Here is a 576,716-nt window from a genome sequence, read left to right as displayed (position 1 = left end):
ATGATACTAGTATTTCTGTAAACCACTGATGATCATTATCTGAGAGAAGTGGAATTAGGAGAGAAGTGGAATTAGGGGAGAAGAGACATCAACAGTAATTATTATACCCCTTTTGTAAAGTTTAAAGATTACTATGAGTTACTTATTTCATAAGGTTTAAATCTCAAAACATAAACCTTTAAAATCTAAATTCTCATTTTTGCAGGTTATAAGGTTGAAATCACCCATGATACCTAAAAGCTATTGCTAACAAATATTTCAATCCTTTTATATACTTTTTTCTCTATGTTAAACTCGAATCTTTTTTTTCAGATATTCAAGATTTTGTCACTTGAAATTTTCAAACTCTTAATAGTTATGTGTATAGTTACAAAAGAACTAGCAAGGTGTAAGTGTCTCCATGATATTTCAAACTAAATTGAAGAACGTGTGGCAGAGAAGGCAAAAAAAGAAAAACTTGCAAAATAAAATGTATATTATCATCTCCAAACATGATTCAAAAATTAAAATTGCTTTTAAAAGATCTGAAATGCACACCACCATTAGTATCACCAATTTCTCATTTAATCACCCCATTTTCAATAACATATTCTAAGTCAGTGTGCAAGACAATGGCTTTTTAGCTTCCATCTCTTTTATGTTTTCTTCATAACTGTTAGAATTACCATTTCTGCTCTTTATGACACTTTGATTCAAATATAGTTCCAAGTTATAGGACAATATTTACAAATGACCTGGAAACAATGACTATTCTTCACATTCTAAAATAATAAGAAAATCATGTGGATTTTCTACTGGATTAATTACTTCTACTTTTGCCATAAAAATAATTCTGCACCCATGAATAATTTCCAAAATGGAAACTTATCCTGTTCTAAGGAAATGGGAACCCACTCCAGTATTCTTGTCTGGAGAGTCCCATGGACGGAGGAGCCTGGTGGGCTACAGTCCACGGCGTCGCAAAGAGTCGGACATGACTGAGCGACTTCACTTACCTTTTCCTTTCCTACTAAAGTTTGAGAAACGGTAAAGAAAGATGAGAATCCTGCAATGGATTTTGATGCACACAAGCAATGGGGATGGAAGCATCCTGAAGACAAGCATTTGACTTTTTTTCCCAATGTTTCCTACTTCAGGCCCAAATCCAGTCACCAATGCAACATATCTTATAAGCACATGTCTTTGCTTTAAAAGAGTAATTCTGACCCACCTTCTTACCGTCCTACATGAAAGAGTCTCCACGCTACTGTTTTCTGCAACACAAGGAAGGCTCAGAGTAAGGGAAGACAACACAGAGTGAGGGAGCGAGTGGTTTATAAACCAGGAAAATATTTAACTCACTCATGGGACTTCCTTACTTCTACTCATTTTCAGAGATTACATCTGCCCGAAAACTGTTTTTCCATTCTCCAAAGAAAGTAACCTCTGGACAGGTAACTATTTGAAAAATTTTCAATTTCAAGACCTTTCTGACAGACAGGGAACAGGCAAGTAGCCTCCCTTATTCAGACTGAGGCAGGAACTTCCCGGGAACGTGACCAAGGGCCTCTTGAGCAGCATGAAGAGGCAGAGGACTGAACCACAGGGAAGAGGCCACAACAGGAAGAGCCAGTCGCGGGTCTGATACCACACTCATCATGGGGAACCAACACCGTCATTCTTTCTTGTGCATATTTATTAGTATTCTAAAAATGAGAACAATAAAGCTCTAGTCTCCACTCTTAGCTCAAATGGTTATATTAAAGAAGCTTATTAATTTGAAAATTACATAGCGAGCTCTATTAGATCTCCTTAGCTACTTCCTTTCCATGAGTCTACAAGCATGGAGCTAAGTGTATATAATTAATATGCACTCAGGGGACTGGAAATCAGTGAAATTAGCAGCATCAATCTCTGTGTTCTATAGGGCAGTGATTACCATCTGAATCTGACAATTTCATTATGAGGCAGGTATTATAATAATCTCCATTTTACAGAGGAAGAAAGAGGATTAGAAAGTTAAACTGACACATACACAGTCACACAACTGGTAAATTTTGCAGCCATCATATCACACCCAATCTGCTTATTTTAATATACTGGCTACACTGCCATCCGACATTGGGAAAAACTCTGACTCAGGCTGCAGCAGATGTATTTACTCTTTCTCACTCCAGTGTTTTTGCCTGGAGAATCCCAGGGACGGGGGAGCCTGGTGGGCTGCCGTCTACGGGGTCGCACAGAGTCGGATACGACTGACGCGACTTAGCAGCAGCAGCAGCAGCATTGATTGTTTATTGATTTTTGAAAAAAAATATTAATATTCTAAAACCTGCAAGAAAGAAAGAGGGAAGAAAGGAAGAAAGAAAAGAAGAAAGGAAGCAGGTCTCCATTCTTCCAATTATTTTGTCATTGAATTTGGTTTTCTTCAAAATACATTTTAAGGCTATGATTTAGTGAGTACACATATTTAAACTATAAAATCAGATGCCTATGTGTAATTTTCATTATCAAACTTTATTTTGTAGATACTATTATTATTTCAAAGTTGTCAGAAAGGATAGAAAATTTTATACATGCTAAGTAATATGGTTATCATTGCTTTACCTTACAAGATGAGAGTTAGAAGTTAGACTTGAATTCTGTCTTTCGATTTCAGAAACCATGCTCTTACCAATTCCATTCTACTTCTTTCCTGAAGAAGGCCAAGATTTTCAGCAGTGCATTACCACGTTTACCAATTTTCTTTCTTTTCAGAACTGGATTTCTCTGTTTCAGTAAAACAGTGTGCACACCTGTTTTGCATAGCAATGCCCAGTGAATTTTTAAACTTTTTTTTCCAGCAATTACAGTATAAATTTTTCAAGGACATGGATTACAACTTAATCTTCTTTATATTCTCAATACCCAAGAGACAGCCACATAGTAGATGTTAAACTACAACTTTTTTTTTCTAAGAGAAGTTTCCCCAGAGCTGGGCCAAAGTAGTCATCCAACTAGTTGGTCTAAGGAGGACAGAGGGAGCGCATTCCAGGCAGAGTCTTGAGTCCTTCTGTTTGATGCCAGCAGCTGAATTTCTAAAACTTGGCCAAGATCTTACCTCTGATTAATTCCAGTTCAGCAGCTTAGCAAGAGGGTTCCATCACTAGAGTGGACGCAACAGACAGGAGCAGCACAGTGATGGGGCATCGGAAACCTGTCCTCCTCAAGTGGGAGGTTCACGGAAGCTCAGCTCAACTCTCTTGAATGAGCACAACCTTTCCTGGTGAGCAATGCCCAGCAAAACTTCAAATGTACCCAGCACTTATATTTCCAGGAATTTTTCCATAGATACATATGCACAAACAGAGGTAAAGGCATAAGAATGCTCACCGGAGCAATATTCGTAGGGATGAAAAAAAAAATGGGAAAAAATCGAAATGACCCAAACAAGGAAACTTAAGAAAGAGAATACTAAGCAACTATTTTTTAAAATGTGGTGGTGTGTGCTTTTATGTTTTTCTATCATTAAAAGTGAAAATAGTAAGTTAAAATCAAATAGGCACATATGCAAAAAAAAATAAATAAAGTAAAAGAAGTTCCTCCACAAATTTAGAGCAGCTTAGAAGAACTCACCTAAATTTGCTTTCTCATCTGGAAATGAATATAATAATAATTCCATTTATCCTATAAATTGCAGAGAGCTACAGTGAAGACCAAACAGCTATGAAAGTGTTTTGAAAAGATAAAAGTTATACCTAAATGTAAAGTTACCAAATATATAAGCTCTCTGAAGGCAATGATATCCATGTTATTCTCCTCCACTAATCTGAGCACACTCTTCCATTCACTGTAAAAGGCTGAGATACAGGAAAGAAGGATATATTGGGATCACTTATGACAAACTAATCAAAGCATTTATTTCCTCATTTAAACCCCCAATAATGACACCTACATGATGAGGAAACAGCCTTATTCCACAAACAGAAAATAAAACATGTTTTGTGTCACAAAGCTGAGAATCAGATTCAAACCCTGGTTCTAAAGCTTGTATTCTCTTGTCTGCTTTTCATTTAAATAGATACAATTTGATTAATTAGGTGAAATAAACCATGAGAAATCTAAAATGTGCAGTTAGACAATGTGTGGACGTATCCTAATTATGTGCTGCAAGATTCACTGGGGATGAAAGAGCTCCAAATTATTGAACATCTTCATGGAAGTGGCATGTGACAAAAGAAAAGATGTGATACTGCTCGAGTTTCAGCATCTCGGCTTTTGAAAACCATTCTCCTCTTTCAACACATTAAACATATCCTTAAGTGACTTATGTGGTTTGCTTCGTTGGTTTCTCCTTTGTCACCAGGTGTCTTGCCCAGGTGTACAAGAAACAGAAGATTCCAGCAAGAAACTTGAAATGCATTTTTCTCTGTCCTCAACAAGTGTTTATCAAAGCCATCCAAAGACCCCAATACAGAAAGTGATAAAGTCCGCTAATTACAATGCACTTAGATGCACCAAACACAGTCTTTTATGCCTATTCTCTATTTTCAAAATAGTCCTATAACATATGACTCCTTTTTACAAAGGCGGAAACAGAGACTTAGACCACGTTAAACTTGTCCGGTGTCACACATCTAACAGTAAGATCAGAATTTCATTCCAAGTTCAGATTCGACTAATGCTACTTTGTGTCTTATGATACCATGGCTGCAAACTACAAAGAATCAATGTCTTTTATTTTGTACACAAAACACTTGCACATTTATCATTAAGATGATTATTTTGACTTGCCTGTGTTCTGAGAGACAAAGGAAAAAACTGAAACTCTGTAACACCTTGATACTTCCTCTGAATTCTTGCCTCTGTTCCTAAAATTTCCTCTCCATGTGAAAATTAGTAATAACATTGCAGACTAGTAAAAACTACAAAAGAAAAAAAAGAAAAGAAAAAACTGATAAAACAAATAAAGCTATAAATAGTAAAGTGCTTGGGAATCATAAAGTTCAATATCTCCATTTCATACAGAAACTAAACACAAGATTGAAATTTTTCAGTCCCTCCCAAACACAGGATAAGACATAAATAAATTGAAAACTCATATCCTAAATTGAACTGTGTCTTTCAAGAAAAACTAGCAAACACACACTTCCTGTCACCCCAGGAGATCGGCACTTCCAGAACTTTCTTTGCTAAATTCTTGTGAGGAAGAGAGACTTTTTTATTTTAAAGAGAAGTCCCTCTCCCACTTGAGAATTGTAGGAGCAACTGCTGTGGTAGCTGGATTATTGAAAACAGACAATCCCTTAAAATCTGCAATTCCCAACAAATAACTTACATGAAGCCTTTAAAGAGTATCTTTAAAATAGTCCAAACGAGTACCACTAAAATGTAGATGACAATATTTCCCAGTATGTTGATTAAACTGATTCCCCTTTCCTGATCATCCTTATCCTTCAAATTGAAATTGCTCATTATGTACTGCATTTCAGTCCCAAACTGTGCTTTAATGATTTTTTGCATAATTAACTTTAATGACAAAACTTATATACTGCTCGAGAAGTATCATTAATTTTGTTAAATATTCTTGTAAGACATGATAACACATTTTAATGTATACCTAGGATTGTTAAAACTACTATCTAGATGTTAAAGAAGGACAATAAGTCACCACCAGAATACAAACAAAAAGACAAATTTTTCTGTGTTCTGCAAATAAATCCTATTAGTTGATGTGTTCCTACAATGTCTCAAGAATCCCATGTAGGAGATAAAGTTTATTATAAGTCTCATAAATTCAAACTCCAGTAGTATATTCCTTCCATATTACATATTTTCAGCTACAGTGTTTTGGTTTACCTCACGATTAACAAGAACGACCTTTTCCTTTTTTATCAGCCCTGAACAATAAAGTGCCTGAAAGTGGTGTTTTTGCCTATAAAAGATCCAGAATGCTTCTTTTCTTTCTTGTCTCCCTCTGGAAGTAGTTAACAGTACCTAGCCAATTGTGTCCATCAGAAGTACTATTATGATGAGAATTCATTGTTTTATAATAGCTCAGTGGTAGTGTAGAAGCCTGACTGCAGACATGCAAACTAAGCAGACACCAGGTAAAGAGGAAGCTTAAACAAAGAGAGAATGAAAAGAAAAAAATTTCCAGTTCCAAATTCCTACTCCTTTGCCTACTACACCAAGTTACTCTGCCTCTCAGAGATTTCCCTGTTTGTCCATGGCACCATCACCGCACTTAAAGAAATCTTGCAATTTCAATCTACAATGAAGAAAAATATTTTTTGCCCCTTTGGAAAAAAACAATTATTTCAAAATGCTCAACCTATCTTTTTATTCTTGCATAAGTAATAAAAAATATATAATCACATGGCTGACATAGTCTTACTGCAGTGGACCAAATACTAATGCAAGGGAAATTGTAAAATGAATACTAATCCTGAAAGAGAATAGTATTTTAATGCAAAACCTTAGTATCAGCTGCAAAAGTTTTAAGGGCTGAGAAAACCTTTTCTTAAATTATGTAACATGAGTTTCAGTCAATTTTATGCTGAAGTTAGACATGATTGATTAAGGCCATATTCTACTACAGGGATGAAGAATTAGGTAATATTTATTCTGTTTTCATAATAAGCATAGATATACTCAGATTATATAGATATATTTCTATCGTTTCCATCAGTATCACCGGTATTTATAAAGATTAGACTAAAAATATTTGCATTGAATGCACATTCTGAGGTTCACTGAAATTCAGAGTGTAAGAATTACAGTAGCATAAAGTAAGTGAATACCACAGTGTTTATAGTTTGAAATTAATATTACACAAAGGGTAAATAGCTCAGTAGAAATATGATGCCCTATTCAAGGTGTTATAGACACACTAGAATGCAGGCATTTCTCAATTCAGTTCAGTATGTGCTCATATTATAAATATTAGAATAAGAATCAGGAAAAAAATGTAGGTGTTAACATACTTAAAACTCTAAAGTAGAATTCTGTATGACAATCTAAATAAACAGTAAAACTAACAGGTATGTGTCATTTTTTGAGAAATGTTGAGATGAAAACTAAAACACTCTAAGCAACTCTGTCCTCATAGATCCCCTTCCTATAACGAACCCCCGACTCCCACACCTATTTATTCTATTCGGTTGAAGATTCTTATAACTCTCGAGACTCTACATTTCAAAACTGTCTTTAACCTTTAAGCCACAGATTAGTAGTAAGCATTTTGGATAATTTTTGAAATATTGTGTTAATACATAAAGAAGAAAACTACAATTACAAATTGGGTTTCATTTTTGCTGAAGCAAATTATCAATAGACTAAAAAATAGGACAAAGCTAAATTACTGGAAAACAAGTGGTAATGATAAACTGCCCATACAGAAATGGAAAAAAAAAAAAAGGCATACATATAAAAGAATCACACCCAATAGCGGAAATATTAGAGCAATTGGTTCATTAAAAAACTGTGTCTATAAATGTGTCGTTGTCTAATATCTCTAAAAGAAAAAATATTTTTGCAATTTTGTGCTTTGTAAAAATTTTACTATGGTTACCAAAGAGAAAGGGGTGGGAAAGGCTAAATCGGAAGATTGAGACTGACATATAAATACTACCATATATAAAATCTAAAGTGAATAACAACCTATTGAATAGCACAGGGAACTATACTCAATACTGTGTAATGACCTATATGGGTAAAGAATCTGAAAAAGAATAGATATACACTGAATCACTCTGCATACACACCTGAAACTAACACAACATTGTAAATCAAATATACTCCAATAAAATTAATTTAAAATTAAATATTGAAGCTTTAATTTTTTAATTAAAAATGAAAGAATTAACAGAAAATCATGGCATATAATATCCTGGGGGCGGGGGGTAGGGGGAGACTAAGATAATTTTGTGGCTATTCAAGGAATGTGTACAGTCATGTTCTGCGAAAAATTCAAACAAAAATGGATGACCGACACTCCCACAGCCCTCAGAATACTGAGAACAGAGTCCTGTAGGCAAACCACTTCAACACGGCTTCTGCATCATCCCAATATTTATTCCAGCAAAGCATTTTAACACAAAGCAATGTAGTTGTAGGGAAAAAGATAATAACTTTGAACATATCCAACTTGTAGATGAAAATGAAAATGCATCACACCTCTATCTGAATAAGACTTGAGGCAGATAGCAAAGAAATTGTTTCTTATAAAATCCAAATGTAGAGTAATAGCAATATTCTGAATTTAATAAATAGAATTCTATACCAAGAAATTCTGCTATATGAAGTCTGTTTAATAGATTAAAAATCATGACGCACACAAAGCCGACAGTGGCATGACCCTGACTTTAAGAAAGGCATGTTTTCATTCTCCATGTTAATTTTAAATGTTTCTATAAATTATATAATCAAAAATGACAAAATACTTTGAATAGTAACCCAAAAGAATAGGTTTTAGACTACTAACAAATACCACTGTAAGAAGCAGATTCATTTTTCTCCAAAATTAGTGAAATCTTTTTTGAAAAATATTTTATTGCTAGAAAAATTTTAAATTATGGGTGATTTTGAGATTTGAGAAAGAAATTGTGGGTAGATTTTAATTCAACAATGATTTTTCCTATCCTATGGAAGAGGCATAGTCATTTAAGGCATTTGGCAATGAGTTATTCAGATCGTTAGAGAAAATCTCAGAAATTCTGAATATAAATTGCTATAATAAAAAAAATCTGGTATTTCAATTTTGTCTGGGGAATCTTCAGTAGAAATCAATTAAAGAAGAAAGGAAATACATTTACCTGCTGGCCACTAGCATCCCAATAAAATGTTTAAATCTACTATTAATACAAGATTTTAGCTCTATGTAATATATCCTCTGCTTACCTAAAAAAATAAAAAAAACATTTCAATTTAAGTTTACTTCTTGTAGTAGCACTTGCTCTGCAGATTAAGCACTTTCGCTGACTTTTTAAAAAGGAAAAGAACAGAGGAAGAAGAAAGGGAACAAAAGACACACACACTCTGAAAAAATCAACCATACAGCAACACCTGATAGAATAACCAGGAAACAACTGGTGTTCTACTGCCTTCCCTAAAATGGTCAGGGCTCCAGGAAGTTTGAAAGGTGGTTTTGGGAAGATATTCCAAGAAGATACAGGCTCTGGCATGAATCAGCCTTCTACTGTCTTAATGTCAAGGTGCAACGACCCCTTCACTATAAAGACTTGATATGAAAGGGAAAAGCCCCAGACTTCTCAAATCAGTAGGTGGAAGTGGGCAAGACCTCAAAAAGCAATAGCATAAGAGTAAATTCTGATTACTATTAAGTTCCTATAGTTTCATATACTCATTTTTATTTAAATATTCAGTTTCTCATATCCTAAACCAAGTATTTCAACCAATGCCATTTTTTTAAATTTCTGTTGAGTATAATGCCTGATTTTCCTAAAATTCTCTTGTGATACATGCAGTATAAAAGCTTAACTACAAAAAAATCCAACAACAAATTAATTATTCTTACATTTAAAGAGCTATTTTATTCTTTGTAACCTCCAATTGATTATAATCAAAGATTTACCCTCAGGTTATAAGGTCCTGTGTTCTGGTACACTACAAATTCTTATGATTGCTTAAGAGCATCCAAGTTGATTCTGGTTGTATGAAAATTTTTGCATACATTAAAACAGGTAACTCTAGGCTTTGGTAATTATCTTGACAGAATGATAGAACATGATAGCCCACCCAAACTATAGCTGCTGACAATCCATAATTATAATATAAGTATACACACACATACAGACAAACTCACGCAAAGTGTAACAAAGGTTTAGCAAGCATCAGTGTAATGAACGCAGATACACATCTCAATAATTCATGACTAAAATGCAATGATAAGAAATACTCCTCAAAATAATACCTGAAGGACTTACTGTATAGTACAGGGAACTATAACCAATATTTTATAATAACCTATAAGGGAAAATAATCTGGAAAAGGATACATACATATATTTATCTGAATTACTTTACTGTACATATGAAACTCTGGAGGAAGACATGGAACCCCACTCCTGTATTCTCACCTGGAGAATCCCATGGACAGAGGAGCTTGGCAGGCTACAGTCCATGGGGTCGCAAGGAGTCAGACAAAAGAGAAGCGACTTAGCATGCATGCATGCACATATAAAACTAACACAACATTGTAAATTAATTATACTTCAATAAAATAAATATACTTCAATAAAATAAATAGATTACACCTGAAGAATCAAGGTTAAAAAGCCAAAAAATATACTTTTAGAATTCTTTCTTCCAAGAGTATTATAATCAATGCTATTCCTGAATTTCTTTATGAATCAAATTCACAAAAATATATAAGATAATCTATTTTAAAAATAAAATAAAAAATCAAAGGCACTCTTTTTAAAAGGCATTAGGAGTTACTTTTCAAATACCTCATTTTAAATGAATTTTTCTAAAACAGATGCCACTTATATAATTTTTTTCAATTTCTCTAAATAAATGTGTTTACAATGTTTCAATGGGCATTCAGTGTGCGCAACAGTTTTATGAAAGAACTATGTTTTCTCCAACATCTCCATCTACTGGCTTAGAGAAAAAGCATATTTTTACCTGCTATTTCTTTAAATTTAATATTTTTAATTTATTTTTTATGAAATTGAAATATCAAAATATTAAATTATTTTTAAATAGATTAATAGCTATTTGTCAGTCATTCATTAAAAAAAAATAGGAACAATTTTGAAGAAGACATTTAATCATTTTAATTCCAAAGCCCTATGTGATCAAATATGTTCATAGCTCTTTTAGACAATTTTATTTTAACCAAGTTTTAATAATGAGCACAACATTAAGTTTATCAAAACTTTTTGGAATGTAAAAATGTTTATTATTTCCTAAAACCTGTTGATTTTGTTAACCTATATACAATATGTGCATACACATGTCAATATCACATTTATTATTTTCATAAAAATGTTGTTACTGTAATAAATTGTTTTTGTAGAAAAACGATTAGAATATCATCACATCCTCAGACCAAACTGCTTAGACAAGACCCAGTGGCAATGTACAGGAAAGGCCTCCAGGCCCATAAGGATTTGAAAACTATTGGAAAGAGAATTAAGGGGAAAGGTTAGGGAAAAATGAATTACTATAGGAATAGCATTCATTTATTCTCTGATGACTAGACGGTACTCAAAAAACACTGACGCTGAAGCGGGAGGTGAGAAGAAGGAAAGGAGTGAGGGAGGAAGGAATTCTTGAGGCCCATCACTGATTTAACTGTTGAACATCGGATGCTAAGTTATTTATTTTTCTGGTTTCATGGACTTTCTCATGTTGAAGTCTTAAGTTGGAGCAGGCTTGAGGGGGAAGAAAAATAAAACCTTAGTAGGCTCTCTAGCTAAGAAGAAAGAAGGGAAAAAGGAAATGGGGAGGGAGGCAGAAAGAGGAGAAGGCAAAAAACTGAAAATCTGTCTTTATTTCCTCAGGTACCATGGAAACAAATGGGAACAAGTAGGTCCTTGAATTATCCCACTGTGACTGTGAAAGAGGGCGTGGGAGGGAGTTCAGAGCCAGCACAGCATTTACTGGGTTCAGAATGTAATGACTTCATTTCGTTTGCAAAACTTTAACCCATTCAGTGGGTCCTGCCATGTCAGTCTCAGCATCCCCAAAGCAGCCCCTCCATCTCAGGGATACAATCAAATTAGCAAACTAAAGTCTTTGCTATTTTGCAATTATATTATTAAGATTCACAATTTTACTTTCTTAATACATTAAATTTATATATTACACAGGGTTAAATTTACCCTATGGGATTTTTATGTTTTAACTCAAGGGAAGGGCAAGCTATTTTATGAACTCTGACTGACGATACATATTTTAGTGGTAGAATTATGAAGTAGAATTCCTTAAATTTCTGTCGGAAATGGGAGAAAGTCAGGTTGACTTCCGCTACCTACATGTTTGACACTGCTGCTTCCACTTCATAAAGGAAAGAATCAAGGATTCCCCTGACTGAGGAGCCAAGGAAACAAAGGCTAAGCATTGGAGAAAAAGCCTTGAGCAGGATTTAAGTGATCAAGACTCATCTTTAATAAATTTGGTATCAGAGATTTCCACTCATTTCTGAACTGCTCACTTTGTGAATGCAGTTTATATGTAAGCATCTCTCCCTCTGAAAAAAAATAATTTTACATTCTCTATTACTCTTGGTTTAAAAAAGAAAAAAAAAAAAAAAAGGACACAAACACTCCATTTCATTTTGCAAACTCTGTATTGTAAAATTCCTAAAGGAATGAAGAAATTGAGCCACAAAAATTTTAAGTGCCGAATAGATGAGTTAATGTCAACTCCAGAAAATTCTATTCAATGAGTGATAGAATAGAATTTTTTCTTCTGTAACTAGTTCTATTCAGCAATCTGTAAGATTACTCATAGCACAGGAGTTGCAGAGGCCATGGTTCTGAATTCCCATGCCAGAAACTTGAAAATACATTCAGATCCTCACTGTCATTTATTTTAGTGTCATCGAATAACCCATGCAGGAGCAACTTTGGGACATGGAGACATGCAACCTTTTATTTCAGCTTCATTTTCTGAGAAAAACAAAATATCGATGCACAGTGAAGATTTGATTTTCCCATTTTCTTAGAATTGGGCTTCCCTTGTGGCTCAGCTGGTAAAGAATCCACCTGCAATGCAGGAGACCTTGGTTCGATCCCTGGGTTGGGAAGATCCCTTGGAGAAGGGAAAGGCTACCCACTCCAGTACTCTGGCCTGTAGAATTCCATGGACTGTACAGTCCCATGGGTTCACAAAGAGCCTGACACAACTGAGTGACTTTCACTCCACTCACTTGGATGGTTTAGAATTGTCAAGCAAATTAAATTGTGTTTCTGTTTTTCTAATGAAATCCATCTCTTATTACATGGATGTATCCATTCTGTGGAACTTTATGTATTTATATCTGTGTTTAATATGTGTGTATTTTCTGTCTGCATATCTTATTTCAGTAAAATTTACATTAAATAAATTATTCAAAAATATTGAGACTGAGGACCTAAACTAGTCACTTAACCTTAACTAACCATAATCTTTAGTCTTTACAAGCCCCAACAGAGTCTTTGGAATGAGGAAATACTCGTTTCCTTCAGGGGACCTAACTCCCCTGCTCTCAGCCAGGCCCTGGCATAATTCTCACCAATGAATGAACTTCTACATCATTGACCATTTTCAAAACGCAGAGATATCGATTCTTTTCACCTAGTTTTTAAAACCTAAATCCTCCCAATAATCCTAGTCTTGCCTTAGGTTCATTGCTTTCCGCAGCATTTTCACACTAGTATACAATTACAAACAGTTGGATATTTAGACCAATTGTGTGTCAAACTCACAATTCAGACGGGGAAAAACAACAACAACAACAACTGGAGACCTGGTTATCAATTGAAATGAATAATCTGATCTAATTCTGGTAGATAAATAGGTCAAATTACAAACGCCTTCAAAAATTAAACTACAGCCGGTTTCTTTGTGTATCTACTTGCGAAAATTTTTCAAGATATTCTTACATTCTTTTAGGAAGATTTTTTTAAAACTGAAAATTCACTTCTCAGTCTCTCTTCCTCCCACCTCCTTCCCATCATGCCCAGTTTCTTTTCTCTCTTGGAATCAACATGTGAAAAAATATATATATACAGCACTGAAATCTTCTTAAATCTGCTTTCATAAACAGTTCAATTCTAAGCATCTAACAGCTCCATAATAATGACCCCTGTTCTATCAAAGACAGTTGTTTCATTCCTTCATTCATTGGGTTGATGGCAGTTTCAAAATGGGCCGAGGATGTTTCTGATACTACAATCAAACTAACCACGGAATATACGATTAAAGCTCAACATGGGGACGTGGGATGATAACCAGTTGTTTGTCTAACGTGGGGACACTGCAGTTGGGATTTTTCGGTGGTAATTTTCCGCTCCGTCCTTTACAGGGAAGCCAGAGTGGGAGGTGAGGCATCTGCAAATCCCCCCGCGAAACTGTCAACTCTGAAATAAACACCAAGAGCATCAAGTCAGAAAGGAGTCGCCCCAACCTAGTCGGCAGGGCAGGATAGCAGCTGCCGGCAGAGGGCAGGGGGTCCGGCGGTAGCCGCACCGCCCACGTCCGCGCGGGGGTGGCCGCGCCTGGACCGGGGCCAGCCGGTCTTTCCACTGAACCGTGCGGAGACTTAATTGCTTGAATCCTATTACTTTGAAGCCTGGATGTAGCTTCACGGCGGGTCCCCAAGTGCTGCACGCCGCGCTGGGACTAAAAGGATGGCTGCAAATACTAAAATGGCTGATCGGCTGGCTACTTCTCCAGATTCCAAACTCGGCGCATGCCACCTCTTTCAGTTCCTTTTCCTCCCGCATCCTCTGTGGGAGCCCCGCGACTTGAGAACAAAGCCCCCGGCCCGCGAGAGCCCATGGTGCCCGGCGCACGATCGCCCCCGGACTCAGGTTGCGGCTCCCGGGGCAGCTAGGAAGGACTGCACGGGTTCCCCGGCCTGCGTCAGCCTCGCTGCACCCCTCGGCGGGCCTTATGTAACGACCCCAAACCAGCTGTGGGACCAGTGTGACAACCTGTCCCGTCTCGGGGCAGAATACAGGCTCGCGGGGTTCACACAGTGACCCGGAGCGAGGCCTGCCGATTTCACCCCGGGGCCGGGGGATCTACCGAGCAGCCCGACGGCGCGCCCTGGGGCACCGCGTGTTCCCCGCGCGCCGGGTGCCACCAGGCCAGCAGGGGAGGGGGGCTTCTTTTGAAGACTCCAGCCAAGCCAAGACCCCCCGAACCTAAGGAAGCCGCTTCGATGTCCAACACCCACCCCCCTCCGTGGTGCGCACAGTCTCCCCCGGCTCTCGCTTCCTCTTCAGCCCCCGACTCTCAGCCAGCGGGGTCCCCGAGAACGCAGCCACTTTCTCCCGACGCCGTCACACGCACGCGCGTGTGCAGTCACTACACCCACACACTGACACGCAGAAACACACACACACACACACACACCAGCCCGCTTTCCGCGTGCGGCCCCCAAAAGGGCATGAATATTCATTACTCACAAGCGTTGGTGACTGCGAAGCTGTTGGCTACCTCCAAATTGTCGATGTGGGGTGTCAGTCTGAACTCCGAAGTGGAAAACTGAACCATCCCTACACGAAATGCACTGTATTCCTGATCGGCGCCCCTGGGAAACAGCCCCCCTGCAAGAAACAAACACCAAGCAAGGAGGACAGTGTCAGTGGCCGAGGGGAGGAGAGGAGCCCGCTAGCGGGGGACTGCCCAGGAGTCCCTAGTTCACGTTAATAGGACGAATAAACACATCCCTGGACCTGGGCAACAGGAGAGCGGGGGTGGATATTCAAAGGGTATAGACCAGACACGGAAGGGGTCAAGATGCGAAGGAGCTCGGGGGCCAGGGGGGTGGCCAAAACGTTCTCCCTCCCTAGTGATCACAAGCTGTGCATTCAGACCCCAAGAGACTCTGAACAAACGGGAAAATGTTGTTAAGGCGAAATGAATAAAATTTGGGGGTTCGAAAAGAGAAGACCTTTCCCTCTGTTGTATCAGAGACACAATCTTTTGCCTTTGCTTCATCCTAAGAAAAACATGTATATTCTAGGCAATTTAAATCTGGAATGCAGTCAAGGTATGACATAAGTCTACATGACATGAATTAATTTGTCCACCGTGAACAAAGATTACCACCAAATTATGCACAATTCAAAAGCAGAGCACAAAGGGTACCTACCTATCTGTATGCTGTTAGAAGAGACACCAAAAATCAGTCCCCACAAAACAGGAGAAAGGAGGACAGATATATGCATAATCTTTTGCATTTCCAAGAAAAGTAGAGCATCCACAAAATACCCTTTCTTTTTTATTTTTCCTTTTCCTCCTCTTCCTTCTTTGGCCGTTTTCCTGGGCAAATTAGATCCTCTGCATTTTGAGACAGCAATTTAGCACCAAGCTGCTAAAAACCAGAAGTGGAGGCAGAAGAATCCCTATTTCCAGGTCCTGCGGGTGGCTGCCGCCCTGCGCCCCGCGCCTGCTCCGAAGTCCGGAGGACCGGCTAGATGGTTTCCAGCAGGCTGCCGCTGTGGTCCCAGCGCCTCGGAACACTCAGCACCCTCCCATGCGCTCACACACTCACCCTCGCGCGCTTCTCCCTCTCCCCTCTCTCACACGCGCGCGCGCGCACACACACATACACACACACGGACACACGCGAGTCACAGACCGGCAGGCGGGCCCGGCGCGCGTGCGCGAGGCGCGGGGGGCGGCTGGCGCGCCCCTCCCCCGCCCACCCCGCGCGCCCCGGAGTCTCGCGCGCGCAGGGCTGGGAGCGAGGCTTGGAGCCCGGCCGCCGCTGCCCCCCGGGAGAGACCTCCGGTCTCGCGAGCTGTCGCGCCCACCAGTGATCTGCCTTTCAGCACCGCGGACAGCGCCCCACTCCCTTCCGCGCTACCCTTGCGCCTCCGCTGCCACTGCAGCGGAGATAGATGCTCCAGCCTGGACCAAATGCAGCAGAGCCCACTTCCGGCTGCCGTGCAGAAGCCGAACTGCTAATTGCTGTTGGCGCTGAAGCGTTCTCTCACCAGGCCCTGCTGTCTTAGGATGCAAGCAATGCTAATTTTTATCTTCTATAGCCTGCAAATCCCACCTAGCAATAGACAAAAGCTGCCACCCACCTCACCTGACCCGCAGGAAAGCGAACAAAACACCATGAAGAAGTGCTCCAAAAGTGTGAACTTTAGCTAAATGCGACGTAGCAGGATCCAAGGAAAACCTAAAATTCTATCTTTAAAGGTCAAAACCGCATAGGAGAAGATCAAGGTTGAATCTTTGGAACACTTTGCATGGAAATCCCATTTTTACACTGTGCTCCACCGGGCTGTGACACCAACTTGTCCAGCCTGCTGCGTGCGGGTCCCTCTCGCAATTTTCAAGGCAGACTACCAGCCCCCTCCCATCGTACCCCTTCCCCCTCACACACACAAACACACAGCAAAGACCTGTAGTCTTTACTTAGATCCCCGTCTGTATACAGATCGAAAGCAAGAAGACTCCCTTTGAACTAGTCTTGTAGGAGAAAGAAAAGACGAAGCTAGTCTTGAAAGGCCACTGAGCTGCACAACCTTTCCCGGAGGCTTACTAGAAACCGGATACTCCGTCGCATTTTTGGCCGTGAGTTTTGAAAATAATCAGCGCCCAAAGAAAGTGAAGCAAGCTCTCATCTCTTTGAACCCGCGAACTGGAGACCACTGGAGGAAAAAGATGAGGTTAGGGATTAAAAGTTTGGGGGAAGGGAGTTGGTGGGGAGGATGGAAGCCTGGATTTCCCCTTGGGGATTTACGCACCTCATACTGCCTGCCAAGCCGACGCCTGGGACCTGCTTTGGCAGAAATTCCTCACGGAGTTTATGGCTTTAGTGGTTTAAACAAAGCAATAAAGGATGCTTGAGTACAAGGGACTGTTTCCAGGAGGCTGGAGATTGGAGCCCACATCACAGAAGGAGTAGCCTAGTGATATTTCAGAATGCCAAGAGTTAGTCTACTGTGCGGCTTTCCTGTGCAATTGTCACAGTAATATCACTAGTATAACCTCCTTGTCAACTGTTGCATGTTATACTTCCGCTTAATCACTTCGGACCTCAACTTTTAAAATGAGAAAGATGAGCAAAGTGGACTCTATGACTCTCTAATCACGGAATTCTCGGATTTCAAGTCATAGTCTTTCCCTCTTTTTTATTTTTCTATATGTATTCCTAAGCCAGGAAGTAAAAGAATCCATAATCTATTAATAAGATTTTATACTACAGGTAAAAATACCACTCAATTCTATCACCAAGAATTTATTTTAGTCCATTAATATACACTTCTATGTATATGAGACAGGTGTTGTGAGTCAAAATGCCTTTAAAAAAATTGTAAAGCCTTTTAAAAATTAAGAATGAAAATAGGAAGATGTACATAAATATATATCCACATTTACAGTATAAAGAATAATTAAATGCATCTGATTTATTCAATCACTAGTAATGATGAAAGGCACAAAAATGTTTTGCATTATTCTCTATTTGAACTCTTTATTATACAAAAGATTGAATAACAACTCAGAGCAAAATAGAAAATTTTTCAGCCATCGTTTTTCTTCATTCAGTTTTTCCCGAAAGAAAAACTTAAACTTCGTATCAAGTAACTAGTAACGAAAGGAAAGAGAAAGAGAGAGAGAAGGTTAAGTGTGGAGAATTGGTCATGTTTAAAGAATGGGTCAATGTAAATTAATTTTTTTTAAAGAGGTCACTTCTAAAGCTATTTTTATCGTAATCTATTTCAAAGTCAAGGACAAAGATGAACCCAGAATTGACTGAATTACAATCTATAAAAATAATACAAAATAAGAATTTGCTGAATCATAAAAACATTTTTCTTAGTAAATAATATGTAAGATTTCAAGGAAATATTACTGTTTAGTGACCAACTATAATTCATATATAAAATAAAAATAATTTAGTAGGCATTACTTGTAATTCAACTATTACTTTGTTACTGTCTTTCACAAGGCATGTACTTTCACATCAAATATAGACAGATAAATCTCTTGCAGCATTGGCATTGTTGTGCTTGTATTATCATTAATGAAATTTTTTCAAATTCACTATAGTATTTATCATATAGCATTTTTCAGGCATAGAATACTGTCAGTATGAATGTAATACATTTAAATTGGCTGAAGGAAGTGGTTATGCAAATAAATTAAAAATACTGTAATTTATTTTTAATACTTAGAAACTTCCTGTTTCAAGAATATATCTCATATTGATCAGTAGTAAAATCAAATTTGAAAATTTCAAAACTACTGAGACTAAAATGGAATAGAATAGTGTGCTCAGACACAGTTTGCTATTCTCTGCCCTCTGCTGTTCAATTTTGGTAATTGTCTAAAATGCAAGCATTGTTATGAAACAAGGATAAATAACAGTACAAATGGAAGAAATAAAAATATTAACCATTCTATCATTTGTATGTTTGGTCGCTTTCACTGTTGTTTTTTGTGTATGTTTAAATATAATCTTATCATTAGGCTAGAAATAAATGTTATACATAACATTTTCATTTCTATTTTACTCAGTCTTTTCTTCAGTATAAGAAACAATTATTTTCTTTTGAAATGCTTAGAATTTTATATATGCTTATAAATTCTGTGTAGTTTTAATTTGTGTTCCAAAATGAAAAAGCATTTAAGAAAGTCATTATGGATGAGTTGGGTGGGGTGTGGGGGTAACAACTTTGAAATGATTGGCAGATCAAATTTTAGCTGAATTCCTTATCAAAATTGGATTATAAATGTCAGCACCATGGTCCCCAGCAATGAAGTGACAAGAAGTTTCCTGCCTTCCTATTGATCCTCTGGAACTGGGAAGGCTATCTGAAAGGCTCGGATACAATTCAGCATTAAAAGGAAAGTGGCTCCATGCTCCTTTCAGCAGGAAATAGCAAGGGTAGCAGATCCTACAGAACGAACCTAGGTCCCAAACATGAGACATTATTGACTGAGACAGAAAAATTATAAAACAGAAGGGAAAACATGAGGATTTTAATCACTCAGGATTGGAAGTAGAGATATTCATTCTGGGGAGTTTCAGTTCTTTAATTAAGATAATGAATAATGCTAATAAAAATAGCTATTCAGAATGAGACAGTATTGATTATTCTTTTCTTTGTGACACACTTTTAAATCACTGATTGAATAAGATTAACTACTTGACTCACAACACATATCTGAAGTCAAACCTTTGTGTATTTTTGTAGAACTTAGAATGAAGTCCAAAAATTCAATGAATAAGTGAAGTTTTCATTTTAGTTTGCTTGGGGCTCTGATTATATGGATTTTAATTAACTTTACCCACAAATGATCCTGTAGCAGAAATATTTATTGGAAAAGTGTTTCAATTCATTACTTAATTTAACAAGCTAAATATGACAAGGATATTCTGGATAATGGTTTCCATGATAGCTCAGTTGGTAAAGAATCTGCCTGCAATGCAGAAGACCCTGGTTCAATTCCCGGGTCAGGAAGATCCGCTCTAGAAGGGATAGGCTATCCACTCCAGTATTCTTGGGCTTCCCTGGTGGCTCAGATGGTAAAGAATCCGCCTGCAATGCAGGAGAGCTGGGTTCGATCCCTGGGTTGGGAAGATTCTAGATAATAAACTTGACACAATGGGTAAAAGATGGACAGAAAAGAAGCCTTCCACAGGAAGTTTCCAGACTTCATTCAAGTAGGCAAATGATTAGGGCCTCATTAAACGAGTTTGGAAGTGTTCTTTCCTTTTCGGACTTTTGGAAGTGTTTGAGAAAGACTGGTATTAATTCTTCTTTAAATATTTGGTAGAATTCACCAGAGAAACCCTCTTATCTTGTACTTTTTTTGTTGTAGTTGTTGGAGGTTTTTGTTTACTTATTCAATCTCTTTACTAGTAATTGGCTTGCTCAGACCCTGTATTTCTTCATGATTCAATCTTTATGACCACTATCTTGAACTGTCTATTGAGTAACTTGTGTATCCACATTTCAATAAGATCTGTTTTCTGAGATTTCTCATGTACTTTTGTTTAGAATGTATTAACTCTGTTTCTTCATTTCCCTTGACTCTGTGTGTGGTTCTCTGCACATTAGATAAAATGGCCACCTCTCCCAGTCTTGACAGAGCGGTCTGGGGTAGAAGATAATCCTTGTCAGTCAGACTGGCCTAAGCTCCTGGTTGTCTCAGAAACCTTTGTAATTGTCCAAGCCACCATCTTCACTCTTATTTGTTTCAGTAGTTGAGAACATGTCGGTGGCCCAAATGGGCGAACCATATTCTTTACCTAGAGATGCAGGCTGCTTGGAAAGTGGGTCCTCACTCAGCAGCTGGGGTAGTTAATGGTTAAGCCCCTTCCAGGGGTAAACTTGGAGATGTGTGTTTTTCCTGCACCCTCTGTGTTGGACTGAGGTGTACAGCCACAACAGAATGGAGAGCGGGCTCCTGCAACCATTAAGAACTGCTTCTTTATGAATTCAAGCCTTGTTGGCTATCAGAGCTGGTGATCCTGGGACGCATCCCTTGGGCAGCAGCCATAAAATCTGGGACAACTTAGAGAGGACTGTAGGGAGACAGCAGAAGAGGTGCCCCAAACTTCCCCAGTCTCCAGGGAGGGTTTTGGCCACCTGTATTTGTGTGCTAAGTCAGAAGCCTGATCCTTCGACAGCAACTTTTTTTTTAATTGAAGTGAATGATTTACAATATAATATTGGTTTCTGGTGTGCAGTGTAGTGACTCAATATTTTTATAGATTATGCTCCATTTAAAGTCATTACAAATATTAGCCATATTTTCTGTACTTACATCCTAGGAGACTCAAAGGATCCCTTTCATTTTTGTTGCTTCCTCTGTGCTGAATCCTGAGAGGGACAAGCCACAGTGAGCCTCCTGTGTTGCAACCTTACTTGACCCGAAGAACACTTCATTTAAATGCAGTCCCATCAGGAAAAGCATCAGCATTTAGACACAATGCATTGTTTGCAGGATAGGAAGTGTGAGGCAAGGAGTAATAAGAATACACCAGACCATTGTAAGAAATGCACACCTTATCCTATAGGAAAGCAGAACCATTTGAGAGTTTTAAGGAAAAAGGTGAGTTGTTTTTTCTTTCTTTTTGCTTTTTTTTAAGATCTATTTCTTTTTTATTTTTTAAATTGCTAAAGTATGATAACTCATTTACAGGAGACTTGGAAAATTCATAACAAGGTTACATATAGTTCCACTGCATATTACAATTATTTTCTGAGTAGATAAACTAAGACTTTTAGGTGGAGTTTCAATATCAAACTCCCAAAAATTCATGGAATGAATATGCAGAGAAGTAGAAAGATATAGTAGACCTGAAAAGCACTATGAACCAATTCAACATAATTAAGATTTATACAATTTTAACATAACAGTAGGATACAAATTCTATTCAGGTTCCCATAGATTATAAACTAGGATACTCTGGAACATATCCAGGGACATAAAACAAGGTGTAAAAATATCATGGTCTAAAGATATTGAAATCATACAGAGTCTGTTCTCTTACTATGGAATTATGTTTAAAATCAATATCAAAAGATATTTGAAAATAACTCACATATTTTCAAGTGCAATGTAATATTTACCAAAAGATGTCTAACTCAAAAAAGTTAGAATGAAAAAACACAGAAGGTGATTGCAGAGAAAAAAGTATTTAAAGAAGAATTAATATCAAAGATACATTTAAAAAAATCCCATGGATTTGAAAAATAAATGTCCATTTTTAAATGATAGGTATATCTAAGAAGCCATAGTAAAGAAAATTAGAAAATATTTACAAAGAATAAAAATGAAAAGAGAATTTACCAGAGTTTGTTGTAGGCAACTGAGGCTGCTCAATGCAATTAAATGCAATGTAGAGTCTTGGATGAGATATGAAAAAGAATAATGGACACTAGTATAAAATTTTGTGAAATTTGAACAAGATATGTACTTTAATTAATAATACTGTAGTACATGTTAATTTCTTGTTTTTTTACACCATGTATTACTTTATATTCTCAGAATTGGATTACAAGTTTCAAGTCTCATTCAAATTTTTTTTAAAATCACTAAGATAAATTTTCTAGACTTTTAGCAGTAATACTAGATGCCAAAACAAAGTGGAACTATATCAAATTTCTGAGTGAATATAAATTAGAAATCTAGCATCCTATTCATACTAAGTCAAACAGTGGAATCAAAATGTCACAAAATTTTAGCTAGGCAAAAATTCATAAATTTATAAAAATATATATTATATATATATATGTATACAAAAGCTTTATATTTTGCATGATAAAGGCTTGAGAAAGAACAATAATGAAACTGGAAAACATAAACTAAATGAAATAGCAGCACTGAATATGAAATAGAAAAAATGAAACAAGCTAGATAAAAATAAAAGATCATAATATAATCCAGTTGTTTTTAAACACAGCTGCTCATTGGAAACACATCTGGAGCTTTGCAGAAAAAAAAAGCAATACCAGGAAATTTGTATTTTTCAAAAAATTCCAAGATAAATCTGATATGCATCTGAATTTTAGAAAATGATTACAGATTTTTCTATTAAATGGTAGGTACAGTGATACAGTTCTATTATTTTCTCTTGTTCCCCTTGTTGTTAACTGGATAAGTCATGTCTGACTGTTTGCAGCTCCATAGACTGCAGCACACCAGGCTTCTTTGTCCTTCACTATCTCCCTGAGTTGGCTCAAACTCATGGTCCATTGAGTAGATGATGCCATCCAACCATCTCATCCTCTGTCTTCCCCTTTTCCTCCTAACCTTTTCCAGCATCAGGGTCTTTTCCAATGAGTTGGCTGTTTGCGTCAGGTGGCCAAAATATTGGTGCTTCAGCTTCAGTATCAGTTCTTTGATCTCCTTGCAGTCCATGGGACTCTAAAGTGTCTTCTCCAGCACCACAATTTGAAAGCATCAATTCCTAGGTGCTCAGCCTTCTTTATAGTTCAATTTTCACATCTGTACTTGACTACTGGAAAAACTATGGCTTTGACTAGACGGACCTTTGTCAGCAAAGTAATGTCTCTGCTTTTTATTACACTATCTAGGTTTGTCATAGCTTTTCTTCCAAGGAGAAACCATCTTTTAATTTCATAGCTGCTGTCACCATCTGCAGTGATTTTGGAGCCCAAGAAAATGAAATCTGTCACTGTTGCTACTTTTTCCCTATTTGCCATGAAATGATGGGACCAGATGCCATGATCTTTGTTTTTTGAATGTTGAGTTTTAAGCCAACTTTTTCACTCTCTCCTTTCACTTTCATCATGAGGCTCTTTAGTTCCTCTTCACTTTCTGCCTCTAGTGTGATATAATCTGCATATCTGAGGTTGTTGATATCTCTCCCAGCAATCTTGATTCCAGCTTGTGCTTCATCCAGCTCAGCATTTCATATGATGTACTCTGTATATAAGTTAAATAAGCAGGGTGACAATATACAGCCTTGATGTACTACTTTCCCAATGGTATTAAGTGAATAATAGTTATATAATGACATTAGTAAAAAATGTTTATCAGAAAAAAATTTTATCAGTTTTCACAATCAATAGCCAGTCAAAAAATAAAAGTTAATTACAATTGCAAGCCATAATAGAAACAATTAACCTAACTATGCAAAATAATTACATACAATTTGGGGGGGTTAAGTAGAGTGATGTGGTAAGTGGAAGTGCATATATTCGTATGTTTTCATTCATCCAGCCAATCTGCATCTTTTGGTTGGTGCATTTAATCCCTTTACATTTAAAGTAATTATCAACATGCATGATCCGATTACCATTTTCTTAATTGTTTCCGGTTTATTTTCTGTAGGTCTTTTCCTCCTTTTGTATGTCCTGCCTAGAGAAGTTCCTTCAGCATTTTCTGTAAAGATGGGTTGGTGGCACTGAATTCTCTTAACTTTTGCTCTCCTGGAAAGCTTTGATTTCTCCATCAAGTCTGAACAAGAGTCTTGCTGGGTAGAATATTCTTGGTTATAGGTTCTTCCTATAGGTTCTTCCCTTTCATCACTTCAATTATATCATGTCATTCCCTCTGGCTTGTAGAGTTTCCATTTCCATTTCTCAGTATCCAGCTGAGAAATCCACTGAATACCTGATGGGAGTTCCTTTGTATGTTATTTGCCACTTTTCTCTTGCTGCTTATAATATTTTTTTTTACATCTGTCTTTAATCTTTATCATTTTGATTACTATGTATCTCAGTATGTTCCTCTTTGGGTTTATCCTGCCTGGGACTCTGTACTTCCTAGACTTTGTTGACTATTTCTTTTGCCATGTTAGGGAAGTTTTCAGCTATTATCTCTTCAAATATTTTCTTGGGTTCTTTCTTTCTTTTTCTTCTAGGATTGCTATAGTGCAAGTGTTAGTGTGTTTAATGTTGTCCCAGAGATGTCTTAGGTTGTCTTCACTTTTTTTTCATTCTTTATTCTATATTCTGTTCTGCAGCAATGATTTTCACCATTCTGTTCTCCAAATCAAGTATGTTTTTCTGCCTCAGTTTTTCTGCTATTGATTCCTTTTAGTGTATTGTTCATCTCTGTTTGTTTGTTCTTTAGTTCTTCTAGGTCTTTAGCAAACATTTCTTGCATCTTCTCCATTCTGTTTCTGAGATCTTGGATCATCTTCACTATCATTATTCTGAACTTTTTTTTTTTTCTGGAAGATTGCTTATCTCTACTTCCTTTAGTTATTTTTCTGGGGCTTTATCTTGTTCCCTCATCTGACACAAAACCGTCTGCTTTTTCATTCTGATTAGCTTCCTGTAAAGTGCTTTCCATTCTAGCCACTGCAGGATTTTGGTTCTTCTTGCTTAGTCTCTCTGCCCTCTGGTGGGTGAGGCTAAGAGTCTTATGTAAGTTTCCCGATGGGAGGGACTAGGAAAAACTGTGTCTTGCTCTGGTGGGCAGGGCCATGCTCAGTAAGACTTTAATCCAATTATCTGTTAATGGATGGGGTTTCACTCCCTCCCTGTTAGCTGTTGGGCCTGAGGTGACCCAGTTCTGGGGAATATGGGCTGTATAGTAGGGTTAATGGTGACCTTCAAGAGGACTTATGTCAAAGGGCACCTTCCAGGGCTGCAGCTGCCAGCGCCCCCATCCCAGCAGCAGCCACTGCCTACCCACACCTCCACAGGAGACACTCCAACCCTAAGAAGGTAGGTCTGGTTCAGCTTCCTGTGGAGTCACTGCTCCTTTCCCCTGTGTCTTGGTGCATACAAGATTTTGTTTATGCCCTTCAAGAGTGGAGCCTCTGTTTCCCCCAATGCTGTGGAAGTCCTGTAATTAGATCCTGATGGACTTCAAAGTCAGGTTCCCTGGGGATTTCCAATCCCTTTCCTGGATCCCCAGGGCTGAGAAGCCTGAAATGAGGCTCAGAACCTTCATAACCATTGGAGTACTTTGGTATTATTGTTCTCCAGTTTGTGGGTCACCCGTCCAGCAGATACTGGATCTCATTTTATTGTGTTTGCACCCCTCCTAGCATGTTGTTGTGGCTTCTTCTTTGTCTTTGGGTATGGGGTATACTTTTTTGGTAGATTCCATCATCCTCCTATGGATTGGTTGTTCAACAACTTGTTGCAATTCTGGTGCTCTCAGAGGAGATGAACACATGTCTTTCTACTCTACCATTTTCATCCAGAAGAGCAAGAGGTGAGTTCTTAAGATTTGTATTTTAGATGGAACATTCTGTATCCTGGGTGGAGAATGTGTTTCTGGAGTAACATATTGAATGTAGGGACACCTGGTAAGAGGCTGTATCTCTGGTGGAGGTGATGGGACTCTGGATTAAGAGACTAAGGAACGGTTGGTTTCAGAAAGTATTTAGAATGAATACTTAGTGGAACTCATCAATGAACTTGTATGTGCTAGAGATAATGTTAAGAAGAAACAAATCCTATTACCAGCACAGGAGGCTGAGTGCCCAGGAGAATGCTGCCTTGTCTCAGGATGGGCTGTAGAGAATATTGGAAAGGAGATAAGCGAGCAAGGTGGTGGTCTTGGGTTTATGGGGTCTATGGGACACTCCCACTCAAGCTGGTATGTTAGCTCTTCACACTAACTCTGAGACTCAGGGAAGAGACTGCATCTAGAAGTTAATTTTGAGAATCATCAGCCTTTGGTGTTTCACACGATGGTTACTGCTTTTTTAATAAGGCAGTTAAAGCAAAAGATCCAAAAAAGAGAAGACATATGCATACCTTCAAAATCCTGCTTTCACTTCATGATGATAAATGCACATTCTTTCCATTTAATTGAGGAGGAAACAGACCATTACCTGGAACATACCTCTACTGAACAGTATCCCATTTCAGTCTTTACTTTAAAGTGGGACAAGAATTTAAGAATATTTGTGAAGAAATCTTAATACTAAATCCTTTTCCATTTTTAGGATTTTTTCTAGTATTTTATGATAACCTTACTCACTCTTAACCAAAATAAAATTCTGTGCCTACTTGCATGACTGATTCTTTCCAGAACATTCAACAGAGTTATCAACATTTGTCTTTTCATGTTATTAATTTACAAAGTATTTGAACTAAAGTATACAATCACAATATCAAATTCCAGCTATCAAAAAAAGTTTTCTTTTTTTTTTAAATACATTTTATTCTCTCTCAATGGGTGAAAGCAGAAATTAGAAGGGCAAACTGTTAACCAAAATTATTCAGCAGACCTCCCCTATATTTCTCATTTCATGTAAGAGGGATCAAAAGGAGAAGAAAAGAAGCAAACAAATAGTATAAAACATAGCTACAAAGGTTTCCAAATTTGCATATGGTTAGTGGATTTTAATATGTAATCATAGCCTCTTTCTTCACTCTCTCCGTTTCCACATTACTTTTTAAAAATTAATTTATTTTTTAATTGAAGGATAATTGCTTTACAAAATTGTGTTGGTTTCTGCCAAACATCAGCATGAATCAGTCATTCACATTACTTTTTTTTACTTATTTATTTAATTTTAACTGTGCCGGGTCTTCGCTGCTAAATGGGCTTTCTCTTGTGGCAGGAAGGGACTGCTCCCTAGTTGTGGTTCTTGGGCTGCTCATTTCAGCGGCTTCTGTTGTTGCAGAGCACGGACTCTAGGGCACGAAGGCTTCAGTATTTGTGGCCTGTGGGCCAGCAGTTGTAGTTCCCAGACTCTAGAGCGCAGGTTCAGTAGTTGTGGCACATGGGCTTAATTGCTCCATTGCATGCAGGATCTTCCCAGACCAGGGATCAAACCCATGTCTCCTGCATTGGCAGGCAGATTCTTTACCACTGAGCCACCAGTCAAGCCCTTCACATTACTTTTGTAAGCACTTTTAGCTAGTCAGAAGTCTTTCTTTGATATATGGAACCCAAACTTTCATCCCTCCAGGATGTGAGTCCCTTCTGGTTTTCCCTTTTTGGAACTTCTGGAGTTTTCTTTTGCATATGGTTACTGGACAAGAGAATACAAGAGACACTGCAGTAGACTGTGAATCACTTCTCTATTGTTTATGCGTTTATCCTCTTCCCAGTTCAGGGCACACCATTTCTATTTCAGCATGGTATGCTCTTGTGCATGTGTAGTCTCACAGTTCAGTGGATAAGATAGGATGGGAATATTGGGTTATAGAATCATGTTGCATTCTGTGGACAGAAGCCAAGTAGACACAGTGACTTGTAGACACAGTGCCCAGTGGCAAGTCAGAAACTATTTTTGAAATAGAAAAGAGTTGCAAGCAGCAGGGAACAAGGTCTTACCTCAAACCCCAGGCATCTGTGCTGTGATTCTCTTATTAGAGGTTGCCATAGTCTCTCTACTAGCATCTGTCTGCCTCAGACACTTCAAATACCATCGGATCTTCTAGGTGTCAAGTAACCCGCCCTGCAGCCTGCACCTACTGTTGTAGTTTATTTCTTGGGGCCCAACTGGCAGCCTTATACGTGAATACCAATAAATATGACACAGCAGCAAGCCTACATGTGGTACACATCATCTACAAAACGATGTGTGCACACATGATTTTGTACATGAAAATCCGAGTACACAAAATCCAAGCTGGTCTACCATGCTTTCCTTCCTTCTGTGTGATACATGGCGAAACCAACAACCAACCTCAGATCGATGATGCTTAAAAACTTTACCTGTGAGGCAGACACTCTAACCTCTGAGGGATTTATCTCTCATACTCTGTCACACATGTTTTTGCAAGGCATCTACGTGGCTTACTACTTCTGGCTCATCAGGTCCAGTTTACATAGTGTCATCAATACAATGTACCCCACTTAAAGTTCTGCTGTAGAGATGATCACATCCAGAGCAGTTTCTGTGTCTCTCTTGAGGATGTGGCAAGGATAAAACTCTTATTATTGGCCTAAAGACAATGAAAGGTGTTGGTGTGAGGAAGAATTGGCTGCTTCTTCAGAAGTAACTTTTCATGCATGGATATGCTTCCCAGGTGGGACTAGTGGTAAAGAACCTGCCTTCCAGTGCAGGAGATATGAGACTCTGGTTCAATCCCTGGGTCGGGAAGATCCCCTGGAGGAGGGCATGGCAACCCACTCCAGTATTCTTGCCTGGAGAATCCCATGGACAGAGGAGCCTGGCGGCTACAGTCCATAGGGTTGTAAAGAGTCAGACAAAACTGAAGTGACTTAACAGGCAGGCACACAGCTAGCACATACATACATATGTATTTGCATATAGGTGATGGTGTTTCACTGGTGGCTCAGATGGTGAAGAATCTGCCTGCAATGCAGGAGACCTGTGTTCAGTCCTTGGGTCAAGAAGATCCCCTGGAGAAGAGAATGAATACTCACTCCAGTGTTCTTGCCTGGGAAATCCCATGGAACTAGGAGCCCGGTGGGCTACAATTCACAGTGTTGTAGGAGTCGGACATGACTGAGCAATTTTCACTTTTCCCTTACAGAGTTAAAAGGTTGTTTCTGTTTGCACAGGAATTCTGGGATATTTTGGATTTCTAGGTTCCTAGCCTCACCCAAGTCGATACCAGTGTCTTCATTCAATACATCAGAGTCCCATTATATTAGGGCCCTGTGGCAGAGCCCTTAATTGTCAGTGCACACTGTTTACTTAGGCTTCCCCAAGCCATAAATTTCCTGCTACTATATGAGAGGAGATACTCATTCAAACTTCAAAGAGGCTTTCTGGTTCTCCATGCATCCTGTGAATTGTATGCTCATGGGTTTGAATTTCTCAGTTCCCCTGTGTTTGTCCTCTGGGACCAGAAAAGAAAAAAGCACTGCTGCTGTCATATCCACAAAAAGCCATAGTTACCTGACTTCCCTCCAGCCCCCCTCTGCCCTTTGTCAGTGACAATGCTGATAAAGATGATGTCACCATTTGCCAGAGGTTACCCAAGTCCTACCCACCCACTTTGTAAAAAGCATATCCCTTGCTCCTCAAACGTGTGAGCAACCCAATCCTTGAATTCCATCATGAGGTTCTGTTTCCTAGGGCCATTTGCAACACCAGTTACTCTCTATCTGGGTCTTAGCATAAAATAAATGACATTAACAAAGGAATGTTTCAAGGGTATTTTACTTACAAAGTGCATATGAGCAAAGGAAACCTCAAAATTTAGTAAAAAAAAAAAAAAAAAAAAATCTAGGGTAGTAGCCATAGAGCTCTTGACACCTTTAAGCAGAAGGAGATGAGAAAGGAAACAAGTAATCTGAACCACAAAGGACAGTTCTGAGGAGAAGGCCATCTTGAAAGATGCAGTGATCTTTGACTAAAAGACCCAAGCCACCTGAGGTGAACTGTCAGAAGGAAGCTGGAGGAAGAAATATCTTAACCTCTCTCTGTTTCATTCCTCTAGTCACCTGAGCAAGCTCCCAGTTGGCTAAAGCCAACAGGAAGTAGAGTGAGGAAAGCTATTAATGATTTTTGTCACTCTTAGAGGTGAGCTTCCACAGGATGGAGAAGGGAAGGGAGTGAATTTGAAGAAGAAATGAAGATATAACCAGTACACAAGAGCCATTATTTCTTAAACAGGATTGGCATTCAGTTAAAGGGTAGAATATGAGATAAACTGCTTCATGAGAGCTATCGATGGGGAAGACACTATTTTCATTTTCAGTGGTTTACAAGTAGATGGCTTGTTTGATTGTTCAGCCTGGCAATAGTTCCCAGAGGAAAGGCAGAAAAGGACAACAGCATTAGTCTGGCTCACTTAGGTTCATGATACACTTATTGTACCTTGAGAGAGAACGTAATGGGGAAATGATTTCACAGGAGTCTCTCTGAGCCTCTGTGGTGCAATTAGTGACATACCGGATTAGCCCTTCCCCCGCTCTGCTGGGATTCTGCTATGACGGCCAGAATGAAAAGCCAAGCAGTTCTATGCCAGCTTGGCAGTGTGAGGTCTTTGTCATTACAGACACCTCATAAAGCACGTAGATGCTCTCACAAATAGGACACTAGCATCAGAGGTGAGAAATGTACATTGTAAAATGGTTTCATTATCCATAAGAGATTGATGAAGGACCAGAGTCGGGTACCTGGGCAGGATTTTGTGAGCCCCCTTGAGATGACACCAGAGATTCTCAAAGTACAGTACTTTGTCCCAAAAGTAGGCAAAAGCCAATGAACATTATTGTTAACAAGTACCGATTTTGAATTCATAGTCTGAGGAGACCTGGGGAAACACATTTTATACTGTTGGGGTCAGTTTTTAAGGGATTAGTTACCTTTCCTATGACCAAACTTGAATTATTCTGATCTTCTGAAATTACATTCTTAGATGTAACATTATTGATAGGAATATAATCCTATCTTTGGACATCGAAAGACACAAATTTGCCATTGTTTTCAATATAGACTAATAAGTATAAAAAAATATCCTCTGGTAGTTTTTTTTTTATTTTTTTCTGGAATATAGCAAACATAATTTATAAAAAGCTTTATAAATGGAGCAGTTATCCTAAGGAATTCTAATACAAATAATATTAAAGAATGAACAACATAATTTCAAAAAGATTTCACATGGAAATAGGTTCATCTACACCATTTTTTCTAGATTCTACATATATGTGTTAACATACGATATTTGTTTTTCTGACATTTCACTCTGTATGGTAGTCTCTAGGTCCATCTATGTCTCTGCAAATAGCATTATTTTACTTTTTATGACTGAGTAATATTCCATTTTATATATATATGTATTTGCCACATCTTTTTCATCCATTCCTCTGTCAATAGACATTTAAGTTACCTCTATGTCCTGGCTATTGTAAATAGTGCTGTAATGAACATGGCGGTACTACTCTGTGATGACCCAAGTGGGAAGGAAATTTAAAACAGAGGGGATACAAGTATACATATGTCTAATTTACTTTGCTATACAGCAGAAAATAGCACAACAATGTAAAGTAACAATGCTCTGATAAAAAAAAAAATTTTAAGATATCACATGGAGAATATTAAGTGAATATAATCCTTTGGTGGATTGTACAAATGCCTATAGCTGATCAAGTCAATTTAAATTCTTTATATGCTGAAATTTTTATTTTTATTGCTCAGTTACATGTTAAGCCATTCAATAAATATGATTGGTCATGTATGTTGAGTACCAGAGAAACTGAGGTTAATGTAATAGTTTTTGCCTTCAGAAAGTACCTATTCTAGTGAGAGAAACAAATTGCTGCAATGAAGGAATAAAATGTTATGGGAAGTTACTTTCCCTCAAAAAAGAAGAGGCATGACTCTAATGACAGGGAAGGTAATCCCCCCCACCCCCACCCCACAGAGACCTGTAGAAATGCAAAATAAGAAAGATTTCAATCTCAAAGTCTCGGCCAGTTTTGAACTGCAAAATGTAAGGCTGAGCTGGATTAATGTTTTATTTAACAGAGCATTTTAACAAGTCCTTGGATGTGCAAAAGTGGATCTATAGCTAAGAAGAGGCAGAGAAAACTAGTTTTCTACTTATTTTTTAAAAGGAGTAGAGTTGAATTTCCAGGAGACACCCAGTATAAGTGGCTCAGAAAACAGAGAAGTGAAGAAACACAGCGTAGCAAGAACTGTTGCAGGAAGGGGGACCCCTTCCAGGGCCCGAAGCTGGGCTCTTGTCTAACACTCAAGCATGAATTGTCCAAGGAGACACATGCTGACAAAGCAAGAGATTTTACTGGGAAAGGGCACCCGGGTGGAGAGCAGTAGGTAAGGGAACCCAGGAGAACTGCTCTGCCGCGTGGCTCACAGTCTTGGGTTTTATGGTGATGGGATTAGTTTCCGGGTGGTCTTTGGCCAATCATTCTAATTCAGAGTCTTTCCTGGTGGCGCACGCATCATTCAGCCAAGATGGATGCTAGCAAGAGGGATTCTGGGAAGTGGACGGACAGGCAGTGTCTCCCCTCGACCTTTCCCGAACTCTTCCGGCTGGTAGTGGCTTATTAGTTCTGTATTCCTTATCAGGATCTCCTGCCATAAAACAACTCATGCAAATGGTTACTATGGTGCCTGGCCAGGGTGGGCGGTTTCAATCAGTGTGCTTCCCCTAACAGAACCAGGATCTTACAGAGAAGACGGTCAAAAATCCCTGGGAAAAAGGACATAAAGTACTTACTTAAAAAAATGAATCTAGTGTTCCTAGTTAGCTTGTCCTGCTAAGGTGTAACCTTTGCCCTAATTCCCCATGAAACTTTGCTGGGGCGGGGGCGGGGGGGGCGGTTAAGATTCACTTCTGCATTAACAGAGAGCAGAAAGAAGTCACTGCAAGGGTTCTAGATATTCAGAGCAATAGCTACAGCTCTGTCATACATTTTAGAAAGCTCTGCTTTGAAGCGGGGAAAATACATAACTATTAAAGAATGAAAATATTAATCTATTTTAACAGGGTGGTGCTTAAATTCTTATATCTGAATGAAAGAGGATTGAAGAACAGTTTCTTGTTCTTAAAAAAAAATAATTTGGTTCCTGAAGTTTTATACAAATAGCAACAACAAAAATTTGGCTCCATGTGCCTTAAAAATAAATATATTGACTCATAGAACTATAATACCAGATTTATAATGGGATCTGATTGACCTAATCACTGTCATCTAAGACTTAAGATGAAATCTTCTCTCTCCCTTTTTAAAAATAGATTCCACATATAAGTGATATCATATTTATATTTCTCTGTCTGTATTACTTCACTTCATGTGATAATCTCTAGCTGCATCCATGTTGCTGCAAGTGGCATTTTGTTTTCTGTTGTTGTTTAGTCATGAAATCCTGTCCGACTCTTTGTGACCCCCTGAACTGTAGCAAAACAGTCTTCCTTGTCCTTCATTATCTCCCTGAGTTTGCTCAAGAACAACATTGCATAGGAACCTGGAATGTTAGGTCCATGAATAAAGGTAAATTGGATGAGGTCAAACATGTGATGGCAAGAGTGAACATCGACATTTTAGGAATCGGTGAACTAAAATGGACAGAAATGGGTGAATTTAATTCAGATGACAATTATCTGGCCAAGAATCCCTTAGAAAGAATGGAGTAGCCCTCATAGTCAACAGAAGAGTCCAAAATGCAGTACTTGAATGCAGTCTCAAAAATGACAGAATAATCTTGGTTTGTTTTCAAGGCAAACCATTCAGCATCACAGTAATCCAAGTCTATGCCCCAACCACTAATGCCGAAGAAGATGAAGCTGAACAATTCTGTCTTTTAGTGGCTTTGTAATATTCCACCATCTATGGATAGATAGATATCTACATAGATCTTCTTTATCCATTCCTCTGTCAATGGACATTTAGGTTTCTTCCAAGTCCAGGAAGGGTGCCTTAGGTTGTCCAGTCCCTAAGTCATGTGCAACTCTTTGTGACCCCATGCTCTGTGGCTTACAAGGCTCCTCTGTCCTCCACTATCTCCCAGAGTTTGCTCAAAGTCATGTCCAGTGAGTCATTGATGCTTTCTAACCATCTCATCCTCTGCCACCACTTTCTCCTTCTGCCTGCAATCTTCCCTAGCATCAGGGGCTTTTCCAATGAGTTGGCTCTTTGCATCAAGTGGAAAGTATTGGAGCTTCAGCTTCAGCATCAGTCCATCCAATGAATACTCAGGATTGATTTCCTTTAGGATTGACTGAATTCATCTCCTTGAAGTCCAACGGACTCTCAAGAGTCTTCTCTAGCACCACAATTCAAAAGCATCAATTCTTTGGCATACAGCTTTCTTTATGGTCCAATTCTGAAATCCCTACATGACTATGGGAAAACCATAGCTTTGACTATATGGACCTTTCTCAGCAAAGTTATGTCTCTGCTTTTAAATACGCTGTCTAGGTTAGTCATAGCTTTTCTTCCAAGGAACATGTGTCTTTTAATTTTCATGGCTGCAGTCACAGTCCACAGTAATTTTGGAGCCCAACAAAGTTATGTCTCTGCCTTTAAATACACTGTCTAGGTTAGTCATAGCTTTTCTTCCAAGGAACATGTGTCTTTTAATTTTCATGGCTGCAGTCACAGTCCACAGTAATTTTAGAGCCCAAGAAAGTCAAATATGTTACTGCTTCCAATTTTTTCCCTTCTGTTTGTCATGAAGGAATGGGACCAAATGCCATGATCTTAATTTTTTTAATGCTGAGTTTTAAGCCAGCTTTCTCACTTTACTCTTTCATGCTCATCAAGAAGCTCTTTAGTTTCTCTTCACTTTCTGAAATTAGAGTGGTATCATCTGCATTTCTGAGGCTGTTGATATTTCTCTTGGCAATGTTAATTCCAGCTTGTGATTCATCTAGCCCAGCATTATGCATGATGTACTATACATAGAAGTTAAACAAAGAGGGTGGCAATATTTCAAAATAAGGAGAGTCCTAATTTAGAACCAGTCGTTGTTTCAAGTCCCATTTTAACTATTGCTTCTTGACTCCCGTATACAAGTTTCTCAGGAGACAGAGGTGATCAGGAACTCCCAACTTTTTAAGAATTTTCCACAGTTTGTTGTGATCCACACAGTCAAAAGTTTTAGCATAGTCAATGAAGCAGAAATAGATGTCTTTTTCTAGAATTCCCTTGCTTTCTCCACGATCCAACAAACATTGCCAATTTGATCTCTGGTTCCTCTGCTTTTTTAAATCCCAACTTGTCCATCTGGAAGTCCTTGTTTCACATACTGCTGAAGCCTAGGTTGAAGAATTTTAGGCATAATCTTGTGTGAACTCAGTGCAATTGTATGGTAGTTTGAACATTCTTTGATATTGCCCTTCTTTAGGATTGGAGTAAAACTGACCTTTTCCCATCCTGTGATCACCGCTGAGTTTTCTAAATTTGCTGAAATATTGAGTGCAGTACTTTCACAGCATCATCTTTTAGGATTTTAAGTAGCTCAGCTGGAATTCCATCGACTTCACTATCGTTGCTTCTAGTAATGCTTCTTAATGTCTGGCTCTTGGTAAGCAATCAAGCCACTGTGGTTATCTGGATCGTTAAGGCCTTTTCTTACCACCTCTTCTTAATATCTTCTGCATCTGTTAGGTCCATGCTGTTTCTGTCCTTTATTGTGCCCATCTTGGCATGAAATGTTCTCTCGGTATCACTAATTTTTCTTGAAAAGATCTCTAGTCTTTCCCACTCTATTGTTTTCCTCTTCTTTGCCATGTTCACTTAAGAAGGCATTCTTATCTCTCCTTGGTATTCTCTGGAGCTCTGCATTCTGTTGAGTATATCTTTCCCTTTATCCTTTGCCTTTCACTTCTCTTCTTCGCTCAGCTATTTGCAAAGCCTCCTCAGACAACCACTTTGACTTTTTTCATTTTTTTTTTTCCTTTGCAATGGCTTTGGTCACTGCCTCCTGTACATTGTTATGAACCTCCATCCATAGTTATCCAGGCAGTCTGTCTATCAGATCTCATCCTTTGAATCTATTCTTTGCCTCCACTGTATAATCAGTAAGGGGTTTGCTTTAGGTCATACCTGAATGGCCTAGTTGTTTTCCCTAATTTCTTCAATTTAAGCCTGAATTTTGCAATAAGGAGTTCATGATCTGAGGCACAGTTAGTTCCAGGTCCTGTTTTCACTAACTATGTAGAGTTTCTCCACCTTTAGCTGTGAAGAATATAGTCAATCTGACTTCAGTATTGACCATCTGATGATCTACACAGGTACAGTCATTTGCTGTGTTGTTGGTAAAGGGTATTTTCTATGAGCAATGTGTTCTCTTAACAAAACTATGTTAGCCTTTGCCCTCTTCATTTTTTACTCCAAGGCCAAACTTGCCTGTTTTCCACATATCCCTTAACTTCCTACTTTTTCATTCCAATCCGCTATGATGAAAAGGGCATCTTTTTTTTTTTTTTTTCCTGCTAGTTCTGGAGGTATTATAGGTCTTCATAGGACTGGTCAACTTCAGCCTCTTCAACATCAGTGGTTGGGGCATAGACTTGGATTAATGTGATGTTGAATGGTTTCCCTTGGAAATGAACAAAGATTATTCTGTCTTGTTTGAGATTGCACCCAAGTTCTGCATTTTGGGGACTTCTCAGGTGACTCTGGTAGTAAAGAATCTGCCTTCCAATGCAGGAGACTTAAGAGACATGAGTTCCATCCCTTGTTTGAGAAGATCCCCTGAAGGAAGGCATGACAACCCACTCCAGTATTCTTGCCCGGAAAATCCTATGGACAGAGATCTTGGTAGGCTACAGTCCATAGGATGGGAAAGAGTTGGACACAACTGAAGCGACTTAGCACACACATAGAAACTGCATTTTGGACTCTTGTTGACTATGAGGATACTCCATTTGCTCTAAGGGATTCTTGCCCATAGTAGTAGGTATAATATTCATCTGAATTAAATTCATCCATTCCCATCCATTTTAGTTCACTTTTTCCTAAGATTCACAAGCTGGAATCAAGCTTGCTGGGAGAAATATCAATAACCTCAGATATGCAGATGACACCACCCTTATGGCAGAAAGTGAAGAAGAACTAAAGAGCCTCTTGATGAAAGTGAAAGAGGAGAGTGAAGAAGTTGGCTTAAAGCTCAACATTCAGAAAACTAAGATCATGGCATCTGGTCCCATCACTTCATGGCAAATAGATGGGGAAAGAGCAGAAACAGTGGCTGACTTTATTTTTTTAGGTTCCAAAATCACTGCAGATGGTGATTGCAGCCATGAAATTAAAAGACACTTACTCCTTGGAAGGAAAGTTATGACCAACCTAGACAGCATATTAAAAAGCAGAGACATTACTTTGTCAATAAAGTTCCATCAAGTCAATGCCTGTGTCCCGGAAAGAAGAAATAACAGGGATTGGATTTGGGACTCACCACTAAAGCCAGGAGTTAGTAGGTATGTGGTGTTGTGACCAGGGAGAAGGAGGGAGAAAGGAGTGCAGAGCAGAGAGATCATCCTGTCCACCAGAGAGGATAATCCTAATAAAGGAGAAGTTCTATGACTTTATAGGAGAAACATTCTTTCTCTCATCTTAGAAGCATTTACATTGATTCAATCACTTAAATACTATGTGTTATGATTATAGCCTTCTGTTCATTTCAAAAGCTATTCCTTGAACATTGTATAAATTCTGCTCACACCATAAACTCTGGTGCAACAGCATCATTTGCTACCACAGGACAGCTTGAGAAAAGTTCAAGGCCGCGAAAGTGCTTTGAGGCCCAAATTAACCCTCAACTGCACTAAATACCATCTCTTTTCCCAGCAGTTTTATAACATCATAAATATTTTTGGGTCTAATATCACTAATGAGTTCCATAAAAGAATTTCTAGCTCACAAACATCCTAGTTCAAACTCTCTTTTTGGCCACACTAATTAAGTATTTTATGTGACCGTGCATGGTTGGACAGCTATTTTTAAAAATTAAAGTTAACAAAATTTTATGAAGTCCTGACAGAAAGACAAGACTTTTGTTTTTATTGTCGGTTGGTTTTTGTTTGTTTGCTTCCTCTCTCTAGACATTAAAACAGAGCCACGTCTGAGAGATTTTTGCTGCTCCATATGGACGAATGGAACCGAAAACGTTTTTCTGACGGTGACATTAAAGCAGAATTTCAGTTCAAGTACACTCTATTTCACCTAAGGATCAAAGGTACTCACCAAAATGAGGAAATCAACCACCTGAAGTTGCAAAAGTTAATTTTAAATTCGCACTGTTTATGTAGTTCTTCATTAATTTTGAGAAAGTACTTCAGTCAAATTAGACACAAAAACCTCATTCAGATACCTCATTACCCTTCCTTTTCACTGAAATGTATCACAGAGCGGATGTTAATGACAAGAAGGCTTTTGTTCTCCCTCTTTCAGAAGAATCCTAAAGAATGAGAACTATTTTCTTTCTCTCACCTCTAACCCCCTTTGAAACGTTTTGCTGGGTTTTCAAGTCCTAGAGGCAGAAGGATGCCCTTGTCCTAGGGTCATATTTAATGGGTTTTGAATTAAAGTGTCAGACACTGAAGGATGTAGTTCTGAAGTTACTGGAAAGTTAAGACTGAAAACGTCTCAACCACTAGACAATTTCTCTGTGAAGGATGGAGATGAGTTTCTTGTTTATTTTGGATTTATTTTTCATGAGAGTTGTGAGGAATGGGGTTCTTCACAAGATGTGGGAAAATATGGAAGGGCTTGCGGGCTGGTAGAAGCCCAAAAGGGGTGGCATGTGAGGACCTGCAAAGACAGGTCCATGGCCTTGATGTTGGGCAAAGGTTCTGTGCTCAGGTTCTGGTGGAAAGATAGAGCTGCTCACAGCATCTGAAAGATCATACACCTCAGAAAATGGTTTGATGCCCTGGAGACAGGAATTCTTTCTCATACTTGCCAAGCATTGCTAAGTTCTCCAGTTTACCATCTGAAAGGAAAGGGTCCTTTGAAATAGAAAGTCCTGACAGACTTTAATTTCTCACCACCCAGGGGGAGTGAGGGCATAGATTCAATTAAGTTTAGCAAAATAAGGGCACTACAGACTTTTCTTGTACCTTCTGTTGACTTAAAAAATAAATACACAGCAAGAGAGTTGCATGTTAAGTTTTATTTGGGGCAAAGTGAGAATTGCAGCCTGGGAGACAGCACCTCAGATAACTCTGAGAAACTACTCTAAATAGGCAGGTGGGTACATCAGTATATATGTGATTTTGGTGAAGGGAGAGTACATGCATTCTAGTACGTGTTTTTTTGCAGGAGGTTTCTACTAGCTATGGTGACCCAAGAATGAAAGAGCAGATAAAACTAAGAAGGGTTTTGGAATGCAGGAATGGAAAAACCAGACCCTTATCATCCTTCCAATCCCTATGTTGTAACTATTAATGGAACAATATAACCTGTCTCCCCTCCTACCCCATAGGGAGGAGGTATTTGCCTTACTTTTCCTCCCACCCAGTACACGTGCCTCATCCAATTAGCAAATGACCCACAAGACTCCATCCCACTCCTTATACCCTGAGTGTAAAAGTAGACTAAGGGCCCCCATTCAAGGTCAGTTCTCCCTTGAGCTGGCCCGCTGTTCTAACAGCATCTCCCACTCTAATAAACTTTATTTCCCTCCCATTCTGTCTCATGTCTGGAAATTCTTTTCTAACCCATACCCAGACCACACTAGCCATGAGGAGCAGCTGTCACCATGAAGGATTTTAGTGCTTTTCTAGGTATGAGGAGATACAAGAATTGGGCTCATAAAATTGGCTCCTGAGAATATCTAGCTATCTAAGGACTTATTCCGTCATTTTTCCCTGAGCAACGTGTGCCTCATTTCTGCTCTCCAGAACTGCTCTCTGCATTTCTGCTCTCCTTTAAGGAGTTCAGGTGTTAATGGTCAGCAGCTGCAGTGGCACATGATTTAATCCTTGTAGAGGCAGTGGCAAGTGCCCATGGCAAGTGCCAATTTGTAGTTGACACTTCCTTACAAGTATAAGTGGAAATCACACTCTCTGTTTGTTATTTTAGCCTTTGTTCAGGGCTGCTGTCCAACTGACACCAACCATCAAAATTCTCTTTGAGATGCCATTTCCAAATATTAAAAAAATTTCCTTCTTCAACTTCTAAACAGAAGATAGAAAGAATTACTTAAAATGCTTCAGTAGACATTAAAGCCCCTTTTAAAGCTGAAACAGAATGAGATGAAGACAGAATTTATTGTATTAGGAAGACAACAGCCACAGACTCAGGTAGAGACATCTTTAGAACACTTGCTACCAAGCAGCTTTTAGAGTTAATAAGAGAACAAACAGGTAGGGAACAGTCACCAGAGCACAGAAACTTTGGATCTTCTCAAATAATGTTTTCTGCAAATGCAAATATACACAGAAACTAGCCGAACTACTTGCTTTCCAGTTATGATAAAAGCAAGGCACAGGAAGAAGGCTAAGGTTAAGTAGAATAAAATTTATACGGCTCAAATTTCTCCATAGATAAGCAAGGAAATTTGGGTCTAAAAGAACCACACATATCCATGGCATTCTTTAAATGGTGTTTTTGTATTTACTACTTGTTATATTTGGTGTATAGATTTCAAAGTAGCTTTTAAAATCCAACAGTGTTTCAAAATTATTTTATATTGCCAAAGGAATATGAACAACAAATCTTGGTTATTAACCTTGAAACTGATTAGTGGAGTGATGGGTGGGATGATCTCCAGCCTTTACGCTACAATTTAGAACTAAGATATCATTGTTCAGGTAAACAAAATTGTGTTCACACTAGTATGTATTGTTATCTTTCATATATGAGTAGTATAGCTTTATTTTGTTTACCCTCACAGTGCATAAAAAGGAATAGTGTTGTACACAGGAAGTTCTGAAACAGCTATCTTTATTGAATACTTACTATGTGCCAGATACTGCCTCATTCTATCTTCATTGTAACCCTATTCTGCATAATATTATTTTAAAGGGGAACAGAGTCCTGAAATTTACATCGCCCTGACTTAGTAGTAAATGGCAGACCGAGGATGTAAATATAGATTGTGTCTCATTTCTAAAACCATGTGTGACCCACCATTCTACATTGTAAATGTATACTAAAATCATAGTAGTGCTACCATGCAGTGTCTTTGTTTCACTGCCTTGCTTATTTAACTTATCATAATGCCCTGAAGACTCATCTAGATTGAGGTTAAATAATATTCCACTGTCTAGATATATGCATGCTTCTTCCTACTATTTCAATCATCACTAAATTGTTCACCACATAATTGTTGAAGCCCTCTGTGCCGGGCAATGGGGTGTTGGGTATACAAAGACAAACATGTCAGACATGTTTCTGTTCTTATGAAATTTTTGTTCAATGTTTTCTGATAGACAGTCAAACATTATCAAGTTAATATATTTCAAGTCTACATAAGTAACAGGAAGAAGTAAACAGGCAGCACTGTCTTTTAATGGAGAGTCATCTGAAAAGTCAATTTGAAGCTGTTACCTAAAGAAATAGAAGGAAGAACCACATCTTTCAACACATTTACCAAGTTCAGCTTTGGGGTTCATGTCATTCAAAGGAGCAAGAGGCACACCCCAGGGAAACTGATGATTGCTCCAAGATGCCCCAGTGATCAACAAGAAATTAATGTGCTTACCTAGATGTCCATTGACAGATGAATGGATAAAGAAGCTTTTATCCATTGGTAAAACATATGGATATGTTTTGGATATGTATGGTAACACATATACCATGGAAAATTACTCAGCCATAGAAAGAATGCATTTGAGTCAGTGCTAGTGAGGTGGATGAAGCCAGAGCCTATTATACAGAGTGAAATAAGTTGGAAAGAGAAAAACAGATATTGTCTATTAACGCGTATATATGGAATCTAGAAAGATGGTACTGATGAACCTATTGACAGGGCAGCAATGGAGATGCTGAGAGTCATTGAGGACAGACTTACGGACACGGTGAGGGGGGAGTAGGAAGGAGAAGGTAGGGTGATTGGAGAAAGTAGCAAGGAAACACATTCACTAAGATACGTAAAACAGATAGCCAGTGAGAATTTGCTCTATGACTCAGGGAACTCAAATCAGGGATCTGGGACAACCTAGAGGCATGGCATGGGGTGGGAAGTGAGAGGGAGGCTCAAGAGGCAAGAGACACATGTCTACCTATGGTTGATCCAAGTTGATGTGTGGCAAAAACCAACACTATTGCAATTATCTTAACTAAAAATAAATAAATTAAGAAAAGAATGATACTGTGCTCTTTCTCCCTGACCACATAGTTGCAGAATCCCTTTAAAACTCTTTTGTGAAAACAGAGAAGAAAACATCAGTGTACAGTCACCTGTAAGTAGATTAAGCAGCTCAGAATATGGCATGGATTTAGTTGTATTTGCATTGGAAATTCTCCAGATAGCAGGGCTGGGAGAGTGAGTGGTTAAAGGGACAGATTTGTTATTATGTATTGCTATTGTTTTTTATTGAGGTGAAAAAGTTAAAAACAGTTCAAGGGTTTTTGAAGCTTGTTGGAGAGAATTTCAAAGTGGCATCTGAGTTCAGTAGGGAGGATCCAGGATGTGTACCATGGCTGTGTTAAGAGATAGGAACAGAGGTCAGAGGAGAGCCTGGGGTCAAAGTGCAACCCATTCTCTAAGACAGAAGCCTTAACCAGAAGTGAAACAAGTGTGAAGGAGTCAGGGCAAAATCTCTGAAAGAAAGACATAGCCTGAGGACATGACATAAACTGATTAGAACCAAATAGGTCCAAGATAGTGGGGGAGTCAACAGAACCACAATTGCTTTTGAACTGTGATTTTGGAGAAGACTCTTGAGAGTCCCTTGGGCTGCAAGGAGATCCAACCAGTCCATCCTAAAGGAAATCAGTCCTGAATACTCATTGAAAGGATTGATGCTGAAGCTGAAACTACAATACTTTGGCCACCTGATGCGAAGAACTGACTCAGTGGAAAAGACCCTGACGCTGGGAAAGATTGAAGGTAGGAGGAGAAAGGGATGACAGAGGATGAGATGGTTGGATGGCATCACTGACTCAGTGGACATGAGTTTGAGTAATCTCAGGGAGTTGGTGATGGACCGGGAGGCCTGGCGTGCTGCAGTGCATGGGGCAGCAAAGCGTCAGACACAACTGAACGATTGAACTGAATGGTGGGGGAGTCAACTTCCAGTATACCCTGAGCCTCATTATATGCTCATCTAACACATCAGCTATATGACAAACCCACAGGTGACATGACAGTTCCAAGGCTGACCATAAAAGGTCAAAAAGTGAGCAGTGACCCAATTTCTGGAAATCCTCCCCTTACCAAAATAATTGGAATGATCCTCCCACTCATTAGCTTATGAAATCGCCCAGCCCATGAAACTTAACGATACCACATTTCAAGACTCCCTCTCGTCTTCTGAGTTACCCCACCCTCTGTCTGTGGAGTGTGCTTCTCTCTAAATAGATCCACTTCTTACCTATCACTTCATCTCTGAGTTCTTTCGAGACAAAGCAAGACCCTGAGATTCACCAGGAACAGAAGGTTGGCCAAGAATTGGGTATTAGTCAATATCTCCAGTCAGATTCCCTAGAAGCAGAACCTGAGTCACGGATCCAAATGCAAGTGATGTGTGAAGCTGCCTTCAGGAGAAACCAAGAAGAGAAAGAAGAGCCAGAGCCAGAAGGGAAAAAGCCAAGGAGAGTGCAACTTCCCCTAGGAGCCCCAGGTTCAATCTGACCCCTCAGGGAATCCTTGGGGAGTTGGAAATATAAATCCCATCTCAGAGTGAAGGGTCCAGACTTCTGTCGTGCACACCACCAGTCCTAGGTTCAGGCTGTCCTGACCAGAGAACACATGACCTAGGGTCCCTTTCCACTGACCAGGCCAAGTCCATGTCCATAGCATCCTCTGAAGCAGGTTTAGCCATGGGCTTTCCACATAAAGACACATCTGAACAAAGGATGGACCCTAGAACCAGATCTGAGAGGATCTGGGAAATGTAGAAGGATCTGCAATAGCACTTGTCAAATTCTCAATAAATACAAGTGACCAGGAAAACAACATAGGGCAAAGAGGAAGAGATTGAGAATGAATTGAGCTTCTGGACTAAGATGCCAAGGACATGCCTCCCTGCTCAGGGCTCAAAACATAGTCAATCCCATGGAAGCAGGGATTGTGCAAGAAAGGCCCAGGACTGAATCCCAGAGGCAAGAAAGATGCTGAGTAAGGATACCCAAGGAGATAGGTAAGGTTGTCTGGTATTCCCATCTGTTTAAGAATTTTCCACAGTTTGTTATGATCCATACAGTCAAAGGCTTTAGCATAGTCAATGAGCAGAAGTAGATGTTTTTCTGGAATTCCCTTGATTTTTCTATGATTCAAAGATGTTGGCAATTTGATCTCTGGTTCCTCTGGCTTTTCTAAATCCAGCTTGTACATATTAAAGTTCTCAGTTCCTGTATTGATGAAGCCTAGCTTGAAAGATTTTGAGAATAACCTTGCAAGCATGTGAAATGAGTCAAATTGTACAGTAGTTTGAACTTTCTTTGGCTTTGCCTTCTTTGGGATTGGAATGAAAACTGACCTTTTCCAGTCCTGTGGCCACTGCTGAGTTTTCCAAATTTGCTGACATATTGACATAGCATTTAACACAGCATCATCTTTGACGAATTTAAGTAGCTCAGCTGGAATTCCATCACTTCTACTAACTTTGTTGGTAGTTATGCTTCCTAAGACCCGCTTGACTTTACACTCCAGGATGTCTGGCTCTAGGTGAGTGACCCTCCTGGTTATTCAGGTCAAAGAGATAAAAATCCAGAAAGGCGATAAGCAATCACTACTCTGATAAAGGAAATGGTTAAAGGGTAATTCCCTTTGTCACAATTCTATTCAGCCAGTATGTCAGGCAGGAGCAAAAGTTGAACAATAGATGATTAAGGGTTAAATGGGGGTGAATCTTCTGACTCATTCAATTTACTTGATTTGTTGTCAAAATCATTTTTCTAATCTAAGATATAGTTTATTGCAATATGTTGAGGATAATTCCCAATATGTATATACAGGAATATATATGTGTATGTATATGTATATATATATATATATATATATATAGTTCTCAATATGTATACTCTATATATAGTAGGTCCTCATTTGTTATCTGTTTTAAGGGAATCTGAATTAGAATTGGGCTCTGAGTAGAACTAGCACTAAATAGTTACAGAATGGTGTCTCCAGCAGCTGCCTTAAGCCGCTAGGAACAAGGTGCAAGCCAAACAGACACAGAATAAATCTTTGGGAAAAATTTGAAATAAGCTCCCTAGATGAGACCTCAGAGATTTCAGATCTGAGAACTTCCTAAGACTGCTGTTTATATTAGACTACTTGAAAGGAAAGTGTTGTCTTGTTATTGGGTTAATGGAAACTTCACCCACCACAGTTCAGTTTAGTTCAGTTCAGTTGCTCAGTCATGTCCAACTCTTTGCAACCCCATGGACTGCAGCATGCCAGGCCTCCCTGTCCATCACCAACTCCGTGAGCTTACTCAAACTCATGTCCATTGGGTTGGTGATGCCATCCAACCATCTCATCCTCTGTCGTCCACTTCTCCTCCTGCCTTCAATCTTTCCCACAACAGAAGGGGTTAAATAAATCTAAGGCCAGAAATGCTGATGCTCACTGAGGTGACATCTTAGAAGCATCTTCATTGGAAGAGAACCACACAGCAAAGTTCATTCATAAAATAGAAGTGGGATGAATAGATGTAAGCTATCATACATAGGATGGATAAACAAGGTCTTACTGAATAGCACAGAGAACTCTATTCAATATCCTGTGATAAATCATAATGGAAAAGAATCTGAGAAGAATGTTTATATACATATAACTGAGTCACTCTGTTGTACAGCAGAAATTAATACAACATTGCAAATTAACTATACTCCAATAAAATTTAAAAATAAAAATTAAAAAATAAATAAAATAGAAGTGATGAATTTAAGAATGGCAGGAGGATGGGGGTATTGAGCGGGGCCCCGTACACACAAGAAGGATTGCCTCAAGTTACATTTGTAAACTTTCATTTTTAAATGAAAGTCTATTTACCGAAGAGTAACAAAGAAAATACAGAGTTCCCTATACCTTTCTCCCAGCTTTCTTTCATATGACATAGTAAGTAAACATGGTAAACATATCAAATGCTAGGATATTAACTTTAGTGTTGTATTCGAGTTACAGACTGCCTTCTGTATCCCCAAGATTTTTGTCAATGTCCTTTATCTGTTCCAAGATCTCTCCATGTTGCCTTTAATTCTCATGTCTTCCCAGCTTCCTCCAAACCATGAGTGTTTCATTTTTCTTTTTTTTTTTTAGCTTTAACACTTTCAAAGAGGACTAGTCAAGTCTTCACAGAATGGCCCTCAGTTTGACTTTCTCTCATGTTTTATTATGATGAAGCCAGCAGTCAAGTTAGATTTTAAAATAACCCACATAACATAGTTATACAAAGTTTGTAAGGAACACATCTAAGGCAAAGGAACACCAAAAAGATGGAAAGATCAACAAAGACAAAGTTACATGATAAAACTAACATTAGGCAAAATAACATGTAGAATTAAAGTGGAAAGGTGTGAAATGAGGTTAAAAGGAAAATTCATAGAAAAAAATGCAACCAAATGCAGTAATGCAACACAAAATGTCAGTCTTGAATTCAAATGTGTGCAAATTATATATGTATGTGTGTGTAATATACATAGAGAAAAATATTTATAAAGTCTTAAAATATACAGAGCCAAGTCTAATGGGGTTATGAAAAGAAAATGACAAGTTTTAAACATTTTTTCACAGATTTTTAAAAAATGATTTATTTCTTTCTTTATTTTTGGCTGCACTGGGTTTTCGATGCTACATGTGGGCTTTTCCCTAGTTGTGGTGAGTGGGGGCTGCTTTGTTTGCGGTGCTCAGGCTTCTCATGGCTGTGACTTCTCTTGTGGAGCTAAGGTTCTAGGTGCATGGGTTCAGTAGGTGTGGTTCCCAGGCTTTAGATACAGGCTCAGGAGTTGTGACACACGGTCTTAGTTGCCTTGCAGCATGCGGGATCTTCCCACATCAGGGATTGAAGCTGTGCCCCCTGGATTGGCAGGCAGATTCTTAACCACGAGACCATCAGAGAAGTCATTTTTCACAGACTATATTCACCAATCACATCTACTAAATAAAGATATCAATAATAAGATTGTAGCCAAAAAAAAAAAAAGATACCCCTAATGATAGCCAAACATACTATGAATTGGGATTCTAGAAGTCACATTCCTAAGTAATTTTAGTTACAGAATAAACTAAAAATAAACTTAAAATCTTTTGTAACTCAGCTTCAACAAAAATGCATATAAAATTTTTGGTATGCAGCAGTAACTAAAGAGGAATTTATAGCAGTAAATACATTCAGAAAATATGAATGGTTGGAAAAATAAACTAAGCATTGGACTCAAGAAGTTTAGGAAAGAACAACAAAATAAAGCCAAAGAAAACAGAAGAAAGAAACTGAAGAGAAAAAGAGCAATTAATGAAGTGGAATATGCGTCAAATCAGAGTTGGTCAATAAAAAACTAAACCAATTCTTTCATAAGGCTAGCAAAATTGAAAATGTTTCTGTGATTAAGAAAAGAGAAGTTATGAGTAAATATCACAAAGATAGAAAGTGATATGGATCATATTAGAGTAAAGATGCTCCAAAGCATTATTTCATGGATAATTGTCAGTAATTTAAAAACCAAATATAATGGATGATTTCCTGGAGAAAAATGTGTTATCAAAATTCATCTAAGAAGAAAAGAATCTGCATAGAACAATATGTACTTTTAAAAAATGTACTTAGAATAATAAATGTCTTTCAATTTACCTTCAGTAGCAGAACGCTAGATGTGTTTTATGGGAGTGAAAGCCCCAGGCTTATTTAATTTCTTCCAGTCTAGGAAGAAATAAGAAGGTACATTTTATAAAATGAGTGTAATCTTGAAGCATAAATAGAATATGGATGCTATAAGAAAATTATATTATTGGCCAATGTCACTTAAATACATATAAAACAACTCACATAACTCCTCTTAAAAGACTATACTAAATGTAAAACGAATGTGCTAAAAATAATATGTCACAGACAAAAAAAAAAAAAAAAAACAGTTTATCCCAGCTAGTATTTCAAGTTAGAAAGTCTTTTAACACAGTATGTTACAGTTTATGAGAGAAAAGCAATACAATTGTCTCAGTAGCTGCAAATTGAGACAATGAGTTTATTTAGCACATCATTTTGGGTTCCCAAAGCACTGCAGATGGTGATTGCAGCCATGAAATTAAAGATGCTTGCTCCTTGGAAGAAAAGCTATGACAAACCTAGACAGCATATGAAAAAGCAGAGATATTACTTTGCCGACAAATGTCTGTCTAGGCAAAGCTATGGTTTTACCAGTGGTCATGTATGGATGTGAGAGTCAGACTATAAAGAAAGCTGAGCGCTAAAGAATTGATGTTTTTGAATTGTGGTGTTGGAGAAGACTCTTGAGAGTCCCTTGGACTGCAAGGAGATCTAACCAGTCAATACTAAAGGAGATCAGTCCCGGATATTCATTGGAAGGACTGATGCTGAAGCTGAAACCCCAATATTTTGGCCACTTGATGCAAAGAACTGACTCATTGGAAAAGACCCTGATGCTGAAAAAGATTGAAGGTGGGAGGAGAAGGGGACGATAGAGGTTGAGATGGTTGGATGGCATCACGGACTCGATGGACATGAGTTTGAGTAAGCTACGGGATTTGGTGATGGACAGGGAAGATGGACAGGAAGGCCTGGCGTGCTGCAGTCCATGAGGTTGCAAAGAGTCGGACACCACTGAGCGGCTGAACTGAACTGAGCATATCAGCTTGGTGAAATTTCTACAGGTTAAATTCTGATTACACCACTTGTTGAATTCAGGGTGTGAAATAAGTTTTTTCTTACACTCTTTCCAGAAGTATCAATTGATGCTATTACTGTAGAAAAGTTTTGTTACTAATTATTTTTTTAATTCCACAGAAGGTCTATCTGTAGTTATCTGCCATACAGAGTCATTCTCTGATAAATAATAGAGCACAAAATACAAAAAATGTTTATTTCAGCATTGTTTGAAATTAAAATTTGAAACAATATAATTATGTAATTAAATAAAATATGATACATGCATATGATTAAATAATCTGTGTATCTTTGTGAATAGTTCTCAAAAAACCTAATGTTGTGAGTGATGCATATAGTTAGCATTAATGTAAATTTAAAAACATTAATACTTTTACATTTTTTTCTTTAAAATAGTATTAAATTTGCTTGGAAAAATACAAACAAACTGATAATCATGGTTCTCTCTAGGTGTAAGTGCAGAGAATCAAGATAAAGACTTGGAGGTCATGATGATTTCAAATTTATCTTAAAGGTTTTAAGTGTTTTTTTTTTTTTTAAGACAAAGTATTTATGTATTATTTATCAATAAAAAGAATAAAATAAAACTTCAATCAAATATGCTGGGAAGTTGAGGTGATATAAATCTATGTTGGAATATAAGTAATTATTATATTTCCTTTACCACTTTTCTGACTTTTATGGATTCACACCCCTATCTCTGTGTGTCTCTCTCTCCATCTTTCTCTCTCATACACACAAAATAAAAGCATAAAACAGGGAGATAGTGCAAGTGGGACTGGGTAGTTAAGGAGGTTGGGAGAGGTGAGACAAGGGATGGGGAGTTAGTGTTTAATGGGGATGGCATTTCAGTTTAGGAAGATAAAAATTTGGGGGAATGGATGATGGTAAAAGTTATTCAACAATGTGAATACACTTAGTGCCACTGAACTGCACAGTTAAATATGGTTAAAATAGTATGTTTTATATGACTTTTAGCACTATCAAAAAAAACATTTAAAAAAGAATAGTTTTTACATTCTACAGTGGGTTTTAAAAAGAATCAGAAAAGACTTCATGACATGTGAAAATTACATGGAATTCAAACTTCAGTGTTCATAAAGAAAGTTTTATTGGCACAGAGCCACACCGTTTGTTTAAAAAAAAGAAAGGAATTTTACATAGTGCAATGTTGTAAATATCTGTTATCCCCAAATTCATAGGTTGAAATGATGATACCCCCATGTAATGGTATTTGGAAATTGAGGTTTGAGGAGGTCATTAGGTCATCAGGGTGGAGCTCTCTTGAAGGGGATTAGTGCTATTATACAAATGGACAGAGAGCTGGCCAGCTCTCTTTCTGCCATGTGAGGGTGAAAGAGACAGGAAGACACTCCTCTGTAACCAGGAAGAAGCCATCCCCAAGAACCTGACCACGCTAGCACCCTGATTTTGGGCCACCAGCCTCCATAATCATGAGCAATAATAGATGGCTGTGGTTTAAGCCACCCAGTCTATGGTGATTTGTTAAAGCTCAAGCTCTATGGATATTTCTCTACACATAGCTAGAGAAATAATCTAGGAGAGATTATTAGAGAGCAAGAAAAATGCTAATTCAAGTCCCATATCCCCGGATGGTGAAGGAAAATAAACAGGGGCTACTTGTAACACACAGAGCTTGAGATCTGCTTCATGGTTTGATATCTAACTTAAACAATTCTCTGGACAGCTCTGGTTACGTGCATGCACGGCAGAGATAGAAGCGAAACACAGAAAGCTTCAGGATGTGCGGGTTTTATTTATAATGGCACGGACACGCTAGCAGACACAAAGGAAATAAGATAGATGAGTGGGGTATCAAGATATACATCCCAACAGAATGGGACATTCTGCAAGTATCAAAATGCCCTGGAGGACTTGGTGTATGTGGAAGGAGTTAGATTCACCCTAAAGAGCACGTGTGTCCAAAAGAATAAGACAAAGTGAGTATGGATGCAACTGGACATGTTTCCTGACAGAACATTTTGGCAGGTAGAAAAGAAGAGCTGCTCTTGATGTCTGGAATGATGGGGTAGGGGAACAGACAGTGCATTTTATGAGTTGGGACAGAATGGACCTGAGGTACATACAAGAGTGGGAGTGTGTTTCAGTGTACTGCATATAAATAAATAAGTGGAACAATCTGTTGAGACTAAGTCTTCTGTCTGTGGGCCATCTGGTTCATATCAATTAGCACACATTTTATTTCATCTTTAAGTAGGCATTCCCTTAAAGAGCACCTAATGTAACATTCATGTGAAGTTGTTTCGGATATACATGAAACAGGTACACTGTAGGAGTTCCTAAAGAGCAAAAATGGAGTATCTCTTAGTTGCAAATAAAATACCAATTAATGTATTAAAATACCAATTAATATATATATACTATATATATATATGTGGTTGGCCTGGTGGCTCAGACAGTAAAAAATCTGCTTGCAATACAAGAGACTGAGGTTTGATCCCTGGGTTGGGAAGCTCCCCTGGAGAAGGGTATGACTACTCACTCCAGCATACTTGCCTGGAGAATCCCATGGACAAGGAGCCTGGGGTTACAGTCCACGGGATTGCAAAGAGTTGGACACGACTGAGCAAACAATATTTTTCAACAAATATACATATATAGATATCTACATATATTTGCATAAACCTCTTCACACAAACACACATGTAAATACATACATCCATATATACATACATTCACATGGATGCATGTATATATTTTTAAAAATCTAGTATCTTCTCGGCATTATACTTATGTTTTAAGTATTTAACAAGCTGTCTTCAATAAATGGATAAATACTGTGACCATAATATCAAACATATTACCTTAAGGAGCGTTAAATATGATTTTATTACCTAGAGGTTGGCCTCACACATTTTTAATGTGAATTCTCAATGCAGCACATTACCATTTATATGGAACTGGTTAATTGGATATTTTGATTAATTGAGAATAATCATTGTTCAGTAGTTGGATTACAAATCTTCAAAGAAGGACAATACAACAAAATATTTTAACACAACAATACTATTGAACATAATTTAGTGTTCTCTCTTTGTTTCTGAATTTTGCAAAGATGCAGTTTTCCAGGATGATCATTATGAGTATTAATTATCTTTTATTAGTACCATACATGCATGAGTTAAAAGAGATTATACAATACATGAATCACTTCCATACATGCACGAGTTAATATGAGCTTCATTTGTACAGCCTGTTTAATACATCTTGGAAATTCTTTTTTTTTTAAATTCTGAAATATTCTAATTTATTTATTTTTCTTTTTATAGGATAAATGTAAAATATTACCCTTAACTATGTAGATTCTGAATTTTGGGCATTCCACTGCCTACAACCTAGTTCCTAAATTACGGATCTCCAACTAAATAATCCAAGAACTCCTTAAAATATTCCAAGAACATTTTAATATATATTGATATTTCCTGCTATTGCTATTCTCTTTAAATTGTTTTGTATTCAAAATTGAGCTCAATGATTATGGATGTCAGTGCATATATTAGCTAATATAGGATTTTGCACTAATGAAGAAATTTTGAAAGACTGAAACTTCAATAGAAGTAGTGTAGTGCTAGAAATAGTTTAGTAATAGAAAGAGATAAAAGGAGATAATAATTACCATGATTCACTGCACACTTACTACGCACTGGGAACTCTGCTGAGACTACATGTAATAATACATTATATCCTCATATTAATGTTACTATGTTCTTTTCATTGGGGAAAGTGAGGCTCAGGATGTTAAAAAATTTGCCAACGTTTACTCTAGTGAATGGGACGCTATCTCAGACCACCTGCTTCAAAGTCTTTTGTTGTAATGCACTGCAAAAGATAGAATTGTATGTTGTAGTTGGTAATTTTTAGGTTGTTTTTAACCCCTCTTTGAAAATAGGGTAATTGAGAAGATTCTTTAACAAGGTCTGCAGGGTTGTAAATGACAAACCTATAGCTATAATTCACACACCATTATTTCTTTTAGCCCAGTCTTCTTACTCTCTCTGGCTCCCTCTGTGACTATACACTGGATAGGCTTCTGACATAGCATAGACTCTGGGATTATTTCTATAGGATGTATGTCCCATGTATATTTCTTGGGAAATTTCACAGTTTTATTTGGACATTTAAGTTAATTCCTTGGAAATTTGGAAGCTTCCAAGATGCCAGTGGACTGATAGGAGACTCTAGTGATTTTTGAATGAAAGGGCTTTTGAGTATACAAATGAATAAACCAGAGACAGGCAGCTGTGCTTAGAAAGAGGCTTTATAATAGTCCAAGGCAGAATTTATTAGGTATTCCTGCTAATGAGTTCCATGTTATCTTCTCTCAGTGAGTGAAATATCATCTTCGTAACTGACAAGCCAGCAGATTCTGACTTAGATTTATTGAAAATGCTTAAGTTTGTTAGTAAGCAGCAGAGATGCTGCTGCTCTTGTGTATCAAGTTCATGTCCTCAGAAGGTTTCTAAAAGCTTTATGGAACTAGGCTGTGGTCCTGCAAGAGAAGTAGCCAGAGCGTTTACTATTGTGAAATGCCATGTTCCTTTGGCTACATTTGCAACTCCTATAAACACTTAAAAGCATATCCCTTGAGAACATACAATCAACTCAGCTGAGATTTGCAAAAGCTAAAATCACTTACCTCTTCCTCTTGTTTACCATCTAACAAAATAAGTTTTCTGTTATGTGTCAGCCAAGGCATGGGGCAAGGCAATGCTAATTGACTAATAAAATCCCTATTTGATGAGGTAATTGACTGCATTCTCACTGCATCACAGAGCACTCTGACTCCTGCTTGCCTCACTGTGAATCATATTAACTGAACTGCCATTGCCTCAGGTTACGAATTGAGATTTTTTTTTTTCTTCTGAAAATTGTTTCAAGTTATAGGATGAAGATCAGATGGGAATTTTGGTTAAGAAACAAACACTAGCTAAAGTGTTTTACATCATCAGCTGTGGAAAATTTGCTTTCCTGTTCATTATTTCCTCAGTCACATTAGCTAGGAAATAAAATTCAAATGACACTTTAACTTTTAATGGCAATGTTTCTATACTTTACAGTTCGTACTTTTTCTTTTAGTTAATGTCCCGCTTCAAAATTCTATGATCTGTAGTAAAATGACGTTTATTTGGCTGAAGTAATTTTTAGTTATTTTTCTTTAAGACAAGTTATTTAATTTCAATGATTTTCTTCTCTTATGCTTTTAAATGATATTCATTATGATTTGTATTATAGTGATTTGTGTAATTAACTCTCATACTGTTGACTATCATTAAGGAGTGATTCCATCCTTAAAAGTTTTCTTCATCTTAAGCTAACACAAGACCTTGAATATTTTTACGTATCCAATAAACATTTATGTATTTACAATTTTTTATTTACTATTCTACACTGAGAAGATTAAAAAGACTTGTTTTGGGTATGAGACATGATCATTTCAGTTCAGTCACCGAGTCGGGTCCAACTCTCAGCAACCCATGGACTTGTAGCACACCAAACTTCCCTGTTCATCACCAACTCCTGGGGCTTGCTCAGACTCATGTCCAACAAGTCGGTGATGCCATCCAACTAGCTCATCCTCTGTCGTCCCCTTCTCCTCCTGCCTTCAATCTTTCCCAGAATCAGGGTCTTTTCAAATGAGTCACTCCTTTGCATCAGGTGACCAAAGTATTGGAGCTTCAGCTTCAGCATCAGTCCTTCCAGTGAATATTCGGGATTGATTTCCTTCAGGATTGACTGGTTTGATCTCTCCACGGGCCAAAGGACTCTCAAGATTCTTCTCCAACACCACAGTTCAAAAGCATCAATTCATTTGTGCTCAGCTTTTTTCATGGTCCAACTCTGATATCCATACATGACTACTGGAAAAATCGTAGCTTTGACTAGATGGACATTTGTTGGTAAAGTAATATCTCTGATTTTTAATATGCTAAGTTGGTCATAGCTTTTCTTCCAAGGAGTAAGCATCTCTTTTAATTTCATGGCTGCAGTGACCAAGTGCAGTGATTTTGGAGCCCAAGAAAATAAAAAGTCTCTCACTATTTCCATTGTTTCCCCATCTATTTGCCATGAAGTGATGGGACTGGATGCCATGATCTTAGTTTTTTGCTGTTGAATTTTAAGCCAGCTTTTTTGCTCTCCTCTTTCACTTTCATCAAGAGGCTCTTTAGCTCCTCTTTATTTTCTGCCGTAAGTGTGGTATTATCTGCATATCTGAGGTTGTTGGTATTTCTCCCGGCAATCTTGATTCCAGCTTGTGCTTCATCCTGCCCAGCATTTCGCCTGATGTACTCTGCATATAAGTTAAATAAGCAGGGTGACAATATACAGCCTTGACATACTCCTTTCCCAATTTGGAACCAGTCCATTGTTCCATGTCTGATTCTAACTGTTGCTTTTTAACTTACATACAGGTTTTTCAGAAGGCAGATAATGTGGTCTGGTGTTCCCATCTCTTTAGAATTTTCCACAGTTTGTTGTGATCCACACAGTCAAAGGCTTTAACAAGAAGAAGATGTTTTTCTGAAATTCTCTTGCTTTTTCTATGATTCAACAGAATTTGGCAGTTTGATCTCTGGTTCCTCTGCCTTTTCCAAATCCAGTTTGAACATTTGGAAGTTCTTGGTCCATGTACTTTTGAAGCCTAGCTTGAAGAATTTTTTTTTTTTTAGGGGCATTAAGAGTATTTTATTTATTATTATCACTATATTTTTAAAATTATTCTAGTGTGTGAAATGAATGCATTTGTGTAGTAGTTTGAATATTCTTTGGCATTGCCTTTCTTTGGAATTGGGATGGAAACTGACCTTTTCCAGTCATGTGGCTACTGCTGAGTTTTCCAATTTTGCTGGCATATTGAGTGCAGCACTTTCACAGGATCATCTTTTAGAATTTGAAATAGCTCAGCTAGAATTTCATCACCTCCACTGGCTTTGTTTGTTGTGATGTTTCTTAAGTCCTTACTTGACTTCACATTCCAGGATATCTGGCTCTAGGTGAGTGATCACACCATCATGGTTATCTGGGTAGTGAAGATCTTTTTTGTACAATTCTTCTTTGCACTCTTGCCACCTCTTATTAATATCTTCTGCTTCTGTTAGGTCCATACCATTTCTGTCCTTTATTGTGCCCATCTTTGCATGATATATTCCCTTGGTATCTCTAATTTTCTTGTAGAGATCTCTAGTCTTTCCCTTTCTATTATTTCCCTCTATTTCTTTGCACTGATGGCTGAGGAAGGCTTTCTTATCTCTCCTTGCTATTCTCTGGAACTCTACATTTAGGTGGATATATCTTTCTTTTTCTCCATTGCCTTTAGTTTCTTTTTTTTCTCAGCTATTTGTAAGACCTCCTCAGACAACCATTTTGCCTTTCGTTTTCTTGGATATGATCTTGGTCATTGTCTCCTGTACAATGTCACAAACCTCCATCCATAGTTCTTCAGGCACTCTGTCAGATCTGATCCCTTGAGTCTATCTGTCACTTCTACTGTATAATCGTAAGGGACTTGAGTTAGGTTATATCTGAATGGCCTAATGATTTTCCCTACTTTCTTTGAGTCTAAATTTTGCAATGAGTTCATGATCTGAGCCACAGTCAGTTCCTGATCTTATTTTTGCTGCAATGACTATAATCAACCTGATTTCAGTATTGACCATCTGGTGATGTCCATATGTAAAGTTGTCTCTTGGGTTGTTGGAAGATGGTGTTTGCTATGACCAGTGCCTTCTCTAGGCAAAACTCTGTTAGCCTTTGCCCTGCTTCACTTTGTTGTCCAAGGCCAAACTTGCCTGTTACCCAGGTATCTCTTGAGGAGAAGGGCATGGAAAACTACTCCAGTATTCTTGCCTAGAAAATCCCATGGACAGAGGAGCCTGGCGCACTACAGTCTATGGGGTTGCAAAGAGTCGGACATGGTCGAGAGACTAACACACACACACATACACACACATATCCCTTGACTTCTGGTTTGAGAAATTTAAAAAATATTTACGGGAGTCAAAATGCACTTAATGTTTGGAGTCAGAAATTCCAACTAGAACAGAATTCATGAATTTTCTCATTGCTCTTACTGGGTAAGGATAAAATTTAATAATATGTATATGTGTGTGTAGAGAAAATGCGTATGTGTGTATCAAAATTAAAAATATTAAGTTTATGCATATTACACACACTAACATTATATTCACCTTTGAATAAAGGTATTCAATGAGATACCCATTAATATCAATCACAAGAAAGTCTGTAAAGTATATCTACTCCATTGATATAAAGAACTGGACACTAACCTCTTAAAAGGTTAAGACTAGCTTCATAAAAAAAAGAAAAAAAGCAGAGGGGAGTTAGTGAATGCTAGATCATTGATATGTTGTATAAGCATATGAATTTAATTTGAAAATATAAGTGGCAAATTCTGCTTTTTTATAAAGCAAGGTAATAATATTCTAACAATAAATCCTTATTAAAGGTTATAAAAATTGTTTCAAACTATTTCTCATCTTAGGATTGGTACTTTAAAATTTTATATCCAACTGTATATTGAAACTAAAATTTTCCATTATATGGATGATGATAAATTGAGTGGCTTTTAGAGCAGCTTAATCTTTATACTGCATATGGTAATGGTAAATATTTTAATTTCATTATTTAATAGAGAGGAAACCACATAACTGAAAAATGCTTAATGCTGAATAAAAACATTTCAGTTAAAATAAGTATTTGAAGACACACCATCCAAGAATGACCCACTTAAGAGAAATAATGAGACGTAAAATTAACCACTAACCTGAAAAGAAAGGAACCTGGCTGAACTTAGTATTCCTGTCAATGCTAAGTGTGAAACATAAAAGGTCAGCTTCGGTTTGGTTGGCATTTAAGATGTGAGCGGTATGAAATGGCTACAAAATAAGTTAAACATTTAACAATCTGAATTTTATATGTCAGAGAGTGGATTGTTTACTTGGTTCATTGGGCAACACAAAGCTCTAAAGATACCTGAGCAGAATGCCATGATCTCAGCTTTGTGTTGGGGGGGTGGGGGGTGGGAGGTGGGTGGGTGGGGGTTGTGTAATCTCTAACTTTTCCTTGTTCTAAATTCAAGTGAGGATTTGCTTTCTGGAATTGACTTTCCTGTCTTTTTTTTTTTTTTTTTTTCATGGCTGTCCTGGTTCTTTGCTGCTGTGCCAGCTTAATGCGCTTTCCAAGTGGCACTAGTGGTAAAGAATCTATCTGCCAATATAGGAGAGGCAAGAAATGGGTGTTGGAGTAGGAAATGGCACCCACTCCAGTATACTGGCCTGGAATCTTCCAGGGGCAGAAAAGCCTGGCAGGCTACATACAGCCCATGGGGCCGTGAGTTGGTCATGACTGAGCACACACACCAGAATTTAAAACATAGATATTTTTCAACTCAGTAACTCCTCTTCTGATATCTATCTCGTGGAAATATATGCATATGTGAGCAAAAAGATTTAGTGTAGTGCTATTTTGCATTAGAAAGGATAAACAGAACTTCCCTGATGGTCCAGTGGCTAATAGTCTACATTCCCAAAGCAGGGGTCCCAGGTAAATGACTGATCCCTGGTCCGGGAACTAGATTACAATTGCTGCAACTAAAGATGCCATGTGCCACTAAGATTTGGTGCAGCCAAATAAATAAATATTTTTTTTTGAAAAATAATATTTTTTTAAAGAGAAAGCAAAAACAATAAAAATTTGTGTTTAAAAAGTAGCTAAATTCAGGTACATTCACACTAAAGAATAACAGGAGACCAAATACAGATGTATGCACATCTGATATGACCCCAAATAGAACGATCTCCAATAGATGAAAAATTAATAAACTGAAAAACTGTACCTATGGTAAAATTCCATTTATGTTAAATTGTCCTTTATATTTAAAAAGTAGATAGAAGTTGTAGATGAGTAGAGTAAGGTCTAGATGCTCAAAATACAGTGATGACCTCTGGGAAGAGAGGAGAGTTTGTAGAAAAAAGGTGATAACACCAGCATTAAGTGCTTACTTTAAATACATCTGTTTTTCTAATGCAACAAGATATCTATGTATTACTTATGCAATTAAAAAATAAACATCACAAAGTAAATTCAAAAACAGAGTTATGAAGGAGGGAGCCTTCAGACTGCGGTAACAGTCTGATGAGCATAAAAGGGAAACAAATTGGGTGGTGTTTGCAGAAATGGAGACCAGCTGGTCAGCGTAAGGGAGAGAAGTTTAGAGGTTGGAACTTGACAGCGGGTACCATGTGAGAAAGGAAGGTGGATGGACCTCAGAGGACTGGAATAGTGAGTTTTATTTTATCAGAAACAGAAAATAAGAGAAGCCACTGATTTGTAAGGAGGAGATCATTTTTATTTTGGGAAGATCGAATTTGCAACACTGATATCCAGGTAAATACTGCAAGTTTCCTAGAAAGACATAATACTTAAAGTACACAGATCAGAACTACCCTGGGTTAATTGGCTAAATTCTCAACATAACAGTAGAAAGCAACTGTTAGTGGACACTGATTGTACTGCATTATGATCATTGCGCAATGTTCCATTTGTAGTTATATATACACACTTAATCCTGGGATAGCTATTTATGTATATTTGGATAGTAAAACGGATCTTAGGAGGCTGCAATGTTATATTACAGAAAGAAATTCATTCACATTATTTTCAAGAACTAAATTCTTACAAAATGAGACCTATTTTCCATTGGGTACATATCCCACTTAAAACTGCATGGAAATCAAACTCCCTAATATGAATGAAATTTGCAAGGATAAAGAAAAGAGACTATAGGGAAGTATAATTATTATTAATACAAATTTAAATGGTCTAAGTCTTTTTCAAGACACTTTTTTCCTATCACAGTACCATTAAGATACTACTGCCCTGGGTCCTAGCAGGATGTTAAGTCTACCGATAGGGTGACTTGTGGCGATTTTAAAATGATTCAGATGGCTAAGCTTTTGCAACTAGAGGGTGCTGAAAGACCACAGAGGATTAGATACATCTCATTTTGTAAAGATTTAGTAATCAGTGACTCTTTTACAAATTAAAGTCTTCAATAAAATAGCCTTGAATTATAGGTTGCAGTTTGCATAAACTGTATGTAAACACTCTTTATTATTGAATTAACCATCCAAGATCTCAGCTGCTACAAAATGCTCCACATAATGTAAATATACTTATTTGGCCTCATGTTTATGTTACGTGGATTACTGATAGTCCTAGTATCAGCTATGGAGAAACAAAAAGGTACTTTGGCTCTGATATTACTAGGAAATTCAAGTCTTATAGACCAGAAAGTACTTATTTTCAAGTTGGAACAAGATCAAAGCAAGTATAATTTAAGTAGTCCAGACTTTCAGCAAGAAAGAAAATGCAACTAGAGGTGAGGCCTAATGAAGTAATTATTTACTTAATTGTTAAATGTTTTGTAACAAGTCAAACATTATTCAAATAAGAAAAAAGGAAATGGAAAAAATTAATTTTACTTTAAAATATGCTAGCATCTTAATAAAATAAAGAAGCTAAAATCTTTTAATGATTTTAATTTAATGATAATGGATTTTTCTTCCTAACTCAAGTTACTTCTAGTAATAAGGTATTTTCTTCTTGGTTTCTTAAAAATGGTATGAAATCACAATATTCATTACTATATTCCAATTTAAAATATTTATGACTCTTTTTAAGGCACAATGATTCTGTATACTCTGTATCAACAAAATAAAATCCATGAAAATATATTTAGGTTTTAAAGTGGATTAAATAGAATTTCTTTTATCAGAAATATTTAATCAATATATCTTCTTTCTTATCAGAAACCAGAATTCAGCACGAATGTAGGTAAATCTAGATTTCCCTTTGTTTCAAAAATGCTTACTGGATTTTATGGTCTGGCATTGCCAACACGGGCACACTTTAAAATTAGCTGACTTTACAAATTAGGAATCTTTTTGAACTTTATTTCTCCACAGCCCCCACATAATTATAGCTGATATATTTCTACTTATAAAGTTATACCATATGTAATATAATTTTGCTTTATCTGTAATAATACCATCTAAAATTATACAAGAATAAGATGGCTTTCTCTGAAAGTTACAAGGAAGATTTGAAATGCTACATACATTGGAATGCTGATCTTAACAGGGTTCAGCGTGCATACCATTTTATTATTGGAATTATCAGAAGTGTTTGCAATTTACACTAACTGGAGAGAAACGTTTGGATTTATTTTATGTAGTATGCTTATCCTTCGTTTATTCCTAAAGCAATTATGTTTGCTTTACCTAAGTACATCATGATTAGAGCACAGACGTAACACAATCATGCTGCCATTCCACATGAAGGTGCCATATTTGTGTTACAATCCCATGGCATCCAAAATGCAATACACTGCTATGAAAATGCAAAGATTGTTCACAGATTGGCATTTATGAACGAGGTTGGTCACAATGCAATGGGATTTTACTTCATATGAATGGAAAGGGTTTATCATAAATATATAGACCAGTAGATAACGTTGAAGAATAAGAAGCAGAAAGGAAACAAGGCTCTCGCGTAAAGGTCGATTCTCTTTGCTGCTGTCGGAATAACGGGTTTGGCTGGAGGCGGCTTCTTGTTGTTCTTGGCCTGAGACTTCCCAAGTCCATTGTTGACCTCAATGGGTTTTCCATAGCAGTCATAATTGGACAATTCAAAATCTCTCGGTAAGCTTCCCACGATGCTGAAGTCGTTTGATCTCAGATCAGACTTGGACGTACAAACCTTTTTGCATCTGGTCTCACCAACCTGAAAATAAAAATTAAAGACAGGTTATTGAGAATTTTTCTATTTATAAAGAATCTTCAGAAACATATTTTAAAAAATTTGATGGTTTATTCAGTTGGCTAGTGTCTCATTTAATCCACTAACAGAAATAATAGCCCACTGATTAAACCACGTAATTACCTGAACATTTATGGCTCTAAAATGTTGCCTATATAACAAGGCTTAAGTCATGGGCATCAACTTTCAGGAGGTTGTTTTATGTGAAGGGATCAAGGTGCCTATCATACTTTATCTTAGGTGCTCCCAGGCTTGTGAGAGTTCTCAGCTGAAAGACTGATTAACAATAAAAATCCAACACTGAACTATGACACACGTCATATTAGTAGACTATACAGAATACAAACATCTTCTGGTACTTCTAAACTTTGACTTTCCTAAGGATTCTATTTCCAAATTGAGCAGTTTATAAATGACTGAAGCATGTAACTCTTCAGCGAGACAGACTGTATCTATAAACCACACTCACAAATAACTAAAAATGGTCACAGTGATCATGAACCAAAGGCTGATGAGTGAAAGGCATTCATCACTTGTTGACTAAAGATAAAATAGCTAGAGAATCCAAAGAAATTGTGTACATTTCAACCAGATCATATCCTACAGAGAATATTCAGGTAATCATCACTGAATTTCTAAATTTGACTCAATTTCCTCAATATACAAAATCATTATTTCACATTGAACTCTCTCTGGCCATCAGAAAAGCTCCTGGAAAAGATAGATGTATAGTGCTGACCAATGGTTTAAGGAGTGCCTCCACTGCTTAATCTTCCACTGTTCTTACTTCCCACCTTTGTGATTCATCTTTGGAGTCTTCACTAAAATATTTACTATTTTTACCAAAAAAGGAACTCATGTTACCATAACTCTCAGCATACTAGAGTTACACTAGTTTTTGCCTTATTAGTATAATATGTTGAGTAATTTTTTTGAATTCTATTTACATTTACTAGATTATGCCTGGGTAAAAACGATGCTTAATGTAAGACCTAAAACAAATTATTCGCCAGCAGTCTTCCAGGTACCAGGACACTGTCCTTTATCTGAACAGACACTGAGGCATTTTTTCTGGCAAAGTCAGGGGGCACTGTTTAGAGGTGGATAGCAAAGACAACCAACATACACCGAGTGAAAAAACAAGTGAAAATGTGTTCACACATCATCCTGGCTTTATGCATTTAAGTTATTTCTATATTTTTCAATCTTGAACAAGCACTAGTGATGCTTTTTTAAGCTGGTTTACAAATGTTGGCTTTACCATTATATCATTAGACCACATAGATATTTGTACAGTCCTGTTGGGTAAGAACTTTTGAAAAAGATGTTTAGGTAAATATAATAGTACAAAAGCACATAAAAAGTGGACTTCCCTGGTGGCCCAGTGGTTAAGAATCTGCCTTCCAGTGCAGGGAACATGGGTTCAAGTGCTGGTTGAGGAGCCAAGATCTTGCGTGCTGCCCAGAAACGAAGCCTGTATACCCATAGCTACTGACCACACGCGACTCAAGTAGAGAAGCCCGGCTACCACAGCAGAAGAAGCCATGTGTCTCAGCTAAGACCATGCAACCAAATCAATAAATAATACACAAACAAACAGCATACAAGAAACTGTTAATAAGTAGGAATGGGATTGAGGCTCTGGAAGTTCATCCTTCTTGAATGTCTTATATGTTAAAAAAAAAAAATGGGAATCACCAATATATTAAAATATTTATAAAATGTCTGTTTAGCTCCATCCTGGTTTGATAGGACTTTGAGCTAAAGGGAGCAAACCTGAAAAAAGGGGATTCCTGATCCCCATTTTTTAATGTGTAATTTCAGTCTCCCCAGTGTGAGAGCCCAGTGGGGCTTATAAGGGAATTATGTCTTGATGGAGTCACTACTGTTCCAGAGTCTGATCCAAATCAGTTTTACACAGCACCTAGGAAAATGTCTGGAGAAAATAAGGACTCATCAATATAATGAGACAGAACAAAGCTAGCAACTAGAATCGAAGTAATTTAAATGCAACTTTGGGAAATCATTCATATATATGCATGAATACATATATTTAATATTTACTTCCAGGTCTTCTATTTAAATTCCCCAATTTGAAACCTTAAAGGTCGCTTTCAGCAAGCAGTCCAGCATCACACACACACACACACGTTTCCACTCACACACCTTTCCAGCAAGTATCACAAACAGAAGCCACAATTTGAAGCTCCAGTTTTTCAGTGTTGTTTGAAGGATGTGTAAGCGAACTGTATAAAGACTGAATCACAACCTGCACTGGAACAGAAATGGGGAACAGCCTGTATGTAACAAACCTTTGCGTTATTCTCACTCTCAGAGCAGCCTTCTGTGGGTACTTCAGACGCTTTAGAATCCTCCACTCCAAAAGCACTAACGATGCTTTGGAATCCACATATCAAAACAAAGGAGGACTTAAGCTTCTGACAGAAACTCAGGAAGCATGATTGTTATCAGTTTCTTTTTCTTTAATTTTTCTCAAAGAAAGCTGTACATATTTACTACAGAAATGCATTTACTCTGAGTTGTATTTTATTCATGACTGCACGAATGGTTTCATTATCTGTAAGTAACCAGACAAGTAGCCAAATTTATATGATACTATAATCTAAGTCATACATTTAAACACCTCAAATTTTCTAGTTTTTTAACATAAATTTATTCTTATTAATAGATTCTACCAGCAATGTTAATCATTCTAAACTTGTATTAATATCTATACAGTTTATTAAAAATGTAGACAATGCATGTTATATTTATTCTGAAAGATTGTTTAAATATAGTAAATACCTAAAAGAAGAATAATTACTTCAATGTTAAAGTGATAACATGAAAAAGCACCCCCAAAAGCTTCAGTTTGGTTATACTAAATGTTTAATCATTTAATTTATTAAACCCTCTATAAATGTATTTGGAGATTTTGATATTTGAAATGAGGGGTGTGAGTATGTGTGCGTGTGTTGGTGGAGAGAACCTCTACAATGGAAGTAATTTTCAATGATGTGACAGAATTGAATAAGGAATAAAATTAGGTTCCCTACCACTCATAATTCTTTACCTAATTAACTGGTCTCATCTTCTTTTGCTTATCGAACACTTCATACAAACACAACTTTCTTTAGTTCTTACTCTGCATATCAATATCAAATTGAATGTTTACATAAGAGTATGAAGATAAATACTATTTTGTACTTACAAAATAAATATTATTTAATAAATACTTAAAATAAATATTATTTAATAAATACTATTTAATAAAAATTTACAAAATAAATACTATTTTAAGCATCACAATAACATATGCATAGGGACTAAATGAACTACTTAAAGTAAGACAGTAACCCTACTTAACACATTCTTAAAGGTGATCTTGGTTCTATGATTCTCTAATTTATAATTCCCCCATTGCTCCTCTTATGAACATGTGACTCATTTATTTTCATCATATAAACTTGTCATTTCTGAAAATTACTGGTAGCAAAAATGAGGTATTAATGCTACAATAATGAGACTGTCAAGGATTAAAAAATGATGCACATAAGAACTTCCAAAAGCTTCCAACTGTAGCCTCTAAGATTGTCTTTGTGGTCCTTCCCAGCTTGAATCTACACACATGCAAAAGCAAATCACAGTAAGCAATGTTTTTGTTTTTTTTTAATTTTAGGGAGATGTTGGCTGGAACAAAAAATAAATTCTTTTTCTTTTTTTGTAAACGACAATATTTCTTGGCCAGAAGACTTAGGTGTGATTTCATGGTGATAACAGTATCCTCTACAGATGATAAAGATGCTCAGAAGGGAATAATTCCTACATATTTTGCCATATTTAAATCAATTCTTATTTTAAAATACATACCATTATCATAAAGAAATAGCAATCATATTCATGCTACATGAACTGCAGCTCTGACTCATCTTGTGGATACTAGTGGTGGTTTAGTCACTAAGTCGTGTCTGACTCTTGCGACCCCATGGACTGTAGCCTGCCAAGCTCCTCCGTCCATGGGATTCTCCAGGCAAGAATACTGGAGTGGGTTGCCATTTCCTTCTCTAGAGGATCTTCCTGACTCAGGAATCAAACCTGGGTTTCCTGCATTGCCGGGGGATTCTTTACTGACTGAGCTATGAAGGAAGACTATGAAGGATACTGCTGCTGCTGCTGCTAAGTCACTTCAGTCGTGTCCGACTCTGTGCGACCCCACAGACGGAAGCCCACCAGGCTCCCCCGTCCCTGGGATTCTCCAGGCAAGAACACTGGAGTGGGTTGCCATTTCCTTCTCCAATGCGTGAAAATGAAAAGTGAAAGTGAAGCTGCTCAGTCATGTCCGACTCTTCGAGACCCCATGGACTGCAGCCTACCAGACTCCTCCGTCCATGGGATTCTCCAGGCGAGAGTACTGGAGTGGGTCGCCATTGCCTTCTCCGACACTAGGGGTTGGAAATAGGTTCATGTGAACAGACATAGGTCCTCAACTGTTTTGATTGAATAAAAGTAGAAATATATGAGTGGAACAAATCAATAAACAAAATATTAGGATTTGTGGAGGAAGTACCAGATTTGGGGAAGGGAGAAACCTAAACAATTACATATGCCTGATGGCAAGCGATTTTAAAAATCAGTATCAAAATATTTCTACAATTCAAATTTCACTGTGTTTCCATTAATTACCATTGTTATTCTGTCTAAAAATAAGTGATATATTCCCTGATTGAAGTTACTGAACAAAAACTTATATTTTGAAAAGCAAAATATACTAGAACAAAAGTATTCTGAAACTAAAGCCATAATTATATTTTACATCAGCAAAATCAATAAATTAAAAGGGCAATGGTTTTTAAATTTCCTTTTTCATATTTTCTTTCATGTGTCAATGTATAACAATCTTCTGAATTTGTCAATCTTACACATTTGCTGTAAGTTCGATGTACCTATTAAAGTTGAGTTATTTTTGGACTCATTTTCATTTTGAAGCTTGTCTCAGGATACAAATTTCACATAGGTTCCTGTGCATCTTGGAAATTTCATTTTGTAAGAAATAAGAGTATCTTAAATTGATTTCTAAAAAAAAATAAAATTGATTTCTGGAGATGAAAAGTGAAAGTCGCTCAGTCGTGTCTGACTCTTTGTGACCCATGGACTATATAGTCCATGGAATTCTCCAGGCCAGAATACTGGAGTGGGTAGTCTTTTCTTTCTCCAGGGGAAATTTTCCCAACCCAGGGATCAAACCCAGGTCCTCCGCATTGCAGGTGAATTCTTTACCAGCTGAGCCACCAAGAAAGCCCAAGAATACTGGAGCGGGTAGCCTATCCCTTCTCCAGCAGATCTTCCTGACTGGGGTCGAACTGGAGTCTCCGGCACAGCAGGTGGATTCTTTACCAGCTGAGCTACCAGGAAAACCCTGGAGATGAAAACCTCTGGTCAACTTTTCAACTCTAAAGCACCATTCTATGACTTTAGTATCAAAATGTTCTAGTAGTTTCAGAATCCAGGCATGTATGCTATTACTAGTTGCTAAAAACATAGAGAATAAAAACATAGGAGTTTTAAAATATGTTGATTTATTTAAATGTGTGTTTATTTAAATTATTTAAATATCTTGTTTTATTCATTTGGTAGTTATTTTAAAGCTTGAAAGCCAAATTTAGAATAATTCAGTCTAATATCCTGGATCCTACTTATCTTTTATATCTATGTTCACAGATCATGCTGGCATGTTCTCTATTACTCTGAAAATCTGAGTGTAAAGAATCCATTTCCACCAAGACACTGGTTCATGGAATTAAGACCTAAAATTCTGCTGGCCATGTCAGTAAACAAAGAATGTTGCAGCCATTAACCAATCACATAACAGCCACCACCCCCCTCTCTAGTGAGCCCTGAGGAACTCAGGACGGAAACAGGATGCCCCCCATTTGGCAGTCAGTCCTGCAGCCACCCACAACGATGCACCCCAAGGATGCATCTCATCTCAGGATGAGAAAACACAGGGTCCTGGCCCAGACAGCTGAGGTGCACATCAGAGAAATGACTTCACTGAGCCCAGCCTCTTGCATCTTCCCTTACAGAGAAAAGAGCTAAATTCATTAACTTGAGAAGTCTGGCTTTTAATCTGTTAAAAGACTAACAATAACCTTTTGTTTCAACTACCTAGTCTTTGTTGTAAAGACTTGTGTAGCCTGGCTCCCCTCTTCCTCTTTGGAGCAGTTCTCTCAGCGTTCTCTGAGATGCAGTCTCCCAGGACTGAAGTCCTAAGAATACCCTCCGAATGAAACACAAGTCCCAACTTTTAGTTTGTGCATTTTTCTCCAGTCAGCAGAATATGTTAAGATTCCAAGTTCATGAGGCATGCTCTGTGACTGGGAATTTCTGCAGTTAGTCAGGCCCCAGGACATTTCAGACGATGGAGCTGACTCTGACACTGCTGGAGACCAGACACCTATTCTTTAGCACAGCTTCACTGTGTGAATCCAGATCTCTTGACCAGGGTTCAGGTTAGTGTGTTGGGGGATCAGTGGGTTGGAAACATGAGGAAGTAGGAAAAGACAGGGAGACGTGAATGGAGGGGTTGGCAGAGTCAAAAACTCGAAGAGTAAACATCACCCTGGGGTGTAAGGGCCTCAGGGATCCCTCATTCTGCTAGTGCCCTGGAGAAACACGTGTATGTTTCAGAAGGAAATCCTAAGCTTCTCACAAAGAAATGCCAATTCTTTGATGTGCCAACATGAGCCTTTCATCAGCCATTGGCTCTTTTAGGTACCACTGGGTGGCACTGGTGGTAACAGAGAAGAAAGTAAAATCCTGGGAAGGAGAACCATGATTTCTTTGAGAAGGTGTGTTCCTGATGCATGAAGGCAGTAGGTCTGAACTGGATTAGTAGGTAGGGGGGCTGCAACATGAACAGATGCTTAAGAGCAGCCCACTGATACATCCCTATTTATTCATGAGAAAGCAGGAGGCAAGGTACAGGCACAAGGAGGATGCTGAGGGGCCCCGAAAGAACGTGGGGCCCTTCTGCTCCCAGGAAGGTTGAGGAGGCACCCCCTGGACATTAGAAAAAGCAAACATAAGGCTGTGGAGGTGGAGAAAAGGAAGCAGGTCAACTGGAGACCTTGGGGGCCAAGGAAGGACATGGTGTGGTGAGTTCTTGCATTTCTTTTTCGCTTCAGATGTCCTAGATTAGGAACTGAAAATGCCAATGGGTGCAGACAGAAACAGCCCCAATAACAGCCCCTCCTTCTAGACAGAGGACAAAGGAAGGGGCAGCTTAGGAAGACAGAAACCCTTCACACAATAACCTCTCTATTGGAGCCCACCATCACAGAAACAGCTGTGGCCCCACCCCTATCCACACCAGCAAGGAGCCCAAGCAGGGAGCTGGCCCTCATTCCACCTGGACCAGTAACAAGGCCCTGCTCCCTGGGGAGCAGTTGGTGTTGGAGGGGATGGTGCAGGCAGGGCTGCCTCCCCACCCAGCAGCAAGCACCACGATGCTTCTCCTCTTCCCCTGGGTCATCGTCCTAGGAGGCAGGGCTCTCCCCATGGCAAGGCATACAGAAGCACCCCAGTGTCAGGAGGCCACACCGGGACGAAAAGATGCCCAATGCCACCAGGGAGCAATGGGATCCCTCACTTAACTGAGGGGCCCATCTGGCAGCAAGGAGACGGCAGTCTTCCTTCTCCTGTAAGGACACTCAGAGGAAGGCAGCAACAACAGAAAGTTTACAAAAGATGCAGAGCCTCATCACATAATATGAAATGTCCAGGTTGCAACAAAAAAATCACTCATACAAAGAATTGGAGAAGATATAAAATTGAAAATTGAAAAAATACAATCAGTAGAGATCAACACCAAGGTGAAACCGTATTAGGATTATCCGAGAAAGGTTTTAAAGCATGCATGACAAAAACGCATCAATCAGCAATTATGAACAATGAGAAACAATTAGGAACAAACGAGAAATGGAAAGCCTGAGAAAAGAAGTACAAAATCCCAGCAAAGAAAGAGAGAAAAGGAAGGAAGGACTGGAAAGAAAGAAAGAAAAAGAAAAACCATATGGAAATTTTATAACTGAAAAGCATGTTAAACCAAAATATGAGTATCAGTGGATAGGCTCAACAGGAAGATGAAGGGTGGGGAAAAGAATCCATAAACTAAGGATGTAACAGGAGAAATTACTGGGTCTGAACAAAAGGCAGAGAACTGACTAGAATGAGGAGCAGAGCATTGGTGATGTATGGGCCCATAACAGAGCATCTGATATTTCTGGCATCACAGTCCTGGAAGGACGAGGTAAAGGTACTCAAAGAAATGATCACTGAAAAATTTTCCCATTTGGCAAGAAGCCTAAGCCTGCATCTTTTTATTTTAAACTTTTTTATTTTGTATTGGGGTATAGCCAATTAACGATTTAATAGTTTCAGCTGAACAGGGAAGGGACCCAGCTATATATATGCATGTACTAATTGTCCCTCAAACTTCCCTCCCATCCAGGCCGCCACATAACATTAAGCAGAGTTCCATGTGCTATACAGTAAAGCCTGCATTTTTAACAAGCTGAACAAACCCCAAACAGGATGACCCCTAAGAAAACTATATCAAAATACATAATTAAACTTCTCAACAGTAAAGACAAAAAAAAAAAAAAAAAAAAAAACCTTAAAAGCATCCAGAGAAAAATGACTTTACCTAAAGCAGAAAAACAATGTGAATGAAACAGGGTTCTCAGAAATCATGGAGGCCAGAAGGAAGGAACACAATATTTTTTAGGTGCTGAAAGAAAAGAATCATCAACCAGGAATCCTATTCCCAGTGAAAGCATCCTTTGGGAATGAAGGAAAACCAAGATATTACCAGATGAAGGAAAACTAGAATCTGTCATCAGGAGAGCTATCTAAAATAATGGATAATGAAATTCTCTAAAAGGAAAGAAAATAATAAAAGAACTTTGCAAAATCACAATAAAAGAAAGATCAAAGAAATGAAAAGTATCCACAAATACAAAAAACTTTCCTTCTCCCTTTGAGTTTTCCAAATTATTTTTGATGGCACAGCAAAAATTATAACACTTTCTAATTAGGTTCCAAGGAATATTTTCAATAATTCTGTCATATAGAGAGGAAAATAAAAGGTGTTAAAAGAGGTAACATCACATAAATTGGTAACATAATGACATTAAGAGACTGTGAAAAAGTCATGTATATATATAATGTAACACCTAGAATAATGATCAAGCAAGGTAGTGATACACTTAAAAACAATACAGGAAACTCAAAAAGTCATGCTAGAAACTGCTCAAGCAATCCACATAAAAGAAGGAAAAAAGAAAGATTTTAAAAATATAGAATACACAGGAAATAAAATATAAAATAGACTGAAGCCCTAACATATCAATAAATTCATTAAATTTAAATGATCTAAACATACAAATTAAAACACGATCATGGCAGAGAAGATTCAAAGCCAACCATATGTTGCCCACAAGAAACTCACTTCACATAGGATATAAACATGATGCATGGAAAAGGATGGAAAGAAATATGTTAAAGACATGACTTCTTTAAGGCCATGATAACTCCAGATGAATGGATATTTTATACTCATTCTTCATGAAGAGGAATAAGGTATAAAGAGCTCTAGGGCCTGAGGAACCTCCCTACAAGGTAGCAATGAAGAATTTGCAAACAGACTTGACTGTAGGCTCAGAAAATGAGTTGATTACTTAACAGAAAAACAAACAAACAAAAAAGAGCTGCAGGCAGAACCACCTAAGAACAGTTTACTAGCCTCTGTATCTGAAAGTGTGTCTAACACTCTAGGGCTCAGTGGTGGTGGTGAGCAAATGGACCTGGTCTGGGGCCGGGGTAGGCAGGTAGGCAAGGTTTCCCAGCTGCAGAATGGTCTGGACCTATTAGTCTCTTGTGAAACTTCCCCTGCTAAGTTCCATGGAATTGGTCCCCTGGATAAGGGTCTTCTCAACTTGAGGATATCAAGTAGGCATAATGGGATAAGTGGACAGGTGTCTTTAACCCATGACATTATCTGTGGCTCAAGGACTTATCAGTACCGGAATCTGGAGGCACTGTCCACTGTTCTTAGCCCCATCACCAAGCAACAAGGCAAGGTAATGGTTTTTCAGTTCTTCTCCAGCTACTCACCCTGCACTGCACATATCCCAAACCATGGGCGTAGTTTCCCTATGGGCCAGGCACCCAGTAAAAGAAGTAGCCTGCCTGACATGGGCTTTGTGAAGCCCTCCAACTTGATGAGGAAGAGGTGGGAGACTGAATCAAGAACACAGGCTCCCTATGCCTTCAGTGCTTCCCCCACAGTCCCCTGGCCATTCATGAAGGCTTGTCACATGAGAAACAGTAGGAAGGTCTGGAGTTTGGGCAAGACCTCCAATTTGATAGTGAACATCATACTGAAGGAATTTAAGCATCCTTGAATTCCACGGAAGTCATCCAGCAATTTGATGGTTGATTCGCTAAGCGTTCTATTCTTTTCCAACAAGTAGATTGGGCTTAATTCCTTCTCATCTGTGAGCAAGAAATGAGTGTGAATCAATTCTACCAGCCCTTTACACCCACAGAACGCATTTCACTGGCCGACGTCAGACGTCATCCTTACCTGCAAGGTGCTAATGTGAACAGGTGTGCCTGTGCCATTAACAGTGTTCTTTTTAGCCATGTTTCCCCCTTTCCCATCTGCTTGCTCGGCCTTGGCAATTCTGGCTTTTTCTGCTTCAACTCGCTTGGGGTTATTGAGCATCACCTGGACGACTGCGTACTCCACCAGGGACGCAAAGCCGAAGAGGAGACAAGCGATGAGCCACACATCCAGCGCCTTCACGTAGGACACCTTGGGAAGTTCTGCAGCCAGGGTTGTGCACTCAGAGGCCAAGCTCAGTACCGAGAAGATTCCTGCAGGACAGAGACCAGAATTCAAGATGCTTATTGCTTCTACTGCTGCTGCTGCTGCTGCTTCAGTCGTGTCTGACTCTGTGAGACCCCATAGATGGCAGCCCACCAGGCTCCTTTGTCCCTGGGATTCTCCAGGCGAGAATACTGGAGTGGGTTGCCATTTCCTTCTCCAACGCATGCATGCATGCTAAGTCGCTTCAGTTGTGTCTGACTCTGTGCAACCCCATAGATGGCAGCCCACCAGGCTCCTCTGTCCATGGGATTCTCCAGGCGAGAATACTGGAGTGGGTTGCCATTTCCTTCTCCAAGATGCTTCTTACTCCCATGAAACGTCCTACAATCACTGCTCTTTGATGAAATCTGTCTCCAGTAACTGCAGAAGGAAATGGCAACCCACTCTGGTATTCTTGCCTGGGAAAGTCCATGGATGGAGGAGCCTGGTGGGCTACTGCCCATTCAGGTCACAAGAGCCAGACATGACTTAGAGACTAAACCACCACCACCTCTCCAGTAACCCACTGTCACTCAAGTTCCTTTAAAGCATAAAGAGAAGAAGTACTATGTATATAATTTTTATGAAGGAATTATTTAATGTGGGTGAAGATGCATGTAAACACCTAACATTTTTTTTTTAAATAAATATAAATGTAAACCAAGGTATAAAAACCACCATTTGGATCTTACCTAAATATTAAAGATATCTAAAACTATTCCATAGTATCTCTAAGGAAGCCACAAAGCTCTCTGATTAGAGAAGTTATTTTACTTCTTAGCTTTATTCTAAACATCTATAGAGCTGAGTTTTGCTCCCTGAACTAAGTCAGAACAAGAATAGAACATAATAAAGCAATTTTCTGATAAGGTTCAGAATTTTAAAAAATCTAATAGAAAAGACAAAGCAGAGAACATCCTGGATTATTTCAGGGAAAACAAATGATTCTAGTTTTTTAAGGAAAGAGTAAAATCTTGCTATATGTTTTATTAACCTTTATGGGACGCTAACTAGTTGAGTATCAATTTAAGTCACATAAGTGTAAAATCCCAAAGGAGAATAGCAATAATTCATCTCCCTCTTTCTCTCTCCTCCTGCCACACTTCTAAACTTTCCCTGGCTCTTCCTTCCTTGGTATTTTCAGAAGAGGGGCTGGGAAACATGACTCGTTGGGACCATCATCACCACATACTGGGCTGGAGCCTCAGGTAAGGTCAAGGAAGCCTCACTCTAAGTCAAGCAGGAGCAAGTTTGTCTCAGCTCTGAGAGTGAATTTCAATTATGGGGTTATGTGCACCTTTTTCCTCTTAGATGTGACCACTTCTGAGAGCTAGTGAATATATTACCCTAATGATGAAAGATGTACTTAGCTGTCTTTGCTCTTGCACGGGGAATATAGTAAGTGCTATACTAATAACAATAATCAGCTGAAACATTGAAAAATATATATTCCATCAGTTGCATCATTTCAGAGGCTTCTGAAAGGTGTGGAGACTTTTTATTTTTGTTTGTAAATACTGAAGCACTAAGAGACTCTCCCAGAAAGAGAGAATTTGTGTAAAATATAACTTCTGCATATAGAAACAATATTAAGTATATGCATACACATGTATATAACAATATTATACATATATGTATATATTATATAAATGTATATATTTTTATTATTTTATATTATGTATATATATATATAAAAACATATATATATTTAGGCTTGCTAAACATCTCATTTATGATTATAGTAACTATCCTTCATCTTGATGAAAGCTAATTATAAAATAGCACTATATTTTAAAACTTAACATAGGTTTTAATGTTTTTTAACCTGGAAGTGAAAAGTAGCATAAAAATCCAAGATCTTCTCAATCATTGCCCTAACCTCAGTTAATTATACTTATACTATGGTAAGTCATTTTTCCAAATCATTTTTTTAAATTTTTAATCAAATGTTATGTCAACTTAAGCAAAAAGGGGCTTGAGATAGGCTATACTGACCGTTCTCTGTGTTTTCATAGCATTCCATTCTCATCAATAACACAGAATGTATCACATTGTACCAAATTTAGTAGCATACTTGAACCTTTATCTTGACATATTAGAAACCTTTGAATGAAATGGGAGAATAGTGCCAGATTATAGAAGGTCTTGAAAGTTCTAGTGTGGATCTCTGATTGTATTTGGTAGAGAAATTATATTATCAAAAGAATGTTTCAGTAATGTCCCTCTAGTAGGGATATAGAAATAAACTAAGAAAGAGAAAATAGGAGATGTGGAAACAAAGAATAACAAAATGAAAGACAGGATTGATGTAGAAAGAAGGATTTTGGAGGAAACATTTTTTAAAACTTGGTTACCAATTAAAGAAAGAAGGTAGACTAGACAAACTTCTGGACAGAACGACTGTAGAAACATGAAATACATTATAGGAATAGGAGGCTATAGAAAAGATGTGACTTTGAAAGGAAAATACCTAGTTAGGTCAGATGAGGGTCTAGAAACAAAAAACTGGTAACCACCACTCAGCACCGGCCACCTGGACTTGTTAAAGGACAAACTGGTCAGTATCATTCGGGGAAGTCATGGTGAAAAGGGAAGGGACTCTGAGGCAGGGATGCTCGGGTGTCAGAAAAAGGGGATCAAAGAAGAAGAGAAGAATTAGGAGGAATTGGATATTAACGGACATTTGGGAGGTATTTAAAGTCCCAGGTGTTAAGTTAATAAAAACCATGGTGGCCAATTCCATTAAGATTTGTATCGTTTTGAAGAAGGAGGAATGGAAATGGAGATGAACTGAGGGACATGACCGTGTACCTCGTCTACACGAAATCATATTAACATAGGAAATGTCCATTTGCTCTTTTATCCTAAAATAAGAAATCTGAAAAAATAACATTTTTCTAGACAAATGATTCAGTATTTTCTTAAGACAGCTGTCAGATGGGATTACTTCACTTCTAACTAACCCATAGTGAAATTTTGCCCAAATTTTACTATATTATGAACCAATAAAAAGAAATGTGAAGCCCATCATTCATACAAATGTGGATTTTTATAATTTTAATAATGTGTTCTTAATAAAATATCCCTATTTAATGGAGCACCTCTCTAATAAATTTCAGGACTTCTTGGTTTAATATGTCTAAGGAAAGTGAAGTTGCTCAGTCATGTCCAACTCTTTGCGACCCCATGGATTGTAGCCCTACCAGGCTCCTCCATCCATGGGATTTTCCAGTCAAGAATACTGGAGTGGGTTGCCATTTCCTTCTCCAGGAGACCTTCCTGACCCAGGGACTAAACCTGGGTCTCCTGTATTGTAGGCAGACGCTTTACCGTCTGAGCCACAGGGAAGTTTAAAATATATAGTCCTTCTTTGTCGTTTGTTAATTTTCTCTTCCTAGTGCAAAAACAAATCAAGTCTAGTTCCAAATCAGGGAATATGCCATAAAATTTATATAAATTCTGATAAATCTGTGTATGTCTACACATATTAAATGTTATGGCTGACAAATAATATAAATTAAAGCAATGATAAATTACATAAAGAACTGACCTGGAAAAAAACATTTATAAAGAATTCAGAGTGAAGAGAAAGCTGTTTGCAGCTCATCAGTATAAACGAAAATACTTTATAGTGATAAAATCCTTAAAAGGCCATTATTTATAGTGAACTCTGATTGACTGTTGGATGTCCAGAGAGCTCTCATTCGGCCAATCTCAGAGGAAACATCTGTAGAATGATTCTTTAAAAGCACATATGCTAGGAATGCACTGAATTAAAGAGGAATACCCAAAACTAGAGGACCAAAAAAGGAAAAGAAGAAAAAAAGGGGAAAAAAAAGTGTGAAGAATGGAAAGGAAAAGAAAGGGGGTTCTATCCACAACACACAGAACCAACAGAGAGAGTTTAGGCGAAACTGTACCCAGAAGCTACTATCTAAACCTCAAATCGTTTTTATCCCACAAGGAGATGAATTACAATACTCTCTAAATTCATACATATGTAGTTGTTACTAATAACATGAAAATTCACTTAAAAATATGCTAAATTATTACATCAGCATGTTATCATTTCACATCACTCTAACCAAGGGACAGTTAAAAGCAAAACTACAATTGCTACCACGTGCAAATCCAAAAATACTTTTGAAATGTTTGGAGGAGATTCTTACAATCAAAAAGATCTTGAACCACTACTCCAGACAATAAGAAAAGACTATACGAAGAAAGAAAGGTACTGTACGTGGCCTGCTAGAGATCTGAATTGTGACCTGAGTTACTCATCTTTTACATTTATGATTGAAAATTATTTGTTTTAAAAAATCCTTTTTTAGCAGCAACTAAAGCATTTCATGTACCAGGAAAAGAAAATGTTAAAGCTTACTTAGAGTAAGAAGTATAAGACATTCCTTATTAAAGTATAAGACTTTTATACTTAAAGAAATAACTGAAGACAAAGTCTACCTAAAATTCACAGAGGAAGCTTTGATTTTTGTTAGCAATGAAGAATGTAAATCAAAAAAAAAAAAAAAAACAGGAAGAAAAATAAAACTAGAATACAAAACCAATCTTTTTTTTAAAAAGCAAGATTAATCTAGAGTAAATGATACATGTTTTTCTCCTAAATTTTTAAAAATAATATGAGCCATCCTAGGAAAAGATCGGAAAATTCATTTTGTAATCTTTGGAAACAATGTAGGGAAAAAATAGAGAATGGAAATATACACTGGGTCAACATAGCCATATTGAGAGAATATCCTGAAATTTAATCTAAGTCAGTAACATGATTTCATTTTTCTTTTTGGGTAAAATTATAAATATGTGTGGGTCTAATAACAGAGCTTCAAAATATCTGAAGCATAATTCCATAATTAGGTTGGAGATTTTAACAACACCCTCATCAGTAACTATGACCTAGACAAAAGACAGGAAAGACTTTAAAAGTACTATCAACTAACTTGACCCCATTCATATTTATGAATACTACACCAGCAATGACAAACATGCACTGCAAGTGTGCATGGGATGATGCTAGGAAACATATGCTGGGCTGGGCCATTAAAAAAGGCTCAATAAACATAAAAGTATTGATATCATAAAGTATGTTCCCTGATAAAATTAAAAACAAATCATATTCAAGTACTTATGAAAATCCTAAATATTTGGAAACCAAACTACACATATCTAAAAAATCCATGGGCTCAATAAGAAATCATAATGTAAATAAGAAAAAAAAATTTTACTGAAAGAAGGTTAAAAATATATCAACATTTGTGCACTTCAGCTAATGCAGGGCTTTACAAAGGAAATTTGTAACTTTAAGTATTCAAATTAAAAAATAAGAAAGACGTAAAATTAACTGAGTTTCTACTTCAAGCATCAAAAAAAAGAGCTCAAATAAAATCTATTGGAATCTAAAAAAGAGTAGGTATATGTTTCCGTATGGCTGATTCACTTTGCTGTGCAGCAGACACTAACACAATATTATGAATCAAGTGTGCTCCAATAAAAATTATTACTCCTAACAAATTAATTTAAAAAATAAAAAACTACAAATCTAAACTAAGTGAAAAGAAAGAATAAAGAGCTAAAATCAATGAAAAAGAAATAGAAAAAAATGAATGAAATCAAAGCTGATGTTTTGAAAATACAAAGAAAATGGATAAACCTCTAGCTAGAGCAATAAAAAAAAAAAAAAAAAAAAATCACCAGTTAACAATATCAGGAATATATAGGAATGAATACCTTGCTACAGCTTGACATTAAAAGGAAAAATCAATATGAACATGTTTGTGCTGATAATTTTTCCAACTCATCTATCATCTAGGAATAAATTGGTAAAATTCATCAAATAAAGGGAAGCAACATAAACATTTAAACATACACAGAGAAAGCATCTGGCAAAATTCAACAGTCATGATAAAAACCCTGCCAACTAGGAAAAAGCAGGGAACCTCTTCAACCTGATCAAGAGAGCTACAGAATAGAGAGCCTGTATTATACACAAAAGTGAATACTTCAACTATCGCTACCCAGAGTCAGGAATAAACATCTCTCACAATTCTATTCGACATTGTACTAGAGGCACCACAAGAAGACAGAAAAGTTAAGTGTTTGGGAAGTATGTGACAGAGGAGTATATAAAAACAAGAAAAATGGTACCATTACATTGATAAACACTATTTTAGAAAAGCAAAACATACTTTCCCCATAAAATGCAGAAATCCCATTTCTAAGTGTTTATCCAAGAGTAATGAAAACATATGCCCACACAGAGGCTTGTACACAATTATTTGTAGCATCATCTGTAATACTCCAAAACTGGAAACAACCCGAATCTCCAACAACTGTTTAATGGGAAAGCGCACTGTTGAAGTGGAGCAGGACCCTGCGGCCTGTGTCCCTCATGTCCTCTGTCTGCCTTCTCTCTGTGGAACAACTTAAGCCAAAGAATAACTTCAATCAGAGAAGTGAGAAAATGCAGAAATAAAAGAAAGCAAAGGATATCAAATAATAATAGATTAGTCATTGAAAGTGAAGTTGCTCAGTCGTGTCCGACTCTTTGTGACCCCGTGGAAGGTAGCCTACCAGGCTCTGCCATCCATGGGATTTTCCAGGCAAGAATACTGGAGTGGGCTGCCATATCCTTCTCCAGGGAGATTAGCCATTAAGCATAGACAAAAACCTTTGGCTTCCCTACTGATTCAGTGGTAAAGAATCCTCCTGCAACACAGGAGATTCAGGAGATGCAGGTTCTATCCCTGAGTTGGGAAGATCCCCTGGAGGAGGAAATGGCACCCATTCCAGTACTCTTGCTGGGAAAATCCCATAGAGGAGCATGGTGGGCTATGGTCCATGTGGTCACAAAGAGTCAAAATGACTAAGCATGTGTGCATGCATGCACAAGAATCTTTAGTTCCTTCTGAAAGTTCAGATCAGTCGCTCAGTCATGTCCGACTCTTTGTGACTCCATGAACCACAGCACACCAGGCCTCCCTGTCCATCACCAACTCACGGAGTCCACCAAAACCCAGGTCCGTCGAGTCGATGATGCCATCCAACCATCTCATCCTCTGTCGTCCCTTCCTTCTCCTGCCCCCAATCCCTCCCAGCATCAAAGTCTTTTCCAATGAGTCAGCTCTTCCCATAAGGAGGCCAAAGTATTGGAGTTTCAGCTTCAGCATCAGTCCTTCCAATGAACACCCAGGACTGATCTCCTTTAGGATGGACTGTTTGGATCTCCTTGCAGTCCAAGGGACTCTCAAGAGTCTTCTCCAACACCACACTTCAAAAGCATCAACTCTTTGGCATTCAGCTTTCTTTATTGTCCAACTTTCACATCCATACATGACCACTGGAAAAACCACAGCCTTGACTAGATAGAATTTTGTTGGCAAAGTAATGTCTCTGCTTTTTAATAGGCCATCTAGGTTGGTCATAACTTTCCTTCCAAGGAGTAAGGGTCTTTTAATTTCATGGCTGCAATCACCATCTGCAGTGAATTTTGAGCCCAGAAAAATAAAGTCAGCCACTGTTTCCACTGTTTCCCCATCTATCTGCCATGAATTGATGGGACCAGATGCCATGATCTTAGTTCTCTGAATGTTGAGCTTTAAACCAACTTTTTCACTCTCCTCTTTCATTTTCATCAAGAGACTCTTGAGTTCTTCTTCACTTTCTGCCATAAGGGTGGTGTCATCTGCATATATGAGGTTATTGATATTTTTCCTGGCAAACTTCATTCCAGCTTGTGCTTCCTCCAGCCCAGCATTTCTCATGATGTACTCTGCATATAAGTTAAATAAGCAGGGTGACAATATACAGCCTTGACGTACTCCTTTTCCTATTTGGAACCAGTCTGTAAGTCCATGTCCAGTTCCAACTGTTGCTTCCTGACCTACATACAGGTTTCTCAAGAGGCAGGTCAGGTGGTCTGCTATGCCCATCTCTTTCAGAATTTTCCACAGTTTATTGTGATCCACACAGTCAAAGGCTTTGGCATATTCAATAATGCAGGAATATACATTTTTCTGGAACTCTCTTGCTTTTTTGATGATCCATCAGATGTTGGCAATTTGATCTCTGGTTCCTCTGCCTTTTCTAAAACCAGCTTGAACATCTGGAAGTTCACGGTTCACATATTGCTGAAGCCTGGCTTGGAGAATTTTAAGCATTACTTTACTAGTATGCGAGATGAATGCAATTGTGCAGTAGTTTGAGCATGCTTTGGCATTGCCTTTCTTTGGGATTAGAATGAAAACTGACCTTTTCCAGTCCTGTGGCCACTGCTAAGTTTTCCAAATTTGCTGGCATATTGAGTGCAGCACTTTCACAGCATCATTGTTTAGGATTTGAAACAGCTCAACTGGAATTCCATCACCTCCACTAGCTTTGTTCGTAGTGATGTGTCCTAAGGCCCACTTGACTTCACATTCCAGGATGTCTGGCTCTAGGTGAGTGATCACACCATCGTGATTATCTGGGTCATGAAGATCTTTTTTGTACAGTTCTTCTGTGTATTTTTGCCACCTCTTTTTAATATCTTCTGCTTGTTAGGTCCCTACAATTTCTGTCCTTTATTGAGCATATCTTTGCATGAAATGTTCCCTTGGTATCTCTAATTTTCTTGAAGAGATCTCTAGTCTTTCCCATTCTATTGTTTTCCTCTATTTCTTTGCATTGATCACTGAGGAAGGCTTTCTCATCTCTCCTGGCTATTCTTTGGAACTCTGCATTCAAATGGGTATATCTTTCCTTTTCTCCTTTGCTTTTCGCTTGCCGTCTTTTCACAGCTATTTGTAAGTCCTCCTCAGACAGCCATTTTGCCTTTTTGCATTTCTTTTCCATGGGGATAGTCTTGATTCCTCTCTTGTACTATGTCACGAACCTCCATCCGTAGTTCATCAGGCACTCTATCAGATCTAGTCCCTCAAATCTATTTCTCACTTCCACTGTATAGTCATAAAGGATTTGATTTAGGTCATACTTGAATGGTCAAGTGGTTTTCTCCACTTTCTTCAATTTCAGTCTGAATTTGGCAATAAGTAGTTCATGATCTGAGCCACACTCAGCTCCTGGTCTTGTTTTTGCTGACTATAGAGCTTCTCCATCTTTGGCTGCAAAGAATATAATCAATCTGATTTCAGTGTCGACCATCTGGTGATGTCCATGTGTAGAGTCTTCTCTTGTGTTGTTGGAAGAGGGTGTATGCTATGACCAGTGCATTCTCTTGGAAGAACTCTATTAGCCTTTGCCCTGCTTCATTCTGTCCTCCAAGGCCAAATTTGCCTGTTACTCCAGGTGTTTCTTCACTTCCTACTTTTGCATTCCAGTCCCCTATAATGAAAAGGACATCTTTCTTGGGTGTTAGTTCTAGAAGGTCTTGTAGGTCTTCATAGAACTGTTCAACTTCAGCTTCTTCAGCATTACTGGTCGGGGCATAGACTTGAATTACCGTGATATTGAGTGGTTTGCCTTGGAAATGAACAGAGATCATGCTGTCATTTTTGAGATTGTATCCAAGTACTGTATTTCGGACTCTTTATTGACTATGATGGCTACTCCATTTCTTCTAAGGGATTCCTGCCCACAGTAGTAGATATATTGGTCATCTGAGTTAATTTCACCCATTCCAGTCCATCTTAGTTCACTGATTCATAGAATGTCGATGTTCACTCTTGTCATCTCCTGTTTGAACACTTCCAATTTGCCTTGATTCATGGACCTAACATTCCAGGTTCCTATGCAATATTGCTCTTACAGCATCGAACCCTGCTTCTATCCCTAGTCCCATTCACAACTGGGTGTTGTTTTTGCTTTGGCACCATTCCTTCATTCTTTCTGGAGTTATTTCTCCACTGATCTCCAGTAGCATTTTGGGCACCTACTGACCTGGGGAGTTCATCTTTCTGTGTCCTATCTTTTTGTCTTTTCATACTGTTTATGGGGTTCTTAAGGCAAGAATACTGAAGTGGTTTGCCATTCCCTTCTCCAGTGGACCACAATCTGTCAGACCTCTCCACCATGACCCGTCTGTCTTGGGTGGCCCCATATGGCATGGCTTAGTTTCACTGAGTTAAACAAGGCTGTGGTCCACGTGATCAGATTGGCTAGTTGTCCGTGACTACAGTTTCAGTCTGTCTGTCCCCCGATCCCCTCTCTCAGTGCCCGCTGTCTTACCTGGGTTTCTCTTACCTTGGATGCGGGGTCTCTCTTCACGGCTGCTCCAGCAAAGCGCAGCCGCTGCTCCTTACCTCAGACAAAAGCTATAGATAATATTCTCAGTCAAATCTTGTGGGCCATCATGTAGATACCGAAACTCCCACCAGGTGGAGAAGTTAAGTACATGATTACCAGACTGTAGCCATGACATGTGCACTTAGTAGCTTAGTCGTGTCTGACTCTTTGTGACCCCATGGACTGCAGCCCGCCAGCTCCTCTATCCATAGGATTTTCCAGGCAAGAATACTGGACTGGGTAGCCATTTCCTTCTCCAGGGGAATCTTCCTGACCCAGGTATCAAACCCAGGTCTCCTGCAATGCAGGTGGATTCTTTACCATCTGAGCCAACAGGGAAGCCCAGCCATGACATACGCTGCCAACATATTGACTGATCCCACTTTAAATTTATGATCATTGACCTCAAGAGGTCCAGGATCCTACCAGGCAGTCAGGATGTATTTCCTCTGTTCCTTCACTACTTTCTCTCTCCCTTCAAACCCACAACACTCTCTCCTACCACACCTGCGGCTCATGATCTTTTTTACTATTTTATTAAGAGGTCAAACTCAATGACAAGCCCCACGAACACATTTGTCCACGTTCTCTGTCTGTGCCCACTTGCTCAGCCTTCTCTCCTGACCCTACAGACCAGGGTCAGTCATCTCAATGCACAGGGCAAATGTAACTCACCACCTATTTCTATAAATCAAGTTTAATTGGCATACATCCTCATTTCTTCAGCTACGTATTGTCAAAGGCTGCTTTAGCACTATGACAGAAGATTTGGGGGTCTCAACAGATACCTAACATATTTACTCAAGTCTGTTACAGGAGGAGTTTGCTGACCCCAGGGAAAAATTGACTTTAATCTAGCAAAAGCCAGCCTCGCCCCTCCCTACCACCCATCTTCCCTCACTACTGCTGACCTTCTTCCATTGCTAATTCTTCCTTTCCTACTGATTATTTTCCACCAAAAATAACCATGTGCTGACAGTCTGCCTTAAAAAAAATCAAAACCAAGAAAGCCTCTCGACTCCCATTCCCACCCCTACTATTTACCCATCCTCTTTTACTTTTGGCACCTAACAGTGTCCAACAAGTTGGTCACACTGCCCATCTCCAGAGGGCAGTGCTCTCCCCTTCCTGTGCTCTCCTGAAGTCACTCCCACCAGGCTTTCTCCTTCTCCTCACTCCATGGACACTCTTTTGTCCTGCACGCCAGTGACTCCCCAGGCTGCTAAAGCTAAGGGCAATCTTTAGCCCTGGCCTTGATCTACAGGCACTGACTGGTCACTCTCCTTCCCTGAAAACACATAATTATCCACTTGGCAGGATTCTAGGAAACCACATCACACGGGCTATTCCTCATCTTCTCAATCTCAAGGATTTAGCCCTAAGACTCCGCTACCTCCATTCCACTCACCCCTCTAAATACCATCTAAATCCTGAGAAATCTCAAATTCAGATCTCCAATTTTGTTTTCTCCAAGACACCCTAGACTTGTACAGCCTACTGCCTACCTGCTATTTCCACCTAACAGACATCTCAAACTCAGTGCATCCGGAACCTCCCCACTTTCTCAAAACTACTCTACCTGAAGCTTTACTCACCTCTGTTAACGGCAATTTCATCTCTTAAGTGTATTCTACTTTCTTAAATCCTACATGCAACACATCTACAAATCTCTCTCTGCCACATCCATCATCTAATATTCATAAGTACCTCCACTAACACTCCCTAGCTCACACCAGTGATTTTTTTCAGGCTTCCTACCTGCTTTCCCTGCTTCTATTTTTGCCGCCTTTACTGCCTTTCAGACTATTCTAAACAAAGCAGTAAAGGGAAACAGTTACAATTTCAATCAGATCATAATCAAAAGCCCTCAGGGCCTTCAGATTTCAGTCTGAATAAAAGCCAAAGTCACCAGAATTACTTAAGAAGTGTTCCATAGCCCATCTCTCACCACTGTTAATTTTCTGACCTCATATACTGATTCCCCCTTCTCTCACTGGACTCCTTAGCGTCCTAGGCAGGCTTCTGCCTCAAGGATGCTGCCCTGATTGCTGACCAATCATACTCCCTTCCTAGAAATCCACAGTGGTCCACTCACTCCCCTCCTTCCTGCTCTTCTCAGCATCACGTTCTCATTGAGGCAGTTCTCCACAAGCAGGCTGCTGCCCTCAACTTTCCATCCTGTGTCTCCATCTTACATATTATATGTTGTACTTATTTGGTGTCTGTTTCTTTCCAAGAGAGCATAAATTCAGTAAGGCTGAGTTGGGCTTTTTAAAATGTATTTTATAAACTATTTATTCACTACTTACTCTTTAACCACATCCCCACCATTTTGCATAGTACCTAGCCCATAGTCAGTACTCCATGGTATCTGTTGAATAAACTAGAATGTGTCTAAGTTCTTTGTAAACTGTAAAGTAATGTGTAAATGAGGCACATTATGAACTTATGAATGGGCTTAACACTCTTTTTCTTCCAAACTTCCAAAAGTCCCTACAGTACTTTTCCATCTCTGTTGACATCCAAGAGTATGTTCATAGAGGCTAGATCTGATGGTTAGTTGTTACAACTAGTAGGCACAGAGCTGGAATTCAGACCTGGTTTGATTCTAGAGATTGATATTTAACCATTAACTTCTTTCCAAATAGTGGGTCTGCTGGATGCTAAGTGATAGCTTAAGAATTTTATAATCAGAAGTCCTATAAGAGATGAGGATTTACAGAGAGTTTCCTCCAAAAACAAGTCAGAGATTTGGATGTCTCCAGACCATTCTTGGAAGGCTCATATTTCAATTTATACCACTGCATGAGAGTAAGATAACTCTAATAAACAGAATATTCAGCAATTTAAGGGAAAAGCATGATATTTTTGACAAGCATAAGACTTTAAATCAAGTTTTGAGGTGTTTTAGTCCCAGTACAATACCTACAAAGTTAATTCTACTTTCCTACAGGATTAATCTATCAATTGTATTGTCTTCATTAGAGATATACAATTCTTAGGATGAAATTTCTCACCTTTTTTTTTGCTTATTAAGACATAGATCTGGTCTCTGTGGTTTTTATTAGAGAAAAATCACCAAATTTCTTATCTGAATAAAACTGTCATTTTCATTGGCTCTTTCCTGATTTCCTATTCTTTAATATCTGTATTTCATTTAATTCCTCCAGTAAGTCAGGAGGGAGGCTTGCACAAGGTCTTTTTGATGACAGAAAAAAAATAAAATGCTGAAACTAATCAGGTTGCTGAGAGGTCAGATATTTCACAGACTTACCTATATAAGTTCCATGTGATGTTCAGAAAACACACACACATACACATGAATGAAAAATTTTAAAACTCTCCAAGCAATCAAAATATTGTTACGATGCACTTATTTTGAAGTTTATTCACTTTACCCAGAAGAAAGGCTCTCAATTATTTTCCCAACCAAAGACTATTTAAGCCTTAGTACAGACATAATTTCCAACTTTGGCTAATGGTGTTTCTATGTTACAGAGCATTAAAAATAACAAATAGGCTTGATATATATCTATAGGATCGCCAGATCCTATTCTGTCTAGCTCTCCTGATGGTACGCATACAATAATTAGTGTTCAGGAAAATGATGCCAAGTCATTTTTAAAACGATAAATGTTACTACATATTCCCTGATGAAAAGTATGAGATAGTATATAAAATGATTTAGAAAGATTTCTACCCAAATAGTCATTTGTTTTTAAGCTTGGCACCACTGGGGATTGTAGGCTTCCATTATCCATGAAAATCGCTTATTAATAATTATTTCATGAGCATCAATTTAGGATGGATTAACTGCTTAAAATACCTCAAGGACACAAAAAGAGAAAACTTGGTTTAATTATAGAATGCATAAACACAGAGAAAATCTAGTTCAATGTCAAGGATTGGAGGAAGTCTGGGGAAAAGGTTACAAACAATTCCAAGGCTCACTGTTTCCAAATGATTTAGTATGAATTCAAAATTACGTAGTCACTTCTATAAAGACACAAGCACGCTCCTGACCCCCCAAGAGAGACACTTTACCCAGGGGCACTCTGGCAGCACTGGCATCGGGGTTGATCCAGAAGGAAAGCCAGGAGAGAACCACGATGAGCAGGGTTGGGGCATAGACGCCCATCATGTAGAAGCCCACTTGCCTCCTCAGGGTGAAGATGACCTCCACACACGTGTAGTACCCTGCCAGACACAGACGCAAACAGGGGTGAGGTTCCTGACACATCTGACTGCAAAATCACAGTGTGCACAGAAGTCAGGAGTCATTTCTGCTTGGGGCAATTTCACAAAGTGAACTCCACCAGAGTATTTTGTTCTGTAAATAGACATCATTTATGTGATCTAAGAGGATGGAATGATGGGACCTGTTTCACCCAACCTTTCGCATCTCCATTATGAGACTGAGAAGCAGACATCCAGGCTGCTCTGTGATACCCAGTCTCAGCTTCTAAGTCTTTGTTCAGAGATCTTGCAATGACAAACTTTTTATTATCCTTGGGTACTCCGAGAGCCACTGGGAACAGCAAATCGAAGCAGCGCAAGTCTACAAAGAAACACTCCTGGATTATGCATTGTCAACATAATTTTCAGCCCTGTGAACCACTTCTTATCTGGGAGGATAACTACAGTAGCTCATATGCATATTTATACCTTAACCCTGAAGACAGTGGTAGAGGTAAACATTAGCAAGGATAAGAAATGAATGTCCCCAGTCCGTGAAGATAAAAGGTTACAGACAGCAAACATCTGACATCTCTCCCAAGCCTCCCCTGGCTCCACTCTAGGACCTTGAATGTTCCCTAATTGAGGGAAAGGATTTCACTTTCACAGACATAGACTAAAGCAGACACCGCTTTACAACATCATTCTAGAGCTGCCATGATATCAACTAGTCTCCCAAATTAATCACAAATTATGGGCAGCATCATAATAGCCTTTGCCGACTAGAGAAAGAAAATAAGTGACACAGATATTCTCCTAGCATTGGCACAGAAGAGACACTTCCAGATGTCTGAGATGATTTCTATTAATACTTACTTTAGATAAAAATGTCATTTCCCATTCAACAAAAGGAAGGTTATGTATGAATTTCAAAAAGTTAAAATATTTTCAGCTGTGCTCAGCTTAAACCGTACAAAATTATATTCAAATGTCAAAACAAATGAATAAACAGTGAACAAATAAAATAATTATGGGACAAAAGGCAATATTACTTTTTACTATGCTTTAGTTTAAAAAGTTGTATTTATCTCTTTTTCCTAGTTGGGAAGAAGACATATACTTCAGATGCTACAATAGTTGTCATTTTTATTCGTTAGCAGTATCTAGAGTAGTAATTGCACACAATCCACATCTTAAAAACTGTTGAATAAAAGAATGGCTATTCTTATTCTTTTATCAAATAACTTAGATTAGAAATCTGATTGATTTGATGATTTTAGTCACTAAGTCTTGTTCGACTCTTGCGACCTCATGGACTGTAGCTTGCCAGGCTCCTCTATTCATGGGATTCTCCAGGCAAGAGTACTGGAGAGGGTTGCCATTTCCTTCTCCAAGATTAGAAATCTATCCTATTCCTAATGTGAATTATAATGATGGATATATTGGAGAGATTAGAAAGATATTATGGATAATACATAACAAATATAAAGAGTTGATTTGAACTGAAGTAAATTCTAATTATACCAAATGTTTCCATATTATATAAAAAAAAAAGCAATGTACAGTGTTTGTATTTTTTAAATTTTAATTTCACTGAAATTGAAATTGTTAGCTGCTCAGTTGTGTCTGACTCTTTGTGACCCCATGGACTGTAGCCTGCCAAGCTCCTCTGTCCATGCAATTATCCAGGCAAAAATACTGGAGTGGGTTGCCATTCCCTTTAATTTCATTAAAACTAAGCAATTTGTGAAAATCGTGCACAGGTTCTAAAAAGACATGAAAGGCAAACTGATGGAAACTTACTCTCCCTTTTCAATGCCCATCTCTTATTCCAATTTCCTGCCTGGACAAATAAGAACATAAGCTTCCAACTAACAATCATGTGCAAAACTTCCAGAGTGTCATCTTTTACAAGTCTATTTGTTGTGATCAAAAAGGCCCACAGTGTTTTCCACGAGTGGTTCTGAAGTACCTTGCTTTGTAAGAGCATCACTTGCTCAAGGTAATTTCACATCCACCCAGTGCCTATCAAGTACAGAAGGACACATATATGTTTATTATGTATCTTTAGGAGCCTAGGTTGTCACAAATATCATAACAATTTTCTATAAAGTTGCTTACTTTCAAATGCATTTTGTATCCTATCCCCCCACATTTAGATGACAGCCTAGAAACTTGAGTCCTTCATCTGAAGGCACCCCCTGGGGAACTTCCCAGGACTTGGATGCATTTGGCAGAAAAATACACGCTTGGATATAACACTGATTTGCTCCATAAGTTTTTATCAGAAACATTTCTTGATTTTTTTTTAATCTTTTCATGGTACTGTTACATTTATGAGAGGCAGGTGGGCAGCTAATTATATAAATGTTCATTGGCAAATTCAATTTACTATTTCTTATGAGGCTTTATTTGATTATTATTCACTTGGGCTTCCAATGTAAGTATAGAAATTGGAGTTGGAATTATACTTGCATACCCATATTTTTATCCACCTGTGTAATTTCTACTATTACAAAAACAATAATTTTTAATACAGTTAAAGTCAAATCATGATTTTTGGATAATTTTGTACAAATTAAATAAGATATTGGCCATCCTTTTGTACATGCTGCTCTCTGTCTTATCCACTATTCTATACTGTTAAGCATTCCATGTATTTTGAATGTTCTATTTTTCTATATACATTTCTAAGTATTATCCAAACACTAAAATGCTTCTTATATACATACAATGATTCATATAAATGTTGATAAAGCATGTTTACTGAAATATAGTTTCAATTATTACTCTCTTAGCCATGAGTTTTTGTTATTTTCTGTAAATAATGAGATATAATTGACTCATTTATGATAAACCAAAAAATACCATACACAAAAATCTAGGAAAGATTTACTAGTCATAAATCTTGAGTATTTCCCCAAATACTCTCCATCACAGCACACCCTAGTTGCTTCTTAGAACTAAAAGGAATTATATTTCATTTATTTGCTTGCCAATAGATCTATGAAAGAGGAGGGATCTATCCTCTATTTACTGCTGAATCCCCAGACGAAAACTTTTAAATGCAGAGCTTGAAGGTGAAAAAATGAATAACACCAGAGTTTTCAATGCTTTTACATCATTTTATATTACATAAAATTAGATATAAAATTACTAATTCATTTTCATCTCTAGATGAAGTTTAAAACTTCAATAAAAGATATTTCAAACTTCTCAAAACAATTTAGAGATTATTCATTTTGAAATGTGAAGCATACAATCTGGATATGGGTAACTATTTTCCAAATATAATAACTCACTGAACTCATAACACGCCTGTGAGGTTTAAATTATAGAATTCCTACAAGACACTTAAAACAATGCTTTACAGCAAGAACTCAAAAAGCCATCTACTAAATGTGTTTCTATACAACAATCCTCCCAAAAACACTTCTTTTGGCTTTCAAGTTCATTTTTTCATTTCCTTTGTAAAAATCCCTAAAAACTGTAGTCAGGCTCTTTAATTTGAGTGAGGAGCATAGAGAGGAGAAGGAACACTCTGCCCAGGTCACAGCTGACATTGATTTGTCCTTGACATTCAGTAAGTCATTTACCGTGTGTTTCAGTTATTTTATGTGTTCAATACAGGAGCTGGCTCAGAATGAGCAAAAAGATCATGTCCATATCCGACAATCATTGAAATCTATGATTTCTTCATTGAGTACACTGCTGGTCAAATTTTTAAGAGTGTTCTTTTTTTCCATTAAAAAAAAAAATTGGCAATTCTTTCAGTAGTGTATTTGCTTATTTTGCTTCTTGTCCTAAAATACTATAAACTCTACAAGAGAAGGGACTCTTAATATATAAATGTTATATAATCTGTTAATTTATTTGAAGGTCAGTGAGAGTGGATGCTTAAACTAACTTTATTTCCGAGCTGGCCTGTGTCATGTTTATTACAATGATGCCATATTTATGCAACTGTTCACACTTCTATTCTGGTGTCAAATAGGAATGTTTTAAATCATCTTGTCCTTCCTTCTTTAGTGATGTCACAATGGCAGAATTTTAGCTCAAGCATTTGATCTCTGTGAATTTTCCACGATCACACTATATATTTTTATTTATGCAAAGTCAACATGAATGTTGCAAAAACTTAAACTTTAATTTCATCTATTCATAAATATCTTTGATTTACTTCCTGATACAGACTTAGACCTGCATAGTAATTTACAAGTTAGACTGATTATTAATATGAATGTAATGATCAAAATTCAATCATCTTTTTATTTACATTGCTAAGGGCAATAACACTATATTTAATATCTAAAGTCCTCAATAACCTATAACTATCATAGGAGACACAAAGGTTTAAATACTAATCATGTTATGAAAGTATTGATCAGTGAGTACTGCATTTTCACTTCTGCAAAGCTTGATGTAATTTAATGAATGAGATTAATTTGTTGAGCTTTCATAATTGGCTGTTCCATAACCTAGGCCAAGAATATTATGTAGTGAATATTTACCAATGCCCAATTACCTCATGTGCTTATTATTTCCTGCAGAGCATAAAGATGAATGTTTTTTAAAATCAAGAATATGCAGTCAACCAACATCAAAAAACTGCCCTAATGACAACAGATGACAATAAATGGGTTACATGGTTCACATTCATAACGTCTGGCCCTTTGGAAGGCAGAATTTCTTGGCAACATCTAAGAATATCACTGCCTGGAGAATAAAATATAAAATAAAAAAATAAAAATTGAAAACTCTTTTATTTGTAATTACATAAAGAAAAGCAAAACTATCTACTGAGTTAAAAAATGTTTAACTTTAGTAGATGTAATTTTATGAAAGATTTAAATATATCAGTACGAACCATTCAAACTTATTTTTTAACTATTTTCTCTATTCTGTCCTTAGCATATTACAGTATTGAAATAAATCTTTGGAATAGGACTTAGTTTTCTTTAATTTAAAGGATATTACTTACCAGTGCCTTTATAATATTTTGTGCAGTTACCATATTCAATATCTTCCTTTTTAATATCAAATTGAGGCAAGGCAATTTTTTCTAACTGGACAGGATCCCCCGACTGCCAGATAAATCTTAAGTCATCAGTTGTGTAACCAACTATAAATAAAAATAAACAAAATACTAGCTTGGGATATAACATTAACACTGTTTCAATATTGTAACATCCAAATATTAAACATAGAAATGGTAAAACAGTAGGCCATGCTTACATGAAACTTCTGTTAGAAATGTAAAGAGGTAAAAATCTATGGCCACTAATGCAAGTATTCATACAAAAGTTACAGATAATTGGCTTATAGCAAGGACAAGCTAAAGTAATCAGCATATGGCAAAAGGTTAAAATCCAGGGTGTCAAAAATGGTAGTACATTTGTCTTTGTCAGAATTCTGAACTGTCATCAATAAAATCGTAAGAAATGTGATACTAGCTTCCCAAATGTAGACATTTACAAATCATGCCCATATGCTACCTGGAAATTTTTAGAGAAACTTAAGCACCAAAATAAATTTTCTGGAAGAATTAACTACCAACTTCCCTAAAGAAGTTGCATGGCCTCAGACAAACAATGAAACAGCTCCTCAAAGGGACATCACTCCATCACTAGTGCCTCTGGGAGCCCACACTGTGGGCTTAGGTAACCTGGTTACAGTTCAAGGGCCCATGGGTTTATGGTATGTAATAGCCTACCATTCAACTCTTACATGCCTGTATTTTTAGAAGCCATACTGTAGTGTATACAGCAACAGAAGTGAATATATATACACATTTGAAATCTATACAAGTATATACTGATACACAGACACACATACACAACACATTCACAAAGTACATACATACACTTACATCTGCAAAATCTCAAATTATAGTCAGAAAGCACAAATTTAGGATCCAGCTTCAGTAAATTAAAAATAAATAGCAACAGCAACAAATAACCACTAAATAACTTTAAAGCATATCAAGTACAAACAATACATTTTATAAGGTTATTCTCTGTAGAAATAGGACACAGTATATGGGTATTCAGGCTGAAGTCTCCTTACATTATAGTGTTAGTTTGTCAAGTTTTATTACTTGCTTTTATTTTCACGTGACAAACTTCATAGCAATTTACCATATTTTAGAGCTAATCCTTTTGGTGCAGACATCTAATATATCTTTCAGAAACTGAAAAATACATGATCACAGAAGCAAAGAAAACCCCAAATCCAATTTTGTAAACAATCTTTTTATAGATTCATAGAAAGTGAATGCTTAGTAAAATTTAGTTAATTTTTTTTTCAGGGTTTTCCAAATTTTCTGCTGTGAAAAATGCAGTTTTAACATTAGAAAAGTTATTAGGACAGACATCATTTTCTCCTTTATCTTGCCTATGTTACTAATACAGATGAAGATGGCAATTGGAATAAGTTAGAATTGTACAAACTATACCTAAACAACTCAAGTGAAATAAAAAAAACTAATAAAATGCCAAAACAAAATATCAAAAAGATTATCTATCTTAGTACAAATTATATAGTAAAACATAATTCTAATAAAATATAAAATATATAAAATTTATAATTTCCCTACATAAATTATCCTAATGCCTAAAGTGAACTGAAAGTCACTCAGTCATGTATGACTCTTTGGGACTCCATGGCCTATAGCCTGGCAGGCTCCTGTGTCCATGGAATTCTCCAGGCAAAGAAAACAGGAGTGAGTAGCCATTCCCTTCTCCAGGATATCTTCCAAACCCAGAGATCAAACCCAGGTCTCCCACATTGCAGGTGGATTCTTTACCTTCTGAGCCACCATTCTAATGCCTGAAATGAAGTAAAGTGAAAGCCTCTCAATCGTGTCCAACTCTTTGTGACGCCATGGACTATACAGTCCATGGAATTCTCCAGGCCAGAACCCTGGAGTGGGTAGACTTTCCCTTCTCCAATTCTAAGGCCTATTTGCAATCAAAAGCATTAGTTTCAGCGTTGTTATCTACAATATTAGTAGCGCATATGGTCTCGAAATTTTAAGCATTTTATTCCTATAGTCACTTAGGGTCTCATTTACATACAGCTCTCAAGTTGCATCTTGCAACGCTGTGTATCCATGGGAAACAACGTCAAGTCCAAAGGGCAGGAAAGAGTAATGGATAACCTGAAAGCAGAAGCAGAGATCTCAGAACTCGTTTAACACAGGCCTCGGCGACACACTGACTTTTATTTATTTATTTATTTATTTTTTTAGCAGATTTTTTTTTTTTTTTTTTATTAGTTGGGGGCCAATCACTTCACAACATTTCAGTGGGTTTTGTCATACATTGATATGAATCAGCCACGGATTTACACGTCTTCCCCATCCCGATCCCCGCTCCCACCTCCCTCTCCACCCGATTCCCCCGGGTCCTCCCAGTGCACCAGGCCGGAGCACTGACACATTGACTTTTAAAGAAAAATATAAATCCACAAATATAAGCCATAAAAAGAGTACCTCATGCTGACAAGGACATCTCCATCTCGAAAAATGAAGAGAAGGATGTTTTCCTGGGTGACATCATGAAAATTGGCACTTTTTTCATTTGCAAAAAATAAATCAGGTTTCCACAGACACTTGTACATTGTAGGGTCCACGGTCAGGGCATCCGAGCCCCGGAAGTCACTAGGGAGCTTCAACCTGGGATCGTTCCATTTTTGCCTCAGGAAGATGTTGACTCTATAATCCTGGAAAAAATTATGCGTGCATGTGTGTGTTTGCTGCTATTTTTAAGAACACATTCAGCGCCAGAATAAAAAGGGTTCAAAGATTAGCAGCACAAACATGCTTGCTCTTCTAACATCAACTAGGATCACAATAGCTCGTGTATCTTTTGTGTCTTTCTAATGACTCTACATATATCCTCTTAGCACTTGCAAGTTTAAATGTCATCACAGTACTTGACCATAATTGCTTTACCCTAACACAAACACTAATTATACCAGGGGGTTAGTTGGTATTGTCATAAAAGCATATGAACTGCTAAATATTACCATTATTCTTCCCCCCCAAAGTAGGATAAATTTTAGTTAAAAATAAATAAGAAGCCAAGAGAAAATATTTCACTTGTCTTTTACTCAACAGCAAATTACAAAAATAATTTATATGTATATAAAACTACAAGGGGGGTGGTGGAGGCATGGAGTGGGAGTTTGGGATTAGCAGATGCAAACTATTATATATAGGATGAGTAAACACTAAGAACCTACTTACAGCACATGGGGAACTATATACAATATCTAGTGATAAACCATAACAGAAAAGAATATGAAAAAGAATAGGCATATGTATGACTGAATCACTTTGCTGTACAACAGAAATTAACAGTACAAATCAAGTATATTTCAATAAAAGTAAAATGCTACTGCTGCTAAGTCACTCCAGTCATGTCCGACTCTGTGCGACCCCATAGATGGCAGCCCACCAGGCTCCCCCGTCCCTGGGATTCTCCAGGCAAGAACACTGGAGTGGCTTGCCATTTCCTTCCCCAATGCATGGAAGTGAAAAGTGAAAGTGAAGTCGCTCAGTCGTGTCTGACTCTTAGCGACCCCATGGACTGCAGCCCACCAGGCTCCCCCGTCCCTGGGATTCTCTAGGCAAGAACACTGGAGTGGGCTGCCATTTCCTTCTCCAATGAGTGAAAGTGAAATCGCTCAGTTGTGTCCAACTCTTCATGACCCCATGGGCTGTAGCCCACCAGGCCCCTCCGTCCATGGGATTTTCCAGGCAAGAGTACTGGAGTGGGTTGCCATTTCCTTCTCCAAAAGTAAAATAAATAAAAATAAAACTATACATATAACACTGGATTATATACATATTTGAGAAAGAAAAGAAAAATTATCCTCAATAACTCATACAAGTAAATGATTAGAGAGATATGCAAATAAGATTTGGATTATGCAAAAGAGTAGAAAGTATGTACAAAATTTGTACATGTTATGCTATACTCAACAATAGTAGAAAAAGATTAGGAAATCCACTAAGGAGCTGCTTACCTCAGTTTTTTGCCTTTCTCCAAAGTTTTAATTTTACAACTTTGTAAAAGTTGAGTTATATCAAGACACAGAGTTTCTAAGAATATATGACCCTAGAAACATATTTAACATCTTAATACATTTATTTGCCAGTGAAATGGCATTCTGACACACACTGGGTTGTTAGTATATAAAGTCAAACTCAGCATTGTGGCATCATTCTCAGGTCTTTTGATTTTAATTTTAGATGCTGAACTGAGAATATGCACAAAAATGTCCAAGGTGTAAACCACTTTGGGCTTAAGCATCCTTATTTTCATGTATTCAAAATAGTATCTGTCCCTAGCCTTTTGATATGATCACAGTGAAATAGATCATCAACTTCAAATCAAAATGCAAATATTTAAACAGGAAGAGATAATAGCTTGTCTTTTATTAAATACTAAGATCTAATATTATTATTAGAAGTGAGAAATAGCTCCATCCATCAACAGAAAATTGGATTAAAGATCTACTGAGCATGGCCATGCCCATCAGAACAAGACCCAGCTTCCCCCTCAGTCAGTCTCTCCCATCAGGAAGCTTCCATAAGCCTCTTATCCTTCTCCATCAGAGGACAGACAGACTGAAAACCACAATCTCAGAAAACTAACCAAACTAATCACATAGACCACAGCCTTGTGTAACTCAGTGAAACTATGAGCCATGCCATGTAGGGCCACTCAAGACAGGTCATGGTGGAGAGTTCTGACAAAACGTGGTCCATCAGAGAAGGGAATGGCAGACCACTCAATATTCCTGCCTTGAGAACCCCACGAATAGTATGAAAAGGCAAAAAGACAGGACACTGAAAGATGAACTCCCCGGGTCGGTAGGTGCCCAATATGCTTCTGGATATCAGTGGAGAAATAACTCCAGAAAGAATGAAGAGGTGGAGGCAAATCAAAAACAACACCCAGGTGTGGATGTGACTGGTGATGGAAGCAAGGTCTGATGCTGTAAAGAGCAATATTGCATAGGAACCTGGAATGTTAGGTCCATGAATCAAGGCAAATTGGAAGTGGTCAAACAGGAGATGGCAAGAGTGAATATCGACATTTTAGGAATCAGCGAACTAAAATGGAGTGGATGGGGAGGGAGGCGGGAGGGGGGATCGGGATGGGGAACACATGTAAATCCATGGCTGATTCATGTCAATGTATGGCGAAAACCACTACAATATTGTAAAGTAATTAGCCTCCAACTAATAAAAGTAAATGGAAAAAAAAAAAAAAAAAAAGGACTGGAATGGGAGACAAGGAGCAAGACCATTCCCAAGAAAAAGAGAAGCAAAAAAGCAAAGTGGCTGCCTGAGGAGGCCTTACAAACAGCTGTGAAAAGAAGAGAAGCAAAAAGCAAAGGAGAAAAGGAAAGATAAACTCATTTGAATGCAGTGTTCCAAAGAATAGCAAGGAGAGATAAGAAAGCCTTCCTCAGTGATCAGTGCAAAGAAATAGATGAAAACAATAGAATGGGAAAGACTAGAGATCTCTTCAAGAAAATTAGAGACACCAAGGGAATATTTCATGCAAACATGGGCTCAATAAAGGACAGAAATGGTATGGACCTAACAGAATTAGAAGATATTAAGAAGAGGTGGCAAGAATACATAAAAGAGCTACACAAAAAAGGTCTTCATGACCCAGATAATCACAATGGTGTGATCACTCACCTAGGGCCAGACATCCTGGAATGCGAAGTCAAGTGGGCTTTAGGAAGTATCACTATGAACAAAGCTAGTGGAGGTGATGGAATTCCAATTGAGCTATTTCAAATCCTTAAAGATTATGCTGTGAAAGTGTTGTATTCAATATGCCAGCAGTTGAATTTGGAAATTTGGAAAATTTGGAAAACTCAGCAGTGGCCACAGGACTGGAAAAGGTCAGTTTTCATTCCAATCCCAAAGAAAGGCAATGCCAAAGAATGCTCGAACTACCACACAATTGTACTCATCTCGCATGCTAGTAAAGTAATGCTTAAAATTCTCCAAGCCAGGCTTCAACAGTACGTGAACCGTGAACTCCAGATGTTTAAGCTGGATTTAGAAAAGGCAGAAGAACCAGAGACCAAATTGCCAATATCCATTGGATCATTGAAAAAGCAAGAGAGTTCCAGAAAAACATCTATTTCTTCCTTATTGACTATGCCCAAGTCTTTGACTATGTGGATCAGAACAAACTGGAAAATTCTTCAAGAGATGGGACTATAAGCCCACCTGACCTGACTCCTGGGAAATCTGTATGCAGGTCAAGAAGCAACAGTTAGAACTGGACATGAAACAACAGACTGTTTTCAAATTGGGAAAGGAGTATGGCAAGGCTGTATATTGTCACCCTGCTTATTTAACTCATATGCAGAGTATATCATGAGAAATGCTTGGCTGGATGAAGCACAAGATGGAATCAAGATTGCCGGGAGAAGTATCAATAATCTCTGATACGCAGATGACACCATCTGATAAGGATGGCAGAAAGCAAAGGGGAACTAAATAGTCTCCTGATGAAAGTGAAAGAGTAGAGTGAAACACTTCGCTTAAAACTCAACATTCAAAAAACTAAGATTATGGCATCTGGTCCCATCACTTCATGGCAAATATATAGGGAAATAGTGGAAACAGTGACAGACTATTATTTTGGCTCCAAAATCACTACAGATGGTGACTGCAGCCATGAAATTTAAAGACATTGCTCCTTGGAAGAAAAGTTATGACCAACCTAGACAGCATATTAAAAAGCAGATATCACTTTGCCAACAAAGGCCCACCTAGTCAAAGCTATGGTTTTTCCAGTAGTCATGTATGGTGAGTGTTGGACTATAAAGAAAGCTGAGTGCAGAAGAATTGATGCTTTTGAACTCTGTTCTTGGAGAGGACTCTTAAGAATCCCTTGGACAGCAAGGAGATCCAACCAGTGCATCCTAAATGAAATCAGTCCCAAATATTCATTGGAAGGACTGATGTTGAAGCTGATGCTCCAGTACTTTGGCTACCTGATGTGAAGAACTGACTCATCTGAAAAGACCCTGATGCTGGGAAAGATTGAAGACAGGAGAAGGGGACAAAGGAGGGTGAGCTGGTTGGATGGCATCATCGACTCGATGGACATGAGTTTGAGTAACCTCTGGGAGTTGGTGATGGATAGGGAAGCCCGGCCTGCTTCAGTCTATGGTGTTGCAAAGAGTCGGACACAACTGAGTGACTGAACTGAACTGAATGATCCGTCAAAATGATAGGTATTCCAAAAGTATATACACTAAAAGCTATTTTATTACCTCCTCTAACTGCTGTGGAGGGTTTCCTTGGTGGCTCAGATAGTAAAGAATCTGCCTGCCAATGCAGGAGACACGGTTTGGACTCGTGAGTCAGGAAGATCCCCTGGAGAAGGAAATGGCAATCTACTCCAGTATTCTTGCCTGAGAAATCTCATGGACTGGAATTTCCCATGGAAAATCCCAGAGGAGTCTGGCAGGCTATAGTCCATGGGGTCACAAAAGAGTCAGACACAATTTAGCCACTTAAACAACAACATAACTACTGTGTCTTATCAAATCATCAACAATTGCATCTTTAATCCTCAGTGTTTCAAATATGCATTCGTGGTATTATGATAAAATACCATGTCCTAAACTTATATTTAAGGGTCAGATAACAGTGCCGATGTATCTTTTATAAGCCTGTTATTAGTGCCATGTTATCATACTTCAGTCAGTGATCATGATATAAAAAATTTGAAGATGAATTTCTTAATTAATGTTTCATTTGTTTAATCCATATAAAACTATAATATCATCATACAGGTATTTACTGTGTGCTAGGCATATTTGATCTACCTGCCTTACAAAAGGTCTTTGTATGTGCTTCCTATTACTGGGAAATACAACGTAAGCCTATCGTCATGTTTTCCTTTTTGTCTGGCATTCAGGGAACTAAAAGCTAAGCCCTACAGCCCAGTAGTCCCCAACCTTTTTGGCATCAGGAACTGGTTTCCTAGAAGACAATTTTTCCATGAGTGTGGCGGGGAGTGGGGTGGTTCAGGCATAAGGTGAGCAATGGGGAGTGGCAGATACAGCTTCTCTTGTCCCCCACCAGCTGCTCACCTTCTGCTGTGTGGCCCATTTCCTAACAAGTACTAGTACTGGTCCCCAGCCTGGGGATTTGGGGATTCCTGTTATAGCCAACTGAATTAATGCATAGCTCACTTGCTGGTATGACTATCATTGTATGGCTCCTGAACATTTAGTACTATTTCAATTACTTCATTGTATTTTTGTTATTATTAGATACCACAAATCACCTCTAGAAACAGGGCTGGATAAAAATGAAGTAACTGTTGAGACATTGCCACATACTGACAAGAGTCTTTCAGCATTATTTAGGCGCAGCTCCCATGCAACTTTGCCAGTGTGGCTGCTAAAATCAGGATGCTGGTTCCCTCTTTAATGAGTTAAATGAATCACTGACATGTCTTCACAATAAGCAGTTTTTTCAACCTTTTAAAAATTGTTCTTTGTTCTCAAAAAGTGAAACACAGAATTACCATATGATCCAGCAACTCCACTCTTAGGCACATGCCCCCAAAAATTAAAAGAGGAGACTACAACTGATATTTATACATCCTTTTCCATAGCAGTGTTATTTACAATAGTGAAAAGGTGAAACAACGCAAGTGTCATCAGCAGATGAATGGATAAACCAAGTGTTGTATATACATTTACATCATGGATTATTACTCTGCTATAAAAAGGAAAGAAATTGTGGTACATGTTACGACATGAATGAACCTTGAAAACATTACCCCCTAAAAATCAGGACTAAGAAAGAATTTGCCCAGTATTACTACTTAGAGCAGGAATATAGGGGCAAAGCAAACCCTGGGGAAGAAAAGCATTTAAAGGGCTGGCTAGAAGTCTGGGAAAAGGTAGAAAACCCTGGGAATACGATTTCACCAAACCAGAGTCAAAAGCTTTAAGATGGTCAACAGAGCAAATACTATCAAAGGTCAAATACAATCAAATTGAATACTTTCAGCAAAGGAGGAAGGCATTGACAATTTCAGCAAAAACCCTTGTGGAAGGACAGAGGAGCCTGGCGGGCTACAGTCCATGGAATCGCAGTCAGACTCAGCACCCTCTGAGCGACTAAACACAGCACCACAGAGGGCCGTATAGCAAAAGCAAGATGACAGAGGGTTAAGAGGGGAACAAAGATTCCATCTATAAGATGGAGATAAAATAACACACCCACAACACAGGGTTTTTATAAGGAATAAATGAGAAAACATACATAAAGTACATGAACTTCACTTGACTATATTATGTGCGAAGCAAGCATTTTGTTTTATTGGGACATACTCATTATGTTGCTATTCTTTTATAATGTTGGTAATAGTGGTTAATAGGCTTTTTGCTTCAAAAAAAAAAATCCTGCCTATACTGTAATTCATTGGGTCTGCTCGGTACTGTGCCAACTGACCTACAATTATACTAAACAGTAACCCCTTTCTAGGTCACAAATTTTGAAACTGTGCCTTGAGCATCTACTGAAATGAACTCTTCTTGCTTCCAGCTGCACTGGGATAAGCTCAAAATATTATTAGTGTGGACTCTCTACTATAATCCTCTATCAAATTTTATTTCTTAATAGAACTCCAGAGTTGTTTTAGAATGAGCATCACTGAAAAGCTGGAAATCAGTTACTTCATTGTATTATTCTTGGTCATTACAATTTACTATCTCATTATGAAAGTCCTTCCAAGATGCTATTCTATTAGCTATGTAGCTACATATTATTATAGTGAATACAAGTTGCTGCAAGTTTATATAAGGAGTGTTTAAAATTTTTACAATTTAAATTAATAGCTTTGGATTCACATTCATTAGAAGATAAAAGCTTATTAGTTAGTATGCTTTGGTTCATTTTTTATGAGCATTTCTAAATAATTGCTAGTTATTGGCATTTCAAATGCTCTATGTTAAGATAACTAATTTGGAAACCCATTTATTTTCATTTTCAATTACTCAGTCATTATAATTACAACTCTATCATATTATTTTGCAATGAAGAAATTCCCATCAGAAACAGACTTCTTTTATCACTGGAAAATTACTTAATTGTTTTGAAAGAACTTGGTGACAAATACTATCATTGTTCATCACAAATAGCACACTAACAGTCATGATCTGGAAAATGGATGTTCTCCAAGATTTTCAGTACCAATTAACATCCAAATTAAGCTACTTCTCAAGGCAATAAAAATTTCACAAGAAGACATTAAAACTAGTTTGTTTCATTAATGATATTTTAGTTTTAAGAACTGCTTTATATCTTGTGTTATCGTTAGGATAGCTAGTATGGTTACTTGTAATTTTTACCTAACTCTTACATATGCAATTTTTACTCTTTTGTTTTCTTTATGATAAAAAATGGCATTCATGGAAACAAAGAAGATCAAATCTCATGGTGTCCGGCAGCACTACATTTAAAGTTCTGGCAACAGACCTTGTTTTTCAACCAAGCCTGGTTTGAAAAGGATTTAAATTTAATCCTCAGTGAGGTTAGACATTTCATGCAAGAACTGCAAGCTAACAAAACGTCAGTAAAAATTCTTAGGTTACACTTATTTTCCTCAATATGACATTTTTAAAAGTTTTATTAAATACTATTCTGTAACACCATATGACTATCTAAATTTTTCTAGATCTATGCCAATATTCCACTTTGATTGGGGGTGCCTGCTATGTGGTGCAATGCAGCCACCTTAACTATAACCTCCATAAGTGTTGCAATCTGCCAGATCAGATACACAGAAAGTTCTCAATATATTTCTGTTAAATACAGCAGTGAAGAATTAATTTCCATGACATTTCGAAAGATTAGGAGATTGGTCCAGCATTATTTACACCACTTATTTTATGGTGCAAATTTTCTATATCAGTTGATAGTGACAAATTACAGGAAGGGAAGTAAAACCGGCACATTTCTCATCCTTTCTGATTGTCTAAGACAGGTGACTCTTGCAAAACACTGGGTTAGTAGTGCTTACCTGCCATGCAGCCAAAAATCCACATGTAACTTTATTGTCGGCCCTCTGTATCCACGGATTAAGCCAACCAACCAACCATAGCTCATATAGTACTATAGTACACAGACAGTACTATAGTGAAAATGGTAAAAGCGGACCCATGCAGTTTTTCAAAAGCCAATTGTATAATACCCTGACTTATGATGTCAAATCACCAAAGCTTCTGAACAAAACAGCTAGAAGAAATAGAGTAAGAATGATTTACCTTCATTTTGAGGTAAATCCACTAAAACGTAACTGACAAGGAAAAGAGACAGAAATACAGTATATATTAACTAATAAAAACATAGCTTCTCTTTCTAGTTATGTCTTTTGATGATTCACTTGAGTCAGTGAGACTTTTAGTAATCACTGCACACAAAAAACAACTGGCTATTTTGGCATTTCCATATATGGAAACAGTAATGTACATAATCAGAGAGCCCTCTAGCAGCATTTGGGAGAAAGTCATATATAATCAGATAATTCTCCAAGAGAATTTGGGGAGGAAAAATTTATTAACCAGTGTCCACCAGCATGTGTATCAGTTCCTGAATGCTGCTATAACTATTAGCAATAGTCAGTGGCTTAAAGCAAGACCAATCTTGACCTTGTAGGTCTGGAGTTCAGAACATCAGAATCAGAGTCACTGAGCTGAGGTCCAGGCTGGTTCCCTCTGGAGGTCTGAGCAGCCAGTCTGATCCTTTGCTTTGCCCAGCATGACAAGGCTGCCTGCATCCTTTCACCTGCATCCTCTGCATGTCACCCCCACTGCACTGGTTACATCACATCTCCTATTACTGACTCTAACCTCCTGTCTCCTCCCCTAGGACCCTGGTGATTATACTGGGCCCACTTAATGATCAGGATAATCTGAATTGCAAGACTTTTAATTTAATCACAGATGCAAAGTCTCTCACTGTGTAAAATAACACGGGTTCCAAAGATTAGAATATGTTCCTCTTTAGGGGACAACTATTTAGCCTAGCACAGGGCACAAACACTGAAGATGAATAGCAAGAGAAGAAATTAAATATTTTAAGATTTGAGCATCTAAGATGCAAAGTAGACCAAAAAAACAGGGCAAGCATGTCAATATTATCCTATAATAAATGAAACAATGTTGGAAAGTTAATAACAAAAGCAATAAAATGTACAGAATAGTAAACTAAGATGTTTTAAGAAAAGAAATTTAAATTTACATATAGAAGAAAATATATAAAATAAAATTGTTCTAAAACAACAAAGATAAGCAATTTCCAAGAACCAGAATTAAGCTCTTTTAGCTGATCCCAAATATGACTTTCTTCTTGACAGGTATAACTGTGTTGTTCAGAGCTGAAGCCTACTATTAAAACACATAAAAAGCTCATGCAGCAGAAAGGCATATAAAGTTTGGCAGGATCATGGATTGTAGTGTAACAATAATTCGATATAATTACAAAGCATGTCTACACTGAAGAAAATGGATTGTATAAATAGGCTTTATTTCCATGAAAGGGTTCTCATGTATTTCTGATGAGGCAAAATGTGTACATAGATTGTTATATCATAATACCTAATTTTCTCCCATGAGTGCAACAGTTTACATTTTCTATTATAAAAACCCACAGATTTCAGTCAAAGGTAGGAATTAAATGGAGAAATCAACAAATAGTTTAAGCATAACCATAGAGCAGATGCCACTTTGCCTCCAACAAACCTCTGTTCTCACTGATTTGAGGGTCTTAATTCAGTTGTCACCAGCAGTAGCATATAAACTGATATAATAAATGATTGTTGTAACAACTTCAAAAGAGGAAGATTACATTTATTTGATGATTTGGGTAATGCTGCTATTAATCTCAGTAAATACCACTTACGGCATTAATAATAAGACCTTACAGAAATGGAAGGCAGCAGAATGCAGATGAACACACAGACATGAGAAATGGGAACCAAAAAGCTGAAAACTGAGATGAGAAAACAAGCTGAAGGAGCACATAGTCCTGGAGGTTGGAGAGTTTAAGGAGTATTTATATGGCTGTGATTTTTCTTCTACGCAGTTACAGATTGTGAGACCACTTTCTGTTTAGCCATTGACATTTAGCATCTGAATTAAGACAAACAAGCAGGAAGGAATGTTTTACAAACGGAATTGGTTACAATATCCTTACAGTATAGATGCCCATAGCTTCAACAGATTCTTTGTTAGATAATGAACTTTATACACTGGGGAAAAGGGCTGTCCCCTTCTTTCAAAAGCTGCTCCACCTCTGTCTACAGCTCTTAACGCTGTACCCACCACCAGGCTCTGGAGTTAAAGTAGAAAGACTTGAACTACGGAGGAAAGCTCTGGCCAATATTGAAGCTTCCAAATTTTAGGACTTCCTTTATTTCAGCAGACCGTTGTAGGGAAGTTTCTAAGGGGATATTGATAAACAAAACCTCAACTATACAACAGAGTTACTAACAAACATAAATGGTTCATTTTCTTTAGGATGAGATTCTACTGTAAAATATGACATTAACTTGCAAATGCATCACAATCTTATAGTCACCGTCCCTTTAGGGTTGCAAAGCCAGAAAAAATATTGTTGCTTTATTTCTACAGTTTTTTCACTCATTTTAGGGTATAACATATCAAGTACACAAAAGATTCAAACACAAGCCTCTCTGATATCACAGTGTTCAGCATACTATTTCCATGAACATATATCCTGTATTTAGACAAATCTAAGTCTCTCTACTTTTCCAGCCTCTTGTTCTGGGGAATCTTTTTGCTTACTTACTTTTTTTTTTTTAAGAAATATGCTCCTTGGCTATTACCAGAAAAAGACGAGATCTTTTTTTTTTTTTTTTTAAAAGACGAGATCTAACAGAACTTTGTAAATCAACTATATGACAATAATTTTTTTTAATGACAAGCAATAACAAATTCTGTTTAGAATGTGGAGAGATTGTACACTATTAGTGGGAAATCAAACCAGTAAAAATATGGAAAACAGTATGGAGATTCTTCAAGAAACTAAAAATAGAACTATCATATGATCCAGCAATCCCACCTCTGGGTATATGCCCAAAGGAAACAAGACATCTAGAAGAGATGCTTGTATTTCCATGTTCACTGCAGAATTACTTACAACAGCTAGAGTAGGGAAACAACCGAAGCACCTGTCAATGAACGAATGGATAAGGAAAATGTGGTATACACACACACACACACATACACATACATATAAAGGAGAATATTATTCAGCCTTAAAAAAAGGAAGGAAAACACTATCATTTACAACAACATGAATGACCCTGAAGAGCATCATGTTAAGTAAAATAAACAGAGAGAGAAAGACAAACACTCCATGGTATCACTTATATGTTGAATATTTTTTAAAAAAAGTCAAATCCATAGAAATAGAGAGTTGAAAAGTGATTGCCAATAATTTGCAGTATGAGAAATAGGGAGAGGTTGGTAAAAGGTGTAAACTTCTGGTTATAAGGTTATAAGGTTTGAGGATCTAGGGTGTAACATGGTGACATAGTTGTTAACACTACTGTGTACTTGAAATTTGCTAAGAGAACAGAACTTAAAAGTTCTTATAAAAGAAAAAATATATATACAGGAGATGATGGATGTGTTAATTATCATGATGGGGGAAATCCTTTCACAATGTAGAAGCGTATCAAATCATCACACACTGTAACTTTCTTACAGTTTCACCTGTCAGTTATACCTTAGTAAAGCTGAAAAGTAAATAAGCCCACTCTTGGTGACTGGAAGAAAAAAAAAAGAAAGAAATACCCGCTCAAAATATAACTGCTTTCCACACCTGTGTACCCTCTGAGTTACCCTCCTGAGTCATCGCTATTTCTGATTGGCATTTGTAACAAGTCATGAAGAACAAGTTTTGTCTTAGACACATTTTCCCCCTTAGAAGATATGTAGTGTTATCTCTACATGGATAGTAGTTTGTATCTTTCCTAACTACTACACAACAAGGTATTAAAGAGTTTGTTTTTTGGTAAGAGTGAGCAAATCTATAAAATATCACAGCCCTGAAAGAGACATCTGTAAAAGTCTCTTTTAGAAGTATGAAATAAACATTGCCAAAACCAAAAAATAATAATTACAATAAAGTAGAATATTTAAGTCTATTTGATGAGCATGGTTCCAATTCTGAACCTTTAGGCTATATCTGCACAACACAAAGGGAAAGACAGGTTATTTCATCAAAAGAAATAGCAAATATAAATAATTTGGCTCCTCTGCATAAAGGTCTCTAAATTGACAAAACTAACACTCTACTGCAATAGCATTCTTTACTCTGTTATTTAATTAAGTAAATTCAACATGGGCTTCCCAGGGGGCACTAGTAGAAAGAACCTGCCTACCAATGCAGGAGATGTAAGAGACTCAGGTTCAATCCCTGGGTCAGGAATACCCCCTGAAGAAGGGCATGGACAGAGCAGCCTGGTGGGCTGCCGTCCATGGAGTTGCAAAGAGTTGGACACGACGGAAGCAACTTAGCATGTATACATGTATACATTCAACAGGAGTCTATTTTTCAAGTTTGCTCTGCCAATACTTTTATGGTGAGCTGAGCTCACTTTTTGCTAGGCAAAAGCAGAATTTATTCATTTATTTAATCAATATTAGTTAATAATACGACATTATTTATGGACTCACTCACTGAGGACCTACTGTCTTCTGTATTTTATGGAAAATGAAGCAGCAGCATGCACTGTTTCTGACTTTGAGAGGTTAATACTCCATCAGAAAACAAAATGAAAACACACACAAAGAGCTGAATTACAGTCAAGAAGCGATCAGTTTAACAAACAAACAAATGATAGCAATGAAAGATGTGGATGGAAAAGGGGGCAGAGGGTGAGAGAACGTAGCTCAGAGTAAGAGGCTCCGCTCAGACAAAAGATGGAGGTCAGAGGTCAGAGTGCAGGCTGAAAACGGGTGGAATCTGGTCCCAGCAACTGGTGCTCTGGGTTCACTGCTGTGCAGAGTGAGCAGGAGGACGGGAGAAGATCATATGAGAAACCATGCGCTATTTTATCATAATTCTCAAATATCCTGTAGGAAAGTTCCTACCCCTTTTCTGTTAGCCCTTTATCCCGGGTGTTTTCAGCTTGATATAATCAACGATGGACTGATGGGACCAAAAGAAGCATGCTGTCTGTTAGCTGGAAGGCATTCAGTATTTATTAAAGAATAGATGCATTAATGGTACTTAATGAGCTAGGACATGTGTGTTGCTCTTGTGCAAATGAGAAAAAACAAAAACAAAAAAACAAAAGAAAACAAAAAAAAACCCCTGTATTAGTTGTCCTAAAATGCGGGATAGGATTGGGGATGTTTCTAACAGGATGTAACCCCTCCGTCATGGTGTTTTAGGGGTAGCATACTGGTGCCATGAAAGATAAAACAGGGTACGGGGGAAAGCACAGATACCAAATAGATTTCCTAGAAGTTTCACCTTGAGAAAATTACATGTCTCACTCTTCTTATGGGAAGTGCTTCAACTAGTCATATTTTCAAATGATGAGTGCAACTCCTGTCTCCTCAGTGATACATGCGTGTCTGTACATTGTTTCAGAGCTATCTTGTTCTATAATATACTAGATATACAGTCATTTAGGTTAACTAAAAGTCACTAGAAGTGAATTATGGACTTGATTTTGAAATAACTAATTATCCAAACTACACACACTCTAAAAAAAAATCAAGTATTCAGAGTTAAAGACATGCCTCTATGAAAAATAAATAACATTCTCACTACAATATATTTTACTATGATATTAATTATAATAATATTAATATAAAAATGTGTCATAATTTAAATGTAATGTACAATTTTATAACATACTATGCTGCTCCTAGGAATACAGGAATACATTCTTTTTCTGGTCTGAGATACCCCCTGAAAAGCTGCAATGTGTTCTAATCATTACTATTAGGTTTTTAATACACACGCTATATTATTACTTAAAAAAATATAAATATCTCAAAAAATGATGCCAAAAACAAAACTTTTAAGCCTTCTTCCTCCCACCTGAAGTACCATTTCAGCATGTGGTTTTTCAAAAAGGATATAATATTAATATTTTAAAACATTAATAAGCAAGTGGACTTTGCTGAATGTCTTTGAGAAGCTGAAGGGTAACTGAACCACACGTCACTCAGGGAATCCACAAATCATCCTTCACAGGCTTCTTTGTCCCTAACACCCAACTCATGCTGGTCAGCAGCCCCACCCCAAGCCTCTCTTTTCTGTCCCTTCCTTCTCTTCCTGGGCCTTTCCTTGTTCTTTCTTCATGTAACATAATCTTTTCAGGGAGCTCTGCTGCTCTACTTTAGGAAAATCAAATTTGCTTTTTACAATTCTCTGCTTCACACATCACAAAATTAGTACAAGAGAGAAAACAAAGATTATCCTCAGAAGACTAGAAGAAGAAAAAAAGACTATGAACACAAATATTTTTGAATACTCATACACATAAGCATTTTAGGAAATAATGTTGCACCAGAATATTGACTGCACAAATCCCTTTCTCAGGTGGCATCCAGTTAGTTGTTCAGAGTGAAAATGTTAATTCTCCCAATTCTATAAGTTTCAATGCGGTATAAAGACTAAATGTGAACTGCAAAAATACAAAGGAAGTGAAATCACTAATTGAACAAAACCCTGAAATTTGAATATTTATACTAGGAAAGAGCATGTATTTTTTTCCCTGAGAACCACTCCTTATTTTTCAGTTATAATTTCTTCTAATATTTTCCAGTTAAACTATTCACAACTAAAAATATTAAATGAATTTTAATCTTACCATTGTTGTCTCTTGAATAGATCCAAAGCTGTTGATAAAAATGTTGACTACAACATCAACAGGAATGCCTGTCAATAAAAATTAAGGATATATTTTGGTGGCTGTAAAAACCTTGGTCAGAATCTTCATATTTTTATGGTTTATACTGCTGATTGTTATATTTTTTCCAATCCACACAGATGTATAAACCTATGGTTTCAAGATACATGGTCACAATTGCTATTAACCTATTCTTCTAAATAGGGATCAACACACAAACAAAAATGAGTTATGTTGTTCTTCATAGCGTTATTTATTCAAAAATATTTCTCTCTTAAATTGTAGGGACTCTGGGAAAATACATTTACCTTAAAATTTTTTCAATTGGGCTGATGCATTTACTTTACGATATTGTAACTTATTTTTTTAAAAACATCATTTAAAAATATGATTTATGTTTTTCATTTTACAATCTTTCAAATTTTTACCTAAAATGGCAAGCAGAATACAAAAACAATTACTATGTTTTGATTTTTAATCCATGAAAATGTAAACTTAATCAGACATACAACAGATTCATCATAAAGATTTTTGCCTGACCTGTTGGAAAATAATTTTAGAGTTCATAGAGTGAGAACTAAGGTATAATGTTGCCAATTTCTTTCTTGCTTTCTTTTTTTTTCACTCATTGTGGGTTGCTGCTTGGGCTAACAAAGGGAAAATGTGAATTTAGCCTTTTGGCCACATAACCTCTGACTGATGAAAAACAGGTGTCGAATCAATACATGGTAGACATGTGACAACCCAGACCATGGTGTTGTTGAAAGTAACAGAGTAGGTTCTGGTAATGAACAAAAAACTCTGTTTTTACAACATCGTTGTATAACTTCAGTTGACTAGAAGCAGCTGCAGGCTTTTCTTTTGTTTTTTTTTTTCCTTGTAAAGGAAAAAAAAAAATCAAGCCTCCTAATGTTAATGCGATCTACATTAATACCTGTCCTTAGCCAGCAACAAAGATGGCAGTTTTCCAGAGATATGTTCATATAACTTCCTAACTCATCAAGAGGAAGAAAGAAAGAGGGAAAGTAAGGAAGAAAGAAAGAGGGAAAGTAAGAAAGAAAGAAAGGAGGGAAGGGAGAAAGAAAGGCAGGCAAACATATACAATCTTCCTACAACTTTTACTGCAAGTACAGTTTTGGTTTTTAAATGGTGTGATAGGTGGTAATATTTTATTGGAGTAAAAATATAGTCACGTTTATTCACAAAGTTAACATGTTTTTAAAAACCATATGGCTTCTTTTTTTTTTCAGCCAAAGCAGAGAGGGATTTTTTTTCTAAATCAATGTAAAACACTAACGAAGAGTAAAAAAATAATTTAAATGCCTATCAGAGCTTTCTTTATTCTGAAATGAGTATATGGCTGTTCTCCTACAAAGTAGAACTTTGGTGTCTGAATGAGAGCCAGAGCCTAAATTTAAATTATTAAGGTTAAGAATACAAAGTACTTAGAAAACCCGTCACATGGGTTAGCCAATTAATTCACAATAGAAAACCCATCACACGGGTTAGCCTATTAATTCACAATATCCCTTTTTCTTCTAAACCCTAGAACCATATAAAACTATTACAAGTAATGTTTTGGTTATCTTTAAACATTTTTTGCATTTAATTGCTCAGACATAAGAACATTACAGAACAGTTATTACTGTTTGAATATCCAAAATAAATGATTTCACACAGATAAAATTAGATTTTAAACCACAGAGTGGTGATATTGAAGGGGGGAGGGGAGCCAAACCTTTGAAATTTGGTCTTATCCTGGGATCATAACTGACCAGCAACCTGTTCAAGATATTGCTGGTAGAGTTGGCGGGTACTCGGGCTAGGTCCTCTGCTGACTGTTGCCTATGAGAGAAGAAAAAAACCCTGGTAAGTATTTAGAAACAGCAAGCAACAGGCATGGGTGATTTTCATCAGAGGAAAGACTTTGCTTTTTGAGACAAATACATAGCATGTCATTTCCAAATAGAAGTGAAAAGTAATAGATATTATCAGAAGCCCAAAAGATATGTCATAAAAAACAAAACAGAAAAGTAGTCCAGCACTTAATATTAACAAATGCATAAAACACTGCCCCAAATAATCCATGTTACTTTCTTTTAAATAAAGTTAAGCAGACCTCTTACTTGTCCTGAAGCAATAAGCAATCAAAATCTAGACAAGCACAAAGGAAGGGCAGACAAGGAGTTAAGACAAAAAAAAGAGTTTCTGAATAATATATAATATTAACCTTCTATCTAAGCAAAAAAGTATGTGAAGACTACAAGATGATATGGCCAAAGAGACAGTCCAAGAATTTATAAAATTTATAAAAGTCATCTGACACTTCTAAAATGATACTGTGTAAGAAACACGCAATGAATGCTTTCTGTGGAGTTCATGGTTGTTTAGTTGGTAAGTTGTGTTCGACCCTTTTGTGATCCCATGGACTGCAGCCTGCCAGGCTCCTGTGTCCATGGGATTTTCCAGGCAAGAATCCTGGAGTGGGTTGCCATTTCCTACTCCAGGCGATCTTTAGGACCCAGCGATCAAACCCTAGTCTCTTGCATTTGCAGGCGGATTCTTTACCACTGGTCATCAGGGAAGCCATTAACTCTGGATTGGTAAAAACAGTTCCTTTACTATCAGACCAATTAAATAAAGGAAAGTATAGAGGCCTGAGATACAGCTGCCTTTTTCTTTTATTCAATATATATACATATTTGCTATCAACTATCAAAAAGAGAAAAACTGCCATATTTTTCTATTGTAATTAACTTTGAACAATGAATCTTGACTAAATTGGTAGTTGCTTGGGAGCACTTAAACTCTTCCTTGGAGGTCTATGAAAACTGTTCTTTTGTTTACCATTTGTTTGGGATCTATTAGCACCCATAAAATCTTATCATATAATCATTTTCCCAGTCCAAAAATCAGTTCAGTTCAGTTGCTCAGTCGTGTCCGACTCTTTGCGACCCCATGGATTGCAGCACGCCAGGCTTCCCTGTCCATTGCCAACTCCCGTTTACTCAAACTCATGTCTATTGAGTCGGTGATGCCATCCAACCATCTCATCCTCTATTGTCCCCTTTTCCTGCCTTCAATCTTTCCCAGCATCAGAGTCCTTTCAAATGAGTCAGTACTTTGCATCAGGTGGCCAAAGGACTGGAGTTTCAACTTCAGCATTAATCCTTCCAATGAATATTCAGGACTGATTTCCTGTAGGATGACTGGTTGGATCTCCTTGCAGTCCAAGGGACTCTCAAGAGTCCTCTCCAACACCACAGTCTGAAAATAATATCCATGAAAATCACAAGAAAGATTAAAACTACACTTGAGCATCCAGCATTGTCTATTCTGTATCAATATGATGCACTCCTATGTTCTCAGTCTCCTCAGTCCTGTCTGGCTCTTTTGCAACCCCATGAATTGTAGCCTGCCAGGCTCCTCTGTCCATGGAATTCTCCAAGCAAGAATATTGGAGTGGGTTGCCATGCCCTCCTCCAGGGTATTTCCCTGACCCAAGGATTGAACCTACGTCTCTTGTATTGCAGGCAGATTCTTTACCCTCTGAGCCACCTGGGAAACCCCATCAAGAAGGTAAAAGTATCAATTTCATAAATGACATTAATTTATAAGCAGCAAATAATGTAATACATTTGCTTTGTTTTGAGATCCCAGCTCTGATGTATCAGGCAATTTTGTTCTCTGTTAATTATGCAACTGTGTGCTGATAATATATAACCGCTATAGGTGAAATATGACAGTAACTAGCATTCCAAAAAAAAAAAAAAAATCTAAAAATACCATGAGTTAATACAGACAAACTTTTCAAGTAGCTATCAGAAAGAATCCAAACCATTGGAGAAATAAAGTGAAAACCAATTAGTCAAATCTCCCCAAAGTACAGGAGATTAAGTAGATTTAAGTTCTATCTCTTGACCTTATTGGCTCTCATATGCTACCTAGTTGCAGGTTTTGGGGACTGGTAGTGAGATTTTTCCATTTCATTGCAAGGGAAACTGGAACCTTCTTAGAGCCAACTGTCATCCCTAATCAGAAGATAGAAAACTCCAAAGAAAATGAGGTTATTTCGGAAAATTGGATATTAGGATGAAAATTAGTATCCAAACCCATCTACAGGTTTTCTCATTCAAGGAAGGAAGGTAGAATTGATGGACTGCAAACTACACTTGAATAGGATCAAGTAAGAACTGTTATTATTATCTCTCAATGTAAAATCCTTCAAAAGTCCGTTTCTTCTAAGTAATGGAATGAACCAGACATCATAAAGTCAATTAACAATAATTTATCTTTTTTTTTTTTTTGGCCATGCCATGGGGGATTAGTTCCCCAACCAGGGATCAAATCCGTGCCCCCCACATTGAAAGTGTGGAGTCCTAAATACCAGCCAAGTCTCACAATAATTTTTGTGGTAGAGAACTTTTCAGCCTGACTTTTTTTTTTTTTCCCAGCTGTGAAGGGAGGCAGAATATGACACCCCACAATTTATACCTCTTCAGCATTAAAATTATTGTGAACCAAAAGCACTTGAAGAAAAGCAAACATAGGGACAGGATTTGTCTAAATTCTTCTTATCTGCCTACAGTCAGACACACTGTTATATTTAAAATGGATAACCAACAAGAACCTACAGTATAGCACATGAAACTCTTTTGCGATGCTTTGTGGCAGCCTGGACAGGAAGAGAGTTTGGAGAAGAATGGATACGTGTAGATGCATGGCTGAGTCCCTCCACTGTTCACCTCAAACTATCACAACATAGTTAATCAGCTATACCCCAATACAAAATAAAAAGTTCAAAGAAATTAAAAACACAGAAAGAGTTTCTTCAAAAGGAACCCTCTAGTCTTCAATCCCCTCCCCAGAGGCTTCATCAACTGGGTAAGATGACTCATCACAGGAGAGAACACCACTTGATGCCACACCCAAGAAAACTGAGTCACAAACATCACACCTCTTTCATCTCTTCTTCTCCAGATCAGTCATCTTTTGTAAAAATCATCCACTCTCCCCAGAGGTCCACATTCTCCTCCCCTCCCCCTTCCAAGATGGTACATACATTCTCAAAACTCAACACTCTCTCCCATATTCAATTTTGCTTTTCTCTGATGCTGGCCCATATGCACATAACATTAAAAGTTAATGAATGTGCATAGCTTTTATCGTATTAGCATGACTGTTGTCAGACTACTTCACAGACCCAGCTACTAAGGATGGGGTGGGGAAGAAAAAGAAGCCTTTTCTCCCTTACAGTTGTAAGTCAAGTCACCAAAATTCACCATCTAGCCCTTCCAACTCACCACCAGATTTTATTTTTCTCCCGATTGTCAGCCCCCCTTAGTGGAATATCATAATTCCTACTCATCGTGAACTAATCTACACTATTCTTTAATACTGCCCCTCTAAAATGATGCCTCAATTATACTGGTTTACTCTAATAAACTCAAACTGAAAAATATACTGTTGGGCCAACATCCATTGGATCACAGAGAAAGCAACAGAGCTCCAGAAAAACATTTGCTGCTGCTGCTGCTGCCAAGTCGCTTCAGTCGTGTCCGACTCTGTGCCACCCCATAGAAGGCAGCCCACCAGGCTCCGCCATCCCTGAGATGCTCCAGGTAAGAACACTGGAGTGGGTTGCCATTTCCTTCTCCAATGCATGCAAGTGAAAAGTGAAAGTGAATTCACTCAGTCGTGTCTGACTCTTCGAGACCCCATGGACTGCAGCCTACCAGGCTCCTCCGTCCATGGGATTTTCCAGGCAAGAATACTGGAGTGGGATGCCATTGCCTTCTCCAAGAAAAACATCTACTTCTGCTTTATTGACTACGCCAAAGCCTTTGACTGTGTGAATCACAACAAACTGTGGAAAATTCTTAAAAATATAGGTATACCAGACCATCTTATCTGCCTCCTGAGAAATCTGTATGCAGGTCAAGAAGCAACATTTATCCCTATCAAGCTACCAACGGTATTTTTCACAGAACTAGACCAAATAATTTCACAATTTGTATGGAAATACAAAAAACCTCGAATAGCCAAAGTAATCTTGAGAAAGAAGAATGGAGATGGAGGAATCAACCTGCCTGACTTCAGACTCTACTACAAAGCCACAGTCATCAAGACAGTATGGTACTGGCACAAAGACAGAAATATAGATCAATGGAACAGAATAGAAAGCCCAGAGATAAATCCACGAACCTATGGACACCTTATCTTTGACAAAGGAGGCAAGGATATACAATGGAAAAAAGACAACCTCTTTAACAAGTGGTGCTGGGAAAACTGGTCAACCACTTGTAAAAGAATGAAACTAGAACACTTTCTAACACCATACACAAAAATAAACTCAAAATGGATTAAAGATCTAAATGTAAGACCAGAAACTATAAAACTCCTAGAGGAGAACATAGGCAAAACACTCTCCGACATAAATCACAGCAAGATCCTCTATGACCCACCTCCCAGAATATTGGAAATAAAAGCAAAACTAAACAAATGGGACCTAATGAAACTTAAAAGCTTTTGCACTACAAAGGAAACTATAAGTAAGGTGAAAAGACAGCCCTCAGATTGGGAGAAAATAATAGCAAATGAAGAAACAGACAAAGGATTAATCTCAAAAATATACAAGCAACTCCTGAAGCTCAATTCCAGAAAAATAAATGACCCAATCAAAAAATGGGCCAAAGAACTAAACAGACATTTCTCCAAAGAAGACATACAGATGGCTAACAAACACATGAAAAGATGCTCCACATCACTCATTATTAGAGAAATGCAAATCAAAACCACAATGAGGTACCATTACACACCAGTCAGGATGGCTGCTATCCAAAAGTCTACAAGCAGTAAATGCTGGAGAGGGTGTGGAGAAAAGGGAACCCTCTTACACTGTTGGTGGGAATGCAAACTAGTACAGCCGCTATGGAAAACAGTGTGGAGATTTCTTAAAAAACTGGAAATAGAACTGCCATATGACCCAGCAATCCCACTTCTGGGCATACACACTGAGGAAACCAGATCTGAAAGAGACACGTGCACCCCAATGTTCATCGCAGCACTGTTTATAATAGCCAGGACATGGAAGCAACCTAGATGCCCATCAGCAGATGAATGGATAAGGAAGCTGTGGTACATATACACCATGGAATATTACTCAGCCATTAAGAAGAATTCATTTGAACCAGTCCTAATGAGATGGATGAAGCTGGAGCCCATTATACAGAGTGAAGTAAGCCAGAAAGATAAAGAACATTACAGCATACTGACACATGTATATGGAATTTAGAAAGGGATAACGATAACCCTATATGCAGAACAGAAAAAGAGACACAGAAATACAGAACAGACTTTTGAACTTTGTGGGAGAATGTGAGGGTGGGATATTTCAAAAGAACAGCATGTATGCTATCTATGGTGAAACAGATCACCAGCCCAGGTGGGATGCACGAGACAAGTGCTCCGGCCTGGTGCACTGGGAAGACCCAGAGGAATTGGGTGGAGAGGGAGGTGGGAGGGGGGATCGGGATTGGGAATACATGTAAATCCATGGCTGATTCATATCAATGTATGACAAAACCCACTGGAAAAAAAAATAATAATAAAAATAATAAAAAAATAAAAAAAAAAAAAAGAAGCAACATTTAGAACCGGACATGGAACAACAGACTGGATCCAAATTGGGAAAGGAGTACTCTGTATATTGTATAGCGTACTTCAAGGCTGTATATTGTCAGCCTGCCTATTTAACTTAAAGGCAGAGTACACCATGCAAAATGCCAGGCTGGATGAAGCACAAGCTGGAATCAGGATTGCCGGAAGAAATACCAACAACCTCAGATATGCAGATGACACCACCCTTATGGCAGAAAGTGAAGTGGAACTTAAGAGCCTCTTGATGAAAGTGAAAAAGGAGAGTGAAAACGCTGACTTAAAACTCAACATTCAAAAAACTAAGATCATGGCATCTGGTCCCATCACTTCATGGCAAATAATGAGGAAACAATGTAAATTGTGAGAGACTTTATTGTTTCAGCTCCAAAATCACTGCAGATGGTGATTGCAGCCATGAAATTAAGACACTTGCTCCTTGGAAGAAAAGCTATGACAAACCTAGATAGTATATTAAAAAGCAGAGACATTACTTTGCCGACAAAGGTCCGTCTAGTCAAAGCTTTGGTTTTTCCAGAGTCATGTATGGATGTGAGAGTTGGACCGTAAAGAAAGCTGAGAACCAAAGAATTGGTGCTTTTGAACTGTGGTGTTGGAGAAGACTCTTGAGCGTCCTTTGGACTGCAAGGAGATCCAACCAGTCCATCCTAAAGGAGATCAGTCCTGAATATTCATTGGAAGGACTGATGCTGAAACTGAAACCCCAATACTTTGACAACCTGATGCAAAGAACTGACTCATTGGAAAAGACCTTGATGCTGGGAAAGATTGAAGGCAGGAGGAGAAGGGGACGACAGATGAGGAGATGGTTGGATGGCATCACCGACTCGATGGACATGAGTTTGAGCAAGCTCCGGTTGTTGGCGATGAACAGAGAAGCCTGGCATGCTGCAGTCCATAGGATTCAAAGAGTAGGACAAGACTGAGCAACTGAACTGACTGAATTTTTATAGCTTTTTTCATATCTATGTGTTTATTACTAATTATACTGAATGTACTGACTGATTCTTGAGGGAAGCATGGCTTCTATGGTTTTCTAATTCCCTACACTTGTGTGGCAATAAATACATAATACCCCAGGCACTCTCCACCTGCCAGCTTTTCTGGCCCAGTTTCAGTCTCTGGATACCCGTGGGTACTATAGTGGTAGCAGCTTTGCTCAACATTTCCACATGAAGAACATTTGCTCTTCAGAAATTCTCTTAGGAGAAAGGATTTTTTTTTTTTTTTTTCTCAGAAGCTTCCCAGCATTGGCCCCTGCTGAACCAATCACTAGTAAGGAGGAAAAAGCAATCATGATTGGCTCAGATCTATAGTCTGGTAAAGAACAGATACTGGAGAACCAACCACCATGTCCATTACACAATTTCACTTGATCATCACAAACACTCACTTGGTTACATAGGAGAGAACATGAACCACACATAGAATAGTTTTTCATCAGAGAAAGAGGAAAAACCAGCTAGGTAGAGAGTGAGCAACAGATGAGTAAACGGAACCATAAGGTATGTATATGTGGAAACCAGGACACAGCAAAGATCAGAGATTTTCCGAGGTGGGAGAGTCAAGAATGAACCCTGGCAACTCCCACTACTGGCCAACATATCACAAACCTGCCATTATACAAATGGAATATTATCTATCTTTTATTACTGTCCATCCATATACTCCTTTATGTGATAGAGGACATTAATCTTACCAGTTTTTAAAATCATTAGTCCTGACAATCTGAAGTTACCCCCTTTCTACAACTTGCCAGGGTCTCTTTTTCCTCTAGTCATCTTCAGATGCTGGGACTTCTCTGCACAGTCAAACTTTAAAATATCTTACTTGCTAGTAAGCGCAAAAGCACAGTTTTGGTTGACAAAAAAAATCTCTTGAAATTAAAACAAGAGTATATCAAATACGTTATAGACCTTTTTTGCTATTCTTATTTGTATCAGTACATATCTTCACGTCGTTGCTGCAAGCAACCAGATACGAATCCTTAATTAACACTTCACCCTTCTTTATGTTAGAAATTCAAAGATATTTTAAAATTTAAGTGAAATCTCATGTAGTTTATTTTCGCATACATGAATCCAGGGCTTTTTTCCCTACCTAAAAAAAGGGAAATCTTTTTTTTCAGCTTCATCAATCCTAAAACAACATTAAAGTCATCTTTACCCATTAAGTATATATATATATACATATACATATACATATATATATATATATATATATATATAAAAGCCACTTTATTTTCTTTCAACCAATATCTGTCAACAGTTCTGATATTATTACACAACAAGATTGATTTCATGGAAATATGATATTAATTTAAGACAATAATTGAGTCTACTCAGGCAAAGTGATCAGATGACTAGAGAAAATAATGTCTTGGACCAAAAGCCTTTTTACAGTCTGTCCTCTTTTGTTCACTTGCCTAAACTTGAACTGATGTCATGACTAATACGTAAAGATATGCATGGAATGGACCAGGCTGTATAGCTGGATGATGTAATGTTTTCCAGAACTAAAGGAAAAATCCAGAAATGTCTTTCCAAAGGGGGAAGCTCAGTTTTGCATTAACTGCAGAATGTTCTTGTTTTCCGTGACCCTTTAGTGGCCACATCGCACAAGCAGCATTTCGAAACTGGGGCGCACAGGCACATTGGCTGCATGTCCTCCCTTAAACCAGGAACCTGAGACAAAGGATCATTTTGCTTTTCCAGTGAGTTACAATGCAGCAACAATATCACAGGTCTTCTCAGACCTGGGTGTGGCATGGAACTGTCCAGCTTGGGGCATCTCAAGATGGGAGCTGCAGAGTTTTCTACAAGCACAGGACAGCAAGGAAAGAGTGAAGTTTGCACAATGTGTAGGTTTTATTATTTCTCCTCTTTACTCTAGGGCAGTGGTTGTTTTATTCGTTTTTTTTTTTTTAGCACCACAGACATGCTGAGAATCTGATAAAAGTTACATTCTTCCCTTAAAAATTGCCCACAAAGTTTGCAATTCTGAGGTTTCCCCAGACTGTGCCCCACAGATTAAGAAACTCTCCTTCAGGACTTCCCTGGCAATCCAATGATTAGGACTCTTAGCTTCCACTGCAGGGGGCACAAGTTTGATCTCTGGTCAAGGAACTAAGATCTGGGATGCCATAGAGCATGGCTAAAAAAAAAAAAGAGAGAGAGAGAGAGAAAGTAAAGAAACCTGTCTTCATGGAAACTAGTGCTGTTGTCCTCACCTAAAGTGAGATAAAGGAAGATTTTTTTTTTTTTTAAATGAGACTCTGAAGGGACTTTGCCAAAAAGACACAGGAGCAAACTGAAAGAGCTTCTAATGGCCAAATCTAGGATAATTTCAGCACTAAAATAAAATCAAATTGGGTTATAATCCAAAGTACAAAATAAAAATCCATAAGTCCATAAAGATGTAAATAAAATGACTGATTGAATAAATGAATAAGCGGTAGAGAAAAGACAAATCTCCCATGCAAAATTCCAAGTAACTGGCATAGATCTCTGTGCTCAAACTGGTGCAGAATCACACCCCTCCTTGGTGTGAGCTGTGCAGAGAGACATCCTTCCAAAGACCACAGGATGGGACAGGAGAAAAACAGCAACTTCTACACTGGTGAAGCCTAACAAACACAACCTTACCCAGGTGATTAAACTTAACTGGCTAACCCCACGATATATCATGTTGATTCTATGTACCTTCAATACAGTATGATGGGAATGTTATTTCTAATCATGTGTTCTTCCTCCACAGAACACATAACCTCAATATAACCATGACAAAAACACTGGACAAGTCCCCACGGAGGGATGTTCTGCAACTACCTGACCACTATTCCTCAAAACTGCCATGGTCATGAAAAACAAAGTCTGAGAAACTGTCACAGCCAAAATGAGCCTAAGGAGACATGAGGACTAGATGCAATTTATAATCTGAATGAGATCCTGGAACAGAGAAAAGACATTAAATAAACACTAAGAAATATAAATAAAGCATAAATTTTAGTTAATGACAATACACCAATATTCATTCTCGAATTGTAAAAAAAAATGTACTAAACTAATATAACATGTTAATAATAGAGAAAACTAGGCACAGAGTATCAGAAACTCTATATCATTTTGACAATTTTTCTATAAATTGTCGATTCTAGAACTGACATTTTAAAATGTCAATTCTAAAGCTGTTCTTTTTCAAAGTGTATTTTAGAAAAAAAGAAGAGGGGGTAAATAATAATAATAATCACCTCTGCAAAGGTGAGCAAGATGACAAACAGCATGTGAAAAGATGCCCTACATCCTGTATCACCAAGTAAATGCAAATTAAAACAATAATGAGGTACCATGGCACACCTATTCGAATGGCCAAAATCCAGAGCCCTGACAATACCAAATGCTGGCAAGGATATGGAGCAACAGGAACGTATATTCATCGCTGGTGAGAAAGCAAACTGGTGCAGTCACTTTGGAAGCAGTTTGGTGGATTTTTACAAAAGGAAACCTACTCATATAATATGATCCAGTAATAGCACTCCTTGATGTATACCCAAAGGTGATAAAAATATGTTTACACAAAAACCTGCACACAAGGTTTACAGCAGAAGTTTTATTCATCACTGCCAAAACTGGAAGCCACCAAGGTGTCCTTCAGTAGGTGAATGGATAAACAAACTGGTAAACGTCCAGAGAGTGGAACAGCACTAAAACAGAATAAACTGTCAAGCCATGAAAGTACAAGAAGCAACTGAAATGCATATTTCCAAGAAGCCAATCTGAAAAGGCTGTACATTTGCAACTATATAACATTCTGCAAAAGGCAAAACTATAGTGAGAGACAGTAGAAAGACAGTGATTGCCTAGAGGTTGGATGTCTGGAGGAAGACCAGGTGATGCACAGATTTTTAGGGCAGTGAAGATACTCCATATGACATCATGATGATGGATATTGTAATGGATGGATAACATCATTATACATTTGTCGAAATCCACAGAATTTGGATAACACCAAGAGTGAATCCTCATGTAAACCATGAACTTTGAGTGATTATGATGTGGGGTCATCGACTGTAACAAAGGTACCATCTGGTGGAGGATGTTGATGACATGGGAGGCTGAGCAGAGTACAGGGGAAATCTCGTCCCATCCTCTCAATTTTGCTGTGAATCTAAAGAAGCTCCAGAAAAGCGAAGTTAAAAAAAAGAACAGGAAAGAAGCTAAAAGATTCAAGAAAGGCAATTACACTTTCTTATTCCAAAATCTTTCTTACTTCATAACTCTGTAAACTGTATAAAATCATGTAAAACTGACACTTTGATCATATGTGAAGGCTGGGGCTTATGATAAACCACTGCTACAAGCCCGTACATATCACCTCACTAGAAGGTTCCATTTTCATCCACATGGAAGAATTTTCAGTTGGATAATCAGATAGACATACAAAGATAGATAAACACTTTCTATATCCAGGTAATAAATTTGGTCAGTAGTTATTTAAGAATCTTAAGAATCTAGATAATCTTGGGGTTGTTATAGAGTATTTTAATTTGCTTATTGTTTGCCTAACTATAGTGTAATTTATTATCATTTCTCTTGAAATCTTTTGTATTTATTTTCCATTTGGTTTTCCCAGATTAAATTATGAATTAAAGGTTTCTGCATACAGGGAGTGATACTCTCTACCATCATTAGGTCAGTTTAATTAGCTTATATTATTTGAAAAGAATGTGTTTATGGGTATATGTATATGTGGGTGGTAAAGTGTGTTGTGTTATAATTGGCTAAGAATTGTAATTACCAACAATGTTCCTCAACAATTATTTTATTTATCACCCCAGTTGGGCTTAAGAAACTGATGAATTCCATGAAAACATTTTAAAATCTTTCATATCTTAAATTATGCAATTACTTATCCATGGCTCTTTGAAAAGTACTTTTCACAAAGTAGAAACACCTCTTTGAGAGGTGCTGTATGACTGGTGATAGAAGCAAGGTCGGATGCTGTAAAGAGCAATATTGCATAGGAAACAGGAATGTTAGGTCCATGAATCAAGGCAAATTGGAAGTGGTCAAACAGGAGACGGCAAGAGTGCATGTCGACATTCTAGGAATCAATGAACTAAAATGGACTGGAATGGGTGAATTTAACTCAGATGATCACTATATCTACTACTGTGGGAAAGAATCCCTTTGAAGAAATGGAGTAGCCATCATGGTCAACAAAAGAGTCCAAAATGCAGTACTTGGATGCAATCTCAAAAACGACAGAATGATCTCAGTTTGTTTCCAAGGCAAATCATTCAATATCATGGTAATACAAGCCTATGCCCCAACCAGTAACGCTGAAGAAGCTGAAGTTGAACGGTTCCATGAAGACCTACAAGACCTTTCAGAACTAACACCCAAAAAAGATGTCCTTTTCATTATAAGGGACTGGAATGGAAAAGTAGGAAGTCAAGAAACACCTGGAGTAACAGGCAAATTTGACCTTGGAGTACAGAATGAAGCAGGGTAAAGGCTAATAGAGTTTTGCCAAGAGAATGCACTGGTCATAGCAAACACTCTCTTCCAACAACACAAGAGAAGACTCTACACATGGACATCACCAGATGGTCAACACTGAAATCAGATTGATTATATTCTTTGCAGTCAAAGATGGAGAAGCTTTATACAGTCAGCAAAAATAAGACCAGGAGCTAACTGAGATCATGAACTCTTTATTGCTAAATTGAGATTTAAATTGAAGAAAGCAGGGAAAACCACTAGACCATTCAGGTATGACCTAAATCAAATCCCTTATGACTATACAGAGGAAGTGAGAAATAGATTTAAGGGGCTAGATCTGATAGACAGAGAGCCTGATGAACTATGGATGGAGGTTCGTGACATTTTACAGGAGACAGGGATCAAGACTATTCCCATGGAAAAGAAATGCAAAAAGGCAAAATGGCTGTCTAAGGAGGACTTACAAATAGATGTGAAGAGACGGCAAGCGAAAAGCAAAGGAGAAAAGGAAAAATATTCCCATTTGAATGCAGAGTTCCAAAGAATAGGAAGGAGAGATAAGAAAGCCTTCCTCAGTGATCAATGCAAAGAAATAGAGGAAAACAACAGAATGGGAAAGACCAGAGATCTCTTCAAGAAAATTAGAGATACCAAGGGAACATTTCATGCAAAGATGGATTCGACAAAGGACAGAAATGGTATGGACCTAACAGAAGCAGGAGATATTAAGAAGAGGTGGCAAGAACACACAGAAGAACTATACAAAAAAGACTTTCACGACCCAGGCAATCATGATGGTGTGATCACTCACCTAGAGCCAAACATCCTGGAATGTGAAGTCAAGTGGGCCTTAGGAAGCATCACTACGAACAAAGCTAGTGGAGGTGATGGAATTCCAGTTGAGCTATTTCAAATCCTGAAAGATGACATTGTGAAAGTGCTGTACTCAATATGCCAGCAAATTTGGAAAACTCGGTAGTGGCCACAGGACTGAAAAAGGTCAGTTTTCATGCCAATCCCAACAAAAGGCAATGCCAAAGCATGCTCGAAGTACAGCACAATTGCACTCATCTCACACGCTAGTAAAGTAATGCTCAAAATTCTCCAAGCCAGGCTTCAGCAATATGTGAACCGTGAACTTCCTGATGTTCAAGCTGGTTTTAGAAAAGGCAGAGGAACCAGAGATCAAATTGCCAACATCTAATAGATCATCAAAAAATCAAGAGAGTTCCAGAAAAACATCTATTTCTGCTTTATTGACTATGCCAAAGCCTTTGACTGTGTGGATCACAATAAACTGTGGAAAATTCTGAAAGAGATGGGAATACCAGACCACCTGACCTGCCTCTTGAGAAACCTGTGTGCAGGTCAGGAAGCAACAGTTAGAACTGGACATGGAACAACAGTCTGGTTCCAAATAGGAAAAGGAGTATGTCAAGGCTGTATATTGTCACCCTGCTTATTTAACTTCTATGCAGAGTACATCATGAGAAACTCTGGGCTGGAAGAAGCACAAGCTGGAATCAAGCTTGCTGGGAGAAATATCAATAACCTCAGATATGCAGATGACACCACCCTTATGGCAGAAAGTGAAGAGGAACTAAAAAGCCTCTTGATGAAAGTGAGAGAGGAGAGTGAAAAAGTTGGCTTAAAATTCAACATTCAGAAAACTAAGATCATGGCATCTGGTCCCATCACTTCATGGCAAATAGATGGGGAAAGAGTGGAAACAGTGTCAGACTATTTTGGGGGGCTACAAAATCACTGCAGATGGTGATTGCATCCATGAAATTAAAAGATGTTTACTCCTGGGAAGGAAAGTTATGACCAACCTAGATAGCATATTAAAAAGCAGAGACATTACTTTGCCAACAAAGGTCTATCTAGTCAAGGCTATGGTTTTTCCAGTGGTCATGTATGGATGTGAGAGTTGGACTGTGAAGAAAGCTGAGTGCCGAAAAATTGATGCTTTTGAAGTGTGGTGTTGGAGAAGACTCTTGAGATTCCCTTGGACTGTAAGGAGATCCAACCATTCCATCCTAGGGGAGATCAGTCCTGGGTGTTCATTGGAAGGACTAATGCTGAAGCTGAAACTCCAATACTTTGGCCACCTCATGTGAAGAGTTGATTCACTGGCAAAGACCCTGATGCTGGGAGGGATTGGGGGCAGCAGGAGAAGGGGATGACAGAGGATGAGATGGCTGGATGGCATCACGGATTCGATGGACATGAGTTTGGGTGGACTCCAGGAGTTTGTGATGGACAGGGAGACCTGGCATGCTGCGATTCATGGGGTCACAAAAAGTCGGACACGACTGAGCGACTGAAGTGAACCGAACTGAAGCGTATACTGGATACTGACAATTTCCAAAATTCATCAAAGACTATGGTCCTTTGGATAGAAGCCTCATGACACAACGAATTAAACCTCAATCCGTAGAAAATGTTTCCTGTGCAATTATTTTCCATACTATGCAGAAATCGTATTCCACCTAGTCCAGCAAATCGGTATCCACAGAAATACCTCTGACTCTGAGACTAACTACAACTGAAACAGGACTTATCTTCACTCAGTTTTTCCCACACACAGCATTAATATAAAATATTTCCTGTCTGGCTTAATATAAGTGGTAATAAGGGAAGCTCCACAGTCACATAATAAAGTTAAGTGTGAGTATCACTGAAGAAACCCTTAAGGGTGGATACATGTTCTAGAGTCAGACAGGCTGTGAGAATCCAGTGTGACAGTGGTGAATCACTTATGCTCTCTGGGCCTTCGTGTACTCCATGTACTTTAAATGAAGGTTTAAATGAGGTGACTGATATGATCTTTCAGGTGACAATCCAAATCACCTTGTGAGGAAGGCTGTGACCTTGCGCCCCTCAGATCACCCGGCAGAACTGAGGCTGCCAAGAGCTCAGAGCTCTGAGCTGCAAAACTCCGGGAACAGCCTTCAGCTGACAGGACGTGTCTTGCCCAGAGGCAACCCGACTCTGAAGACTCTGACGTGGGGACCCCAAGGCATCAAGTCCCTCTCTACTAACTTTAGTGGCCATCCTGAAAGTCCATCCCAGTCTCAGAGCTCCCGGGGCGCCAACTAAAGCCTCAGTTTCATCTGCGGTGTTCCTGCGTTTGAATCCACGTCTCTCAGATCCAAGAGGTCTTTTTCTAAAAACAATCTCTTTCTACAGGGAAATCTCTTTCATCTCAGAGGCTGTTTCTGAGAAAACTCAACTGATGATACAAACGAAATAAGATTCCTTAAAGAAACACCAAAGCTTCACCAGTAATGCAACTACCAATATGCTACATGTCTCTTCTACTTTGGTCATTTAAAAAGGTTTCATTTAAGAAAGCTTTTGGCATTCACAACACGCCATGTGCCAGTTATGCATATAAGAGTCAAACAAACATGTGGATGATTCTGATATAAAGTAAACTTATCCAGTGATCCTAAGCTTGGTTGCACTGAACTTACAGCTCAGCAAACTGCAGGGGCTGAGCCCTATACCCCACCTTCGGCTTGAGTCAACGTGGGATCAGGATTTTAAAGGCTTCTCAGATGATCTGAATGGTTAGACAAATCACTTGTTAGAAAACAAAGCTCCATGACAGGCAGACATGGATTGTAATATGAGGAACCCCAACATTAAAGGAGCAGATGGAGGAACACAAGCCAACAATTAAAACAAAGAATGAGCTGCCCAAGAAGGAGGTGTGGTCTACGAATGTCACCTGCCCCATTAGTAAGCAAAGGATGCTGCAACCATCAAGCCATCAGCTGCTGAAACTGCCCCAGCTATGTACCCCTAGGTATGTACCCCTAGATTCTCATCTCAGGACGAGAATCACAGGATGCTGGCCCCAGACAGCTGAGATGCACATCAAAGAAATGACTTCAGTGAGCCCAGACTCTTGTATCCTCCCACACATAGAAAGCACTAAATTCCTTAACTTGAGATATCTGGTTTTCCTTAATCAATAGTAATTTTTCAAGTTCTGACTTGCCTGATCTTTGTTGAAGAAACTCTTATATAGCCTGGTTCCCTTTGCCTTTGCCTCTTTGGAGCCATCCCTCAAAGCTATGTGAGATGCTGCATCCCAGGTTTACATCCTCAGTTTTGTCCACCAAATAAAACATAATCCTCAACATTAAGATTGTGAATTTTTGGTGGCAGCCATCTGACTCGGCATCATGGCCACCCTCAGACCCCTCGTGAAGCCTAAGATCGTCAAGAAGAGGACCAAGAAGTTCATTAGGCATCAGTCAGATCGATATGTCAAAAACAAGTGGAACTGGCGGAAACCCAGAGGCATTGACAACAGGGTGCACAGAAGATTCAAGGGCCAGATCTTGATGCCCAACATCAGTTACGGGAGCAACAAGAAAACCAAGCACATGTTGCCAAGCGGCTTCCGGAAGTTCCTGGTCCACAACGTCAAGGAGCTTGAGGTGCTGCCGATGTGCAACAAATCTTACTGTGCTGAGATTGCTCACAACGTCTCTTCCAAGAACCGCAAGGCCATTGTGGAAAGAGCAGCCCAGCTGGCCATCAGGATCACCAATCCCAATGCCAGACTGCGCAGCGAGGAAAATGAATAGACAGCTCGTGTGCACATTTTGTTTGTAGTAATACAAGCATAAAACCCGAAAAAAAAAAAAAAAAAAAAGATTGTGAATTTTTAAGTCAACAGAGGAAACCCGTAGGTGTGGTATCAACAGAAATCCAAGGAAAAAAATATTTGATGGAGGGCTTGGTTCACAGGACCAAGGCTGCTGAGAGGTAAGTAAGATGAGAACTAAAGACCTTCCCAAGAATTCAGCAAAAGGGAGAGGTGTTTCCAGATGAGGGAGAAATAGAAGCCACACTGGAGTGGGTGGATCGGTCAGATGCAGGGAGGGTTAAGAGCTTGACTGGAGAGACTTCAGAAAATAGAACAAGAACTTCTGTACTCTCCTTCCCCTGTGGACACACTGACTCAAGAGCATCTCAGAGATCCATTCCCTTTGCGAGAAATCCAGAAATTAGCTGAGAGGCTTCTCCACCTAACCAGCCCCAATGGCACCAGTAGGAAAAGGGGCAATACCATCTCCCCAAGAGCACCCACTCCCAGACACAGACCAGTGAGAACAGGGAAAGAGTGGGACCAGCACCCCAGCTCACCCAGGTACCACCCCCCGGACAGGCTTCCAGCTCTCCAGTCTCAAGACCATGAAGGGGCTGGCAGACCCCATTCCCTGCAGACCAGAGAGAACCAAGCTGGGCCTGGGACTAAGGGCACTGGTGACACCCTTCCTGCCCCACTAATGCACAGTGTTGGGCTCTAAAAGCCCAGCTCCTCCCCATATCTGCACCCCCTGGAGTCCCACTGCACTCTGCACCATGGACAGCACGTGGAGATAACCCAAAGTCTATTGACAGATGAATGCATTTTTTAAGAAGCCAGTTTATGCATACAATGGAATATTGCTCAGCCCTGAAAAGGAAACTCTGCTGTATGCAACAACACAGATGGACTTGGAGGACATGATGCTAAGTGAGATAAGCCAAGGGAAGAAGAACAAAAACTGCAGGATTCCACTTATATGAAAAACTTTAAAAAGACACTCATGTAAACAAAGGAAAAGATGGGGGTTGGCTGGAGTGGGGTGGGAAACTGGAGTCACTCATCAACAAGTTTAAAATTTCAGTTAAGCAAGATGAGTAAGTTCTAGAAATCCCCTGTACAGCCACTGATAGTCAACCATGCTGTATTGGACACAAGAATTGGTGAGAAAGGGTAGATCTCATGTTAAGTGTCCTGGCCACAATGAATTTTTTTAATTAAAAAAAAAATTTCCAGTAACAACTTCCCCCAAAAGAAAATCCACACTTCATGTATACATATATTTTAACTGAGTTACTGATCAATTTAATAGAGAAAAAAGTCAGTCAATTATTAGTTTGCTTTTTTTTTTAAATCAAGTGGCTGATTATTAAAACTATTCCCATAGCTAATATTTGAAAACCAAATTGAAAGCCCTGGCTTCCTTCTAAGGAAAATCTGGACCATGAAGAGATAAAAACTGAACATTCGCAGGGCAAAACATCATTGAATATATTTCCTGAATACTTCAACTTCAAAAATTAATAAAATAAATCTACCTTTTTTAAACTCCCCCCAAAGAAGACTGACTACACTGATTCCAGAAAAGGAGAACAAGTGACTAGAAACAGGCATGGGTTTCAGAGACACATGGACATTTTTGTTCACTTTAGTCTGTGATGTAAAATCCAAGTATGTGATGAAAGATGCAGCTGAGTTGATAAACTTGAACAAATTAATTTCAATTTCAGATCCCCCCAAAAAACAGGAGTCAATGAAATCTACATCATGGTTTAGAGAATTAGCCTTGGCTGGATGAAGGGGAGCCCCTTCTCTGAAAGAGATGAAGGGAGAAGAGGACACAGGCAAGATCACATGCCTAGAGGAAGCTGAGTCAGACAGACGTCCTGTCCTGAAAAGCTTCATGATAGCAATCCAGAACAATTTTCTTGTTCACCTGCCAAGAATTAAGTTATCACACAAACACCTAGGAGATAAACGAAATACACTGAATTGTATTTTAAAACAAGTTTGAACATTAAAGGTAAACAAAACATCAGTGTAACTGATTTTGAAATTAACTCATTAGGAGTGTTGCCAAATGATTCACTAAGCACGATTATTATCAATTGGTCTGTAATTGTCTATATTTGTTAACACATTTTGGCGATGGGGGATGTTCTTTGAAAGTAAATTTTCAAAGAGTTGAGACTATTTCTCCCGCACAGAACTCAAACTTAAATAAAACTTCGATTCTGTATACACAGCATGGGTAGCATTCAATACATAATGAGCCAGCTGCAGCTAGGTATTTTCCTAAACCTTGGAAATGCACAAGCAAAACAACATACAAATACACTGCCCTCACAGAGCTCAATCCCTGACTCATGGAATAACTGTCACTGGATAAGAATCCCCAAATCTCCAGTTCCCAGTCCTAAAAGAATATCGTTCAGTGCTAAGGTTTGCATTTGATATGGTTTCAAATACCCACTATCCAGCCACATTTATGAAAAGGTAGTTATTGAAACGTTATGAAAAATATCTTCATTCCCAATTAATTTGCTTTGCCTATTTTCCCCGTGTATGACAATTGTGAGCTTTGCTCCAGCCTCCAGCTGGCAACTCAGATTCCAGCCCTGAGCCCAAGCATCCTGCAGTCCGCACCTGGGCTTCAGAACCCTCCTGGGCCTCCAGGTACAGCTCCTCTACCGCTCATTTCATGCTGCACTTTCTTCCTCTCTCTCCTGGGACCACATCTGAGTTGTAGGAAGGACTCAAACTTTCTTTCTCCTGACAAGTAGTAAACATAGTTCCACTCACAGCAGCCTCTTCTGTCTGTCCCTCTGCCTGCCACCCACGGTCACAGCCATGCCTTCACTTCCATGGGGTTCAGGGACCAGGTCGTCATGAGCCCCTCACTCGGGGGACACAGGTGACTCTGCCTCTGGAGTCACCCAGAGAAGGAAAAGCATTCTCTGCATCTGCTGAGGACCATGAGAACTGCCACAACACCTCCACAATCTCCTCCAAAGAGGCTCTCCCACTGGTCTTCTCCATTCTAACTCTGCTGGGCCGTGGATGCAGATGGCCGGCTGGAGGCCCCATGACCATGACTGCATCAGAGGTCTGTTTCCCAACTCTAGGAGGCAGGCATGTTTGTTCTTGGCCTTTGGAACCACACTAAAACTGACACAGAAAAAAAGCCTACTTCAAATTCCCGACATACTGAGCTACTTTTTAACTCCCCTCCTCCAGTTATTGCCAAAAGAAAATACAATTACAGATTACTTATATAAGTTACATAAGTAAATGTACTATTTACTTAATAACTAAACATAATTAATTAAAATGGCCCTTAATATCAAACAATCAATTATCACATATATTTTGGAGTCTGGCAGGACACAGTCTAAGGACAAAAGACTTTCAAATGTGACAGGTGACTATGAATTAATATAGGCAGATACTATTAATATATGAAATAAGCTATGCAGGCTCTTTAAAGTAGAAATTTAAGAATTTTCACATGAGGCAGGATTTCAGAATTATGAACATTATCAATTTGAATTTTAATAACTTGGCTTTTTAATACAAATTCTCTATTATACTTAATAATTGAATGAGCCATTGATCATTTTGACATAAAGAGCTAATGAAACTATTTCAGAAACTTTTAATTTCTGATATGAAGTGCTTAGAATAGCAAGTAAAAGAGAGTAGAGAATCATGTCTTAATCAATGCTATTCCTCCCCCTGGTCACTGTAAACATTTTTCTGCTATCCACAAGGAAGTCTTATTTTAATATTCCCATTCAAGTAGGTTTTCCTGTAAAATGTTACACACTTTTGAAAGGTTATTTGTGCAATATTGCTTAGAAATAGGCCTCCAAAGACAGACAGACAAATAAGTACAGAGAAAACAATCTGAAGTTTTGAAAACGAATCTTCTGGAACCCAGGGAAACGGAACGATGAACCACATCCATAATCCACTGCACGGCACATTCACCTAAAGCCTACACAGGTTTTATAGATCCTGTGTGCTTCTGTAACAGAGGCTTAGAAGAAATACAGCTATGTTCTGTCATCAGAAGATATTGACTCTTATAGCTATGTATGGTATTTCTATGTATGCAAAGTATTTTGCCTTGAATCTGCGTCTTAGTACAGAATAAATGGTAAGGTTAATAGGTGCACAGTGAAGATGTTCAATATGTAGAACATAGAAAAAACAGTACTGATGAACTTATGTCCAAAGTAAAAACAGAGACACAGACATAGAGGACAAACCTATGGATACCAAGGGTGAGGGGGAAAGAGTGGAATGAATTGGGAGTCTGTGATTGACATATATACACTACTATGTATAAAATAGATTATGAATGAAAACATACTATATAGCACAGGGAACTCTACCTGGTACTCTGCGGTGACCTAAATGGGAAGGAAATCCAAAAAAAGAGAGGATAGGGGCATCCATATGTATGGGATCGCTGGGCTTCCCAAGTGGCTCAGTGGTAAAGAATCCACCTGCCAAGCAGGAGATGTGGGTTTGATCCCTGGGTTGGAAGAATCCTTGGAGAAGGAAATGGCAACACACTCCAGTATTCTTGCCTATGAAATCTCATGGGCAGAGAAGTCTGGCCAGCTACAGCCCTTGAAGTTGCAAAAGAATCAGATACAACTTAGCGACTAAACAACAACATAGGTATCTATATAGTTGATCCACTTTTCTGTACAGTTGAAACTGACACAGCAGTGTAAAGCAACTAAACTCCTACTAAAAAAAAAAGAAAAGAAACTCCTATTTAAAATAAGAGAAAAAAGAGCAATTGAGTTAAATGATTCACTTTTTTAAAAATAAAATTAGAAACAGCAAGCCAGTTAAGAGTCATACAGAAACCATTTTCTATTTACATTAAGTTAGAAGTTTGCTTAAGGTGTGTGAAATCCCAGAATAGAATATTATAAATGCACTCAAAGTAATAATGATTGTACCTTTTATTTAGAGTTAACTTTAGGACTACTCCCATTTCATTGATAATTCAGGGCTGTCTAGACACACCTAATTTTGCTAAGCAAAAAGATGCATGATAATTCTAGGAATAACTTAAAGGGATTTGTCTTTATCTTGGATATTTTAATTACAGCTTCAAAGGTTAATTTTGCCTTTTTCATACAATGCTTATTTTTAACCAACTCAATCTATTTCAGTACTACTAAATTTCTGGTCACCAAGTCTGAGTGATGCTAAATATTATTTTAGTCTGAAAAATTTTGAATCCTCTGGAATCAAAAAAGCATAGACAAAGCTAACAAAGATGAATTATACTTCTGGTAATTACAAACAGTGTATGAACATTTTGCTCTGTATTTTGGTAAACATGTCTACATGTTTCTGCTGAGTATATATATATATAGGAATAGAATGCCTGAGTCATAGGGTGTATGGATTTTCAGTTTCATGAGACACTGCCAAATGGCTTATCAAATGGTGCTGCCTATGTGGACTTTCACCAACAGAGAATGAAATTGTACCTGTTCACACTCTCATGTATACCTCGTATTCCCCTTTCACTTCCACTTTAGCCACTCTGTTGAGTACATAATAGTGTCCCACTGTCATTTTAATCTGTATTTCCTTGATGAGTAATGAAGTTGATCATCTTTAAATATGCCTGTGGCCTTTTGGTTGCCATCATTTGGGCATATTCAATTATGCTGTCTGCCTTTTTCTTAATGATTTCTAAACGTTCCTTATATATTCTCCATAAAAGTCTTTATTAGGGTGTGTGTGTGTGTGTGTGTGTGTGTGTATGCGTGCACGCGCATGCATGTCTATCTATTTGGAAACAACACAAATGTCTACAAAGAGTAGAGAAAAATAAAGGACAGTGATTTCTATCATGAAATATTATGCAGCAATGAAAAATGGTTGAACCCTTGCTACATTTAACATTGTGGATCAATCTTACATATATTTACAGGATTATTCGATTTATCATATTTCAAAAATGGGCAGAAAATAAGCGGCTTCTAACTTGGCAATATTCTATTTCTAAATCCAGGTGCTGGTTACACGGTTACATGTGAAAAGATAAATGCACTTTTCTATATGCAAATTACACTTCAAAAATGTTTAAAAACAATAACACAAACAATTTTGTGCTTAATTATGTCTGCATACACTCACATAAACTGACACAAATACTTGCACACATACATATATGAAGAGAGAGTGTGCTGAGCAACTAAAAAACGATATCAGAATTAATGATTAGTTAAAAGTTTCTATTTTGTATTCTGTAAGAGGGACTAAAGGCATGTGCTATTGTTATTAAGAGATAAATTCTACTTTTCTGTCTCTGAAGAATTAGTCAATTCCTTGCAAGGAGAGCCGGAGAACCATGTGTTTTTACCCCATATCCTTTGTAGATTTGCTTTGTGAATCATATAAGTACATTCAGCAGAAAGAGGTCATTAATCACATGCCATTTTCCGACAATATCAATTCAGAATGCATTCTTATTTACAAAACACCACTGGTAACTGTACTTCAAACATTAAAGAATCTGACTGCGATTCAGGAGACCTGAGTTTGATCCCTAGGTCAAGAAGATTCCCTGAAAAAGGGAACAGCTACCCACTCCAGTATTCTTGCCTGGAGAATTCCATGGGCAGAGGAGCCTGGTGGGTTAGCGTCCATGGGGTCACAAACAGTCAGGCAAGACTGAGTGTCTCACACATTGGTAACTAACATCCAGACTGAATACCACTCATCAACAAAGAGCTAGTTTTCATGTGATGGAATGCACATCGATGAACAGGAAGATTCTGAGACTGTGGGCTCAAAGTCACATTCTCTTACTTACAAAGAAAGCATTCCTTGTTATTTACAAAGAACCTCAATGAGTTTTAAGCCTTAGGAAAAACCTACAATAAACCTAATATATGTTTCTTAAAAATATACAAGATAAAGTGTTCTTACTGGTGAGGGCAACAACTAAAAAAAAAAAAAAAAAAACACAAACATGGTGGTAAGGAAGCTCATGAAAAGACTTGGACTGGAAATCAGAAGTCTATGTTCCCCTCTGGCTCCTGGCCAGGGCTATGCCCTTGGCAAAAACATCTTACCTCCTGGGACCCCAGCATTCTTATCTCCTAGATAAACAGGATAAACTATGACATGTACCCAATGACCAAAAAATGAGCCACAATACCCACCAGAGAGTTACTGGAATATCACTGACTAATCTTATGACCTTAAGAAACACATGCCACAAGTTGCTCATGTGTCTAAGGGAGGGTGCCACGGCCTGTTGCATAAACTCAGCTGAGAATGTGCCCAGCTCTGAGTCTCACTCATAGCTCACAGCGCTGGCCTGGCATAGAAAGGTGGGACACGTGGTGTACTCACCCCAGTCCTAAAATCCTGACTCTTAGGAGAATATGTGCAATAAGGTGAAACAGGTATTGTTTAGCTGTAAAATTAGGTTTTCTGTCTGCAAAAATTAGCTTAAGTCACAATAGGAGAATAAGAGCTAGAATCATATAAAATATGCAAAACCCCTTTGAGCTCTTTCAAGGAAACTCAATACCACAAACACAGGCAGTCCACTTTATAGAATGTTTAGGGTTCAAAAGATAATGTCATACAGAATGTCAAATTATATTATCAGATAAACACTGTAAATCAGTTCATCATTTCTATTTTACAGATAAGAGAATGGAGCACAGGCAGGGCAAAAGAAAGGTCACAAGTGTATTAAGTGATCCATCCCAGAATAGTCCCTTCATACTCAAGACAACATTGTTCCCAACTATTAAGCCTCCAGGGCAAACTTCTCTTACAGTGACCATGAAAAATTCATTAATTCTTTTGGCAGTTCTTTCATTTTACAGATCAGGACTACTCAGGTCCAGAGTGACTTATCTGAGGACACAAAGAAAGTTAGTGACAGAGTGAACTAGAACCCCATTTTTCTGAATTTCAATCCCATTCTTCCTCTTCTGTATCAATTCAACTAATTCCACATTAATATCTGTCCACATTAATAATATGCATATTAATATCCACATTAATAAAGATGAGATGATCAAGGTGAACATCTGGGACAGAATGGAAGGTGCTTAAGCCCTTTCTCATGAAAGGCTAGGCGCAGAGCTAAGGATGGTTGAGAGTGGAGCTAGCTTGATACATTAACTCTGAGGTTCAGAGAAAGTTACAAATAATTAACTGGAACTCACAAGAGTAACTACACCTGGATATAAGGATGTGTGCATAACCCACAGATACACGTAGAACTTAGGGGGAAAGTGCTAAGAAGATAAAAGGACCAAGGATGAACCTCTAGCAGCACTGAGTATATGGACATATGGAAAAATCCACTATTTCTGGACAGACATAAAGGAATAGCCAGAGAAGATGTTTAACCAGGGGTAGTTAGAGCAGAAGCACGCTAGAAGGCAAATTGGGGCTGGTGGGGGACATGGTCGTTTCAGGACACAGAAGACAAACATTAGTCCTTGTCAAGTATTATAAGGTCTCAGAAGAAATTTAGCAGATTTTCTTTAAAGGGACAAAATGAATATCTTCATCAAAAAACAAAATGACTGGACTTCCCTGGTGGTCCGGTGGCTGAGAATCCTCCTGCCAATGTAGGGGACATGGGTTTGATCCCTAGTCCGGGAAGATTCTACATGCCATGAGGCAATAAGCCCGTGTATCACAACTACTGAGCCCGTGCCCTAGAGCCCATGTTCTGCAACAAGTCACCGCAGTGAGAAACCTAAGCACTTAAACTAGATTAGTCCCTGCTCCCTGTAATTAGAGAAAGCTCACACACAGCAACAAATAAGTAAATAATGAATAAATAAATTAAGGAAAAAACAGAGTGGTGACAGGAGTCAATGTGAATAGGAGAATTAATGAGGTTGTACTACATCCTTTGTTACAACAGTAAGGTCTCACTTTTGTAATTTAAAGAAATTCAAGTAAAAAAAGGAAAAATAGTGAATTAGAACTGAGAATGATCTCAGTGATCCCCCTTCATGGATCACTGCTTTGTTGTGGCTAAGGGGCTTGTGTAATTTGATGAAGCTACGAGGCATGCCGTGTAGGGCTAACCAAGATAGATGGGTCATAGCAGAGAGTTCTGACAAAACGTGATCCACTGGAGTAGGGAAGGGCAAACCACCCCAGTGTACTAACCATGAGAACCTCATGACGTATGAAAGGACAAAGATATGACACTGAAAGATGAGTCCCCCAGGTTGGAAGGTGTCCAATATACTACTTGGGAAGAATGGAGGAGAACTACGAATAGCCTCAGAAAGAATGAAGTGGCTGGGCCAAAGTGGAAACGATGCTCAGTTGAGAATGTCTGGTGATGAAAGTAAAATCTGATGCTGCAAAGAACAGTATTGTATATGAACCTAGAATGTTAGGTCACTGAATCAAGGTACATTGGATGTGGTCAAGCAGGAGATGGTAAGAATAAATCAAAATCTTGGGAATCAATGAACAAAAATGGATGGGATTGGACCAACTTAATTCAGATGACCACTATATCTACTACTGTGGGCAAGAATCCCATAAAAGAAATGGAGTAGCTCTCATAATCAACAAAAGAGTCTGAAATGCAGTACTTGGGTGCAACCTCAAAAATAACAGAATGATCACAGTTTGTTTCCAAGGCAAGCCATTCAACATTGCAGAAAGTCAAGTCTATGTCCCTATTACTGATGCCAAAGAAGCTGAACTACATCAGTTCTATGAAGACCTAGAAGACCTCCTAGAACTAACACCAAAAAAAGATGTTCTATTCACCACTGGGGATTGGAGTGCAAAAGTAGGAACTCAAGAGATACCTGGAGTAATAGACAAGTTTGGCCTTGGAGAACAAAATAAATCAGGGCAAAGGCTAACTGAATTCTGCCAAGAGAAGCCATTGGTCATAGCAAATACTGCTTTTCAACAACACAAGAGACAACTTTACACGTGGACATCACCAAATGGTCAATACCGAAATCAAATTGATTACATTCTTTGTAGCCAAAGATGGAAAAGCTATATATAATCAGCAAAAACAAGACCTGGAGCTGACTGTGGCTCAGATCATCAGCTTCTCATAGCAAAATTCAGGCTTAAACTAAAGAAAGTGGGGAAAACCACTAGGCCAGCCAGATACAACTTAAGTCAAATCCCCTAAGAATATGAAGTGGAGGTAATGACTAGATTCAAGGGATTAGAACTTGGAAAAAATGTGCCTGAAGAACTATGGACGGATGTCTGTAATACTGTACAGGAGGTGGTGAACAAAACCATCCCCCAAAATAAGAAAAGCAAGAAGGCAAAGTGGTTATCTAAGGAGACCTTGCAAATAGCTAAAGAAAGAAGAAAAGTGAAAAGCAAGTGGGAGAAGGAAAGGTATGTCCAACTAAATGCAGATTTCCAAAGAACAGCACAGAGAGGCAGAAGGCCTTCTTCAATGAACAGTGTATAAAACCAGAAGGAAACAACAGAAGGGGAAAGACTAGAGATCTCTTCAGGAAAACTGGAAAGATCAAGGGAACATTTTGTCCAAAGATGGGCACAATAAAGGACATAAATGGTAAAAGACCTAGTAGACGCTGAAGAGATCAAGAAGAGATGGAAAGAACACATGGAAGAACTGTATAAAAAAGATCTAGATGAACCAGATGACTAAAATGTTGTGGTCAGTCACCCAGAGCCAGACATTCTGAAGAGTGAAGTCAAGTGGGTCTTAGGAAGCACTGCTGTTAATAAAGCTAGTGGATGTGATGGAATTCCAGTAGAACTACTCAAAACCCTAAGTGATAATGCCATCAAGGTGTTGCATTCAATATGTCAGCAAATCTGGAAGACCCAGCAGTGGCCACAGTACTGGAAAAGGTCAGTCCTCATCCCAATTCCCAAGAAGGGTAGTACTAAAGAATGTGCTAACCATCCGACAATCTCACTCATCTCCAATGTTAGTAAGGTCATGCTTAAAATCTTGCATGGTAGGCTCCAGCACTATGGGAACCAGGAACTTCCAGATGTCCAAGCTGGATTTAGAAAAGGAAGAGGAACCAGAGATCAAATTGCTAGCATTCGCTAGATCATAGAGAAAGCTAGAGAATTAAAAATAAAAAAATCAACCTGTTTCATCGACTATGCCAAAGCCTTTGACTGTGTGGATCATAATAAACTGTGGAAAACTCTTAAAGAGATGGGAATACCAGACCATCTTACCCGTCTCCTGAGAAACCTGTATGTGGGTCAAGAGGCAACAGTTAGAACCCTGTATGGAACAACTGATTGGTTCAAGATTCAGAAAGGAGTACAACGGGGCTGTCTGTTATCACCCTGTTTGTTTAATCTATATGCTGAGCAGATCATGAGAAATGCCAGGCTGGATGAGTTACAAGCTGGAATCAAGATAGGTGGGAGAAACGTCAACAACCTCAGATATGCAGATGATACCACTCTAATAGCAGAAGGTGAAGAGGACCTAAAGTGCCTCGTGATGAGGGTGAAGGAGGACAGTGAACGAGCTGGCTTAAGACTAAATATTAAAAAAGCTAAGATTATGGCACCTGGCCCTATTCAGTTCAGTTCAGTTCAGTTCAGTCACTCAGTCGTGTCCGACTCTTTGCGACCCCATGAATCGCAGCATGCCAGGCCTCCCTGTCTATCACCAACTCCCGGAGTTTACTCAAATTCACGTCCATCGAGTTGGTGATGCCATCCAGCCATCTCATCCTCTGTCGTCCCCTTCTCCTCCTGCCCCCAATCCCTCCCAGCATCAGGGTCCTTTCCAATGAGTCAACTCTTCGCATCAGGTGGCCAAAGTACTGGAGTTTCAGCTTCAGCATCAGTCCTTCCAATGAACACCCAGGACTGATCTCCTTTAGGATGGAATGGTTGGATCTCCTTGCAGTCCAAGGGACTCTCAAGAGTCTTCTCCAACACCACACTTCAAAAGCATCAATTTTTCAGCACTCAGCTTTCCTCACAGTCCAACTCACACATCCATACATGACCACTGGAAAAACCATAGCCTTGACCAGACGGACCTTTGTTGGCAAAGTAATGTCTCTTCTTTTTAATATGTTGTCTAGGTTGGTCATAACTTTCCTTCCAAGGAGTAAGCGTCTTTTAATTTCATGGCTGCAATCACTGTCTGTAGTGATTTTGGAGCCCAAAAAAATAAAGTCTGACACTGTTTCCCCTGTTTCCCCATCTATTTGCCATGAAGTGATGGGACCGGATGACATGATCTTAATTTTCTGAATGTTGAGCTTTAAGCCAATTTTTTCACTGTCCTCTTTCACTTTCATCAAGAGGCTTTTTAGTTCATCTTCACTTTCTGCCATAATGGTGGTGCCATCTCCATATCTGAGGTTATTGATATTTCTGCCAGCAATCTTGATTCCAGCTTGTGCTTCTTCCAGCCCAGCATTTCTCATGATGTACTCTACTCTGCATAGAAGTTAAATAAGCAGGATGACAATATACAGCCTTGACATACTCCTTTTCCTATTTGGAACCAGTGTGTTGGTCCATGTCCAGTTCTAACTGTTGCTTCCTGACCTGCATACAGGTCTCTCAAGAGGCAGGTCAGGTGGTTTGGCCTGGCCCCATTACTTCATGGCAAATAGAAAGATGAAAGGTAGACATAGTAACAGATTTCCTCTTCTTGGGTTCTAAAATTATTGCAGATGGTGACTGTAGCCATGAAATCAGAAGACAATTACTTCTTGGCAGGAAAGCTATGACAAACCTAGACAATGTGTTGAAAAGCAGAGACTTTACTCTGCCAACAATGATCCATATAGTCAAGGCTATGGTCTTCCCAATGGTCACATATGGTTGTGAGAGCTGAATCATAAAGAAGGCAGAATGCCAAAGTATTGGTGCCTTCGAACTGTGGTGCTGGAGAAGAGTCATGAGAGTCCCTTGGACAGCAAGGAGATCAAACCAGTTAATCTTAAGGGAAATCAACCCTGAACACTCATTGGAAGGACTGATGCTAAAGCTGAAGCTCCAGTATTTTGATCACCTAATGCAAATAACTGACTGATTGGAAAAGTCCCTCATGCTGGGAAAGATTGAGGGCAGAAGGAGAAGAGGGCATCAGAGCATGAGATGGCTGGGTGGCATCACTGATGCAATGGACATGAACTTGGGCAAACTTTGGGAGATGGTGAGGGACAGAGAGGCCTGGCGTGCTGCAGTCCATGGGGTCGCAGAGAGCTGGATGTAACTGGGCAACTGAACAACAGAGCTGAGAAAGTAGAGGCTGCTGTGGGCTGTCAGTTTAAGAAGTGTGACAGTGAGCACAGGAGAAGAAACAACGCTGATGAAACAGGAATAGAAAAACTAAGCACTTTTAATATTTTAAATGGACAGTGAATCGGGACCTACTTTGTAGCACAAGTAGCTCTGCTCAGTGTTACGTGGTAGCCTGGACAGGAAGGGAGTTTAGGGGGAGAATGGACACATGGACATGTATGACTAAGTCCCTTTGCTTTTCATCTGAAAATATCATGATGTTGTTAACTGGCTATACCCAAACAAAAATTAAAAGCTAAAAAAAAAACAAAACTACACACTTTTTCAGGTAGCGAGACTTCAGCATATTTTTAAGCCCTTGGAAAAAGGAGCCATAGAAGAGAAGATGATGCATGCTAGAGACGAGTGCGGTGATGGGGAAGTCTCAGAGCGGTGGGGGATGGAATCCAAGACTCTTCCTCTAGGTCAGGAGACAAGGAGAAGAGAAAGGACGATGCCATAGGCAACTTTGGAGGGACGAAGGAGGGGTCTGGGGAGCAACTGTCCAGTGACTTCTATTTTTTTTTTTCCTTTAAAGTTGAAGTTCACACTGTAGGCAAAGGCTGAAAGTGGTGTTGATTGAGGACTGAAACCGCTGTTAGGAAAAGAGAACAGTGGAGCCATGAACAGCCAAGTCAATGTGGAGGCCCCGCAATGAAGACCCAGCCAAGGCGAGATCAACACACAAAACAAATCAACGGAGATTCCAAGCAACATCTGTAAAACGAAATAAAAATATTATAGACGTTCCAATCAAATAAATTTGGAACTTCTAGGAGATATCAAAGAGTGTTGCAATAAGACCTTGGGGATGTCTCAGCCGTAAGGTCCATGTTGTAACTCAGTACTGAACAGTGAGGCACAGAAGGGTGCAAATCCACTCATTAAAGGTGGGCCTATTCTATTTGGTTACTCTCAGGCTCAGAGGCCTAAACTTCCCTGAATCCCGAATCGTCATGAATTCCTACCACTGTCTTCTCATAGGAGGACTAACACAGGTCAGATATTTCACATTTTCTAACAGAGTCTATTAGTGATTTAATCAGTGTTTTGCTATTATTCCAATCAGAGCTCTGAGAAATGTAATTTCCTATTTACATCATTTCTCAGAGGAGCTATTTGTATGTACATAAATTTGAATAATTTGCTTTATGAATTCTATGTGTAAATTTCCATAAAATGTCGGGGCCAAAGGAACTCATTTATGAAGAGTTCTCTGTTCTCAGGAGAACAGCAGTGATGTGCCTTTTTCAGGTAGGAGCATAAGGAGAATACAGGAGGCCTATGCAAAGCTACGGCATCCTTTACTGCATTACAGAACGTATTCACCTCCAAGAGAAAACGAAAAAGCAAACACAAGACATAAGTTTGTAAGTCAAATTCCACAATCTGATAATTATAACTTGTAAAGGACTATAGAGTTAAGAACGGTGACAATTCACCTTGGACACATGTCATTCTTCAATTTGGGAGGACAGTTACATACCTACATTTTGCTAAATCAAATCTGCAATCATATCCCTTAGTAATTAACTTGCTTAAGAAATAGAATTTTGCATATTCTCCTTCCATTGTTTAGGCTTGACTGGTTCTAAATCAGAAAACAGAAAGATTGTGATGAAAAAATAAAATAGCCCTGAATATTAAGGTACCAAAACAACCATAAATAAAACTGGATTGTATCATAATAGACAGAGTTGGAATAAATAAATGAAACGAGGAGACTACTAAGATGAAATTTTTCATCATGCAATGAGAAAATTGAGAACAAGATAAATGACTTACTGAAAATTATAAAGCCTATCAGCAACAGTTCTGAGATACAGCAGTGCTCTTTCCAATTACAGTGCTTTTTCCATCAAGATTAAGCAGAAATACAGAGGGAATTTTAAATAGCACATGTTCAAAGTTGATCTCTAAATATGGCCCCAGGGAGCCACTGAATCAATTTATGATTAATTTGTGATTTTTCTATATACTTAGTTACCTGTTTGATTCCATTTGATTAAGTATTAATACAAACAGAGCTCAAATACAAAGAACTCTGAAGTACGCAGAATATGAAACTATATATATATATAAAATTTCATATGAAACTATATATATATAGTTTCATATTCATATCTATATTCTATATATGAAACTATATAGAGGAACTGTATTTATATATACACATACACTTTCATAAAATATATATGTATTTCATAAAGTATATATATATATACATTTCTATATATATATTCTGCCTAAATCAAAATTCTTTACATAAGAGCTTCATTTACACTAAGTGAAAAGTGTATATGCTATAATGAAAGTGGAGAGAGTGCACCATCTCAAGTATTTGTAATTTTAGCTAAAGAGTTAATATAATATAAACATTTCAATCAGAAAATAAAAGGTATCATAGAAAGAGTAATAATATTAAATCTAATCAAGTGTCAAAACATACAAGATGAACAAAAAGGATTCTAAGAGATCAAGAAGTTTAATTTCGGTTTTAATCATAAAGTCTAATCAAACTTCCCAGTGATGCTTGGTCTGGGTGTGGTCCCTAGCCAAGCATGTCCATCACTCTGGTGACAAAGAACCTCCCAAGAAAATTCATTTTTTCTTTGGATAGTTATATCCTAAACTGTAAACTATGAAATTGAAATGTCTTCTTCTATGCTTCTCTCTGGTCTGGTTCTGTAAGTTGAGGTCTAAATACAAACTCCTCATCTATTCTTAAAGAAAACAACTCAGAGTACAATCAACCAAACCACAGACTTTCATGTTCCAGCAAACCCTGATCATGATTCTTGGAAGAAATTCTCATGTAAATCCAACTCTCATAAACAGCCAGAATTCCACACAAGTTTCCAGTTATGATATACACACCAGGAAATTAACACGCTTTTCTGTCTAAACACTATATTTCTATCAAGGTCCAAGAACTCAATTTATTAACAACCTCAGCATGCTATGAATTTGTATTAATATTTTTCTCAATGGAAATTTCTAATCATTTTACAAGTTTCATAAGGCAAGGTAAAATGATGAACTTATTTACAAAACAGAAACTCACTCATAGACATAGAAAACAAACATGGTTACCCAGGGGAAAGGTAGGAGGAGAGATAAATTGGGAGTTTGATATTAACAAATACAACTATATATAAAATAAACAAGGACCTCATGTATAGCACAGAGAACTAGACTCAATATTCTGTAGCAATCTAAATGGGAAAATAATGTGAAAAGGAATATATTATATATATGTGTGTATATATTTATATATACACATGACTTTCCTGGTGCTTCAGACAGTAAAAGCATCTGCCTACAATGCAGGAGTCCCAATACATACACATACATATGTCTAAGTCACTTTGCTGTACACCTAAAACTAATACAACATTGTTAATCAACTATACTCCAATATAAAACAATTTTTTTAATTTCATAAAGCAAGCTAATATCTGAGATGTGCCTGGAAGGACTGCATAGATTAAGCAGGAAGTTGTCACCCTAACCAAAAGCCTGTCTAAGCATAAGTGGCAGACTGGCATAAAGACTGACTGGCCTTTCTGAGATAAGAAAGTAGTTTTATACTAAGTTCTGCCTGTAAATCAGAGAGGCCTCTGAAAGTCATAGTGAAGAGTCTGACCTGGATCCATGAAGGAATAAGACAACATTGTGGGTCTGGAACATAAGATTAACAAGATGAAAATGGAAACAATATATAAGGTGAATAATAATGAGCAGAGAAAAATACAGTAAATAAGTACAAAGCGATTGCATCAGATATGTTGAACATGATGGTAAGCACAGATGCAATGAATAGCACAGATATAGGAGATCACTTTAAGAGAAAACAGGTTCCATTTAAGTTTCATGCCCAAATAACTAAAATAATGAAGAAGCTCATTTTAAAACCTAGGGAATTATTTGTAAAAGGAAGATCATTAACTCAACTGACTGCAAAATAATAGCACGCCATTAAATTAGAACTGCTCAATAGCAAGTAAGAAAACACATAACTGCCCATCGATGAAAATTTGTTCTACTTCGTTACAGTGATAATAATATAGGCAATTTCCAATTGCATCCATTGTACAGGCTCTCCGTATTCTTTATAAATCAGCATTTCATTTTTCTTGCCAATGTATTTATCTTGAACATTCCTATTAGGTAGTTATAAAATGGAACTAAACAAAAATCAACCCATTTTATTAATAGAATCAATTACTATTAATGAATAGTAGGCAAGAAAATCAGAATAGGAAGAAAACGGCTAACATTATTTAGAAAACACATGATGGCTTTAATTATTCACAATAACCCAACCCTCCTTACTACACAGAACGGATGTACACAGATGCTATCATTAAATGGTACGATAGCTCTCTCAAGGAGACAAAAAAATTCTCGAACACATTTATACACACACAACTTTCTCAGATTGTGAACTAGTAAAAAAAAAAAAAGTCGTATTGTTTCCCATTACACACAGAGAGAACCATAAATCTTTATGCCATGATTTTAAAGCTACAGTGCCAACAGTTTGAGGGATTCCCAGGTGGCTCAGTGGTAAATAATCTGCCTGCTAATGTAGGAGACATAGGAGATATGGGTTCAACCCCTAGGTCAGGAAGATCCCCTGGAGGAGGAAATGGTAACCCACTCCAGTATTCCTGCCTGGAGAATCCCAAGGACAGAGGAGCCTAGTGGGCTACAGTCCATAGATTTGCAAAGAGTAGGAGATGACTAAGCATGCATGCACCAACAATAAAATAAATACATGCAAACACGATCACACACTCAGAAATAACAGCAGCCCACATCAAGTATCAATTAAGGGCTTCTTATATTGCTTCTTCACACCTAAGATCGAAGCACAGGCCCAAAATGGGAGAAGTGAAAGTCGTTCAGTTGTGTCCGACTCTTTGTGATCCCATAGACTATACAGTCCATGGAATTCTCCAGGCCAGAATACTGGGGTGGGTAACCTTTCCCTTCTCCAGGGGATCTTCCCAACTCAGGGATCGAACGGAGGTCTCCTACACCACAGGCGGGTTCTTTACCAGCTGAGCCACAAGGGAAACCCAACAATACTGGAGTCGGTAGCCTATCCCTTCTCCAGAGGATCTTCCAGACCCAGGAATCAAACCAGGGTCTCCTGCATTGCAGGTGGATTCTTTATCAACCAAGCTATCAGGGAAGCCCAAGAAAGGAGATTTCAAATGTAGCTTGCAAGCATATTAGTTACACCTATTGTGAGCGAGTAGGTGAAATTCAAACAGTCCCTCACGAACAGTAGAAGGTTCCCTAACTCAGTGATGCCAAAAAAAGTAGTATGTACCAAGAGGTTATGATCTGGCCAAATTCAGTATTAAAAAGTGTTATTATGTCTGCCATGAGCACAAATAAACATGACAAATCATGTTTTGGTTTTGGTTGTGATAGTTCTATTTTGTTTTGTTTTTGCTTATTCAATCAAGAATTCTGAAAGTATATTTTAGAAAGTTCTGGTTTCATATACAATAGAGATATAAATACAAATCTATAAATCTATGTCTCCTTCATTTCAGTTATGGCAGGCATTCATTAGATAATTTATATTTGTCATCTTTCAATCACTATTTCTTGAAATTAATAGTAGTTTAACACATTTATTCCAGAAAAGAGAAGATTGTGTGGTTTTACGTGTAACTCTATGGCTGATTCATATCAATGTATGACAAAACCCACTGAAAAAAAAAAATAATAAAAGATACTCAAAAAAAAATCTGATTACTCATGAAATTTCAAGAAGAAATGCTACCACTGAAAGTTGTTAAGCCCTTATTATTAGACCAAGATATATTTATTTCATATGGTAGAGCTTTCCAAGACAATGCACCAAAAATAGCAGCTGATCTATTTAAGTCTGGATGGAGATAAAATTTTTAAAAGATGATTCTGTATCATTCTACTATTAGATAGTCATAAGGCTATCATCACATATAATATATTAGAATCAAAGAATCTTTAAAATTTCACAAACTGAAATGTCCATAAATACTGCCATCTGGCCTAACCACTTATTCAATGCTCAAACTTGCTACAAAATAGGCCGCCAAGCAATTATCCCCCATGGCTGAGTGCTTGGAGTGACTGGGAACTCCACTATCTCCCTGCCTAGGCAATTATATCTGGCAGACTGCTATTAGAAAATTCTTCGTGATTTGGAGCCAAAAATATCTCTCCTCGTGTCTTCTACTCATTAGTCCTTGTTTTAACTATCGGTGCCAAGCAGCAAAGACTTTCTCATCTAAATCACAATTTTTCAAAAAATTGAAGACAACTGTCAAATACCTCAGTTCTTTTAGCTCTTCCAAATATGACATTATGGTAATTACCTCAACTATTCTTATTTCTCTCCCCTGAAAGTACCAACTAGCACAGTACAGAAATCTCTGTAAAACTTGCTCTAAATAACTGAATTCTTTTAAGTGAAGTAATATGTTTCACAGAATTAGTAAAATATTAACACTGATTTCTTTCTTAAGTAACTAAATATAGTTATATATAGCTGAGAAAGATATGGAAAGATAAAGTATATAGTTACTTATCTGTATCATGTATATTCTAATATACTATTCTACTCTATTATACTATATTATGTTACATAATGCTTCATCTGTATCATGGTTGTAATGTTAATATACTGGTTACAATACTAATATATTATAAATAGGGCTTCCCTGGTAGCTCAAGTGGGAAAGAATTTACCTGCAATGCAGGAGATTCTGGTTCAATTCCAGAGTCAGGAAGATCCCCTAGAGAAGGGAACAGCTATCCACTCCAGTATTCTGGCCTTGCAGTCCATAGGGTCACAAAGAGTCAGACACAACAGAGCAACTTTCACTCTCTTTTTTTTTAAACCATATTAATAGTATCTAACATTTTTTCCATTTGCTCTCTACCAAGCTATGCTTTCCCCATTCTATATACTTGGACACATGTTTTCTGCAGTCAAATGCTCTACCACTGAGCTATATCCCCAGACACATGTTTTCTGAACCAAAGTGCAGTTTATACTTCAATTTTGTTAGATTCAGCCCCTCACTCTGGCTGTTCAAGACCATATTGACTCCTAATTCTATCTCACGTATCCACCATCTATTTCATTTGAGTGTTTCCTTTGTACAATCTTAGTCATTGGTAAGATGTTTAACACGACAAGGCCAAGCTTTCATCAGGAAACATCATGCAGGTTGAAACTCTGTACTAGCTACCTAGCTGTTAACTAATTTTCCCTATACTCAGACTGTATGTCTAAATATTGTCCACAGAGACCTATAAATTATTTTCCAGCACTGTAACAAAATCTAGATACAATGACATAAGTCATTCAAAGATCTGATGTTTGTATTCATTTTTTAAACAAATGTTTGTTCCATGTACATTTTGTACCTGGCATTATGTTGATCTCTCGTGACTAAGTCAGTAAGATGCTGCCCTCAAGGAGCTTACAGTCTAGTGGGCAAAGCAGGCAATTACAGGTGATATCATCAGATAGCCTTATAAATGGGACAGGCAATTAGGCAACCACAAAAGAACAGAGTGTGATTATAGAAATCAGATTGTTAGGCTTAGGAAAGGTTTCCCAGAGCAAGCAGCAAAGTTTGTGTTGATTTGAGTTTGAGGTCATTATAGAACAGTCAGATTGAAATGTTGGATGTGTGGGTGTGGTGCTCTCTAGACATATCTGGGCCGGACATACAGATGTAGAAGTCAACAGTGAAAACGTAATATTTGCAGCTGTGGACTTGAATAAGAACACTGAGACAGAAGTCAATGAAAGAAGGAAACCTCTGGCATTTTGGCAAAATGGAAGAACGTTTCAGAGGTCTGAAACATCAAGTGTGTATGAGACTTGAGTACGGGTGTGGGCTGGATGGGGAGATAGAGCTGGGGGAGTCAGAGGCCAGTTCAGCAGGAGTTCTGTGCTAAGAAATGAGAACCTTTTCCAGAAGGCTATAGGATCCCTAAAAGGGCTCTAAGCATTAGAATGACTTTAGTAGACTGAAGAAAATACACTCCACGATTGATGTGGGGTAGGAATTGATGGAGGACAAGAAGCAAGGAGACTAATACAGGCAAACAGGTGAGAGGAGGAGAGAAATCAGGGTCATGATAGGGATGGGAGTGACTGACACGCTCCTAACATTGTGCAGACTCTGACCCTGGAGTCTGGGTGACTGACGACTGGATTTGAGGAGCTAAGGTAGACAGAGGGTCCCAGGTAATCTTAAGGATCTGAGCTTGGATGGAAAAGAATGCAAATGGAAACATCACTTTGGGAGAGGGTGGGGAGAGTTTCAATACTTGGTTTTTATCACTTTAAATTGAGTTTTAAGATCAATCCGGGATAACCAGGTACTAATAGAAAAGTTGGATGTATGAGTATGGTATGAGCTAAGAGAGGTCTGAGCTCAAATCAGAGCCTGAGGAGTTAATAGTGAATGGATGGAGTTACAGTCAGAGATTTGGACACAACCAGTGAGGCAGAATGTATAGGAAATAAGAAGACCAAGAGATTAAGATCTATGTAAAATTCAACCTGTAAAAGAGAAAGCTAAACAGTGTCCAAGGACTTAATCTAAAACATATTTTCTAATTTTATTTTATATTTATTAATAGATACTGAATTTCTGAAAATTTTTAACTCAAATTTATTAGGTAGTTGGTCAACCTGGTACTGCTGCTTTCATTACCTACCATAAAAAAATGAATAATGGCATAAATTTATGATTGTCAAGCTTCTCAAAACAATCTAGGTTAAAAAAATAATAAAAAGCCACGAGAAGTTTATCATAAATTCAAGCTTCAAGCTGACCTAGAATATGAAGGGCCCTAAGTTCTTTATTTTTTCTACATTTAAAAACAATTTCCCCCTTATTTCTAATCTTTGGAGGGAAATGTTAGAAGAGTAAAATAGGAAGTGTTTGCTCATGTTTGCTACACGTACATAACACATTAACTGCATATATCCATCCAACTCCATTACTCAACTATATCCCCCAAAAGTTTAAATAAATCAAAATATCACTGGGCAAATTTCACCATATTGAAGAGTATACAGTAGTCCACTTAACTTTTTGGTTTTGTGATCTCAAATACTCCTCTTAGTTAAGATAATTAATGCTTGATCAACTTATACAAGATGGGCAAACTGAACCATACGAGATACAAATAACTTGCATAGTCTTTATCAGCCCATTATTATAACTGAGATTCCCAATCTGAATGTTCAAAGAAATTTAACATAGTGGATCCAATAATAGCCAGAAAAAAAACCTTAGTCTTCAGAGGTTTAGTGATCACTTAAAATCAAAATTCTTTATAAAATGCTCAAAGAAAAACTATATCAATCTAACTCTCCAAAGTACACCTACTTTTTAATAAGATGGATTTGGGGTAGCATCGCTATGGCAGCTGTTAATAAAGCTTTATTTAGTCTCGTTATTATTACACAAAAGTAAGCAATATAATCAAAATTTGATAAAATTTGATCGCCTACTGTGGTTGAGATAGATTTCTCAACATATCTAAAATACTGTGATACGGGCTCACCAGGTATATATTGGGCCTTCCACTTAGAGATTACTATATGTGCCAAAGAGAACCTTCAGCGTTTCACTCTTTATCTATCAGATTTAACTTTAGAAATCTGTCTTAACTGTAGAAGCATACACCCTAAGCATATACAGTCAGTTTATGTGTGTGTGTTCAGTCGTTCAGTCTTGTCCAACTCTGCAACCCTAAGGACTGTAGCCCGCCAGGCTGCCCTATCCATGGAATTCTCCAGGAAGAATACTGGAGTGGGTAGCCATTCCCTTTTCCAGGGATCTTCCCAACCCAGAGACCGAACCTGGGTCTCCTGTACCGCAGGCAAATTCTTTACCATCTGAGCCACCAGGGAAGCCCTAGGCAATAGAGTAATTCTGGGAAGGGGTAAGTGTGAAAGTTGTTCAATTGTGTCCGACTCTTTGCAACCCCATGAATTGCAGCCCGCCAGGCTCCTCTGTCCATGGGATTCTCCAGGCCAGAATACTGGAGTGGGTAGCCATTCCCTTCTCCAGGGGATCTTCCCGACCTAGGAATCAAACAGGGTCTCCTTCATTGCAGGCAGATTCTTTACCACCTATGCGTTCAGGATGCCCTCTAAAAGATCTTATAAGATACACAACAGTTATAAGGCTTGCAGTTGCCATATTCAGAACTCTGGTTCATGACATTTGATGGGTGGCCTGGGTTGGGGAGGGGCAGGGAGACAGGATTCCTATCAGCTTCCTCCGTGATCACAGATGGCTTGACTGCATAAACAGAATCACCAGGACTATAAAACAAATGCAACAGTTCATGTCAATATGCTATGATTTATCAAATAAAAGGTTAATATAAACAAGATCCAAAACAAGACAAGGTGTCCTTTTGCTTGAGAAGAGTAAGGCCTGACCATGTCCAGTTCCCTAAAATGCTCATCTCCCGGCTGTTGCACAAAAACTGTATCAGTGAAGATGAGTGACAGAGGCAGGAGGTCACACTCAGCCAAGCAGATGGGGCCATCCTCTCACACCCAGAACCCAGCCTGACATCAGACTGTGTAGACTGGAATAAGCAGAACCGTTATAGTTGTAAACCAGGAGGTATTGCTTAACAGGGAGATTTATGCACGACAAGGCTTCATGTGGGTCACCATACCAGCCCCAGAACTTCTGTCTCACATATTCATACAAACATCCACCCTGAATACAAACTCTAATATCTTTTCTTTAAAAAATACACTTCCCAAAATGTACCTTAAAAATTTTTATGGAACATCTATGAAACTATATAGTCTATATTTAAATAATGATGATGCTGGAATAATGTTACCCCAGATCAATATGGCACTTAAGAAATCTTAATGTAAAAATAGCCAGTATCAGCAAATTAATTTTTATTCCAGATAACTGCATACATTGTAACATTACTACCTAAAAGCACATATTTTGTGAAGGTTATTTATTTATATACTATTATTCTCCAGTAATATTAACTCTTTATTTTACAAAATGGAGTCCAAACCACAAACCTTGCTGGTTTTTTCTGAGTGGGGAGGGAGTGGGAATTGGACTTAGATTTTTTTTACAAGTAACTTAAAAGTTAATGACATTTTCTGAGAAATATCCTTATTTCCTAATATATATCTTTTACCAAAAAAATACACTGAAATGGAAAACTGATCTACCATGTGAATTTTCTTCTGCCATGCATTAATATGAATTAAATAGACCTTAAAATTATAGTCCAGCTCTCTGATTTTTTAATGAATATTCATTTTTAGGAGTGGTTTCTAAAACGTCAACTTTCGGAACTGGTACTTGCTCAAAATACAGAATCTCAGTATCCAAAGAATTTAGGGTAAGAAAGAAATAACTTTTTTTATGACTTTTATAAAAGATGTATAAAATTATGTAAGTCCAGGGCATGAACAAAGCTTGATAAAACTCTACTATTTTCACCTGAAAGCTGAGAATTAGCTTGCACATACTAAAGCCTTCTTCACTCTGTCACTTTCTACCTATGAAACAAATGGGTACATATTCTGATTGGGATAGTCCTGATGACATGTGTTTCAATAAACCACTTTAGTCTGATAAAAATGCAATAACATCTCTCTGTATAAGAATATAAGACATGAAGGACATACGATGGACATAGGTACTGCTTCTTTTTCCCCTTCCCTTTCTTTGAAGACTTTTCTTTTGAGTAGGCTTCTTCAATACACAAGGAAATTAAAATAAAAAAGGCCACTGCCAATAAAAACTTCATCTTGAAAATTTAAATTTCAGAAGATGGATCTACAAGAAAGAACAAGAAGATATTTACATTCATGAGACAAATGACAATTACATGACTCTTTAAGGATCATTACCATATTACTCATGGACAGGGCGCTTGTACATCATATTTCACTACTCCTGGCAAACATCTGTCTTCCATACATGCACAAACATGAAGACTTTGTCATATTTTAAGCTTACTAAATATATTATACTCGGCAAAATTTTCTATTCTTCTTTCTCTTCCTTGAAAGAAAAACTCTGTAAATTGCATCTCTGTCATTGCACCTTACTAAATATTTTGTGATGTTCTGTGATGGTTTCATAGTAAAAGTTAGTTTAAAAAATACTTCATAGAAAATAAGACCTCCATGAGGAGTAAAAAGTAAGTGTGTAAAATTATAAAATTGTAAATTGATACTGAATTACAGTGTATCAATACATGCTTAGAAAGATAACTGGAAAGATGTTTACAAGGTGTTAAGATTGTGTTAGTACATTTAAATTTATGTTTTATTTTTTAAATTTCTTCTGTTCTTTGACTTTTGTATGTATATTTTTTTCAAAAACAATATAAACTATTCTCAAGGAAAAAGTTAATTCTAATTATTAAAGGACTGACAGAAATAAAGGAAAAAAATTGTATCAAAGTTTCACCCTCTAAATTCATGGTCTTTATTTATATACATTAAATTTGCAAGTTATCTTTTACCCAAAAAAGGAAAGTGCATAATATTTTAAGTCAGCGTTCTCCTTTCCTACTCAGGTGGTACTAACATTTATCATTCAATAGATGATTTCTGACTAGAAATTCTAGGCAACATTGCAAGAAATAAATTAGCAAATATAGTCAGATTCCTCCAAATAATCTTCTTAGCCATATTTTAACAACATTTTTCATGCTCCAAGAGAATTACATTCTTGCCTATCTGATGCAACAACAAAAACTTGAAGCATCTTTTAAACACTGGACTATTTAAATCTCTTCCTCATCCTTCATTCCCAAACCATAAATTGTTTCATCTTCCTTGTTGCCTGCAGAGTATGAGACTGGCCTGTTTCTCAACATTAACTTGATTCCCAACTCCTCATAATTTTGCTTCTCCTGTGGCGTGTTTTCCACCTATCTTCTTCCTAGGAACTCTTATTTTTCCCACATTTATTCTTCCCAGTCCCTAAGCAAGCAGTAACGGCTTCCTCCCTGGTCTTTCTCCTGAAGACACGACAGAGGGGACTTATCAGGCCCACAGCTGCCCTCAGCCAACTGGCAACACTAGACTTCTCCCCCTCCCCCGACGCCCCAGCCCAGGGGGACGTCTGGTGCAGACACCTTTGCCCAAGGCCGCAGGTACTGTGCCCACATCTTTGCCCACTCAGCCCCAGGAGCCCCGAGGCCCTCCTGGAGGTCTGAGAGTGGAGAAATTCCACCCTGTCTCTCTGTATCCACCTCCCACCTTCCGAAGGGGCTGGCTGCAGGGACCAAGGGACCCCTGCAGACCAAAGGACGCCAACTGCGCCTCTGATCCTCCGCTGCCCGCATCCCTCCAGCCGAGCACACCCACACCGCTGACCCGCGGGGATGCGCTCGCCGCCACCACCAGGGATGCTCTCGCCTCCTCCTTCTCTTCGTCCTCTCCTCGCGCCGCCGCCGCCGCAGTGCCCGGTGCCCCCGCCAGGCCTTGCCGCAGAGGTGCGCATCCCTGGACCCCCGCGCCGCCCCCTCTCCCCGAGCCGACTTACCTGAGGCGCCCCTCCCGCAGCCCCGGGAGGACGCGCGCTCGGCCGGACGCGCCGGTGCCGGGGGGCCGGGGCTGGGGGGAGCGGCCGCGTCCCCGTCCTCGCGCCCCCGTCCCCGCGTTCCCGCGATGGGCTGACGCGCCTGCTCCGGCCGAGGAGCCTGCGCCGTGGTGTCCGCGCCGGTGCGGTCTGGGCGCTGCGGGGCCCGCGGCACGGCCGGATCGTGGCCGGAGGAGGGCCGGGCGGGACTGCAGAGGTGTCCCGGCTGCGCGCGTGTCCCCTTCCGGCCTCTGAGTGGAGGAATGCAGTCCCCACCAGGGGCTAAAGAAGATGGGGACGGGGGGTCCCCGATGGGGACAGGGCGCGGGGGACAGCTGGGTTAGTTCGAAAGGAAAAGCCTTTCAAGGAGCTGGAATCCGTTAGAGTCTATTTTTTACCATTAGCAACAAAAAACAATCACAACAAATGACCTTCTGAGACCTAAGCAGACCACAGACTCTGTGACTATCATTGTTATGGTCTCCTGGCATCTAATTTCCTCTCCAGTCTTTTTTACAATTTCTCTAAGCCTGATCTTTTTAAGCATGCTGAAATTGATCAGAATCAATAAAACCATACAATCTTGGACACAAGTTGATTCATATCTTGGCTTTTGTAAATAATGCTACTATGAACATTGAGGTGCATGTATTTTTATGAATTTTCTTCAGATAGATACTCAAAAGTGGAATTTCTGGGTCATATGGTATCATCTGTTCTTTGTTTTTTTTTTTTTAATTTTTATGCATTCTCCATAGTGGCTGTACCAGTTTACATTCCCACCCACAGTGCACAAAGGATCCCTTTCCTAGTGTCCTCACCAACACTTACTAGTTCCCATGTGTTTTGATGACCGCTGTTCTGACAGGTGTGAGTGAGGTGACAGCTAATTGTGGTTTTGTTTTGCATTTCCCTGATGATTAGTGATGTTGGGCATTTTTTCAGGAGTCTGATGGCTGTTGGTATGTCTTCCTTAGAAAATGCATTCTTGAGTCTTCTGCTCATTTTTTGACTGGGTTGTTTGTTTTTTGATATTGAGTTGTATAAGTTCTGTGTTTTAGAGGTTAATTCCTTACTGGACATACCATTTGCAAATATTTTCTTCCATTCAATAGATTGCCTTTTAGTTTTTTGTTGATGGTTTCCTTTGTTTTGCAAAAGCTTTTTAGTTTAACTAGGTCTTATTTACTTATTTACCTTTGCTACAGGAGATCCAAAAGATATTGCTAAGACCAAGGTCAAAGAGCATACTGCCTGTGTTTTCTTCTCAGAACTGTATAGTTTCAGGTCTTAAATTTACATCTTTAATCCATTTTCAGTTTATTTTCGTATGTAGTATGAGAAAATGTTCTAGTTTCATTCCTTTGCATATAGCTGTCCAGTTTTCCCAACACCGCTTATCAGAGAGACTGTCTGTTCCGCATTGTGTATTCTTGTCTCCTTTGTCATAGATTAATTCGCTCATTCATGTGTGGGTTTATTTCCAGGTTCTCTATTCTACTTTGTTGGTCTATGTGTCTGTTTTTCTGCCAGTATCATACTGTTTTGATTACTATAGCTTTGTAATACTATTCGAAGCATGGAAGTGTGCTACCGCCAATTTTGTTCTTCTTTCAGAAGATTGATTTGGCTATTTGGGATCTTTTATGATTTCATACAAACATTAGAACTGTTATTAGAGTTCTAAGAAAATGTCTTGGGTACTTTGAAAGGAATGCCATTGAATCTGTAGATTGCCATGGGTAGAAAATATATTTTTGTTGCTGTTGTTGTTCAGTCACTAAGTCATGTCTAACTTTGCAACACCATGGACTGCAGCATGCCAGGCCTCCCTGTCCTTCACTATCTCCCAGAGTTTGCTCAAATTCATTTCCATTGAGTCAGTGATGCTATCTAATCATCTCATCCTCTGTCACCCCCTTCTCCTCCTGCCCTCAAACTTTCTCTGATGCCCAACATCAGAGTCTTTTCCAAAAGTTGGCTCTTTACATCAGGTGGCCAAAATATTGGAGTTTCAGCTTCAGTGTCAGTCCTTCCAATGAATATTCAGGACTGATATCTTTTAGGATTGAATCCTTTGATCTCCTTGCAGTCCAAGGGACTCTCAATAGTCTTCTCCAGCACCACAGTTCAAAAGCATCAATTCTTCAGTGCTCAGCCTTCTTTATGGCCAAATCTCACATCCATACAGACTACCAGAAAAACTATAGCTTTGTATATGGACCTTTGTCCATAAAAGAGGTACCTTTGTCGTCAAAGAGGTACCTCTCCTTTTTAATACACTATCTAGGTTTGTCTAGCTTTCCTTTCAAGGAGCAACCATCTTTTAATTTCATGGCTACAGTCACCATCTGCAGTGATTTTGGAGCCCAAGAAAATAAAATGTGTCACTGCTTCTATAGTTTCCCTTCCATTTGCCATGAAGTGATGGAACTGGATGCCATGATCTTCATTTTTTGAATGTTGAGCTTTAAGCCAGCTTTTTCACTCTCCTCTTTCACCCTCATCAAGAAGCACTTTAGTTCTTCTTCACTTTCTGCCATTAGAGTGGTCTCATCTGCTTATCTGAAATCATTGATATTTCTCCTGGTAATCTTGATTCCTGCTTCTAATTCATCCAGCCTGGCATTTCACATCATGGACTCTGCATGTAAGTTGTATAAGCAGCATGACAATATACAGTCTTGCCCTACCCCTTTCCAATTCTTGAACCAGTCAGTTTTTCCATGTAAGGTTCTAACCATTGCTTCTTGTCCTACATACAGGCTTCAGAGGAGACAGGTAAAGTGATCTGGTATCCCCATCTCTTTAAGAGTTTTCCACAGTTTGTTGTGATCCACACAGTCAAAGGCTTTAGAGTAGTCAATAAAGCAGAAGTAGATGTTTTTCCTGGAATTCTCTTGCTTTTTCTATAATCTGCCAGATGTTGGCAATTTGATCTCTGATTCCTCTGTCTTTTCTAAGTCTAGCTTGTACATCTGGAAGTTCTTGGTTCGTGTACTCTTTTTTTTTTTTTTTTTTTAACTTTAATCAGCCATAGATTTACACGTATTCCCCATCCCGATCCCCCCTCCCACCTCCCTCTCCACCCGATTCCTCTGGGTCTTCCCAGTGCACCAGGTCCGAGCACTTGTCTCATCTTGAAGCCTAACATAAAGGATTTTGAGCATTACCTTGCTAATGTGTGAAATGTACTGTAGTTTAAATCTTCTTTGACATTGCCCTTCTTTGAGCCTGGAATGAAAACTAACCATTCCCAGTCCTGTGTCCAAATTTGCTGCCATACTGAGTGTAGCACTTTCACAGCGTCATCTTTTAGGATATGAAATAACTCAGCTGGAATTCCATCACCTCCACTAGCTTTGTTTGTAGTGATGCTTCCTAAGGCCCACTTGACTTCACACTCCAGGATGTCTGGCTCTAGGTGAGTGACCATGCCATCATGGTTATCTGGGTCTTAAAGACTTCTTTTGTACAGTTCTTCTGTTGCATTTTATTTCCACCTCTTCTTAATCTCTTATGTTTCTGTTAGGTTCTGCTATTTCTGTCCTTTATTGTGCCTATCTTTGCATGAAATGTTCCATTGGTATCTCTAATTTTCTTGAAGAGATCTCTAGTCTTTCTGTGCATTGTTGACTTAAGAAGGCTTTATTATCTCTCCTTGCTAGTCTTTAAAACTCGAGAATATGTATTCAGTTTAGTGTATCTTTCCCTTTCTCCTTCACCTCTCACCTCTCTGCTTTTCTCAGCTATTTGTAAGTGTTCCTAAGACAACTATTTTCCTTCGTTACATTTTTTTCTTTAGGATGGTTTTGGTCACCACTTCCTGTACAATGTTACAAACCTCTGTCCATAGTTCTTCAAGCACTCTGTCAAATCTAATCCCTTGAATCTATTTGTCACTTCCACTGTGTAATCATAAAGGATTTGATTTGGGCCATATCTGAAAGGCCTAGTGGTTTCCCCTACTTTGTCAATTTAAGTCTGAAATTTGCAATAAGGAGATCATGATCTGAGCCACAGTCAGCTCCCGGTCTTGTTTTTGCTGACTATATAGAGCTCTCCATCTTTGGCTGCAAACAATATAATTAATCTGATTTTGTTATTGGCCATCTGGTGATGTCAATGTGTAGAGTTGGCTCTTGGGTTGTTGGAAAAGTATGTTCATTATACCCGTGCGCTCTCTTGGCAAAACTCTGTTAGCCTTTGCCCTGCTTCCTTTTGCACTCTGAGACCAAACTTTCTTGTTAACTCCAGTATATCTTAACTTCCTACTTTTCCATTCCAGTCCCCTATGATGAAAAGGACATCTGTTTTTGGTGTCAGTTCTGGAAGGTCTTGTAGGTGTTCATAGAATCATTTGACTTCAGCTTCTTCAACATTAGTGATTGGGGCATAGACTTGGATTACTGTGATGTTGAATGGTTTGCCTTGGAAGAAAACTGAGATCATTCTGTCATTTTTGAGATTGTGCCCTAATTTCTGTATTTTGGACTCTTTTGTTGACTATGAGAGCTACTCCATGTCTTCTAAGGGATTCTTGTCCAGAATAGTAGATGAGTTTCTCCAGGCAAGAATACTGTAGTGGGTTGCCATGCCCTCCTCCAAGGGGTCTTCCCAACGCAGAGATCAAGCCCACATCTTTTTGTTTCCTGCATTTGGCAAACAGATTCTTTACCACTATTGCCAGCTGGGAAGTTAAAGAAGATATTCCTACATATTTTATTATTTTTGATTGACTGCAAATGAAGTTGTTTTCTTGATTTCTCTTTCTGCTATTTCATTATTACTGTATATAAATACAATATATTTCTGAATACTGATTTTATACACTGAAACTTTACTCGATTCATTTCTTAGTTCTAAGTGTTTTGCAGTGGAGTCTTTTGGGTTTTCTATATATAATACCGTATCATCTGCAAATAGTAAGTTGTTTTTCCTTCCTTTTCACATTCACTGCTTCTCATTTCTTTTTCTTATCTGATTGCTGTGGCTAGGGCTTCTAATACTTTGTTAAATAGAAGTGGTGAGAGTGGACATCTTTGTCTTCTTCCTGATCTTACATGAAAAGCGTTCATCTTTTCATCATTGAGTATATTACCTGTGAGTTTGTCATTAATTGTTTTGATTATTTTTGGATATGTTTCCTTTGTACCAACTTTGTTGAGAGTTTTTATTATGAATGGATTTTTTAATTTTGTCAAATAGTTTTCTATATCTATGGAGATAAACATGTGATTTTTATTATTATTTGTTATGTTAATGTGGTGTATTTCATTGATTGATGTGAATATTGATCCATTCTTGCATCCCTGAAATAAATTCTAATTGATCATGATGTATCATCCTTTTAGTATATGGTTGAATTTTGTTTAATAACATTTTTGTTGAAGATTTTTCATCTATGTATATTAGGGACATTGTCTGGAATTTTCTTTTTTGTGGTATATTTTCCTGATTTGAGTTTCAGGGTAATACCAGTCTCTGTGTATATATTTGGAAGAGTTTCTTCCTCTTCAATTTTTTGGAATAATTTGAGAAAGATAGGTTTTAACTCATCTTTAAGTGTTTGGTAGAATTCCCCTGTGAAGCCATATTTTTTGTTTGGAATTTCTTTGATTACTGATTTAATTTCATTACTAGTAATTGTTCTGTTCAGACTTTCTCTTTCTTTCTGATTTAGTCTTAAAAGTCTTAGGAATTTATATATTTCTTCTAGGTTGTCCAATTTACTGGCATATAACTGTTCATAATATCACCCTATGATTGTATTTCAGTGATATCAGTTGTAACTTGTCTTTTTTTTTTTTTTTTTTAACTAGGCCCTCTTTTGTTCTTGATGAATCTGGCTAGATATTTATTAATTTTGTTTATCTTTTTCAAAACACCAGCTCTTAGTTTAACCAATCTTTTCTTTTCTTTTTTCTATATTTCATTTGTTTCCACTCTGATTGCAAGTTATTTTAACACCTTATTTTCTATGTAATACCAGAGGCTCAGAAAGGGAATTTACTTCCTTGGGATAATAGAATTGAAAGGGAAGAGATGGGATTATGTTATCTTTAATGTCCTATTAGAACATTAAAACTCCAGTTCTAGTTGCACATAGGTGAGTTAAAGCAGCTTATGTTTTAGACATAGACCTGGTTTGTACAGAATTCTGACTGCCATATAGGCAGTTGAAGTAAAAGAGTCTGTTCTAGGAATAGATTCAGAATCTTTACCTCCAACTTTGGATTAGTCCTAAAGATTAACTAATATGTGAATCATTTTTCACTTAATTTTCTTTCTGCTCCACATAATAGCAATAATAGTAATTGTCATATTGATTGAGGGCATACTGTTTTCCAGGTGCTACACACGTTTATTATCTCCTCTACACCTTTATGAATTTAATACTATTCTTACAGGGCTTTCCAGCTGGCGCTAGTGGTAAAGAACCCAATGCAGGAGACATAGAGATGTGAATCTGATCCAAGAGTTGGAAAGATCCCCTGTAGCGAGGCATGGAACCCACTCCAGTATTCTTGCCTGAAGAAATCCATGGACAGAGGAGTCTGGTGGGCTACTGTTCATTACAAAGAGTCAGACACAACTGAAGGGACTTAACAAGCACAAACTCCCTATTCTTATAACAAATTATAGATAAAGATCTGGAGTCATCATATGACTTTTCCAAAGTCTGTTAATCACTTTCCTAATAAATGATTGAGAGAACTATGCACCTAACTGTGTCTGATTTTGGAAACTGGGCAATATTTTTGTGTGACTGTAAATTGTATATTTAATAATAGCTCATGACACCCAAAATAACATTTGTATACAACCAAAACCCATTAACTGTGATATAATTTTGAGAAGATAAAAGTAGAAATATGAGTAAGAAACTCCTACTTATGAATTTGAACATTGTATTGTTTCACCTAATTGAGAAAACAGTTCAGAACAATCAAAGGCCACTGAATATCTGACAGTCCACCTCAGCCCTAACCTTATAGACAGGAACTATCTGTGCTTGGAGGTATATGGTTATCCAGATTTTAATGTGTTGCCAGAATATTCAGTGTAAAACCACCGAGATCATATCATAAAGTTTTCAGATAAATTAGATATACTGTATGTCTTAAGTCAAAAAAACAAATAAATAAAAAAGAGAGAAAGAGAGAAAGAATTACTTCAGTCAGTCAGTCAGTCAGTCAGTTCAGTTACTCAGTCGTGTCCGACTCTTTGCGACCCCATGAATCACAGCACTCCAGGCCTCCCTGTCCATCACCAACTCCCGGAGTTTACTCAGACTCATGCCCATCAAGTCGGTGATGCCATCCAGCCATCTCATCCTCTGTCGTCCCCTTCTCCTTCTACCCCCAATCACTCCCAGCATCAGGGTCTTTTCCAATGAGTCAACTCTTCACATGAGGTGGCCAAAGTATTGGAGTTTCAACTTCAGCATCAGTCCTTCCAATGAACACCCAGGACTGATCTCCTTTAGGGTGGACTGGTTGGATCTCCTTGCAGTCCAAGGGACTCTCAAGAGTCTTCTCCAACACCATAGTTCAAAAGCATCAATTTTTCGGCACTCAACTTACCTCTTTGTAAACGACATGATGCTATCACCGTACTTTAAGAACACACCTTAGGAAAAAACAAGTAAACTTAGTGATTATTTAGTGTTATCTTTATTGAATCAAACTTGGGTTCACTTACCCATGCACAGAAAAACCAATCTACTAACACCAGTAGAAAGTGCAGAGTTTATTGCAGATACCAACAAGGAATCAGGCAGCTTATGGTCAAAAGTCCTGAACTTCCGATAGCTTTAGGGAAGGGGTTTTAGGGATGGTGAGGGAGGGAGCTGCAGGATGCATGATCAAATCATGCACAGCATCAGAGTGGTTGGCACTAAGGTGAAGTTTCAAGCATCATCAACCCTCTGGTTTCAACTAGTCCAGGGTCTGTGTGCATGTGGTTTTCAGCTGATGGGGATCTGCTTTCTGTAAAAATAACTTGAAACCATTATCTATTTCTTATAAGAAACTGGGAGTTTGGGGGTTCTGTGTGGCAGATTTATAGTCTAAATTGTTACCAGTTCTCCAGTCCAATAGCTGTCCTTTGTTTCTACATCTTCACATCTCCTAATCATTAACTCCTTTAAAAAAGGAGTGTTTTTATTTATTTATTTTATTTAAATATGTAATATATATATAAATATATATATTTATTTAATTTATTTATTTATTTATTTTTGGCTGTGCTGGTCTTTCTTGCTGTGCAGATTTTTCTCTGGTTGTGGCGAGCAAAGGCTACTCTATGGTTGCAGTGTGTGGACTTCTCGCTGCTGTGGTTTCTCTTGTGGAGCACAGGTTCTAGGATGCACGGGCTTCAGTAATTGTGGCATGTGGGCTCAGTAGTTGTGGTTTGTGGGCTTAGCTGTTCCAAGGCCTGTAGAATCTTTCCAGACCAGGGATTGAACCCTCATCCCCTGCATTGGCAGGCAGATTCCTATCCACTACACCGCCAGGGAAGTCCATAATCATTAACTCTTGAGTCAGCCTTTTCCTTCAAAATACAAGTACACAGGGGTCTGTATACAGTTTCATTACTAAGGCTCGTCCAAATATCAACAATATCAAGATCACTGATTTTTGCCAAATCTCTTCCATTCAGATAGGGGCTTCCCTGATAGCTCAGTTGGTAAAGAATCCACCTGCAATGCAGGAGACCCCAGTTCAATTCCTGGGTTGGGAAGATCCACTGGAGGAAGAATAGGCTGCCCACTCCAGTATTCTTGGGCTTCCCTTGTGGCTCAGCTGGTAAAGAATCCACCTGCAATGTGGGACACCTGGGTTTGATCCCTGGATTGGGAAGATCCTCTGGAGTAGGGAAAGGCTACCTACTGCAGTATTCTGACCGAGAGAATTCCATAGGGGTCTCAAAGAGTCAGAGATGACTGAGTGACTTTCACTCACTTCCATTCAGATAGATGTTTTGAAGAAATTGTCGTCCATAGATCAGTTTGTGTGTTATTTATTCCTTTTCTAAGGGGGCATATTTATACTGAAGCCATTTTTTTTTCAATCTAGAAGAGTTAGTGTAGATAAGGTGATGGTTTGAAAGACAAAATCTTAAGTTAGAAAGATATAGACCTGGAATTTAAACAATGCAGCAATCCCCCATATAACAAATGTAAAATAGTTATCAATAATTGAACACTTGTTTTGCGTATGTCTTTTTAAATGTTATCTAAAGGTGTCATATTATTTTTCTTATTTATTTCTTTCATTTATTTTTATTAGTTGGAGGCTAATTACTTTACAATATTGTAGTGGTTTTTGCCATACATTGACATGAATCAGCCATGGATTTATATGTGTTCCCCATCCTTATCCCCCCTCCCACTGTTATTTCAATATGTGCCCCCATATGCATCTCTGCTCTGCAAGCCATAACCACCTTCACATGTCACAACAATGTCATTTTCATATCTAGCAAAATGAAGAATTGTGTAGTATCACCTAAATTCTGCCCATAATTAAAATTTTCCAGTTATTTTAAAATATATATAAGCATAGATTTTTTTTTCGTATCATGTACCCACTCACTCTCTCTTGTTCATTCCTGACGTTTCTCTGTGTGTTGAATTATTCATTCTTCTGTCTTGCAGTTCGCATGTGACAGGTCAGCGTGTTCCTACCGCTCAAAGCCAAATGCTCCTCTGAAACAACAATGCTAGCTCCTGGGGCAGAGGTAGATGAACAGTCACTCAGGTCTGCAAATCTTCCAGGAAAATAGAATCTCCGCCAAAAGCATGTGCAGTTTTTACCAAGTCTAAGCAAAGTTATAGTTGTCTCTTGACCAGTTTGAGATGCTCCTGTTAGCAGAGTTGCAGGTCTGGGAAGAGGTCAGGCTCCCCTCCCTCAGCCAGGAGTTCACACCTTCAAAGTTCATAGCAACAGCTGTCTTCTCCTGGTAACCAGATGTGTCATATCAATTTAAAAAGCAACCCTGAAACCTCTTTTAGAAACTTGTAACCAATGTCAACGTTCATTTATTTTTGCTTATTAGCTACTTCTTTTTAAGACCTAGGTAAACAACTAATACTGGAGAAGTATTATCTATAAATGATATTAAGAATTTATTTCTCTAGGTTTTCTAATATCAAGCTAGATTAGCTGGAAGTTCCAAAAATGCGTATTGTGGATTCAAAATCTGTGACTTTGTTGGAAAGGTTTTCTATTTGCCCACAAGCAAATTCTACTTACAATTTTTGTCTCTAATGTGAGAGATGATGACTAAGAAGATCCTATCTTAGCAACTGTTTAGTAGAATTAGCAAGTAAATGTATGATGGTAGTACAAATATTTAAAAGTAAGTTATAGAAAGCAAACCATGAGCTTCATGAAATTATTATGGTTTTAAAATGAGATTTAAAGTCAGGTTCAATCGGGATGGGGAATACGTGTAAATCTATGGCTGATTCATATCAATGTATGACAAAACCCACTGAAATGTTGTGAAGTAATTAGCCTCCGACTAATAAAAAATGAAAAAAAAAATAAAAAAAATAAAATCAGTTTCATGAAGCAAACTAAGCTCATCATGTTATCATTAAATAACTACTTAAGCTTTCTGTGCCTTTTTTTTTTTTTTTTTTTTTGCACCTCATAGTTTCTGGTTTTATTTCACTAGTATATATTTCTATTTTTGTATTTTCATGAGCCATCTCTCCAAAGATTATTTTAAATGCCCTAGATACATTATTTTCTTCTCAAAATCATGCATTTCTTCTTAGAGACAGGGACTAGAATCATAGTCACCAAAATTATTCCAAAGAAGTGGGGCATAGACAGTATCTTGGCAACAGAAAGCAATATTGCTGGAATGTTTCCTTAGTTTTTTATGGTGAGTGGAGTTTCATGGTAGTGTATATGTTTTTTAAAAAAGAAAATATTTACTTTGGACAAAAGACAACTATAAAGGTTTAAATATTCTAAACATGAATATTTAGGCAAGAAGTCTTCTTAAATAGTTACAGAGAAGTAATCAGAATCTGTTCATTTTTGTGACACCATCCTTAGAAATCAAGATGAATACTTGTTTTATTAGATTCAATCACCTAACAATAATGACCTATGTACTAATTTACATAAACTGTTTTTTTCCAAAGATAACTCTCATTAGCATTTATTATACACTATTCTAGACATAAGCTTGCTGTGCATTTTATTTTATTTTTTTCTTGCTGTGCATTTTAAACATATCTCTGTAACCTAATTTTTAAAAATTTATTTTTATTTATTGGCTGCCCTGGGTCTCCCTTGCTGTGTACAGGCTTTCTCTAATTGTGCAGAGTTGGGGGCTACTCTTCACTTCTGTGCATGGACTTGTAGCGGCTTCTCTCATTACAGAACACAGGCTCTAGGGTGGACGGGTTTCAGTAGCTAGGCCCATGGGCTTAGTTATCCCACACATGTGGGATCTTCTTAGACCAGTAATCAAAACTGTGTCCTCTGCATTGGCAGGCAGATTCTTAACCACTGGACCACCAGAGAAGCCCCTTCTCTAATTTAATTTTTAAAGCTCACTTTGGGTTTCCCTGGTGGTTCAGACATCAATAGAGCTTCTGTACAGTCCTGGTGCAGAGGAGAAGGACATTTGTTGTAGGTTAGCAGCATTAGCAGAGGGAATGAGGGCACAAAGGTGAAGATCTAGTTCTGAAGCTAGCATGCGGGAACAGAGAAGCCAACAGAAAAGTGACCAAAGCTTTATGTTGGGTTAGAAAAAGTGGGACCAGAATAAAATGTTTGGATGCAATTCTCTTGCACTTCCTAAAGCAGGTTGTCTGCTTCATTAGCCCTCAGTGTGCTTAAGGGGAAAAAAAAAGAAAATGTCAATGCCTAAAAGTTTGGAAATTTTCATATCTCATGTCTTCTAAGACTTATAAACTACCCTAGCAGATTAAACGTTCTGTTGTCTTAAATAAACATTTCAATGTTGCTGAACCAATGTTGTTAATCTAGTTTCCCCAAAACATGTTTGACCAGAAAATGTTTTTATGCTATATCTATAAATATTCCATACATGAGTCTAGAGGTCCAATAGATATAATTCAGAAAACCGTTCTGTGCAAAAACAATATAATAGTTTCCTGTTAGGTTAAACGAATGGTGAAAGCATTGCTTTTTTTCTTTATATAGATAGTTAATCAAAGTATTATTGATTTACAATGTTGCCTTAGTTTCAGGTATACAGAAAAATGATTCAGTTATATATGCATATATATATATTTTTTTTTCATATTCTTTTCCCTTATAGGTTGTTACAAAATACTGAGTATAGTTCCCTGTACTATACAGTAGGTCCTTGTTGTTCATCTATTTTATATATAGCAGTTATGTATGTTAATCCCAATCTCCTGATTTATCCATTCCCCCCACTTTTCTCTTTGGTAACCACAAATTTGCTTTCTATGTCTGTGGGTCTATTTTTATTTTGTAAATAAGTTCATATCATTTTTTTAGATTCTACATGTAAATGATATCACATGATATTTGTCTTTCTCTGTCTGGCTTTCTTCAATTAGTATGACAATCTCAATGCTTTTTATGTCTCATGTAAGAATAGAATATTAGCTAAAAGCAGGGAATAGTGGCGCTATCAGGGTAGCACTAGAGTTTTTTCATTACAACAAAAGACATATATGTGGTACTCATAGCTCCCTGTGGAGAGAGTGATTAACGACCTTCAGTAGAGTTCAGTTCAGTCGTTCAGTTGTGTCCGACTCTTTGTGACCCCATGAATCGCAGTACACCAGGCCTCCCTGGTGTAAACCCAACTCCCAGAGATTACTCAAACTCATGCCCATTGAGTCGGTGATGCCATCCAGCCATCTCATCCTCTGTCATCCCCTTCTCCTCCTGCCCCCAATCCCTCCCAGCATCGGGGTCCTTTCCAATGAGTCAACTCTTTGCATGAAGTGGCCAAAGTACTGGAGTTTCAGCTTCAGCATCAGTCTTTCCAATAAACACCCAGGACTGATCTCCTTTAGGATGGACTGGTTGGATCTCCTTGCAGTCCAAGGGACTCTCAAGAGTCTCCAACACCACAGTTCAAAAGCATCTATTCTTCGGCGCTCAGCTTTCTTCATAGTCCAACTCTCACATCCATACATGACCACTGGAAAACCCATAGCCTTGACTAGATGGACCTTTGTTGGCAAAGTAATGTCTCTGCTTTTTAACATGCTATCTAGGTTGGTCATCACTTTCCTTCCAAGGAGTAAACGTCTTTTAATTTCATGGCTGCAATCACCATCCACAGTGATTAACCACCTTAGCGCATGGGAACGATTGCCATTTCATTTGGCATTGCCATTTCCAATGGCATTTCATTGCCATTGCCATTTCTCTTTGGTGTCTGAGTTGGGTTTTATAGATGACTGTGCCAGAATGACCAAAGGGAATTACGAACAAGTGAAAAGATGCGTGTCAAGACATAGATGTACAATACACGGTGTGCACATATTTCCGTAGAGTTTTATTTTTCTGGAACCTAAAGAATTCACAGTTCAAGAAAGACAGTGACAGAAAATGAAGCTGGGCGGGTTCATGGACCAGACAATGAAGGGCCTCATTGACAATGATGTCTATTTTATAGGTTGAAATAAAGAGGGAAGTGTCTTAAGAGAAGGGAATCATGTAACTGGATTTGTTTTGTAGAATGAGCACTTGAATCATCTGGAGAGAATGATGGGAGAGAAAAACAGGGAGCAAGAAGGGCATTGAGGAAGTTGGCTGTAAGTAGAATAAGAGAGACACCAATGACACAAAATTCCCAGGGTCGGTGTTGTCCAGACCTTGAGGATGCACAACAGACCGTGAGAGGCTGAGAGTAACAGAACCAAGTGTGCAGAGGGCCAAAAACAAGGCCGGCAGGCTAGTTATTCTTGGCTTGAATATTTGGTTGGTTTTCAATGGCTGACAAGGTGATGCAAACTGTGGTTGGGCAGTTTCCAAGAATATCTTTCTTATCAATATCTTTCTTATCAATATCCTGCACTGCAATGCTACCTTTCCTGGACAAAATTCCAATCATGTGTGAAGCCCATCACCTGCTTTCTCCAAAACTGAGTGGAAAATTACTGTCAATTACTAATCAGGATAGCTTTAATGGCATTTATGGTAGATGGGCCTTATTATGTTTGCTCTGGTTTCCATGGTTATTTCATACACTCTCCATGATACTCAACCCCCCCACACACCTCTGTCCTTATTTGTTTTCAACAGATGAGAAAGCAGAAGTCATCATTCACTCTACATTCATTCAACAATGTACTGAAGAGAAGTACTTTGCTTTTCTCGTTCCATTTCAGCTAAAAGAAAACATTTCTTCTCCTTTTCTCCTGCTGTCTATTATCAGTTCTGAGTCCCAGCCCTCTCATATGTTCAGAGACCAGTAACACTTGCCGTCTTCTCTCCCTTCCCTTCACTTTCATCTTTACCCTGCATCATAAAACAATGTTTCCAGCATTTAAATATAAAAACTTCTTCTGAAAACTAAGTAATTGACAATAAACTTTAATTAAAAAACCATGGCTTTGGCTAGATGGACCTTTGTTGACAAAGTAATGCCTCTGCTTTTTAATATGCTGTCTGGATTGGTCAGAGCTTTTCTTCCAAGGAGCAAGTGTCTTAATTTCATAGCTACAGTCACCATATGCAGTGATTTTGGAGCCCCGCCCCCACACACACAAAAAATAGTTTCTCACTGTTTCCATTGTTTCACCAACTATTTGCCATGAATTGATGGGATCAGATGCCATGATCTTAGTTTTCTGAATGTTGAGTTTTAAGCCAACATTTTCACTCTCCTCTTTCACTTTCATCAAGTGGTTCTTTAGTTCTTCACTTTCTGCCATAAGGGTGGTGTCATTTGTGTATCTGAGGTTATTGATATTTCTCTCGGCAATCTCGATTCCAGCTTGTGCTTCATCCAGTCCAGCATTTCACATGATGTTTCCTGCATATAAGTTAAATAGGCAAGGTGACAATATACAGCCTTGTTGTACTCCTTTCCCAATTTGGAACTAGTCTGTTGTTCCATGTCTAGTTCTAACTGCTGTTTCTTGACCTGCATGCAGATTTCTCAGGAGGCAGATGTAGATAAATTCTAAAAACATTAGTAGAAAGCTAATTCCTATTAAAGAGCTTTCTTTTGAGACTTTCTGGATATTTTTCAACCTCATATATAAGTCACCAAGTGCAAACAACAGGAGATCTCATTAGTTGAAATTGATAGTACCAAGTAAATACTGTTAATCCAAAGACAAAATAATTAGCTGCACTTTTGATAAAGATTTTTTGTGTTATTTTGTTCAACTTTTTTAATTTATCAATTGTGATAAATTCAACTGTTTCCTATACTTTATTTGTGAATTATTGAAACCTAGGATCCAGTTACTGAAAGTTGGTGAAGGTGGAAATGATAGAGGGTTAGAACAATAGCAACAGATGTCATTTATTTTTAATAAGAAAATAACTCATTAAGGCTGATGAAATGACACATATCTCACTTTTAATCTATTTTTCTTTTAATAAAAATACATTCCAAATATCTACTCTGGGCCAAACATTTGTGGAGCCAACTGAAATATAAAAACTAGTAAGAAATTTTACATAACACTGAAGGCATCCAAAGTAAGGGAAACAGACAAAGTAAGGGAAATAGAACTCAGAGGGCACAGCACAGACTGGGAGAGTCATGAGTGTTTCCCAAAGGAGATGAGCATTGTGGAATAACTAGAATTTAGCAGGATAGAAGTTCTTCGAGTGCAGGTGTTTTTTTTCCTAAAGAGGATGTACATGAACATATAAATTGAAAATGAGTCCCAAAGGTATTCAGAACTACACCATGGCTGGAGCATCAGGGGGGAATGGAAAGTGAAGATGAAGCCAAGAGGAGAGTAAAACCAGGTAATGAAGAACATTGAACAGCATGCCTAAGGTTTTATTTCCACTTTATTCTGAAGACTATGAGAGCTACTGAAGAACTTTAAGTGGGAGATTAAAAGTCCAGATTTGCATTTAAGACGTATGATTAGCAAAAGAACATGTTGATTTTGAAATGCTGTAAAACATTGAATGTCTTTAAAACAGATTAAGCACACTGTAATAGTTTGCACTGAAAGTAAATCTCTTTCAAAGTAACATTGTGATTCCAAAATAACACACCATCGTTATTTCAGTTCTGTGCTATATTAATTTCTTTTAGGTAACCTTATTAACATAGCAGTAAAACAGACCCAAGAAATTATTTATGGTATTTGTTAATGCAAATCGCTCCATTAACAAATTCTGTCCAGAACATGACTACCAACCAATTGCTGTCCACAATTGACTGTCTCTATCTCAATGGTATTTGTTAGGTAATTTTGCACCTAAATTTTTTTTATTAAAAAAATGGCACTGGCATAAAGGAAAATAATCTGAAAAAATATACATACATGTATATAATTGAGTCACTTTGTTGTACACTTGATACTAATCAATCAGTTCAGTTCAGTCTCTCAGTCGTGTCCAACTCTTTACAACCCCATGAATCGCAGCACACCAGGCCTCCCTGTCCATCACCAACTCCCGGAGTTTACTCAAACACATGTCCATTGAGTTGGTGATGCCATCCAGCCATCTCATCCTCTGTCATCCCCTTCTCCTGCTGCCCCCAATCCCTCCCAGCATCAGGGTCTTTTCCAATGAGTCAACTCTTCACATGAGGTGGCCAAAGTATTGGAGTTTCAATTTCAGCATCAGTCCTTCCAATGAACACCCAGGACTGATCTCCTTCAGGATGGACTGGTTGGCTCTCCTTACAGTCCAAGGGACTCCCAAGAGTCTTCTCCAACACCACACTTCAAAAGCGTCAATTTTTCGGTGCTCAGCTTTCTTCACAGTCCAACTCTCACATCTATACATGACCACTAGAAAAACCATAGCCTTGACTAGATGGACCTTTGTTGGCAAAGTAATGTCTCTTCTTTTTAAAATGCTATCTAGGTTGGTCATAACTTTCCTTCCAAGGAGTAAACATCTTTTAATTTCATGGCTGCAATCACCATCTGCAGTGATTTTGGAGCCCAAAAAAAATAAAGTCTGACACTGTTTCCACTGTTTCCCCATCTATTTCCCATGAAGTGATGGGACCAGATGCCATGATCTTAGTTTTCTGAATGTTGAGCTTTAAGCCAACTTTTTCACTCTCCTCTTTCACTTTCATCAAGAGGCTTTTTAGTTCCTCTTCACTTTCTGCCATAAGGCTGGTGTCATCTGCATATCTGAGGTTATTGATATTTCTCCCAGCAATCTTGATTCCAGCTTGTGCTTCATCTAGCCCAGCATTTCTCATGATGTACTCTGCATATAAGTTAAATAAGCAGGGGGACAATATACAGCCTTGACGTTCTCCTTTTCCTACTTGGAACCAGTCTGTTGGTCCATGTCCAGTTCTAACTGTTGCTTCCTGACCTTCATATAGGTTTCTCAAGAGGCAGGTCAGATGGTCTGGTATGCCCCTCTCTTTCAGAATTTTCCACAGTTTATTGTGATCCACACAGTCAAAGGCTTTGGCATAGTCAATAATGCAGGAATATACATTTTTCTGGAACTCTCTTGCTTTTTCGATGATCCATCAGATGTTGGCAATTTGATCTCTGGTTCCTCTGCCTTTTCTAAAACCAGCTTGAACATCTGGAAGTTCACAGTTCACGTATTGCTGAAGCCTGGCTTGGAGAATTTTGAGCATTACTTTACTAGAGTGTGAGATAAGTGCAATTGATACTAATACAACACTATAAATAAACTATACTTCAATTTTAAAAAATACTGGGAAAAAATAGTTGTTCTAACACAAATCAGTGTTACTCAAGGAAATTCCACCTGTGCTGCCATGAGCGCAGTTGCTTGCTAAGCCTCTGGAAGCCCAATGCACAGATTAACAGTATGTGCGTGCAGTGGACAGGATTGCGCTGGGAGAATTCAAAGAGGAAGAACAGGTTGATTGCGGAGCACTCCTGGGGAATCTCTTCCACTAGATTTATGAGCTAAAGATTTTATCTTCCTAAGTACTGGAGAAATATTTATGACACAACACGGTCAGAATTCCTAGCTATTTAATATAAATCTCTGTCCATGGAGTTTGGAAAACTTCCAGATGAATCATACATTTGAATTTCATAAGGATAAAATATTTGCCTTTTTTCTAACCTAGAATGTAATGATACGTATTTTGAAAGACAAACGTACAAAAACAGATAAATACTATACTTGAGACATAAGTCTACACCCCTTGGAAGATTATGGGGTTTTGTTTGTTTGTGTTTCTGTCTGAGTTTGTTTTCTCAAAGAAATAAAAGAATTCCAGAAATAGTTCTTCCTTTATTCCATTTGGTTGGTATAATTGTAAGAAAAAAATATGTGCAGTTGATTAATTGTTTCCATTTGAAAACCAAGACAAACAATGTCTTCTCCAAATGCCAAACCAGGTACAGTGTTACTGATGGAATAGCTAAAAGCAAAAGAGGCTTTATTCGACTAGTGGAAGAATATATTTCAGATTTTATAATAGAGGGCATCTAATGCAGTCCCACTGATTTCATTATGAACACTTAAATGTTGCTTTTAACAAATTTGTGTCTCCAAATGGGAATTGATCTGGAAGATGAGAAAAGCCAGGAAGCAGGAAGTGTGCCAAGATTTAAGGAGGTCAAAAAAGCTCAAATGTTAACATATGAATGAAGCTCAGCAAATTTAATGCTATTTCTGTTGTTTCTGAAGCAATATATTTTAGATTCTCCACATTGACAAGTAGGACAAAATGTATTTCAATAAATAGGTCTCTTCATTTTCACAATTTATCAGGATAACATTTTTTTGTGAATAAAGAGGGCAGCCTTGATTTGAGAGATTTCACTTGGCCAGATGCAAAATAAGAGTCAAAAAGTTTGTTTAATACATACAGGTACAGTTTTTTACTTTAGTTAATTCAAATGTGAGGAATTCTTTTACTTATAGAGGATAAAATATTGAATATTCTTTAGTTTTCATCAGGTTCACAATGCTGCAATTTTGCCAACCTCAATATATGAAAGTGTTGCTTGTCTAACTTTTTTATTCAAGAAGATGGAAAAAAGTTAACAACCAGCAAAACAGTCTATAAAGATGGCTTCCTATGCTACTAATGAATCCTTATTTAAAAAAAGAAAATTTCTTCTAGTCATCTGAGTGTGTATGTGCTCTAAGAAGTTGGGGCCAAGGGCCACAGCTTAGGGAGAAGCAGGAGGTCACATAGCCTCTGGTACAAGGTGCTCTTTCCAAGGGGCCCCGCCAGAAGCAAAGTCCATCGCAAGGCTTTGCAGTCTGAAAGGACAGCCCGCTGGGGAGACTCAGGTGATGACATCCCAAGCTGTGGCTTTCATGGAGAAACATCCCTGTCTGCTTTCTGATCATGGTTCTGGGAAAAGCATAAAGTTGTTACCCATACTATTCCCCTAAGGAGGACTGGCCAGGGGACCAGGAAGCCAGGAGAAGAATGTCTCTCACTGTTCCCTCTGTAAGAGCTGACAAGCCTGGAGGCATCCAAATAAAGTCATTCAATCTGTGGTTAGCTTTCCAGCCCATGCTGGTTGCCAACTGGTAATAGGATTCATTTTTGACCTCTCACCACCTGGGTGACACATTCCCCGGGTATATATAAGGAAATGAAAATGGATTCTTAAAATAACACAAGAAAACACTTCAAAAAATGAGCAGAGAGCAAATTTTTTTTAATGTAAAACAACAACAAAATGATGTTTGTAAAGTAATAAAGGAAACTAAAAATAGACTACATTGACACTTTATCAGCAGAAGAGTGGATAAAGAAGCTGTGATACATATATACAATGAAATATTACTCAGCCGTAAATAGGAACAAAATAATGCTATTTGTAGCAACATGGGTTGTCATACTAAGCAAAGGCAGGCAGATAGAAAAAAACAAATATTATCACTTATATGTGGAATCCAAAAAAGAATGCTACAAATGAACTTAATTAGAAAAGAGAAATAGAGTCACAGATGTAGAAAACGAACTATGGTTACCAAGGGAGAAAGGAGGGAAGGAGAAATTGGGAGACTGGGAGTGGCATATATACACTACTATATATATAAAAGATGGACAACTAATAAAAGCTTACTATATAACACAGGAACTTAACAGTACTCTGTAATGACCTATGTGGGAAAAGAATCTGAAATCAGAGTGGACATATAGTATTGAGTTGAGTCCCCTGTGCTATGCAGTAGGTTCTTATTAGTTGTCTGTTTTATATATATAATAGTGTGTGTGTATATATATATATATATATATATAATATTTTTAATGTAAAACAGCAAGAGAATGATATTTGTATATAAAGAAAAGGTTAAAAAGGAAATTTAAAATATATATGTATATATAACTGATTCACTTTGCTATAAACTTAAAACTAACATAGCATTGTAAATCAACTAGACCCCATTAAAAAATATTTTTAAAAAAGAATTTTTAAACTGATACAAGAAGATGCTTCAAAGAATTGAGCAGAGAACCCAAAAAATAAAAAAATTAAAACAACCACAAAATGATTTCTGTATATTAAGAAAATGTTAATAAAGGTAATTAAAAATAGAATGCTAAAAACAAATCATGAATTTGGGAAATCAAGGTCAGAATCTTCACAACACAAAGCAACAATGATGATTCAGCAGTTATATGTTGAGTTGTCCTATTAAAAGGCAGACACTAGGTTGGATTAAAAAAACAAATCCAGCTATGTGCCTTTCAGAAGGAATAAGCCAAAAACAAAGTTACATTAAAAGTCTATCAATAACAAAATATCAAAGGATGTATTAAACAAATGATAAATTAAAAATCAAATAAGGTAAACTGTAACATGAAAAGCATTAAATGAGACCCAAAACAAGTATACTTACAATGAGAGCTTAGATTAAGGAACTCTAGTTTTGCATGCAGAGAGCTCGGAAGAGCCCAGAAGTTGTCACTTCTGTATTTAAGGCAAGAAAAAGCTGAACAAACTGAAAATCAGTGATTTTCCTAAAACCTTTCAGAGTACTAAGTCTGTGGTGAAAACCTCCATCTGAAATTCTGGGAAGACTGTCAAATCTAGAGCTTCCTAACTGAGATCTGGACTGGGCTTTCCTGGCGGCTCAGATGGTTAAGAACCTGGCTGCCAATGCAGGAGACCCAGGTTTGATCCCTGGGTTGGGAAGATCCCCTGGAAAAAAAAAATAGCAACCCACTCTAGGATTCTTGCCTGGAGATTTCCATGGACAGAACAGCCTAGTGGATTATATGAGGTCTATGAGGTTGCAATCAGCTGGACATGACAGAATAAGTAGCAATTTTGCTTTTTTTACCTAGAGTGGAAGCCCCCAAAGCTGTAAATGGATAGGGACTCTTACAGGTGCTTTTGTCAAGCTATTGGAGGCAGAATGTGGACTAATATAAGAGAGAGACCCTCCTGGGTGCTGAGGGCTTAGTAAGCGCCACGCTTCTTGGACTTCACTTCCAGGGACCTCCCTGGCTGTCATGGTGAAGTTTGGAGAAAGGTCCCTTCGTGGATCACACAGCGAGAGGGAAGAGTGAGCTTTGGGACAGATGCCCAAGACTTCTCTATAACAAGAGCCTACTCCACAGGGGAAAGGAATGCATCAGGCCCTGGTCCCAGGGTTGTGTGTGAAGGGTGTTCCTCTTCCCACCCCCACCACCCCCAGCCTTCCTGTCCTTCTAAGAGGAGAAGCTATACAGGAAAAATCACTCCTGAAGGTCACAATCAGAGGTAAAGTCCCCATGAAAGAGATTTAATGGGAAGTGTACAGAATGCCCTCTCTCACCCATGTGCTGCGCTGTGTTTAGTCTCTCAGTCATGACCAGTCTTTGCCACCCCATGGACTGTAGCCTGCCAGGCTCCTCTATGCATAGAAATCTCCAGGCAAGGATACAGGAGTGGGTTGCCATGCCCTCCTCCATGCTGTCACCCATATCTTATAATAAAAATGATTAATAATAATAATAGTGGATTACAGTTGTAAGCAAGCAGACTCTCTCTGAGAAGTACTTACAGTCCAAGAAGGAAAAAAAATATATGACACAAGAAGAATCTGAAGCCTTGTCACTCAAACCACAGCAAACAGTAAGAAAAGCCCAAGTCCTAACCAGATTAGCTGAGAACTAAAGGCCTGTCCCCTCACTCCCCATTAGCTGGTAAAACATGTTCTGATTTCATGAAAAAATGACAAGGCAATCTAAAAAGTAAGAAAAAATCATCTGAAGAAACAAAACAAGCATCAGTCCAGATTCAGATATGGTGCAGGTATTTGAATTCTCAAACAGGAAATTTAAAATAACAGTGATTCGGGAATCCCCTGGCAGCCCAGTGATTAGGGCTCGGTGATTTCATTGCTGTGGCCCAGGTTCTGTCAGTGCCTCGGTCAGGGAACTGAGATTGTGCAAGCTACATGGAACAGCCAAAAAAGTAAATAAATAAATAAAAGTTAAATAAATAACCCTGATTAACATGATAAAGGCTTTTATGGGGGAAGTAGCAACAGGCAAAAACAAGTGGGTAATATAAACAGACAGATGAATCTTCTAAGAAACAATCAAAAGAAGTGCTAGAAATCTAAAAGACCTAGCAGAAATGAGGAATGCCTTTGATGACTTCATTAGGAGACTAAACTCAACAAGGGAAGAAATAGCTTACCTAAAGAATATATGATAATCATGAATTTTCTTGCCTCATATGCTATAGGAAAGGCATGTACAGAAAAAATTTATATTAATTAAAAAAAAAGAAGTATGCAACTCATAGTGAGAGATTTTCACACGCATCTTTTAGAAACTGTCAGATGAAGTGAATAGAAATGTGTAGAATTTGTTTGCTTTTTGCTTTGTCTGCCATATGACCCAGCAATCCCACTTCTGGGCATACACATTGAGGAAACCAGATCTGAAAGAGACACGTGTACCCCAGTGTTCATCGCAGCACTGTTTATAATAGCCAGGACATGGAAGCAACCTAGATGTCTATCAGCAGACGAATGAATAAGGAAGCTGTGGTACATATACACGGTGGAATATTACTCAGCCATTAAAAAGAATTCATTTGAATCAGTTCTAATGAGATGGATGAAACTGGAGCCCATTATACAGAATGAAGTAAGCCAGAAAGATAAAGACCATTACAGTATACTAACACATATATATGGAATTTAGAAAGATGGTAACGATAACCCTATATGCAAAACAGAAAAAGAGACAGAGATGTACAGAACAGGCTTCTTCTGTGTGTTTTATTAACAAGATATATAATTCTCTTTGCCCCTGAGTAGGTCTGTACTGCATGAAATATGAAGTATTTAGTAGAATCACCCTCAATTTCACATCCATACTGTCTCTCCTCCCCTCCCTTTCCCATCAGTCCAGATTAAGGACAATGTGATTCCGAGGGCAGAATTCAAATGACACAATTAACATGATTGATCTAATATATACAGAATTGTATAGCAAAAAGAAATTTATAGAAAAAAATCACAAAGAAATTTTGAAAATCCACACATATTCTTAGAACCCCAAACCTGAATTCTTTGACCCTGCAACAGTAGACCACGTCCATGCATAAGGCCACAATGAATAACTCAATTAATTCCAGGAAAAAGAATTTATACAGGCCACAATGTAATATACTAGATATTAGCTGGGACTCCCTTGGTGGTCCAGTGATTAAGACTCCACACTTCCACCAAAGGAGGCATGGGTTTGATCCCTGGTTGGGGAACTAAGATCCATCATGTTGCATGGTCCAGCCAAATATATATATGGACTTCCCTGGTGGCTCAGCTGGTGAAGAATCCGTCTGCAATGTGGGAGACCTGGGTTTCATCCCTGGGCTGGCAAGATCCCCTGGAGAAGTGAAAGACTACCCATTCCAGTATGCTGGCCTGGAGAATTCCTTGGACTGTATAGTCCATGGGGTTGCAAAGAATCAGACATGACTGAGTGACTTTCACTTTCATATATGTGTGTGTATATATATATATATATGCTACAAATGACTCAAAATGTACACATACATTAGCTCCAAATGACACAAAATGCATACATACCTATAAAGTACTACATCCCCAAATTTGAAGGTCATTTATAAAGAAAATATGAGTTAAAGAGGAATCAAAAGCAAAGATTATGAACTTTATATATAAGCCATGAATCTCCATATATCAAAAGTAATGGATTTAGACCAAAGCAGTACTAAGAGGAAAATTTATGACTATACATGCATTCATTATAATTCAAGAATGTTTTAAATAAATGAATTAAACATTCAGCCCAAGAAATTACAAAAAAGAACAAAGCTAGTTTTTTTAAAAAATAGACAATAAAATCAGAAGTAAAAATTCATTAAAATAAGTAGCAAATAAATTATGCCAATTAAGTAAAGTAGCATCTAGCCAAGTCTTATTTTTATCAAAGTAGAAGTTACTATCAACATATTATTAGTAATGAAAAAAACAGAAAAGATAAAGATGCAATAGATTTTTTTAAACTTTTTATTTTATATTGGAGTACAGTCAATTAACAATGTTGTGATAACTTCAGGTGAGCAGTGAAGGGATTCAGCCATACATATATATGCATCCATGCATCCACTCTCCTGCAAACTCCTCTCCCATCCAGACTGCAACATAACATTGAGCAGAGTTCTCTGTGCTATATAGTAGGTCCTTGTTGGTCTTCTTATCCAAGGATATATATAAATGACCAAAATTGACTCAAAAACACATAGAAAACACAAAAAGACCAATACCCACAGACTATACTGAAGAGAATACTGTCGACTACAGGAGATGAAAAACCTGGTTTTTCTGTAAAAAGTCAGATAAAGAATATCTGAAACTTTGCCAGCAATACTGTCTCTATCATGTATGAGTGAGTGCTATCACTTCCGTCATGTCCTACTCTTTGCGACCCCACGGACTATAGCCCGCCGGGCTCCTCTGTCCATGGGATTCTCCAGGCAAGAATACAGGAGTGGGTTGCTGTGCCCTCCTCCAAGGTATCTTCTGAACCCAGGCACCGAACCCAAGTCTCTTACATCTTCTGCATTGGCAGGCGGGTTCTTTACCATTAGCGTCACCTGGAAGCCCATTGTCTCTACTACAAGTACACAACTCTGGATATGTATCAAGATGGCAGAGTAGGAGAACATGGAGTTCACTTTTTCCCACAAACACATCCAAAAAATCTACAGGTGGAATAGTTCTCACGGAAGATACCTGGAAACAGGCAGAAGGACTCCTGTACAAGCAAGGCTGTAAGAAAAATACACAGGTGATCAGGTAGGGAGCGGAAAAACCATCATGTGGGACCTGGACCCCTGGGAGGGAACTCAGAGGAAAAGGGAGACAGCCCGGGTAGACACTTGTCCCAGGGAGTGAACCAGGAGAACCACAGATTGGGAGCTCCAGGCTCGGAACCCTACGTGGGGAAGACAGGCTCCCTTGCCGCTTGAAGGACCTCTGGGAATCACAGGAGGGCTGTGGGAGCCTGGACTGTGCCCTCTAGGGGTGCATGTACTGGCCTGTCCACAGGTGGGACAGAGAAACGTCTGTTCTAGCAAGCCAGGCTTGCTGCAATTGTCCCAGCCCCAGTGGAGCAGACACTAGAGTCCCGCTCGCTCCACGTCACAGGGCAGCACTGGGTCTGTGCAGCCGCAGGTTCGGAGAAGACTGGACCTTCACACAGAAGACCCCTGGATCTGGGCAGAGCCTGGGTGGGCAGGGGTACCCTGCTGGCACTTACCCTAACAGCGCCTTGGAAGCGGCTCACAGCTCTGACAAGGCTGATCCAGCACAGCCATCCCCATCCACACTGGGAGCCTGCACACACTGGTTTCTGTACTCCCCCCCACCCCCCCACTCCACATGGAAAGGACCTCCTTGTGGGGAGGGCAGAACACACTTCAAGGGCACAGATCCCACTTAGGCAAGGATCCACAGGGTTTCTGCTCCAGAAACTCGGGATCAGACACCACCCCCAGTAGGGCAGTGATGGCCACTGAGCAGAGAGGAAGGCTTCCCTCAAAGCAGCTTGCAGCTCCAGCCCTTCCACCCCAGCCCCACCCCACCAAGGTGACAGCTGCCTGCCTACCTGGGGAAAGACAGGACTGCATTCACGTCAAACCCAGCTCTCCCCACAGAGGCTTTGGAAACACAGTGTGTATAGGGATGTTCCCACATAAGAATACAGCTTGAAGACCACAATAAATAACCGTTTTACCTAAATTCACAGATGCAGAGGAAGTTAAGCAAAATGAAATGGCATTGACAGAAGAATGGGTAAAGAAGTGTGGTACATATATACAATGGAATATGATAAAAGGGAACGCATTTGAGTCAGTTCTGGTGAGCTGGATGAACCTAGAGCCTGTTATAGAGAGTGAAGTAAGTCAGAAAGAGAACAAAAAATACCATATTTGTAGTATAACACAGAGAGCTCAATCCAGAGCCTCTCTGACAACCTAGAGGGGTGGGATGGGGTGGAGGATGGGAGGGAGGCTCACGAGGGAGGGGACATTTGTATACTTATGAATAATTCATGTTGTTGTACGGCAGAAATCAACACAACATTGTAAAGCAGTTGTCCTCCAATTAAAAAAAAAAAAAAAAGAAATGGCAAAGGATCTGCTCTCAGCAAATGAGCAGGAGAAAAACCATAAAAAATAAATAATGAAGTGAACGATTTACCAGATAGAGTTCAAAATATTGGAAATAAAAATGTTAAGTGAATTGGGAAAAGAATATATATATATATATATATATATATATACATATATTTATTCTTTTTTCTTATGTTTCCCTATGCTATATAGTAGGTACTTCTTGGTTATCTATTTTACATATAGTAGTGTGCATCTGTTAATCCCAAACTCCTTATTTATCCCTACACCCTCCCCACTTTGGTAACCATAAGCTTGCTTTCTATGTCTGTGAGTCTATTTCTGTTTTTTAAATAAATTAATTTACATCATTTTTTTAGATGTCACATATGTGCAATATTATATGGTATTTGTCTTTCTTTGACATTTCATTCGGTATGAGAATCTCTAGGTCCATCCATGTTGCCTCAAATGGCATTAGTTTGTTCTTTCTTATGACCGAGTGATATTCCACAGTGTGTATGTACCGCATCTCCTTTATCCATTCCTCTGTCAAAGGGCATTTAGCTGCTTTCCATTTCTTGGCTCTTGTAAACAGTGCTGCTATAAACATTAAGGTGCATGTATCTTTTCGAATTATGGTTTTCTCTGCTTTTATGCCCAGGAGTAGGATTGCTGGGTCATATGGTAGCTCTATTTTTAGTTTTTGAGGAACCTCCATGCTATTTTCCATAGTGTAAAAAGGTTCTTTTTCCTTTACACCCTCTCCATTATTTACTGTTTATGAATTTTCTGATGATGGCCATTCTGACTGGTGTGAGCTGATCTTATTTATTAAGACCTCATCTTAATTTTGATTTGCACATGAACTGTCTATGATCCTCTTTGCTAGCAAGAATGGAAAATAACAAATTCATCCAATCAGGAGCCATACACAGGGCACCTGTTATTCTACTCTAGCAAAGGCGATCACATCTGGACGAGCAGCTGCAACTTGGATGATGACGTGGTGGACTTTCCAGTAGTCGGCTTCATCTTCCCTCCAGCCAGCAGCCAGCAAGCCCTGAAATCCCGTATTAGCATCTGCTCTTTAGAACACTCCTGGCACTAGCTACCGCGATTTGGCTTCCCTACGAAGCAGACTCTGAGATGAAGATGAGTTTGCCAGACATTTGTTAAAGAGTGCTCTTGGGACCCCACCAGTGTGGAAGAGATGGAAAGGAAACAGGACTGGACAGAGGGAGGGACTGAACTGTGACAACACCCCAGTAAAAGCCTCCCTGTATTCCACGGCCTTTTGGAGTCGGGGAGAAGGGGCTGGGCTGATGGGTCACTGGGTGCAGGTGAACCCCAGAAGCAGCTGTGACCTTGAGCTGGCCAGGTTGCTCCAGCCGAGGATATCCCCATAAATAGCCAACAGTCAGGAAGCATCTTCCAGCAGGTTTCTCAGCAACTTCATCAGTCTCAGCAGCTGACAGAGGCAGTCCTTCTGGTATTAAGGGAAATACGGGTTGCTCATCGGACCACCCACCACTGTAGGGTGACAGTCTATGGGCCACTTCTGGGCTCTCAACTTCTCTAATTTTGCACAAATATCATGTTGTTTTAATTATACTGCAGCTATTTGGAAATGTCTAGCACTGTACTTCCAAGGGTCATAAATTATCCCTCCATTTATTTAGTCTTTCATCTTAAGGAGGATTTTATTTTCTAGTGTGGAGTCTTTAAACATCTTTTGATAGATTTATTCATAGATATTTGGTGTTTGTTGATGTGATTATAATGGTAAAATTTTTTTCTATTTTTTGTTGTTTTGTAGGTGGAATGCAAATGATTTTTGTTGATTGAACACACATGCAATAACTTTGCTAAATTCACTTATCAATTCTGAATGTTTATGAACTCTTTATCTTTTCTAGGCACACAAAAACTATGACTGAATAATGATTGTTTTATTTCTTCTGTTCCAGTTGTTATGTCTTTTTTCCTTGTCTTATTTTACTGGCTAAATGTTTAGTACAAAGTTGACAGTGACAACTTTATCTCATTCCTAATTTCAAGGACAATCTTTTCAATATTTCACTGTTGTGTAAGATGTTTGTTCTAGGTTTTTTTTTAATAGATACTTATAAATTACTTATAGTTTAAGATATTTCCCTTCTGCTTCTAGTGTTCTCAGAACTTTTAATCATGAGTGGGTTGAATTTGGTCAAATGATTTTTCTCTATCAAAATAACCATATGAATTCCCCCCTCTCATTTATTCTCAGTGTTAAATTACACTGATGGTTTTTCAGTGCTCAACTAACTTTGCATATGGAAAACCCCATCTGATATCAGTATATATATGCACACTCATTCATACACATATACTGAATTGAAATTGCTAACATTTTATTAAGGAGGTTTGTAACTATGTTCACTATTAGTCTGTAATGTTACTTTTTCCTTGCCAGGGTTTGGAATCAATGATTAGACGCTACTATTTAAAAAAAAATAAAAACTAAGGAATTATCCCCTTTTTCCGTATCCTAAAATAATTTATGTCTGACTGGTATCACTATTCATTTACCTTTCTTCTTTAAAAGTTTGGAAAGATACAGCAGTGAAACTTTCTGGGCCTAGTATTTTTACTATGAGAAGGTTTTTTAAATGATGTATTCAACTCTAACTTGTAGAATGTTAAGGAATGATATTCAAGGCCCATTTATTGAGTGTATGTTACCTACCAAACTACTTCTTGAATGTATGTACTGTACCATCGTGGTAGAAGTCAATGAAAATTCTGAGTGTAAATGGCATTTTTGCTGAAAATTCAGAAGTGAGATGCATGGGCCTTCTTTTTGTGGAATACACTCTAGAGGGTAGATAGGGTTTTGTTATATAGCAATAAATGTAAGATTTCAATTTTGACAAGTTTAAATAGAGGTTCAGGGAGCCATGAGAGTTAATAACAAGAAGATTTGATCCCTAGGCATATTAGAAACAACTTTTTAAAGAAATGATATGTGCATAATTAAATGTTTTCAATGTATCTGTATTTGTACCTTTTCATTACTCCTCTCAACTTTGCATCTGTTAAGAAGCTGCTCCTCCACATTGCTACTTCTCCAAGACAGGCTGTAAATGTAGTGGCATCTCTCTTACAGTTAGGAACACCCACCCTGGGAGGAGAGTCCAGCCAGCCTTTGAGGTCCCTCCGCTGCCCAAAGCTGTTTCTCATCCTCCTCACGTTGCCATTGCTTCTCCCCGCCAGAAGGTGTCTCTGTTGACAGCTGGTCCTCCACAGCTGTGACTCCACAGTCACCTAGGAGATGAGTCCCTGCATCTCCAAAGGATTCTGAGAATAACTTGGAATAAGGATGCCCAATGCTTGAATGTTCATCATCCGCTACTTGTACTCGTCTCTCCAAGCCATCCTCACCATCCCCCAGACTCAGGGAGCACTGCGTCCACATTTTTCAGAAACTGTCTTTGCATTTCTGAATCTGCGCCTGTATAACTCTCAAAACCCAAAGGGCTCCACAAGCCCCTCTCTCCAGTTGAACACCTACCTTTGTAAGGATTATAAGACTAAATATCCCGGGTCTAGAAAACCAGGCAAAACACAAGAGAAACATAGGGAACCCTTTTCTAGACCAAGGAATCTACTTTGTTCAAACTAAGAGAGGGTTCTTTTTTCAGATCTCCAGGGAGATTTCTCCTTCTACAGATTACTGAGGTAACTTTCTAACACTCCGCTTGCTAGATCAAAGAAGTGGAAAAGCAAACACACATTTAACTGGGGGGTATATATACAATTAAATGCTCTGTAATTAAGCACCTTTCTTTTGTTCTAGCAAACACTGGTGTGGAGAAAAAACAATAATTAGTCGCAATCTGGTAAAATGCCTCATGCGTCTAATAATAACAATCAGGCTGCCCCACGGGCTTTTCTTCTCATAACACAATTCTTTAAAACTTTCCTCGGGTTATTATTTTCTGTCCCTTCATTTTCCTCATTCCTTTCCCATCTTTTCCAGTTTGTCCATATCTTTTAGAAAGTATAGTGACCCAAAGTAGCCACAGGATCCTAGTGTAGCACTCATGAATGCATAATATAGCAGGAAAATTGCTTCCAAATGCCCCATGAATTATTCCTTTTAATAAATTCCAGTACCCTCACAGCTTGGGTTCAGAATCCAGCCTCCAGGTTTTTCTCTTATATTTTTATCTAGTTGATCCTTTCCATTTTTTCCTACAAAGTTTTATCCTGCTTTAGAAACCAATATTTTTGCTAATGTCATTTTGATTCTTATTTTCACATTTCAGAAAAAAATGACAAGATTTCCAGATGCTGAGTTATTTCACATCCCAACCCTTTTATATATATGAGATTAATTCCTCAGTGGTTTCAATTTATTGGCCTTAAAAGTGATTAATTTGTACTCGACCTCCCCCAATATTTTAACATTTATTTTTTAAAAGCACAATTTAGACAATAACTGAAAATGTCCTGATTCTGGCAAATTTAAGTGCATTTTGTCCAATTTTAGCAATGATGCAACAATTTTGTACCAAAGACCCAATTCTATCATGCTTCTTTCAATAAAGCACTAATACTAAAGAAGATATTTTATTTTAGTATGCTAATGTATCTGGAAGCATATGGCTAGGTAGGATCATTTCTTCATATTCTTTACAGCATTATTATTTTAAGTAAATCATATATATAAACTCTATAGCTTATCATTACACTGTTCAGCAAACAATAAAATTCATTGTATTGTTCTCTTATAATTCATTGAACCAAACACCCACCCACCCACCCCCATCTATGAATCTTGAAATGACATTAGAAATTGCCACATAAAGCTCCACAATTAAAACTATGACATTTAGACAACTTAAGAGATTTGTCAAAAATCAGTTAGTGACCAAAATTGTATTAGAAACCTGATATAAAATCTAAAGTTCTTTCCTGTACATAATATCATCCCCTGAATTTGCCATTTCAATAACTTTTAACTAAATGTAAAGTTTAATGAGTAATATATAGAAAATTTTAGTCTATGAGCTTAAGTACCAAAGAATTGTGGCTATAGAGCAGAAAAATAATTTTCTTAGTATCAATTAATTTGTTGTAAATATTATTTGTAATTAGAGCTAAGTGAACTTTGATAGGTGTTTTCAAAGGTCTTCTTCAATAAACAATGCAAAGAAAGAGGAAAACAGAAGAAGGGGAAAGACTAGAGACCTCTTCAAGAAAACTGTTATCAAAGGAACATTTCATCCAAAGATGGGCACAATAAAGGACAGAATCGGTAAAGACCTAATAGAAACAGAAGAGATGGCAAGAATACACATCAGAACTGTACAAAAAAAATCTTAATGATCAGGATAACTACGGTGGTGTGGTCACTCACCCAGAGTCAGCCGTTCTGGAGTGTGTAGTCAAGTGGACCTTAGGAAGCATTGCTGCCAATAAAGTTAGTGGTGGTTGCTGTCCAGTCATTCAGTTGTGTCTTACTCTTTTCTGCCTCATGGACTACAGCACACCAGGCTTCCCTGTCCTTCACCGTCTCCCAGAGCTTACTCAAACTCATGTCCATTGAGTCGGTGATGCCATCCAACCATCTCATCCTCTGTCGTCCCCTTCTCCTCCTACCTTCAATCTTTCCCAGGATCAGGGTCTTTTCTAATGAGTCAGCTCTTCGCATCAGGTGGTCAAAGTATTCGAGCTTCAGCTTCAGCATCAGTCCTTCCAATGAATATTCAGGACTGATTTCCTTTAGGATTGACTAGTTTGATCTTGTAGTCCAAGAGACTCTCAAATGTCTTCTCCCAGAAACTCAGTTCGAATGCATCAATTCTTCACCACTCAGCCTTCTTTATGGTCCAACTCACATCCATACATGACTACTGGAAAAACCATAGCTTTGACAAAAAGTATGAAAAAACTAGTGGAGTAGTGGAGGTAATTGAATTCCAGCAGAGATATTTAAAATCCTAAAAGATGATGCTATTAAACTGCTGCAATAAATATGTCGGCAAATTTGGAAAATCCAGCAGTGGCCACAGGACTGGAAAAAGTCAATCCTCATCACAATTTCCAAGAAGGGCAGTACTAAAGAATGTTCAAACCACCAGACAATTGCACTCACTTCCAATGCTAGTTAGGTTATGCTAAAAATCCTTCAAGCTAGGCTTCAACAACACATGAATAGAGGACTTCCAAATGTTCAAAGCTGGATTTGGAAAAGGCAGAGGAACCTGAGATCTAATTGCCAACATTCACTGTATCATAGACAAAGCAAGGGAATTCCAGGAAAATATCTACCTCTGTTTCATTGACTATGCTAAAGCCTTTGACTATGTTAAGTTCAGTTCATTCGCTCAGTCACGTCCGACTCTTTGTGACCCCATGGACTGCAGCACACCAGGCCTCCCTGTCCATCACAACTCCCGGAGCTTGCTCAAACTCATGTCCACTGAGTCGGTGATGCCATCCAACCATCTCATCCTCTGTCGTCCCCTTCTTCTCCTGCCTTCTTTATGGTTCCAACTCACACATCCATACATGAATACTGGAAAAGCCATAGCTTTGACTAGATGGACCTTTCTCGGCGAAGTAATGTCTCTGCTTTTTCATATGCTGGCTAGGTTGGTCATAGCTTTTCTTCCAAGGAGCAAGTGTCTTTTAATTTCATGGCTGCAGTCACCATCTGCAGTGATTTTGAAGCCCAAGAAAATAAAGTCTGTAACTGTTTCCATTGTTTCCCCATCTATTTGCCGTGAAGTGATGGGATCAGATGCCACGATCTTAATTTTTTGAATGTTGAGTTTTAGGCCAGTTTTTCCACTCTCCTCTTTCACTTTCATCCAGAGGCTCTAGTTGTTTACCTTGTTTAATTCCATGCTGTTTAGATTCCCTTTGCTTCTTTTATCTGCAACCCCCTATATCACCATTACTCCACAGTGAAAAACAGAATTGGGGCAGGTATATATTGAACCATCTCAGGCCATGACCACAAAATGTTTCAATGCTCTACTTCATTTGACTGTGACAACTAGCCCATTGTAAAATTTCAACAAGATATGGATTATTTCCCAGAATGACATTTTAGTGTCTCAGGTCAACTGTAGGCTGAACTAAACAGTCAAATATGCACTATATTAATACCTGGCTTGAAAACATGCATATGCAGTATTATATTATATTATATTATATTGTAATATATATTAGTACAAACTCAAAACTTTTTAACAAGTCTGTCTTTTGCTGTACTATTTGGGCCCAAGATCCCATTTCCTGGAGTCCTATTTTTATCTTATTGCTAGAATTTTTTAATACCTAATTATTTATTTGGTTACTCTGGGTCTTATTTGTGGCATACAGATCTTCAATCATCGTTGTGGCATGTGGGATCTTTAGCTGTGGCGTGTGGAATCTAGTTCCCTGACCAGGGACCGAATCTGAGTCCCCTGCATTGAGAGCACAGAGTCTTAGCCACTGAACCACCAGGGAAGTCCCTGCTAGAATCTTGAGAAGTAGCCATGTCTTTGGCTCCTTACCTTACTTTAAAGTGCAATCAGTATCAGAGTTACAGTCCATGCAGATAGACTAATGTACACTTATACATTTTCAACCTTTTCCTTTCTGCTAGGGCTGGTAGGACCTATTGTGTATGTTACATGCAGAATCACAACAACTGGTATAAATGGATTAGTTAAATGGGTATTAGAAGGCTCCGAAGATTCAACAGACTGGCTTTGGGTTTAAAGTGTTAGAGATTAGGGGAAATCCTCCATTCTGCCTGGGTGATATATTCACCGGGACCTCATCCAAATCTCCGGAAGAGGCAATTTCAGTGCCAATTGTTAACTAATGCTTTGTTTATTCAAAAGGTTGATAGGTGACATCCTTTAGGATAGTCATGAACTCGCTAACATCTTTGAACGTGTTCTTTCTTTTGCTCACTTTTCCCCATCTACATCGCGTCTTTGATGTTGATCATTTTTGTTGGCTCATTAATTCAATGTTTCTTTGTTCAATAAATTTCCCGCATGCTAATGTTAAATTGCCAGGAATAAAAATCCTGATGACAGAAGTGGCACCAGAGAAATCACTGCTATTCTTGGCCGCAGACCTTTCCAGTCTGAACAATAGCTGTTTTCTTCATAGCTTTCACCAATGTCATATTTTAAGCAGGGATTTTGTGGGCTCAACAAATGAATGGAAAAGTCTGCAAAATGTGTTGCAGAAATCTCTCACAGGTAGGCAGGAAATTTGGAATAGATGATCAGGATAGAAAAGTCATAAAGAGATGTCTAGGTCAAAAGACAGAGTAAAACTGCTGAAGAGTGTGGTAAAGTATGGTGTAGTCAGCAGCACAGCCATGCTCATCCCAGCTGATTCTGAATCCAGTGCCACACGAGGAATTTAAGGCTGCAAACCAGGACACTGGGCAATCTGAAGATTTAAGAAGTGTTAAGAAAGCAGGTTTCACAAGAACAGAACTATCTCAACGTAGCTTATTTTATAACTCACTGTAATAAAGCTCTTATCCTTTAATTTTTTTTATTTTAAAAAGAATATTGAATTATAATTGATTCACAGCACAGTGAATCTTTTAAGCTTATTTTCCCATATAAGCCATTACAGAGTATTGAGTAGAGATCCCTGTGCTATACAAGAGGTCCTTATTAGTTATCAACTTTGTACATAGTAGTGTGTATGGGGTTCAATCTCAAGCCCCCCGTTTATCCCACCCTCCTTTCCCCGCTGGTGACCATGACTTTCTTTTCTACATTCTTATCCTTTAAAATGATAATTATTTAAACCAAAATTTTCACAAATTTGCAAATATCCAAATAGTCAATTCCAGAGTTCAAGGGATATGAATTGGGGAGACTTAGTGAGGATAATCTCCCCAGCTCTCCTTGGTTACTCAGACAGTGAAGAATCTGCCTCAGTGCAGGAGACCAGGGTTTGATCCCTGGGTCGGGAAGATCCCCTGGAGAAGGGAATGACAACACACTCCAGTATTCTTGCCTGGAGAATTCTGTGGACAGAGGAAACTGGGGGAGCTACAGTCCATGTGGTCGCAAAGAGTCAATCACAACTGAGCGACTAACACCTTCAGGGAGAATAGAAGTGATGCTCATACTGGAGTTTTGTGCCTTTCTTGGATTTTTCATCAAAGGGTGAGTGGGAGGTAACGAATGCAAATAAAACTGTTTAATTGTAAAAAAAAAAAAAATGCAGAGAAATAGGGAGCTTTACTGAAAAATATCTGAGAGCTCAGGAAATGTCCCAAGTTTATTCAAATCTTGTTTATTTTTCTATCTCTCCAGAGACCCACAGGAGTGAGACTGCCCCTCGAATACTCCCAATCTTTTCAACCTTTCTATACTGTTTATTTTCCTTCATTCCTCTGTAGTGATCTATTTACTCTATGAATCAAGGTAAACCTTTGTAGATTTTTTTCCTTTGGATCACCACTATGACTCCCAGCAAATTTACTTCATTCTGAAAGCACACCCCAAAAGGTAAATTTGTTCTCTAGTTTAGAAGATATACCTCTTGTTAGAAAAAGCTGATTATACTGAGACATCACAAGTATTTGTGAATTGACTTCTTTCAGTTTCAGACAGAGTTCAATGTCTAAGGATACTGTATTAACTCTTAGGCAGTCTAGAGCAGCAGCCTCCAATAAGATAGTCATAGACATATCTGACAAATTATATCTGAGTTGTTTATTAAAATTAAAATTTCACTCTCATTTGCCATATTTCAACAGCTTACTTGCCAACTATGCCTAGTGTCTCTCATACTGGAAAGCACAGAGACAGACCTTTTTCATCTTTGCAGAAAGTTCTATCAGGAACACTGTTCTAGAATCTTCTATTCAAGGTGCCTTCATGAACCAGCAGGGTCAGCCTCCCATGGGAGTTAATTAGAAAAGCAGTTTCCTGGGCTCCACCCCAGACCAATTGAATCATAATTTGCACTTTTCATGAGACAGCTGGGTTTCCATGTGAGGACACATCAGTTCCATCAAGAGGTCATTTTTGGGTCTACTTTTAAATATGTACTTCCTTGTAGAGACAGCATATTAAAACATGTCTGATTTTGAGATATAGGGGTCAAAAACTCCATCAGAGCTTTTCTTATTGTGCGGTACAATCATTAAGTCCTTATACACTTATTTTGATAATAAGGGCAGTTAGGATGTGTTAAAAACCTTCCAAGATGTCTTCTTTAATTTAACAAGCTGATCATTTTCTATAATTGTTCAAACACACACGTCGTCCTGCAACTATACTTCTTTTACTGGGACCCTCAGAAAAAAAGAAATTCACAAAGTGCAGGTCATCATGGTGTGACACTTTTTTGGAAACATGAATATACTTTAGTCAACATGAAGGAACTTCATGCAGGCAGCTCTCTGGGTGTGGAATGAACTATCTACACATGTAACTGCAGAATGTAATGGGATTAACCCAATTTTAAAGACAAGGATAATAATCTGTATCCACCATTACCTATAGCACCCTGAAGATGTTTAATGTTTATTTAAAATCATAAAAAAAACAATTCAGCTCTCAAAGTTGCTAAACCACTCACCATGGACTCCTTTGAAATGGAGAAAATCCTGCTTCACATGTATTATATATCTTATCACTTTTTATATTACTAGTAAATTGTTTAATGACACTGAAAATTATTAACGGGTCAAATATCAGAACTACTCCTGCGAGTCTTCTTAGGTAGATCCTTTAATATAATTATGTTTCAAATATTTGTTCTTAAAGATGAGTATTCATTTCTTTACTAAACGGCAAGATTATAAGATAATTAGTTCTTGTAAAGTTGTGTAGGATTTAGTTCAGGTTTTGAAGATAATTTGAATGTTTATCAAATTGACTGGGCTTGAATTTCAACTCTTAATTTCCATTATGGTTTATTACAAGATACTGAGTAATATTTCCTGTGCTATATAGTAGGTCCTTGTTATCTGTTTTATATACAGTGATATGTATATATTAATCCCAAAGTCTTAATTTATCCCTCCTTCCCCTCTTTGACAACCATAAATGTATTTTCTATGTCTGTTTCTGTTTACTGGTGTTATAGATTATTAATTCAATCAAAAACCCTATACATAAAATCTGAAGCTTAGTGGGTTTTAAGAGTCATGTTTATTAATTAAGCAGATGGAGTTTCAAATTCAAAACTTGTGCCAAGAAGGATCAAAAAGCAACAAAGATTTTTCATGTACCAGTAAAAATAATTTTTAAAAAATCACTTCATTTTCTTTTTCTATTTTGGATATTTGAAAAAATAATAACTTGAAATCAGCAGAATTAAATTCTGATAATTCTTTCAAATATGCACTTCATTGTCACACAGCCTATGGCCCAGGACAGTAGTTGAATTATAATATACATACTCTGGAATTTAACAGACTAGTCACTGCACCTCACTGATGAAATTATCACAGTAAGCCCCTTTCATAAGAAAATAAAGCAAGGAGAAGAATACATTTTCATATTTATATTTATAAATTAATACTGTTATGATATATTTGTGATTTTCCAAGTTCCTTTTTGTAACTGAACAGGTTAGCCATTTGTCATAATTGTTTCTATTGTTAGTTTGAGCAGTTTTCTCAAAATCTTAGAAAATAACATGCATAAATAAATCCATAGACATAACATAAGCAAACATATAGAAAGCAGAACTGACAGTGATACAAATTCCAAGAAAAAATAAAATTATCTAGATAGCAAAATTATTAATAAAATTATATTTTCATGAATCATAAGAATTTACCTAGACAAAATTAGCTATATAAAATAAAGACTAAGTATCATACTTAAGACTATGTAGAAAAACTAAGAAGCCAACTCTTTCTGCATCTTTATGATACAATGCATTAATATGATGAGGACTATCTTTTGCAAAAAGTTAATAGCAGCTTTGAAAATAGAAAGTTTTTATGCTTTTCCAGAGTATATTGGTGTTGGAGAAGACTCTTGAGTGTCCCTTGGACTGCAAAGAGATCAAACCAGGCAATCCTAAAGAAAATCAGTCCTGAGTATGCATTGGAAAGACTGATGCTGAAGCTGAAACTCCAGTACTTTGGCCACCTGATGCTAAGAACTGACTCATTGGAAAAGACCCTGATGCTGGGAAAGATTGAAGGCAGGAGGAGAAGGGGATGACAGAGGATGAGATGGTTAGATGGCATTACTGACTCAGTGGACCTGAGTTTGAGCAAGCTCCAGGAGTTGGTGATGGACAGGGAAGCCTGTCATTCTGCAGTTCATGGAGTCGCAAAAAGTCAGACAAGACTAAGTGACTGAACTGAACCCTGAGGGTATATTGCATGCTGGTATTTAAAATTATAAACATTTATTTTACCCACTCTAGTTATTAAATCCTCCTAGGATTTCTTATAAAATAGATGTGCTCTAGGAAGTACATTAAGTCATTTCTAATTAGAATAAGTACTTACATGAATAAGAGTTTTAAAGTGTCTTATATTTATAGACAAATAAAACTTGTTTAACTGTGGTATGCCTTTTGGATTCCAAAACTATATCCTAAGGAAAATAATTAAACCTTAATTTCTATATCCTTTCACAACTCTACAAATATTTGACTTATTTGTATATATTTAAATTTAAACTATAAAGCTTTAACCACAAATTTTCCAAAAAATAAATTATATTTTACATGGGTTCTATTAAGAACATCCTGTACCTTTTTTATTCTTTATGTATTATTTTAAATACAGTACTTTACACAAAAATACATGTGCCATACCAATGAATTATTAAGGAATTTTCAAGCATAATTTGATTGAGCACTATTTCTATGTTGCACACTGATTTAGAGAATCTAATTCTCATATAAGGTGCATCATTTCTCATGATTAGTTAATTGTAAAACTTTATACCAAAGAAAAAGATCTTAATGACCCAGATAACCATGATGGTGTGATTACTCACCTAGAGCCAGACATCCTGGAGTGCAAAGTCAAGTGAGCCTTAGGAAGCATCACTATGAACAAAACTAATGGAGGTGATGGAATTCCAGTTGAGCTATTTCAAAACCTAAACAGTGATGCTATGAAAGTGCTGCAGTCTATGTCAGCAAATTTGGAAAATTCGGCAGTGGCCATAGGACTGCAAAAGGTCAGTTTTCATTCCAATCCCAAAGAAAGGCAATGCCAATGTTCAAACTACTGCACAATTGCACTCATTTCACATGCTAACAACGTAATGCTCAAAATTCTCCAAGCTAGGGGTCAACAGAGCATGAACTTCCAGATGTTCAAGCTGTATTTAGAAAAGGCAGAGGAACCAGAGATCAAATTGTCAACATGCATTGGATCATACAAAAAGCAAGAGAACTCCAGAAAAACATCTACTTCCGCTTCATTGACTATGCTAAAGCCTTTGACTGTGTGGATCACAACAAACCGTGGAAAATTCTTCAAGACATGGGGATACCACACCATCTTAATTGCGTCCTGAGAAATCTGTATGCAGGTCAAGAAGCAACAGTCAGAACCAGACATGGAACAATGGACTGGTTCCAAATTGGGAAAGGAGTATGTCAAAGCTGTATTTTGTCACCCTGTTTATTTAACTTACATGCAGAATATATCATGCGAAATGCCAGGCTGGATGAAGCACAAGCTGGAATCAAGATTGCTGGGAGAAATATCAGTAGCCTCAGACACGTAGATGACACCACCCTTAGAGCAGAAAGTGAAGAGGAACTAAAGAACCTGTTGATGAAAGTGAAAGAGGAGAGTGAAAGAGATGGCTTAAAACTCAACATTCAAAAAACAAAGATCACGGCATCCAGTCCCATCACTTCATGGAAAATAGATGCAGAAACAATGGAAACAGTAACAGACTTAATTTTTCTGGGCTCCAAAATCACTGCAGATGGTGACTGTAGCCATGAAATTAAGACCCTTGCTCCTTGGAGAAAAAGCTATGACCAACCTAGACAGCATATCAAAAAACAGAGACATTACTTTGCCAACAAAGGTTCATCTGTCTAGTCAAAGCTGTGGTTTTCCCAGTAGTCACGTGTGGATGTGAGAGTTGTACTATAAAGGAAGCTGAGCGCTGAAGAACTGACACTTTTGAACTGTGGTGTTGGAGAAGACTATGGAGAGTCCCTTGGACTGCAAAGAGATCAAACCAATCAATCCTGAAGGAAATCAATCCTGAATATTCCTTGGAAGAACTGATACTGAAGCTGAAACTCCAATACTTTGGCCACCTGATGTGAAAAACTGACTCATTGGAAAAGCACCTGATGCTGGGAAAGTTTGAAGACAGGAGGAGAAAGGGATGGCAGAGGCTGAGATGGTTGGATGGCATCCCCAGCTCGATGGACATGAGTTTGAGCAAGCTCTGGGAGTTGGTGATGGACAGGAAAGCCTGGCGTACTGCAGTTCATGGGGTTGCAAAGAGTTAGGCACAACTGAGCGACTGAACTAAACTGAACTAAAACAACTAGAATTTTAGAAGCATTGGACTTTAATCCAAATCTTAGGGCTCCTCCTAACTGGAAGCATTTGAAGCATTTTGTATTTGCCATAGTTTTCTTCTCTGTAATATGAGTAAAATGTGGTCACCCTCAAATGAGCATACAAAATTATAAAAAATGTAAATATTACAATCTAAAACTTTGAATGAGCAAGATAGTATGCAAAGCATTTGCCTGTATTATTAATGGTTCCTTTTCCCTTTTAAGGGTTAAGTTTTCCTTGAAAAGAAATTGATACGTTACCCTAGAATTTCACTAGTGTGCCTTAGAATCTCTCACAGTAAAAATAAAATTGGGCATGTCCCTGGGCCCCACTTCCTATAGATTCTGACCCTGCAGGTGTGAGATAGGCACTCTGGTGGTTCAGATGTAAATGCTGCACTTGACCTGCCCAATAGCAGAACGAGTCACTCATTTCCCGCGAAGCTGCTGCTCTCCCTTAAGTTAGGACTTAACTCTGTAATGAGTGTACATGTGAATCACACTGGCTGTTTAATGAATCTGGTTTAATATTGATAAGTGTATGAGGCCTTAGGAGAAAAACAGTTGCATACTGGCCTCCCATTGGAATAATTCTTTTATCCCCATTACCAAGTTCTGAGGCCCAGCACAGGGGGAAAACGAGGTAAGTTTGATGAATGGTGAAGTATTTTTAATTTATGATCTTTTCCTACTTAATGCATTTTCTCTTATGTCTTTTGGGAAGTGCTAGAAAAAATTTATAAAGATAATGTGTTTTAATAAATCAACATCTGGTAATAAGGTACTTCCCTCTCAATGTCAGGTGTGTCTGTGCATGTGTGTTTGTGAGACAGAGAAAGAGAGAGGAAAAAGAAAGAGCATTTTTAGTTGCAGCAAGTGAATGAATACACAGAGAATCATGTCTGAAGGTGATGTGGCTGCGACAGTTCCCACACTCTACCACGGGACCATGTCCCAAAATGTTATCAAACTCAGGTTCAGCGGTCCCTGCTAGAAAATCAGTAGCCAGGGAGCAGGTGTTGCTAGAAAGAAAAGTTACTTTTAATCAGAATGTCATCAATCTGGGGAGAAGGTGGACTCAGTGTCCGCAAACACTACCTCTGAATATTCTGCTCTGCCATGAAGATTTTTCAAGGGAAAAAGGAAGTAACCTGAATTATTCATTAAGAGAGGGGATCAGAGTCATCACCATCCCACACTGAATGCAGGCTTGTCAACTCTTCATGAGCTTTCTTTAAATGCATCTTGTTCACACAGTTTGTTCAAGAGATTACTGAAAAAGAAGCTGGGGAAGAGACTTGGTCATCCGTTAATTACTTCTTCTTTGATCTACTGAAGGAACCAACAGGTTAAGTGAAGCATTGGGTGATTGGGGTGGAGATGAGTAGAGCACAAAGGCATCTGGTTTAAAAGTTAGTTACATGTGGCTTTGTTAAAGTGATACGGAAAGAGGCTTCCTGCTGAGGACTGTCTCCTGCAAAGAGCTGCTTACAAAAATAGAGAAAACCAACAGCAAACCCTGGGGGTCACATTGCGATTACCACAAAACAAATCTGTACAGGTCAGTACCAGCAGTTGATCCACCACTGGAAGTTCTCCTATGAAGACATAACACACTGAGATTATAACATAAAACTGCAAGACACTGCTCCTGACAATGGTGCTGTGGACGTGTGAGCAAGATCATGTAGAGGAAGAAGAGCCTGTAATTATGAAACATTCTTGGCTTTTGTATATTGTTAGCCTTCTGGCTGGGTGGTACTCTTCCTTGCTATTTATCATTCACTGTTAGCCGACTGTAAAGAGACTCCAGATTTTGACAAGTAGACAATATCCTTATCGGTACTCAGTTCCTCCCTATCTTCTTTAAAAGTGAATATGAATTTTATAAAACTGAGAAGATACATACCTAAGAATGTACAACATTTTTCTCTAATATTTTGGCTATGCTACAATTGGCTGAATTAGTTGATGTTAAATGTATGCTGCTGTCCTTTTAGAGGAGAAGGCAATGGCACCCCACTCCAACTCTTGCCTGGAAAATCCCACGGATGGAGGAGCCTGTAGACGGTAGGCTACAGTCCATGGGGTCCTGAAGAGTCGGACATGACTGAAGTGACTTAGCAGCAGTCCTTTTAGAATTCTAGAAACCAAGGGAATTTATAGTAGACTCTTCTAAATCATTGAGTTTGCTATTCTACCAAGATTATGTCAGATAAATACAAGAATGCTATCTGCATTGAGCACTTAGAAATGCAAATGCATGGACACAGAAAGACCCTGCCTAGATGCCTTGTGAAAACACCAAATAACTATTCCTGTGTGTTTCTCACCCACCACTATTCCTCCTCCCCTCGCATGTGCACATAAACCCAAGGGCACAGACGGCGCCTCCTGCAACCTCGTGCCACCCTTTTCCTCCTGCCGGCCATCGCCCTTCCTAGTCATGGCAATAAAAATCAGTTTTATTGTTTTTGTAAGAATGTTAAATATGTTTATGATAAATGGGATTTACTTTTCTCAAATTAAAATATTTGAGGTTTGTAAAGTGATCGGCTCTACTAGCAAATCTTTTCAGACACGTTTAAATATGACATATTTATTGTTTTAAGTATTGACATTTTATAAAGTTAGAGGTGCTTTAATACTTTGATAGCTTCCAGAAGAAAATATTTTAATTCATTATTTAAGTTACCGGCTGAAAAGTCTTCTTTTCCTTGACTTATGATGCAGCTAAGTCCTGTTAAATCCATTGTAAGTTGAAAAGATCCTGTCAAAAATGTGTTGACTACACCTGACCTACCAAACATCATAGCTAAGTCTTGCCCACCTTAAACAGACTCAGAACACTTACACTAGCCTATAGTTGGGCAAAATTATCTGACACAAAGCTTATTTTATAATAAAGTGCTGAATATATCATGTAATTGACTGGATATTATACTGAAAGTCAAAAACAGAATTGTTTGGGTGCAGAATTGTAAGTGCATCAGTTGTTTACCCTGGTGAATGTGTGACTGCCCAGGATCACGAGACAGGATTGTACCATTTGTCACTAGCCTGGGAAAAGAGCAACATTTTAAATTCCAAGTATGGTTTCCACTGACTCCCTAGTGCTTTTGCACTATCTTAAAGTCAAAAATTCATAAGTTGAACCATTGTTAAATCAGGGGTTGTCATACTAGAAATCATCTCTCTGTGTTATGATAGGAATTTTAATGAAGATTGTTCTTGTAATAGTCTGTTTTCACTGAATAGCTTGAAACAAATGTTGAGGTCTCTTGAATTCTAAAAAAATTTAGATAGCTTCTTTTGTAAACAGTAAAGTCTCTTGTAAATTGGGAAGATTTTGACATATGTATTATAAATTTAATTCAACTATAAAATAACAATACAAGGTGGGGAACTTCTATAATGATAATTAAGAATCAGCAAGATAATAGAGAAATACTTAATTTTTCACACAGGACCACGAAAAACACCAACTGGTAAAACTAGTGTAGTGAAGCCAAGGAATTTTGTAACAAATTTCATGAATAACAATGAAAGGGATGCTGAAGCCTGTGTTGAAAAGAAACACTTTAAGCTTCTAGTCTTATAAACAGTAGTTTAAATTTTTTGCATTATTTTAAATTTAAAACAAATTTTTTTCTAATGTTTGTTCTATATGCTCATTTCTTAAAGGTTTTTCTCTTCTGGATAGAATTCTTAAAACTTTGTATCTTAATGTCTTCAGACTCTGGTGTGAAACTAAGAACGCAGCATCAAGCTAAAATATGTAATTAATACAAAGGGAAGGAATTTCTAAAATGACTCAAGACTTTAGAAAGCTTAAGATCTTTCCCTTCATTTTGCAGCTGCTTCTGTCATGGTGACAAGGCAGCAGGAAAAAGCCAAGTTCAGTGCACCCTTAGTCCTGTTATGAATTTCATGACTTATTTCATTTGGTTTGCACAAATAGCAAGAAATAATATTGGCAAATCTATTTCACATCCCCTGAGTTTCAAACTGATGCAAATTCAGAAGAATAAGCCAATACACTCACAAACAATTAAACTCAGTGGAAAATTAGCCTGAAGCCTCTTGTTTTAATTATAAAACAAGAATTCTTAAGAGATCTTTTCTTCTTTACTTCTGGCTGCACTAGAAAAAAAAATTATTAGTAGGCCATCTTTACTTTAGGACATTTTTCCTTAGTGTTGAAATGTTTGCAATTTCCTGCCCTTTGTCAGAAACAATATTGAATCCAGTCAATTTATATCTTGGTCAAAAGTATACTTTTTACTTTTATTAATATATTAATATGAATATTAATGAAAGATAACCCCCGGAATTTCCAACTATTTCCTTCACTGTGTCTTAATTAAGTTTATTCTTACCCACACATAAAATTATTTATGTGTTTACATTGTATGTGTTAATTTTTTGTATGTGTAAGTTTTTAAGTTTGACTTTTTATATAGGATATGTGCCTCTTTCATTTGTTCAAGACAGATTTATTAGCATCTAAAACCTAAGACCTTGCAAAAAGTTCAAAGATATGTATGTCTCATTCATGAATTTTTTCAGCAGTTATTACTGAGTATTTGCAATGGGCTAAACCCTTTTGAACTGTGGTGTTGGAGAAGACTCTTGAGAGTCTCTTGGACTGCAAGGGGATGCAACCAGTCCATCCTGAAGGAGATCAGTCTTGGGTGTTCATTGGAAGGACTGATGCTGAAGCTGAAACTCCAATACTTTGGTCACCTCATGAGAAGAGTTGACTCATTGGAAAAGACACTGATGCTGAGAGGGATTGGGGGCAGGAGGAGAAGGGGACGACAGAGGATGAGATGGCTGGATGGCATCACTGACTCTACGGGCATGGGTTTGAGTAAACTCTGGGAGTTGGTGATGGACAGGGAGGCCTGGTGTGCTGTGATTCATGGGGTCGCAAAGAGTTGGACACGACTGAGCAACTGAACTGAACTGAACTGAAACCTTGGAAATAGAGGTATCTGATTATGATGAGGCATGGCTGCTTCTTGCAAGAATGTTAATGTGAGAGTGAATTTTAATGTGTTATTTAACGTGGGTGAATGTAAATGTGTATCGGAGAGGTGGGGGTAGGATTGATTAAAGATGGCTGAGAATGGATTTCTGTTTCACTTTTCCCTTTAAGAAGTGAACTCTAATGTAATCTGGGCTATCCTTTGTGATGTATTTAACTGACAGAATGTATTGGCAGTAATGTTATGATACTTCCAAGTCTGGACCGAGAAATGATTTTGTCTTCATCTCTTACAATGTTTGCCTTTGGAAAATTATTCCCTCTGAGAACCCTGCTGACATACTGAAGCCATATGGAAAGCCCACATGTTGGTCCAAAGCTCTAGTCAAAAGACCCAAATCAATTCCCGAGGGAAAGTCAGCATCAGTTACTCGCCGTGTTAATGATCCCTCTTGCAAACATCCAGACCAGTGGAACTTACAGGTGAGCAGAACCCCAGATGACATCACCTGCAACTGCACTAGTGACCCCAGGTCAGAAGCAGGCTCTCCTATACTTTCAGTTTTTTGAATAAGTATTAGAAAAATAGAATTGTGTTCCCTCAGTATTAACTTATCATTAGGAGGTAGGACCCTGGTGATCTTTTACACCCATTGTCTTAGTTTAGATGAGGATATGAAAAAGCTAAACTGGAAAATAGTAATTTATGCATCGTGTATTTATTTCTTGATCATAGTATGTATCCAACACAAATTGGCAAGTGTTGGATTCCACCAAGTTACATGCAAATGTAGAGAGCAGATGGAATGTGAGTGGTATTGCAAACTTCTCTACACTCTCTGACTTGCAGTCATGACTTTCATGAAACATTCAGTTTAATGTCAGTTTGGATATGGATACATTTGATGAAGACGTAGTGGATTTAAAAATGAAAGAATTAAGGCAAACATGACAAAGAATAGTGAAATTAAAAAGAACAATAAAAATAAGAAATGGTATTTAAGTGTTAGAATGTGCCAGACATGTTCTAAGAACTTAAAATGCTTTATTTCCCTTAATTATTGCAATTACTTTCTAAACTAATTATTATTACTATCCAGAAATTGTTACAAAGCCCAAGCTCACTCTGCTGACTATCCAGCAGGTCAATAAATCCAAGGGATAAGATGTTGAGGCAAGGGCTACAACTTTATTTAGAAACCTGGCAGACTGAAATGATGGCAAACTAATGTGTCAAAATAACTATCTTATCAAGGTCTGGATGCAAGATTCTTTAATAGAACAGAGAAGAGGTAGGTGAGGAAGCAAAATAAAAAAGGCCATTAATCTTACAAATTCTCCTGAAATGACTTTCCTCAAGGAGGGGAAGTGTTGATTTCTTCCTTTCTGTAGCCATCCACAGGTTGACAGGGTCCTAAACAAAAAGTATTTTTGTTCAGCATTCAGAGAGAGAGCAGGGTTCCCTGAGGCAAGCCATTATATATGATTATAACACTAAATATTATCAGTTCAATTCAGTTCAGTCACTCAGTCATGTCTGACTCTTTGTGACCCCATGAATTACAGCACGCCAGGTCTCCCTGTCCATCACCAACTCCTGGAGTTTACTCACACTCATGTCCATCGAGTCGGTGATGCCATCCAGCCATCTAATCCTCTGTCATCCCCTTCTCCTCCTTCCCCCAATCCCTCCCAGCATCAGTGTCTTTTCCAATGAGTCAACTCTTTGTATGAGGTGGCCAAAGTATTGGAGTTTCAACTTTAACATCAGTCCTTCCAATGAATATTCAGGTCTGATTTCCTTTAGGATGGACTGGTTGGAACTCCTTGCAGTCCAAGAGACTCTCAAGAGTCTTCTCCAACACCACAGTTCAAAAGTATCAGTTCTTCTGCACTCAGCTTTTTTTTTTTTTTTTTTAAGAGTGAAAATATATAATTCTAACTTTATTTTCTGATTGCTCAATGTTCAAATCCTTCAATGGTTAGCATATTTTGAGATTTAGAAAATGTTCTGAAAATTAAATGGGTGCGCTCAGCTTTCTTTATAGTCCAACTCTCACATCCATACACAACTACTGGAAAAACCATAGCCTTGACTAGATGGACCTTTGCTGGCAAAGTAATGTCTCTGCTTTTTAATATGCTGTCTAGGTTGGTCATAACTTTTCTTCCAAGGAATAAGAATCTTTTAATTTCATGGCTGCAGTCACCATCTACAGTGATTTTGGAGACAAAAAAAAAAAAAAAAATAGCTGCTTTTTTAGTAACTGTTTCTGCTGTTTCCCCATTTATTTGCCAGGAAGTGATGGGACCAGATGCCATGATCTTATTTTTCTGAATGTTAAGCTTTAAGCCAACTTTTTCCACTCTCCTCTTTCACTTTCATCAAGAGGCTCTTTAGTTCTTCTTCACTTTCTGCCATAAGGGTGGTATCATCTGCATATCTGAGGTTATTGATATTTTTCCCGGCAGTCTTGATTCCAGCTTGTGCTTCTTCCAGCCCAGCGTTTCTCATGATGTACTCTGCATATAAGTTAAATAAGCAGGATGACAACATACAGCCTCGACATACTCCCTTCCTTATTTCAGACTAGTCTGTTCTAACTGTTGCTTCCTGACCTGCCTACAGATTTCTCAAGAGGCAGGTCGGATCGTCCAGTATTCCCATCTCTTCATGAATTTTCCAGTTTGTGGTGATCCACACACTCAATGGCTTTGGCATAGCCAATAAAGCAGAAATATATGTTTTTCTGGAACTCTCTTGCATTTTCTATAATCCATCGGATGTTGTCAACTTTATCACTGGTTCCTCTGCCTTTCCTAAAATCAGCTTGAGCATCTGGAATTTCACGGTTCATGATGTACTGTTGAAGCCTGGCTTGTAGAATCTTTAGCATTACTTTACCAGCATGTGAGATGAGTGCAATTGTGCAGTAGTTTGAGGATTCTTTGGCACTGCCTTTCTTTGGGATTGGAATGAAAACTGACTTTTTCCAGTCCTATGGCCACTGCTGAGTTTTACAAATTTGCTGGCATATTGAGTGCAGCAATCATGGCATCTGGTCCCATCACTTCATGGCAAATAGATGGGGAAACAGTGGAAACAGTGGCTGACTATTTTTTTGAGCTCCAAAGTCACTGCAGACAGCGATTGCAGCCATGAAATTAAAAGATTCTTACTCCTTGGAAGGAAAGTAATGACCAACCTAGACAGCATATTAAAAAGCAGAGACATTATTCTGTCAACAAAGGTCTGTCTAGTCAAGGCTATGGTTTTTCCAATAGCCACGTATGGATGTGAGAGTTGGACTATAAAAAAAGCTGAGCTCTGAATAATTGATGTTTTTCAACTGTGGTGTTGGAGAAGACTCTTGAGAGTCCCTTGGACTGCAAGGAGATTCAACCAGTCCATCCTAAAGATCAGTCTTAGGTGTTCACTGGAAGGACTGATGTTAAAGCTGAAATTCCAATACTTTGGCCACCTGATGCAAAGAGCTGACTCATTTGAAAAGACCCTGATGCTGGGAAAGATTGAGGGCAGGAGGAGAAGGGGACGACAGAGCACGAGATGATTGGATCACATCACTGACTCAATGGACATGGGTTTGGGTAGACTCTGATAGCTGGTGATGGACAGGAAGGCCTCGCATCCTGTGGTTCCTGGGGTCTCAAAGAGTGGGACACGACTGAGTGACTGAACTGGACTGAACTGAACTGAATGAACTTTCACAGCATCATCTATTAAGATTTGAAATAGCTCAACTGGAATTCCATCACCTCCACTAGCTTTGTTCATAATGATGCTTCCTAAGGCCCACTTGACTTCACATTCCAGGATGTCTGGATCTAAGTGAGTGATCACACCATCGTGGTTACCTGGGTCATGAAGATCTTTTTTGTATAGTTCTTCTGTGTTTTCTTGCCACCTCTTCTTAATATGTTCTGCTACTGTAAGGTCCATACCATTTCTGTCCTTTATTGAGTCCATCTTTGCATGAAATGTTCCCTTGGTATCTCTAATTTTCTTGAAGAGATCTCTAGTCTTTCCCATTCTATTGTTTCCCTCTATTTCTTTGCACTGATCACTGAGGAAAGCTTTCTTACCTCTGCTTGCTATTCTTTGAAACTCTGTATTCAAATGGGTATATCTTTACTTTTCCCCTTTGCCTTTTGCTTCTCTTGTTTTCACAGCTATTTTGTAAGACTTGTTCCGACAGCCATCTTGATTTTTTTGCATTTCTTTTTCTTGGGGATGGTCTTGATTCCTGTCTCCTGTACAATGTCATGAACCTCCATCCATAGTTCATCAGGCATTCTGCCTATCAGATCTAATCCCTTGAATCTATTTCTCACTTCTACTGTATAATCATAAGGGATTTGATTTAGGTCATACCTGAATGGTCTAGTGGTTTTCCCTACTTTCTTCAATTTAAGTCTGAATTTGGCAATAGGGAGTTCATGATCTGAGCCACAATCAGCCCCTGGTCTTGTTTTTGCTGACTGTATAGAGCTTCTCCATCTCTGGCTCCAAAGAATATAATCAATCTGATTTTGGTATTGACCATCTGGTGATGTCCATGTGTATAGTCTTCTCTTGTGTTGTTGGAAGAGAGTGTTTGCTATGACCAGTGTGTTCTCTTGGCAAAACTCTATTAGCCTTTGCCTTGCTTCATTCTGTACTCCAAGGCTAAATTTTCCTGTTACTCCAGGTGTTTCTTCACTTCCTACGTTTGCATTCTAGTCCCCAGTAATGAAAATGACATCTTTTTTGGGTGTTAGTTCTAGAAGATCTTGTAGATCTTCATAGAACCGTTCAACTTCAGCTTCTTCAGCATTACTTCTTGGGGCATAGACTTGGATTACCTTGATATTGAATGGTTTCCCTCGGAAACGAACAGAAATCATTCTGTCGTTTTTGAGATTGCATCAAAGTACTGCATTTCAGATTCTTTCAATGACTATGATGGCTACTCCATTTCTTCTAAGGGATTCTTGCCCACACTAGTAGATATAATGGTGTCTGAGTTAAATTCACCCATTCCAGTCCATTTTAGTTCGCTAATTCCTAAAATGTCGACATTCACTCTTGCCATCTCATGTTTGACCACTTCCAATTTGCCTTGATTCATGGACCTAACATTCCAGGTTCCTATGCAATATTGCTCTTTACAGCATTGGACTTATTTCCATCACCAGTCACTTCCACAACTGGGTGCTGTTTTTGCTTTAGCTCCATCTCTTCATTCTTTCTGGAGTTATTTCTCCACTGGTCTCCAGCAGCATATTGCGCACCTACCGACCTGGGGAGTTCATCTTTCAGTGTCCTATCATTTTGCCTTTTCATAGTGTTCATGGGGTTCTCAAGATGAGAATACTTAAGTGATTTTCCATTCCCTTCTCCAGTGGACCACAAATTGTCAGAACTCTCCACCATGATCTGTCCGTCTTGGGTGGCCCTACATGACATGGTTCATAGTTTCATTGAGTTAGACAAGGCTGTGGTCCATGTGATCAGATTGGTTAGTTTTCTGAGATTGTGGTTTTCAGTCTGTCTGCCCTCTGATGGAGAAGGATAAGAGGCTTATGGAAGCTTCCTGATGGGAGAGACTGACTGAGGGGGAAACTGGGTCTTGTTCTGATGGGTGTGGCCATGCTTCATAAATCTTTAATCCAATTTTCTGTTGATGGGTGGAGCTGTGTTCCCTCCCTGCTTTTTACCTGGGGCCAAACTATGGTGGAGGTAATGAAGATAATGGCAACCTCCTTCAAAAGATCCCGTGCATGTACTGCTATACTCACAGCCTCCAACACTGCAGAAGGCCACCACTGACACGTGCCTCCACTGGAGACTCCTGGACACTCCTGGCAAGTCTGGGTCAGTCTCTTGTGGGGTCAGCCATCTTACCCAACAGAATTGGAGGTCACATGAATCCAATCAGAAGTCTGAAAGAAATCTGGGATGGTCACATCCTGATGCTGTTGCCCTGAGTATTAACTAGCTTTTGTGGCTCAAGGGGGTTATTCACTTTTGTCTTTGACTCTGAAAAAGGAGAAATCATTCCATCTCTGAATCCTCGAGCTTTCCTCAGACTCACTGCATTCCCTTGAAAACAGTACAAATCTTTTCTGAGCTTATTCTTTCTTGTATTAGCTTCAGAAATATATCAGGTCACAACCAATTTCAAACACCAAATACATTACATTCTCAGCCCCTCAGGTATTTGAGTTCAAAAGTTCAGCCAAATATTCCCTTATTACATAACATGGCTTTCCATTTTTCCAGACTCCTAAAAGTTTTCTTACATTACATCACAGCCGCAAGCCAATGCCAGAACTTTCTATTTCTTTGTTGTTACTGTAGAAAAAGATTCAATCCTAGATATAAATATCTCCACTTGTCAGCTTTAAGTATGTAATGCTCCATAACAAACAAACAAAAAAAAACTCAAAATTATGAGGCCTCCCACATCACACTTACATGTTATTCACCTGGCTCGCTGTTGGCTGTGAATTGTGAGGGTTGCAGCCATGTTTCAGGCTGTGAACTGGATACGTGTTCCACAAACTGATGAAAACTTGTAATTTGTTTCAAAGCTGAGAGCTATCAAAATGTCACTTTTGCCATATTCCATGAACAAAGTAAGTTATTTGACCACAAGCCCAAAATGGATGAGGTGGGGAAGTACAGTTCTCTTAGCAGTTAAGAGAGAAGATGATTGAGTATTTGTTGACAAATAATACAATTCACCACAGTTACTAAACCTTCATTGGCCTTACTATGATGTGAATCCATTAAAAGTAAAGACAGCACACAAGCGTCACACACACTTTGTAACTGGAAATTGGATGCTAAAACATATCTGTGCTTTTGGCATTTACAGAATAATTTTCATACACTAATAATTAGCTTGAAATCAAACTGAAACATACTTACTCCTTGCTCTCTGTGAGTGGCTTTACTAAAGCTGTGTGTTAACTTTCCCCCTGTGTGCATCCTGAAGTCAGTGAGCTCCCAGTGATGACATTTAGATCTGGTACTACACCACCATCAGTGACTCATCATTAAAATATCAGTGAGAAATGACAGCAATGTCTTTATCTGTAGTGTCAAAACATGAAAGTGATTTATTACCCCTTTGCACAAATTTCAGTACCATTCAATCACCAGAGTGTCCTCTAAAGGACATTCAGCAAATACCTTGGCTTTTAGCACCATCATAATATGGCCAATCTGCCTGTCACCCATGTTTACCCTGGTTTCCATTTGAAAGATAAGAAAAATAAGTTTTTCTGTAACATGGCCAGACATAAAGTAAAATTTCTTCCATTACCCACCCTCCTTCCTCATTTCCAAATATCAGGTGTGTGGAATTTGGAATTCTTTCAAATTATATGAATAGTTAGGCTCTATCCTTCAAATACTATTTACATACAAGGATCAGAATCAGAACAGTCATCCCAAAGCTTACTGTTAAAAGGGAAGTGTGAACCATGGAAAATACGCATCTCTGATCAGGAATTTTTCTCATTGACTCTCAGCTCCTTTATAAATCTCACTCCGCACCTGGCAATCACCTCAGAATGTTAACAGATCCGTGAAAGAAGCAACTGTATCAGTGCCCTGTGTGCGAATTCACAGCTTTATACCTGTGCCCTAATCCACATCCATCCTGTGACCTTTGGGTGTCCATTTGTCACATCTCATAAATGCAGGGATAAAAATAAAAGGGTCAGTGCTTTGAAAGAAATTTTATACCAGCTGCTGGTGCCCATTTCCCACCTGTTTATTTTATAACAGGCTCAACTTTACAAGGAGGAGTGGGTATAACCACATTCAAAGGAAAGGTGGGGCCATTAGTTCCAGGGCTGGGACTGTCTCCACCACGCTTCGGGGGTACTGTGGGGTTGATTCATTCATCATCACAGTGATCTGACCTGCTCTTGGACATAAGCCAGAAAAAACCTGGTGTGAATAAAGAAAAAGTAAATGGACCGAATTTTAACTCTTAGAAGCATATTTTTCAGCTGAAGTTCCCACTTGTTCATACATGAAAGTTGAGTCTAACACCCAACATGATCGAAGACTTCAATAAGCCTGGATTCTCAGACGTAAAGCTCAATTGTCTACTATTTGTTCCACTTTTCATATGTAATAGGGAGGACTTTGTCTGAAAACATATGACAGATTTAAGTATTTTAGAATAAAAATTTAAGAAGAACCAATACATGCTTACTTAAAATGACTAAAACCCAAATAAAATACTGACCGTACCAAGTGCTGACAAGGAAAGAAGTGGCAGGAATGCACACCATTGCTGTTGAGGATGCAAAATGGTATAGAAACTTTGGAGAACTATCTGGCAGTTTCTTACAAAATTAAACATACTCTCAAAGATGATTCAGAAATCTTGCTCCTTGGTAGTTACCCAAATGAGTTGATAACTTCTCTTCACACAAAAATCTGCACATGAATTTTTAAAGCAGCTTTAGTCATCCATTGCCAGAACATGGAGGCAGCCAAGATGTCCTTTAATAGGTAAATGGATAAATAAACTATGTAAATCCATACAATAGAATATTACTCAGTAGTGAAAAGAAATGAGCCTTCAAATCATGAAAAGACATGGAGGGAACTTAAATATATATTATTAAGTGAAAGAAGCCAATCTGAAAGGATTACATACTGTATGATCCCAAATATATGATATTCAGGAAAACAGAAAACTATGGAGACAGTGAAAAGATCAGTGGTTGCCAGAGCTTCAGAAGGAAGGACTAAGGGAAGGCTGAATAGACAGAGCATGTAGAATTTGGGCGGCACTGAAATTATTCTGTATGATACTATAATAGTGAGCACTTGTCATTACATATTTACAACACAGCACAAGGAGTGAACTCTAGACTATGGAGTTTAGTCATTCATAATGCATCAGTATTGGTTCATCAATTATAATGAATAATAATACACATTCTCCTACTCTAACATCTTTACTATAATCCAGGATGTTAATAGCAGGAGAAACCATGGGGAAGGGAGAGGCATATGAAAACCCTCTGTACTTTAGGCTAAATCCTTCTGTACACTTAAAACTGCTCAAAAATTCAATGCTATTAATATAGTAAGAAAAAGAATTTAAGAAGATAGACCTGTGGAGAGAGTGAATTAAGTTACAACATATAGTGTCATGAGTTGAAATCAGTCCAACTGATCGCATCTTATACATGGCAATAAATTTCATTACACATCACTTTTGTTTCATATTTCATAAACATTCCAGATACATTCAGCAAAAAGTTAAGGGTGAATACTGACACAGTATTTTCTGAGTGTTTAAAAGCTGTATGTTTTTAAAATATAGTTTATTTTTAAAGAACCATATATTTTAAGAAGTATTCATTTGAAAAATAATTTCAAAATTGAATGTATCTTTAAACAGTTATTCATACTGCCTCTTGCCATTGCCTTAAAGATACCTCTTGCTTAGAAAACTCTTTCACTAATTTGTCCAACATTTTTAAAGTATTTACTATGTGCTGGGCATTGCCCCAGATGTTTTGGTAGAACAAGAGATGTAATGAAGAAAGACCTCTGAGCTCAAGGAGTGTGCACGATCTAGTGAGACAAGATGTGTTTAGTTCTGTAACAAACATGTTGAAATCTCAGCAGCCTAATACAGGTTAATTACCAATTTATATCACAGTTTAGGGTAGACTGCTATACGGGGTGGGGGATTTGTGAGGGTAGGGGGCGCCAGGCAATGACTCAGAAACTCAGTCTCTTTTTACCTAGCAGCTCCATCAACTACAGTGTATGGCCTTAAATACTGCCATGAAGGGGAAGAAAGAAAGATAGAATGAAGATTGGAAAGGGGTCATACAGCCAAGCCTCTCTATCAGCATACAAGTCGTGGTTTCAACCTCATTATATGAAAGAGTAGAACACAGTACCTTTCTATTTGGCTGGGAAGAAATAAAAAGGATTTATACAGAAGGTAATGCTTTCTCTGTCACATAGACATATAAGAAAATATTTCTAATGCGATGTGGTAAGTGGCACAACAGAGCCCTGTGTAGGTAGTCCCATTTGATTCAAAGGGGAATTTTCCAAAGACATTAAATTAACACTCACATAATTAAAATAATGTTCACATAAAATAAAAATAAATGTCAGTTAGAGGAGGTGTGTTTTTGGACATTATAACTCTTCATCTATTTGCTTGTCTGACCCCTTTCATTTTCTCAACCCATGTCCAATATTTTAAAGTTTTCCATTTTAAATGAATTAGCAAGGCTGGTCTTGTAGTGTTTGACCTTGGCATTTCCTCACATCTCATGTGTATCTCAAAGTTTGAGGATATAATTGTCATCAAATGCAGTTATACCGCCAGTACAAATGACCTCCAGATGACACTGTACAAAATATTGTACAGTGGATATTTTGTGCAAAGGATACAAAAATATTCTCTGTGATAATATCATATGATAAAATACAACTCCTTGTAGAGAGAGTCTGAGGTCCATGAACAAATTCACAGAATAATGGCTAAATATAGATGAAAGGCAGAGCTGTTTACTGGCCAAACTGGTACCACCATACGGTTTATACAGGCTTTATAGTTTACAATTTCCTCTGCCTGAAAGCTTTAAAAGTATGTGATCTTAACAACTGAAACTAACACAATATTGTAAACCAACTATGTGTGGGTCTGGGCTAAGTCGCTTTAGTCGCATCTGACTTTTCTCGACCCTGTGGACTGTAGGCCACCAGGTTCCCTTTTCAGATTTTTTTTAAAAAGGGGAAAAAAAAAGGATGTGATCTTGATGAATATGTTTAAATGCTTTTAGATTCTCAATATCTCAAAAGTATGATAATCAATATTTTAGTGGTTTAAAATCACATAATAAACTCGGCATAAAAATTGATCAAATTTATAAACTGTCTTTTTCAATAGCATCATAAGCTACAGAGTAATCTGGAATAGCTTTTCTATCCTTAGAATTTCAATTCCTCCTTCATATCATCCACAGAGAACTGCCAATGAGAAGCATGAATCTCACTATGTGATTCCCTTAAGTCAGAGCCTTCAAATGGTTCTTCACTCCACTGGCTCCACTACAAGACAAAGGCCAAACCCTAAAACTTTTAAGTACAATTCCACACAACAGACATCTAATGAAAATCTCCTAGGTGCCAGGTCTTTGGGAGAAACAAAATTTAGAAACTTCATAGTCTTTTAAAACTTACTCTCCCATCTGTAGTTTCTGCCACATCTATCGTTGGCACCAACACACCTAGCAGCAACTCATTCCCTTACCACAAGATTCTTTTTTCACATCTCTTGCCTTTGAACATGCCGAATCAGCCAGAATGGAGTGTGGTAAACAGATATTTCCAGCAGATGGGATTTGACACAGGAAATTAAATGCTTACGAAATGATTGAAGGGCTGCAGGAGGAGGGGGAGGTATGGGGCTGCTCCTGGACTGATTAGTTCAAAGACTCACTGGATGCTGACAGCTAGACCCAGGTATGTGGATTCCGGCTCCTACACAGACCGGCTGTAGACTTACCAGTTCCTGGACTATTTCAGTCTAGCTGCTACCACCTTTAAACTCCAACATCTCTCTGGAATTATTTGCTACTTAAAACAGCAGAAAGAAAACAGCCCCCACCACATATCCACATTCCAAATTTCACATGAAAGCATTCAATTAGCATAACCTAATTTGCATCCAGACCTGGGCTACCAGGAATTCTAAGAGACATAGTTCTGGGCTCTCTGTCTACTATCGTTCAGGAATGCAAATAGCAAGAAGTAGGAAAGGATTCTGAGTCACATCCAGAACATAGATGTATCTGAATGCTTCAGTTGAATTCCTCCCTTATTTTTTGCTTGCTACCATCCCCATGCATCTAATGCCAGTGGGGGCATGTTAAGTCGTTTCAGTCATTGTTGACTCTTTGTGACCCTATGGACTGCAGCCCACCAGGCTCCTCTGATCCTGGATTCCCCAGGCAAGAATACTGGAGTGGGTTGCCGTGCCCTCCTGTGGGGTGTCTTCCTGGGAAGTCCATCTAACACTAGCATTTCCTTCTATAAGATGATTTCCAAGTTGTTGGGACTACAATCTAGCTCAGTTCCTGAGCATACCATTCTTATAGGAGGTACTGAAGATAAAGAATCCACAGAATACCTTGGGTTCTGAGTGAGTGGTCCTTCCTGAAATTGTTCACTTCAGCATCCCTGTGGTAAATTTTTCACAACCTGACTTTACTGTGATGCTCTGCTCTCTCTTCACCCCACTAGACTGTGTACTTTCAGAAAGCAAAACCTACATCTTACTCTATTTACTTCTTTTCTTTTTCCCACATGCCCAGGTGTATAAAATGTTCTTTAGATGATGCACACTTGAAACCAACACAACATTGTACATCAACACTACTTCAATTAAAAAAATAGATTTAAGAAAGAATGTAAATACAGGCAAGAATTCTTTAGGTAGCAAAATCAATAGAACTTGGTGACTGCTTGGAAAATAAGTAAAATAAAAGTATGCCATCTATAAAATAAATACATAAATAAAAGGCACTTAGGAAAAATTTGTTGAAGTGAATGATTGAATAAATAAATCAATAAATCTTTCAATCATAGACATATATGTCATCTTTGTTTGCTGTCATCAGAGCAAGATAGAGACTTCTGGAAAATTTTTGATATATGTGGAGGAAATGTTTGTGAAAGCTTTAGGTATATAGGAGATTCTTTTTCATTACTAATCTTAAATGAGTTTAAGAGGACTACCTGGGGAAAACTGCACGGATACATAATTGACTCATATTGGAACATTACCAGCTCTGAGTCATGTACATGAGTTTCGAATGCACGAGTGATCGTCCATGAACTTCTCAGTTTTTGAGTGTTTGTTTTGTTTTTGTTTCTTTTTCCTATTAACAGCTCAGAATTAAGCTGGAAACAAAGGAGGCATTTTAATGTGGCTGAAAAAAACATACATTCTCTTTAGAGATTTGCGGTTGGGGTTTCGTGGAACGTGAGCTCCCTGGGAATTCACGTAATCAGGGGCATAAAGTGAAGCTGGAAATAGCCAGGAACCCAAGCAGCTCTGGGGAGGAGCCCTGGGCTGTCTCTCAAGCCAAGGGTCGTTCCTGGTCTCTCACGTTCTCTGTGCATACACACTTCTTGTCAGCTTCCTGAAGAACTCCCTTCCCCTGACACTTTTCTTCTGCAGGAGTTTAACTCGCTTGAGATCCCATGGCATTGACAAGATCCATCCACATCTCTTTTTGCATTGTTTAGCTGCAGTGCCTACCACTGTCCTATTGGGTCCTCCATCAGAATCTCCAGAGAAGACTCTCCTTGGTCCAGCTTATGTCTTCATGCTGGACCACATCATGGGAAGTTTTCAAATCAGGTCCATGTCTTCATCCCTGAGAGTCACTGCTGAAAACATTTTCAGTGTCCCTGGGGTATTGGCCTGTCCCTAAACAACAGAAAGCTGAATTCTTATAACTCCAGGGGCAGTTGCTTCCCACATAACGGTTTACCCCAGTTATCTGTTCCTGGCTTTTTGTGGTGTATGTGGACATTGCACACTTTATGACATATAGTGTCTAGGTCTGTAAACAACCTGTAGTAGCCGCCAAGAACCGTCATGAGTTTGAGATTATACTCTGCTCCCGAGCTGCGTTGGATGGCCTATAGCTTGTAGTTTGACAGGTACCTTTTGTGTTTCCTACTCTGAGAAGGACTCCGTTGCAAGGAATAGGACCTCTAACCCCACTGAAGCCCGAGTGTTCATTGCAGCCATAGACAGCATAGAGTCCCTGGTCAGGCATAGGCAGTGACAGTAGATGGGATCAATTTGGTCCTGAGAACCGTGCATTCTTCCAATTGTAGATACAGAGTCATATGCAGAGGGCTTTTGTTTGCTCACTTTTACTGAAGTATAGTTGATTTACAATGTTGTATTCTTTCATTTGCATAGCAAAGTGACTCAGCTATACATATATAGATATATATGCAAAGATACGTATATATACATATATATTTTTTTATCAGATTCTTCTTCCTCACAGGTCACCACAAAACAATGAGCACAGTTCCTCATGCTATGCAGCAGGTCCTTGTTGGTTATCCATCCTATATATAGTCATGTGTATTTGCTAGCCCCAAACTCCTAATTATTCCTACCTACCCACCCCACAACAGATTCAACATTCAAAAAACTAAGATCATAGCATCCAGCCCCATCACTTCATCGCAAATAGATGAGGAAGAGTGGAAACAGTGTCATATTTCATTTTCTTGGACTCCAAAATCACTGTGGACAGTGACTGCAGCCATGAAATTAAAAGATGGTTGCTCCTTAGAAGAAAAAGCTCTGACAAATCTAGACAACATATTAAAAAGAGGAGACATCACTTTACCACAAAAGGTCCATATAATCAAAAAGGTCCATTTTTCCACTAGTCATGTAAGGATATGAGAGCTGAACCATAAAGGAAGCTTAGCACTGAAGAATTGATGCTTTCAAATTGTGATGCTGGAGAAGACTCTTGAGAGTCCCTTAGACAGCAAGGAAATCAAACAGTCAATCCTAAAGGAAATCAACCCTGAGTATTAATTGGAAGAACTGGTACTGAAGCTGAAACTCCAATACTTTGGCCACCTGATGCGAAGAGCCAATTCATTGGAAAAGACCCTGATGCTGGGAAAGATTGAGGGCAGAAGAAGAGGGTGACAGAAGATGAGATGGTTGGGTTATATCACTGACTCAGTGGACAGGACAGCAAACTTGGGGAGATAGTGAAGGACAGGGAAGCCTGGGATGCTGTAGTTCAGTTCAGTTCAGTTCAGTTCAGTCACTCAGTCGTGTCCGACTCTTTGCGACCCCATGAACCACAACACCAGGCCTCCCTGTCCATCACCAACTCCCGGAGTCCACTCAAACCCATGTCCATCGAGTCGGTGATGCCATCCAACCATCTCATCCTCTGTCGTCCCCTTCTCCCACCCTCAATCTTTCCCAGCATCAGGGTCTTTTCCAATGAGTCAGCTCTTCGCATCAGGTGGCCAAAGTATTGGAGTTTCAGCTTTAACATCAGTCCTTCCAATGAACACCCAGGACTGATCTCCTTTGGGATGCTGTAGTTCATGGGGTTGCAAAGAGTTGGACACAACTTAGCAACCGAACAACAACTCCAACAACCCCTCAAACACACATATGCATAACGTGAGCACAGTCCACAGAGTCCAGCCCACAATTTTGTAATTCCAGGCCAAAAGCCATCTCGACCTCCAGAATTTCTCGTCAGCCCCCTGTGCTGAGATATCCTTGGCTATCTCCCCTTTGAACTCTTTCTTGAGATTTCACAGCTTCAAATTTTGTCTTAAATTTTATATCAGAGTTAATTTACAATGTCATGTCAGTTCCAAGTGTACAACAAAATGATTCAGTTACACATATACATGTATCTATTCTTTTTCAAATTACTTTCCCATTCAAGTTGTTACAGAGTTTTGGGCAGAGTTCCCTGTGCTATACTGTAAGTCCTTATTTTGTTTTACTTTATATGTAGTAGTATGTGTATGTCAATCCCAAACTCCCAGTCTTTCCCTCCCCACCTCTCCTTTTCCCACTTGCTAAGTATAAAATTCTATGACTGTGAATCTGTTTCTGTTTTGTAAATAAATACATTTGTGTCATTTTTTTTTTTAGATTCCACACCTAAGTGATATCACATGGTATTTGTCTTTGTCTGTCTCACTTCTCTTAGTACAATAGCTCCAAGTCTATCCATATTGCTGCAAATGGCATTATTTCACTATTGTTTATGGCTGAGTAATATTCCATTGTATATATGTACCTCTTTTTTATCCTTTCATCTGTTGAGAGACCCTTAGGTTGCTTCCATGCCTTGGCTATTATAAAGAATGTTTCTGTGAACATTGCAGTGCACATATCTTTTCAGATTATGGTTTTCTTGGGAGGCCTCTTAATTTGATGCCTAGGCTGTATCCAGGGAGTGACACCACTTCTCTGCAGACTATTACTTCTAGGATGAAACTTCAGGTATGCCTTCAAAAAGAGATCCCCAGGCTCTAGCAGACCAGCCACATTTGGTTGGCATGGTACATAATACAACCAGAAGATTCCAGGAAAATAGGCCTTATACCAGTGTTCAGATGATGTGTCATGTGACATTTCCTGTCTGAGGGTCAGGTACTCTGTAAGCCCAAAGAGTGATGCTGACTGAGGTTCTGAGAGAAGAGAGGCAAGCCCATACCCCAGATAGGTACCTATTCTTCCAGGAACCTGGAGGGATAAAGTCTAGCCCTTTCAGGACAGGGGGCCCTGAAAGCTCAGTTGCCACCATGCAGGCAGTTATTCTCTTTGAGAAACAGTGGCAAATGGGAGGCTCAGCATTGGTCTCCATTACTGGCAAGTGGCATAGAAGTGGAAGCAACTGCGTCAGCCTCAGCAACTGGGGATCCATATGGCCGAGTGCATGCGTATTCTCCTCTAGGTCATCTTGGTCACCCTACTTCTGGGCTCATCATGCCAGTTCTTGGATGACTGATGACCAAGACAGGCCACATCATTCTGTCCACATAGCTCTTCAGTGCCTTTCCCATGATGAATACCTTCTGGCGGATGGACATGAAATGTGACTTTAAAAATATATTCACAGTTTCTGCTCACTCCTATGTCTACACCTACACTCATCCCTCTACTTCCCAAGAATCTGTCTCTGATTTTTTTCTAGGCCCCTGACCAACTGGGCCAGGGCACTGACCACTGTCTAAAAGTTTGTATATCTTCTCCTCCTGGGCCACTTCTTCCTCCATGACAATGAAGCTTCAGCCATTGGGAAGAGTGTCCTGCATTGCTGTTTGTATATGCAAACACATAGGTATATGTTCCCCTAAGCCTTTGGCGTGTCCGAATCACACACTGGCAGGGGCGTTCCTCTTCAACAGGACACTCCCCCAGGTCATCCCTGGTGAATTCTCAGCAGCTGGGCCACCGTCCTGTGCAGAGAGGGTTCCTCCTGCCTTCTCAGCAGAACCGACTGTGTCAGCTTATCCTCTGGGAAGCATGTTCCCAGTAGAAATTACAAATACAAGAGCCTTGTTAAGGGAAAATCTCTGAAGAAAAAAAGAGGGTAGTTGGAGGAAGCAGGGGGAGCCTACAGACCGCCATGTTGGTCGGACATTTGTGAGAGGAAGTTGCATAAGAAAATCTGACTGTAGAGCTGTGTTGAGAAAGTCATGGTGGGGCCAGTGGGGTACCCAGGCTGCAAGAGAAGAGTCCACATCAGACAGAAAGGCCCCAGTTCTCATGCCCTGACCACATTGTCAGAGGGTGGGAGCCGCCCTGGGAGATGCGTCTTCCTGTGAAGTCAGAGGCCACTGGAGGACACGGGTCACCTGTTCTTGCAGTGTGAAGTCTGAGATGTCATCCTGGAGTCAGGATGGGGCATGTTTAACCCGTTTATGGTTGCAGAGGGGAATCTTCATGCCTGAAAACATACACATGGGGTGGGAACATTATGGACCTGTTGTCCGCAGAGCTATTTCTCACTTTTTCATCATCTTGCTGCTGCTGCTGCTAAGTCACTTCAGTCGTGTCTGACTCTGCGACCCCATAGACGGCAGCCCACCAGGCTCCCCAGTCCCTGGGATTCTCCACGCAAGAACACTGGAGTGGGTTGCCATTTCCTTCTCCAATGCATGAAAGTGAAAAGTGAAGTCGCTCAGTCGTGTCTGACTCTTAGCCACTCCATGGACTGCAGCCTACCAGGCTCTTCTGTCCATGGGATTTTCCAGGCAAGAGTACTGGAGTGGGGTGCCATTGCCTTCTCCATTCTCATCATCTTAGCAGAGCATTTTATCATTTTTTGTCGTTTTTGTGATTTATTATCATGTCTTTAGTTAGTTAACTTTCAGGCAATATGCTCCATCCATAATGACTTGCCAGCATCAGATGCTTGGTCCTTGCCAGGCATTTGTATCTGATGTCCTAACCCACCTTCCTACCTGACTCTGGCACGCTTTTCTGACACATCACTTGGTAATTCTCAACCTTATATGACATTCTGTTCTAGTCTTGTGGTTTCCTACCCATTTCTTCCTGCACTCACTTCCCATCACCAAAAATCAACTTGCCCATATCTTCAGAGAAGGCAATGGCAACCCATTCCAGTACTCTCACCTGGAAAGCCTATATCTTACCAGAGATCAAATTACGAGCATCTGTTGGATCATAGAAAAAGCAAGAGAATTCCAGAAAAACATCTAATTCTGTTCCATTGACTATGCCAAAGCCTTTGACTGTGTGGATCACAACACACTGTGGAAAATTCTTCAAGAGATGGGGATACCAGACCACCTTACCTGACTTCTGAGAAACCTGTATGCAGGTCAAGAAGCAACACTTAGAACTGAACATGGAACAATGGACTGGTTCCAAATTGGGAAAGGGACTACATCAAGGCTGTATATTGTCACCCTTCTTGTTTAACTTATATGCAGAGTACATCATGCAATATACCAGTCTGAATGAAGCACAAACTGGAATCAAAATTTCTGGGAGAAATATCAATAACCTCAGATATGCAGATGACACCACCCTTATGGCAGAAAGTGAAAAAGAACTGAAGAACCTCTTGATGAAGGTGAAAGAGGAGAGTGAAAAATCTGGCTTAAAACTCAACATTCAAAAAACTAAGATCATGGCATCCAGTCCCATCACTTCATGGCAAATAGATGGGGAAACAATGAAAACAGTGACAGACTTTATTTTCTTGGGCTCCAAAATCACTGCAGATGGTGACTGCAGCTGTGAAATTAAAACACACTTGCCCCTTGAAAGAAAAGCTATGACCAACCTAGACAGCATATTCAAAAGCAGAGACATAATTACTTTACCAACAAAAGTCCATCTAGTCAAAGCTATGGTTTTTCCAGTAGTCATGTGTGGATATGAGAGCTGGACCATAAAGAAGGCTGAATGACGAAGAAGCTATGGCATTGGAGAAGACTCTTGAGAGTCCCTTGGGCTACAAGCTCATCAAATCAGCAAATACTAAAGGAAATCAATCCTGAATATTCATTAGAAGGACTGATGTTGAAGCTGAAGCTCCAACACTTTGGCCACCTGATGCAAAGAGCAGACTCATTAGAAAAGATTCTGATGCTGGGAAAGATTGAAGGCAGGAGGAAAAGGGGATGACAGAGGACAAGATGGTTGGATGGCATCACTGACTTAACGGACGTGAGTTTGAGCAAGCCCCAGGAGACGGTGAAGGACAGAGAAGCCTGGCGTACTGCAGTTCATGGGGTCACAAAGAGCTGGACATGATTGAGTAACTGAACAACAATATCTTACCTACTCACAATCTTATTAATTTCTTGCTGACTTAACATGAAACACTAACATCAATTAAAATAATGTGCAATTCGTATTATGCCACTACAATGAGGACATTGGCCCTATAATGAATGACACTGGCATTCTGGTTAAGATTAGTCATAGTATAAGGACACTTAAAATGCTGTGAAATCATACAGTTTCCATTTGAAATAAACTGGACAGAGATTTTCTTAAATATAACTACAATCTTAAAAATTAACAATATAATTCAATTAAGTTGAACCTCTGAAACAATCATTTCTAAACCATTAACAAGAAGAAATAAATCTTGATCCCCCAGACTATAGGAAAGTAGATACTATTTCTCTATTCTGTCTACAACAAATGATATTAATAAATTACAGTCACATGAAAAGGTGAATTCAACTATACATCAAAATAAGATAAAAATTTGAGGAAGGGATGTATCAGACAGTTTGTTTTCTATAAAGGCTACATCTACCAGAGTGAAACATTTTAAAACACTAATATAGAGTGTTATCTGTGTCTTAGAACATCAATGTAAAAGTATATTACTGGTGGGAATGTAAGTTGTTATAAACTTACAGCGATGGAAATCAAAATTTTAAGTTTATGATTTAAATTTTTTGAAAGATAGATTTCTAGGCCTTCAGTGTATACACTGAATATATCTATTGGCTTCAAGAGCACTTAAGCAATTACATTTTGACAGAAATAAGGACATGTTATCCCTTTTGAAATATTAGCATCATAGTAGAATAGAAAGACATGGGCCTAGAAACCAGTCTAACTAGCTGCTAATCTCATTTCTATCATAAATCAATTTTTTCCTTTGGTCCAGTCATTATCTCAGCCTTTTAATCTGAAAAATTAGAGGAATGGCCAAAGTTTATAGCTAAACTAAAATTATGTGATTATCATTAAACTATTATTAAACTATTATTATGTGATTATTATTAAACTAAAATATGTGATTATTACCATCAATTCACTAGAAAATATAAAAGCCATCTTTTCACATATATTCTGCTTTGTAATGTGATATAAAACCAAATAAAATTTCAGGTGTAGTGACAGCTCTGTCAGTGATTATTATCAGTCAGTACCAATGCTTATCAAGCTTTTAATTTCTAGGGATATTCTAGAAAATCTTTCTATTACATTCAAGACAACTCTTTTTTTTTTTTTTTTTTTTTTGAGAGAGAGAGAGTAAATGGAGAAATATTTGTAACTACCAAATCCAACTGTGCTCTATAGCAACTGTAGCACAGAGTCAAAAACCAGTGACTTGAATAAGATGGACTTTTTATTTTTCTATGTAAAATGAATCCAGGAATAAGCAATCCAAGTTCATGAAGCCTTTACAAACCAAGGCTCCTTGTTAGTTTCTACTCTGCCTTCTCTAAAGCAATAGTCATGGTCCAAAATGGCTGCTAGAGCACCAGCCTTCACATTTGCATTTCACATAACAGGATGGAGGGAAAATACAGGAAAGGAATAGACAGTGCCTTCAAAGTAGCACACCACTTTTGCTACAGCAGGTGGGCCAAACTGTCATCTCTTGGCTGTAATCAGCTGCAAGAAAGGATGGAGAATGCCCTTACTTCTTCTTGGTCTGCAGTGTGTTCACTGACCACCAGGGCTGTTATCACAAAGTAAGGAAGGAAGACAAGGTACTGGGATTCCACTAGCAATCTCTACAACAGCATGCTTACCTCATCCTCTAAGAAGTTATTGTAAGTATGATGCTTTATTTCCAAGAATTCGTTTAGCTTCTAGCCTTCCAGTTTTTTCCTGATTTCTGTTCCATTGCCTTGCTCTGACTTTTTTGTTTCAAGAGAGAACTTCTGGCCACCTGCCTTTCTTCTAATCTGGCTTCTTCCTGGGACTGCCTCTCAAAGCACAGCCTCTTCTTGGCTCAGCCACTGGAGCCTACAGTCAAGAAATGCATTCTCCACCTTCAAGTCCAGCTCTGCAAGTCCCCATTCAAGCCTGAACTTAGCAGTCCAGCTCCCTTCTTTTCAAGGAAGAGAGATCATCCACTAACAGTCTAAGATTTTTCCAGTGCAAAGTAGAACCCTGGTTTTTCAAGCTCTGTCTAAATTTTACAAATGGACAGGTTTTCATCTTTTAGACCAATTGCTCCATGACTACATTGATTGATTCATCCATTGCCTTATTACCAAACATCTATTGAGTACCCACCACACACCAGACACTGAATTAGCAGAGGATCTTTTTTTCCTCTATATTGACTTATTTTTATGAAGCACACACTCCGAAACCAGCAGCAAAAGTGGGTTAAGGATTGATCACTCTCTTTCGAACCAGAACACATTGCCACGTGAAACAAGGGATCACTGTGTACTTTCACAATGCCTTCCAGGCTAATATTTCAATATTTCAAGACAGTTATAGCACATTTCCTTATTTATCTCCCTGACTCTTTCAACTCCCGGGTTTCAGTTGTTGGCAGGTAGACTTTGGCACCTTCCTGTGGATATTCTTACACACCTTCCAGCAGGAATAGCTTCAAAGAATCAGCCTATTTACTGTTACTGATTATGCAACCCATCATCCTGACAACCATAACACTACTTCCTGGAATTAGGAGAACACACTGTACTGAACTGGCAATTGGTGGAAAGAAGTTTTAAAATAATTGCTCCAGAAAATAGTGTATGATAAATCAAAAGCAATTTAAAGTATTTCTTACATCAAGTGATGCCTAAATATATTTCAATAACCTAGAGCAGACAAGTCATAGAAAATATTTTAGAAAACAATAGAGTGATTTCATATACGCCTTTCGTTTCAATGAGATCAGATTCCTGGCAATGAGGTCAAATTCTTGGCAAATCACCAAATGTGTAAATTCAGATATGAGTTTCCATTCAAACGTGGGGATCAGAAGATAAAAAGTGGCATTATCCACTCAAAATGGGATAATTGTATGATCTAAAAACCAAACAAGTTAACTTAGACTCTCATAATGCTGCTATAGCATCTCAATTTTATATTAATAAAATCAAATATCAAAAATGTGTGTTTGCTTTTAAGACGTTGAAAATTCCCCTTGTTTCCTCCTTTTCCTCATTATCAGATTTTTTAAACAATAATCTCTATATTTTTCACCCACCTTGTCACCACTTGCTCAGTTTTGTGACTCTTAGAACTTGGTATATAATGTACAATAAGATTTACTGCAGGAATAAATACATTGCAAACACACACATACATACGCGTGTTTCTTGTCTTGCCTGCAGGAAGTCTGCCACAAGTCCAGTGACTCTGCAGAACATTTTCCTTCCGAAGGTTCAGGGATCTAGAATGTTCCATCTCGTGGCTCCAGAATCTTACTACAGTAAGTCCTCTACATAGGAACAAGTTCTGTTCCAAGAGCATGCTTGTAAGTCCAGTTTGTCTGCAAGTCCGACAGAGTTAGCCTAGGTACCCAATTAACACAGTCTGTTATATAATACTATACTGTAATAGGTTAATAATCCTTTTCACACAGATAATATGTAAAAGACAAACACAGAAAAATAAAGTGCTTTTAATCTGTCAGTACAGTACCATGAAAAGTACGGTAGTTCAGTATTACCTGGCATACAGAGGCTGGTATTGAGTGAATAGGAAAGAAGTGTTCCTGTCTAGAAGATGGAGAGGAGGTGGGAGAGAGCAGAGCTGAAGCATCGTCAGCAATAGCAGAAGGTGGGCAAGCTGCAATTACACTCGGGCCTGATGTTGATGGAATGCACATTCACATCTTTGAAAATTCACGACTTGAAGGTTTGTATCTAAGGGACTTACTGTACACAGCCCCATAAGCTCTGTGGGTGGAAAAGGACCAGCTGGAACTTTATACCATAGATTTTCATCACCTCAGCCCAGAAGCGATACCCAGCAGTTACTTCTCCTCTGTGTGACTGCATTATTCATAACCAAGCACGTGGCTTTGCTGTTTGCAAGAGGGCTGGTAAGCAGAGCTGTTGGTCCTGAATGATTCAGAAGACAGAGACTTGACTGTTGGGAAGTTTTAGTAGTGTTTAGCATACCGATTTATTGAAACCATCCTCTTTATTATTAAATGTAATACTTTCCTAGTGCCTTATATTTATTATTTTTGTTATCATTTTCTTCCTGGAATTATTATTCTGTTCTAAGATTAGGATACACTCAGAACCCATTTGAACTCTTGGCCAAGATTGTAAGCATATTTTTTAAAAAACCAAAACCACAATGAAAATGTTACTCTTAGTGTGGCCCCTGTGGTCTGTACCTCAAGAAATTCATCTGGATTCCTCTTCTGGGCTGGCGCCCTAAACCTACTAGCTGTGACGTGCTCTCTCTGTTGACTGTGAGGCCAGATTCCCTCAGAGTCAGGAAGGACACTTGAGAATAGGAACTCCACCCCCCTGCCAGTGACGTCAGCATCTGCTTGGGTGCCCACCCCACTCCCACCACACTGCCTTTATATTTGCAGATGTGCTGGTTTGTGACAAGACCTTTATGGAAGTCCCATCCACTTTTCAGAGGAGAGCATCAGTAGCTCCAGCCCTCAGATTCTTGGAATTCCTGTCCTGCAGGAACTGCTTCCAACAGTCCTGGACTGTTGTGTGTGATTCTGACCCAACCCTAATCAAGTCCCTGTGTCGAAACTCCAGTCGTCTTAAATCAGCTTCCCATTGTCAATTGTCTCTGACCTTCCTGCTCCGACTTGGAGGTACTACAGAGCTCCATGGAAGTGGTGTCCTCCTTTCCCAGTGAGCAAGCTCTCAGCTGTGTGTTACCAGCACAACTCAGCACTAAGATCAGGGGAGCTGAGTAACTATTTCTTATCTGGTTTCTGCCTCTTTGCCTCACAAATTTACAGCAATTCTTCCTTTAAAAGTGGCTTGAGTATCATAGAATACCACTTATCAGTTCAGTTCAGTTCAGTTCAGTCGCTCAGTCGTGTCTGACTCTTTGCGACCCCATGAACTGCAGCACGCCAGGCCTCCCTGTCCCTCACCAACTTCCGGAGTTTACTCAAGCTCATATCCATCAAGTCGGTGAAGCCATCCAGCCAGCTCATCCTCTGTCATCCCCTTCTCCTCCAGCCCCCAATCCCTCCCAGAATCAGGGTCTTTCCCTATAAGTCAACTCTTCACATCAGGTGGCCAAAGTATTGGAGTTTCAGCTTCAGCATCAGTCCTTCCAATAAACACCCAGGACTGATCTCCTTCAGGATGGACTGGTTGGATCTCCTTGCAGTCCAAGGGACTCTCAAGAGTCTTCAACACCACAGTTCAAAAGCATCAATTCTTCGGCGCTCAGCTTTCTTTATAGTCCATCTCTCACATCCATACATGACCACTGGAAAAACCATAGGCTTGACTACATGGACCTTTGTCAGTCTCTGCTTTTTAATATGCTATCTAGGTTGCTCATAACTTTCTTTCCAAGGAGTAAGGGTCTTTTAATTTAATGGCTGCAACCACAATCTGCAGTGATTTTGGAGCCCAAAAAATAAAGTCAGTCACGGTTTCCACTGTTTCCCCATCTATTGCTATGAAGTGATGGGACTGGATGTCATGATCTTAGTTTTCTGAATGTTGAACTTTAAGCCAACTTTTTCACTCTCCTCTTTCACTTTCATCAAGAGGCTCTTTAGTTCTTCTTCATTTTCTGCCATAAGGGTGGTGCCATCTGCATATCTGAGGTTATTGATATTTCTCCCGGCAATCCTGATTCCAGCTTGTGCTTCCTCCAGCCCAGCATTTCTCATGACGTACTCTGCATATAAGTTAAATAAGCAGGGTGACGATATACAGCCTTGACATACTCCTTTTCCTATTTGGAACCAGTTTGTTGTTCCATATCCAGTTCTAACTGTTGCTTCCTGACCTGCATACAGGTTTCTCAAGAGGCAGGTCAGGTGGTCTGGTATTCCCATCTCTTTCAGAATTTTCCACAGTTTATTGTGATCCACACAGTCAAAGGCTTTGGCACAGTCAATAAAGCAGAAATAGATGTTTTTCTGGAACTCTCTTGCTGTTTCAATGATCCAGCCGATGTATGTGGAATCTAAAAATATGATATAAATCACCTTATTTACAAAACAAGAACAGATTTACAAATATCAAAATAAAACTTTTAGTTATCAAAGGGGAAACATGGGTGAGTGGTAAATCAGGAGCTTGGGATGAATACAAACGCATTACTATATGTAAAATAGATAAACAACAAGGACCTACTGTATAGCACAGGGAATTCACCTCAATATTCTGTAATAACCAAAATGGAAAAGAGTCTATAAAAGTCTGTACACACACACACACACACACACACACACACACATAGCTGAACTTGCTGTACATCGGAAACCAAAGCAAAAGTGTAAATCAAATCAAACCCTCACTATCTTAGAGTAAACGTTGTGCGTCCCTGGCACAATCATTTCAATACTCCCAAGCTATTAATGTCCATTCTTCGAATTCTTTTCAACCAATTATAATCTCTGCCTGCATTCTTTATTGATTATTTGTTTAATGAACTTTTAATACATATTCACTTTACATCTACAAAAGAGTTATGATTTTACCCTTTTTTGAGATTAACTTTTAACAGAAATGAGTTCCTCTTTCATTCTTCCTGGTGTTGGTATAAATTCTGGCTACCTAATTGTGAGTATGACATTGGATAAACTAGAAAACAATAAAAGGAGGGCGGCCAAAATAGTATGGAAACATTGAAACCTGCCATAAAGAACACTTGGGAAAAATTGGGAAAGTTTAGGCTAAGGGAAATGATCACTGTTTACAAAAAACCTAAAGGGCTACTATTCAGAAAAGTAGCTGGTGGGGTTTTATTAGTTTTTAGAGAACGAATAGGAAAAATGCAAGAAAATTTACATGGCAATTTTGACTCAATATAAACACAATCATGTCCACAATTAGAACTGTACAGAAATGGTGTGGTCAGCTTTGAGATGTGGAAATGTCCTTGTCTCCTGTGGAATTCAAGCCAAGTTTGGACACAGTCTTATGAGAATTCTTTTACTATCGATTAAACTATTAATTGTAGAATTGAACTAGATGCCTTCTGGAAGGTTTCAGCTCAGAGTTACAAATTTTGAAATTTAGCAGGACCCCGTGGAGCTCCTGGGCATGGAAGTCTTTCTGTGTCTCCCATTTTCTTTGTAGAGAGCAGACTCCAGCCTCCATGAACCTCCCTAAGTCCCAAAGCGAAGGTTCTCACAGTTGCTAATCAGGAAAGGGAGGGATGCAGAAACAAGGGAGGAGCAGTCAAGAAACAATGGTATAGCCTTGGGACGGGTTCCTGATTACCCCTCAAGGGATATGCATAACAATATCTTTGAGCTCTTCTGAAGAACTAAAACCCCCACCAAAGGGAAGATGTTCCAAGAAAGCAGTTTGATAACCTCAAAGCTTGTCAGGCCCTGCACACACTCTAATCTTATCAGCAACTCCATCCTTAAACCATTGCTATAAACCTCTTCACCAAATCTCCCAGGTTGGGACATACAGTTTTTGGAGGGTGCCAGTCCACCATGTCCCCCTTTGCCTGGCAAAGTAGTAAACCTATTCTTTTCTATTTCACCCAAAACCCTGTCTCTAAGATTTGATTCAGCATCAGTGCATGGAGGCCGAGTTTTTCAACATCAGTTTCAGAATTCTATTAGATCCTGGTTGTGTATGCGCACTGAATCTCTTGTGCCACCTTAAGTGCCCTCTTGTAGGGCTGCTACGAGTCACACTGTTGCAGCAGGATATTAAGGTGAGGCTTTCCTCTTGGAGGCTTTGGCTCAGGTCCCAAAGCTGAGAACAAAGTATGATAGAGGGTGTGATGTGGATGATCCAAAACAGTCTTTTGTGAATGGACAGCATGCCAGCTTTTTAGGAAAATATGTTTCTGTACCCAGTGGGGTGCTCAGGAAGCTACAGGAACTCAGGCTTCCAAACACAGTGGCAGCATCCTTGGGAGTTTGTGATCCCTGGGATTTGGGGGTGGTTGGCTGGCTGCTATGAGGGCGACTGATTCTTCCCTGGGAGAGTCAAAGTCTAGGATTGGAGTTGCTTGAGAATCTGAGCAAAGCTTGCAGCTGCCAGGGGAGGGGCTGGTCCTAAAGAATTTGGTGGGCAAAAGAAGTGTAACATTTCCCAAAGCCAGAGGCAGCAGCCTGGAAGGCAGCCAGAGTGACTCATTAGGAAAGAATGTGACATCAGCAGTTGCTCCTCAGTGAATACCCCTGGGGCTGGAGTTGAGTGGTAAATGTAAGGAAAATGTCAGCCAGAGAATCTACTGTCGAGTTAGGAAACTGTGCGGTGCTGGAGAAGGGGGTGGAGTGGGGAAGGGGATTCCCAAATCTAGTAGGATTGAAGCGCAGTGCTTGTCAGGACAGGACGCCCACTTGCCTATGGCAGGAGCATCATTCCCCGGAGAAGGTAGCCTTTCCTCTCTTTCCTCCACCCTCTCCTGATCCTGGAGCATCAGCAGCGTGAAGTGATGAGGGGTCTTGGAGAAGGCAACTGGGAAAGACACAAGAGTGAGGTGACCTGTTGCCTCCCAGGCCCCACGGGAGAGAGCTCATAAACCGGGAGAAGCTTTGAGACTGAAGTTGTGACTCATTGGAAATCCAAACATGTCACAGTTAGAATGTACGGAAATGGTGTGGTCAACTTTGAGAGATTGGAGCAAAACTTGAATAACTAAAAATGATGTTGTATTGATACCCAAAAGGTAATGGAAGGCCAAGGCATCTGCTCAGAATGTTGTTATAGAAGCAGGAGAGAGGGGCCCAAAGGAAGATTTGTAATGCAGAGATGGGAGAAAGGAAGTAATTTCCATTTGTAACTCACCAAGTATGGACAATTTTATAAACCTGTTTCAGTTTTCATGGTGAACATTCTTGGTCACTCTTCACAATTCAGTTCAGTTCAGTGACTCAGTTGTGTCTGACTCTTTGCGACCCCATGGACTGCAGCACGCCAGGTCTCCCTGTCCATCACCAACTCCTGGAGTTTACTCAAACTCATGTCCATCGAGTTGGTGATGGCATCCAACCATCCCATCCTCTGTCATCCCCTTCTCCTCCCGCCTTCAATGTTTCCCAGCCTCAGGGTCTTTTCAAATGAGTCAGTTCTTCGCATCAGCTGGCAAAGTATTGGAGCTTCAGCTTCAGCTTCAGCATCCGTCCTTCCAATGAATATTTAGGACTGATTTCCTTTAGGATTGACTGGGTGGATCTCCTTGTAGTCCGAGGGATTCTCAAGAGTCTTCTCCAACACCACAGTTCAAAAGCATCAATTCCTTGGTGCTCAGCTTTTTTTATAGTCCAACTCTCATATCCATATATGATTACTGGAAAAACCATAGCTTTGACTAGATGTACCTTTGTTGGCAAATTAATGTCTCTACTTTTTAATATGCTGTCTAGGCTGCTCATAAGGCATCTAGGCATCACTTTTCACAAGTCTGTACAAATCTGGTGATGCAAGGGCCATATTATGATTTGAATTGTGTATCATTCAGTTAAACCCAGAGCTCCCAGATTTAAATTGTTGCAGAAATTTTTCTTTTCATGGACTAGTAGGACACTTAAGCTTTCCTTCTTTCTTGTTTTTGTTTTTTTAACTTTTTAAAATTTTATTGAAATATAGTTGATTTACCATGTTGTGTTAATTTCTTCTGTACAGCAAAATGAGTTAGTTATATATGTATATATTACATATAAGATAAAAGAAAAGAAAGAAAGAAAGTGAAGTTGCTCAGTCGTGTCTGACTCTTTATGACCCCATGGACTATAGCCCATCAGGCTCCTCCATCCATGGAATTTTCCAAGCAAGAGTACTGGAGTGGGTTGCCATTTCCTTCTCCAGGTCTTTCTGACCCAGGGATTGAACCCAGGTCTCCCGCGTTGCAGGCAGGCACTTTATCGTCTGAGCCACCAGGGAAGCCCATACTTTATATACTATATATAATATATAGAGAAACTTTCTTTTTCATATTCTTTTCCATTATTGTTTACCCTAGGATATTGTATGTAGTTCCCTGTGCTACACAGTAGTACTTTATCTTTTGCCCATTCTATATATACTAGTTTGCCTCTGCTACCATCTTTCAATTCAAAGATACCATACGTTTTAGACATTAGTTATTTGAGAATGTCAGTTTAACTCCCATGTCACCGCATGACTGGAGGAATCTTTCTCCTCCTCCACTGTGTCCTTCATCAATGACACTCCACTCTCTATCCACTGGCAGCCTGGGACAAAAACAAGGGAGTGAAAGGAAATAGTAGTATTTGTCAACTTAAAGAAATATGCACAACCTAAGAATTGAGAGTTATGTTTTATTTGGTGGGAATTTTTAAGACTCAAGCCCAGGAGGTAACATCTTAAGTAACCCCAAAAGAACTGTTCCAAGGAGGCAAGGGGATGGGGGGCGGGGGTGGGGAACCAGGTTTAGCAACAAAGAGCAAGTAATCTGAACACCAAAAGATTATTTTTAATTAAAGTGAAACTGGATATTCCCAGTCAAGTAATTTAGTGCTTTTCTGTGTATGGGAAGATACAAGAGACTGGGCTCATTGAAATCATTGCTTTGGTGTGCATTTCAGCTATCCGGGACCTGTATCCGGTGTTTCTCACATCCTGAGTTTCTTCGGGGCTCACCAGCTCACCATTGTGGTGGCTGCAATCACCGGTGACTGTGACATCCTTGTTTACTGATACAGCAGGAAATATTCCATTTGTCCTATCTTAAAAGGGTATTTAAAAAAACAGACTGAACTTGAAGGGAGAGATGGACACTGGTTTAGCATGTACTGGAACCAGTATACTGTAGAAGATGTTCTAGCCAGCAGTTAAGCTGGACACTTAAGATCTGATTTTCTTTTAAACAGTCCATCTGGAGACGATGATTTTGAAATTCTCAGACTCCTTCTCCTCCTCCTGGTCCGCCTTCTTCTTTCTGGTCCTCCTCATCCACACTAAGAGGATGGGGCAGGGAAAAAGGAAGGATGGCTGCTTGAACTGTGATTCAGAAGATTTGAGGGATGAGAAGGGACTGATGGGTGGGTGGATCGTGGCAGGACTTGTTCTGACACCTCTAGACCAGGGTTGCCCTGGTGGCTCAGCGTTAAAGAATCAGCCAGGAGTGCAGGAGACCCTGATTCAATCCTTGGGTAGGGGAGATCTCCTGGAGAAGGGAATGGCTACCCACTCCAGTATTTTTGCCTGGAGAATTTCATGGACAGAGGAACCTGGCTGGTTACAGCCCATGAGGTTGCAAAGAGTCAGACAAGACTGAGCAACTAGCACATGAAGCCCTGTGTCTTGAAATGAAGCTGGGAATAACGTGGGAGAAACCGATCTCTCAAAAACCTCCAGCTTTCCTTGAACATTGTATGACCTCAAATAAATACCGGCCATCTTTGTTGTAGCTGCAGGATCTTGCCAGATGTCATTGGAATCAATACACCTCTTCCTCCTTCCCACCCCAGAACAAAGTCTAACTTTGGACTTCACTTCCCCATCCTCAGATTTCAGTTCAGTAGCTCAGCTGTGACCAACTCTTTGAGACCCCATGACTATAGCAAGCCAGGCTTCCCTGTCCATCACCAACTCCCGGAGCTTACTCAAACTCATGTCCATCGAGTCGGTGAGGCCATCCAACCATCTCATCCTCTGTTGTTCCCTTCTCCTTCTGCCTTCAATCTTTCCCAGCATCAAGGTCTTTTCCAATGAGTCAGTTCTTCGAGTCAGGTGGCCAAAGTAATGGAGTTTCAGTTTTAGCATCAGTCCTTCCAGTGAATATTCAGGACTGATTTCCTTTAGGATTGACTGGGTGGTTCTCCTTGCAGTCCAAGGGACTCTCAACAGTCTTCTCCAACACCACAGTTCAAAAGCATCAGTTATTCGGTGCTCAGCTTCCTTTATAGTCCAACTCTCAAATCCATACATAACTACTGAAAAAACCATAGCTTTGACTAGAAGGACCTCTGTTGGAAAAGTAGTCTCTGCTTTCTAAATGCTTTCTAAGTTTGTCATAGCTTTTCTTTCAAGGAGCAAGCATCTTTTTATTTCATGGCTGCAGTCACCATCTGCAGTGATTTTGGAGCCCCCCAAAATAAATTCTATTTGCCATGAAGCGGTGGGACCGGATGCCTTGACCTTAGTTTTTTGCAGGTTCAGTTTTAAGCCAAATTTTTCACTCTCCTCTTTCACTTTCATCAGGAGGCTCTTTAGCTATTTTTTTGCTTTCAGCCATATGGGTAGTGTCATCTGTGTATCTGAGGTAATTTATATTTCCTTGGCAATCTTGATTCTGAGAAGCTGGTTCTTCCTCTAGCCTGGCATTTCTCATGATGTACTCTACCTTTAAGTTAAATAAGCAGGCTGACAATATACAGCCTTGTCATATTCCTTTTCCAGTTTGGAACCAGTCCGTTGTTCCATGTCTTGTTCTGACTGTTGCTTCTTGACCTGCATACAGATTTCTCAGGAGGCAGTTAAGGTGTTCTGGTATTCCCATGTCTTTGAGAATTTTCCACAGTTTGTTGTGATCCACACAGTCAAAGGCTTTGGCCTAGTCAATAAAGCAGAAGTAGATGCTTTTCTGGAACTCTCTTGCTTTTTTGATGATCCAACGGATATTGGCAATTTGATCTCTGGTTCCTCTGCCTTTTCTAAATACAGCTTGAACTTCTGGAAGTTCACATTTCACGTACTGTTTTAGCCTGGCTTGGAGAATTTTGAACATTATTTTGCTAGTGTGTGAGATGACTGCAATTGTGTGGTAGTCTGAATATTCTTTGGCATGGCCTTTCTTTGGGATTATAATGAAAACTGACCTTTTCCAGTCCTGTGGCCACTGCTGAGTTTTCCAAATTCGTTGGCATATTGAGTGCAGCACTTTCACAGCATCATCGATTAGGATTTGAAATAGCTCAACTGGAATTCCATCACCTCCACTAGCTTTATTTATAGTGATGCTTCCTAAGGCCCACCTGACTTTGCATTCCAGGATGTTTGGCTCTAGGTGAGTGATCACAGCATCGTGGTTATCTGGGTCATGAAGATCTTTTTTGTACAGTTCTTCTGTGTATTCTTGCCACCTCTTCTTAATATCTTCTGCTTCTATTAGGTCCATACCATTCCTGTCCTTTATTGTGCCCATCTTTGCATCAAATGTCCCCTTGGTATCTCTAACTTTCTTGAAGAGATCTCCAGTCTTTCCCATTCTATTGTTTTCCTCTATTTCTTTTCATTGATCACTGAGGAAGGCTTTCTTATCTCTCTTTGCTATTCTTTGGAACTCTGCATTCAAATGGGTGTATCTTTCTTTTTCTTCTTTGCCTTTCACTTCTCTTCTTTACTCAGTTATTTGTAAGCCTTCCTCAGACAACTGTTTTGCCTTTGCATTTCATTTTCTTGGGGGTGGTCTTGATCACTGCCTCCTGAACAATGTCATGATCCTCCGTCCATAGTTCTTCAGGCACTCTATCAGATCTAATCCCTTGAATCTGTTTGTCACTTCCACTGTATAATTGCAAGGGAATTGATTTAGGTCATACTTGAATGGTCTAGTGGTTTTCCCTACTTTCTTCAATTTTAAGTCTGAATTTGGCAGTAAGGAGTTCATGATTTGAGCCAGTCAGCTCCTGGTCTTGTTTTTGCTGACTTTATAGAGCTTCTCCATCTCTGGCTGCAAAGAATATAATCAGTCCAATTTCAGTATTGACCATCTGGTGACGTCCATGTGTAGAGTCTTCTCTTGTGTTGTTGGAAGTGGGTATTTGCTATGACCAATGCATTCTTTTTGGCAAAACTCGGCTAGCCTTTGCCCTGCTTCATTTTGTACTCCTCAGATTTAACCTCTCCCCTTAGTCTTCAAGGGCCTATAACACTGCATGTTTTTGTTCCAATTCCCTCAATAAACCCAGGCTTCCTCTAGCTTCTAGATCCCTTTGTTCTAATGAGAACTTTCTCCCATGCCACATTCACCTGAGTATCTCCTGTAAGAATCCTGCTATGAGGCACCTCCCACTGGATGAGCATCTCTGCCCCCCAGTCCAGGCTGAGTTTCTGCGTGCTCTGCAGACACCTGCTCTCTGGTTCCTTGTGCTAATTGCCTTGTGCCCTCGTGTGCAAGTCCTCACTGCTCTCATGCTCAGGGAGAGCAGAGTTTTGGTCACTGGTGGGTCCTCAGAACATTGCACACATTTGGCATGTGTGCACGCCACATGCATGAGACACCCAGGAGGACGGTGAAAACTAAACTTTAGTGGAAGATACAGCATTTGCCGTTGCAACTAAAATCAAGAATTGAGGTCCTTGTTTGAGACAGGATCATGTCGGCTCTCCAGCGCCTCTAGAATTTGATTCCAGAATTCATTCGATCAGCTCCATCATCTGTGTTCCTGAAGCCGTGTATAAGTTTCTCTCTTACAGAAGTTCTGTGCTTTATTATAAAAATGTAGGGAAGAGCATGTTCACCAACAGGACTCAGCTCAGGAGAAAAGACATTTTCTCCATTTGGTGTAGGGTTACCCACATTGTAGGCATTCAGAGGCGCTTGCTAAAGTCTGATGGACCCTCCAACACCGAACTATCCTCTCAGGAATAGGATCCCTCTAGTGGCTGACATACATTAATACAAATTTTCACTTTGATAAAACTCTTTGATTAGGAACCAGCTTAGCAAAATACTTAACAAGAGAATTACATTTGGTCTATCCATTGTATTTTATGATATTTGCAATACCTTGTAGTTTACACACCTTTTTATTGAGGAGAAGGAACAGATGGGGAAGAGAATTTATGGATCACACTTTAAAAATATGAATTCACTGCATTCTTATCTCTTAATACATATCTAATGAACAATAACCATTCTTTAACACTTAAGGAGAAAATGTTAAGTTTTTGTGGGTTTATTAGTATAAATTTTTTAATAAAATGTTTTTACCACCAAAAAATTAAATAATGTTGTTTTCTGTACATTATCATGTATCCGGTAACAGGCTCATGCTGAAAATTAGATACATTTCCTACTGGGAATCTATTAGACTTTGGATACATTCACAGGGCTCAGCCTATTAATAACACTTGACTTGATGCCATAAGCCACCAATAAAACATATTTTTTAAATTTTCATGTAAGTGGAGCCTACCAAGTATTGAAAAATTATTGAAATTTGATCAAAATCATTCTTGGCAACTTTTACATTGGCTGCATGGGGGTGAAGGAAGCAGTAAAGCGTGTGAGACTCAAATTTAAAGAAATACTTTTCTAGTAGTTTCACAATATCACAATAATTTATTTTTTTCATTTATGCTTCTAAGATAAATATATCTGTAATTTATGTGGCTCATTTTGTTTTAATAATCATCTACCCCAAAGTATTTTGTTATACTTAAATGGGTCTTTGGAATATTCATCATAGAAACCAGTAGGGCAGACATTGCTCAAAATTTACTTTCAAAGCATGTTATATTTGGGTATTATGCTCAGGTGTGTAGGCATTTATATATTTCAGTTCAGTTCAGTCCAGTCGCTCAGTCGTGTCTGACTCTTTGCAACTCCATGAACCGCAGCATGCCAGGCCTCCCTGTCCATCACCAACTCCTGGAGTTCACCCAAACCCATATCCATTGAGTTGGTGATGCTATCCAACCATCTTATGCTCTGTTATCCCATTCTCCTCCTGCCCTCAATCTTTCCCAGCATCAGGGTCTTTTCAAACGAGTCAGCTCTTTGCATCAGGTGGCCAAAGTATTGGAGTTTCAGCTTTAGCACCAGTCCTTCCAATGAACACCCAGGACTGATCTCCTTTAGGATGGACTGGTTGGATCTCCTTGCAGTCCAAGGGACTTTCAAGAGTCTTCTTCAACACCACAGTTCAAAAGCATCAATTTTTCGGCACTCAGCTTTCTTTATAGTCCATCTCTCACATCCATACATGACCACTGGAAAAACGACAGCCTTGACTAGATGGATCTTTCTTGGCAAAGTAATGTCTCTGCTTTTAAATATGCTGTCTAGGTTGGTCATAACTTTCCTTCCAAGGAGTAAGGGTCTTTTAATTTAATGACTGCAATCACCATCTGCAGTGATTTTGGAGCCCAAAAAAATAAAGTCAGCCACTGTTTCCACTGTTTCCCCATCTATTTGCCATGAAGTGATGGGACTGGAGGCCATGATCTTAGTTTTCTGAATGTTGAGCTTCAAGCCAACTTTTTTACTCTCCTCTTTCACCTTCATCAAGAGGCTCTTTAGTTCCTCTTCACTTTCTGCCATAAGGGTGGTGTCATCTGCATATCTGAGGTTATTGATATTTCTGCCTGCAATCTTGATTCCAGCTTGTGCTTCTTCCAGCCCAGTGTTTCTCATGATGTACTCTGCATATAAGTTAAATAAGCAGGGTGACAAGATACAACCTTGATGTACTCCTTTTCCTATTTGGAACCAGTCTGTTGCTCCACGTCCAGTTCTAACTGTTGCTTCCTGACCTGCATATTTAATGAACATCTGTCATGTACCTGATTTTGTGACATAACTCCTGTCTCAAAAATCTGGGGAGTGGGATGGGTGGTGAACCCATCCAAATTACTTATAACCTAATGCAGCCAATGGAGTGATAGAGATGCCCACCTAATCCAGGATCCCAGGGGAGAGACACATAACTCAGCATGGAGATTTCCAGGTTTTCAGGAGGAAATTATGTCAGAGCTGTGATCTCACAGGTACATGGACATTAGGAAGGAAAGGAGAGGAGAACATGGAAGCAAAAGTATGAGGGCAAGAAAGAACCTGATGTGCAGGGGGAAAGCAGCAGAGTGGAGAGATGAAGGACAGGAAACAGACATCAAGGTCCTAAAGGTCAGGCCATGTCATCCGCCGTGATGAAAAAGAGCTGATACCATTGAGAATGGGGACGACATGACATCGTCATATTTGGAAAGAAGTCTGAATCTAAGAAAGAGGAGACCAGAAAGAGTAAGACCAATTACAAGGCAGGTAAAATAGCTCCAGTGAAAGTCATGAAGGCCTTAAATAAAACAATAATAGTAGGACGGGGAGAGGGGCCTGAATTGAAAACTATTTAAAAAAGATCAGCCTCTGCTACGAGGGAGGAAAGAGAATCATTTTAATAACCACAAAACATACATTCATCTCAAATGTAACCATTTAATGCAAACATTAATCCAGTTAAACCATTTTATGAGGTCAGTGTTACACTGATACCAAATTCAGAAAAATACATTCCAAATAAAGAAAACTACAGACTATAGACACAAAAATCTTTTATCAATTCAGTACCAGCAAAGTGAATATGACTAAGTACAACTAAGACACCTGAATTAGAAGAAAACTTTGTCAACCTGATAAAAACCCATAGCCAACATCAGATGTGGGGTGAAAATCTAGATCCATAATTCTCTGGGATTGGGATGGTATCAAGGGTGCTTGTGCTCCTCACCTCTAATCCGAGTCTTATTGAAAAGACTAGCTAATACAATGTGGTAGGAAGAATAAATAAATGACATAGAGGCTGGAAAGAAAGAAAGAAAACCGTCTTTACTTTTAGTTTCTTAGGGCTGCCATAACAAATACCACAAGGTAATTTTTGGGAGCTGAAGTCTAAAATCAACCTATTGGCTGTGATCCTTCTGAAACTTCTAGAGGGAGGATCTTTGTCTGTCTCTTCCTGTCTTCTGGTGGAGTCTGCCAATCTCCAGTATTCCTTGCCTTGCAGCTATTTAACTCCATAATCTGTCCTAATCTTCAGAGGATGCTCTTTTTGTGTGTCTATATCTTTGCATGGCCATCTTCTTATAAAGATATCAACCTTATTGGGTTAAGGTCCATCCCAGTGACCTTGTCTTAAATTAATAAAATCTTCAAAGACCCTATTTTTAAACAAGGTCATATTCACAGGTACTAGGTGTAAGAACTTCAACATATGATTCGAAGGGAGATGCTCAACCCATAATAAGATGACATGGTTATGTATATAGAAAACTATAAGGAATCTGTGAAAGATCTATTAGAATTAGGAGTCAATTTAGGTAAATCAACAAGATTAGTACACAAAAATTGATACTATTTCTACTTGCTAGGAACATACAATTAGAAAAAGAAGTAAAAAAACACAATCTCATCTATAGTATCATTTAAAGACAAAAAAATATATTTAACTTACAAAATATTTACCTATTTCTCAAAATAGGTACAAATCTGTATCTTGAAAACTACCAACCATTGCTGAAAGTAACCAAATATCTAAATAAATGAAGGGACAGGGAACAGAATATGCTCACAGACTGAGAGCCTTGATATTATTAGGAGGTCAAATCCCCCCAAATTTATCTGTAGATTTAAAGTAGTCCTAATAAAGATTCCAGCATGCTTTTTGGGTAGAATTTGAATGGCTGATTGATTTATCTATAGTCAAAGCAATCTAAAAAAGAAAAAGAACAAACCTGAAGGATTTAGGTTTCTTGATTTCAAGGCTCACTATGAAGCTACAATAGTTTGGATGGCACTGTAGAGACAGAAAAATGGAAATACAGATCCAGGGAACTGAATGAAGAGTTCAGATGTGGACCGACACACACATGTTCAATCGATTATCAATAAGGGTGCCAAGTTAATTCAATGGGGAAAGTAAAGTCTTTTCAACAGTTTTGGAAGAATTAGGTATTCAAAGTGGGAAAAAAATGTAATATTTTTTCCACTTCCCTCCAAACCCAAATGTTAAGTTGAAATGGATCCTAGACAAAAGCTTAAACAATAAAAATTCCAGAAGAAAACACAGGAGAAAGTTGTATAAATTTGAGTAGGCAAAGATTTATTTGATAAGATGTAAAAACTTCAAACAGACTTCCCTGGTGACTCAGATGGTAAAGAATCTGCCTGCAATGTGGGATACCTGAGTTCGATCCCTGGGTTGGAAAGATCCCTGGAGGAGGGCATGGCAACCTACTCCAGTATTCTTTCCTGGAGAATCACCATGGACAGAGGAGTCAGGTGAGTTACAGTTCATGCGGTCGCAAAGAGTCAGACACGATTGAGTGACTAAGAACAAAACAAAAGCATAACAACTTCAACATCCCTGAAATAAACATGCAATAACTCAGACTCCAAGTAAAAACACTTTCTTTACTAAAGATACCATTAAGCAACCAAGGAGGCTAACCATGGAATGGTTAGCCTAATGTTCTCAAATAATACTTCTGACAAAAGTCATCTTTCTATAGAGAGAACTCTCACATGCAGCCCAGTTGGTGGGGGAACAGACACTTGTATCAGTTTTCCAGGGCTCCCATAACCCCAGTAAACAGCCAAAAATACCACAGCCAGGATGGCTTAGACAACAAAGGTTTATTTTCTCCCAGTTTTGGAGATTAGAAGTCAAAGCATGGGTATTTTTGGCTTCTTTTGAGGCCTCTCTCCTTGGCTTACATGTGGCAGCCTTGCCTCCTTGCTGCGTCTTCATGCTGTCTTTCCCATCACTTCCCTATTGGTATCTACAGGTGGCAAAACTAACCAAATCATAAGCTTAAAATAAACAAATTAACTGTGTATCAATGTAATACAATGAATTATTTAAATTAAAAACAATCTCCAGTGAACTCTTCTGCTCATCCCATTCTAGTTACAGTTATTGCTTTGCTACTAGAATTGCTTTTATCAAGATCAGCAATAACCTCCATGATCCCAAATCCAGTGTGTTCTTTATCCAGTTCCTATAGATGCTACCTTACCTCCTTCCTTACCTCTAACAACTGGTATTACGTACTTTCCCCAGTTCTCCTGACAACATCTGTATTTATTACACCTCACAAGTCTGGGTCTTCTTAGACCCCTTTTCTCAATTGTTCTTCTCAACCCAAAGTCTACATGTTAGAAGTTCTTGAGGCGTCATATTATCTAGGTCTTCCAGAATCTAGCACAGTGCCTGATACATATAGTCAATGTATGTTGAAAGAAGGAGGAAATAAAATACTGAAAATACAAGCCCAGAATATCTCTGTATCAATATAGTATGGTGATTCATGACCTGGAAAAGGGTATCTTTCTAGGATGTTAAGCATGGTACTTCAAAGTGAATTTATTTCTCTGTCTATTTATCCTAAAAATGATTTTCGTCAGCATACTCAAATCAAATTTATCCATGATGTAGTCCAAATCCTCTTTATGATTTTTTATGTTATAAAGGGTAATAAACATCTGGTAAGTGACAGAGCTATGATTAGAGCCAGATCAGACTGTCTTTACAGCCTATGTACATAATTATGTGTAAGCATTTTTAAAGGAAAAGAAAAGTTGTAGTTTATTCTTAAAAACTCAGCTATGCATATTGTCCCAACTAACTACATTTTCCTTGAGAAGAAAAATAGGAAGCATATGACTTTAAATAATATTTAAAAGGTGATGTCTAATTTTCTACAGTTTTTAAAAGTTGGGTAGTAATATTTAAATTTATGCATAACAATGGTTACTTTTTCTTTCAAAATATGACCAATAGTCACCATAGTAACAGATACAGAGTCTCCTGTATGTGCCTCCTGGTGCTATCAATGTGAATAATCACACAATATTAGATTCAGAGAAAGGCAAAGAACAAATCCATAGCAGAATGTCAGGAGATAAGTTTTAATAATTGTAGTACTTTTAATTTACATTTAAATCTAGGAATATTAATATTCATTATTATGAAATAATGATAAAGGAAGTGTTCCCTTTTTTATCTAGATAATATGAATATTAAAACAAATATAATTTGCATATGTATAGAAGAACAGACTGACCCATCAATCAATATCCTTTTATACTGCTCCATGGAGTTCAAACATCAGACAGACTTGTTACTGCAGAACCACCAGCAGAAGCCAAAACAGAAACTGTCTCTGTCACTTTGTAACTCATATGTATATATGAGATAATATATATATATAAAGATAATATATAAAGATGTATATATAAAGATAGTGACCAAAGGCGGTGTAAAAGTCCTAAATTGTTAAACCCTTGAAGAATAATTTGTATAATAGATTTTTTGGAAGACATTGAAATTTTGATTATAAGATCTTTATCTTTTCCCTTGGTAGCTTTTTTTCCTTTCTTCTCTTTTTAGATTCCATATTCTTTCCCCCCTGTCCTCCAATAAGTTTTTGTTGTAAACATTTGAAAATTTTAGAGTGATATATACTCTTCCTCTAGTCAGAAAAGTCTTTAAGACCCAGGTCGGCAAGTCTCTAAGAAATCACGACTACTCTGATGTGATGTTCAGCTAAGTAGAATATTTCTGGACACAGGTTGTTTCCTTTAAAAGGAAAAAAAAAAAGAAGAGGTTTGAATATGTAATTGTCTCCCCACAAGAAAGACTATGAGAATAGATATTTTTTTTCCTGGTAAAAAAGAGGCAAATTGGACATTGAATCAGCAAATGTTGGAAAAAGAATCTTGAAATCAACCAGGTAAACTTTCAGTTTTGCAGCTATAGAAACTGAGGACCAGACAGTTTTTGCTGAGACAAGTTAACTTTTCATTACTGTTAAAGTCACGTATCTAATTGTGGTAGGACACAGAACTGATTGTGGGTACTTACCATAGTAATGTGATGTTCCACAATAAATTAGTATCATGCACCAGCATTTGGTACACTGTAAAACAGTTTTGAATCTTTCAAAATTACATTACTAATGAAATCTCTCTCCCAGTTTCAGAAATATAAGATACCTTTCATTTGTGAAGTTTTGTGTCTGATCAACTTCATGAGGTACATTTACATGGAGCAGTGGTTGGAAGCACCATACCACATCAGCTGCAAACACATCATTTCAGCATCTGCAGTGAAAGGAATAAAGAAAATACCAGAAACCGCAGTTTTATTTATTTTTATTCAAGGATGATGCTGCTGCTGCTAAGTTGCATCTGTCATGTCCAACTCTGTGCGACCCCATAGACGGCAGCCCACCAGGCTCCTCTGTCGCTGGGATTCTCCAGGCAAGAACACTGGAGTGGGTTGCCATTTCCTTCTCCAATGCATGAAAGTGAAAAGCGAAAACGAAGTTGCTCAGTCATGTCCAACTCTTGGGGACCCCTTGGACTGTAGCCCACCAGGCTCCTCCGTTGGTGGGATTCTCCAGGCGAGAGTACTGGAGTGGGTTGACATTGCCTTCTCCGTTATTCAAGTATAGTTGATTTACAATGCTACATTAGTTTCAGGTGTACAACACAGTGATTCAGCTTTTTTATAGATTATGTGTTAATCACTCAGTCGTGCCCCCGCGACTCTTTGTGACCCCATGGACTGTAGCCACCAGCCTCCTCTGTCCATGGAATTCTCCAGGCAAGAGCGCTGGAGTGGGCTTTCATTCTCTTCTTCAGTGATAAACAAGATTTTTAGGTCATAATAAATAGAATCATTTTTTTTTTTTGAGTTCACGTTTGTTTATTGTTGTAACATTTTGTTTTGAACATCAAACACTGCACCAAAATATGAGCCATTTATCTTCAGACAGTTATCTTTGCCATAAAGTAATGATGTTGACAATTTCTGACAACACAAGAAACGTATTAGTGGCACTGCTGTGTCTAATAATCAAATGTCATCATAGACCTGAATCCATTTTTATGAACTTAGAGTAATTATATTTTATCTAACCTCACCAAGGAAGTTTTTTCATTACAGTGTTATGAATTAATTTATTATAAGAATAGAATCTCAGCCTGTATGCCTTAATTTTTTTAATTAAGTATAATTGATTTATAATGCTGTGTTAATTTCAGGTGTATAATGAAGTTATTCAGTTATACATTCATAAATATCTGTATTTATATCTATATATATTCTTTTTCACACTCTTTCCCCTTATAGGTTATTCAAAATATTGAGTATAGTTCTCTACTTGCTGGTTTTAAAGTAGTGAATTGGTGTTAGACAAGACAAAAAATCATGAAGTGGTATGCTTGGTTCATTCCATGGCCATTTCTTTATTTTTTAAGATACTAACTCAGAGTTGAAGTCTAAGATTTCACATTAAAATTAATTTCCCAAAGCACATGAAATGCAAAGTGAATTGTCATTTTGTAAAATTACTTTACATATGAATCTTCATAAAACAGAGATCCTTCATATCCCATTTTATTTAGATCACTGGCTCTTAAAAGTTCTTTCACACAGGCAGCAACAGTCAGCAATTAAAACCACATCCTTTCACACACATACACATTTTAAATTTTAACACACAAACTTTAAAATCTAAAAGTAAAAAAAGCAAAGGATTTCATTTGACATCATACTTTGATGTCATGAAGAAGATACTCTCATAAAAGTTAGTTTCCAAAATGATGACATCTTGGATATAACAGATTGGCTATTAAAGAGAGTCTTGTGAACCAACTGTTACATAAGATTTTTCTATTATAAGGAGTTAACTCTGTTTAAACCAGTCAAGCAATGAATATGGGCAGTTTGCCAGGCTTTAGAAATAACCTTGTAATATTGGCATGAGGATTTATTAAAAGGCAGATTCTTCACTGCTTCCTGTTTGGAAAGTGTTTACTTGGTCTTTTTTTTAGCTCATCAAATGCATAAAATTATATGAATAATTTCACATAGGTGTGAGCTTAGACATTAGTCCAGCTTGACTCCTGTTTTCCACAATTTAGCTCTTTCGTTTACAAGCTCCCCAACTCTGACTGGCAGCCAAGCCAAAAATGAACTCCACATGGTTCTAGTCTTTCATTGTATCAAGAGCTGAAGTTCATTCATTTTTTCCTTCCATGAAGATTTATCATGGGTGTAACTGCATTTGGCTACTTCATGCTTTTGTTAATTTCACTTACCAGCTATTAAAAGATGAGTTAAACATGGAACTGCACCCATGCAGTGTTAAGTGCTGCCATGGTGAGATGGGGCAGGGGTGGAAAGCACAATTTCTGCCATTGAAGAGTTTATATGAAGGGTACATCAACAAAATTAGAAGATGTAATCATCAATTTGGGGGCAGTGAGGTTACGGATTTGTCCTGGAAAGTTTTGGGGAGGATGAGACTTCCCCTGGTGATGTAATCTGTGGTGGCAAGTAAAGCAGAGGAGAGAGGGAAAGACTTTTTTGTTTAGCCAAAAAAATTACTTAGTATTAATGAAGATAATACATTAACACCATTAATGATAAAACTCTCTATTGAATTAATAACAGCCTTTTGGAGAGGGAAAAAAAAAAAGATGTTAGCTTGAACTTCTTACTTCAGTGTTTGGATCGTGACTGGGCATCTTCATGGCCTTCGGTACTGCTTGAACACTTTCTGTTAGAGACAGAGAGATGGTTGAATGCAGGGATTTGAGACAGACTTGCCAAGTTCAAGACCCAGCTCTGCTAACGACCACGTGAGTAGTCTTAAGCCAATTGCTTAGCCTCTGTGTTCTTACTGTTTCCCTATGAAAGTGCTAGTCACTCAGTAGTGTCCATCTCTTTGTGACCCCATATAGCCTGCCAGGTTCCTCTGTCCATGGAATTCTCTAGGCAAAAATACTGCAGTGGGTAGTCATTCCTTTCTCCAGGAGATCTTCCAGATCCAGGGATCAAACCCAGGTCTTCCATATTGCAGGCAGATTCTTCACTATCTGAGCCACCAGGAAAGCCTAGCAAATACTGGTTAATAAACCCATTTCAGACAGAGAAAGACAAATGCCACAGCATATCACTTATATGTGGAATCTAAAATATGACACAAATGGACCTACCTAGGAAACAGAAACAGATTCTCAGACACAGAGTACAGACTTGTGGTTGCCAAGGGCGATGGGTGGTGGGGGAGGGATGGACTGGAAGTTTGAGATTAGCAGATGCAAACTATTATATCTATATAAGATGAATAAACAACAATGTCCTACTGTATTCAACTTCCTGCAATAAACCATAATGTAAAAGAATATGAAAATGAATATATATATACATATATATGAGTCACTTTGCTGTATAGCAGAAGTTAACACATTGTAAATCAACTGTAGCTCAATAAAATAAATTAAAAAATTACAGCCATCTCATATGTTTGTGGTGAGAATTAAGAAGTGAATAAACATGAAGTTTTTTTAAAATAATGTCTGGCACATAGGAGAGTTCACTATCATTATTTGATAAGTGCAGTATGTTAAATACTGGGAAAAAAGAAGCTAAGAAAAAAAAGTGAAACAGAAGAAGTTCTAGGTTGAGTTATCTGTAACTATGGAGTGAGCATGAGAATAGAAGCAAAGACCAGCACGTACGGGAATTGTGGTGCTTCCGGAGTGTGAGATCTGGAGTGGAAAGAAGAGCAGATGATGCCCACGGAGAAGGTTTTCTCCCGCAGGCAAAGGGAGGCTCAGATTTTTAGAGTAGCGATCAGGCTGCAATCAGCTTTGTATTTAAACAGATCAAGCTCATCTGAGGACAGTTTGCAGGAACATGAGTGGCCCAGGCAGAGGGCAGTCTTTAGGCACAGATAATGCTGGAAGACAGGTTGCATCAGAGGTAGACACAAACACAAATGAGGATGACTGGATGCACCAAGTCAGGGTGAACTCCCTGAGGGCAGGGATCCTGCCTTTTACCCACCTTGTGATTTCTTGGGACCAAAAACATCATCAGTGGTCTTGACAGATTGCTATCTTGGTCAAGTCCATGATAACTTCAAGGTCACTGCTAAATGAAACTGTCTTCCATGCAGAACGTTCACCATACCCAAGAAACTAGTAAGTCATCTCACTGCCTTTGGTTTTCCTACTTTTGTCCTTCAGAAACTTATTTGAATGCATGTTATAGGTTTCCTTCATCACAAGTTGTCAGAACCAGCGACAGTGTAATGGCGATTTTATGGCAGGGTTTTATCACTAAGAATCAGGGCAACAGACCCTTTTTTCCTTCAGATGGTTTCAAACGGTTCATTTCTCATATCTATAGCCACTAAAAAGGGGATTCCATCTAAGACGACTATGATGGTTTCGTTGACTAAATGCCTCCTTCCTGTAGGCTTGGGGCACTGTCCTTTTGATGTGAGACCAAAATCAGAATGACGTACTGTTTGTTGCTGGCAGTAGAATTTTAAGTTACATATTTCTGATTAGAGTGGTATGGAGTTATAAAATAAACCCCCAATGCTTAACAGAAATGGATATTTCATAAGTTTGAAATGTCTGTTTGAAGTCATTCCACACCTAGCGCTGTGCTTGGTGGTGTGGAGGAATGGGAATGAGAGGTTTAAAGTGCCGGCTCTGGAAGCAGGTACCCGCCTCCCAATTCTGACTTCAACACTCATGCAGGAAACTGGCCTCTGTTCACCAGTGCCGAAGGGAATCTCAGAGACAGAGTCTGGGTGAAGTAGAAAAGAATTAGCTTTATTGCTTTTCCAGGCAAAGGGAAACACCGCAGACTCCTGCCTTTGAAAACTGTCTCAACCCCGGGGGATTTGGTGAGGAATTTTATAGCCGTGGTTTAAGGATGGAGCTGCTGCTAAGATGATAAGATCAGGGTGTGTGCAGGGCCCACACTTCTTTCATCTGGCCTCAGGAGGGTTCTTGATGAGTTTCAAGGTTATCCTATTGTGACTTTCTCTCTGGAACATCCTCCAGTTTGTGAGGGTTATAGTTCTGCACAAGAACTCAAAGATACTGTTATGTATATCCTTGAGGAGGAACCAGGACCCTGACCCAAGTCTGCACTATTGATTCTTTTTTTTTTTTTTTTATTAGTTGGAGGCCAATCACTTCACAACATTTCAGTGGGTTTTGTCATACATTGATATGAATCAGCCATGCACTATTGATTCTTGATTGCTCTTCCCACACCTGTGCATCTTCTCAATTATCTGGTTAGCAACTGTGAGAACGTGCCTTTTGGGACTCAGGTCATGGGTCATGGAGTCTGTTCCTTACAAACAAGAAACAGCGGACAGAAAGGCTTCTTTGCCCAGGAATTCCACAGAGTTCTGCTCGGTTTCACTACTTACAAATATGTGTCTCTGCTCAAGTTACAAAACTTCCTGGGCCTCAGTTTCTCATCTTTAAAAAGAGGATTCTGTTAATATTTATGCAAAGCATTGCACTTAATAATCAGTAGAAGACTCCAATGTAGAGTGCTTCATTGTGGACATTTCAACTAAAAAAAAAAAGTAGTGATGTAACAACCATTCCCCAAGATGTAAATGAAAGTGCAGGTTACTCTGCTTCACTGACTTGGTGACAGTCTGGTTCATACACCAGACCACACAGAGTCTGAAGGATGAGACACTTCTTTCCCCTTAGCAGAGCTGAGAACACTGAACGTGGGTTTACACAGAGATGATCATCTTGGAACAGAAATCTCGGTAGGCAGGAAGATAGTGATATTAGGACATGTTTTGAATTCTTAAAATATGGTTTTTAACAGATGCACAGTTTAATCATTTGCTTCAATTAGTGAATAATAGTGGCTAGAATAATTGGCTGGTTCTCACATTTTTCTGTCCAGTTTTATGTGTGTCTAAAATATTGTTCAAGAAAGAAAAGAATGTAAAGAATCTTTTCTCTTACTGTCCATTGGGACAAAAAAATGGATACTATGAGTATCTTTTCATTTGCTATATCCCTTCCGATATGGATCTCGGGAATTAGAATTTCAATTGAAGACTTTTTCCTGTCTGAGGGCTTAACAGGTCACTAGTTCCTTCTTGCCTTTGGGCTTCGAGTAACTTCAGCCAATCTAAAAACACCTTCATGAAAGTATCAATGGAAATGCAAATCTGCCTTGTCATAGGATTTAACAAAAACCCTAGGCCAGAAACTTTGAATTAGAAACACATGAAGGGATACACATAGGAACAGTGTGCATGAGCGAAGGCTAGGCTCTGACACCTAGAGTTCATCATGAATTGATTCTTCAAAGGGAACAACTGCGAAAACACTGTATTTCTTCCCAGCCCTGATGCTTTTAGTTCAGTAGCAATTGTGAGCAGGAGGAGAGGAATGATAATTCATTCCCTTTGTCTTCAAAGACGAGGAGATAGATTCTCTGACATAACTGCCCACAGATGGTGGAGGCTGAGACATTAGCTGGATGACTAACTTGGCCAGGGTAAACAGGATACTCAGGCTAGCCCACACTTTGGGTGGGCTTCCACCCCAGGCCAGCTTTCTGATGCCTTAGTCACCATCTCTGCCTCCAGTAACCCAGATTCAGTGTGGCTCAAACCTTTTATGGAGGCTGTTCCAGAAAGATAGCTGTCTTAGCGCTGTGTTCTTAAACACGTGGGAAAGTCTAAGTACCCCAGGGTCTCCCCCAGGGCAACCATGGGGAGGGCGGTCTTTGTGGAAAACTTAGGGAAACATACAAAAGCTTCCCATAGGAATGCTCTGGTCCAAAATCCAGGGACTCTAGTGTCACATGAAAAGCACAGGAGTCTAAGGAGAGCCCTGGGGACAAAGGTGATCTGTACTGGTCACCCATAGGGTCGCCCTGGGCAAATTCTCCATTAATTCTCCATTTCTCTGCAGTAACATGGGGAAGCTCTGGCTTTTCTTGAAGGACTGGTGGGAAGATGAAATGTGAAAATATATTTTAAGGTATCTAATAGTTCCTGGAACATGATTAATGCTTCACAGGGTAAATTTGAACCTGAATGATTCTCCTCTCGTGTTTATTCACCCTGGGTTGACTTTTATTTAACTATCAGTCCTTTTGAGTTGTCTGTGGCAGGAAAACATGCTTTGTACCCTCCTAGTTTTATGGAAGACCAGTAAAAGAGCATCCGGACAATGAACAAGCAATGAAGGTGGTCCAGGAAGATGCGAAAAGCATCAAAGCCAACTGGACTGATAAAAATAAAATTTGGAAAATAAAACAATGCCTTAAAATGTCACACACTGCTTTAGAACAGAAGAGAGCAGGCACTTTTCTGACTATGACGATAAAGACGACAGACGGCTGACAGTCATAATCATCATAGAAAAGGGTTATGGAAATTCCTTGAACTATCTTGAACTTCAAAAGCAATTGAGGTTACTTTAATGTTAGATGAGTTAAGCTCTATTTTCCTTCCTTCTAATCAACAAATACTTTTCTAAATGTTCATGAAGTCGGGTGCTGACGCTCTGGGCCTCTTTTAAAAAGGCTGGCAGCCAAGGAAAGACCGCACTTGAAACAATGATCACAAAGTGAGAGGGTCCTTCTCTCATGACCTTGGAAAGAAGGGGGTCACTGTCTTAGGAAGGAAGATCTGTAGCCATGTCTTGACCCCTTTACTATGATTTGTCACCATGTAGACAGAAGCCTTCCTATCCTACACATGACTTCAGGCAAGAAAAAAAATGACATTTATTGACTTGGGGATATGACCAAGCACAGTGTTTGATTGCTGGTCTCATTTTTAGGGGATTTATCCCTGATTTAATGATTGTTAGAGATGCTACCAATGGAACTCTACAGAATAGTGGGAGGTTGGGCATTCATTCTTGGCTAATGACAATAGAATTTCCTTACCATTTACAAATTGTTTGTGTACTATAGGTATTTTTCTTTACCTTGAGACCAATCCTTGGCCTCTTTTGATGTTGTTCCCATGATATCAAACAAATATTAAATATTAAAATATGGCTTCCACACATATTTTATTGTTTCCTTGAATGCAATACAATTCCTGATACTTGCATTAGTCAGTGATTTCCAAACTCCTTTTTTTCTTCTCTCTTTTTGATTATCAGTAGATCTTTTCTTTCCCAACCAAGATCACAACAGATAAAACAGAACTTTTTTGCTTGACTGTACAAACTCAGGGAGAAGCCTCTGCTCATCGTCTCTTGCCAGCCTCCAAGGCACCTCTGAGTTGAGGCCAAGAAACTTGTCCTAATTCCATATCATCACAGAAGTACTGTCAAGTTTTAAAAGAATTGCCATCATTATCTGTTGCATCCTAAAGAATTCTAAAGCAAGTAGAGGATGGAGTTAAGAATCCAATGGTCCTCTGTGTCTCCTGGGGGGAGGCGAGGAGGGGATGAATTGAGACAGTAGCACGGACATATATACATTACCATGTGTAAAATAGATAGCAAGTGGGAACCTGCCATATAGCACAGGGAGCTCAGTTCAGGGCTCTGTGATGTCCTGGGGGGTGGGATCAGGGGGCTGGGAAGGGGACCTTAGAAGGAGGGGTTGTGCGTGTACATATGGTGTATTCACCTTGCTGTACAGAAGAAACTAACACAGCCTTTTAAAGCAATTATACTATAATACAAACAAAGAATTCAGTGCAATTTTCTCCCATAAAGAAAAGGGGCAGGAAGAATTCTAGATTAAGGTTGTGCTGTTTGCTAGCAGTAAGGCCAGACTAGGTCCCTGGTCTCCCATCTCCCTGGGAAATGACCTTTGGCTGTGGTGGTCCTAAGGTGATCAGGGCTCCTGTCTCTTTGGGGCTGTGTCTGGCTTCATTCTCCCTTGAGTTCTGAGTCAGACCAGCACTTTTGAGATCTTGTAGAGTCTTTGTAGGCTTCACCATGACTGCCAAAAGGAAACAGCAGCTTCACTGCAGTGGGAAGGCCACTGAGTGCCACCCCAAGGCCTGTCCTTGTCACGGTTTCTCTAGATCACACACCTCTAACTTTCCACCCCCGGACTCTCCATCCTCAAAAAGTCAGACTTAGGATCCTTGGGAGCAGGATCCTAACACAACCCCCTGCCATCTGCTTCGGGCAAGCCAGCCTTTCTGATAGCATTGCTACACTGGTAAAGGGTGACTGATCTGGACCAACAAAATATAAGGAAAAGTGTGTTTTTATTTTTCCAGGTTGGAAAAGTAGAGTCTAAATATATCCTGAAATAGCCAGAGAAAGCATGGTCATATGTTTCTCTGGGTGGGGTAGTTGGAGAAACTGGAGAGGAAAGGATGATTCTAAGATTACTTCATTTCTTTTGTTTCCTGCTAGAACAGTCTTTATTCCTCCTGTAATCTGTGGGCATTTACTTTGCTTACTCATGATACCCTCAGCTCCCAGCCTCATTTAAATCTATACAGAAGTGTTGGCAGTTAGTCATTTTGGAAAGTAGTGGATACTTAGGTAGATCATAGGGCTCTGAACTTCAGAAACTCATGTTCAAATCACCTGCCACTAAAATACTGAAACGTTCTAGGAAAAGTTTTAATATCGTTTTGCACATGTATGTGTGTTAGGATTAATTCAGAAGAGAGAGGAAGAAAATTTGCAATACTCTATTTTCTGAGCAAAATCTCGTCCCCATGGTTCCTGCTCTCCTGAGCGTTAAATGCCTAATTGAATGGATAGTTGACTTTAAATGTTATTTCACTTCAAAAAGAATTTAGTAGTGACGTCCACCCTCCTTCCTCAAATTATGACTGCTCATAACCCAGTACCTTCTGGTATGTTCCTCACCAGGAATTTGTAGGTAGCACTCTCTCTCTGCATTCAGCCGGAGTGGGCACGCCTGCTGAATGTTTAAGAAAACATGAAAACCACAAAGAATGTTCCCAATTATTTTCTCCTGGTTGGTGGAACAGATGCCTTTCCTCAAGGAAAATGCTTTAGGCCAAAACAAAGCCACATTCATTCAGAATCTATTGTTTAGTAATTGTGCAGACTCTGGATTATATAAAATCTACTTTCAATGCAAAAATACTACTTTCTTAGGAAGAGTTTGTAAGCAGAATGGAGTAGAAGATAGGCGGAAGATACAGTGTTAGAACAAAGTTTCCAAGGGCAAGAGCAGTTCGGGAGATAGCAGTTCAAGGACATTGGAGGGAACCCAGGCAATGCAGATGTGGACTTGGTCTGGTTTGGGGTCCTGCAGGGGCACCTGGCTGGCTTTACTTATAAGGCCAGTCTTAAAGCAATCTATAGAATATGGATGAGGTGAAACCCAGAGCTGGAGTATTATTCTTGATCATCTGTAACTTTTCAAATACATCCTCCATACTGAAATTCTAGGGCAAATTTAAGTGACTCCAATAAAGAAACCTGCCAGTCAGTCAAGAGTGTTTATTTATGACCCCCTTGGGCCAGGCACTCTTCTGGACGATATGAAATGATACAAAATAAAGGGCGATCCTCACCCTTATGATCTCTTGAAAGCAAACGGATCGAATTTGCACACACACACACACACACACACACACTATGTGGGTGGTCATCAAACTCAACTATATAGACATATAACAGCCTTATTTATTAATAGAAAAATCATGATTAGAAAATTAAATGTACCAAATTAGAAAAATTGGGGAGTAATTAATTTTATTACAAATAGATTAAAGCATGTTCATAAAACATGTCTTTTATATAACGAGTCTCATTAAGCCATTAAAACTGGGAACACTCCCTCACCCTCCCACAAATCTACAGAAAACTCTTGGAACCTATTATTTATTGCGCAAATATGGATACACACTGGCCTTGAGGAGCTGCTGGAGTGAATACAATGAGAAGGCCTGTGTCCTGCTAAACTGTAACTTCTTCAAAGACTGGGCTTTTCTTACTGGCCTTGACGTCCCGCACTCTGGATACAGAAGTGGTGAAGGAGTAATAATGAAAGGATGGTCTAGGTGAGTAAAGATTCAAAGAGGAGATGCTGCTGCTGCTGCTAAGTCGCTTCAGTCATGTCCGACTCTGTGTGACCCCACAGACCGCAGCCCACCAGATCTGTCCGTCCATGGGATTCTCCAGGCAAGAGTACTGGAGTGGGTTGCCACTGCCTTCTCCGAAAGAGGAGATGAACTTAGGAGAATTTTAAGAAGGAAAGAAAGAAGAGGACTAGGATGTTAAGTGGGTCCAGTGGGTTGGTCTCAGCGGGCTTCCAAGCTTAGGAAGAGGACCTGACATTTTCAGCCTGACTGAGGAAGGGTCTGCCCCTAGTTTGGTCCAGGGGACATCTGAGCATCCCTGGATCTTTGTCAAAGCAGTTCTCCCCAGTCCTCATGGAGGGCCTAGCAGGGCAAGAAAGCAAAGCTACTTAAAAAGAAACACTGAAACTCCACGGTATTTTAGCTTACGGCTTCCTTGGTGGCTCTGCAGTAAAGAATCCACCTGTAATGCAGGAGACACATGTTCAGTCCCTGAGTTGGGAAGATCCTCTGTAGAAGGAAATGGCAACCCACTCCAGTATTCTTGACCGGGAAACTCCATGGACAGAGGAACTTGGTGGGCACAATTCATGGGGTTGCAAGAGTCAAACATGACTTAGCGACTAAATCATCACCACCATCTCTCCTCACATCTTAAGGATCCATACTTCCGTCTGACCCCAGGTGGAGAATATACCCGAGTACATCCTGCCAGTTTGCATCCACTTGTCGACAAGCAGTTGGAGGCTATTTCTTCTTTGCCTGCCCTGGCCCTTGCTTGATCCTAATTTAAGGCAAGTTTCAGGAGGCCGGAGACTTTGATCTGTTTTCATTTCTGCAGGCTTAGAACAGTGCCTGCCTCCGTAGGCGTTCAGTCAACAAGAGTGTTGGTTAAATGAATAAATGTGATTATTCTGGCCATTTGTCTTCGTTTGTCTTTACTTTTGGTTTTTCCACCCCCTCTCTTCAGAGAGTTGTTAGCAGGAGAGAACGAAGTCCCTTCGTTCCATCAGCCCACAGACCCTGGCCAAGGGTCCCGGCCCAGCCCTTTGGGAACGGGGATCCCTCGGGAAGGAACAAGGAGTCCTGGCTCAGGGGCGGGGAAGAGGGAAGAGGCAGGAAGTTCTTCCCACTTCTTCTGGCTCCCGCGGCATCCGCAGCGCCCGGCCCGCCCGTTATTTGGGGCTCGGGGCGTCCGGGGAGGGGAGCTCGGGCCGCTCGGGCGCATCCCCGTCCGGGGCCCGGGACACCCAGCACCCCGTCAGCGCTGGCACCTGCCGGACCGCCCGGCGGCGGCCCCGGCGAGCGGGACCGGGGCCCCCCCGCCGCCGCGAAGGTGGGGAAGGGGAGGGGACAGGCGAGCTCGAGCCGGCCTGCTGCGCGCCCGGGGCCCACTCGCCGCGCCGCCGGAGCGCGGGGGAGGGGACGGCGAGCGCCCCCCGCGCGACCCCAGTCCGACCTCCCGAGCTGCGCCGGGCGAGGGCGCCCGGGCCCGAGAACTCTGGTCGCGGGACCCGCATCCAGGTGCCGGATCCGCGCCGCGCGCCGGGCGAGGAGCGCGTCCCCCGGCCTCCCTGCGCTCGGCCCCGGGCGGCCTCGGCCTGGACCCCGGCCCCGCTCGGGACCCCCGGCCCCGGCGCCGCGCCCGCGCCTGGGTCTCCCCTCCCCCTCGGGGTGGGGGCGGGGCGGCCACGGCGCCCGGAGAGCGCATCGATCGGCAGCTTTGTTATTGATCAGAAAGTGCCCGCCGCCGACCCGGCTGCCGGCCGGCCCCGCGCGACCCCCAACCCGTTGCGGGTGCCGTCCCCCGGCTGACAGGTGCTCCCAGCCCCTCGCCAGGGACTCCTCGGCGCGCCCGGCTCCCCGCGTCCCCACCCCCCTTTCCTCCCTCGCCTTCGCCCCCACCCCACCCCCACCGCCTCGGCACAGCGCAGGATTTGTTTAAACCTTGGGAAACTGGTTCAGGTCCAGGTTTTGCTTTGATCCTCGGCACAAACTGGAGACGCAGAAGAGGGCCCTCGGAGAAAGTCTTGGATGGGAGTATGTGGAAAGTGCCCCGCGAGGCTCGGCGGCCAGAGCAGGCGCGGCGCGTCCCGCCCGGCGCGGCCCTCCCCCGGCGGCGCTGATCCCGTCCCGGAGCCCCGCTCCCCCAGTGCCCGCCGACCGCGCGCCCGCCCGCTCAGCCCAATGCTCCTCTTCGGGCTCCTCCTGCTGACATCCGCCCTGGCCGGCCAGAGACCCGGGACCCGGGCTGAGTCCAACCTGAGCAGCAAACTCCAGCTCGCCAGCAACAAGGAGCAGAACGGTGAGTCCCCCCCAGCTCCTTCTCCCGCTCGCTTCCCGCGCCGCATTGTGCACCCGGGCGGGATGCACCCCGGCCCGCGCGGGGACGGACGCCTCCGCGCGCGTTCGCAGGCACCGGCTTTCGGAGGTTCCGCGGAGTTTGCAACTTCGGGAGCGGCCGCCGGGGCTCCAGCCCGGCGGCGTGAGTGTCTCTGCGGGCGCAGCCGGAGAGGGGACGTTCGGGGAGCCCCGGGGAACGTCGGTGCCAGCGTGCCTTGCAAGAACTCATGTTGCCAGAGTTCTAAGTTCAAGAACTGCCTCTAAATCCGAAGCCAACAGGAATGAGTCTTGGCGTGTTTGACTTTACTCAGAGTTTTTTGGATTGGGGAGGGGTTGTCCCAGGACGTGTATCAACCTCATTAATTGAAGCGCTCTAAGTGGAAAGACATCAGTTAATCAATACATAGATAGGAAGTAAAGCGGTCAAGAGGCCGTGTGGATGTTTTTAGGAGGTATTTAAAAAATGTATTTCTCTTGCGCTTTTTTTTTTTTTTTTTAATATGCCTTTGTACTCTGAAGCTCTTACCTTTCTGGTGGTGTGTTTTTATATGCGATGGTGAGTGGCTGCTATTTTGTGTGTGCTGGAAACGACTTAATCCTGCATAGGAAATGAGAATTACTTTCAGCTTTCAAGTGTACCTGAAATGTTTAGAAAACTCTCAGATGCAAGTTCCCTTGGGCTGGGATTGCACAGGGCTGGAGAAAGGCTCCTTTCATGAAGCCAGGGCTGCTTCAGGGTGTGTAATTTGCTTAGCCTCTGAACTCCATATGATTTACATCATTCAGTTTCTAAACTCTTTTGCTCTTGATCTACCATTATGAAGTCATTTTTGAGACTACTTTGTAAATAGAAATTTTATACTGCACATGAAACCACAATGTTAATGCAGGCTGTCTAAAATTAGAATATTAAACACCCTGTTTACAAGCAGTGGCTCTTAGTTTTATTTGAAAAGAAATGTACATGTTTTGACTGCTTTGTGTGCCATCTATTCAGAATGCAAGAATGCTGTCTCTTCATTAACCAGGCGACATGAACATAAGCAGCATACTTAGGAGATTGGAATGGTGTATGCTGTGTTTTTAAGTCTGAGCACCATTTTCTCTATGTTTTGGGGGCGTTTCCAAGCTTTAGTTTTGTACTGAAACTCTCCAAAGTGTTCACCTCTAAGAAAGCACAGAAAGTTCTAACGTACAGACGGAGAGAAAATAAGGATTCCTGGGACCTTTGTAGCCATTACGTGTATTTATTGTACCGGCAGCAAGACAAGCTATCACATTCATCAGCTAGACTTAATGTGGCTGCTTCTTACAACTTGTTGATGTGATGGCACATGGCACCTGCAGGCTGCTTGAGCTGCTGATCAAAAGGCAGCCTAGGGATCCATCTCTAATCACTGGGACTGCAAAGGACTGGGGAAGGGGGTGATCAAAGAAGTCACAGCACCAGCTGTACCCTGGCAGGAAACAGATCAGACCAACCTTTGTTCTTTCTCATGTAAAATAAATGTCAAGCTCAAAATATTGCCTCTTACTGGACAGACTTTCTCAAAATGAGTATGCATGCTATTCCTGGCTTCTGGCTTCTGTTTTTGACTCTTCCTGCCCCAGGTCCCTTCTCCTGCTGCTCACACATATCAGGCCTGGCCTGACATCTCTTATGTTCCCGAGTCCCTTTAGGACGTGCGCCTGTCACTGTCCTTTCCTTGGCATTTTTGTCGTGTGGTCCATGTGCCACCATCCCTTTTAACCAGACTCCAGAACTTTCATGGGATCTTAGGCCACTTCCTGGAGTAGGTGCACACCCTCCTGAGAAATGGGTTCATGAAGTCAGGCCACACACATTCTGTTGCCGTCAGAGACTGGGCCATTTCTCTTCCTAAGATGCATGATGCTAAAAATAGCTGGGTTGTTTCCTAATCTGTGGGCAGAGGACTGGGCTATGTTTAGCCCTATGAGGGTTGGCCTCCGGAAGTAAGTGGAGGTGGAGGCACCACTCACCTTGCGGTGTTCAGGCTGAGAAGCGAGGCGGCCAACGCTAGGGGGCGGTATAGAGCTATTTTCCCCGCAGAGGCAAGTTTCCAGGCTGGGAGGGTAACAGGTAGTTGCTGATTAAGATTCCCCCAGGGAATGTGAGCAGGTTTGCTGGAACTTCTCTTATTGTGTGACTTTCAAATGTTCCACCCCGTCAAGTGGGCATTTTTTGCTCTCCTGTTGAATTTTGATTGATTTTTGATTGCCTTGCTGCCCTTCTCAATTTAGGTGTCTAATCTGAAAGTACAGACCCACCTGAGGATGCCACCTAAAAAGTGCCATTGGCCCAGTTTGTAATGGATCGTTTCTGAAAGATCTTCCACGTGCGAAATATGAAATGTCCAAATTGACCTATCATGACTGTAGGAGCTCATTTTGACTTTCATGGACCCCTTCTCCACCATGGGACCATTTTTTTTCTGGAGTATTCCAAAGTCTCCTGTGGTGTCGTCCCCATCACATCCCCAGGCCTGCCCAGTTTCAGATCAGCTGGGTGTCCTGAGATGTGTTATAAATGGAGATTGATTGCTGTAGCCAGTGTGGGTATTGGGTTTACACTGGGGCAAGGGAGGTGTTTCAAAGTTATCCTTGAGACATCAGTGTCATTTGCCCAATTAATTAGGTACTTGGATGTTTACTTAAAACTACGTTGCAATTCTTGCCACGTTACTGTGAAGATAATTGTATCCTGCAGTATCACCTGTTACCTCTGCGTCTTTTGTTTCTGCCCGTGCCACGTGGCTTGTCGGATCTTAGTTCCCCACCGTATATGGATTGAACCCCCTGAGTGAAATCGCTGAGTACTAATCACTCAACTACCAGGGAAGTCCCGCCTTTGTGTCTTCATCCTTCACACGACTCCTAACAATGAAGTCTCACATATCCACCGAGGATTTCCACCCAGATTTCACTTAAAGAGGGAGATAAAAAATCAGAACGCAAAAAAAAAAAAAAAAAAAAAAAAAATCAGAACGCTGAGGTAGGCAGAGTTTCTTACCTGTACGCTCATGGCCATGGAAAAATTACTGTGATCTGTGTGAACTCATTTTAGAAGAGGATGCCTCCCAAGAAATGAGTAAGTTCCAAGATACTGTAGCAGAAGGAACCATATATATCACAAACAAAACAAAACTCAGCTTATTTATCTCCTATGTGTAGCCCTAAGTGGGCTTCCCAGGTAGCTCAGTGGTAAAGAATCCGCCTGCCAGTGCAGGAGCTGAAGGAGACTGGGGTTCGATCCCTGGGTCAGGAAGATCCCCTGGAGGAGGAAATGGCAACCCACTCCAGTATTCTTGCCTGGACAATCCCATGGACAGAGGAAAGGAGCCTGGCGGATTATGTCCATAGGGTCACAAAGGTCAGACAGGACCGAGCTACTGAGCACACACACATGTAGCCTCAATAGATGCCAATCACAAGTGTCTGGACTAAGGCCTCACCTGCCTTGTGTCACTGGATAGGCATCTTTAATTACCCAAAGCCCTGAAACATGCTTCTGACTTCATCCTTTTTAACTATTGTGAATGTAGATTTGAAATATGCCTCTATTAGGGTTTTCCTTATAAACATCACTTTTAAAAAATTGAGTAGAGTTGATCTTTAATCTTATGTAATATACAGTATAATGAGTCACAATTATTACAGTTTATACTCCATTTATAGTTATTGTAAAGTATTGGCTACATTCCTGTCTGGTGTAATATACCTTGTAGCTTATTTTATACATAATAGTGGACCTTTTAATTCCCTATCCTTATAAGCTCCTCCTCCTCCCTTCTCCCAATGCATATCATTTATCATGTGTGCACTTTTCCTCAAGGACTTTTGTGGCCTGTGAAGCCATTTACTTTGGGGACAAATGGTCCCCTTGTAATGTGTCACTGAGTATGTGTATCTTGTATTTGTGGCTTTTCTGTCATTTTCAGTGCCAGCTTTCTCCTCCTCTGGCCAGTATGTCCCTACCCACTCCCCCTACAATTCACAGGTCGCCGCTTCAAAGCTGTATTTGAAGCAGCACTGCTCATCACAATCCTCAGAATACTGTCCACGAGTAAAGAACTCTGCCCAAGGACTCAAGGGACTTTCCTGTTAGTCTGTAAGTTGTCATGAAAGACCTTTGTGACAATTATTTTTGTTGTTTAGGGTTTTTTTTTTTAACTTCCTCCTGGTTCTCCGCTCTCTTTGGGATAGTTGAGGAAGTTGAAGAAGTGAAGTACCATTATGTAATGATGAATATTGCTTTTCACAAGAGGTGACCGGAAAAACCCCCTTCTATTTTATGGTAACTTTTCTTCTCCTACCAACTCTTCATATCTTTTATGCTTAATCTGATATACTTGGTGATTACTTCTAAAAGGTGATTAGACAGTACAAAGATCTGTGTGAAGCTTCAGGGACTATATATCATTTGTGAATAGCTGTAAGTAGATGCTAGTGGCTGATCCTGAACTTTCCTCTTTGTTGGATTTTATAGATCCCTGTCTTGGCCATTGGGATCCTAGCTTGGTCTATTCTTATTTCATCCTTCCTAAAATTTATTTCTTACATATATTCTGGGCATTCTTTTCCACTTCATGTTTTTTCAGAGTTTATGGTGCTGAAATTTTGCTGTACATGTAAATTGCACACTTTTTGTAGAAATAGAAATCTAGTGATCATGTGATGTGTGTTAAATAGGTCTTAATTGAATCAATGCATTTGTAATATCCACCCTCCCCAAAGTCCCCAAGACTGCTAAACATTTCCCTAAAGGTTTCTGTTTTGTTTTTATTTATTTTTAAAATTTTAAGTTTATTTTATATTGGAGTATAGTTGATTAACAAAGTTGTGTAGTTGTAGGATTGCAAAGTGATTCAACTATACATATACTTTTATCCCTTCTTTTTCAAATTCTTTTCTCATTTAGGTTTTTCCAGAATATTGAGCAAAGTGGAAGTTTCTGTTTGTAGCAATCAACATGGTAGAAGTCATAATAAAAGTCCCTTCATTTACTTTGTCTGATTTTAATTTTTTTGATGATTTTAGTTGAAAATGTTATCTGTAGTCAGAATATCTTTGTATCAATGGTTCCCAACTTTTTCAGCACCAGGGACGGGTTTCATGGAAGACAATTTTTCCATAGACCCAGGGGTGGGGAGATAGTTTAAGGATGATTCAAGTGTATTACATTTATTTGCACTTTATTTCTCTTATGAGTACATCAGCTCCACCTCAGACCATCAGGCATTTGATCCCAGAGGTTGGGGATCTCTGCTGTGTATAATGCTGTATCATTTTTGTATAGCTTATTGGTTAAGGGGGTCTCTGTGAATTATTTTTCTCTACCACTGTCTCCACCTGTGATTTTTTTTTTTTTTCTCGCACCTCCCTTTCCATGTCCTCCGGAGGACATGTCTAGTGGTTGATTTTTGGCTAGCAACCCCAGGTTCGACCACACCAATTGTGGAAATATTGAAACATCCCCAGAGGATTGGGAAGGAGCCCAGCTGCTCCTCCAGGACAGATGGAGCACCTTTGTGCCTGGCCCAGCTCCGGACATCGGAGGCAGCGCCCCAGCCCTGCTGGCCTCCTTCCTGATGAATCTCTGTGCCTGCCACTCTGATGGTTAAGCCTTTTGACACTTTCTGCTGTGGACAATTTAGTTCATAACAGAGTTAAAACTGCTGTCTCTTCTCCCCACTGCTGCGCATTCAGGCCTGATGCACCTGTGGCCTGAAGGACCCAGAGAGAAGGAAGGGTACATCCTTCTTCGAGCCTTCTTCTTGCAGCTTCTTTGGTTCGAGCCAAGGGTGTGTGTGTGGGTGAGATGGGGCAGGGGATGTGGCACGGATGGCATGGGACTGGAGCACTCGGGTGCCTGACCCTGCTTCCCCAGGTGCCACGGAGCAGCTGCTCCCGCCTGGGTACCACCTTCCTGTTATCTGGGTTAAAGAGACTGTCTGCTCTCTGAGGCCCTTTTTCTAGCTGCTTACATTAACCACCCCTGTTCATCACATCAAGGTGGATCCACTCTTTGGTATTCTGCTTGTTGTTTATTGGTTTATTTGTTGTCTCCGTGCCCTGACCCCCACCCTGTAGAGTGTCAGGCCCCTGAGAGCGGAGCCCTGTCTGACTTGTTCTCTATGGATGCTTCCAGGGCGGGGAACTGAGGGTGTCATATGTTGAGGATTTGTTGGATGGTTCTGGATGTTAGTGTCTTGTTCCATGAGGACTCTGGCATTGCCTGGAACCTGCAGGCCATCTTGGAAGGTGGCATGTTGACACTGGACCTTTCACATTGCTTGCCTGTTTTCATAGGAAGAGAAACTTGCTTATTGGCTGGGATGGGAGATGCCAATGAGAGTTTTACTTTGTCATTTTAGTAAATGTCCCACATTACCAGGAGTGTACCAATTCGGTGGGTAGGCTTCCCAGAAGTGGTGCTAGTGACTGTCTTAGCAGTGTCACTCTGCCAGGCAGTCAGCAGGTGGACCACGTGTGGTCAGGCTCCTGTGCTGCCCAGGATGGTGAACTCTGAATGGCTGACACAACTCCAGAACCAGCGTGCTTCCCGCCTCCTGCTTGTGGTGCACAGGTTAGAAATCAGCAGGAAGTCTGGTGTGTGGAGCCTTAGAGCTGGAGGGGTCCCAGGAATCTGTCCCCGCCGACGTGGAAAGTGAGGCCTGGACCACCAAGGTGACTTGGTCAAGGTCGCCCTGGAGGGCAGCCAAGTTCAACGGCTCATGTGCTGATCTGTTTTTCTTCCAGGAGAACCAATTAGGCAAATGGAATTCTAGTGTCAAAATTCCAACACTCTGTATAAAAGCATTTTTTTTTACTGTTTTATGAGGTTTCATGCTTTGGGGGCAGTAAGGGGAGGTGGGACTCCTTTGATCCTGAAACATTGTTTATGGGAACACGAAGGACAACAATCTTAGAATAATCACGCTAATTAAATATAATTGGCTAATGTCTATTGTAATATGGCTGTTGTGGTGGAAATATGACAGTTTGGCAAATGACTTGAAATACTTCCCTTAGAATTGTTACTGTGATGTCTTGAGATCTTATTTTCAGTAGGTCTGTGGATAAACAGTGTTTAGTTGCATATTTTGCCATATTTGTTGAGGATGGTGAAGAGGAAGACTGACATTGGAAAGCCTGGCTTCACAGGGAGCTTTTCTTTTGCTTTCTGTTTTTTATTTTGGCAGTTTTGAACATTTTATTTAGCAGGATGTCTCATTGGTAAAAGTACCATCAAAATGAGTGGATGAGAGTGGTTTAGTGAGCTCTAGGTGCACAGCCTGTTATTCTTATACAGTGGATTTAGTGAATGATTTCAGCCTTTATTTACACTGTATTACGGGATTTCCTAGTCAGAGGTTCAGATTGCTCTTAAAGCCAAGAGCATCAAGGAAATTAATTTATACCTGTGGACTTGAATCCTTTCCTAAAACAAGATTCACTTACCTTTTTAAAAAATTGTGTTTGCAGAGTTCAACATCTGAGAATAGTTGAGCTGCATTTATAAAGGGGAGTTACTTTCTTATATTTATCCTTAAAGCCACATTACTACTAGTGATGTTTTTGGTAGCATCAGCTCATTTTGTGAGGATACATTGTAAGCGGAGTTCAGCTCCTCTTACCTGCTGTCTGCCTCCACATCAGACCTCTTATGCCACCTTCGAATTGGTGACAGAGCAGCCTCCTTCCTGGACATCTGCCTTGTTGCAAAGCCAAACCATCTTTGCCAGACTGGCTTCAGTAATTTTACTTTCTTAGTGTTAGGCTTAATTCCTTTTTAATTTTCAATCTGTGATTTTTTTTTTTTTATTTGGCATTTCCTCTATTGCATAGTAGTTGAGCCATTTTTCAATTGAGGGAAGGTCTATTGGATTGTTGCCAGGTTTGGAGGAGCCGAGGCAAAGCGGATGTCTGGCTCTTTGAGGAAACCAGCATCCCCAGCAGCGTGAGGCCCGTGGATGATAATAAGTATCATCAATGCAGCTCTGCCTTGCTCCTGTGTCCACTGCGCTCTGCTGAGAAACCAGGACGCGCTCCTGGAAAGGGCAGCATCTGCAAGCATCCTTTGGGGGCAATTCGATGGGATGAAAGGGTTCTTACTTAGTAAGCCGCTGGTTTTCTGATGGTTAATGATGATTCCGCAGGAGAGCCTGTTAGGAGCTAGTCTTGTGCTCAGTAGTTGCAGACAGTATGGAGTTTATATCTCTGTAACCTCCCCTTGTGGTATTAGGAAAAACACGGAGGCTTTACTGGCTAAGTAGCCAAGGTCGCACAGCTGGTAAATGTTTGGACCTGGATCTGACTCCAGGCCAGGACTCAGAGCCACGTGCCTCCCTCTTCATGACTTAATGGTCTAGTGTTTTATTAGAACATTGTTTTTAAACAGCAAATATTTATAAGTGTCTGCTCTGTGCTAAGCTCTGCCATCGGTGCTGGATACATAAAGAAGACTTGGTCCTCGTCCTTGCAAAGCTCTGTCCAGGGAGGACTGTGGCTCAGAGTTCATCTCCTGGTCTGTTAGTTCTGGGCTTCCAGTGCTGTGGGAATGCAGAGGGTTTTACTGCATTCTCGCAGTCTCCAAAACTCTGTTGATCGACCAAGTGGTGGATTCGGCCTGGGAAAGAGGCACATGGAGAAAAGCCCCCACAAGGGAGCTGACATGTTTTGAAATGGGCTTGAAGAGGGAAAAAGAGGAAAGGGTTCTAGGCCGAGGGCGCCCTGCATCAGAGAGTAGAGGCAAGTCTGGGGCCCATGGTGAGCAGAGGTGGGGGAAGATTCAAGGGCCGGATGCTGTTTGCAGGGCGTGCCTCCTGCAGGGTTGGCAGCTCACAAACAAAATTCCAGAAAAGGTTGTCTTCACTCTGCAAACAACAGAAGCTGGAGAGGGTGTGGAGACTAAGGAACTCTCCTACACTGTTCGTGGGAATGGACATTGGTGTGGTCACTACGGAGAACAGTATGGCAGGTCCTCAAAAGACTAGAAATATAGAGCTGCCGTATGATCCAGTAATCCCACTACTGGGCATACATCCAGAGAAAAGTAATTCAGAAGGGTTCATGCACCTCAGTGTTCACAGAAGCGCTGTTTACAATAGCCAGGACATGGAAGCAACCTAAGTGTCCATTCACAGATGAATGGTTAAAGAAGATGTGGTACATACACATATATAATGGAATATTACTCAGCCACACAAAAGAATGAAATAATGTCATTTGCAGAAACATGGATGACCTAGAGATTATCAGACTAAGTCAGAAAGAGGAAGACAAATGCCATATGATATATATCACTTATATGTGAAATCTAAAGAAGAAAAAGATACAAATGAACTTATTTACAAGACAGACATAGAGAACAAATTCAATGTTACCAAAGGGGAAAGGTGAGAGAAAGATAAAGTAGGACTTTGGGACTGACATATACACCCTACTATATATAAAATGAATAAGCAACAAAGACCAACTGTATGGCATAGGGAAATACACCTGATATTTTGTAATAACCTATAAAATAAAAGAATCTGAAAGAGAATATATATATATATATATACACATGTACATACCAAATAGATACATATCTACTTATGTATATATACACATGCATGTATGTGATCAGTGTCTTCAGTGGTGGCTGACTCTCTGCGATGCTGTGGACAGTATCCTGCCAGGCTCCTCTGTCCGTGGGGTTCTCCAGGCAAGAATACTGGAGTGGGTTGCCATGCCCTCCTCCAGAGGAGATATATATATATATATATATATATATACACACACACACACACACACACACACACACACACACATATATGCCTATATACATATACATCAGTTATATGTATATATATATATATAGACTTCCCTAGTGGCTCAGATGGTAAAGAATCTGCCTGCAATGCGGGAGACCTGGGTTCGATCCCTGGGTTGGGAAGATCCCCTGGAGAAAGGCATGGCAACCCACTCCAGTATTCTTGCCTGGAGAATTCCATGGAGAGAGGATCCTGGTGGGCTACAGGCCATGGGGTCACAAAGAGTCGGACACGACTGAGCATGTGGCAAAAGCAACATATACATATGTATATATTCAGTATGTACACACGTACGCATACATATACTGAATGGCTGTGTTGTACACCTGAAGCTAACAGCATGGTAAATCAAGTGGACTTCAATAAAAAACCAAAAGACTGTCTTCATGTTTAAGATTGGTCAGAAGCTTCCAGTTACTTTATCGGCAGGCAGGCAGCAGTTCTGAACTGATGTGAGCAGATAAGGGCTCTGTGGGGTTTTCTTGGGAAGCTCTGCACCAGTCTGGGGGCGGGCTGGACAGTCTCAGGGATGCTTGAATAAGGGAAGCCAGTGTCCATACTGCTGTCTGTTGCCTGCTATTTACATGAGTAAACAAAGAGCTGACTTCACACTCCATTCACAAAATGGATGGCAGGAGGAGGCTGGGTGCAGGACCAGGACGGGGTAAGGCAGCAGTGTACGTGCAATTAGTGTAATGACGTTCTTCCCCTGAAAGGAGCAAGGAAAACAGCCTTTGCCCTTTCAAGGGCAAAGATTTTGAGTTTCCTGGAAAAGTAACTCCTGTGAGGTAAGGCAAATGCAGGAGGTTGGTCCTGGTTCCTTGGACACGACGCTAGAAATATTTTGAGGTATTTAAGGATTTGAAATGAATACATTCTCTTGGTGGATGGGCTGTGTGGATCTCATGTCACTTTTTTTGAAGTCAGGCTATTTGCATTCCAGGAAAGCCTTGTTCCTGAGTGGACACTATTTTAAGCTTTTTGGCCTTTGCATGATGGTCTTGGGCTTCTTTTCTCTGAATATGCACAGCTGGTCCTTGCACCTGCCTTGGGAATCGGTACGCAGATCAGAAACCATTAACAACAGAAGCTGGCCTTCCGTGGTGCTTATCTCGTGTTGTTTCTGGCAGTTATTTTTGCTGGGTATTTATAAGGACATCTGTCTTTTAAAGAGTCATGTTATTTATCTTTTTATTTTTTTCTTAACTGAGGAATAAATCACAGCTTGTTTCCTTACTGCCACACACATTCATGGTCTGAGGTGATTATAAATGCAAATTGTAAGTCATTAAAGTGTTATAATGTCTTTTTCTGTGCTGGCAGGTGATGTTTAAAATCACTGTATAAAGAAGGATCATTTGCTTAGAATGTGATTAAGAGATGGGAACAAATGAGAAGAAAAAAATATCCAGTTCTTTCCTGGAAAATTCTTACCAGGTTTGGAGAAAAGGGGAACTTCAGGGTTCATTTTTGATGTACCCTACTTTAAACTTGAGATATGGTGATGGGAGGGTGCACATAGTTTAAGAACACAGGAAAACACAGTAACTTTCAGCACTTTCATATTTTTCCTTGGAGATAGATTAGACTTCTTAGAGTGTGACTTGCCATCTGATTAGCCTCTCAAAGGATGGAGATTGAACTCCATAAAAACAAGAAGCCAAGCTGGCTAGTGTTCATGGAGGGCCAGAGATGCGGTGTCCTGGAGGCAGGTCTCCCCTGCTGGTAATAGATTTATGTTGTGGGTCATAAAAGGTATTGGGGCGGCTTCCTGTTAAATAAGCAGCAGTGTTTCAACCTGTGGGTTTTGTGACTGGTTTTACTTTTATCTGTAAACTGAAGTGCACTCTATCAGGAGATCCCCACGGAAATGAGTTGCCTCTGTGATACAGGAGACTAGCTCTCATAACAAACTACCATTTCTAGAGTTTCAGATGCAGTTTCTTGTATAGCATAAATATATATGATGGCCTCAGCTATATCTTTATTTTGTGTTAGTCACAAAACCATTTGTAGAAGAATCAACAATCAAAAATAGGCATTTCCTGGTCAAAATCTGGCCAAGATATTGAGAGATGTTCAGAGAATCTAGATACCTCATTGATAAAGGTTAACCCTTGAAAAAGTAGTTTGAACCTCTGTTTTCTTGAGACTGTTCATAGGCTTGATGTTTACAGGCATGATTAAAAATGAAATATTAAGAATTAAATGATCTGTATTTTTGTTTGTAGTACTTTTTTCATCATGGTAGAAGATGCATCTTTCATGTATACCGATCACTTTTCATGGGCACCAGTGCACACCTCTTAAACTAACTGCTCTAGAAAGGTTCCCTTTGAGAATTAATATTTACATCCTCAGAAATCAATTATGGTGTCTGGATCCCAATTTCCTTGCAATCTTCCTTTGTGGTCACTTCCAAATGGCCAGCCTGCTGTAGCAAAACACTCAGAGGTGCAAATCTTCTGGAAGAAGTGCAAATGCTATACTTTTACTTGGGAAAACGGGAAAGGAGGACTTCTTTAATATATCTGCTGGGCATTTAAAACTGCACAAAGCACAGGAAATAGTTTGGGAATGTGGGAGCGTGTGGTGTTTCCAAGTACAAACATTGTTTTGAAAATTTCCCCGGTAGTGGTGAATTATATGAGACCACGTCCAGCTAAGGAGAGCTTGTTTAACTGGCTTGTGGTTCTGGGGTTCATTCAAACACTCTTAAACAAAATAAAGGGAGTGGATGTAATGACTTCTTTATGGAAAGGCCGTAAAAAGGTACAGAGCCGTGTAAACAAATTGAGTCATTTACTAGATGTTTCAGTGATAGATTTGCAGTCCAAATTCAGGGTTGTGTATTATGGTTTATAGGCTCTGACCATGTTCTACCTTAAAAATGAAGTTACAAGCTTGTTTTTTGGTTTGTTTATATGTTTGCTTTTCTTTGGTACATGGAAATCCGTTATTGCTATGTTATGTGACAGTTTGAAAAAATACAATTCTGAACATCGACTTGTATGCTGGCTCAACTTTGGAAAATGGTGAGAAACTCACGTGTGAAAAGTTGAACTGACCTGATGTTTGGTAGCCCTGGGTTCTATTCAAGAAAAATAGGATGATTGAAATTGAAGTTTTCCTTCTGGGCTCAGGCATGTCCGAACTAATTGTAAAATAATTGTTCTGGCTAACAGGAGCAGGCCCATAACTACAACTATGTAAAGTGGAACTCCAGCAACAGTTATGATTTACAGTTATGGTAACTCTGCCAATCTTGTAATAAAACCGCTATTATAACCAACCTACAGTCACATTCATTCCTCTTAGTTGAGGCCTAGGTAAAAAGTCCTCTCCCGAGTGGTCTTGCTTTCCAGAGCTGCTGTTGCATTAGGATATTCATTGACCTCCTCTAAGATTGGTATGAGGGCTGTGCCATCCGGTGAAGGGGAGGCGGGTGGAGTGAGAGTCAGTACACGTGGTTTTGCACACTCGTCATGGTGACTAGCGGCAGCGGAAAGCCAGAAATAAATTTGGAAATTCAAGTGAGGAAAGGAAACTAAATAATTTCTATGTTGATACCATAACATTTATTCATTCTGTAACTTCTCTCCATCAGGGTTGGCTTGCCTGGCCTTAGAGGAAGTGGATTGTGTAAGAAACCTCGGTAAAAATCAATGAGCCTTTCTAAGGTCTGAAAACTGGTGGCATCGCACCATACTGGCGGCTTTCAAGTGTTCCTGCGGGAAGTTTGGCAGCGGAAATAGCTGCTCCAGCTCCACGGGCCTGAAAAACAGGGGACAATGGTGGATATTATAGCTTCTGTGTAGTGTGTGACTTGCCATTTCCTTTTTTGCCCCTCCTTTTAATGAATATGGGTTACATGGCCTTAAGTCTGTGAAAGATCTAGGATCTGCCTTTAAATCAGATTCTTGGTGATCCTGACAACAGTTTAGAGCCTGTTAACCTCTCTTACGTAGCACAGAGTTCTGATGGTCATATGTGATCTCAGCACAGAGTGACCTGGGACCTGCCTGAAATCAGGAGGAGTCACTGCCTTCAGCAACTTATCTTGCAGAGGGGAGATAAGGCAGGCACTGGGTGTGATGCAGAGTACCCCAAGTGTGTGGTGGGAATGCAAGGAAAGGCAGGTGGATTTATAGCTTAGACCTTTGAAGAGGGTTATTAGGGAGGTTGTTAGGGCAGAAGTGCATCTGAGCAGAGGCGCCTGGATAGGTGAGTAACCTGTATTCCTGCAGAATTGGGGCTGCTGGAGTGGAGGCTGGGAGGGGGAGCTGCTGAGGAAACGTGCGGAGCCCGGAAGCCAGGAGCCTCAGTCTTGCAGTGTGTTGTGATGGAGACCTCGGGGTGAATCCCAGGGGCGGGTGGTGGGAAGGGAGGCCCAGAGGAGGCTGGCACAGCGAGGAAAGAGTGCCTCCAGCGCCATCGTGAGCGTGCTACGAGCCCTAACGGAGCCGCTCAGGAAGCCAGGTGAAGACCTGCCTTCGGTTCCTTGTGGAGGGTGGTCATTAAGAGACAGGATGCGGGCTGCAGGCAGGGAGGGGTAAAGTGGAAGGACAAGGAAACTCCACGTTTGTGGTCCAGAACCAGCAGGAGAGAGGGAAGAAAATAAAGAGGGGAGGAGAGAGGGGAAAGAAATAGAGAGGCATGAGGCAGGGTAGAAAGGGAAGGAGAGCAAGGAGGCAGGAAGAGTGGGAGGGAGGCAGGAAGGAGGCACTTTAAGGCAGGAGGAGGCAGGTACCCAGGAAGGGAGAGAAAAATCAAGGAGCTTGGCCAACAGTAAAAAATACAGTAGAGTTTCAAGAAAATGAGGACTGATGAGTAGACATTATGAGGTTTCGATGTAGACAAAAGCAAAGACAAAAGCAAAAACCCTTCAATGTGATGACCGGTGCAGAAGTAGAAGGCAGAAGGTTTATGGAGTCCAGTGGAGACATTAGATATAGTCTGTGAGGGTTTGGGGAGAGCTTTAGGGATCAAGGGAAAGCAATACTGAAGTGGTTTCTGAGGGGAAAGGGAAAAAAGTTTGTCTTGTTTGCTTGTTTGATGGAGAGAGACTTGCAGTGGGGTTTTGGTGCAGCTGAATGTGTCCTAGGTAACAGGAGAGAAAAGGTAAGGAAAGTAGGTGTTTCTGCCTGGGCTGTCTAGAGGGATAAGGAGATGACAGGACTTGAAGATGGAACTGGAGGAAAGATGCGTGAAGGCAGTGGCTAGGGCAGCATCAGTGAAAATACTTATGTGGAAGAGAGTGACTTGGAAAATGTATGTGAAAAAGATACAACGGAAATCCGTGTTAGCAAGGACTTTAACCTATACAAAGCCACAGAGGTTTAAAAAAAGAAGCATGGAAATTCAACTCAATGAGCACTCTTTAAATTGAGTTTTTATTTTATACTGGAGTGTGGTTGATACGCACTGTTGTGTTAGTTCCAGATGTATAGCACAGCTGTTCTGTTATACGTATATGTGTGTCCATTCTTTTCCAGAGTCTTTGCTCCTATAGTTTATTACACAATATTGGCGGAATTCCCCGTGCTTTGCAGAAGGTCCTTGTTGGCTACCTATAGTAGTGTGTATATATCAGTTCCAGTCTCCTAATTTATCCCCCACTACCTTTACCCATTGGTAACCATACATTCCTTCTCTCAAGTCTGTGAGTCTGTTTGTATTTTATAAATAAGTTCATTTGTATCACTTTTAAAAGATTCTGCGTATAAGCCATTTCCTATGATATTTGTCATCTCTGTCTGACTTAGGTTATTTAGAATGATGATCTCTAGGTCGTTGACCTCTTTGATGACCTTTACTTGATTTCCCTGGTACTGATGCCCTTAAAAATGTGCCCTCAAGTCATAAAAGGTAGGGGAACACCAGGGCCAGCCTTCTGGGCGTCTCTGCTGTGGCAGCTTTAGCATCTGTTGTAATCACTACAGTTTTGTTCTGTTTTGTTTTTTAACAGCTAAAGCCACATAAAAGTTTGTTGGGGGTAGGTTCAAGTTATGGTAGTTCTTTGCTTGAGAGAACAGAGCTTGTGATTCCCATGCCCTCCAGAGAGAGCTGTTTTCTCTGTACGTCTGCAGGGCAAGGATTGTCTGTGCTACCATCCTGGGGCATCCTTCTTTATGTCCCTGTGATCATTGGAAAGAAGCTTTTGGAATTGGTTTATTGAATGATCGTGACCCTTGGGTCTTGATCAAAATATGATGTTATTGTTGTTACTTATGACTTTTATTGAGCAGGGGAATTCTCCTTCTGTCCCAGGATGGATATTTCTGTAAGATTGTGTGTTTTTCAGCTCACTCCTAAGAGGTAGAGCGTTCTAGAGTAACTTCAAATGTCAGCACCCATACAATTTACCGATGAGACTTCCCAGTCCTTTGGAATAATAAAAACTCTCAGTGGGACAGCTTTGGATCTTTTGGCCCTCTACCCAGGCCTGTTTCCTGTATGGAGAAGGAAGAGGGTGGGGGTGCAGAGGGACTCCATGTTCAGGGAAGGCTTCTAGCCCATCCCCTTGAAACTCTGCAGATGGTGGCATGTCTCTTACGGTCACTTTGGTATCCTGGGGCACTGGTGCCCGAGTCCCATTAGCACACCCAGTTACACTCGTGGTTTCAGGATTTCTGATTCCTCCTAGCTGCACTTGCTCTTGAACTCCAAGTCTGAGAATGCAGTCTAAAACTAATAGCATTTGTTCTGTTTAATATCATTCCTTTACAAACATGCAGAGTGTATAATATAGTCAATTAATCAAGCACAGAATTATTGTTTACAATACAGTAGATTAAACAAGCTCAGAATTATTGTTAAGCTAATGAATGAATATTAACATTTCTATTTTTAGATAAAGTAATTATATCTCTATTTTCTGCTTTCTCACTGTAGTCACCCTAGGTCAGGTGCTGGCTACATAAGCAGTGACAAAAACATCCTTTCTCTTCCTTCTGCATCCAGGCTTTTCCCACACTCCCACTCCCAACCTGTCACACATAAGAGGTTGATATCAGACAGTCTTCCTGCAGTGGAGTTCTGATTGTTACTCCTCTCTGGTTTGGATTCCTGCTTTTCTCACTTTGATGTTCTTATAAATCACTTGGGGGTCTCAGTAAAATGTGTTCTGATTTTGTGAGTTGTGAGGGGCAGAGAGGGCATTTTAGCAGCTCCCGGGTGTTGCTGATGATGTTGGTGATGGACAGGGAAGCCTGGCATGCTGGAGTCCGTGGGGTTGCAAAGAGTTGGACACGACTGAGCGACTGAACTGAACTGAACTGGGTAATGCTGGTACTGTTGGGCTGAGGACCAGACTTTGAGTCACAAGGGTCTCCCCATGTTCCAAGGTCTGCTGTGACCTCACCAGCTTTTAATATCTTTCTAATAAAAACATTCCACCAAGCCCATCTCTGCTGCCCACCGAGGTGCCTCCATGCCTCTGTGCTTGCAACTCTGTTAAACCACGCAGTCAGGTCCGTCTGATGAACATGGAGTGCTTTGGTTCTGGTAACATGGCCCATCCTGAAGAGGGTAAACCCAATGAGGTGCTTGGGGTCTGTGATGTTGACAGTCATGTGACTTGTGACACCCCAGAGGGGTACGCAGAAACCTGAAGGAAGAAGAGCTCTTCCATTTCCCAGTCATGAAAGACTTCTCCTAAGGCTTCCCAGGTGGGTCTTGAAGGATGAAGAGAATTCACTAGAAAAGGAGGAAGGTTCCAAGCAGAAGGCGTAGACTTTGGAGAGACCACAGTCTCTTAAAAAGTCAGCTTTGTTTGATGGGAAATAAAAGATTGAAAAAGTTATTCATTGAATATGAAAAGCTCTGTTTGACATAAGGAATATGTTTGGGTCTATGGGATGGTGTAGGGGGAAGCCCATAGGCCTTCTGCAGTAGTCCCTAATCATAAAGGCCTGTCTTCCCCTCCATTTTTCATATTGTTTTTGTTTGGGCCATGCCATGGGGGATGTTAGTTCCTGAACTAGGGATTGAACCCCTGCCCCCTGCATGGGAAGCTTAGAGTCTAACCACTGGACTTCTAGAGAAGTCCTTCCATTTTCATATTTTTACACCTGTAATAGATCAGTCACTATCTATTGAATGGTCAGATTTGTTTTTTGTTTATTTTGTTTTTTGCTTGCAAAAAAGATATGTCAGGATGATCATAAAGAGAAGCTGGAGGCAGAAAGAAGCCTGACACCAGTTTGAAGGCATTGGTGACAATTTGGATGTCAGATGAGGAGTAAATTGACCAGTTAGCGTCCCCGGGAAAGGGCAGGTACACACCACCTCTCTGTTACTCTCTGTGTTCATAGCTCACACGGGTTCAAGGTTGCCAAGTCTGTGTGTGTGTGTGTGTGTGTGTGTGTGTGTGTGTGTGTGTGCATGTGTTATTTGCTCAGTTGTGTCCAACTCTGCTACCCCATGGACTGTAGCTCACCAGGCTCCTCAGTCTATGGAATTCTTCAGGCAAGAATACTGGAGTGGGTAGCCATTTCCTTGTCCAGGGAATCTTCCCAACCCGGGGACTGAACCGAGGTCTCCCGCACTGCAGGAGGATTCTTTACTGTCTGAGCCACCAGGTATTCAAGGCTGGCACGTCCACCTTCTTCAAACTCCCAGCATATTGCAGAGCCCACCTTTTTCTGCTTCAGATTCTGACTGTACATATGCCTCATCTCCCATGACTGTCAAGTGTCAGAAAGTTAAGATATAGAAGTCTTGAATTTAGAGCCCCATTGGATGGCAGATCTTTGAAATGAAGGGCAAACACCCCCCTTGACCCAAGGCAGCTTGTTCTGTCCACGTAGACCTCTGGCCTCCTGGCTTATAGCTGAGGAGCTCTAAGAAGTCAGCTGCCTTATTTCACAACCAAGGATGCAGCTAACGTCTGGCTTCATTTTGAGGAACTAAAAGGGGGTGCACTGTAGGGCCTCTTAATCTTTCTGCTTAGACTGAGCAAAATGAATGTGCAAAGAACCTCATTGGCAAAATTATAATGATGACTGCTTAGAATGTGATTTCCTCCACAAGAAAAAAGAAATGTATCATTTCCAGGAAACTTATTTTTAGACAGAGAACTTTGTGATAATATTTCTTGCAATGGTTTATTCTAAGAAGAGCATGACTCTCAAAAATCCATTTTCAAGAGTTTCACTTATTTTCATTTTCAATTATTTCCACCCATCTGTTTTTTTTTTCTAGTTAACATTAAATGTGTACTTTCTTATTTTTAGTCTGTTTTTCTTTCTTTTAACCTTTGAGACTGACAAGTGTGATTGATCCCCTTGAAGGCAAAACTCTTGAAAAAGTCTTTATTTTAGAAAGTCATTCAAAGAATGTATTTTTTTTTTTTTTTTGGAAATACAATGGAATTTCTCAGCCTTGATCATATGAGACTATGGGCAAGTCGTCTTTCATTCTGGCGTGTGGACAGAACAGAAGCAAGCCCTGGAGGGGAGAGTTCAAAATTCATGGCAGGGAGCACATGCTAAGTGGGCCAGCGTTTATGGTGTCACAGCCAAATTAAAACCATACCCTCTGCTGTTTACAGAATGGCAGCCCCCAGACTGCACAGGTTTGTGCCCGGCTTTCTGCATAAGTCTAAGGCAGTACAGATGCTCAGGACTCTTAAGGACCAAACTCTTTCTCTTTACATCCATTTGGTTTTGCTCTGTGAGGGAGAGTGAACTATCTTCACTTCTGTTCCTTCTGAAGGGCTTGAACTGAGCAGAGGTGAAAACTGGTTTTGTGTCTCACACATGATGTATTAAGGTATTAATAGTTATACCTTGGTCTTCTCACTCCCAGGCTGGGGGGAGCCAGGTATATTGCTTACTCGTCATGAACATAAATGGCTTCTCATTTTTTAAAAAGAATTCAAGTGATTTTTACTTTATTATTAAATATTTTTTTTTAAATGGGCATGTGGTTTTATATAATGTTTTTAAAGCTATCTCTATGGTGAGGAAAATGATAAAATAGAATGAAGATCTCATTTATAGTTGCAATAGATATATATATATAACATTAGAAATGAATTTAACAAGAAATATGTAGAAAAAAACTTTACAGCTTTATACTTTTGCAAGACCAAGATATCTAGTAATTCAAGTTACAATCCCACTGTTAGGCACTTGTAGAGCTTTGGAAATGATATTGGTAGTACAAAACTGCAGTGGTATGATTGGAAAGAGGTTTGGTAGAAAACAATATCACCTTGCCCAGTGGATATGACATTTGAGTGTGAATGCATCATTAATGATCCTTTTGAAAGTCCTAGGTTCCTCCCAGATTTCTCCTGATTCTAGGGTTAGCTGATACTGGAAAAGAAATATGGACAGGAACCAGATTATGAGACGTCTTTATAGGTTGGCTGTCTGACTTGGGGTCCTATGAATCAGTGTCAAGAGAAGGTTTTTTACAACAGTTGGTGACTACAATGGCCATCTTTTCTGCAAAGGGGAGGCTTTCTCATTTGTGGGATAAAAGAAGCTTTTACAGAGTAACTCCCCTCTTAGCAAATGAAGCTTGACTATGTAAATCCTTCTTTTGCAATGGAATAGAATCCAAGATATTTTAGAAGTCATTTTATTTTTTTGAGTTCAGTAATTTAAACATTGTGCTTATGTTCTTTTTTTTTTTTTTGGTAGTCCAAACATCGATCTTTAAGATTTCCTTGATGTTTTCTTAAAAAGACAAAATTCATTGTGTTTTCATTGTGAATAATTGTCTTAAAAATAGACAAAACAGAAAGTAAACTTTCCTTGACCATTTTTTTTAGATGAATTATTTGTTTTTATGCCCAAGAATTTAAAAATAATCACAGATTTTTCACTGATCTTTTAAAATGTTATTTTGGTGCTGAAGTAAACCTATACAGATTATTTTGGGTGTTTAAATCTTGTGAAGATTAATAGAAAATACCAAGGAAATTTTCTTGGTTGTGTCTTAGAAGGGTGGGGAAGACCACTGGCTTTTGCAGTCCGGTAGTAGATCAATTTATTGAATGTTTTGTGTTAGGTGTCTCATTTATCAGGCAGTGTCGTGGGCTTTGGGGAGACTTGGCCTGTGCTATTTACATTCTTGTCTAGCTGCCAACATTGATTTCCCATTTTGTATGCAACTTAGGTCTTTGCACTAGAAGAGATACCAGGTTAAAGAATCATTCATATCTTAAAACATTAATGGATTAAGTTCCAGTGCTATCTGTGATTTTAGTGGCTAATAAAAGGACATTTGTGTGTGTGTGTGTGTGTGTGTATTTAAAATGTAGATTTAGAAATTTGAAAAATTAAATAATTGAAGATTTCTTTTTAATTTTCTACATGGTAATAAGTATGGTAATTGACTATTAATAAATACTGCATTTCCGAAAAAAACTTGGCTGTATCATCATATGTTTCTGTGTAGTAACTAACCTATAATTTAGACTAACACCATCGTTATTTCATGACTTAAAATTCTTTGCTTCTGACTGTTTCATGGCTTCTTTTAAATTTTGTAGAAAATGCCTTATTTAAGTGGAAAGAGGATGTTGGTAAAATAAGATATTTAGTAAAAGCTCTAGAAGAAAGTTGTACTTACTGGAAATGTCCAATATTTAAAAGTCCTACAGAGTCATCCTTTTGCCTAAATATATTGCTTAGGTTATAAACAGGACATGTTTCAGTTTATTGTACATATGAAAGAGGTTATGCCGCAAATGAGATAATGTGACCAACAGTTGCCATTTTTAGTATTTGGAGGGAAGGAAGTCTGAAGCAGAAGAATAGTCCTAGAGGAAGGATTTGGTTTCTTTTCTACCAATTTAGATGTTTCACTGTCAGTTTCTTTGCCACTAAAATTTATTCTTGAAATGGCCCAGAAGTTTTAAATGTGGAACATTTTGGGGGCCTGAGTACATTGTGGGTTTAGGAATGACTAACATCGGCCCTTTGTGCAGTGAGTCTGCATTAGAAAAAAGGACTTTTTGTCTTTCCAGCCAGGTGGAGTGTGGATCTCCAAGCTCAGATTTTGGCTAAGACCTTTCTCTGACTAGATGAATATCTCAAAGCTAAGGCTGACTCTGGAACTGATATAGCGGTTGTCTTCTTTTCATTGTCATTTGCCACTTGAATTGTATTTGATAGATTAGTATAATGACCTTGAACATAAAAACACTCAGGAGTCAGGGTTAACTTCTGCCCTTTCAACACATCATTCAGCAAGAAACCAAAATGTTGAGAATCTAATCACAGCCCGCTAATCAAAGCTTGCACAGTTAATGATGGTTTCAGAATTTTAAAAGTAGTATGATGTTGGCATATTTTCAAGCACACTTATAGAAATACAGAAATATGTGTATCATGCATTCTCTTTGAAATGGTTGCCTACATTGATTGTGGTGGGTGCTTAAAAACTGAGAGAACAAAAAAGTGAATTTTAAAAACTACAAAAATGTGAACTGCTGTTTTTGTTACAAAGATATATTAACTGGCAATTTTGATGCTTGGATTAATTTTTTTTTTTTACCAATTTATAAAATTTTGCATTTCACAAGTTTATAGTCATTTAGCACCTCAACAACTATAAACATTTTGGAGATCTGTGCATTTGTGAGTGTTTGTAAGCTTTTTCTAACTCAATACTGTAGAAGTTGGGGGATTTTTTCCTCTACACTTTTAGGTTTTGTTCTTGCTGTATGTAAATTTAACTGACAGAAGACACGTGAAGAGGATAAAAGCATACAAAGTTTGTTAATATTTTCAATCTAATTTCATAGAATCTTTTTTTTTTTCCTTGATTTCCTAGTTCATTATATTTTTTTTATTACTTTTATTTTTTTTTTCCAGTGGGTTTTGTTATACATTGATATGAATCAGCCATGGATTTACATGTATTCCCAATCCCGATCCCCCCTCCCACCTCCCTCTCCACCCGATTCCTCTGGGTCTTCCCAGTGCACCAGGCCCGAGCACTTGTCTCGTGCATCCCACCTGGGCTGGTGATCTGTTTCACCATAGATAGCATACATGCTGTTCTTTTGAAATATCCCACCCTCACATTCTCCCACAAAGTTCAAAAGTCTGTTCTGTATTTCTGTGTCTCTTTTTCTGTTCTGCATATAGGGTTATCGTTATCACCTTTCTAAATTCCATATACATGTGTCAGTATGCTGTAATGTTCTTTATCTTTCTGGCTTACTTCACTCTGTATAATGGGCTCCAGCTTCATCCATCTCATTAGGACTGGTTCAAATGAATTCTTTTTAATGGCTGAGTAATATTCCATGGAATCTCCCCAATATATTTCCTAGTCACTTTCACACAATTTATAGTCCTTTGTTAAAATGGTATATAAGCCCCTGAATCTAACTGCTTCTTTGGGTTTTTTTTTTTAAACCCAAAGAAGCAGTTAGATTCAGGGGCTTATATACCTTGCAGTTAGATTCAGGGGCTTATATACCATTTTAACAAAGGACTATAAATTGTGTGAAAGTGACTAGGAAATATATTAGGGAGATTAATGGAAGATAAGTTATTTTCACTTTAGTGAAGTCTGTTTATGCATACTCATCTCTGTGCAGCCCTCTATCTCCAGAGATAAGAGTAGTTTTTCTTATCTGCGTACTGGGGTTGGGGAGACAAAATTTATGCCACCTTCCCAAGGCAGAATTTGCATTCTGTTTTTAGACAGATGAGGGAAGAGCAGAGAATTTTTCCTGTATATGTTGATTCTTAATTGTCTTCTGCTCAAAATAGTAACAGTCCTTGTGTCAAAGTGGTGTATTTGGGGGCTACCCTATTCTGGACTCCTAACCACTGGCTACACCATTTGACTTTTGCTAATATGTAGCCTCGAAAATGGGTCGTAAGTAGGGCTGCTGGTAGCTAGTGATGCTGGTCTTGGGTACCTCTGTGTGAAGCTACTGTTCTTTTCTGGTACACTCCATCTTTTCTTATAAAAGCTGAAAGTTACAAATAATATAGTATCTAGTTCTTCTGCCAGGACTGAATCCACACAATCTCAAATATTTCCTTCAACAAGTAGACAGGAGGCTGAGTGAAGGAGAAGTGATGCTACAGCCTCATCTGTGCTAGCTTTGATTTCTGTAGAAAATCAGAGGTCATTCTAGTAACACGCAGCAAGGAAATGTGAAGCGTTCTGACTCATTGTGTGTTGGCTTTGCGCAGTGTAGAAACTTTCTGGCTGGGAAGGAATTCCTTTCCAACTGGCCATCCGCCGGAGCATGACCTGTTCTCTTCTCTCTAAGTAGGTAGTTTTCTCTTTGCTCAGACATTCTTCTGGGCTTAGCTGCTGTGTAACCTCCTAACCCCTCATTAATAATTTCCTGAGGCTGGTTTGTTATAAAGAAACATTACCGTGCAGATAATGTGTGTGTGTGCCCCTCTCTGTGTGTGTATTTGTGTGTATAAGTGTGAGTGTGTATTTGTGTGTGTGTAAGCATGTGGATTTGTGTAAGCATGAGTGTGTGAGTGTCTGTGGGGCTGTGTGTGTGTGTCTGTGTGATGACTCCTTAAAAACCAACTCAAAGGGTATTAACATTCAGCAGGAAAAAAACTAGTGAGTATTAGAAACATTTCCTCTTAGTTTACATGTTAATTAAGGAGATCATAGCCTTAGGCAGAAGGTAATGAGTGTTTTTCAACATCTCTCCACCATTCAAATTAAATGCCTCGTTTTAATATTGCACACACATCCCAATGTCTTGAGTATTTAAAGGAATAATTTTGGGATTCTTTTGAAGGCTTTATAATATTAGGAAACCAGAGAACTTTTGGTTCTTAACAAAAAGTTCTTTTTAGTTTCTTTTTTTGGGAAGAGGGTGTTGGAAAGGTTTTTATTTATTTACTTATTATGTTAAATTTTATTGGAGTATAGTTGATTTACAGTGTTAGTTTCAAGTTACAGCAAAGTGATTCAGTTATACATACACATATATCCATTCTCTTTCAGATTCGTTTCTCATATAGGTTATCACAGAATATTGAGTAGAACTCCTGTGTTGTACATACAGCAGGTCCTGTTGGGTATCTGTCTGATTTATGGCATCTTTCTAGCTTCTTGACGAGATCCCCCAGGAGCTGGGTGTGTTCAGAGGTGGGCATCTGGGCTTCCAGCCTGCACTCTGTAGCCCCTCTCACCTTTCTCCTGTTTCAGCTGCACACACCATCGGTGCAGGGTAGCCGGCAGAGCAGAAAACCTCCCAGAAGAAGAGCTCTGAATTATCTAGAATTCTCACTACTCAGAGCAAACAGGGTGTGATCAAAATGCCATCACTCCCAGGAAAATGCTCACACAACCATGTTAACAGAAAAGGCAGGGTGAAAGTCAGATTTTAAAAATTTTACATATGCCCACGTACATTTTTCCACAGAGGTAAAGAGTGGAACATACTCACATGATCTCAGTATTTTATCTACAAGGGCTCCAGCAAAGCAGTGGGGGCTGCTGATATTTTCCTTCCTACAATACACTTAAAGTTTTGAAAATTTCCTGTCATATGCTTACATTACAATTACGGTAGAAACTAAGCTGTATTAATTTGGAAACCTAATTTTCAAACAAATTTAGGGGAGGCAGATTCAAACAGTGGCACTTTCTCCTGTTCTTTTTTTTTTTTCTTTTTTTAATTATTATTATTTTTTTTTTTCCAGTGGGTTTTGTCATACATTGATATGAATCAGCCATGGATTTACACGTATTCCCCATCCCGATCCCCGCTCCCACCTCCCTCTCCACCCGATTCCTCTGGGTCTTCCCAGTGCACCAGGCCGGAGCACTTGTCTCGTGCATCCCACCTGGGCTGGTGATCTGTTTCACCATAGACAGTATACATGCTGTTCTTTTGAAATATCCCACCCTCACATTCTCCCACAAAGTTCAAAAGTCTGTTCTGTATTTCTGTGTCTCTTTTTCTGTTTTGCATATAGGGTTATCGTTATCACCTTTCTAAATTCCATATATATGTGATAGTATGCTGTAATGTTCTTTATCTTTCTGGCTTACTTCACTCTGTATAATGGGCTCCAGCTTCATCCATCTCATTAGGACTGGTTCAAATGAATTCTTTTTAATGGCTGAGTAATATTCCATGGTGTATATGTACCACAGCTTCCTTATCCATTCATCTGCTGATGGGCATCTAGGTTGCTTCCATGTCCTGGCTATTATAAACAGTGCTGCGATGAACATTGGGGTGCACGTGTCTCTTTCAGATCTGGTTTCCTCAGTGTGTATGCCCAGAAGTGGGATTGCTGGGTCATATGGCAGTTCTATTTCCAGTTTTTTAAGAAATCTCCACACTGTTCTCCATAGTGGCTGTACTAGTTTGCATTCCCACCAACAGTGTAAGAGGGTTCCCTTTTCTCCACACCCTCTCCAGCATTTATTGCTTGTAGACTTTTGGATAGCAGCCATCCTGACTGGCGTGTCATGGTACCTCATTGTGGTTTTGATTTGCATTTCTCTAATAATGAGTGATGTTGAGCATCTTTTGGGGAAGGTTCATAGCATTACAGGCTTACATCAAGAAACAAGAAAAAAACCAAATAAATAACCTAACTCTACACCTAAAGCAATTAGAGAAGGAAGAAATGAAGAACCCCAGAGTTAGCAGAAGGAAAGAAATCTTAAAAATCAGGGCAGAAATAAATGCAAAAGAAACTAAAGAGACCATAGCAAAAATCAACAAAGCTAAAAGCTGGTTTTTTGAAAAAATAAACAAAATTGACAAATCATTAGCAAGACTCATTAAGAAACAAAGAGAGAAAAACCAAATTAACTTTCTCCTGTTCTAAAGGAAAACACCTAAAATGCAAGTCTTGTTGTAGAAGCTAGGAGGAGATGACATCTCTAAAGGTGGCCTTTCAGGGTTAAGAACTGAAATTGGCACTTAGATTTATCCCGGAGGCTGGACGTGGCCACAGCCCTCGGCAAGGGCGCGCCATCACCACAATGATCTGTGTTGTTTTTGGCACTTGACAAGAAATGTTGTTTTCACAAGACCTAAGAGTTTTGTCTGGGAAGAGAGAAGAGAGCTGCCAGCATTTGGCTTCATTTGGGGATTTCTCCTTTTTTTTTTTTTTCCTCTCGAGCTTAGTATGTAGTCTGTATACCCTGCTCTTAACCTTTAAAGATGAAGACATTTTAGTGGGGGATTTTGCACAGTTGGAAGCACCTGGAAAGTGGTGCTAGGTTGCACACTTGAGCTTTGTTTACAGACAAGCGTGTGATATAAACCACTGTGAAAAAAGAAGACCTGCCCTCCTCCAGCTGCGTTTCATGGCATGTGAGATTCCCAGGTCTTTTTGGACCACAGGGTCCTGGTTGTCCTATTCACCCAAGCTGGTAGATGGAGAAACACATGGGACTCGCCCTTCAACATGAGCTTCCTTGGTGGCTCAGTCGGTAAAGAATCTGCTGGCAGTGCAGGAGACCTGGGTTTGATCCCTGGGTCAGGAAGATCCCCTGGAGAAGGGAATGGCAACCCACTCCAGTATTCTTGCCTGGAGAATCCCATGGACAGAGGAGCCTGGCATGATACAGTTCGTAGGGTCACAAAGAGTCAGACACGACTGAAGTGACTTAGCATGCACACATATTCTTTTTCATATCTTTTCCATTAGGTTTTATCACAGGGTATTGAATAGGTCCCTGTGTTATACTGGTAGGACCTTGTTGCTTATACATGCTGCATGTAATAGATTGTACCTGCTAATCCCAAACTCCTAATCCACGCCCTCCCGCCACCCACCAGCAACCACAAATCTGTTTTCTGTGTCTGTGAATCTGTTTCTGTTTCATAGAAAAGTTCATTTGTGTCATATTTTAGATGCCACATATAAGTGATATCATAGGATACTCGTTCTGTGACTACCTTTTTAGAAATTCCATGCTAAAAATTGTTTCGAACTCCAGGTCTAAAACACAATGAAATCTCTGCTCCAAGGAATACTATTTTCGAAGAAATGCTACAGTTTATATTTACAACACTGAAGGTTGAGTTAAGGGAATGAGAAAAAACAGACTGATAGTGATGACTTGGTTTTTCAGTGCCCGTGGGAGAAAGTGCACCTTGACTGAGGTGCTTATTTTGGGAGATCCCGGCTTAGCAGTTCATCTGTCACAGGAGCAGTGACGTTGGTAACAGAACCCAGAGAAACAAAAACCCTAAATAACAAGGAAACTACACAAGTGACTGGTTTCTTGACCCTCACTTTTCCATACTTTGTGGTCGTGCCTTCATTCTGATGTTGGATTCTTATGGTTCCAGGAGGCAGATGGAAAATTCTGTCTACCTAGGCTGGAGCCCCTCCAAATGCACCGAGCTCTGGGACTTGCCAGCTCAGGGGAGAATCCTAAATGAAAAGGGAATTTTGAAGAGGGAAGCAGACTTGGGGTTTTGCATGAGGAAGCAGAGACCTTCTGCACACAGTGGAGGGTCGCAGCTCCCTGGTGGAGGGTGGAGGCTGCAGCTGTGTGTCCACAGAGCCGGAGTTGGGGGTTGCCAGGCAGAGTCCTGGGCGCTACCCTTGTTTTCCCTGCCTTTGGTCTTCATCCTGTTTACTTCCTCGTGGCAAGAGTCCTAGGAGATCCGAGGGCGATGCCTCTGTTCACCCTGGGGCCCTCCTTTCCTCCTGTGGTTGCAGACTTGTAGGGTGACTCACCCTGCCCTGAGGCTGGGCTGTCTGAGCCGTGGGGACAGCCCTGCTCCCAGACTTGAAACCAAGAGAGCTCTGGGTGTCTGCCTTCCCCGCCCAAGTACTCTCCAGATTATTTCAGGATTCTGAACTAGACCTGATGATGTCTTTTTAATGCTTTGGTTGTGGACATTTTCAGGATGGTCAGAGTCTTTAAACCTCCAGGAACAGGCCCCGGGAGTGGGGAAGATGCCGTCAGGAGCCGCTCCTCTGGTCTGGGAGGTGAGGTCATGGCCTGAGTCATGGAGGCCTTGGCAGCAGGACCAGAAAGCAAGCCTGGCCCTCGCCCCGGCCCGTGGGCAGCATCCTGACCTGCCCTTCGGTTCACATTGTCCTCATGACAAGCGGGTGACCTCCTGAGAGAAGACGGGGTTCTGCCTTCCAGCAGTCTTGGCAAAACTAAACTCATTGTTGCCTCAAAAAAGGAGTTTTAAAAATAGCATGCTCATTAAATGGAGAAACGATACCAAGGCCATTTTTCAAAACAGATCAAAACCTTGCTCGACGTATTCCTTTACAATTTTCATTAATAAATAAATGAAGTCATCTGGGGTGGAATATTTTCTAATATGCTTTTAAGTGGGTTGGTCTCTTTTTCTGATTTATACATTTTGTGTCTGGTTAGTTTGTTACTGTATCCTGTGAAATCAGAGCTGCTATTTCTGTCTCAGTCTGGGTTTATATTCATATTCTAGATGGTAGATAAGATGTTTCAGAATTTCACACATTTCTTAACTTTTAAAATTATTTTTTCTATATCTCTTCCATCTATGTGAATGATATCAGTAAATAGTACTTTCTGCAGGCTCACAGTTCTCCTTTGTTCATATTCTGTAGGTTGTTTAATAGGTAGGACATAGTCTACTTTTATCCATTTTTTTTCTTATAAATAATACATACTCTGTAGTTTACAAAAGAAAATATCAAGGCTGAAAGCTTCCCATTGTTGGGGTGATAAATACGACCAAACCAAACATGGGAAGAGAACAGAATATGAGTTCTGGTTCCTTCGTTCTTAGCAGCTGGTTTGAAGAAGGTGAGTTAGTGTGTTGCAGCAAGGGGTGGAGTCCTGATGTGGTCCAGGTCATGCAGGAGTCATATTGAACCCATGAGTAGATATCAGGGTAGAGAGAAGAGTACAGAATTCAATACTTTACAGATTAGAGTGGAAACTAAACTGCTGAGTCTTGATGCTCATTAAAATCTCCGAGGTGCTTTTTGCAAGACTATGAGTTGTTCGCCAGCATCTTGGCCACATGAGTAATTGCTCGGTCAGTCAGTCCTGCAGTTTCATTATTTCAAGGTCATTCTATCTACCATTGCATTCAGAGCCTTTGTAACTGAGTTCCTTAATTCACAGACTCATACATTCATCAGGCTTTGCTTTGGGAAATGAAATAGTTGTTTAGCTTCTATAAATTGGAGTTTAGTTTTTTTTTTTTTCTTCCCTTTTCTCCTTTTAAATCTTTAGGTTTTGATTTAAGTTTTTGAACAGGAAAAAGCATATTGCTGTCTTAAGTTCTTGCTACTAAGATTATATATATCTTATTTTTAATTAAAAATATTTATGTATTTATTTTTGTTTGCATCAGGTCTTAGTTACAACAGATGGGCTTCTATCTAGTTATGGTGCTTGGGCTCCAAAGTGTGTAGGCTCAGTAGTTGAGGTGCTTGGGCTTAGTTGCTCTCCAGTATGTGGGACCTTATTTCCCTGACCAGGTATGGAACCCACGTCCCCTGCGTGGTGGATTCTTAACCAGTGGACCACCAGCTAAGTCCCTTTACCCATATATTCCTATCTTGAAATATTAGGAGATCTCTAGACTCTTCATGAGTCTTGGGGGTTAATGGGATGGGAATAGGATGACCCCCCCCCCCCATTCATTTATCCTTTCAACGAATGTTTCCTGAGGATTTAGCACATAGACAGCAAGATGCTAAACCCAGGTGGTAAAGTGATGACAGATTGTCCACAACCTCTTGAGACAGGCTGGAACCTGAGACCTCTGCTCCAGCGCTTGTATACTTCTCCAGCAACAGATACAAAGAAACTATAAGGGATGAAAAATAATTGTGTGCATGCAAAGTTAGGTCAAATTATGGAAAACAAGATACAAAAAGCCCCAAAAGCCCAAGCAAAAACAGGTCCTGCGCCTGATCTCTGCACACAACACTACCTAGAGGGTGGGTGCCACCCAAGGCACCCCTCTGGCCCTGACCCACCCGTCTGCCCCCTTCCTTACCCGGTTTAAGGGACCAGACTGTCCTCCCCTTTCAGGGAGTAAGCAGGGGAACCTGTTACTTGTTCTCACTCCCCTCCTGCTATAGCAGGAGCATTAAAGGCTCCTGAATTCCTTGTCTGGCCTCTAATCAATTTCTGTTGATTAAAGATCTTAAAAAGCCTTGGTGGTTCAGATGGTAAAGAATCCACCTGCAGTGCAGGAGAACCCAGGTTCGATCCCTGGGTTAGGCATATCCTTGGGGAAATAAATGGCATCCAACTCCAGTATTCTTGGAGAATCCTGTGAACAGAGAAACCTGGTGGGCTACAGGGCAACTGAGTGACTTTCATTTCAGCTTTTTTTTCACTAAGAGCCCGAGGACCCATGTCACTCACACTCTGACCTCGTGTACTCTGCATTCTAGTGAGGACGCAAGATGATAGACACACACCGAAGGGAAATATTGAGATAGTGAGGTTGGATCGTGCTGTGACTAGAGGGTAGTTAGTGTGACTGCAGTTTAGGAGAGGTCGTGGGGGTCTCACCAAGGTGGCTTGATCATGGATCTGAGTGGATGGGGAGAAACCTCACAGTGGGGTGGGGGGAGACTCAGGCCCCTAGCAGGAACCCTGCCCTGTGCTGGGGACATGTGGGGACAGCAGCCGGTGGCTGGAGCAGGCTGAGGTGATGGGATTGCTACTTCTGCAGGGGAGAAAGGAAGAGGATGGTGGCTTAGACCACAGTGAAGGAGGTGAGTGGTCAGATCTGGATCCCTTCTGAAATGAGAGCTGTTAGGATTGTTGAGAGTTCTGAATCAATTGTGAGGAGGAAACTTGAGGCTCTGGCCTGCAGGTCTGGACAGGCATTAAGGTCTGCGGCCCGTGTATGTGTCTTAAGAGGCTTCAGGCAACTTGTTAATTGCTCTCTTAGCTACCAGGTCACATGACTTGATTGTGATCATGAAAGGATGTATAAGATACACATTGGTGATGGAGTTTATTGTCCATATTAATAATGATAAGCAATCATACAAAACAGAAAGAGACTCACAGACTTTGAGAATGAACCTATAGTTGCCAGGGGAAAGGGATGGTTAGGAAGTTTGGGATGGACGTGTACACACTACTGTATTTAAAATGGATAACCAACAAGAACCTACTGTATTGCACAGGGAACTCTGCTCAATATTTTGTGGCGGCCTAGATAGCTGGGGAGTTTGGGGGAGAATGGATACATGTATATGTGTGGCTGAGTCCCTTTGCTGTTCACTGAAACGGTCACAGCATTGTTAACTGGCTATACCCTAATAGAAAATAAAAAGTTTTCTTTAAAACAAAAATCTTCCACAAAAAATGACAAGAAAAGAAATAAAACCAGAATTTATTGATTGTTAAAAAAAAATAATGATAAAACGATCAATATGTGTGAGTTTAAGAGCAACAATGAACAAGAAGAAAAAGAATGTTGTATTGATTTGGAAGGATAGCTGCTTACTTAGTGTAAGACTGGCCCTTTTTAATTTTAGCCAGAGGCAGGTTGTACTGAATTAAATTCCATTCCATAAATTCCATTAAATATTCCATTTAATATTAGATACACTTCACACTGGGCTTTCCAGGTGGCCCAGTGGTAAAGAATCTGCCTGCCAGTGCAGGAGATGCCAGAGATACAGATTCGATCCCTCGGTCGGAAAGATCCCTTGGAGTAGGAAATGGCAACCTAATCCAGTATTTTTGCCTGGAGAAGTCCAAGGACAAGGAACCTGGCAGGCTGTAGTCCTTAGGGTTGTGCAGAGTCCGACACAACTAAACGTGCACGCACCGCACCACCGTACTTGATACCAAGTGCTTACTGCTTACCATACAAAGGGCATGTATTAATGCATATTTGTGTACATTGATTCCTTTAATCCTCACAAAAACCTGTGGGAAAGATGGCTTGGATTATTCCTAACTTGAGGAAGATGTGAGCCATCACCCACTTGCCCAGGGTCAGGGGCTCTGAGCAAAGCAGTCTGGTCCCAGGGTGCCTGCCCTTAATCACTGCGACATCCTTCCTCTAATTGCCATCCTCTTGTGTTGGAACGGCAGGTCTGTTGGTTAAGACCTGAACAAACTTACTGACTTGTGGTTCTGCTTCTATTTTTTATAACTTACCTGTGCATAGTTGATTACAATGCTGTGTTAGTATCCAGGGTACAGCAGAGTGAGTCAGTTACACATGTGTGTATGCGTGCATGTGTGCTAAATGGCTTTAGTCGTGTCTGACTCTGTGCAACCTTGTGGAATGTAGCTCACCAGGTCCTCTGTCTATGGGATTCTCCAGGCAAGAATACTGGAGTGGGTTGCCATGCCCTCCTCCAGGGGATCTTCCTGACCCAGGGATTGATCTGGGTCAATCTCTTTTGGCTCCTGCATTGGCAGTTGGGTTCTTTTCCACCGTTGCCACCTGGGAAGCCCATACATGTATGTATACTTATTCTTTTTTCAGATTCATATCGGTCATTACAAAGTATTGAGAAGAATTACCTATGCTTTATAGTAGGTGTGTAGGAGTTAACTATTTTATATGTAGTAGTGTGTATATGTCAGTGTTTATTGCAACACTGTTTACAGACAGCCAGGACATGGAAGCAACCTAAATGTCCATCAACAGATGAATGGATGAAGAAGATGTGATACATATATACACAGTGAAATATTACTAAACCCTGAAAAAGAGTGGCATCATATGGTTCTGTTTCTTCAATCTCAAGAAAGCATTGGTGATGCTGAGTACCCTGAAGGTTTTTCTCTCCAGCATCAAATTCTTGTTTTTTAGAGAAAGCCTGGACATTTGGGATGAGAAGAATCCATAGAGGAAGAAAAGGGTAAGAGTATGACTTAGTGGAGCCCAGAACTGAGTTTGAATCCTGGTAGATCCATTTGTTAATTCTAGGATCTTATCTTTGTTCCTGTTCTGCCCATAGTCTGGATCCCCGATTGGGAAAGAAGACTCCTCGAGACAATGCAACTTGCAATAGGGGAATTTATTACTGACTCGAGCCAGGGCCTCCTGCCCTCACCAAGGGTGTGAGGACAAAAAGGCCCCGAGCCCCAGTTCTCTCGGGTATTAATTGGGTACAATCGGGTAGTTGGCACAAGCGGATTGGTTACACAGTTGCAAGGCAATTTTTGTTGGCCCAATCCTTGTGGGCTTTCAGCTTTCCCCTGATAGGTTCCCTTTTTCTTGCTAGGCACATGTTGACTGGCTGGCTCCAGGTGGCCTGATAATTATGTTACCCCGGGAAACCAGGCCTACTCCTAATCTAGGCTGCCTGTCATGGCGTTAGCCGTGACAGCCTCACATTTACCTTTCTGAGTTCCTAGGTGTTGGATTTGGAGAATTTTAATATTATGAATGATCTCACAGAATAACAATAATGAAAACTAGGAAAATGCCTGATTTGCTTTATATATTTGACTTTCTCTGCCCATCTTCCTGGCTATGGAGGCTGAAAATGAATGTAGAATTTCTAGGGCAAATTGGATATAATTGAAAAGAGATTTGATGCCAGAGGGTAACAGGATAGGGCAGTGCAGCCCCAGAGAAGACCACTCAAGAAAGAATCTGCATGAGTTCATTCAGATCAGTGGTCGTCAGACTGGAGTGTTCATTGGAACCCTCGGGGATTTTGTTAAAATATAAATTTTGCTTCAGCAGTCTTGGGTGGGGCCTGAAATTCTGTTTTTCTGTCAAGCTGATGGGATGCTGGTGCTGCTACTCTGGGGACCACGCTCTGTCACCAAACAAAACTTGGGTCTGCTTGCCTGCCTTGCTGCAAAGCCAACCCACTGACCCGAGGTTGTGGCCAAGACAGTTACAGCTTTTATTGCAAGCACTAGGCAAGGAGAATGGACAGTTCATGCTCAAAAAGACCTGAGCTCCTTGATGACTTTGAGATGAGGGCTGCAGGGTGCATGCCTTTCCTCTGATTGGCTGGTGATGAGGTAACAGGGTGGTGGTTCAGGAATCTTAATCATCAACAATCTGGTTCCAACCAGCCTAGGGTCTAAGTGTTGTGGTCAGCATGTAGTCACCATCCTCCACCTAGGTGGGGGTCTTAGATGCTACAGAATTCAAAGATAATGTGTCAGATTGTTCTGTATACCCCTTGGGGAGGAACTTGGACTCTGTCTTATCATTCAGCTGTTGTTTAAGCTCTCATTAATTTTTCTTGTTTAACTGCTTTTCTTTTGTTTCTGCATGCCCTCCCTTCCCTAATTAGTAACTGCTTGTCTGCTCTTTGGAACTCAGGGAAAGTCTAGGAGACTGAAACCTTTTCTCTACAAACAAGAAATGGGTGAAATGGAAGGACTTTGCACCCAAGAGGGCCAGATTCCCGCTCAGTTTTGGGACTAGCAGGGAATTATTAAGATACATTTATGGTCACTAGTCTGTTCTCTACATCGGCATCTTCATTCCTTCCCAGTGATTCATCATCAGCACACTTTTTCTAGATTCCATACGTATGCATTAATATATGATATTTGTTTTTCAGTTTCTGGCTTATTTCTCTGTGTATAACAGGCTCTAGTTTTATCCACCTCACTACCACTGACTCAAATTCTTTCCTTCTTATGGCTGAATAATATTCCATTTTATATATGTACCACATCTTGTTCTACAGCAGAAACCAACACAACATTGTAAAGCAGTTTCCCCCATTTAAAAATAAATTTAAAAAAGAAGAAAAGATACATTTATGAAGTACATGGGAAGTGATAGTCAACATCAGGAAGACATTCTTCCAGGGCATCTCAGAGGTGAGGTGAGCTGCTTCATCGAGGACTGTTCCCCAGTCACTGTTGATGCTCTGGAGGTTGAGTCACACTCGCATCTTGTCTGACCCACTGGTACCCAGTAACCTTACCTGGAAGTGGGTGGAGCCTTCAAGTGTCTTGTTTAGATGGGTTTGTGGGGGAGAGCCGACTCATTGGAAAAGACCCTGATGCTGGGAAAGATTGAAGGCAGGAGAAGGGGGCAACGGAGAATGAGATGGCATCACCGACTCAATGGACACGAGTTTGAGAAAACTCCAGGAGATAGGGAAGGACAAGAAAGGCTGGCGTGCCACAGTCCGTGAGGCTGCAAAAGAGTCAGACACAACTGAGCAACTGAACAGCATCAGCATCTGGGGGAGAGAGTCTGACTCTCTCTGGATGACGACAACCCTGAGAACAGACATTTTTCGGGGGAATTCATGCAGTGAGAAGATGATCAGATGAGATACTGTTAACATTCAGTTTAGCTTTAAATCATGGGTCTTTAAATCAGACACTGATTCCAGCTAAAAGCGATACTCTTGAGATCTGCACAGTGTCTCTTTAACGCAAGTTACTTAACTGAAATCACAAAGTTTCCTAAGAGTTCTAAATGGAAACTATTCATTGTCATGGCCACGTGATCTGTGTTCACAACGTTGTAGTTACATACACTGTATACACACACAGACACACACGTGCGTGCGTGCCAAGGATATGGTCCCTACTGTGCCTTCTAATCTATTGCTCCTGGTATTTTTTTGTCAGTTTTAAGCCATGGTAATGTGTGCACTTATTGTTTCTCAGAAGCTTTCAAACTTTAGCCTTCTAGAAATGTAAATGGATAGGCCATTGTGATGGAACAGAAACCCCCTCTTTATTCCTCAGTGTTCACACAGCTGTCCTGCTACTAGAAAAAATTGTCTATTTATGGGAAGTGTGTTTTCTCTCCTCCTGCTGAAACTTAAAGGCTTATTTCCAAGTATTTCTGGAACAGTCACCTGTTAAATGATAGTGATCTTATGCTTTGTAGATATTTTTCTCAGGAGAGAAGATAAGCTAGAAAAATAAAGTACATTAGATGTTGGAAAAATGTCACAGACTTTTTGAATCCTACTTGCGTTGCACTCGGGACCCCCCTCTCTGGCCAGGCTTCAGGAGCGCCAGTGAGCACAGGGGAATGGCATGTATTTATACTCCTGTAAATAAGATCCTGTATACTCTGCCTGGGAACATGCAGGCAGTCCTTTTATGGTCAACCAGGGGGTTTTCCTCTGGCCTTTAGGCAGACAGTGGCGCTAGGAGCTCGAGTGTATTTTTATACCACCCATAGGAAGGGTTTCACAAAGTGGTTCCCTTTTACAAAATCTTAGAAATTGTTTTGTGATGCTTGTCTTTATTCTCTGATGGGTCATCCAGGAACTTATGCAGACAGACTACATTTTTGGTGTTTATTTTTTTCAAGTTCACCTCTGTTCCTGGGCAGTGTTTAGTTTTGTTAATATATTCTACTTATAGAATAGACAACGTCACCTTATTATTTTGACAATGTCTTATTATGTTTAGAATTGCTAGGGTTCCTTCCAGGAATATATGATGTCTTATTTTGTTCCTTGAGTAACTTCCACATTTGTCTTTGAGGAAGCGTGTCATCTATTTTGTACCCAAGGAAATTACTAACCAGTCCGAAAAGATAATGGCTGAGTCATTTTAGGAAGCACCGTTGCACAAACACATATTTGATATTTTCTTTATATTTAGCATTATTTTTAAGAGCAAGTGATATTAACATCAATCATAATAACATTATTAAAAACTTACATGTCCTAGAAAATGATAGAACTGACAACTGAAAATGTGCTGTTTCCGTCAGTATAATTGCCCTAGGAGAGATGGTTGTGTGTCCCACTTGAAATCCAAGATTTTCGCTGGAACCGAGGCATAGACTCTGTGGAGAGGCAGTGGTCCCCTCATCTTGTTCAGTTTCTCATTTGTAAGGGACTTCTTCATTTCAAATCATTTTCTAGATGGTGCTCAACGGCTTGGAGAACATTTTAGATAGCATTACCTAATAAACTGTGTACATTATTAAAGTACAATTCTCCCCCTCTTATCTACTCATCTCATAGATCTGTGCCCGCCCTTCAGACTCTAGCTTAGCAGTCTCTGTGTTTGCTTGGCCTCCTTCATAGTTCACAATTCAGTACTTACTGAGCACCAACTATGTACTGAACCATTGGTCCTCAAACTTCTTGGTCTTAAGATCTTCCCTTTTTTTTCCTTTTGGCCTCACCATGCCATATTCAGGATCTTGGGGATTGAACCTGAGCCCCCTGCGTTGGGAGTGTGGAGTCCTACCCACTGGACCCCCAGGGGAGGCCCCAAGATTCTTGTATTCATGTCAAAACTATTGAAGATGCCAGAGAGCTTTTGTTTGAATGGATTATATCTGTTGATATTGATCATATTTGAAGTTAAACTGAGGAAGCTTCAACATACTTATTCATTTAGAATTAGCAGTAATAAATATTAATATGAACCTGTTTTATGAAAAAAAAAAAATCTATTTTTCTAAAGAAAAAACGAGTAAGTAGAATGGTGTTGCTTTACAGTTTTCGGAAATCTTTTTAGTGTCTGGCTTGGAAAGACAGATGAATTCTCACATCCGCGTCTCTACTCAGTTCTCCTGTGATGTGTGCATCAGGCCACCTCAGTAAAATATTATGGAATGTTGGTGGGAAAAGAACTTTGACCTCACAGACCTCCTAAGATTCCCAGAGCACAGTTTGAGAACCCCTGTGCCAACCGCGAGTATAGACTGGTACACAAAGAGACACTGGTCTTGGCTTTCATGGACCTGAGGACTGTTTATTCTCATAGTATGTACACTTTTTCTTTTTAATTATTATTATTATTTTCCTCCTTTCCTATCCTCCTTTTTAATTATTATTTTTTAACTCTCCCCCCTACAGTGAAGTCTCCAAAAGAGACTCCTTGTTTTTGATTCTCACTTACTGGTTTATTTTTCTGGTTTACATTATTATTAAACATTTATGGAGGGAATGGACAAAGTCAGCTGTTTATGGTGTTGAATATACAGTTTCTAATCCCATATTTGGGGCTTCCCCGAAGGCTCATGGGCTTCCCAGCTGGAGTAGTGGTGAAGAATTCGCCTGCCAAAGCACGAGATGCTGGAGTCGCGAGTTCGATCTCCGGGTCGAGAAGATCCGCTGGAGAAGGAAATGGCAACCTACTCCAGTGTTCTTGCTGAGGAAACCCCATGGACAGAGGAACCTAGCAGGCTGCAGTTGAAAGGGTCACAAAGAGACATGACTAAAGCAGCTTAGCAGCAGCAGCATAGACGTGACTCAGCATCTTAGAGAAGGCTGGCTTCAACCTGCCTGGGTGAAGTGCTACACTTTTAGAACTTTTTCAGGATACTTGGAAATAGACACAATTGAGCCTTGAACAACACAGGTTTGAATTGCCTGGGTCCACTTATATGCAGATTTTTTCCATAGTAAATAGACAGTACTATACAATCCAAGATTGTTTGGCTCTGAGAATATGGACGAGCTGTGGGTTTGGAGGGCTGAGTATATGTTATGTGTGGATTTTCGACTTCCCAAAGGATTGGCACCCTTAACCCCCACTTTGTTCAAGACCCAACTGTAGTAAAGTATTTAGGAAGGAAATGCTGTTTTTAAATTTGAAAATAATCGACTTTATGTAGTAAGAAGATGATTTCCTTTATAGTTCCCTGACTATGACCAGTAGTTTGATTCTTTAAACATCTATTTCTAGTAGTTCACATTATTCAACATTATAAAAAACCTTTCATCTGTGAAGAATCTACCTGAATTAGTATTAACCTGTTCAGATATCATGAGGAAATGAGAAAATGGGCTCTCTTTTGTAATGATTTTAAGTAAAAAGCAGTACAGTCTTGTAAAGCATCTGCAATTGTCTACCAGTTTTAAAACTTTCTTTCCAATAAGTCGTTGACAGTTTCATATATTGTAAACCCTCGAAGGTATTGGCTGTTGTTTATTCGCTAAGTGGTGTCCAGCTCTTTGTGACCCCATGGACTGCAGCACGCCAGGCTCCTCTGTCCTCCACTGTCTCCTGGAATTCACTCAAATTCATGTTTATTGAGTCGGTGATGCTATCTAACCATCTCATCTTCTGCCGCCGCATTCTCCTCCTGCCTACAGTCTTTCCCAGCATCGGGGCTTGTCCAATGAATTGACTCTTTGCCTCAGGTGGCCAAAGTATTGGAGCTTCAGCTTCAGCATCAGTCCTCCCAGTGAATATTCAGGGTTGGTTTCCTTTAAGATTGACTGCTTTGATCTTGCAGTCCAAGGAACTCTCAAAAGCCTTCTCCAGCACCACAATTTGAAAACATCAATTTTTCAGTGCTCAGCCTTCTTTATGGTCCAACTCTCACATCCATACATGACTTCTGGAAAAATGGTTTCATCTTTTGTCTTTATTCTTTGTCCTATCAACATGAAACTGGTATCAGCAGGGTTGATGGTCTTGTATCATGGAGGCAATATCTAAGAAGTAGTTTGTATAGCAAGGATCAAAGTTAAGAATAAAATTATTGTATAACATGTGCTTAGAATTAATGTCTTACAAGAATATGTTAATTTGATCTTTTCTGATGGCATGTTGATAATCATAATATATTTTTTAATTTAGTTTTTATTGTATATTGGGGTATGCCTGATTTACAATTTGTGTTAACTTCAGCAAATATTAAGAATATACATTCAGCTATAAATATACATATGTACATTCTTTTCAGATTCTTCTCCCATATAGATTCTTATAGAATATTGGTTACAGTTCATATATAGTAGTGCATATATGTTAAATCCAAACTCCTAATGTATCCCTCCTCACCTTTCTCCTTTGTTAATCTTAAATTTGTTTTCTATGACTGTGAGTCTGTTTCTGTTTTGTAAATAAGTTCATTTCTATGATTTTTTAGATTCACATGCAAGAGATATCATATAGTATTTGTCTTTCTCTGTCTGACTCACTTCACTCAATAAGATAATCTCTAGGTTAATCCATGCTGTTGCAGATGGCATTATTTCATTCTTTTCTATGTCTGAGTATTATTCCACTGTTTATATGAACCACATCTCCTTTATCCATTCATCTGTCAATGGACATTTAAGTTGCCTCTATATCTTAGCTACTGTAAACAGCGCTTCTGTGAACATCAGGGTGAATGTATCTTTCTGAATTATGGTCTTCTCCGCAGAGATGCCCAGAAGCAGGATTGCTGGATAACTCTAGTTTTAGTAACTCTAGTTTTAGTTTTTCGAGGAACCTCCATACTGGTCTCCATATTGGCTGTACCAATTTACTCTCCCACCAATAATGTAGGGGAGGGTTCCCTTCTCTCCACACCCTCTCCATTTATTGTTTGCAGACTTTTTGATGATGGCCATGCCAACTAGTGTGAGGTGATACCTCATTACTTTGCATTTCTCTAATAATTAGTGGTATTAAGCATCTTATGTTTTAGTAAGATATATTATTTAAACAAACCACAATTTAACTATGCCATGATACAATATTTTCTTTGTATATTTTCATTGACTTGTGATACAATTCTGAAGTAAATTCCTCAATCCCATGTAAATGAAAAATGTGTTTTCTTATATATGAGATCTGTATAGTCTCCTGTTTTCAAGTCCTCTTATTTATGAGCCTAATTATGTTTTTCAGATTCATGAGAGAAAATCCAGGAGTGAGAATAGGCCTTGCTGATGAAAGGATTTTCTTTCATGCAGAGTTGAGCTTGCTTGTTATTTCTTGTTTCTACATCTGACTCACTGAGTTATTTTTCTAGTGAATTCACTTTGTTCATGATGTCAGCATTACAGGTTTACATACATGTTGTATAATATAATTTAAAATAATATTTGGACCAGAAAAAAACATAACTTTCAAGTGGTGATGTAAGTTGGACTGTGGTATATGGCCAGGCATACCTTGGAGCCTGAAGAGTAATGATATGTAAATTAAATATCAGAGGATCTCTAATTGATTCATAAAGCAGGCCTAGACTTTATTCACTCACAGCCCGAGAGAAGCTGATGTCTTCTGAGGCTGAGCTGCAGAAGGCGGTGATCTCGGACTTGCCATTCTCTTTCCTTGGATGTATCCAGCTCATACATCTTCTGATACATCTCCCTTTTGCTTCTTGGATAAAATCTACATTCTTGAGCACAGCTTTCAAAGCTTCCAATCTGGTCTTCCCTCTTCTACTCTCCACCTGGCATTGACCTCTGGGTCCTGCTTGTGACTCACACTGCTCAGATAGAGAACTTCTGTCTCCTCCCAGCTCCACCTCTTCCCCATGACAGTTTTGTGTTAGCTGTCAGTTCTATGTTGTTTGGTCCTGGAAGCCTTTGCTTCCGGGGATCTTTTAGCCATGTTACATGCTTCTCCTTGCTTTCGTGAATATTGACCACCTGTTTACTGAAGTTAAATTTTGATGTGTGTGTCATCTTCCATTTTTTTTTTTATCAATTGTATTTACAGTTCTCTTTAACCAGTCCATCCTAAAGGAGATCAGTCCTGGGTGTTCATTGGAAGGACTGATGCTGAAGCTGAAACTCCAGTACTTTGGCCACCTCATGTGAAGAGTTGACTCATTGGAAAAGACCCTGATGCTGGGAGGGATTGGGGGCAGGAGGAGAAGGGGGCGAAAGAGGATGAGATGGCTGGATGGCATCACTGACTTGATGGGCATGAGTTTGAGTAAACTCCGGGAGTTGGTGATGGACAGGGAGGCCTGGTGTGCTGCGATTCATGGGGTCGCAGAGTCGGACACAACTGAGCAACTGAACTGAACTGAACTTTCACAAAAATGGAATATTATGATTCATCTGCTTTATGATTTTTCACAGGATAATAAGATGTCATGGATATAAAATATTAGCTGACAGCATTATTTTGCTCATGATACGCTGCTCTTTTCAATTCATGTTCTGTAATTCCTTAATCAGTTTTCTATTGGAATATTTTGATTCAGGTTTTTTTGTATTTCTGTGAGCAGTGATGTGATAGTTATCCTTCATAGATACATTTTGTTTTAAAACAAGCAATTACTCATTTTGTGTAGCATGATTTCAGTACAGTACTGGTAAAGTTTAACATTTTTCTTCTTTCTTTTAATTTGTGGTCATCTGCACTTCTCTCTTGGCAGGTACATCTTCATAACCCGGTACACCAACATAACCTAATTTTTATGTTGGTAAATTTGTGTTTTTTTCTCGGTATATGTTAGATTATACTTACAATAAAGAGTTCATTACATTGACACAAGTCTAGGGAATATTTTCTCTAGTTTAAGATTTGCTTTTCAATTTGTGCACAGAAGATAAAAGAGAGGTAATCAAAGAGACGTTTCTAACAATAGTTTTATCTTTTTCTCTATGAAACAGCAAATAGTTTTTGAATGAAGTATGAGTATGATCTGGCTCCTTTTATTTAGGAACCAAAGCTGCTGGGACAGATTGTACTAAAGCCGTATCAGGCTTCTTATCCATGTTACTTTTTGGCTGAAGACCCTACCTTTCTCTTTCCTTGTGGAGGCCACCAGGCACTTGGTATTTGGGGTTTTTTGCTTCTCAGGACTGGCTATATTGACTGACACGTTGGAATTTAACCCTCCAGTTCTTCTTGCTTTAAGGTTCCTGAGGACAAGAACAGAGGCTCTCTGCATTTGAAAGGTTTTATTTTAAGTAGCAGACATTGGTCATTAAAATGGTTATGACTATCTATAAAACTACTATAATTGAGCCAGACTGCTTTGTTGAAGGGAATGAATGAAGTTTAGGGGGGCCACTGGCTTCAGTGCATACTTTGAAACAGCAACTCCCTAAACGTTTTTAGTCAGTGCCTTCAGACTTGAGACATCCTTTTATTCCTCTCCTCATTCCTGACTGACAGAGCATGTGCCCCAAGGTTGGAGAGCCCAATGGTGACCAAAGCAATAGCTTTGCTGAAGATTGGGCAGCCATCCAATAAGTTTGCCAAATGCAGGGGTTCAGACAAGTTATGTTGGAGAAGAGATTTGCACTTGAGACAAAATCAGAGGTTTTGCTTCCATCCCTGCCTCGTTAACCCTCCTGACCTGTTTTTCCTACGAAGTCACAGAGGTGGGCATTTGCCAAAGAAGTTTGGGAGGAGATGTCTCCTGTGGCTGGCGGGGTCCTGGCAGGAAACAGGTGGAAACTTTCTGTTGAAGAAACCTTAAACAACAAAACCATTCTATGTTAACTTAAATAACATGATTTTATGAAACATAAAATTGCATTTTCCAAAGAAGAATTTTATTGATAGTGCTGGAATTCTTTTATGTTTTTGCCAATTTCTTTCACATCTGGCCTATTGGAAGACAGCCTCGTGTTTGTATCCCTGTCTGCACTCAGTAAGTTGTGGTATCAAGTCACGTTGCTGTTGGCAAAGTTCATTGCACACGCATGACAGAGTGAGTGTGAAGAATGCAGAATGTATATATGCTAATATTGTTATGAAAATCGTTTTGAGCTCGTGGACTCCTTGAAAGGCGTTTGGAAACACCCAGGGGTGCCTGGGCCACTTAGGGAGTCCCTAATTTGAGGACAGACGGCCTCCCAGGTGGCTCAGTGGTAAAACAACAATAATTTGATGACAGGGGTTTGAGGGAGGAGGGGATAAATGCACAACCAGGACTTGAACAAGGCAAGGACCAGAGGTAGAGGACTCAGTTTTCTTTCTCCTTTTTCTGTCCTCTGGCCTTGGACCAGTAACCCGGCTGGATGCTGGAGGGCATGGGCACCAGGCTGGTGGCCTGTGAAGGTCTGCACCCGCCGGCACAGTGCAGGACAGGAAAGGCGCAGAGTGGGGGAAGAGAGACAGTGCTCACTGGACCAGAGGGTGAAATAAGGGGAAAAGGACAAACGGGCTAAGTGCTGGCCTTTGTAGGGCACAGAGAGAGGCCTGAAGCTGTCTGATGTTTGCGTTTGAAAGACACAGTAAGACACTTAGGAGGCAAATTCATAGTGTTATTCCTTCCCCACCCTTGAAGAGGAGTGAGTTGAGGGGATGCAGGTTGTGGGGAAGAGAAAGACCGATGCCAAATCCAGCCGCTGAATTAAATCTTGAAGACACAGTTTCGGGTGAGTTAGAAAAGAACAGCTTTATTTCTTTGTCGTGCAAAGAGGGCCACCACCAATACTGTGTATCCTGATCTCCACGGGGTAGTGGGGAGTTTTATAGGAATGGCTCAAAGAGGGTGTGCTCTGCTCATGGACATTCTTCTGATTGGTTGGTGGTGAGGTAATCGGGGGTCAACATCATCAACCTTCTGGTTTCAGCTGGCCTGTGGGCAGCACATAATTAACTTCTCCCACCTGGTGAAGGTTTTAGCCTCTGTGTGCGACCCTATGGTCCGTAGCCTGCTAGGCTCCTCTGTCCATGGGATTTTCCAGGCAAGAATACTGGAGTAGGTTGCCATTTTCTTCTCCAGGGGATCTTCCTGGTCCAGGGATTAAACCCATATCTCCTTCATTGGCAGGTGGGTTCTTCCTTGAGACACCAGGGAAGCACTGTTCATGAATTTTACATAGTTCGGAAAAGAATGACACAAATTTTGTTTATGTGTTAATGTTTTAAGAAGTATGTACTTCTTACTTTTTACTTTCCTTGATTGCAAGGGTCTGTGTTTTTTCTTTCTTTCTTTCTTTTTTTTTTGTGGTTGTTTTGTTTTTGACTGGTCCGTGTGGCATACAGCAGCTTAGTTCCCTGACTGGGGATCAAACCCACGCCTCCTGCAGTGGAAGCGTGGAGTCTTAACCACTGACTGCCAGGGAATTCCCAGGGCTGTGTTTTTAAATGGTGTACTCCTGTTGTTTAACATAAGATCTTGTGTATACATAATGTCAGTTATTATTTTCTGTGGTAGTTACGTTCTATAAAGTCATTGCAGACATAAAATACTGAATACCCAACCATTGCTTCTAGGGGAAATGTAGGATGAGGTTCCCATGAGCCCTTGGTCACAACCTGGTTTTATGTGTGTTTCTATTTAAAGACAACTCATTTTTCTGTGTTTTTGATTTGTGACAACTGAACCCATAGCCAGTGGCATATAATTCGTGTCTGAACAAAGCTTACCTCACACCCATAAGATCATCACAAGGTCAGCACTTCAGCACCAGTGTGGGGCTCTTGAAAACATTGAAATCTCCCCAAAATCACAAAAATGAGGAACATGAAGAGGAAAGGAAACTTGTTTGCAGGATGGGACTGAAACCAACAGATGAGTGCCCCCTTGTTGGACACCAGCTGAAACTGGGCCTTGGGGACCGTATGCCTGCTGGACCCCAGATGATGACAGTTGTTCTCCATGTCGATTTCATGTTAAGAGATAACTTGTAGCCAATTGAACATTAGAAAACATGGATTCCAAAAATAGTGAGACTCTACTGTAGTGCTTGCCAATGAGTGTGAAAAGGTGAGCAGCATTTCGTTATATGAGTGGAATGTACGGCTGAAATCACCCAGTGTCTGCTGTAGCCAGGAGTTCCCTCACTTTCTTTCATCTGGGTCTCTAGACAAACCTGTGTGTTTGCTGACATTTTGGTAGAGGTAAGACAACTCGGACTTTGAGAAGTTATGGACGACTTAATGGTTGGATTCTCCAAAGCGTGTCTGGCTCCACCGGTGATTGGTATTAAATATTAACTCTCCCCACTCTTTTTTGTTCCCACTTTGAGCACAAATACAGGATGGCATTTGTAGGTTGACTTCCTTTAACTAGATAGAGGAAATATATCTGCCTGGATATCAGAAAGCTAAACCTAAGTGCACTCATTCATAAAAATTTTTCAGTGTTGCCCTTAGAAATATAAACTGTAGTAAATGTGAGGAGATGAATTCAGACAGCTAATCAGAGTAGAGTCTTTGGTGTATTAGAAGTTCCTAATAATGGATTAGATTGGCATTATGTTGGTATATAGAGAGCTCTCCTCACTCCTATTTTGACATTTTCTAAAACTTGGAGCTATTTGAAAGCCAACTCATCTTATAAATATCATGACCAGGTATTGTGTGTTTTTTAAATGTTGCCATAGTATACTTTTTAGGAAGAATGTATGAACAATTTTCAAAGGAAAAACGCTCCTAAAATAAAAGTAAAATACACAGGATTACCTGAGAGTTTTCTGTTCAGCAGAAGTAGATTAAAAAAAAAAATCCTCCCATAAATGTGATGTTTAAAATCCACAGAAAGATACGTTCCACTGTAAGTATAAACCATAATTCTGAATAAATATCTCCACTTCAGTTTAAGAGGATGGTTAGCATAGCTAATGTCTGGGTGGTCCAGGGCTTGCTGGGATGGGAGCCTCTGTCCCTGCCCTGGTCCCAGCTGTGAGCCACGGTGGATGTGTGAGGTCTTCAGGAGTCCCCTGGGTTGTGTTTCCTGGACAGCAAGGAAAGATGAGCCCTCTGCCACTCCCCCTCCCAGCACGCCTGCCCGATGGCTGTCCTGTGTCCCCAAGCCCATGCACTGACCAGGGAGATGACGTGATCACAGGCCACTTAAGCCTTTGTTGGATCTTGGCCTATATGTGTTCTTCCCAGTGGAAATAGAATACTCCTGTCCCCTAGCTGATAGACCCTCTTAACAGTCTTCTCATTGTCACTGTGTAGCTATCTGTTCCAAAGGTCTCCGTTACTTTAAGGAAGGTAATACAAAAATGCTTTCATTAGAGGAAATCTATGCTGTGTTATTCCTAATACAGAAGCGTGCATGCCTGCTGGGGAGCTGAGTTGGACCTCTGGGTTTCATGTTCTACAGGTCAGAATTCCGAGGCAGTCACATCCTTTGCTTTCAGGATTCTTGTCAGTTTGGTCTATTCAGAATGATTTTGCTCATTCATAGGTAGCAAATAAAGAAAGTTAATGTCATTTATGGAGTTACCGGGCAGGGAAATTAGCACCGGTAATAATGTGGGAAGGGAAAAGAAGCCAGGCTGAATTTCGTGTGTAATAAACACATGAACCTAGATTCTTCATTGTGGCCTTTCTTACCAGGAGTTTCAGCTTCATAATGAGATTGGATTTTTGTTTACAATTATATGACTCTGGTGGTAATGCCTTACTTAGAGAAAGTGTCTTTTAAGATAATAAAAACAATTCATTCTGTACATTATTACCCCTCCCCTCAAAAATCTAATAATAGGGTTTGCTATTTTACAAATCCTTCATGGATCAAGCTCAAGCACCTTATTGCTTTCAGCCATTCACCTCTGCTATCTAAAGTCTCAGCTTTTCTGAAAGCCTTTCAATTCCCCAAATGTGAAGATTTTTGCACAGTTTTGCACATATTCTTCCCCTTGCCTGAAATTCTTTCTCCACGTGTCTGCCTGAAAAAGTCGTATGGCAATAAGGGTGAGCTTAACAGAATTTTCTTTTTTTTTCCTTTAGATCTGTTTTTGAACATGCAATTTTAAGAGATATTTGCGTATGTTGTATATACATTACTTGATCTTCCCACAAAGGCATTGAGGCGAGTTATAAATGAAAATGTGCTTTTCTGGAGGTTAGAAAGGTGAGTCTAATGACAGATTAATCCAGTGAGCAACCCAGCTCATTTAGTTTAGATCCAAACTCAAATGGCAACCCACTTGGTGTTATCCAGCATCTGGTGTATTACCATCTGTGAGCAGATGATTTTTTTCAACATTCTACTTGGGTGGGCCTTCTGGGCAGGACCCTGCAAGCTCTGGCCTGTCAGCACCGATATCTTGAAAGGGCCATTTGAAAGTAGGAGAGGTAACGTGATGTGAACCCAAGTATTTGAAAATGTTATCAACTGTGGCTTGTATCTGTAAGTCACTGAAGGGTAAATAACTAGGGAATATTTTTCATTCTGCTCTCTGTAAAGTTTGAGCACCAGCTCCCCCCACTTTTTCTTTCTTAAGCTGACCTGAGTTAACCCTTGTTGAACAGTAAATCATTCACTACAGGAGGAGGAGGAGGAAAGATAATGTCTCTTTGGGTCATTCCATTCAGTTGTATTTTGATGCTTTCTGGAAGGCTGGAAGAATTTACAATTAAATGTAAAGAAATGACATGTCCACATACCTGGGGGCAAATTCAATTTAGTTTTTTAGCTAGAGAGTAGTTCTATATTTTATTGCCCTTTTTTACTATGAAAAAGTGGTTTTATGAACTATAAAAATAATTTTTATGAGATAGATTTACTTTTTCTCCTCTTTCTTTCCTTTCTTTTCTTTCCTCCCCAACTGATATCTTACCTAGATAGCTCAGGACATAGAATATATTATTTTTTCATAATTTCTAAATGTCAAGCAGATGATGATGTTAATAACTTTTCTTTGAAAGTACACAGAATTTAAATATTGAATTAACATATTATGTCTACAGCATCATTATTACCATTCAATAGTTTTCTGTAAAGGTTGACTAATTTGTATCTTGTATCTTCTTGCCAATTGTCACTGGCACAGTTTTTTAACTAAAGGTTTCCAAGTTGTTTGAGGGTCTTAGGGCCGAATCCAGGCAGGGATGTCATTTCTCCTTTGTCACTCGCTTCCAGCTCCAGCACCCATCCTGAGTTGCCCCTCATGAATTCATTTATTGCAACTGTTTCTACTGATCTTTCTTTCGCAAAGATGCCATGCGTGTTCTTTGAGTTTATCTCTTCTTTGCCTGTTGTGTTTTCTATTTGTTATTTGGTTTCACTTTCCTATACGTGCAATCTTGTATTGTTAGCATGATAGTCCTCTTGAGACCCACCATAGGGATAAACACTTGCTTCTTCACTGCTTATAAACTCTGTTCTTAGAACAAGCAGTATGAGAAAATGTGACATCTCTTGTACGCAGTGTTTTTCAGAAAGTCCTTTATGGCTACTTTTTTGTTTCGGGGAAGCAATGAGCTAAGAAGTCTTCAAATGCCACCATAAAAGGATATTTCTCATGGTGTCCCAAAGAGAGGCAAAAACAAGCTGAACTGGTGGGTCTAAAATGAAGGCTGTCTAGAGCGGAGTGCCGAGCATGGAAGGGGTGATGCCCTCTCTGTGGTCCATGCACCCTCTCTTCTCCATGCATCACTGGGGCCTCAGGACCTCTTCCTACCAGCAAGGCCCCTGTATGTCCTGTTCTTGGCCTGCTTCATCATCTTCTTAGCCAGCTCAGGATTTTCCTTTCCCTTCATACTGACCAGTAATTAGTAATCCCACCTTACAGATCCAATTTTAATGCATAAATTTTCAGTCTTTAATGATAATATCAATAGATCGATGGAAAAGGTGCTGTTGTTATGTACAGTGTGGGAACTGTATAAACGAAATGAACAATGTAAGTGAGAAGTGAATTTCTAAGTGCCTCATGATTGTTCATTGTATGTGAGAATAATGGAAAATAATAGTCTATAAAATGAGAGTGAGATGAAATTGTGACTTAATTTTTTCCCCTTAAACCCGACCAAATATATATATTTGACACCATAGAAAGTGACTTAGATGGAATATTTCAGACATGAATATGACAAACCTGTATTCTAGAAATATCCACCACCTGTATCTCATTCTTATATTTTATCATTTAGCAGATTGAGTTATTTAATGAACTCCAGAATTATGCTCTCTCCAATGTCTCATCTCTGTGGTTCTTTAAATCTCTAATTTTTGAAATACATCCACTTTCTATATATTTACAGAGCAAATTCTATAAATTTGGAAAGGCTTTAAACACCAGCTTAAATGCTACATTTTCAGTCAAAACCTTTTATTATGATTTTGCCAGGTGGAAGTAATTCTTTCTCCTGAATTTTCATGGTCCTTTCTGTGTATCTCTCTTAGGACCATTACTGTGCTCAATCTTTAACCTTGAAGGGTTTGTGGATCTTTAACTCTTAAGAATGAGGATTAATATATGATATATTTAAATTTCTTACAGTTATTAGCCTGATGCCATATGTCTCTTTTACATTCAATAAATCTGTTTTAATTGAGATGTGGTTGTTTTACAATGTTGTGATAATTTCAGGGAAATTATACATTCAATAATACTGAATGAATGAATGGTAGAATGAGTCGGCTGTGATTACTGAGGTACGTTTAACAGGTATAATAGAAGATGATCGACATGAAATTGGAAAGATAACTGTCTTTGGAACCCATTTCTTCTTTACCTAATCTCTTGACTTCATATGCTGCATGTATGGAGATGACTCTCATATTTATCTCTAGTTCTGATGTTTCTCTGATTTCAAACTTGTCTTTTTTTATCCATCTGCAAATATCTCATAGGTATCTTTACTTGAACTTGAATGGAATGATCTCTTCATTGTTTTTCTCAAATGTACTTCTCCTCTAGTCTTCTTCCTTCTTAGTAAATGGTTGCACTGACACTACCATATACAGAGTTGCTAAAGAAGAAAGCATGCAGAGTTTTTGATCTTGCCTCTCTCTCACCTTTGTGTGCACACATCTGCTCAACCATGACTTATCCTCCCCAGCATCCTGACTTGCCTGCTTTCACTCAGGACTCCACTATTCATTTGCACCAGAGTCATCTTTTGAAAATACAAATTACAGATGAATGTACAAAGAGGATATGGTACATTTATACAATGGAATACTACTTAGCCAAAAAAAAAGAACAAAATAATGCTATTTGCAGGAACATGGATGGATCTAGAGATTATCATACCAAGCAAAGTAATCCAGACAAAGACAATATATGATATCACTCATATGAGGAATCTGAAAAATAAAACAAATGAACTTATTTACAAAACCAAACAGACTCAGAGACAGCAAATTTATGGTTGCCGAAGAGGAAAGGGGGTGGGGGAAGGATAAATTAGGAGGTTAAGATGAACAGACATATACACTACTATGTATAGAATAGATAACTAGATAACAAGGTCCTATTGTATAGCACAGGGAACTATACTCAATATCTTGTAATAACCTATAATGAAAAATTGGAGAAGGAGATGGCAGCCCACTGCAGTATTCTTGCCTGGAAAACCCCACGGACAGAGGAGCCCACAGAAGTGGGCTATAGTCCATGGGGTTGCAAAGAGTCAGGCACAACTTCAATGACTGAACACATGATGAAAAATAATCTGAAAAGGAACAAATATATATATGTGTGTGTGTGTTAGTCACTCAATGGTGTCTGACTTTTGGGGGCCCCAGGGATTGAAGTCCACCAGGTTCCTCTGTCCATGGAATTCTCAAGGCAAGAACACTGGAGTGAGTTGACATTCCCTTCTCCAGGGGATATTCCCAACCCAGGGATTGAACTTGGGTTTCTCACATTGCAGACAGATTCTTTACCATTTGAGCCATCAGGGAAGCCTATAAATGTGTGTGTGTGTGTGTGTGTGTGTATAAAATGCACATAAGATCTTGTTGAGCCCATATTCCCACCAGTGTCTCCCAGACACTTTGCTCTGGCATCCAGAGCTCTCTGTGGTCTGATTTTATATGTTAACTCACCCACTTTGCTCCAGACATTCTATTGGGTGACCTTGAATGAGTACTCTAAGCTGGATCCTGTTCTGGCAGTTCCTTCTGTCTGGGAATCTTTTACCCTGAATCCTTCTTTTCATCTAGACACTAGCACACATATCTCCTGGTCCATGGACTGCCTGCAAGCGCAGCCTCCCTGCACACCAGTGGCATCTGCAACTCACTTGAGCCTCCCTTACTGCCCAGAAGGATAGAAGTTGCCAAGAAGTTAATCTCTCTCCTCACTGGCTCGCAACCACTGATTCATAGGACTTGGTGTATAAATACCCCAGCTCCCTACCCCTCAGTACTGGGAAACTAGAAAGCATGTACAGGTTCACAGGGTCCCAGGGTTTGCCCAGAAAATTATCACTAGGAATTAATTGATGCTGCTCATAGTGGTGACTGAAGGAAATTCTGTTGGCTGCTTGATTTCCTGGTCTCATTCCCCACCCTCCCACTGATGTTTCTTCCACGTCCCGAGTAAACATTTTGCACCTAAATCCTTGTCCCAGTGTCCACTTCTGGGGATACTAGTATCTGAATCTGATATACTGAGACACCTGAGGCCACCAGTGAACTCACCCCATTTCTACCACATCATGTCATTTTAATTCTCTGTGTAACACACATGACTGTCTGATGTTTTTCTTGTTATTCTAGATAAAATGTATTAAAAATTGTTTTTCTTCCTGCTGAGATTAAGAGCAGGGTATTTTTCTGTCAGCACACCAGCAGCAAAAGGATGCTCTGTGTATTGCAGGCAGTCTGTAAATGAATGATGGAGAAGGTAATGAGTTTACACAGAGAAAAAGGGCCTGATTTCAAGAATGTGGTTGTAGGTTAAAACCGTTCAGCTGTTCCTGAATAGACACTTGACTGCACCGAATGAGGTTTTAAACTTGTATGACCCAGCTTTGTGGAGACCAGACATTGGCTATTCATTTTGCCCAGGTTTACTGAGTGCCTCTTCTGTGCATTTTAGGCCAGTATGCTTGACTGGGGGTGCATATTAAGGAGACACTGGAAAGAATAACATTTCAACTGATGTAGCAGTCCTTGGGGGAGCGAGGGGCCATATTTCTTTTTAGGAGTAGGCATCAGCCATTCCACACTGTGCATCTTTTCTTTCTTTCTCGCTCCCCCACCCCCAACAGCCTCCTGTCTTCCCGTTGGCCTCTGTAACCACCCACAACATCTGTGTTTGCTGCTTTTCTGTCCTGTGTGTTATCCAGACCATGAGTTGCAGAATTGCAGGAACTGATTTTTTTTTTCTGATTTTTTAAAAATCTCTTTGTCCCCTTTTCCTCGCATGTGTTAGTAAATGATGAATAAATACTTGATGACTTATTAGATGTTGTGTCTGCTGGAGGGTGCATGGGCCATGTTCGAGAGTTTTATAGGTTATTTGAAAAGAAACTGCTAGCAGTTGTTGGTCATTCTAATGTTGTTGAGTGGAATTTGGAAAAGGAATCTTTGCTTTTATATTTCATTTAAAAAGATGGCTTGAAGAAAATGGCCTTTGAGTATTTCATTGAAACTTCTTTGTTTATTTACAAATTAATTGTCTTCTGCTGCATTTCCCTTTAGTGCTAGTAATTAAAAGTATTTAAAAATAGTTAGTAACCACATCCAGTCCTGATTTTCCAAGTCTATTCACTGAATAAAATTGAATAGCTTGCTTATTTTCTCTTTATCGTTTTTGAGCTAGTTTACTTAGCCTTTTTTTTAAAGGCTTACAGGGTTTGAGCCATAGATTTGAAATAATATTCATTAGGTCTAGCTGGAATATAACTAGCTGGTCTGTAATTATAGTAAACTGTTAAAAGATTTTTCAATAGTTTACCACAATTATGGGCAGATGTGAGATGCAGACATAATGAGTTAATTATACCTGATTGTGAATATATGTTAATTTTCTCATCAATTTATGTCTTACATAAAGAAGAAATTAATTACTCTGCAGATCTTTTGGCCAAAATAATTACTTCAAAAACCAACAGGATAAATGTATTTTGGGATACTTTAAACAGAAGTTTTACAATGTCCAAACAGGTAACAGTGGTCTGGAACTCGTCTAATATACAATATTACTACAATCCTTAAGCCATTCTTTGCGGCTTTTATATGTAAAAAGCTAGGAAATTGAAGCCTCAGTTTGACACTTCATCGCTAACAGATGCCACTCTTCTGGACTAACTTTTTAAAAAATATCTATTTTATTTGTTGATTTATTTGTCTGCCTCAAGCCCTACTTGCAGCACATAGGATCTTCATTGTGGTTGTGACATGCAGGCCCAGTAGTTAAGACCTGTAGACTTAATTGCTCTGCTGGATGTGGGATCTTAGTTCCCTGATCAGGGATTGAATCCTCATACACTGCATTGCAAGGCAGATTCTTAACCACTGGACCAGCAGGGAAGTCCCTGGACTGGCTTTACCTTAAGCCATGATTAAGGAAAATAAAATGGGTAAACCTTGCTATGGGAGATAGTACCAGTTACTCATTTTATATATTTATTGTGTATGTTTGCTACTATTTTATAAGCATGTTATTATAAGCATGGGGTTAAGATGGCATTTCTGTATATCTTTTCTATTATAAGAGTACTATTTGGTGAAATTAAGAAATGACCACTGTTGATGTATTATAATAATTTATTATGCCTCTATTGAATATTTGTACTTCCTTGACCCGGAGAGGCACATTTTTTGCAAATTTCCATGACGGAAGTTGTAATAGACCTTAGACTTAGAACACATTTAATGTCCTCTCTGAGTTGACTGCAAATAAAAAAAAAAATAATCATTTTGAGGTGTTGTCTTCTTTATTCTACGCAACAACAATGAACCATTTCTTGATCAGATTGTAACATGCCATGAAAAGTAGATTTTATAATACGACCAGTAACAACCAGCTCAGTGGTTGGACTGAGAGAAACTCCAAAACACTTCCCAAAGGTAAACTTGCACCAGAAAAAGGTCATGGTCACCGTTGGGTGGTCTGCTGCTGGTCTGATCCACCACAGCTTTCTGAATCCTGGCGAAACCGTTACATCTGAGAAGTATGCCCAGCAAATCGATTAGATGGTATTGGTCAACAGAAAGGGCCCAGTTTTTCTCCACGACAACACCAGACAGCGCATTGCATGACCAGTGCTTCAAAAGTTAAAGAATTGGGCTCTGAAGTTTTGCCTCATCGCCATATTCACCTGACCCCATCACCAACTGACTATCGCTTCTTCAAGCATCTAGACAACTACAGGGAAAACACTCCCACAACCGGAAGGAGGCAGAAAATGCTCTCCAAGGGTTTGTGGTATCCTGAAACGTGGATTTTTATGCTACAGGAATAAACTTATATCTTGTTGGCAAAAATGTGTTGATTGTAATTTCCTATTTTGATTAACAAAAATGTGTTTGAGCCTAGTTACAGTGATTTAAAGTTCATGATCCAAAGCCACAATTATGTTTGCACCTAAATATTAAGGGATAATGCGAATAAATCTCTATCTACACCCTGGGGGGACTTGTCTATTAATTCCAGCTTTGGTAGTAAAATATTTTGACGCCCAGAGGATCATTAGAATGAGTTCTTCACTGGTGGGAGGTTGTTTCTGTAATGAGACAGTTCCACTGTCTTATTTTGTTTTTCCTTTTGTTTTTATTTTCGTTACTCTTAGAGGTGGATTGAAAAAGATAGCTCTGATTTATATCATAGAGTGTTCTGCCTATGTTTTCCTCTAGGAGTTTCATAGTATCTGGCCTTACATTTAGGTCTTTAATCCATTTTGAGTTTATTTATTTATTTTTAATTAAAAACTTATTTTAATTAAATTTTTAAAAACTTATTTTAAATTAATTTTAATTAAAAATTTTAATTAAAATTTATATTTTAATTAATATAAAAATAATTATTTTTATTGTGGTGAAAGTCACAAAACATAGAGCACACTATTTTAATCATATTTATCTGTACAGTTCAGTGACACAAAGTTGTTGTTGTTTAGTTGCTAACTTGTATCAGACTCTTTTGTGACCCCACGGACTGTAGTCTGCCAGACTCCTCTGTCCATTGGATTTCCCAGGCAAGAATACTGGAGTAGGTTGCCATTTCCTTCTCCAGGGGATCTTCCTGACCCAGGGTTTGAACCTGTGTCTCCTGCTTAGCATCTGGATTCTTTACCACTGGGCCACCATGGAAGCCCAGTGCCACCAAGTAACATTCATATTGTTGTGTGACTCTCACCAGCATCCATTTCCTGAGTTTTTCACTTTTCTAAACTGAAACTCTGTCCCGGTGAAACATAACTCCCCATTCCCCCTCCCCATCCCACTTCCCTCCCCCAGCCCCTGGCATTTATTGGTGTACTACTTTCTGATTCTATTAATTTAACTATTTATATTAGTAAATATATCCTGCATTATTTATTTATATGAGTGTATGTATATTTATATTAATGTACATGTTAGAGTTATAATATATCAATTATAATTAATGTATATATTGCATTTATATTAGTGAATATATCCAGCGAGGAGCTGGGAGATCCAGCTGGAAGGTTGGCACAGAGGTTCCATCCTGCTGGTCAGCCTCCCTGGTCAGGATAAGGAGCTTGGATGGTCTTCTAAGCCTGATGAGAAACCACTGCAAAGTTTTCAGGGGAAAAAGATGATGTGATTTGTATTTGAAAGAATCACCTGGCTTCTGTTTGGAGATGAGACAGTGGGTAGGGCACTTAGGGCTGCCTTCGGCGGGAGAAGGCGTGGACCTGAACGTGGTTGGGGAGGATGCAGGGGCCCGGCGTGTCCTGGTTGCTGCAGTGGCTTTGATGCTTTCTCTTACCCATCCCTCCCGCTCATCTTTCCTCTCGACCCTGCTTCCCATCCCTCCCCTCCACCATCTTTCCCAAACACCAGGCCATGAGGATGCTCAAGTCTTTCCCCTCATCTTCCCCATGTGAACATTCCTTCCACCTTCTTGGGTGAGCTAGCTCAACCCACACCTCTGTCTGTACACGTGAGCCTTGGTCCACCATGCCCTGCTTTATGGACAGCCTTCCGAGGTGCAGACCACTTCCTCACTCTAGCCTCCGCCCTTCCTCTCATTGTCACAGCGACACTCCTCACACCACGTGGTGTCACATGCGAGATACTTTTTATTATTTCTGATACTTTTTATTATTTTTAGTCTATTGACATTTCCAGAAGAACAGCCCTGGGTACATTTTCGTCAGTGTTGTAGCCTAGGCACCTAGTATTACACACAGAATGGATAAAATGAATTTTCCAGATTAGAGGTGAAACAGAACAATCTTTTTTCAATGTCCAGCACCAGTGATCAGTTTAACTGAGTACATACTTTATATAAGAATTGAACCAGAAATCAGAAACACACACATGCACTCTCTCCCCCATTGAAAAGATGAATCCTTGTGATGTGGGTACAAGCCTATGGACCCTTTACTGTATATTCCTAAATAGCACAGTACACTGATTTTCATTTTTTGTTTCCCACTAGGCTGAAGCTTCTTGAGGGCTATGTCTAGGCCACATTCATTATGATCATCTGCATACCTATTATTAGCACAGTTAGCAGAAACAGGAGTACAGTCCCTGGGTTGGGAAGATCCCCTGGAGTAGGGAATGGCAATCTACTACAGTATTCTTGTCTAGAAAAATCCCATGGACAGAGGAGCCTGGTGGGGTACAGTCCACGGGGTTGCAAAGAGTCGGACATGACTGACCACACACACACAGCAGCTTGTTACATCAGTGGTAGTTGTAGTCATCACTGTACTGGGGTTTTCAAGCACGTGTGTATGTGAGGGTGTGTGTGTGTGAAGTGAGTTGCTTAGGAGGGAAGATTTTGAGATGACAGCATATGTATAAGAACGAAAAATTAGGAATATTAACTATGGATACTCAAATCAGTAGAAATAGTTATCTGTACCTCTTTTAATAACAGTTATAAGTTTTATATATACACACATACACACACACATACATAGATATGTGTGTATATATATTTATAAGTAGACTGAGACTCTTTTTCCTAAGTTAAAATTTTTATGAAAAGCTTCCAAAAATGAGTTGTGAAGAGAGAAGCAAGCACCTTGGACTGAGACGCAGGATGATTGTCAGTGAAAAGTTGTAAAATGTTGGTGGGTGTTGACTTCCTTGGAAATCACTCCCTTTTTATATATTGAAGGGTTGAACTGGATTCTAATACTGGTTGGTCTTTGATCGAAGCTGTAAGGTCACTCAGTTCAGAGAGTCATTTCAAGTTCAAAACTTCTGGCCTCACACTGGAAATGTCTTTCTGTCCCTCAACTCAGTCACCCAGGGGGAAAAACCTCTGGTTCAGTGTGTTGTTATTTCATCAGTAAACCATGTCTGACTCTTTTGTGACCCCATGGATTGTAGCCCGCCAGGCTCCTCTGTCCCTGGGATTTCCCAGGCAAGAATACTGAAGCGGGTTGCCATTTCCTCCTCCAAGGGATCTTCCTGATTCAGGGATTGAACCTGTGTCTCCTGTGTCTCCTGCACTGGCAGCCAGACTCTTTACCACTAAGCCACCTTGAAAGTCCTGGTTCATTGTGAATCTTTATTTTCTCCCTTCCTTCCTTCCTTCCTCCTTCCTTCCCCACCCTCTCTTCTTTTTGGAAGTTCCTACCTAATTCTCCAGAAGCCTGGCATCACAGTCTCTTAACACCCAAACATGACCCATCCTGTTGATTATGGGAAGTTCACCATGGTTCTTGGTATTTTGGAGATCAGGGTGAGTCCTTATTCTTGAACTGTCTGCTGCTCTGAATTCCTGGCCATGGGTGACTGGATTCCTGGTCCTCACTGCTTCCCTCCTGGCCACCCTGCTTACACATGGGTCAGCTTCCAGCCTGGTTACCAGCACAACATTTATAGATCTTACGAATCTTGCTGCAGTCTCTGAGATAAATCATGAAGGTGGGCTCCACCTGTCATTGGGCGAAACAACTTAAAATTGCTTAGGAATCTGACCATATCTTGGCAACTCCTCTCAAGAGGACTGTGTTATTGGCTGTCTCATTCTTTACCCAGCTTCCAGTCATGTTCTGATTTGAGGAGCCCATTCTCTATTGCATCTCATCTTCCATCTCCACTTCTGTCTCTCTTAAAGTTACAAATATGTGGATTTTGTTATGCAGAGAAATTTAACTTTTAATCTCCACCCCCTGGGCTCCAACATCCTTGGCACAAAACAGGATTCTTTGTACTTTTTCCCAAAGTGAAGAACCATCTACCACACCATATGCTTCTAGGACCAGAAACACAGTAGAAAAAGTTTTAAAATTACAGTTTTCATTTTAATTGGGCCAGAAAAAATTCTTAGGCAGATCTAGGCCATCCATAGGACAAACTACATAGCATTTGTCTCCATCCCTAGGACAAACTATAGGGCTGTGTGCATATGTGTGTGTGTGTGTGTGTGTGTGTGTGTGTGTGTGTGGTGTGAGAATGTTAGTTTCCCTTCCTGTTAAGATTTTCTGAAGTAGAATTTATGTACTCTCAAAATACACTTTCTCAGATGGTTTGGTTTTTCTTTTATATTGAAGTCTGCTGATTTAAGCTAACTTCTAAATGATCTTGACACTGAAGACATTTTTCTTGAGGTACGGCAGAAGTTTGGAGAGAGTATAGAATTTGAAGCCAGGCTCTTCCATGCTCAAACCCTCATCTACCATTTTTAGTATTCTATCTATAGCCTCAGTGGTTTCCATCTGCAGAGAAGATGACAGTATCCACTTTGCAGAATTGTCACAGGGGACAGAGGAGACAAGGTTTTGGTGAGACGACAAGGTGGCCTGGTTGCCTGTGAGATGGACCTTCAAACAGGCACGTTGACCATAGGCTGATACATTAATAAGAACAGTTCTGTTTTTAGAGAACTAAGGTATTTTGAAACTCCTGTTAAGTTTCACATAGGTGTTGTACTTAGTTGCTCAGTCGTGTCCGACTCTTTGTGACCCCGTGGCCTGAAGTCCACCAGGCTCCTCTGTCCATGGGGCTTCTCCAGGCAAGAATACTGGAGTGGGTTGCCGTGACTCTATCCAGATTGATACCGTCCTGTTGTTATCCTAGTGACTACAGAAGTCACAGCTGACTGGCCTCTCAGTGCCTGTTATCCGGGGACTGGGACACATCCTTGGGGGCCTTCTCCTTGGTCCTCAGCCTTGTTTCCATCCTTGCTTCTCCCAGAGGACAGAGCCCAGGTAGGCAACTGCCTGAGGGTTATTATGTGTGGAACCGGGGCGAGAGGGTGATGCAGGACGGGCCAGGCTGCTCCTGAGGATGTGGGACCAGGCTGACCTCTGGATGTCAGGTTTCCTCCTCGAGAATCACTTCCTCTTCAGTGAGGGAGGTTCAGACAACTTTTTCTTAAATTCTTTGATATCCTCCTTTATCTATCCCAATAAATTCTTTAGTCAGATTAAGATTATGAAATGTGGGGGTCGTATAGGAAGGTTAGGGATTACCTGGATGTAGAAAAAGGTTCGTGTACTTTTTTGTACTGAATTGCAAGTTTTTCTTTTTTGATTTGTAAGGAGGTAAGTGAGAAAATAAGATTGAAACCAGCTTTCCTTAAAATAAGATAGTAGTTTGCCTTGCTTTACTCTGTCTGACAATCTCTAGGTCCATCCAAATCTCCATAAATGACTCAATTTTATTCCTTTTTATGGCTGAGTTATATTCCACTATTATCTTGGGTATTGGAATGCAAAAGTAGGAAGTCAAGAGATACCTGGAGTAACAGGCAAGTTTGGCCTAGGAGTACAAAATGAAGCCAGGCAGAGGCTAACAGAGTTTTGTCAATAGAGCACTCTAGTCATGGCAAACACCCTTTTCCAACACAAGAGCCAACTCTACACGTAGACATCACCAAATGTTCAATACCAAAATGAGATTGATTATATCCTTTGCAGCCCAAGATGGAGAAGTTCTATACAGTCAGCAAAAAACAAGACCCAAAGCTGTCTGTGGCTCATATCATGATCTCCTTATTGCAAAATTCAGGCTTAAATTGAATAAAGTAGGGAAAACCATTAGGTCATTCAGTTATGACCTAAATCAAATCCCTTACGATTATACAGTGGAGGTGATGAATAGATTCAAGGGATTAGATCTGGTAGACAGAGTGCCTGAAGAACTATGAATGGAGGTTCCTAATTGTGGAGGAGGCAGGGACCAAAACCATCCCAAAGAAAAAGAAATGGAGGAAGGCAAAGTTGTTGTCTGAGAAAGCTTTACAAATAGCTGAGGAAAGAAGAGAAGCAAAAGTTAAGGGAGAATGGGAAAGATACACCCAACTGAATGCAGAGGTCCAGAGAATATCAAGGAGAGATAAGAAAACCTTAAATGAATATTGCAGAGAAGTAGAGGAAAACAATAGAATGGGAAAGGCTAGAGATTTCTTGAAGAAAATTGAGATATCAAGGGCACATTTCATGCAAGGATGGACACAGTACAGGACAGAGATAGGAAGGACCTAACAGAGGCAAAAGAGATGAAGAAGAGGTGGCAAGAATATATGGAAGAAAAAAAGAAAAAAGTTCTTAGTGACCAAGATAACCATGATGATGTGGTCACTCACCTAGAGCCTGGAGTGTGAAGTCAGGTGGGCCTTAGGAAGCATTACTAAGAACAAAGCTACTGGAGGTGATGATAATCCAGCTGAGCTATTTAAAATCCTAAAGGATAATGCTGTTAATGTGCTGTACTCAATATGTCAGCAAATTTGGAAAACTCAGCAGTGGCCACAGGACTGATAAAGGTCAGTTTTCATTCCAGTTCTAAAGAAGGGCAGTGACAAAGAATGTTCAGACTGCCAAACAGTTGCAGTTATTTCACATGCTAGTAAGGTTAAGGTCAAAATCCTTCAAGCTAGGCTTCAGCAGTACATGAACTGAGAACTTCCAGATGTTCAAGCTGGTTTTAGAAAAGGCAGAGGAACCAGAGATGAAATTTCCAGCATTCGCTGAATCATAGAGAAAGCAACGGAATTCCAGAAAAATATCTACTTCTGCTTCATTGTGTGCACTAAAGCCTTTGACTGTATGGATCACAACTGTGGAAAATTCTGAAAAAGATGAGAATACTCGACCACTTTACCTGTCTCCTGAAAAACCTGTATTTAGGTCAAGAAGCAACAGTTAGAACCTTACATGGAACAACTGACAGGTTCAAAAATAGGAAAAGAATACGACAAGTCTGTTATTGTCACCCTGTTTATTTAACTTATATGCAGAGTACATCATATGAAACGGCGGGCTGAATGAATCACATATTGTAATCAGTATTGCTAGAGAAATAGCAACAACCTCGGATACAAAAATGATACCACTCTAATGGCAGAAAGTGAAGAAGCACTTAGTCGCCTCTTCATGAGGGTGAACGAGGAGAGTGTAAAAGCTGGCATAAAGGTCAGTATTCAAAAAACTTAGATCATGGCATCCCGTCCCATCACTTCATTGCAAGTACAAGGGGAATAAATGGAAACAGTGAAAAATTTTATTTTCTTGGACTCCAAAATCCCTGCAGATGGAGATTGCAGCCATGAAATTTAAAGACGTTTACTCCTTGGAAGAAAAGCTGTGACAAACCAAGACAGCATATTAAAATGAAGAGACATCACTTTGCTAACAAAGGTCCATATAGTCAAAACTATGGTTTTTCCGTTAGTCACATATGGATGTGAGCATTTGACTTTACAGAAGGCTGAGTGCTGAAGATGTAATGCTTTTTGAATTGTGATGCTGGAGAAGACTCTTGAAAGCCCCTTGGACAGCAAGGAGATCAAATCTTAAAGGAAATCAATCCTGAGTATTTACTGGAAGGACGGATGCTGAAGCTGAAGCTCTAATACTTTGGCCCTCTGATGCAAAGAAACTCTTTGGAAGAGACCCTGATGCTGGGAAAGACTGAAGGCAAAAGAAGAGGGCAGCAGGAATTGAGATGGTTAGATGGCATCAGCGACTCAACGGACATGAATTTGAAGAATCTCCGGGAGATAGTGGTAGACAGAGGCACCTGATGTGCTACAGTCCATGGGATTGCAGAGAGTCGGGCAGAACTCAGTGACTGAACACCACCACCATCCATATGCCATTGTATATATGCACCACATCCGTTTTATCTCTTCATCTGCCCATGGACATTTAGATTACTTCCATGAGACATGTATGTGGAATGTAGAAAAGGGATACAGATGAACCTATTTGCAGGGCAGGAGTAGAGACGCAAATATAGAGAACGGAAGTGTGGGCATTGGGAAGGTGGGGGCCGGGCTGGGATGAATTGGGATGTAAGTAGTGCCATATATACAGCATGTGTAAAGTGGGTCGCTGGTGTGAAGCCGCTCTGTACCACAGGGAGCTCAGCTTGGTGCCCTGTGATGACTTAGAAGGTGCTCTGTGATGGGGGGGAGTGGGAGGGAGGTCCAGGAGGAAGGGTGTATATGTGGACATGTAGCTGATTCACTTTGTTGACAGTAGTAACTAACATAAGATTGTAAAGCACCTATACCTCAATTTTAAAAAAAGGTGATGCTTTGCTTTCCTTTTTTCAGATATCCTGATATAAACAGTTTTTCAATGGTATACTTCATATTCTTGATTTACAAACTTGTATATATATATATATATATATCAGATGGAAAGCATATTTAGAAACAAGTCAATGTCTTTCCTAGGCCCGAAAAGAGGGTACTTTATGCATAATACTGAAAAGGTGTTCTTGTTTAGTGAGTCATGTTGTAGAATTTCTTTACTTTTAGGCAGCATCTTATTAGCCTACAACCTAATATAATACTAAGAACCATTACAAAGCATATATTAAAAGAGTGTTCTTTTAGGAAATTTGGTAATATCTTTTTTTGATAATGTTATGGATTTTATATTTCAAGGATGTTCAGTATGACAGTTCGTAAAAATACTCCATACCTATCTAAGGGACATAGTCTTACAGATACAACCTTTTAAATTCCTGTTTTCCTCATTTTTTTCCTAAGTGGATTATATACTCTGTTTAACTGTATATATGTAGCGTATCTTCAGGATTAAAATCATTATGACTTCTTAGAGTAAATTCCCCAACAATAGTTATATCTAAGGAGAAACGATAGTTTAAGAATAACCACATTTTAAAAGTGCCTGTTATAAAGATTGCCCATAAGATGAAAAACAATGAAATGTCTTCAGTTATGAGTTAAAGTTGATGTGGTGGAAGTGATTCATTGAGCAATATCAAGTTGGTAAGAATATCACTTTAGAAAACTAAGTGCATTTACAATTTAAAAAGTTTTTTTTTTCTTACTAATGGAATTTAATTAGATTTGAAGCAAAACTTTTTTGAATGTTCGACACATGATTTTTAAGTATGAATCTACTCAAGAAACAAATGAAAACCAAAAAAAAGTGCATTATTTACTGTTCATGCAGAATTATATTTTTTAACATTCTGATAGTTTGAAAGCTAACAGCTTCACATATAAGCAAAATATTCCACTGAATATAACTCCTGTAGATTAGATAAGTTAAAGTTGGATTAACTTAATTTGTTAAAGATTTTGCAAAATAAGCATTTTAGAGCTTCTATTATATGATCCTAGCCAGGGGATTTGTTTTTAAAATATGTATTTTTTAATATGTAAGTGGAAAACAGATTAAGGCTTAAATACAACTTTCCCCCTTATGTTTACAATTCAGAATAGTTGGTGTACTGGTGTGGCAGCACTAAAACAATATAAAGATGCTCTTCAAATTGTTTTTATGGATCCTTCACTGCAGTGCTTGTGTTTTACCTAGGGTGTGGAGAGAGGATTTGACAGCTTCTTCGGTGTCTATATGGGCTTCCCTGGTGGCTCAGCTGGTAAAGAATCTGCCTGCACCGTGGGAGACCTGGGTTCGATCGCTGGGTTGGGAAGATACCCTGGAGAAGGGAAGGCCTACCCACTCCAGTATTCTGGCCTAGAGAATTCCATGGACTGTATAGTCCATGGGGTGACAAAGGATTGGAAATGACTGAGTGACTTTCACTTTCACACTTTCTGTGTCTATATACTCCATAACTTAACTGATTAAGTATCTTTCTTTAGGAAGAACTGTATTCTGAGAGCTTGTTGATCCAATATTTTGTGAAATGATAAGTGTAAATGGTAATTTTTAAAAGGTAATCCCATACTAATAACCAATTAATTAGTTAAAACTGTACTGAATTATACAACTGTGAATTTACATAAAACATTGAATTATGCACTTCATATGGGCGAGTTGTATGGATATGAATTAGATCTCAATAAAAGCTGTTACAGAAAATAAGCTGTTGACCCATGAGATCTAGGTAGCCTGGTTCTTAGCTGAAGGATGCGAAATGTTTGCGTGTATAAATTATGTGCCAATGATGCCCAGGGTGTGTAAGAAATTTTCCAGGATCTCTACTCTTTGAAGATAAGAGGGGCACAAGAGGATTTGTTAAAAGACAGGCTTTTTAAACCTAAGCTTTGCATCTGGGTCTTTCTGTTAGCGGATTGTGGGCATCAACTTCCCAACTGGAAGCCTCTGTCCAAAACGTGAGGATGGGTGTGATTTGCATCTCAAAGGATTAGAACTGTGAACAGGGAGGGGAAAATAGCTCTTGAAGTTTTATTTAAAATGCCTCCAGCTTTTTTTATTTAGCAGCATTCTTTTTATTTTATAGTCTATAATTTTAAGTAAATGTATGTATGGACTATTATATGATATCCTACTGAATACATCCAATGTCAACACAAAATGTAAATATTTATACAGTAGTGACTGTATACTTACATACATCTTGAGTTTGCCTCTTTTTTCTCCTGAAGAATTTGACTGATTCCTTTTATTAAAATTGTGAAATCTCATGAACGTTGACAGATGAGGCTAATGCTCTTAATAATCAGAATATAGGGATAGTTTTGGCTTTGCCTCCCTATTATTTCCTCACCTGCCAGAAAGGAAGAAGGAAGGAGGGAAGGGTGGAGGGACCAAGGGACAGAGGGAGGGAGATAGAGAAGAATGTTCTAAGGGCATTTGCCCTGAGTGCAGTAACTACTTCCTAATCATTAGATGTTAGGAACCTGTGATCATTTGAGTATCTACTATGTACAAGGGACTGACTTAGTATTTTTTTAATTTGTTTTATTGAAGTATAGCTGATTTACATTGTTGTGTTAATTTTTGCTGTATGGCAGAGTGATTCAGTTACATATATATATATATATATATACACACATATGTATATATATATATAAAATCTTTTCTATTATGTTTTGTTACATGATACTAAATATAGTTTTCTGTGCTATAGAGTAGCGCCTTGTTGTATATCCATCCTATATATAATAGTTTGCATTTGCATCCCAAACTCCCAGTCTGTCACTTGGCAACCACAGATCTGTTCTATATGCCTGAAATTCTATTTTGTAGATAAGTTCACTATATCATATTTTAGATTCCCCATATAAGTGTTATCATATGGTATTTGTCTTTCTTTATCTGACTTCACTTAGTATGATCATCTTCAGGTCCATTCATGTTGCTGCAAATGGCATTATTTCATTCTTTTTTTCCCAGGTAATAGTCCCTTGTTTTTATACACCACATCTCCTTTACCCTTTCCTCTGTTGATGGACAGTTAGTTTGTTTCCATGTCCTGACAGTGCTGCTGTGACCATAATGGGGCACATCTTTTCAGATTATAGTTTTGTCCAGATAATGCCCAGCAGTGGATTTGCAGGATGATATGGTAGCTCTACTTTTAGTTTTCTATACTGTTCTCCATAGGGGCTGCACCCATTTACATTCCCACTAACAATGTCGGAGGGCATCCTTTTCTGCACACCTCGGGACTTAGTTCTTAAGTGTAGCACATTTAGTGTCTATAAGCACAGGCTGCCTGGCCTCCAGGAGTTTCCCAGCTCATTCTTCAGATTGAAGACCACAGCTCAATAAAGTATGTGTAGAGTCCAGCTACTATACTATTGATGAATCTTTAAGGCTTCCCTCGATCAATGTCCAGCTTCACTAGAGCTTGCTAATAATTAGATACTTTGTCCTGTAATCCCTTTTCGTGACCTCCAGAAAAAAATCAGTTTCTCAGTTTAAATTCACTCTCTGCCCCCTTCTGTCTTTTTTGGCTAAATCCTAACAAAACTTTCCTCATTCCCTCAGATCCAGTCTCTGCACTGCTCCCCCCCCCCCCACACACTTTTTTTCCATATAGAAACCTTGATCCAAAATGATTGAATTTCTGATGAAGATTATCAATATTTGTTTCTTAGCTATAATTAATTCTCCAGTCATCATACTATTATAAATAAATCATTAACACATCTACCCATAGAAAATATAGCTTTTCCTTACCAGTAATTATGTGGATTTATTTTCAAGTATTCCCATCTGTCTTACTGCTCCCAATATTCAGCTGTTCTTTGGAATAATTATACACATGTTGTGTCTAAGAGATTAATTCTGGCATCAGAACTGGATTCATTTCTTATCTCTACCAGTTTCTGGGTATTAATGGGCTGAATGTTTGTGTCCCCCAAATTCATATGTTGAAGTTCTAGTCCCCAGTGTGATAGTTTTGGGAGGTGATGTGATGCTGGTGGAAAAGTGAAATGCTACAGGCACTCGGGGAAATAGTTTGGTGGTTTTTTATAAAACTAAACATGGACTTACAGTATGATCGAGAATCACACTCTTTGCCATTTATTCCAGATAAATGAAACCTATGCTCTCACCAAAAGAATCTATATGTGAATTTTCATAGCAGTTTTATTTGTGAAAGCCACAAATTGGAAGCTACCTAAGTGTCTTTGCACCAGTGGATGCTTAAAAAAACCTGGTGTCTTGCTCAGCAGTAGGACAGATATACCACATTGTGTCTAACTGTAGCCTACCAGGCTCCTCCATCCATGGAATTTTCCAGGTAAGAGTATTGGAGTGGGTTTCCATTTCCTTTTACCAGGGGATCTTCCCGACCCGGGGATCAAACCCAGGTCTCCCACATTGCAGGCAGACGCTTTACCATCTGAGCTACCAGGGAAGCCCATCAGGCAAATCTCGGTTAAGGGCCATTCAACAAAATGCCTGACTGGTGCCTCTCGAAGTGGTTAAGGTCACCAAAAAAAAAAAAAAAAAAAAAAGAGAGAGAGAGAGAGATCTGAAAAACTATCGACATAAAGGGAACCATGCTGCTTGGTGACTCAGTCGTGTCTACCTCTTTGCTACCCCATTGAACCCTACCAGGCTCCTTTGTCCATGGAATTTTCCAGGCAAGAATACTGGAATGGTTGCCTTTTCCTTCTCCAGGGGATCTTCCCAACAGAGGGATTGAACCCATGTCTCCTGTGTCTCCTGCTTTGGCAAGCGGACTCTTTACCACTAGCACCACCTTTACTGTTTAGCCTAAAGGGAAGCCTAAGGTAGTATTAAAACAATAACTCCATGTCAGTGTGATGTCCTGGAACAGAAATGGGACTGTAGGTGAAAACTTAAGAAACATAATAAATCTTTGACCTTTGTTAATGACAATGGAGCAGTATCAGTTCATTAATGATGACAAATGGACCCTAGGGATTTTAAGATGTTAATGATGGGAAGCAAGATTAGGGTTGACAGGTACACTACTGTTTTCACAATTTTTCTGTAAATCCCAAACTTTTCTTAAAAAAAAAAAAAAAAAACTTAACTAAAAAACTACCTGTGTTACATGTAATTGAGGAAAAAAAGTCCCATTTGCAAATGCCATTGAGCTACAGATAAAGCCCATGTTTAACCCCCTTTCTCACCTTGAGATGCCTTCAGACAATACTGAGGGGTAGCCAGAATCCAAGTGTGCAGAGAGGAAATTATAAGAGCTTTATGAATCCAAAGTCTATTTCCACTTTAATTATATCCCCAGACTTCAAAGAGAAACCTTTGTCCATGCTCAGAATTTCTTCAAAGTACATCATAAATCTTTTTCTTTTCATTTTTGGAAACTGTCCCCCTAAGCTACCTTCCAGGAATTCCTAATTATAACACAGGGTAGAACCAAGACGTCAGCTCCCATTACTCATCTGTCTACTCTTAAAATTATAGTTTTACACTGCATTGTATCACATGTTTTAGAAGTGATGATAAAAATATAGTAAGTCAAAGAGAGAAAGTGATTATTTCTACAAAAGAGGAGGCCAAACCACCCCTCAACATGTGCCATAAACATTCTAGAGTTTAAGCAAGGAAGTAGAAATCAAATAGATAAACAATGAGGTCCTACTGTATAGCACAGGGAACTATATACAACATCCTGTGATAAACCATCATGAAACATAATATGAAAAAATATGTATATATATAAACTGAATCACTGTGCTATACACCTGAACCTGATAGAACATTGTAAATCAACTATACTGCAATAAAAAAGGTAAAAACCAACAAACAAATACTAGATTGAAATTCAATTACTATCTTTAACAGTGGATATAATTTTAATGAAATGAAAGAACAGAAGAAGCTTACATTTTCCACTTTCAAAATTTAGGACTTTAAGAAATCTAAGTCAGAAGTATTTTTAAGTGATTTGTATTTGGGCACAATGATCATATGAAATCCTCTATTATTTGCTTTCAAAATTTTTAACAGGTGAAATGTGTGTATATATTATATGTGTGCACATAAACATTAACTGCATATGTGTAGATGATAAATATATGTCTCTCTGTATAATTATAGACACATTTACACACACCATGACACAGCATACAGAGCTGGGAGCATCTTTCTCCCAGTAATACTGGGTTTCATGTTTTGCTTTTGTTTCCTGACACATTTGCGTTAATGGACATGCAAGCTCACATGTATGTTTGAAGTGGCGTATCTGCTATAAATTAAATGTGAGATGATGTAGGACTATTATGTTCCTTTATTCCATTTCAGAGAAAGAAGGCCCCATGGGTAATAGAGAAAAATATTTCTAATGGAATTAAAAGAAAGTGGAGCTCTTTAACTAGATTTTCTTTGGATCTGGGCAAATAGTCTCTTTGGGAATGAATCAGAGGTTGGATGCCAGGATTTCTAAATGGCTGATCAAGAGGGGAGAAGTAGATATATATATATTCTATATCAAGTGATTTACTTGACAGGTTAGAAGACCTGTTTTATAAAAATTTGGAGTTGGCATGTGGTCTTTTAGAACAAGAAATTTTCATGTCTTAGGCTAGAGTGTGAATCCTGGTCCTGGCACCTAAATGTTTTTGTTGCTTGGGTAGATTTTACAAATCTTTTTGAGTCACATTTCAATTTACACATCTGCATGTTATGGATAACTATCTTATCTATGAGAAACAAAATGAAATAAGTGATTGTGTGAAATACCTCTGTAAAGTGTCTTGTGGGTAGTCAGAATTCAAAAATGGCACGGAAGCCATGCAGGGGTTTAGTGAAGATCCAGTGAAATCACAACTGTGAAGTATCTACAAGAATGCCTGGCTTATGGTCAAAAAGGGCTCCAGCAAGGCTGGAGGGCTCCAGGTTTTCCTGCAAGGCTATCAGGTTACTATGCTCTTATTTTCTAAGAAATGATGATTAATTTGTTCAGTGAAGTTTGGAGGTTGCATTTTGAGTCAGTGTTTATTTCTGGGTGTAAGCTGATTCCTAGGTGTTACTCGTGGCAGTACTTATATCCTTTTATTTATTTTGCTTTCTTTTTTTTAAAAAAATGACTTGAGTATAGTTGATTTATAATGTTGTGTTCCTTTCAGGTGCATAACAAAGTGAATCCATTATACATATACACACATCCACTCTGTTTTAGATTCCCATATAGGTCATTACAAAGTGTTGGGTAGAGTTCCTTGTGCTATACAATGGGTCCTTATTAGTTGTCTGTTTAATATACAGTAGTGTGTATACTGGAGAAGGAAATGGCAACCCACTCCAGTATTCTTGCCTGGAAAATTCCATGGATGGAGGAGTCTGGTAGGCTACAGTCCATGGGGTTGCAAAGAGTTGGACACGACTGAGCGACTTCACTCACTCACTCAGTGTGTATATGTTAATCCCAAACTCCTAATTCGTTAATTTGTTAACTCCTAGTTTGTTAATCAAACTCCTAACTCTCCTCCCTTCCCCTTTCCCCAGTGGTAACCATGAGTTTGTTTTCGACATCTGTGACTCTATTTCCATTTTATAAATAAGTTCATTTGTACCATTTTAGAGTCTACATATAAGTGATATTATATTATATTTGCCTTTCTCTGTTTGATTATTTACTTCTGTGTAAGAGAGGCACAGAACCCAGTTCTGACAGCTCCGCAATGCCCAGATACTTCTGCCGCTAAGATACACGGTTTTAATCCAGAATGATTTTCTTCTTTCAATGTCCAGTTTATTCTGAAGGTAATTTTCTTTGTAACTCATGCTTTTATTCGGCAAATACTTTTGGGGCACCTATCATGTCAGCAGTTATGCAGTAAAACATACAGATGAAGTCTCTGTTCTCATTGAATTTTCATACCAGTGAGGATAGACAACCAATAAACCAATGAGTCAGGTGGTGAGGAGTGCTAAGAAAGAATGCAAAACAGGAGAGCAGTCTGGAAGACTAGAGAGGTAGATATGCCAGTTGTCAAGTGCTGCTTTAGTGACCAGGGAAGACCCCACAGAGGAAGTACTTTTGAGCTTCAGGGTATAGTAGTTGGTTGGAATAACTGTAAAATACATGTACACACAGATGAAATTTTCTTAAAGCTTGTTTATATCTTCTAAAGTTTATGTCACATGAGCATCTTAAGAGATAGTTTTTGTTTGGATCTTATAAAGGAAGGAACTACTGTTTTGAGAGTTCGATAAAAAGTGTGTTTTTTTTTTCTATATGAAAATAATTTTTATGGGTAAGAGAACTAATAAATGCAGGATACTTTCTCTGTGTGTTTTTTTTTTAATGTTCACAATAGTTAAAGAAGATATAATTAGCCCTGCTTTATAGGTGATAGAGGCCCAATAAAATTAAGTAATTTGCCTAAAGTCACATATCATTAATGACTGATGGAAAAAAGGATTTCAGTCATAATCTCTTTTCTTTGCATGAGCTTTCATCCATTAATTCATATGATAAATTGGGAGGCATGAAGACTGAATTTCTAAGTCAGGTTATAAGGTTCTCAGCTCTCTCTTCAAATAAAGACTCATGATCCTCCCTTAGCTTCACCATTCCATTTAATCCCAATTTAATCTAAGTTTACCTGTAACTTGTATGTTGTAATTACACTGCAACAGCATGACAGGGAAGTTCATTTTCATTTTACAAATTTGATTATTACATTTCACCTAGTTATTTGATGTTTATAGGTAACTTGTGTTTGGATTACTAACCAGTTTCTTAAAGGCAAAAATCACTCTGAACTCTGGATCACACTAGTGAGGTTAAAACTGGTTGTTAAAAGAAAAATCTTTCATCTTTTTGAGTTCAGAGTCTCACTTTTCTTCCTCTTCCTGTCAAACCTGTGTATTTGCTTAGTTTCTGTACCTATCCTTTGCTATATTTTAAAGTTAATCTTGAAATTATGACGAGAGCCCACTGAATTGTTTGTCCTAAAAAAATGGATTGTGTAGTCTGCTGCTGTTTGGTAAGTTGCGTTATTTATACATTTGGATTTATTTTTATTTCTGATAACCTGATAAGGGTGTTGTCTTGAATCGCCATGTCTTTCCAATAGGCATTTAATCTTTATTGTTCTTATTTTAATTAATTAATTTTAATTGGAGGATAATTTATTTACATACTGTGGTGGTTGTTGCCATCATCAACCTGAACCACCCACGGCTGCACATGTGTCTCCCCATCCTGAAGCCCCCCCCACCTCCCTCCCCACCCCATCCCTCTGGGTTGTCCCAGAGCATCGGCTTTGAATGCCCTGCTTCATGCATAGAACTTGTACTGGTCACCTCTTTTACATATGATAATATGCATGTCTCAGTGCTATTCTCTCAAATCATCCCATACTCCCACATAGCCCGAAAGTCTATTTTTTACATCTGTGTCTCTTTTGCTGCCTTGCATATAGGATCATTGTTACCATCTTTCTAAATTCCATATATATCAGCATTCAGTCTTATCAGTCAGCATTCATTTTTCATTTTGGAATCACTGTCATTCTTAATACCTGTTTCTGAATTTGCTATGTATAATTTCTTAGTTTACATTTTGGGTGTAATTTTCACTGTTTGTAGGTGAAAATGGCCATGTCTATTGTTCGTATGTATAAATAACTACAGATGTAGAAGTGGTACATAATTTTACCGTCTGGGAACATGATAAATTCTTGTGATAAGCTCTTCTCTCACCTTTGCTTAGTTTGGTGTGGTCTCCTAATTGTTGTTTTTATTGAGCATGTGTTACGGAGACTTAAATTGGCACAGATGCGTGAATGATGTAGGTCATCAATGCATCATTGAAAGTTGATGTTTAATTTGTTCTATAAATCATTTTATTTCATAATATTACTTCCACCATTTGTTTTTAGGTTGAATATTTCATCTCTTTAAAAAATTAAAATTTCCTTAAGTGCCCTCTTACACACACACACACAAACACACACACACACTTGTCACTATTGCTTTGTGGCTTCTGTCTTTCTTCACCATCAGAGCCAGGAGGGCAGGAAGTCTTTGAAACCACCGTATGTTACTCTAACAAGTGAAACATAGCAGAAGCTCTCTAAAGAAATCTTCAGGAACTAAATACTTTTTTTAATCCAGTAAATAATTACTCTATGTCTATTTTTTGTTCTGTATAGTTGAAGACTGAGAAGTTTGAAGGAAGCCAAATAGGAAAAAATATATTCTTTGCTAAAATGCTGATGCTGGGAGGGATATACTTCAGGTAGAGATGAGATGAACAAAGGTGAGATGTTCAGGACCACAGGTGGTTGTTTGGCTGTGGCATAGAATGCAGATGGATTGTTAAATAACTCCCTGCAAGTCCATCAAGATGTAATCTTGTGGGTGAACTATGGTAAATTTTATAATGCACTATACAGCCTTTAAACAAATAATCTAAAACCTATTTTATATGGATGTAGTCAGAAGTATAGCATTGAATTAGGAAAAGTAAATTATAGACAATCCTTATAGTTTGATAGAGCATATGTAATGTGTGGAAACATGAAAAGCAATAGAATATTAGGGGTCATATAAAAACATTCAAGAAATAATTAAGACCAAAATAAGCATAAAAGTTTTCTCCATGGAGATGAGGAGGACTATGGGATTATGAGAGGGAACATGGGGGTCTTCAACTGTATCATCAATAATTAATTTCTTTTGAAAATTCTGAAGCAAGTTTGGCAGAAAATTAAGACCTGTGAAAGTTGGGGCATAAATACTAAGTGTTTATCCTAATATTTTCTGGACTTCTCTTTTTGCTTGAAATACTTTATGACAAAATCACAAACATATTTTATAACAAGATAAGGTAGTAGACAGTAGTTAAACAGAAGATTGAAGGAGTCGGGGTGAGGTTGTAAAGTGTATGATGTGTCATGCTGAATTTTGGATTTGCTGTCTGAGTGTATCCACTCTTATGGTCTTTGTTACTCATCTTTTGGTTGATGACTGTGAAATCCTTGAGCTCAGCCCAGCCTAGGCTCCTCCTCTGTATGTCGGATACCCTGGTCCTGGTAGCACTGTGGATGTTGCGTGCCCCAAACTAGACTTCTGCTTTATTCTAGACTGTCGTTATTCAGTCATGTCTGAATAACTTCATTCATGTCTGCTAAGTCATGTCTGACTCTTTGCGACCCCATCAATTGTAGCATGCCAGGCTTCCCTGTCCTTTACTATTTCCTGGAGTTTGCTCAAGCTCACATCCATTAAGTCGGTGATCCCATCCAACCATCTTTTCTTCTGTCGTCCCCTTCTCCTCCTGCTTTCAGTCTTCCCCAGCATCAGGGTCTTTTCAAATGAGTCAGTTATTCGCATCAGGTGGTCAAAGTATGGAGTTTCAGCTTCAGCACAAGTCCTTCCAATGAATATTCAGGACTGATTTCCTTTAGGATTGACTGATTTGATCTCCTTGCAGTCCAAGGGACTCTCAAGAGTGGTCTCCAACACTGCAGTTCAAAAGCATGAATTCTTCAGCACTCAGCTTTCTTTATAGTCCAACTCTCACATCCATACATGACTACTGGGAAAATCATAGTTTTGACTAGATGGACCTTTGTCGGAAAAATAATGTCTCTGCTTTTTAATATGCTGCCTAGGTTTTAAAAAGCAGGGCCATCACTTTACTGACAAAGATCTGAATAGTCAAAGCTGTGGTTTTTCCAGTAGTCACGCATGGATGTGACCTGGCCATCTCTCTCTCACCACCAAGATATAATTGTCCACCTGCTTTCACCTATTTCGTCTGCCATGAATTTGTCTTAAATTCTCTTTTGACTATTCCAAAATTGTCTGAGTTGGGCCCCCAGTCCCTCTGTCCTGGCCTACTGAAGTGTCTTTGCTAGTGGCCCCTTGGATGCACTCCACATATTAATCTTTCACCTGCTTTCTAGAGAGACACACTCAAAGCAAGTCTGACCATTACCCATGCTTGCTGAGAACTCTTTGAGGACTTTACACTCTCTGTAAGGATATTTGTATGCTCCATGGAAGGCCCAGTACCAAAGCCACCTGTGGTCCTTGTTAGAAATGCAAGTTTCTGGACTTCCCTGGTGGTCCAGTGGTTAAGAATCCACCTGCCAATGCAGGAGTCATGGATTCTACTCCTGGTCTGGGAAGATTCCACATGCTGCGGGGTAAGCAAGCCTGTGTGCCACGACTACTGAACCCATGCTTTAGAACCCATGCTCCACAACAAGAGAAACCACCAAGTGAGAAGCCCACTCACCTCAAATAGAGAGTGCGCATAGCAGTGAAGACACAGAACAGCCAAAAGTAAATAAATAAATGAAAAGGCAAGTTTCCTGGCACAGACTCTGACCTGATGACATAATCTCTAGGGTTGGGTCCCAGATGAGGATTTATAAGAACAGCCCAGATGATTTATCTGCATCGTAAATTTGAGAATCATCGATCTGTTAGATAAAACACCAGCTCTGGAGCTGAGTGTGGGAAGCACATTCTTCACTAGTCAGCCTCATCTACTGATACTTCGTCTCTGCCTTCCACACTCACTTCCCTGCCCTGTTCTTTTGTTCACTCTCGCTCATCCTTTATACTAAAAACACTAGCATCTCATCTCAAACTCTTACCTGTTCCCTCTGCCCCCAACTCCACAAGTTTCTCTCTCCAACTCCATATAGTTTCTCAAAAGTTCCCTTCCTTTAAGTGGTGATGGTCCTGAGGCTGGGGCAGTCTTGTTTCTGTAACACACAGCAAGGGATCTGGTGTAAGGGTGACCTTCTAAAAAGATTCTTAAACTAATAGCACTGCTTCTGAGTTGACAGGGAGATGATCATGAGTTTTGAGCCTGTATTTTAGGTAGGTCATTCAAGAAATCTGTGAAAAAGAGAAGATCAAAGCTGGCCATGGTGAATTCTGGTGGTTGGATGTTTAAGAGATCAAGATTGGAGATTTTCGTTAGATAAACATAGAGATGATTGACATCTCTGGGCTATAGCCAGATGAATGGAGAGGATGAGGGTTTACATTTTACATATATTATGTTTTCTACTCAGTTATTTAATAAACATGACCAGTATTTATTTAGAGATACAGAGTCATGATCATAAGACTAGAAATGAACTATTTGGAAGATTTCAGCCAAATAGGGGGTAGTTGAAGTGATGTGCTTAAATTATCACTTACAGGAAGGAATAGAAAGTATAGGATATAAATTATAGAGAAAAATTTTAGAAAATTCTAAAATTTCTAAAAATTCTTAGAAAAAAACTAAGAATAAGGGCTTCAGAGAAGAAATGACCGTACAGTAGTTTTAGCAGAAGAGTGGGGACTTTGTAGAGAGCAGGAGTGGCTGTGACAAATGATGCAAAAAGATCCAGTGAATTGCAGATTGAGAGTTATCTTTTGGAATTTGTAATTGGGACCATAATTGATAGGAACCATAAGAAAAGTCATTTTAATGGGGCTTTGAATGAGGTGGTGGGAGTGGGAGCTGTTGGATTAGTGAATGAATGGTTGGTGAAGATATATTGACAATGAGAATCCGCCTTGTGTTCAAGAAGCTTTAGACAGTGAGGCAGTCATGCATTTGAGTGATTTTGTTTTGTTGGCTTTGGTTGTGGTGAGTGTAACTTGAGTATGTGTAATTGCCCAAGAGATCGAATTCCAAGAAAAAGAAAAGTCCCTTAGGGCCCAAAAAGGATTGGAAACCATTGCTATCAAGAGGGTGAGTTATCCTGAGCAGAAGCAGAGGAACTCTAGCTTGGGTAGAACAGTGATGGAAAGTGGGATCCAGCTGCTGACTGCTCAAAAGCCAATAAAGAGGTCAGGTTAGTGGAAAGTTTGCTTTACTTTGGATGCAGGGAGCTGAGGGCAGGGGAAGGGCCAACACCTGTCCAAAGCCCAATTCCCCGACCCCCCCAACCCCTCCAACAATCAGGGGGCAAGAGGTTTTACAGACGAGAGAGGGGGCTCAATGCAGAAACGGTGCAATCAGCTCTGATAGTTGTCTTGAAACTGGTCATCAGGAGTCTGACCAGTGTCATCTTGACTGTTTTAAGTACAGTTAATCTTCAGTTCCAGGGATGTTTGTCCCCATGCCTTGAGAACAGTTCTCGGAATTGTGGCAGTTTATATCATAGCTACAATCGGTCACTATGTAGTTAGCGTTTTTCACCTGGTGCGGGTTTAGTATCCCCAAGACAGTTTACAGGACATGGCTCAGAATATTATCTATAGCCCTTGAAGAGGGACTAAAGGTCCTTGAATATGCTGAATGACTGCATGCGTGCTCAGTGGCTAAGTGGTGTCCGACTCTTTGCCCATGGACTACAGCCAGCCAGGCTCCTTGGTCCGTGGGATTCTCCAGGCAAGAATACTGGACTGGGTTGCCATTTCCTTCTCCAGGGGATCTTCCCGACCCAGGGATCAAACCTGAGTCTCCTTCATTGGCAGGTAGAAACTTTACCACTGAGCCACCAGGAAAGCCCTGCTTAATAACTACAATATTATTATTTAGTCTTGTTAGACTGTTTACCTTTGTTTCTGCATTTTCTCACTTTTCTGATTAAATTTAATCTTTGGCTACACTTCTTTTGATTCACTCAGCGGAAGTGGATTAACTATTATTGTATCAATGTTAATGTTTAATGTATAAGTCACATATGGTTTTCGAGTAAATCAACATTTTCAGTTATTCTGTTATTTTACTAACTTTTCTGTTTGAATTCCATCCTTCCCTGTTTACTTATTCTGTTTTTGATTTCCGTGCAACTTATTGTGGTCTCATTATTCTGTTTTGGCTTATGTAAAATAGATAGCTAGCGATAAGCTGCTGTGTAATAGAGGGAGCCCAGGCTGGCTCTCTGTGAAGAACTAGAGGGGTGGGATATGAAGGTGGGTGGGAGGGAGGCTCAAGAGGGAAGGGATATAGATATATGTGTGTATGTGTGTATATATATATATATGGAGAAGGCAATGGCACCCGACTCCAGTACTCTTACCTGGAAAATCCCATGGACAGAGGATCCTGGTAATCTGCAGTCCATGGGGTCGCTAAGAGTTGGACACGACTGAGTGACTTCACTTTCACTTTTCACTTTCATGCATTGGAGAAGGAAATGGCAACCCACTCCAGTGTTCTTCCCTGGAGAATCCCAGAGACAGGGGACCCTGGTGGGCTGCCGTCTATGGGGTCACACAGAGTCGGACATGACTTAGCAGTGACTTAGCAGGAGCAGCATGCATATATATATATATATATATGTATATACTTATAGCTGCTTCACATGTTGTACGGCAGAAACCAATAGAACATTGTAAATCAATTATCCTCCAATTAAAAATAAAAATTAAAAAACAAATATTTTTAATAAAAAACACAAATGTTTTGTGCAAGTATTATGCTATGAATACACAGATATATACATAGAGTTTATATCTCTGAGGAATTAAGGTAGAATTTAGCACTTTTATGGCAAGTGTTTTTTCTATTGATTGTTATCCCCAATTAGGTATAAAAGCATTTGAATTAAAATTGAGGGCAAGAGGAGAAGGGGGCAACAGAGGATGAGATGGTTGGATGGCATCACTGATTTGATGGACATGAGTTTCAGCAAGCTCCAGGAGTTGGTGATGGACAGGAAAGCCTAGCATGCTGCAGTCCTTGGGGTCACAAAGAGTTGGGACATGACTTAGCGACTGAACAACAGCATCAATAGCACTTTTGTGTAAACCTTATTTTTGTAGAAATAGAAGATTTAGAGAACTAAGTGGAACCTCATGCTGGCTGGTGTGTAGTCTCACCTTGTCAATAGGAGGGACCCTGTTCACTCACAGAAGGTCTGTGTTTGGATAGTCACTTCTACGGTCCTCCTGTGGAGTGGCGCTCACATAGAGCTTTCTTAGTGGTGCGTTCTGTGAGGGAGTAAACATATATAACATGTCATCTGAGCTCACAGGACTCCACTTTGCTTGCAGAGGCAAAAGGAACACATAGAGGGTGGACCGTTCATATTTGGATGTAATTGTACACTAAGTTGTATGCAGCGTTGCTGATTTGCATGTCCAGTGGCTGTCCAGATCTTCAAGGGTATCAGTAACAAGAGACTGAATTGAAGAATTCAAGGATGGGTCAAAATCCATAAAGGGGACTAAAATGAGTGAAGAACTTAGGGCCTGGTTTTTGTTCAATTTTTCTGTTAACTTCTCAGACAGGATCTCTGTCTTCTCGCTTATTAACCAATGAGTCCTTTAATTTTTTCTATTTGGTGGAATCCCAATTATTCTTTAACATCAGGCTCCCATTTTTTGAAGGTAGTATTAACTTAAATTTTTTTTAAATTTTATATTGGGGTATAGTTGATTAACAGTGTTAGTTTCGGGCGTACAGCAAGGTGATTCAGTTCTATGTGTACATCTATCTTATTCTTTTTCAAATTCTTTTCCCTTACAGGTTATTACAGAGTATTGAGTAGAGTTCCCTGTGCTATGCTGCAGGTTCTTGTTATGCTGTAATTTTATCCTCCCTGTGATAGATTTTCTATTTATGACCTGCCTCTGAATAAGAGAATGAAATTGTTTTGAATATAAATTGAATTACTGCCATGCATTTACTCAAATTAATTGATTACTTGCTGAATGTTTTTATATGTTTAAATACCTATTGTGTACATTACAGTAGTGATGAGACCAACCCTTCTGGGACAGATTTTTCACAAAAGGCAGAAATGTCACATACTGTTAAAAGGATCTATCAGTCCTTTATGGAGGGACTTAAATCCTTGGCTTTAGCATGAATGTGGGGGAGAACTGGATAAATAAGTAGCCCGGTTAGAAAGTTAGATTGATAATCTAAGTTTTGAAATTCTGCATTATATGTTTAGACTATAATTAGGCTTATTTCTCAAAAGATTTTAAAACAGCCTCTAATAAAACAGTCAAGATTTAAAGGGGGAGTTAATACACCAGAATTTTTGCTAATGTATTTGTGATGATAGAGTAATACATTAGGTCATGGACATTCTTTTACTCATGAAATAAAAGATGTGAATGTATAATTAGTTGAGCAGTTGTTTTTGAGTACCTGGTATATATCTGGTACCTTGGAAGATATTAGGAATAAAAGGTGAATTTTAGTTAATTGTGAATCACCTTCAGGAAATACATAATCTAAAGGGAGACCTCAAGGTCTAGTCTGAGAGAAAAACATTACTAAAGAGAAAAAAAAATCTTACCTCTGCTGTGATTTTAATGGAAGACTTTGAAATATAATATTTACATGTATTTCCCATCTTAAGATGTCCTAACATTCTGAGTTTCTAAATTATATTTGTTTTGCTTGCCCTTTGAGCTAGTTAGTGTACCTCACTGCTGGTTAACCAAGCATGGAAACCAGCAGACCAGTGTGAGCAGTAATTGCGTTCACTGTTGCTTCATCATGAAGACTTTTTAATGGGTGATCAACGAGTTCATAAACAGATCCAGCAGAACTCTTTCTACTTCTCATGTCCCTGGGCACTTTCTCTCCATAAACGATAAGACTGAAGTTGAAAACATGTATTGCTACTGTTGTATATAATGAACAGAATAGTTCTTTTCACATTAATTAAACAAGATTCTCAAGAAAATATGGTATTGCACACACACATATGTGTGTACAAATAAACTCATTAGTGAAAAAAATAGACTCACAGACATAGAAAACAAACTTCTGTTTGCCAAAGGGGAAGGGGGGGAGAGATAACTTAGGAGTTTGATATTAACATATACAAATTACTATATATAAGAGGGATAACCAAAAAGGACCTATTGTTTAGCACAGGGAACTCGACTCAATATCTGGTAATAACCTATAGTGAAAAAGAATCTGAAAAAGAGTGCTGTTCAGTTGCTAAGTCACGTTTGACTCTCTGACTTCATGGACTGTAGCAGTCCAGGTACCTCTGTCTTCCACTATCTGCCAGAGGGCTCAAATACATGTTACTGAGTCAGTGATGCTATCCAACCATCTCATCCTCTGCTGTCCCCTTCTCCTCTTGCCCTCAATCTTTCCCAGCATTAGGGTCTTTTCCAATGAGTTGACTCTTTGCATTAGGCGGCCAAAGTCTTGGAGCTTCAGCTTCAGCATCAGTCCTTCCAGTGAATATTCAGGGTTGATTTCATTTAGGATGGACTGGTTTGATCTCCTTGCAGTCCAAGGGACTCTCAGGAGTCTTCTCCAGCACCACAGTTTGAAAACATCAATTATTTGGTGCTCAGCCTTCTTTTTAGATCAACTCTCACATCCACACATGACTACTGGCAAAACCATAGCTTTGAATGTACAGAAGTTTGTCACATTTACTTGCTGTATATTAATCAGATGAAATCAGCTGAAATCATATAAATTTAGCATTTGTGAAATTTGAAGGATTCTTCTTTCTCATAATATTTCCCCCCTTTCCTTGCGATAGAAATAGGTCGTGAAACCAAACATTGTCATAATTATTACAATGCATATACTTCAGGAAAATAAAAATACTATGCTATAATTTTATTGGGCTTCAGTATTGGTGAGAGTCCAACTTTCACATCCACACATGACTATTAGAAAACCATAGCTTTGATATATGGGCCTTTGTTGGCAAAATGATGTCTCTGCTTTTTAATACACTATCTAGGTTTGCCATAGCTTTGCTTCCAAGGAGCAAGTGTCTTGGTTTCATGGCTGCAGTCACTGGCTACAGTGATTTTGGATCCCAAGAAAATAAAATCTGCCATGGCTTCTACTTCTTCCCCTTTGATTTGCTATGAAGTGATCTGGCTAGATGCTATGATCTTAGTTTTTCTAATGTTGAGTTTCAAGCCAGCTTATTCACTCTCCTCTTTCATAAAGAAAGAAAAATTATTTCAGAAATGAACACTAAAGTAGAACCAAAAAGAGTGCATAAACATGACAGATAATGCCTTAAGAGAAATATAAAATGAAAATGAAAAACTATGTATATAAATTTTAAATTTAAGACAGTTTAGTGCTGTTTCAGGTTCATAACAAAATTGAGGGAAAGTTACAAATTCCCAAATGCCCTTTCCCCCCACACATACCTAGCCTCCACCACTGTCAACATCCCCCACCGACAACATCCCCCACCAGACTGGTACATTGGTTACAACTGATGAGCGTGGTTTGGCACATCATTACCACTCAAAGTCCAAGTTAACACTCTTGGTGTCACACTTTCTATGGGTTTTGACAAATGTATAATGATGTGTATCCATCTTTATGGTATAAACAGTATTTTTACTGCCCCCTCCCAAATACTCTGTGCAATTGCCTATCTAACCCTCCTAACCTCCTCTGATCCCTGACACGTAACAGCCACTGAACATTTTACTGTCTCCATAGTTTTGCTTTTTCTTGAATGTCATAGATGAAATCATACGTGATGCCAGTCTTCAGATTGGCATCTTTCACTTAGTAACATGCATTTAAGTTTCCTTCATGATTTGATAGCTGACTTCTTTATAATCCCTGGAAAAGGAAATGGCAACCCACTTCAGTATTCTTGCCTGGAGAATTCCACGGGCAGAGGAACCTGGTGGGCTACATCCATACAGTCCATGGGGTCAATAAGAGTCAGACACGAGTGAGCAACTAACACTTAACTTTCACCCTCATCAAGAGACTTAGTTCCTCTTCCCTTTCTGCTGTTAGAGTGATATCATCTGCATATCTGAGATTGTTGATATTCCTTCTGGCAATCTTGATTCTAACTTGTGTTTCATCCAGCCCAACATTTTGCATGATGTACTCTGTATATATGTTAAATAAGCAGGGTGACAATATACAGCCTTGTTGCACTCCTTGCCCAATTTTGAACCAGTTGTTCAAAAAAAAATGTATATATATATAATATATGTGTGTGTGTACATATATGTATAATATGTAAGTTATATATATATATATCAAACATCAGGTGATTTTAAGACTCACCTGATGTTACTTTGCTGTACATCTACAACTAACACAACATTGTTATACACCTATGCTCCAATGTAAAATAAAAATTTTAAATATTTGTGTGGTGTACAGGGTGCTGAGAACTTAGCCAGCCACAGGCCAGGTATCTGTATGTCTGACTCCAGAGCACTTAGTAAAGGGTCAAGTCCTCCAGACATGGGCAGTACCAGCCTTGTGAGTCCAGAGCCTTGCCTTAGGGGACCAACACAGTAAGTGATAACCAGTTGCATGTGCCTGCCTGAGCAAACAATATCGTGGTCCAGCGTGCTCTGTTTACATCATCAACGTCATTTGCTGAGAAATTATAAGTTCAGCTGAAATTCTTTGGCTGCATAGTTCATTTATGGAATTCCTGTAACAAAAGCATGTTTGAGTTTCCATCCATATTTTAATGTATTATATATTTATACTGTTCTCTGACTCTCTTTATAATAATCCCTTGGGATTTTATATCCTCTCTTGGACTCCCTGTTGACCATTCATCAAAGATTAGGGCAGTATTCTGTTATGATTATGTTTCATTTTCATTTCTGATTTGTGATAAGAAAAATGATGCCAACATTAGAAAAATTGAAAAAGTAATTAAAATAATCTCTACAACAAAAGTAAAACAATACACGATATCTAAGAATTGATTCTGGAGCAAGACCAAAATGTGTTGCGTTTTTATAAGTCCTAGGACCTCAAAGCTGAATTGAGAAATGTCACTTTTGTTAATTATGCATCTGCTAGAGTGTAATCTACATAGGCAGAGTGACTGTCTTTACTGGAGAGTATCTGACCCTACTGATGCCTCAGTGGTTTCTGGCTTTACTGCTGCTTTACCAATTATTTTTTGTCATCTGTCTTAAAATGTAGACATTATTTCCCCCCATTTTAATGATAAGGACCTACAGGGTCAGGGATCTTACTTGTTCCAGGCTATATAGTTGGTAGGGCTAGCATTGAGCCTAGTCGTGACTGTGTTCAGTTTATGCCAGACTAAATCAGGACCGCAGGGTGCAGAATATGCCAATTGGATGACAGCCAGCAGGTCCCATGTCTAGGTGAAATAGAACACCCTACTCATCACAATAGTGGCATTTAGAATTACAGAGGTAGTTTGTGCTTGTGTCCAGGTTTTTCAGTTATAAAAATCTTTACTGTACTTTGATGCTGATAGAAAATTTATTTTTCCAGGGAATTGATCAAAGATTTAATGAAAGCTGTCACTTCGGTGGAAATGATCAGTGAATTATTCAGCCATAAGGCCAGCTCCCTCTACTCACTGCTGTGTCTTAGCACATGTGCTAAGGGAGGGGAAAGGTTCATATTGTTTGCCTGAGTCTGCACTTAACTTATTTAACTGATCACTTGAAAAGTTTGCTGAAAGGTTAATCTGAGGTCAGTTCAATTTGTCTCTGGCCACTGGCCAGGTGGAAATCACTATTCCTCTCTGAGGGTGGAGGTCATAAGACTTTGAGGGTAATATCCACAGTGAAAATGCAATATATGTGCATCTGTGTTACCAAATGAGTGTATATGATGGGGAACAGAAAAATTTAAACAGAAAAATTTAAACAATGAAATGATATAGGGAGTATTTGGTTTATAAAAGCTATTCTTTAAATTTATTAAGGGTTTTTATTTTTTTTCTTTAAATTTTTTTTTTATTAGTTGGAGGCTAATTACTTCACAACATTGCAGTGGGTTTTGTCATACACTGATATGAATCAGCCATAGATTTACACGTATTCCCCATCCCGATCCCCCCTCCCACCTCCATCTCCACCTGATTCCTCTGGGTCTTCCCAGTGCACCAGGCCCGAGCACTTGTCTCATGCATCCCACCTGGGCTGGTGATCTGTTTCACCATAGATAGTATACATGCTGTTCTTTTGAAATATCCCACCCTCACCTTCTCCCACAGAGTTCAAAAGTCTGTTCTGTATTTCTGTGTCTCTTTTTCTGTTTTGCATATAGGGTTATCGTTACCATCTTTCTAAATTCCATATATATGTGTTAGTATGCTGTAATGTTCTTTATCTTTCTGGCTTACTTCACTCTGTATAAGGGGCTCCAGTTTCATCCATATATTATTTTTTTTTACTTTAGTCTTTCATTCAACACATGAATTGAGCATCTATTTACTCTATGTTATAAACCAAGTAAAGAAATTCCAGAGATCTTTGCTCCTGCTTCAAGATCTAAGTTTGTGACGAAGGCAGTTAAACAAGAGGGCTGCACGTGCTTTGGCTGCACTGGGGAAGGGGAAGCCTTAACTTACAGCAACTCAACATCAGAAAATACCCAAAAAACCCAATGTAAAAGGAGGAGAGGACCTGAATAAATATTTTCCCAAAAAAGACAGATAGATGGCCAACAAGTAAATGATACAGTGTTCAGCATCGCTAATCATCAGGGATGTGCAAATCAAAACCCAAATGAGATATTACCTTACATCTATCAGAATGGTATCATCAATAAGATCACAGATAATGAGTGTTGGCGAGGATGTGGTGAAAAGGGAATCCTCGTATACTGTTGGTGGGAATGTAAATTTGGTGCAGCCAGTATGGAAAATAGTATGGGAGTTTCTCAAAAAACTAAAAATAGAACTACTGTATGATCTAGCAAACCTACTCCTGGGCATATATCTGGAAAAAGTGAAAACACTAATTTGTAAAGATATTGTACCCCAATGTTCACAGTAGCACTGTTTATAATAGCCAAGACAAAGAAACAAACCTAAATGTGCATCAGCAGATGAATGGATGAAGATGGGACACATTTACAGAGATGTATGTAGGCAGCAACGTGGATAGACCTAGAGATTGTCATACTAATGAAATAATAAGTCAGATGGAGAAAGACGAATATCATATGATATCTCATATATGGAATCTAAAAACGAAAACTAATGAATGAAGCAGACTCACAGATACAGAAAACAAACTAGTGGTTCCCTGAGGGGAGGGAGGATGGGGAGAGGCAAGAGAGGGGGAGGGGACTAAGAAAGACATGCTTCTCTTGATCAAAATACAAAATAATTAAATGACAAGGATATATTGTACAGCACAGGGATTACAGCCTTTATCTTGTAATAACTTTTGGTGGGGTATAATCTGTAAAGATACTGAATCACTCTGCTGTACACCTGAATCTAATATAATATTGTAATTCAATTGTACTTGAATTAAAGACGCAAAAAAAGAATGCATGCAATACTGTGATGGGGGCGGTGCAGGGGAGACTTCCAAGAAGCTGAGACGTTTTTTCCCAGGGTCTGGAAGGTGAGGAGGGAGGGTATGGGCAGAGGAGGGTGTCCTAGGTGAGGCAGCAGCCATGCAGGATGCTGAAGCAGGGAAGCCTGGGATTCAAGGACCAGAAGGAATCAGGGGGCGGGAGGTACATCGCTCTCAGACTAGGAGAACCACAGCCTCCCGAAGGAGCATCTGGTTTTTGCAGTGGTCCTCCCCCACTTTCCTGGTCCTTCCCACTCTCTGGGTGGATGCCCCTGCTCTGGTCCAAGAGTCACTGCTTCCAATTGACTCCCCCTCCTGTATGTTTTCCCCTCACTCGACTCATGTTGCTTCCAGCCAGATCCCAACCTCTTTGTAAACCCTGGAGCTCACAAAATGCAGACCACCCGTGTGCATTAACTCAGACTACCTGCTGAGGTGAAATTAAACACATACATAAAACTAAGGAATGAACTGAACAAATAGCCAAGAAAATCCCTATGCCTACTTCTAGGTATCATATACATTTTCCCATGATAAACCAATACTTGGACCCTTCAACGCTAAAAAAAAAACCAAAAAACAACAACAACAAAAAACAAACATGCTTTATGTATGCAGCTTACTAAACCTTTACAGGTAGGTAAAGCTTGCATGCTGCTGCTGCTGCTAAGTCGCTTCAGTCGTGTCCGACTCTGTGCGACCGCATAGACGGCAGCCTGCCAGGCTGCTCTGTCCCTGGGATTCTCCAGGCAAGAATGCTGGAGAGGGTTGCCATTTCCTCCTCCAGAAGCTTGCATGGCTACTGTTTATATATATGCATGAATTGGATTCTTTGTTTCACAGAGAATGGCAATTAACTGCTGTTGAGAATTGGGCAAAAGTCAAGATCATTTAAACAAAAGCAAGACAATTTCTATGCGCTTCAGGTCTTCTTTTGGTTTTGAAGTTGGCTGTGTTTAGCTGGTCCATGTGGGTTGGTTGGAGGGAGATACAGAGCTTGATCCACAAGCTCAAGTCAGTGAATGAAGCCTCCAGTTTTACACTTCGAACTCCAGGTTACAGGATTGGTGCTGTAGACACCTAGACAGGGATGAGGAATGTTACAGGGAGTATGATAATTAAGAACATTGGCCTTGAAAGTTGTACATGTTGAAATCGCAGTCCTAGTACTTGGGCAGGTGACTTGAATCTATTCAGGCCAAGGACACTTTCATGGACTGTGGCAGTAGTGCATGTTCCTTCTCCATAAATCTGGGACACTCTGTGGATCAGATGCTGTCTTAAATACGGTCAGGCCTCCTCCACACCCATGGACTCAGCCAATCTAGATCAAAAATATTCTGAGAAAAAAATATTCCGTGAAGATTCCAGAAATTTTGAATTTGCTGCACACCCCAACAATTTACAGGGCCTTTACATTGTTAGGGATTGTAAGGTGTCCAAAGATGATTTAAAGTATACTTGAGCATGTGTGTAGGTTATATCATTTTATGTAGGTAATATCATTTTATGTAGGGGTCTTGAGCTTCTGCAGGTTTTGGGGAGAGGGGTCCTGGAACCAATGCCTCGTGGATACCAACGGCTGACTGTGCGGATGTGTTAGGGAAAGTATAAAATGTGATGCTCACTAGGCCTGATATAGGTGTGATGTTTAGAGAGACTTCCAGATCTGTATGTGAGATTCTGCAGACACATCTGGATATTTGAGTAAATGAAAAGAGGAGGAAAAGAGTGATAACCATGAACAGAGTTAAGAAATCATGACTGAGGGCAAGATTGGTTTGTGTCTGCTCATGAAAAGTAGATTTCTGAAGATAATAGCTCTAAGTGAAAAATGGGAGGCTTGTAATCATGCAGAATAATGATCATTTCTATTTATCCCAGCAGTAGACACACAGTGTGTTCATTCTCTTGGAGTTCTGGGTGGTTCACAAAGGAATCATTTCATGCCACGCAGTTCAACAGTACTTTAGCCCTAAAGAGTGACTCAAGGCATTTAGCAGACTGAGTTTGAAAAAAACTTGTTTTTTTTCCTCAACCCTGTAGTTCCTGGGTGAACAGTTCCTGTCTCTAATTATGTGAAAGTTGTATGTGCCCTTTTCTTCCAGCCTGTTGTGAATACTTCATGCAGGTACCCGCTGAAGCCTCAAACACAAATTTGCAAAATTGACAAACAATACACATACACTGTTGTAGAGGGGGGCAGCTTTGGAGGAAAAAGGGATGAGACCCTAAGAAAGAATAATGTGAATTGCAAGTAAACAAAACATAGAGCAAGACTGGGTGATGTGAGAAGAAATCAGAGCAGCAAGTAAGATAAATCAATACAAAAAGCTAGGCAGAATATATGGGAAAGAGCCTTTGGAGGACGGATTTCTGGGTGGTGGGCCAGGAAGAAGCTGCAGCATGTGATGAGGGCGGGGGTGCTCTGTGGAGAATATTTTGATCTAAAACCTAGCTTTATATCTGAATTCATGATCAGTAAAGACCTCTTTAAAGAGCTTTAAAGGATCTGTTGAACTGAATTAAGTTATGAATATGTAGGTGGTATAAATATACACAAAGTTGAATTCCAAAACAATGTTCCTGAGGTGACGAGGTAACTAATTGCAACTTTAAATGATGTGTCTCAGGGGTAAGATGCTTTTTTCTTTATGTTATTTAGATACCAGGATGAGTAGCCTCTTAGGTCTGTTTGACCTGGGGACACACACATGGTAGCCATGGTTTAATTTCCTGTTGGTATTTATCAAGCAGAGATTAAGAGTATTATTTTAAAGAGATTCCTAATAGAAAGCTTTTTGAACTGTTATGGGACTTAGGGTGTCAGTTTCTGCTTATCTTCTGTTTCCTCCAAGTCTTGAATTTCGACTTGCTCCTTGTCCTGAGACCAACATGGACTCTTATATTTCCTTTAAAAATTAATTACTTTTTTAAAAAAGATTTATGCCTTCTGTGATGTTGTCAGCCTATTATTAATGAAGCATTTAGATAACCTATGTGACCTCTGGCAGAATATTAATGCTCCTATTTGATGATAACACACGTAATCTGTCCTTATTCCCAAAAGAGGTGTGACGACCACCAGTGGAGAATGGACAGTGAGCTGAAATGGGTTCCTTGCATTCCCTCCCTGACTTGTTACTAGACAGCAGAGCTAGAGAAAGTCTGTCCAACAAATTAACATTAGACTTAAATAAACAATTGGAAACCATTGGCATAAATGCATTCTTAAATTGGTTTTTCATACATATGCTAAACTGTGGTGCTATGAAACTTCATGGTGATCTTCTTCCTCACATTCTAATAAGTACATGATCTAAAGAATGTTTGAATGCAGAAAGAAGCTTCTTAATAGTAGGTCATGTGGCTTTGTTTCTGAATATATATTATGTGTATGTGGTCGTGGTTTAGTTACTAAGTCATATCTGACTCTTGTGACCCCATGGGTAGCCCACCAGCTTCCTCTGTCCATGGGATTCTCCAGGCAAGAATACTGGCGTGTTTGCCATTTCCTTCTCCAGGGGATCTTTCCAACCCAGGGATTGAACCCCTGTCTCCTCTACTGCAGGCGGATTCTTTACCTACTGAGCTATTCAGTTCAGTTCAGTTCAGTTGCTCAGTCGAGTCTGACTCTTTGCGACCCCATGGACCACAGCATGCCAGGCCTCCCTGTCCATCACCAACACCCAGAGTTTACTCAAACTCATCTCCACTGAGTCGGTGATGCCATCCAACCATCTCATCCTCTGTTGTCCCTTTCTCCTCCTGCCTTCAATCTTTCCCAGCATCAGGGTCTTTTCAAATGAGTCAGCTCTTCGCATGAGGTGGCCAAAGTATTGGAGTTTCAGCTTCAACATCAGTCCTTCCAATGAACACTTAGAGCTGATCTTCTTTAGGATGGACTGGTTTGATCTCTTTGCAGTCCAAGGGACTCTCAAGAGTCTTCTGCAACACCACAGTTCAAAAGCATCAATTCTTTGGCACTCAGCTTTCTTTATAGTCCAACTCTCACATCCATACATGACTACTGGAAAAACCATAGCCTTGACTAGACGGACCTTGACTAGACTTTGTTGGCAAAGTAATGTCTCTGCTTTTTAATATGCTGCCTAGATTGGTCATAATTTTCCTTCCAAGGAGTAAGCGTCTTTTAATTTCATGGCTGCAATCACCATCTGCAGTGATTTTGGAGCCCAAAACAATAAAGTCTCTTACTGTTTCCACTGTTTCCCTGTATATTTGCCATGAAGTGATGGGACCAGATGCCATGATCTTAGTTTTCTGAATGTTGAGCTTTAAGCCAACTTTTTCACTCTCCTCTTTCATTTTCATCAAGAGGCTTTTTAGTTCTTCTTTACTTTCTGCCATAACTGAGCTATTAGGGAAGACTGTTATCTTTACCATCTGAGCCACCAGGGAAACCCATATATATATACACACAGTTCTAATACAGGGTCATTATGTAGGATACTAATAGCTGCAGGTTACAAAACACTCAAGTCCTGGACTTACCTATTACATTTATTGTCTCTTATAACAAGACATCTGGAGTTCAGGCAGGTTCAGGATGACTTAGTTTCAGAGCTCTGTGCCATGGTCACCAGGCTCTTTAAACATTTACCTCCATCATCCTTGGCCCGTAGACTTCAGACCTTGGGCTCATCCCAGTATCACCTCCTGACAGAACTGTGTCCAGACACAGGAAAAAGAAGCTTCAGCACAGCTTTTTAAAGTGCAGGTTTTCCATCATTGGCCATAAATGGATCTCAGGCCTCTGTCTGGAACAGTCGCTGGCCACATGGGCAAAGACACTGCCATTCATTTTATTAGATCATTTCTGAGTCTATTTTTCTGAAGGAAAAAACCCAAGATTCTGTTAACAGAGTATAGTTAGAGTGGGATGACAGTTAGAGTATTAACAAAATTGTGTCTACCAAATACTAATTCGCTGTAGTTCATATAACCTGCTGAATGATAGAAACTTCTATTTTTGTACAGAGATTTTTTTTTTTTTTTGTAAAGTCTCAACTGAAACAACAAATCTTGTAGGAATAATCATTAAGGATGAAGTAGCATTTAATCTTTTGTTCATCTACAAATAGTTCCCAGTACTTTGGCATTTTACTGACAGGTAAGTGAAGTCTCTAAAAAATGTACCCCCCGATATATTTATATCAGTAATTATGAATTTATGTAAGAGACCTTGCTACAGCTTTCTCTTGCTCTAAAATAACCTTCCCCAATTCTTATCTGTATCTGAGTTCTTATTTCATTTCTCCCCAACCCCCTCCAAGTATTGTTTCCTGCTAAATTGGCTGTAGGTTGGGTTTTGCAGTGCAAAATTTTAATAATTGAATGGGAATTCTAGGTGATAATGATCAACCTAGGAGACAAAATGTAGTGTACTATTAAATCTTTCTCTAAGTGTGCTAGGATGCTAAAAGAATTGACAAAATTATTTTGCCATACTAGAAACTGAAAATAAGGAATATAGATGCCTACATCTTAGGAAATGAAACAGCAGCAATTTGAAAGTTAATGAGTGCTTCCTTCAAATTACCAGTTGAAAGTTTTATTTGTCTATGCTATTCATATTTAAACTTTAGAAATGTCGAGTCTTAAATCATACATGCAGTGTGAACGGGTTCATAAATATTCTTACCTTTATTAAATGCATTTTTATTAATCTTTACAGCCCCCACATTTTTGAAACCTACATTTTCATTGACCTGTCTATTAAAGGTGATGTTCATCATTTGTATTAGGACGTATATGTAATGCAAGATTTTGTTGGATGCTATTTACATGGAAGAGATATTATAAAATCAACTGACATAAACCTTCTGTTTGTGGAGTAGAGCTGCTGGTAAAATATTTAGATATTAAATGTTTGTGTAAGGATGGATGGATTTGTGTGTGAACACACACACATAGACACATACATATACACATTTGTAGGCCTGAGTCCTTTTTTTCCTCATATGATATTTCTGCTTAGGTTAGGACATTTGTTCTCAAATGGCTGACAGAAGGAATACTGTTATTATTATGGTCTCTCCAAATATGCAGCACCTGAAGCAACAGTGCCAGGCATACTCTGAAAATATCTTTTGCCTAAAGGTTTATGATACACACATAGGCACTGGAAAGGTTCTTTTTAGGAAAGGCTTGCCTAAGCCAAGCCTGATCTCTCAGCAACTTGAAGCCTATGGATTGCATCATTCTTTTCTAAGAAAACACAGATAAACTTCCACTTTAGTAGAATTCATTAGATTTAGTTTGCCTCATGGTAGCTAGGCAATCATTTTGAACAAGTGTAAAATCACCTTCACATGAAACGTTAGCTGTGGAGAATCTGGAGTCCCTGTCTGCTAAGCCTCGACTTCTGCACATTTGATGTTTGAGTCAGATAAGTGTCTCTTTCACAGGTTTGATCCATGGGTTGGGAATATGCCTTAGAGGAGGAAATGGCAACCCACTCCAGTATTCTTGCCTGGAAAATCCCATGGACAGAGGAGCCTGGTGGACTATAGTCATGGGGTCATAAAGAGTCAGACACAACTGTGTGACCGAGCACAAACACACACACAAGTGCCTCTACCTTCTAACAGCTCCATGACCATATTAGTCAAACTCAGCGTAATTATTTAGAGTCAACTTAGTGGGTGGTTTCTCTCATTTTCTGAGAAAACTGGAACTTTTAAATTGATCCTACGTAGACATTGTGTAGTTGACAGAGTTTGTACAAGACAGAACAAAGCCATCTGAAATAGTCTCTCAATACAAATATAAACTTTCTTTCTGTAGATGACAGACCTCTTAGATTAACAATTGCATCAAAAAATATATATGTTTCAATAAGCTACAGAAAGCAATACTGAAGCTCAATAAAAATATAGCATAGTATTTATATTTTCCTAGAGTATGCATTTTTAATAATTATAACAGTCTTTGGTTTCATGACCTATTTCTATTACAAGGAAAAGGGAGAAAAATAAGAATGAAGAATGCATCAAATTTCACAAATGTTACATATACATGATTTCAGGTGATTTCACTTAATTAATATACAACAAGTAAATGTGACAAAGTTCCATACAGTCAAAGCTATGTTTTTTTTTTCAGTAGTCATGTATGGATGTGAGAGTTGATCCATAAAAAAGGCTGAGCACTGAAGAATTGATGCTTTCAAATTGTGGTGTTGGAGAAGACTCTTGAGAGTCCCTTAGACTGTAAGGAGATCACACCAGTCAATCCTAAAGGAAATTAACCCTGAATATTCATTGGAAGGAATCATTAGAGCATCAGCTGAAGCTCTAATACTTTGGGCACCTGATGTGAAGAGGCAACTCATTGGAAAAGACCCTGATGCTGGGAAAGATTGAAAATCGAAGGAGAAGGGGTCAGCAGAAGATGAGATGGTTAGATAGCATCACCGACTCCATTGGTATGAATTTGACCAAACTCTGGGAGATGGTGGAGGACAGAGGAGTCTAGCATGCTACAGTACAGAGGTTACAAAGAGTAGGACTTACGGCTGAACAACAACAACACAAATGAGACATTATTGTGGAATCTAAATATATTTGAAGGTCAAAACTAATTGCTGGGTTTGCCTTTGCATGGGTTTCCTCCCGTCTTGCTTAGCTTTCTCTTAGAGGCAGTATCCAAACAGGACTTGACTTAAATAGACGGAAAGAGGTCCTTACGGACCCACAAAAGAATACACATGCTTAATTCTTCTGCTGAGAGTCGGAGTGAGTAAATTCTAAATGGCCTGTAAGAGGTGGGCATCCTTAACGTCCCTTCAAAAATGATGTGTGAGTGGTGTTTGTCAAGAGATCCAAAGCTTCTTGTGGGTGTGCTTGGGTTTAGGTAGATGCTTGGAATCTGCCTGCAATGTGGGAGACCTCAGTTTGATCCCTGGGTTGGGAAGACCCCCTGGAGAAGGGAAAGGCTACCCACTTTAGTATTCTGTCCTGGAGAATTCCATGGACTGTATTAGTCCATGGGACTACAAAGAGTCGGACATGACTGAGCAACTTTCACATCACATCGGTAAAAGTAAAACCCTAAAGGGTCCCCATAAGCTATGATGATATTGTTAAGTTTTCAGTGGATAAAAATCACAGTTTAAAAAATAGCAGTTTAGATAAACAACTACTTGAGTTTTCTTTAAGGTACTGAGAGGGAAAAAGCAAGTCTCAGATCCTTAAGATATCCTTACCCTTATCAAGAAGATAGTTCAGAAAACGCATAGGAATACTATAATTCAGTGACATGTGACAGCAAATGGTCTTTGAAATTATTCTGGCTAATTTGTTTTCTTCTGCCTAAGGTAAATTGCCAGTGTTATTGATCAAGACAAGAATATTTGAATGTTTGCATTTTTTAAGGCATTTCAAAAAAGGAATTATAATAGCCTCTGCCCCTGAAATTGATCATTCTCGAGGTAGGCTAATTGTATGTTTGTGAAAGAGAGGGTAGTATTGTGGGCTAGAAAGAGAGGAAAACCAAGGGTCTGAAGCTCTCCTGGGTGTGTTTTCAGTTTCAGAGTCTGAAAAACCCTAATGGTTTTCATCCAGTGACTTTGGTCTTATTGTATCATGGTGCTTAGTTACACACTCCTCATCTGTAAATTAAGAGTTGGACCTGATGACCTCTTAGGTTTTTTTTCCAACTGTACTCTATTCTGAAATAATAGGAAAATATGGTAGAAGAATTCAGTACAAGAAGAATGCCGTCTTGTTTGATATAGAGAGAAACACATGAGGAGAAGTGTATAAGAATGATATTAAGGCTAGACCAGTGATGACATCAAGCCAGAGTGACCAAGTGACATTTTCTGTAAAATTGTGGACTTGAAGGCTGCAGGTATCTTCACAAGGCAGTATGTGTTTCATTTACATTTGTGCTTAAAATGGCTTTAGGGAAGTCTATTTCAGAATCTGTGGCTGTTGTTAAGTTGCTCAGTTGTGTCCCACTCTTTTGCCAATCCCATGGACTGTATGTAGCCCATCAGGCTCCTCTGTCCGTGGAATTCTCCAGGCAGGAATACTGAGAGTGTTGTCATTTCCTTCTCCAGGGGATCTTTCCGACCCAGGGATTGAACCCATGTCACCTATGTTGGCATGCAGTTCTTTACCACTGTGCCACCAGCGAAACCCCATTTCAGAATCTACTGCTGATTAATTTTAGTAAAAATACCTCCATTGAGCCAATTTTTACTTTTTTAAGAAGAAGAAAAATCTTTATCAACACAACTTTCTGTAATTATAAACTTTATGTGTGGCATATTTTAGCTTTTTGAACCCTGTGTCTTTATTTATTTAAAATGATAATTTAACTATCTTATGTTTTTGGAGTATTTTTTAGATTGTCTTATATCTGGGGCATTTCATGCACATTTATGGATAACCTCCTTAATACTTCTTCAAATTAAATGACTTATACTGTGTTGTATTTTTGTATTATTATATCTTGGAAATAGGGGAGAGAATTTTCTTAAGGTTTTTGAATATTGAGGCAGTTTGTTTTCCCTAAAATATTTTTGTCAGAAAATTCCTTGATACAATTTGCAAAGGAATTAAAAGATAGATAGTAAATGCGAAGGATTGAAGACTCAAATTTTAAAATTAAAAAAAAAAAAGAAAAAGGTTTTTCTGTTGTACTATAATGAAACAGTCATATATAAGATATGTAAGACTTGGAAGACTTATTACTATGCGAGATATAAATTGTAGCTTAGAAGGTCTGCCTGGTAATATATGGTCTTAAAGAACTATATTTATTTCAGGAGAGGAAAATAATGTGTTATTGTTTAAAATCAAAACAGTGAAAATCTGCATGTTCTATACAGTAGCTCAAAAATGTCCATAAATCATGTTTTAGAATACTGGAATTTGGAGTAAATGCCCCATTGTTTATGTAAAGGCTTAACGACTGATCAGCAGCTTTATTCTTTATTATTAATGTACTGTATTTGCTAATGACACTCACTTGTTTGGTTTTCTTGTGCCTTTGGAGAATTCATTTTCCTGTTATCTGTGTCACAGTTGGGCTGTTTTCCAAGAGTAGGGTTTTAAGAAAGTAAGCAACTTAAAAGAGATAGAAAGGAACTGAAGTCTATAATGCTTATTTACAAAGTATAAACAGACTCATAGACTTAGAGAATGAGTCTGTGGTTATAGGGGCAGGGGGAAGGATGAGAAGAAGGGGGAGGAAGTTAGGGAGTTTGGGGAGATGGATGTATACACCCTGCTTTATTTAAAATAGGTAATCAACAAACTCCTACTGTGTAGCACTGGGAACTCTGCTCAATGTTACATAACAATCTAAATGGGAAAATAATTTGAAAAAGAATAGGTACGTGTATATGCATAACTGAGTCACTTTGTTGTACTCGTGAAACTAACATTGTTAATCAACTATACTCCAATATAAAATTAAAAGTTTAATGTAAACAGAAAAAGAGACACAGATGTACAGAACAGACTTTTGGACTCTGTGGGAAAAGGCAAGGGTGGGATGTTCTGAGAGAATAGCATTGAAACAAGTATACTATCAAGGGTGAAACAGATCACCAGCCCAGGTTGGATGCATGAAACAAGTGCTCAGGGCTGGTGCCCTGGGAAGACCCAGAGGGAAGGGATGGGGAGGGAGGCCGGAGGGGGGATCGGGATGGGGAACACATGTAAATCCATGGCTGATTCATGTCAATGTATGGCAAAAACCACTACAATATTGTAAAGTAATTAGCCTCCAACTAATAAAAATAAATGAAAAAAAATAAAAGTTTAATGTAACTGATTCATATTGTTGAAAAGCAGAAGCTAATACAATATTTAAAGCAGTTATCCTTCAGTTTAAAAATAAACAAATGAATAACGATAAAGTTTTAGATAAAATTAAATGGTTAAAATAAATAAAATAAAAAGAAACAACAGCAAAAACAATGGCAAAACTCAAACTAAACCAAAAATCAATGAAATTAACCATACTAGCAAAATAAAGCAGGAAAAATATGTGATCATTCGATATGCAGATAATATGGACCAAATAATCTAAAATCCGTTACCAATAGAACCTCAGCAAACTAGGAGTAGAGGAAGTTTCCTCAACTTGATAAAGGACATCTACTAAAAACCCTGCTTACATCCTACTTCATGGGAGTACCTCGATACACTAAGTAAATACTAACAGATAAGAAAGGAGAAACAGATAATTCAGTAACAGTAGGGGTGTTGATATTACACTTCTAACAGTGAATTCATCATCCAGACAGGTAACCAATAAGGAAACAAAGTAAAAGAAGCTATTCCTAAAAGGCCACTTATTATATGATCTTGTTAATATGAAATATGGGAAAATCCATATAAAGTACATTGGTGAATGTGGTGAGATTGGGAGGAGAGGAAAATGGGTATGAGACTGATAACAGGTGTGGATTTTCACATTGTGGTGACACAATATTTGAATATTAGATAGTGTTGGCTGCATAGCTCTGTGAATGTACAAAAAAAACATTGAATTATATACACCATAAAAGTTTGACTTTTTAACTCATTAGAGAAGTACACACATAAATTCTTGATTTAGATGAAACAGGAAAACTAAAGTGGAAAAATAAAAAATTTATGTACAAAAGAAAATAAACTGCTTTGCTTTCTTCAACTGCAGCTGTCTTTGCTTGATGGAAATGGGTGCTTGATCCTCATATTTTGGTAGATTTTTGTTATCTATGAGTGTGAAAGTGAGGTATTGTTTTTGATTGTTGACAAGCGTAAAAGAGATAAATTTGATCTGTTAATTGAAGATGCTTTTATAAGAGGACTGGGTATTGTGCTTAGGTATTCTACTAGCATTTTTTTGTTTGGGTATTTTTTCAACAAACAAACATATGTTGTTAGCAATGAGAAAAAATTAAAACTTTTATAATTTTAATAAAGATGAAAGTGAAAATTGCTCAGTCGTGTCCAACTCTTTGTGACCCTATGGACTATATAGGCCATGGAATTCTCCAGACCAGAATACTGGAGTGGGTAGCCTTTCCCTCTCCAGGGGGTTTTCCTAACCGAGGTATCAAACCCAGGTCTCCCGCATTGCAGGCGGATTCTTTACCAGCTGAGCCACAAGGGAAGCCCAAGAATACTAGAGTGGGTAGCCTATCAATTCTCCAGGGGCTCTTCCCAACCCAGGAATTGAACTGGGGTCTCCTGCATTGCAGGCAGATTCTTTACCAACTGAGCTATCAGGGAAGCTTTAATAAAGTTACCCTTACCCTAATAAATAATATGAAAATGATGCATATTTTATATTTTAAGCATATTCCAAATTTCTCACCAGAAATTCTGTATTATGAAGAGACTCGTGTTATAATCTTATTTATATCAATGTATGACAAAACCCACTGGAAAAAAAATAATAATAAAAAAATTAAAAAAAAAAAGAATTAAACAGTGAAATCTGGAGAAACTGTAGTAGTCACAACCCTCAGCACTGTGAATAGTGACTCCTGTTTTGGAAGACTGCTTCAGTCTTCATTATCCATTAACCCTGCCTCCAATGTCTTGTATAATTCTCTGTGATAATTACTCAGCTATTAAATGGGAGATTAAACAGTATTTACTTCAAAGCTGTATTGGAAAGAGTAGACAGAATAAATCATTTGAAGTTTAGGATTTTTTCCCCCATATTTTAAAATAATTGTTTATATATTTGTTTATTTTTGGCTGTGCTGTGTCTTTGGTGCTGTGCATTGCACGGGATTTCTAAAGTTGCAGCAAAAATAAATAAATAAATAAAGTTGCAGCAAGCGGGGGCTGCTCTCTAGATGTGTGCATGATACCAATTGTGGTGGCTTCTCATTGTGGATCACGGGCTCTAGGCACTCGGGCTTCAGTAGTTAGGGCACTCGGGCTCCGGAGTTGTGGCTTGCAGACTCTATCTGGGATCTTCATGGCCCAGAGATTGAACCCAGGTCCCTTGTATTGGCAGGTGGATTCTTAACCACTGGACCACCAGGGACGTTCCCCTATGTTTTTATAATTTAAAATATTGTGGGGATAGGATTAGGAATAGATCTTCTTTCATTAAGTTTGTCATGGACACGAGGAAACTATTTGTTTACTCAAGTCATTGTTTTGTTTTATTTTGGTCAGCACAATCAAGTGTTTGTGTTTGATCTCTTCTGTCCCAACTTTACATTTTCATCCAGGAGCATCTATCATTCTTAAGTTGAATCTACATCCTTTTTGCTTCCTGTCTAAAAATTCTCCGACAGCTTGAGGGGTAATAGTTCCTTAAGATTTCATTGATAATGTGAACCAGTTTTAAAATTATTTTGTCACATTTCTGTGCTAAGTCACTTTTGAGATACACTTTCTCTGATCTGTCTGGATAATATTACCTTTTGCGGGGGCTACAGTAATTTGGTCATAGTCTCATGTATTTATTTTGCCATTTAGCTTGATTGAGTGAAGGGACATCTGGTAGACCTGGTTTGTGCTGGTGATCAGAGTGTATGGACTTTTAAGGGCTCAGCATCCATTTGAATGATGGTCACACTTTCTCTTCAGCTCTGTGACTAGAGGGAAGGTTGATAAGCTTTAGATTCAGCCCAATTCCCAGTGAGTTGGTCTATTTTTGATCTTTATTACCTCCAATTCTGTTATTCTAGTCCAGAGGAGGACATTATTGACATTTGTACATTCTGCTATGTGCACCTATTGGGTGCATTCCTGGATTCAGTCTGCTTGGGACTGTCTAACATTCTGAAAGATTCATGCGCGCTAGTGTTCATAGCAGCACTATTCACGATAGCCAAGACATGAAAGCAACCTAGATGTCTATGGACAGAGGAATGGATAAAGATGTGGTTACATAGATACAATGGAATACTACTCAGGCATAAAAAAGAATGAAATTTTGCCATTTGGAGCAACATGGATGGACGTACAGATAATCATCATAAGTGAAAAAATTCAGACAAAGACAAGTATCATATGATATCACTCACATGTGGGATCTTAAAATAGATACACATGAACTTATGGATGCAGTTTTAACCCAACAGCTCTCTTAATTCTTTCTGTACTCATCAATTATTTTTGCTTTGTTTTCTGATAATTTCAATATCTACATGATCAGGGTGGTGCATATACCTAAAGTCACCTTAGCCATTTCAAAAATAAGTTGTCAAATAGAGAATTTTTATTCTGTTTGACATCTACCCAATGTTTTTGACTAAGAGGCAGCTGGAGGGAAATGCAGTATTGTCTTTTTTTTTTTTTTTCAGGTGGATTGGCTTGTTTAATTTCTTAAGCTGAATCATAGGGAAACTACTGATTTTTTTGTTGTTGTTTATTTCAGCTGCCTTGACTTTATCATGTGTAAATTCTCCCCAGATTGGGTAAGATCTGTTTTGCTAGTCATAGGTTTTGTTGTATCTGAGTCTTCATTGTTCTCCAAGGTCTGTCTAGAAACCACCTTAAACGAAAGTCGTTCTCGTGTTTGAGTCTTCATACTGGATATTTAATAAATATTTTAAATATTTAAATAAATATTTATATACAGCTTATGATCTATGGTTTTACTTTTTTAATTCCTTGAAAATGGTTATTTTATGGAATATATTATTTTTTCTTTCCATATTTGTTGTAGTCAAGACAACTTACTAACCATATAATACACAGCTGTACATGTTTACAATTATGCAATTGGAAAATTACTATACAATTGTTATCACATTTTTTGAGCATCTTGTAATTTAATGTCTCAGAGCTAATGTCCAAAGGGTTGTTAAGGTTTTGGTTTTGATTTTAGTATAGAAGGGACTTTGTATCTGGTATTTGGCCATGCCGCACTGTCTTCAGTCCTACAAATCTGATCATTACTTCTGCAAGTGTTGATAGGTGCATATGTAACAGTAAACACCGAATTTCTTATATCATTATAATCCAGGGGCCAGCTTTCACGGTTTTGACCAGGAATGACTTGTGGTAGTTTCAGTAAAGGCAACAAAAGATCTTTGCAACACTGGACTTTAGTATTCATTGAATCACTTTGCATATGTAATTTTCCTGTTTTTTGCTCAAAGCTGATGCTTCTTACTTTTTTTTACTTCTTCTTTTCCTATCTAGATTCCTTTTATTTCTTTCTCTGATTGCTTTGGCTAGGACTTCCAAAGTATGTTGAATAATAGTGGAGAGAGTGGGCACCCTTATCTTGTTCCTGATCTTAGAAGAAATGCTTTCAATTTTTCACCACTGAGAATGATGTTTGCTGTGGGTTTTGTCATGTACGTGACGTTTATTATGTTGAGGTAGGTTCCCTCTATGACCACTTTCTGGAGAGTTTTTATCATAAACATGTGCTGAATTTTGTCAAAAGCTTCTTCTGCATCTATTGAAATGATCATGTGGTTTTTATTATTCTATTTGTTAATATAGTGTATCACATTGATTGATTTGTACATATTAAAGAATCCTTGCATCCCTGGGATAAATCCCACTTCATCATGGTATGTGATCCTTTTAATGTTTTGTGGATTCTGTTTGCTAGTATTGTGTTGAGGGTTATTGCATCTATGTTCATCAGTGTTATTGGCCTCTAATCTTTTTTTTTTTTTTTATGATATCTTTGGTTTTAGTATCAGGGCAAAGGTGGCCTCATAGAATGAGCTTGGGAGTGTTCCTCCCTCTTCAGTTTTTATGGAAGAGTTTGAGAAGGAAAGATGTTAGCTCTTCTCTAAATGTTTGACACAAATCACCTATGAAGCAGTCTGGTCCTGGACTTTTGCTTGTTGGAAGATTTTTAATCACAGTTTCAATTTCATTGCTTGTGACTGGTCTGGTCATATTTTCTATTTCTTCCTGGTTCAGTTCAGCTGTTGTATCTTTCTAGGAATTTGTCCACTTTTTCCGGATTGTTCATTTTATTGGCATGTAGTTGCTTGTGGTAATCTCTTATGATCTTTTTTTATTTCCTTAATGTCTCTTGTAACTTCTTCCTTTACATTTGTAATTCTATTGATATGAGTCCTCTCCCTTTTTTGTTGATGAGTCTGGCTAAAGGTTTATCAATTTTGTTTCTTTTCAAAAAACCAGCTTTTAGTTTAATTTTTGTTTGATATTGTTTTCTTTGTTTCTATTTCATCTGTTTCTGCTCTGATTTTATGATTTCTTCTACTCATTTTGGGTTCCTAATTTTTTTTTAAATCAAGTGATAAGGCAAATTATATACTTCCCACAAATGTTTTTTAAGAGCATAATAAATCCCAAGAACATGCTGGATGGACCCTTGGTATAAAACAGTGAGCACGTCAGCCTTGATTCCATTCTCATGAACTTCTTGCTGTTATTCAGGATATGACACTGCTTTATACATGTTCATAGTTTTTACCAAAATTATATACAACTGTTAGTCACTAAATTATTCACTCATATATTCCCTAAAAATTTTCCCTTATGTTGAGAAACTCTTCTCTTAAATGAATAGATTAAAATAAAAAAGCAATAGGAAATATCCATGGAAACAAAAATATAATTTATGTATATATAATATCTATTAAAGTGAATTATCAACTGTTAAAGAACATGCCTTTTTAATGTACTAACCAAAATCACATTAAGAACTGCTAGTAGTTCATTTACTACACTTTCAGAAACAGTGGGAGAAGGCAATGGCAACCCACTCCAGTACTCTTGCTTGGGAAATCCCATGAATGGAGGAGCCTGGTGGACTACAGTCCATGGGGTCACGAGAAGTCAGACATGACTGAATGACTTCACTTTCACTTTTCACTTTCACGCATTGGAGAAGGAAATGGCAACCCACTCCAGTGTTCTTGCCTGGAGAATCCCAGGGACGGCGGAGCCTGGTGGGCTGCCGTCTATGGGGTCGCACAGAGTCGGACACGACTGATGCGACCTAGCAGCAGCAAAAACAGAAACAGTGATCCAGAGCCGGTTCTGAACTGGATCCCCAGGAAGAAGGCTGGCAGTCATGCTTACTTTGGTTTCAGGGGTGAGGAGATGAGAGCTGTGGTCAAACTATTTCTCTTAACCTATTCCGTGAGTTGCTAATCTAGATGGGTGAAAAGTAGTTGGATAAACCTAATCTTGTCAAGGGTCAGTTATAATAAATAGTAGATGTTGTGTTTATTTTGTAAATCTCATGATGCATTTAGTGTTATACCCGTTCAGTCACTCAGTCGTGTCTGACTTTTTGCAACCCCATGGACTGCAGCACGCCAGACCTCCCTGTCCATCACCAACTCCTGGAGATTACCCAAACTCATGTCTATCACGTTAGTGACGCCACCCAACCATCTCATCCTCTGTCATCCCCTTCTTCCACGCTCAGTCTTTCCCAGTGTCAGGGTCTTTTCCAGTGAGTCAGCTCTTTGCATCAGGTGGCCAAAGTATTCCAGTTTCAGCTTCAGCATCAGTCCTTCCAAAGAATATTCAGGACTGATTTCCTTTAGGATGGACTGGTAGGATCTCCTTACAGTTCAAGGGACTCTCAAGAGTCTATTCCAACACCACATTTCAAAAGCATCAGTTCTTTGGTGCTCAACTTTCTTTAACTCTCACATCTATACCTGACTACTGGAGAAATCATAGCTTTGACTAGATGGACTTTTGTTGGTAAAGTAATGTTTCTGCTTTTTAATATGCTGTCTAGATTGTTCATACCTTTTCTTCCAAGGAGCAGGTGTCTTTTAATTTCATGGCTTCAATCACCATCTGCAATGATTTTGGAGCTCAAAAAAGTAAAGTCTGACACTGTTTCCATTGTTTCCCCATCTATTTGCCATGAAGTGATGGGACCAGATGCCATGATCTTTGTTTTCTGAATGTTGAACTTTAAGTCAACTTTTTCACTCTCCTCTTTCACTTTCATCAAAAGGCTCTTTAGCTCTTCTTTGCTTTCTGCTTAAGGGTGGTGTCATCTGCATGTCTGAAGTTATTGATATTTCTCCTGGCAATCTTGATTCCAACTTATGCTCCAGCCCTGCGTTTCACATGATGTACTCTGCATATAAGTTAAACAATCAGGGTGACAATATACAGCCTTGACGTACTCCTTTCCATATACTAACAATGAAAAAACAGAAAGAGAAATTAAGGAAACAATACCGATTTGGAACCAATCTGTTGTTCCATGTCCTGCTCTAACTGTTGTTTCTTGACCTGCATACAGATTTCTTAGGAGGCAGGTCAGGAGGTCTGGTATTCCCATCTCTTGAAGAATTTTCCACAGTTTGTTGTGATCCACATAGTCAAAGGCTTTGGTGTACTCAATAAAGCAGATGTTTTTCTGGAATTCTCTTGCTTTTTCTGTGATTCAGTGAATGTTGGCAATTTGATCTCAGGTTCCTCTGCCTTTTCCAAATCCAGCTTTGAACATCTGGACGTTCACGGTTCACATATTCTTGAACCCTGGCTTGGAGAATTTTGAGCATCACTTTGCTAGCGTGTGAGATGAGTGCAGTTGTTTGGTGGTTTGAAGTTTCTTTGGCATTGCCTTTCTTTGGGATTGGAATGAAAACTGACCTTTTCTAGTCCTGTGGCCACTGCTGAATTTTCTAGATTTCATGTTATATAGATTACTTTCTTTCAGTCTAAGAGGGTTTTTTTTTTTTTTTTAATAAATGACTAACAGTCTGAATGTTATCATTCACAGAAATCCTAAGATTCATATGTACTTAAGTGCTTATTGGGTGCAGAATGGTTCATCAAAGATGGAATCATTTGAAATTCTATATTCAGTTGCGTTGACTTCGAATGTTGAAAAGGAAAACATACCAAAGTATATCTGTGGCCTCAAGTAATGTCCAGCCTGGTTAAGGAGATAAAATTTAAACACATTCTTTAATTAAAGAACAGCAAAGGCCTCTAAGCTGCAAGAGCCTGGCTGATGTGCCTGGATGCTGTCATGGCATGAGGTTAATGTATGCATTTGGGCCATTGGTGTGTGCTGGTCCCACTCTGGCCGCCCACCCTTTGAAGCTCTGAGTCAACAGCGTATTCCAGTTGGAGCTAATCAAAGCGATGCCACCAGAAATGTCTGCTGACGTGTGTGTTAGAATAAACAAATCCTTAATCACGTTTTGGGATTTGAAGTCCTAGCCTTGTTTGTTTCAGACCATAGACTCCTTTTCTGATTTCCCAGAAATCCACATCTGTGACTCATTGTTTATATTTGGGTTTAGTGATGTGTGTGTACATATTGTATATGTACAAATAAATTTCAGTATATTATTATATTTATGACAAGCGTGGCAAAGGACTGAGCTGTGACTATTGGTTAAAGGAGTCCAGGTATAACCAGAGTGGGCAAAAGTATTATTTTTAATCTAAGTGGTAAATAGAGGTTTAGTGATCTTATGTATGCTTTTTAAAGAGGTTTACTTTTATAATCTTAAGGTGTTTTTTTTGTTATTTATTCTTTGATTAGGTTTATTCCTTTAAATATGCCATTTGATTATTGAGGGCCAAAGAAAGTATAGATTTATCAAAAAAAAAAAAGCATTTGAGAACTAGTCTCTAGAGGTCTATAACAGGCAGTAGTACAAAGTTAAAAGCCTGAAATTGACACATCCTTGGTGACGCCTTTATCTTTCTATGGACAACACATGGTCAGGATCCCAGTGTCCATTTACAGTAATAGCAGAGTATTACAGGCTAGCCAATAACATTAAAAAATATATCTTTTAAACCTGTGGCTGCAGTATTTAAGCAGTATAGTCTAAGAAATATATTCTCTTTAACAAACTTCCCTGAATTCTTTCTTAACTCATTTTCACTTGAATTAATTATTTAAGCACACTTTATATTAATCTATAAACAAAAACCGAAATATATAGATATTGAGCAAAAATGATTGGATGCTTTGAAATAGATGACAGTCATAACAGATGAATTTCTCTTATGCAAGGCCCATTACAAGAGTCAGTTTATTCATTCACTTGTTTTTATTATTATCCCTGCACCACTTCATATATTCATACCATCAAAACTATAACTGAAAACTCTGGACAACACAGTCACTTTTTGGTTAGACTCACTGGGTCCATGCGCTTATTTATTTATTTCTTGATTTCCGGTCTTTGCCAGGATAATATTTTTAAACCTAATCCTTTTTAGGCCTGTTCCTCTATAAATTGCCTAGATTTGTTCCACTTCTTTCCATTTGTCTCTTTTTTAGTGCTCATATTTGCAAAGAATTTCTTACACACTTCCCACCCTAAGCTGATTAAAGCCCCGTGTTGGCATCTCTTTAAGAGAAGTTGCAGCTGCTACTGCAGACTGATCTATTCACAGGAAGGAATACCAAGGATTATGGCCTTTATGTCCCTTGTTGATTTTCTTTGTACCATATACTCGACACAAAAAAGCTCCTGCTTGTGAACCTTTATTCTGTTGACCTATAGGATTTTCCCTCCATGTTGACTTTTCGTGTTTTGAATTACTCAGTCTTCAGTGCTTTCTATGATCTTTTCCCCTTTACCATTTCCTTTGAACAGTTTCTTTAAAGATACTTTGCAGCAATTTTATAAAGCATAGCTTTTGTTGTCATGTAACTATAGCAAGATATAATATACAAATAAATGGCATTAAAATTGGGTTAAACTTTGGGATACTGTGGTGAACATGAATGGGTGAGAAAACCATTTATTTCCTCATAGGAAACAGCTTTGTAATTAAAGGATTTCTTAAACTTCATGGTGCTTATATATCAGTGATATAGTAACTGAGCATTCTTTTGAAGCACTCATTCCATATTTCTTCTTTTTTAAAAATAGTTTGTTATAAACCTGATGGAAACAACTGTGCAATATCAATTTATTTATAGGTAAAGAAGATAAAAACCATTTATTGTAAATATGGTAGGGATAACATCTTCAAGAAGATTATGGAGAATAGGGCTTCACAGAGACAGTATACAAAAGAGGAAATTTCTTAGAAGTAGAAGAATCACGTGCTGTGCTCATCTTTTTGTTCAAGAGTTAAAACAAAAACATTTAAGTTCACTTCAGCCTTGTGACTATATAGCCCTATGAAATTTGTCTGAAACAGTCTAAGCTTTCATTCTAATGAAATTCCTTTGGGTGAGATAAATGGAGAGAGGAAAAGAAAGCCCTTTTAAATGAGAGGGGGAAAATCGAGACTTGTTAAAGTGTAATAAATGGGTAAAAAGAATTGAAAGGAAGGAGTGGGAGGAGCCTCAAGTCAGTCATTTTTATTGAGTAGATGCTCGTGGTTTGGCTAGGATGCCAGTCCTCTTGGTGTCCTTGTTAAATGGACGGCAGTATTACAAAATCATAGAACTTTGTTTTTTTTTCCTGGCTGTGATAGGTGGTGTGCAAGATCTTAGTTCTCCAACCAGGAATTGAACCTGGGCAGTGGAAGCTCAGAGTCCTAACTGTTGGATCGCTAGTGAATTTCCAAAAAATCATGAAACCATTAAGACAGTCTGACTCTTGTATAGTTACATGTAAGGCATATCATTAGATACATACCAGTTTATTAGTTCAACAAACACACTGTGCACCTCCTATGGACCAGGTATTGTTCTTGATGCTGAGGATGCAGCAATAAACAGAACAGAGACTTGTCAGCTTTCCAGGAACCCCTCTTCTGGAAGGCAGAGAGGGGCAATGAAGCTAATGCATGTTACACAAGATGATTTCAGAGTTGTAAGTACTGAGGAAAAACTGAAAGTCGTGTGATGAGCCCATGGTGAAAGGTGTGAAAAATTTTACCCTACTCATGACAACTACACAGTTGCTACCTTTCAGTTAAACTAAAAACAGATGTGCGAGATCTTTGTAAAGATAATTAGAACTTTACTGAAATAGTAGTTGGAGAGCAGCAAAGCTGTGTATTTGTCTTAAGTGAGACAGTGTCTCTCTCTGTGATGGGGGAGGAGCCAAGAGCTAGAACATTTTAACAGCTGACATTTTTGAGAACTCTCGCAGTGGTTACTTTTTCCACCATGCATCTGTTTTTATTCCATACCCCTGGATTCAGCTTTGGGATGTTGATAATCAGATCACAAATCTGATGCTGGCATTTTCCAGCTGACAGGAGTGTACTCAATAGCAGTTTTATATATATTCCTTATATTTTCAGTATCCATCCTTGGAGTTGTTCATATAGTCTTTAAAAGAAAAAAAGCATAAAATGTAAATAAATGAAGAGAGGAATACCATGTTTACTGCTGGGAGAATTTAATATTACAGTTATGTAAAGTGTCCTCCAGTAATTTTATAAATTAAGCATTATTGCAATGAGATTCTTATAGAATTTCATGGAACTCAGTTAGCTAACTTGAAAACTAATGTAGAAAAGTAATGGGCTATGAGTAACCAAGGCACTAAAATTTATTATAAAGGTATGGCTATATGCTGTTTTCTGTTCAAGAACAGCCAAATAGTACATTGAAAAAGATTTTAAAAAGACAGAAATTGATTTATGTACATATAGTAGTTTAATTTGTGAGACAGAATGGACAAGTGTTTAGAATATTGGCCATCCGTATAGGAAAATAAATGAAATTAAATATGACTTGTACCATATACAAAAAACATTAAAAAAAACAAAAAAACATTCAAGTCACGTCTGACTGTCTGCGACCCCATGGACCATAGCCCCAGCAGGCTTCTCTATCCATGGGGTTCTCCAGGCAAGAATACTGGAGTGTGTTGCCATTCCCTTCTCCAGGGGATCTTCCTGACCCAGGGATCGAACCCAGGTCCCCCGCATTACAGGCAGATTCTTTACCGTCTGAGCCACCAGGGAAGCCCCTTGATTTATACACATATAGCAATCTAATTTGTGAGACAGAATGGACAAGTGTTTAGAATATTGGCCATCCGTATAGGAAAATAAATGAAATTAAATATGACTTGTACCATATACAAAAAACATTAAAAAAAAACAAAAAAACATTCAAGTCACGTCTGACTGTCTGCGACCCCATGGACCATAGCCCCAGCAGGCTTCTCTATCCATGGGGTTCTCCAGGCAAGAATACTGGAGTGTGTTGCCATTCCCTTCTCCAGGGGATCTTCCTGACCCAGGGATCGAACCCAGGTCCCCCGCATTACAGGCAGATTCTTTACCATCTGAGCCACCAGGGAAGCCCCTTGATTTATACACATATAGCAATCTAATTTGTGAGACAGGATGGACAAGTGTTTAGAATATTGGCCATCTGAATGGGAAAATAAATGAAATTAAACATGACTTATACATACACAGAAACATTTAAAAAACACTCAGGGGTGAAATATTTAAAAAAATATATATTTTTGACATGTTAAGATATAGTTTCTTAAGACCCAAAAGAATCACAATTTGCCTACTAAAATTAACCTTTTGTGTGTGTACATGTGTGACAAAAAGCCTTACCAACCTTTTTTAAAATGTCAGAAACAATTTTCCTCTTAATTGTGTTCACTTAAAAATTCACTATGATAAAAGTAGACATAAATAGGCATATTGGTGAAACATGTTTTTTCCTAAGTTTATTCCTTAAGGTGATAAAGAATTATCAGTATTCATTTTAATACAGATTTGTTTCACTTATAGATATATCCAAGTAGCACACAAATATATTGTTACTTGAAGGTGGCAAACTCTATAAGGGTCACAGGGCTGGGAAACTCAACCTTTATTAATGAAGAGGAAGATTGCGATTTGATTACATTTGAGTATTCCATATTGAAGACAGTTGTAGAAACTACAGTAACCAGTACAGTAAGTTCCCTGTATGCAAAGGAGTTCTATTCCAAGAGCATGTTTCTTAAATCCAATTTGTTCGTAAGTCCAACAACGTTGGCCTAGGTACCCAATTGACAGAATTGACTCTTTAGTAATCCACCTGCAATGCAGGAGACCAGGAGACCCGGGTTTGATCCCTGGGTCGGGAAGATCCCATGGAAAAGGGAATGGCAACCCACTCCAATATTCTTGGCCTGGAGAATTCCATGGACAGAGAAGCCTGGTGGACTACAGTTCATGGGGTCGCAAAGAGTCAGACACAACTGAGCAACTGATCACAAGCGTGCACACACACACACACACACACACACACACAAGTAATAGGTTTATATGTACTCTCCACACAAATAACACATAAAAAGCAAACAAGAAATAAAACATTTTTAATCTTAAAGTACAGTACCTTGAAAAATACAGTAGTGAAGTACAACAGTTGGCATACAGGGGCTGGCATCCAGTGAAGAGAGAAGCAGAGCTGCTGCCTGGAGGAGGGAGAGAATGTGGGAGATGGTAGAGCAGAAGGGTCGTCAGCAACAGGACACGGAGTGCAAGCTGTGTCATGCCTGATGTTGAGGCACAAGTTCTGGCTCCTTGAAAGAGTCAACTCTATCTGCCCTCTTGAAAAAACAATCCAGTGATGTCTGGGTGGTAGCTTTTTGTTTCTGGTCATAGGTGATGCCATAGGGCTGGATCCATTCTGGATCCATGAAGGCTGCTGCAGCCTCTATGTAACGTTCTGCGTTTGGGTCCTGTTCTCAAAAACACACAATGCCTCCTCAGATGAAGACCACGTTACCTGTTTCAATTCTTCAGTTACTTCTTCCTCTTGTCTCTCTTCATCCTCTCCCTGGGCTTCCAGTTCCATCAGGTCTTATTAGTGAGCTCCATGTTCACATCTTTGAAAGTTCGAAACTTGAAGGCTCCTAAGTCGGGGACTCACTATATCTATGGAACACTAACTGGGTCCTAAGCCATATCTTTGCCTTTAGCTAAAGGCAAAGGAGAAAAGGAAAGATATACCCATCTGAATGCAGAGTTCCAAAGAATAGCATGGAGAGACAAGAAAGCCTGCCTCAGGGATCAATGCAAAGAAATAGAAGAAAACAATAGAGTGGGAAAGACTAGAGATCTCTACAAGAAAATTAGAGATACCAAGGAAACACTTCATGCAAAGATGGGCTCAATAAAGGACAGAAATGGTATGGACCTAACAGAAGCAGAGGATATTAAGAAGAGGTGACAAGAATACACAGAAGAAATATGCAAAAATGATCTTCATGGTCCAGATCTTCACACCCACCATGGTGTGATCACTCACCTAGAGGCAGACATCCTGAAGTAGGAAGTCAGGTGGACCTTAGGAAGCATCACTACGAACAAAGCTAGTGGAGGTGACGAAATTCCAGCTAAGCTATTTCATGTCCTAAAAGATGATGCTGTTAAAGTGCTGCACTCAATATGTGGAAATATGGAAAACTCTGCAGTGGCCACAGGACTGGAAAAGGTCCGTTTTCATTCCAGTCCCAAAGAAAGGCAATGCCAAAGAATGTTCAAACTACAGCACAATTGCACTTATCTCACAGGTTAGCAAAGTAATGCTCAGAATTCTCCAAGCTAGGCTTCAACAGTACATGAACCAAGAACTTCCAGATGTTCAAGCTGATTAGAAAAGGCAGAAGAACCAGAGATCAAATTGCCAACAGATCATAGGAAAAGCAAGTGAGTTCCAGAAAAACAACTACTTTTGCTTTATTGACTAAACCAAAGCCTTTGACTGTGTAGATCACAACAAACTGTGGAAATTTCTTCAAGAGATGGGAATACCAGACCACCTGACCTGCCTCCTGAGAAATCTGTGTGCAGGTCAAGAAGCAACAGTTAGAGCAGGACGTGGAACATCAGACTGGTTCCAAACTGGAAAAGGAGTACGTCAAGGCTGTATATTGTCACCCTGCTTATTTAACTTATATGCAGAGTACATCATGCAAAATGAGGGGCTGGATGTAGCACAAACTGGAATCAAGATTGCTAGGAGAAATATCAATAACTTCAGATATGCAGATGACACCACCCTTATGGCAGAAAGTGAAGAGGAAGTGAAGAGCGTCTTGATGAAAGAGAAAGAGGAGAGTGAAAAAGCTGGCTTAAAACTCAACATTCAGAAAACAAAGATCATGGCATCTGGTCCCATCACTTCATGGCAAATAGATGGGGAAACAACGGAAACAGTGACAGACTTTATTGTTTTTGGGCTCCAAAATCACTGCAGATGGTTACTGCAGCCATGAAATTAAAAGACGCTTACTCCTTGGAAGGAAAGTTATGACCAACCTAGACAGCATATTAAAAAGCAGAGACCAACAAAGGTCCATGTAGTCAAGGCTATGGTTTTTCCAGTGGTCATGTATGGATGTGAGAGATGGACTATAAAGAAAACTGAGCGCCGAAGAATTGATGCTTTTGAACTGTGGTGTTGGAGAAGACTCTTGAGAGTCTCTCAGACTGCAAGGAGATCCAACCAGTCCATCCTAAAGGAGATCAGTCCTGAATGTTCATTGGAAGGACTAATGCTGAAGTTCCAATACTTTGGCTGCCTGATGCAAAGAAGTGACTCATTGGAAAAGACCCTGATGCTGGGAAAGTTTGAAGGCAAGAGGAGAAGGGAACGACAGAGGATGAGATGGTTGCATAGCATCACCAACTCAATGGACATGAGTTTGAGCAAGCTCCAGGAGTTGGTGATGGACAGGGAGGCCTGGCATGCTGCAGTCTATGGTGTCGCCAAAAGCTGGACATAACTGAGTGAACTGAAGTGAAGCCATGTCTTATTTTAAAATTCATCTCAATCATATTAAATTGACCATATAGTGTCATAAGCAAAAAATAAAAATCATGAGATTTTGAGGCTGACTGGCTGGTGAGATGTTGATTCCATTCATAGATATTATAAAAGTATAGTAGAAGACCATCTAGACCTATGAATAAGTTTGCAGTAGGCTATATTGCTTTAAAGGCTATTGAAACACTTGGGAATGTGAGTTTTGTGGTTTGAAAGAGAGTTCTGAGCTGTTGGTGTAGATTCAAAGAGCATATGCTTATGGAAGATAGTTCAAGAAGTAAGCTTGCCAAGGATTTGAGATTGTAGACGAATACTGAGAACAAAATGTTGGCAAAGAATGAACTCCAGGTATCAGACTAGACTCTATAGAATCTAAGATATCTTAAGTGGGACAGAAAGTAGACAGTGGTACCAAATAGAACGATAACATGAAACAGATAAAAGAGCAATTCATAACTGTCATATCTTTCCATCGGTGATTGGCAGCTCATTAATAGAAAATAATCATAAAATCAGTCCCTGAAAATGTATAAAAAACTATGTGCTTCTAATTTAGGAGAGTTATTTTTATATATCCATTTTTCCTTGAGTGTTTTATTCAGTGTAAAACATTATAATTTGATCCTCTAACAGATGCACTGACTCTTCAGTTATATTTTCAAAGCTGGTGACAGATAATCCTTAAATAACAATGTTTGCACAGGAATCATTTTGAGAACAATTTGTTTTTGCAGTAATAAAATTTTATTTGACTTCAAAATGACCTGTGAAAGAGGTGGTTTCCAGCTCAGCAATTTGGTTTACATTAGATAAAACTATTTCATTTGAACTTTCAAAACGCTTCTGTTTTGTTTTAGTGAGGTATGGCTGGGAGTTGCATGATATTCGTGGTGTTTAGTATACTGCCATTATTGCCACAAAATTTTCATTCATGTAATTCCCTCACGTGATACCACTTTGTCGGTGAGTCAAATGATTGTTCTTTTTTGCTTAAATTCACTTTCACATGTTTTTTCTTTGATACATGGCTTTTTAGCACTCCCCATCAATTCTTTTGTATTGGAGGTTTATGGTTTTAATTTTAAGATCTCTTTTTAATATAGAAAAAAATACCCAAACTAGCTATAATCACGTGCTCATGAACAGCAAAAGAGGCATAACACTCAAAATACACAACTTCTGATGTTATAGTGAACATTTTTCAATTCTCTATGCCTTCGCTAGATGACTTGCTGCTTATTTTAAGGTCAGAGAAGATATTGATAGATTGATAGCTAAGTTCACTTGAACTGAGAAGTAAAGACACTTGGCCTTGGCCGTGATGTCAGTATAATAGCTTCTTCCACCCGGACCATCACCATCCACCACCATCTCTTGATGCAAAAAGAAACCTTAAGTGACTATCAGTTCAGTCGTTCAGTCATGTCTGATTCTTTTGCCACCCCATGGACTCCAGGCTTCCCTGTCCATCACCAGCTCCTGGAGCTTAAGTGACTTGGAGACTTATGATATGCTTTTAAACGTCACTTAGTCCAAGAGGTAGAAGAGTCACCTGTCATTGTTGCTCAGCGCTTTTTGGTTCAAATAAGGAGCACCTAAGTGTGTGGCAGTGAACCTGGACCCCACTGGGCTGCAGTAGCCTGGCACGCCCCCTTATAACCTGAACTCAATGGGCTGTCGTTGAATATTTGTTGTCTGAAACATTTAGACGCAGCTATGAAGTCTAATTCTACATAGAATATGTTCTATGATTTACTAAATAATTCAGTTTCATATGCATGCTAAGATATTTCATTCTTGACTAAACCATGAAATTTGGGTGTGAAGGCTTCTTTTTAAAACTATAATTTAACCACCTTTCAGGATTTTTATTGTACTGGACTTCTTATGCTCTACTGTTACACTGTACTTTTGATGGAGAGGGAGTTAATGAGAAATAAGAAGGTGATTAAGTTAATGAACTGTCTTCTCCACTGCACTTGTACTCTACAGTGACAAGTAGAAAATAATGCTGATTCCAGACCATGACATGAGCCTGAATCCAGTGCTGATTTAAAATGTACTCACGGTACAGTGTTTTCCTGTAAGTTTCTTTACCGTATTCACTGAGGAAAAGAACCTAACTTACTGTGCATTTCTCAAAAAACAAACTGCTTTAGTTAATATTATTAAGAAAACTGTTCAACTATCTATGTAGAATTTATATATAGTACTGTTCTATTTCACACTTTCTTAAATTTGCTTTATCAAATAGAAAATCTAGTGAAAGATTTAAATTGTATCATAGCAATTCTTTAAGAAGCAAAAAATAACAACAGGAACTTCCCCAGTGGTCCAGGGGCTAAGCCTTCACGCTGCCAATACAGGGGACCCAGGTTCGATCCTTAATCAGGGAGCTAGAGCTTACTTTTCGCAACTAGAGTTCACGTGCCATGACTAAAGATCCTGAGTGCTGGGACAAAGAGTCAGTGAAGCCAAATAAATATATAAATATTAAAAAAATAATATGAAATATGCAATCCTTGTGTTATTGCTTTCTACCTGACTGAACAAGATTTTGGGTTGTTAAAAATGAAAGGTAGGTGACAACTTCTAAAATTGTCTTAAATATTTTCTGCAAATGAATCACTGTCAATTTGGTCACGAGAGAACTAGAATCAAATTAGATCTATCTCTTGCTATCTGATCCCCTCCACGGCTCAGGAGAACCAATGCCCATTTCCAAATATGTAAACTCTTGTTACTTCCCATCCTAGGGTGCAGTTATAACCAGCCACAGAAGGAAGCCGCTTTGTTATCAATCTGCGCCTGCAGGTGGGAGCATTGTTGCTGGGGTGGGGTTGGGGGGGGCACATTTGTCACCACTTTTTTATTCTCTGTGCTCATGAGGTGTTGATCCAGTTAGAAGTGTTCTACTTGGTGGAGCATTGGTGCCAGGGCCTCTCTGACAGCATTGCTCTTGGATAATTCACACTAATGCCTGATGGTCACTAGTCCCTTGTTAATGCTCAAAAATGGTAGCTTCTCTGTCTTTGCATTTATAAGCTATTATGGTAAATAATCCTTCTTGTTGAAATATAGGAGTGCAGTTAAACTATATTATATTACATTCTTTTATGTATACATCTCATACATGCATATTGTATGCATATTCTTTTCCATTTTAGGTCATTAGAAGATATTGAATATAGTTCCTTGTGCTATACAGTAGGACTTTATTGTTTATCTGTTTTATACACAGTCGGGTATACCTGTTTATCCCAACCTCCTAATTATCTTCTCCCCTCCCACACTCTCCCCTGGTAACCACAAGTTTGTTTTCTCTCTGTGAATCTATTTCTGGTTTTGCATTTTGTTGTTTAGTCACTCAGTTATGTCCAATTCTTTGTGACCCCATGGACTGCAGCATACCAGGCTTCCTTGTCCTTTACTATGTCCCGGAGTTTATTCAAACTCATGTCCATTGAGTCGGTGATGTCATCCAACCATCTCATCCTCTGTCACCTCCTTGATCGCCCCTCTGTCTCCTCCTGCCCTTAATCTTTCCTAGCATCAGGGTATTTTCCAATGAGTCAGCTGTTCGAATCAGGTGGCCAAAGTATTAGAGCAACAGGTTTTGTACACATTTCCTTGAAAACAAATTAAGCTTTCTCCAAAAAAGATAACATTTGAAAAATATCACTGAAAAATGAGTGCAAAGAATTCTTTGTTGTTTTTCAGTCGCTAAGTCATGTCCTCCTCTTTGCAACCCCATGGACTATAGCCCACCAGGCTCCTCTGTCCTCCACTGTCTCCCAGAGTTAGCTCAAATCCATGTCCATTGAGTTTGTGATGTTACCTAAACATCTCATTCTCTGCTGACCCCTTTTCTTTTGCCTTCAGTCTTTTCCAGCATTAGGGGCTTTTCCAGTGAGGCAGCTTCTTGCATCAGATGGCTAAAGTATTGGAGCTTCAGCTTCAACATAGTCTTCAAGTGAATATTCGGGGTTGATTTCCTTTAGTATCCCCTTCATGGATTGCCCTTTGTCGTGGCAAAGAGACTTGCGTAACTCAGTGAAGTTATGAGCCATGCCATGTAGGACCACCCAAGACAGGTCACAGTGAAGAGTTTAAAAAAATGTGATCCACTGGAAAAGGAAATGGCAACCCACTCCAGCCTTCTTGCCTGGAGGACCCCGTGGATGGCATGAAAATAATTCTTAGATTGTTTTAAATTACACATTTTGGATTCATGTTTTCAGTTTTGTACAGTTGCTGCACCAGAAGTCTGAAATAGTGTCATTATTTTTTATGTAAAAAGCATGTTACACCTACCTATATATGTGTATGTGTTATTTATTTTAGTTTTTATTTAAATTGTAAGATAATTGGTTTATAATGTTGTCTTAGTTTTTGCTTTACAACAGCGTGAATCAGCTGTAAGTATACGTATATCCCCAGCCTCTAGCAGCTCCCTCCTATCTCCCTTCTAGGTCATCACAGAGCACTGAGGTGAGCTACCTGTGTTAAATAACAGCTTCCCACAAGCTATCAATTTTACAAATGGCAATGCGGCATATAGGCTTCCTCGGTGGCTCAGTGGTAAAGAATCCACATGCAATGCAGGAGACGTGGGTTTGATCCCTGGCTTGGGAAGGTCCCCTGGAAGAGGGCATGGCCACCCACTCCAGTATTCTTGCCAGGAGAGTTGCATGGACAATATATATATATATTTATATATATATATATATATACACACACACACACATACATATATATGCATATATACATACATACATATACACACATATATATACACACACACATATAATTTACTCTAAGATAAATATATATTTTACTCACTCCAAAACTCAAGTTAGTCTTTCAGAATGATTTTCTTTATTGATCCCTGTTTGCTAAACTCTTTTACACTAATGATGTTTTACCCAAATGGTTGCTTTATGATGGATAAGTTATTTTTGAGGAGAGTGTTGATTTCATAGATAAAAGGGTTCATGGATAGTTTTCAGGGGCTGCTTGAACATTCTGAAATTGTATGCTACTGTATGAAATTATGAGAGTCTGTATTTAGATATATAATTTCCTGGCTTGAATATTCATACTTTTCATCAGATTCTCAAAGCTTTCTCAAGCCCGTGGTTTAAAAGGATTTAAAACGATAGCTCTGGTTATCCTTGGTTCATAAGTGTAACATCATTGAGAATCCTGAAGTCTAGTTTTATATTTGGATCAGTTATAAGGGAACAGAGGATTATAGGCATTATTTATCAAATTATGTCAAAGTTTGTTTTTGTCTCAACAACTTCCTACATTGTGATATTCTGTCCAGACCATCCCATAGCATGCCCTTCACCATGATGGTGCTACCGTATTATCCTGCCATCCCATAATGCTCACAATCAGTTCTGAATATCCCCTATGATAACTTTCCTCTAGCAAATTGTAGTAAATATGCAAATTGTGAAGAGAATCTCTCAAATTTATCTGTGTTTCAAAGATATGTGTAGTTCTAAAGTCTGCCCAAGAGAATGGGGATTCTGTTTTTTAAAACAAGTATTTGACTTTGGTTTTCAGAAAGCTAAAAAGAGTTTCTTCCCTGAATATGATGCTCTATGGGTGAAATCTTACAGTTGCTTGAAGTTTTATTTTAGAGATCTCAGAGATGTGGTGACGTAATTCCAAATATGAATTTAGTATATATAACTCAGCTCCGTAGAAACAGATTTGCTGGGGTGACAATAGATTGCTGACGTCTCCCCTCGTAACATGAGGGATTTTGTTTCTTCTTAAGGCAGAAATCTTCAGAAAGCAGCAATAGGCCAGGAATCTACCCACATATCATACTTTTTAATCAATACATTTCCTACGTAAGCGTGTTTGCAGCTGAAACATGTGCTTTTACTCCTGGGCAACCCAGCCAGTCAACACTTATTTATTAAGTCTCTATTATAGGTGAGGTGCAGTGTTATTTAGGGGGATATATTAGTGAAAAACAAACAATGAAAACAAAGCAAAATGAACACCTAAGCAAAATCCATAATCTCTTGGAGTTTGTTAATGAAATTACATGCAGCTAAGTTAAAAACTGAATAATCAAGTGAGTAAGGGAATATATACATGAGACAGTATTCATTGTGAAAGGTATACAGTTTTTACTTTCAGTATTGCTTTATTTTCCCATACTTTTTAACCCTAATGATAAGGCACCTTTCAAGTGACCTCTTATCTTCTCCAAATATATATGAAGTTTATCATTTGTTAAGGAGTACTGAATTCTGGAGTAATGTTTACACTTAGAAGTAGAGTTAACATCAGGCCTATTGTTCCAAGCAATGGAATGGAGTTAGAATCCAGAAAATCAGCAATTATTGGTAAAAATGTCTCCTGCTTCCTTGGTAGTATTAGAAAGACCTCAGAAATAATCCATTAAAGAGAGGTTAAACAGGAAATGTTTAAAGTTAGGATTGTTATTTTGTTGCTGTTTTTATTTTAACCTGCCTTGAAATAAAATACTTTGAAAGTACTAGATATTACTAAGTTTATGAAAACAAAACATTCTACTTGGTGAGCTGAAATGACTATGGATGCTAACAGGAAAACAGACACTTCAGAATTCTTCGTACAGGTGTTTATGGTGAAAAATTTCTTGGAGTCATGTGATGTAGTGGAAAGAGAATAGGATTTAGACTCAAAAGCCCTGGATTGAAGGGTAAAGCTGTTTGTCATTATGGTAACCATGAGCCCAGGTTGTCTGGGGACCATCGTGGTTTATATCTGTGGTCTTGACACAATTAATGATACCACCTTATTTCAGTCATAAAAATGTGCTGATTTGGACAAGAAACTATATGGTCAATTTAAGGTGACAACCAGCTCTTTTTGCATTAATAAATTTTGCATGATACATTGGCTCTTCCAAGTGATTGTGAGAGCAGAAGAAACTTGTGTGTCAGAAAATGATTTGTAATCTGAAAATAATTTATAAGAGCTAGAAAGAGGTGTATAAATATTAGTGTATTCATTTGGACAGAATCACCACAGTGCCTGTGTAAAGAGAGTAGATTTATTTTAGTCAATCGCTCTGGAACAGAACAGATTGAACAGATTACTTAGATTAAACAAATGACTCTTGTTTAAGAAGCTGGATAGAGGCTTCCCCTGGAGGCCCTGTGGTTAAGACTTCTCCTTCCAATGCAGGGGTGCAGGTTTGATCTCTGGTGGGATAAGCTAAGATCTCACAAGCCTTGGGGCCAAAAAAAAAAAAAAAACATAAAGCAAAAGCAATGTTGTAACAAATTCCATAAAGACTTAAAAAGAAGTTGTATAATGCCCTAGTTTTCCAAAATGTGTTGTACTGGTATCAAGGTACAGAACAGGACAACAAGGAATAATAAACCTAGACTTGACTTGTGATGAGGATAAGGGATAGATTTCACTTAATTAAAATTCTAATGGGTTTACTAAACTGAGAAAAGTGGAACCAATTATTGCATAATTTCATCAATATTCAATTCAGTTTTCTTCCAGTTTGCCTCTTTATCATCTTCAAGAGACACTTGCATGTCCTATTAGCTTTGGGACATGGTAATAATTTTATTCTTTTTCAGAAGCTATTCCCAGTCATCACAGATGTTAATGAATTTGATCTTAAGTGAGCAATTTCTAAAAGAAAAAAAAACAGTCACGGGACTCTCCTCCCAGCTTCTGTTTTATTCAGGATGATCCATGTGCTCTCTGTAAACTGACTGAACCGTAGTGTGGTTTTCTTTTATTTTTTTTGCAGGGGCGTGATGTGCTCAGTCTATTGCTTTGCACAGGTTTTTCTCTAGTTGCTGCGAGCGGGGACTTCTCTCTAGTGGTGCATGGGCTTCTCTTGTTGCAGAGCATGTGCTCTGGGGCAGGAGGGCTTCAGGAGGACTCAGGTTCAGTAGTTATGGCTCACGGGCTTAGTTGCTCTGAGGCATGTGGGATCTTCCCGGACCAGGGATTGAACGCGTGTCCCCTACATTGGCAGGTGGATTCTTATCCACTGTGCCACCAGGGAAGTCCTGCGCCATACCTGTTTAGATTTCTTCCCGAGAAGCTGGCACAAGACTTGTGTTCATTTGAAATGAAATAAAACCAAATCAGTTTTTATTAACAGAAAATGAGTTTCCCACAACTTTAAGGTCTCTTCATCAGTAGGAAAAAGAAACTAAATCAGTCTAAATCTGTGAAGCCATTGACTAAACATTGTGTGGACCACAGAACCTTGGCAAGCAAGAGCCAACTCACCATTTGCAACTTTTAAAAATAGTTTCTGGGACAAGATATTAGGGGATAATTATTACTAATTCACAAGGTTGTTTAAAAAAACTAAAGAGAATATATATGGAAGGTAGTAATCTGCAATTTTGAGTAGCTAGTCAATAAATACTAGTTGAGTAAATGAGCAAGATTTAGGAAGAATGAAGCATCAAGGGAATATATCCTAAAAATAATGCTCTTTCTTTTATTTTTTTCTATGCCAGCCAAAACCCTCTCCCTTATACATTGGTACAGATGGCCATGAATGAGTTCATTTGACTGACTCAGATAACAATGATCACAAGCTTTATGTGTCTTTTCAATCATTAAAATAATTTCTACCTCCAAAATCTGAAATTGAAGATTCTGAACCCCCTACACTAGGATTTGAGGTCACCACAAGACTCAATTTTACTATCTCCATCTACTGGCAGGGAGGAACTATACCCAAGCATCTGGACTGGCATAGAAAAGAGGAGAAAGAACATTTAAAAGGTAAGCAAAACATATGTTTTTATTTACTTTACATTTTTAAACTTTACTTATACATTCTTGACATAATCTCAGGTGATTAAGGTTTATACAATGAAGCATATTAGAGAAGAGAATCTTTTTAGGGGGGATCATATTCTTATCTGATTCTCTGACATGAGCAACTATAGACTTCACTGTCTTCTTTTCACAGTGGGAGTTTTTCTGTCCTTGTCATTCTACATTTCTATCCAGTTGTGCCAATGCTCAGTACTGTTTTCATATTCCTAATAATCTGCAAACTGCAGCGGGGTTACTGAAATGTTCTCATTTATGAATTCTTTGATGTGTTAAAAGTAATTTCCCCTGGCACATTATATTGACCTTATGGTGTCGAGAGTGGCAGAATTTTTCTCAAACTGTAATTGATTATTCTGGTATTTCTTAGACTTTTTTTCCGCATTCTTCATTGATACTAATTTCATTTGGCAGAAAGTGCTGTATAAAAGGTCCCTGTTAATCAGTCAAAGTCTTCATACATATTTATATCAGTTTTTTTTTTTTTTTTTGGTATTTTTCCTTCCTATCATGAATCTTCAGTTTGGTTGGTTTTTAACAGGATTACAACACTGCAATCATGTTTTGAATTATGATAACTTCTCTAAATGTTTTGATGGTTTGTGTGCTTGTGCAAGAATAAATCTCTGTAAATTTAAATTGCATGCTTTAAATGATTAGGTGTTATTAATGCTTTTATTATACATATCTTTCTTTAAAAAGCCTGATCTCAACTAGAAAATAGGAGTAATAGCCACATGCCAAGATAATTAGTATTACTACACTTTCTGTAATTAAATTAAGTACAGTTTGTACTTTTTTCTCCTGTTAGGTTTCTCCTGCCTCTCCCCACCCCCAAACAAGTGTTTTCCTATCTTTTTTTCCATTTCTTTGGATAGTGTTCCACTTCTTTCAGAAGAGGGACTGGTGGATTTATAGGGGACATGGGTGGAAAGTTTTCAACATCAAAATCAGATTCTGTGGGCAAGAATTTTCAAGGAAATGCTCTGTTCAGACAGGTCTGTTCACTCTCTGGGAGGTCACGAATGCAGCTGGTCCATTTGCTGACTGAGGATTACAGGCACGTAAACAGTGCAAACACTGTTCAGAAGGATTCTTAAATCTCCTTGTGGCATCTGACAACGTCCAATCTGAGAGATGTATCCTCAGAGTCTTCTCTGAGGTCAGAATGTAGGGGAGTAGGTATTTTTGGATAATGTCGAAGGAAGCAGTGATAAGGAGTGTTAGAGAATCATCCATGAAATGAATGAAATGAAACTTCCGGTGGACTCTGTAAGGTTTCAGTTCAGTCCCTGCTTGGAATTTGTGTTCAAAATTCAAAATATGTATTTTCTTGACGCTGTCCCATCCCTATGTTTCAGCTCCTCTTTTCAGACTATTTTTCCCTGAATCTTTGGTTTGATTTTAAAACTATTGTCATAAAACTAGCTGTTGCTGGAGAATTCAGCTAATGGTTCTGTGGTTATAGTTAAGCCAATTATTCAGCATCTCTTTATTTACTCTCTTAGAGTAGACCAACTAGAAGATAAAATAACCTGAAATGACATAGCTAAACATGGTTAGATACCTCATGCTGCTGCTGCTGCTGCTAAGTCACTTCAGTCGTGTCCGACTCTGTGCGACCTCGTAGACGGCAGCCCACCAGGCTCCCCCGTCCCTGGGATTCTCCAGGCGAGAACCCTGGAGTGGGTGTGAAGTCACTCAGTCACGCGCGACTCTTCGCGGCCCCATGGACTGCAGCCTACCAGGCTCTTCTGTCCATGGGATTTTCCAGGCAAGAGTACTGGAGTGGGTTGCCATTGCCTTCTCCGGGATGCCTCATGATCATTATTAAAAATGTCACTGAGAAATAGAATTTAGGTAATCTATATACCCATCAATGTTACGTGTTTTATTTTTATTTTATGACTTCCACTTATTTTAAAAGTCCCACAGTTATATTTTATGCACATTTTAACATCACTTTAAGATTGAGGACAGTGGTTGAGGGTAGGGGGTAGGGTGGGAGGTAATGTTTTCCAGCCAAGCAGAATGATTAGAATATCCTTGAGCGTAAGTTTGTTTAAATATAGCCTCTGAAGTGCAGTCATGTCCAGTGTGATTACTCTTCATTTATTGCTGCTAGCTTGAGGTGGAATTCCTACTGAAACCAAATATCCTGCTACAGATGTAACTTCTAAATCTCAAATATTGCTATGAATGTGCAAACCTTTTATCAGTTATTGATAGTGTTTAATTAATAATATTAGAAACATAAAGTGGGAGGACGTGATTTGTATAAAAGCAACCAAATTTACTATTTTTCCTACTATCTTTGGATATTATTTATAAGAAACTCATAGGCTTATTACATATAAATTATATACATTCATCTTTGAATATGAAATGCTAAATATAAGTAGGAAACAGTAAAGTCTCATTTTTCAGTGGTGATGATTGCTAAATACATTAAGACAGAAATAAATTCATCTTTTATTGTTTCTTAGAAATCATTTATTTCCCCAATGCAGAGTTTAATGTAAGAGAGAATTTTAAGCATATTTTAGATTTACACATATTTTAGATATTCACTAAATTCATAAGCAAATGGCCTTATTTGCATTTTTGAATGAGCTTGTATTGATTACATTTTCATTATTATTGTCCTTGATGCATTTTAAACATCTTCCCATCAAAATGTCACTACTGTATCTAGACGTTTCACCAAGAAATAGGTCTCTGCTTTCAACATTTGAAATTGCTCATAAATTCCATCTCAATGTTGTGAATTATGTGTCTGGTGCACATACAATATACTGACAGATGCTGAGAATCTAAACAGATGAAGTTCTTTAATATATTTTTTCTTAACTAAGCGTAGTTGATTGTTCTGAGGTTAAATAATATGAATTTGTATTTAATAATGTTAGCTGGTTTGGGGGATAATATTTCAAATAAATACATTTCACTGCTTAAAATATTTCAGAGTTCCTACCACTTAATGTAAATTCTCTAATACTGAATAATAGTTTTAATTCAACAAGAGATTTGATTAAATATTGAAAAAATGAAATCAATAATGAATCTTTAAAGTGAATGCTTCTTTTTTAAAGTGAATTATTCCTCATTTATCTCTGTTCTGTGTTCTGGTTTTAGCCTTCTTGTGGCATGTATAATACTGTATAGTTTAACTCAGGATAAAATATAATAGCATTGCCTAAACATGTTTTGCTGTGGTAATGTGTGTGTATAAAATTATAATCATTACTAATTGGAGTTCAGTAAAGTGTTTAAGGAGATTCTGTGTTTCTGTTGTTCTCCAGTCTCTAAGTCATGTCCAACTCTTTGCAACCCCATGGACTACAGCATGCCAGGCTACCCTGTCCTTCACTATCTCCTGGAGTTTGCACAAACTCATGTCCAGTGAATCAGTGATGCATCCAACCATCTCATCCTCTGTTGCCCCCTTCTCCTCCTGCCCTCAATCTTTTCCAGCATCAGGGTCTTTTCCAATGATTTGGCTCTTCCCATCAGGTGGTCAAAGTATTGGAACTTCAGCTTCAGCATCAGTCCTTTTGATGAATATTCAGGGTTAATTTTGTTTAGGATTGTGTGGTTTGATTTCCTTGCTGTGCAAGGGAATCTCAAGAGTCTTCTCCAGCACCACAATTTGAAAACTTTAGTTCTTCAGTGCTCAGCCTTCTTTATGGTTCAGTTCTCACATCCATACATAACTGCTGGAAAGACTATAGCTTTGACTATACAGAACTTTGTTGGCAAAGTGATGTTTCTGCTTTTTAATACCCTGTGTACGTTTGTATAGCTTTTCTTCTAAGGAGCAAGCATCTTTTAATTTTGTGGCTGCAGTCACTGTCTGAAGTGCTTTTGGAACCCAAGAAAATAAAATTTGTCACTATTTCCATATTTTCCCCAACTGTTTGCCAGGAAGTGATGGGGCCAGATGCTATGATCTTGGTTTCTTGAAAGTTGAGTTTTAAGCCATCTTTTTCACTCTCTTCTTTCACCCTCATGAAGAAGTTGTTTAGTGTCTCTTTGTTTTCTGCCATTAGAGTGGTATCATCTGCATATCTGAGGTTTTTTTATATTTCTCCTGGCAGTCTTGATTACAGCTTGTGATTCATCCAGCCTAGCATTTCGCATGATGTACTCGGCATATAGGTTAAATAAGTAGGGTGACAATATACAGCCTAGCCCTACAACTTTCCAGATTTCTAACTAGACTGTTGTTCCATATCTGTTTTGTTACTTCTTGACATGTGGACAGGTTTCTCAGGAGAAAGGTAAGGTGGTCTGGTAGTCCCATCTCTTTAAGAATTTTCCAAGTTTGTTGTGATCCACACAGTCAAAGGCTTTGGTGTAGTCAGTAAAGCAGAAGTAGATGTTTTTCTGGAAATCTCTTGCTTTTTCTGTGATCCAGTAGATGTTGGCAATTTGATCTCTGGTTCCTCTGCCTTTCTAAATCCAACTTGTACATCTGCAAGTTCTCAGTTCACCTACTGCTGAAGCCTATCTTGAAGGATTTTCAGCATTAACTTTCTAGCATGTGCAATGAGTGCAGTTGTATGGTAGTCTGAACATTCTTTGGCATTGCCTTTCTTTTGAATTGGAATGAAAACTGACCCTTTCCAGTCCTGTGGCCACTGCTGAGTTTTTCAAATTTGCTGACATATTGAGTGCAACACTTTCACAGCATTGTTTTCTAGGGTTTGAAATAGCTCAGCTGGAATTCCATCACCTCCTCTAGCTTTATTCGTAGTATTGCTTCCTAAAGCCCACTTGACTTCACACCCTAGGATGTTTGGCTCTAGATGAGTGACAGCACCTTTGTGGCTATCCAGGTCATTTAGAACTTTTTTGTGTAGTTCTTCTGTGTATTTTTGCCACCCCTTCTTAATCTCTTGTGCTTGTTTTAGGTCCTTGCTGTTTCTGTCCTTTATTGTGCCTATCTTTGCATGCAATGTTCACTTGTTACCACCAATTTTCTTGAAGAAGTCTCTATTCTTTCCTTTTCTACTGTTTTCTTCTATTTCTCTGCACTGTTCACTTGGGAACATTTCTTACCTCCCCTTGCTATTCTCTGGGACTCTGAATTCAGTTTGGCATATCTTTCCCTTTCTCCTTTGCCTTTCACTTCTCTTCTTTTCTCAGGTATTTGTAAGACCTCCTCAGGCAACCACTTTGCCTTCTTGAATTTCTATTTCTTGGTGATGCTTTTGGTTACCAACTCCTGTACAATGTTATGAACCTCCATCCATAGTTCTTCAGGTACCCTGTCTATCGTATCTAATCCCTTGATCTCTTTGTCACCTCCACTGTATAATCATCAGAAATTTGATCTAGATCATACCTGAATGAGCTTATGATTTCCCCTTCTTTCTTCAATTTAAGCCTGAATTTTGCAATTAGGAGCTCGTGATTGTAGCCACAGTCGGGTCCAGGTCTTGTCTTTGCTGACTGTATACAGCTTCTCCATATTCAGCTTCAGAGAATGTAATCAATTTGACTTCAGTGTTGACCATCTGGTGATGTCCATATGTAGAGTCATCTCTTGTATTGTTGGAAAAAAGGGGTTTTGCTATGACCAGGGTATTCTCTTCACAAAACTCTTAGACTTTGCCGTGCTTCATTTTGTTTTCCAAGGCCAAACTTGCCTGTTATTCCAGGTAGCTCTTGACTTCCTACATTTGTATTCCAATCCCCTGTGATGAAAAGGCCATGTTTGTTTGTTTGGTTGGTTGGTTGGTTTTTGGTATTGTTATAGATCTTTCCCTGGTGGCTCTGGTGGTTAAGAATCCACTTGCAATGTGGGAGACCTGGGTTCGATCCCTGGGGTGGGAAGATCCTCAGGAGGAGGGCATGACAACCCACTTCAGTATTCTTGCCTGGAGAAACACCATGGACAGAGGAGCCTGGCAGGCTACAGTCCATGAGGTCGCAAAGAGTCGGACACGACTGAGTGGCTAAGCAAGCATGTATTAGGTCTTGTAGGTCTTCACAGACCCTTTCAGCTTCTTCGGCATCACTGGTTGGGGCATAGGTTTGGATTACTTTGATTTTGAATGGTTTACCTTGGAAATGAACCGAGATCATTCTGTTGTTCTTGAGATTGCACCCAAGTACTGCATTTTGGACTCTTTTGTTGACTGTGAGGGCTAGCCTATTTCTTCTCAGGGATTCTTGCCCACAGTAGCAGATATAATGGTCATCTGAATTAAATTCACCCATTCCTGTCCATTTTAGTTTATTGATTCCTAACATGTTGGTGTTCACTCTTGCCATCTCCTGTATTTCTGTACTAGGCAGTTTATCCTGCATCATTGTAGGTAAGAAGATCATTGAAAGTTCGTCTTCCATAATTGAGCCTTCATTGAAAATGTTATACCCCCAAACCAAAATAGATTATTTTTACCGTTACCTTGAGGTCAAAATACCATGTTGTCAAATCACTGCCATTTGTTTCCCATGCCTCAATACCAGAAGAATTTTATAGATCTTACTTGTGGTGTAACATCAATTCAGATATTTCAGCAATGAAAAGGGAACACCAGCAATAGCCACACCAGGATAAATGGCCTGAAACTGCCACTCCAGGCAGACCCAAACATGTTTGCTATGTAACAATTTTGGTTGCTTGTATAAAAATCTTAGCTCTAACTGGTTTAAATGGTGTAAGTAATTTGATTAATCATGTTTTGAGAAGCCTAGAAATGGGCTGAATTTACTGTGTGCTTTGAGCTGGGATCTGGCCCCGTCTTGCTGTCCTACTGTGTGTCTGTCTACTTCTGTGCATCGACTTTTCCATCAGACTGACTTCTAAAATGACACCTTATTGGCTACAGCAGTTCTAGACCTTACTTCTGTGCCCAACTTGGTCTTGTTCTCTACTGTTGAGGAAAAGGAAAAAAAAAAACAGCCACTGGATTCACTCTGATTGGCCCATTAGAGCTAATCCATGAAACAAGGGAAATTGGCGTATGTTGATTTTCCAGGCATACTTCTGGGTAGAGTCAGTCCAGGACTGCTTCACTGTGGTGGTGTTGGGGGGCTCTGGGAAGATGCTCACTTGTAAACTTTTCATCATTGCACATGGAAGGTTTGCTCTGAACTTCTGAACTGGGTCCTCGTTTCTTACCATTGCTCATAGTTAGGTAGGATGGTAATAGCTGAGTTCATTTACTTCTTATTAGATACAAAATAATTCAAACCGTGATATGCACGGCTATGTATAAAATAGATAACTAACAAGAACCTACTGTACAGTACAGGTAACTCTCCTCAGCGCTCTGTGGTGGCCTGAATGGAAAAGAAATACAAAAACGAGGGGATTTATGTATCCAGGTAGCTGGTTCACTTTGCTGCGCAGCAGAAACGAACACGACATTGTAAAACAACTATATTCCAATAAAAATTCATCTTAAAAAGACAGTGTCAGGTCAAAGAAACTGCATAATTTCTACAAAGTTATCGTTTTTGCCATCTTCTTCAGTCAACCTGAACTGCTGATTCAGGCAATTGGGGATTCGCATTCACTGTTGAGAAATTACTGCTTCTAGCTTCATTAGTTTTGTCTTTGTGAAATTGGATTCCTTGTGTATACTGGCCAATTTTGCATTATCTTTCATAGCAATCTCCTGTTCACTAATATCAGAAAAACTGGACAGTTGATAAAAATTTTTCTTTCTCACTGTGTTTGAATTAGATAGAATATGATGGACAAAATGTCTGTTTTACATACATACTGATTTATAATTATCAAGGTGGTTAGTTTATACAAGTATCATTTCATTTGAATTTTAAAACAACCTCTGATTATTGCAAGTTTATAAAAATTAAAACCTAATGTGAAGTATCTTGCCTAAAATAACAGATTTTTACCATCAACTGATTCATAGTTCAGAGTTAAGATAAAATAATAATACATGTGGTATTCTCAGTGTGGTAAAATTATAGAAGGTGCTTTATTTAAAAATGAGTATGTTAAGACAATGGAAAATCTCAGTAATGAGTGATATAAAACGTGTCACCTGGAGCTGAAGTATGTATGTAGGTAATAATAGATGAACTTTGAGTAAAATATGAAGTAAGGGACTTGAGGAATATACATTGTAAAGGTTTATTACGTCTACATGTATAGCCTCTGGAAACTTAGGAATGAAAGATGAAATATTGAAATATTGAATTTTTTTGCCATGAGCTAGGAAATAATTTTTCTTTATCTTAGCAATATGTACCATGTGATGCCATGTGCTGGGCGAAAAGCTAGATACTGGTTACAGACTTCAGAATCAGTTCTGTCTAGGTTTTTCTGTCTCACTGAACGCTCAGAGTAGAGCAGGAAAGAAAGGAAGGTCAGCCCACCAAGGATGATTAAAATATGCCGCCCTACATAGAGAACAGACTTATGGTATCGCCCAAGGGGAGGAGGTGGGGTAGGGATGGATTGGGAGTTTGGGATTAGCAGATACAACTATTATATATAGGGAATGGATAAACATCAAGGCCTTACCGCATAGCAGAGGGCACTATATTCAGTGTCCTGAGGTAAACTGTGATGGAAAAGAATATATATAAAAAAAAATTGTGTGTGTGTATGTGTGTATAACTGAATCACTTTCCTGTACAACTCAAATTGACACAATGCTCTAACGCAACTCCACTTGAATAAAGTAACTTTTATAAGATGCAGCCCTCAAGAAATGTACAAAGGGAATTCAGGATTACATTCTATCTGAAGTGGGTTTTGATAATGGAATATATGCTTACTAGAATTTCTAGTTGAGGAATGATACTAAATTACAGTCTTATAAGTTGTCACATCAAGAGTACAAAGCTTCGCCTGGTTCAGACATCCCAAGCCCTTGGTGCAGTGCATGAAAGAAAATAGGTTCTCAGTATATGATTTTTGACTATTCATTCCCTTGAGGAATAAATGATTATCATCTGTGATAGATTCAAGAGCCACAATTGTATATATTTTAAATAATTGCTTTTGTTTTTATGGCTTGCTTAATATAGCAATCTCTTATTTTCCCCTAGTGCACAGTTATTCTCATACATAATTCATGAAGAGTTGGAGGTATTGTTGTTCAGTCACTAAGTCATGTCTGACTCTTTGTGACCCCATGGACTGCACATGCCAGGCTTCCCTGTCCTTCAGGATCTCCTGGAGTCGACTCAAACTTATGTCCATTAGGTCAGTGATGCCACCCAACCATCTCATCCTCTCTTGCCCACTTCTCCTGCCCTCAACATTTCCAAGCTTCGGGGTCTTTTACAGTGAGTTGGGTTTTCACATCAGGTGACCAAAGTATTGGAGCTTCAGTATCAGTCCTTCTAATGAATATTCAGGATTTATTTCCTTTATGAGTGACTGATTTGATCTCCTTTCTGTCCAAAAGACTCTCAAGAGTCCTCCAGCGACACAATTCTGAAGCATCAATTTTCCAGCTCTCAGCTTTCTTAATAATCCATCTCTTACATCTATACATGAACTGGAGAAACCATAGCCTTGACTAGACAGATCTTTGTTGACCAAGTAATGTCTCTGCTTTTAATATACTGTCTAGGTTGGTCATAACTTTCCTGCCAAAGATTAAATGTCTTTTAATTTCATGGCTGCAGTCACCATCTGCAGTGATTTTGGAGCCCAAGAAAATAAAGTCTGCCACTGTTTCCACTGTTTCCCCATCTATTTGCCATGAAGTGAAGGGACCAGATGCCATGACCTTAGTTTTCTGAATGTTGGACTTTAAGCCAACTTTTTCATTCTCCTATTTTACTTTTATCAAGAGGCTCTTTAGTTCTTCTTCTTTTTTTGCCATAAGGGTGGTGTCATCTGCATATCTGAGGTTATTGATATTTCTCCCGGCAATCTTGTTTCCACCTAGTGCTTCATTCAGCCTGCACTTCGCATGATGTACTCCTCATAGAAGTTAAATAAGCAGCTTAACAATATACTGCCTTGACATACTCCTTTCCCAGTTTTGAACCAGTCCATTTTTCCATGTCCTGTTCTAACTGTTGCTTGTTGACCTGCATACAGATTTCTCAGGAGGCAGGTAAGGTGGTCTAATATTCCCATCTCTTTAAGAATTGTCCACAGTTTGTTGTGATCCACAAGGTCAAAGACTTTATTGTAGTCAATGAAACAGATGCTTTTCTGGAATTCCCTTGCTTTTTCTATGATCCAGCAGATGTTGGCAGTTTGCTGTCTGGTTCCTCTAATTTTTTATTATTATTATTATTTTTTTTTTTTGGTTCCTCTAATTTTTCTATATCTAGCTTGTACATCTGGAAGTTCTCAGTTCACCTACCAGTGAAGCCTAGCTTGAAGGATTTGAGCATTAACTTGCCAGCTTGTGAACTAAGAGCGTTTGTGTGGTGGTTTGAACATTCTCTTGCATTGCCTTTCTTTGAGATTGTAATGAAAACTGACCTTTCCCAGTCCCTGCAGCCACTGCTGAATTTTCCAAATTTGCTGACATATTGAGTACAGCATTCTGACAGTATCAGCTTTTAGGATTTGAAATAGCTCAGCTGGAATTCCATCACATCCTCTAGCTTTTTTTGTCATAATTCCATGCCTTCCTCCAGGGCATCTTCCCAACCCAGAGCTCCAACCCAGGTCTCCCACATTGCAGGCAGTTTCTTTACCATCTGAGCCACGAGGGAAGCCCAAGAATACTGGAGTGGATAGCCTATCCCTTCTCCAGGGGTCCTTCCCAACCCAGGAATCGAACCAGGGTCTCCTAATTGCAGGCAGATGAACTACAAGGGAAGCCCCTAATGCTTTCTGAGACCCACTTGACTTTGCCCTTCAGGATGTCTGGTTCTAGGTGTGAGTGATCACACCATGGTGATTATATGGATCATTAAGATCTTTTTTGTATAGTTCTTGTGTTTATTCTTGTCACCTCTTCTTAATCTCGTCTGCTTCTGTTAGGTCCTTGACATTTCTGGCCTTTGTTGTGCCCATCTTTGCCTGAAATATTCCCTTGGTATCTCCAGTTTTCTTGAAGAGATCTCTGTTCTCTCCCATTCTGTGAAAATTTCCTCGATTTCTTTGTATTGTCCACTTAAGAAGGCTTTCTTATCTCTCCTTACTCTTCTCTGGAACTCTGCATCTAGGTGTGTGTGTCTTTCCCTATCCCCTGTGCCTTTTATTTCTCTTCTTTTCTCAAAGAAGAAAAGCCTTCGGAGATAACCACTTTGACTTCTTGCATTTCTTTTTTGTGATGGTTTTAGTCACCGCCTCCTATACAAGTTATGAACTTCCATCCATCGTTCTTCATGCACTCTATCTACCAGATCTAATCCTTTGAATCTCTTTGTCACCTCCACTGTATAATCATGACGGATTTGATTTAGGTCATACCTGAAGAGTCTAGTGGTTTTCCCTACTTTCTTTGATTTAAGCCTGAGTTCTGCAAAAGGGAGCTGATAATCTGAACCAAAATCAGCTCCAGATCTTGTTTTTGATGACTGTATAGAACTTCTCCATCTTCAGCTGAAAAGAATATAGTCAGTCTGATTTTGGTTTTTACCATCTGGTGATGTCCACATGTAGAGTCATCTCTAGTGCTGTTGAAAGATGGTGTTGGCTATGACCAAGGTGTTCTTTTGGCCAAACTATGTTAGCTTTTGCCCTGTTTCATTCTGTACTGCAACACCAAACTTTCTTGTTACTCCTGGTATCTTTTGACTTATTTTTGCATTCCAGTCTGCTGTGATGAAATTTTTTCCTAGTAAGCTTTTGTTCTTGCATGTAATTCATGAATAGTTTGAGATAGACTGCACTAACTTCTGATTGTGTTTCTTTTATTTGCTCTTGTTTTATAGTATGTAAATGGTAGATTGAGTCATGACAAAATAAAAACATGAGTCATAGTTTTCTGTCTAGCATATTATTGTACTTTTATGCTAATAAACAGGATTTAGAATATTAAGCATTAAAAACTCCTATATAGTTTATAATTTATATAGACAGATTTATTTGCACAGTGGAGCTCAGGTATACTGTCTGTCTACAGAATCAAGAAAGATTAATTGAGATAACTCTGGATTTTCCAGGCAAAAAGGTGCCATTTATGGAGCCAGTGAAACAAGCCATATACACATATGTATATATGTATGCATGTTTATATATGTGTAGTATGATTTTAACTAACTTTTGTTAAAAGTAAAATTTGTTAATTAACACTTAAATAGATTGAAAATGGAAACAGGCTTGTGAAAACTAGCAAGATTAAAATAAAGGTTTATCACAATTAAAAAAAAAAAAAACAGCTAGTGAACAGAGCAAAGCACAAATAAGACATTGACTGTGTTTATGTATCAAGGAAAGGTTTGGAAATAGATGCAACTGTTACAGAAATGCCTTTTCTGACCCAGTTTGAAAATAACATATTTAGAAATAAACACACCAAAAATCATATAAGACACCTGTGAAATCTACTATTTCACAAGGATACTTTCCTATACAGCCTTGCCTATGTTAATAGGATCCCGAGTTCTGCCGAACTTTAAACCAAGATTGAAGACCCTTCCGTTTACCTCCTTCTGAATCCTCCAAGACTTTTCTGCTACAGTCAACTTAAAACATTAGCATGCAGAAGGACATGGATGGTTTCTCTTTCTTTATGGATCATATCTTGTCCACAAACTTCTTTTTTGATGTTATCTTTTAAAATAATACAACTTTTTCAAGTATTACATTTTTATTGCTTTCCATGATTTTCTTATTCTAGCTGCTTTCATTCATAATGAATACACCTTTAAAGGAACTACCTGCGAATATGGCAAGTAGAATAAAACTACTTTGATTTTAATGTTAACTTGTTTAATAATGTTTAATGTTAATACACAAATGTGTAATGATTTTTTAAAAATTAATTTACTTAATTTTTGGCTGCTTGGGGTCTTGGTTGCTGTGCTGGGCTTTCTCTGGTTGCAGTGAGCAGGGGCTACTCTCTAGCTGAGGTGTGCAGGCCTCTCATTGTAACTTCTTTAGTTGTAGAGCATGGGCTCTGGGGGCAGGTCAGTAGTTGTGGTCCAGTTCCTGGACCAGGGATCCAACCCATGTCCCCCACCTTGGCAGATGGACTCTTAACCACGGAACCATAAGGGAAATCCCTGTAATGATTCTTTATAACTGGAATGATGACCAAGCTGTATGGCTTGTGGGATATTAGTTTCCCCACCAGGGACTGAACCTGGGCTCTTGATAGTGAAGGTGCCAAGTCCTAACCACTGGGATGCCAGGAAGTTCTCTTTGTAATTGTATTGTATGTGAACATATATAGTCAACAATTTTGCAGTATTTACATGATTAATCTCCTTTCCTGTCCTTTTTTAATTTTTATTTCATGTTAGTTTTCAGTACTCCTACCTCAAGGTGGATTGGGCAGGATAATAGGAAAAAGTGTTAATATTAAATTTTAAAATTTACTGTCTGTAAGTATTTTCATGCTAATCCTATCTGGATAAACAAGCCTTATTCTTGTTTAGGATGCATTGAAATAGAGTGTTGCAAATACTTTTATGATTTGCCACCAAACATCTGTTTCATTTCTTTGGTACTTTCTTTGAATATCGTGCTCATTGTTTAGGAAAAGCAAATGTTCAATAAAGTAGTCACAAAATATGCACTTGTCTCTACCCTGATATCCTAGTAAAGTTCTATGTTTGGAAAGATCATTTTTAAACAACTGAACTACGAATGCAGTCTTATTTTGGTAGATCCTAAATGTTGTTTCTTTTTTCTTTTCTTTTTGATTATAGGCCTACTTGTTTGAGATTTACATAAACTGTTGACAGTCATGTGCAAATCATATGTATTTGGTGGCAAACCTCACTGCATTCCAAGATGATTTGGGGGGAGCAGCAATTTAACTTGAAAGGAAATTTACAATTCTTTTACCACAAATAAGGTCTAGATTTTCAGCCTTTAAATTATGCCTAATTATAGTTTAATGAAATTGTGAACTATAGAGGAAAAAAGATGTAAACATAATTTAAGTATATGCATTTTAGCTATGGGCTTTTTTGCCTGCAGATATAAAAATAGAATTCAGATCTTTTAGTATCCATGTAGTTTTCTAGATTGCATATGAAAGCATAAACACAGCTATATTTGTAAAGAGTGTCTCAGATGACATAAAGCACTTTTTTTGAGACAGAAGGGGGAAAATAATAAATTTTAATAAATCTGATTGGAAAAAAATTAATTCATTAAAAAAATATTAGTTGCCAAAGTGAGAAGGCCTTGATATAAACTACTCTAATCCACCTCCAAAATATGTATGTTATTAAAATTTCAGAGAGTGGGGAAATATCTCTTTTAAGAGAAATCTTTGAAAAAGAGGATGTATTAATTTAATTTTGATAGTAAATTGTCATTGATTTATTAAAAAAATTTGTCAGTATAGAGAATTCAGCCAACTTGATAGATCCTTCTGTGTTCTTACAATAATTACTGGTGCTAAATTATGTACATAGGAGAGGTATTGATTATTTCATATATATTAATATAACTAATGGCCAATCCAAGCATTATCCCCCCAATAAGACAGAACATGTTTCTGCACAAATTATAAGTGTAATTATAAGTAATGATTAAATTTTTCAATTTAAAAATTCCATGGAACTTAAAGGCATATTTACATAATATGATGATATTCCCCATCACATGCACTGTATATATTCGAAGGAAATCATATTTGTCTTTATCTTGTCTTGAAAGTGAAGTCGCTCAGTCATGTCCAACTCTTTGCGACCCCGTTGACTGTAGCCCTCCAGGCTCCTCTGTCCATGGGATTCTTCAGGCAAGAATACTGGAGTGGGTTGCCATTTCCTTCTCCATATCAGCTTTTGCAGAAGCATTGTTGAAATAGCTGGGTTTAAAAGAATGAAAAACCTGCCTTACAAACCATAACTACAACTTGTTACAATTATGTGAGGTATTTTAACAAGAAAATAGGTATTCTTTAATCCTAACCATATTCTCACTAATAAATAACCCTTAACATTGTCTTTTGAATTCTGAAAGTTACTTAAAGTGTATTATTTAGTTGCATTTTATCGGTTGAAATACGTATTTTGAGTTACATAACTACTAAATGACGAGTTGCCACAATTACTGTAATTGCCATTGAGAAATAGGGGCAAAGAGACATACTTGCAACCGAAATAGCTTCATGCACAGTAGATGTGTTAGTCATCTACTGTTATGTAAGAAATGCCCAGAAACCTGCAATTTTTGCAAAACTTCCCTGGTTTGCTTTCAGGTGTGAAGCTCAGAAATTCAGTCCTGGGAGACGGGGCTTTTTCTCTGAGTTTTTACAAGACGAAAACCAAGGCATCAGACTGATCCCATTTCCTTTCTGGAGAATAGTAGAGACACTACCTTGGATTCATCCAGGTCTATTGAGGCTTCAGGATGGAGCCCCCTCTTATTCAGTACCCCTCAGCTGCTCACGTCCTGAGCACCTGAGCTTGCAATCTCTTCTCTTTCCAAGGCTGGCAGCACAGAACTCCCCCTACAGTCTCTTTCATACTTTGAATTTCTTAAGATCAGGAAGCGCCCAGATTCTGTGTAGGGCTTTTCCTATTTAGGTTCAGCTCCCCCTGTAAGCTAATTTCTGATCAATTCGGAGTTAACTGATCTGATCATGGGAGAAATGCTCCGTCCTTTTCAGTTTCTAGTTGAAATCAAGGCAGGGGCTCATGCACACATGTCGGACACAGGGCGGTGGGGGAATCACCTTAGTGTCTGCCTTCCAGAGCGAGAAGCGAGGTCATTGGTGTGAAATCATGGGCAGAGCGAATGAAGTTTAAATACTGAAGAGGCAGTTGGGCACTAGAAGTCCATTCCATTGGTTAAAAGGGAATTAAGATTAGTAGATACCCAGAACTGTGTTTAAAGAGATAAACAACAAGGGCCTACGCTATAGCACAGGGAGCCGTATTCTATATCTGGTAATTACCCACAGGGGAAAAGAATCGGGAAAAGAATATATAACTGAATCACTGTGCTATATACCTGAAACTAGAAACTAACACAATACTGTAAATCAATTATATTGCAATTAAAAAAAGAGAGAGAGAATTAGGGTTTGGAAGTGAAAGGATCAAAGAGGAAAAGGCAGAAAACAATAATAGAAAGAAAAAAAGAAGAGAGAAGAAAAATGTAATTTAGTGTAGAATGTCATATGACCTAAAAGGCCTCAGACAAATCTGTATTGCAAAGTTTGATGAAACATATCTAAGGAGTCAATAAAATGAGGAATGTTTCATATTTCCACAAGCAGCTATATGTATGTTCAGCCTGGAAATTGGACAAGGACAAATAAAGGGAAAATGGTGCTTATAAAGTAATGATACGCTTCTCTCTGTATAATACCACAAATACAAAATTCAGTCTCATGAAGCATATCTCTTAGGTATGACCGCGATTAAGGTATTGGTATAGTTTAAAATTACTGTCCTGATATTATGAGTATATCAAAGTTGAACAAAAAAGTGTCAGGTATGTGCCATGCACATTACTTTGTGTTCACGGTCCAGTTCAAGCCTTTTAACTTGTTTTAGAAATTGAATTAAAGATTGTTTTAAAGGTTTTGTGTTTTTGTGATTTTTGTTTTGTTTTTGTTTTGTTTTGTGTTTTTGTTTTGTATTGTTTTGTTTTTACTGAGATTTAGCAGACTTAATGGATTGGATCTTCATGACCTGAAAGGGCACATATCTTACTTCTTAGATTTTGTTTTTGTAGATAAACAGCTGCTCATTTCCCAAATATCAGTCATGTGTTTCCCCTCAATATCAACTCTTAAATGGGTGGACATAAGAACAATTTTGTCTCTGAGCACTTGTGTATAAAATAGATAACCAACAAGGAGACCTATTATATAGCAGAGGGAACTGTATTCAATATTTTATAATAAAAAGGAATCTGAAAAATATATATATATACATACATCTATAGCAGAATCACTTTGTTATACATCTGTAACTTTGTAAATCAACTATTTCAACTTGTCTTAACAATACTGATTTTCCTTACCCCTCATTTCTCCCCAACAGTCTAATCAGAAGTAAGAGATATTATTAACAATGTATTTTGGCATTTCATGATGTAAAATGTTGCCATGCGTAATAAACTTGGAAAGTATTTTATACTGTATTCGCCTCTTAGAAATTTGAAACTTATTTTAGCCTTGTAAAGTCACTGAGAAGCCTTGCAACATTTCTTATAATTTCTTATCTTTGTAGACTGCTGATAATTCCCATACAAGATATTGACACGACTGCTTTGACCTCATTTCTTTTTTCAAGGTCATTTAAGGGTTGAGATCATTTAGTAATTACAGTTCATGGAAGACTTTGGGCTTATATAGGATACCTCTTTTTCTGAAGTTATTTTGAAGCCCATAATTTTTGAAATCTGTTCTAAGTGTGTGTCTACGCTTCTGGTTTTCCTTTTAGGTGTACAAGATCCCCAGCATGAGAGAATTATTACTGTGTCTACTAATGGAAGTATTCACAGCCCAAGGTTTCCTCACACTTATCCAAGAAATATGGACTTGGTATGGAGACTAGTGGCAGTAGAAGAAAATGTGTGGATACAGCTCACATTTGATGAGAGATTTGGGCTTGAAGACCCAGAAGATGACATATGCAAGTAAGTTATCATACTTGAAATTCCAACAAAGTAACAACTGTTACAGTTTTTCAAGACGCTTCATTCTGAGGGTGTGATTTTTAAATGCCATCTTTTGTCCTCTTATATTTTTCTGATCACCCAAGAAATTTACATCCTTGTTTAAGCTATGTTTCCATCTTCTTCTTCTTCTGATTCAAAATAATTTGAGGTAATATATGGCACAAGAATACATATAGAGTAAAGCAATTTAAAATATAGAATAAAGTAAAAAACCAAATAAAGGAATGTAAGTTGTGCCAGGGTGACCATTAGTGCCAAAAATTTTACATTTAAGCTTCCTCATAACCAAGTCAATAAGATAAACAATAAGCTATTAAAAGAAAAAAACAGTATCCATGGATATGTATTACCCATAGCATCCAGTACCTACAGGGACACACATAGTTACACACACACACACACACACACACACACACAGACGGGCACACACGGGACTCAGAAGTTTGAATATCCTAAGAAAGAAATACAATTCTGAAAGCAGAATTAGAAATTTAGATTTGCATTATAGTTGACTAGGTAGACATTTATCATAATTCTCCTAGAAACTTTCATGAACTAAAGTCAGCTGGAGTATTTCACCCATGCAAAAGACCACCTACCGTATGTCATACAAATATTACTCTTTAAATCCTATGTGAATACACTTGTCAAGGTTGGGTGGTCTTATGGAAGATTTTTCACTTCATTGGCATTTGTATATCATGAAAATATTTTACTTGAGCTTCTTCGTGAGGGTCTTTATTTTCCCTTTGATATACAAGTTAAAAGAGAATTTTCACTTTATGGTATATTACAGATAAATATTTCAATACAGATAAAATAAACTTTATACTTTACTGTCATCACAATTTGTATCTTTAACCTTTATATATGTAGTTACTTTTTTTCAATTTCTTCTTTCTGTGGATAGCATTTCAGGTTATTTTTTCCTCTTCTGTCTCTAAACTTAAGCCTGGAAAACAAGAAGTTATTCTAGCTATTTTTGGAGATGGTGCTATTCAACCCTTCATTTTATAGATAAGCAAATGGGTTAGAGAAATAAAATAGCGACCCTGCATCTCATTCATAGTTTATAACTCAACACATGCTAAGATCCATTTTCCTAACAATCACAGAGGTGGTTTTCACCATTCACTTCTGCACCTCTTGCCTTCTTTTCATGTGAAGTATTACATGATGTTGTAGAAATTGCAGAGTTTAAGATCTGGCCCTCTCTGCAAAGTAGCAAGTTAACCTACAGCAGTCTCATGGACTCTGACCACAGACAGCAGACTCGAGGTTCCCAGACCAAGGGTGGGTGACGGTAGTGGTAGGAGTTCCATTCCCACAGGTCAGTGCCAGGAGGGCCATGTTATACCTGGGGGCCTGGCAGAGTGTGTGAGCGGAGAGGTGACGTTGTGTGTGTGTGTGTGTGTGTGTGTGTGTGTGTATGCGTGTGTGTATGATGCATGTTAGTAGTTAGATCATAAAAATACACTTGTCCAGAATGCCCTCATAGCCTGTGACTCAGTTTCCCTCAGTATGAGACTTAAGAAAAGTTAAGAAAGCTGAGCACAGAAGAATTGATGCTTTTGAACTGTGGTGTTGGATAAGGCTCTTGAGAGTCCCTTGGACTGCAAGGAGATCCAACCAGTTCATCCTAAAGAAGGTCAGTCCTGGATGTTCATTGGAAGGGCTGATGTTGAAGCTGAAACTCCAATACTTTGGCCACCTGATGTGAAGAGCTGACTCATTGGAAAAGACCCTGATGCTGGGAGGGATTGAGGGCAGGAGGAGAAGGGGACAACAGAGGATGAGATGGTTGGATGGCATTCCCGACTCGATGGACATGAGTTTGAGTAAACTCTGGGAGTTGGTGATGGACAGGGAAGCCTGGCATGCTGCAGTTCATGGGGTCACAAAGAGTCAGACACGACTGAGCGACTGAACTGAACTGAACTGAACTCTACGAATAGTTCTGAAATCCTTTCCCTTTGTACCTTCTTGATGTACCTTCTTATTATTCTTGCAGACATAAATCATTTTCCTAATTTTGTAAACCTGATTTCTCAATTTTTAAAATAATTTTATCATGTGTATGTATCTCCCTATATATTATCCTATAAATTTAAATTTATTTTTATCTGTTTTGAAGTATCTATCAATGTGTTTATACTATGTGTTTACTTTTATGACGATGTGCATGTGAAAACAGCAGAACTCAGCAATATAAGGTTTTTCAAGTTCATGTGGACTCAGAGAGATTGTAACATTTGCCTTCCATGAGGTACAGTATCCATTATATAATTAGGCAGCCTTTCTTTTCTCTTCTGCTTTGATGAATGCTTGGCTTACTTCCAGCTTTTCTTGTCCAAAACTGCAAGAAATCTTTCTTGGCATTTATAGCTAACAATGGTATTACGTTCTTAAGACATTAATATTTTTAGCTTTATGAGGTAGAGTTAAATTATTTCTAAAAGTGACCAGTTTACAGTTCTACCAACAATATGTGAAATTTATTTTTCTGCATTCTCTCCAACCTTTTAAACTGGTACTCATTTAATTCTGGGTAGAAGGATACGTAGAAAATTGTACCTTAATGTAAAATTTTGTTTCTCCTTCCTACCAATGAGGTTGAAAATGTTCGTATTGTTACTGGCTGCTCAGAAATCCTTTACTGTGAAATGCCTGCTCATGACTTTTGCCCAGATTTTATTGAACTCCTTGGTTATTTAAATTTTGGTTTTCATATTTAAGTCCGTAATCCAACTGTAATTTATTTTGTCTATGCGAGGTTTTACACCAGGGCATCTGATAGTGTCCTGACACTGTGTATTTAGCAGTCACACTCTCCTCCGATGATGTGCAAAGCCAGCTAACTTGCAGGTCAGATTTTGTATCTGATGTGGTCTGTTTCTGGGTTCTCTATTCTGTTCTCTGGCTTTATTGTGTCCATCTGTGTACCAAATTGATACTCCCTTAATTACAGTAAGGTTATAGAAGCCAGATGATAGGGAACTCACTTTGTTTTCCTCCTTTTGGAGCATCCTCAGTATTTTACTTTTCACTATTTTTTTTTTACAAACAAGTTCCTTGAAATCTCCTGTTGCAATTTCATTGAAATTGTGTTGCATCTATAGATCATTCTGCAAAGAATTGACATACTTATAGAAAAGAATCTTTCTGTCGTTGAGAATTTTATGCATCTGCAGCTATCTAGGTATTGTTTTTGTCTGTACAGTTTTAAACTATTCTTTATAGAAATGTGATGCACCATTATTTAGATTTATTTCTGTGATCTCTATGTGGTTGTTCATTTGCTAAGTCATGTCCAACTTTTTGTGACCCCATGCACTGTAGCATGCCAGCCTCCTTTGTCCTCCACTGTCTCCCAGATATTGCTCAAATTCATGTCCATTGAGTTGGTGGTGCTATCTAACCATCTCATCCTCTGCTGCCCCCTTCTCCTTTTTCCTTCGATCTTTCCCAACATCAGGCACTTTTCTAATGAGTCATATCTTTGTATCAGGTAGCCAAAATATTAGAGCTTCAGCAGCAGTCCTTCCAAAGAATATTCAGGATTGATTTCCTTTAGGATTGACTGGTTTGACTTCCTTGCAGTCCAAGGGGCTCTCGAGAATCTTCTCCAGCAACACAATTCAGAAGCATCAATTCATTGGCACTCAGCCTTCTGTATGGTCCAGCTCTTACATCCGTACATGACTACTGGAAAAGCCGTCGATTTGACCAGATGGACCTTTGTTGGAAAAGTGATGTCTCTGATTTTTAATATACTGTCTAGGTTTGTCATAGCTTTCCTTCCAAAGAGCAAGCATCTTTTAATTTCATGACTGTAGTTACTGTTCCCAGTGATTTTGGAGCTGAAAAATATAAAATCTGTCATTGCTTCCACTTTTTCCCTTTCTATTTGCTATGAAGTGATGGGACAGGATGCCACAATCTTCATTTTTTGAATGTTGAGTTTTAAGCCAGATTTTTCACTCTTCTCTCCCATCCTCATCAAGAGGCCCTTTATTCCTCTTGACTTTCTACCTACCATTAGAGTGATATCATCTGCATATCTGAGGTTGTTGATATTTCTGCCAGCAATCTTGATTGCGGCTATGCTTCATCCAGCCTGACATTTAGCATAGTATACTCTGCATAGAAGTTAAATAAACAGGGTAACAATATACAGCCTTGTCGTACTCCTTCCAAATTTAGAACCAGTCAGTTGTTTCATGTCCAGTTCTAACTGTTGCTTCCTGCATACAGGTTTCTCAGGAGACAAGTAACGTGGTCTGGTATTCCCATCTCATTAAGAATTTCCACAGTTTGTTGTGATCCAGACAGTCAAAGGCTTCAGAATAGTTAATGAAGCAGAAGTAGATGTTTTGCTGGAATTCTCTTGCTTTTTCCATAATCCAGCTGAATATTGGCAATTTGATCTCTGGTTCCTCTGCCTTTTCTAAATCTGGCTTGGATGTCTAGAAGAACTTGGTTCACATACTGCTGAAGCCTAGCTTGAATGACTTTGAGCATAACTTTGCTAGCATATGAAATGAGGACAGTTGTGTCCCATAGTTTGAACATTATTTGGCATTGCCCTTCTTTGGGATTGGAATGAAAACTGACCTTTTCCAGTCCTGTGGCCACTGCTAAGTTTTCCAAATTTGCTGATATACTGAATGTAGCACTTGCACAACATCATCTTACAAGATTTGAAACAGCTCAGCTAGAGTTTCATCACCTCCAGTAGTTCTGTTCATAGTAATGCTAGCTAAGGCCCACTTGATTTCACACTCCAGGATATCTGGCTGTGTGACCCCACCATTGCAATTATCAGGGTCATAAAGACATTTTTTGTGTAGTTCTTCTGTGTATTCTTGCCACCTCTTCTTAATCTCTTCTGCTTCTTTTAGATCCTTCCTGTTTCTGTCCTTTATTTTGCCCATCTTTCCATGAAGTATTCCCTTGATATCACCAATTTTCTTGAAGAAATCTCCAGTCTTTCCCATTCTATTGTTTTCCTCGATTTCTTTGCATTGTTTGTTGAAGAAGGCCTTCTTATCTCTCTTGGCTCTTCTCTTGAACTCTGCATTCAGTTGGGTATATCTTATCCTTTCTCTTCTCTTCTCTGTTATTTTTAAAGCCTCCTCAGACAACATCTTTGCCATCTTGCATTCCTTTTTCTTTGAGATGGTTTTAATTACTGCCTGCTATACAATGTTGTGAACCTCTGTCCATGGTTCTTCAAGCGCTTTGTCTACCACATCTAATCCCCTGAATCTATTCGTCACATCCACTGTATAATCATATGGGATTTGATTTAGGTCATACCTGTATGGTCTAGTGGTTTTCCCTACTTTCTTCAATTTAAGTCTGAAAATCTTCCAATGAGAAGTTCATGATCTGATTCACGGTCAGCTCCAGGTCTTGTTTTTGCTGACTGTATAGAGCTTCTCCATCTTTGGCTGCAAAGAGCATGATAAGTCTGATTTCTGTATTGACCATCTGGTGTGTACATGTGTAGAGTTGTCTCTTGCATTGTTGGAAAAGGGTGTTTGCTATAATCAGCATTTTCTCTAGGCAAAACTCTGTTAGCCTTTGCCCTGCTTCATTTTGTACTTCAAGGCCAAACGTGCCTGTTACTCCAAGTATCTCTTGACTTCCTACTATGATTTAAAGGACATCCAGTCCCCTGTGATTTAAAGGACATCTTTTTGTTGTTGTTGTTGTTGTTGGTTCTAGGTGTTGTAGGTCTTTTAGAATCAGTCAACTTTAGCTTCTTCGGCATCAGTGGTTGGGGCATAAACTTGGATTACTGTGATGTTGAATGGTTTGCTTTGGAAACAAAACAAGATTATTCTGTCATTTTTTAAATCACTCCCAAGTACTGTATTTTGTTGACTATGAGGGCTACTCCATTTCTTCTAAAGGATTCTTGCCCACATAGTAGATATAATGGTCATCTGAATTAAATTTGTCCATTCCTGTCCATCTTAGTTCACTGATTCCTAAGATTGCGATGTTCAATCTTGCTATCTCCTGCTTGACCACATTCAATTCCCTTGTGGCTCAGCTGGTAAAGAATCCGCCTGCAATGTAGGAGACCTGGGTTCGATCCCTGGGTTGCGAAGATCCACTGGAGAAGGGAAAGGCTACCCTCTCCAATATTCTGGCCTAGAGAATTCCATGGACTGTATAGTCCATGGGGTCACACAGAGTCGGACACGACTGAGTGACTTTCACTTCACTGGACCTAATATTCCAGGTTTCTATGCAATATTGTTCTTATGGTCTTTATAGGCAGCTGCTAAAATCCCTTTTTAAAAATTACATTTCTAATTGTGTATTGCTAGTATAAAGAAATGCAATCCATTTTTTGTATTGATCTTACATCTTGCAAACTTCCTAAGATCTTTGTTTAATAATTATTCTGGAAATTAATTTAGATTTATCCAAAAAACAACATGGCTTTTGAAAAAGATTTCTTTCTTCCATTCAGTTCTTTCACACTCTCTTTTCTATTTCTTATTATGTTATTGAATGCACGAGGAGATGTCTCTGACTTCTTGAATTTATTTAAAATTTGTTTATTTATTTTTATATTTCTTTAATTTCGACTGTGCTGGTTCTTCATTGCTGTGTGTGGGCTTCCTCCAGTTGTGGTGCACGGGCCTCTCATTGCAGTGGCTTCTCTTGTTTTGAAGCCTGGGCTCTATGGCATGTGGGCTTCTGTGGTTTCAGCGCACAGGCTTAGTTGCTCTGTGGCATGTGGGATCTCCCAGACCAGGGAATCAAACCTGTGTCCCCTGCTGTGGCAGATGGACTCGTTAACCACTGTACCACAAGAGGAGCCCTGGCTTCTTGATTTTATAGTTTGCTTCTTTAAAAATAAAATTTAAAATTTGGAGTAACTTTAGATTAAAAAATTCTACAAAGATGATACAGAGAGTTTCTGTATCCCCAGGTTTCCTCTCAGTTACATCTTATGTCATCACAGCATATTTGCATACCTAAGAAGCCAACTTCATACAACACCACTAACTGAACTGCACGCTTACACAGATGGCAGCAGGTTTTTTCACTCTGGGACCTTTTTCTGGCTCAGGATCCTTTCCAGGATGATCATTGTATTCATTCCTCAGACCTTACTTAGTCTCCTCCAATCTGTGAGTTTTTCTTTTTTTGTCTTTCATGACCTTGACAGTTTTGAAGAGTAGTGGTCAGGTATTTTGTAAGAGTCCTCGATTTAGGCTCTCTGGATGTTTCCTTATGAAGATGCTGAGGTCATGGGTTTGGAGGAAGGGTTCCAAGGAAATGTGATGCTCTTCTGTTGTCGCCTCAGGTGCCTCCTACCAGCATCATCACTGATGCTGTTCATAGTGATCACTTAGGTCAGGCAGGCTTATCCCCTGGTGAGAAAATGCATTTCCCTTTTATATGCTAGTATTTGGTCATGTATGGATATGAGAGTTGGACTGTGAAGAAAGCTGAGCACCGAAAAATTGATGCTTTTGAACTGTGGTGTTGGAGAAGACTCTTGAGAGTCCTTTGGACTGCAAGGAGTTCCAACCAGTCCATCCTAAAGGAGATCAGTCCTGTGTGTTCATTGGAAGGACTGATGCTGAAGCTGAAACTCCAGTGCTTTGGCCACCTCATGTGAAGAGTTGACTCATTGGAAACGACCCTGATGCTGGGAGGGGTTGGGGGCAGGAGGAGAAGGGGACGAGAGAGGATGAGAAGGTTGGATGGCATCACCGACTCGATGGACATGAATTGAGTAAACTCTGGGAGTTGGTGATGAACAGGGAGGCCTGGCGTGCTGCGATTCATGGGGTCGCAGAGTCGGACACGACTGAGCGACACGACTGGCTGAACTGACTAAGACCAGCCCATGTTCCAGCAGACAGTGATTGTTACACATCCTGGAGAGGGGAATATATACATATATTATTTGGAATTCTTCAGTAAAGGAAAATTATGCCTTTTCCTTCCCTTCCTTCTTTCCTTCCTTTTTCTCTTTATTTCTTCAATCATTTTTATCAGTATAGACTCACAGAGATTTATTTTATGCCATGTGTTATAAGCCAGAGTCTATTTTTATTTACTTTATTGTTGAAATTGTTTCATATTTGGCCCCTGAAAGTAGAACTTTTGTTGTTACACATCAAAATTGAGTGTCATATTGATGAAATTTTCTTATATTATTTGAAGTATTTTGTTATTGTTGTTTCTTACCTTTCTAAAAGGCATTTCTCCCTTGAGAAACGTTTTTTATTCTTTTAATGCAACTTTCAAAAATAAGTTCCAGACATAATGACGTTTTATACTTCACCATGTGTCACCTAAAAACTAGGGTATTTCCTGTGTGTTTTCAAAACCAGTGTCACATACAAAAAATGTAGCATTAATATAAAACTATTACCCAATGCATAGTTGATTTTCCATTGTTTCCTATGATCCCAAAATGTTATCACTTCTCTATATTCTTTTTCTCTTATCATGTTATGACTCAACAATCAATCAGTGATTCTGGTTGGTTATCAGCAATCTTGGTTTTCATGACATTGATATTTGTGAACAATCCAGCCCATTTGTTCTGTGGAATGTCTCTCAATTTCATGTCTGTGTGTGTCTTCATAATTAAGTCCTGCTGAAAGATCCTGGCCAGAATGTTCTATAGGTGACATTCTGTAGAGTGCTTCTGACTGTTCACACTGCTCGCTTATTGCATATCCACAACATGATTTTGCTTTCTCAGTCCTATGTTTCCTACATCTTGCCAAGTTTGATAATGTGGTATTTTTATTTTTGTCCATTTGAGGATGTTTTATAACATCCATCATTTTCTTCTTTTAAACTATAGATCATATAGAACTATATCGTTCATTTTTCATGTTAAGTGCATGAGGCTTTTTTAATGTATTTTTTATTGTAGATTTCTAAATTAATTGTGTTTTGGATAAAGAGTATGGCCCATCTGTCCATGATTATTTGAAATTTAAGACTTGACTTCCCTGACATGAGGTTTTTTAAGTTTCCAAATGTACTATTCTTCCATTGTGGGTACAACACTGCATGTTATGTACGTTACATCAATTTTGGCAGTTGTGCTGATCACAACATCTGTATCTTTCCTGATTTTGGTTTGTTTGTTTGTTTTTTTTTCTGATGTAACAATTCCCAAGAGATACATGTCAAATTCCCCTAGTAGAGAATAAAAATATTTGTCAGTTTCATCTTGTAGAGCATCCACTTTTGTTTTTATATGTTTTTAAATTGTCCCAGTTGGCACATGAAGGCTCAGCTACCTGACCTTGTTTAATCTTTTTTAATGTCTTGTTTTGACTTCAGAATCTGTTGTGCCTAATATTGATATAACTGCATCAGGTAATCATGGTGGTTATTTGCATGACACTCTTTCCATTCTTCTACTTGGAGTTTTCCTGTGCCTTTGTGCACACGCGCGCATGTGTGTGTGTGTGACTTTTGTTTGTCTCTTGTGAGAGGAACATAAGCAACTTTAAAAAGAAAAATTCAGTTAAAAAGCTTTATATTTGGGATTAACATATATACACTACCATGTATAAAATAGATAACTAATGAGAACCTAATACTCAGTGCTCTGTGGAGACCTAATTGGGAAAGAAACTCCAAAAAGAGGGGCTGTATAAACATATGTATAGCTGATTCACTTTACTATACAGCAGAAACCAGACTACAACATTGTGAAGCTACTTGACTCCAGTTTTACAAAAAGAATGTTAACACAGAATGGCTTGTCTGATATAAAAATCTCATCATGAGCATATTTAAGAAAACCTTTGTATTATTATCGCTTAGGTACTTAATTTAGCACATGGGTTCTGATTATTCATACTTTAGATTCAGTGCTGCTGTTTATTCTGTGCGTTCCATTTACCCTCATGTTGCTGTTTCTCCCTTTCCTCTTTTGCATTCATTTAGTTTGTCTTCTCATCCCATTTTTCTTTTCTACTGTCAATAATTTACGCTAGAAGTGTGCACCAAGTTCCACTCTGAAATGGCTACCTTAGAAATGCATATGGAACTCCATATGGAAGGCTAGCTCATGTTTACCTGACTTCCTCAAACAGAAAATTACCTGAGAACATTTGAACTGCCCTGGAACGCTGGCTCCCTGCCCTCAGCTTAGTTACTAAGCTAGTAACACAGAACCACTCCTGTTACTCAGCATAGTGACAGGGATGATCACCTTGATAGCTCCAGCCGGGTCTGGGGAGGAAACTCAAAACCAGACTTTGCTGAGGATTTGAAGTTTGGTTTAGAATGGATTTATCTGCCTTAGAATGGATTAAGAGTCGGGTAAGAATCAGGACATAATAGTTCAAAATTGATGGAAGCAAGGCAGGGATTTTTAGGCTTGAGTTCCACAGTGCTAGATAGTAACTGCGAATGCTTTCAGTTGAAGGAGTTACTGGTTCTTTGGGGGAAGTTCTTGTGATGAACAGTAAAGTTATTTACCTTGGAAATAATGAAGACCATAAAATAGTGACACCTTCTTTCTGTAACCACTTAGCTGGGTGGTTTCATCCTTATTGTCCACTCCTGATTGGTATGTGTTTGTTCCTGAGAATATTAGTTTTGTATTTTTTAAAGTCATAAGTAAAACATTTGTTATTGTTATTTGATGTAATTAATAATTCTTTTAGCTATTCTATGTGCTTACCTTTGGCGCCAGTAATTGCTTCTTGAATTTCAGAATTTTGGTGGTAGGATTATTTTGCTTATTTAAGAATTGCCTTTTTAAAAGTCTCTTAAGTGAAGTTGGTAGCAAATATTCAGGTCTTATGTATTTGAAAATTCCTCTATTTCACCTTCATTCTTGGAAGTCGGTCAGACAGGATATAGGATTTTTGGTTGTGTGCTTATGTTTTCTCAACAATGTGAAGATGCCACCCACTGTCTATGGCTGTTGAGAAGTTATCCATCAGGTTAATTGTTGACATATAGCTGTAGTCTGCCCTCAAGGGGTAGATTTTTCAGAGTGACAGGAAAGGATGGAGCAAGGGTCCAGCCCAACTTGGGTCCTGGACTACTTGTGACCCATTAACCTCCCACCACAGCCACCCATTGCCCTTGCACATAGGCTCAGCAGATGCCTACAGGGCCCAGAGTGTATTCACCTCACCGAACTCTTGGTTTCCTTTCTTGTTTGTACTTCAGAGAATTTTATTTTCTTGATGGTTCAGTACTGCTTGAAAAACAATGGTTTTCTTTTGATCATTTCTTCAACAGTTTTTGTTGTAACATACCAAGAGGAGTTTCTCTGCCTGACTTTGTCCACCACAGAGCTGGAAGTTGCACTGTTTCCAGCAAAACCAAGTCCCTCCTAATAAGACATAGTATTCTCAGGCTCAAGTTCAAAGTTGAATTTTTTAAAATGGCCAGGTGGACTCTTCTCCATGACAGGACTGGAGAACTAACATATAGATGTGTCCTGGATAAAATGCACCTCCAGAATTTAAACTGCCCCAGTGTCAATGTTCTCTCAAGTCTGGATCATAGGAGAAGCCAGAAAATATGATTCACTGTTTTAGTGGCATCTTTAAAACAGGGTAGTAGGATGAGATGTGTGACTTTTACCCCCATGACCTACCTGGCTTCTCAAATCGTCTTTTATGTAAAAAAGAGAGAGAGACAGAGGGAGTTGTGTTTTTATGCTACTGAGGGTTGGCATTACTACTGAGAACAAAGCAAGTCAGAGGCAAGTTAGGTTTTCTTGATTTTTCTAGCCTGAGAAGATGTACAGGCAACATGGTGGAGGGTACTGGTGTGGAATGAGAGTGGAGGGGTGGTGTGTGTGTGTGCGTGCACGTGTACACACTTGGTGTAAAAAGTGCCAAAATATGTCTTGTCTTTCACTATTGTCTGTGCGTGTGTGGTTCTTAGGTGAGTGACACATGGTATCCTTAAGAAGGAACTCTTTTAGTGGAAAAGTCTTAAAATTTTTTTTTTGTTTGTTAATCTGATGTAAACAATTTTTACAGATTGGGGGTACATTATATTTTACAAAGAGAAAGACCATAAGGGACAGAGTGTGGAAGAGAATGGGGTGCCCAACAGTGCCTCTGTATAACTGAATCATTTTGCTGTATAGCAGAAATTAGCACAACATTATCAGTCAACTGCAATTCAGTTTAAAAAAATAGTGGCTCTTTTCCACTAAAACAGCTGAATTTCTTTGGGAAGAAATGCTATCATCCAAAAAAAAAAAAACAAAGAAATGCTATCATCCAGTGTGGGAAAATGTGAATGATAAAAATGCTAAATCTACTAAATGAACACATTTTTTAATATTTAGAATTTAAGATGATCAAAATTGTTAGTTTCTTTTAAAATGAAAAAAAATATTTTGGACATTTTCCTTACTTCCTGCTGTTCATAGTAGAATTGATGTGGCATTTTGATTTGCTCATCTATTTACTGTCAATCCAGTAGGCACTTGCTGAGCCCTGTGGAAGGTGTGTGTGGGGGGTTGTGGGGCAGAGGTGAAGAGGAGGTAACTTGTGTCCTCAAGTAGCTCATAATCTGTTTAGACACAGACAAGTAAACAGACAATTAAAATGAAATGCCACCAGTCTCGGAAGATGGGAAATATAGAGCACAGTTATGACTATAACTGATTGTGTTTAGATTGCTTTGTTGACCATCTTCTAATTCAGACTATGGCTGTGTACTTTACTAGCCACAGTCTATAAATAATTATTATTAATTTGTTATGGAGAAATTGGGTGCACAAATTAAGCCTCCCATGCAGACCTCGAAAACTCATTTTTTTCAGAATTATTTTTTAATATTTCCCCATAGTAGATGTAACTTTGAAGCATATGATAGATTTCTTACATTAATTTTACAATGACAGTGCAAGCTCTAGGTGATAAAATTTTAAGGAAAAAAGGTATTTTGTGAAAAGGAATAAAGTTATCTCTTAGTTTCGTTGCCATACAACTGAAATAAAGGAAAACAATACATTTAGCCATTCATGACCTTGGAAACCCATCAATGTGTGTCCTAAGAATTTAGTTTTCAAGCAGAATATTTTCGTGAGCCCCTTAAAATGGTGAAGGAAAGGAAAAAGCATTAGTCAATATTTGGCGTAAATGACCTGTGATTTTAGCCCTGAGACATCCAAAGGCACCCCATGAAATCAGTTGCATACATACCTAATTCCCTACCTCAACCACTGGCGAGGGGTAAGGGACCCAGGTTTGCTTGGAGCATTTATTATCTGTCCCTGAGACTTTCCTGAAGGTCTGTCTGTGCCAGTCATGTGCAGTCTGGTTGCCTACACTGGTCACTGCTATTTGGGGCAAACAGGGCAGGTTCACTGGAGGAGACCACAAGGGCAAATGTAGGGTCTCCTGCAGCACCTGTCATGACTAGAAAGTGATGAGTTACCATCCAGAAGGACTGGAATACAGTGTGTGTCCAGCCTAAAAAACAGCTAAAACATCACTAGCTGACCAGGACTTAGTGGGTACTCAGTAAGAGCTGGTTAAAATTAGAAGAATTTTAAAGAGAAATGAGTCCTCCAGACAGATTTAGACCGGTAAAAGTGGGGAATAATCTGCCCGTGATGAGATGCCCTGGAGATGAGGCAGGGATGTGACTGTCCTGGTGGCAGGGTCCACCTGTGAACCCCCAGCCAATGGATTTGGACCCCCTTCTCTTGCTCTCAGAAGCTGAGGGTTTTGCTGCAGAACAGAGCGTGGACCAGTCTATAGTTAAGGAAGTGAATATGGCCAAAGCCGTGCAAAATAGGTTGGAGGAGACTTTAATAAAGGCACTTAGAACAGTTGAAGAAATTGTGTTATTTTCAAACACAAAGTTCTCTTGTTGAGATTTCCTCAGACCTACTCTTGGCTCACTATTTTCTGCGTGGTCTTATCACAGAAAGCACATTTCTCTCTTCCCACCCCTCCTTCCTTGTGAAAGCTCCATGTGAGTGGAGGGGTGGGGAGAGGGGGAGTATGCTCACACATGTGAGTGCAAAGAAAGACAAATACCATGTGATATTGCTTATATGCTTTATTTTTTTAAAGAGCTACAAATGAACTTATTTATAAAATGGAAATAGAGCCACAGATATAGAAAACAAACCTATGGTTACTAGAGGGGAAAGGGGGGGAAGGATAAACTGGGAGACTGGGATTGACATTTGCGTACTACTATATATGAAATAGCCAATAAGAACCTACTGGATAGCACTAGGAACTCTATTCAATGCTCTATAATGACCTACATGGGAAAAGAATCAGAAAAAGAGTGGATATATGTATATGCGTCATTGATTCACTTTGCTGTATGCTTGAAACTAACATAACATTGTAAATCAACTACATGCCAATATTTTTTTTTTAAAGGAACTCTACCCTGGGATCAATGCTTTTTATTTCAAAGCTACATTCCCCTTTGCCCCAGGGACGCAAGTCTGGGAGGAACCAAACAACCAATTTCAGAATTGCTGACAATAGACAGTGAAAGTGTTAGTTGCTCAGGGGTGTCTGATTCTGTGCAACCCCATGGACTGTAGCCCACCAGGCTCTTCTATCCATGGAATTCTCCAGGCCAGAATACTGGAGTGGGTAGCCATTCCCTTCTGCAGGGGATCTTCCCGACCCAGAGACTCAAACCCAAGTCTCCTGCATTGCAGGGAGACTCTTTACTGTCCGAGCCGCCAGAGAATCCTGACAATAAAAATATTTATATTAAACACAAACCATGGAATCATCTAGGATGTTGAATGGCCTCTCTGTTATAGAAAAGAGATGACCTTCCTCACTCTTCATTGGGAAAAGTCAGGTTTCCAGGGCCTCCGAGAAGAGCCAAGGATACATACCAGTGTTTCATAAAGTCTGGGAATAATACTATAATTCTGCTACAGGAGTGCCAGGACAGAATAAATTTCCCTAATAGGTAATAACATCAATTGAAAGATAGTGGGATTCATACCAAAAGAGTAACTTTTAAGATTATTTAATTTCAAGTAACCACAAGTAATTAGCTGGTAGCCAATTGAAAAAGAAATGTTTGGATCTGTTCTTGAATATTTCAGGAGTGAGCTTCATCCAGGTTTTGAATGATGCCACCAACTCTGTCTCTTTCTCTGCCTCCATGGACTTGCTTCAATCTCAATTGGTTTTCATGAAATCTCTGAGCAAATGAGGAAAGCGCCAAGATGTTAGCACTTCTAATCTTTAAATGAGACTGGAACTTTTCCTGCAAAAGTTTTTGGAATGTTTTTCTTTTAATTTTATTGAAGTTTAGTTGATTTACAGTGTTGCATTAATTTCTGCTGTATGGCAAAGTGATTCAGTTATATGTTGGTATACATTCTTTTTCATGTTCCTTTCTGTTAGAGTTTATCACAGGATATTGAATGTATTGATAGTTCTCTGTCCTATACAGTAGGACCTTGTTGTTTATCCATTCTATATGTTATAGTTTGCATTTGCTAATCCCAGGACTCCATTCCATCTTCTCCCCCACCCTCCTCCGCCTTGGGAATCACACCCCTCTTTGGAAAAGTTTTGATTGGGCTGGTTTGAACCAAGTATCTGTCCCTGGACCAGTTGCTCTAGGGGGACCCAGGAGCAGGTATTGCACTTCCCAGTTGGCTCAAACGGTAGAGAATCCACCTGGAATGTAGGAGAGCCAGGTTTGATCCCCAGGCGGGGAAGATTCCCTGGAGAAGGGAATGCCTACCCACTCCAGTATTCTTGACTGGAGAGTTCCATGGACAAAGAAGCCTGGTGGGCTCCAGTCCATGGGGTCAAGAGTCGGACATGACTGAGTGACTAGCACTTTCACTCCACTTCAGGAAAAGGTGTTACTGTGCTTGCAAGATTTGGGTTACTTGCCCATCCTGAAATTAAGTGATGATTTGTATTGCTGGAGAAATGGTTCCTGAAAGCGAAACTTTCTTTTTATTCATCAGAAAGTGCTGATGGTGCAAAAATAACCATCTCCTCTCTTGGTGTTAAGACCCAAAAGGAGTTAAGTGCAACTTTCAAATGTTCACTTATAGTTTTCCTTACCTGCACTTCTGGCCGCAGAATGAAGCTTTCTTTAGAGTGAAGACTTTGCCTGTGCCCTTTCGAGCCACTCTTCTGAGTATAGTGAGCTCAGTGGCATAATTTATAGTTTCGTCATCCTTTGACCTCTGTAGCAATTACTTTTGTAACTTAGAAAAAAGTCATCATTTCCAAGAGGGCTGAAAATGAAGGGTGGGGATGTGACCAAGTCTGAGATCAAGGGACTCTGCCCTTGGCTAATGAGATGTTTTGATTTTATGTTTTGAAATGTTCAAAATCAACATTCCAGCAGAGGAAGAATGGATCCTGTAGCTCCCAGAACCATGTCAACTCACCCAGTGCTGCGTCTCCAGCCCTCTATATCTGTTCCCTGTCTTACCTCGCCACCCGACTCCCAGCACCTCCCTCCCTTGCCTGCGTTCCTTCTCCCACCTTCCCTGTTGATTGCCCAGCTCTGACTTTCCTCCGTTTATTCTGGAAGGTTCTGAGAGTCTGCACTCCATGAGAATTTGGGGGATATCTGAGCGCCCTGCTCTGGGCCTAGTCTTTATTTTCAGCTCCTGTTGTGTCTTCCCTCAGGGCAATGCTGAAGCCTCCTGCCTGTCCAACTGGCACAATGACTGACACATGGATAACTTCTGTGACCAAAGAAATACCCATATGACTAGCTAGCTATCTAGTAATCCATCTATATCATTTCACCCCCAAAAGAAAAACCAAGCAAGAGCAATACAGCACCAATCATTAATAATAAAAGATTTCTACGTGGACAAGTCTTAGATACTCTGCACTGGTCTTTCTTTTCTTAGCATATTCAATATTTTATTGGGCTTGTTCGGTAGTTGTATCTTCAGTATTAAATTATTATTATTATTTTGCTTTATGAGCTTTCAAATGGCATGCTTTCCTCAGTTCCTTTAGCTGTGACTCTTGGGGAGCTAGACTGTGTTCCATTTAGTGGACAGCCTGCCTTCTAAAGAATTCAACCTTTAATTTCTTTTAAATATTTTTTACTGTGGTAAAAGTCACAAAATATGTAAAAAATGCTATTACATGCTATTTTGACCATATTTAGCTGTACAGTTCAGTGGCACTAATTACATTCACATTGTGTGCAGATCTCACCATCATCCATCTCTGGAATTTTTCTCCTTCCTAAACTGAAACTCTGTCCCCATTAAATACTGCACCATTTGCCCTCTCCACCGCCACCCCCCCCAATCCTTAACCTCTACCAAAGTAGTTTCAGAGTCTGTGCATTTGACTGTTCTATGTTCCTCATATAAGTGGAATCAAATTTTATTTGTCTGCACCTGATGTGAATTGGAATGCATTTTTAAGGTTAACTTAATATATGTCCTACAAATAAATTGTGCCTTCTTTTTTCCCCCTGTACTATACAGTATGCTTTCATTAATTATCTATTTTATACATAGTATCAATAGCGTAGGGCTTCCCTGGAGCCTCAGTGGTAAAGAATCTGTCTGCAGTGTAGGAGACCCAGGCTCAATCCCTGGGTTGGGAGGAAATCTGGAAAAGGAAGTAGCAATCCATTCCAGTGCTCTTGCCTGGAAGATCCCATGGACAGAGGAGCGTGGCAGTTTACAGCTCATGGGGTTCTCAAGAGTCAGACATGACTTAGCAACTAAACCACCACCACATCAATAGTGTGTGAATGTCAGTACCAATCTCCCATCCTTGCCTTTCCCCTTTGTTGTCCATACATTTGTTCTCTATGTTTCAGTCTCTATTTCTGCTCTGCAAATAGGTTCTTTACCATTTTTCTGGAACTTCCCAGGTGGCACCAATGGTAAAGAACCAGCCTGCCAATGCAGGAGATGTAAGAGACACGAGTTTGATCCTTGGGTCGGGAAGATCCCCTTGAGAAGGGCATGGCAACCCACTCCAGTGTTCCTGTCTGGAGAATTCTTTGGACAGAGGAGCCTGACAGACTAAAGTCCATAGGTTCACAAAGAGTTGGACACGACTGAAGTGACTTAGCAGGCAGGTGCCATTTTTCTAGATTCCACACATATTTTCTGACTTACTTCACTCTGTGTAATAGTCTCAGGTCCATCCACATCTCTACAAATGGCACAATATCATTTCTTTTTATGGCTAAGTAATATTCCAGTGTATATATGTACCACATCTTAAAGAAGTCAGTCTTTACTGTTGGACTCTGTGAGCGAAGGCAAGGGTGGGATGATTTGAGAGAATAGCATTGAAACATGGGTATTTTATCATATGTGAAATAGATCACCAGTCCAGGTTCAATGCATGAGGCAGGGTGCTCAGGGCTGGTGCACTGGGATGACCCTGAGGGATGGGATGGGGAGGGAGGTGGGAGGGAGGGTCAGGATGGGGAACACATGTACACCCATGGCTGATTCATGTCAATGTATGGCAAAAACAACCACAATATTGTAAAGTAATTAGCCTCCAATTAAAATTTTTTTTTAATTTTTTAAAAAAGAAGTCAGTCTTTAAAAAGGCCACCTCCTCTGCTTTTGTAGGACAGAGATACAAAGTCTGACTTTGAATTAGCTGACTGAGGATTTATTTCTGATTGATGGATGGAATTGCTTCTAAGTATTATTTGATTTCTCCTCTAAGGTTTCTGCCAGAATGAATCAAGACAAAAACTTTCACATAATGATTATTGTTTTGCTGTGCAATTAACAGAGAAAGGTTAAATTAAGATATAACAAAACCCTCTCAAAAGTGAAAAGTGAAAGTGAAGTCCCTCAGTAGTGTCCAACTCTTTGCGACCCCATGGACTGCAGTCTACCAGGCTCCTCCATCCATGGGATTTTCCAGGCAAGAGTACTGGAGTGGGTTGCTATTCGCTTCTCCAGGGGATCTTCCTGACCCAGGGATCGAACCTGGGTCTCCCACATTGTAGGCAGACGCTTTACAGTCTGAGCCACTAGGGAAGCTTAAACACTCTCAAGTTAAGCTTAAAAGATTTCATTGCACCTGATTCACATATGGGACTTCCCAGGCAGCACTAGTGGTAAAGAACCCACCTGCCAATGCAGGAGCTATAAGGGATGTGGGTTCAGTCCCTGGGTGGGGAAGATCCCCTGGAGGAGGGCATGGCAACCCACTCCAGTATTCTTGCCAAAGAATCCCATGGACAGAGGAGCCTGTCAGGCTAGAGTCCATAGGGTCACAAAGAGTTAGACATGACTGAAGTGACTTAGCATACACGCATGCAATTCACCTGTGAAGGTAGAAAAGGGAAGTTAAGGACCGCTTCTCAGCCTCCTTCACTGTACTGGTCATGCTGACACCTCTGCTTTCAGCATAAGGAATGATGTAACCGCTTATCTCCTGGTCCATGAATATGATATGAGTGATATGTGTATGTGAATATTATAGTGGTGCTAATAGTATATAAATATGAATAGTGCCTGTATTTGAATATATGATATGAATAACACATTTATATGAATTTCTAGTTATACGAACAGTGTCTGCATATGAATATTACAGTGATATATAGTATATGTATATGACTATTATAATGAGGTGAATAGTACATGGGTATGTGTGTTATAATGATGTGAATTGTGTGTGTGTATGAATATGGTAATGATATGCATAGTGTGTGCATGTGAATATTAAAGTGTTATGTGTAGTATATCTGTATGAATATTATGATGATATGCATAGTGTGTATATAAACATTATGATGGTATGCATAATGTGTGAATGAATATCATAATGATGTGACTAGTACACAGGTATGGATATTATGATGATGTGAATAGTATGCATGCATGAATATTGTAGTAATATTAATGGTGTATGTATATGAATTTTATAATGATATGAATCTTATAATGATGGGATTGTTCATGGGTATGAATATATAAGGATGTGAATAGGATGTGTATATGAATATGATAATGTGCATACTGTGCATATGAATATATAATTTTATATATATATATATATATATATATAGTGTGTGTGTGTGTATATTAATATTATGACGTGAGTACTATTCAGATATGGATACTCTCACCATGCCGATGAGGCAGGCTTGCTGTGAGCCCCAGCAGACTGATTCTGTGCAGACAGAACCAACTCTGATCACTCACTGAAACTTAGAGAAAGAATAAGGGAAAAGGGATTTTCTGTTGGTATGTAGAGGCTCTCCTAGAAATCAGAGAGAATGTTCTTTTATTGGATTAGAATAATTAAAGAAAAATGCTATGGAAAGGACCTCACTTTCACATTTCAATTAAATGAAATCAAAGGAACCTCACCTTGACTTGATGCAGTGCTCTAAAGCAGGGGTTTATGGTACTTGTGACTTGCCTACAGATGAGAAGAAATTAAATATTGGTGACAGATGTGTGTTGTGTAAACCAGAGATTCCCAACCCCCTGTTAGGAACTGGGCTGCGCAGCAAGAGGTGAGTGATGAGCGAGCAAGTGAAGCGTCACCTGTATTTACAGCCGCTCACCATCACATGCATTGCTGCCTAGGCTCTGCTTCCTGTCAGATCAGCAGCGGCGTTAGATTCTCGTAGGAGCGAGAACCCTACTGTGAACTGCACATGCCAGGGATCTAGACTGTGCACCGCTTATGAGAATCATCCAGAAACCATTCTCCTCCTCCTCCCCGACCCCTACCGCCCCAACCAATCCATGCAAAAAATTATCTTCCATGAAACCAGTCCTTGGTGCCAGAAAGTTTGGGAATCGCTGGTATAAGCCACCACCTGACTTGAGAACAATTGGGGAGACCTCTGTGTTGTTAAATACCCACTTAGAGGAGGGCAGAGTAGAAAGGGGGCAGGGGTCCTGCCCCGTGGAGTGGACTCTACCTCTGTGAACTCCAGTTCAGAGCAATTGGATGGTTAGTAATCTAGGGAGCTGCTTCTTTTTATGTAGACACAGAGAGATGTTCTTACCCACAGGAATGTACACCTTCTTTAATTTCCATCTGTAGAAAAAAATGACTGGTACACAGAGCTGTATGTTTCTATTCTCTTACTATTAATAAAATCATGGAGGAGATGGTGAGGAGTGTATATTTTTTCTCATGCATCAAGGTGAAATTCCAAATGCAGTTTTCCGTGCTCACAGTATTGAGACTGCTAGTTTGGCAAATGGAGAAATTTGTACTTTGCGCCAGGTACCATACTAATGACTGATTTTTTAGAAGGGTGAGTTGGCCATGTACGGATAGGAGAGAGCTTAAGGTCCTAGGAAGAACACCAGCTTGGAATGCCTGACATGTTTCAGATTTAGCTCTGTCCTTTACTGTTAACCACATGCCTTTGTTTACATTACTGAGCCTATTTTATCAGAATAGTCTTTAAATAAAAGAAAATAGGAGGATTGGGTTCCAGGTGAAGATACAAGTCTCTTCCAACAGGGAAAGATCTGTGTTTCCTCAGAATATCCACATGTATAGTATGGTCACACTAACATTTGTTTTACCTTTATCCAAATAAGTAGTGTTTTGTAAAAGGTATTTGAAAAATTTTTTTTCATTTATTTTTATTAGTTGGAGGCTTTTTGTCATTTTTTACAGTATTGTAGTGGTTTTTGTCATACATTGACATGAATCAGCCATGGATTTACATGTATTCCTCATCCCGATCCCCCCTTCACCTCCCTCTCCACCCGATGTATAGGTATTACTATAACTTTTTTGTTCCAATGGGGAAAAAAAAATCACTTCAATTTGTTAAACCGTAGTTTGATATATGATTCTTTGAAGTAAAATATTGATTTTTTGAAATATATTTTATTTATGATGCTTTGTTAATTTCTGCCGTACTGCAAAATGATTCAGTTATATATGTCTGCGAGTGTGCGTGTGTGTATTCTAATATTCTTTTCCCTTATGGTTTATCACAATGATATTAAAGATATTAGATACTATACAGTAGGACCTTATTGTTGATCCATTTTCTGCATAATAGTTTGCATCTGTCCTAATTTTTCCCTCTCCCCATCTCCCATTTCATCACCATAAGTTTGTTCTCTAGGTCTGTGAGTCTGTTTCTATTTTGTAGATAAGCTCATTTGTAACATATTTCAGATTCCTTTCAATTTAATTGAATAGGACAGAAATTTCACTACCCAGAAATCTCTCAGGTGCTTAGGTGTTCCTGTTGTCATTTTTAAACTCTTAACTGTATGATTCAAGCCCATGACAAATCCCTAAATGTAATAGAACCAGCAATTCTGATGAACGCGCTGCCGACAGTCAGGTAAACAGAAAAGGATTTATGCATTGCATGAAGTACACTTTGAGACTTCATTGCTCAAAGATTTTCCCCCTAAGGTGACTCCTCATAGCTGTTTCCAGCACTTGGAACACTGTCTGAATACATTTTCAAGTATCAAGTAGACGGTGCTCCCCGTCTGCCAAAAAACACAGATCGTTCCCCCATATGGCAGCTGACTTAACCCCCGACTTCTTTCTCAGCTGAAACCTCGTGCACTGACTTCAAAAACTTCACCCACTTCTCGACCTTTCTGTCTGTGGCTCTCCATCTCTCTCTGTCCATTTGAATAAGCAAGTCAGTTCATGATATCAAAATATTTGCGTAAATAGAACCAGTCATAATTTATTGCTTCTAAAATTATTTCATGAGATTGTGGTAGGCACTGTTTTCGCTGAGGTATCGGGGTTAATCTCTGTGGAAGTGAGGCATGCACTGTATGTTATCCTAGAGAATTTTGCCCACAAAAACTCTCTCATCATAGTTTCCCTACTATTTATCTAGGTTAAGAACTTCCAAATGCGTTAACTATAATAGTTCTACCTCATTCTCCAAATGGTGACAGTCTTCTTTTATGCTTGGCAAAATGCAGGCCCTTGTTTATATAGCTTAAGAAGTTGAATATGAGGAATTTCTTAGAGATAAGAAGGGAGGTTTAAAAATCTATTCGAAGTTTTCCATGAAGCCTGTAAAGAAAAGAAAGAAAGGAAAAGGGAAGGAAAGAAAAAAAAAAAAGAAGAGAGGGACAGAGGAAGGAAAATGGGGAAAAGGATGAGAGGAAGATGCTTTGTTTACTGCTGGCTGTTTACAAACTACACCCCTTTACTGATGGTCTCAGGTGGCTGAGGGCCTGGGCAGAGAACCCTAGCAGATCAGAGTCATGTGACAAGTAGCACCACTTATGGAGCGCCTACTGTTTGCAAAGCTCTTAACTAGGTTGGTTACTCACATGAGTTCTGGTCTTTCAGCAATCCATCATGGCAGGGATTATCTTTTATTTTACAAAAGAGGATACAAACTAAAAGAGGCCTTAAAAATTGTCCAAATACCACGTGTAAAATAGATAGCTAGTGAGAAGCTGCTGAATAGCACAGGGAGCTCAGCTTGGTACTCAGTGATGACCTAGAGGGCTAGAGGGCGGAGGGTGGCTGGTAGGGAGATCCAAGAGGGAGGGCACGTATGTGTACATATAGCTGATTCTTGTTGTTGTACGGCAGAAACTAACACAACATTCAAAAGCAATTTTATTCCAGTAAAATGAAGATAATGTTTAAAAACACAAAAAGCAAACAAATGAAAAAATCCCATGTACTCATTATGTGATACATGTGAGTGTGGTAGCAACAGTTGAACACCTACCTTGTCTGTGAAGGGCCTGAAAGCTTTATCTCCTTCATAAATTTACCACCAGAAGGTGGCTTTCAGCTAAGATGATCCAAAATCTGGCTTGACTGACACACTGGGCTAGGACAAGCTTCTCAAGGCCAGGCCTCAGTAAAGCAAGCTCTCAAAATACCAACCTGTAAATCAGAATTAAATGTATTAAGTGTAAATGAAACATGCAATGTCCAATGTTCTGATTTGACAAAAAAGCAGATAAATCACCAGTGGTGATTTGTATGTAGTGCGTGTGGCTTGTGGGCCAGCCTTTAAGGTGGGCAAGCCTCACACTGTGTAGACAGAGGAGGAGCCAGTATGGATTAGGGTTGACTAATAGAATAATTGGAATTATGTTAATGAGGCCCTGAAATCATGGGACTTCAGTATTGAGAGAGGAAATAGACAAAAATATTTTGAAATGAACAAAAGTATTTGCACTATCAATTCATGGGCTGGGCTATTCGTGATAAGGGAGGATTAGTCATGAACCACTTTATAATTCATTAATCTCCTGTTTTACAGAGCAGGTAGGGGGAATTAGAAAACTTAGCTACAGTTCTGTTATTTCCCTGAAAGATATAAAATGTTCAGTCACAGAGAATGATTGAAATACATACTATCTATAGAAAATACGTAACTGACAAGGATCTACTGTATAAACAGGGAAGTATACTCAATATCTTATAATAAGCTATAATGAAAGAGAATGTAAAAAAAGAATATATAGATGTATACACATATGTATAATTGAATCACTTTAATGTCCACCTGAAACTGAAACAACATGGTAAATCAGCCATAGTTCTATAATTTTTTAAAAAGAGAATGATTGACAATAACAATAAGCCTGGAGGCTTATGTGAGAATATGTAATTAATACTATCTTTACAAGCCTTTATTCAGTATAGTAACCATTCCTGGGATTGAGATGTATGACTCCCTGCTTGGAGATAGATTTGAAAAAGAAACAGTGGGACACCTAGACTGCAGAGTTCAAACACATCAAGTTGCATAACTGGTATTCAGCTGGTGTGACAAGTGTATACAGCAAGTCAGAGGGCTCACCATGGTAATGAGCAGCAAGTAAGGAAATGAAAGAAGTAACATTATAATAAAGTTCTAAAAAATAGGGTCTAATTGATTATTCTGAATAAAGTCTAGTGTCTCATTTTTTAAAAGCCACTTGCAATTATTGTGGAGAAAGTGAGTTACACTTGTATTTCATGTGAATAGGCAGAAATAGAGAAAGAAGAAAAAAATGTTTAAGAGTATGAATATTAGTTATATAGGAGTATTTCAAGACCACTTGTGTAAGCATGACTACTTATGTTTGTATACAAATATGCACGTTAGCATATATGGGGGCTTCCCAGGTGGCGCTAGTGGTAAAGAACCCCCGTGTCAGTGCAGATAGATGCCAAAGACAAGGGTTGTGAAGTCGCCCTGGCAGAGGGCATGACAACCCAGTCCAGTATTCTTGCCTGGAGACTCCCATGGATGGAGAAGCCTAGCAGGCCATGGTCCATAGGGTCACAAGATGGACACAACTGAAGCAACTTAGCACACACATACCCATATATGTATGTATAAGCTCATCCATCCATTTGTCCAAACATCCAATCATCTATCCATCTATCCATCCATCCATTACTCATCAGTCATTTAGTCCTTGCTATGTGTGAATCAAAGACCAAGGTAAATACTAGGAATGAAAAGATTATTAGATGGGCCCCTGAACTCTAGAAAGCATTGAATAGTAAGGAGACAGGTATACAAAAAATATAATTGAAAACAGTAATGTGTGTAGTATGGACCTTGCTGGGGAAGGTTGCAGCCTTTTTTGCCTGTACGACTCACAAGAATGTCTCTGAGAAGATGACATTCAGCTGAGATGTGAAGATTATGCATAGTTTTGCCAAGTGAAATGCTAGAGCTAATACTGTTGGTCATGCAGCACTTAATCAGTTGACTTTTAAAGTGTTGAGTGTGTGGGATTCATTGATTTAAAGGAGTCCATGCTCAATACTTTAAAAGTTGCCATTAGGCAGGTTCTAAGTAGATCCATGAAATGTCCCGCCGTGTGTGCCTGGAACCCATGAGTCATAATTGGTGATATAAAGTGCGTACTTGACCTATGACAGGAATATTATTGCTGGAGTTGCTGTCCTGAAAAATGGGATCATACTCGCCATCTGGTGAACTGCGCTGTCTCACCCAGGTTGAGGTTGAAGATGACTAACCCCCTGCACAGACCACAATTACTGTTGCCCAAAAGCCCACAAGTAGTCGGGAAAGTTGTCTGTGTTTCGTCAGATCCCTGAAGTGAAGTTTGCAGAGCGCGGGGACCGGGGGAGGTTGCGTGCTGCCTTATCTTTCACTTTCCTGTGTGGTTTGAAGCACTTCACTTCTCACGTCAGTGAAATGGAATGAATGGATCAGTGTTTGTACCTTGGCGTCACATAGTAGAAGCTGGAGATGTGGAGATTAAAAACGAAAAAAAGAAGAAAGAAAGAAAGAAGGAAAGAAATACAGCCCCTGCCTTCTAAGAGCTTATATTCTAAGCTTATATCTTGTGCTAAAACAGTAGTAGACATTTACATGTGTTGTTTTTTTTTTTTCCATGTTTTAAACTCTGGCTTAAATGAAAAGATCAACAGCTTTGTAATTGAAACCCGAGCACATCAATTGCTATACATGGCTCTTGTTGAATATCAGTTTGGCCTAAATGGCACATGATTTGGTACTCTGCTACTTTTTTTTATATTATTTTCTTGTTTACTTACAAGATGAATAAAGTTAAGTGAAATGCATGATTGATTCCTGTCATTTTCAGAGAAAACATTGAGGCTTAGTAGAAATAAGTGGGTAGATAAGATTTTCTGAGTATATGAGTAGAAGTCAGGAGATAATTTTTTTTTCATTTATTTTTATTAGTTGGAGGCTAATTACTTTACAATATTGTAGTGGTTTTTGTCATACATTGACATGAATCAGCCATGGATTTACATGTATTCCCCATCCCGATCCCCCCTCCCACCTCCCTCTCTACTAAAATAAAAAGCTATTCTACCCCTTCTACCAGCTGTTGAAAATAGCTTAATTTTCTGGTAGCCCGGGAACCTGTAAAAGGCTGTGGTAGGAATCCTGGATATCAAAGCCCCTCGAAGGGGTAATTTTACCAGGATAAGGAAAGAAACACAGAGCAAGAGGAACATATTTAAAGTGAGAAGAGGAAAATAAAACAATCCCTGGGCCAAGAAAACCCAGCCGAGGGATGTTGCCCAGGAAGGCGGATGGAGCCAAGTGGGCACAAAGCCTCCTGTTTCTTATTCCCCTTTTCAGGCTCAAAATATGAAGTAATCGCCTTTGCAGGACTTACCAGTGATTAAACCACCAAGCAATCTGAAATGCTTCCCCAAATATGAAGATTGTTGTTTTGTTAGTTTCTTGAAATATGGCAACCTTTTTTTTCTTTTGCCTTATTTCGTAGTCAGGTTCTGAGGAAAATATAATACCATATATCCCATAAATCTTTTTTATTGGCAGTAAAAGTGATGATCTTAGGGAAACTCAAAGTGAAGATCAGTTTTTTTAATTGCTAAATAAACCTTAAAAAATTTATGCCATCTTTACCTAATTCAGCTTCTGGAGTATGTGTGTGTGTGTGTATGCATATATATACATATAATATTTTTATAGTATTCCAAGAGAGTAATAGTATAGATTAATAATGAATATCCTTAAAGTGGATACTTGTGTACTTAGGAGTGATATAAAAATGAAAGTGTTGTGAGTAGAATTTTACTTATTCTACTTTATATATGTATACCCTAAATACACCCATGCATATGTGTGTATATGTGTATATTTACATATGAATGCGGGTATACTCATACAAATATATGCCTGTATTCTATAGAGTATCACTGAAGAAAAGTTGGAAAAGTGAACAAAATAGCAGTAAAATTGCACTTTTGTGACTTAGACAACACAGGTGAGTGAAAAATTAGAAAGTCTAGGAATCTAATAAAATTTTCATTTGATAATTAAAGCATCCGTTAATTCAGCATCTTCTTTATGCCAGATCCTATCCTGTTGGTATCCTTGGAGCCACTCTTGGTATCTTAAAGGAGGAATAAGGGGCCTATTTCTTATCAGAAGAGTCAGATGGAGCCTATGTCACATGAATTCCCAAATGTGCTTTTGTGTTCCAAAAGAAGATCTTTTTAAAGAAAAAAAAAAAATTGGAGTATAGTTGATTTACAATGTTGTGTTAGTTTCAGGCGTACGGCAAAGGGACTCAGTTTATATATATATATATATATATATATCGAAAAGGGAATATATATATATATATATATTCCCTTTTCGATTCTTTTCCCATAAAGCTGACCTTTTAAGGTGTGGTTTGTGCTGCTCAACTTATAAGAAAAAGGATTTTGTGCTGCTAGACGGCATTGCAGTTGGGGAGCCCTAGGTTTTCACGTGTACCAATAAGCCCTAGGAAAGGTTTTGTGGAAGTGCCTTGGTTAGGAAGAAGGGAGGGGGTTTCACTCCCTAGGGGGCGGAAAGCCCCTACCCCTAGGCTGCCTGGTGAGAGGGCTGGCCGTGCACAGAACCAGGCAGATCATTGGCACATTTGCTCAGTTCATCAGCACCTCCATCCAGGACTATATTTTTTTTTTTCTGACTTCATAATATACTGGTATTTATAAATTGGTTTCCATGGAGATTGAATATAGAAAATGATGCTATCTGGTGATAACAGTGCCACATAGACATTTGGAAAATAATCAGATGTTCTGGAAAAATGTGGTAGTGGGTGTGTTCTATAATATGTTCTGTGTTTAAGTTGCTTTTTTTTTTTTTCTTTTGACATGACTATACACATCGAAGGAAATGTAATTTGAATCTTAAACCAGAAAAAAGAAAAAGCTAAGATTTAAGAAAGCAATGCCTTCTGGACTATATAGTTCACTGCTTCATTTTGCCAAGAGGAACCTAATGTCTGAAGCCATTTATTACTAAACAGCTATTTCCTTAAAAAAAAGCAGTTCATGAGTCAAGACTGCAGTGGTCTGCATATCTATCTGTTTTTCTTAAAGTACTAGGCTATGATATCTTCTTACTGGTTTTAAAACTTTGAATCATAAACAGTACTTGATGGTCTGATTTTTTTTTAAACCCTGAAAGTATTTTTTTAGAAATTTTTTTCATAAATCATTGTACTATGAAATAATTTTTAATGAGTATAAATGATCAAAATAAGTACCTTGGGTTCTAAAAATAGCACTCATATTCAGGACTATGCTTGAAATTCTCTAGTGTCTTAAGAGGAAGAATATTTTTATTTCACTTTGGTGTAATAAACTTATTTTGTCATTTTCACAGACTTTATCATCAAAAGGTAAATTTGTATGTCTAAACAGATAAGCCTTTTAAAATCCCTTATGCTGCTGATCAGCTATTTAAATATTTTCTTTTAAAATCAGGCCTGAAGTCATGATAATGCTTTGATAAGCATTGCATGAATCCTATCCAAATTTTATTATCACACTACTTAAATATTTCTCTCAGCTTTAGAAAAACCCATATCTACTGCACCTTGGTCCAAGCAAGGATAACGACAATACAGCAAATATTAAAAAATGAAACAACCTAACCAATTATAATCCCTTAAAAATGTCTTGATTAATGGTGTGATAGCCTTTTACTAATGTGTTAGGCAATGGAACTCAGCTACTCAAAGAATATGTTTAGTTGGTAGGTGAACAGAATACAGAAGGAGCATTCTGTAAGATGCCTTTGTAGAGTGAAAGTGAAGTTGCTCAGTCGTGTCCAACTCTTTGCGTCCCCATGGACTGTAGCCTACCAGGTTCCTCCGTCCATGGGATTTTCCAGGCAAGAATACTGGAGTGGGTTGCCATTGCCTTCTCCAGGAGATCTTCCCGACCCAGGGATTGAACCCGTGTCTCCTGCATTGTAGGCAGACACTTTACCATCTGAGCCACCAGGGAAGGTGCCTTTGGGTGATAGTTAATTGTGAGTTTCTATGCATGGGATGGTCTTGGTGTTGGGTGGATGAGATTATATTCATAGCCTTTCTTTCTTGTCTTAAATTTTGATGCCTTTTAAGTAAACCTTTATACATGCATTGCCATTTCAATATTCCTAGTTTTCTAAAACTCAAGAGTTTGAAATGCATTACAGGAAGCCCTACTTTTTTCGTATATCTTCCTACATCTATAGGCAAATTCTCCTTTATCCTTACTCTAAGTATTAAAACTAGAAGGAAAAACAAACAAGATGATAATCCATGAGAGAAAACTTTTGCTTAAGTCTAAGGAGAATATTAATTTCAATTCTACTGTCAGTACTACAGTGGTGTAGTTGTTGGCATATGTGATAAAGGTATATTCTCAATCATTTATATGAACTGTTACTTAATTATCCCCCTTCATGGATCACAGCCTAATCATGGCAAAGGGGCTTGCATTACCTCAATGAAGAGCTATGAGCCATGCCATGCAGGGCCACCTAAGATGGACAGGTCATAGTGAAGAGTTCTGACAAACTAGATCCACTGGAAAAGGAAATGACAACCCACTCCAGTATTCTTGCCTGGAGAACCCTATGGACAGTATGAAAAGGCAAAAAGATATGGCACCAGATGAGCTCTCCAGGTCAGAAGGTGTCCAGTATACTGCTGGGGAAGAGTTGGGGTCAATTACAAATAACTCCAGTAAGAATGAAGCAGCTGGGCTAAAGTGGGATCAGTGCTCCGCTGTGGATGTGTCTGGCGGTGAAAGTAAAGTCCAATGCTGTAAAGAACAGTATTGCATAGGAACTTGAAATGTTAGGTCCATGAATCAAGGTAAATTGGATATGGCCAAGCAGGAGATGGAAAGAGAAGAGAAAGACAAGGGAGAAAGATAAAGATATACCCAACTGAATGCAGAGTTCCAGAGAATAGCAAAGAGAAATAAGAAGGCCTTCTTAAATGAACAATGTTAAAAAATAGAGGAAGACAATAAAATGGGAATGACTGGAGATCTCTTCAAGAAAATTGGAGGGATGAAGGGAACATTTCATGCAAGGTAGAGCATGATAAAGGACAGAAATGGTAGGGACCTAACAGAAACAGGAGAGATCAAGAAGAGATGGCAAGAATACACGAAGTGAAAGTGGCTCAGTCGTGTCCAACTCTTTGCGACCCCATGGACTATACAGTCCATGGAATTCTCCAGGCCAGAATACTGGAATGGGTAGACTTTCCCTTCTCCAAGGCATCTTCTCAACCCAGAGATTGAATCCAGGTCTCCTGCATTGCAGGTGGATTCTTTACCAGCTGAGCCACAAGGGAAGCCCAGAATACACAGAAGAACTGTACAAAAAAGGTCTTTATGACCCAGATAACCACAATGATGTGGTTACTCACCTGGAGCCAGACATCCTGGAGTGTGAAGACAAGTGGGCCTTAGGACGCATTACTATGAACAAAGCTAGTGAAGGTGATGGAATTGCAGCTAAGCTATTTCAAATCCTAAAAGATGATGCTGTTAAAAGTCCTGCATTCAATATGTTGGCAAATTTGGAAAACTCAGCAGTTGCCAGAACTGGAAAAGGTCAGTTTTCATACCAATCCCACAGAAGGGCAATACCAAAGAGTCTTCAAACTGCCATACGATTGTGCTCATTTCACATGTTAGCAAGGTTATGCTCAAAATACTTCAAGCTAGGCTTCAGCAGTATGTGAACTGAGAACTTCCAGATGTACAAGCTGAATTTCATAGGGGCAGAGGAACCAGAGATCAAATTGCCAACATTCAGTTGGATCATGGAGAAAGCAAGGGAATTCCAGAAAAACATCTACTTCTGCTTCATTGACTATCCTAAAGCCTTTGACTGTGTAGATCACAGCAAACTGGAAAATTCTTAAAGAGATGGGAATACCAGACCACCCTGCCTGTCTCCTGAGAAACCTCAAGAAGCAACAGTTAGAACCAGGCTTGGAACAACTGACTGGATCCAAATTGGGAAAGGAGTAGGACAAGACTATATTGTGACCCTGCTGATTTAGTTTATATGCAAAGTATGTCATGTGAAATGTGGGGTCAGATGAATCACAAGCTGGAATCAAGATTTCTGGGAAAAATATAAAAGCCTCAGATATACAGATGATACAACTTTAATGGCAGAAAATGAAGAGGACCTGAAGAGCCTCTTGATGAGAATGAAAGAGGAGAGTAAAAAAGCTGGCTTGAAACTCAACATTCAAAAAAACTAAAATCATGGCATTCGGCCCCATCACTTCATGACAAATAGAAGGGGAAATGTGGAATCAGTAACACATTTTATTTTTGAAGGCTCCAAAATCACTGCAACACTGACTGCAGCCTTGAAATTTAAAGATGGTTTCTCTCTGGAAGAAAAGCTTATGATAAACCTAGATAGTGTATTAAAAAGCAGATTAATCACTTTGCCCACAAAGATCCATATAGTCAAGGCTATATTTTTTCCAGTAGTCAGTACTAATGTGAAAGTTGGACCATACAGAAGGTGAACATCGAAGAATTGATGCTTTCTAGTTGGGGTGCTGGAGAATAATCATGAGAGTCCCTTGGGCTGCAAGGAGATCAAACCAGTCAGTCTTAAAGGAAATCAACCCTGAATATTCTTTGGAAGGCCCGATGCTGAAGCTGAAGTTCTAATACTTTGTCTACCTGATGCGAAGAGCCATATCATTGAAAAAGACCCTGATGCTGGGAAAGATTGAAGGCAAAAGAAGAGGGTGGCAAAGTATGAGATGGTTAGATAGCAGCATTGATTCAATGGACGTGAATTTGAGCAAACTGTAGGAGACAGTGGAGGACAAAGGAGCCTGGCATATTGCAGTCCAGGGGGTCTCAATGAGTCAGACATGACTTCACAAATGAACAACTACAACATGTTTAATAAATAGCCACACACCACAAAGTATCACACTAGGCAAGCACATGTGTTCTTGTGGATTTATTGTAAGAATAATTATTTGATGTGATGATGACTAAAAGTGGTCCTCAGAATAGAAAGGAGCTTTGTCTTCAGAGGGAGTTCTCAGCAGCTGACACAGCAAAGTGAGCTCCTGAATCTTAGCATAGTTGCAGGAATTGGGCAATGAAACAAGGTGATGTTTCTGTAACAGAGAGAAGAAAGGCCAGAGGGGCTGGTTCTGAGGTCTGCCTGGAGCCAGAGGTAGTGACCTTGCAACTTGGGGCTGGATGAGGAGCTCTGGATCTGCAGTTTCACAGAGTGGAGTCATTGCATGTGTGGTTGTGCTGATAGCAGTTATTTATAAAAAAAAAAAATACCACTTATTGAGAACTTTACTCCTTAGGCATCATTCTAATTACTTCAGATACATTCTCTCATTGACTGTTCTTGACAAGCTTGAATGTTAATCAGTGTTATCCTGATATTTGTTCTTATAAAAGAACAAAATCTGGGGAATTGTCATCAGAATTCTTGGAGTTCCATGGGTCCATTGTGTTCTGTTTAGCTAGAGACAGTATGTGCAATGGCTAATAATATGGGCTGTGAAGCCTAGAACATGGTCCCTTCCCCCCGTTACTCTTCGCTGTGTGACTTGTTTTGTTACCTCTGTACCCCTCAGTTTCCCCATCTCTAATCTGGTTTTAATAATCAGAGCTAAGATAACATTGTGTTGGAGACTGAGTCAGTTGATATTTATAAAGTACCTGCAAATAGTGTGTATTCCATATTCCTTGCTTTGTTGTTGTGATTATTATTTTCCACAAATTTTTTAAAAGACTTGGGATTTTGGTAAAAGTTAACACAAATGCCAGGCAAGTACAGCCTTGAGAACAAAATAAAGTAGGGAAATGGCTAAATAAATTCTGCCAAGAGAATGAACTGGTCATTGCAAACACCCTTTTTCAACAACTTTACACATGGCCATCACCAAATGGTCAATACCGAAATAAAATTGTTTACATTCTTTGTAGGCCAAGATGGAGAAGCTGTATACCATCAGCAAAAACAAGACCTGGAGCTGACTATGGCTCAGGTCCTCAGCTTCTCTTAGCAAAATTCAGACTTAAACTAAAGGGGGGAAACCACTAGGCCAGCCAGGTATGACTTAAGTCAAATCCCATATGAATGTGCAGTGGAGGTAATGAATGGATTCAAGGGATTAGATCTAGTTAACAGTTTGCCTGAAGAACTGTGGACAGAGGTCCATAACATTGTACAGGAGGCAGTGAACAAAACCATCCCAAAGAAACAGAAAAGCAAGAAGGCAAAGTAGTTTCTGATGGAGGGGAGGCTTTACAAATAGCTAAAGAAAGAAGAGAAGTAAAAAGCAAGGGAGAAAGGAAAAGGTACTTCCAACTAAACACAGAGTTCCAAAGAATACCAAGGAGAGACATGAAGGCCTTCTTCAATGAACAGTGCATAAAACTTGAATAAAACAACAGAAGGGGAAAGACTAGAGATATCTTCAGGAAAATTGGAAATTTCAAGGGACTATTTTCTCTTAAAGATGAGCACATTAAAGGACAGAAACAGTAGAGACCTAGTAGACACTGAAGAGATCAAGAAAAGATGGAAAGAATACGTGGAAGAACTGTACAAAAAAGATCTTGACGAACCAGATTACTGTGATGGTGTGGTCAATCACCCAGAGTCAGACATTCTGGAGTGTGAAGTGAAGTGGGACTTAGGAAGCATTGCTGTTAATAAAGCTAGTGGATTTGATGAAATTCCAGTAGAGCTATTCAAAACCCTAAAGAATGATGCCATCAAGGTGTTGCATTCAATATGTCAGCAAATCTGGAAGACTCAGCAGTGGCCACAGTACTGGAAAAGGTCAGTCTCATCCCAATTCCCAAGAAGGGTAGTGCTAAACAATGTTCTTACCAAAAGACAATGCACTCATTTCCCATGCTAGTGAGGTCATGCTTAAAATTTTTCATGCTAGGCTTCAGCATTATGCGAGCCAAGAACTTCTATATGTCCAAGCTAGGTTTAGAAAACCAGAGGAACCAGAGATCAAACTGCCAACATTCACTGGATCATAGAGAAAGCAAGGGAATTCCAGAAAAACATCTACCTCTGTTTCATGGACTATGCTAAAGCCTTTGTGTGGATCATAACAAACTGTGGAAAGCTCCTAAAGAGGTGGGAATACCAGACCATCTTACCTGTCTCCTGAGAAACTTGTATGCAGGTCAAAAAGCAGCAGTTAGAACCCTGTATGGAACAACTAATTGGTTCCATATTGAGAAAGTCATACAACAGGGCTGTCTGCTGTCACCCTGTTTGTTTTACCTATATGCTGAGAACATCGTGACAAATGCCTGGATGAGTTACAAGCTGGAATCAAGATAGGTGGGAGAAACGTCAACAACCACAGATATGTGGATGATACCACTCTAAGGGCAGAAAATGAAGAGGAAATAAAGAACCTCTTGATGAGGCTGAAGGAGGAGAGTGAAAGAGCTGGCTTAAGACTAAATATTAAAAAAAAAAAAAAAAACCTAAGATCATGACATCCTCCCCCATGGCAAATAGAAAGGAAAAAAATTGGAAGTAGTAGCAGATTTCCTTTTCATGGGCTCTAAAATCACTGCAAATGGTGACTGCAGCCATGAAATCAGAAGACGATTGCTTCTTGGCATTAAAGCTATGACAAACCTAGACAGTGTGTTGAAAAGCCGAGACATTACTCTGCCGACAAAGGTTCGTAGGTCTTCCCAGTGGTCATGTATGGTTCAGAGAGCTGGACAGTAAAGAAGGCAGAATGCCAAAGAATTGATGCCTTCAAACTATGGTGCTAGAGAAGACTCCTAAAAGTCCCTTGGACAACACGGAGATCAAACCAGTCAATCTTAAGGGAAATACCATGAATACTCATTGGAAGAACTGATGCTGAAGCTGAAACTCCAGTATTTTGGTTACCTGGTGCAAACAGCCAGCTCATTGGAAAAGTTCCTGATGCTGGGAGAGATTGAGGGCAGAAGGAGAAGAGGGCATCAGAGGATGATGGCTGGGCGGCATCACCAACGCAAAGGACATGAACTTGGGCAAACTTCGGATGATGGTGAAGGACAGTAAAACTTGGCATGCTGTAGTCTGTGGAGTGGCAAAGAGTCGGACACAACTGGGTGACTAAACAACAATCGTAAATGCATGCCTTTTTGTCACTCAATAATATAATTTGCCTTTATTCACAAAGTATATTTTATTGGTTAAATACATTACTACACAATTTGACATTTTTCTCTAATCAGTTACTCTTTTTTTTAATAATGTCAGTAAGAAAAACTATTGATCCTTGTATATTTATCTCAAGTTTATTGAGGTAACTAAATTCTGTTTTAGTTCTGGTTGATTTTTAAAAGCCAAAAACCTTGAAGTCATCTTTGACACCTGTTTTTCTCTCACATCCACACCATCTCTGTCAGATCTTCAGGATATTCTCAGCCTGGAGTCATTCTTTGCGTCCTCCTCCCCGCATGCTCAAGCCTCTCCTCCCCATAGCAGGATGATGCCCAAGCATTTCCAATTTCTGTGCTTATGGACTAAAGTCTGTCCTTAAGGGATTTGTTGTCAACTAAACATCATTCTGGGGGCTTCTCCAATGACTCAGCCGTCAGTAATCCACCGGCAATGCAGGAGATGCGGTTTCAATCCCTGGGTTGGGAAGATTCCCTGGAGGAGAATATGACAATCCACTCCACTATTCTTGCCTGGAGAAACCCACAGAGAAGCCTAATGGATTACAGTCCAAAAGGTCACAAAGAGTCAGACACAACGGAGCGACTGAGCACCAAGGATAATCTTTTCCTCTGTTTCTATTATGTTTATTTGCTTTCCTCTCATTAAAGTAGCTAGAGCTTTCCTCCAAAATACTGAAAAGCAATAGTGAGACTGGCCAATCGTGCTTTTGTTCTAACTTTAATGAGAATGAATTTGGTTTTATTTAATGTAATATTTGCAGTTAATTTATGTTACCCAGTTTTACCATGATTTAAATGTTTCCTGCACTTCACAGTTGACTCAGTTTTTATCTGAGTAGTTTATTTATTATGTTTTTCAACATTTATTAATATGAGCATATAGTTTTTCTCCTTTGAATATTCTAAGTTATTCTTATATTAATCCTCAAGTTTAAGAACTAAATCCATACTCTGTTAAGAAGTATTATATCGTTTAATCCACTGTTGGATGATATTTGATTAAATTTTACTTAGAATTTTTGCATTTCCCTACATTTATTAATGAAATTGGTCTTCATTTTTCATGTTTGATATTGGCATTTCAAAAAACTTGGACATAATACTTTTTCCCATTTATTAGAAATGTTTATATTTTCCAGTTTCATTGAGATGTAATTAACATGTAATATTGTGTATGTTTAAGACCTACAACATGTTCATTTGATATACTTATATGTTGCAATATGGTTACCACTATGGGTTGGTTAACAGCCCCTTACTGTCAGATCATTCTACTTCTTTTTTGTGGTGAGAACATTTAAGATCCACTCTTAGCAACCTCCAAGTATATGATACAGTTTTGCTAACTTTATTCATAAGATTTAGGCTAGCTTTTTTTTTTAATAAATTGAGCAAATATCTACCTTTTAAATCTTTTTTTTTACAATTTCTTGTATAAAATTGAAATTATCATTCCTTTAAAATCAAATAGAACTCTTCTATAAACTTCATGCCATTGCATCTTTTTTATTGATAAAGATTTGACAGTCTTTTCAATTTCTTCTGGTGTTATTAGTCTGTTCACTTTTTTATTCAAGCTTTATAATTTATGTTTTCCTAGTAAGGCATCCATGTCATTTAACCTTTCAGATTTAACTGGTATAGTGTTACCTAAAGCATATTTGCAGATGTGAAATCCATTTTTATCTGTGATTTTATCGTTCCTGTGTATGTAAATTGTTGACCCTTCTCTATCTTTCCATTTTCTCCTCATCTCTCTCTCTCCCTCCCTGCCCCTTTTCTGAGAACCAGCTCTTGGTTTTATTTCTGAATTCTAATTTTATGTTTGCATATATCTTTTATAGTTTTGTCTTTACTTGTTTTCACCTTATACTCTCTTGTTTTTTTTTTTTTTTTAATTTTTCTAGTTCTGTGGACTGAATTTATGGCCTATATATTTGCAGTACTTTTACATAGTAATAAGACAATTTAAAACTATTCACTTCCTACTGTGTGCAATCCACCACATACATGTACACATCCCCATTTTTACACATAGAACTCTTGTATTTTCCTGAGAATTACTCCACCTTATGTTGTCCTCTCTCTGAAATGTTCTCCTTTGTTTTACTCACTGTGTAGGTTTAAAATTCTCCATAGAGAATTTTGAGTGCTTAGAAATAAACATCCCTGAGTCAGTTAACATAAATATCTGTGGCTTGGTATGCCCAAATTCTCATGTTCACTGATCAATTTAATTTGAATGATCCTTGATGTTTCTTCAGCCACTGAACAAAATCATGTGGGCAATCTGAACAAAGGCACATGAATTCTACACTGTTAGCCCTCAAAATAGAGCAAGTATAGTTAAGTAGACATATTTTAAATATAGTAGGCCGTATGACTTGGCTCTTGAGAGCATGGGATCTGAGCTCAACTATCAAAACTGAAGCCTTTGCTCTACACTTAGTTGCTCTGTGGCTTTGCCCAGGTACTTAGCTTTTCTATATTTTATAATCTATAAAATGTCCACAATGACAGTATCAACCTTTTATGATTTTTGTGAGGATTAAATGAGTTAATATATATAGACCAATGTATATGTGTATGATGTATAATTATTAAAACATATTTTCATTATAAGGTAAAGCATGGATGTGTCCAAATGGGGATTTAAAGCTTTTACTCTGGGTCTGGGTTGTCTTCTGTTAAGCTAAAGTATAAGCCGGTAAGCACTGTTGGGTAGTTGTCATCTTATTAATTTTATTACCTTTCTCAACAAGCCCAGGCTCCCGTTGACACATGCAGAGCAAGGCCTTTCTTAAGATGCACGTTTACTTGTTGGCAGAGTTTCACGCCACCTTCAGGTCTGATCATTTTCAGGGCAGATTTAATTGACAGGGTTTTAGTTAGTATGAACTAGAAGCAGCCTGTCTTGCAAGGTTGGTTTATTTTTGTGGAAGGAAGGTGGTTGTCAGACAATTGTGTTTACAAGTGAATTTATTTCTTTGGTTTACTCCTCAGCAACCCTCCTATCTTCACAGTTTTTAAATTCCCACATGAGAAAGAAAATTTTGTCTACAATACCAGACTTGTTTGTTAAACATAAAAGGACATAAATCCTCCCTGGGTCCCCAGGGGCATGGTAGAGAAAGGGAGTGATCATTATAAACCACTTAGCGCTGTGTGCTCTGTATCATGTTTCCTTGAGAAAGTGATGTTTGATTGGCCCTTAATGTAGGTTTAGTAAATCCCTTAAATACTGATGTGAGCAATTGTGCACATTGGAAATTAATACCTGAGAGTATATTATAGGGTTTACCGTGTCTCTAGAAAGTCACCTGGGCATGTGTAGATTTCTGAACCTGAGATGATTCTGTTTTGTAATTTCACATTTATGGGTCCAACGTTGGTTGATTTTCTTTTCTTCTGCTTATTTGGCTGAGGTCCACAGATAATCTTTATCATTGTTTTCTCTTTTCCTTTTCTTCTTGATGTTTTGAACTGTGTTATATTGTATCAGCCAACCAGCTTATGCAATGAAGCCTATATTCCAAACATGGCATTCTATAAGAAAGAAGAATTATTTCAAATTATTGTGGAAGACAGTTGGATTGAATGCATTAGTCCTTTTCCAGCCATACTCATAAACAAGTTGGAGGAAAATACGGAATCAAGTGGCAATGGTTTTTTTGTTTGTTTTGTTTTGTTTTTCTATTTTGAAGAAACCATCCCAGGTAGATTTTCACTGGCTCTGTTTTAGATGATTTGACTATAATTTAAATTTTTAAAATCCTGTTTGTAGCAAGAGAATTTACTGTTTTGACTCACACAATTAATGGTAGAATAATTGGATGAAATTTGTAGTTATATTGTCTTAGATTCCACTTTTGAAAAAAAAAAAAATTCCTAAAATGCCTAATCTACCGTGAAACAATTTGTAGCAAAACTTTGAAGTGCTACTATTTTTTTTTGAAGTGCTACTATTTTTAAGGCAAAAAAACATAGCATTTTTTAGATGTTCATCTCATTTAACTTCATGGAATGCAAAACTATGTAGCTCTTTAAAACACAGTGATAAATGGATGCCTCAGACTTGTATGAGCTTGTGAAAATGAATTACCAACTATCTCACTGCAAATCCAGAAATTGTTATAAAGATTAGGGCTATGTGTTTTTTTGAACGCCATCAAATTCAGTAAAAAGTCTTCATGAAACAAGTAATAATATACTTGCCAGTCTTCTCTTATTTGCAGGACGGTGGTTTTTCTACAAGTTAGGTAAGGCAAAGTTTAAGACTTATTTGTTCCTTAATACATGCTTAACATTTATAATCTAGATATTTCCTAGTGTGCTTAAATACTCCTTTTAAATACTTTTAAAAGGCTTACTCATCAGATTAACACATACAGTGTGGTGGTTTTTTTTTTGGCCGTGCCACATAGCATACCAGATCTTAGTTCCCTGAGCAGGAATCCAACCCCTACCCCGGCCGACGGTGGAAACACAGAGTCCTAACTACTCAGCCATTGGGGAAGTCCAGTGGTGTTTCTTTTTTAACAGAAATCAAAAAGAAATTATGTACAGCAAAATAGTTATGTGAGTTGTTAATTTTAAGTTCCTTATAAATGATATTCTTATCTCTTGAGATGTTTCTGTTAAAAAGTGTTAGTTGCTCAGTGGCATCTGACTCTCTGCAGCCCCATGGACTGTAACCTGCCAGGCTCCTCTGTCCTTGGAATTCTCCAGATAAGAATACTGGAGTGGATAGTCATCCCCTTCTCCGGGGGATCTTCCAAATGTTGCAGGCAGATTCTTTACCATCTGAGCCATCAGGGAAGTCGCCTTAGAAAGATAGTTATTTTGAAAATGGCTGGGGGAGGGATAATTCAGAAGGTTGGATTCACATGCTACTTTGATACTTTGATTATATAGATAATCAACAAGGACCTAGTGTATAACATAGGAAACTATACTCACCATCTTGTACTAACCTATCATGGAAAAGAATCTGAAAAAGAATAGATCTAGGTATTTATGTATAACTGAATCACTGCCCTGTACACTTGTAATTTACACAAGCATTGTAAACCAACTGTATGCCAATAAAAACTAAATAATTTTTTAAAAAATCTGAAGTAATATTTTGATCTTATGAGTTCACCCAGCCAGCTGATTGAAAACGACTTCATAATTGCCAGGTCCAGGGAGAGCTGCTTGGTTTTCATCCTCCTTGGTCCTCTTTGGTGTGGGTGATCTGCCCACTTCTGCTTGGGTGGACCCTGTCACCCCCTTTTCTCTTGATTCTGTGTCATCCATCACAGTGGTTTTCCTGCTGCTTCCCTGATGGCTCCTTTTCAGGCTGTTTTTGTTAAAAGTTCTTCAATCCTGCCCACACTTGAGATGCTGTGGTCTCCTAGCATCCTCGGATGTGCTGGGATCCTGTGTCTATATTGCTCCCTCACTGAAACTCCCAACAGCCGCCCTGTAGGCTGCAAACTCAGGTGCCCGTGTGGGCAAGTGATGGAGATCAATGAAGATCTGGATATTAAAAAAAAGTACCATAGAAACTACACAGGGGTTTTTAAAAACTGGAAGGAGGATGTCCCCTGGCCTAGCCTCCGTTCCCATGAAGGAGTGAAGGCCATCCTGACCTCAGGTAGTGAACGATCTATGTGTCTGACACACAGGTGCTGGGTGAGAGAAAGGCCCCTCCTCTCCTGGAGTGGATGCCAGGTCTGCAGACCTGAGCCCGCAAGGAGTCACATCAGGGCAAAGAGTACTTAGTATGACCAGATATTCAAGTTTGTTTTAAGGAAGCCTGAAATTCAGATTTTTCTGTGAAATGCAACTTTTTCAAATGGTGATTTGCAGGCAGGAAAAACCAACTATCTTATGATTTCATGTATAGGTGGAATCTTAAAAAAAATGATATAAATGAGCTTATTTCCTAAATGGAAATAGACTCACAGACATAGAGAACAGAATTATGGTTACCAAATGGAAAAGAGTGGGGGTGGGAAGGGGCAGGAAACGGTGATGGGAGATAAGTCAGGAGGTTGGGATGAACATACACACGACTGTGCATAAAACACATAAAACCACAAGGACTGATGGTAGAGCACAAGGAACTCTACCCAGCATATTGTAATAATCTATAATGGAAAAGCGTCTGAATATATATATATATATATATATATATATATATGTACATATATTACATATATAAAACTGAATCACTTTGCTATACACTTGAAACTCTCAGGTTATAAATTAACTATACTTCAATTAAAAATGAAAAAATACAGGTAGTGCCTAAAAGGTGATTAATTAATTAAATGTTGGCCTAAATATTTTAAAGCAGTGTGAAGTGAAGTGAAGTCGCTCAGTCGTGTCTGACTCTTTGCGACCCCCCTGGACTTGTAGCCCACCAGGCTCCTCTGTCCATGGGATTTTCCAGGCAAGAACACTGGAGTGGGTTGCCGTTTCCCTCTCCAACAGTGTAGAACCTCTTTACACTGTGCTTCCCTGTTTTCAACCCTGGTCTAAAAAATAACATTCTCATATTCGACCCTGGAATCCCAAGGTGGCCTCACCTACACCTGTCCTCCCAGCTTGAGCTCCGTCCTCTGCTCACAGACAGCCAACCAGGCCCTGGGGTTCTTCTGTTACATCCTCAGGATTGTGCTTCTTGCTAGAATGCATTCCCCCACCTCTTCCCCTGGTAGCCCAGATGCTCCCTTGTAAGCCGACCCTAATCTCACCGTGTAGGGTTTTCCTCACCCTGCCAGCATTCCACAGTGTTCCCTACGCACTCTCATTAGAGCAGCCGCCAGTGTTTAATGGACCCTGAGCCCACAGGAGCTGTGGTTTCATATTTGCACCCTGAGAATCTAGCCCAGCACTTTGTACCAAGTCCGTGCTTCACAAATACTCACAGAATGATTGACCAGCCTGAAATCAGCTCTCTGCAAACTAGTCCTGGTGGTGACTTCTATCAGCTAGCTTCCCTCCCAAGCACAGAGCAAACATACTCTGTGAATAGCAGCTTTGTTCCACATGGAAACAATCTTGATATAAACATTACTCTTTGATCTAAAATGCTGGTTATCAACTTTTGTACCAGATAGGTCTGAAATAACCACCCAGTCTGTTTTACCCCCATCTTCCTCCCCTGTGCCCCACTTACTGGTCCCACCACACACTTAGAGCAGGCTCCTGGGATGGTTGTCCTGAGAAGGCTTATGCATTTGTAATTTATAACCCAGACTTGTCATGTGATAGAGCAGAAGTACTCTGTCCCTTTGGTATTTGAGTTTTCTTCACATTTATGCTTTCAAACTCTCAGGGTTATAGGTATGGGGTAAGGATGTGCCGGGTAGGGATGTGGGGCAAACTGTTAACGCTTTCGGCTCTGCTCAGGAACTGTTCCATTTCCCTTTTCTCAAAACATCCCTATGAGTCAGATTGCACTACCCTAATTTAAGGACAAGAAAAATGAGGCTGGAACAAGTATAGTTACCATTAGAGAGTTGTGGCTAATTATTTAGAATAGAATTTATAAGTATAATTGGTTTGTTATGCACTTTGTACTTTTCCAACATTTTTTTCTTCTGTAAATTCTATACTATGCAAAATATATTAATTTTTGTTGTCTGGTACATACTGGTTTTAGACTTTCTAAAAAAAAAATCTACCAATAGTTTTCATCCATGCCAGACCTCCCGTAAGAAAAATTTGGCAACGTGCTAAGAATTCTGAAATGCATCATAACAATGATCCTCTATTATATGCAGTTGTTTAAAAATAGATATAAAGGTCTACATGCTATGTAAAGTTGAAATAACAACCGTAATTTATATTAAAATAATGCATTTAAGTGAATAGATACACATGCCCAGTTGCACAAAAAAATAAAATGAAGTAGTCAGATGTTTGTATCTTTTAACTAACAGACTCATTGTGTATATGATAGCTATGGTAATAGACTAAATGGGTATGTCTAATTGTTTTCATCGTGATGCAGAGTGTAAGCCATGTTCCTGTTAGTGGTTTGATTCTCTAGAATAGTAACTCTTGTTCCAAAGCATAGACACTCCCTTTATTTGATAGTTGAATGTCTAGAAAATTGGGCTTAAACTAAACCTTTGAAACATATTTGCATATATATGTGAGACAGTATTATGTTCCAGATTCAGATGGACAATAGCAAGAATGTCGCTTATGTGAATGTCCAGTGAGCTGTTTAAAAGGCCTGAAGGGCCTTTTGAGGCCATTTTAAGGATTCTCCTGTGTTGGGTGTCCAAGGACCTTGCCCTCCTCATCTGCCATCATTGAGATAGCCTAAAATGCCTTTACACATTTCTGGAACATTCTGTAAGGCAGCTCTGCTCTCTATGAGTACCACTGATCAAAACCTTCAAACCCAAGGTAACAGTGGTTAGAGAAATATAAGCCATTCACTGCTTAGGTTTAAGATGTCATATGTAATGCAGTGTAAACTAGAACCACAAGAGGATTGATTCCTTTCTTCAAGAGTTTTACAGCCTAGCCAACTAGATGGATCACTTGCATATATGTAGTTAAATGTTGAAAATATGTGTTTGACAGAAAGAGAAAGATGTCTGTGAGCTGAGGACACACAGAAAGGTCTCACAGAGGCAGTGTAATATGGAGTGGGATTTGGAGAATATGTATATAATGAAGAGGCTCTAGAAAAGCTTGGACACAGATGAGGATAGGGAGCAAGGAGTCTGACCAGGTGAAGGAGTTACTGCTGGAAAGTGTTGGACAGTAATCATGGAAATCAAGAGTAGAGCAAAACTGTTATATCCAAATGGAAATTAAACTGAATAATTCATGAATTGAATATCAGATACGGTTGCTACATACAAAATATCTAAGTTTGATGTGGCTGTTTAGTGAATTTGGAGCTCCTTACCAACAAGACTGGAGGGCTTAGAATAGAAGACTCATATTTCTTTAATTGAGAATGCTTTTTCAGTTGTGCCTCATCTTTGGCATATTTTATTCTATTTACACAGTTAAATTTGAGATGCACTCACTCCCTCGAATTCCTAAAATAACAGATCATGGTTTTATGTCTCTTTTCTCCTGGTCTCTTGCAGGTATGATTTTGTAGAGGTTGAAGAACCAAGTGATGGAACCATTTTAGGGCGCTGGTGTGGGTCTGGCAGTGTGCCAGGCAAGCAAATTTCTAAAGGAAATCAAATCAGGATCAGATTTGTATCTGATGAGTATTTTCCCTCGGAGCCCGGGTTCTGCATCCACTACAACATTGTCATGCCAGTAAGTACCACTTAGAGATGCCCCTGTGTATACAGATCAGACTTGCTTATTTCTTTTTCCCCTCTTAAACATGAGATTAAGGAAAACCAAGAACCAAAAACCTTCTCTAGCTTGATGTTTTTTTCATAAGTGTCACTATAGTTATCACAAATAACTTGCGTGTTGTCACTTTAAATCATTAGTGTCTGTATTGCCTCAAAAGTCGGTGCTTTTATGTGATGTTTTACTTTTTCTCCCCCGTTAAGGTGACATCGTTCTTTCTACTCCTTTCCATACCCACTAAAAGTTGATGTTTTCGGTGGGTTCCTTATAAATACGTGCATGACATTTTTCATCTTTTTTTTTTTTTTGAAAATGGTAAACTCCCTAGTGCCTCAATAGTAAAGAACCCATCTGCCAACCCAGGAGATGCAGGTTCATTCTTGTGTTGGAAAGATCTCCTGAAGAGGGAAATGGGAACCCCCTCCAGTGTTCTCGCCTGGGAAATCCCCATAGACAGAGGAGCCTGGTGGGCTACAGTCCACGGGCACACACAAGAGTCACACACGACTTAGCAGCTGAGCAACAACAAAACGTGTTAAATATTCTTTTCAAATCAAAGTTTGAGTAAAATATATTTTTAAAAGCAGTAATCTCAATTTTGCTACTTATCTTAATATTTATCCTGCTTAAATAATATTTATGTCCTTTGTGCCCCAAAAAGGAAGTTTCAAAATTCTTACAGGAATTTAAGAAATCTGTTTTCTCTGAGTGTAATTATTACTCTTTTCATTTGTGTCACAATTTCTCGTACCCTTTATTTTATGTATTATTGTAAATATTTGTATCTATGTATTGCTGTTTAACAAAAGTGTTGAAATCATTTTGGCTATTTTTATCCCATTCTACTTATAGTAGTAATTCAGAAGTACAAATGTGATGTCCCCTAGTATACTACTCAAATATGTTCAGTATCACCACTTAAAACAATATAAAATTGATATTGATAATGGTTTTGACAGATTTAGCAAATCATTGCACACTGGGAGCACAGTATGGTGTGAATTACATGCATTAATTGATATGCATATCCCAACTGTTTATAAAAGAATGAACCAGTCCTAATGAGATGGATGAAACTGGAGCCCCTTATACAGAGTGAAGTAAGCCAGAAAGATAAAGAACATTACAGCATACTGACACATATATATGGAATTTAGAAAGATGGTAACGATAACCCTATATGCAAAACAGAAAAAGAGACACAGAAATACAGAACAGACTTTTGAACTTTGTGGGAGAATGTGAGGGTGGGATATTTCAAAAGAACAGCATGTATATTATCTATGGTGAAACAGATCACCAGCCCAGGTGGGATGCATGAGACAAGTGCTCCGGCCTGGTGCACTGGGAAGACCCAGAGGAATCGGGTGGAGAGGGAGGTGGGAGGGGGGATCGGGATTGGGAATACATGTAAATCCATGGCTGATTCATATCAATGTATGACAAAACCCACTGAAATGTTGTGAAGTAATTAGCCTCCAACTAATAAAAAAAAAAAAAAAGAAAGAAAGAAAAAAAAAAAAGAATGTACCTAGCACACTAGCAACTCATGAGGTAATTTAGAAAATATAGAATCAATATTTTGCTTAATATATTTGTATTATAACATTAAACAGAAGTTTCCCTTTTTAATTACCCACACTCAATTCTGTGAAATACTATTTAAGCTACTGATTAAATTGTGAAATTGTTATTTGAGATACATCTGAAAAGAAACAGCAAAATTTAAAGCTGGAAAGTGATAATTTTATTTATTTAGTAGCAGAATTGTTTATTGTGTGCAATTTAAGATAAGGGAGATATTTCTAAAATATATGTTATGAATTTTATATGGTGACTTTTGATCGATCTCCTTTTATAGATTATTTAAGATATCTTCATCTTAAATATACATTAGCTTTAATAAAATTTAATAATTTCATCTAGAAAAGTGTTAATGGTAGACAAAGATGAACTTATTTAAAAACCCATTGATACTGTGATTATTTTTTTGAATGAAACCACTAAGTATTTGTTTATCATCCTTTCACAGTACTCTGCTTCACAGAATTAGTGAGTTAATATTTGTTTTAAGTCTATAATAGCCTTAGAAGCCATGGCTACACTTTCACGAAGTTATGCAGTACATATTTTCAGTTTGGGTTTTAGCACAGCTAATGTTTTTAAATATTTAAATATAAAACAATCAAATTTTACTATAAAACATAATGATAGATCTTGAATCATATAAAAGATTTGATTTACCCCAAACCTGTAACAAAAATGAACTTAAAACTGAAAAGTTATTTGTGTTTTAAATCAGCTAGCATCTTCATATTATGTTGATAGCAACCTATTATCATCCCACAGAATAAGACATGAAAGTGAAAACACATGTAGGCCAACACCAAGAGTTGTTTTTTTCTGATTTTATGGTCTCATGAGTTATCTGGTTGTGTAACCCATGCAGTTGTGTGGAGGAAATTAAATATATAAAGACACAAACAGAAAATGTACAATGCCTCGTTTAGTCTCAGCCCCGTTACAGTTTTTCAGTAAGTGGCTGGGCACGGAGTTGACCATGCCGCTCAGTCACCCCAGCTTAACTTGTAACAGCAGGTTCACTGACACTTGTGTTTCTGTGTGAAAGTGTATGTCAGATTCCTGAGCCTGGAGATGAGACAAAGACATGTAGATGATCTTCTGTAAGTACCATCCCTCCTCTGGACCAGAAAGGGTCTTGCCCCCTGAATTTGACTCATTACCAGAGATTCACTGTGACTAACACCAGAACTTCATCTGTGAGATTCTGGATGGAAAGGGTATCAATCACTGATTGCATCATCAAAATTAAACTCAGTGCATTTTTAGATCATTATTGAAATAGCTGGATGAATTGTAAATATGGACTTTGGGGGCTGGGAGTTGACAAACTTCCTGGGCTCTGTTGAGCTCTGTCTTTCTTGGTATCAAAGTTGCCCAGTGATGGCTGCCTGGAAAAAACAGCACAGGAGCCCTTATTCCAGTTTGCTTTCTGCTCAGAAAGCCAGCAAGCTAGGGACAGAGAAATGAGAGAACAGGACAGTGGTTCCTGCATTGCCTTATGTGATGTGGTGATTTCAATCTTGCCAGGTTGCTCTCTGGAGTGATCATTGGTATATGAATTGTACCATGTCACAAGTTTTCTTTCAGGTTTAAGTTTACTCTGACAGTTTATCTGCCATTCCTTCATTTGTCCTTTGTCCTACTTGCATGCACCCATCTCTCTTCCCATGCAGACACACCCATTCTGCTCTCAATAACTGCCTGGAGTTGCTAGGTGAAAATTTGACAAGTAATTTTGCTTTGCAGCCTCACGGAGTGTTTTGAATTATCACCATGCATCGCTAACTGCACCCCTCCCTGCCCGTCCCTCTGCCCCCTTGCATCCTTGCCAACAGGACAGCATCCATCAATCTTATCTGTGTCTCAGTGAAGGAAAGCCTCAGGGGGAAAGCTTGCCTTTTGGAGCATAGGCTTTAAAGTTCTGTGGCATTTGCTCAGGGGCAAGTGCTCCTCTGAACTCCTGGATCATCGCTCATACTTTTTCTTCTTCTTTTTTGTCCAGAGCTAAACTTCATAAACTCCCCCAGCTCCCCAGAAGCCATAGTCCCACTGACTGCAAACTCATCAGCGCAAGGTAGAGCCAAGGGGCCCCTGGCCTGACGGCTTCTTAGTTTTATACTGAAGACATGATGTTCAGCACAGGTCCTGAGTGGGCTCTGAACTTCGTGCCTTGAGGTTTGTCGTTGTGCGGCTGCTCAGTGGTACCTCATCCTCTATTGCCCCTGGAGGGCATCTGAGCCCCATGGAGCTGCCTCATTCACTGTATGTTCCACAGTAGTGATGACTCACAAACCAGAAAACTGAACAATCAAGTAATGACACCACATATTCTCCTTGCCCTGGAGTATTATGTTCTATTGCCAAGGATCATGATGCTTGCCCTCCTTAAAGAATGGAATTGGCATCTTCTTTTCTGGTTGGAAACTAGACATCCAAGTAGTTAAATTAGTGCCTACTTATGATGTCATGTGCATTGATGTCCATAACCATCTTTCCTGCTTTTTAATAATTATCTGAATCAATATTTTGCATCTTTTCATACATCGAAAAACTGTTGAGTGTGATAGCACTTTTTCTGGGATAATTATAAAGAAAGTTTATTTTAATATCTTTTGTATTTAACAAATAAGACTGAACTCTGCAATCCTTTTTTGGGAGCTTGAATGAATATTTGATTCTAGTCAGCCTTCAAAATTCCGTGGCTCTGATCACCGTACATCTTAGCAGGAGAGTTTTAATGCATTAGTTAAAATTCTCAGAAAGAGTTATTGTCACACATATTTCCATTAACAATTTTGCTTACCTTTGTAAGATGAGTCACCCACTCTTTTTCACTCCACTAGTGAATGAGAGCATATAGTGAAACAAGGGATCCCTTACTATTGTGAACAAAGTAATGCTGGTCTGGGTCTCCAACCTTGTAGGCAGATTCTTTACCATCTGAGCCACGAGGGGAGTCCTTAGTATATTTTACATATATTGTATATAGATATTGTTTCCTTTGTAATATTATACTTCCAATACCTTTTTCTTGATTCCCAGGTACCTTAGACTAAGACATAGATAAAATTCATCTTCCCATTTTGCTCTTTCAAGTAGATATTGTAGACTAAGTGTTAGTTTAAGAAAAAACTTAGCATAAGGTATTTACCTGAAATTACATGGCTAGTTGTTAATAGCTTAAAAAGTACTAACAGATTGACTACACACATTAAAAATTTTAGAATTTTCATGCAGTCTTTGAGCATTATTTATGGAAATGTATATTCTCCAGTCATGCTCCATTAATAAGTAATGGAAAAGAAAACCAGGGCAAAGGATATATATTCAGCTTTCCAATGGTGCATAAGGAGTTAATAATGTCTTTGATTTTTGTTTCCTTTATGCTAGAAGAGAGGGAAAAAAGGCCCGGTAGATTAGCAGTGAGAGATTGTTTGGGAAGAAATGAAGCAAAACTGAAATAAAACAGTGCAAGCTTGTTTCTGTTTGGAGGCCACACACATTGAGAACCAGTGCACATTTCAGATCTCTTAGAAAGAAAAGAAAATTTCTTGTTTAATTTTGGAGTAATTTATAATAGAGTATGTATGTTTTACTGTGTGTACTGTAGTATAAGCACCATTATTTTAAAATGTTAAACCTACAAAGGCTGAAAAATAACATCTTTTCTCATATCAAAAACTTTGTTAAAAGTTTTATTTTTAAAAAAATCTTGGCCTTAATGTAAAATATGTATCATATTTTTTGTTATCCAAAAAACAATATTTATTGTTAAAATATATATTTGTTGGGCAGTTACATCACAAAACCATACTTGTTTTTTAAACAAAATGCACAAATCTAGATCTGAATATTTTTAATGGTTTTATTTATATAGAGAGCTATTCGTCTTGAGGATAATATTACTTGTAATCCATACTTTTTTAATGGTTCTGAGTTTTGAGGACTCTTTTTCTCCAATCTGGTTAATATTTTGAAGGGTGATTAAGCTACTGCTGTTTTCTTTCAAAATGGCTTTATTGAATATTATGTTTTAAAGAGTTTTAATCTAAGCATTCTGATCCGAAGTGGTAACAGTATTTTCAACAGTTTATTTGCTCTCTTTTTCAATTTAATGACTGGATCAGTTTAGATAAAAAAAAAATAGATATTAAAGCTACTACCGTACCACTTGACTCCATATAATTTTTCAAATTATTTATTTGTTTATTTGGCCACTTTGGGTCTTAGTTGTGGCACACGGGCTCCTCATTGCATCATGCAGGATCTTTTGTTGTGGTGGCACACTCTAGTTGTGGCTCTCAGGCTTAGGCTTAGTAGTTGTGGCGCCTGGGTTTAGTCGCCCCATGGCACATGGGATCTTAGTTCTTTGACCAGTTATCAAACCCACGTCTCCTGCATTGCAAGATGGATTCTTAACCACTGGACCACCTGGGAAGTCCCCTTGACCCCATCTATTTTGATCTTCTTTCCTTTATTGTCTGAAAAGAGGAGGGTGGAATATGAATGAAGACTCCTTTAATACAATCCCATGCAACTCATCTTTAAGTTGCTTCCAAATTTGTTCCATTGTTAGTATGATTTTAATTGTAATTTTCTTAAATTACCAAAGGTTATGGTTTAATCTTTTTACATGTTTATTGAAATACAGTTTGATTTATAGTGTTGTGTTCATTTCTTCTGTCCAGCAAAGTGATTCAGCTATACATATCTGTATAGATATAGATAGATAGAGATATATTCTTTTCTTATGTAATCGTTTCCATTATGGTTTATCACAGTATATTGAATCTAGTTCCCTGTGTTACTTTTTATTTTTTAATATGCATAACTGGCACCTGTTGGATATCACACACGTTTTATTCTTACTAGTAAAGTTATACCCAGAGATGAATGTATGTGAGAGAATGAGTGAAGTATGACGGCCACTTGCAACCCAATGTGTGCTGTCCTGACCCGATGAGCTTTCCTGTGAAGTACACGTGGGAAGTGAAGGGGCCATGGATTGGGAGCAGAGGGTGTGTGGTTTCCACTGGGCGGGCTCAGAGGACACTTGAGGCCTGAGGGGCCATTGAGGAATGCATGACTGATCACCAAAGGAGTTATTAATTATGCAGGATGAGGGGTACAGAGCCACTCAGTGAATATTGGCCTCGGGGGCAAGAAAGAAGGAGGGAGGAGATGTTTTCCACCCCTTCTGGATATGCCGGTAGGTTTATCACTATTATGATCTTGTTAAGAAGAGTCTTACCTGAAGGCCACATTTGCTTTTATGTTGTTCAGTTTAAGAAAAATCCCAGCTAACTCTCAAACAAGGCATCAGATTCATTGGTTCAGTTTCTCAGGGGAAGAAAAAAAAAAATAATAGTATCCTAACACAAGTCCCATAGGAGAGAAAATGTCAAAATGTATTCAAGATTTTTAAGAATCATAAATCTTCATAACAAACTGCATTGCATTCCTATGTTATTATATTAAACTGATGTGAACAAATAAAATTTAGGTTTAAACCTTTTAAAATTAAATTTTATTTACCTTAAGAGAGAATTAAGAGAAAAATGTGTTCTTAGAATTCTTTTTTGTAGCAAAGAATGCAAGAAGTATTTTAAGTATAATATGTCTACACTAGAGTCTGAAACACATTGGAATGATTTGATTTTTATTAAAATATACAACTTACTTGTATATTTATGCAGGGAGTCTTGAGGTGACAGTGTTTTTTTGCATCAAAGAAATTATACAATTGCTGCAGAGACTAAACTCTTACTTGGCTAAGAGCTGTTAAATATATTTTTCCACCCACCCTCAAACCCTTGGACACAGAGCTCCCTTTCACGTGAAGAGTATGGGCCGTCTTCCATTTTTGCTGATGTTTTTTGTTCCAGTTAATTCCAAGCTATCTAAGAAAGAATCTCACAGATAGAATGATTTGTAGTTGGAAAGAAAAAGGCAGTTGCTAAAACTGCAGAAATGGTAAAAGGCAGGCAGATCAGTTTAAGTTGATATACCCAAGTCGGTTATAAATTAGAATTTAGACTAATTGAAAGTTTGGAGTTTGATTCGTATTTTTACATCAAAAGCCACAAAGATTTAAAAGCTTAGGGTCAAAACAGCAACCTAAATCCAATGGAGAGAATTGCTCTCTAGAAGTAAGTTTGTCACCATTTAAAATGATAAAATAGATATGTTTTCTTCAATATCCCCATCCATGTTCCTGATAACTTTTTCTTTTAGTATTTATTGAAGAATATGTGATAAGATATTTTGGTATGAGAAAATTCAGAGATGTATATGGAATTCCCATGTGTCTCTTAAGAGCCTCACTTGCTTTGGAGAAGAAATACATATTGTACAATATTTGTATATTTGTACAAAATATACCTGTTCAAGTATTTGTGTGTGTCAACATGTCCTACAAGTAGCTGGAAAGATTTTGAGAAGGAAGAGAAGCAGTTGTTGAGAGGAGAGGATGTCACAACTCTTAAAGAAAACAACCAAACAAACCAGCAAACAAACAAAAATCTGGGAATTATCTAGCATAAATTTTATAGCAACTATATAATAAATATCTCTCAAGAACTTATTAAAAATGTATATTATCAGATGTCAGGGATTATCTGAAAAAGAGAATTATCTGCATTTTTATCAAGTGTGCTTAGAAATTCTGGTCCAAGATGATCTAACACTGAATTAGGGGGAAGAATATGCTCTGAATCACAAACTGAGCAGGATACAGAGTTTTACTATAAGATGTTGGGGAAATACATTTTTATATTCAAGCAAGCATGAATATTTTATGGGTAGACTAGAGACTCTGCTTGCATATTTTATAGCTAACATGCCCATGTGTTCTCTATTTTTCAGGATTTCAAAAAAGAGTGAGATTTTTCTCTTAGAATTAGATGGATATATTTCAATTTTTTTCAAATTATTCCAGTGAAAAATTTTTTTTCATCATTTCAGTTTGTAGTACTTGCATTTATTATACCAACTTTTCTGAGTTTCTGATTAAAACCTATCAAGTTTGTCAACTGTCGGTTTCTGTTATGCCTGGAGCTACGATGCATGACCACCTGCCATCTTTTCTGGGTTAACGCTAGCTTGTCTGATCATTTGCAGATGGTGAAGGTCCAGCACCAAGGCACTGTTCCCGACTACATATTTTGTTCTTGGGTGTGATGAGGGTGATGAGACACTGTCAGTTAAACAAGACTGTCCCAACTATCAAGAGACGTTCTTTCATTCTTCCCATACACTTTGACATGCAATCTTAATTTTGTCAGAGTTACAGTTGCTTTTTATCTTTAAAAAGCAGCTCTTCTTGGGCTAGTTACACACTCGGCAGTTGCCACGCCCCTTTTCTCTACCCAGCTGTTGTCCTTTGGTAGCAGGTGCTTCTGGTTCCTTTAAGTCAGCAGCTCCCAACCTTTTTGGGACCAGGGACCAGTTTCATGGAAGACAATTTTTGCACAGACCATGGAGTGGGGGATGGTTTCAGGATGATTCAAGCACATTATATTGTATTTATTTATTTATTTTTGACTGTGCTGTCTTCCTTGCTACTTGCAGGCTTTCTCAAGTTGCAGAGAGTGGAGGCTCTTCTCTAGTTGCAGTGTGCAGGCTTCTCATTGAAGTGGTTTCTCTTGTTGCAGAGCACGGATTCTAGGCATGGGAACTTCAGTAGTTGTAGCACTCGGGCTGAGTCCCTCCGTGGCATGTGGGACCTTCCCAGACCAGGAATTGAACCTGTCTCCCCTGCATTGGCAGGCAAATTCTTATCCACTGCACCAGCAGGGAAGTCCCAAGCACATTACATTTACTGTGCACTTTATTTCTGTTATTATTAGATCAGCTCTACTTCAGATCATCAGGCATTAGATCCTGGTTTTAAGTGATGCTCTTAGAATTGACCTTCAGGTCACCGGCTTTTGTTGCTACTTCTTGCTTCTTTGGTTTAAAGAACTGTCTGTGGACATCATTGACTTCATGTTCTAAAGGTGAGGCCTGCACACTCTTTCACCCTCCTGCTTTCACACCTGTGGTCACCTCCTGTCCCCTTCCCCCCACCCTGCTACCCTCTGTTGGATCCTAGCTATATCCGGATCCAGATGCATTGTGCACATCATGGCAGTCATGCAATCATTTCTCACAGCTAAGCCATGAAGTATGCTGTGACAGCATCTCCTTTCTTGCCCTGTTTTCCTTAGAGTTGTATCGGTTGGGGATTTGCTTATTTTTCTATATTTTTATCACTGATTCATCCCCAAGTCATTCCTCAAATTTTGTGAATCTGCTCTCTATGTAGTCAGATGCATTTTTTTCCTAATAAATTCACCTTCCAGAAGAAATCCCTGCAGGAACAGTCGGTCAGCTTCCCTGTGGGCTGGCTGCCCTTTACCTGCTGCCCGGCCATCATCCTTGGAGCTTTGCCTCCACCGCTGTCCTGAGCCTTCCCTCTGCTGTTGTCTTGAATTAGATCCCTTGTTTGCCGGATCTTTTGTCTTCCTCTCTTTTAGTTTACTTCCTTATTTGGGAAGGGAGTAAAAGCCCCATGAATTTACTGAGAAAAAGGAGTATCATAGAGAAAGTTTTTGTGATCTTGCGTAACTGAAAATGCCTTGGTTTAACCCTCCAACGTGAATTCTTGGCTCAGACTAGAATCTGAGTTGACCACTTTGAAGCTGACTGGACATTCTGTGCATGTGATGGGCTTGCTGACAAAGGTGTTTACTGTCTTAGTGAGCTGGCAGGGTCAGTTCCTTGAAAACCCCCAGATTCCCCTTGTCTCTTCGCTAAGGAGTCCTGGCTGCCAGGTCTCTGGACTCAGAGCTGAGTCACAGCATTAGGTATAAAGGTTTATATTCAACCTCCTCCTCCCCCCACATTCAGAGTAACAATGCAGCTCCCTTTTCTGCTTGGGTTCCTCAGGCCATAAATCCTCATGTTAATCATGCTGAAGAAACAAATTCAAGCTGGGTTAAATCCCTCTTCTGCCCCAGCAGCAAAGTAGTTTTGGGGTGTCTGATGTTTCACGATCTCCAACCCATCCCCCTCTTTGCAGCCTCCCATCATTACCTCAGCTGTAAGTACCTGGCACCACCCGATCCCAGAGCTTTTGGGTGGTTCTTTTATGTCAGTGAAGTGGCTTCTGGCCTTTTCCTCCTGCAGGTCCACCAATTCATCAACTACACATCCACCTGCCTGTGGCTTTCAAGTGTTATCTCAGTAGGCTCCTTTCCTTTCTTTTTTTCTGCCTTAAAAGATTATGCATTTAAAAATACCTTTATAACTGCAGAGCTAAAATCATCATAGTTTCATTTTTTTCCTTTTATTCTTGTAGTAATTTCTTACTAAAGACTAAGTTATCCACTTAACAAAACATTCAGAAACTCTGCACAATATTGAAGACATAGTGCACGCAGGGTGTGGTACACTGTAATTGGTTTTTAGGAACTGTTACTAATTCAAGGCTTTCCCTGGTAGCTCAGACGGTAAAGAAACTACCTGCAGTGCAGGAGACCTGGGTTCGATCCCTGGGTCAGGAAGATCCCTTGGAAAAGGGAATGGCTACCCATACTAGGATCCTCAAGTGTTTGGCCCCATTGCACAGTGACACCAATCAAACCAAAACTTCAGTGTATGGAGCAGAGAAAGGTTTATCGCAGGGCCAAGAAAGGAGATGGGTGACTAGTTGTCCCACAAACCCCAAACTCCCCAAAGTGTTTCAGGAAAGCATTTTAAAGGCCAAGTGAGAGAGGGGCGTGGTTGGTTGTTGCACACTCTTGGTCTTGAAATCCTTTGTGCTTGCAGCTGTCCACCTTAGGTCAGGTCACAGTGTTCTTATAAATCTCCAACAAGATTAATGTTATTCTCTGATCTGCAACTTTTTATCTCTAAATGGATGAAAAGCATTATACCTTTAAAAGTCAGAGCCTTGAAAATGGGCTGCCCTGTCTATTTCAGGCTATAGGCAACATTCTTAACTTGTAGCAAAAGCAGTAGAATATAAATATTAAAGTAAAAGAAATGTAGAATGACTGCTACCCTCCTAGCCCAGATAAATAAGCCACCAAAGAAATTGCTTCGCATGATTGTGCTAATATTATGTTTCATTTTTTAAAGTTGCAGAGGCAGAGAGGACTTGATGAGCTAGTTAACATTTCCTGAACTATGTTTCAGGATTAATATCCTCTCTAGTGGTAATGGCAACCCACTCCAGTACTCTTGCCTGGTGAATCCCTTGGATAGAGGAGCCTGGTGGGCTACAGTCTATGGGGTTGCAGAGTCGGACATGACTGAGTGACTGATACACATACACTGATACACATAGAGTAGTAACCACTAGGATACCAACCATGATTCATTCTTTATACCTGTCAGTCATACCAAACAACTTATATATGATCCATACATTTGAGAAAATGCTGTCCTTAAAAACAGTCTTCAAATATTCATTGATTTGAGTAGTGCTATTAATGTATTTGAATGCTTCGAACATTAAGACTAGAGCTTTTAAATTTTTACCTATTCCTTTAACTAAGATAACATATTTGTCATTTATTTAAGATTACTCTAAAACCACATGAATCTGATTTTGTGACTAAAAGGTCAGTATGATTAGTGTTATGATTTTTGTTTTTTAATTTTGGAGAAGGAAATGGCAAGCCACTGCATTATTCTTGCCTGGAAAACCCCATGGACGGAGGAGCCTGGTAGACTACAGCCCATGGGGTCGCAAAGAGTCGGGCACGACTGAGTGACTTCACCTTCACCTTCATAGTTGATTTACAATGTCACGTTTCAGGCAAACAGCAGAGTGATTCAGCTATACATGTGTGTATGTATGTGTGTGTTCTTTTTAAAATTTTCTTTCTTTTCCCTTATAGGCTCTTACAAAATATCTAGTATAGTTCCTTGTGCAGGGAGAAGTTAATTTTTGAAAGTCAAGTATATTTTAAACATATTTTGGAAAGAGATTGCTTAACAATGTCAGCTTGGAAATACTTGAATCAGGCAGAAGAGAATGAACATTATTTAAATGCTTGATGGGCACATTTTTGTTTTCGACATACCTTTTTTTGGCTGTGCTGCATGGGCTTTTCTCTAATTTGGCAAGCAGGGGGTACAGTGCACGGGCTTCTCATTGCAGTGGATTGTCTTGTTGTGAAGCACAGGCTGTAGGGGGCTTGGGCTTCAGGAGTTGCGGCATGTGGGCTTGGTAATTTCCACTCACGGCTCTAGAGCCCAGACTCATCGCTTGTGGTGCAGGGGCTTAGTTGTTCCAGGGCATGTGGGATCATCCCAGATCAGGGATAGAACCTGTCTCCTGCCTTGGCAGGTGGATTCTTTCCCACTAAGCCAACAGGGAATCCCTTGATGGACATTTTTATATCATTTAACCTCCATAATTCATTATAACCACCATTTTTACAGATTATGACTCAGTGAAGGGAGGATATTTAAATAGAGTCTAAAGCCAGGCTGCCTCTGGGCTGGTTTGGGAAAATATATCAAGAAGATCATTGAGGAACAAATATTTTGCTATTAAAACACCTGACTCTTATTTCTGCTGATAATGATGTCATGGCTACTTTGGAAACTTTGAGAAGTTGGTGAGCTAAATTAGAATTTACCAACGTTATAAAAATTATAGTGGTAAAAAGTATTGAGGGTTATTATACTTTTTTCACACTGTTACCTTTAAAATGCAAACAAGATGTAAATTCCTTTAATAATCACTTTCAAAGTAAACACAGTATTACCAAAAAATGAAAAAATAAAAAGTCCATGGAGTCAGTATCTCACCGATCATATTTCACTTATCCATCAAGTTCCATTGTGGTTGAAAAATTACACAGTTGCCTGTAAGTAACCTAGAATCTTTTCAGCTCCAAAGACTTTTTCAGGATTTTGTCATTAAGGGAACTGAAGGCTAGCACTGGTACAAAGAAACAGAAAAATAAAGTTGGAAAATAAGTGTAAGGAGGCAAATTAAACTTCATCAAAAGTCTCCTATGAAGTACCAAAATGATGTCCCAGAGCATTTTTAGTCTGGAATTATGCATTTTGTGCACAGTGTCTGAAAAATAGTAGACACTTGATAAGATTTAAAGTGAATGGACGAGAAAACATCCATCTAAGGATTAATATCTGCAGAGAATGCCATCGCAGTTGTTTTCAGGATGACTACCTGAAGGTCACTGAAGCCTCAATGAAGAGGGAGGAAATTCAAGCACCTAGATGTCTTGGTGTCTTGGCCCCAGGACAGAGGTCCTGTGTCTACCTAGGTCATTTCAACTCTAGATAACTAAGTCAGCTTCTAAACCATATTGGAAAAGAGTATGAAAAAGAATGTGCCTATGTGCATACCTGAATCACTTTGCTCTACACCTGAAGCTAACACAACACTGTAAATCAACTACACTTCAGTAATATAAATTTTTTAAAAAGTAAGTCAGCTTTTGTTTCAGTGTGAGTAAAAGCCATTATGGAAATACCTGTCTCGTACCTTGCCCTGTGTTTCTCCACTGCAAATAGTTATTCAGAAGCTGGATTAAGGCTGTCATCTGTTGCCTTAAAATACCATATGAATTACCTTAAGTACTTCTAAAGCAGGTTTGCTTAAGAAAGCTAAGGTTTCCATTTAAAAACTTTTTTTTTTTCCTTTGAGAGAATAATAAGAAAGGCATTGAAGTGGCAATTATCCAAGGCTCTAAGATAAAATCTAAGATAGGAAGAGGAAATAAACATGGGTAGCTCCAAGTCAGCTTGTGCAAATGTTCCATACTACCTCTAAAATTGTGCTTTTAAATTTCATAGCACCGCTAGAGAGGAAATGCCTTTTTCCAGAAGAATAACATTCTGATAGAGCTTGAAAAAAAAAGACATTTTCCTGCCGGGTATAAGTTAATGAAATAGCATTAAGTATAATAAGTTGTTTTAGGAAAAGTCATGTGAAAGACACCAAATTGTTCCAGAGACAGAAAGACACTGCGTGCTCAGACTTGACTTACAATGCTTGAGTGAGGCGATGTGGAAAGAGATTGACGCATCCTTTGGATGAGAGTCTTTAGAAGTCATCTCAAACATTCTGACAGAAATATTCTCCTTTCTTTTTCGAATATGATGAGTGATGCTTTGTGGTATTCTAATCCCATTACTGGTAAAAGTAATAAAAGGAACTCCTGAATCCACCCAGGCTGCAGTGTTTTGTTAACTTCGGGGGATCCCTTTCAGCCTTGGTCTTCTGCAGAGAACTGACTGCCCTGAATTTAATGTTTGCATGCTGCTTACTCACCTTGTGGAACTCTGCTGAAGTCTGTAATGGTAGCAGTACCAGTATGGGTTGAGAATTGTGCGTTTGTGCTGTGTATTTCAGTTGGTCTTCCCAGATCCTGGCATCATGCAGGTGATGTTGTCTCTTCCAATAGAATTCCTTGTTCCATAAAAAGCCTTCACTATTGCCCCTGACTTTGCCACAGTTTATTTGGCATGAATGCTGTAGCATTATTCCATGTTTGAGCAATTTAAGGAAATTAACTCTTTGAAAGCATCATCTTGGACTCTCTGTTGTAGTGCCCTTGTGCATCTAGTTTTCACTTCTTTATTTGTATTGCGAGGCTGTGGCAATTTGGCTTAAGTAAGGGTTCAGTCATTTGACCTGAAGATATATGGAATTTTGTATTTTAACTGTAACTTTGTATTAAGCTGATTAAAAACACTCCCGCCTACAGACATAAATAACAGTAGTATGAACCATTTATTTAACATCTGCTACTATATTGGATTCTTGATATGTGTCCTCTCATTTATTCTTTATAATAACTATGAGAAGAGATTCCCATTTTCTCTGTGAGGGAGTATACCCAGAAAGAATGAAGCTTGCCTAAGATTCAGAGGAAAGAAACAGGAAAAAATGAGAGTCAGATCATAAATTTCAACCATAGTGTTATCTCCTAATCAACTTTTGTTCAATAAGAATTTGAACATTCTATTTTGAAATAATTGTAAGTTGACATTCATCTGTGAGAAAGATCGGTTCACGTGGTTTTCTCTAAAGGTAGCATTTTGCGTGACTGTACGTCGAAGCATATCACAACCTAGAAAGTGACACAGACACAGCCCACCAACCTCGAAAAGAAATTTTGGAATAAAAATATACGGTACTGTAGGAGGTATTCATGAAAGTGGTATATGAAAAGACTTTTGGAAATGAAAGTTAAAAGGATGTTTGATCAATACATCGTTTTTTTTAATTGACTCAATCAAGAAAGAGCACACATTTTTGCATCACAAAATGGCTTCAGATTATCAGCTGAGATCATGAGAAGGATTTCTGTTCTGAGCTACATGATCTGAAATCTTCATCTGAAATTCTATAGTGTGGTGCAGAATTCTGTAGTGAAGAGTAGAACGTCTATCATAGATTAAAACTTATAAAACCAAAAGTAATACCACAAATCACCCCTCCTTGATGTGGGATTCAGAGTGAATGTGTGAAATGTAAATAGTCACTATAAATTAATTCGTGAATAAAGCTCTGCTGCCCCTGAGACAGAGATTAATGAAGTTTTAGGATGTTGAGAGCTCAAGATATAATCTGCAGCTTTAAACTGATGTCAAGATTCAGAACTGAGTGCTTTAAAAGCCCTTCATCGCTGCAGAAGAGATTGATGACTTCAGTGCTACTAGGCCTCTTCTCATGCAAAATCTGTGTGATTTGGTTCCAACAGGTATGGTATGTGGGAGGATTTACATTGTAAATGTAACTGTCCAATATGTAAAAGTTAAACTACTATGGAAGCAAAATATAGTAGCGCATGATATTTTCCAGCTATGTTTTAAGTTTAGAATTCCATGGAATCCAGCTCATGAGCGCATTGGGGGCTGATAGCTTATCTATTAGTTGATACAGAAGTCAGGAGGAGAGTCCTAACAATGATATACGTAAACTTTAATACTTAATTTTTGAATTTTTAAAAATGTATTTTATTGAAGTATAATTGATTTGTGACATCTTATTAGTCTCCAGGAGACAGTGGAGGACAGAGGAGTCGGGAGTGCTATGGTTTATGGGGTTGCAAAGAGCTGGACACGACTTAGCGAATGAACAACAGCATTAGTTTCTGGTGTATAGCAAAATAACTCACTTATGTACACATATACATACATATGTATATTTTTATATATACTTTTTCATAGTGTTTTACATTATTTTTTTTTACAGGATATGAATATAGTTCCCTTTGTTATACAATAGGACCTTATTGTTTATCCTGCAAGCATTAAATTTTAATTTCACTACTTTTTATTTAAATCCAGACCTTTTCTTTAAATGGGCTTCCCTTGTGGCTCAGCTGGTAAAAAATCCACCTGCAATGCGGGAGACCTGGATTTGATCCCTGGGTTGGGAAGATATCCTGGAGACGGGAAAGGCTACCCACTCCAGTATTCTGGCCTGGAAAATTCCATGGACTGTATTGCCCATGGAGTCGCAAAGGGTCAGACATAACTGAGTGACTTTCACCTCATTTCACTTTTCTTTAAGTAGGGCTTCCCAATTTGACCAATGGTAAATAATCTACCTGCCAGTACAAGAGATGCAAGAGACATGAGTTTGATCCCTGAGTTGGGAAGATCCCCCTGGAGGAGGTCATGGCAACCCACTCCAGTATTCTTGCCTGGAGAATCCTGTGGACAGAGGAGCCTGGCAGGCTACAGTCCATGGGTCCACAAGAGTTGGACAGAACTGAGCCACTTAGCTCATACACACAGTGCTACTTGAAATCTTGTTATATTTCTTTCAGAAATCATAGGTATAATGCCTGCATATTGACTTTCAGTTCGGGTGTCATTAAGTAAAAATGAGAAGTCAAAGATAGCTTTCAAAGCAATCTCAAAGCAGAATTCTAATAAGATGTTGGAAGGTTTTCCATCCTAAATGTTACAGTTTTCTCTCTCACATCTGCTTCAACAGCACCTTTGTATAGTAGCTCATTTTGGTTGGAATGCTTGGGAAGCATCTATGTTTTCAAAGAGGCAACAGCCCTGTTTGATTGGATTACATAATATTTAAATAAGGAGTGTTGCAGAAACAAATAGTGCTGGTAGCAGTAGTTTGGGTACCGATAGAGCCATCTCTTGGGTAGGCATGACCCCCTCCCCCCACCTCTTGTGAGCAGAAAGGATGCTGTCAGCGTCCGGTGAGTACTCGGAGCTCTGGGAGTCATCAGCCAGAATGCTTTGTGCGATAGGAAGGTCAGCTACACCAGGAGGTCAGTTCAGTGAAGGTCGGCTGAGATGAGGACTCCTGTCCTTGGTTCACGTTTAATATTGATACTGCCTTATAGTTGTCACTGGGAAATTTTAAATTAAGTGTGTGTGGCGAGTAGAAAGATAGCTGGTAACTGTGCCTGTGTTTGTCTATCAAAGTGGGAATGATATGCCAGGCACACCATAAAATTTTTTTTTCTCATCTGTAATATTTCCTGTGATTTTGCTTCACTGTTTTTCAGACTGCAGAGAATAACGTGGCATCTGCAAGTTACTTAGCTTGAAAGAGTGAGTTTTCTACAGTGAGCTGTCCTTTATAGAGAACTCCAGATGAAAATTTAGGAAGAGATGTTTTTATATTATTGAAAAAGTTAAATGACTTCTGAAAAATTGTTAGATATTCACCAAAGTAATGGAAGAGCAGGCTTTTCTTTTCTTCCTTTCTCCCTCCTGCCTTCCTGCTTTCTTCCTTCCCTCTCTCTTTCCCTTCCTTCCTTTCTTTTAACCTTTCTTTCTTCCTCCCTCTTTCTTTTCTTTCTTTCTTCCTAAATGCTCCTTATCCAAAACAACTGCTTGACTTCTGTTATTTTCAAAACTTAGTATTTCTGAATTTCTATACTTTCCCACCCTGTACCATTCTTTTATTTTAAATGTTTTTGTTTTTCAACCCTTCTTTAAGTTAACCTAACTCCTTACTTCAAAACTAAGTATTCTACTTTCTAATGTATCATATGACCTTCTACCATAAGATGTGCTCTGAGTTGCCCGTCTCTTTGTGCTAAGGGAAAGGGTGATTGAGTCTGTAAACTACAAGCAATTGAGCTTTATTACCCCCTCCTTCTCTCCCCCCACCCATGTGTCAGTTTCCTTGTCGCTGTAAATAAATCAATCTGAAGATATGCAGCTTAAAATGAGCTTTGGTTTATTTTCCTTGTGGATTGTCATAACCCCCACAGAATACCAGTCATGAATGCTGGGCTAGACCAAAGCTTTATGGTACACAAAGTTTTGAATCATCAGCAGGAGTGTTTATTCCTCTGTGTTTCTGGTGCTCCTCACGTGTCCTTAGATTCCAGATTACCACCTTGACTGAGATTTTTTTTCCCGGGTACTCTCTGCAAGGGGCTTCTGTGATGACAGATCTGAGTGTTGCAGATCTGGCGTGAATTCTCAGTCCTGTACTAATAGCCTTTATCACCCTGGGCAAGCTTCCCCACCTGCCGAAGGAGAAGGAGAGAGGTGTCTGCCTTACAGCCTTGTGGAGGATTAAATGTCAAACAGTCAGCTCAGTGTCTAGTGCGAAGTCATCAACAAATGTGTTATTTTAGCATTCTCTGGTGTGATCTGATTCCAAGCTATTCTCTCCTTAGATCAGTATATGTTAAACTTTTTAGTCTTGTATGCATGCACTGGGTGCACACACATAATCACATTTTCAAGTATATGTGTATGTACATTTTTATACTATGAAATAATACTTCAATATATTAAATCATTGTTATAATACCTTTTCTGTTTCTTTATTTTTTAAGAATGCTAGTTAAATGTACTAAATCAATTTCACAACTCACTGAACATGCCACAACTTGAGTTTGAGAAATCTGACCTGATTGTAAAAGATGCGTTATTTGTAGATGGAAGAGTATGGCTTTGGACCATTTTTCTCCTCTTTCTGGGAAAATACTATACTATGCTCAAATATATAATAATTCATTCTTAAAGTCTCCAAAATTGATATTGAAGAACTCTTTCCATGATATCCTGCAAAACGTAAAATGGATTTCTGGAAATCCAGATTTGAGGTCTTTCATCAATGTTGACCTGTGGAAAACTTACTCCTTTACAAACTTGTGCCTGTTGGTGCCTTTTCAGAAATGCTTTGAATAGGAACTATAAAGTGAATGCCTCCCTATAGTCTGTGATATTAAAATAGACAGCTTGTTTGTGATGATACACTGTTAGTTTGATTTTGCACTTGGCTTTTCAAGAACGCGTCCATCTTCTAGTGCAGGAATTAAGACTTCACGTAATGGTTTCTGGGTCAGCAGCCCCGAACCCGCCTGTTCCCCATGACCGTGTAGTGCCGGCGGCCCTCAGCACAGGGCTAGGACATCACCTCCTGCACACCCTCCAGCTCCCTGTGCATTTTCAGTGACCCCAAAAAAGAGGCTGGAGCTCGGATGCGAAGCCGTCTCAGGGCCAACTCATACAGGCAGGGTGTGAACTGGTTCTCTGTGACTAACTGGAAACGGAGAATGAAAGCTTTTGGAAACCTGTGTTTCATGGTTTAGACAAGTCTCTGGGCTTCCTGAGCTGTGCACACAATACGAAATGGGACCTTTTGTGCTATTTACTCTTTGTGTATTAATGACACTTCTGCCTGAAGATAAAGCATTTTTTGGTAAAATAACTTTGTCACTCAACTGAGACGTTTTGCTTGGAAGATGCTTCAGTTTCAAATTATGTCTCTGCTCATGCATGCTCTTGTTTCCCTGCTCATCTTAGGTTTTCTGATTCTGACATGTTGGGTTTTGTTTTTAAATCTTCCTTTCTGTGATATTCAACTTTATATTGCATCTGTGTAAGGTGACCGCTATTAATGTGTTTTATTACTTTTAAAAGAATGTCTTCGGAATAGATGCTAAATGAGTAAAGCAAAATGTTTTGCATGGAGTGTGACTTTAGGTATTAATTTAATTTCAAATTGCCTCAACTGTTCCACAGACATTGCCATTTATTCTTACTCTAATTTGTTTTAATATAATTGTATTTTTCTTTCTGTATTTGGATTATGGCTCCAAATATATTGTATTTGGGAATACAATATATTTGTATAGTACTAGCTATTGTATTTGAAGAAATACATGTATTTCTTCAACCTTTCATCCGTGTGTAAATCATACAGAAATTAATACTTATTTCATCAGTTTTCTGCCTACCTATGCATCCCCAGTGCTCTACTTTTGAGAACATTAAGAGTTTCAAAAAAAAAAAAAAGAGTTTCAGTCTGCTGTCACATTTGAGTATGAGCAAAGATGCTAGAATTTTTTCCTCAAACTTTGGGGTTGACAGAAAATGTTTACAGATGTTAGCCATGGTGAAAGTACTTTTCATATACCCCTTTTGATCTCTATGAATAATAAACAGTTGGGTTTCATTAGGCATATCAAAATGTGCAGGCCTTCCAAGAATAGATTTAATAGTTGATGGCCAAATGGAGATGCTGCTCTCAGGCCCTTGTTGCTGCTATACCTACATGCATCACCTAAGAGTATGTGGAAGTTTTTTTGGCTTGTTTGCTTTTGTTTTTTACCATTTTTTTATTGGAACATAATTGTTTTTTATTGGAAAATAGTTACTTTACAATGTTGTGTTAGTTTCTGCTGCACAACGTGAATCAGCCGTATATATCCATATATCCCCTCCCTCTTGAGCCTTCCTACTACCGCCTATCCCATCCCACCTCTCTAGGTCATTACAAAGCATGGAGCTGAGCACCACATGCTATACTGTAACTTCCCACTAGCTATGTTTTTACACATGGTAATGTATATATTTCAATGCTACTCTCAAATCATCCTACCCTTTCCTTCACCCACTGGATCCACATGTCTATTCTCTATGACTGTGTCTCTATTTCTGCTTTGCAAACAGGTTCATCAATATCGTTTTTCTATATCCCATACAGGTGTAAATATATTTGTTCTTCTATTTCTGACTTAGTTGATTCTGTGTGACAGAGTCTAGATTCATCCACGTGACTTCAAATGACTAAACTTCATTCTTTTCTATGTGTTTTTAATGTTTTAAGAGTTGCCTTTGTATTGCATCTACATAAAGTTCCCGCTGCTAACATATTTCTACTACTTTTAGAACAATTCTGTTGGGAATTACTAAAGACGAAACGTTGCTCTTAATCGCCAGTCACTAAGTCATGTCCAACTCTTTGTGATCCCATGAACTACAGTGCGCCAGGCTTCCTTGTTCTTTACCATCTCCCAGAGTGTGCTCAGATTCATGTCTGTTGAGTCAGTGATGCCATCTCTAACCACCACACACTCTGCCTTCCCTTCTCCTTTTGCCTTCAGTATTTCCTAGAATCAGAATATTTTCTAGTGAGTCAGCAAGTAGCCAAAGTATTGCAACTTCAGTCTCAGCATCAGTCCTTCCAGTGAATATTCAGGGTTGATTTCCTTTGGGATTGACTGGTTTGATCTCATGTAGTCCAAAGGACTCTCAAGAGTCTTTAGCACCACAATTTGAAAGCATCATTTCTTCAGCGCTCAGCCTTCTTAATCATTCAATTCTCACATCCCTGCATGACTACTGGAAAAACCATAGCATTGACTTTACAGACATTTGTTAGCAAAATGGTCTGATTTTTAGTACACTGTCGAGGTTTGTCACAGCTTTTCTTCAAAGGAGCAAGGATCTTTTAATTTCATGAACGCAGTAACCATCTGCAGTGATTTTGGAGCCTAAGAGAATAAAATCTGTCACTGCATCCTTGTTTTCACCATCTATTTACCATGAAGTGATAGAGCCAGATGCCATGGTCTTAGTTCTTTAATATGGAAATTCAAGCCAGCTTTTTTTTTTAGTTGTTATTTATTTATTTATTTTAATTGGAGGCTAATTACTTTACAACATTGTAGTGATTTTTGCCATACATTGACTCTTTAACCCTCATCAAGAGGCTCTTTAGTTCCTCTTCACTTTCCTTTTACTAGAGTGGTATCATCTGCGTATCTGACATTGTTGATATCTCTCCTGGTGATCTTGATTCCAGCTTGTGATTCATCCAGCCCAGCATTCCACATGATATGCTCTGCCTCTAAGTTAAATAAGCAGAGTGACAGCTTTGTCATACTCCTTTTCCAATTCTGAACCAGTCAGTTGTTCTATGTCCAGGTCTAACTGTTGCTTCTTGACCTGCATACAGGTTTCTCAGGAGACAGGTAAGGTGGTCTGGTACACCCATCTCTTTTAAGAGTTTTCCACAATTTGTTGTAATCCACACAAAGACTTTACCATTGTCAATGAAGCAGAAGTAGATGTTTTTCTGGAATTCCCTTGCTTTCTCTATCATCCAGCGGGTGTTGGCAATTTGATCCCTGGTTCTTCTGCCTCTTTGAAACCCAGCTTGTCCATCTGGAAGTTCTCAGCTCATGTACTGCTGAAGCCTGACTTGAAGGATTTTGAGCATAACTTTGCTAGCATGTGAAATGAACACAATTGTACAGTAGTTTCAACATTCTTTGGCTGTGCCTTTCTTTGTGATTGGAATGAAAACTGTGACCACTGCTGAGTTTTCCAAATTTGCTGACATGTGACTTCAGCCATTTAGCAGCACCATCTTTCAAGATTTGAAATAGCTCAGTTGGAATTCCATCACCTCCACTAGCTTTGTTCATAGGAATGCTTCCTAAGATCCACTTGACTTCACACTCCAGGATGTCTGGCTCTAGGTGAGTGACCACACCATTGTGATTATCTGGGTCATAAAGACCTTTTTTTTTTAATAGTTTGTGTATTTTTGTCTCCTCTTCTTAATCTCTTCTACTTCTGCTAAGTCCTTACAGTTTCTTTCATTTATCATGCCCATCCTTGCTTGAAATGCTCCCTTGATAGCTCCAATTTTCTTGAAGAGATCTCTAGTCTTTCTATTCTATAGTTTTCTTCTATTTCTTTACATTGTTCATTGAAGAAGGCCTTCTTATCTCTCTTTGCTCTTTTCTGGAACTCTGCATTCAGTTTGGTATATCTTTCTCTTTCTCCCTTGCCTTTCTCTTCTCTTCTTTCATCATCTATTTGTAGTTCTTGTGTCTACTTGCTTTTCTTTTTCTCTGGGGTGGTTTTGTTTGCTGCTTCCTGTACAATGGTATAAATCTCTGTCCATAGATCTTAAGGCAGGCTGACTACTAGATCTAATCCTTTGAATCTATTCCTCATCTTCACTGAATAATCACGAGATTTGATTTTAGGTCATATGTGAATGGCCTAGTGGTTTCCCCTTCTTTCTTGAATTTAAGCCTGAATTTTGCAATAAGGAGCTGATGATCTAAGCCACTGTCAATTCCAGGTCTTGTTTCTGCTGACTCTATAGAGCTTTTCCATCTTTGGCTGCAAAGAACATAATGAGTCTCATTTCAGTATTGACCATCTGGTGATGTCCATGTGTCGAGTTGTCTCTTGTGCTATTGGATTTATTTATTTCACTTCTATAAAGTCTTTGTTGGCATTGCTTTGTATTTAGCAGATTTTCAGATGTCCCCCCGATTAATGTGTTAATCAGTTCTTTAGAACTCAAACCTTATTTTAAATAACCCTTATTCATTCATTCATTTTGGTTCATTTTTTCTACTGTCTCTCTTCTGTTTTGCTTTTCCTTTCCTAAAGTTCTTGTTGTTATTGTTATTGTCCAGTCGTTAAGTTGTGTCTAGCTCTTTGTGATCCTGTGGACTGCAACATGACAGGCTCCCCTGTTCTTCACCGTTTCCTGGAGTTTGCTCAAATTCATGTCCACTGAGTCGGTGATGCTATCTAACCAGTTCATCTCCTGCCACCTCTTTTCCTTTTGCTTTCTATCTTTCCCAACATCAGGATGTTTTCCAATGAGTTGGTTCTTCACATCAGGTGGCAAAAGTATTGGAACTTCAGCTTCAGCACCAGCAGTTGTTACTATATTCTTTATTTAAAAACAGAAAATTCATTTTTGAGGCCTCGTAGCTTGGATTTTTTAAAGGCATGTCAGATGCAACATGGTCATTTTATATTTTCTTTTCTAGATAGCTGTTTAAGGTTCTATTTTTCTGTTCACACTCTTTGTTGGGTTAGAGGGAAGTCCTCACATCTGACCAGCATCATCCAGCTTGACTAGCACAGGAAATCCGTGCTCTCGTGTGGCAGCAGTCCACTCAGTCAAACCCAAGTATTGCCAAAATTCACCGAGAAACTGCCTTACTCAGTGGAGACAGGATTATGCCATGTTCTGAATATCAGAGAAAGGGGTTAGCCCAGTGTCAATAAATATATAATTCTGTACTTTCAACCCCAAAACAAAACTAACCACTTCCTAGACTGTGAGTCTCAGTAGCACAAGCTGAAACCACAGCTGATCGGAGCATCTAAAACCACAGTTTTGTTGGCACTGCTCTGTAATTATTTCCATATATTCTGCATAAAATCATCAGAACTCGGAAAGTATTTCCACATCGGTGAATAGGAAAGACATTTAGAAAGATAAATCATTCTAAAGTAACCATTTGTGGAACAGCGAAAGAAAAAAAAAGTGGCATCGTATTCATTGCATGAATATTCATGTGATTAGACTTAACTGTATGCCTTTAAAGCTGATTTATCTGAAATTGCAGTGCTTATATTCAGAGTTTCAGGTTTCTCATGAAGCTCACTCATACTTTTAACCAAATACCCTTCTTTGAAGTGAATTGGTTAGAAAATGATTAAAATTAGAAGTTTAATTTCAGCATTTTTTTCACATTGAATAAGAAATAACATTGGATTTACAGTGATGACTTAATGTTAGCCAAATGCCCAGTTTAGTTAAGGAGTTGGCTGGCTGAGTTTCTGATAATTAATGTATGTCTTTTTATTAAAAAAATTTTATCAGATTGTCTTCAGAAATCTCTGCAGTAGATTAGCATTGACTCTTGCTGAATCATAGTCAAGTTCTTAAAGGTTCTCAGCAGAAACATTCTGGAAATTCAGAGCTCCTTGAAGGATCCAGCGATTTTCTTTGGATCTGCAAGTTTCCTCCCAGAGCTCACAGTTTCTTTGTCTTCTTCTGTGCTGAGTGTTAGCTCTGGACTGGCCTCTGCCTCTGTCACCCCAGCATTTGCCTGCTTTGACTCCTTATGTGTGGGTCTCCTTGTCTGAGATATTTGGCAAATGCACCTGACTTAAGAATGCTCTAGAAATACCCAACCACAAAATCGCACCCCCCCCCCCCCACTCTAAGTGGCGTCCAAGAGGAAACTCTGCCGTCATTCTGACTGATCACACTTTTTGTTTTATCTTATTTTGTTTTTAGATTTTATTGAAGTATAGTTGATTTATAATTTTGTGTTAACTTCTGTTATACAGCAAAATGATTCAGTTATATATATATGTGTGTGTGTGTGTGTATACACACATTCTTTTTTGTATTCTTTTCCATTATGATTCATCACAGAATATTGAATATTCTGTGCTGTACAGTTGGACCTTGGTTCTATCCATTCTATATGTAATAGTTTGCATCTGCTAATCCCAAACTTGCACTCCATCCCTCCCCCGCCTCTCCTCCCCCTTGGCAACCACAAACCTGTTCTCTATGTCTATGAGTCTGTTTCTGTTTGGGTGACTCAGTGGTAAAGATTCTGCCTGCAGTGCAGGAGATGCGGAAGATGCAGATTCTATTCCTGGGTCAGGATAATCCCCTGGAGGGGGAAATGGCAACCCACTCCAGTATTCTTGCCAGGAAAAATCCCACGAACAGAGGAGCCTGGCAGGCTGCAGTCCATGACGTTGCAAAGAGTGGGACACGACTGAGCACGCAGCCTCTGTCTCCTTTGTGTCATATTTTAGATTCCACAGGTAACTTATCACATGGTGTTTGTCTTTCTCTTCCTAACTTACTTGTCTTAGTAGGATCATCTGTGCACTTATGCTAGTTTCACACCTTCTACTGGGCTCGCAGTCATTCTACAACCTCTTTGCCTGCCCTTCCCCCCACTCTCCACAACTCTGCTGGATGATACCTTCTCTCTCATCAAACCCTGAGCATCTTTTTTCCCATCCTAACTCACAGATGATGCTTTTGCTTACTGTTTCACAAGGACAGTACCAACAATCATAAGCTCTCATCCTGCTCTTTACCCACCTAGCCCGGAGCACCTGACCTGCCTACCTGCCTGCTTTCTTCCTATTTCCTTTTGTCTGCATCTACTTAGTAGAGGGCTCCAGCTCCCTGTCTCTCTCTCCTGCATTGTCTTAATTTTTTTTTTTTTACCTTTTATTGGCATGTGTCCCTTAGCATACAAATAGACTATTATTATTTCTCCTTCTCCTGATCCCACATTCTCATTCAACCACTGCCCCTGCCCTCTGCTCTCTCTACTCAGTGACTCCACACAACTGTTCTTTGTGTTTGCTCTCTCCAGTCTCTCTGATTTTATTCTCTCCTAAACTCATGCTTGTGAAGCTTTGAGTCCCCAGCCCCTGTACCAAAATCATGCCTGTAATGTCTCCAGTGAACTCACACAGAAGTCCCTCGGAATCCTATGGGACTGGTCCAGGACTGCCTTGGGTACCAACATCTGAGGATGCTCAATTTGAGTTTGTATATAAAATGATGTAGTACTCATATTGCTAAGTCGAGTGTCTGATTCTCTGATCACACCCATCATCAGTGTTGGACAGAGCTCACCCTGTGTCTCCTCCTGCTGTACTTTTTCCATCTCTTCATAGATCATTACACTGTTTCCAGTCTCTTCCCACCTCAGTCCCCTTTACTGCTTCCTCCTTCTCTCTTAGATGTGGAATTATGGAAGTATCACGAGGGCCATTCCCATTTTTAATCAAGACCTCTTTGTCCAGGCTTGGAAGTAATGGTGCTCATCTCTTCCTCATCAACATTCATTCATCTCAAAGCTCAGCCAGTTACATGGCTTCATTGGCTCAGAAATTTATCCAGCCCCTGTGTCTAACCTGAGATCCTTTCTTGAATATCCAGCTGCCTCCTCAGCCTTTCCATTTGAATTATTGGAATTACCTCCTAAGTACTGTCCTGAAGTCTGCTTTCATCACAGCAGTGAGCTAACCCTTTCCAAATGTATTCAAATAATAACATGGCTCTGCTTGAAACTCTGTGATGGCTCCCCACCCAGGCTGCTAGAATTCAGTTCAGTCAGTTCAGTCGCTCAGTCATGTCTGACTCTTTGCAACATCATGGACTACAGCACGCCAGGCTTCCTTGTCCATCACCAACTTTTGGAGCCTGCTCAAACTCATGTCCATCGAGTCGGTGATGCCATCCAACCATCTCATCCTCTGTTGTCCCCTTCTCCTCCTGCCTTCAATTTTTCCCAGCATCAGGGTCTTTTCTTTGCATCAGGTGGCCAAAGTATTCGAGCTTCAACTTCAACATCAGTCCATCCAGTGAATATTCAGGACTGATTTCCTTTAGGATTGACTGGTTTGATTTCCTTGCAGTTCAAGGAACTCTCAAGAGTCTTCTCCAACAACATTACAGTTCAAAAGCATCAATTCTTCAACACTCAGCTTTCTTTATAGTCCAACTCTCAGATCCATTACATGACTACTGGAAAAATCATAGCTTTGACTAGACAGACCTTTGTTGACAAAGTAATGTCTCTGCTTTTAATATGCTGTCTAGGTTGGTCATAGCTTTTATCTGCCAGAATTAGCAAATAAAAATAATTGAATGACTATATGTATTATCTTATTTGAATAATTAAGATCCTATTAGTTGTGGATGTATCTACTTTTTTATACTGTAACAGTTTTAGTTGCAGCATTACCCCCTCAATAGCCTTGTTGAAATCAGTTGAAAGAATGATAATTTTTTAGAGAAGGAGGTAGAGGTGAAGGGAGTAAAGATGGTTCCAGAGCACAGGATACTTAGGACAAAGGGTGGCAGAGCAGCAGAGCAGGATAAGGACAAGACAGAAAACATGTGGGAAGATACCTAATCATGTACCTTGATCTTTAATAAACTCAATTGTCACTTGGCCTCTTCTGAGTATCCTAGAAAGTCTGGTATTTCTCCATGCAGAAAATACTGTTTTTGTTTTGTTTTTTTTATGATCCAGTGAGTTGACTCTGATTGGAAGAATTTTGCCTTTTGTATACATGTGATTGTTGCATTTTTCTAAACTAACTTTTTTTAATTGATTTTTTTTTCTATATTTTTGGCCTTGTCAAGCTGCCTACAGAATCCTAGTTCCCTGACCAAGGATCGAACACCCACCCCCAACACTGGAAGCATGACGTATTAACCACTGAGCCACCAGGGAGAAGCCCTTGTTGCCCTTTTCCAAATAACTCTCAGCCCTTCTCACTTGCCAGACATAGCTGTCCAGTAACCCAGCTACTTAAGTCCAGATGCTCCCGTTCAAGAAGGGAAATGCATCCAGAAGGTGCCCTGCTTCTCAGAGTGATGACCGAAGGGGCTACTTCTAGAGGTTTGTTAACCTTGAATTAGGGAACACAGAGGAAGTCTCAGGTTGGCTGTTTTCCAGTCTCAGACTGTTTGTGATGTCAATTCTTTTTAGCTTTAGGCTTAGCTCACAGGGGCTGTCATAGCCCCATACTTTCAGGGCTCATTTCTACATTGTGCTACGCACACTGAAAAATTGACAGTACAATAGGCCACTGTATACACAAATGGTATAATCACATTTTTAACAATATTCCCTTTATGAACATTTTTTATTTTAATTTTACTTCCTCTAATCATATTGTTACCATCAATATTCTTGAATTGTACCTCCGATTATTTCCTTAGGATAAACTTCTGAACATAAACTAATAAGATCTTAGAAAACAGGCATTTTTAAGGCTTGTGGAAAATATCATCCAACAGTCCCCCAGAGATGCTCTTATACTTTATTTCTATACAATTTATGGGAAGGGTATTCTCTCTCACTCTCCACCTACAGTGGATATGAATTCTTCTCTGTCTTCAAATTCCTTTTCTTCATTAGGCCTCTTGTTTTCTGATTAGAAATACATACAGTTGCTCTCAAGTAGTTTTTGATCAGTGTTGCAGTCCTTACCCAGGGAACATTGGTTTGTCCATCAGGAGTTCAGTGGCTGTTCTTCTCCATCACCGCTGCCAAGCACCTGCATCATATAGTACAGTTTGCAAGACAGTATTAATTTCATCTGCCCATTTTCAAAGCCATGTCTCACTGACATCAAGAGAAGGAAAAGATATTTCAGCTGTGTTTAGGAATAACAATATCAACTTTTCACAAAAATGTTCTTTTTCCCACCTCGCATGATTTTTTTGACCTGCCCAGAGTTCCCTGTAACACAGTTTCATCTTAGTTCAGTGAATGGTGTGAAAGAAAGAACGTTTAACTGCTTATAACTTTATTTTTTGAAAGTGTTGGGATGTGTGGACAGTCATGGAAGACTTTGTAGCGTTGGCTTCCCTGGTGGTTCAATGGTAAAGAATCTGCCTGCAGGGTGGGAAACCCAGGTTTGATCCCTGGGTTGGGAAGATTCCTTGGAGAAAGGAATGGCTACCCACTCCAGTATTCTTGCCTGGAGAATTCCATGGACAGAGGAGACTGGCAGGCTACAGTCCAAGGGATCGCAAAGAATCAGACATGACTGAGTGACTAACACTTTTACTTTCAGGTGTATCACAGAGTGATTAATAATGTAAAAGAAAAATGGCCTCACACTCCATAAAATAATTGTCCTTTGTGTTTTCCTCCATAGCTGACTTGTTATTTTATAGAAATTAGTTTTAATACACTGTCATATACTATTGTTAAGATTTCAGTTACACAGTAGGCCTGATGAGTGAAAGTTTGCATTTTTCATGGGTTTCCTGTTTGTTTCATTTCATATAAAGACTTTTTAGACCAGCAATTTGAATTCAGAAAAGTTAAACTAGAGATGTTAGTTATGAACATTATTATACTTTTTTCAAGTTTCTCAGCATAGAGTTATTCATTGTCATGAACATACCCAGACTTGGATTTACTGAACTTGTTGCTCTAAATGCCCATTTCTCCCCTAAAACAGCTACTGAATATAAAGAAGTTTGAACAAGGATGTTCCCTGTGGGTTAGCGCAGGCTCTGATGTGCCCTGTCAGTGTTGTAAGGATATTGAGACTGGTGTCAATGAACACGGACTAAATAGCTAAATCACTCACTCCATACAGCACAAAACAGCATAAATCAGGAACTAGACCTTTAAAAGTAATTGTTTATTTTGAGTAAAACTGACAAAACAGGGATAATGAAATGTACAGTTAAAAATGTATATGATAATTCCTTAAGTCTGTACAATAGCTCAATTGTTTATTAAAATTTTCAATTATACTATTTTACTCAATTCTTTTATAATTTTCTAATAAAAGTAATATCATCCAGGCCTTAAACAGTGCCCTACAGACACACACATAAATGAGATATCACTGTGTAATCAATGGAAATGCTCCATCTTCTTGGGCTAGTGGGAATGGCTCTCCTGCTTTGAAGCAGAGATGATGGTTTACACCATCTGCCCTCTGAGGGCCTTTCCCCTGATGGAAGGAAGGATGGCAGGAGAGTGTGAGTGGCCAATTTCAAGAAGCATAAGGACTATACAAAGGTTAGGATTTCAGTACAGACCTCTCCTGTTGAGCTCCACCGGTTATCTATAGCATCTTTCAAAACAGTCCATTTTTTTTTAATGTAATGTTTAAAAGCAGGTATATGTTTCAGAAAAAGTAAAATTTAAATAGTATTTTAACTATACTTTCTTGACCCTTTGTGGTAAAATTATATAAATTCAGTCAACAAAAGGAACAGGCAAAAACAGGGAATCCAGCTGGAAGACTGTTACAGGTGGTGACTTGGATATTAGGGTGGTAGTCATGGAAGGGGTGAAAAGAGGTCAGATCCTCTTTGGGATGGTTGGTCCTGAGACCAACTTTGTGTTGGAAGCAATACTCCAACACCAGAAGGGTGTACTACCTACCACTCATCTCAGATTCCTCGGATAAGAGTTCAGTCCCACAAGACTGCCTTCCTCCCCACCTCAGAAACTGTCACCTGGGCTTCTGACTGACCAGGTACAGTTGGGAGGTTCCAACAGCTTCCTGCATTTTGGACGGCAGTAGTGAGTTCGGATGTCACCAGTGCTCTGACTGACTGCCCAGAGATCAGAGGTCCCCACGGCCCTCTCCTCAGATTCCATTAATTTGTTATAATGGCTCACAGAACTCAGAGAAATATTTTGCTTACTAGAGGAACAGTTTATTATAAAAGGATAAAACTCAGGAACAGCCAGATAGAAGCTCAGGGTGAGGTATGGGGAAATGACTCTGGGCTTCCATGCCCTGAGCTCACCTCTCTCCCAAAATGTCCACATGTTCACCAACCCAGAGCTATCTGAACCCCACCCTTTGGGGTTTACATGGAGGCTTCATTACATGGTCATGATTGATCAAACCATTGGCCACTGGCAGTACATTCACCCTCCTGCTTCTCTCCCTTCCCTGAAGGTGGCGGGAGGTGGGGAGAGGGGTAGGACAAAGGGGAAGGGAGGTGACAAGAGACTTGATAACTCAAACCCTTAGTCACCTGGTTGGTTCTCCTGGCAATCAACCCCCTTAGGTGCTGCCAAGAGTCACCTCATTAACACAGCAAAAGACACACCGCTCTCAGAAATTCCAAGGGTTTTAGGAACTCTGCAGAAACAGAATGAAGACCAAACCTGTGTTTCTGACTGTAAATCACGTTATCAGAGATACTAACCCTTGTCTGACAGTAGAGCCAACATAAGGTGGGAAGTGGGATGCAGGCAAAGGTGAGGAGCAGAGGACAACTCCACACGATTGTCCCTTTACCATGGTAGCCACAGGTGCAGGCTACAGAGAGGAAGGTGGTGTCAACATGTAAGTCACAGGGAGTGTGCAAAGCTCCATGAGGTCACACAAGGAAGGAATACAGGCAAAAGTTAGGTGAGGTCCAAGCCTGGAGGTGGGTGACTAGGAGCACCCGGCCAGCGCAACCCAGGAGATTCATCTCTCCAGGTGGGAAGGATGGATGGAGCCAGGTATCAAGATGGACTCAGAAAATGTGCTGCAGGGGTGAGGGTGATATTGTTGACCTTCATACTTTCAGTTCAGTTCAGTTGCTCAGTTGTGTCCAACTTCTTGCGACCACGTGGACCACAGCATGCCAGGCTTCCCTGTCCATCACCAACTCTCCGAGCTTGCTCAAACTCATGTCCATTGAGTCAGTGATGCAACCATCTCATCCTCTGTCATCCCTTTCTCCTCCGGCCTTCAGTCTTTCCCAGCTTCAGGGTCTTTTCCAAAGAGTCAGTTTTTAGCATCAGGTAACCAAAGTATTATAGTTTCACATTCAGCATCAGTCCTTCCAATGAATATTCAGGAGTGATTTCCTTCAGGATTGACTGATTTGATCTCCTTGCAGTCCAAGGGACTAGCAAGTCTTCTGCAACACCACAGTTCTCATACTTCACATCCATGCTAATTACTTCCATTAGACAATCTCATTTTTCCCGTCAAAGTGGGACTTCTTATTACTGTCCCCAGTCTAAGCTACTTGCTCACACATTTTATATTTTCAAGTCATTTAAAAATTTTTATTGGAATATAATTGCAGTGTTGTGTTAATCTCTATTGTACAGTAAAGTAATCGACTGTATGTACAAATACAACCCCTCCCTCCTGAACCTCCGTTCCCCACTTCCCACCCTTCTAGGTCATCACAGAGCACTGAGTTGAGTTCCCTGTGCTATATATAGCAGCTTCCCACTAGCTGTCTGTTTTCCACATGGTTGTCAAGCTATTTTAAAATAAATTACTCTGGACTAATTTTTTGCCCCAAGTATGATCTCCCACCCATACAGTATTTGAATGAGGTTGAGGGTCTTATCTGACTATTCAGTTTATTGAACAGATCATTCAAAATATCCACTAATATAGATGCCATTTCTCTGCTAGATCCCCACAAAACATTCTGCAAGTTACCCTTTATGGCTGTTAAATATTACATTGAATAAATATTGAACTGCAAAGGAAATTTCTATAAGAAAGAGCCTTAAGGATTCTGGTTTCAGTTGCACAAGGGTTGCAGGGAAGGAGTGTTTTATTTTAACAGTTCTTAGCTTGCCTCCTTTTTCATCCAAAGTTCCTTTCTCTTAGTCCTTTCTTGAGAACTGAAACAAGCAAATCCACAAGTATTCACTATAATAAGATTAGGGGGAAACTCCCGTGGTACTTTATTGTCAAACACTAGTAGCTGCTAGATGTTGTTTCAGCTTTGTAGGGCCTGTCACATTTTTTGATTCAGAGGAATCATTTTTAAGATCTCAGTAGAAAAAAAAAAAAAAAAAAAAAACCCTTCATTTTGGCTTCCCACAGATGCCATTGTGGAAATGCTATTTAACTGTCCTATGGATCCTAGCTTTCAGTCTAGATTGTTACTGTTAATCCACAGTTTTACCTCACGAGTAGAAACCTGTTCTGATTCCCCAGCCTGCAGTCAGCTACCCTGGAAAGCCTGGTTTCTGGGGGACCTTCCACCTTGAGGTGCCGGCGAGAGCTGGAACCCCTTTAAGTGGGGTGACTATAGACAAGAAACTTTAGGTCAGGAGGAGTGGGGATAATGGTGTTGTGATTGCAAGTCTAGTAAGGTGGTGGTTTTTTGCGCTGATTGGAACATCGGGCCAGTAACAGTCTCATCCACTAATTTAGTAAGAAACTGCTTCTAACATAAACATTCGTCTTTTTTTTTTTACGTTTTCAACAAAGCCAGCCATCTCTTTTTCCATATTTGGGCCCAGGCAGAACAGGGCTGCAACTCAGGGTTTGCCTGAAACCAGGAAGGCAAGGTTTGAGCCTCGAAATGACAGCTTTTAAGTGCTGGAGGATAAACATGATTTCTCTTTTCAGCCTGGATGGTCGCTGGGATTGGCTGTGTAGACAAACGTAGGTTTATTCCGTGGCCAAGCTCTCTGAGTAAGAGCCTCTCAGTGTTACAACTCAATGTGAATGCAACTGGCCACTTTCCCAAGGATTTATCACTTAAATATATAATCTGCATCACTCACCCAGTATTAAAACATCTGTTCTTGAGTATGAATGCGAACATCTGATTTTCTTTGCTAGCTTAAAACTAGTTTAAAAACCTAACCCAGATAACTTTGGGGATGGATTCAGATATGAGCAGGAGGAAGAAGCGTGTTTAAGTGAATTGTTCCATAGCATTCTTGTGTCTTTACAGCACCTCCCGTCAGTCATTCCTGGCAGAAATTTTTGTCTGCAGGCACTGTCTGTTTCTTAAGCTCTTTGAAAGGCAGCCCTGTGCTCAATATATCAGCTTGACATGATGTAACTGAGATTGGATGATGTAAGACAAGGCTGCAAAAGGCTGAGTGCTTTTTCCTCTTCCCTTACCTGGATGATTATTTTGTTGTTCTTTTGTGTTTTAATTACTACAACAATAAAACCTAATCTGCATTCCTAATACTTCTGTCAGGTATGATTGAAATGAAGGCTCCTTATCAGTTTGAAATGTCCTGAATGCCTGGCTAGAAAAACTACAGCATAAATCTTTGCAGGTCTTAAACATTTTACAGCAGTTGCTATGCTACTCAAGGTAAACATTGGTATGTGTGTGTTGTCCAAGGAAGGTTCATTGTCAATGTTATATTTTTAAGATGGCACTCGCCAGAGAAATCCTAATAAAAAGACAAGCTCTGTTTGTTTTGAGATAAGTATTTATCGTAGAATTATAAGCAGTTCAGATAGTACTATTCCAAATAGGAAGTGAGCTTTTCTTTTTCTGAAAAAGGAGATGATAATTAATGCAAAAGATATCTAAGGTAGCCATCAAAATACAAAACCACCAATATGCTGATTTTTAAATGAACCTGTAGAAGTCAACAGAGGAACTAACTTGCTGTCTTGAGTCCACCCATCCACGTGGGCCTTACTTCATCCAAACACATGGGCTATCTGTTATGTTTCAGTAATGAAAGTAGAGATATATTTGTTTTTCATTTGTTCTTTCCTACTGAGTTCCCTTTTTATGGCCCACACTCACCAGGATTTGTTTGAACATTGTTGAGTTGCTTATGTGATTCTTGATAGCAAATTCTCAGTTTGGCTTTGTTTTGGCAAAGGGAAAAAGTCTCTCCTGTGAAACAGAATACTTGGCGTGTAAACGTTAAGCTTCCCAAGAGCGAGAATTTTGGTCTGTTTTGCTCACAGCACCCACGTGATGGGCTTTTTAATAAATGTTTGTTAAATGACTTAATGGACATGGTGTAACATTAACGTCTGTTTGCTGCTATAATCAATATTCACTCGGGAATTCCATGACAGTGTGTTTTAGTCTGCCGGGACTGCTGTTACAAAGTACCACAGGCTGGGTGGCTTAAACTTCAAATTCATTTTCTCACGGTGCTGGAAGCTGGAAGCTGGAAGTTGGAGATCAAGGTGTCAGCAAGATTGGTTTCTTACGAGGCCTGTTTCCTTGGCTAGTAGACAGCCACCTCCTCCCAGTGCCTTCAAGCGGGCTTCCCTTTGTGCATCTCTGCGTCCAAATGTCCTGTTCTGTGAAGGACTTCTTCCTACAAATCTCTTCTTTCAAACCCAGAACCCAAAACTGCTAGATCAAATGGCAGTTCAATTTTTCATTTTTTGCTAACCTTCCTTACTGTTTTCTGTAGTGGCTAAACAAATGTACATGCCCACTAACAGTTCATAAGGATATTTTGGAAAAGACACAAAAAGCACAACAACCAAAGCAAAAATCAAACAAGTAGGACTTTATCGAACTAAAAACAAAGCTTCTGTGCATCAAAAGAGGTACTCAGAATCAAAAGGCAACCTGTGAAATAAAATATGTGCGTACCAGATATTGGATAAGGTGTTGATATACAAAATGTGTAGAGGACTCATGAAACGCAATAACCAATGAAACAATACAAAAATACAACTTTAAGATGGGCAGAGAAGTTTAATAGACAATTTTGCAAAGAAGACAGACAAATGGCCAACAGTACATGAAAAGATGCTGAACATCACTCACCATTAGGGAAGTGCATACCAAAGCCACAGTGAAGTATCACCTCACACCTGTTAGGACGGTCATCGTCAAGAAGACAAGAGACGGAGGTGTTGGTGAGAGTGGGGAGAAAATGGACTCTCTTGTATCCTGCAATGACATAGAATTCTTAATTTAAAGGCAGGAAAGAAGCTTAAAGGCACTGGGTGTAGTAGCCCTGCTTTAAAGAGGAGACAACTTAGGTTCTCATGGGCTACAGTGTTTGTGGAAATTCCCTCTCCTGACATAGTAGCTCCAGGGGTACACCAGAGGCTCCCTAACTCCTCATCAGGCTCTTTGCTCTCATCATGTTGCCACTCAGACTGACCTTCTTTGAGGACCTGAGAAGACTTCATCTTGTGTAGGATCATGACACATGATCGTGACATTCTAGAAATGGTTGGACAGGACAACTCATTGCACAGAGATTTCGGATCTCTTTTCTCCTCTTTCGCAATCTGTCTTTGCAAAGTTCTGTGCCCAGAAAGGTCTAGGCTAGGATTAAGTTCTGCATTGGGAAAGACTGAAGGCAAATGGAGAAGGAGGCAGCAGAGGATGAGATGGTTAGACAGCATCACTGACTCAATGAACATGAATTTGAGCAAACTCCAGGAGACAGTGGAGGACAGAGGAGCCGGGCATGCTATAGTCCATGAAGTCCTAAAGAGTGGGACATGACTTAGCGACTGAGCAACAATAATAGGATTAGGTTTTCCACCACGTTATTGCTGCGATGCTGCAGTTAATAGCGGAAAAGCCCTTTTCTGGCTTATTAAAGTAGGGATATTGATTTAGCTAGTACATTACAGAAACCGGGAAACTCTGCTTGCCGTTTCTGGCCATTGTCATCCACTGGGTAGTCTCAGTATGATCCATAGCCTAGAAGTAGGTGTCTGTTTCCATAGTGACTAAAGGAACTATTCAAGCCACTCTGCATAAGTCTTTTTTTTAGTTTTATTTTTAATTGGAAGATAATTACTTTACAATATTGTGATGGCTTCTGCCGTACATCAGCATGATTCAGCCATAGGTATACATACGTCCCCTCTCTCTTAAGCCTCCCTTACACCTACCTCCCCACCCCACTCGTCTAGGTATTTTTATACAGCAGAGGTATTGTTAGAATTTGCTAGGCACTTAAAATGGGAGAAAGGCTCTGAGCTTGTACTGGAAAGTGGAATTTTTGGTTCAAGGAGAAATGAAAGATTAAAAACGGTAGAAGATATCTTTCCCTCTAACTTCTTTTTTTTCTGCTGCTCCTCCTTTTCTCCGAAAATCCCTTTGGACTACTTAGAAAAGCAGAACCTCAAAAGTGAACAATCTGAATGTTCCTTGAACCAGTGGGTGGGTGACAGTCATGAGAAAGCCCTTAAAAAAAGAAAAGCACCACTTCCTCTCTTCTGTCCGGGGATTGAATCTTTGAATCCAAGGGGAAGTAAGTTAATTCTCCCCCCACCCTTTTTTTTTCTTTAGATGGGGACTTCCCTGTGTGCCTACATGTATGCGTGTGTGTGTGGTTATGTTTTTTAAGTATTATTTTAATTTATATCTTTAAAAGTGTGAACACTTAGCACCAGTATCTGCATGCAGTAACATTTGTCAGGTGGTTTGGTTCCCTTGGTCACTTGAGGGGATTAATATTCAGGTACCTCACTGAACTCAGGATGTGCTTGTTCTGGTTGTCCAACATTGCAGAACTATTTTGTTTTTCTTTTTCTGTATAGCTACTTTAAACTTTATCTCAGCAGTACTGATTTTAGTTGGAACTTTTCATTGTTCTTGAAGGAATTCACTACATTTCCAACAGAGTTGGAAGCAAAATAAATCAACTCCAGAGCATAAATAATTCTATATACTGCCTAAAATATACATCCATAACCTGACACTTTAATGAATAATACATTGACACATTTTGTATCGGCTTTCTGTACATTTACTCTCTGTGTGTAGATTGACACAATTGATTTGTTTCATCATAGTTATGAGTCATAACTCAGTTATTCTTTGAGTAATATACATTTTGGCTGATAGTTTGAAATTTTTCGAAAACGTGGCATCAGATTTTCACATTATAAACTACATCAATATTAACCAAATTGGTTAACCTAATAATGCACACTTTTATTAGATAATTGCTTATTTATATATAAATCACAATAGTACTCTGTCAAAGCATTTCTTCATTTCTTAGACAATTAAAAACTTATGGTAGTAAAGAGGAATATATTAAATTTGGTTTTTACTCTTGAAAGTTGGTTATAATAATGGAAAACATCTTAGTGCTAATAGTTTAGCCAGAATTTTTACATTCTTGAAAGTAGATCTTTAAAATAAGAATGAAATCAGTGTTGACCGAAACTGCCACATTCATTTCTACTGATCAGCCTTTATAAACCCACTACCAACACCACCACAGGCAAGAGGGGCTCTGGACCCACGAAGCTACGAGTCCCAAGAGAGGCTGTTTCGCCCCAGAGAGCGAATGTCCTTTTTTCTGAGTGACGGTGTAGCTTCTACTTTTCAACTGCTGTGCCCACAGGATAGTCCAGAGAGGGGGTCTTTTCCAGATTAACACAATTGCAGTATTTAGGGCAGCAATGGCTCTGTTACTGGAGAAGTTTTCGTGGATGAGTTGGGTTTCAAGGAAGGCTGTTATAAATGGTCAAGATTTATTGTGCAGATCACAAGACAGAGTTGTGCTCGTGGGGGCAGGGCAGCAGCATTAGCAAGGGTACAGGTCAAGGTCAGGAATATGACATGTGCAGCAGTCAGTAAGGAGACTAGATTGATTGGGACAAAATGTGCTTGTCTTTGATGAGTGGAGGATTAGATGGGAGAGGTGAGTGAGGGTCAGGTGGTGAGGCTCCTGAATACAGGGTAAGGAATTTGGATGTTATCCTTCAGAAGAGAAATCACTCTAGGCATTTGTCCAGATTCATCCCGTGATCGGCGATAGCTTATTTTAGGTAGATTAACCCAGGGTTATGCAGCATAGGATAAAAGGAATAAGGGAAGATTGAAGACAACGAGACAGATTTACAGGCTCCTAAATATAGTCCATGGTTTTCAGCTTCTGCCCGAGACCTGAGTAATGAAGATGAAAAGGAAGAGCTGATATGATAGAGTTTTTTTTAATTACAGCAAATGTTATCATTTTTACCTGATCTCCAGAAAGAACCCATACTTGTTATAGAAAATGCTTAAAATACACAGTTATAAGGAAGAAAATGAAAATCACCTGTTCTCATTAAAACTGTAGATGAATGCTCTTGAAATTTTAGGCACTTTTGGTTTTTTGTTTTGTTTCAAAGTATGTGGGTTGAAATCATGGTAAAATAATGCTAAGTTTAAAGAGCTTGGATTACTTGTCATTTACTATGTTTTAAACATTTATTTCTTAATAAAAAATTCTAGAGGACTGCATTTTTATTGCAGAATGCTTGATTTACAATGTTATGTCAGTTTCTAGTACATAGTAAAGTGAATTATATATATATATATGTATATGTATACATACCCATATATGTATATATCAGTAGATAGACTTTTCTGTTATGGTTTATTGCAGGATATTGAGTATAGTTCCCTGTGCTATATAGTAGTAGGTCCTTATTGTTTATCTAGTTTATATATAATAACGTGTATCTGTTAATCCTAAACTCCTAGTTTATCCTTCATCCTCTTTGGTAACCATTAAGTTTTCTATGTCTGTAAGTCTATTTCTATTTTGTAAATAAGTTCATTTGTATCAGTTTTTAGATCCCATGTATGAATGATATCACATGGCACTTGTCTTTCTCTGTCTGACTTATTTCGCTGAGAATGACAGCCTCTAGGTTCCTCCATGTTCCTGCAGAGAACAATGTTTTGCTCTTTTCATGGCTGAGTGATATTACACTGTATACGTGTACCACATCTTCTTTATCCATTCATCAATGGACACTTAGATTGCCTCCACATCTTACTAGAGAACCTCATTTTTAGTGCCTGTCCCGCTATTTAAGATTATGAGTGCAAGGTTATTAACTATTCCACTATCGTAAGTTCTAGATCGTTACCAACTTTTTGTTATTATGAATTTTACTGTAATAAACTCAGTCAATGTAAATAAAATCAGTCAATGTAAATGCTTTATTTCATACTATTCCTTTTCCTTCTTCTGTAAGTAAATAAATAAAATTTAAAGATTAGGTGGAGCATTTGTTCCTGTATTTATTTTGTCTATTTTGATTTCAGTTCTGGTCTACCACACCTCACCCTTAGTCCACTTTAAAAACTGGGGAAGGGGATATTACTTTTGATCTTTTCCTGAAATTATTGCCTTCTTCTGATGCTTGTCGTTTAAAATGGTGTATTTTAATCCATTGTTTAATCCATTAATACCTGAGCATTTTAGGTTGTTTTGATTTTCTCCTTTTCAACACTGATGAATTGATATTCCTGCACGCATACTTCATGTGCACAAATAAAAGACTATAACCTTGAAAGCGAATTATAGGGACATGGGATGTATCCATCTTCAACTCTAGTATCCTGTGCACATCAGTTGCATCAACTACAGTGGTACCAATTAATACTCACTTTTGCAGGCAGAGCAGAGAAATTTCAATCCACCCACATCCTTGGCAATCCTTTCTTTTAAATGCTCACCAATCTCCTATAAGTGAAATAGTATCTCTTTTGTGTATATGAAATATTTTACTTTTGTTGTGCATTTCTCTAGTAACTAATGAATTATAGTATAGCATGATTTCATATGTCTAGTGGCCATTGAAGCTTCTTGTCTGGAATTTGCCCATTTTCTATTGAGTTTGTTTTATTTCTCTATACTGTGGCAGGTATGTGGTTTGCCAAGGTATTCTCCCAGTGTCTGTATTTTAACTCTGCTTATTTAAAAATTTTAGGCAAATTTCTCAAAGTTCTCTTTTATGGTTTGGATGTTTCCTATCTTGACTAATAAGTTCTTCTCCAATGTCAAAGATGTTTCACTTACAATTTATTCATATTCTTCATGGATCAGTTACTTTATATTAAAGCTTTAATTCCTCTGACAATCACTAATAAACCCACCAGGTGATTTCCCAGAATGAGGAAGATGAAAAGTGGAAAACAAAGGAAAAAACTGATAAACTCTTTTAAGGCTTCCATTGTTAAGTCCATAACTGGACCACAGAGGCATCATCTGTTTTGTGTAACAGCAGGTACCCACACCTACCATGGTTTGTGTTAACAAAAGTGGATGTCTTCCCCATTGAAAATCTTCCACAGAAACTCTGTCCAAGTTCAACTACATGACGTCTTTGCAAAGTATCAATTACTCCTGGTCATTGAGGTTGAATAAAATTTCACTTCCCTGTGTTTTCAGCCATGGTCTCACTACCTAACCCCGTGCCTGAGTCCAGAAGGAACACGTTGCCGTTTTTAAAACACAGTCCACCTAACATTAGCTTCATTTTGCTTTCAGCAGCTCACGGAAACCGTGAGTCCTTCCTCGCTGCCCGCCTCAGCCTTGCCACTGGACCTCCTGAATAACGCCGTCACTGCCTTTAGTACCTTGGAAGACCTCATTCGGTATCTTGAACCAGACAGATGGCAGTTAGACTTAGAAGATCTCTACAGGCCCACTTCTTTGCAACTGCTGGGCAAGAATTTCGTGTTTGGAAGAAAATCCAGAGGTAAGCTCTCTCTTCAGGTTAGAACCTCATCTAATTTTCTTAGCAGCTCATGTTTCGGATTCTTCTGCCATACCTTCTAATGAGTAGAGTTTAAAATTCTTCTTTGATAAAGTTAAATGTTCCATTTTCTTAATATTTGAGCATATTTACATATTAAATAAGAATGCACATAAAAGGAGGCTCTTCTGACTGGGTATGGGAGATTTAAAGAGATGCTTTTGCTGAAAATGCGTTATTTCTTTAATTCAAAAATATCATGTTGATGAAGTCCTCTGTTACATTTCATAGGAATTGTTGCTTAGTCAAACTTAATATTTGGTGTATATTAAATTAGAGATTCAGTAGAGATTATCATAGCTGCAGGGCCAGGTTTGGGGCTAGAAAAGGGGAAAGCTCTATTAAAATCTTTGTCTAACATGTCCCCTGAATCAGAATTATATCCATTTCCTAAGCCTAGAAACTTTTCTAAATATTATGAAAAATACCCATGGCTCCCCAGAAAACAGACCTACTAGTTTCCAAGATAGGAATCACTGTAAGAAAATAATGTTCTAAAGGAACTCACGCCATGATGATTCTTTCTCTGTATAAATATGTTTGAAATGATCACTTTTGATTATATGAGCATATCTCCTTCCAAGAGTGAAAGTGTTGATAATTAAACTTAATTCCACATGGTCAAGAAATTGGAAATAATGGTAACGGGATTTGCTCTAAGATCCGCTAACTTTCCTAGTAACACTAACATTGGAAAGCATCACTGTCAGACACAAATGAAAATGCAACTGGCTAATTATAACTCCCTCAGAAAATCTGTTTCAGTCTGTCAGATACTTTAAAATCTACCTAGGGTCTTTTACACAATGGAAGAACAGTCTGTAGAATGTCTATAGAAAGCAGAATATTTAGTTAATTTGAGCAACTCACAGGGGCAGATTGCATCAGACATGTTCTTCAGAAAGAAACCCTATTCCCACCCTTTCCTGCTCAGAGCTGCAGCTCTTCTGATCGGGACCTTCCATCTCAGCAGATCCTGTTGAGACTTGCCCAGCATGGTATTCTGCTGGGCCAGCAGCCCCAGTTTCCTCTCAGCAATATTGGAAATCTTGTCCAGAGGCAGCCGAATCTTGTCCAGATCCTGAAGGCTGTTGCATATTTATAAGATGTGATCTTGATGAATAACTCACCAACAGCACTTCCCTTCCCTCCTGCTCAGGAACGGGAAGGTGGAGACTTGGGAGGCTGTCTGCAACGCCCCTGAATACAGCCTTTGTTAGCAAATTTGGAGTAGATTATTGAGTGGATCTGTAAGAAGCAGAGGGAGTCAGCTGGGTTCTGAGCTCAGATCGAGTTTTGACAGCTGTTCTTGGGATGGGAGCCTGCAAATCTCCCCTCCAGCCATGCCCATGTGTCTGTATCTCTCCCTGTGGTGCTCAGTGATGATTTGGCCAGAGGCTAGGGTGTACTTAAAAGACCCAGCACTGAACCAGATCTTTCAAATATTCATTTAACACTTTCCAAATTGAAGCCCTTTGCAGTTTGCCAAATCTATTAACTTTTTAAGCATACGGTAAGTGTGAGAAAAGCAGTGTATATTTTTGGAACTTTACATAAACTAAAATGCAGGTGTGGGATAACATCTATATAGACAAAACCAACTCCCCTCCCCAGAGTCTCTGCAAAGGAATGAGGAGTAAAACATTTAAAAGCTTCTAATTAGACATTGAAAGAGATTTTCCATAGAATAAACATATCACAGTGTTACCACATTCATCTTAGAAAGACCACCCTCATATTGCAATACAGTCATAGAATTTCCTTGGGCTGAATGTCTCAAAAGAATGAACACTAATAAAGTAAAATGTGATCATGGTTTTTTTTTTCTTTTTTTTTAACCAGTGTTATCCTTTTTAGTAAAACTTGCAATATTTATGAATCTGAACAAGAAAATAGGTATTAGAAAAACACTGTTCATTGATGACAAGCTTCACATCTTCATTCTTTAGAAAGACAGGCTAATGCTTGCATCGTCTTAGTAGTCACAAAAAGAAAATAAAGCATCTGAGGCTGTTTGCTTTACAAATATTTTGTAAAGGGAAACTTCATAATAGTAAAGTTGTACAAAAGTGTGTGTTGATGCATGATCTTTCTCTCTCTCTGTTTTTCTTCCTTTTTTTTTTTTTTTTTTTTGCCTAGGTGTTCTACACAATATTTTATGAATTTGTGACACCAATTATAGTCACATGATGATTTTAATGAAGCTTAGATGAGTTTGAAGTCCTAACAGTAGGAAGCATAAATTTCAAATAACATATGCTAAATTTAAAGTCCTTCTTTAGCCCAAAGTAGACTGCATTCATGTTTTTCCGTTTCTTTGTTTTCCCTTTCTTCCTCCAATTCAGTATATTCATTCATATCTTCCTACTACAGAAAAGAAAAACTCATTTTTTTTTTTAAGTCAGGCTTAACTAGTACTTAAAAAGGGCTTTTGACTTTTGTGTCAAACATGATAGATGAGTGGAAGCTAAGTTGAAAGTCTGTTTAAATTTTCACATTGTAGCAGGTATCATAAGTTGGTTCACTTGGGAAATCCATCTAACCTTTTATTGTGGTTAAGTAAACATTTTAAAGGGAACATATACAGTCTCATTTTCTAGTTGCATGAAATAGTATGTTTAAAACTCTTTGAGGTAGATGAATATCCTTTGAAAGCTAAGAGCTTCATTCACATTCTAAAGAAATATAAATCTTAAATAAGCATTAAAAACTTTGGCAACTGGCTTTTGTATGTGTGTGTCTGTTTTAGGTTTTCTCACTCCTTGCCTGGATATTAACTTCTAGAGAAAAGATTCAAAGACGCTCCTATGCAGCGTTGACAGTTAAAGAGCAGTATGTACATAGACTGTTAGTTCAGCAAAATGAAATCAGATAAAACAGGTGACATCACTTAAGCTAATCATCTCATTAATTTTATTAGAACTAAGTTGGTCTTTAATGGCACTTAAAAAAATGAATTCATTTCCTCTTAAATATTTAAAAGTTTTACTTACACAGGATCATTTTTCAGATGAAAGGGAAATCTTTAGATACTCAAATAAAACAGTAATTTTTCTGTTGAATTGGAAAAAAGAATTTTAGCTGAATGATGCTGAAATGAACCTATTAAATTAGCATTTCCTTGGTGTTTCCCTGTTCTTGATCAATTTTAGTCAATTGTATAGTTTACATGTGTTTATAATTTACAGTTGCATATACAAAATCTTGTATGTGTTTCTTAAAAATACTTACCTTGATTTCTTTTGACATTTTAGAAAAACTTGACCACATACACAAGTATAACATAGCTAAAGAAAACAAGCATTTGATTCTTACTACCTTGTCATTTTTAAAATATTTTCAAATATTAGTCAGTTAATTTTTAAAACTGTATTATTATTATTGAATTAACTTTGGCCAGAAAATATTATTTATAATGTTGTCAGTATTAATGAAAATATATTTAACATATCTCTTATATTTTACATAATGTTCCTAAATTTTAATAAAACTATTTTTGACGGAAAAAAGCTCTGATGAATTATGTATTATTCAAACCTTCAATTTTATTGGAATTGCTTTTATTTGAATATTTCTAGGGGAAAAGGCAAAGCCCTAGAGCAGAAATTAAGATCATTTTAGAAATGCTTATCCTAGTAATTATCAACTACTTCATATTATATATATAAGTTTATACTAAACGTGACATATTACTTTGATATAATTTAACTAAGGCAAAGTCATCTTGTAGTTAAAAGCAATGGTTCTTTGAGAATTACTGCAACAATTAATAAAAGGATTTTTTTTGCTCTTCATAAGTAGATATTCTAAAGAGTAAAGCACAACATAGTTAACCAAGTTACTAAAACAATAGAGGTAATGGTTATAAATTAGACAATTCTTCCATCCATTAAAAGGAGACTAGAAATCTTGCCTGGAAAATCCCATGGACAGAGGAACCTGGTGGGCTGCAGTCCATGGGGTCGCTAAGAGTTGGACACGACTGAGCGACTTCACTTTTCACTTTCATGCGTTGGAGAAGGAAATGGCAACCCACTCCAGTGTTCTTGCCTGGAGAATCCCAGGGACGGGGGAGCCTGGTGGGCTGCCGTCTATGCGGTCGCACAGAGTCAGACACGACTGAAGCGGCTTAGCAGCAGCAGCAGCAGAAATCTAAAGGAGTCTAGTTAAACTAAATTTTCAAGTCCATAAACTAATCAACACACCAGAAGCAATGCTTTCCAACAACTCCTGCTCTTTTAAAAGGTGTCTTCTTTTTCACTCCTGGTCCACTCAGCTGTCTTCAAAAACTCATTTTCTTCGTTCCTCTTCTCATTCTATGATTCCTGTAAGTTCTGCCAGCAAGTTTCTGAACTTCATTCTTCATTCATTGCATGAGTTTGTCATCCTTCTAAAACTTGGATTTATTTTTTCATCAAAGCTTTCATTTTACATTCTATTCTTCCCTCCAACGTGTCCCGTGTTTGATTTTTTCACAAAGGTTAGAAGATGTAGCCCCATTTTTCCTGTAAAGTGTCCTATGTTTGGCTCTTAACTGTTTCTTTTGGCTCCATCCTCAACTCTGCACAACGCCACCTCTTCAACCATCCCTGGGTCACAAGTAAGCTCTGTTTGTCATCAAATAGAAAGTCCAGCCCACAAGCTGCATCACCCTAAGACCTGGTTCAGTAGAGTTATTCTTAAGGTGATGGTTCATGAAATAGTTAGATTTAGAGCTTAGTGAAGTGCGTCCGGCTCGGAGCTCACCCCCTCTTGGCTCCCTTGTGCCCCGCAGTGGTGGACCTGAACCTGCTCAGGGAGGAGGTGCGGCTCTACAGCTGCACACCCCGCAACTTCTCCGTGTCCGTCCGGGAGGAGCTGAAGAGGACCGACACCATCTTCTGGCCCGGCTGCCTCCTGGTGAAGCGCTGTGGCGGGAACTGCGCGTGCTGCTTGCACACCTGCAGCGAGTGTCAGTGTGTTCCCAGCAAGGTCACCAAGAAGTATCACGAGGTACGGACATCCATCCTTGCCTTTCCTGGTCTTTTGAGTCGGGGGTTTGGGGCTTGTGTCCCAGAATATCCTAAAGCAGTGCCTCGGGGAAGGCTTGTTGTTTTCAAGGAGAGGTCATCTTCAGGGAAACCCAATGAAACCAAACCAAGGTTTACAGAAGAGTTCCTGTTTTTATTTATTACTTTTAAAAATTAGAACCTTGAACTCAGAAAGCCAGACATGAAGGATTTGGACAGCTTGTCCTCCGAATGGACAATCACGGGTGATCAGGGGATTTTTTCCTCTCTCATAGAAAAAACACAATATGTTCCTCTGGATGGGGAAAAATGGATGAAATTTTCACCTTTTCAAAATATCAAGGGAAAAATGATATCAAGGGAAAATATTTTAAAGACAAACTTGGAGGTAAATTATGGTCCATTTTGGAGAAAAGAGATCTTTGATGTTTATTTTTTCCATTTGGGGCAATGCTGACACATAAATCCCAAGAGCATATTCATAATTATACTTCTTATTATTCATCATTTATATTGTATCTTCCTATTATTCATGTGGCCCCAAATAGTATGTTAAACCTTCTATGGATTCTTCATCCTTCTATGTCTTTATCCTATGGAATTAAAGAAAATACAAAAGGAAATATTCTTCATATTCTGTAATTTAATAAGAATTATTAAATTCTTAGTAATTTTTGGTTTTCAGAGCCTTGGTAATGTTAGGGTTAAACATTTAAAATTCTTATTAAGTATCCCCAGGGATACCCTCCACCACCCTCTCCAGCGGCACATAGCTTTCACACATCAGGAAGCAATCCCTTTTGATGGCTTAACTTCAGTCTTTACAAAATGTGGTTCACAAACTTTAATTTTTACAAAACCAAACCAAAGTCTGCCTCCTAACTTCATTTCAGTGTGGCTTCATTTGTTTTTGTTTTTTTTTTCTGCTAAATAAAAGAATGGCACAAAATAAATATCTACTTAATAAATGAAATGATTTTTCTTACATATGAAGACACCAGCAGAACCCACATCTGTTGGGTAATCTGAATATGTCGTGTCATAAACTGCACTCATGTGACCGGGCTGCCCTGCTCTTCCCTGGTATTGTGTTGGCAGTTGACTAAATGGGAAAACAGCACTGAATTCCAGAATAGAAGGTCCCTGCTTCTACCCTAGGTCTATTTTTTAACTTGCTGTAACTATCATCAGGACACTTAGCCTGCATAAGGGCAAACTAGGATCAATTTTTCCTGATGATTTTATTCTCTGACAACTATTAGATGACAGTTTTTAGAAGATAACATCCAAAACTGGCAGTCTGGAGAATAAGTAGGACTGCTTGCTCTCATATTCCACATGCATCTAGAGACCCCTGTGCTAGAAACGCCCTCCACTCCTGTTTCAGGAGGAACCCCAGTCCCACTCTTCCCAAGGGATGGCTTTGTTGCTACTCTGAGAACTGGGAATTTAGTTAAGAAAAAACCCTTCACATGGCAGTTCTGTTACTGAACCAAACTTGAGTTGCTTGCCCTCCCGAGCAGTAAAGTCAGTCTGTTGACCCAGCTTGTAAAGGAAATACAGTGTTTATTATAGGTCCAAACAAGGAGTCCAGGTAGTTAGCGTTTAAAAGACTTGAACTCCTAAAGGCCTCCAGGAAAAGGTTTTTAAAGACGGGGTAATGGAAATGGTTTCAGCTCATGAACTTTCTTCTAATTGGTTGGTGGTAAGGTCATCAGAAGTCAACATCATCAACCTTCTGGTTCCAGCTGGTCGAGAGCCTATGTGCTTGTGGGGAGCATATAGTTAAGTTCTTTTACCTGGTGTCTGGGAAACAGCTCAAAGGATATGGCTCAGGATACTATCTATAGCCCTTGAGGAAGAACTCTAAAGGCCCTTAATTTTGTTTAATGACTAAACTATTATTATTTTGTTTTACTTGACTGTTTTCCTTCCTGCATTTTCTCACTTCTCCTATTAAATTTATTCTTTGAATAGTTTTTCTACAGACAAAAGACAAAATGAGGATGTGGAGAAGGGGAGTGGCCCATAGGGTCCTATTCTAAAACATGTTAAGGTCAAAATGCCTCAAAGGTAGGCTGATATTAGAGTTGATTAGTATAATGTAAAAGGATGTAATTAAAGTAAGAGATAAACTGGAGTGACTCTTTTCCCACCTAAAATTATTCAATTTTGAACTTTCTAAAGCAGGTACTTACTAAGGAAAGTGTATCTGGGGACCTGATTTAGCCGACAAGTCTTGGGTTTATGACCCAACTTGTGAAGAGCTATAAAGGCCAGAGTAGTCTTGTGAGCTTTCCTAAACAAGCTTATCAGATGCTGAGTCCATGTCAGGCCTTGGGGCTGCACAATCAGTCCTCAGATCAAGAGGATCCTCCTCCATCCTATACTTGTAAATTTCTTTTCAAATACCATTAGTTTCAGAGTTATCCAGAAAGTTGCCACAGAGTGTGCAATACGTGTTCTAAAGTCTCAAGTAAAATTCTGTGGGGAAAGGCCATGGGCAGAGCTTCTGTACTACTGCCCTTCAGAAGGGCATTGATTCATCTTCTCCAGCCTTCAGGTGGGGTTGATTGTGGGCACTACCTATAGTCCACACTTAACAACTGTGGGTGTTTATCTAGTTGTGTGATCATGGAGTACATTTCCCACAAATATCTCTAAAGTGTATGTGCACAGATATATGGTTACCAATTCCACATTTCTCACAGATATTGCCAACCTAATCCTGTCTTAATTTTTTCAATGTTTTGTTGGAATTATAAAATTTTCTTTGATACTATTTTTTTAGCAATCAAATTAGCCTATGAAAAAAGATTATTTGTTTGGTGTAATTCATAGTTCCTGAGCCCTAAACTTTTCTCAGCCTTATACTTTGTATGTTCTGAGGCTTGTAAATTTAGTATTACTTCTAAACAAATGAACTTTTTCAAAAACGTAACTTTTAACATTTCTAAAATCATTGTTATTGAATACCATTAATCCAGATCTAGAGACTTATTTAAAGTGAAGGCTTTCATTCTTTTTGATGATCCTTGATCCAGTTTTCAGTTTAAAGATTATTCTACTTCATGGACAAAGCAGAAGCAAAGACAGAGCTTAAAAGTTTTATATTTTATCTCTTTCATCCAGCTCTTTTATGCAGCTTGCCTACATATTAAGCTGACGTGTATCTGTTTGTGTCACTACAAAGATAACTGAATAATTCCCTCTTTTGCTTCCTTTAGCATTTTCATTGGGTTTTCACAAACTTAAAAAATCATAAAATGTAACATAATGTTATATTTTGATAAAATATTATCAAATTAGATTTTTATTGCTTTTTTATCTAAAACCAGATATTCTTTATTTGAAGCCATTTTAGCCAAAAACAAAAAATGTTTTCTTAATTTCCCTGTCTCCAAAAAACGCATTTTCAGAAAAACAAGACAGGGGTTTTATGTATGTGTAAACCTAGATGTTACAACTTTATTCAATCGCTTTTTAGTTTACTGTCAATCCCAGCATAACTGTAGTTCATCCTCCTGCATGTGTGCAACTTGAAAGATATTTCTGTTAGAGAACAGTTATTACTTTGTATTTGTTTCTCCCAAATTGAGAACTAAGAATAAAGATGCCATTACAATGCAGGGCTCAAATGCAGGGAATCCAAGGCTGTGTGACTTTGGGCTAATTACTTAATCCCTGGCCCCTCAATTTCTTCATATGTTAAGTGAGCTGTAAGACTTCACGCCTCATTGTGAGGACTCAAGGAGCTGATGCTTACAAATACCTAGAATGAGGTCTGGCGCATTTCAAGCCCTCCATATTTACTGGCGATTGTCTCACTCAACCTTCTCTGGTGACTCAGACGGTAAAGAATCCACCTGCAATGCAGGCAAGCCAGGTTTAATCCCTGGGTCAGGAAGATCTCCTGGAGAAGGGAATGGCTACCTACTCCAGTATTCTTGCCTGGAGAACCCATGGACAGTGGAGCGTGGTGGGCTACAGTCTATGGCTTTGCGAAGAGTTGGACGTGACTGAGTGACTAACACTCACTCAGCTTTATTTTTGCCCCCTCCACCTTGTCTAGCCTTATTCTTTGATTATGGCAACTAATCAATACAGATTTAATGAATTGTGCCCAGAGATAGGATATTTTCTTTCTGGCAAAAACATTTGTAAGATATTCTGACAAATGTATCACTCCTTTCCCCCATTCTTAATCACCCTAATGGGCTTCATCTTGTTTACATCTTCATACATCTAGTTTCATTTTTCATAGCACATAGTCTTTTCTTGTGTAGATCTGTTTTTTGGGGGGAGGGGGGATAATTATACCACTCAACTGCCTTGCTCTAGTAATGTGTCCCATCACCCAAGGCTCTGTGCGACCCGGAATTTGGGACAGCAGTACACGTGCATTGTTCCTTGATGTATCTTTCTGGCCTGATCTGTTCTCTCCGCAGTCTCTGGTTTTAGCATTTCCTTGCATTATTTCTTCACACAGTCAAAATTGTAGTTTGAATCTCTTCCTCAAAACCTTTGTGAGATATGCTTCTACCTCATTTCTTTCCTGTATCATAAGTCATGCACTAAAGACCAGTAACCCTTTTTAACATTATCTGGGACCAGGCAGTCATTTTCTAGGTCTCTCTGTGTCTTCCAAAGTCCAAACTTTCAAAGGGAATTAAGAGACAAAACATTTATTAAACCTGCACCACATTCAAGACCTGAACACCCTTGGAACATTATGAGATTCTTTTGCTTTTGTAAATATCCACAGGCATGGGTGGATGAAGATGGGGTGGAGAGGGGGCAGTTATGTGGTGACTGCATCTTGTGTAAGCTCTGCAGAGGGAGGAAGGATTGTTGGGTTGCAGCCTGGTGTGATGTAGACTGTCAGAACTGTATATAGGGGTCTCACTAATCCTTACCATTCATGGTCATTCTTTCCCCTGCCAACTGGGAGAATGTATATAAATGGACACAGGAATTAAAGACATTGCCAGTATTGCACTGTATGTATCCACCCGACCAGATTCCAGAAGCTACTTGTCGAGAGTGATGATAAGGCATACTGCCAGCATCTCAGGAGTCGTTGGTTTTGATGCCGCCCTATGTTGGTCAGGGCTTCCCTGGTGGCTCAGAGGTTAAAGCATCTGCCTGCAATGCAGGAGACCTGGGTTTGATACCTGGGTCGGGAAGATCCCCTGGAGAAGGAAGTGGCAACCCACTCCAGTATTCTTGCCTGGAGAATCCCATGGACGGAGGAGCCTGGTGGGCTACAGTCCACGGGGTCGCAAAGAGTCGGACACGACTGAGCAACTACACTTTCACTTTCACTATGTTGGTCAAAAGTGGGAGATCAGTACCAGCACATAAACTGTATTCATCTCACTGGATTAAGTTTCACATAAAAATAATAGTCTGAATAATTATCACTCTAGAATTGTAAATGTCATAGAAAATCTACTTTAAAAGTTTACTATTTTTCACAGCTATATAAGACTTTGCAGCTTATCTCTCTAGGAAGAAAGTTACTAAATAAGTAGAGTATATGACTAGTAATATTCGGGTCTTGGTGAAATTATTATCTATCATTGTCATCATTCCCATTTGGCAAAAGTACAGATAGTGACTGTGTCACTCATTCTCTCTAAGCTTCTGTTCACTCATGTGTTAAATAGGGCTAATAGTTTTAAATAACTTCATAGAATTCTAGTGAGTTAAAGTACGTGAAAACTACTAGATCCCCTGGTACCCAGTAAGCATTCAAAAAATGTCAGCTAATTAACCTTTGATATGACCAGATACTCCAAAGAGAGGACGATTCTTTGTTTTTCATTGTTAAATATTTAAGTAAAACAGTCATAAAACCAGTTGTTGTTGTTGTTTAGTTACTAAGTCATGTCCAGCTCTTTGCGACCCCATGAATTGTAACCCGCCAGACTCCTCTGTCCATGGGATTATCCAGGCAAGAATACTGGAGAGGGTTGCCATTTCCTTCTCCAAGGGATCTTCCCAGACCCGAGTCTCCTGCATTGGTAGGTAGGTTCTTTACCACTGAGCAACCAAGGAAGCCCCGGTAAAACCTGATTTGTGCCGTTTTGGATTAATGAATATTTCCAGAATGGTATCTTTTAGAAGTTGCTCTGCAAAATTATCTGTGTCAGACTCAGAGAGCAAACTACACAACTTCCCATTATTCTGTGCTCTGTTCATAAGCCAAAGCCACATAATTTCTAAAACTTGTTATAAGACCTAAAATGTAATGTATGTTGAGTAGTTAGTTCTTATCAAATATATCAGAGAATCGTGTATAGAATACATAGCTGTATCCTTTCATCACAGTTTGAAAAGGGTGTGTTTAGTATCAGTGTCTGTTTTGCTGTATTTCTAGTTAAAAATCTCAACCATCCAAACTGCAAATAACTTCATTTAATAGAGGCATTCTTGTTATTCTTGCCAACTGTACACGACACAGTAGGACCCAGCTGCAGAAAGTTAACTGTGACGGAGCTGTTGTCGACGAAGTACATCTAATCCATCTCATCAAGTTTACAGAGGACTTGACGTGTAGCCAAGCACGTTAATGAGCAGCATAATTGAGCAGACTCAGCTGCAGACGGGTCGGGTTTCTTTTCACAGCATCGCAGTACTTGCCTGCCGTGCTCCAAGGATAAATATTTGCTAAGCATGTGAATAAATGAATGAAAGAAAACAGCAAACGGAAGAACAAATTGTTCAGTAGTGGTTTCCAAAACACCTAAAGAAGGTGAAATTCCCTCTGATTACGGTTAAATGCGTAAGGGAAAGAGGGTATAGTGAATCTTTCAATTTAAAAACTATTCTTTTTTAAAATTTTACTTTATTGAAGTGTGGTTGGTTTCCATTGTTGCGTTAATTTCTGCTGTATGGCAAAGTGACTCAGTTATACATATACATATATATTATTTTTCATATTCTTCTCCATTATGTTTTATAACAAGATATACTTCCCTATGCAATACAGTAGGACTTTGTTGTTTATCCACTCTATATATTCTAGTTTGCATCTGCTAATCCCAAAGTCCCAATCCATTCCCTCACCTGTCCCTCTCTCTACTTGGCAACCACAAGTCTATTTATTCTGAGCAGCCTCCTTCCTAATTGTCAGTATTAAAAAGTCTTTCCTTTCATGAAAAGATGATGATCATTTGTGATTTCTCTGAAGGGTGGGGGAATATGTTCATAATGCCTTCAGGAGTAGAAATTAAAATGTGTTAAGTCATTGTTGGGCCCCGAGATTCTGTTCTGAAATCATTCCTGTCCATGAAATCACAAGTTGCAGACGTGGCCTGATTTTAAAGGTGGTTTCCATTGTTCCCTTTCAGGTCCTTCAGTTGAGACCCAAGACAGGCGTCCGGGGGCTGCATAAGTCACTCACGGACGTGGCCCTCGAGCACCATGAGGAGTGTGACTGCGTGTGCAGGGGGAACCCTGGGGGATAATGCCTCGCAGTGGCTCAGGGCTGCCTCTGCGACAGAACTTGTGCCTTATCTCCATCCACAGTCCCGGCTGTTGGCTCCAGGGCCCTTTCATCTTCAGGATTTACAGCGTGTTCTGAGAGAGGAGACACCAGGCAGAATTAGGGGTTGTGCAACGGCCCTTTGGAGATGAGGCCCCCACGACAAGAGGAACGTCCTCGCCGGGAAAGGAATGAACCTTGTAGATTTCTAGTTAGTTGCAAAGTCCCTGTGAGCACCCTCGGCTGCACTGTGTCTCTTGTCTGGATGTGGCCTAGGTTCATGTCAGCACAGGAAACACTGCCTGTGAGCCCCTGGTTCTGTCGCCTTGCTTAACTCTAAGCCCCGTGCTCTGGGGCTCAAATCACAGAAATCTCGGATTGTTTCTTCTAGTCACATGTATAAGAGTGTTCTAAGTTCTACCAACATGGGTTTTAAAAAGGAACTGTGTTGCCATGAATTAAACTTGTCATGCTGATAGGAGAGACTGGATTTTCCATATTTCTTAATCAGATTTCTACCATTTAGAAGAAGAGACCTCCATGCATGGTTTGGAACAGACAAACCTGAGAAGAGTGGCCTTATCTTCACTTTATAAGTTGGTTTATTTGTTTTATTGTGTACATTTTTTATAGTCTCCTTTTGACATTATAACTGTTTGCTTTTCTAATCTTGTTAAATATATCTATTTTTACCAAAGGTATTTAATATTCTTTTTTATGACAACCTAGATCAACTATTTTTAGCTTGGTAAAATTTTCTAAACAGAATTGTTATAGCCAGAGGGACAAAGATGATATAAGATATTGTTGCTCTGACAAAAATACATGTATTTCCTTCTTGTATGGTGCTAGAGCATAGATCAATCTACTTTTTCAAATATTAATTGGGAAATGGATAGAATTTGGTAAGTTGCAAAGACTCTTGGAAAATAAATAATTATGTCTTCAACTCCTCTTATTGAGATGAAAGTAAAAAGCAGAATACCCCCAGAGGCATCCAGGTCCAGGCGTTACTAACCTCTAACCCTTATTTAGGAAAATGTGAGCCCAGCTCAGAAGATCATAAAGCACCTTGAGAATAAGAGACTTGACAACCGCCTGACAAAGCATGTTCGGCTGTCCTATAGGAACACATCCTATTTATTGTGATGTTCTGGTTAGATTATCTTTAAACTCTGTTCCATACACTTGTATAAATACATGAATATTTTTATGTACAGAAGTATATCCTTTAATCAATTCACTTATTGTACTCTTTGGCAATTGAAAAGAAAATCAGTCAAATCCTTCGCTTGTATAATGCTGAATCTCGTGCCTAGGTTATGTGGTGACTATTGGAATTAAAAATGTATTGAATCACCAAATAAAAGAATGCAGCTATTTTGGGGAGAAACTGAGTGTGTGTTTCCAAGATTTGTGTCACCATGATTTTTATTTTGCAAAACGTGCTATCAGTTCAAAAGACAGGCCGAAAAGTGAGCATTTCTGGTTAGGCTTTCCTGCCTCTCGGCTCCTGTGCTTCTGAGCAATAGTTTTCTTTTTCTCAGATATCTTGATACTGATTAGTGGTAAATTAAGTTGCAAGTGACTTGGAGTTGTGTGTGATTAATGAAATGCTTGATGACAGATTATATGGTGGTATGAAATGGGGGAGTGTAACTTCCTAGTCCTGTCTTTGCATTTTCAGAGGCTGATACTAAAAGGGGTGAGCCCAGACCCCTCTAGCACGTGGATCCACATACCTAACATGGCACACATCAAGATGTGAGCCTGTGTTTTAGAAGTAGATCTCAAGGCAGGCTGGTGTCTTCAGCACCTGAGCCCTGCCTTTGAACTTGCCTGGGAGCCATCTAGGTCCCAGGCTCTTCCAGGCAATAGCCTTTCAAGCACTTTCCCGCCTGACAGTCCTACCCTGCGCCCACCCACGTGAAAGACAAAGTGAAAATACCTGCTCTGTATTATTGACTTATTATCATAATTGTGTCCCAGCTGCCTGGAGGCTGACTAGATACAGCTTGGCTGCTGTCCTGGAAAGTCTACCACGTCTCCATCTGGCCATTTGACCAGTCTTATTAGCCTGATCAACACGCTGTGAAATCTGATAGCTGTGACCTGTGGAACTGCATTGAATCCAACGTTTCCATCTTTTTCTTTAAATTTAAATAGTTTAAATAGTCAATTTGCAATGTCATGTTATTTTCAGGTATGCAACAAAGTGCCTCAGTTATACATATGTATACATTCTTTTTCACATTCTTTTCCATTATAGTTTATCACAGGGTATTGACTATAATTCCCTGTGCTGTACAGTAGGACCTTGTTGTTTATCCATTCTGTATATAATAGTCTGCTACCCCTAATCCACCCCTCCCCCACACCCCTCCCCGACTCCTCCACCCCCTTGGCAACCACAAGTCGGCTCTCTCTGTCTGAGAGTCTCTTTCTGTTTTGTGTGCTAACACTGTCTATGGAGCGCTGTCCCTGTGCTCATCTGTTTCAGTCATGTCCTCCCGTGTGTATTAAAATGTTCATTATATTTTGTACTCTGCTTCAGAAAGCATTTGCCTAGCCACTTACACTAAATGCAATCTTTTTGTAACTTTTATAAGCCATTCTAGTAATTTTATTTAGTATAAATTTATACAAAATTTAGGAGAAGGAAATGGCAACCCACTCCAGTATTCTCGCCTGGAGAATCCCAGGGACAGAGGAGCCTGGTGGACTGCGGTCTGTGGGGTCACACAGAGTCAGACACGACTGAAACGACTTAGCAGCAGCAGCATAAACAATTTTAAGAAAGAGGCATAGTAGTTTCATAGGAAGGATAGCTATTAAGATTAATAACTTTATTGTTTTAGAAATACATATGTACTCCCAGCTACCATGTTAAAGAAACGGGAAAGCTGATCCTAAAATTCATGGAAATGCAAAGGACCCAAAATAGCTAAGAAATCTTGAAAAAGAGCTTCAAACTTGGAGTACTCACAGTTCCCAATTTCAAACTTACTATGAAACAATAAAAAATAGTGTGGTAAGGCTAATAATTTAGACATGCAGATAACTGAGAGTCCAGAAATAAACTCTCACATTTACAGTCAATTGATTTTAACAACGCTGCCAAGACAGCTCGATGGGGACAAGGTATTCTTTTCAACAAATAGTGCCAGGACCCCTGGATATCCATATGCAAAAGAATAAATGTGAACCTTTACCTCCTACCATATACCGTTAGTAAGTCAAAAATGAATCAAATACCTAAATGTAAGAGTTAAAAGTATGAAATGCTTAGAAACACATATAGGAGAAATTTCTGGTGACCTTAGATTAGGTGATTGGTCATGTCTCAGATACACACCAAAAGCACATGTGACAAAAGAAAAAAGACTTTATTAAAACCTTCTGTGCTTCAAAGGACATTGTTAAGAAAATGAAAAGACAAATCATATAACATGAAAAAATGTTTTCCATTCATGTATCTGATTGTGCACATGTTCAGTTGCTCAGTTGTGTCCAACTCTGCGACACCATGCACTGTAGCCTGCCAGGCTCCTCTGTCCATGGAATTCTCCAGGCCAGAATACTGGAGCGGGTTGCCTTTCCCTTCTCCAGGGGATCTTGCAAACCCAGAGATCGAACCCAGGTCTCTCACACTGCAGCAGATTTTTTACCCTCTGAGCCACCAGGGAGGCCTATAATATCTGATTAAGATCTTATACTGATATTTAAAATATATAAAGAACTCTCATGACTCAACAATAGAAAAATGAGCAGAGTGCTTGAATACCCATTTCTCAAAAAAAGATACACAAGTGGCAAATACACACACGAAAAGATAGCCGACATTATTAGTTATCATGGAAAGGCAAGTTAAAATCATGAGCCAACTGCTTTACACCCAGTGAAACAGCTAGAATCAGAGAGACAGATAGTAGTAGGTGTTGATGAGGATATGGAGAGATTGGAACCCTATACATTGCCGGTCAGATTGTAAACTACTGTAGCAACTTTGAAAACAGTGATGCAGTTCTTCAAAACCTTAAACCCAGAGTAAACATATGAATTAGTAGTTCTACCCCCAGGTATACACTCAAGAAAATGGAAAATCCCCACACACGATGGTTCATAGCAACATTTTTCATTATAGTAAAAAAAATATATACAAACCACCCAAACGTCCCATCAACTAATAAGTTAACAAAGCACAGTGTATCTATACAATAGAATATTAGGCAATAAAAATAAAAAGAAGTATTGATACATGCTGCAGTGTGGATGATCCCTGAAAACATGGTGCTAGGTAGAAAAAGCCAGTCAAAAAAGACCATAAAATATAAGGCTACATTTATATGCAATGTTCGGGACTGGCTAATCTATACAAAAAGAATTTTGACAAGTGTTTTGCCAGTGGCTGGTAGAAGTGGGTAAAAGGACAGCTTTTCCCCTTGGAGTGATGAAAATACTCTGAAATTAGATACTGGTGACCACTGAATTCTATAGTTCAAAATGGTGAAATATTTGTATTTGAATTATATCTCAATGACGTCATTCTAAGAAATTATGACTGCAGTAAATTTTATAATTATGTACTGCAGGATTTAAGAAATAAAATCCCTCCCCCCTAAAAAGAACAAGGAGTAAAGTAAAATAAAAAAAAAATCCAAAATTTTATCACCATGTTCCCCATCATGTTTATCTATGCATGTCAATGTGTAGATAAATATATAGGTAATTAAATGGCATTTCTGGTCTCGGTTTTGCCCCTGGTAGTAGTAGCTGACATCTACTCCTTTCCCATGACTTAATGGTGGCTGAGGTGTATGTTTCTATCAGAATGTGGTCTTTGCCGTGGCATGCTGTAACCTACAAGATGGAAGTATAATATCTGTGACAGATGTCATATGCTGGTACAGATAGTTGGCTGTCTCTCTGAACCCAGTTCCTACCAAGGGGTCAAGTTCTGCAGATTCCCGACAACCCACACACACTTGACTGAAAAATAAATAATTCTTGTTGTAAGCTGCTGGGATCTTGAGGGCATTTGTTATGCAGTGCTATTTGGCAAATGAGACTAGGAGGTATTATTTTCTTTGCAAGGAGATTGTATCATATGTGCTATATCTCCAGGAAACTTTTATACATACCTTCACTTTGCAACTTATGAACAAGAAATTGAAATTGAACAGGAAATAGGTTCTTTGGAAAATGTTTCATCAATATAAGATACAACCTTTCTAAATGATCTCTCTAAAACTGTGAAAAAAATGTTATTAAAAACATAGAATCCTTTGCAAAGCATTTGCTTCTATTTCAGTGAGCATCTATCATTTTTCTATTAAGAAGAGAACATAAGCTCTCAGATAATGTGGTCTACCTTTTCAGTAATAGTCTCATTGTTGTTTATTACTTATTTTATGGTTTAATAAACATTTAACTAATGCAAAATATTGAAACATTTACTTAAAATGTTTAACATGTAGCTTTTAATGAACTATTCTATAACTTAAGACACTTAGGGAAATTTTCATCCGCTCTTTATGTTATCTTCTTTCCAGACTTTTTCTCTATCAGTATCTCTCATTTATTCATTCTTTCTTTATAAAACATTATGTTAATTGTATAATCTCCATGTCTTTAATTCTTTTGTGATTATTTACATAATGCATAGATTACGTCCGGAATACTGTTCACTCTATTGGTGTGGATAAATCCTTGATTCCATTTTTAGTTTTCTAAAACTTGTTTGCCAAATAGAACTATAATTTGAGGTTTAGATATTGTATTTGATTTAGGGGCTTTCCTGGTGGTCCAGTGGTTAGGATTCCACTGCAAGTGGTGCAGGTTCTATTCCTGCTCAGGGAACTAAGATCTCACATGCCACATGGCACAGCCAAAATATTAAATTAAAAATATATATTCAATGTAACTGTCTGTCTCTTGTGGAGGAAGGAGATTGAGAGCAACTGGAGAAATGTGAAACTATTTTTTAAAAATTTTAATGAAGTATATTTGATATACATGTTATATTACTTTCTGCTCTACAGCAAAGTGATTCATATATATGTATATTTTTAATATTATTCTTCATTCTTCTTTATCACAGGAAACTATTGCCCCTTGACCTTCTACTCACAATAAAGAGAGGATGATGCTACCTCTGACCGCTTCTCTTTAAAGTTAGCTATATTTGTGAGGATGCTTAGAACTTTATTTTAGTACTTTATCTGTAAAGAGGGGTTGGAATGGGGATTATCCTAAGACTCACTATAAACTCACTCTTAAACTCTCATTCACTTAGCAGGAAGTACACCCTTTTTTCATTGGTTGACATCAGCAAATGAACTTTTGTTGGAATTTTGTTTTTGAGATTAAGTTCCCCTTTACTGTTATTATCCTAGTATTAGAAAATGTTTTACATTATAAATTATTATGACTCCAACAATCACTTATTTTTACTTTTTTGCTACTGAAATACACTATTTCCATTTTATACTTATAAGCTAAATATTAAGTGACCCTATAAATGCTTTTGAAGTTTGTCTTTAAATCTTGTTGCAGATTTAATTTTTAAAATCATCGATGCTACTCAGTACTAGGTATATGGTGGATATTTTGCCCATTTGTCAGTAAAAAATGAGCTATTACCCTATCCTCATTTGTTATGAGATCAGGTCTTCCACAGAACTCAAGTAGAAAAATTATAATTATTTTCTAAGCTAAGTTGAAAACAATACAAGTGTTTTGTTTTTTTTTTATCTCCTGTTTAGGAAAATAACAAATTATTACAAATTTTGTAATGGTCTTCAATCCATTTAATAAGTAAATATTTTACTAAGAAGGGCAAAATTTAACTGTTTAAAGTGTTTAGTATTATTTTAAGTAACATCTTCAATGTAAGTCAAATTCATGACAACCCACTAAACACTATAAAAGTTTCCTGTAACCAAAAGAAATTCTAGGGGAAAGAAGTGATCAATTTTAGTACAGAAGTACCTGCTGGACTTACCAGTAGACAACTAGTTCCAATGACATCACAGAGAGATGTAAATAAAATATCATTTATATGAAATAACCTAGTTTCTGATATAACTAAAATGTCTGTTTAACAATAATAGTAGGCAACAGACAAATTTTGAGGTGCAATCCCCTCTAAAATTTAGAAAATAAGATGCATTCCTGGTTTTCTATATTTAACCTGCACTAGGAATAAAATTAATATATCCTAATGGAGATGCTATTTTTATCTTCCAAATTTCCAGACTGGCAGTCTTAATTTCAGAATATTCAAAGATCAGCAGGTACGTGTCACACATATCTGGAAAAAAATCTATTACAAGAAACGCAGGAAGTACATGAATAATTCATTGGCCGTATTTGATATGCCTTGCTTTCTGTCCTAAAGCTGTGATCTGAAAATGTGATTTGCTAGCATTTCAGCAGAAGCAGGAGGGAGGGAGCTGGTATTGCTTCCAGCTTAGCTCCTGGAATCCCTGGAGACGGAGGGGCTACTGGACTTGACCACCTTGAGAAGAAACTTACCAGAAACAAAAAGCATAAGATGAAGAGATTTATATTGACCAATTCTATAGTGAATATCTTTAGAACTCTTCTGAAACACGTGATCACTCAACCAATGAGTTTTGACTGACATCATATATCTGGGTGGTTTAATGTATGGGATTTGCTAAATCAAATTCTTCCTGTATTGCATAGCATATATCTACTTTGACAATATATTGTGTCATCATCATGGAATAATGGCAAACAAACCGCTGTTAACAAGACGTGTGTCTTGCTGCAGTCAACTGGCATGGCAATAAATCTGAATGACTTGTTTCTAAACTGTCTTTCATCCAAATCTGCTTCAACACTGTAATGATTACATTTGTGGAGAGTTTTTCATCTTAATTTTTGCAGCTGGAGATTGAGTAGGGAAGTAAGAACGTGTCGTGACTAATTACTCAACATCACACACAGATGTATAAAAACTTTTGGAGAAAATTAGGAGGTTCATATTTGGTTTCTCTTCCTGGAAGAAGGCAACTATTGTGCATGCATTTGCATTTCCTTTTAAAATTAGCCTGTGAACAAACGAAATCTATGTTCTTCTCTCTATAAAGTAAGCTTCATTTTTACTCTTGAATTCTAGCAAAGACTTGCCATATGTCTGAGTCTTTGCAGCCCAATGTCTGTTTCAGAAAATCTAGACCAGGGGTGCTCAGCCAAATCCTGGAATCAAAACAGGTCATGAAGCCCCAGCTATTGCTATTTCTTTTTTTTATATAACCATTTTAGTATTGAAGTATAGTTGATAAAAATGTTATATTAGTTTCAGGTGACAGAAAAGTGATTCATATATATGTGTGTGTGTGTGTGTGTATGTATACATATCTGTTCTTTTTCACATTCTTTGCCATCATAGGTTATTACAGGATATTGAATACAGTTCCATTTACTACATAGTAGCCTCTGTTTTTTATCCATTTTATATATAGTACTGTATATCTGCTAATCCAAAACTCCTAACTTTTCTCTCCTCCTCCCACCCCCTTCAATAACCTTAAGTTTGTTTTCTTTGTGAGTCTATTTCTGCTTTGTAAATAAGTTTCTTTGTATCAGCTTTTTTTCTTTTTTAGATTCCATATATAAATGATGTCATATGATATTTGTCTTTCTCTGACTTACTTCACTTAGTATGATCATCTTCAGGTCCATCCATGTTGCCACAAATGGTAGTATTCCATTCCTTTTTGTGGCTTAGTAGTATTCCACTGTATATATGTACCACATCTTCTTTATCCATTCACCTGTCAATGGATACTTTGGGTGCTTCCATGTCTTGACTATTGTAAATAGTGTTGCCATTGACATTGGGGTGCATGTATCCTTTTGAATTAGAGTTTTCTCCGGATGTATGCCCAGGGGTGGGATTGTAGGATCATACAGTAGCTCCTTTAAGTAATTTCCATGCTGTTCTCTATAGCTACGTATCAATTCCCACCAACAGTGTAGGAGGGCTCCCTTTTCTCCACATCCTCTCCAGCATTTATAGTTTGTAGATATTTTCATGATAACCATTCTGACCAGTGTGAGGTGACACCTTATTGAAGACTATTGCTATTTCTATCAGACATGATGAAGGATGTGTGAAGTGTTCAATGTGCCCACTTACCTGGAAGTTACAGCTGATACCCTCTGGATTCAGAGATCCTGAGATGCTTTGATGAGGAATGATTTGAATCTTCAGTCCAACCCTTTTCTTCCTCAAGGTTCATAAGCAGCTGTCAGTTACCCTATAGAATTAAATTCATCAGTAGCCTAAATAACCACCTGAAGTTCTCACATCCAATACTTGTTCAATGAATTTTGAATAAATAAATTTAAAAGCCAACATTCAAATTAATTTAAGAACTTTCATAGTTCCAGTTGGTCTGTGAGACAATTCATAGCTATTTTATTAGGTGTAACCGTGGTTAAGTACCTGGATAGAGCCCTGATACTAGTATAGATGCAAATTCCCGATATTTCTCAGAAACCAACCCTCCCCCAAATCCATGAGATTTCCCTTTTGTTTGCATAATAAATTGACTATAAAACTGGTTCCTAGAATGAAGAGCTATATGTAATTACTTCAGTTTATGAATGTAAATGATCATTCAGTTAAAAATGACATTTGAAGTCAAGTCTTCAATACAATAACCAGTGTTAAAACATCACCTGAGTGTTATATAAACTTCTCCCTCTTTTCTTCATGTGATGGATCTGTTAGTAGTTTAAACTAGATAATCTCTCAGATTTCTCCATGCTCTTACACTGAAAAGTTCCTTTGAAAACATTCCTTTTTAGACAGTTAAAAAAAAAAAAAAATCTACTTCCCTATAATTTCCTCTTGTCAGTTCAGGTTTTGACCTTTGTAATCATGAAGACTCTCTTCTTCAAATAATGGAAGACAACTTACCCATTTCTTTCCCATGAGTTGCCTTTTGCAAGTGAAGCTTCAGTTCACTCTCTCAGTCATGTCTGACTTTTTGCAACTCCGTGGAAAGCAGCATGCCAGGCCTCCCTGTTCATCACCAACTACCAGAGTTTACTCAGACTCATGTCCATTGAGTTGGTGATGCTATCCAACCATCTCATCCTCTGTCGTCCCCTTCTCCTCCTGCCTTCAATTTTTCCCAGCATCAAAGTCTTTTCAAATGAGTCAGTTCTTCCCATTAGGTGGAGTTTCAGCTTCAACATCAGTCCTTCCAATGAATATTCAGGACTGATCTTCTTTAGGAAGGATTGATTGGATCTCCTTACAGTCCATGGGAATCTCAAGAGTCTTCTCCAACACCATAGTTCAAAAGCATCAATTCTTTGACTCTTAGCTTTCTTTATAGTCCAACTCTCACATCCATACATGACCACTGGAAAAACTATAGCCTTGACTAGACGGACCTGTGTTGGCAAAGGAATCTCTCTGCTTTTTAATATGCTGTCTAGGTTGGTCATAACTTTCCTTCCAAGGAGTAAGCGTCTTTTAATTTAATGGCTGCAGTCACAAACTGCAGTGATTTCAGAGCCCAAAAAAATAAAGTCTGTCACTGTTTCCGTTGTTTCTCCATCTATTTGCCATGAAGTGATGGGACCGAATGCCATGATCTTAGTTTTCTGAATGTTGAGCTTTACACTAACTTTTTCACACTCCTCTTTCACTGTCATCCAGAGGCTCTTTAGTTCCTCTTCACTTTCTGCCATAAGGGTGGTGTCATCTGCATATCTGAGGTTATTGATATTTCTCCCGGCAATCTTGATTTCAACTTGTGCTTTCTCCAGGCCAGCGTTTCTCATGATGTACTCTGTATATAAGTTAAATAAGCAGGGTGACAATATATAGCCTTGACGTACTCCTTTTCCTATTTGGAAGCTGTCTGTTGTTCCATGTCCAGTTCTACCTGTTGCTTCCTGACTTGCATACAGATTTCTCAAGAGCCAGGTCAGATGGTCAGGTGTTCCCATCTCTTTAAGAATTTTCCACAGTTGGTGGTGATCCACACAGGCAAAGGCTTTGGCATAGTCAATAAAGCAGAAATAGATGTTTTTCTCAAACTCTCTTGCTTTTTTGATAATCCAGTGGATGTTGGCAATTTGATCTCTGGTTCCTCTGTCTTTTCTAAAACCAGCTTGAACATCTGGAAGTTTATGGTTCATGTACTGTAGAAGCCTGGCTTGTAGAATTTTGAGCATTAATTTGCTAGCATGTGAGATGAGTGCAATTGTGCAGTAGTTTGAGCATTCTTTGGCAATGCCAGTGCCAAAAAATATCCAAGTGAAGCTTACAGTGCTCGTACCAAACTTCAAATATCACAGCTTCATATTATATTCTGTGCGTGGACCACTTGTCTTAAAATTGCTCCCCCCACCCCTGCAATTCACCAAAAGTGCTGAGATCAGAACTTTCTTTGCTCTGGGTGTGGTTTTCCTGTTAAAGAAGCCTAGGTTTTCAATACTAGTCAATACAAAACAGTGTATTAAAAAGCAGAGACATCACTTTGCTGACAAATGTCTGTATAGTCAAAGCTATGGTCTTTCCAGTAGCCATATATGAATGTGAGAGTTGGACCATAAAAAAGACAGTGCCAAAGAGTTGATACTTTTGAACTACAGTGCTGGAGAAAACTCTTGAGAGTCCTTTGGACAGCAAGGATACCAAATCAATCTTAAAGGGAATCAACCCTGAATATTCATTGGAAGGACTGATGCTGAAGTTGAAGCTCCAATAATTTGGCCACGTGATGCAATATGCCGACCCACTGGAAAAGACTTTTATGCTGGGAAATACAGAAGGCAGGAGGAGAAAGCAATGACAGAGGATGAGATGGTTGCACCCCTGACTCAGTGGACATGAGTTTGAACAAACTCATAGTGAAGGACAGAGAAGTCTGATGTACTGCAGTCTATGGGGTCACAAACAGTCAGACAGGGCTGAACAACAAGAACAGTAATACAAGCCGGATTCATGCAGGAGTAAGATCAGCATCACTTGGACTTTGTTAGAAATGCAGGATTTGATCTGGGGCCCCAAAATATATCTACTGATTTGGGCCCTTATTTTAATAAGCCCTTCAGTGATTTGCATCCACATTAAAGTCTGAGAAGCACTGACATATGAAGAAGTATATGATGGAGATCTGCAAGTACGGGTGTACAATGAGTTGTGGTCAACTACAACCACTAGCTATTTTACAAGTCAGAACTCTGAAACCCTCTGCTGATGCAACCACCTTACAAAAAAGAAATGCATGTTATGTGATTATATAGCACATAAAAGTATATTGTATCATTAAAATGATTATGTCTGTGAGTAAACGTATGTGACACAACCAACCACTCCATTTCTTGACAAACTTTCTTTTCTTCTTTCCCAGGATGCCTTTGTTCCTGGTTCTCTTCCAGGATCTGAGCACTGCATTTCAGTCTCCTATGCTGATTTCTGTTTACTCGTCTTGGTTCTTCATACATTTTTCCTGAATCAACCCCTGCACTTCCTGACTTCAACTTCCCGTGGCTTGGTCATTTCACAATCCCCACCTCCCATCCTCCTCTTCTGAGTTCAAGCTTAGGTCAAATGAACAGTTTACCTGAACGTTCTGTAGGTACCACTTGGAGGGAATTCATTTAACCCAAGCCCCTTTCTCACGATGCCTCCTCTTTTTCTGTTCCCATTAGTTAGTGAGTGGTATCTACCACATTATAACCTTGGGAGGCATCCTGAACACCTCCCTCTCTAACTCCATTAAACCTCTATTGGCCACCCAGCCCAGCCAATTTCACTAGTGAACTAGCTTATTTTGGGCCCATTCCCACTGCTCCAGTCTAGACTCCGTCGTCATTCAAGCTTTACTGTCAATTTCTTAATTTATCTCCTCTTGCACATAATTTCTGTCTCCACACCACCACTGCCCCTTTTCTAGCCCCCTTCTCACTAAACACAATGGACTTTTTATTTCTAAAAATGCACCTAAGTAAAACACAAATGCATCCCTTTCTCAAAAATCTCCTCTGTCACCTGGTGCAATAAAGTTCCCACAGCTTTATGATGACCCTGGTGCAGATGGTCCACTCTGCTGGCTCTTTCATGGCTTCTATCACCATGAATTGCTCAGCCCTGTACCTTGACAGGTGCTATTTGTTCCAACTTCAACTCCTTTCCCTTTTTCATTTATAACAAAATCCTGTTCATCCTTCCAGAATTCGTACAAGTGTCACTTCGCCTCCCATGACTTCACAGATTTTAATGCTTCCAAAAGTGCGTGCTTCATACCTTGCTTTATCCAACAGGAGGTTGGGTGGTTCTGCTGGGGCTCTGGGATCATTCCATCCCCACTAACAAGACCTTAGGCAATTTATTAATAATCTTGGTTTCCCCCTTGGCTCCCATGTGATGCAGAGATCAGAGGACCACTGCTGGGAACTAGATTACACAAGTGAGGTGTGGTGTGACGTGGCTGCTGCAAGATGGGTGTGGAATAATGGTTTGTCCTCTGGATACCAGTAACCATCATGGGTGCCTTCCTCTCCCCTTAGCAGATCGGAGCCAAGCTCAAGGATGCACTGGTCTCACTCAACATACATTATTTGTGGTCAATGATTTCATATAAGAGGCCCTCAGTAAATATTATGTTGAGATCCTGCAATATTACATTTTACCCCAGTGCTCACTAGTAAGCTACATGAGGAAAACATTCTCAAGCCCATAGACAACATAGCCATCCTTAACACAGTCCAGTCACATGCTCCTTTTGACCTTTTTTTACCCAAATACTCTCCTTTTTGCTTCTTTAAATACTTTCCATGTGCCTTTGATCTGTGTCACTGTGATCATTTTTGTCATAGTCATACAATTGTGTTTCCCAATCCTTTACTATTTCTCTTTTTTAAATTGGAGTATAATTGCTTAACAATGTTGTATTTGTTTCTTATGTTTACATGTATCCCTTCCCTTTTGAGCCTCCCTTTCCCCACCACATCCTACCCCTCTAGGTCTCCACAGCGCAACAGGCTGAACTCCGGGTGTTATAAAGCAGCTTCCATCAGCTATCTATTTTACACATGATAGTGTATTTATGTCAATGTTACTTTCTCCACTCGCCTCACCCTTTCCTTCTCTCCTGTCCACAAGTCTGCTAAGTCTATGTTTCTATTCCTGCCCTGCAAATAGTTTCATCAGCACCCTTTTCTAGATTTTATGTAAATGAATTAATATATTTGTTTTTCTCTTCTTGACTTGCGCCACTCTGTATAACAGGTTCTAGGTTCATCTACCTCACTACAGCTAACTCAAATTTGTTTCTTTTTAGGTCGAGTAATATTTCATTGTATAATTGTATATTCTTTATCCATTCATCTGTCGATGGACATCTAGATTGTTTCCTTGCCCTGGCTATTGTAAACAATGTTACAATGAAGATTGGGGTACATGTGTCTTTTTGAATTGTTGTTTCCTCAGGGTATATGCCCAGTAGTGGGATTGCTGGGTCATATGGTAGTTTTATTCCTAATCCTTTACTATTTCAATCCTTATTTTGTTAATTGGACAGATTCTGTGTATTAATATACAGGTATTCTGGTCAAAAAGTCACTCTGCTTGCATTCCCCTGTACTTTCTCCACTGACACTCTTTCTAAGGCACACTTGTACTTTTACCTGTACTTTTCAAAGGATTCTATTCAATCTTCTGCTGTCTCAAGTTGCAAGCTGTTTAATGGCATTGCCAAATCACCTGCCCTTCCAGTCCTCGTGAAAGATGTATATCCAGATGTGCTTTGACATAGATCTCCTCGGAAGTGTAAAGGTAAAGAATGAAAGATTCAAATTTTGTTATGAAGAATCCATGAAGAATTTGTCCATTATGATACATTTATTCATCTTGTATCTCAACAGATTAACTTCAGAAGTTATTGTTTCTTGATAATGTGATATTGGAAAGTCCCTGTTTCCCAGGGATGCTTGAGTCTGAGAATCACTTTATTACATCTTTCTGTAAAAACAAATGACTTAGATGTGCATCTCTGAAGTAGCAGTGTAAATCAGTGGGAAAACAAGATTCAGTAACAGAATTTTCTCAGAAAATCAGCATAGTTCTAAATTGGAAAGAGTCCCTATTCCAAGCCTGTACTACAGAAATCTGTTTATATATTTTAGCGCTTAGAGCAAAAGCTCTCAGACTGAGGTCCACAAATGCACTTAAAATTCCCTGTGAACTTCATGAAGTTGACCTAGACAGTCTGTAAACACATATACACTGTCAGAGGACTTGATCCAAAAAAGGTTAGGAATCAGTGACATGACACAGGGAACTGGAAGACAATGTGATCATGATCTTTAATTTCTAAGTTTCTGCAGCAGAATGATGCGATTAAGCCTGAATCTGTGGGTAAAGCATGTGGTAAGCTTGATCTGTTGGAAAAGGCCACACAGGGGGAGGTGGGATGTTTAACTTAGAGATCATCTCTTTTATCAGCACTGCAGATGTTCACTTGTATTTAGTGCCAGTGAAAACTGTCCTACACATCAGAGCCTGTGGGAAACAGGCTCCCAGCCTGACTACACTTAACATTTAAAATTCAAGGATGCTTCAGTGCAAGGTGAATTTGACTTACACTGCTACAGGGAGATTCTCACGGATTAAGTCACCAGATGTATGTCACTGATAATTACTAAGAAAGAAAACAGAACCTTCTTGGGTGAAATTATGGGAGAGATGACAGAAGAGACATTGAAAGTTTAAGCACATTAATCTCTAGGTGGATTTTGGACTCACCTCTAGCAGAACAATCACCTAATGCTCACATGGAGGTCCTCCCCTCCCAGGCTCCAAAAATGTAAGAAAGTAACCTTCACCATGTACTCAGAGAATAACCATATGGCCCAAGCAACATAGCCCTGATTTACAATAAGATAACACAGGAAAAGATTTCCTACATGAAGGTCAACCTCAATAGGGTTCTCACTTTTTAAAAAAAATATTTTTATTGGAGTATAACCACTTTACAATGTTGTATTGATTTCTGCCATACAACAGCATGAATCAGCCATCAGTTCAGTTCAGTTCAGTTCAGTTCAGTCACTCAGCCGTGTCTGACTCTTTGCGACCCCATGAATCACAGCACGCCAGGCCTCCCTGTCCATCACCAACTCCGGGAGTTTACTCAAACTCATGTCCATCGAGTCAGTGATGCCATCCAGCCATCTCATCCTCTGTCGCCCCCTTCTCCTGCTGCCCCCAAACCCTCCCAGCATCAGGGTCTTTTCCAATGAGTCAGCTCTTCGCATGAGGTGGCCAAAGTATTGGAGTTTCAGCCTCAGCATCAGTCCTTCCAATGAAAACCCAGGACTGATCTTTAGGATGCACTGGTTGGATCTCCTTGCAGTCCAAGGGACTCTCAAGAGTCTTCTCCAACACCACAGTTCAAAAGCATCAATTCTTTTGTGCTCAGCTTTCTTCACAGTCCAACTCTCACATCCACACATGACCACTGAAAAAACCATAGCCTTGACTAGACAGAACTTTGTTGGCAAAGTAATGTCTCTGCCTTTTAAATATGCTGTCTAGGTTGGTCATAACTTTCCTTCCAAGGAGTAAGCATCTTTTAATTTAAGTATACATATATCCCTTCATTTTTGGATCTCCCAACCCCCACCCACCCCTCTAGTTCATCACAGAACACTGAGCTGAGTTGCCTATGTTATGTAGTCACCTCTAAGTAAGTTATGTCTTTGATGTGATGTTTTCCAAGTTAGATTTGATTTCATATTTGTTTTGAAAATTACACACACATCCTTCAAAACCTTTAGTCATAAAATTTACATAAAAATTACAGGTGATGTCCCATTTTTCAATATATGAAGTGAATGTGACAACAGCAAGAAGAGTCTCCCTTGATAAAACCTATCACTTTTGTGAATTTCAGAAGTGTTGACTAGATTTTCTTAACAAAATATTTTCCTAATGTTAACTTTGAGTGTAATTCCTTTTCCATTACCTCATAAATTCAGTCTCATAATGTTGATATATTTCTCCCTAATTTTGCTTGTATTAATAATACTGTATGATGAATGTTTTCTCCATGCCATTAAAGTTTCATAGTTTAATGGAATGATTTCACTATATTCCAGTGCAGAGATATACCAAAATTTAGTTATATCTTCTTCTTCTGTTAAAATTTTAATTATAACATTTTCTTGTTAGGTGAACACTTTGTCTACTGATGAACTTATTCCTAAAATAAATATGAAGGTAATTGGATTTTAAATCCATTATAAATAAATTATAGCAAAACCATGTGTGTGATTTATTGGTAATAATAATGATGAAACTAATGTGAGTAGTTTTTTCTGGGGAAGAGTATGTTTTACTGACTGTTTTATCAGCTCAAGCTATTCACAGGCCAAACCCTTTTTTCTATAGCTTTAACTGTGCACAATATCAAGGAAGCAAAAATTGAAGTTGTTTGATTTCTTTTGGGGATTTTTATTGCACAAATATTCCATCTATATTGGAAGTAAATTTTTAAATAAATTTTTAATAAATGCATAATCCACATGTTAATGTGGAAATCCATAGGATTTCTTCTTTTGGTCTCTTCGAAAATGTTTTACTTCAAGTATGGAACCCATGAAGCTTCAGGTTTATTTTGCTGTCTTCTGTTTAGGTGATGATTTTTATTATCATACTTTTTAGAGTTAAGATAATCTTTTAGGGTTCACATCGTCATTTTTTTCTAAATTGAAGTAGAGTTGATGTATAATGTTGCATTAGTTTCAGGTTATGGCAAAGAGGCCCATATACATATATATGGAAAGGAAATGGTAAGCCACTCCAGTATTCCTGCCTGGAGAATCCCATGGACAGAGGGACCTGGTGGGGCTACAATCCATGGGGTTGCAAAGGGTCAGACATGACTGAAGTGACTTAGCATGCATGCATACAGATAGGTGCATCTGTATGCACCTCTTTCAGATTCTTTTCCCTTATAGGCCATTACAAAATACTGAGCAGATTTCCTTGTGATGTATAGTAGGTCCTTGTTGGTTACCTATTTCTTGTATATCTGTTAATCCCAATCTCCCTATTTATCCCTCTCCCTTTCTCCTCTTCAGTAAACATGTTTGTTTTGTATGTTTGCGGCTTTATTTCTGCTTTGTACATAAGTTTGTTTATGTCATTTTATTCTTATTTTAATAAAAATCAGGTTGATTAAACTTTCTGGTGATACAACCTTTTCATGCCTTTATAGTTAGATGGGCTTCCTGGTGGCTCAGTGGTAAAGAATTCACCTTCAATTCAGAAACTGAAGGAGATGTGGGTTTGATCCCTGGGTCGGGAAGATCCCCTGGAGAATGGTGTGGCAACCTACTCCAGTATTCCTGCCTTGAGAATCCCCATCGACAGAGAAGCCCATTGGGCTAAGTCCATGGGGTCGCAAAGAGTTGGACATGACTGTGATGGAACCAAATTAACACTCAATCACACATAGTTAGATACCTGCAAATAATACATGAGTAAAGCCACCTGTATTTTCCCTAAAGGTTATTGAAGATATTTCCTTCTTCTGTGTCATATAAGAAATTAATTTTGTATCTGTGTAGCTTTTGTAGCAAAGGATAGACCTAATCCAGCTAATAATACTAAAGACCCACAACTTAAACTCAAAAGTTCTATCATAGATTAACAGAGAAGAACTGTAAACCTCAAAGAGAAGGAGGAAAAAGAGGGTTTCAACCACAATGAGAAACAGGCATTGGTTGTGAAAAACTCCCTTCAAAAATCTTGGCAACTTTGCACTCACACACTGTTGTGTTGCTCATGCCAAGGAAATCTCAGTATTTTGCAGAAACAGCAGGAAGAAATAAAAACTGCATCATGACTTTGTGGATTTGTTAACATTCCAGTTGGAGAACCTGACCAGACACACACATGTGCACACATGTGTGCACACTAACATAGGCACCCTGCTTGCACATACATGAACATGATAGCAAAATATACATATTGTGAAACTTAGAAAGAAGAGATCAATGTAGAATATTGTTTTCTAAAGGTGCTGAATGTTTCTTGGAACTATGTCTGACCCTTAATTGAATATGTATCATTGAATAAATAATCAAATAAGTAAATTAAAATATGAGCATAAATCAAGAATATTAAAAATAAGACTTTAAATGTTTAAATGCCCAAGGTAAATAAATGTAAAGCTCCAAAATATTCATCTTTTAAAAAAGGAGGAAACTTCTGGAGCTGATGAATATGTTTATTACTTTAATTGTAGGGATCTTTTCATGGATGTATACATACCTTCAATCCCATCAAATTTTATACATTAAATCTTTGCAGTTTTCTTTCTTGGTATCATTTGCACCTCATAAAAAACTGTAAACAAAATAAAAAATGTCAATACACACAGTAATTAAATTGAATGCCATAAAATATTCACTTTTTATGTTTCCTTGACAAAACACTCTCAATTCTGTATTTTATCTTAAGTAACTTAATTTTGCCCTGCATCAAATGCACAGACTGGATCATGTGTTTGAAACACATTTTGCATCCAAGGTTTATCTGTTTGACATTTTTCCCATCATTGTCTCTCACGAGATCTCACATTCTTCCCTATAATATGTTTATGCTTCAGTCGTGTCCAACTCTTGCGATCTTATGGACTGTAGCCTGCCAGGCCCTTCTGTCCATGGGATTCTCCAAACAAGAATACTGGAGTGGGTTTCCATTTTCTCCTCCAGAGGATCTTCCCAACATAGGGATTAAACCCGTGTCTCTTACGTCTCCTGCATTGGCAGGTGAGTTCTTTACCACTAGTGCCACTTGGGAAGACCTAAAAGATTCTAAGACCTAAAAAGGATATTTTTCAAGTTTCAGAGCCACTTAAGTTTTTTAATCCCTGATTCTCAGTGTTCTAGTATGGGGAAGGACTCCTTCTAATTAGGAAAAGCATGCACTTTTTTCCCATCATCGCAGTTCATTATTACATGTTACCATACGGAGTCAATTTGCTAAAACTGTATTTCTAAGAACATTTCCTCTGTTCCTTTGTATCTAAATGAGAAATGGGATTGCTTTATTTCCCTTAAGGAAAAGCTGGAAGCAAGAAAGAACCTCTGTTAGGTGGTTTTAAGCTCAGATATCTGCATTTCACATTCAAAGCTACCTTCTTAATGCACTTTTCAGGGAGGAATTATGTTCCCTGTCTTGCTCACTCCCATCCGACTTTCATAAAAGTGACTTCCGGTGTCTGTCTGAGCATTACTATCTCTTTGTTGTGTTCTGAAAACATGCTTCCTGCAGTAACTTCTGCACCCCAAGCAGGTATTTCCAGTGACTTACTGTGAAAGGCACAGACATTTCCCGTCAGGGCTCTAGGACCACAGAGAAATGTTGAGAGCCAGAAACAGCCATTATCAGCCAGGCTACCTCAGAAAGGTCACTTCACCTCTTTCAGCTCAGGGTCCTCCACTAAGAAGAGAACAATAACAACAATCCTTAGCTTTCCAATTCATTTAAGGATTAAAGAAGAAAGCTCATGAGAAACACTTAGCTTAGTGCCTGGAATGCTGTTGTGCAGACAGTAAACATGAGCAATTACTCTTATCATGATTAGTATATAATTGTACACTATCTATATGTTATATTTATTACAATAATTATATGGTTATATAATGAGAGTTGGGCTTCCCAGGTGGCACTAGCGGTAAAGAACCCACCTGCCAATGCAGGTGTAAGAGATGAGGGTTTGATCCCTGGGTCAGGAAGATCCCTTGGAGGAGCGCATGGCAACCCACTCCAGTATTCTTGCCTGGAGAATCCCATGGACAGAGGAGCCTGGTGGGATACAGCCCATAGGGTCACACAGAGTCAGACATGACTGAAGCGACTTAGTATGCATGCATAATAATAGTTAGAGAATTAGCATCTTGTTTTTAATTGGATTCAAATCACTATCTTTATTCTGCCACCTAACCCTGTCTTTTCTGAGTGTCATCCTTAAGATTCTAGGTTCCTGTGGCTTGCTCTCCTCCCTGTGAACCACAGATCATCTCCTGGAGCTCTGGGGTGCTGGTGTGTACAATCCCTGGTGTGCCTCCTATCCCTGCATCCCTAGGAAGGGCATCTTCTGACCTTGGATGATGAGCTCTCTACCCACATCTCAGCTGTCTATGGTCAATAGGAAGGTGAAAATTCAACACAACAGAGTCATCATTCTAGGGTTTTCAGATGCCTTCATGTAATCTTGGTTTATATAATTCTGTTCCAAGTGGCTGTAGGGCCTGAGTCATGTTGGAGTAGACAACTCATGGGGTAATTTGAATGGAGGAACAAGGCCCGATGCTTAGGAGATACAGGTATGAGCACATATGTTGGGAGGAAAGAGAAAGGTCAAGGGCAGACGCATCATTGAAAGCCCTGGGGATTAACCACTGGGTGGGGAGGAGCCTGGCTAGTGCTCAGAGAAAGGGAGACGGATGTGTGAAAGGTACAAAACACAGAGTTCAGTCACATCACCAGGCTCGCAGCGGTGGGCTTCCCTGAGAACCTTTATATTCTCAGAGCTCATTTAAAAAATCACTACATTTGCCATTGCATATTACTACTTTTCTAAAATGGAAATATTCCTGGTTTCTGGAACAGGGAATTGCTTTAACTAGGATATATAAAAGAAAATTTCAACTAGGATGTTTTAAAATGTCAAAAAGACTATTTCCAAAACTAAGGATTTATATTGATATAAAGCAGACTAAATTTTTCTGGGTAAGAATCATGTGTTTTGACTTACCTGGTGTTTCACTTTTCCAGGATGCAACAGCTCATGACTTCCCTGATCCCATGTTTTCCTTTAGCACATCCTAAGGCTAGCATTGGTTTTCATGATGCATCCCTTATTCGATTAAGCTTCTAGAAACGATTTCTATATGTTATTCATGGGTGTGGTCCCTGGGGCCTGACACATAATAGAGAGCAGGTTGGAAAAAACAAAACAAAACCAAAAACCCTGAAGTCACACTGTGGAGTTTTGTTGTTGTTCAGTAGCTAAGTCATGTCCAACTCTGTGTGTCTCTTGGACTGCAGCTCCTTAGACTAGACTCCTCTGTCCTCTACAACTTCCTGGAATTTGCTCAAATTCATGTCCACTGAGTTGATGGTGCTATCTAACCATCTCATCCTCTGCCACCCCGTTCTCCTTCGCCTTCAATCTTCTCCAGCATCAGGGTCTTTTCCAGTGAATTGGCTCTTTGCATCAGGTGGCCAAAGTATTGGAGCTTCAGCTTCAGCATCAGTCCTTCCAATGAATATTTCAGGGCTGATTTCCTTTATGGCAGACTGGTTTGATATCCTTGCAGTCCAAGGGAATCTCAAGAGTCTTCTCTACGACCAGTGTTCAAAAGCGTCAGTTCTTCAGTGCTCAGCTTTCTTTATGGTCCAACTCTCACATCCGTATATGACTACTGGAAAAAGCATAGCTTTGACTATACGGACCTTTGTCAGCAAAACGTTATCTCTTCTTTCTAATACGCTGTCTAGGTTTGTCATAGCTTTCCTTCCAAGGAGCAAGCTCCTTTTAATTTCACAACTGCTATCACCATCCACAACGATTTTGGAGCCCAAGAAAATAAAATCTGTCACTGCCAATTCCAGCCATATTCATGAGTATGCCACTTTCAGCCATACTCAGACTCAACAAAGAGAATTAAGTTTCACTTCTCCTTCTTCTTCGTTTTGAATGTTAAGACTGTCAAGTTTAACAGTAATGATAACAAGATGATTTGCATGTGAACAAATGCCTTGGTTAGAAGAGAGTTTGGAAGAGAAAGAGAGATTTTTTAGAGAACCTAAGAGCAGAAAGAATAAGACTTAGATTCAGATCAGGAGCCACCAAAGAACACAAGGGCAATTTGAAGACGAGTCATCTGAACATCTAAACACTTTTCCAGCCTCTGTGTCTGTCCTTGCTTTCTTTGCAAGGGATAACACTTCCTCCTTCACCCTTACACCCCAACAGGTAGTGTTAGTAATTGGGCACATCTGCATTTTTCTACTCTCTTGAACCTATGGAAGATACTGCTAATAGATCAAAACTCCCGCACCCCACTAAATCTGGCCTTAAGATTCTTCTCAGTACAGCTTCTCAGGATAGCTTAAATACCAATACCGATTAATTGCAGTTGGTTTATGAGGTGAAACATACTGTATTTGACCTCTTGGTGACTTTGTCCACATTGGTGGCTGGTTGAGTCAGACCGGGATTGGGTGGCTTTGTGGAATATAATTCTGATGTGCTTATGGAGAGGTTTGTGGAACAGAATGTCTCTTTTCCCGTATACATGGCAATACAAGGAATAGCAACAGTTGTGGACATGCTTTTAGAAAGCCAACCGAGTGGTTTCTCTGAATTCTGAGAATTATATCTGGTATTTTGTCCCACTGGAAAAACAGTTTCACTCTTGATGTCCCATCCAGAATCCCTCAGATTCCTTTTCCTGGTTTTGTCTATCATCTTCAAGCTCCCATTTTCACACTTGCCATGTTTAGAGGTTTGTTCTTGGTCATTGCACTGTCTTTCACCTATGGAAAGCCAGGGTGTTAGCGGAAGTCCCTCCACATGGCAAGAACACACATACGCATACACACAGACACGCCATCTGCAGCCAGCGGTGGAATGAGCTCTAAGGTGTACTTTCCTTCCTGCCCAGAACTCCTTTAGAGATCTGTCTACATCTGGGGCTTCATCTAAAACTGTGCCTTTGCTTGCTTTTTTCCTCCTCTGCATCCTCTTCCTTCCGTCCTGGACTGGTTCTCCTGAGTAATGGTTCTTCTTAAATGACCTGCCTCTGAATCTTTGGTTCAGTGAACTTTTGACCCCAAAAGACAGTATGGAATATTTTCCTTGTCTTGAGCTTTCAAAAAAATTTAAACTCATAATTTATGTTATGGATATCATTTTATTCAAAGCTATTTTGGTTGCAAAATATCTATTAAAAATGGATTTAAAGCTCAAGTGAAGAGAGGCAGTTGTGTAGTTATAGGATCTCATAGGTATTTGTTGTTAAAATATGTAATATTAGTCTGGAATTCCAGGGACATAAAGTGGCAGATAACTTTCTATGTCTGGGGGACACATGACTTCTCCAATCACTGTATCTCTTGGTGGATCCAGTTATTCTTGTTCTTTATTTGCAAATGACTTTGGCTTATTTTTCTAAAAAGTGGCTAAATCCAGGTATCTCCATGCCTTTCTCTATATTCATAAACTCTCTGCTCCATCACCAATTCCCCTTGCCTGCTTTGTTTCTTGTTTTAAATTTTCAAGACATGAAAATTCTGATAAAGTTAGATCCTATATGTAATCAGACCACCCAAGGCAGTGGATTCATTCGATCCCATTCCAGGAAGCAAACAGAGAGACAGAGATTCATATAGAGTGTCTTACTGGCTCATGAATCAACAGCTCTGAGGGACAGGAGACAGCAGTGTTGGGCAGAGGAGAGCATCAAGCTGTGATGCAGTCATAGTCAAAGCCTCAGCCACACTTCCAGGAGCCTTAGACATGAGATGCCTTTCTCAGCTGTCCTGACTTGGGACCTGGGGTCCGAGGATTTACTGCCCTGAATCTCGGGGATGCAGGACAAGGAGGGGATACTCTTGAGCAGGGCTGTCCAGCTCCCAACAGCCACAGGGCAGGGACCCAGCTGAGCCTTAGTCCTGAGGGGATGGATCTGCTGTATCCCCACAGTGCCCTCAAAGCAGATCCAAATGAGATGCCCCTCCAATAGCCCAGCCTGAGTGGGGCGGACCCCTGGCATCTGCCCATCGGCTGTCAATTGGTTATGCATCATGGTCACCAGTGATGAAGACTAGAGGGGTCTCCAAGAAGTTCAGTGTCAGTGAGATCTCTCTGAGTGTGTAGGGAAAAAAATTATGGCCAATAAAGTTCATGAGCGACTGGTGGAAATGCAGAAAACAGTTTAAGAATGACAAACAATTTTTGTTAAGATCCTTTAGGTGCCATTAAATGTAAATCACCAGTAAAGCATGACTATATTCTCCACTTTTTGGGGGGTTGGAAGGACTAGTCAGGTACAGCTTCTACACTAACTACCCTATAACTGCACACTTGAGTTAAATCCACGTAAAGTCAAAGTGTGCTTTACTGATCCAAGACAAAATGGATCTTTAATTTAAAATAGTCCTTTTGTGCTTGCCCTTAACACATACAAATGCATATGTTTGCCCCTCTGAAAATGTAAAGTTTGGTTTAAAGTACGGTATAATTCCCTTCACCGCCTTCATGAGCTGGCCCTTAAAGCAGTAAGTGCGGTGTTCCTTCCACAGAAATGCCGCGAACAAGCCTCGCTGCATAAATATTTTGCTCTGTGGCACCAGCATTGACATGTCGCTGCTATAAAAACAACACTCCATCATGGGGCCAGCGTTTGGAAACTGTCTTCAATGTGGTAGCTGAGGTTTAAGTAAATGTAAACACAAAAGGATTCCCCTGGTGATGCCCGGGAAGGTATACTTTCCCCGTCTTTGCCTCCTTTGTTCTCCTTCCTCAAGAAGGAAAAAAGAGAAGCAAGGATGCGAAACAACCAACACGTGCCTGACCTAGGTGTTTCAGGACCCTGGGAGCGGCGCCCCACCCCTCCACCCTGCTGCATCCTGCAGGGTTCTTGCAAACCATGAAATCCTTTTTGACTAGTGTAAGCAGAAAAGAATCAAAGGATATTAGGTTGTTCACAGGCCCTTTTCAAGGGCCAAAGATTCATACGCTTTTCTTCTCTACTTGTCTCACTGTCATCATTTCCTTTGTGGGTAGCCTCTAGTGAATGTCACCAATTTTATAAAAGTATATCTGAGTTATTAATTATGATAGTTATTTTAATTGCATTTGTATTTGTGCTGTTAGAGCAATTGTTGCATGCAAACTGCAAGGCAGTAAAGTATTCATAGTAGCTCCTCTTACAAGCATGATGCTTTGTTTATTCAAGGCAGTTTTTCAATGAAGAGCACTTTGATAATTGCTGCCTTAAACCAATGATGTAATGCACCAATTGTTGTGGATTAATTTCAAATGAAATATCTTAAACATATTACATTGTTATATTGTCTGTTTTCTACTAGCATTGTTTTAATTTCTTGTTTTATAAAATTAGGCATCAAAATGAAAAAAATGCAATTCTGTCTAATTCAATCATGAATGGTCAATTTTCCCCTTCCTTTTATATTTTTTTTCTTTCTTTTATATTTCCTTTCTCCCTCCCGCCTCCCTTCTTTCCTCCCTTCATTTCCTTCCTTCCTTTTTCTTTTCCTAACTTTACTTAGTCAGCCCTTCAACAAAGATTTCTTGGTTACCTACTATGCACCAGGCTAAAATCTATGCCAGGAAATGCATAATCAAATACCTCCTTGTTACAGATATAAAGGGCCTTCTATTCTATTGGAAGAGTTACCCCTTTGTAATGTAATATTCACCATAGTTATTTTTTTGTAGTGAATGTGTGTTACTTACCTGCCCAGAATCAACCCCTCTTTCTTTAAGAGTATCCTGAATTTATGTTTAGAGACATTCCTTCCTCATCTACTTTTTAAGGTTTGGTTGGAAGTGATATCAGTCATACATTCAAGGATGGGTCCCACTTATCCTATCAGTATTTCCCCGGCAACAGTAATTGGCATGGAACCAAACTGAGGATGAAATTAACATAGGACTTAGTGATGGACCCTGGTGATACTGCTTACACACAGGATGAAGCCAAAGCTTTGCCTGGAGCCGCAGCCACAGGTGGCTTACCCCTTGGGTTCCCTCTGTCACAGTAACTAGCAGCACTAGAGAATCTTGCGTCTCCATTTGCATCCTCCATCAGCAAGATGCATCTGAAGGATGACGCTAGACAACCCAGGGTGCATGAAAGAGAGAGAAATGTTTGTAGTTTCAGGCCAGCGAGATTTGGGGATTGCTTATAACTGCATCTTAACCTAGCCTATCCTAGCGGATACACAGTAATAAGTAGAGATTGATGAGATTACAGAGGAACAGGAATCAAAAGCTTATTCAAGAAGGCATTTTCTAACTAATGGCTGTCTTACAGAATTTTAAAAAACATAGTTTTCTAAGTATGTTTGTCAGTGATGTTAGCATTCAAAACATTACTGTGAGGTTTTACACTGGTGTGTTGACATAGGATGTTTTCTTCCTCTCTTTCTTTTTGCAGCCATTTAGTTCTGATTTAGCTTGTCTAACTTAGCACTTTAAAAAAGAGCTTTTCATTTTGAAATAATTATACATGTACGGGAAGTAGCAAAAAATAGTAGAGACAGATGCCATACACATTTCTCCCAGGGTCTCCCGATGGTTACATCATATATAATTAGAGTTTGTTATAAACTCAGAAAACTGTTATCGACACCATGTGTGTGTTTAGCTGGATGTCACTATACATGTGGGGATCCACCTGACTATTCCTCCATCACCTCCAGCCTCTCTCCTGTCTCCTGTGGCCCTTTTATGATCACCCCACCATCTCCCCTCCATCATCGCCCTGCTCCTGGCAACAACTAATCTGTTCTCCCTCTGTATGATTCTGACATGTGGAGTATAGTATTTTCAAGTGCATTCTCTGTATAGCTTTTGCTTTATTGTAGTAAAAGTCACATAATATAAATGGTACTATTTTAACCACATTTAACTGTATATCTCAGTGGCACTAAGTATATTCACATTGTTGTGCAACTCTCATCATCATCCATCTCCCGAATTTTTCACCTTCCTAAACTGACACTCGGTCCCCATTAAACACTAACTACCCATCTCCCCCTTGTGGCTCAGCTGGTAAAGAACTCACTTGCATTGCGGGAGACCTGGGTTTGATCCCAGGGTTGGGGAGATCCCCTCGAGAAGGGAGTGGCTAGCCACTCCAGTATTCTGGTCTAGAGACTTCCATGGACTGCATAGTCCGTGGAGTCGTAAAAAGTTGGACACGACTGAGCGACTTTCATTTCACCCATCTCCCCACCCATTTCACCCATCTCCCCACCCCACTTCTCCCCACACCACGCTCCTGGCATCTACCAATGTACTATCAATGACTCTGTGAATTCGACTATTCAGGTACCTTATATAAGTGGAATCAAACAGTATTTGTTAGTACCTAATGTATATTGGAATGTATTTTTATGGCTAATTTATGTCCTACAAACAGATTGTACCTTCTTCTTCCCTTTTTTTTTTTGTTAGTGGTAGCACAAAGCTTTTTTTCCTCTAGATTACTAGGTTATTCCATATATATATATGTAACTTGTCATAGTCTTTTAGTATCAGTATTGTCCTGTTCAAGTCAAAGGTACAAAGCTACTTGTCTTTTTAGCCCTTTACTTTATAATTGCCTTAAGTATTCCTTCTATGTACACTGAGATCACATTAAGCAGTGTTATATGTTTTGCTTCAGCCATCAAACATAATACAATTTAGAAAACTCAAGAGAGTGAAATAGTTTCACTCCTTCTGTTGCTCTTTCCTATTTCCTGGTATTCCAAGATTCCTTCTTTTATCATTTTTTTCTGGTTAGAGAATTTCCTTTTGGCATTCTTTTAGGGTAGGTCTGCTGTTGATGACCTTGGTTTTAGTTCTTAGTTTTCTTTCATCTGAGAATCTCTTGATTTATCCTGTCTTTCTGAAGGACATTCTCACTGGATATAGAATTCTTATGGGCAATTCTTTTCTCTTAGGGCTTGTTTCCTTCTGGTTTCATGTTTTCACATTAGAAATCTGCTATCCTTCAGATTGTTTTTTCCCTATGGGTTAATGAGTGATTTCTTTCTATTTTTAATGTCTTTCTTTGTCTTTAGTTTTCAGAAGTTTGCCTATGATACATGATACATTTTGGCATGAGTTTCTTTGGGCTTACCATGTTTAGTGTTTGTTCAGGTTCTTGAATCTGTAAGCTTCTGTCTTCTGTTAGACTTTGGAAATTTTCAGCCACTTTTTTACTTAACTACTTTTTCAACCCTGTCTTCTTTCTTCTTTGCTCCAGGTACTCATTTGACATAAAAGTTAGAATTTTTGCCATAGTCTCCCATGCCATTTTCTTTCTTTTTAGTTGATTTGATCTCTGTTTCTCAGACTGGGTAATTTCTGTTGTTCTAATGAGGGATTTTATTTCAGATTTTTGTAACTTTCAATTTAAAATTTCAGTTTGATTTTTCCTTATACCTTCTACTTCTTTGTTAAAACTTTCTGTTTTTTTTTTTTAAATTTGTTTCAAGCATGTTCATAATTGGTTCTGGAAGTGTTTTTATGATGGCTGTTGGGAATCCTTGCCAGTTTATTCTAACACCCATGTCATCTGAGTGTTAATGTCTATTGATTATCTTACTTTATTCAAGTGGAAATCTTCTTGGTAAGATAAGTGACTTTTGATTGGAATCTGGACAATTTTAGTATCATGTTTTGGGAGTCTGGGTTTTATTTAAATCATGTGTTTCAGCAAACCTCTCATAACACCCCTTCAGCAAGGAAGAGAATGCTGCTTGGTGACTGTCATGTGGGAGGTCTTCTACTGGCTTCCCCTGACACCGGGGGCTCCTTCCACTGGGAGCTCCTTCTTGCTGGGAAGAGGTGGGCAATCAAGTTTCCCAGGGGGCTCCATTTGTAATGCCCTTGCTGGGAGGGAGGAGGCACCTAATGACTACCTTTTCCTGATCCACCTACACTGTGGAGGGAGGTTCTGTCACCCCTGGGTTGTCATTGAGGTCCATTACTGCTGGTGGGTGGGAGCCCAGACTCCCTGCCTCTCAAACACCGCATGGCGAGGCTGTCTTTTTAGAGTTTGCTGAGGGTGGAGTCTACACTCTCCATGTGGACTGTGAGGACAGGGATGGTGGTGGACCACAGGTTTTCCTCTGGTTTTGGCTGGAGCAGAGTGATTATGCTCTAGAAGTTCTCGTCTCTCTGGGATGTCCCTTTCCTACTCCTTCGGTGAGAGAGCAGGCTTTTCTGCTCTGTTCCTGTTGGCCTTACTTTATGTCGTCTGCTTCTCCAGTATCTTGTGGACCCTGTCTCAGGGATTCTCGACTAAAAGGGAGCCCAGGGCACTCACCACTGTGTCTCTCCTAGGACGCCGAGGTCCTGGTCTACTTTACCTTTTTCTCTACACCTTGAGGAGTACTCATATGTTGTTTATACATAATATTCAGGGTTGTTCTGTCTTCTTACTGAGAGGAATATAGAAGTTTACATGTACTCTATCTTTTCAGAAGCAGAAGGGCAGAATTTTTTTTCAATAAAAATGAACTATTGAATCATGCTTATTTTCATATTTATTTTTACCTTATGACAATTACTGCTAAAGTTTGCATAGTTATCTAATATACTTGTCATTTGCAGAATCAATATAGATCATTCAAAGACATCAATGGTCTCGCTGCTCTATAATACATAATTTTAACATATTTGCCTGAAAACAACCAATGGTCTTATAGGTCACATTCCTATTTGTGGTAATGTTTGACTTTATTTCAAGTTCTCCAACACTCTCCTAAGAGTTATTTAAAAGGAGTAAATCTCCTCATGAGCTCACAGTGAGCTGACAATCTAGAAAATAGTCCTCATTTTTCATCCAGAGTCCTATCCAGAATTCTCTTTTGTATAGTGTAGCTCATTTTGAGAAGCAATACTTATGAGCTGTTGCAACTCTTTGCATGCACAGACCTCTTGTTCTTCTTATTCTTCTTCATTGTGCTAATTTTCATGTCCTAATTTTGTCTAAATTTGCCTTACAAATAGAGCATATAAAGTGCAGTCTTTCAAAAATTAAGCTGTAACTGTGCCAAGAGTAAATTGGCACTGTTATGAAGGCATGATGTTAGCACTTGGACAGCTCAGATCGTGAAATGGAGAATTATTTAAGGAACAAATGGAAAAATTTGTAAGAGCATTAACCTATCTTTGGAGAAATTGGCTTAATGCTTCATTTTTCAACCATTGTTTCTTGTATTCATATAAGCCTTCATGGAACAAGTTTATAGGTTTGCATTTTATTTTAATTTTACTACCAAAGTGGAGTCATCTTTGAGGTAATTGAAACTTTTAATTGTCTAGCTATCTGAATCTGTTTCCTTCTATTAATGGTCCAGTAAGCTCTTTACCAGAGACTGAGTTCCCAGAAGGTCTCCTGATAAATTGTGCATCATATTTGCTGGGGGGTGAGGAAGGTAGGAACAAGTCCAACCATCTGTATCCTGAAAAGTATTTTAAAATATTGCTTTTTTTGTTAAAAGATTCCATTAATAGATGGTTGCCAATTCTTTAATGAGTTAATATAAAATCATAGCTAAATGTTACCTACCATTCATTCACCGAATAGCCATGCCCAGCTATGAGCAAAGTGTTGTATTCTACATTGTGAGGTAAGAGCACAGACATAAAGGAAATGGTCCAGATCCTAACCTGCTCTCAAGAACACAAGAGGCAAGACACACAATCATGACCATGATGTAACAGGACATTTCAAAAAACATCAAATTGTAAAAGCCCAGTGTTGGAAGCCTGCTGGGTGAAACAGTGAGGCAAGATTGCCCAGAGGAAACTGAGGTCATAGGAGGTGATGTTGTGGTGGAGGGACCTGAGTGATGTTAAGGAGGTGATGCCACATAGAGCACGTAGTGATCCAAGCACAAAACCAGGAAGGATGGACGGTCCTGCTGGGTGAAGGAAACCAGGAAGGAGCACTTTGAGAAGAGGAGCTTTGCAGAAGGAAGAAGGAGGTGAATAGTGGCTTGGAGTGGGAGTTCACACTTGGACAGTTTTGGGAATTTGGTGGAGGAATTTCTCTGTTGTCCTGAGACCACAAGGATGCCTGGCAAGTTCAGATACAAGGCAGATATGTGACCAAAGTTCTATCCTAGGAGGTCACAGTTTGCAGTGCTGTTATTCTACATGTTGGAAAGTGGAAAGACAAGAGGCGAAGTGCCAGCGGAAGGTTAAGATGGAAAAATCAGTTTCCAGCCCACCAAATCCAGTGATCATAGTGGAAATAACGAGGAAACAATTATTATGAAGGAAATGGTAACAACTGGGTTTATGACCATGTGCAGCACAGTCGTTAGGAGTCAGGAATTGGCAGCAAAAACTCTGAGCTTCGCTGTAGCCATTTTTGGAAACCACTCTGTAAATCATTTAAATTGTTTGATGAAAAATGGAAATTATATTTTTAGAATATTTATTCAAGAAATTGTAAAAAAAAAAAAGTGCAGAAATAATAGGGTGGTTGTAAGAGACAATAGAGAAGATATGGAATCAACCTAAATGTCCAACAACAGATGAACAGGTAAAGAAGATGTGGTCCATATATACAACAGTATATTACTCAGCCATTGAAAAGGTTGAAACAATGCTGCTTTCCTCAACATGCACGGACTTGGAGATTACCATATTAAGTGAAACAAATTATATAGAGAAATACAAATATTGTACGATATTATACGTGAATCTAAATATGACAAAAATGAATTTATCTATGAAACAGTAATATACTCACAGACACAGAGAACAGACTTATGATTGCCAAGGGGGAGGGGAGCAGGGGAGGGACAGATTGGGAGTTTGGAATTAGCAGATGCAAATTATTATATATGTAGGATGGAGAAGCAACAAGGTTCTACTGTGCAGCATAGGGGACTATATTCAATATCCTGTGATAAATTATGGAAAAGAATATGAAAAAGAATGTATACATTTACATATAACTGAATCACTTTGCTATTCAGTAGAAATTAACACAACATTGTAAATCAGCTATACTTCAACAAAAATCTTTAAAAAAAGAGAGAGAGGTAGAGATGGTGGAGGTGAGTATGTTTGTTGGTCAATAAAGCAGAAAGGAGGGAAGTGTTCACAGGATCAGTTGGAGATACTGAATAGCATGATGGAGTGAGGAGGAAAAATTCAAGAAATGCAGGATTGCTTTCCTAGTATAGGTCAAATGGATGGGATGGACGGTGGAGAAGGCCAATGGAGATAAACACTTTAATGTCTTTCCTTCTGAGTCAGGAGAAAATGGTGAGAAGATGGAAACACATCTTGAGAGGCAGCTTGTGTCAAGGTCAGTGTCACAGAAGTAGAGCTGTGTTCACTGTCTTTCCTGCTACTTCTGTGAATTTAGGCAAAACACTTACCTATCTACTTCTGCTTTATTGACTATGCTAAAGTCTTTGACTGTGTGGATCACAACAAACTGTGGAAAATTCTTAAAGAGAAGGGAATACCAGACCACCTGACCTGCCTCCTGAGAAATCTGTATGAATGTCAAGAAGCAAGTTAGAATAGAACATGGAACAACGAACTGGTTCAAAATTGGGAAAGGAGTACATTAAGGCTGTATATTGTCACCCTGCTTATTTAACTTATATGCAGAGTACATCATGTGAAATGCCAGTCTGGATGAAGCACAAACTGGAATCAAGATTGCCGGGAGAAATATCAATAACCTCAGATATGCAGATGGCACCACCCTTATGGCAGAAAGTGAAGAGGAACTTAAGTGAAAGAGGAGAGAGAAGCAGTTGGCTTAAAACTCAACCTTCAGAAAATGAAGATCATGTTATCCAGTCCCATCACTTAATGGCAAATAGATGGAGAAACAATGGCAATGGTGAGAGACTTTACTTTCCTGGTCTCCAAAATCACTGCAGATAGTGACTGCAGCCATGTAAATGAAATGACGCTTCCTCCTTGGAAGAAAAGTTATGACAAACTTAGACAGCATTTAGAAAGTAGAGACATTACTTTGCCAACAAAGTCCATGTAATCAAAGCTATGGTTTTCCAGGAGTCCATTGAAGGATGTAAGAGCTGGGCTATAAAGAAGGCTGAAAGCCGAAGAATTGATGCTTAGGAACACTGGTGTTGCAGAAGACTCTTGAGAGTCCCTTGGACTGCACGGAGATCAAACCAGTCAGTCCTAAAGAAATCAAAGGAATATTCATTGGAAGGACTGATGCTGAAGCTGAAACTCCAGTACTTTGGCCACCTGATGCGAAGAGCTGACTCATTTGAAAAGACCCTGATGCTGGGAAAGATTGAAGGCAGGAGGAGAAGGGGATGACAGAGGATGAGATGGTTGGATGGCATCACTGACTCAATGGACATGAGTTTGAGCAAGCTCCAGAAGATGGTGAAGGACAGGGAAGCCTGCTGTGCTGCAGTCCCTGGAGTTGCAAAGAGTTGGATACAACTGAGTGACTGAAAAATGACTTACCTTTCTACCTGTGAGAGCTCCCCGATCTGTAGTTCCTAATGATACCTATGTGGGGAGGAAACTATAAGGAATAAATAAGATAAGTTGCACAAAGCATTAGCATGATATCTGGCACATTGCAATCCAGTAAGTGATATGATTGCTGTGATAGTTTTCTTCAACATATTTCCTTTTGGGATGAAGTAAGGCTCATGAAATTCACTGCTTGAAATAGTAGGGAGAAAATTTAGCTATTTCAGGCAACCTGTTTTTCTTTAGCCTCAAGGATTTTCTGAGAAAGTAAATCCATCCAGAAAATATTTGCATTTTAATAAGGACCTTCAAACCTCAAGAGAGAGGATGGTAGAGAAAAGGAGATTTTGCCTCCTCAAATAGCATGCAGCAAATGGACTGAGGCTTGCCTTTGTGTAAATCGAAGCTGTTCGGTACCACGCTTGTAGTAGCATTTTGAAAAACCTTGTAGTTAGTCTAAACTAGTCAAAATAGTAAGTTTAGCTTGAAATAATTTCTAAATTCCCTTAAAGTCATTACAGTATGAGGATTATTAACTCCTGTAAGGTCAGGCCACTGAGCAGACCCCTGTCACCTTCCTTGTCATTCCTGGTTTCTGTTTCTCAGAAGCCTGGACCTCTTGGTGCATCTGGGACATAGTGATAAATTCTCTGGAGGATTAAGTCAGAAAATGATTTATAAATTTGGTTGGTATGTTCTTGATTTTAAATTAGCAGAATAGTCAAAGCAATGGTTTTTCCAGTAGTCATGTATGGATGTGAGAGTTGGACCATAAACAAGGCTGAGCATTGAAGAACTGATGCTTTCGAATTGTGGTGCTGGAGAAAAATCTTGAAAGTCTCTTGGACAGCAAGGAGATCAAACCAGTCAATCCTAAAGGAAATCAACCCTGAATATTCATTGGAAGGACTGATGCTGAAGCTAAAGCTTCAATAGTTTGACCATCTAATATGAAGAGCTGACTCATTGGAAAAGACCCTGGTGCTAGGAAAGACTGAAAGTAGAAGGAGAAAAGGACAACAGAGGAGGAAATGGTTGGATGGCATTACCAACTCAGTGGACATGAATTTAAGCAAACTTGGGGAGATAGTGAAGGACAGGGAGGCCTGGGGTGCTATATTCCACGGGGTTGCAAAGAGTCAGACATGAGTAAGTGACTGAATAACAACAAAAAAATCCACACCAAAGATTATTTGTGAGAAGGAAACATTGGCCCAAACTGGTAAATATGTTTTGAGCCCAAGTTCTTTTTCCAGTATTGCTTCATTGTCATAAATACATATTTACATTTTAATCATATATGTATTTGTGCTGAGATTGCGACAAAGACAATCCATTATTAAACAATCCTAACAGCAGACACCCATTTTATACTTTGAGACTTCAGAATTTTTTTCAGGTGTGTAAAATAAAGATTTTGGACTTGTTTTAAAAAATAGAAAGAAATTAAGTGAAAGCTGAGCTCTCTTAGGTTTCAAACAACTTAAGAATCTATATATGTCACTACTTACAGCATGTTTGTTGAGGACAGTTATTCCAAAATCTCAATGAACATTGTAAAAATTTTGCTGGATATTGAATCAGAATTGAGAAATTGAATGGCACATTTTTGGGGTTAAGTGTAGGAAATAGGAAATTCTATGAAATAATATGTTGCATGAATACAGATCAATTGACTTCTCTGCATCTTAGGGCAGTGTTCTGCAGTTGAGACACATGAGAGCAGAAAGGGTTTGGTAGAATCATTGCCACGATCCATGTAGTGACGATGTCCTGGATGGGTGAGCTCACATCCGGAGGAAAACTCCCCCATCATGATGTCATGATGGCTATTCTGAATCTGCAAACGCAGCAGGTTTCAGCTGAAACATGGACATGTTTCATCTCTCAGTGATAACAGGTTAGTTACAGCTGACACAAGATGGGCATTTTGCACAATAACACTTCATATCCTGCTTCCGTAAGCAAGAGGCCAAGTATAGCTTTTTCTCTCTTCTTTTAATTGGTTTGGCATTGTCCTCTTTTTCTATGTGGGCTTCTCTGGTGGCTTAGACTGTAAAGAATCTGTCTGCAACGTGGAAGACCTGGGTTCGATCCCTGGGTTGGGAAGATACTCTGGAGAAGGTAATGGCTACCCAGTCCAGTACTCTTGCCTAGAGAATTCCATGGACAGAAGAGCCTGGTGGGCTACTGTCCATGGGTTCTCAAAGAATCAGACACGACTGAATGACTAACACTTTCTTTATTATACAATGTTATTTTTGAAGAATACTTCAATATTAAGGTTTTGTTTTTTTAAAAAAACAACCAATTTATTATTTTCTAAAAAGAAAGTTCCTATAAAAATGAAGATATTTTACATGTACTGTAAATTTTAACCCTTGTCTTAACCATCTCTCCGATGTGCGGTTTCTTAATCTTGTCAAAACTATAGCTCTATTTTATAATTTAAAATAAATAAGCTTGATTTTTTCTCATTAAACTACTCTTTTTTGGTGACTATTTTTGGAAATGACATTCAATGTTGCTGCCAGGGTTATGCTACCAGCAAATGTATTCATTTGCTAGATGTTTTAGATTGAGTGATATTAGAAGTCTGGTCCTTGGGGATAAGGATGGACATGCAGGACATTTACAGAGGAGAGTTCTTAGGTTCAAATTCTAATGGTAAGAACAGGAAGCAGGACTGAGCAGAGGGAGATCCCCACCCACTCTGAGGGGAGCCCTGAAATGGAGATGAGTCTTCAGAGCAGACACATTAAGACCTTGTAGGTGCCAGGCAGGCTTATCTCCTCTTGTGTGGAACCAACATCAACTGGGTGCAGCCACCCCCAGGAAGTCATGCTGCCTGTGTCAGCAGAGGGAAATTTCTGGAAAGGTTGTGTGATGGAACCTGGCTTCACAACTAGGGTGGGGGATAGTGCCCCCTACAAAGAGTTAGTGTCTTTAGAAAATGTGGAGCCACATGGACCCCAGACTCCATAATCATCTTAGAAACATGAAGTTGGTAAAGTTTGTGGAAGAAATATATACAATTCCTGGAAATTACTTCAATGACAATACCTGTTGAGGTTATCAGAAACTCTATCATTCACTCAAATTTATTATTTTAGGGGCATTCTTTACCCATCTTTCTCTGGTCTCTTTTTTTCAAAGTAGTTTTGGAATCAAAGTTATATGGAGATAAATTACACGGAATTTATGTCAATGTATGACAAAAACCACTACAATAATGTAAAGTAATTAGCCTCCAACTAATAAAAATAAATGAAAAAAAAAATTACACGGAATTTAGAGTTAGATTTTTCAGGATTAAAGATTTGTTAGAAAACAACATTTGAAACCAACAAAAATATCCCTGACTAATTAGTATCAATCATTATCGATAATAATCATTGTTTATTTATTGTCATTCATTTGTTGATGATCGTTGACTTTTTACCTATCTTGATTAATAATGTGTGGCTTCTCAAAGGCATCACAAAACTAAAATATGTTTATTTCAAAATTATTTGCCAAACTAAAATTTTCTCAGCATAAAGATTGCTGAATTTCTATTTTTTGAGTCCTTTATCATTTTAATTTGCTTTGTTGAAGTATGTGCTTAGTTGCTCAGTCATATCTGACTCTTTGCAACCCTATGGACTGTGCTCACCAGGCTTCTCTGTTCATGGGGATTCTCCAAGCAAGAATTCTGGAATGGGTTTGACATGCCCTCCTCCAGGGGATCTTCCCAACCCAGAGATCAAACCCAGGTCTCCCACACTGCAGGCAGATTCTTTACTGTCTGAGCCACCAGGGAAGCCCCTGTTGAAGTATAGTTGATTTATAATATTATGCTAATTTCTGCTGTACAACAAAGTGGCTCAATTATTCATATATTCATATACTTAATTATTCAATTATTCATATTTTTTCTTTTTCTTTTCCATTATGGTTTATCACAGGATATTGAGCATAGCTCCCTGTTCTCTACAGTAGGACCTTGCTGTTTATCCATTCTTTATATACTACTTTTCCTCTGTTACCGCCAACCTCCCAGTTTTCTATGTTTACTTGCTCTCAGCTGCTTAGGAAAACAAAACACTTCCAGTGGTGATGCTCACTGCAGTGGTTCTGCCTGAAACATCAGAGCCCATCTTTCCCTCTCTTTAAGTTGTGATAATTAAGTCCCTCTTGTTTTTCTATGGCTCAGCAATACCGTCTACCTCTTTGACCTCATTTTCCAAAATGCAGCTTCCTTCTTTTTTTTTACTCCTTCTAGTTCTTTTTCACTCAACATGTTTTTGAGTCTGAGTATAACCAACCCACCAGATGGAAAAGTGAGGACCTTAGAACCTATTTGATAGGCTAATCCTTTGAAGACAGGGTTTGTGCCCACATCTCCTGCAGTCCTTCAAAGGGTTTTATGGGAGGAGGAATCAGACTTGCTGATGGTGGGATTATGCTATGGGTGATGGAGCACAGTTCATAAATTCTGAGCAGAGGAATGGGATGATTCAATTTACATCAAGGATAATTAAAGCCATCATCCTAACAGGCTCATTTTGTTCAAAGCTTTTATATCAAAAATATTAATAAGATGCAAAGACTTTCTGATCCTCAGTATTATTGTTAGTGGACTTCTCAGTCTAAAAATGATTCTGTTGGTGAGAAATGCATTTCTCCTTCATCTTGGACACACCCTTGTGTTCCTATAAATGTTTCATTTAGCTTCATACATACTGAAGATGGACTAGGTGACCTTTAAGAGTCTTTCTAAGACACCAATAATCTAATTTCTGCTGAAGGGAATTGCACTACTTCATTAAATAATTTAAATTTCTTCCCATTCAGTTCAGTTCCTATTTTTATCAGATCTGCCTTTTCAGTATATCACTGGCCACTTCCACACATGTGGTATCCACAGCCTGTGATGGACTCCAGCTCCCTCCTCTGTCCCCTGTTTTTACCCCTGAATTGTTTCAGCCACTGCAATCATTTCCCCCTTCCAATCAATCCTGGAGCCCTTGACTGTCTACTCCAGAATCTCAAATACTTGCCCTACCTTCCACACGCAGTGTTAGGACACTGGCTCAGGTCTTATCACTTTCACTCGGACCTGTTGAATCAGCGCTTTGACCCTGACTCTGCCTCTAATTTATCTAAAGCATGCATCATGCTGATGTCCTAATTGTTTCTAAAATCCAGCTTGGTCACCTCACTTCCCTGGAGAGCCCTCTGTGGTGTCACAGGGTCCAGGCCAAACTCTTTAGCATTCAAAACTGATCACAATCTTCCTGCCTTCTTTCCTCAGCAAGCTCTCAGAGAAGGAACTTTACTTCGTTGAGGAGTAAATTTGCTGATGAAAGTAAAAGTGTCTGAATAGAGAAGAAAAGGTGAAAGCTGCCCTGCTGATTTTTGATCCTTGGGCAGATGGAAGGGGTTGGTTATTAGATCCAAATGGTTGCGGGACAAAAGACCCCTTAAGATTCACCCAGTTGAGGCTGTAGGGAGGAATCACCCTGTTTGACATCTGAGAAGCTCAGTGGAGCAGATGAAACAGCAACTGCTCCGAGTGGTTGACAACACAGCCCTGCCCTGGACGTTCTTTGAAAGGCAAAGTGACAGGTGAGTTAGAAGCGAAAGAATGGGGTGACCTTCCAGTGGCCAGGATCTTAGAGAAAAATAATACTTTTGGAGACACACCTGGAATTCCCTCTTAAAAAAAAAAACAAAAACAAAAAAACCCCAAAAAAACAAGCAGACACTTTCACACATTGAAAACTAAATTAAGTGGTTTGCTACAAATGAGCATTTAGGCCTAGCCTGGCCTGGGAGAATCCCCCTTGGACATTCTGACGCCCAGGACCGGTGACAGGCTCTCCTTCAAGGATGGTCAGCTTCCCCAACGCACGCTGGCTTCTTCTTTGCTGCCCCCAGGCATCTCTGAACTCTGGAAGAATTGATTTACTCTTTGTAAAATTCTCCTTCTTTCCCTACTAATTAAAATTCAAAAGCCCGCTGTTCAGAAGCAATTTAGACCAAGTTCTGTGTTCTTTTTCAGAGACAGTACCAGCCATAGGAAACATTGAGGAGAAAGAGGGTCAGATGTTACTCACTGCCCACCATGCCTAGATTTTAAAGGACACAAGTCTCAGACCAAATGCTGTCTATCACGTACACTTAACACCCACATACACGTACACAAACACGTGCATATACACAGAAGCACACATACACAGGCATACACGCAGGCACACACAGGATAATACCCATGGACACACAGGCACACACACAGGCACACATGGTCACACACAGGCATACAGACACACACACAGACACACACAGAGGCATACACAAGCAGGCACAGACACACAGTCACACACACAGGCACAAAAACGCACACACACACAGACACACAGTCTTATCAGCAAGCAGCTATGAAACAGTGTGTGTATGTCCCATCTCTAGGTTAGTGCTCCAACCACCATCGTGCAGGGTAAGTTCCCCGGAGGCAAGGGAACCATGCCCTGGCACAGTCTCAGCTCTGTGTAGAGTGGCAGGAGGCCTCCAGAAATCCATCACACCAAAGGACCGCAGAGTTGCTGCCTGGACACCAGAGTGGCCCAAAGCGAGGAGTACCTTGCAGGCAACCAGTCTACACCACCCCCAGCTATGACGTCACACCTTCCGTCCACGTGCCGATACACCACCGCTCTCCCAGATGCAAACCCTTTCCTGACATTCACTGCCTTACTTAGCCACGTGTGTTTAAAATGGGAGTCACGGAGCACTGCGGGCTTCCTAGGTGGCTCAGTGGTAAAGAATTCGCCTTCCAAGCAGGAGACATGGGTTCAATCCCTGGGTCAGGCAGATCCCCTGGAGAAGGAAATGGCTACCATCTCCAGTTTTCTTGCCTGAGAAATACCATGGACAGAGGAACCTGGAGGGAGTCCATGAGGTTGCAAAAGAGTTGGACTAAACAACAGCACAACAAGCACTGTGGTAAGTTGGCTCTGGTCACTTTCTGACACAGTGCTGGCTGAGCGATCCTGGACTATGCGATTTCTGCTTAGAGCAGCCAAAGTCCTCTATTTAGACCACTCTCTGTAAATTACAGACATGAAAGGAATTTGGCTCATGGCATCATGTAGGAAAAGCACATCCCTGGGGTGATCCTCCAGGGGCCAGAATTCTTAAAAAAAAAAAAAAAAAACTCTTTCCAGAAATGACCGCATGAACTCCCAGACCATCTAAAATCCTGGGAAATCATACAGATTCAGATTAAACTGGAACTCCACCACCTCATTTTTGAATGACCTTGGACAAGTTACTTTTCTGATCCCCACTTTTTCATCTATAAATTAGGATAAAGATCCAGGAATGTAGATATTCTATAAACATTATATCCAGTGGGCGCCAGAGTCCCCTTGGAGCCAGGGTGGTGGAGTCCAGTGGTAAATTTGCAAGTATTTTATGAGAAATATTAAAAACATCACTTACCTAGTTATTTTACTAACATTTTACCATTTTGTGTGTTCTTATTCTACTTAAGTCTATGATATAATATAGTACAAATACAAATCATTTTTTCAACTCTGTTTTCAACATCTTCATGTAGCTGATAGCTTGAAATCAGACATGGTAGAATGTTCAGACCATGGAAATCAACAAGTATGAAAAATCAGAGTTTGATCACTTTATTGGTTACCTCCAGATTTAAGAAAATACTGAAAAGAATGTCAATAATGTGGATTAAGCTTTAAAAACTGTATCATTTTAGTGGTTCTTACATAGTGAAGAACATGAAAGATTGAAGAAATGAAAAAACTACTACTGATCCTGTTAAGTTGCTAACACCATTGACAAGCTATTGAAGTTACAATGTAGGGCATTTGCAATTACACTCATTTATTAAATGCCAATATCGGTCATCTATAGACACAGAGCTTAGCAAAAATCAATGAAAGTATTTTGTGAGTTTACGTCTATACAGAAATTACAAAAGACTATTGCCCATTTCATTATTTTCAAATTGTGGGTTAATAGATCTATATCATTAATTTTTATGATAAAGTATACATATTACATACATAAATATAATGAATTATATCTATCTGTATTTTTTCTGGGAGCTAATTGTTAAAAATTTAGCAGCACTCTTTTGCATATACCTTTTAAAAGTCCTCATCAAATATTACATCTTTCATGAAGTCTTTTGGGATCTTGTCTAAATCAGTATGAAATTCAGCATCTGGTCCCACAGCAAACTGGGTTTATCCAAAGTGTTTCATATGCTAAAAAGCAATTAGTTGTGCATATATCTGTTTATCTCTTTATGTTGTAAACTCCTAGATGCTAAAGAAAAAGTGTTATGCACCTCACTTTTAGTATGACCCATATCATCTAGCATAAAGCTCTACACAGCAAGTGTCTCAGGACATATTTTTTTCAAAAAATCGAATATTTCACCAAGTTCAATTTAAAATCTAGTTTTACTTTTCCAGTTTAATCTAAAAGGCTTTTTCCATTGTCTACTCATAAATTAGTCAACAGTAGGAATGGCTTTGAAGTCAAGGAATTAAATTCGTATTTTTCTTTCTCCATAAGTGACATGGACAACATCAGTAAATCTCTTAAAATTTGTCTGGTTTTTGTTTTTTTTTTCTTCTTAAGACTAAAAAAGTTTTCTTCTTCACAAAGCTACTCTGAGTAAATGGGATAACTTTGTGCCAGTATAAAATTATTTGGTGTTGAGCCAGTTCTGCTCTGCATTTTTTTTTTTTTGACATCTGAGATTCTTCCCCTCAGTTCAGTTCAGTCACTCAGTTATGTCCGACTCTTTGCGACCCCATGAATCGCAGCATGCCAGGCCCTGTCCATCACCAACTCCCGGAGCTTACTCAAACTCATGTCCATCGGGTCAGTGATGCCATCCAGCCATCTCATCCTCTGTCATCCCCTTCTCCTCCTGCCCCCAATCCCTCCCAGCATCAGGGTCTTTTCCAGTGAGTCAGCTCTCCACATCAGGTGGCCAAAGTATTGGAGTTTCAGCTTCAGCATCAGTCTTTCCAGTGAACACCCAGGACTGATCTCCTTTAGGATGGACTGGCTGGATCTCCTTGCAGTCCAAGGGACTCTCAAGAGTCTTCTCCAACACCACAGTTCAAAAGCATCAATTTTTCGGTGCTCAGCTTTCTTCACAGTCCAACTCTCACATCCATACATGACCACTGGAAAAACCATTGCCTTGACTAGACGGACCTTTGTTGGCAAAGTAATGTCTCTGCTTTTTAAAATGCTATCTAGGTTGGTCATAACTTTCCTTCCAAGGAGTAAGCACCTTTTAATTTCATGGCTGCAATCACCATCTGCAGTGACTTTAGTCTTTGTCTATTAAAAGTAACAACAATGATAAAAATATTAGTAATAATAATAATGTTATTAGTACTTTTATGTATCTACTGTTTCAAATGCTTTTATGTCTCATTCATCGAATCCTCCTCACATCTCTATGAGTTAGGAAACTGAGTTACAGAGCATTTAAATAACTGACCTTGGGGCTATATAGAGACAGGCAGTCTAACTTCAGAATTAAATTTGTCAAAGCAGTTTGGGTCTCCCAGAAGAGACCATCTTTTGAGAGAAAAATTTTTGTGTTGTAAAAGATTAAGAGTATGATGGAATCAGAACACAAGTATATCCACAACTACAAGTTTGAAAAATAATTCAAATCACAACACAAAAGGCAAATTTTCTTCCCTGAGGAGGTAAAATTTTACTGTCTGGGAGAGGAGGAGGGAACAAGAGAGAAGGGAACTACTGCAGGCTTTGATATTGGTGTGGTCTCAGAAAACATGATGCTACGCTGCTCAGCTCTGCCGGGTTGGCAAAGGAAACTTGTCCCCCAGATATTGTGGGTGGACCTGAGACCCGACGCCTAGGATACAGACTGGGGGTGGGGATCTGGTCTCCCAAAGATGCCTCTGCCAGCCCTGTTCCAACTGAGAGAGAGCAGAGTGGGGCAGCCTGCACAGTCTAAGACTGGGACCTGCAAAGAACTCCCTGGGACTCTGAGGTTCCTGCGGTCACAGATGAGAAACTCAGCAGTTTCCCATAATGAAAGGTGTTAAGAGGATGGAAAGCATCCTCCAACCACAAGGAAGCCTTCCTTTCAGCAGACCCTCAGGTACTGAAAACGGTGTCTACAGACCAGACGGAAGGATGATGGTTCCACACAGACAACACAACATGTGTCACGCTTGAGATTTCAATTCAGAGTTAGCTGACTTTTCACCTGGAGCTGTGGAGTGATTTTTAATCTCACCAAGTTAAGTGAGGGATGATTAAAAAACATTTTATGCAGTATTAAGTGAGATTACAGAAACTAAATTTAGGATTCTTGCAAACTAGAGTTAGAAACTATGAAATCTTGTCTGCTCTATGAAAACGTGTCTGCTCTCTTCAAGCAGTATAGATGTTCACTCAGGAGGCAATAACTGTGAAATATAACTGAGAATTAACATCCTACGCAGCAGTCCCCAACATTTTTGGCACTAGGGATGGGTTTCATGGAAGACAATTTTTTCCACAGACCAGGGAGGAGGGATGGTTTCATGGAAGACAATTTTTCCACAGACCAGGGGAGGGGGGATGGTTTCAGCATGATTTAAATGTATTATGCCTATTGTGTACTTTATTTCTATTATTATGATTGCATCAGCTCTACCTCAGATCATCAGACATTAGATTGCAGAGGTTGGGGACCCCTAATAGGGGTGTGTATATATATATATATACACACACACACACATGTGTATGTACGTGTGTGTATGAACACTCACATATACACATACACAGATATACACACCTGATGGATTGATTCACTGAGTATTTACTTATCTGTCCCTTCATTTGCTAGGACACTATATTTGACTGGGATGTATTGCTAGAGCTTTAAAGCTGTCACAGGTAGAAAAGTGTGGGTCTTGGACCTGCCGCCTGGAGTTTACATCCTGTCTCTGATCTACACTCCCTGGGACACTTGGATGTGTTATGTGAACTTTCTGCAGTGCTGTCTCCCTCTCTCTGAATCCTCTAAGGCCTGTTGAGAAAATCAGACATGTTAACACTTTTAACACAGAAGTGTGTGTGCCAGCCTGAGCCCTCAGGAATGCTTGGTGGGTTATTCCATGAGACCTCCACTCTACTGAAGGTCATGCCCACCTCCCTTCCTTGTCTTCGTTTAGGTGACAGAGGATGGCAGTCACTGATGGTGGCCATGACCCTTGCCCTGCAACTTCCTCCAGGGTCTGAAGCATCACAGTTGAGGTCTGAGCTCTTTCCAGGATGTGGGCGTAGCCTCCATCTCCCAGGCCACACACTGGTCTACCAGATCTCTTCTCTACCTTGTTGTCTATGTTCTTGGCATTTTATGGGAAAGGAGACTTTGAAAATATCAGAGAAACAATTACCTCATGAATAATGAGTCCCAGAAGATCACTTTAAAAAATCAATATTATTAGAGAAGGGATTAAATTAGGAGTTTGGAACTAACATACACATACTACTATATATAAAATAGATAAACTACAGGAACTACTGTATAGGGGAAGGAGCTCTATTCAATATTCTCTAATGACATATATGGGAAAAGAATCTGAAAAACAATATGTTTCTATATATACATATATATGGTTACAACACCTTGTAAACACTTTGCTATACATCTGAAATTAATATAGCATTGCAAATAAACTATACTCTAATATAAAATAAATTAAAAATTAATATATTAAAGAAACAAAATAAGAATTGAAGAAGGTTTGGAAATGCTTTCAACCATGAGAATCTCATTTCCTTCATGGCACTTTTAACTGACATTGCAGATGGAGCTGTGTTTTCTGTCTTTCTTCCTTTTCTCTGGCTTCTACATAACAGACCATTGCTTCCAATGAATGAATTTGTTGCTAATGCTTTGAAGCCATGAATCCATTTTCTGATCAACCAGCTTTAGAGGTTTACTTGTTTTTTGAACCAGCTTTTGTCTTTAGTATTTAGATTCCTGCAAGAATTAGTTAGCATTCAGTGAGTATTCACCTTTACATTAAAAAAATGTTATCAGTACATGGATTGTTGTTTCTGTTTATCAGCATGTCAGAACCTAAGGCCTCTGGTTTCAGAATCACTTTTTTTTTTTAGAGAAATCAGCAAATACACATACACTTACTGATGCTTCAAAGAACAAACTTGTGTGGATCTTAATGCTATCAGCTAAAACAGGGGCAATGGGTACCTGTGTTTCTTGTCCTAGGACTCTGTAGCTACTGAGTTATCAAAAAAATATAAATAAAATTTGAATCTAAATTGTGGTCAACAGTGCAAGTTTGATACATGAAGGGCACCCAAAACCAGTGCTCTGGGAAAACCCAGATGCATAGGATAGGGAGGGAAGTGGGAGAAGGGTTCAGATTGGGGGGTACACATGTATACCTGTGGTTGATTCATGTTGATGTATGGGAAAAACTATCACAGTATTGTAAAGTAATTATTTTCCCATTAAAATAAATAAACTAATTTTTAAAAATAAATAAAATTATATTAAAAATTAAAAATTTGTGAAAAAAAAGCTGGTATTGTGTGATAAAGAGATAGCAGGCTAAAATAAGTAAATTGAGATCAAAGTATCAAATAAAGTCAATCTGGATTTAAATCCCTTGAAGATGACAACTGGAGATTTAGTTTATCTTCTTTCATTTTAAAGACTTTCTATTCTTTCATTTGAAACTGATTATTGTGAATTTTTGTCCTATAATTTATAGAAGAACTCCAAATCTGAAGGACAGAGCATGTGGAATTAGGTTGGCGGGTTCTTATACTCTTTTGTTATTGAGAAACTTTAAAAACCAACTCAGGAAATATGAATTCTGAAATATTTCCAGAGAAGTAAATTTTGACATAATGCGATTGATATCAAGTATTTTTTAAAAGAAAATTTCAGAAAATAGGCTAATATAGAACATTATTTTTTTCTAAAACCAAAAGGAGTTGCTTTACTTTCGCTTCTCAGAGAATTTAAAGTTATTTACAGTTATAAGGGAATAGAATAGAAGACTGAAATGTAACTGAGATTATAAAGTTAGTGGTAAGATTCTAACATTTTGTCCTTTAACATTTGATCTTAAATGTTTATCAGGGAACCATTATTTTCTAAAAACATAGTTTCTAAAATATAGGACCCCGTTTTCCTTACTCTTGACTTAGGAGTAAGTATTCCTTAATTAGGCTGACATTGAATTATTAATACATTCTGAAATTTAAAAAAAAAATTGTGACATGGTTTCTTGGGATGTCTGAGAAATCATTAAAACATGATACAGTGTAATAAAGTCATTTACCATCTTGTCAGAATGTCAGTTTCACATCTTTTTGAGAAAGAAAGCTTCCAATTGTGTATCTCACTGGGAATAATGAAATATCTGCATGAGACACATCTTATTTAAGGCAGACCTTAGGGCCCCAGATATTTTATGTGTAAAATGAAGTTTATTAGATTATCTGCCTAACTCTATTATTCTTCATTTTCCTAAAAATTCTGAGTGAAAAATAAGCAGACATGATTCTAAAAGAAAATACTTATCAAAGACTCTTCTAATATTTTTTTCTACTCATATTTTCACCAGAGTAATTTGGAATTAATACAAAGTAACTCTGTAATACAAGTTGCTTGGCTTCTTGCTGGCTGATTAATTTCAGGCCCCTGCATTCCAAGATGAAACTTCAGAGTTCAGTGGCCTTCACCAGACAATCCACTCTAGTGCTCATGTGTGCACTTGAAATTTGGGAAAACACTAGGGATTATAGCCCACCTGGAATAATCTAATAGCAGTTTCCATGGTAAAAAGAATGACCTAAATAACCTCGTTGGTTTCTACTTTCTGTGATGCCCCAATTGCATGGCCCAAGAAAAATGCCACATTTCATTTCATTCACAAGCTGTGATGCTTGGTGGCATTATTGTTCTTTGCCTTTGTGTATTCATTTCAGGACTATCTCAGCTCTCCCCATAAAATCTTGTTTCTTGCCTTAGTGCAGATTCCATGTGGCTTACTAAATTTCCAGTGCATCTGAGAATTTAAAGAAATTCAGTGGGAGGAAATGGTTCTCTGTGAAGTTCTGTGGCAGTTTCAGCAATGGAAATATACCCGCATTTCACATAATTGGGTTGGAAGATAATGTGGCTGTGAACTCTCAGATATTGAGCAATGAGTTTTTTCTCCAAATGTTATATTATTCTGCTTCAAACTAGAAGTATCATTGGCACCAAGACTCCTTGGATACATTTTTTAACAAATAAATCTGCTGCAGAATGACATCAGCGTCATTAGAAGTTCAGTGATGTCTGTCTTCAGCTGGCCAATAGTAGGATGTGCTGGCAGACAACCTTTCCATCAAAACTAATAATAAGCTTCCAAATGATCATAAAGTTCAGGTAATGGTGCAAGGTATGTGCAATGATCACAATCCATTGCAAAGTTGAGGGGACAGTCAAGGGGGCTCAAACTTCAGATAGGTATAGGGTCAGTCCTCCTAGAGACAAGAGTGAAAGGCAGCCAACAAGGGTACTTCTGAATTTATACAATGAAAAATAATCAAGGATGGATCAGCAGGAAACCAAAGGTGGTGCCTCAGTAAAAAGTCACGGTTCCTTACCCAGTTCCTGGACCCGAGCCAGCCCTCACACCTGGAACCGGTCACTGAGGTAGAAACAAGATTCTCGGGAGAATAGACCCTGTATCTCAGCAGCAAGGGTACTCAGTGGTAATTCCTAGTCCTTCTCTGAAGTGAATTGTGAACATTAACTAACGTAAGTATATGATGGGAAGACAGAGATGCTCAGACCTTCAGAGATCCTTCCCCAAGGGTCTAGATTGATATCACTAGCCAGAGACCTCCCAGCGTCATTGCAATCCTCCTAGGAGTGTGGTGGCAGACAGCGGCCAGGAAGTAAATGGGATCACAGTGGGCAATCTTGGTAGGTGACAGAAGCCTCAGTTGGTTCTTGATCCTTGGGGTAAGGGTGACTGTAGTGTACTGTAGCGTAGATAGAAGCTACTGAAACTGCCCCTTCTGCCCAAGACTGGAAATCTGTTCTGTGTCTTGGTATGACTGTTCTGCTCACAGAATCCGAGGTGGTCCCTATCATATTCCCATTAAGTTAAGCGGTCTGGTCTTTACAGAAATATGGCGGATGTCAGCAGAATTCTATGAACTGAATCAAACAGGAGCCTTCATTGTAGTTGTTATGCTGAGTGAGGGACCTTTGCTGGTAGAGACGAACAGAAATTCTGCCCTCTAATACACTGTCATTGATCTGACGGATGTCTTCCTTTCTGTCTGTATCAGAAAAGAGGATTAGAAATTTTTTGCACTTACAAGGGTCAAATGTTTACTGTGTGGCCCTATGTCTATGTTATATCTCCTACTGAATGTCCTACTAGTACAGTCCAAAGGGGGCCTGGACAGGACACTTTGTGGCATGTCGTATTGTCACATTGCTCTGATGTTTTGAAGACCACAAGGTAACAGGGCCAGATGAGCACAAAGTGTGTGTGCTGTGCTAAGACACGTACACCCTATGCTAATGAAGGTTAAGGGGCCATCACATCAACCAGGTGTGTGGGGGTTTAGTGGCCTAGGGAATTCAGGACACCCCTTCCGAAGTGAAGGACAAACTCTGGCGTAGCTCACTTCCCACCAGTAAGAAATATAACTCTTGGTAGATGCTTTTCAGATTCTGGAGGTGGTATGGTCCACCTTTGGAAAGCCTCTTCTAACTGATATACCAGTTGTGTGGAAGGCTGCCAGCTCCACCAGGGCCCAGGTAGGAAAGAGGTCTGCCGTGGACCCAGGCAGAGCATTAATGAATGATACATCATTCAGAAAACAGCAACTGGAACCCCATTGGTCCCTTGTAGAGAATGGACCACAGAACACCAAGTGGCTGGCCTCACGTGGCCCAAGCTAGAGTCTGCTGAACCACCAAGCCAAGATCGGGCAAGCCTGGCAGGGATCTGCTGCCAGATGGAAGTGATGCTGCAAGCCCTGGACGCAGGCAGGACCAGATGGTACAGGTTAGCTATGCCAGCAGGTGGTGCAAAGCCCCTTACCATCCCATCTGTCACCCCTCCCCTCTGACTTCCAGTGGGAATTAAGGTGCCTTACGACCATCTGATAGAGGAGGAAGAGGCTGGCTTGGTTCACTCACCAGTTTGCTCAGTTTGTTGGTGATGGCTAAAGATGCAGCTCCCGGCAGTCCCATTCAGGATGGCCCTGAAAAACGTGGTGAGGGCAAGTGCTCCCACTGGGTGGAGTCCTGGGAGGTGCTCTTAGTTATCGACTGTGTGCGAACAGAAACGCAAGACAAAGTAAGAATATCCATAGACTCTTGGGGGTTGGAGCTGATCAGACAGGGGTCTGAATAGGGAAGTTTGGAAGATCTGGTTGAGGAGGTTTTGGGAAAAGACAAGGGGATGTACCTATAAAGGTGCACAGGCTGCGAGTTCTTGTCCTGACAGCTGTGCTCATATCAGACTGAATCCTTAGATCAGACTGTGATCAGACTGAATCAGACTGAATGTGCTCAGATCAGACTGTGACACGTGGTGCATGGAGGATACTTGCTGCCAAGCAATCCTCCTTTGGGGTTTTGGGTCTGCTTTGGGGATAAATGGACAACAGAGCTGCTGTGACCTGGGGAGGGGCTCAGGTCCACTGGGAGTGAGGATCTGGGTCACCTCTCCAAGCAGGACAACCTGAATTGCCAGCCCAGCAGGAGGGACATTCAGAGCACGTGGTGGAGTAGAGAGGGCTGAGAGGTAACAGGTGGGACCCGAGAAGCAGCTGCTGCACCTGGGCTGTCGTTGCTTCTACTGACCAAAGAGGAGCCGAAGCTCTTCCCCAGGGCGCAGACTTCCTCTAACTCCCTCCAAGAAGTGGTCTGAGTGGTGCAGGGTGGATTGTGGGGAGCAGTCATACCATCATGCTCTGCCCAGATTCCTTCTTCCCCTTTCCCTCCCCTCTTCCCTGCCTTTCCTTCACCCCTCTCTTTCCCTTTTCTTCCTCTCATTCCCATCATTCTTTTCTCTTTTCTTCTCTTTCTTCCCCACTTTTCCTTGCTTCCTTCCTTCCTCCCACCCTCCATCAGGGGGGATGGAGGGGGCTCTCATTCTTTTTCTCTCTTTCTTTCCTTTTTTTTTCTTCTCATTTGTTCTTCGGCATTATGGAGGTATCTTTGTTTGAAACCCATTTTCAGGGCTAATGCATTCACTGCTGTATCAGCTGCTGGTTTCTCACAACCGAGTCTTTCTGCTCAGCCCTAAGGAGCTGCCTCACCTCCAGTTACACTCTCCTCGGGGAGAAGGGTTGGCGGTGGAGGCCACTCCAGTGCCTGGCCTGCTGGCTGGTGGGCAGACCAAGCCGGACCCCCTTGCCTCAACCACTGAGGTTGCACAGCTCCTGATGCATCTGTCAGAGGTCTCAGTCAAAGCTGTCTGTACTCAGTGTTACCTTCTTCCATGCCTGCCCTCCTCCCTTCATTATAGGTGTTTCTTTGAAAACTTTCCTAGTAGAATTTCTGTATGCCCCTCTGGATCTCACAGACCGCTTCCACAGATTCCAATCTAAGAGAGATGGCGATAACATTCAGGTCATTTATAAACCAGAGTAACTTGGGGAATGTTTTCAGTATTAAATCAAGACCCACAGATTTTGAAGAGTGGCAAGGGAGTTTGATAGTTCAAACACAGTATAATCTGAGTATTACTCTACAAAAAATTAATGTGATTTAAAAATAGATTCTTTATTAGCAGTTTCAAAGACTGCTTTCCCCACTGTCTAAATTTCTGTGCTCTTAGAGGTGGACAGACCATGTTATTTAGGATGTAAAATCATTTTCTCTCATCAACTCGGTTTTCATAAAATTAAAGCATGAATTTTTTCCTCCACTAGACATATTTTTCTCTTGGTTAATCCAAACTTTAAAACTTTGTTTTTCACATGAATTCATGTTTAATTTGACTTCGCCAAAATTCACAGCATAATCCATACACTTTTTTTTTTAACAGCTCCCCATATGAAAACAAAATGTTATTATCAAGTACATATCTGTGGCTTAAATTTCAGACTCAGAATTTTAGTAAATTCTTTCTGGTAATACCATATGTGTCACCAAGTAATACAGTGCTGTAATGATAATTATGTGCTATAAACTTGCTTTGCATGGGGATCCTGAGCTGGTATGTGAGGCCCACATCCTCTTAGCTACTCACATAACAGCTACAGTTCCTGTTTTGTCTGACTAAATCGACTTAATGTCTTACTGTTCTTTTTTTTTTTTTTTTTTTTTTAATTTAATGGTGAACGGGAAGCTTTAGTTTTAAATTTCTGAGCATGCCCAACTCAAATTGAAATAAAAGGCATTCTTTTATATTGACTGACATTTTCTGTATTTTAAAACACCAAGATGTTTGACATCTAGTTTCTAAGACACTATATATTAAAGCGCTACTGAAAAAAGGAAGTTCTGCTTATTTTCTAAAAACAATTAAAACTAAAACACATATTTCTTTTTCACCCTCACCCCATGAACATGCCCAAAGTATACCATCTTAATCAATAGTTTGTACAACTGTCATGGTTCCCCAACTTTGGAGAGCTTCAGAATCACTTGGAGAGCTTAGAAAATTCCTCATGTTCTGGAGAGTATGACTTAGTTGGGTCGAGGTAAAGCTTGGGTATATGGACTTTTTCCCCCAAACACTAGGTGATTCTAAGTTAACACCAACTTTATATCCAGTGGGAAATAAAGTTAGATGACATAAACTAGTTGTTAATATTTTATATACAAATTGTATATGAGGAATTTAATGTCCTTTTATGGTAATGTAAATATTGTTTTTTATCTTTCTATACTAAAAGAAAATTACTTTGGTGATAAAATCAAGGCTGTGAGATGATCTCATATTAGAATAGTCCTCACTTTTGTCAGAATGAAATGCTCGATGGATAATTTGGTGTAATATTTGGTGTTTCCCAGTCTGTATAATAGTTTTTCACATTGGTGAAAATATCACCAATGCCTAATTTTGTCACCCAGCACATTCATACATGGCTTCTCTTATGCAAGTCAATGTTAAATCCGTTACTCAAGAAATGCATCCTCCTATTCATACTGAATTCTCATTTCAGGCATTTCTTCCTTCTAAGGATTTTTCTAGAAAAAAATTTAAAAATTTAGTTGCTACTCAATCTAAACAAAATCACTTCCTTTCCCTATTTCACAATTTCTTAATTTGATGAGTAAAGGATGGTTCTGAGGGCCCCTTATTGAATCACATGTTGGAGTTATTTAGTTTGGAAAAGTAAGAGGACATACATTCCCCATCAACAACAAGAAAATTACAAAAATAAATATCTAAGCTTTCTGGGAGTGGTAGAAGTTGGGGAAACAGAAACTCCACTTTTCAGGTTTTTTATTATCTACTCTCTCGTGTTTGGAAATTCGTCAACTCCTGGAGCAGAACAAACTGAGTTGGCACATGCTTTTGTTTCCTGCTTTCTAAATTTTACGTAATGGGTTGTTTGGAAAAACTGAAAATTTAGTTGAAAGTTTTATTTAAAAAAAAGACTTAAATTTGTCATTTCTACCTCATTTATTGCAGAAGAGGGACCATTTTTGAGGTTAAAAGATATATCTATCTTTGCCTTGATGTTCTTTCCTTAGTAAGTATGAGGGAGCATCCTGCCTAAGAAGAGAATGAATTGATAAAATTTATCTTCATTTTTGCTCCTATAAAAGTCTAACATGTATAATGAAGTCTCTCTTATTCAGAAAGACTCTCATTTTAGAATATGTAAGATTACCTGGATGATTCCACTTTGATTTCTAGTACTGCATTTAAGCACTGCTTTTAGGATATTTTCTGTGGGTTGTCTATAATTAGATTCTTCTTTTTCCTTAGAAGTTAAATGCTAATTTTTACATTGTTGGCAAATGAAAGTTTGATGACTTCAGCAAGTCAGTAAGGACATGTTCTTTCTCAAAATAGTATCATTCAGAAAACTTACTATAGATTAAATTATTTAAGATAGAAAAAATTAATTTCATAATACTAAAGGAAAATTATATCAGTGAACATGCAAATACTCAAGAGATTTAGGATTGAGGGAGGGAATAGGGGGAAGTCACCCTTCTCTTTCTTTGTGGCTCAACATTGATTATTTGTAGCCATAGCATAAAGGAAGCTTGCCTCATGATTCATGTTTTGCATTTTCTACCTTATAAAATTTTCCTGAAATGAGTGTATATTTATCTTCATTCTATTTAATTTCTGTCATAATAGGACTTGAGATCTTTCTGTCTGCCTTGATGTGTATGGCTTTTAAAGTGAAAGTGTTAGTCGCTTAGTCGCGTCCAACACCTTGGGATCCCATGGACTGTAGCCGCCAGGCTCCTCTGTCCATGGAATTCTCCAGGCAAGTATACTGGAGTGGGTAGCCATTCCCTTTTCCAGGGTATCTTCCCAACCCAGGGGTCGAACCCAGGTCTCCTACATTGCAGGCAGTTTCTTTACTCTCTGAGCCATCATTGAAGCACATATGGCTTTGAAACTCTCACACACACACACACACATATATATATATATACATGTATATTCTGGTAGAAGCAAATAACACATTGAATGCCCCCTTTTAAGATATTATTGATAGAGTTGATTTCTGGTTGTTTTTTTTTTTTAAGATTTCTGGTTAATATAAAAATTAAGAATAGTCTATAGAGGTTATTAATATAATTCTTATTGTCAGATTACAATGTCTAAATCTGTTATATGAAAATTAGCGCAGGAAATGTTTTCACTAACTTTGACATGCACATTTGCCATAACCGACCTCTGCACAATTTGGTGATTTCTGAGGTGGCAGAAGAAGCCAGCGTGTTTGGTGGGAGACGAGGAAGAATACACTTCTTTGCTGGGTGAACATCATCACTGAGCCCTTGACCAACTTCCTGGTTGTCCATCAAGACTGAGAATTTACTCTGGTCATAAAAGATAGTTGGGGCAGGGCGTAAAATTGCTTTGTAGAACTTGGTAAATGCCCAAAAGTTAAACTCCAAATTAATAGGATTTTACTCATCTCCCAAATGTAATGCTAGGATTAAGACCTTGAAATTTAAAGTCAGAATTACTATGAGAAGGAACTGCATGTGTATATTTTCTCTACAGGGAATATGTGGTACCCAGAGGTTTTCAGAAGTTTAATGAACAATGTTTCTGGAATAGAGAGCAGTGACTTTCCAACACAATGCTTTGGTTCAATTGGAAAAGACAAGAAAATGTTAGTGATTTAGGAAATATCAGGGTTCAGATTGCTTTCTCATACAACTAATCAGTTCTGTCCAGTTCAGTCACTCAGCCGTGTCTGACTCTTTGTGACACCATGAATCGCAGCACGCCAGGCCTCCCTGTCCATCACAAACTCCCAGAGTTTACTCACACTCATGTCCATTGGGTCAGTGATGCCATCCAGCCATCTCATCCTCTGTCGTCCCCTTCTCCTGCTGCCCCCAATCCCTCCCAGCATCAGGGACTTTTCCAACGAGTCAACTCTTTGCAGGAGGTGGCCGAAGTATTGGAGTTTCAGCTTCAGTATCAGTCCTTCCAATGAACACCTAGGACTTATCTCCTTCAGGATGGACTGACTGGATCTCCCTGCAGTCCAAGGGACTCTCAAGAGTCTTCTCCAACACCGTAGTTCAAAAGCATCAATTTTTTGGCGCTCAGCTTTCTTTACAGTCCAACTCTCACATCCATACAAGACCACTGGAAAAACCATAGCCTTGACTAGATGGACCTTTGTTGGCAAAGTAATGTCTCTGCTTTTTAATATGCTATCTAGGTTCTAGGTTGGTCATAACTTTCCTTCCAAGGAATAAGCGTCTTTTAATTTCATGGCTGCAATCACCATCTGCAGTGATTTTGGAGCCCCCAAAAATAAAGTCTGACACCGTTTCCATAGTCTCCCTGTCTATTTCCCATGAGGTGATGGGACCAGATGCCATGATCTTAGTTTTCTGAATGTTAAGCTTTAAGCCAACATTTTCACTCTCCTCTTTCACTTTCATCAAGAGGCTTTTTAGTTCCTCTTCACTTTCTTCCATAAGGGTGGTGTCATCTGCATATCTGAGGTTATTGATATTTCTCCCAGCAATCTTGATTCCAGCTTGTGCTTCTTCCAGCCCAGCGTTTCTCATGATGTACTCTGCATATTAGTTAAATAAGCAGGGTGACAATATACAGCCTTGACATACTCCTTTTCCTATTTGGAACCAGTCTGTTGTTCCACGTCCAGTTCTAACTGTTGCTTCCTGACCTGCATACAGGTTTCTCAAGAGGCAGGTCAGGTGGTCTGGTATTCCTATCTCCTTCAGAATTTTCCACAGTTTATTGTGATCCACACAGTCGAAGGCTTTGATGTAGTCAATAAAGCAGAAATAGATGTTTTTCTGGAACTCTCTTGCTTTTTCGATGATCCAGCGGATATTGGCAATTTGATCTCTGGTTCTTCTGCCTTTTCTAAAACCAGCTTGAACATCTGGAAGTTCACAGTTCACGTATTGCTGAAGTCTGGCTTGGAGAATTTTGAGCATTAGTTTACTAGCATGTGAGATGAGTGCTATTGTGCAGTAGTTTGAGCATTCTTTGGGATTGCCTTTCTTAGGGACTGGAATGAAAACTGACCTTTTCCAGTCCTGTGGCCACTGCTGAGTTTTCCAAATTTGCTGGCATATTGAGTACAGCACTTTCACAATGTCATCTTTCAGGATTTGAAATAGCTCAACTGGAATTCTATCACATCTACTAGCTTTGTTCGTAGTGATGCTTTCTAAGGTCCACTTGACTTCACATTCCAGGATGTCTGGCTCTAGGTGACTGATCACACCATTGTGATTATCTGGGTCATGAAGATCTTTTTTGTACAGTTCTTCTCTGTATTCTTGCCATCTCTTCTTAATATCTTCTGCCTCTGTTAGGTCCATACCATTTCTGTCCTTTATTAAGCCCATTTTTACATGAAATATTCCCTTGGTATCTCTAATTTTTTTGAAGAGATCTCTAGTCTTTCCCATTCTGTTGTTTTCCTCTATTTCTTTGCATTGATCACTGAGGAAGGCTTTCTTATCTCTTCTGGCTATTCTTTGGAACTCTGCATTCAAATGGGAATATCTTTCCTTTTCTCCGTTGCTTTTTACTTCTCTTCATTTCACAGCTATTTGTAAGGCCTCCTCAGACAACCATTTTGCCTTTTTGCATTTCTTTTCCATGGGGATGGTCTTGATCTCTGTCTCCTGTACAATGTCACAAACCTCCGTCCATAGTTCATCAGGCTCTCTGTCTATCAAATCTAGTCCCTTAAATCTATTTCTCACTTCCACTGAATAGTCATAAGGGATTTGATTTAGGTCATACCTGAATGGTCTAGTGGTTTTCCCTACTTTCTTCAGTTTAAGTCTGAATTTTGCAAAAAGGAGTTCATGATCTGAACCACAATCAGCTCCCGGTCTTGTTTTTGCTGACTGTACAGAGTTTCTCCATCTTTGGCTGCAAAGAATATAATCAATCTGATTTTGGTGTTGACCATCTGGTGATGTCCATGTTTAGAGTCTTCTCTTGTGTTGTTGGAAGTGGGTGTTTGCTATGACCAGTGCGTTCTCTTGGCAAAACTCTATTAGCCTTTGCCCTGCTTCATTCCATACTCCAAGGCCAAATTTGTCTGTTACTCCAAGTGTTTCTTGACTTCCTACTTTTGCATTCCAGTCCCCTATAATGAAAAGGACATCTTTTTTGGGTGTTTTGAACAATAACTGAAGATTAAGTTTCATTACCATCAGCTCTGAGGGATTAAAATCTGGTATAAGATGTGGTCTCTAAGGCCTCCCATGTGGTTCAGCAGTAAAGAATTCACCTGCCAACACAGAAGATGCAGGAGACCCTGGTTCAATCCCTGGGTTGGGCAGATCCCCTGGAGGAGGAAATGGCAGCCCACTCTAGTATTCTTGCCTGGAAAACCCCATGGACAGAGGAGCCGGGTGGGCTATAGTCCATAGGGTCACAAAGAGTCAGACACAACTTAGTGATTGAGCACAAACACATATGCAAGGTCTCTAAGCATAAAGCAAGCAAACAAACAAACGGAACCTAATAGACACACACATTCTAGGGTGTAGAATGGATGTGTCTACTTTTCAAGGAAAATGTGATAGATATCCCAAATCATATTTAGAAATAGTCCAACAGCCGACTTGTTGGAAAAGACCCTGATGCTGGGAAAGATTGAAGGCAGAAGTAGGATGACAGAGGATAAGATGGTTGGATGACATCACTGATTCAATGGATATGAACTTGGCCAAACTCCAGGAGATGGTGAGGGGCAGGGAGGCCTGGCATGCTGCAGTCCGTGGGGTCACAAAGTCAGACATGACTTGGCGACTGAACAACAACAATTCCAGGACTAAAATGAAAAGATTTTTCCTCTGACAGTTGCTTAAAGAGATCTCCTGATTGTGGGCTTTAAACTATGTGAAAGATTTTAAGAAAAGCTCAGAAAGGGAATTTCAGTCACAATGAAAAGTCTAGAATCGGAATGATGGTGGTATTTATGCCCAGGAACAGAAGATGGAGCCTAATTGTATTGCCTCTGATAGTCACAGCAGGATGGCCCTGTATCAGTTCTGGGGTTGGGGGTCTGCATTGGTGGGTTACTTTAGGTAACATGTCAGGAGGGCTCAGAACACCATTGGGTACAGGAGGATGAAAATAAACTCCTTCCTCCAGGCATGTCTGTAAAGGAAAAAAAGTAAGAGCAGAAACAGTGGTAACTAGAGTCCTGTGGAGAGCAGTGACTTAGCGATATTAGTAATACCCATCTGTCTTTCTCTCTGTTGCTCAGAAGATCCTTCCTTTGCCCAGACACTCTCCACAGTACTCTTTTAAGACCCTCTGTCTTAAATAAATTTCATTACTTTTTGTTGAAAACAATCTCTCCTATTTTTATGTAATTAAGTGCCTCATATAAACAGTTTTCATATTCATCTACTGCATGTGAGATGTGAAATTGGTGGTTTCTGGCCAAGGATTGAGATGAAAAGTGAATTTGCTGAAAGTCACCAAGTGGGTGATGCCAGACAATCGATTCACAAAATAAGAGTATCAGGCTGGAGGATGACAAAGCCATCCAGAAGCCAGCAGAGCAGTGGCCCAGGATTAGCAAGGAAATGAGGACTCTTTTCCCTAACACAGTGCTTCTCAAACTCTCCTGTGCTTAGTGGGTGATGTTAAAGATGGAGATCCTGATTCAGCCCCAATAGTTTTCTCATCTAAGAAGCTCCCAGGTGCTTTGTGGAGGCACTTTGAGAGCATGGCTGTCCAAAGATGGACAAGGGCAAAAAGTTTAGTCTCCTCCAGTCTAGGAATCCTGGACAGAAATTCAAATCAGGACCTTAAAATCCCTCTTTGCTTTCCCACAGGTAAGATTTGTGATTTGAGAGCAGGGGTACTCATTCAATTAGAAGTTATGAACAGTGAAATAGTATAAAATCCCTTCTTCCACTATGAGATAGGTGGACAGGAGAGGAAGGAAGGAAGGAAGGAAGGAAGGAAGGAAGGCACACAACTTGGTAAGAGTGGGCATGCATGCTAAGTCACTTCAGTCATGTCCGCCTCTTTCTTACCCTATGGACCATAGCCCAACAGTCTCCTCTGTCCATGGGATTCTCCACGCAAGAATACTGGAGTGGATTGCCATGCCCTACTCCAGGGAATCTTCCCCACTCAGGGACTGAACTTGCATCTGTTTTGTCTCCTGCATTGGCAAGTGGGTTCTTTATCACTAATGCCAGCTGGGAAGCCCAACAACCTGGTAAGAGGCCTCTTGTGTAATCTAGTTTTGAAGCTCTAAGAGCCGAGCAGAGGGTTCCCAGGAGCAAGGTACTGGGAGAAGTTGATGAAATTTGACTTTGAAGATGGAAGATGGTGGAGGGGAGGGGAAAAACAATTAGGGTGTAAAAGGGAATTTATTAGAAAGTACAGTGTCGGACCATGGACACTGGTCTTATGGAAATCTTCTTTCTGCTCTACATGGACACAGTCATCCACTTTCTACTTTAGGGTCCTTTCTCTTTCTCTTTGTTCTGTCCAGGAGGGATGGGCACGGCATGCATGGGGTCAGGCTCACCTTTTCCCTCACTTCTTGCTTCACCAATTATAGGCAATGAACAACTATGAGCTACAGCTACTGGGCAGGGATGGAAGACCAGAAATTTGAGGGTTGGGATTTATTAGCTGCAGTCAGCTCCGTTTACCAAAGAGAAAGGAGAAAATGGTTTCTGTTGCTCTAATGGAACTTGATGGTCACAGTTTTTAAGCAACTACCTTTGACAGATTATCCTGAAACTTCAGAAACTTACAAGTATTATCAATGGGGAGTGGAGTACAGAGAAACACAGATTTCTGTTGGAGAAGAAAGGGAAATTCAATACCCTGATAGCATTAGCGCTGTGTTTACAGCTGTTGCTGCCGCCCACATGAATAAATGCTCCCTGTGGACCCAGATCAAAGGTGTCAGCAGGGCTGGACCAAGCAAGGGGCCACAGTGTAATAATTTTACAGATTTAGCAGAAAGTTTCCAATGGAAGGGCATGTGATAGCAGGCGCAGGTGTTCATAAACACGATGCAGGGTTCAAGCTGCTGTCGGTCTGGAACTGGGCTGCTCTTCTTACCTCTTTCTTCTGAAATTATGCCCCAGTGGATCAATAATAACCATGGGGGCACCCCTTTGGGAGTAATATTTCAACTCTGGCCAAGTGTATGTGTCTATGCATATTCGATACTTTTAATTTACTGTGTCCATTCTGGTATTAATGCTCCATTTCTAGTGGAAATTTTTCTCTATATAGCTTTTTATTCTAATCTAAATTTTTTTTTTAAATTTTATTGGAGTGTAGTTGATTTACAATGTTGTGCTAGTTTCAGGTGTCCAACAAAGTGAATCAGTTATACACATACATAGAGGCTTTAAAAATTTTAAATTGTATCTCTTCTTGCCCCTTACTTACATTTGTTTTAAATGTGGCATAATGAATATGTAATATGTTTAATATGTATACAAGTATATACATATATCTTGAAAATGGTTGTTTGAAAAGCTAGAAGAGGTGCATTTTTGAGATTTTGCACTCCCCCAGGCATTTTAGTCTGAGATTTTAATGGGAGTGAAGACATGAATGCTCCACATACCAGGGTGATTGACAGAACCCACTTGTATTGTACTTTCCTGCTTTCCAAACACTTAACAATTCTATTAATTCTCAGTTTCCTTTAATGTTGGGCAACTCACAGTTATTTTCAATGAGATAAAATGAGTTTGTAATGCAAACTATTTCCATTCTTTTCCCTGTGGTCATCTGGTTCCAAAAGAGTTCCATTGGGGCTTTGAAAATATTGTGGAAGAAAGTTTGACATCAGTTACAGGGTAACTCTGTTCAGAATTTTCTCTGGCAAGAATAGGCAAAATTGCCCATGATTGATTTAACATTTGACTTTGCATGCTAATTTATTATTTTAAAATTTTATCATGAATGTAAATCATACATGAAAGTTCTAGGTGGCAAGTAAATATATTAAATTCTATGGGTATTATTGCTAGTATTTCCTGGACTGCCATAATTAAAAGTCATTTACTTGGAATCTCTGTGCTGGGTTTTAACACAAACTACATACTACAACCTTGTTTGATGCATTTCATTGACTAGACTTATTTTCTGAGGTTTGGAACAATGAGCAGTGGGAGTTCTTGTTCTCATAGGTATTGCAGATAGAATTCTTCTACTTTTTACTTAAAAAAATAGATTTAGGAGGAAATGTTTGGAATGAATGTGCTATATGTTTTACTGGGAGGCTGTTTCTGAAGGCTTAATGCTTTTTAAAAATGAAATACAGCAGCGTCTGCTCTCAGGGACTCTCCTCAGCCCCAGTTAGAAGTGTGTGTGGTGGGGTGAGGCAATGGATGAGCTGCTGCACTTCCGTGGGGCCTTATACCCTGATGTGCTTCAGGTTTGAGACTGACTCCTGGACAATTATGTGATACTTTTTACCATATATAAGGGTGGTGTCTGGTTTTAAATAATATATATATATATATATATATATATATATATATATATATATATATATATATATATATATATATATATATCCCCAATATATATATTGGAGAAGGAAATGGCAGCCCACTCCAGTATTCTTCCCTGGAGAATCCCATGGACAGAGGAGCCTCACGGGCTACAGTCCATAGGGTCGCAGAGTTGGACATGACTGAGCACGCACACATCATATATATATATATTTGAGAAATTCTTTTTGGTTCTATTCACAGTAGCCTTGTAACAAGTTATCTCATTTTGTGTGAATTGTCCCCGGGTCATCTTGGGAGGGTATGTTTTTTGTCTGTTTTGTGAAATCTCCATGAAATGCTCATCCTTTCCTTTAAGTAAAATTGACACTTTCCTTTTATATCCTGATTATGTTTCAAATGTATGTTTCCTGAGAGCAGCTAAGACAATTTAAAATGTATAAATGACTTGAGTACAATAAAGTCGCTGGAATTTTACATTGTGAGCAAAGAATTTTGACATACTTCGATGGTGAAAAAAGCAATAATTATATTTACCTGCTTCTATAATGAGTTATTACAAGTATGACTGAATTCATTGAATGGGACAAAGTTAAAACCATTCTCTAATTCTAGAGCTGATAGAGTACATGACTCTTTAGCTGGTCAAATCAATTAGTTTCTTCTCTTTATTTTCCATTGTATTGTTAATTTAAAAATAACTAAAATGTGAGGTTTTTACTGATTACTTTGAAAACCTCTGAGAATTGAGAAGGTGGTATGTTTAATTTTTGCTAATTGTATCATTTTTTTAAAAAAGAGACCTATCTGATAAAAGTTTTAAAATAATCTGCATTTACCAACTATCATCATTATTTGTAGCCTTTATTAAAGTGGAAAATATGATAAACATAGGATCTCTAAAATTAAGAAAGTATCTTAAAAAAACAACATAAAAGTCTAAATCTATGGAAAAATTTGTCTGGTCATTCACAGCTTCTTTGAAATTTATCTTAACAAAGTTGATTTTGAAAATTTTTTAAAATTTTGTATGCTTTTGAAGCAAACTTCTTTGCTTTAATAAAAATCTTGAAGGAAAGGCGCTAATTATTTCTACTTTATTTAATCAAATACACTCAGAATTTTACAGAATTGTGACTGTGAAGAAATGGCATTTTAATCTTTAAGACATAAATATATCTCAGGACTTTTGAAATGTTAACTGAATGAACTGTGATACTTTTCAATAAATGTTGACCTGAAAGCACTTTTTAAAAATTCTGATGATAATGGCTATTTTTTTACAAATGTTAATATTTTACTATTACTATTTCCTAACTGTCCACAGACTAGATGTGACCATTTCTTGGGATGGTCAAGGTCTTTCCTCTTCATAAATCCACCTGCCCATCTCTGGTGGCTCAGACTGTAAAGAATCTGCTATGGATGGTGTCTGCAGTCATGAAATTAAAAGATGTTTGCTCCTTGGAAGAAAAGCTACAAGAAACCTAGACAGCGTACTAAAAAGCAGAGACATCACTTTGTTGACAAAACTCCATATAGTCAAAGCTATAGTTTTTTCAAGAGTCATCTGTAGATGTGAAGGTTGGACCATGACGAAAACTGAGTGTGAAGAATTGATGCTCTTGGACTGTGGTGCTGGAGAAGATTCCTTAAAGTTCCTTGGACAGCAAGGAGATCAAACCAGTCAATCCTAAAGGAAATCAATCCTGAATATTCATTGGAAAGACTGATACTGAAGCTCCAATAACTTGGTCTTCTGATACAAAAAATCAACTTATTGGAAAAGACCCCGATACTGGGAAGGATTGAGGGCAGAAAGTTAAGTGGGCTACAGAGAATGAGATTGTTGGATGGCATCTCTGACTCAATGGGCATGAGTATGAGCAAACTCAGGGAGATAGTGAAGGACAGGGAAGCCTGGTGTGCTACAGTCCATGGGGCTGCAGAGTTGGACACGACTGAGCAACAAGAACAATGATAATAAAATCACTTACTAGATTTTGAAGATATTTTAAAGTGTGTGCAAAGGCTTTGTTTGTTATGGCAGACAAGTGCAATATTTGTGGGAAAATGGAATATAATAATTTTATAAATACATATTGAAATAGCTAAGAGCTTTTAATTGACTAAAGGTTAATAGTCCTGTAAAATATAATAATATTTGCAAGCTAAATTTTAAACTTCTAGAGAAATGTCACTCTTGACTTGGTAATTTTCATAAATTAAATAGTAATTAGGAGCAGAAAAATCAATCCTGCCTACCATTGCTCTATGAAAAGGCTAATCTCAAAAGCACCCAAAATTCTGCCATTGACAGTTTAAAGGGTAGTATGATTGTTCAGTCTAAGAGGTTATGATTAAAGTGATGACAACAGGGCAGGGAAATGATGATGAATGATTGAAGGGATAGCTGTCCATGCTCTGAAATGGGGATCCTTTGACTCAGATTCAAATAATGTTCTCTGACTATTTATTCAATATTTAGTAGAATTGGGAAGAAACCAATTTTCCATTCAAAAAAACTGTCAGCATGACAGAAACCCAGAGCAACCCATTTCTTTTGGAGAAGGCAGAACTCATGTTATCACTCTCCCCACCCCCCAAATATTTCCTCTTTCTCTGAGTGCCCTTCAGTTTTGTTTGTTTATCAATTGGTTGTATTTTTGTTCACATGTGTGCTATTTTCAAGCCAACTTCTCAGAAGCATTGTAACGGGTTTAAAGTTGAGATTAAACATTTCAAGCAGTTTCTGGAACACTAGAGAATGGGTTATTGGCTTCCAGGGTTTTCCTGGCTGCCAAGGACAGTAGCAGATGCATATTGCAAAAACACTTTGTGAAGATTGGTTGGCATTTTAATTTCCCCTCCAGGTGGCTGGCTGTTGTAGAGATTAGGATGAATTTACACTCCCTCAAAGGAACATAAAGGATTGCCTTGGGGAGCATTATTACACTTCCCAGCACTTTAAAAGAGCTTCGGTGCAAATTGATCCAATTGTTGGATCTAGAAAGTTTACAGAGAGGGAGTCAAAGCCTCCCCATTGTTTTCCAGCCAGCTGAGGTGGAGAGTGATGATGCCTCCCCATAATAAGGACAGGAAGTGCTAAAGAGGTTGGGAGGGGAGGCCTCAGGGCCACTGAGTCTGAAATTCCAACCAGTCAGTGGTTGGAAATGAAGGATACAAGCAGAGGCCGAAAACCAGAGTACAAAAGAAGGATGCAAATATATCTGAGTAAAACCATGGTTAAAAAGGATATAGGCACCTTATGTTCACTATTTACAATAGCCAAGATATGAAAGCAGCTTAAATGTCCATCAGCAGATGAATGGATAAAGACGTGTTCCACATAACCAATGAAATACTACTTAGCCATAAAAAAGAACAGGTTGTTTCCATGTCTGCATACATGCTCACTTACTCAGTCATGTCTGAGTCTTTGTGACCCCATGGACTGTAGCCCACCAGGCTCTTCTGTCCATGGGATTTTCCCCCACAAGAATACTAGAATGGGTGGCTGACACCCACTCTAGATCTTCCAGACCCAGGGATCAAACCCACATCTCCTGCATTGCAGGTGGATTCTTTACTGCTGAGCCCCCGAGGAAGCCCGTTGGGCTATTGTAAATAGTGCTGCTATGAACTTATGGGCATGTACATCTTTTAAAATTAGAGTTTTTGTCTTTTCTGGGTATATGTCCTGGAGTGGGATTGCTAGATCACATGGTAACTCGATTTTTAGTTTTTAAGGAACCTCCATACTGTTCTCTGTAAATGGCTGCATCAATTTACTTTCCCACCAACAGTATAGGAGAGTCAAAAGGCACAGATTTAACAGTCATGTGGAGTCGAAGTCCTTAGAGCCCAGCGCATACTGGGCTGCAGAGACCACGTGACAGGTGAGTCGGTCTGAGCAACTGAGCACATCACCTCCAATGCCCTAGTTGGTTAATGGGCTTTTTTCTAACACTAGAATTTGAGCTTCGGGAGGGTGGAGACCCTATTCAGTCTTCCTTTTCTCTCCGATCTCAAGACCCAGTGGTGTAACTAATGCTCTTGGGGCACCTGGACAACAATTCTCAGTAAACAAAAGAAGGAGGCAGTACTGCTTAAAGATGATCTTATGTCTGCAGTTCCTTGGTCTCATGCAATTAAAATGATCTGGGTAGGGTAAAGTTCTGGAAAATAGTTTCTTTCACTCTGATTTTATTTCTCGCTTTAATGATATTACCTTTACTTTCTTAAGATTAAAAGGACATTTTTGGATAGTTTATGTTAAAGGGGTATATTTGTCTGGGTTATTTTTTCACAACTTTTTCTTTTTTACATTTACATTTTTGGGAAATGCTTGGCTAAAGTTATGCCTGGTTAAATTTATTATTCAGTCTCTAAAGCCTGCAGTAGACATTTATGCATGTATTAAAGTTAAAAATTAGCATTTAACATATAATTTTATTATTACTAATACACTTTATATGTCCCATATTTCTAATTCATTTTAAAGGCAAGCTGTTCAGGAAAGACATATTCATAAACCAAAGATTGGGGAAGAGACTGAAAAAAGGTATCTTTTAAAACCGGATGCTGTTCTGACTTAAGTTTTTCTAAAATCACTGCTATTCCCTTTCACATGTTACTCTTTAAAGCACAAATGAGGAATTAGACACTCCCAGCTGGAATATAAAAAGAAGAGTCAAAAGATACTGCAGCCCAATTTCACAGAAAAACATGTACATTTTATGATCTGATAATGTGAAAATTACACATATATTTCATAGCAAAGTAATGTAAACCTTTATTTTTAATTTGTAAAAATATTTCCAAAATAGTATAAACACAAAACAATAGTTTCAAGCTCTAGAAGCTTTAACCATTTAAAATATGGTTATTTTTCACAGTAATAGACGTTTGTAGCTATTTGTGTTTTTGGTATTCTATGGAGAATGATATGATCTCAATCCAGTCTTAAAGTACAGCTGACTCCATTGGAAAATTACCTAATCCAGGTGACTTTTTTTTTAAAACAAGTGAAGAGCTAAACAACACAGAAAGCCACCTCTACAATATCATAGATGTAATTTGGTTGGCTTGGGAGCAGGTGGTACGGTGCATCATTATTTAAGGTTTGGGTTTCAATTTAAGCTGGTGTAAAAGATGTGTGTGTGTGTGTGTGTGTGTGTGTGTGTGCGCGCGTGTGTGAAAGAGAGAGCAAGAGCAAGAGAGAGAGGAAGGGAGAGAGAGGGAGAATGAATAGATTTTCTGGGGATGAATACAAGTCCACATCAATCAGGATGTCTTTGCAGTAACTATTCACCCTGTGGGGTGAGAGGGGCAGACCCCTGCATATGCCGAGTGCTTTGTGCACACCCACGAGGTGGGCTGCACGCAAGGGTCGGACCACCCTCACCAGAGCCATTCTCCGGGTGTAGTCCCTTAGGGACAAAGATCAGGTGTTGGATTCCCCAGGCTGTGTTTGTCCACTACGGTGCAAGCCCTCATTGGGCCCGGTGAATCACTGGGATGCGGGGGGCCGAGAGGAATCACCCGAACTTAACACCCAGGCTGCTGACTCTGCTGGTTCTGCTGCTTTCTTGTCTCCAAGCCGGGGGATGTGTGTCCTCTTCCAGCATCCTCGAAACTAGGCTAATTTAATAGTTTATGAGTATGGCAAACCTCTAGGCATCTCAGAATTCACTTGGGAAACTGTAGGTAGCGAAAGACCATCAGGGGTTATAGAATATGATTGTGTGTCAAGAATACCATTCCTGATTATCTACAGTACAGCCAAAAGATACCTATTTCTTTTCAAGCCACCATTTTTTGGTATAGAAACCTCCAACTCAGACAAAATTAGTTACAAACCACATATTCAATCTAATTAGATTGAACAAAAACAAATCTTTTGGGACTGAGGTAACCTCTGAAATGTTAGTCTCAGTTCAGAAAAAATATTTTCAACCTACTTAAACAGCAGTTTAGGGAAAAGAATATGCTTGAAAAGTCTTTGAAATGAAGGGAATGGTAGCATATTTTGAGTTGCCTAACAGCAAAGTGATGAAAATAATATTTATGATTTGGAGGTTCTGAGCAGAATTTATTTGGAGTTCAGACTGTCTTGTTATTGAATATGGTGTGGAATAATGAAGCACCTGTAATGCAATTTTAAAAACACAATTTTTCTTTTCTGAACACTTCTGGAACAATTTTGGAGATGGCAACCTTAGCTTGAAAGCATTGTGTTGCAGGTACTCAGTATAGGACCTGGGGTATCTCTAAGAACTGCAGTTAAAATGTGTTTATACTTGGAGATAGGAGATTCTGATTCTTTAGTGAGGTGCAAAATAAGATGTTTATATTTGAATTTTAAAAAGTTATCAAAACTGCTTAACATCTGGTAAAATGGTCTTTTAGTTAACAGCAGAGATCACTGTACGTTGTAGATCTCAAGATTATGCCATCACAAATGCATGCTACTGAATGGACAGGGAGAGAAGATTAGGTTTTTTTTTCTTTTTTTTTTTAAAGTAGAGTTCCTATAGGTTAAATAATACTTCAATTAAAAAAAAAAAGAGAACAGAGATTTCTCTGGTGGTCCAATGGTTAAGAACCCACCTGCCAATGAAGGGGACACAGGTTTCACGCCTCCTCTGAAAAGATTTCACATGCTGTTTGGCAGCTAAGCCTTTGCACAGCTACTGAGTCTACATGCAGTAACTACTGAAGCCCTCAAGCCTGACAGCCCTACCCCTCTGCAGCGAGAGAAGCCACCACAATGAGAAGCCCCTGTGCACCCCAACTAGAGAGCAGTCCTCACTTGCTGCAACTAGAGAAAAGCCCACAGGAAGCAAGGAAGACTCAACACAGCCAAAAGTAAATAACAAAATAAATAAAATTTAAAAATGAGAAGAATCTTTGGGTCCCTCAATGTAACATTTAGAAACTCTTCCTCTTTGGAGTTTTATGGCTTAGAACTCTGCTTTCATCATGAAAAAGTACTTATTTGGGGTCATTTCATCCAATAATGGTGAGTCACTGGCTAAGCTTTCCAGATAGCATTTTCTATTTATTCCTTTCTCTTTTATCATGTGGTTTAATGCATGACATTGTTAAATTTACTTATTTTCCTTTTTATGCTAATTTTATCTCGCTTCTAAAAATAGCCTATGTATTTATCAGGAATAGGTTTGGGAGGTGGCTTTTTTTTTTTTTTTTTTTAGGTGGGTGAGGAGGAATGATGAGTAAGGAAGAGAAGTCAATGCCTCTTTGTTAAAATGTACTGATGATCAACAACGTGGGGACAGAACAACTTGTTCATTTATGAGGAAAAGATCTGTGGATTGTGTACTCTCTTATGGAAAGTTCCTTGACATTTTGCTTATTAAAGGGTCACCACTGCCAAGACTGGCCTGCAGGACTTTATTGGCCTCAAGTCTGTCTTCATGTTTGTAGCTTTAATCAGCTGAATATTATTTTCTTTCATTAAACTGGGTTTCAGAGTTTGCAGATATGGTTCTTTTTAGAGAGTGAACATCACTCTGAAGTGAAATACACCAGTTTCCCTTGAGTTCTTCTGAGGAGACTATTGAGATCTAAGGGGAAAATAAGAGACTGGCCACCTCTGTGCCCATTTTCTGGTGAAGCGGCAGCTCCTCCTACCAGCTCCTTCCATTAAATGTGTTGCCATCTTAGCCACGATTGTTAAAATAGAAAACAGAGTTTCCTCCACCCTTTAAATAAAAATGTGATTTTCTAAATATTAAATAAAAGAACCCAAATCTGTCAATCACCATCCATGTCAACATTGGCCTTCATAACGGTTTTGAAATGAGCAAAGCAGGTTCCCTGCTGATTCCATAGCTACTTTCCCCAGAGTTCCTCCCTGACCCCACCCCTCCTGGAAAATTGCAACTGTCACACTACCCAGCACCTCTCACTGGCCCTTTCTGATTTATCCTTCCTATTAGCAGTCATCACAGTCTAACATAATGTTCATCTTTTGTCTCTCTCCTTAGACAATAGCCTGATGGTCCACATGTCTCCAGGGATGCCCAAAACCCTTAAAGGAAGGACTCAAAAAATCTTGTTTGAATGAAAGATTCAACATTGCTCTGTGGTTCTATCAATCATTTGAGGTATGATGAGCATCTATATAATTTTTTTTTAAAGAGTGAAAATTCCAATTTAATAGACCATGACAGAGTTTTTTTCATTATTGTTTTGTCATGTTGTGTTTTCAGCTTAAAGTATGGTATTGCCTGATGGGTTTTATTTTTGCATTTTGCTCTTTGGGAACTTAGGGCGCTGCTCTTACTTTAAAGGATTATGTAGGAGAAGGCATTATTACAGATCCTGATGGCTGCCAAGAGCCTGAGGAAAATATAAATGTGAAGGGCATTCAGACAAACTACCTGTGCCCTTAAATCCTGCCGAAGAGGCTGCACCTCGGACAGGATCTGCTTCTTAGACTCAATTATTGCCTTGGGAAAAGCAATGAAATGGCTGTTCTATCTGCTTCAGAGTAGGTTTCTTTGCACACAGGGGAACTGTTTTTTGAAATGGAGTAATTGGCTTCTGCCTTTTCTTACCAAATATTGCTAAAAATAAACACATACTTCTTCTTATCTTCCATTATACACATCTTCCTATGCAAAAATTCTATTAACTTAAACACAGATCATAATCTTTTTCTCACTAAATTGAAGAATTGTCAGAAAGCAAGACAGTAAAACCAATCATATAATTCAAACAATAAAATGACACAGGAATTTATCATTTGGAATCCACAGCACAATAACTCTTCCACCAGGTGCTCGCTCAGCCATGCCTATAAAGGGTCATGGGATCATGAGATTACCTCCATCCATTTTGCAGAAGGCTAACCTGCAGTTGATGAGGAAACACTTTCATAAAGTGTGAAGGCCTTTCTATTTCCTTACAAATATGTAAACTTGGCAATACATGTATTAAAGCTTATCACCTCACACACTTTCAGGCATAAAACTGAGCATAGAAGAGCTATGACCACAGATTACAGGATTAAAATATATATATTTCTCAAAATCTGTCATGACAATTTTCCCGATGTTTGTGGAAAGATCTTAAGGAGAAACACTAAATGAAAACATACTTGACAAGATTTCTGTGGTATGGTTAGAAAGAGCAAACCATTTTCCCCACTCACTTTCCATTAAATTCACCAGCCTAGGAATCTCTGTTAAAAGTGCATCAAATTCCTTGTTACATTTGTGTGCTTCTTATGTTTTGTAGGCACTAATACCCAGTTTCCCAATGATTGGAACTAAATTTAGTGTCCTTTTTGTATCCTCAAGAGATTTTTGCATCTGATATCTTGGTCACCAACTTCACACTTGCTACATGTATCTCCACATGCACTTAGGGTAGCATCCATGTGGCCAGCTACAGTATACACACACAACCTTTATTCCATGGAAAAATAGTGACTTTAGGTCAATATTTCCACTTTCTGATGTTAAAATGTTAAATCAGTGCAACCCAAAATGTTTCACATCTTTTGGTTTTGCAGTCAAAAGCCTTTCAACCAAATTTATTGCCTGAGTATGGTAATCCACTCAATTCAGGTATGTCAAAGCAGTTATTCAAATTTCCTTCAGTTAACTTTGTTATGTTTATCCTTCAGTGGTCTGTATCATATTGTGCTTTAGTTTGCAATATGCTTCAAATTATTTCAGGATGTCAAACAACCAAATGTCAACAATGAAAGTAAGTTTGCACTTCTGTTTTGAATAAACATATATCTACCTTTCATTCCAACTGTGCATAAAATTTGGATTTCATTGGTTAGAACAGTAGACAGGACATCCTGAATATATTTTCATTAAACTTACTTCCTTTGGTGACTAAGGATTCAGAATGTTTTTTCACCTTTGAGCTCTTCATTAGAGAGTGTTTGATCTTAAGATTTAGTTGTCCTAATGTTTTATAGCATGTGGATGACTGTAGGCTTTCATTGAACCCCTGTTTTTTGGTAAGTTCACTTATTTAAAAAGATAGCAATGGCATTAATGGGGAATAATCTGCTTTGTGGAAGACTAGCATAAATGTGCATCTTTCATGAGTTTAATAATATTCTTGTTTTACGTAGTCAGCCTGCAGCTCTGGTTCTTCATGTTATGAAATCATCAGCATGAGTCTTTCACTTTCCTTTCCAGCCAAAATGGATTTCTTTGTAAAGTCTATGATTTCCCATGAATCCATGAATTTTGAAACTCCTGAGCATTATAAGCAGTGCTCTACTCTGAGGCTTAATGGGAAAATATTTGGGATTTTCTAGCTCTGACTGAAGGCTGGGTGAAATCAATTATTTAAGCACTGTAAAGTAAGGGTTTGGGTCTCAGACAACGATTACAAAGCAGACACACTTTAACACCCAGAACAATCATGTGGAGCTTGTTGACTCTTATCCATGGCCAAAGGGTGAATGAAATATCATTCCTATCTGCTGATGCCATGGAGAGTCCTTCAATCTACGAGCAGCTGGAGCTCCCATCTACACACACACACATACACACACACACACACACACACACACACACACACAAATGTATTTCTTTCTAGTTGTACAGATGTTAAATGTAAAGAATTCCGACAGCTTTTGCTAAAGCCATCAAAAGAGCAATTGCCTTTTTCCTCGACTGTATCTGCAGCGGTCTTCTGGGTCTCAAAACACTCAATTTGTACAAAGTAATAAAGGTCATGTTTTAAAAAGGGAAAATATTGTGTTTCTCACTGTGCTCTAGAAATACTCAAATGGTATGGAAAAATTTACTGAAGACTTGATGTGACTTTTATAGACACTGATTTTTAAATGTTTAGAAGAGATGAGTTTTTATTATGCCTGAGTGCTTAGCGGTTGCTACTACCCCAAGTTCCCCAGTGTGGTTGGAGGAATTATTTCAAATGAAGGGCTTTCAAGGTGCTAAAACTTCTGATTCAAAGAAAATCAGGGCATATTTTTGATGGTATTGGAGAAAATGGGAAGGGGAAACCTTAGAGGACTGAGGGAGTTTTTACAAACAGTCATGTTTAGGACTCTTATGTAGGAGATTATCACGGGCTTTAGTGGCTTTGAAATCTAATCATCACATAAAGCTCCCCTCAAAAGCATCGCAGCTTTTGGTGCCAGATTTTCCTGTAGAGATCAACCTGGAGTGATATATCAAGATCAAGGTACATTTCAAAGAGAAAGTCTTTAAAAACAAATTATGGTCACTGTCAATGAATCATTCAAAATCATAAATCTTGTGTGGTGAGTTAACAGTGACCAGACATGGTCACTGAACTGAAAAAGAAATAACAAAAACTCAAAAAAACCCACCACTTTTTCCTCTTGTCTATAGAGACCACTGTGAGGTTTTAGAAACATCAGCCTGTTGTGAGTCTACATTTAAACTAGAGCCCTGGGCTTCAAACTTTTGTTATTTTATTTCTAAAGGAATTTTGTAAACTGCAGACAAGTTCAGATGTTTAGCTGACCATTTAAAAGGTTTCATCATAAATATAAACATTGCAATTAAAAGTCTCCCAACATATTGTAAATGATCACAACTAAGTTAGAACTACTGCTTCATCTTTTGAAATGTATCTTACTGAATTTAAACCTTGCAGCAACTTGATGTAAACCATCATCTATTTTTAAAAATATATGAAATACATTTACATTTGAATGCCTTCTACTGATCTTCCTTTCACACTTCTACCCAACAAGAAAACAAACATGTACTCATGTATAATTGAAATCTAAAATTAAAGATTCCTGTAGTTGCAAATCTCAGATGAAAGAGTTTTTCTGAACTGAGTTTTCATTATAGTTAAAATAAAAACAACATATATACTAAAATTCTGAGAAATAATTATTAAATATAACAGTAAGAATTTTGTTGGCACATTTCTCCTAATAGATCTCTGAAAGGAGGTAATTAAAAATTAATTTATGTATTGATATCTAGTTGTTGCTAGATTTAGATAGTGTTCAAACATGATTCTAATCATATTCCTTCTTGTCTGCTTACATGTACATGTTCATAAACTTATTACATAGATAAACAAGTAGGAATAGATGCTTTATCATTAGAATTAGAAATAATTATTTGAAGTCTTTCCTTATCATTCCAAATCACATAGATTGTTAAAAACAAACCAATAATAGATTGCTACCAGTTAGGTCTTTCTTCCATTTTGTTAAAAAAATAAAATAAAAAAGGATTGTAAACTGCCTGACTTACAGGAAGATTTATCAATCATCCATCATTTCCTTTCTCAACACCAGCACAGAGTATGTTTCTACCTCTTTCCCTGAAAGTTTTATACCCTGGAGTTATGGTCTGTAACAACAGAGATGGGCATAGGGTATCTTCAGAGAGCGATTGAAAAGGAGATCTTGAACTTCATTCTAAAGTGTGTTCGCAGAGGGATCAGTTTAAGAGTATATACTTGGGAGTTTAAAAACATCGAAGTTGTACCTATGGTCAATTAATCTTTAATAAAGGAGGTAAGAATATAAAATGGGAAAAAGACAGTTCCTTCAGCAAGTGGTGCTGGGAAAGTTAGACAGCTGAATGTAAATCAATGAAGCTCATCCTCATAGCACATACAAAAATAAACTCAAAATGACTTAAAGACTAAGACAAGATACCATAAAACTCTTAAAAGAAGAGAAAAGCAAAACATTCTCTGACATAAATCTTACCAAAGTTTGCTTATTTCCCAAGGCCATAGAAATAACAGCAAAAATAAACAAATGGGACCTAACCCCACTCCTGGGCACATATCTAAAAAAGATGAAAACTGTAATTCAAAAAGATACACTCACCCCAATATCCACTGCCATACTATTCACAATAGCCAGGACATGAAAGCATTCTAAATGTCCATCAGTAGGTGAATAACAGATGAATGAAAAGAAGATGTGGTATATATACATATATATATGCCATAAAATACACATATATATATTAGCCATCAGAAGAATGAAATAATATTATTTGCAGCAACATGGATGGACCTAGAGATTGTCCTACTACGTGAAATAAAGACAAATATCATATGACATCATTTATATGTGGAATCTAAAAATGATACAAATGAACTTACTCACAAAACAGAAACGGACTCACAGACATAGACAACAAACTTACTGTTACCAAACATGAAAGAGGGGAAGGGATAAATTAAGAGTTTGGAATTAACAAATATACACTGCTATATATGAAATAGATATATTTTATATATAATATATATAGTATATATAAGATAAATATACCAACAAGGACCTACTGTATAAAACAGTGAATTATATTCGGTATCTCAGAATAAACTATACTGGAGAATAATTTTTAAAAGAATGTATGTGTATATATGTGTGTGTGTGTGTGTGTGTGTGTGTGTGTGTGTGTAACAGTCAATTTGCTGCACATCTGAAAGTAAAACAACATTGTAAATCAACTATTCTTTAATGAAAAATTTAAAAAAATTAAACCATAGAAGTTGAGAATCAGAAGGTTCACTCTAACAGATCTTACCTATGCCTAGGTGTTTGTAAAACAAAGGTTGAAAACAGCTGATTTATAGCATTTTAACTTACCACAAAGAATTTCTCTTCTTCAATTCAGATTAGGTTAATTACGCAGCCATAATGAGAGTTTGGGTGCTTTTAATTTCTGCTCTCTATGAGCTAAGAGGAACTCGGACAACATCAGATACTCTAGTCAGGACTTTGTGGTGAAATAAAAATTTTGTAAGTAGCCTCACAACGTATGTCTAAATTCTTTGACTTTCAGAACAGCATTACATAAGAAATCTTTTCAAATAAAGTTAACTTGTAGAGAAATAAATAAGATTTACTCAAAATTTGTGTAGTGTTCCCAGTGAAAATACTAGAGATAGCAGAAAACATTTAACTTTTAATTTGCCAATAGATTTGTATAAATTCTTTATGCAGAAAACCCAAGGGGGGAAAAAAACTATTTATTTTTACTGTTCTCTTTATTTTTATTATTATATCTCCTTTGGTCTTCCTCTTTGTAGACTAATAACTTTTTTCTTTGCCCCTATTCCCATTCAGAAGCCTACCCATGCCTCTGAATTTTGATTGCTCACATCTCCCATCTCTTTGAAGTCTTTATTGCAAGGTAAGTAGAACCCCTGAACCTTTTTGTAATGAGAAGCATGCTATTTTTGCACTATGGCAGCTGTTTCCATTTCTATTTAAAATATACTTTCAGTGATGCTTACATTTTGCCTTCTTTTGTATCTTCTTTATTTGGGGATTTCTTGCAGATTTTTTTTTTCTTGAAAAATCGGGATTGGGAATACATGTAAATCCATGGCTGATTCATATCAATGTATGACAAAACCCACTGGAAAAAAAAAATAAAAATAATAAAAAAAAAAAAAAAAAGAAAAATGTGATAATAGCTGCTTTTTAAAAATTGTGCTGTGGTCAAAATCAATGACTTCTTACTCTTAATAAATTAACACACTTACATGTCCTATACTTTCATACACATAACATCTAATAATCATAACTACCCTACTAGGAAAATATTATCCTTCATTTTAGGAATGCTGCTGCTGCTGCTAAGTCGCTTCAGTCATGTCCGACTCTGTGCGACCCCATAGACGGCAGCCCACCAGGCTCCGCCGTCCCTGGGATTCTCCAGGCAAGAACACTGCAGTGGGTTGCCATTTCCTTCTTCAATGCAAGAAAGTGAAAAGTGAAAGTGAAGCCGCTCAGTCGTGTCTGACTCTTCACGACCCCATGGACTACAGCCTACCAAGCTCCTCCGTCCATGGGATTTCCTAGGAAAGAGTACTGGAGTAGGTTGCCATTGTCTACTCCATCATTTTAGGAATGAGGAAGCTGAGATTTTGAGAAGTTATGTGTTTTGCTCAAGATTGTATTTCTAGAAAGTGGGCAAGCTAGGATTAAAATCCAAACTTCTTCTTTTTTCCTCCAAGGGTGTGCTTCTTTTGAAATATTTTGTTCCTAATTCTTTTAAGAATAATACCTTTGAAGTTGCTCTTCCATGTCCTGAATTTATTTATCACTGTTATTTCAATAGCATTGTGACTTTATTTGCAGACTATTAGACTTACATAGCAAGAATGAACTGTCCTGCATGCCTAAAGTCATCTCTTCACTAAAACTAAAAGAATGTATTCATTAATCATATATTCTGATAGGCAGGTAACTGGAATATTGCCTTGTTCCCTTGTTCCCGAGTTTTTAAATTCGTAATTAATGAATAGTCAAATCTTTCTAAGTTATGAACATCCATTTTATTTCTCCTTCAAGACTTAAGTCCCACTCTGAGTTTTGATGGATTCAAAAGTCTTTCCTAACAGTTTTTGGATGTTTTTTATTAAAAAGAAAACTTTCATGTGTCCAGATAGTGTCTATTCCTGTGTGCTCATTGCTATATTTCATTTACCATCAGGACACCCAACTCTTCCTTATTGTTTATTTCCATTCGCTCCCTGTATATTTCTGGAAATACAGGTCTACCTGTCCAGCTTCCTGTTGGCATTCTTGTTAGATTTCTCCTGCTTCTGAGGACTTGCTTTGCCCAATCATCATATCTTAAGTCTATCTGCTGTAGTTGGATGTGTAATGTGGCAGAATTTTTGAAAAGACTAGGGAGTAAAATAAATGCACAAAGTTTTCAATGCTAAAATGGTAGAATACATAAATAGGTATCCTGAAAGAGGCACATAAAAAAGAACTGATGAGATTCAAAGAGAGATGACATCTGGTTGGTTATTTCAATATCTGTAACTTTATTTTAAAAACTTCAGCATTGGTGTGTAGTATTACATGGTTCTTATTTAGATTAAGTTAAAACTCAGTTGCTGAATTTTGAATTCTAATGGAGAAAGTAAGCTCCAAGTGTCATCAGCTAATATTCTAAGGAGAAAGCCCAAGTTCTAGTGACTATTCATGCTTTGTCATGGTCAACACATGAGGCTTTTACCATCTATGAACATCAGAAATGGCTTTAGTTTGTGAGCTGTTGTTGTTCAATTGCTCAGCCGTGTCTGACTCTTTGTGACCCTATGGACTTCAGCATGCCAGGCTTCCCTGTTCTTCACCATCTCCCAGAGCTTGCTCAAACCCATCTCCATTGAGTCAGTGATGGCATCCAACCATGTCATTCTCTGTCATCCCCTTCTCCTCCTGCCTTCAATCTTTCCCAGAATCAGGGTCTTTTCTAATGAGTCTCCTCTTTGCATCAGATGGCCAAAGTATTGGAGCTTCAGCTTCAGCCTTAGTCTTCCAATGAATATTCAGGACTGATTTCCTTTAGAATTGACTGGTTTGATCTTCTTGCAGTACTAGGAACTCTCACGAGTCTTCTCCAGCATGATAGTTTGAAAGTACCAATTCTTCAGCACTCAGCCTTCTTTATGGTCCAACTCTCACATCTACACATGACAACTAGAAAAACCATAGCTTTGTATGGACTTTGTCAGCAAAGTAATGTCTCTGCTTTTTAATATGCAGTCTAGGTTTGTCATAGGTTTTCTTCCAAGGAGCAAACATCTATTTACCACATTAAATGTTAAAACGGTGTCTTTTGGTGAAATAAAGATATTAAAGATACATGGAACAACTTTGATGTTTCCCAGACATCTTCACCCTTTTGAGAACAGTGCATGAAAATCTAGGAAGGCTCATTATCTTATTCTTAAAGATGACGACCTAGCTCAATTTTACATAATCTTTTTGGTCTC

At 38.9% G+C, this 576,716-nt stretch overlaps 4 protein-coding genes across 7 annotated transcripts in view; 2 read left to right on the top strand and 2 right to left on the bottom strand.

Annotated features, from left to right (window-relative positions):
* Positions 1-15,920, bottom strand: part of GRIA2 (glutamate ionotropic receptor AMPA type subunit 2) — a 178,282-nt gene extending 162,362 nt beyond the window's left edge. For both annotated transcript variants that reach the window (XM_061140878.1, XM_061140879.1), the window contains exons 1-2: positions 15,793-15,920; positions 15,104-15,244 (exon numbers count right to left, since the gene is read on the bottom strand). In XM_061140878.1, the coding sequence (XP_060996861.1) occupies positions 15,104-15,244; positions 15,793-15,880 (229 nt within the window). In that variant the 5' untranslated portion in view covers positions 15,881-15,920. The remainder of the gene's footprint in view (positions 1-15,103; positions 15,245-15,792) is intronic.
* Positions 15,921-59,852: 43,932 nt separating this feature from the next.
* On the bottom strand, positions 59,853-156,412 carry GLRB (glycine receptor beta). Its single transcript, XM_061142251.1, has 10 exons — positions 156,340-156,412; positions 154,467-154,617; positions 112,374-112,480; positions 110,597-110,664; positions 95,164-95,393; positions 94,748-94,830; positions 92,653-92,793; positions 87,540-87,692; positions 72,978-73,270; positions 59,853-62,296 (listed from the first exon to the last, which is right to left on the bottom strand). The coding sequence occupies exons 2-10, from the start codon at positions 154,586-154,588 to the stop codon at positions 62,000-62,002; spliced, it is 1,494 nt and encodes a 497-aa protein (XP_060998234.1). The 5' UTR covers positions 154,589-154,617; positions 156,340-156,412; the 3' UTR covers positions 59,853-61,999.
* LOC133055760 (large ribosomal subunit protein eL32-like) lies at positions 128,993-129,465 on the top strand. The gene has a single exon (XM_061140877.1). It carries the CDS (start codon positions 129,012-129,014, stop codon positions 129,417-129,419), a length of 408 nt encoding a protein of 135 aa, XP_060996860.1. The 5' UTR covers positions 128,993-129,011; the 3' UTR covers positions 129,420-129,465.
* Positions 156,413-256,541: 100,129 nt separating the features above from the next.
* Positions 256,542-498,795, top strand: PDGFC (platelet derived growth factor C). Of its 3 annotated transcripts, XM_061142250.1 has the most exons (7): positions 260,323-261,331; positions 379,394-379,454; positions 396,990-397,185; positions 442,268-442,448; positions 484,637-484,847; positions 489,679-489,896; positions 497,269-498,795. In XM_061142250.1, the coding sequence occupies exons 1-7, from the start codon at positions 261,329-261,331 to the stop codon at positions 497,383-497,385; spliced, it is 987 nt and encodes a 328-aa protein (XP_060998233.1). In that variant the 5' UTR covers positions 260,323-261,328; the 3' UTR covers positions 497,386-498,795. The 3 variants fall into 3 exon arrangements, with proteins under 3 accessions (XP_060998232.1, XP_060998231.1, XP_060998233.1); XM_061142249.1 differs by lacking the exons at positions 260,323-261,331; positions 379,394-379,454 and adding an exon at positions 256,542-256,978 and having other exon boundaries at positions 484,640-484,847; XM_061142248.1 differs by lacking the exons at positions 260,323-261,331; positions 379,394-379,454 and adding an exon at positions 256,556-256,978.
* The last annotated feature ends 77,921 nt before the right edge of the window (positions 498,796-576,716 follow it).

The sequence above is a fragment of the Dama dama genome, chromosome 5 (genome assembly GCF_033118175.1).
Source record: "Dama dama isolate Ldn47 chromosome 5, ASM3311817v1, whole genome shotgun sequence".
NCBI lineage: Eukaryota > Metazoa > Chordata > Mammalia > Artiodactyla > Cervidae > Dama > Dama dama.
Note: the sequence above shows the minus strand (reverse complement) of the source record. Positions and strands in the feature narration are given on the sequence as shown.

What these genes read in the sequence shown, in the direction of transcription:
- PDGFC (XM_061142248.1), top strand. Translation starts at nt 256,708, where the DNA reads ATGGGAGTATGTGGAAAGTGCCCCGCGAGGCTCGGCGGCCAGAGCAGG. An exon ending in CCAGAAGATGACATATGCAA is followed by an intron (nt 397,186 to 442,267) that starts GTAAGTTATCAT and finishes GGTCTCTTGCAG; the next exon opens with GTATGATTTTGTAGAGGTTG. An exon ending in ACTACAACATTGTCATGCCA is followed by an intron (nt 442,449 to 484,636) that starts GTAAGTACCACT and finishes TTTTGCTTTCAG; the next exon opens with CAGCTCACGGAAACCGTGAG.
- GLRB (XM_061142251.1), bottom strand. Translation starts at nt 154,588, where the DNA reads ATGAAGTTTTTATTGGCAGTGGCCTTTTTTATTTTAATTTCCTTGTGT. An exon ending in GATGTCCTTGTCAGCATGAG is followed by an intron (nt 94,831 to 95,163) that starts GTACTCTTTTTA and finishes TTCTGCTTTCAG; the next exon opens with GTTATCCATTACTCTTTCCT. An exon ending in CAAGATGCAACTTGAGAGCT is followed by an intron (nt 92,794 to 94,747) that starts GTATGTAAATGA and finishes TTTTATTTATAG; the next exon opens with TTGGTTACACAACTGATGAC.
- LOC133055760 (XM_061140877.1), top strand. Translation starts at nt 129,012, where the DNA reads ATGGCCACCCTCAGACCCCTCGTGAAGCCTAAGATCGTCAAGAAGAGG.